This window comes from Mesocricetus auratus, unplaced genomic scaffold (genome assembly GCF_017639785.1).
Source record: "Mesocricetus auratus isolate SY011 unplaced genomic scaffold, BCM_Maur_2.0 Super-Scaffold_100006, whole genome shotgun sequence".
Taxonomy (NCBI): domain Eukaryota; kingdom Metazoa; phylum Chordata; class Mammalia; order Rodentia; family Cricetidae; genus Mesocricetus; species Mesocricetus auratus.
In genome coordinates, this window is record NW_024429190.1 from 72,602,449 (window position 1) to 73,090,035 (window position 487,587).

The 487,587-nt window shown below is 38.5% G+C and overlaps 1 protein-coding gene and 1 long non-coding RNA gene across 3 annotated transcripts; both read left to right on the forward strand.

Moving 5' to 3' along the window:
- Positions 1-8,656: 8,656 nt before the first annotated feature.
- On the forward strand, positions 8,657-15,203 carry LOC121140889. The gene is made up of 3 exons (XR_005877840.1): positions 8,657-9,457; positions 9,687-9,787; positions 14,387-15,203. It is a non-coding gene; the product is annotated as an uncharacterized LOC121140889 (long non-coding RNA).
- Positions 15,204-36,525: 21,322 nt separating this feature from the next.
- Cfap299 (cilia and flagella associated protein 299) lies at positions 36,526-487,100 on the forward strand. Of its 2 annotated transcripts, XM_040747461.1 has the most exons (6): positions 36,529-36,688; positions 58,923-59,053; positions 201,897-201,987; positions 416,806-416,948; positions 468,931-469,060; positions 486,878-487,100. In XM_040747461.1, exons 1-6 carry the CDS (start codon positions 36,578-36,580, stop codon positions 486,971-486,973), a joined length of 702 nt encoding a protein of 233 aa, XP_040603395.1. In that variant the 5' UTR covers positions 36,529-36,577; the 3' UTR covers positions 486,974-487,100. The 2 variants fall into 2 exon arrangements, with proteins under 2 accessions (XP_040603396.1, XP_040603395.1); XM_040747462.1 differs by lacking the exon at positions 468,931-469,060 and having other exon boundaries at positions 36,526-36,688.
- The last annotated feature ends 487 nt before the right edge of the window (positions 487,101-487,587 follow it).

Below are 487,587 nucleotides of genomic sequence, written 5' to 3' on the forward strand. Positions count from 1 at the left end.
AGTTCCTGATTCTCCTGTCTCCATCTCCCAAGATCTGGGATAATGGGTGGGTATCACTGGCCTAAGGCTTGAGCACAGCTTCAAAGAGCCTTCTATCTTATTATCAGATGGTATTTCTCTGATTTTCTAAAGAAGATATGTGAAAGGACTGGAGAAGAGCGTTGTTCCTCTGCTGTTCATGTGCTTGTCTAGACCTCTTGCATCTAAGTTGTCTGGCTCTGAATGCACTCACTGGAACACGAGAACTGCCACTGGCTCAGACAGTAGCCCTGTTGTGAGTTAGCGAGGAAGGCTTAGGCAGCTTGTTGGGGTTTGACCTGGTAACTTAGAAAATTCTCTAGTACGTTGAGCTGTTTTTGTTTCCTTCCTTTTGGTTTTTTCTCCTCTAACCATTTTCTAAGTTGGGTCCCTTTAACACTGGCCTTTCTATTCACACTACATATATTGTGAATAAGTCTTTGCACCCCTCTCCTCACTCTGAGGATTTCTGCACACCCCCTTTAGAAAGGACCTGGTAGGCAGACATGATTTAGAGAATGTTATGAGTATAGTGCACTTAGGAACTATCTATTTAGCATAAAATAACAGACTATTCTGGGGAAGGGGAGAATACCAACAAAACTTTGTTAGCTTAATTATTATAGCTAATTGAATGAATAAAAAGATTAGCAAATATTTCTTTTATCTCCTTTGCTGATGCACATTAATCTTAAAGGTCTTTCCACACCTATGTTGGCTAGAAAGAATCAATGATTCTAATTTAGAATTGACAAAAATGTTTATAATCTCTACTACATTAAACTTTGTCTTCAACTCGAGTCTCTTGAGATATGTCACATTCTAATATGTCCTTCCATTACTCTCCATTCTACTGACATTCATTTCAGTTCTAAAATTCTTTTGCTCTTTCTCAGAGTGAATTCTTTCCAAATAAAAAGAAAGGGAGACAGGAAACATAGAGCAGCTATAAACAGGAGAAAGAACAAGGCAAAGGTATACGTGCAGTCACAAGCACATAGGAGGTTGGCCATGATTGCTGCTACCACACTCTCTAAATCTAAGTTTTAGAAAATCATCACAAAAATAAGTGTCAATTGTGCCCTGCCACAAATGGGATACCTAGATCACCTTCTCCCCACAAGCCTCAGGGACCATCTCAATGGAAGGAGTGGAAAGGTTGTAAGAGCCAGAGGATGGGGAAGACTGGAACAAAACCATGTCTTTTGGACATGACACAGTCCTTTGCCCTCATGAGCTTACAGCAGCTGTCACTGTCTGCCACAGACCTGCACGAAATCAAACTGGTAGACTTTCTAGCTTGGAGTGGGAACGCCTCCACTCCTGAGGAATTATGGTATTTGATGGTCTCTGGTGGTGGGAGATTTCCTTAAGGGTCTGGCTCTTAGCATGTTAATTACACTCCAGTGAATACCCCCACACCCTGGAGTATATGACAAGTCTAATTGATATGATGGGTTTTAAAATGAGGATACAAAGTTGGTGGGTAAGGGGACATGGGACTGGATCTGGGAGGACTTAGGGCCAGGAGTAGGAGGAATATATGATCAAAATGCATTGTATGAAATTCTCCAAGAATTAGTAAAGTGTTTTTTAAGACCGTCATGCAATGGACTTACTGGTTGTAAACATCTCAACTGATTAGCTGCTACATTAATCTTCATTTAAAGCACTTAATCAAAAGCTCGCTAAAGAAGAAAACCGTGGCAATAGTACTTAGAAGCCTTGACCTTAAGATGTACTTGAATGTTTCAATGACAATGACACATATTCAGTAAGAAATTATTCACTCCGAAAACTTGGTCTTGACTCTAAGAGGTTAGACCAGACTAATTTCTGACATTTCAAGAGTAGGAAAAATGAGAGCAGTATTGTCAACAGCAACAATAAAACGAGCAGACTTTTGCATTCTACAAAAGATAGCTTGTTTTGTCTTCAAAATCCAGTCAAGGGCAAAGGAAAGGTCACTTGAACATGGACATGTGTATTTTTAGCAGAAGTTATGACTACTCATGATTCAATGTAAAATGTGTCACATCTGCATAATAGACTCATATGGCTATTGTGTTAACTGAACTGTGTGCTTTTGATGCGTTCCTATTCATGCTAAAGTGTGGGAACAAGTGATGGAAGCCACGGTCACGGCAATTGGACACACTAGATATCTTTCTTCTATGACTCTGAGTCAGTCTCCACAGTGGATTACTAAACACATTCCAGAAATCTCATAAGTTACTACTGCTCTAAAAATGGATATAATTAAAGATGAGTAAACCTACCGCAGAGCTTGATGTAATCTTTAAGCTAATTAACACAAACTATTTGCAACAGGCTTTTATTCTACTTTTCTAAAGATTGCATATATGTTACTACAAGTTCATAGACCTTACCATTACAAAAAGTGACCCTCTCCCCAGCACACTGAGACCTAGGAAGGAGGTACTGACACTCAGGGAGAGAAGGAGGAGGTAGTTCCAACAACTGCCGTTGTTTACTTTGACCAATGCCAGCCAAAGGGGTGGGAATCCTTTACAAATCCCACTATTTTAAGGGTTTACCAGTAGATTCTTCTGGGTGTGGGAGTCCTAAGATCTGGAACATGCACCATCTAAGATCCGAATGCCCCAACAACAGTGTTTCCATTGCTATGCGACCAGCTGCTTTCTGTGGCGGTGAGAGCAATGATTCATCCCAAAAATTCTCCTTCCTTTCAGGAGTGACTGAGTGTTGCTAAATTCTTGAAAATGGGGGTCCTTTCTTGCATTCCTGAGGTGCTGAGTATTTCTACCTACAGCACGGCTTTTGGTTCTATGTGAGCTTCCTGAAAGAGCTTTTCGTAGAATGTCCTATTTTGATGCTCTAAGAATGCCAGGCTAAGTGCTATGTCAGTCTCCCAAGATTTTGAGGCAAAGTTTAGAAACTGAATTGTTTTTCCCTGATTTCTAGTACAGTGTCACACAAAGGTTATTAATTATTATATTAATATCTGTCATATGTGCATCCTTGAGATTCTATATTCCAACAGCTATGGGGGAGGGGAGGTTTTTAAATCAGTGTTCAGGAAGGGAAGAGGAGGGGTTAAATGCATATTTGGTTAGCTGAACTGGAACACAGATTGTGTGTGATTTGTTAACTTGTATATATGAGAGATACCCCACGTACTTGAAAAAGATAAAAGGTTGGAAATGGATCATGAACAGTGAGTCTGACTTGCTTAGTTACTTGTACTTCCTGTATACGCTGCAAAGACCCTTTGGGTGTATTGAATCATTTTGTTCATTCTGGTCTTAAAAAAATAATATAAGAGAATGTGTCCTTCCAAACTTAGACTTAAAACTATGTTTGCGTATGTTTTTATATCAGGCATTCAAAAAATCACATTTATTTAACATCAAAGAACCAGAAAACAAATTACAGGAGTCACAAAACCCAGCTCACATAGCCTATCTTAGAGATACCTTTTGTCTCATTATAATTTGACCTCGGCTTACTTGAGGAGTAGTTGAGAATATTGCACTTTTTCTTAGCTGTCAAGATTCAGTTGATACATCACAGATCCCTAAAGCTATGTAGGGAACTCTCTCCTTAATTCCATCCACTTCATTTCTAAGCATCTGTAATAGTCACTGCTGGGTTCAGGGAGAGTTTTGCTTGCTCTGAGTGTGAGATCATGCCCTCAGTAATTACAGTGAGCATGCAGTGAAAATATGTGGTGCATATAATGTCAGGAAATCATGCAAATTTTATTATTGTCGGTGAAGTGGTGGCTGGTAGAGAACTTGTCAGTATTTGCAACTTGAAGCCTAATTACCTTGATTTACTTGTAGTGCCATTCATAACCTTGCTGCTGTGCTGTTCCTGACAGCACTTCTGCATTTTACAAGAAAGGAATAATGCCATGTAAATAATTTAAAAACAATAAATCATTCAGAGTGGCTTTAAACCAAAATCTAATGCAGTAGCTGGCTGAGCACTTGCTACACTTGACAGGTACCTGGCGTGCAGAATTCATCTGTGTCTAGGAGGTATTTACTCCTAAATTCCACACAGGCAAAGAAGGCAGATGAAGAAGCCTGAGACCTCAAGCCTTGTCTAACGTCAGGGCCACCCTCTTACCACTTTGAAATGAAATGGAACATGGGAAAATCAAAGTCTATTTAGGATCCTTGTACTTCAAACAGAGATTTGCTGAGTTACGCTAGGCCAATGACTAATTAAGGCTGCCTCTCCTCGCGGAACTGGCTGAGCATCGGAGAGGGGGTATCTAACTTGCCCCGCGGCTGCATTCCCACCTCCTCCACCCCCACATCAGAGCTGGAGGAAAAGGACCGGAAAGGTTGGGAGCAGGGTGAGGAGCAGGGCTGACAGGTAGCCAGCTCCAGGAGGGCAACACTCTTTTCTCTCTGGTCATTTCTCCACGACAAAGCAGACAATGAAAAGCAAAGAACCATCGGAAAAAGCTTGTACTTAAGAAGGAAGGTAGGAGGACTTCCATTGTGCCGGAGGGAGCGTGGGGTTGCCAGCTGCTTCCGGACAATTGCGTTCCCACTGGGTGCCAAGCATGTCATTATCTCTTTTAATCCCCACAACAATTCTCTGAGGTAGGTATGATTATCCCCTTTTATAGATAAGGACAAAACCTAGAGTTAGATTAAGTAATTTGCCTGAGATCACCAGCGAGGGAGTGACTACCAGGATTAAGTGAATCCTTCTGACTCAGGCCACACTCCCAGCATCCTCACTCTACCCCCTCCCCCACAGGAGGACTTCTTTCCTAACTCTGAATTCACTTTTTTTTTTTTTTTTTTTTTTTACCCGCCATTTACAGTGGGGAACTCTTCTGGTGGCGAAAGAACCCGAAGACCAACAGTCTCAAAGGCCTCTGCTCCTCTTCCGGAAGGTATCTTACTAATTCTGTTCTTTCACTTACTGCCTAAGAAAGGGCGCTGGCCTGTCCCTTGACACAGGTTGACAGCACCATTTATTCCACACTGCTTCCATTTCCTAGAGTTGTCCCCACGCCGAGTTGTCAGGCACCTGGGAACCTTCCTATGAGGTTTCCCTTCAGGAAAGATAAAGTGTATGTTTGTTGTTTTTCCTTCCAAAATGCCAACATTTGAATACTTAGTTCCTCGATTAGTGGATCTCAGACTTTGGTCTGCCTAAGACTCACCTAAAGGACGTGCTCCCTAGTCAGTCCAAACAGTGCGATGCTTTGGCTCATCGTAGACATTAGCAAATGTTAGTCTATATGAATAATCTTCAGCATTTTGCGTATTTCCTTCACCAAAGTTGATCCTGGCATTTCAGACTTGACGCTTCTTCAATCTCAATTCACCACTAGCTGTTTCCTTGAATAAGTAAATTTAGGAAGAAAGTTATTACTTTTTTTTAATGTCTATTGGTTTGTACCATGTCAAAGAATGAAAGTCTAACACAACATGTGCCTACTCATGTCTACATGGCAGACTAAGCATTGTGGGTAATCTTGGGTGTGCCAGGTTTATAGAAAAGTGATACGTATTTAGAAAGTGCTTAAAGTTAAAAGCATTTGAAATGCTTCAAGGAAGAGAGGTTTATAAAAATTCCCCATTATCTGCTTATTGACACATGTTACACAAAACAATGGGTTTCATTATGAAGCCTTCATACATGTACATGATGTCCTTTGTCATGTTCATCTCACATTACCATCTGTTGCCCCTCTCTCCAGATTCATTTCTTGCCTTAAAGTCCGTTTGTGCTAAAGGCAGAAAAGCAGACCCAGAAAAGAAACTACTACTTGCTTTCTCTCATATGCAGGATCTAGATTTATTTTAAAGAAAGTCTATTCCTAGGAGAACCAAGGTCAAATGATGGCCTATACATGTAGTCTGCTGAACACTTGTTGGTGCTATTGGAAGCTCAGTGTTTATTAGTTGGCAGTTGCTGGTGAGGAGGCCTGGGAGTTGATTACAGAGGACTTTTGCCTTCTGTGGGACAAGACCATTACCGAAAGAACCTGATGGGTTTTGATCAATGGCCTGTGGTTCTCAAAGTGTATCCATCCTAGGACCAGCTAGTGCAGCAGCACCTGGGACCTTGTTGGAAATGCAAATTCTCTGGTCTCACCTCAGACTTACTCAATCGAAACCTGTGGGCAGGAGGCCTAGGAATCTGTCTCAGCAAGCCTTCCAGAGAGTTCTGGTAAGCATGGAAGTTGTTGAATATAGTTATATGACAACTTTTTAAACAGAAAGTATTCAAAGGTTACAAAGCAGGGCCAGAGAGACCAGAGGCTCAGCAGGTAAAGGTGTCTTCTGGACCCAGTGACTTGAGATCAGTTCCTGGGACCCACCTAGGAGAGAACTGATTTCCACAGCTGTTCTCTGACTTCTATTTGCACACCTCGCTACATGCATGCTTCCAAGCTCATAGTTGTGCAAGCTTGTGTTTGTGGGCATACACACAAACACACGCACACACACACATCCCACAATGTAAGTTTTAAAAATGTTAGAAACTAGCTTTTGACTCAATATTTTAGCTGTGAGACTGATCTACAATCCCTGTTAAGTCTAGCAGGTAGCTTTGCTCTAGTGAGCAGTGAGTCTCAACTCTGACTGCACAGCAGACCTCTGTGAGGGTGAGGGTACAAAGCAACAATAAAGCAAGGCTTGCTATCACACTCTAACATCAGCAGAGGCAGGTGGCTCTCTGTGAGTTTGAGCCTGGTCTACAGAGTCAGTTCCAGGACAATAATAAAACAACATTAACACCGTTAAGTATCAATTAACTATAGGACTTATGCTTCATTAGATGATTCTGTCACTGTGGGGACAGTACAGAGTATATGTATACCAACCTAGATGTTGTAGCCTACCACTACTAGATACATAGGAGTGGGGCTTGTGTGTGTGTGTGTGTGTGTGTGTGTGTGTGTGTGTGTGTGTGTGTATGTACATGCACATCTCTGTGGTATATCCTACTGATAATAGGCCTATGATGATCAGCCTTAGGGGAAATGAAACTGAAGACAAAAAATGATGCTATCAAGAGGGTTGAGGCTGCAGCTGCTAGAACATGCCGTACTATTTGAAAAGTTTCTGCATCCCGATAAGCCTCTCTGCCAATGCAGCAATCCAAATCAGATCAAATCAAACTGAATTAGAAAAAGCTAACATTTAATGATACAATGCTCCAGGGTGTCTTTCCAGCCCTCCAGAGAGGAGACAGGAAAGTGAGACAGGAAAACTACAATTCTATTTTCTGGGAGGTAGTTTAAATATCCTGTGGGAGTGGTCTTGATCATCTCTGTGGGGAGAGGTCATCATTTGGTTGGCTTTCTGAGATGCAGCTGGTTTGGAGAGAGATAGAGGAGGGAGCTTGGGGTGAGACTTCTACCACAACATTCCAGACTCTTTGGTATATGGATGCCAGGGGTTGGAAATGAAGCTTCTACCATAACACTATTTTATAGTACATTCTTTAAAAATAAGAGAACTCTTTTAAAAAGAAAATAAAAGTGTATTATAAATATATAAACCAATTAATGCACTTGCTTAGTCTTGTCATCAAATACTGCACCTTGTGCATGAGTGCCTCTGAAATCTTTTCATGCAAATAATAGCACAGTACATTTGTTTGCATGAGTGTTATCATAGCAGATGAGTGAAGTGTTGCGGACCAACCCTGTAACTGCTATGATGTCATAAGGAGGCCAGCCCCATTATAAACCATGAGACCACAATAGAAGTCATCTGTTATTGATCCTATTGCCATCAAGTGGTTCATACTATTCCAGGTCACTTCCTAGAGATTGCTGGTTCATAGTCTTAAGGTAGTACCCCAGGGGTCAACATTTCTCTGATACTCTGAGCTGACTGTATGGTTGAGAATCTGTGATGGCACTGACTTCCACAGATCAGGTTTGAGAATCACTGGTGAAGATGTTTATGAACTGGGGCATGTAACCAGATGTTTCTTTTCCAGTCGCCAGTTCCCGAATAACCACTCAGAGGCTTAATATTAATTACAACTGCTTGGCCTATTAGCTCAGGCTTATTATTGGCTAGCTCTTACATTTAAATTAACCTGTATTGCCAAGTTGCCTGTAGCTTACCGGTGATACTTGGACATCTTTCTCCTTTGGCAGCCGGAGGGCATCTTCCCCAAGCCCACCTTTTTTCTCACTGTATCTCTACTTGGATTTTTTGCCTAGCCATATTCTGCCCTGTCATAGGCCAGAGCAGCTTTATTCATCAACCAATAAAAGCCACACATATTCGCATTGTACAGAAGGACATCCCACATCAGAGGAGTCACACAATTCAAAGTGCTTGAGCAAACGTTAGAGCCCTTTTGTAAGGTACAATTTTATTAAGTACTGACAGGTGATTCTACCATCCAGCTGAGTCCTTGGGGTCTTGCCGGCTCTTGAAGCAATGTGTGAGTTTTCCAGACAATGAGGCCACTGTTAATGTGCCTGCCTTGGCTTGTTGTGTAGCCTTCATAGGACTGTTGGGCCCACACTTAAATACAGACATCTATTCTTAAATCAATCCCAAAGCTCCATTGGTAACTCTGCTCTGTGAAATGGCAGCGAGTAGTGAATGCATAGAGGCCTTTGAGTTTCAGGGTAAGAACACCAACACTGGAGAGCATGCCTTTCCTTAACAAGCTCCATGACTGGGACAAATAACATAAGCGTTTTGTACCTGTTCCCATATCTGTACGGTACAGTTTCCTCCCAGATTTGAAATAAAATCTGTGTTCCTAATTCCCTTTGTTCCAAATAAAGTAGCCACTGTGTGCTTATATAGTAAATGTACATGTGGAATACATACGTATATTGTGTATTAAGTAACTGATAGTTCATGGCATTGTAGATCTTGATCTTTGTGTCTTACTTCTTTAGCTTATTCGTTTATGAATGTTAATCTTCCCACTTTTCAGTAAGTAATGCTGATGTTCTACAGCAAACAGAAATGACCAGAATTACCTTTCCCCTGTGAGCCAAGAGGGCCCACTTCATCTCTCCCAATAGGAAAATCACAAAAGCCACCAGGTATAGTACAGTACTGCTAAAAGCAACTTTTCACGAGACAAATATGATTGCCAAACAAAGGTAAGATATTTCTCAAGTTTTCTTCTTTGTTCTACTGCTGGATTTCATGATCTGTTTTTATTATGAAGCCAAGTTAGAAGGGAAGGCCGAGGAGGACTTGGCTGAGGCACATTCTTTTCCTCTCACAAAGGTTGTTCCAGATACTGTGTGACTCTGAAAGGTACCATATGAAGCGTATCACACAATTATTACACGCCATTTATCATGTTGGTCTCAAATGCTGAGTTTGGAAACCATGCGAGGATCAGGTTCTAAGTGGAGTACTTAGGAAGAAGACAGATGCAGCCTCTATCTTTATTGCCCCTATGTGCTTTCCCTCTTACGTTTTGAGTTGTAAGTATTCTTTCTCTTACAGTATAAAAGGTTCCCTTGTCTCCTAGTTTGATATTTCTGATGTAAGCTCAAAGAGATCATTTCAAAGTTTCTTGGAAACTTTTATTCCTTTTTGAAAAAAGACTGATCAATAAATACCAATTTTCATTTATGTGACTTTAGCAAATGTTGATGCTCCTTTGTATGATATGCCTGCAGCCTCTGTAGCAGAGAATTCCTTTCTCTTTAGCCGAAGCATGGCCATACAGAGTTAATTAGCAAGTATGAGACCGGGAGAAGGAGATGTCAATCAGACAGAGGTGCACGGAACCCTTTAATTAGCATGAAATGGTAAGTGATGGTTCTCAGGGAAGATGGAAATTTGTCGTACTTCACCAAAAAATGCTTTACATATGGAGTTCAAATGCCAATTAGTAAACAGAGACTACATTACACCACTCTCATTTGGATCAATATACGTTTGTGAAGAATATTTTTTGGTTAGGAAAATTAAAATAATGGTGAAACAAACCATATTTAGAAATATTGCTTTCAGTTGTTGTAACATGAAGGGCAACCCAATTTATAAAATCACATTGTTCTCATCTCAGTAAAATATTAACATTAGTGAGGGTAAATTACTTTAGCTATTGCTAATCATTATTTTAAAAAGTTTATTTTATTTAATAATTTTCAACTTCTATATCATTTATATTTTCATGCATATTTGATATACATGTATATATTTTCATGCATATATTAGATATAAATGTATGTGTTACACACATCGTGCACTGATATTTCATGCTTATAAAGGAAGACTACCTTTTCATTGTGTAATCAATGGCAGAAAACCAGGTAGATGGATTAGGACATTGGGGTCATCTATGTGCAAAGACAACCATACTTATTTATTGACAACAAACCAAGGAGACCCCAGACTAACAAAAACACTTGCAAATCCCACTAGGAGTCCAATAAGAAGGCAACTGATTTTATTCAGTCAGAGAGATTGACAACTTTATGTTGAGACAAGTTCTTCAACTCTTTTATTTATTTATTAATTTATTTACTTTCTTTTCTTTTTTTTTTTTCAAGACAGGGTTTCTCTGTATTGTTTTGGAAGCTGTCATGGAACTCGCTCTGTAGACTAGGCTGGCCTCGAACTCACAGAGATCCACCTGCCTCTGCCTCCCAAGTTCTGGGATTAAAGGCGTGTGCCACCAACGCCCGGCATTATTTTTGGTTTTTCAAGACAGGGTTTCTGTATACCTTTGGAGGCTGTTTTGGAATTTGCTTTATGACTTAGTGACCTTGACCTCACAGAGATCTGCCTGCCTCTCCCTCCTAAGTGCTGGAGTTAAAGGTGTGGGCCACCACCGCCCAACTCTCCAATTCTTGAGTTGTGAAGTATTTAAAGAATACAGTAAGAGAATGGAAAGTAGTGACTTTGACAGTACAATTTGTACAGAATTTATGAGACTTAGGAAATTAAAGGTATAAGTGATTTCTCAGAATCTACTTCCTCTGATAGTCACTTATGTCTCCTGCTTGCCTTCCCCCTCATTTTGATGTTAAAAACAAAAATCTCAGGTGAGGAGAATGTCAAGCTAAGGGGTGAGGGAAGGGAACAGGAATGAGAAGGAAGGAGAAGATGTGTGTATCAGGAAAACCCTTCACCCATGCACCTTGAGGCTTTTTACCTCAATCCAGTAAATCTGACAACCAAGATTAGCAGCATCAATCACAGTCACTGAGCACTCCTCCCATGCCCTAGGTGCTAAGCTAAGCTATGTTGGTGACACAGCAATAAAGATGGTCATAACCAATCTTATTGTCCTAGTGCATCTGAAAAAGACACAGCCTAGACATAATCACAGCTGTTGAATTATTGTAGCCTTATTGTTTACCAAAGGTGGTGGATGTTATTGTCTTCCATCCGCAGAGCCAACCTGGGGGTAAAGTGCTAAGATAGAAAGTTAAAAGATAATCTCCATATGTCTGCATGTGTATATATGCTTCATATATAGTCAGAAATTATTAAAAACTTCAAATTTAGTGTTTCATTCATATCAATGGCAGGCATTATCAACAGACAGAATTCACAGTATATTCCTATTACATCTCAATTATAGCTAAAATAGGGAACATGTTACATATAAATTGTCTATATTTTCAGGGAATGAGGCTGAGACAAGGAATAGAATTCAAAGTCATTTTGAGAGCAATATACTATGCTAATTTTATATATATTTTCTTATTTGCCATTCTAAAACATCTCATAAAGTAGCCATTTTTATTATTCCCAGTTTTAAAAAAATAGGAAAACAGGCACAGCAGAGAGTATCACACAGTAACAGAAGGCAGATACATCTTTCAAATGCATACCATCCTGTTTAATAGCTGAGGTCTAGCTAGAGTTGATTTGAGCCCTGTCTCCTCTCTCTTTACCAATGTGGACATGCCAGCACTTCGAGGAGATTAAAATCCACAGTATTTAAGCACCACTTAAGGGGGCATGTTAGGATATGTCACTTGTAAATAAGCATTCTTGTGGTTTGCTTTGTTATGAATTAATGATAGCTCAAGATATCAGCTTTGCCAAATTTTAATATGCATTCAATAACTGTTTTTATAACAGCTGAAAGCTTGTTCTTAAAAATGTATGAGTAGATAATTATTAAAAATGTGAGCACAATCGTCCAAGTTATAAGACTAATTGCTTAAGCCTTCCATGTTCTTGCCTACACTCCCTTGAAAGAAAGCACACAGGGCAAAAGGTCAAAACACAGAGATGAAGCTGTAGTAGATCAATGTAGTCTTCCAGTGAGGACTCACACTCTCTGGAAGCTTCTCTACTCTGTTTCTCAGTCTCTCCATGCCTAACTTTCCTAACGTTTGTCTAAAATTCTTTATAAGAAACTATCCTAGTGGAGGAATGCCATGGCCATTCTCTATGAAACATGCCCTGGCTTCTTGAGGTCTTCAATTGAGGCCAAGAGGCTGCCCCTGAAGTCAGTACCCTCTGTGTTTTGTGAAACACCAACTCCTCAGCTGAGATGTTTAATGAGTGTCTCAGAAACACCACTCGAATGAAGACAACTGTTTCTGTGGATGATAGATGGACTTGGACAGAGACAGACAGACATGTTGAAAGCTTCATAGTATTCCCGGAATCACTTTATTATTCTTCATTAGTTTTTATGACTGTGCTACCAGACTTGTGCCAGATGCTGGTAGCTTTTAATAACAAAAAATTCAATATGTTGCAAAGCTGTTTCAGAAACTGTTTTCCATGTAGAGGAGAGAAGTTGCCTTGCACGACAAGTGCTTATATTTTATGCTGTAAGACATATGTAAGTTAAGATGTCAGGAGTGGGACGCGTGTGGGATGGGTTACAGTGGGAGTTGAAAGGGAAATGTCTATGGATATGATCATATTTTATCCCACGCATGTAGGACATTCTCAAATAATAGAAAATTATAATAGTGAAAAAGAATTGAGTAGAATTGAAAAGAATTGTGTGTGTGTGTGTGTGTGTGTGTGTACAAACTGACTGCCAATGGGATTTAATAAAGCCTTTCTATAAAGGCATTATCAAGTAAAATAATTTTACAAAGAAATGTGCCTCTTTTTCTTGAATCAAAGATGACTTAGTTGTGATTTGTTAAATAATAGTCTTCCTAGAATCATGACATTTGTTTTAGCAGAAAAGTATAAGTTACATATAAGTATAAATAAAGTCATCCAAGGAGGTAATTATATAGGATAGTTATATTAAGTAACAACAAGCAAAGGGAAGACAAAAGGATTGCTTTATCAGACATAATAATATATTAGTAAAATATTTTATTTGAGATGAAAAATACAGACAAATATCTAAGAAGTAAAATTGTCTTTATTTGAGATGGCATTGTAATATAAACACATGGTTATAACCAAGCCACTGTAAACTGCTTGAGCTAGTAAATCCAGCAAGATTGTGGCTACAAATTAAAATGTAAAATCAATTATAGTTCTAGACTCTTGCAACAAACAAGTCAAAAAGTTGAGAAAGCACTCTCACTCCTACTCAAGCTAAGAGTTAATTTTAACAAAGTTAGTGAGAAACTAGCACTTGGAAATTATGTAACATTCTGTACATGTGAATCAACATTCAGTTTGGCAAATGCTTTCCTAGATATGCTATTAGCATCAAAATTTAAGAAGATGAGTTTGAACTTGTAACAGTTTAAAATGTTCAAAGGATACTGTCAGAAAGCTAAGATACAGCTCCCAGAATGATACAATTTATTTGAAAACTGCATATCTGATAATGACTGTAGAATATCCTACAATTTAATGGCAAAATCAACACCTACCAAAGTTCTTGTCAGATTCTTTATAGACACTAATCATTGAATGAGTGTGGAGACTGGGTATAGACACTAATCACTGAATGAGTCTGGAGACTGGGCATAGACACTAATCACTGAATGAGTCTGGAGACTGGTTAATAAACACTAACTATTGAATTAGTGTGGAGACTGAGTATAGACACTAATTATTGAATGGGTCTGGAGACTGGAGGGAGCTACCAGCCAAAGCACTTTAGAAAAGAACATAGATTGATAATTTGTGCTTCTCCATTTGCAAAATAATGGTAACCACAATGGTCAATTACTTACATATGTGTGTATATGAAATATACTACATATCAACATATAAGTTATGTGTGAATGCATGTTACATATGAACAAGTGAATATATATCCGCATATCATGGGATCAAGAGCTCAGAAATAGACATATAATATGGTCAGTTGATTGATTTCTACTTTCCCTCTCTTCTTCTCATTACATTCCACCTCCATTCTCCTGTCTTGCCTCTCCTATTCTCTCTCCCCTTCTCCACTATCCTCTTCTCTTTTGACGCAAAGCTCAGGATAACTGTGGATGATGTTTCTACAGGTCTGTGCCACAAGATCCAATTCAACTGATGGTCAGTAAAACACCAAGACCATTCAAAGAGAAAGAAGTTCTCAACAAATATATCTTCGACAACTGGAAAGTCACTGCAAAAAAGAATGGTATTAGACAATACTACTTCTCATCCCAATGAAAAGTAGCCTGAGATGCTTAAAGAAACTGAATGTAAAAGATAGAAGTAAAAACCTTTTATATATGAACTGCAATTTTCAAGTTAGTGCTTTTTAGTTTCTCCATAGTTTTATCAAGACATGTGGATGGCATTGTGGGAGAAACATAATCCATGACTCATGTGCATGTACATCACATCCAGAGGTGGTTCCTGGAAGAATATGAAGGGAAGTGATAAAGGCAAATGCTCCACAATGAGAATTCTACTTACTATTCATTATTTCTTTCTAAAGACTTACAGTTTTCCCCTGTATTGAATTGGTTGTTTTGTTGTTTGTAATCAATAGACATTGTTTTCCAGCTTTTATTTAAAAAGTTAAAATTAAAAATATAAAAATATGCATCTGTTAGAATTAAACAAAATAAGACATCATCAGCACCTTGGACTTGGTGGCAGTTTCCTGACCATGTTCCTAAAGTGTTAGCATCAGAATTTAAAAAAGATTAAGTGGAACATTTCACAATTTTAGACTTTTGTACCTCAGGTGCTACTGTAGGGAAGTTAAAAGACAATTCTCAGAATGAGTCCATGTATTTGTAACTCATTTATCTGTTAAAGAGATTGTCCATGCTTTAACTCATCCCTTTAATCCCAGCACTCAAGAGGCAGAGGCAAGTGGATCTCTCTGAATGTGAGGTCAACCTGGTCTACATAGCTAGTTCTAGGACAGCCAAGCTACACAGAAAAATTATGTCTCAAAAAAATGAGAGGGGGAGAGGGAGAGAGAGAATGTAGTGTATGTAGAATATGGGATATTATAATTTAATAATCAGGACATATAAATGCAGTTAAAATGAACAAATACTATAAAAAGATATACTTATAACCAACAGAAATACAGAGCAGTTCACTGTTTATATTCACTGAGGACTTGCAATTCAAAACCACAGAGATAACCACTTCAGTTCACTAGGGAAGTCATAGTCAGAATGTCTGGCAGTAACTGAACAGAAATGAGAAGGAATCAAAACTCTTTTGCTCATAAGGTACAAATGCAAATCAGTGCAATGAGCTTGGAAAGAAGTATGCTAGTTCCTCAAGAAGTTAATATGGAGGACCATCTTATGCAGAATTCCTACTCCTGGGAATCTGTCAGGGAAAGTGAACAGACAGCCACACAAAACCTTGCTCAACATTCTTAGCAATGCCATTCATAAAAATTAAAATATGGAAATAAGTCAAATGCCTACCATCTGATGAGTCAGCAAATGTTTTTTTATGTATATAAGGGAATATATGAAACCATAGTATGAAATACTGATACATGCTACAACAAGGATGAATCTTTAAAATACACTAAGAAAATTTGGATTAAAAACCCATGTGAAATGGGTGGTGGTGGTGCATGCCTTTAATCCCAGCACCGGGGAGGCAGAGTCAGGTGGAGTTTGAATTCAGCCTGGTCTACAGAGTGAGTTCCAGGACAGCCAGGGCTATTACAGAGAAATCCTGTCTCTAACACCATCCCCCCAAACCCATATGATTGTATTTATACAAATGCTCAGAATAGGCAGATACACATAGGTGGAAAGTGGATGACTAGTTGGGTAAGGATGGGAATTCAGGCAGGTCGGGAAGAGACTAAAGGAGTGCTGAGTTTCTTCAGGGACTAATGAAATGTTTTGAAACTGATTCTGTTGGTGGGAAACATGAGAATACGCTAAAACCCATGATACACTGCATTCTAAATTTGCAAATTATAAGATACTTGAATTACACTTCAGTAATGTTATTGCTGCTAAGTATGTAATTGATGAAGCAGGATAGTTTCATCTATAGTTCTAGAATTAAGAATCCAGCCCTCGGCATGTCGGTTTGAGTTTGCTTGTGCAAATAAGCTGACATCATAGACTGCTTTTAGAAGGGAATTTCATTTGGTCTGGATGAAATATGTCCTGTTCACTTCTAAAATGCAGACGCATAAACTTCATTTGTCACTTACCAGCTTTATGAAGCTGATGGTTGGAAAGGTCAAAGGATGTGAAACAGGAGAATACATTCTTTGGCCTTTTTTTTTTCATTTTAAAACAGGTGCACTCAATCCGCAGAAACAGTTGGTGCAATCCTTAGATGCATTTTTTTTTTTGGTTTGTTGATATGTCAGTAGAAAAGACTATTTTCAGAATGTGTTCCCATCTAATGAATTATACATTTACAACTTATTATTCTTACCCAGCTATGAAAACAATCATAGGACATCTCACTAGAATCCTCAAGAGCTGGTGTGAAAGCCAATTCTGTTTGCCTCTTGTCTCCTTTTGCCTGTGAGCCTTTCCAGTTAATAAATCTGAAAAATGTATTAGTCACAGCGGTTTGGAGTCTGCTTTCCTAAAGCGGTGTTTTCAGGGCGCCCTTGTACTTCTGAACTAAAATTTCCCTGCTCCTCGCTATCTTTCACCCCGTGCCTTTCCAGACCTAAAATGTCAAAGTATCAAGCAGATGGAATTACAGTTGGAGCACTGGTTTGATGGAGAATGACTCCATGCTTTTAGCAAATGTGCACTTGTATTATTAAAATAAAAAAAAACCGACAACAGTGGACTATTAACAAAAGATTTGTTGAATTTGGTTTTCTGTCCTAAGTATTATATTTAGATAAAATATTGATGCAGTAAAATAAAATCAACTCTCTGTTGTAGAACCCAGGCAGTTTTAGTAAGCTTGAATTTATTATTATTATTATTAATTATTTTTAAGGTATGTTTTAGAGGAGGAAGATTTTGAGCCCATGTTTACCTTAGTACAGGATTTTTTGTTTGTTTGTTTAATTTGGCCAAAGATGCTGAAGTGTTTCCTCTAATCCTGCTCAATGTGAGAATGATGGTCTCACTGCCTGCTCTTCCTGCATCAAGCAGGGACATTTTGTTACCCATCTTAGAAGAAATGGCTCTGCAACTGCTTGCAGGCATACATGTTGCTGTGATGGACAGAGTGCATTCTTTAATCTTTTGTTTTTGTATCTTCACTTCACATTGCTGTGTGTAGATAGGGAGGGCATAGGATGTGTTCTGGAAAAGCAAGTGACCAGGCACAGGTCTCTAGGCTTCCATCGATGGCTCTGCCACTGACTCTCCTCCCTAGTACTTAATTCTGTATTTGTACTATTTCCTTCACTGAACAAATATTTTTCATTACATACTATACATATGATATTGTCTAGATGCCTGAGCTTGTTGGATCGTGGCTTCCTCATCTGTAAAATTAAATATGAAATATGAGTAGTAACTATGACAATTTATAGTGCTGATCTATTCTCCACAAATCCTCAAATCTGAATCTTTTCTTCATACTTGCACCATTTTCCCTATTATTCCTTCTGTCTGAGATGACTCATATTGTTGTATGGGGTTGATTAAACATTAAAGCTAAACTGTCTTAAACTTAACCATGCCATTTTTGTCCTTGTTCCTGCTCCTTTTCTTATTGTTTTCTCTTTCTCTTCTACAGTATTTGTGGTTGAATCAAGAGCCTCACACATGCTAGACAAGCACTTTGCCCTTAAACCTTATTCCAGCCCTCTTTTTACTTTTATTTGTTTGAGTCAGAATCCTATTAAGGTATTCAGGCTAGCCTTGGACTCTCTTCAAACCCTAGGCTGGCTTTTAACTCATTCTATAGCCTGAATTGACCTTGGACTCACTCTGTAGCCTAGGTTGGCCTTGACTTTGCCATTCTTTTGCATTGTCTTCCAAGTAGTTGGGATTAAAGGTCTATCCCACTCCTCACAGCTTGAACATGGTTTCAAGTAAACAGTGCATGTATGCATTGCATGCTTTTCTTCATTTGTATGTGTATGTTCTTAACATGATATCAAGATAATCAGTGGACATATAGCATTAGATGATTTATGATGTACTGGCATAATTCTATAGTGCTTGAAAATTCCTTCTAGTCTGCATAAAGGGTGATTTTTTATGTTGAAAAATAGATCTGATTATACAGATTATTATATTTATTATCCTTTGCAAGTGAAAGCAATGGCTATATACACATGGTTTCTGAGGTGTTCCAGTAGTCAGTTCTTGACTGCAGATGCAGGAACATCACTGGACATGAGCCATCCTGTAATGCTCCTCATGACAATGCTTATCCCTGCTTCAGCCTTGCTCAGAGCCAATACTCTTCCTTACAGTGGGAGCTGAATTCCAGAAGTAGCTCTTTCCTCTCCTCTACTCCCATTGGGAATGCAAGTGGCTAAAAGGACATACCTGCCTGAGCCTACATCTTTCCCTGTCAACAAGGTCTCTATGACCCTCATCATCACTGCAGGTGAATGTACCATGGCTGAGGGATGGCCAGAAAGGGAAAGAGGACAGGTGTGTGAACTACAGAGGGAAAAGAAGAGTGGACTCAGACTTGGAATCTGCCTTAACTGTTCATTATATCCTACATGTTTCTGTGAGTGCCCCCCACCCCATTATTGAAGGAACAAAGAAAGACACAAGATTTATCCATAAATCCTAAGCAAAATATTTTAGTTTAGTTCAAATCAACCTTGGATTCCCTCCACCCCTTCTTTATGTATCCTTCCATCTGATTAGAGTTTAACGCTACATCACATCATGTTCTTATGTTTAGTTCTGGTTGCTTCTAATCCCCAACTTCCACAGGGTATTTTACCTAGCCTATGAACCTGTTCTGGGATCCTTCTTATCCCTTTTCTCTCTTTATAATCCAAATCGACAGGAATCCCATGTGTTTCAAGAAGTGCTGTGCTGATGTAAGTAACTTAATTAATTGATCATATTTTTGATGGTCCATTTTCTAACTCAAATGCCCTTTCTTACAGATAACCAGAGGCTTAATCATATTTACATACAACTTTGCTGCTCAAAATGTAATCAACAGGAAAACAGCTCCCATACTTAGACAGAAATGACTGCTCGGATTTTAGGGAGGTTCATCTATGAGGCAATCTTGATCCTGCCCACTCTGTTTGAATTTCTCTCATTCTGATTCCAGTTGCACTGTTCCAGTTACCTTCACCACAGAGTACAAAATCCTTCTCCTCTACCAAGAAGGCCAACATTTTAAAATACTCCTCCCCCTTTCCTATTTACTAAAGTCAACAAGAGGGAGATTAACAGATGAGAAGCATCACAGAAGCCTTGCTCGATGGTACTGTTGAAATCGTCAGAAACCCGAGTTTTCAGTAATCATTTAAGACAACAATTATTTCAGTAGGAATAGCTAGGAGTAGGGGCTAGAAGAGTTCAGATTCAAAACAACAAAGTTATTTTAAGGAGCAACACTAATGATCCTTGGCTGGAACTCCAGGTAGGCTGCCAGGGGAGCTTTTGGTTGGCAGGCTTGATGCCCTTCAAACCATACCATATTATGACTTGCACCTGTGGGAAATGCTGATCCTGTAGAGAACCTGAGGCAAAGGAGAAATGGGGCTGGATGTTGCACTCCAGTTGGACACACTCAGACAGGAGCACCACCCACAGGAAGCCAGGCTAAACGCATTTCTCAGAGAGAAGTGAAGCAGAACAGCCTATGGCTAAGACATCCATCCAAGGTCAGAAGAGACAACAGTCAAGGTGGTCTGGGAAAAAGGTCAGATCAGCACTGTAGCAAAGGCAGAGTTTGTAAGTGATAGGTTAGAAACTGCTTGGGGGTAAGCCCAGCTGGTTCTGGCCTAACCTTCTTAACAGTGTGACAGGAAGTTGACTGTCATTTGCTGTCTTGGATGCAGACCTTATTGTTTAAAGAACCTGTGGGTGAAAAGTAAGTTGAATAACCATGTATACTTTAATGGTCAATGTTGTGGTTTGAATGAGAAGGGCCCCACACATGCATATTTTTGAATACTTAGTTCTCAAATGGTTTCACCATTAGGGAAGAATTAGGAGATATGGTATTGTTAGAGGAGATGTCAGCGGGTGAAGTCTTTGAAGTTTGAAAACACTTGCTCCATCCCCAGTTAGTGTCTCCGCCTTGTAGTTGTGTCTGAAATTGTGAGCTATCAGCTGCTGTCCAAACGCCACGTCTGCCTGCCTCCTGCTATGTTCCCAGCGATGCTGGTCATACACTCCTAACCCTTTGAAACTATAAGCCCCCAATAAATTCTTTCTTCTATAAGTTGCCTTATTGTGTCTTATCACAGCAATAGAAAAGTGACTAAGATAGTCAACAAATCGTTAGAGCCTGTAATAGAAAAACATTCAAATATTTGATAAAATTAACATAATTCTTCACTCTTGAATAACTACGCAGGCTAAACTTCCGGAAAGCAGCCTAAGCATTAATGTTATCTTTAATTATGTTTTAGACTGCTTTAAATAAACAGATTCTTCCTCATATATAAGTAATTATTTGTGAAATTTTACATGTTGTAGGCTAATTAGAATGATTGTCAACAGTTACATTGTTCAGATTGGCTCTATTCTGACAATGATTCAAGGGAATTACTGGATTCTTAGTTGAAGAAGGAGACAATACTGTTAAAATATATTTTAAAAAATCCAAGAACTGACTTGCGCTGTGTGTACTTTTTGAAATATATAATGTAAATGGATATATTATAAAAAAGGATAAATAATTGTAGTTGGCTTTTTCTCTTTTGGGGGACCACCACCAACCTCCAAATAAAGACATGGAGACTTCTTATTCTTTGTTACAAATGCCAGGCCTCAGTTTAGGTCTGATTGTAGCCAGCTTTTCTAACTTAAATTATCCTGTTTCTCTTTTGTCTATGTTTTGGCTTGGGGCTTTTTCCCTCTCTTTCCTTATTTCTGTATGTACTACTTTCCTGCTTCCTCCGTGGCTGGCTAGCTGGCTGGGTGGCTTGGAGGCTGGTTCCGGTGCCCCTGTCTTCTCTTCTTTCATTCCTCTCCTCATTCTGTATTTCTTTGCCCCCTGGCTTTGTCTAACCTCTCTCTGCCTAGCTATTGGCTGTTCAGGTTTTTATTAGACCAATCAGGTGCAGGCAAGGCAGTCAAGTGAAACAGATGCAAAATATCTTTACATAACTAAACACACATCCCTACATCATTAAACAAATACAGCATAAACAAAAGTAACACACCTTTACACAGTTAAAATAATAGTCTGGCAGCATAAACAAGTGTAGCACATCTTTGCCTAGTTAAAATAATTTCCACAAGGAAACAACTGTCTTGCTCTCTAGAGTGAACATTAAGAAAGGCTTTCAAAGTATTTTGTTATCAATTTTTATTATTATCCCTTTAAGGAGTTTCTCCAAGTCCAGTGATTGTTTCACGAAACCAAACTGTAGAAGAGAAGAAAATATTACAATACATGGTTCCTTATGCATAGCATAGTAGAAGGTGGACTGATTTAATACTACTAATGCATTTAGCTCCTGATACACCTACAGAGAGCCCCACTTCAAAGATGTGGTCTTCGTGTTGTTACAGTGTCCCTTGCAGCCGCTGCCCTTGTGTAGCTGTCCCGACCATCTGATTCTATCATGCAAACTCAGTGATACTACCACTGATGGCCTGGGAAAAAGCCATCTTCAAAGAAATTTAAAAAAATTTAGGGCAGCAGTAACTTAGAAAAACAAGATGTGCAGTGGTGATTATATACAGAATATGGAACTGACAGTAGGCGTTCTGAGTAGCCATGGCAAAGAGTAGGAAGAAGGGTTGGACAATTAGAGAAATGAAGATCTCAATGAAGTGGTGGCTATAAAGGAAATAAATGTGTTATCTTTTAACATGGTTACCTAAGTATGTATTTGCTAATATCTACTTAAGTGTATACTTGCAGTGCTTACTGCCAACACTGTAGAAATATCTACACTTTAAAGAGATGTTGGCTTTTTAATGTTTATGTATGTATACCATGCACATGGGGGTGTCCACGGAGGTTAGAAGAGGTGTTGGATCCCCCAGAACTGGAGGTACTTGTGAGTCCTGTCTCCCCCCTATCCCCCTCCTCCACCAGTGGGTGCTGAGAGCCAGCTCCTTTTGGAAGAGTGGTGAGCACTGTTAAGGAGTGAGACACTGTTCATGTCTCCTGCCCCACCCTTCTATTTTTTTTAAGGCACGTTTTCCACTTCATTTTCTTTCTCCTCATAGCAGAGGCTTTCTTCAGGTCCCAAGGACCCAGCTCCTTATATTCAGCCATTCCCAACTTGAGAAAAACAATTCCTAATAGTGTTTCTGTGGATGCTACAGCTCAGGCGGTGATGTAGCTTCACACATGGTTTGGGATGTACCCAAGACACTTGGTTCAGAGATGGTCCCAGAAGCCATGGCTGCTACTGCATTTCAAATAAGGAATATCTTAGTGTCTGTCCCTGGGCATGAATAAAGGCCATCCATCCCTGTAGTGAAAAGGCTGGAGTCTTTTTTGGCATGGCAGTTGATTTTTTTCCTCCTCTTCCTTTTCTTTATCTCTCTTTTCAGCAGGACTCTATATTGGCTACTGAAATTGACAATATTTTGTGTTTGGATGATGACAACAGGAGCATTTTGCTTTGTTTGTGAAAAGCTTAGTTTTATCCACAAATCATATTCTTAGGTATCAGTATGTTTAGTGGTCAATATGTTTGGTGAACACTGTTGTTTATTATATCTGAACTTTCCTAAAAATAATATCTCATCTTTCGTTTTCATTTGAAAATTAAACTGCTGACAGTAACCATTTTTTCCTATAATGGTTACAGTTTATATCCGAAGCACATTGAGAACTTTCTGTTTCTTGATAAAGTAACATCTTTGTTCCAAATTAACACTTCAATTTTCATTGCCACATTGTTACTTACAAATCATACCATAATGCTGGCAAATTTAATCCAATTTTAATGTGGCTAACTGGCCATCTGGGCATATATTTTAGGAATACTTTGATAAAGGCATCTTTGAAAGCAAGCATATAGAAAGTAGTCCTATGCTCTAGGTCTCTGAATGAAGGTGGAGCATCTTCTTGCATTCCTTTAGGGCCCCATTTTTTGATTGGAGAGTTGGGAGGAAGGAAGAGAAGGCAGTTACTCACAGTCCTACTAGCTGAACCAAATAGTTGTACCTGCTAGTTGCAGATAAAGTTGCTGTAGGAAGGCTGAATTCTATCCAAGCAATTTTATTGGGCAGTCTTCCTTAAAAATTCTATTTATTACTAGTATTTCCATTTATTCCATTTTGCTACATAGAAACAAGTCCATTCTGAAACTGGCAGTGATGAGGTGTGGGAGGTGACTCATTCTCTCATCTATCATAGCTTCCTCATCTCTTTGAGAATGTATGTCTTGGTACACATCAGTCATGGTTCTTGAATTATATTCTCACTTCTATATTTTGTATCTGTGTTGTTTGTTTACACATATGCACATGTATATACAAGGGTGAAGGCATTCATGAATGAGTTTGTGTGTGTGTTCTACAATATAGGAGATTATGCTTGTTTAGCTCAAATCCTTTAGAAATCTGGAAATGAAAGAGGCAAACCGGGGAAAATATAGTATGATTACAAGCAGAAGAACTAAAGTTGGGGATAGTGGGTGTATACCTTTAACCCCAGCACTGGGGAGGCAGAGGCAGGCAGGATCTTTGTGAATTCAAGGTCAGGCTGCTCTACACAGTGAATTACACAGTGGGGTCCTGTCTCTAAACAAATCAAAATCAAAACCAACCAACCAAAGAACTAAGAAGCAAACTTTCACCAGAATTAATGTGAGCTTTTTATTCGTCCTACTGAGGTGTTGTTGTATTGTGTTAAGCTAAGCCATAATGTCGGCAGTGTTGTGATGATTGCACAGTGGTCAGAAGCAGAATGAATGATAACAGGCCAATCTAAAGTCTTCTGTCAGGATAGCTGGCCTGTATTCCCTTCTGAGTGCTGCTGGGCTTTATTCTAATTCTTTTAAGTACTGATATAGATTTCTACTGACTCAATGACATCCATTAGAATAAATGGATGTGTGATTGACATTTTATTTCACTTACAATCTCTGATTTCAAATTCTTTTATGAGGACTAGTGTGTGATATAGTTTTTTATGTCAAATTGATATCAGGTAGAGTGATCAGAGAAGAGGGAGTCTCAATTAACAAAATGGGCGGTGGTGGTGCATGCCTTTAATACCAGCACTCTGGAGGCAGAGGCAGGAGGATCTCTATGAGATCAAGGCCAGTCTGGTCTTCAGAATGAGTTCCAGGACATACTCTAAAGCTATACAGAGAAACCCTGTCTCTAATGCCAACCCCCCAGAAAAAAAGGAAAAAGAAAATGTCTCTACAAGATCCAGATGTAGGCAAGTCCGTAGGGTATTTTCTTACTGATTGATGGGGGTGTGTCCAGTCCATTGTATGTGGTGCCATTCCTGGGGTGGCGGTCCTGGATTCTATAAGACAGCAGGCTGAGCAAGACATGGGAAGCAAACCAATAAGTAGCACCCCTCCATGGCCTGTGCATTAGCTCAGTGACAGACTATGATGTGGAAGTGTAACCTGAATAAACCCTTCCCTCTTCACCTTGTTTTAGATTTTAGGGTTTCATCACAGCAATAATAATCAATTAGTCTCATGAAACTTATAAAATCTACTAATTTTATAAGTTATGGTCTTTGTATCATTAAATCTAGATTGAACACTTAAGTTCTAGGCATTTTTACTGGTGTTGGGAATATAGCAATGAAATCTGGGTAGACAATATCTTTCTTATGTAGAGTGTATATAAAATACTCGAGTGATTACTAAGAAGTGAATCAGATGATGATATCTGACTCTTCGGATATTTGGATGATACTTGGCTCTTTGGAGAGATGGCCTTCTGGATCACCGGACATGACCACAGTAGATTCTGGGAATGGAAGAAAACCAGAAATAGCTATGCAATAGTGGGAGACCAAGGTAGAGTAAGGTAAGAAAGGAGACAAGGAAACTGACAAAGTGAGAAAGGCTTTATATTTTCTAACTGCAATGGAAGTGACTGAGTAATTTGGCAGAACAATGACATGATATGATATGGATTTAAAACAAAATATGCTTCTACTGTGGGGAGTGAACCTTAATGGAGGGAACAGAGGGGGAGATAAAAAGGGCTGTCAGGAAGTTACAAGTGTTTTAAGAAAAAAAAAGTGTCCAGTGGCACATTTCTTTAATCCCACCTCCTGGGAGGAAGAGGCAGGTGGATTTCTGTGAGTTCCAGGACAGCCTGAGCTACAGATAGAGCTTCAGGACAGCCTGGGCTACAGATGGAGCTCCCAGAGAGACTCTTTCTTGAAAACCAAAACAAACAAGAAATGAAATGATGGTCGCGTGTGTTGGGATGACAATGGAGCTAGAAAGAACTGGAGGGATTTGCAATGAGAGGGATGGGGTGGAGTGGGGTGGGAAGTTGGGCTAAGCCTACCTGAACAGTAAATGTGAGCTACAGGACAAAAACTGAATTAAGTTAACTCTGGTTTATTACCTTGAAAACCTGGGCGAATGGTACTGCTCTTTGTTGAGATTGGGAAACAAGAGTGGTATAGATTTTTGTTTGTTGTTTTGGCCAAGTTAAAATGCTGAGATGTCTCAGCCTGGGGTGATGATGCACACCTTTAATCCCACACTGGGGAGGCAGAGGCAGGTGGATCTCTGTGAATTCGATGCTAGCCTGGTCTACAGAATGAGTTCTAGGACAGACTCTAAAGCTACACAGAGAAATTTTGTCCTGTAAAAAAAGCAACAAATAAAATAATAAAATAAAATTCTGAGATGTCTTAATTGTATACATGTGGAAAATTGATATTTGAGGCAGAATTTTGAGGACTGGTCGAAGTTAATGATACACACATAAAACCCCCAGTATAGAGGAAGGATTTATACAGATGAAATGAGATAGCTTAGAGAGAATATGTAAATAAAAAGTGGTGGTGGCGGCTCAGAATTAAGCTCTGAGGCATCCAAATGTGCAGTATGTTAACCAAAGTAGTAGAATTCTGAAGTTTGCTCAGAGGAAGTGGGCAGTGTACATGAAAGCAGTGGAAAGAAACTGAGAGGAGAGAGCATTTCACAACAGACGGACCAATCAGCTGTGTCAATACCACCTCACGGTCAAGCACACTGAAAACAGAGCCACATCCTAGATCACACTGTAAAGACGTGAGCGGTGACTTTAAATGACCAGTGTTAGTCAGGACACAGTTTCACTTCAGAAAAACGTGGGAGAGGTAGAGAGTGATGGTGACATTAATGGTCTCCTCTTTCCAGGGGATTATTTTTGGAAAGAAGAAAAAAAATGACAGTAGCTGAAAATACGAGACCAAAGTCATTCCTATCATTTAAAGATCTGAGAGGCTGTAGCATGCTCAGGTATCATTGGGGCTAATTCGTGCAGTAGGAGAAATGGCCAAAGCCAGGGAGAAACAATGTAGCTGCAGAGAGATAGGATGATGTGAAGAGAGCTGAAGGGCATCCTGTCAGAGCGGCACATACCTCATAACTACAGAGCACATCATCACAGGTGCAGAAGACTGGTGGACCAGTTGGTGGGAGGATCGCCAGAACGCCTGAATTAAGCATGGGGTGGGATTATCACTTGGGAACACGTGTACATAAAGATGAAGTAGGCGGATGGGATGCGTATGGGTGACAGGTGGTAATGCAGGGTGGAGCAGGAAGGGAAGGAAGCAATGACTTTAAATAGGAATGAGCATGTGAAATAGGTATTTTTTTTAAAGAAAGAAAACAAATGCACTAAGGCAGAATTGTGCCAAACACATTTCAAGTTCCTGGGTTAGGTTCTTTGGTAAAACTCAGTGCTTTATCCCAATCAAGGTACACAATAGGAAAACAATTGCAGTTTGCCTCTTTTTCCTTTAGGTCTATCTCAAATACTTCAAGCAAACATTAGAATACCCTTGTAGAATTCTGATGTTAGATACTACCTTAGAAAATACCCAGTGTCTTAACTTACTCTTTTGCAGGTTAAAAAATTAATTCATACTGATTTCTTAAATTTTATTTGTAAAGAATTTTGGATTATCTGTGTCTGTCTGTATGGAGATATGCGCATGTGAGTGGTAATTGTCTGTGAAGGTCAGAATTAGGTGTTGGATCTCCTGGAACTGGAGTTACAGGTGATTGCAAGCCTCCTGATACAGGTGCTAGGAATCAAACCCAGGTTCTCTGGCAAAATAGCTCATGTTCTTTCTGGATGAGCTGTGTCTCTCTAGTCCCGACTACTGACTTCTGTACATATACCATCCTTGAATTCATTCATTAAGCCTATCCTCTACATATAGGATGAATTTTCTATGCAATATATATGATCACACACCTTGTAGGTTTTCATCTCGGTCATTTGTAACTTTTTTCTCACTAAATCCACTTAGATTATCTTGTTCTTTCCTTCTTTCAATCAGCTACTCCTTGCTTCTTCCATTCCTAAATTAGAATAGCCCAGAAGGGAAGGATCAGACATTAGTTTTCTTGCATAGTTAATTCTACGTGCAGAACACAACTCTTTGGTTACTTGAAAATACTGAAGAAAGTTTGTTTGAGTAGTGTAGAGGTGGTCAGAGGGATGGGAAGTTATCTGTAGACAGAATGTGTGATGTTCTAGAACAGCAGAGCTGAGTCCAAATTAGCCATTAGTACTCTTATGTGATCTTAATGTTTCTGTTTCTCCTTCTTGCTTTAGCTTGGTTGTGACTGAGGTTATATTATTACCATGGCTGCAGAAGTGCTTCAGGAACTGATGAGCTCTGACAATGCATTCACAGGCTAAAATGAAGATGCTGGTTTAAAATAGATCACACCTCTCCTCTCAGGAATTCCAGAGAGGCCACCGTGTGTTTCAGAAGTGCTAAATATACTCCTCAGAGACCCAGCCTGTTTCCACCTTGTCTCTGAGGCTTTAGAGATGTCACTTTTTATTCTTTGCTGAAATTTCTTCTGAGTTTCTTTCTTACCATCAAGCTAGTACCTCATTAGCGAGTTTTCACTAAAAATCAACCACGTCATTGTATAAATTATTCGGAGCAGCCAAATTTTGATCTGAATGAAAATCCAATTCTTGCTTGAGGGTAAAATGCATACTGAACTGGAAATCGCTCTCCTGGCTGCACAGTTCCCTCCCCCAAAGAGTCTTTGAATCCATCTCCCTGTAGCTACTCTCAAATTCAGAGTCCCCTCACTCCTGTCTCCTGATGTAAGATGTCTTTCTGCCTCCCCTCCCGCTACTCACTTCAGTCAGAAAACTAACAGAGACCAGTTCTTCCCAAGTACCTCCTCTGGCTTTCTTGTGCTTGGGAGAGTGCAGTGAGCTCTTAAGTGGACAGGGTTTGGTGTGGTCTACTTTCCAATCAGCTGTCCTATTTGTCTTCTCTTTTGTACACATCCCACATAACCATCTGACACACCCACTCTTCCCTAAACATCGTTTGTTGTGTCTCCTTGAAACGTTAACGCATGATTCCCCCTGATGCCCATTTGTTCAGTGCCCCGGCTCCTCCTTCTTTAAGCTTTTCTTGGTTCCCTCCAGTTGAAATCAAATTTCATTTTTCTCAATTTGCCTGTCACTTCAAAAAATCACTCTGGTTTGTGTTATTACACTGCTTGAAACTATACTCTTTACACCAAGGGTAATGACACCCACCTAGCAGTTTCTAAAATGAGTAAACAGAACAGCAAAGAAAATAGTTTCATTCAGCAAATACTTTTGAGGAATGACTGTGTTTTGGGCAACGGATGACGATGGTAGTTGCCATGAATACAATGAGGAGGCTTGGCACAGCCTCTGCCTTACTGTGTGTAGGTTCTGACTATGAAATGTAGCCCATATTTTATTTACAAGCCAACTCTTCCTAACAAATGGTATGCATGTAGGTAATCAGAATGTACTTACAAAAAGACTAACTTCTATGTCTCATCTTCCTACACATAACCTGGGGGTGTAATGGCAAAAGAGCATACTTTGAAAGAATGTTCTAAGCAGAGGGGACAGTATGCTTGAGATCCACTGCCAAAAACTATGGTGGTTCCTTTGAAAAATGAAGTTATCTGGTGTGTTTGGCAATTAAAACAAGAGGCATGTCAAGTGCCTACTGAGAGTCAAATGCAGAAGAGTTTGCAAGTCATGCTAATAAAATTATCACAGACTGGAACAGGAAAACAATGAAAGATTTTAAGAAGAGATTCATGAGATCAAATTGTTTTTTCAAGATTTATTTTATGTGTGTGAGTGTTGGCCTGCATGTATGTATGTATCTCATGTGCATGCCTGGTACTCAAGGGGTCAGAAGAGGGGGTTGGATCTCCTGGGATTGGAGTTACAGATGGGTTGAGTTACTGTGTAGGTACTGGAAAATGAATCCAGGTCTTCTTCAAGAGCAGCAAGTGCCTTTCCCACCAATCCACCTTCCCAGCCCCAAACTGGTGTTTTTAAACAACCATACTGACTTCATTATGAAGAGAGGTTAAGAGAAGGGGATAAGGAGAAACCTGAAAAAAAGAGTCAGACTGACTTAGGAACCATTGTCAATGAGTTTGAAGAGACATCATAGCCTATGAGGTTTCGATGCATCGTCTAGAACATTGGGTTTCTATCTAATAGGGGAGGAGAGATGGTCAAGATTACCTTCAGACTCCCTTTCTTTTCTTTTTAAAAAAGATTTATTCATTTATTATGTAGACAGTGTTTTGCCTGCATGTATGCTTGTACACCAGAAGAGGGAACCAGATCTCATTACAGACGGTTGTGAGCTACCATGTGATTGCTGGGAATTGAACTCAGAACCTCTGGAGGGGCAGCCAGTGCTCTTACCCTCTGAACCATCTCTCCATCCCTCAAGACTCCCTTTCTTTTACATGAAAACACTTTAACTCACTCTCTGAGAGTTTCAAACAATGTGTTTTAATCATATCTACTCCCCCAGTCACTAAGAAATGATGATATTATATCGAGGGAGAGAGAACACTATACTATGGGAGGGAAAATTCACCATTACACATGTTATTTATTCAAGTGCTGTCTTCTAGGTAGCTGGATACAAGGTCTGGAGCTCAGGTTTGTGATACAGCTGTTTATTTACATCAGAGGCTGATAAACATGTAGAGTAGCAAGCAGGACAATTGGTGCAGAAATCCCTATTGTTGATGACACCATTCATTTTGGATCCAGGACCCAGAGAAACATAAGCAAAAACTCCTTTTCCGAGTAACATATCCTTATACTTAAATTTTGAAGTCAAGGCATTTTCAAAAGATAGAAGTTGGATTAATTTAGCAGCATTTATAATCAAGTGTACTTTAGTAGCAGTTCCTTCTTGAGCAAGCAAAAAACTGAAAAACACAATAGTGTACAGTATCCAGACTCTCTGTGTATTTTCCATCTTTACGTGGCTTATTTATTTATCTATTATTACTTTATTTATTTTATTTTTTTTCTGAGACAGGGTTTCTCTTTGGAATTCTGCCTGCCTCTGCCTCTGGAGTAAATCCTACCGGTGTGTGCCACAATGCCGGCTTTTGTATTTATTTACCACTTTGCCGTTTCATTTTCTCTCTCAATCTCACGTATATTTTTAAACACACTGTAAACCTTTAGAGATTTTCTTCATCCAAGTCTGACTTTACTGTAAATCTTTATGTTTTTCTGGCCACGTGTCTTATCTGTAAAACCGCGGCTGTTATAAACTGCCGTTTCAAGATGGCGGGCGTAAGCGTGACTCCAGCTTACCGCCTCAGTCCATGCTGACCTCCAGCAAAAGCTGCCACTTCCAGCTGTACGTACACACCTATCAATCGTTAGCAGAGTCTCTTAAAAGAACCTTGTTGGGTTTTTTTTTCCTTTTTTCTTTCTATGCCGAGTCAGGAAGACTCCAGTAAGCGAGCCACGTGAATCTCGGCTTGTGGCTAGCAAAACAGAGCACACCTGAGAAAAAAGCTGCTACCAAAAATCTGTGCTTCTCTCCGTTCTTCTGTTTCTAAAATTCCTTTAAAGATTTGTTATTTTGCGTGGAAATTCATGATCCCACTCCTGATCACCATTTTGTTAAGAGAAGCTTTCCTTGAGAGGAGCCTTCCCGCCCGCCTGGCTCCAGATCCGCATCAGTCCCAAATAAACACACAGGAGGCTATATTAATTATGAAGCTGTTGGCCTTGCTTGTTTCTTACTGGCTAGTTCTGACTTAAGTAATTACCCCATAATTGTTAATCTAAGTATGTCTCTTACCGGAGAGGTTTCCGGGCTTCCTACCCCAATGGCGTTACATCTCGACTCTCTTGTGTTTCTCCTTCCCAGAATCCTCCTGGACTCCTAGCCCCACCTATCTAGATTCCTATTGGCCAGCAGTAATTTATTGACATATACACAGGACTTCCCCAACAGACCTGAGCTGGATCTGACCACAAAACAGCCTCCCTGGGGGTTAGCTTTCTTTATTTTTATTTGAATTGTTTATGTGTATGTGTGCATTGTCTACATGCATGTTTGTGTACCACTTATATGTATGATGACCACAGAGACCAGAAGAAGGCACCATACCTCCTGGGCATGGGGTAAACAGACAATTGTGAACTTCCATGTGGATGCTGAGAATCAAACCTGCATCCTCTGGAAGAGATGCTCTTCCAGTGCTCTTAACTGCTGAGCTATCTCTTGAGCCCAAAGACTAACTTTTGTGGTCCTGGAAGGTGCTGTATGAGCTGCCATGGGAGGGCAGCAACCAATAGTTCTACAAGATGTGACACCTATGAGCCATAACAAAGATCAGCATGCAAGAAATAATTGTAATAATTGCTTGGTGGTAACCAATATCTGTCTAGTTGGACTTAGGGCTTGCTCACAAGGAAGGAAATCCTGATTGGTACTGGAGACCTAACCAGATAACCAGAGCTTGTGAAGTCATGGATTTTAGAGGAGAACCTACTAGTCCCACTTTACTAAACCAGCACAAGTTTTCACTGCATTCTAAATACTTAACATTGTACACACTGATGAGGGATGCTCCTAACCTTCACCACAGAAACTTCCCTTTGCAAGAGACCATTAGAGAAATTCAGAACTGGTCAAAAGGTAGAGAACAATTGATCCTGGGGTGCTCAGTCCCAATGAATTTTTCTACAACACAACTCCTGCATGTAAGGCTCAAGGAACATTCGGAAGAGGGGCCAAAAAGATGTTAAGAGGACAAGGAAATCTGCTATGGGATTGTGACTCCTAGAAATGTCAGGGAAGCTTCACTTATAATACCTGAAAAACATGTATGCCTAAACAAACCCTGGGCAAAGACATCACTAATAAACAATGCTAACATGGAAGAGAGAAATGTTATTGGACTCCACCCCTAGACAAAGAACCATAGACAGCTAAGAGATGCTGAGAGTGGGAGACTCATCACATAGGACAGTGGTCTTTTGTTCTTTATCATCTGCTGATATTGGTCAATCCCAAACCTGGAAACAAATCCATTTTACATTGTTTTTCTTCTAGACTCTATTTCACATTGTCAGTTATTGAAGAGGAATGGAGAGTTCATAAACTATGACTTTTGAATAACTATGTTCTTGTGACTGAGAAGCAGTGGAACATGAACCTCAATATGCTAAGTTACAAAACTGGAAGTCCAGTGACCTCACCAAAAGAAATAGCTTAAACATCATTATTACAAAGTGCAAAAAAACCTCTCCTTGGCTCATGATTAAGCAACATCCCTCACCTGCAATCACAGGCACTTAATAAGCAGTTGGGCAACATCAGACACAAATCGCTTATCTTATTAGAGTGAGCATATGTTTTTCTTTCTTACAATATGGTAATGTATTAAGTCCATCATAATGGGACCTCAAGTTCTTACTCAGAGTGTTTAGCACTTATTAACATAATTAGCATGGCACCCCTTCCTATCATGTCAACATACCAAACTATATTTTCTATTTACTTTCCCAGCAAGCATAGAATATTACTAAGTATCTGGAGGTAGAAAAGGACAGAATTTGATTTGAAATGACTTTATCTTTTTCTACTGAGTATAGAAAAAAATCCTGTTTGTTTCAAAGAAATGTTTATGCTTGGTTTTCCTATGGCCTTTATAATATGCCTTTCTTTACTCAGTAACTAAGCTAAATAGGGCGTGGATTTTCTTCCTCTCCCATATGTTCCTTCTCTCTCACATCTTGGAGTTTGTTGTGAATATAGATAATCCTTGTTTGTCTTTTTAGCAAAGAATAGAATTTCTGGGATTGGTGCTAAATTTCAGGACTCAATATTTAAAAGTCCCAGACTTGAAGGAATTTATGATTTTCAAAATAAAGTATTTGAAGACAAAGGTCTCACCATAGGAAAGAGACTTGCTTAATTCTATTTCATAGTTGCCACTCTTCCATGGAGTCTCTCAGACACAGATCTAAAGTGTTTCTGAACTCAAAGTGAAAATTTAGAAGACTATGTTGGTAGTCTTACTGTAATTTAAGCTTTTTCTGTATGGAATAGGCCAAGTTTATAAATTCCTTTCACTACTAATGGAGACACTATTTGTTGAAATGTAGTGTTTAGAGTTGACAGTATTGGACTCATTGATTGAAAATATCTTAACAATTGTTTATATGCTTTAAGGGTAATCTCATCCAAAGAGCTACCATCCACATGGTCAGTTTTAATGACATATCCTTAAAAATATACAACTGCAACAGATCATCGTGAATAGTGAAGATAAAAGTGGTCCTTAATATCAGAGGGTCAGGAGTTCAAACATTCCCAAGTGTTTTATTATTTCAAGGAAATCATAAAGCTTTGGTGTGGGAAGATGTAAAAAACAGATGTAACATATGTAAATACATCCAAGTGCTCCTGATATTTGAGCAACATGCAATGGCTTGGTTCCACACCTGAAGCCATTGTCATCACAGCTTCTCTTGTCAAGGACATGGCTGCTCTTTTCTGCAAATTCTTTAACACAGCTTCCAACTTCAGTTCAGCTCCTTTCTCTCTTGTCAGTTTTGTTCTCTCAGGATTCTTTCATGTGCCCTCACTGCTACTGAACTGTCCCTGCATCCTACTCAGTACTTGTGTTTCTTGCCCTCCATTCTGTCTCCATGTTGAGCGCAACACCAGTGCTATTTTTCTAGTGAGTTTGTGATTGTGACAAAATGAGATATTGATTGGATGGTATTTAAGATGGTGCTGAAATGTGGTAAAGTCATGTTATTTGTTATATTCTGTGCACATAAGTGGCAGAGACCTTTCTAAGTTTTCTCTTGTGCTCCACACACCCAGAATAACGTCTTTTTCAGGGAAGACATGGAACTTAGGTAGTGTATAGAGCAGGGGCTTCAGCACCAGATGTAGGAAGCGGTTGAGGGGAAGGTTTTTACAGCATCTATGAAGAAGAGTTCAGGCAGAGGCATCTGGAAGAGGCCAGATCAGGGAGTGAAAGTATTACATTGAGTATGGCCAGGAGTGAGCTGGGCCATGAAAGTGGTGGCAGGGGCATGGAAGGAATAAGGGGGGCAGACCGAGAGAGAGGGGCAACAGAGAAAAGGCAGAGCGAGAGAGAGAGAGAGAGAGAGAGAGAGAGAGAGAGAGAGAGAGAGAGAGAGAGAGAGAGAGAGGAAACCAAGAGAGAGCAAAAAAAACAAAAACCCACATGGATATGAGGAGCTGTGGGAAGGGAAGCCCATACGTTGGAGACCTCTGTGTGTGTGTGTGGGGGGCAGGGTGAGAAGAGATGAGCCAGGGTGCCAGCATGGTCTCTGTAACAGGTACTTGGTACCTGAGGTGCTGAGAGAACTGGAGGCCAACATACGCTTTGCTATCCTAACAGACATGACAGTTGTCACTTGTCTTGAGTTCCTTTTAGACCTGATGTACAATACAGAGATGTCTTTTTCCTATCAGCAGGAACATTTTAAATGACACTGATTTTTGTCTTCATTCTTGGAGTTTAATTTCTCTAGCTTTCAGGATAATTATACAATAGAAATCATTGGTAGGTGTTTATTTTAATAAAGATACTACTACTTATTGAACAAGTTGGGGTTTTGAATAGTCCTGGTTTGACTTTGGGTCCACAGATATCCACCCCCACCCCTACAATAGATAGATGATTTGTTGCAGAATCTGAGGTGAGTTCTAAAAGGATGGGATGATTGGAAGTCCCCTTGGCACAACATCAAGCTTTTGAGCTTCCAGGGTAGAAGCAGCTGTGCCGGTCAGCTGTAATAAGAAAGAAGTTTCAGGTGGGCCCAAATTAAAACTCAATTTTGTATTCATAGTATTTCCTTTTTTAAAGATTCATTTATTATGTAGTATTCTGCCTGCATATATTCATGCACACCAGAAGAGGGCACCAGATCTTGTTATAGATGGTTGTGAGGCACTACATGGTTGCTGGGAATTGAACCCAGGACTTCTGGAGGAACAGCCAGTGCTCTTAACCTCTGAGTCATCTCTCTAGCTCCTACTCATAGTATTTTAAAGAAATGAGTAAGTAGAAATATAAGACAATGCTAAGTGTTCTCATGGTATACATAGTTCCATGATTAGAATTCCCCCCATTTTTAAAGAAAAGGAAGGTTCTGGAAAGCAAGATTTTTCATTGTTCCCTTACTGAATTTTAAATAACAGAAAGTAAAGGAAATGAAAGGCAGAACCTAGGGACTAAGGAGGTCTTTAAAGAGCCTGTCATTAAGGCTGTTTCGTTTGGGAAGTTTATAAATTGTCCCTTGCACTCAAACTTAACAATAACTTGCCTTAATGTATACGACTGAACAGAATCACATGTGTATCTTGCTGCTGATGCAGCTAGCCAGACTATTTCTTGTAAATTTCTGTGATCGTCTTCTTACAAGGTACTTACTGCAAACACTGAGCAAGCACATTTTGACGGAACACCCTAGAGATGCTGCAGTTTTCAAACCGTGGGTGGGAGTTTGCATCGCAGGGTGACTTGGCCTTGGACGGATTCCCAGGGGTTAGTCAGGTGGAAACCTACCTGGACACCAACTGGGGCGGGATTAGCGCTGCTCTGTGTGTACAGCCCCGCCCCCAGCTTCGGTTGCTAGGGACGCCCCCCTTCGGTCGCTAGGGACGCGTGTGTAGCCGCAATGGATCAGGACGAGGGGCTGACGGCTGTGGACAACATCGTCACTCAGTTCAACACCTACGAAGACTTCCTGGACTCGCAGATCACCACGGTGGACCTGTACTACTTGGAGGTAAACGCTGGGCCACCCTGCGGGCCGCGGCGGGGCTCGGTCGCCTCCTGGCGGTGGTGGCGCGGATGGCGGGTCACTGGCTTCCAGAAGCTTCTGCTGCAGAGTCCCAGAGTCCTGCAAGCGCTGTGTGCAGCACAGACAGGCAGTTGTGTGACGCAGGGTCTTTGTAAAATAATAATAATGACGGAAGAGCTAAACCGGTGGGAACCGGTTACCTTGTGCATCCGAAGACCGAGTGGCAGGAAAACCATAGCTGGTGGGTTTTGCAAGCCTGAGACGCAAAGCCCTGGGGCCCCAAGGTTCCACCTCCTTTCAGGACAAAGAGAACAACTCAGGGTTTAGCCACAGCAAAATCTGGAAGGAATTTGAACCTGTCCAACTCCATCTCTCCTGTACAAGGCAGTCACATAACATTTTAGTACACGGACCATTTTTTTTTTCTTTTATTCCCCAAAAGTGTTTTACTTACACGAGGATCGCTTGACTACTCGTTTGAAAAATGTTTTGACTTCAGAACATATTAGGTGCCACAGTATGAAAATAATCTTAGTCAAACAGATTTTTTTTGTAATTATATGTGATAATAACCACAAACCAAGCTCTTAAGTTTATTACACAAATAACTTTTACAATTACAGTTGTGTATATACACATGCATTAAAAGTCAGAGGACAGCTTAGAGTCTGTTCTGAACTTGTATTTTATGGGCCCAGGGATCAAACCCAAGTTGTGTGGCTGGGCAACAAATCCCTTTTCCCATCTCCCTGTTAAACAAATTTTTAAGCTTAGAAGTTATTTTAAACACAGAAGTTATTTTTGTTATTCCTTGCATCTAAGACACCGAAATGAAGAAAAAATAAAGCTGGTTTTCCGTGTTTACATACAAACTTTTGAATGTTAAAAGGTAACCCACAAAAACTCAAAATATGGTTAATATCTTAATAGGTAAAGTTGTCTTTGCAGCCTAAGTAGAACGTTGCCAAACTTAAGGTTAATAGTATTAGGACAGATTTCAATATTTTTTTAAGATACAGATTTTCAGGTAAGACACTAAAAATGTTAATGTTTATTAGAGGTAAGAAATTACTATGGTGTGTTCTATCAGTCAGAATTTTAGAAATCTCTAAAACAGAGAGTGATAACATTGCTGAGGGAATGGCATGTGTGCTCTTAAATGTGGAATTATTTAGATCTTTTTAACTTTCATGCAATAATAAGATGATGTTGAATACTAAAGCAACTACAGATTGTGATAGTTGGTTATTTCCTTCCATCACGTGGTCCCAGGAATCAAATTCAAATCACCAGGTGTAGGGGTTAGTGCATTTACTTGCTGGCCCGTCTCATTGGCTCTAATGACAACTTTTAAAGTGCTGTTGGCTGTAGACACTTATGTTCTCAAATATGACTGCAAGGTAATTACCTATTTAAGTGATAAAGAAAGTAGAATCTGAAAAATTCCAACAGTAGTATCTCAAGCAAATTACTTGTAGACCATACTGTTTAAAGTAACCTCCTTCCTTCCTTCCTTCCTTCCTTCCTTCCTTCCTTCCTTCCTTCCTTCCTTCCTTCCTCCCTCCCCCCTCCCTTCCTCCCTTCCTTCCTTCCTTGCTTTATTTACTTTTTATTTTATTTATTTTTTAATTTTGATTTTCCAAGACAAGCTGTAATAGTCCTGGCTGCCCTGGAACTCACTCTGTAGAGCAGGCTAGCCTTGAACTCATAGAGATCCACCTGCCTCTGCCTCCTTCCCAAGTGTTGGGATTAATGGCGTGTGCCACCACTGCCAGGCTTAATTTAAGTTTTAAAAAATTGTCACAATTATGTTTATCTTGTACAATGTGATATTTTGAAATATACACAGTGTAGAATAGCTAAAATATAGACAACATTTACTACCTCACACATGTATAATCTTTATTGTGAAAGTATTTAAAATCTACTTCTTACTACTTTCAACAATACCTTGTTACTAACTATAGCTACAGTATTGTGCAACAAGTCTCTTGGGCTTATTTGAATAGGACAAATTTTAAGTGATAAGTGATTTTAAGTGATAAATTAAAGATAGTGTGCTATAGTCAGAACAGCTGTGAATTCCAAGACTCAACTGTGTGATATTGTGTTTTAAATCAATTTGAAATTCTATTTCTTCATCTGAAAAAAATGAAGGGGCTGCACTAGGTAATATTCAAGATTCTTTTATTTTCAAGTCAATCGCCTTAATGACTCAGCCACTACTAAGATTCTTTTTTTTAACTAAAACTATTATAAAGATTTTACAAATTGAAAGCATCAAACAATGAAAATTAGACTCAAAAGCTATAGATTATGTCAGTCAAATTATAAGTTATTTACACTTTTACCTTTCGACTCCAGCAGCTACAGGACCAAGCAAGGACCAAGTCGTTCAGTGGCTTATCACCACACTCAAATGGGTGTCAGGGGCTTAGCCAGGCTAAGCCAGGGGAGAGACTCAGTGCCTGGTACTCGGGCTTTCATAGAGGCCAGAAGGCAAGGATGAAAACTGAGCTCTAAGAGAAGGATCTCATCCGTTGGCAAGGGTCGGGAATGGGATCATAAAAGTCACGAGGGCCTAGAGAAGCTGTGGGATTATGCAAAGCCACAGAGGGATGATGGGAAAAGAGGGCAGGAAGGGGTTCAATAACCAAATTGGCCTTAAGGAAATTTCAGGATTGGAGCTCTGAGAGTAGTAAGATGTGGTCAAGTGAAAAGACCTTGAAGACCATAGCTGGGAATTCCTCTGTATCCAAAAGTACCAGAGAGGTGCTAGACACTCAATGGTTACTTCACTGGACTCAGGGAAGTGTTTACACTGACCAAAGGGGAACCTTACAGGATTACTGCTAAGGGATGGGGGTGCTGAGCTGTTGGTGAGTTGGAAGGTGAGTCTGTTGTAGGTGGACTGGAGATGAGGGATAGGGTTCCAGTACAATTCAGACCACAGTGGAGAACACTGACACCAGGATAACCTATCTGAGTTATGACATCAAATGTAAGCATTGCATCTCAGATGGAAAGATGTCCTGGAAGTTGGGAGCCAAGGAATACCCAAAAGTCACTGAAAGCTTAGTAGCTTACAGTTAGCTCTCTGTTCCAGGGAAAGTTTCCCTAATGCAAGTGTAACAGCTCTGATCTGCTAGGGAAGGCTTCCCAGTTGAAGTGTTACAGATTTGCTCTGCTCTGTTCTGGCTCTGGCAAAAGTTGTTATAGCTGGACTCAGTGTCACACCACACAACAAGAGATTCATTGGGAAGGAAGAATCCACGAGGGTGACTGCCTGTAGGGTAATAAGTAGCATCAAACTGAACAGAGTACAGAGTTTATATAGGGTTTCTTGGGGGACTGAACTTGCCAGGGTTGCTTGGTATTGGTGGAGTTTTGTGGTCTAACTCTGGGGACAGCTCAGGGACCTCAGGGATTGGTGGGATTCCGAGTCCTGGTTCAAGTCAGGGGTAAGGTGTTTTTCCCTGGCCCTTTTAACCTTGCAGTAAGTTTAGAGAGATTAGAAGGGAGGACAAGAAAGAGGATGAAGAGAGGATGAAGGTCCCCTACCTGAGTGTCCCCAGTATGGCAGATTTGGGTCCTTGTTAGAGAGAAATTCTGCAGGTTGGTGGGGATTACGTAGCACTGCAGATTGGCTGGAAAGACTGAAAGGGGCTGCCAGGAAGAACTAGGGACTCTGGGTCTTCATCAAGAGCCTGAGACCTCTTGAATCTATTCTTTGTACCTACCTTTTGGACAATATCACACTATTAAGATGCTGTTGGAATGGAATCAATGATTCAGTTGAACAGGGGCAGAAAAGACAAAACTTGAAAGAGGTTTAGGTAAAAGTAAGGAGTGTGAAGATTAGATTTTGTGGTATAGAAGGCACTGTATAAGCTTCCAGAGGGGAGGCAATCAACAGTTCTACTCACTGTGACACCTATGAACCACATACATGACCAGCATGGCAGGTACATTTGTGGCATGCATACATTGGTGGGCTTAAAATGCACTCAAAAGAGGGAGACCATACCTGGTACTGGAAACCTAGCTAACTACTCAGTAAAGTCATGGTTACTGGAGGGGATTTTACAACCACTAATGTATTAAACCAGCACAGTCCTTACCAGAAATCCATAAGCATTTGTTCCTATTCCCACATATTGGATATAGCTATAAAACCTTCCCACACCTGGGGCACAGTGATCATTGCAAAAGAGTAGGCAGAAATATTGTAAGAGTCATAGGATCAGGGCATTTACTGTGAGATTGTGTCTCCTAGTAATACTAGAAGCTACATCTTTAAAACATGACCGTTTGTGTGTGAGCTCAACAAGGGTGGTACCAATGAACACGCCAAACTGGACAAGGGAAATCTCACAAGGCCCCAACTGTACCTATAGAACTATATGCAACTGAGTAAAGCTGGGAGCAGGAGAGGTGGCCCTCCCCAGGGAAGATATACCAGCTGGTTGTCCAGTGCCAAATGGCCAGCCCTGAAAGAAACATACAAGTAACTGTTATGAACTCATCAGGTTGTTTTAGGAATATATATGCACATACATATATATTCATGCAGTACCAATTAATGAAAACAGCGGCCATGAAACATTGACGAACAGTAGGGAGAGGTAAAAAGGGTGTTTGGAGGGAGCAAAGAGAAGGGAGAAATGTTGTAATTAAATTATAGTTTCAATAATAGTCAAAAAGTTGAAATCATTCGATAACTAAAAGTAATGGCGGAAAAAAATTAAAAAGGAATGAAGGGAAATTTCAGAGACCAAGTGCCACCATTTGAAACAGTAATACAGCAAAGAAGTGTAGCTCTGTGGGCCATGTCTTCTAAAGGTTCTGTGAAACTTAAAAAAGCATAAAAAACCAGGGGAGTCAAAGTCTGAAGAACAAGAATAGTGCCTCCACAGACAGTGGAAGCGTGCTACAAAGAGTGACTTTTAAAAATGCACACTGGAAGCCAGGAAGAAAATGATGTGCAGACGAAAGCCTTAAAAATGATGACAGACTTCAGGAATAATTTGGAATAGCAAGAACAGAAACCCTTCAGCATTGAAAACTAAAACACGATCGGCATAGTGGCTCTTGGGAGACTGGAGTAGTAATTATATGTCATACTGGGCCTCATAGTAAACCTCAGGTCTGCTACAGCAGCATGGTGAGATCCTCTTCTTCCCAAAGAAAAGTGAAATAGGAAGGGACCTAAAAGTAGATACATATAACCAATAAATTCTTAAAAATAGCATAAAGGAGGAAACCTTTTCCAGTTATTTAACTGCTATTATGTTCTTAATACATTTTAGTCCTTGAGAACTTTATAGCACAGATTGTATATTTTGATCATATTTACCTCTCCTTCACCTAACTCATCCCACCCTATTCCAACTTCATGTCTCCCTTTTTGACCTGATTTACTGAGTCAAATTTGTGCTGCCTGAAGTGTAGTGTCTCTACCAGGGGCCAAACCCTTAAAGAAAACTGATTCTCTCTCCCTTAGCAGCCATCAGCTGTCAGTAGCTTCTCACTGGGGGTGAAGGCTAATGAGCCTGTTGCCCACAAACATTGGAATTTTCACTGGCTTGATTTTATGCAAGTCTTAAAGCAAGCAAACTCTGTGGGTTCATGAGTATATCAGTCCTAAAATGTACAGAAATCACTGTTTTAACATGGTCCTATCTGACTTCTGGGTATTAGGCTACTTCTGTACTCTCTTGAGTATTAGCTGAGCCTTGGAAATAGAAGGTGTGATACAGATGTCTCATTATGGCCGAACACTACACAGACACGTGCTCTCTGCACTTTGACCTGCTGTGAGGTTTTGCATTAATTACTGTCCACTCACAAAGATGCTTCTCTGATGAGGCCTGAGAGCTGCACCCATCTGTGGGTGCCAGAGGTAAGTGTCCAGTAGCTAGTTTTATACTATGTCAGTTTAGGAAGATAATAATAGCAGTTTCACTTGAGGGCCTATGTATCTCCCCTAGGAACAAGTTCTTGGCCAGATTCACAACAGTAGGCATGTGTTTCTCCCTGTGGGGTGGGATTTAAATCCCAACAAAATGTGGTTGGTCACATCCATAATTTCCATATCACTACTACACCCATGAGCATAACTTGCCAGTTTGATCATTTAACTTTTCATAAAAACAAAAAACAAACAAACAAAAAGAAAAAGAAAGGAAAATAAAAGAGGAAATAGGTAAAGAACTGAAGCAAATCTAATAATTTCCAAAGATAAAAAGTTCTAGTACTCTATAAGAATTCTCAAAAAAAAAAAGAATCAGTGTAAGAGAGCAGAGCAAATTATAAAATCTACAGTTGAAGAACTTCTTTTGAAATAAGAGAGCAAAACAGCATATTAGAAGAATATATTCTATACCTGAGACTATTAACATAGAGTGACCAATATTAGGGAATATCTAAATAGAATGATATGGACTACAAAACATGTCAAAAGTCATTTGGATATTTATGTTTAAAGACTAGGTGATTTAGAAGGCAAAATTATCACCAGACTGTCCTATTGCAGCTTCAGATACAGCCTGACTTCCTGACAAGTCAGGATACCTTTCCCTCCTGAGCTGCAATGCGTGTAGCAGATCCAGTTTTAAGATATGAAGGTGGCAAATCATTATCAATTTGTAAGAACTTAGTTTCTTCATGAGTTTTTCTGTGTTAATGTAGGGCGGGCCATGGAAGGGCTGGTCCAGCCAGTCTCTTCCTGGGGCTGAGTGGGATGGAGAGTGTTGACATCCCAGATCCCCCTCCTAGTCACCAGAGAGAACCATGCTGAATAGGGAGACAGTCGAAGCAGGCTCTCTCTTTATTGCATCAAGCAGGTACTTATATAGGGTTGAGGAAGTGGGTGGGGACCTCAGGATGGGGTGAGGTGTAAGGACCAATAATATTTCACCACGTTAGCAGTAGTTGGGCAGAGACAGTTTTGCTGAACCACTCCTGTGTGCAAGTGATAGGCCAAAGACAGGCTGCCAAACTCTAGCCAGGCTCAGGAAGTTCCACTAGGCCTTGCGTCCGGGCCTTTTTAGGCTCAACATTAATGTATTATATAATGATATTCAGACAAACAAAATGACTATGTCAACTTAAATATTGGTTATGTTAGGAATTTATACCTGCTAATGTTAGCAAAAGGGAGACTCAGGACATTTGGTGCATAAAAAAAGAACCTTAATATATTGTTAAGTACATCAAAAGTAAATCAGCTCATGGCCTCGTATTCAGATGCTAATTTTAGGACATTCACAAAGTAAACATCAAAGCATATCATGAACATATATATATATATATGTTCAGTGAAAACTGTGTCAGGATGGGACAGATGGAATTGCAGTTTTTCATTGGATAGGAAAGTGATAGGGATGAAGGGAGGCAGCCTCCTCAGGGTATGCAAAAAAAAAATCATGAATGTAGTGAGGGCTAGACTTTTCTCTCTGAGGGGTAAATAAGGAAACATACTCTTTCTGATGGTAACTTAAGAAAAAAGGAACAAACACACGCTTTTATGATGGTAACCTTCTCTTTTACTTCAACTCAAATAATCTTTCTTGACTACCTCTCACACATAGTTACCTGTCTCTCTTTACATACAAACGTCTTTTTCCTGCACAGCCATACATCTGTGTACATAGTTCCATCTCTTTTCTCTCCCCAGCTACATCTACCTTCTACACAGCCACACATCTCTATACACAGTCACGTCCGTTTTCACACAGTTAAATTCTCCACACAACCCCATACCTTCACACCTCTTCTTTGCACAGCCACATCTCTCTCCACACAGCCGTACACTTCTTCCTACGTGTGTGTACATCTCTCCTACATGCACATCTCTCTTCTATACAGCTGCATCTTATATATCTCTCTACCCACTCAGCCTCACCTCTCCATACTTCTCTCCCACTTCTTACATCTCTCACACTTCCCTCTCTGTACATTACCTTTAATACACACACACACACACACACACACACACACACACACACACACACACACACAGCTCTCACGTCTCTCCCCATCACACATCTCCCTTCTTACAGCTCTCCTGCATCTTCTCACAGTCAAAACCTCTGGACAAATAAGAATCACATTTCCAGGGTCATGCATCATTTCTTGAGTAAGCAACAAGAAACAGAGCCAAACTGAACACACAGTTTCTCTCAGGCTAGGGAGGTCAAGCTGACCAGCCACTGAGTAAAGTAAGCACATAGTTCTGAGTGGTCAGGATTCCCAGACAGAAAGTGACATTGAAATTCAGGACTTGAACAATAGACAGTTACTGATTGAACCTTAAGTTTGGGGTATGTGCAGAAAATCCATTGCTGAGAAGTTATCTCTATTAAAGTTGCTTCATGCCTGACCTGGAATCAGCAATAAACACCTGGGAAACTGACCTCATTTACATGTCTCTAGGGGCAACCAGATATTTGTCTCCAGGGTCAATCAATCTGGAGTCCAAGAACTCCCCCTTGTTCAGGTCAACTGTTTCTGTGGATTAAACCAGTCCACTCTTAACTCCTTTGCCCATCAGTTCTCTCTGATAGCAGATTCCAGTAGTTCAGTTCAGTGTTTGTCTGTGGGTATCTGCCTCTGCTTTCATCAATCATTGGATAAAGATTCTGTTTCCTAGACTCTCTGGCAGTGAGATTGTATGCTGACACTCCCCTGATTCATGTCTAAAATCCATAAATGAGTGAGTACATACCATGTTTGTCCTTTTGTGACAGGGTTACCTCACTCAGGATGGTTTCTTCTAGTGCTGTCCATTTGCCTGAAAATTTCAACATTCCACTGTTTTTCCGCTGAATAGTATTCTATTGTGTAAATGTACCACATTTTCTCTATCCACTCTTCAGTTGAGGGGCATCTAGGTTGCTTCTAGGTTCTGACTATTACAAATTATGCTGCTATGAACATAGTAGAACAGACATCCTTGTTGTATGAATGTGCTTCTTTTGGGTATATGCCTAAGAGTGGAATTGCTGGGTCTTGAGGTAGACTGATTCCCATTTTCCTGAGGAATCTCCATACTGATTTCCAAAGTGGCTGTACAAGTCAGCACTCCCACCAGCAGTGTAGGAGTGTTCTCCTTTCTCCATATCCTCTCCAGCATCAACTGTCATTGGAGTTTTTGATTTAGCCATTCTGACAGGAGTGACATGGTATCTCAGAGTTGTTTTGATTTGCATTTCCTGGATGGCTAGGGATGTTGAGCACTTTCTCAAGTGTCTCTCAGCCATTTTAGTCTCATCTATTGAGAATTCTCTATTTAGTTCTGTACCCTATTTTTTTTATCAGATCCTTTGGCGTTTTGGAGACTTGTTTCTTGAGTTCTCTGTAAATTTTGGAGATCAGCCCTCTGTCAGATGTGGGGTTAGTGAATATCTTTTCCCAATCTGTGGGTTGCCTTTTTTGTCTTGCTGACTGTGTCCTTTGCCTTACAAACGATTCTCAGTTTCAGGAGGTCCCATTTATTAATTGTCGATCTTAGTGTCTGTGATGTTGGAGTTATGTTCAGGAAGCAGTCTCCTGTACCAATTCGTTCAAGGGTGCCTCCCACCTTCTGTTAGAATTTTCTCTTTCATCCTATTATAACATATTCTATACAGGATTAAAGGGGCTGGGGAAGGGAGGCACAATAGAGGATGGAATATGGGGAGGAATAACTAATGCTAAAGGCCTTTTGAAAACCCATGTGAAAACCACTACTGTAGAATATATATATATATTATATGTATATATATTCTGTAATATGCCATATACTTGATATATATCATATATTCCACATATATAAATTTCATCTATATGCAAGTATAAGTGGAATTTAAATGGAATCACCATATGTGGTGGTTTGAAAGAAAATGGCCCCCAAAGGGAGTGGAACTATTAGGAGGTGTGGCCTTGTTGCAGGAAGTGTGTCATTGCGGGGCTGGGCTTTAAGGTCTCTTTCACTTAAACTTGCTGCAGTGTGACAGTCAGTTGACTTCCTATCTTCTGCAAGATGTAGGACTCTCAGCTACTCCAGCACCACATCTGCCTGCATGCCGCCATGCTCCCTGTCATGATGATAATGGATTGAACCTCTGAAGCTATAAGCCAGCCCCTCCAATTAAATGTTTTCTTTGTAAGTGTTGCCAAGATCATTGTGTCTCTTCACAGAAATGAAAACCCTAATTAAGTCACCATATAATGGAAGAGATAATAACCTTAACTAGACATTATATGCTAACACATAAAATCCCCAGTACCAAGAATGAGTTACTTTTTTTTTCTTTTTGATTCATTGGCTGGAGGAGTTCCATATAGTCTCAAAACACTAGAGGTCATTGTCAGTGTTACTGGTTACCCCATACAACTTGATGATAAGTACCTATTGCTGAACGTGTCACATACTTAGGACATAGAATATAGAGAAAACTAGTTGGTACAAAACTGGATAGCCTTAAAGTGCTAGAATGTGCTATGCACAGTAGTGCAGGAGAAAATTAATCATCAATCTCACCCAGCAATAAACTCTGCAAGCTGTAATACCAACTTGTCTGCAAGATATACTCACTGGTGCAATAGTGGTATGATTATTATGGGAGTAACCAGTCACTTTTTCATTGCATGCATTTAAGATCCACTCCATGAGATGGAGTCAATGCCTGATATTGTTAATGAGGCCAAGAGTCTGAGACTAAATAACTCATGGGGCCCAGGAGAAAACCGTCTACTATTATTCTACTAAATGAACACAGCAATAAAATTACTCCCATTGACATACTGCTACACCTGTAGATCAGAGCATCACACAAACCTCAGTGGAGAAGCTTCTTCCTGGAGTAGATGATGATTAATACAGAGAGTCTCAACTGAACAACATCTAGAGGGTGATGACTCTGGAGTGCTCAGCCCTGAAAGGAATGTTTTTATCATGCTCATCCCCTCAAGGCTCAGGGATCTATGCAAAAAAGAAAGATTTAAGAGTCAGAGTTAGCAGACAACTCCAAGGAAAGTGTTTTCCAGTCACAACAGGGCAAGTGCTCCTACAAACTCACAGAAACTGTGAGAGCAAGCATTATACCTACACATGCTTAAGCCAGACCTAAGTCCCAGCATGAAAAAGGTGAAGTGGGCAAAAAGTTCCTATTCCTAGCTACCTGTAAATGATAGGAATTAGGAGGAAAATCAGTTTACTTCAGAGGAGTGACACTGTGAATACCAGACACACTCCAGGGCAGGCCCTAGGCTCAGGAATAGATGACCAACACAATTTGGATGTCATTTTTGTTAGTGGACCAACCACCCTTTCTCTTTCAAAAAAAAAAAGAGCATGAAATTGGGCAGGTAGAGGAGGGAAGGCTAGGAGGATTTGGGGAGACAGGAAAGAATGTTATATGAATACACTGAATAAAAATTTCAAAGAATGAATAAAAAAACAAGAACAGTGACTATAACAGTGACTATATATGAGAGGGAACTCTGAGGTGCTATTGAAAGATACATAGTGAAATTTATTATTGGTGTGAGTGGTTACAAAGGGTTTTTAAAAAATTTATATTTCAGTTTAAATTTAGATAAGAAACAAGGTTGCTTCACAAGTCAGTTCCAGGTCCCTCTCCCTTTCCCTCCCCTCCTCCCATGCCCTTCCCCCAACCCCCCCCCATTATACCCTCATGTCCCCAGGGAGGATGAGGCCCTCCATGGGGGTGTCCATAGTCTGTCATTTCATCCAGGGCAGGTCCTAGACCCTCCCCCAAGAGTTCAGGGTGAGAGTGCACCTCACATTGTTGGATGGGAGTCCAAAGTCTGTGTGTATACTCGGGCTGGGTACTGATCTGCTGCCCAAGGCTCAATAGATTACCTAGGTCTCCTCACTGACACTCACATTCAGGGGGTCTTGATCAGTCCCATGCTGGATCCCCAGGCATCAGCCTGGGATTCAAGAGTTAACCTTTGTCAGGTCAGCTGTTTCTGGGGGGTTAAACCAGCCCAGTCTTAATCCCTTTGGTCATCAGTCCTCCCTCTCTGTTACTGGCTTTCTTGAGTTCAGCTCAGTACTTAACCGAGGGAGTCTGCCTCTTCTTCAATCAGCCACTAAATGAAGTTTCTGTTTCCCAGACTCTCTGGCCAGGTTACAAAGGGTTTTATCTTTTAGTAATTCTTTCAGCTCTACATTTGAAATTTTTATCTTTAATTTTATATTGATAAGTTATGTTTTGTGTTATAAAAAGTGAAGTTATGATCTATATGGGACACTAAATAAAACATTTATCATTTCAACTTTTAAATTTCTGTGGTTACAACATCAAACTTATTATCCTAAAACTTTGAAATGTAGAATATATTATTGTTTACTACGTCTACTATGCTGTATAACATATCTTAAGGAAGAAAAAGATTTTTTCACTTTTTAAAATTTAAATTAGTAACAAGCTTGTTTTATATGTAAATCCCAGTTTCCTGTCCCTCTCCTCCTCCACTGCCCAACACTGAACCCCTATCCTATCCCCTTTCTGCTCCTCAGGGAAGGTGAGGTCTTCCATGTAGGATCTTCAAAGTCAGCCTTATTATTTGAGCAGGGCCCAGACACTCCCCTGTGTGTCTAGGCTGAGAGAATATTCCTCTATGTGGAGTGGGCTCCCAAAGTCCATTCATGTACTAGGGATAAATACTGATCTACTACCAGAGGCCTCATAGATTAACCAGATGTCCAAACTGACATCCATGTTCAGGGGGTATGGTTTGGTCCTATGCTGGTTTCTCAGCTATCAGTATGGGATCCATAAGCTCCTTTTTGTTCAGGTCAGCTGTTTCTGTGGGTTTCTCCAGTCTGGTCTTGACCGCTTTGCTCATCACTCCTTCTTCTCTGCAACTGGATTACAGGAGTTCAGCTTAGTGTTTAGCTGTGGGTGTCTGTTTCTGCTTCTATCAGTTACCAAATGAAGGCTCTAGGATGGCGTATAAGGTAGGCATCAATCTCATTATTGGAGAAAGTCATTTAAAGTAGACTCTCGACTATTGCTTAGGTTGTTAGTTGGGGTCAACTTTGTAGATCTCTGGACATTTCCCTAGTGCCAGATTTCTCTTTAAACCTATAATGGCTTACTGTTTTATGGTAACCCTAATGCTGACAGGAGTGAGATGGTATCTCAGAGTTCTTTTGATTTGCATTTCCCTGATGGCTAAGGATGTTGAGCACTTTCTTAAGCCATTTTAGATTCTTCTATTGAGAATTCTCTATTTAGTTCTGTACCCTACTTTTTACTTGGATCATTTGGTGTTTTGGTGACTAGCTTCTTGAGTTCTTTGTATATTTTGGAAATCAGTCCTCTGTCAAATGTGGGGTTGGTGAAAATCTTTTGCCATTCTGTGGGCTGCTGTTTTGTCTTGTTGACTGTATCCTTTGTCTTACAGCAGCTTCTCAGTTTCAGGAGGTCCCATTTGTTAATTGTCGATCTCAGTGTCTGTTCTACTGGTGTTGTGTTCAGGAAGCCGTCTTCTGTACCAATTCGTTCAAGGGTACCACCCACTTTCTCTTCTAAGAGGTTCAGTGTGGCTGGATTTATGTTGAGGTCTTTGATCCATTTGAACTTAAATTTTGTGCATGGTGATAGACATGGATCTATCTGCAGTCTCCTACAGGTCAGCATCTAGTTAGGCCAGCACCATCTGTTGAAGATGCTTTCTTTTTTCCATTGTAAAATTTTAGTTTCTTTGTCAAAAATCAGGTGTTCGTAGGTTTGTGGGTCCATATCAGGGTTTTAAGTTTGAGTCCATTGGTCTACCTGTCTATTTTTGTGCCAATACCAAGATGTTTTCAGGGCTATAGCTCTATAGTAGTTCTTGAAATCAGGGATGGTGATGCCTCCAGAAGTTCCTTTATTGTACAGGGTTGTTTTGGCTATCCTGGATCTTTTGTTTTTCCATATAAAGTTGAGAATTGTTCTTTCAAGGTCTGTGAAAAATTGTGCTGGGATTTTGATGGGGATTGCATTGAATCTGTAGATTGCTTTTGGCAAGATTGCCATTTTTATTACATTGATCCTACCTATCAAAGAGCATGGGAGATCTTTCCATTTTCTGGTATCTTCTTTAATTTCTTTCTTTAAGGACTCAAAGTTCTTGTTATACAGGTCTTCCTCTTGTTTGGTTAGCATTACCCAAAGGTATTTTATATTGTTTGTGGCTATTGTAAAGGTTGATACTTCTATGATTTCTTTCTCAGCCCATTTATCATCTGTATATAGAACAGCTACTGATTCTTTTTGAGTTAGTTTTGTATCCAGCTGAAGGTGTTTTTTGGGTCACTTATGTAAACTATCAAATCATCTGCAAATAGTGAAAGCTTGACTTCTTCCTTTTCAAATTGTATCCCCTCGATCTCCTTTTATTATCTTATTGCTCTAGCTAGAACTTCAAGGACAATATTGAAGTGAAGAGGTATGGAGAGTGAGGACAGCCTTGTCTTGTTCCGGGGAAGAATCGTGTTGAGTTTCTCTCCATTTAGCTTGATGTTGGCTGTTGGTTTACTGTATATTGCTTTTATTATGTTTAGGTATGTTTCTGTTATCCCTGATCTATCCAAGACCTTTATTTTTTGTCAAAGGTTTTTCCAGCATTCAGTGAGATGATCATGTGGTTTTTCTTTCTCAGTTTGTTTATATGGTAGATTACGTTGATCGATTTTTGTATGTTGAACCATCCCTGTATCCTTGGGATGAAGCTTACTTTATCATGGTGTATGATTTTTCTGATGTGTTCTTGGATTCGATTTGCCAATATTTTATTGAGTATTTTTTTGCATCAATGTTCATGAGGGATATTGACCTGTATTCTCTTTCTTAGTTGTGTTTTTGTGTGGTTTGTGTACCAAGGTTATTGAAGCCTTGTAAAAAGAGTTTGTCAATGATTCTTCTGCTTCTATTGTGTGGAGTACTTTGAGGAGAATTGGTGTTAGTTGTTCTTCGAATTTCTGGTAGAATTCTTCACTGAACCCATCTGGGCATGGGCCTTTATTTGGTTGGGAGACTTTTGATGACTGCTTCTATTTCATTAGGCATTATAGGTCTATTTAAATTGCGTATCTGTTCTTTATTTAATTTAATTAATTCATTTCCTTTAGATTTTTGAATTTTGTTGAGTACAGGTTTTCAAAGCATGACCTGATAACTCTCTGGGTTTCCTCAGTGTCTGTTGTTGTGTACCCCTTTTTCATTTCTGCATTTGTTAATTTGCATGTTCACTCTGCAGTTTGGTAAGTTTGGATAAAGTTTTGTCTATCTTTTGGAAGACCAACTCTTCATTACAATGATTTTTTATATTGTTTTACTAGTTTCAATTTTATTGATTCCAGCCCTCAATTTGATTGTTTTTTTGTCTACTCCTCCAGAGTGAATTTGCTTCTTTTTGTTCTAGAGCTTTCAGTTGTTCTGTTAAATCTCTAGTGTGATGCTTCTGTAGTTCCTTCACGTGGGCACTTATTGCTATGAACTTTGCTCTTAGCACTGCTTTCAAAATGTCCCATAGGTTTGGGTATGTTGTGTCTTCATTCTAGTTGAATTCTAGGAAGTCTTTAATTTCTTCTTTTTTCCTCCTTGACCCAGGAATGGTGCAATTGAGCATTGTTCAATTTCCATGTGCCTGTGGGTTTTCTGCAATTTGTGTTGTTGTTGAATTCTGATTTTTCAAGCATGGTGGTCTGATAAGATACAGGGGTTTATTCCAATATTTTTGCACCCATTGAGGTTTGCTATGTTGCCAAGTACATTGTGGAGTTTAGAGAAGGTCCCATGTGGCGCTGAGAAGAAGGTATATTCTTTTATGTTTGGATGGAATGTTCTACAGATGTCTGTTAAACCCAATAGGGTCATAACATCTATTATTTCCTTTGTTTCTTGTTAAGTTTCTGTCTGGTGGTCTTGTCTAGTGAAGAGAGTGAGGTGTTGAAGTCTCCCACTATAAGTGTGTGAGGTTTTATGTGTGATCTTAGTTTTAGTAATGTTTCTTTTATGGATGTGGATGCTTTTGTATTTGGGGCATAGAGGTCCCTTTGCTTAAATGTACACTTTTAGTGATTTGAAGGAAAATCAAGAAAAACATTTAAAAATTTTTATTTTGAGATTATAATTCAATTACAACATTACTCCCTTCCCTCCAAATCCTCCCATATACCCCTCCCCACTCAGCCTCAAATTCATAGCCTTTTTTTCATTAATTGTTATTGCATGGAGTGTTGGAAAGGGATTTATATATCCTAAATATAATCTGTTCAGATCATATACTGCTACCTGTATGTATGCTTTTAGGATTGACCATTAGGTACTGGACAGCCATTCAGTGTGCTCTTCCCTAGGGAGAGCAACTTCTACTTTTACCAACATCTTCAAGTTCTTTGTGTGGGGCTGAGAGGCTTTGAGAGCTTTTTTTTTTAATGTATGGCATTCTTTTTTTTATTTTTTTTAAATTTTATTTTCCAGTTTAAATTTGGATAAGAAACAAGGTTGCTTCACAAGTCAGTTCCAGGTCCCTCTCCCTTTCCCTCCCCTCCTCCCGTACCCTCCCCCCACCCCCCACCCCCGTTATCCCCTCATTTCCCCAGGGAGGGTGAGGCCCTCCATGGGGGTGTGCATAGTTTGTCATTTCATATAGGGCAGGGCCTAGACCCTTCCCCAAGAGTTCGGGGTGAGAGTGCACCTCACATTGTTCTATGGGAGTCCAAAGTCCGTGTGTATACTTGGGATGGGTACTGATCTGCTGCCCAAGGCTCAATAGATTCCCTAGGCCTCTTCACTGACACCCAGATTCAGGGGGTCTTGATCAGTCCCATGCTGGCTTCCCAGGCTAATGCCTGGGATTCAAGAGTTAACCTTTGTCTGGTCAGCTGTTTCTGGGGGTTAAACCAGCCCAGTCTTAATCCCTTTGATCATCAGTCCTCCCTCTCTGTTACTGCCTTTCTTGAGTTCAGCTCAGTACTTAACCGAGGGAGTCTGCCTCTTCTTCGATCAGCCACTAAATAAAGTTTCTGTTTCCCAGACTCTCTGGCCGTAGGATTGAAGGCTGGCACTCCCCAGATCTATGTCTAAAATCCATATATGAGAGAGTACATGCCATGTTTCTCTTTTTGTGACTGGGTTACCTCACTCAGGATGGTTTCTTCTAGTGTCATCCATTTGCCTGCGAATCTCATGATTCCATTATTTTTTTCTGCTGAATAGTACTCCATTGTGTAGACGTACCACATTTTCTCTATCCACTCTTCAGGTGAGGGACATCTAGGTTGCTTCCAAGTTCTGGCAATTACAAATAAAGCTGCTATGAACATAGTGGAACAGACATCTTTGTTGAATGAATGGGCATCTTTTGGATATATGCCTAAGAGTGGAGTTGCTGGGTCTTGTAGTAGGTTTACTCCCATTTTTCTGAGGAATCTCCATACTGATTTCCAAAGTGGCTGAACCAGTTGGCACTCCCACCAGCAATGGAGGAGTGTCCCCCTTTCACCACATCCTCTCCAGCATAAATTGTCATTGGTGTTTTTGATTTTAGCTATTCTGACAGGAGTGAGATGGTATCTGAGAGTTGTTTTGATTTGCATTTCCCGGATGGCTAAGGATGTTGAGCACTTTCTCAAGTGCCTCTCAGCCATTTTAGACTCCTCTATTGAAAACTCTCTATTTAGATCTGCAGCCCACTTTTTAATAGGGTCCTTTGGTGTTTTGGAGACTTGCTTCTTGAGTTTTTTGTAAATTTTGGAGATCAACCCTCTGTCAGATGTGGGATTAGTGAATATTTTTTCCCATTCTGTGGGCTGCCTTTTTGTCTTGCTGACTGTGTCCTTTGCTTTACAGAAGCTTCTCAGTTTCAGTAGGTCCCATTTATTAATTGTTGATCTCACTGTCTGTGCTACTGGTGTTATGTTCAGGAAGCTGTCTCCTGTACCAATTTGTTCAAGGGTACCACCCACTTTCTCTTCTAAGAGGTTCAGTGTGGCTGGATTTATGTTGAGGTCTTTGATCCATTTGGACTTAAGTTTTGTGCATGGCGATAAACATGGATCGATCTGCATTCTTCTACATGCCAGTCTCCAATTATGCCAGCACCATTTGTTGAAGATGCTGCTTTCTTTATTCCATTGTATATTTTTAGCTTCTTTGTCAAAGATCAGATGTTCGTACGTGTGTGGGTTAATACCCGGATTTTCAATTCGATTCCATTGGTCTACCTGTCTATTTTTGTGCCAATACCAAGCTGTTTTCAGGACTATAGCTCTATAATAGAGCTTGAGGTCAGGGATGGTGATGCCTCCGGACGTTGCCTTGTTGAACAGGGTTGTTTTGGCTATCCTGGGTCTTTTGTTTTTCCATACAAAATTGATTATTGTTCTTTCAAGGTCTGTGAAGAATTGTGCTGGGATTTTAATGGGGATTGCATTGAATCTGTAGATTGCTTTTGGCAGGATTGCCATTTTTACTCCATTGATCCTACCTATCCAAGAGCATGGGAGATCTTTCCATTTTCTGAGGGCTTCTTTAATTTCTTTCTTTAAAGATTCAAAGTTCTTATGATACAGGTCTTTCACTTGTTTGGTTAGCGTTATCCCAAGGTATTTTATGTTGTTCGTGGCAATTGTAAAGGGTGATGTTTCTCTGATTTCTCTTTCAGCCCTTTTATCATCTGTATATCGCAGGGCTACTGATTTTCTTGAGTTGATCTTGTAGCCTGCCACTTTGCTGAAGGTGTTAATCAGCTGTAAGAGTTCCCTGGTAGAGTTCTTTGGGTCATTGATGTAAACTATCATATCGTCTGCAAACAGTGAAAGTTTGACCTCTTCCTTCCCAATTTGTATCCCCTTGATCCCCCTTTGTTGTCGTATGGCAATAGCTAGAACTTCAAGTACCATGTTGAAAAGGTATGGAGATTTTAAGGGTGTAGCTTCTGCTATTGCTAGGAGACAGAATCTCACAACAATGGTGGCTGCACTAATCATTTAAAGGCAAGTTAAATAAATGGGCACTGTACGGAGAAGGATACCAGACTAACTCTTTTTTAAAACCTTTTTAAAATTTAAATTAGAAACAAGCTTTCTTCACATGTCAATCCCAGCTCCCACTCCCTCCCTTCCTCTCCCACACTGTCACCAGCACCCCCAGCCCTGATCCAATCCCCACTCCATTCTCCAGGAAGGGTGAGGCCCTCCATGGGGGATCTCTAGAGTCTGTCATTTCATCCACGGCAGGGCCTAGGTCCTGCCCCAAGTGTCCAGGCTGAGAGAGCATCCCTCATTGTGAGATGGGCCCCCAAAGTCCATTTGTATGCCAGGGATAAATACTGATCTACTACCTAAGGCCCCATAGATTGCCTAGGTCTCCTCACTGACACCCACATTCAGGGGGTCTGGATCAGTCCCATGCTGGCCTCTCAGCCATCAGTCTGGGGTCCAAGAGCTCTCCCTTGCTGAGGTCAGCTGTTTCCGTGGGTCTCACCAGCCCAGTCTTGATCCCTTTGCTCATCACTCCTCCCTCTCTGTCACTGGGTTCCAGGCGATTAGTTCAGTGTTTATCTGTGGGTGCCTGCCTCTGCTTTCATCAGTCACTGGATAAAGGTTATAGGATGACTCTTAGGTGACCTCAGCTTGCATTATTAACTTGACTTTGAGGTTCATGTGACAGAAATCCTCCTGCTTCAAGCCTCCCAATGGTGGGTCACCACACATTGTTATAATAGAATGTTTTATGTATATCTCTTATGTTAGACTCAAGCATAATTCAATTACAGTGGTTCATTATTAATTTTCTCTCTGAATTATTGGCCTATTCATTGGAAGAGGGGTATTGGAATCTCCTATTTTTTGAAATGTCCAACAGTGAAAGAAAACAACAACAACGAAACCCAATGGAAAGTCACATTTTCATCCCTACCCATCACGGGAGGCAGAAAGCTGAAGACACAATAATGAACTATGTATAGTACCTGTACTCACAAAGTTATAGAATGCGTGATTGCCAAGTTTCATTATATGTATGTTTCATGAAAAGGCATCCATGATATGTTATTAGATTTAAAGAAGTGGGGCAGGAGAGGATTTTCTCAATACTTTTTTTTAAACTTTGCTCGTGGATACCTAGCATGCTCACACACACGCCAAGAGTAATGATCAAAAGGCTATTCCTCTGAGTGTCAGCGATAATCTCCGAGCGACAAGACCATAAGTGGTTTATCATTAAGACATTCCATGTCTTGAAGTTTTTTCAACAAAAATTTTACATTTGTAAAGTAGGAAAGATATAAGGAATCTAGTAGTAGCTGTTGCATTGTGAAAATTATTGCTAGCCATTACCTATCTCATGATGTATATATCACATTTCTGAGTTATAGGTCAGAGAAAAGAGAAATTGTATACAACTAAAAGTTACCTTAAAATTGTCATTCTGATTTTTGGTATATAGATTTTATAGCTGGATAATATTCTTTTAGATAATGGTAATAGAAAAACTATTAAGCCTTACCTGTAGTCACTAATAAGATTGAGGGATAGGGAAAAGTCAAGCATAATTGGATAGCTAACATTCCATTTTAACATTACCCAGATGTGAATCCCTGGGATAGTCTTGGGCCTGTGCTTAGTTTGGTTGAGTAGTTTGCTGTTTAGTGATGTGTTTTCAGAGATACTAGAACTATATTGTCACAGTAGAGAGATGAATAGTGGTCCCACTACATCATGCTACATGTTTGAGTTTTGTTCGATTCCCAACAGCTTTTGCAAATTTGTTGTTATATTATGTGTGTGTGTATGTATACATACATGTATATGCATTGCTAGTTTTAGAACTATCCAAATGGTTTTGTGTAACTGAATTAGGACATGAAGGAACACAAAATTTAGTATGTAAGTAAACACAAAACCTTTTCAAAGGTCCTCAGTTTGTAAAATTCTGTGTTGATCACAAGAAATTTATATTCTTATGGAGGAGGAGTCTTACTGTCTTGAGTAGAGTCCTTTCTACAAACTCATTTTAGCAGTGTATTTAGGGCAGTTGATACTCAACTTTGGTTTAAAAGCAAACCTCAAATTGCTTTTTCTACTAAAGATGAATTCCACTAGATGGAGACATTTGCTTAGTTTTGTGGTTCACAATAACTAAACACAGCAATAGGGAGGTCTGCTAAGTAGAACATCTGGACCCAAACAGCAGCCTTGATGTTCCTATGCCTGGAACTTTGCACTGTCTTGGCCTGGTAAGTGCCTGCAGACCTTTCTATGGAGCTCAGAGTTTTCTTTTAATGCTTAGTAAAGCAACAGGGTTAACATGTAAGGTACTTGGTGGGCAGAAAGATTAGTGATCTAGCATTTTTCATGTTTTTATTTAATTGTTCATCCTGTATTCATTACTGATGTCTAAAATATAACATACGCTGTTTTCATTGTATTTGAAATTTTCCATGTCATTTAATGTCATTATTTGTGCATATATATTTTATTTAATAGTTTATATTATTAATGTCATATAAAACAATACCTTTTTTAAGCCTTGGGAAAACAAGTATTTTTTTTAGTATGTTATACACATAATAACATTTATGATACAATTTTAAGCTACCTAAAATATGGCAGGTCTAACATACTGTGGGGAAATTTGTTTCTGTCAACTCCAGGCATGTTGTGGCTATCTTCTTGTGTGTCTACTTTTCTGTTCTTATTGGTGCCATTGTTATGTGGGAACAACATCTTTTTAGCTAAGTAGGAAATTCATCTGCTCCTCTTTAGTGGCATTTGAAGTTATACTGTTCTGTGTCCTCAGTTAATTGGCTTAAGTCATCTGAAGCACCGAGCTCTCTGAAAGTAACTCATTCCCTTTGTGTGCCATTGAATCTCCAAGCCACTCTTTTATGCACACTATTGTCTAATTACATTGCTTTAAAGATACACTGTTAATTGTCTACTGCTGTTTGCATAAATTGTTTAAAAACACAACAGAGTTTTGTCCTCTGATCCCTTGGAGAAATGGTGGTGGTTGATGCTGTTTGCTCTTTTCATCTTCTATCTATGGTTAAAAGAGAAGACCAAATGTATCTAATGGTACTGTAGGGAGGCTAGTTTTGCATGTGTAATAGCTCTTGTGTCCTTTTAAAGAGGAGCATTTAATTTAAACAATCATTTTGTAGACGTTGAAGACAACTCACCCAGACATCTGTTGGTTGATTTTTCCCTTAGGATGAAAGCCTGGCTCGCCAGTTGGTGGAGCTAGGCTACCGAGGGACAGGAGAGATTGTGAAAAGGGAAGATTTCGAAGCCAGAAAGGCAGCTATAGATATTGCAAGACAGGCTGAAAGAACACAGAAAAAGTAAGTGTCCATGTTCCACATCCATTTTGTTACAATCTAGAGTATCTAGAAAAGGCCAACCTTTCTCTACTGTGACAATTTGGAAATCTTGCTTTGTGCTGTAAGACTTAAGATATCTCAAACCTGACCTTACAGTCAGGAAGCAGAGGGACTGTCACCTGCTTGCAGTAACACTGTGTGCCAGTTTGATCCACTAATTCAAGAATTGCAAATTCTAAAGTATGGTCATTATATCAATAAAGTTACGTTAAAAAGTAACTCACTAGTACTGGTTTTATGCATTTATAAACGAAAAATATGTGACATTTGCCTTAGAAGTCTTTGTACTTTTGAAGCATATAAACCTTGGCTTTGTTTATGTTCTTGAACTTTTTCAAACATTGATTCAAGCAAAGACAGTAACTATCACTGGCTTTTTAAAAATGTGACTACTACAAGGTAATGTAAGATATGGATTGAATAAAATGTATGCAGATATGCAATTAGGAACTAGGGAGATAGCTCATTTGGTCAAGGACTCACAGTGAAAGCATGAAGACTTGAGTTAGATCCTCCGAATCATGTGAAAAGCTTAGCATGTGCTCTGTGTTTGTAATACTGGTATTGGACCAGTAGAGACAGACAGGTCCCTGAGGCCTAATCCTTGAGTACTAAAACAGTGAGAGACCCAGTCTCATGAAACCAGGTGGCAAAACTGAGGTACAGCACTCGAGGTTGCCCTCTAGCATCCACATGCACATGTTCATATGTACTTGTGCACTTGGCGCACATACAAGCCCACATGTATCCATGTACATGTGTGCACATACACAAATGAAATGGTAATGAAAAGACATTTTCCTAAGGTGAATTGCATCAACCTGGTAAAACAGTTTTAAAGATAGTTGATAAAACAACCATCTATTGAATTTTAAAAATCATTAAATTTTAAGTGTTGGAAATGATAACCATCTAGAAAATACTTATACTCTTAGATAAGATTAAATAGTACCCAGTAATTATCATTAGAAATTTCCCATGTACTCATAAATACTATGAATTGGGAGGTGTATGTGTCCTGAGAAGGCTCAGTTTTAGATGGCCATTTTAGTGGTTATTGTGTTATTATTACATTTTTTTTGTTTTTGTTTTTGTTTTTGTTTTTTTCGAGACAGGGTTTCTCTGTATTGTTTTGGAGCCTATCCTGGAACTCGCTCGGTAGACCAGGCTTGGTCTCGAACTCACAGAGATCCACCTGCCTCTGCCTCCCTAGTGCTGGGATTAAAGGTGTGCGCCACCACCACCTGGCTTGTTATTGTTACTTTTAACACATTGATATTCAGCAGTACATGCTTTCTATTGGATCCATAATGCATACGTTCCAGGCTTAATACAATACACATTCATAGTTTCCATCGTCAGTGTGACAGTCCCTCTCTATATATCATAAGCCTGGAATCTGCTGCCGCATTGACTGAATTCTTGTCTGGACCAGGTTCTGAGGCTGAATCCCAGTCAGTCAGGTTGTCCTTTGTGATTTTTGGGTTGTGGTCCTCATTTCTTTGTCACTTGTCATTGGGGGCTGGTTTTTGCTGCTAGAGGCTGTCCACATTTCTGTTCATTTGTCCTCTTCCTCCAGCAATAGTGGGTCACCTCTAAGTCTTTCCACCTTTCTTTTCTGTGTTCTCTTCCCTGGTCTGGCAGGGAAAAGCCCTCTGCTTTAAAGATTCCTGTGATGACAGCACACCCACATAGATGATCCAGGATTATCTTCTTGTTTCAAAATCTAGCCATCATCATATATGTAAGATTCCTTTCCATATGCAATGCAGCAAACTCTTAGTAATAGGGAATTGTCACCCTTAAAGCAAAATTCTACCAGTCACAGGTAATTCACATAAACTTCAGTAACCTACACACAGCTGGTCACTTCAGCCTCTAGCCTTATCAGCTTGTAATTATGTACATTATGTGTGTAAACTGTGTATGTCTTATATAAGACATCAGACAGATAGGTAGAGACAGACATGAATAAACTATTTACATTCATGTTACTTTATAAGAGGGATAAACAATTTCATATTGAGAAGAGTTGGTCATGTTTAAAGTTTAAGATCCGTCCTTGTCACATGTCCATTTTGTGTTTTGAGGATCAAAGTGATTTTTTTTAATGTGGTGATCTCTCTAACTGTCCAGAGCTGGAAGTCATCAGACTACTCAAGTGCCAGTCTTGGGAGGCCAGTCCCCACCCAGAGCTTCTAGGAAAGGAAGGCCCTTTCATCTGCGATCTCTTCTGGTTGTCTTTGTTATGGATGTGTCCCATATGTTGCCTCCTGTCCATGTGGGGAGTCACTTTGTTCTTTTCCCTGCAAAATCCATCTTAGTATTGTTGATACTATGGCCAGCAGAGGGAGGCCTAGAGCCAAGAATATTTGCTTAAGTCCTAACTGCAACTGGTACCCAGTTAGAAATCCTTGATCTCATCTGCTGGTAGGCATGTGTGCTCAGAAGCGTGTTGACTTCTCTAGCCTGCAGATGAGATGCTACAACAGTGTGAAGGTTTTGTTGGTTTAGCAATTGGAGAGCAGTCGTTTGTAGATGTGTCAGGAGGTTTTACTTATGATACCTTCTTCACTGGAGAAAAAGAATCTGGAGAGATGACTGTTAAATAAAATGGGAAAGGGATATTTTCATGAGGGGAGTCACAGAAGAAGGAAAAATATGAGAAAATATTTTGAGTTTTAATCATGTGCAAAAATTCATAGACAGCCATATGCATTAGGCACTGTGCCAGGTTCTGGGACTACAGTAGAGTATAAGACTTGGGCACTGCTCTTGAGGAGTCTGATGACTAGGTGAGTAAAATTATATCGGTGGTGGGAATGGAAAATGGAAAACAGCTTGGCAATTTTTCAAAAAATTAAAGAGATCCTTACCATATGGCCCGGCAATTTTACTCCTAAGATTGTACCCAAGGGAGCTGAAAACACAGGCAGGTAAGTACTCACTCATGAATGTTGAGAGCAGCATTATTCATAGTAGCTTCAAAGGGGAAACGATCCAAATGCCTACTAACTGATAGATGGCTTGCAATGTGGTATGTAAGTATAATTGGGAATTACTCAGTTATATTGTTATGTGCTTCAGCACAGATATCCCTTGAGAACATGGGGCAAACAAAAGGAGCTAGACATAGAAGCTGTTGCTCTTTGAAGGAGATGGCCCCAGAGTTGGTTCCCAGTTGGTGGTGCTGTTTGTGGAGGCTTAGGAATTGTGGCCTTGTTGGGGGAAGCAATAGCACCAGGGGGGGGGTTCTAACACTGTCATCAAAGCTATAAGTATGCCCATTTCCCCTCACACCCATGATTATTGTTATTATTATTTAGTATAAATTTACTCTCTTATACTGCTTCTGTCTTAATAAGCACTGGAAAAAGGTGAGGTGTGGTGGCATATGGTTGGAGTTCTAGCTACACAGAAGACAGATGTGGAAGGATATCTTGGGCCCAGAAGCTTGAGAACAACCTAGGCTGTAGGGAGAGGTTTACGTATGTACGGCATCTCGTTGCCCCCCTGAGGCCCTCCTAAGTCACTAGAGTTTCCCAACTCAGTCCCGTTCTCCTTCTCGGTGCAGTTTTTTTTCTGCCAAACTGGGTTCCATCCTTTTTGTCCATCCGGCCGTACCAAAGACCTCCAGTGTTCCCGGATTGCCAGAACTACAGGTCACTGTTAGGAGCCCCTGATTCTAAATGCTCAGGGATCTCTAAGAAGTTTACTGTGGTTGGTTCAAAGGGTCTCTATGGTGACTTTGGGTGACGGTCTTGTGTCTTTTTTCCAGGTGATCCTCTGAAATGTAAAAGTTGGCCAGTTTTCAGACACTTTGATACTAGTCACTAGCAGATTAATTTACCATGCTGACTTTTACTTTCAACATGTTAAGATTTGTACGGATTTTGCTCAATTTGCATTTTCTTCTTAAAAGAATATTTCTTTTTAAATTTATTTTTTCCATTTCTATGTATAATTACATAATTTTCTCCTCCCCCTTCCCCTCCCTCCAAATTCATAGTCACTTTTATCCTTAATTATTGCTGCATGTATGTGCACAAATATATAAATAAACACATCCTGTTGAGTTCATTTAGTGTTGCTTGTGTGTATATGATTTTAGGGCTGACCACCTGCTGTTGAGTAACCATGTAGGGGGTTCATCCCTGAGAAAGACTAATTTCCTTCTCTCAGTAGTCATTATTTGCCTGTAGCTCTTCATGTAGGATTAAAGTCCCATAAGATTTCCCTCTTTTGTAACCCAGTCACAAAAAGACAAATATGGTATATACTCACTCATATATGGATTTTAGACATAGAGCAAAGGATTACCAGCAGACAATCCACATCGCCAGAGAAGCTAGAAAACAAGGAGGACCCTAAGAGAGACATACATGTTCCCCTGGAGAAGGGGGAAGAGACAAGATCTCCTGAGCAAATTGGGAGCATGGGGGGAGGGAAGAGGGAGTTAGGAGAAAGAGAAGGGGAGAAGAGGAGGGGAGAGGAAGACATAAGGGAGCAGAAAGATTGAGTTGGGGGAAGAATAGAGGAGAGCAAGCAAGTGATACCATAATAGAGGGAGCCATTATAGGTTTAAAGAGAAATCTGGCACTAGGGAAATTTCCAGAGATCTACAAGGATGACCCCAACTAACAATCTAAGCAATAGTGGAGATGCTACCTTAAGTGCCATTCCCCTATGAGAGTAATGACTGCCTTATAAACCATCCTACAGCCTTCATCCAGTAGCTGATGGAAGCAGAAGCAGACAGCTAAACACTGAGCTGAACTCCTGAAATCCAGTTACAGAGAGGGATGATTGATGAGCAAAGGGGTTAAGACCAGGCTGGAAAAACCCACAGAAACAACTGACTTGAACAAGGCGGAGTTCATGGACCCCAGACTGATAACTGGGAAACCAGCATATGACCGACCCAGACCTCTTGATCATGGGTGTCAGTTAGGAGGCCTGGGCAATCTATGGGGCCTCTGGCAGTGGATCAGTTTTTATCCCTAATATACAAATAGACTTTGGGAGCTCATTTCTAATAGAGGGATACTCTCTCAGCCTAGACATGTGGGGGAGGGCCTAGGCCCTGTTCCAATTGATATGACAGATTTTGAAGATCCCCCATGGAAGTTCTTACCTTTCCTAGGGAACAGAAAGGAGATGGGATAGGCGTTTGGTGGTGGGGGGGAGGCAGAGGAGGAGGGAAGGGAGAGGGAACTGGGATTGACAAGTAAAACAATCTTGTTTCTAATTTAAGTAGGAAAGGAAAAATATGTCAATTAAGTCTAAAAATGTTCGCCGGGCGGTGGTGGCGCACGCCTTTAATCCCAGCACTTGGGAAGCAGAGGCAGGCGGATCTCTGTGAGTTTGAGGCCAGGCTGGACTGACAGCCTCCAAAACAATATAGAGAAACCCTATCTCGTAAAACAAAAAAAAAAAAAAAAGAAAAAAAAGTCTAAAAAAGTTGAATATTTAGCTATGATTTACTTCCCTTTGAGAACTAAACAAACACATCTATCTCATTAGTATGCAAATTTGCTTTAATCTATAATAAAGAGTAAAATTGTATGCATATCAAAAAAGATTTCCCTGTTTCTTATTAGCATGTCTGTTGGTGTTAAAACTGTTCATATCTTATATAGGCAGCCATATTCTTGTGTTATCATGGGTGAAGCTTCTCTGTCATATCTAGAAGGCACAATATCATATCAGACTTCCTGTTCCTCTGGCCCCTACAGTCTTTCCAGACCCTCTTCTGCAATGTTCCCTGAGCCTTAGGTATAGGGACTGTGTTTCAGATGCACGCATTGCAGGTGATACCTCTGCACTGTGACCAGATATGGTTTTCTGTAAGGGTCCAAGTAGAAGCTACTTTGATGAAGGGTGAGAACTACTCTTTTTTTTTTTAAGTATTTCATTTATTTGACTTACTGACCACAGTTTCCCTTCTCTCCTCTCCCCCTGTTTCCTCCCTCCCACATCCCACATCCATTCCTCCTCTCCCTCCATTCAGAAAAGGGCAGGCCTTCCATAGGAGTCAACAAAGCATGGCACCTCAGATTGAGGCAAGACCAAGCCCTTCCCTCTGCATCAAGGCTGGGTGAGGTAACCCAGCATGGGGAATCGGTTCGCAAATGTCAGCTCAAGCACCAGGAACAGGTCCTAATCCCACTGCTAGAGCCCCCACAAATAGACCAAGGTGCAAACCTGTCACACACATGCAGAGGGCCTAGGTTGGTCTCATGTAGGCTCCCTTAGCAAAGAACTACTCTTATCTGTGGATAGACAACTATGGAGGATGTAGTTAGGAATTATGCTAGTTTAGTAAAGAAGCAGAATAGATTCTCTTCTAAATGACATGACTTAGATAATGGACTAGACTTCCAGAACCAGTCATTATTTACTCCTGTTGGGTGAGCCTTAAGTTCAATTAGACAGTTGTTCATTGCCATTGACTTATAAAGGCATCTATTGCACCTTCAGCTGTTGGTTGCCACTAAGATGTAAGAGCATCTATTGCACTTTTAGAAACACCACTGGAGCTGGGTTTGTGGTATGAAGATCATGGCAGGGTGGATGATCAGTATTACTTTTAAGGATGGGTATATATTTAGTGAATTGTTTCTAGTGTCCATGAATATGCTAGTAAAATTATTCTGATGAAGGTGGTTACAAATGATTTATAATTAATTTTGTGTGTATGTCACTGAGGTAACAGGAGTGTAAGGTATATTCTTGAAGTGAATACCTTTTATGTTTTCTTCTACTTATTTTTCATAATTAATTTTGACAATTCACACACAGTATTAAGCATAGTTATTTTTATCCCTATCCTCCCTCATTTACTCTCATGCTTCCCCAACCCCTTTTCTTTTCCTGTATAAGTCTCTTTCTCATGTCCACATCTGATTTCATTTTGTGACAGAATGAGTTTAACTAGAACTTTCTGTGTGATTCCACAGGGGCTATTCTTTGGAGAGTGGTGGGATCATGGGTGGATATAGAACCAAAGACAGTGATTCCTTCTCGCTTAAAATATATCAGCATTAGCAGCTCAGCAGTAAGGGATGTGTCTCCCTGCCATGATGGCTTGTTGACAGGGCTGATCTTGTTTGGCAGGTAACTGTACATTCATAGTTGATGATTGTGATGGTGGTATAAAGTCTGGAAGATGGGGTTTAGAAGGCCTTCACCCTATCATCTGGCTCCTCTACTGTTTCTGTCCCTCTTTCCCAGTGTTCCTTGAGACTTAGAGGAGATGCTATAAGGGTCTTGTTTAACAGTCACACGTTCTCAGCATCCTTGGTAGCCACGAGTCTCTGCATTCACCACCATGTACTGCAAAGGGAGGTCTCTTTGATTAGGGCTGAGGGTAGCATTTGCCTTTGGGTTTAAACACAGATATTTAGAAGGCAGTTTGATGATATGTGAATTTAGTTAAGCAACAGTAGTAAGATTCCCCACCTGGATCTAAGTGGGTACCATCCCCAAGCATGGGTTGTTACATGGTTTACAGACCAGCCCTGGGTGCCCGTCACACATTCAGATGGTAATTGTTTCCCCTACAACAGTCATGCCACTACAGCACAAGTGGGTGCATCTAGCCTTGCAGGTTGATTTTTGTTTTTGAGTAAGACCCCAATGTATTGTTTTCTGCAACAGCCTGAAAAGCACCTACTAGTCCTTCAAGAGCTAGCTGGGAGAGGGTATGCTTCCAGTGTGCTTTTCCTGTATCTCTATATCTTACAGCTGAAGTGTGTGGAACTCACCCTCTAAATTCTGGGGTGGATGCAACCAAGATTTCCGACACTTTATTTTTCTAAGACAGCGTTTCTCTGTGTAGCCTTAGCTGTCCTGGAACTCACTTTGTAGACCAGGCTGGCCTCGAACTCACAGAGATCACCCTGCCTCTGCTTCCTAAGTGAAGTTTCTCTAAAAACTAGGAATAAGACTAACATATGAACCCAGCTCTATTGTCTGTGAGTATCTAACCAAAGGCTTTTGCTATGCCACAGAGACACCCGCATATCCTTATTACTATAGGTAGGACATGGACTCAGCATAGTTGTCCATCAAATATGGAATGGGAAATAAACATGTGACACATATATGCAATGGAATTTTGTTCATCTGTATGGAAAAGTGAAATTAAGGACATTTCAGAAAAATTGATGAAGCTGGAAAAAATTATACAGAATGAGGTAACCCAGGTCAAGAAGGATACTCCTACTTAAGTGGGTTCTCACTTTTACTCTTTAGTCCTGTTTATTTAACTTGGGGATACTCCTGGAAGCCATGAAACTAGAAGGTGACAGCAAAGCGCAGGTAAAAGAAAAGTAGAGAAGGGAATATGGTGGTTGAAAACTTTAAGTGGGGAGCAGGTAGGGAGACAGGGGAGGTAAGGGTATAGAGGGGGATTAGCCAAAACCAAGAGTGCTTGAAAATACCATATATCCTTATATTCCTCCTCCACAAAATACAAGAGGGATTGGAAGGAGTTAACCTACATGTCTGAATAATGCTGATCCTAGAAGCAATGGATTACTAAACATAATTTTCTGTCCCATTTTTGAGATACCTCCACAGGAGTTGATCCAGGAGGCCTAGTGGCCCACAAACAATAAGCTCTCTTTCTATAATATTGAGTCAAAATCTTACCACATTGCCTAGATTGGTTAATATTGATATTATAGACACATACTATCATGTCTGACTAGACTTACATTTTTTGTTACTTTTATTTGTACGTGTGTGTGTGTGTGTGTGTGTGTGTGTGTGTGTGTGTGTAGGCTCAAGAGAGCTCGTGTACCACTTGTGCACAGTGTAGTGGAGGTCAGAGGACCACTTGCAGGTATATATTGTCTCTTCTTCTACTAGATGGCCCCGGGGGATTGAACTCAGATCCCCAGATTGCTATCAGATGTTCACATGCTGAGCTGTCTTGTCAGTCCTCTAGAAGACTTTTAAATTACAATATCTATATTAGATTAATTTTTATAGATTATCTAAAATTAATATATAGATTAATTTTTCCAACTCTTGGTATTATGATTTTTTTCAACAATTACTTTATCTTCTTTTCTTTTATCCCTGAATGTTGATTCTTGTAAATATGCAGACAGATGATAGATATAGAAATAAAAATCTTCATGGTGAAAAATGATATAGTAAACCAATATGAATTTATTTTGAGTGATGTAATAAGTAGTCATCATATTAAAAATATGTGTGCTTCCATGTGGCAAACTGGAGAACATTGAACATGCTTTAATTTGTTCTATGCTCACATCTATCGTGGTGGATGTAAATACTATTATCTGTTTTAGAGATGAAAACCTAAACACATGGAGTTTATGGGGTTTATACTAAGAAAGGCCAGAAGCAAGATGAAAACTCAGACCAGCTGGTGGAACAGCCTGAATTCTTAACAACTACATTTTATTTTTGCTTCAAATAATAAAATATGCTAAATGCTACAGCTTCAGAGTGTGGGTTCCTCTTTGGATGGTGATCCCTTTATTCTAAATTACTAAGTCACAGGACTAAACCAATATTTGTGAAAGCTGTAAGCATGGAGTAGTCCCTGATGATACTGGCTTTGGAGAGGATGTCATGAAATGCAGGTTTATCTCTGTGTGAATCTAAGTAATCCGATAATTCACTCTACACAGCAGATGGGACAATGGGGTTTTTGATGACTAAACATCCATGACCTTAATGTGCTTGCTTTCACACAGTATTTGGTCAGTTAGAAAAGGCACAGGTGTGTTTTGGTAGCTTTCTCTCTAACTAGTGAATTTGTAACATTAGCAAAGCTGTTTTTGCACCTGGTTTTGGACAGCGATAACAAACTTTCTCAAGCTAAGAATAAATTAAAAGTAACATTTAGTTTTTTTTTCTGTAATTTAAAAATATTTGAATTATAAGTAGTTTTGGAAAAAACCCACAGCAATAAATAAATAAAATTTGTTTACATAGGTGCCATAAAACCTTTTAATAGAGATTGCTGCTGCAAGTTAATAATCTCCAAAAAGGGGGGGGGGGGGCTAGAATAGAGGAGATAATTTCTCTGTGCGTTCCAAGGTTTAAAGTGACTCTGGTGTTTCGGCTTTTCTCTTTGTCTCCACACTGCTAACTGGTACTTCAGATCTTGTTTCATTTCAGATCTTGCTCCTCTGGGGCATCAGCATGGGGCATCAGCATCACCCTGAAGCCAACTCCTAAAACTGGCTGTTGTCTGTACTTCATGCAACACTGTGTCTGCTTTTCATTTGGATACTATGCAAGGGCTCTTCATAGCTGTCTCTTTAGACTGTCCATCTGAACTAACCAGCCAGGCTCTTGCCACCTGCTGTACCTTGTTCCTAAACTAGAGGCGAGTTCTCCCTGAACATCCGTCTTCTCCCATTCAGCATCACTGTCCAACCAGAGCTGGTCATTGCTGAAATATTATGCTCTCAATCACAGTTGAATGAATGACTTTTTATCCAGGCTGGAGAGTGGCAGTTGATACATGTATAAAGGGTATGTTTTGAAAATTAATTTCTTAGCCAGGCGTATTGGCATACGCCTTTAATCCCCTCACTTAGGGATGCAAAGGCAGGCTGACCTCTAAATTTGAGGCCAGCCTGGTCTATAGAGTGAGTTATAGGACAACCAGGGCTACACAGAGAAAGCCTATCTCGAAGAAACAAAACAAACAAACGTAATATCTGTTGCGCAGTGATGTGCTCTTGTGTGAGATTCCCGAGTTAACGATTTTATGTACACATGAAAGGATTTTTATTTGTGGTAAACTGTGCAGAAAACTCATTGTCTTAAAATGAAGTGACAGTTTGTCAGTATTAGACCTGTTCACAACAAAGTGCAATCAATTATCAGAACATTTTCATTTTACAAATCTGCAACTCTAACTCAAATCTAGCCAGTCTCCAGCATGTGACCCTCTGTGTGTATGGATGTCCTGACACTGGTTATGCCACATCAGTGGGTTTACATACTGTTGTTTATTTTGTAATTATATTTAGAATAATGCCTTCAAAGTTCATTAATGTAGCACATATTAAAATTTCCTCCCATCAAAAGGATATTACAACATATGTGTATATTGCATGCCGTTTATTCACTCAGTGGACACTTGGATTGTTTCCATCTTTGGGCTGCTGAAAATAAACATCTATGAACATGGTTGAGTAAATGTTTTTCTGAGAATCTGCTCTTAATCTTGGATGTACCGAGAAATGTTACTGAGAAATCACACGGTAATTTTGTTTTTAGTTTTGTGGGGACCACGATACTGCTTTCTTCACAGGTGCACTGTTTTACAAGATTTCAAATTTCTCCACATTCTACTAAACCTTTGCTGTTTCCTTTAGTGGTGTCTTGCTTTGCCACTGAACTTGCAAAGGTGGCCACATCCTAGGGGCACCCCGCCTTCAAATCCCCCCCATTGTCCCTCCCATTGTCCCTCCTGTTGTCCTGCCCATTGTCCCTCCCATTGTCCCTCCTGTTGTCCTGCCCATTGTCCCTCCCATTGTCCCTCCCATTGTCCTTCCCTCCCTCCCTCCCTTCCCTCCCTCCCTCCCTCCCTCCCATTGTCCTTCCCTCCCTCCCTCCTTCCCTCCCTCCCTTCCTCCCTCCCTCTTTCCCTCCCTCCCTCCCTTCCTCCCTCCCATTGTCCCTCCCTCCCTCCCACTATTCTTTTCTTCCTCCCTCTCTCCCTTCTTCCCACCCTCCCATGCCATGTTCAAAGTAGCTCCCCACTGAGATCTTGACCTGAGTTCCTTATTGTGGAGGTGTTTTACTTGTGTTAAGTCCAGAACACTACAACTAGCTTCTATTGACCGGCAGTTTTGTTATGAGGTGTATTTAACAGTTGGAACATGGCAATAATGATGACCTGAGGCTGTCTAGAGTTCTAGAGTAAGGTACACCATTATCTTTACATTGCTTGTGTGAAGAATAGAAATGCAACCTGGCTCCTTCTTCCCACTGTGAACCATCTACTGCCATTTGAAGAATCTGTTAGGCACAGCAGACAGCCAGAAGTGGCTCTGAAGAAAACAGAAAAAAGATAAGAAAATCCTTTACTTTGAAAGACGATTTTCCAAAATGAAAATATACCTTGGCACAAAAATCTTTCAATTTCAGCTTTTCTAAACAACAAAAAAATATAGTTAAGTACTATCTTGAGAAATATAAACAACTGCCAAATGTATATGTTAGCAACTGACATAATTATGGTTTAAAATATTTATGAAATGAGAACTTGGATATAGGTAGTTTCATGATTATAAGCAGAAAGAAAAAACATGGGAGACTTCAGCTGTTTTCAAATATTGTTTCTTCTAACAGCTGAAAATAAGGTACTTCAGTTCCTGCCAGATCTACAACTCTTAGAAATATGCCACTAGATAAATATATACAGGCACTCCAAGTTAATGCAGCTGTGAGAATGTGTGTTTAGTATGTATTATTATAGATTCCAAATTCAAATAGCAAAACTCAAATTTTCAAATGTGCTGAGATTTCACTATTTCCAAAAACTTTGTCGATGTAGGTTAAAAATTTTCAGCTTTTTAATTTTTTTCTACATTGAAAACTTTGAAATATGCCCCATCATTTTATAGATTATATGCTACTTTAATTTAGAAATGGATTTTTAAGTGCATGTAGAAGTATGAAGAAACATTTTTAAACACCACAAAGATGTGATTGTTGATGGTCACATTATGGATTGTGTGAATTCTGATTTTGTTTTGATAGCTTTTCTCCTTTAGTTTTTATAGTGGGTAGAAAAATGGTCACAACTACTACTTCTAAATTCCATCTTCATTAATAGGAATTATTTTGAAGCACCTGAAATTGGATACAAGCCTTGGAGAAAGGTACAATGGGGTGGTAGGATTCATGACTATAAAGCAAAGAGGCTTAGAAACAGCAATATAGTTTTAAGAAAAAAGAAGAGACATGCACACCTCTTGGAATGTTTTATCAAGAGAGCAAGACAGAAGCAAAGAGCAGCCCTGCTTTATTTGGCATTAGTGCTGCCTTCGATTTTGGTCTTTGCATTTGGCAAAGACTGTGGCGGCTCTGGAGAAAGTCCAGCGAAGATCAGCCAGAGCAATGTGAGGAATAGGGACCAGGTCCTAAGAGAGGTCTCAATGGGATCAGAACTGTTTAACTTGGAGGGGGAAGACGAAGGGTGATTTAACTGTCTTCAAGCATTTGAAAGGTATTGTATAGAAGATACAGAACAGATGTTCTGCACTCTCATAGGAGACCCAATAAAAGGAAATACTTTAAAATTGTAGCAAGAGAAAAAGTTCAGTTGGTCATAAAGATGGACATAAGTAGAAAGAGGGGATTAGACACCGAGACAGGTAACTCGGGGATATGGGGAAGTTTAGTCCTTGGAGATCTTTAAAACTAGAAGCACATAACCATCTGCCTTGGATGATTTAAGTGTCCTCCACCTCAGAGCAGGGAGTTCTCCTGCCTCTGCTTTTGAAACGTCCATCTCTGACATTCTAAGCATGTTGTTGTCACTTTCACAGAGCTGCCTGGAAGGCTGTCAGGGGCATTCATTCAAACACAGAGGCTGGAATTGAGCAGACACTGAGGTCCAAGGGGCTACCTGATATTTGTATGGTGACATCTGATTCCTCTCAACTGCACAGTGGTCCGATCATGGAGGAGGAGATATTTCTTACCTGTGCATTTGTAGAACTTCGTGTGCTCCCCCAGCTTCTCCTGAACTGTCTGCACTGGTGCTTTGGACAATCATAGCAGCTGCTTTTATATTTAAGATCAGACATTGCTTTGAATTATTTTATTTGATCTTGGGGAGGTAACATGTTTCTCCTTTCACAGATGAAGGAGAAGTTGGCTTAGAGAAATTCAGTTATTAGCCTGGGACACTTCTGGAGGCTAAGGGAAAATTCAGAACTTGGCTTGCAGTCATTCCTTCCTGCCCTAGTCTAAGAAGTTGTTTCCATTTAGAAGCACACACTTATGCACGCTCATGCATGCACACACACATGCACACTCATGCACATGTGCACACATGCATACACTAATACATGTACGGATGAGCGCACACAGATTTATAAATACAATCTTCTGATTTCATTTAGTGTTGTTCATATGGGTATGCATTTAGGGCTGACCACTTGGAACTGTATAACCTATCAGCAACCTCATTTCTGAAGAATCTGGATTCTTTCCCTCTAAGAAGTCATTAATGTCACATTGGCATGCCATTTGGTGCTGACATTTTTCCAGGTCTTGTTTAGACAGCCACATTGTTGAAGTTCCCTTACATATGTGGAAGACACTGTCTCACAGCAGGCATCTTGTTCCTCTGACTCTTAGTCTTCTGTTCCCTCTCCTGTGATGTTCCTTGAGTCTTAGGAGCCGGGCCATACTGTAGATGCATCAACTATGGCTGGTGCTTACCCTCAGAACATAAGAGCCTCTACTGCACCTTTCAGATATCTTGTCTCTCTGGTTACAGGCTTTCCATCTGGGTAGACTATTGATTGTGTTTTAACTTTGGCAGCTTGCATAGCTTCTTCTAGGACTCTGAGAGCTAGTCCTTAGAGTGGAAGTTTCCAGGTCAGTTACAGATTGAGTCCTCCAAGTCCTGTATCTCAAGTGTGTGGTTTCCTCAGTAATAGAGTCTTATCTTCAAGTATTGTGAGCAACCAAGGGCAATGGCAATAGCTTATGTGGTTTTAGGAATCTATTATTTGACTACATTCTAGAATTTGAATGTTTAGACTTCTGAAAGGCATCAGCAAAATGGGATGTTGAAAACATCCACAGATTAGTGAAACTCTAAGTGATAATAAACCATAACCATTCAGAGATAATTTAGAGAAATAACCCTCTATAAGCATGAATTGGTATTTAATTCACCAATATGTAATTGTTCCCACTCATTACCTGATTTCATTATTTCCCAAACTTTAGAGTTAATTTGAGTTTTTGCATTTAAAATAAAAGATACTTCGGGGGGTAAATCAAATGAATTAAAAGAATATAAACAGCCTAATTTTCATCTGAGGATGAATAATTAATATTGTATAGCCTTAATCTTGCTGTTGGACAATGGTATCTTTCTTATTTATTTTATTCAATAGCATACTCCTTATTTTCTAGGTATTGAACATGTGAATTCTTTACCATTTTTACTATTTGCTGTGTGTGGTTCCTAATTCTTGGGATGCTCATAAGATAAACAGGTGTTAAGAGCTCTTCAGCTATATTTTCTTTTGTGTTCTTGGTGTGTGTGTGTGTGTGTGTGTGCGTGTGTGTGTGTGTGTGTGTTCATGTGTGTGCTTGCCCACTATGTGGGTGGGTGTATATGCAGGTGTTTGTGTGTATATGTAGAGGCCAGAGGCCAGTCTCAGAATGTTGTTCCTTGGGAGCCATCAACATTGTTTTTTGGGAGAGAGTCTCACACTGAGAGTCATGAAGTAGGATAAGCTTTTTAGCGAACAAGTGATAGTTTTCTCCAATGGAGTGATACTGGCTTTATCAACCATACTCCAGGGTAGGCCCACACCCATGAGCAATTAGCAAACACAAAATGTACTCCATAGTTTTGTGTGCACTCTCTGCTGTGTTTGGTTCCTTTTGTTTTACTGAAATTTTTATATTCATTTGATTTTTGTTTTATATTGGAGAGAGGGAGAAAGAAAAGCTAGGTGAATAGGGAGGTCAGGAGATGAGTTGGGGAGGGAAAAGGATAATTAGAATGTATTGTATGAAAGGGTTTTAAATAAAAAGAAAATAATTTTATACAGACACATACGCACAGTGTCTATATAGATGGGGCTGTATCACACCTTTACAAAGATTGGTTATTCGTGATGAACCTTTACAAAGATTGGTTATTCGTGATGAAAGTGTATCTTCTGTCACTGACACTGCTTGGTAGTATAGCCTTTGTCTGTGGCCTTACGTCTAATAGCAGTCTGGCAGGTTTTCTGGATTAGCTAATGTGTGATTCAGGTCTAAGAAATAACATAAGGGCTCCAAAGCTGCAACTAAGTTCTTATGTTTCTGAGCTGTTCCTCAAGTAAATTTGAATTGCAAATCGAATCCAATAAAAATACTCTGTAACCTTTACTACTCACATAGAAATGACTCTCTGGAAGAGTGGGTTACTGATGTGTGTATGACTCTGTGGACTTTGAATCTGAGGGAAATACATTTTTTATTTTTTCCCCCTCTTCTAAAAGTCCAGGGCTGAAGTGGTAGCTCAGTTATGTAAACTTAGTTATATATATCTCGAAATACTGCTGTACTTTGAGACCTATCACTGTGGAAAGTTACATCTATTCATGCCATGGGACACTAGATCCATTTGCTATGCTTTAAACACCAGATAATAAGTAAAGTCCCAGCAATTGGAATTCCTGAAATAACTTTAAGAAAAGTGAACTGAATTTCCTGATAGGTCATATTATAGACAATCATTTTCTGCTGAAAAGATCCATAGCAACTGAGGATGATGATTAAGGCTCTGGGAAATGGTGCAGAGCTATTTGGGAAATTTTGTAGAAGTACTGGATGATCATAGCTTGGATTTGTTTGATATCCACAAAGATAGGTACAAAACCACACAGAGAAGAGCAGCAGAGTAGCTAGGATTGTTCACTGTGGACAAGGGAGAAGTAGGCAAATAACCAAAATAGAATATAGATGAAATGACTTCAACAACATTTAGAAAAGTACCATTTCATGGAAAAGTTGTAGAGAACAGGTAGAAATTGTCATTAATATAAATTCCAGAAGGACAGTTGATACCTACCCTTGTATAGTCTTGACACCTGGGGTAAAAGGGGAGGTTGATATGAGTGCGGTTGATTGTGAGATGTCTTTTGAAGGTCTCATGATTTTACCACTGAGAATTTTGCTTTGTTATATGGCCAACATGGGACTCTGTGTCTCACTCAGGATTTATTGATCATATATTTTGTTATTTTTATTTTTACATGATTTTTCATTTACATTTTTTGTGAGATGTTGACAAAGTTTTTCCCTCTTTTCATTGAAAGGTAGGATTTAGAACACATGGCTGAGAATGTCTTCAAAGCAGGCACGACTAAGACGGACTCTCATCACAAATATAAACAGAGGGGCTGCTTTTTTAAAACTCATGTATATCTACATGTTTTTCCATCAGAAATAATTGAAATGTAGCAAGTTTCTTGGATATTTCAAGGTCTATGACTTCCACTCTACCAACCATTGACTTAAGGTCAAATGAAGACATCTCTGAAAATGATGCTAGCTAGTACAATGGGCAAAACAGATATTTGATAAGTATTCTACAAACGGCTTTATTGTGTTATGTATGTATTATTGTATTATGACTGTTAACTTGAAGAATAGTTTGTAAACTGTGTGTAAACTTTGAATTCCCTGGACTTGTTAAGTCCTATTACAGACACTAGGGCAGGAGTATCGGGGCAGGACAGTGTATCATCAGTAAGCAATAGTTGTGTGAGAGCAAGCATGGGTGCATCCACATGGTAGCAGAGCAAGATGCCTACCACAGCCATCCTTCACCAGTAGACATTCCCATGCCTGTACTCTCACATGATATAGCTCTTTCCTGGAGGCGAGTGTCCATTATGCTTTCAGTGTCCATTTTGGTGGTAATAAGCTCCTTTTCCCTTGACAAGGATTAGCTGGGAGACGGTTATTTCACAATTGGGTGTCAACTTGAAATACGATCAATTTTCTATTATGTTAATTTTGGAATACTGCCAGTGCATGTTGTTTCAAATTCTGGATGATGCATTCATTGTAGTTTGGGGAAGTTTGGACAACTCGTGGTTGTGAAGTCCCCAGTGCTTAGCTCTGTCCTTCGGTTTTATTATTTATTAGGGTCTTTCTGTGTAGCCTAGGAAGACCTTAAATCAACAGAAATCCATCGGTATACTGAGATTACCTGTGGGTTCCAGTGTCATCCTGGGCAATGCTGTCCATCTTTCTAGATTTGATGCAGTTCCTACTGAAGCATAGCTTGGTTTTGGTACTTTGTAGCTCCAAATCTTTAACAGCTTTCCCAGCTCTCCTGTTTTCCTTACTTGTTTTATCTCACAGTTATTTTCACGTCAAGAAACTGCCCACTCTGCCTCACAGAGGTCTTGGTGGTCTGATTCTTGCCTCCCAGGCCTCTGCTTAAGTCATAGAATGGACTCTCTTCCAGGAACTGTTTTTATTGTTTTCACAATGATACTCCCTCTCCCGTGTACCTCATATATTCTAAGCATTTAAAATCCATTTTAGCTTAACTGGTTTTTAAAGTATTGTTTTATCTCATGTTTATGGGTGTTTTGTCAGCATGTCTGTATATCACATGTGTGCGTTGTTCCTACAGAGACCAGAAAAGAGCCTTATACCCCTGCAAATTCAAGTTACAAATGGCTGCTGGGGATCAAACCCAGGTTCTTAGGGAGCATAGCAAGTGCTCTAATCTGTGGAGTCATTGTCACCCCATTGTTCATGGGCGAGTGAGATACTTTTGGAAGTTGTTTTTGATGTATGTAATAGTCTTCCTTGCCTTCTGTTTTGAGGTCTCACATTACGTCATTATATAATATGCACATTTTATAAATTTACTTTATTGTTTTGTTTTGTTACGGGGCAAGACAGTACAAAGGTTCTTTCATCTTGGATTCTTGCTCAGGCTGTTTCCAGGTTTAACTAGAATCTGGTGTCCTTGATGGAGAATCCCCAGGAAAACCACCCTACCTATTCCAGGAAGTAAAGTTTAGCAAAGGCTAAGGTAAGTAAGCTAGGACAGTAAGTAAGCAAACAAACTATTTGTTTGTGAGGAACCTCCTCTAGCTAATCACTTACCTTAGCTTCTGTTGAAACTATTTGCTTCAAACTACTCACTCTGAGAAGCTCCCTACTCTGTGGAGCTGCTGAGCAAGATGCCTGGATGAGCTTTCTGTCCTTAAAAAATAGCATTTTCTGGGCACGTGGGGCTACACCTCAGTTTCCAAACACTTAGGTGTGGTTCCAGACAGCTGGAATAGAGACTTTTAACTGACAGTACACTGTATCTGAGTGGTCATCTCTGGTAAGCTCCCCTTAATAGTTTTATGCTATCATTACGCATGAAAAGCTTTTTTCGTGTGTCTACTGGATTACAATCTCATTTTGGGAAATCAACATATTTACTTTGTGATGTTTTGTGTTCATACTACAGAAAATTTTGGAGTTATGAGCACTCATTTATTGCTTATCTTATAATGCTACTTACTTTCTCTTTTATTTTTGGGCGTTATAGTATAATTACATAGTTTCTTCCTTCCCTTTCTTCCTCCCAAGCCTTCCTATTCCCTCTTTCAGATTCATGGTCTCATTTTTTCATTATCATTGATATATATATATACACACACACACATATATATGTACATGTATAAATATCCTAAACACATAAACATACCCTGCTCAATTTGTATAATGCTACTTGTATGTGTGTTTCTCAGGGCTGAAAGTTTGGTATTGGATAACCACTTAGTGTGTTCTTCCCTGAGGAAGACTGTTCCTTAGTTGCTAGTAGTTCTTTTTGTAGAGTTGAGGCCCCATGGACTTCCCTTTACACCCACATGAGCATATCTGTTGGTGTCATCCTTGTTAAGCCCATGTTCTTATTTTCACCTGTCTTGTTTTCCCAAAAAATGTTCTCTAACAAATGGTGCTGGCATAACTGAATGTTGACATGTAGAAGATTGAAAATAGATGCACATCTATCACCATGCACAAAACTCAAATCCAAGAGGACCAAGGACCTCAACAAGAATCCAGCCATCCAGCCACACTGAACCTGTTGTGGACCCGGTCCTGTAACACAAGAAGTTGACTTCCCCTTTTTTTCTTTCTTTCTCTTTTTTCTTTTTCTTTCTTTCTTTTTTTTATTTGGTTTTTCTATGAGACAGGGTTTCTCTGTATTGTTTTGGAGGCTGTCTGTCCAGCCCGGCCTCGAACTCACAGAGATCCGCCTGCCTCTGCTTCCCGAGTGCTGGGAATAAAGGCGTGCGCCACCACCGCCCAGCCCCCTTTTTTCTTTCTTGATCTGTCCTTGCCCTTCTGCCATGAGATGATGCTGCAGCAAAGTCCTTGCCATTCAACAGTCTCTGATCTTGGACTTCATAGACTCTAGAACTGAGACAATGACTTTGTGTTTTGTAAATGGCCCTATCTTTGCCCTTCTTTCCAAGAAACACAAATAATGGTAACTACCATGGACACCTGAAATATGTTGGCAGTATTGGAAGCAATGTTTTTTTTTCTTTGTGCATAATTAAAAAAAGGGGATGGGGAAACCTATCCTCATTTCAACAGGTATAGGATTGAAAAAGTTCGGGAGAGGTTTCAAAGTAACTAAATTCTAAGGCAAAGAACCTAAATGAAGTTGCTAATTCCTTCAACAGACAGATAGGTTCATATGGCACAACTATGGGAGCTGAGCAGTAACCATGGGCAACCCACACTCCTGGCCTTGTATATGAGATTTCTATTTTTTTTAAATATGAATGAATGAACTGGCATCCAGAGAGAGGCATAGGAAAGACACCACAATTCCTTTTTTTTGAAAATAATTTTTTATTTAAATTGAAAACAATCTTATTTTACATACCGATCCCAGTTCCCTCTCCCTCATGTCCTCCCATGTCCACTACAAAACCTACAAAACCCCCATCCACTCCCTAGGGAGGGTGAGGCCTCCCATGAGGGATCATTAAAGTCTGACACATCATTTGTGGTAGGGCCTAGGCCCTCCCCTGTGTGTCTAGGCTGAGAGAGTATCCCTCCATATGAAATGGGTTCCCAAAGTCCAGGGATACATATTGGCTCCACTGCCAGAGGCCCCATAGATTGCTCAGGCCTCCCAACTGACACCCATGTTCAGGGAACCTGGTTTCATTCTATGCTAGTTCCAGCTGTCAGACTGGGGTCCATGAACTTCTACTTGCTCAGGTTAGCTGTTTCTATGGATTTCCCCAGCCTGGACTTGACCCCTTTGCTCATCACTCCTCCTTCTCTACAACTGATTCCAGGAGTTTCACATCATGATTCTTTACTGAATCAATATCACCATTATGTAATATACACACATTGAATTTGAGTCTAGAGTCAGTGTACTTTTCTGTTCTCTCTTGCACTGCTCTTAGCACTCTGGGTTAGTCTGATAGCTGGCATGTGGTGTAGTTTTCATCAATAACTGGATTTTAAGTGTTCTTAGTATCTCAGTCTCTCCTGTGATCTCTTTTTTTACACTATATCCCAAGCACAATGTCTTACTGACAGTAGGCTGTCAGCACATCTGTGGAAAGAACAACATATGCTTAATGTGTGACATTGAATCATAAGCTGTCACTGTGTAACCAACAACATGGGACACACCCTTAGTTCTTAGTGCTGCTGCTAGTCATTTCTTTAATTGGGGATGATAAACATATTCCCCTTACCACATTTTAGTACACAAGGCTTCTTAGACTACGAGTAGCTTTGGGGATGTCTTCATGGAATCAATCATTATTCTTACTCCCTCTTCTTGGAGAAAGATTGGTTCAGGCTTCTGTGAGAAAAATGTTTAGTGTTGTTTTTATGTTCCATTATCTGCCCTCAGTCCTTTCACTTGGAGTCTTTGCAAGTGCAGGTGTACAAATAGACTTGTTTTCACTGAAGGAGAACCTTGCCCTTCGAAAGCCTCTGCACCTGCAGCAATAAAATTCAAGAGAGATAATGTACTGAATTTTAATCACTTGTTGCCTTGTTACATATTCACTATTTAAAACCATTTTCTTTATTGGGCAGTGGTTAGTAAAAAGGGGCAGTGTTGCTAGTTAAGCCACTGAATGGCTCAGGGAGTGATTTTGCACCAGGGAATGATTGGAGTCCTCTGTAAAAATAGCAGAGTCTTCCGTTCCTGTGAAAAGTCTGGTAAACAAGCTGGATGACGATTGACCTCATCAGAAACGCTTCAGATGTGTGGATATGCGTTGAAGTGTGGAAGCCATTGGGATTTTGTCCAAGTACACAAAAGGAAGGGATAATTTAGTCATTATCCAAGGACACTGGTCACTTCTTCGTGCTTGGTTACATTGTACACCAAAGACAGTTTAATGAGCTTAATGTGGAACCTTCAGCTTACTTGCTTTTAATTCTATTTGACTTTCATAAAACACAAGCATGTAAGAACAACTGAAGGTAAAAGAGGTCATGTATTTTCAAAGAGAGCAAGAAAGGATATATACAGAAAAGTTTAAAGAGAGGAGAGAGAAGGGAGGAATGATGTCTTAGGGTTACTATTACTATGATGAAATACCATGATCAAAATCAAGATGGGGAGGAAAAGTTTATTCGGCTTACACTTCCACATCATAATCTATCACTGTAGGAAGTCAGGACAGGAATTCACACAGGGTTGGGACCTGGAGGTAGGAGCTGTTACAGAGGTGAAAGGTGTTGGTTACTGCCTTGCTCCCTATGTCTTGCTGAACCTGCTTTCTCATGTAAACCATAACCACCAGTCTATTGTTGGGATCACCTACAATGTTATGGGACCTCCATCACCAATCATTAATTAAGAAAATGCTCTACAGGTCTGCCTACTGCCTGAACTTATGGAGGCATTTTCTCAATTGAGGGCCCATCCTCTCCTACGAATCCAGCTGGTATAAAGTTCACATAAAACTAGTCAACATAAATGATATAATTATATTATAATCTCAAAATAAAAGATAAAAATCTAAAACCCCTAAAGTATGCATAGAAAGTATAATGTGTATACAATTACTTTAAATCTATGTTTTATAGGTATTAAAATTTCAAATGATATGCCAGAAATTCACAGTCTAAGGAATTTAGTTAGCCTACATGTGGAGAGACAAAATTCTGAATCTGTAAGAAGTTTATTAACTACCCTTGGTGATGTTAGATGCAATTTTTACTTGATGAAGCCAGAAATTTCAAGATGCATGAAATGGGTAGAAACGTTTCTGCATTTGCATGACTAGAACAGAAAAATTGGAAGTCCTTGGCAGCAGCTTGGATAGAAGAGAGGTATGAACTTAGCTTCAGCCCTTTATCCTGCTTCTGTAAGTTTGGAACATTGCTTTCCATGTTTTGAGTGCTTTGTTTCCTTGGTTTCCTCCTTGCCCTCTGGCTCTTACACTCTTTCTGCCTCCTCTTTTTCAGGGTTTCCTGAGCCATGAGGGGAGGGGCTTGGTGGAGACATTTCCTTTAGGGCTGAGTGCTCTGAGGTCACTCACTCTCTGACTGTTGTCCGGCTGTGGGTCTCTGTATTTGTTCCCATCTGAAGCAGGAGGAAGCTTCTCTGATGATGGCTGAACAAGGCCCTGATCTACGAATAGAGCAGAATATCCTTTAGAATATCCTTTATTGCTACCTTCCTTTATTACAGTAGCAAGGTTTGGCTTTCCCCTCGTTCCTTGGGCCATCTGTTTCAGGTTCTTAGTCACACAGTCAGTGTCAGGTGTGATCTCCGTCTCATAGAGTGGACCTTCAGGCAAATCAGACATTGGTTGGTTACTCACACAAGCTTTGTGCCACCATGGCTTTAGTGTATCCTGTAGACAGGACATCATTGTAGACTGAAGAGAGTTTGTAGCTGAGTTGGTGCAACGTTTAGTCTACCTGCCTGCTGCCTGGTCCCTGTTGTTGTTTTCAGCCCCCAAGTAACACACAAGGCACTATATTAATTATGAAGTTGTTGGCCGTTTGCTTGGTTTCTTATCAGCTAGCTCTGACTTGATTATTAAATGATAATTGCTAATATATATTTTATAAGGACTTATCTTTACAAGGACACACTCCTGCTGTGTCCATTCCTCCTGGGAGGTCACATGGCTACCAGACTCTTCACTACATTTCCCAGAATCCTTCTAGACTCTTAGTCCCACCTATCTTGTTTCCCTATTGGCCAACAGTGCTTTATTCAAACCAATCAGACACATATTTATAGAATGATGTCTTCCAACATCTCCTTTTTTCTGTCTAAAATAAAAGAAAGGTTTTAACTTAGTCAATTTAACATAGTCAAATTATGTATAACAGAACAGTTATCAAGTAAGAACTATAGTTACAATATTTGATCCACAACATTTAGTAAGATTTAAAGAAATTATTTTTATTATCTATCCTATCTGTGTAAGTCTAAAGTCTTATATGTAGCTTATCTTTTATCATAACTAAGGAAAACTATAATTACAACTATCTGTCTTCAACTCTATGAAAGACCACAGAATGATAATATATAAGCACTAGAAATGACAGAGATATCTCAGTGTCTGGACAGTCACCCGAAGTTCCTTTGTAATGTTAGGGCATCCATCTTCAGCCCGCAGGCCACAGTGTATCTGGAAGACTTCTCAGTAAAGCAGGAAATTTTAAACTGTCCATCTGCATTGGCAGTCTGTCAGTCATTTTTCTGTGTTCTGTAGAAAGTCCGGCAGACTCTGGCCCTTTAGGACTATCCAAGTTCAGTAGTCACTTTTCTGTGGGTCCTGCATGTCCAGATTATACAGCAGCAGTCAAACAGTCTAGGTAAGAACAGTTTCTTGCCCAAATAGCTAATCTTGCCATGTTGAAAGCAAACTCCATAATGAGTTTCTTCGATGTCCATCTTCCTCTCAGACATAATTGATATGCCAGGAACAGAAATTTCTCATTGTCAAGAAAAACCCTAAACCATTTTAAATGCCATTTTTTGAAGGTTTTTGAAAGGTTTGAAGACTATCTCAAATATATCTCTGAATATCTAGAAAACCTAACTAACCTAACTACAAGTTCTGACTATTATAGGTAACTATCTATAATCTGTATTTAGTTATATACTACATTTTAAAATGAGTTATACAAACACAATACCTAAACAAGAGGGGAAATATACATATTACAAAATTGACCTTAACTTTGTATCTATAAATGAAAAACCATACCAATACAAAGTATTCATTTCCATACCATAATCCCCTTTAACCTTTAAAAAGAGATTGGTTGTGATCATTCACCAATTATAAACAACCCCATTTAAATGAAAACAAAAAAAATTATAAACAATATTTGGGAAACTGGGCGTTGTTTATTCCAAACTGCTTCATGCTGACAGGAGGTGCTGTCCATACCACGGGGATTATGACAAAACACAGAAACCTGGCCAAGTCCTTGTTTTTGTAGTCTATAAGGCTGCATCATCTCAGCTATTTTAGGTGTTGGATTACCTGGGCCACTGCTTCCGGGGGTCTTGGTTCATAAAATCACAGGAGCCTGGAAGGAATCCACAGCTTTTCATTTTCTGTGGAAATGTAAATAAAATCTTTTTTCTCAAGTAACCTGTCCTTATATTTAGATTTAGAAGTCAAAGCATTTTTAAAATATATAAGTTGGATTAATTTAGCAGAATTTATAATCAAGTATGTTTTAGCAGTTGTTTCCTTCTTAGTAATTGAACAACTGAAAAACATAATAGTATACAGTATCCAGACTCTCTGTGTATTTTCTATTTTTCCGTGGCTTTTTAATTACTCTACTTCTTTTACTTCTATTTATTATTATTTTTCTCTGAGACAGAGTTTCTCTGTGGAAATCTGCCTGTCTCTGCCTCTGGAGTGCTGGAATTAAAGGCATGTACGTCACCACTGCCCAGCCACTCTATTTTTCTTAAAAAACCACTTTACTTCTTTCCCAAGCCTATGTACATTTTTTAAACACACTGTAAACCTTTAAAGGTTTTTCTTCATCTGAATCTGACTTTACTGTAAATCTTTATGTTTTTCTGGCAATGTGTCTGTTTATCTGCTAAACAGCATTGTTAATCAAAACTGGCTGTTTTTTGCAAGATGGTGGGCATAAGTTTCCCAACAACACTGGCCTTGTAAGTCTCTGCTTGTCTCTAGCAAAACAGAGCCCACCTGAGAAAAATGTTGCTACCAAGAAGCCATGCTTCTCTCTGTTCTTTTGTTTCTAAAATCACTTTCACACTTTTGTCATTTTACATGGAAATTCACATCCCATATGCTGACAACATTCTGTAACGTTTAGTCTTCCTGCGTGCCATCTGGTTCCTGTTGCTGCTTTCAGCCCCCAAATAACACACAAGATACTATATTAATTATGAAGTTGTTGGCCATTTGCTTGGTTTCTTATCAGCTAGCTCTGACTTTATTATTAACCCATAATTACTAGTATATATTTTATAAGGACTTATCTTTACAAGGACACACTCCTGCTGTGTCCATTCCTCCCAGGAGGTCAAATGGCTACCAGACTCTTCACTACATTTCCCAGAATCCTCCTAGACTCCTAGTCCCACCTATATTGTTTCTCTTTTGGCCAACAGTGCTTTATTAAAACCAATCAGACTCATATTTACAGAATGACGTCTCCCAGCAATTATTGTTCTTATTTCTCCTTTGGTAGGGTGAAGTGTACCTTCCAGTACTGAGAACACTAGCCCATAGTGTGAAGGCTGTAGGGAGGCAACACATCAACTTCCCTGTGTTCAATGTTTTGTGTAAATGCTGTCTTCAGCAACAGGCCTTGCCATCATCAGTTTGTGGAGATCAACCTAAAGCCTCAGCAGCAGCTTGGATCATAGGGACACCTTTGGCTAAGAACTTGCTTATATTTAACTCATTCCCAGTACTGGAATGTTCATTTGGTGACAAGAGTTTTCCAATTGGTGCTCTGTCTCCCCCATTATTTGATTATTTTGTTTAGATTGCCTCATGTGTATATATATTTTAGATTCTGTTTCAGGTTTCTATACTACCCCTCAAAAGGTCCTTGATTTTAGTTATCTCTGCCCATATTTCCTCCCTCTATTCCCTCTCCTCTCTCCCTCCCCTCTTGATTTTTTTGTTCCAGCCCTCCCATCCACCCCCAGTTCATCCATAACTATTCTATTTCCACTTCCTAAGGAGATCTGTCTTACTATCTAGCTGACTTCTGTGGTTCTATGAATTGTAGTTTGCTTATCATTGATTTAATAGTTAGTTCATATAAGCGAATACATGGCATTTTTTTTGTATTTCTGGATATAGGGGAATATAGTGGAGGTATGTAGATCACCTACCTGCTTCCTTGACCTACTTGTTTTAATGACAGGCTTGGCCAAGGAATTCCTGCTGGTGTTGGGGAATGAGACAAAGGGATGAGTGGGGAAGAAGATTGGAGATTTGTATGACATCCTGGAGATGGGAGCAGAGAGGAAGAGAAGGCCTCAACAGGTGGTCTCCTGTAGAACTGGGGATGAGAATGAAGGACTGGATTAGGAGGAGAAGAAAGGTGAAGATGTGCATTTGCCTACCAGCTTCCCTCAAATTCTGTGCTTTTTAGAAATTGGAGTAGCTAGATCAGCTGTTTTATACACATGTATAAGGGAATGTTATTTTGTAAGTGTGGTATCTTATTTTCTGTGTTCTATTTATTTACTTTAGTTTTTGCTTTTGCTTCTTATTTTCTTCCTCTTGTCTATTAATTTACAGATTGTCTTAGTCAGGTGTACTATTGCTGTATTTAGTTACAATTGTATTTAGTTACAATTGACTAAAGCAACTTGGAAGGAAAGCGTTTATTTGACTTAAACTTTCACCTCCCTGCTCATCATCAGAGGAGGTTAGGACAGGAACTCAAGCATGGCAGGAACCTGGAGGCAGGAGCTGATGCAGAGCCATGGAAGAATACTGCTTACTGGCTTGCTCCACATGGGTTACTGTCCCGCGCTACCGTCTCGCCAGCAAGAACGATGCGGCACACTTAGGATCCTTCTGCAGAACAGCTTTAATGCGTCTTGAGAGGGAGAGCATAAGCTTACAGAGCGGAGACCTGGGGAGCGAAAAGCCCAACCCTTATATAGCTCAGTAGTCCCCGCCTCGGACGTGTCATCTCCTGACTGGCTCCTGCTCATCAGCCCATATGACGCCACGGGAGAGGCAGAGAGTAAGGGATGGAAAAGTAGCAGGCACATGCGCACCAAGGTTGTTTACTCCAACTGACAACGGGTGTCAGCGCCATCTTATAACGGAGAATGTGGGGGCGGCTCCCCACAGGTTACTCAGCATGTTTTCTTATAGAACCCAGGACCACCAGCTCAGGAATAACACCACCCATAATGGACAGGTCCCTCCCCCATCAATCTCTAAGAAAATGCCCTACTGGCCTGCCTACAATGTGATCTAGTGGAGGTATTTTCTCAATTGAGGCTCATTCCTCTTAGATGACTTGAACTTATATCAAATTGACATAAAACTATCCAGCACACAGATCATTAAAATATCCATTTGATTTATCTGTTCTTAATGTGTCTATTTGCATAATTTAAATTGTTGTTCTAGCTATTAATTATACATATAACACACAAACATATCCATACAAAACTAATTAAAAGCTATTTGTCTAATTACTCTTCTAATTTGAATGAAGCATAAAAGTTTTAATTCTATTTGACTCTTTCCTTTAAAAAAAAACTCTTAGGACCATAGGACATTATAATTTTTATTTCAATCTTCAAACATTTAGTTGCTATTGTGTTTCTTCCTTGAAGCATGTTGGCTTAAATGACACTCAGCTGCTATACTTACCCTTTAGCATTACCATAACACTCTAGGAGGCTGGCAAATATATACTAATTCCCACTACTTACAGGGCTGGAATGGAAGACTAGAGTTAGTTCTCTAGGGATCAGGGCAGTATTTCTATTCCTTTGTTCAGCCATTTCTCTTAAACTTTCATTTTTTTTTTGTCCTGGTTATAGTAATCCAGAAGAAAGTTAGCATTCTTATTCAATGAAGTTGAAAATGTGTTCCAACAGTCAATAAATTTTTTTGAAAGAATTTTCCTCTGTATCCCAGGCTGACCTCTCAAACTCACAATGTGTCTCCGATAATTAGGAGAAAATCCCACGGGGAACAATTGTAACAATATGCCACTTTCTCAGGTCTTTTGTGGCTCTGTGAGGTGTGGTTTGAATTGGTCATGCTCGCTTCTCAGCAGAACTATTCTGCTGGACCCATATGGCTTCCCCGTTGACCTTGCCCTGTCCCCCACAGTTCTTCTAGGCAGTAAAGAAGCAGCACTGTTGGTATTGGCATATGAAGAGTCACATTTTCTTGTAATTCTTTATGACTATACTCTGACATTTTTTCTTTTATACTGATATCTATGTTCTTAATAGGAAAGAAAAAATGTACAGTAAATATATATTTGCTTCCCTCCAAAAAACAGATTGTTAACTTAAAAAGTGATAGTTCTTCTCCCATAAGTAAAATACTATTGAACACAAGACAGATATTTGGAGGGAAGGAGGACTTGATGATCAAAAGAAGCTGAAGAAAGGTGAAATGTTAATGATATTTTCAAAGTTAGATTCTAATGTGGCTCTTGACGGATTAAGATCCATTACATTCTAGAAGATCAACTGTACCGTCAACCTTGTGGATACTTTCCCAAACCAAGAATGAATTAAACAGCATTTGGGGTTCTAAGTGAGATAGAAAATACATCATAATTTTATGACTAATGGCATTTTAGGACATTTTATTTTTATTTAAACATCTTACAATTCTTGAAATTTCTAAAAAAATCAGAGAAAGCTATATGTTTTAATTTTAGATATTTAATAGCAGATTTAATCTTTGTGTTTCTTTTCAAGTTCAGATTCTTGATGCTTCTATGATTTTTGTGTTATTTTAACTAGTTAAGTAATACTAATTTTAATTTGAAATATTCCATTTCTTGGTACAACTGATAGAGTAGTCTCATAGATAACAAGTCACTACAGTAACCAACGATTACCAAGTAAAATTGGCAGAACTTGAATGAATGAGTTTGGTCAATGGTTGTGAACTGGTTCTATGCCTCATCCAGTTCTTATTTCTTCTAGAATCTATTCTGATGCTCTTCCTTGATTCTCTTACTTTCTCTCATCAATGTATGTCCTTTTCTTTTTTATTCTTTCTAAATTCTATAGAGTTTCTACATTCATCCTGTAACTATGTCTATCCATATGATACCTCAGAATTTGTACTGTATATTGATTGAGACCAGTCTTTTGTCTGTTGCTTATGAAATGATGTAAATAGGATTAAGCTTCAGACCATAATGATATATGTTTAAGTGACCTGTGTAAGAATAGAAAATACTGGAGGTAGAGAATCTGAACTCTTGCTATTATAACAGTGGCTTTATTTTTTTAACCAGCTGAATTAATTATTCTAGGTAAACAATGCATAAAAGAAGCAACATAGAAAATATTTTATTGAAAGGAATATTTCAACAAAATAACATTGCATTCTTTAAAGTGAAATCATGAGTGGAAACAAACTATTATCTCCAGAATTATTTGCTCTCCACATAAGTGTGACTATTTTTCTTGGCCCCAAACCCCACTAAATTAGGCTCAATTCCACTGGACTGTATTTGCAGAAAGAGCATGAAGCTGTTTGTGGGAAGAGTGCTTTACAAGCACAAGCACTGTACAGTGCAGAGCTCAAAGTTGAGAGTTTCCCTGATGAGCTCCTCCTGGCAAAGGGCCTAGGAACATTCTGGAATATTTCCATTCATCCCATACAATATTCTACCAATATAAAATCAATCATCAGCTATAACACTCGGGAGTTATTTATCTGAATAAGATGATACCTGTTATTTTTGTTCAAAAAATAAGGGCATAGTAACTGAACAACTCAAGTATGAACGCCTTTGTCTAAAACTTTGCATGTGTGCCTATAAGTATAAGAACTGTCTTAGACAATTATATTTGAGTTAAGATATAAAAACATGTATCTCATTCTAAAAAAGATAAAATCATGATGGAGACTTCTTGGGAGTATTTCTGCTTTAACTTCAGTTAATAATATGTTTCTCTTGCATTCCTACTATGCCATTAGCATTCTTCACCTGTTCATTTGTTTTGGTGAATATGGTGCTGAAATGTTATGTCATTTCAAACTATGCACTCAGTTTTATTAAAAATTTAAATAACTTTTAGATAGCAAAGACTCGGTTTGATTATTATGGCATGAACATGAAATTGGATTTTAAGAATATGAGCATGCCAGGAAATGTTCCATAACTAATAACTTCTTATCTCTTTTTATAGAATTAAATACTGCTTCTTAAAAGAAGCTGAGTTTTGATTAAGAATTGTAATTTGTAATATGTCGTTATACATTATGTAAAAGGCCATATTGTAAGTGTGCATCTTTTGAGATGAAATAAATAATCTTGGTGTTAAAGAGAGCATTAGGAATGCACATTTTATGTTGTATTTCCATGTTTTCCATACACTATTACTCTCTGGATTTTATATCAGTGTCACCTAGAAAATGAAGCTCTGATAGCTCCCACACTTTTAATGTAACTGCCAACAAGAATTATATCACATCATAACATAATTGCCTCTTTATTTTAAATTTTATATTAATAAATGAGATTAATTTAATTACTGCTTTTATAGAACACATGGACTATGGACTAGCCACTGTTCCAATGCCTCATAATTCATATTGTAGCAAAGCCCCAAACTGTCAAGTCCAGTGGCCAGATTGTAGCATACCTCCTATTTGACATGAAGCAGCATTGAACACAGATGCCTTTTTCTTTACCTCCCAACACTTCCTTCACTTGCTTTTTATATTTCTCTCCCCACCCCATCTAGCTCTTCTTTATTGGTAGTTTTTGCTTGTTCCTCTTTGTCCTCTTAATTCCTTAATGCGGATGTCCTTTTCAGCCAAGTCATTGGGCTTCTGCAGCTTGCCTTCATGGCACCTGTGATTTAAAATTAAATATGCTCTTTGATGACACCTATTTGGTAGCTTCCACTTTGGGCTTTTTCCCTGCCTTCCAGATTCATTACCAGATTGCATACTTCACGAGTCCTTTTGTCCACACCTGCACCTGTGCTCTGAGAATCCCTCCCAAACCTGCTGAGCCTGCACATTCTCTGAGCCTGCAAATGGCAACAGCTGGGACTCCCTCCCTTCTTCTCTCCCAGCACATCTCATGCCCACCGTCTTCCAGCTCACCAGCTTGACTTCCTGCACTGCAGTCACTTGCATCTCTTTGCTGTTCCTCATACACTCCAGAGCCACCCAGACCCAGAACCTCTTGCCTGGGAATCAGGCCCCCTCAAACACCTGGTCTATTCCTCACTTTCTTCTGGTTGTTTACCAAATTCAGCCCAGTGGGATCTCTAAAGAATATATGGAAAGGTTTGTTTCTATCCCTGTAATGCAGTTATTTCTATCTCATTTGCATTCCCATCAAAGCCTTATTTAATTGAATTACTCCACATTAAATAAGCTATGCATTTCACTTAAATTGTATTTATTCCAGGATCATAATGCCACTAAAATGGACTCTCTTTGTGCAGGGATTTTCCTCTACGTTTTTCAGTACCTGGAGACAGAGCTTAGATCTTTAATGTCATGTGGAACCCCAGCAGCACAGCAACACCCCTTAAAAGGCTGTGCCTTCCTCTCTCCCCTCCTCTGCTCACACTCTTCTCCCTCACCCCTGCTTTCCCTCTCTTCACCTTCTTCTATATCTCTTTCTTCTCCTTCTCCTTTCTTTACTCCTCCATTTCTTTATTCTTTCTCCTTCTCTTTTTTCTTTCTTTTTCCTGAACTGGCTCAAAGTAGCCCTTGAGTTAGGGCCAGTTTTCCATTTCTAGCTCTGTTTGGGTTGGCAGTCACTTGGCTACGTGGAAAAGCCCGTGTGTAGTTTCTCTGAGCTCTTGGCTCCCTGAGACTCCTTCGAGATGCCTCTGAACCTGGTGGGTCCCCTCTCATTTACCCAGATGTTTGAAGTTTTGCTTGCTGGCAGTTCAGTAGTCACTGAATGCTACTGATACATATCTCGGAAAACAAATCATTCTCCAGAGAGTGACTTGTTTCTCTGGTGAATGTCCAGGCTGCTGAGGGCTGATGTAGTTCTGAGTGTTTCTCTTTTGTGTATTTTGATGCTGCATTACATTTATGGAACGGGTTATATTCTCTGTGCTGCTACAGGCTAAGCCCTATCTATGAGCATAGGGATATTTCTTGAATACCAAGGTCTAGAACAGTGCCTAGTGCATGGGGAGACCAACCATAATAGGTACTTTTTGAATGAACAAATGGATGAATGAGTGACTGAATATCACTTATAAATATAGATAGGAGATGTAAAAGGACATTCGAATTGAAGTCATGTCATGATAGGCTACTAGAAGAGAGCCCTGGTTCTTGCTTTCATTTGTTTTATCTTTTTTTCAATGTAAAGGTACTTTAACAAAACCAAAGTAAACAAAACACCAAAACTATCACCAACAATTTTATTATTTAACAAATAGCACTTAAACATGAAGATGTATTTTCTCATTTTCAAAAATTTGATTTTTTGTGAGTTGTATGGCAACACCATAATTCACAAATGTGTATTTTTCTTTGGGTAATACATTTATAGCCTCACCAACTGAGTTGCTATCTGACCATTCTAATATTAGAAAATAATATCTATAACGTAATGATGGACATCTAGTCAGATATGCTAATAACAGCATGGGAAATGAGGGGGTTTGATCAGATAGACAGCTGGAACTCTTCTTTTACAGATGATCAAAACATTTTGAAAATCTGATCCAATTAATGATCATCACTGTAGCTCAAGTATGTTTATTACTAGAAATTATCCTGCTTGTGTACTAGAATTATAGCATTTTGAGATTTTATCAAGTAAGGAAGAAAATATGATTCAATGGTTATACCTTTCTTACTTTACATGGTCAAATAAAGAATGAGTGTTATTAAATATTTCAAAAAGTTTAGACATTGTCTGTTCCTTTTTAGCTTCCCCAAGAAGACATAATGTACTATTTATCAGAGATTAGTCATGTGACAAAGAAGACCTATATGTAAGAGTAGATATGGTTACACCTACCTGACATACCATCAGTCAGGAGCCCAAAGAGAAGGATCTATTTTTTTCCTAGGTAAGCCAGGGCTACATAATAAGAAACATTCCCAAATTATGAACAAATAAATGAGTGATGCCTGGGGTCATCTTCATGTTCCCATCCATTTTCTCTTCCTTTTCTAAAACTGTAGGAGCATGGAGGCACAAAAATAATGGTTTTAAAAGACTGCAACCTTGAGAAAATCAACTTTCTAGAGCACAATTGATCGGTCATAGCTCTTTGGTGCATGGTTTCTCATTTCCAACTGTGTTCCACCAGCCTTGGCACTCTCATGAGTGTCACAGATGCAATGAAACTGAAGAAGATCCAAACAACTCCTCTGGGTCCTGTGTCTGATGTGCATGGTACCTTCAGCAACAGGGACTTAGCTCCCACTTTTGTGAACCACCCAAGGGCAACTGCAGTACCCAGTAATGTTTTGGGAGTCTCTTGAGAACTCTGACCAACAACACAAAGAAGGACTTTCCATACCCGGTATTGGGGTTTTACTAGCTAGTTTATGGCTCTTGATGTGAGAATTGTCAGCCCAAACAGCAAAATATCACTTAAACCAGATATGAATTTAAATATGTATATGTACACAACAACTTATATGCATTATACATGTAATATAATTTTTGGTAGAGAGATAGTGTTTACTTCTGAGTTTTTTTTTATTTTTAAATTTAAATTTAAATTAGAAACAAAGTTGCTTCACATGTCAATTCCAGGTCCCTCTCCCTTTCCCTCCCCTCCTCCCATGCCCTCTGACCAACCCCCCCCCCCAATATCCCCTCATATCCCCAGTGAGGATGAAGGCCCTCCATGGGGGTGTCCATAGTCTGTGATTTCATCCAGGGCAGGGCCTAGACCCTCCCCCAAGAGTCCAGGATGAGAGTGCATTTCTCATTGTTGGATGGGAGCCCAAAGTCCATATGTATACCCGGGATAAATACTGATCTACTACCCAAGGTTCAATAGATTACCTACACCTCCTCACTGACACCCACATTCAGGGGGTCTTGATCAGTCCCATGCTGGATTCCTCGGCATCAGTCTGGGATCCAAGAGCTAACCCTTGTCAGGTCAGCCGTTTCTGAGGGTTAAACCAGCCCAGTCTTAACCCCTTTGCTTATCAGTCCTCTCTCTCTGTTACTGGATTTCTTGAGTTCAGCTCAGTGCTTAGCCGTGGGAGTCTGCCTCTGCTTCCATCAGGGACTGAACATTTGTTTTATCTTTAATAATTTTGTCCATGCAAGAAAATGAAGACGAGGATATAATTATATCACTAGACCCAAGATAAATGATAAATGGGTGTTTATTGGGGAACAATTACACAGAAAAATACAAAGAACTGTTGGAGCGTTTCCCTGCTCTTCCTACTGGAAAGAGCACACCAAGGAAAGCCATGCCTCAAGTTCCTCTCTTTCTGCTTCTGTCCGCCTGAAGCCACACACAAAGGGGTGTGGCCACCATTTCAGGTCCACAGACCAGATGCCTACAAGGAAGTCTTTGCTGTTATCGTCACATTTTTTTTTTCTTACAATGGATAATCTGCTTTAAGATACATTTGTGCCTGGTAGTTAAGAGTCTGTAGTTGGAGCCTGGAATTGGTGGCGCACGCCTTTAATCCCAGCACTCGGGAGGCAAAAGCAGATGGATCTCTGTGAATTCGAGGCCAGCCTGGTCTACAGAGCGAATTCCAGGACAGCCTCCAAAACAAAACAGAGAAACCCTGTCTTGAGAAACCAAAAAAAGAAAAAAAAAAAAAAAGAAGAGTCTGTAGTTGGAAGCAGAAGAGTGAGAGTGCTTGGCTCCATGTGGTTCCCAGGTTTTATTAGCTCTTATTTTTAATAAAAGATATCACTTAGGGTTGGGAAATAGCTTGACTGGTAAGTGATTGCTGTGCAAGTTCATGGACCTGAGTTTCTATCTGCAACCTTCCAAACACTCTGGTGCAGGAGCTTGTGCCTGTAATTCCAGTGCTGGGGAGGCTGGGACAGGCTTGTCCTGGGAGCTCCTCCAGCCAAATTTGTGAGTTCCAGAAAGAATTGAGCAGCTGTCATTTTCGAATGTATTGACCTTAATTTGCATGTCAGTTCTCAAACATCAAAAATTGTGGAGAAAACAAAAAGATCTTATAAAAGCTGAAGATGTGTGATTGCCCCTGAGATGTTATCTCTTGGAAACGATGGATGAGCTGTGTTACTTTTAAGAAGCCATTGTGTCAGGAAGCGTGCATTACTGATTGAGTAATTACAACACGTGCCTATGTATATGTATAGGTATCATTTCCCCCAAAGAATATAAAATCTTATGAATTACACATAGCAGCTTTGGTTGTGTGTTAAAAATCTTCTGTGGTGATGCCCACGTCTTGATTCTGGGAAGGGTACGGAACTGCGAAGCCAACTTCTGTTTCTTTCAGACAAGCGAATCTTTTTTATTCAAAAGTAAAAGTACAAATGGCTTTGATGGTTTAAACAAATATTTCCTTTCCATTAATTTAGATAGGTTGAGAAAACATTCCAACTTTAGCAAATAATTACATGTCACAATTGCATATAATGTGCTTTTAAACAAATATTGAATATGAAATATTTGATTACCAATTTAGTAAAAATAAAACTTATAAAATAATAGTCAATTATTTCCTTCCTTTGCTCATGGAATAACTGTTTTATTTGTTAAGGTAAAATGAAGATACCTAAATTTTATGGTTTCTTTGAAATTATAGAAAATGCATTTGATTTAGAAAAGCTTTATTTTCTGTATTCTCTAGGAATTTTATTCAAAATTTCCTGATTATTATGGTCATGGCATTCGTTAAATGTACCTAGTGCTTCCTTTTCATGGTGTCATTAGTAAAATCTACAAATCTCTTGTTATGGGACTGCATGTCACACCTTAAATCTCTTAATAGGCATGTGGTGCATACCTGAGGTCTCAGTTCTTGAGAGACAGAATCTGCAAGTCTGAGACCTTGTCTACATAGCAGGTTCTAGGTCAGCCTGAACAGCAGAGTCCAACACATTGCCTCACACCAGGTTCAGCCTGGGCAGCAGAGTCGAATACACACAGTGTCTCACAGCAAGTGCTCAACCAATGTTTGCTGGATGGCCAGCTCGCTCATGCTTGAGTCACAACTGCATCAGTGCCTACTTGATCTTAGGTGTTGGGCTAGTGCAAAATGTAAAGTGCACATCTATTTTTACTTTCATACGCTGATTGACATCACCAGAGTAGCAACTGTTCCTCAAATGATATCTAGTCAACTTATCGCTTGCTGTTGTTTTACTGTAAACATATTAGATACAAATAAACAAGTCACTTGTTTTAAACTTGTCATAAAAATAGGTCTCCCCCCTTAATCAGTTTTTTCTCACTCTCTGATAATTGGACACTCTTCTGTAACATAAAATGTGTCTGTCTAAGAAATAAAGACAGCATTTTCTAGGCACCTCTGGATGTGACCTGTGCTTCTTTTAGACATAACCTTAAAGCTGACAAAAGTAATACCTTTTGTCACTTGTTTTAATCTTGCTGCTTTGAAAGATGCTGTGGTGATGAGGTGCCATGAGCTACCTGGAAAATGGCAGTATCCCAGAAATGATAGGCTGCCTGGCAATGAACCCAGGCTCCCATAAGTGCCCTGAGCAAGTATGGAAATGAGAAAAGACTTCTAAGCCTATCTTCTTTACTTACTACATGGGAATCTTGGTTATGCGTTCCAAATCTATATCTTAACTGAGATTTTTTTTCAGAAGTGAGATGCCTTCAAAGTCATAGCCTAGATATGTGGCATATGATGTTCATCATTTTGGAGATAGGAGAGGAGACATGGAGACTGGAGTCTGAAAAATAGATTGATCTTAAGGACACAGAGGAGAGACATAGTAAAATTGTAGTTTTGAGTATCTTAGAATTCGGATCACATGCTAAAACCAAGACGGTAGCATTACAGGGACTCCGAGGAGAGCAGCAGGATTTTGGTGTGTGCTGACTGTTGCTTGCTCTTTCCAGCAAAATCTTCTAGCAAAAATGGACTCAGATAACAGTTAACCAGTATACAAGCAGGAATGGAAAGGAATACAGAACTGCTAAGAATGTCTCTTTGTGCTGGGTTAGCAAAATAATTTCACTGAGAGTCCTATAATTTGAGGTCTTTAAGGGTTGAAAAAGTCAACTCCTTCTGTACTCCAAACCAAAGCAGTTATAATTGGTGGCTTCAAAGCCATGGCCTCAGTAGGAGATAAGCTTGAGGCTCTGCCAAATTTGGGAGCCAGACCAGAGGCAAAATCAAATTAAGGGTATTGCTTTCCCACCCAAACAAAGTTCGGGTAGCCTGCATGGAGTCTTCCCTAAAAAGAGATGGAGAGCAAAGCATGCAGGATAATAAGAAAAAGACAGGAACCTTTAGGCTTCAAAACTGCATCTAGATTAGATCTTTGGCTCTAGTTTCTTACATATGGCTCTAATCCAAAACAAATTGCCTAGAAGCCTACCAAGTTTGTGAGGGAGTTGTATGGATAAGGAGCAACAAGATGGCCTGCAAAAGCCTATAATTGTCCCACCTCTAAGGAAATCCTGGGGCTGACAACCCTGGAGCAGGAGAGGCAGGCTGTGATAACATGTCAGCCCCTACAAGGGCTGATCTTTGTAATGACTGCTTGATTCACAGCAAGGGAGAAGACAGCACAGGAAAGCACCATGCAGAGGACGGAAATGGGCTCTGAAAGACAAAGGAGATTTCTTCAAAACAAAATCGGGTTTCCAGGTAGGCCAAACCAAGGGATCTACTCCATGGTTAGACCAACTATTAATAGTATATAATTCCTGTCTAGGGGCTATGCTACTGCAGGGCCTATTGATTGCTCTGTTTCCCAACAGAGGGCATTTGGATGGCCATATGTGGATTCTCTGCAAGTCTTGAGCATCTAAGGTGCTGAAGGATAGGTTGTGCCTGGATATTTCAAGTACCTCGGGAATAGGCCGTAGCAGAGTGAAGGCTGTACTCAGATTTCCATTTGTTCATCTTTTGTGGTGATGCATTTCCTGAGTCGTAGCTGCACACATGTTTCCCTGTCTCCCTGGGCATCATTGTGACCAAATAACTTACAGCTGACTGAGAGCATATGGAGCAACACGGGGGGCAAAACCTGAGCTGTTGTAAAGGGAAGGGGTGCTGCCATCCCCGTAGCTTCTCCTCCGGCTTTTCTTCACTTTTGAGAATGTACGCAAGAATGTTGAACTGTCATGAGTAAGAGCATGTCTTGGGATGAGAGACAATAAGAAAGTGAGATGGTTCGAGTCCTGTGCCCACCCTGGGAATCTTCATCGGACAGCGCAGCACCACCACCGTTCCTGTAGAACGTAGCATAAACTTTTCTCACATGAAGCATAAGCTTTTTATCACAGGAAGGTGTTGATGATTTGGGCTTGTATCAGTCAGCCATTGTGTAGCAAGCAATGTTAAACTGATAGGGTCATGAAGAAATAAGCATTTATTTCTGACTGATTGTATTGGTTGGGTACACATCTTTGTGCCATATTCATACAGTCTGGTAGATTTTGTGACATATCTGTCTCCTTTCCTTAGAACTGCAGGGCTGGCCAGGAGCTAACCACCGTGGCAGTCAGCTGTCAGATAACTGATTGCGGGGACTCAGCTTACAAATATGTCATGCCTCTAAATGTCACTAGGTAAAGGAGACCTGGAAATGGGTTTTCTCGGGTGTTGTTTAATACTGTCCTACATGGAGATGGGTGACTCCAACATTGCTAGTACTGGTGTACATGTAAAAAGGTCTGGCGTTTTGTTGTCTGTCTCTCAAAATATCAAGAGATCTGGGAGAGTACTCTGCTTGCATATTGGTAGGTTAATCTGCCATAATTTAGTAGATACTGACAGGAGGCTAACAACTCTCGGTGAAAATGAAGTTTATTCTTCACAACAATGGCAGAAGCCAGAATAGCCACACGTTTGGCATCTGTTCCTCAAGGAACATGGTGAGGATGAATTAATGCCTGTGAACTTGGTGGGGGGAGTTTTGAGACACAAATCCCAATATTTTAATTTTATGTGTGCATGTATCTACACTTGTGTGCAGGTGCACGTGTGTGTGCACGAGCAAGCACGGGCATATGCACGTGCAACGGAGGTCAGTTCTGAGTGTCTTCCTCAGAACTGCTTTCTCCCTTATTTTTTGAGGCAAAGGTTTTCACTGAGTTCACAGATTTGGCTACACTGGCTGACCATTGAGACCTAGCAGTACGATTACAGGCTCAAGCTTTTGTGAATGGATGCTAGGGATTTGAACTCAGATCCTCTTGTCTGAGAGAAAGAACTTTGCTATTCAGGCCATACCTGTAGTCTCCAAATCTTTCAAAGCATGCCTGCCTTTTCTTCCAGATGAGGGACTTCATTTTTCAAGGTTTGAAGCAAACCTGGCTTTTATTCTGCAGATAGACATCACATCTTTCTTGTCAATTCACTGTCCATGCATCTTTGAAAGAAACATTCTGGAATAAAATGTATCACATCTCATCAAATTGATCTTGGAATTCCCAGCATTAAAAAATGTGGGGAAGAAAAAAAATGTATCACATCTCTGGGCTATCAACAAAATACAGGAAACCCAGGGAGAATTGTTTTTAAACTACTCTTGCCACAGTCAAAACTGACATCCTAATTCCTATTCAGTGGGCACCTTTGTCTGGTTTTCTAGTCTGATCCCCTTGTCGTCTTCACCTACTCTGGCTGCATTTTTTTTGGCCTTTTTCCGGATTCTTTTGTTGATTCATCAGTGTATTTTGGGCAGTCTGGATTCTCTAGTTGTTTGGTAAGCAGTTAGAAGCGAGCAGAGAAGTGAAGCCTTGTCTTCACAGAGCTTGCAGTTGAGGATGCTCAGTAATAAACAGATAAAGTAATATCTGACTTGTTAGCCGATGGCAGATGCTAAGGAGATGAATGAGGGGAAATGAATAGGTGTATAGGGATGCTGAGAAAGTAGCAGTTTAAGAGCAAAGACCCTGTTGAGAAAGTGACCCCTGGATAGATACCTGAAGGGAGTGAGGAAACTCTGTGGTCCTTTGGAGGAGGGAATGAAAAGTCTAGAAAAAGCAGGCAGGAAGTGGAAAGGCCTCCAGCTCACATGGAACAGCACCACACTTTGGTTTTCATGCTTTGTGTTCAGCTTCCACAGGTCATCCTGTGCTAACAGTGTAAGTGTGCTTTTCCCTTCTCACGTGTGTGTGTGTGTGTGTGTGTGTGTATTATATTTGATTTTTAAAGGCAACTTATTATTCTGTTTCTTTCTTTACCAAATGGGAAAGTTAATTCACCTAGAAATAAATTCCCACCTGAATTAGTTTCTTTTATTATTTATTATATTTACTCTCTTCTATTTCACCCTTTTGTCCACTTCTGGCAGTGTTCAGGGTAATTTTAATCTTCTTCCACTGGGTAGCTAAAAAGAAATGGTGGGTGCATTAATTCATCTCAGATAAAAGTATGGTTTGTCATCTTAGTTTTTGAAATATTTTTGTCATGCTTCTCATTAGCTATTTAGAGCATAATAACATTCTCACCATTTTCTTTGTGCATTTTTGTTATTTTAAGCAGAGCATTTTTTCTAAGTTCTCACCAGTATTCAGAAAAGCTATTTATTTTTACTTTCCAACTATTCATTTTATATAACCTGAGCCTATAAATCTATTAACCCCCATGTTCTTTAATTTACCTCCTGATATTTTTCTTGTAAGTAGCAGCCCTATCTTCCTTACCAAACTTCTTACCTTCTTCTGCGGGTCACTGGTGGTAGATTTAACGACCTTACCTCCATTTCTGACAGCGTCCTTTCCCCCAGCCTGATTCTCCATTTTCCTTTTCAGTTTTCTGTATTCTTGTGAGCTTAATTTTTTTAACAGTATAGATCATACTAAGACCTTCTCCTCACCCACTCACTCACTCACTCACTCACTCACTCACTCACTCACTCTTCAGACTTAGACTGATGAGTTCGAAGTCCTTGGCCTTGGGCTCAAACGGTCCCTGAAGTGATGCTTCCACAGCTCTGTAGCCTGACCTGTTTGCACTCAGGCAGCACAGCTCAGTTGCCCATGGGCTGGCAGCCCCAGGCTCTGAAGGAGGTGTCTGCGTGCCCATCACGCCATCATGCATCCTCTAGTGCTGTCTGTGAAAATCTTTCTGCTCTCCTTGTCCTATTCTGCACCAATCTTGCAGATGTCCTTTCTCGACAGCCAAACGGCAGTTTGTTTGCTTTTCCTCGGAGCAAAGTTTGCATTCACCTTTGGTGCCTTTTGTCTGTCATGCTTCAGCAGCCACACGCGCTGTGTAGATGTGTTAGATGATGTCAGGAGTGTCATCATGCCCTGCTGACTGAATATTGTTTATAGCTTACAAGAATGCCTAGTTCCTCCTATTGTTCATTTTATCCCAAGCTCTAACCATAGTTCTGTTCAGAAAATAGTAGCTTTGAAAGGGCCATAACTTTGAAAGAAAGCAGGGAGGGAGGGTTTAGGGGGAGGAAAGGGGAGGAATGTTGTAATTAAATTATAATTTCCAAAATAAAAAAACAGGTTTTAAATATTTTATAGAAAATGAATGATACGTCAAGCTGTATTTATTTTAAGTTGTCATTTAATATAACATTCTTTGCTAGTAAATACATTTCATACTTTACAATATAAACATGAGTCTTAATGCTAAACAACTAATGCTAAGCACTGAACATTTAGGTAGTTTTAGAACTAGATAACTTAGAAAAGGCTTTATCCTTCCCGTGAGTACCATTCTGTCTGTTAATGACATTGGCTCAGTTGCAATAACTCACTTTTATTTATTTATTTATTTTGGGTTTTCAAGATGGGATTTCTCTGCATGTAGCTCTGGCTGTCCTGGAACTCACTTTGTTGAACGGGCTGGCCTCAAACTTACAGAGATCCACCTGCCTCTGTGAGTGAGTGTGGTATTAAAGGCATGTGCCCATTAATAACTCACTTTTAATGTTAGTTTAAGTTATTTTTAGGATTCAAATAGTGCGGCTTAAAATAGTCTAATTAAACTATGAGAAGTTCCATGTAGAAACGTGTCCCAAGTGCACTTCCTAAGAGCTCTTACTTCGGATGGTGAGGCGCAGACCCGGGACAGACGCATGCTGGTCAGTTGTGGTCTGGTCTCATCGCCTCACAGGAATGTGTAAGATAAAGCATCAAGTCATGCAACTTAAGAACCTCTCGGGAATTAAATGAAGGAAAGAAGTTACCCATCCTCTTCCAGCACACTTTATACGTCCAATCAAATCCAGTCAAGCCAGAGGCCTTGGAGCCCAGCAAGGCCTGCGTGTTACCAGTTGCTTTTCTCTTTTGTTTGGATTTTCAGGTAAAGTGTGAAGGGTGACACAGAAAATCTCTCCCTCACTTTTCTACCTCAAGCTACTTATTATTTTCTAAAAATAATTTATTTATTTTTAAAAGGTCATTTTACATTCCAACCACAGTTCTCCTTCTCACCCCTCTTCCTATTCCCTTTTTGTCCCCTCAGCCCACCCACAGTCCACTCCTTCTCGTGGGTGAGGGCTCCCATGAGGAGTCAACAGAGTCTGGCACAATAGGCTGGAGCAGGGCCAAGCCTGCTCCCATGCATTAAGGCTGAGCATGGCCTCCCACCATAGGGACTGGGCTCTAACAGGCTACCTAATTATTTAAATCACAATGTTTACTAATGGAATTTGGCTAGAATGGTGAAAGTGAAACCTTAAATTTTCTTCCACATCTATTTTGCACTGAAATTATTTAAATTTTAACTTTATTGTTATTCAAAGTCATCTCTAGTAATTATTTGTAAGTAAAATTATTCAAAGTCATCTACTAGTAATTATTTGTAAGTAAAATAGAATTATTTTGTTAATTCAGCTTTTATTCTAGCTTTTTATGGTTCCTAATTGGTCGTTGATGTAAAAGAGATTCAATTATGCACGTCTGGTTCTTGACCTAATTTCATTATTTTCTTATTTAGAAGGTGAAGTGATTTCTTTTGACAACAAATAATTACTGAATAATTTAATTTTTTATTAAAGGGGATTGTATGACCTCTAGTATAGCCAGAAGATTGAATTTTAGAAAAATCATTTCATTGTTATTATTTTGTAGTGCTGACCTGCGTATGCAACTTAAATACTCCTTCACTGTATGTTCCCTGAGATCATTTAATATTGTATTTATGATATACTTATATTTTCTGAGTTTGTTTCGTATTATGGCATTAGGTTTAATAATTTATCAGTAATTTTATCTTGATAATGTGATTATTTTTAAATGCTTTCTCAGATTGATAAATCTGAGAAAAAACTTAAGTAGTTTTTTTTTCTGAAGATAAAAGGGCCCATAATCTCCTTAAGTACTTCACGTTCAATTTGACTTAATAATTATAGGTATTATTTTCTCACTATAAATACAACTTTCTTTTCAAAGCTAGAAAGTTATTAAAAATCTGTCACTGCCTGTGCAGTTTAATTTGTAAATATTAAAACTTTTTATTATTGCCAAGTGATTTTTTCCTTTCTCTAGCTAAATATTTTGATAAGGATATATAGTAAGAAACTATAACTAAATAAACTGTGTTTGCTAACAATTTCAGAAACTGAGGTTTGTGTTTATCAACAACATCATCAAATTATATTCAAGGTTCTGTGTGCAGGATTAATGAGCAAGGACTGGAAAAAATGAAAGAAAGAATAAAAGAGAAATGGAAAGAAGGTCCTTCTAGTTATACAAGCTGTTAAATAACTATATAATTTACCAACCCATATAAAAACCTGTTCCCACTACAGCTGATACTAAAGAAGAAAAGAGAATAGGGAAGTTCCAATTTTCTAAAATAGTAATAGTAAGTTCATTAGCATTCATACCAAACATAATAGAAAAGTGAGTGTAGATTAATGACATAAAGTAATACTTCAATGAATGAAAGAGGTATCTGGATAGAGGGAGCCATTTTGGGGTTAGGGAGAAATATAGTGCTAGAGAAATTCTCAGGAATCCACAAGAATGATCTCAGCTAAGACTCCTAGTAATAGTGGAGAAGGTGTCTTCCCCTGAATTCATATTAGTTACTACCCTAATTATCATCATAGAGCCTACATTCAGCAACTGATGGAAGCAGATGTAATGAGCCACAGCCAAGCACTGGGCTGAGCTCCCGGAGTTCAGTTGAAGAGGGAGGGATCATATGAGCAAGGTGGGTCAAGATGGGGAAAACCACAGAGACAGCTGACATGAACTAGTGGGAGCTCACAGACTATGAATTGAGAACTGCAGGACCTGCACAGGGCCAAACTAGGCCCTCTGAATGTGGGTGACAGTTATGTGACTCGATCTGTTGAGGGGGCCCCTGACAATGACACCAGGCCTAATCCAGCGGCATGAACTGGTTTTTGGGAGCCCTTTCCTCATGGTGGGATATCTTACTCAGCCTTGATACAGGGGAAGAGGGGCTTGGTCCTGCCTGAACTTGGTATGCCAGGCTTCCTTGAATCCCCAAGGAAGGACTTACCCCCTCTGAGGAGTGAAAGGGGGTATGGAAGGAGATAAGGAAGAGGTGAGGAGAGGGGAAGGGAGGTGGAACTGGGATTGGTATGTAAAAAAATAAAAACAGGGATGCAAAAAAAAGAATGTTTCAAAGAGAAGCAGTGACTAGGGCTGGGAGAATAGCTCATAGGTAAACAGAACCAAGGACTAGGGGTTGAGGAAATGACTCATAGGTAAAAAGTATTTACCATGCAAGCATGAGGATTGGAGTTTGGATCCCCAGAATCCATACAAAAGCCAGGAAAGCATGGCAGCAGCTGCCTATAACTGTCCCTCTGGAGAGGCAGCGAAAGGATTCCTGGGGCAAGTTGCATAACTAGACTTTCAGAAGAGAATCAGGAACTGGGAGTCCAGTGAGAGACCCTGCCTCAAATAAAAAGTGGAGATCTTTGGTTGTGGGCCTCGCCTTTAATGGCTGAGCCATCTCTGTGACCTGAGCCCTCTTCCTCGGATGAACACAGTGGAAGGAAGGAGAGGCGAGATTCCTCCAAGTCATTCTCTGACTTCCAATGTACACTGTGGCACTGCTTTACCCCCATAGTGAATGACTGAATGAACGAGAAGATAAAAGCAAGTAAAACTTGGATAAAGAATATTTATAGTTACAGGAAAAATGTAATTTTAAGAATTAGTGAAGAAAAATTTAAACTTAAGAATTATCGCACTTGATTTACAAATTAAATGGAAGTTTTGAGTCCTGGTAATTCCGTAAGAAAGCATTCCAACAACCGGGAGACAAGTGTTCATTTGTTATCGCCTGCTTCTTTGAACGAGATTCATCAGTGATGGTGCCATGAAAAATCAAAGGCGTTCATTACAAAGTCTTGATCAATACTTCCTTGAATCCACTTCAGACATAAAACCACATCATGTTTCGTATGGAAAGACTGAAAGAATTGAAAATGTCTCATTTAAGTTAAAAGGTACAAGGCCTTGCTTGATATTTTTGCATGATATTTATATTATAAAAAACAAAGAAAATTCAGTATTTTCCATCAGGTACATAAAGATACCCCCACAGCCTCTCTTATGAAGAACTTCACCCTCCCTATGCTATTCCAGATAAAGATTGTGAGTTAACTTCTTTGTAATTCATCAGGGGAAAAGAACAAGGCCATAGAAGTGAGATGGTGAGATCACAGTAAGCTTTGTTCATGAAGGCAGCATTTTCTAAATCACCGAGAGACCGTCTACGCTTCTAGAAGTGGAGTCCCAGAGGCCGGCTTCAGCAGGCTAGTCTCCATGTCCCCGATTGCAGATGGCTGCCATCATTTCATGGTCTTTCCTCTTTGTGATACCAGTCTTCATGTCTCCATGTATGTGTGCACCTCTCCTCCAGCACATGGCTTCCATTAGTGCCTGTTACTTGCTTAAAGTCCCTGTTTCTAAGCACATTCAGGTCCTAGGGTTAAGGACTTAGCGTTTTGGGGCAGATACAAGTCAGTACATAATAGGGGTTAATTAGTGCAATCAAGTATGAGTGTACTGATTATTGTGTTATCTTTTTCAATGGAGAAATGATTTTCATTTTTTTCGATATTGATAAGCTCAGTACTGATAGTCATATCTGGTACATAGTGAAGGTGAGATTATCTACTGAAAATACTTAGTTGAAACTAAAATTTGTCTTTTTAATGCTTCATTTGAAGTCGGCTTTTGCCAGGCAGTGGTGGCGCATACCTTTAATCCCAGCACTTGGGAGGCAGAGGCAGGCGGATTTCTGTGAGTTCGAGGCCTGGCTGGACCGACAGCCTCAAAAACAATACAGAGAAACCCTGTCTCGTAAAAGCCAAATAAATAAATACATACATAAAAAAGTCTGCTTTCAATCATTCGACCACATAAGATTTATTTTTTCATATTTTAAGATTAAAATTTTATTTTTTTTTTGTTTTTCGTGACAGGGTTTCTCTGTAGTGTTTTGGAGAGTGTCCTGGAACTCGCTCTGTAGACCAGGCTGGCCTTGAACTCACAGAGATCCGACTGTCTCTGTCTCCCCTCCCAAGTGTTGGGATTAAAGGCGTGTACCACCAACGCCCAGCTAAACTTTTAGTTTTAGTTACATGTATGTGTGTATATGTGTATATCTGTGCCCCTGTATGTTCCCATGTGAGTGCAGGTACCCTTGGAGGCTAGAAAAGCTTGTTGGTTTACTGGAGTGACAGGCAGTTAGTTGTAAGGTGCCTGATGTGGGTATTGAGAACCAAGTTAGGGTCCTATGCAGCAGCAAGACTCACTCTTCACCTCTGACACTTCTCTCCACCCCGCCTCCCTCTTTTAACAGTACTCTACACAGTCGAGGTTCAAGTGATGGAGGTTTAGGCTAGCTATTTCTTAATTACCTTACAAATCTATGCTGTTGACAAAAATGGAGCCTAGTTAAGATCAGACTACACTGGTGTGATGACGACCCCAAGAAGACTTGATCCCAGTAGGTCTAAATTTCGTGCCCCCCCTTTGGAAACGTTCACTTGAGAAACTGACTTTCACTAGATCCTGCAGTGGTAATACATAGGCATGGCTGGGGTTACCTACCACCTTGTGCCTTCCAGTTCTAGCCCATAACGTTCAGTAAGACTGGAAAGTAATAAGCTAGCAACAGAATTCAAATGGGGATTCCCAGAAGCCCTTAGCATGTATTCACCTAAATGAATGCTATCCTGGTAGTTGATGCTTTTTAGGACCCAAGACAATAAAACGCATCCTCTGCCTGAGAGTGTAACCTTGAAATGATGTTGTGTGCACGAAGATGTATGTTACAACCTGTGTTCTATACTTTCATTAAAGGAACATGTAATCTTTGCCTGGCTCTGTGGATATCCTTCAGTCAATTACATCATTCTGTTGGGACCACCAGAACTTCAGCTATTCATTTTATTCCATACTTGCTTCTCTTTGTACCCACCCACAGAATAAATTATAGGACATGTGAATCCAAATTAGTTTTTTCTGGCTACTGCCATTTCTGGTAAAGAGAAGAGGATAGAATTACTTTTAGAATTTCTTTTGAGAATTTATTGGTCTCTCAGGTTTGTAAAGGCCATGGGTATTCTATATGGAACTGGATAAATTATGTTAACATGCTGCTATTTGGGTAAAGTCTATTGTACAATGTATCTGATGGTTGGTTTGTTTTATAGGGCAGAAATTTAATGCCTTTTGGAGCTAAAGCCACTATTGTTAATATCCTTAACATTAAAAAGGCTGTCAAACCAAGCTGAATGAGAACAACGTGGTATAACAATACGTTTGAAAATAATGTAATTAAATTATTATATTTTACTTGATTACTTGTTAAGCAGTAGAAATTGTGGGGGTAGATTATGGGATTTGTTTGAAGGGATATAACACATTTCCCCAAATGAAAACATCTGTTCATGTTGGTGTTTTCCATTAGTCATCTTCAGAGATGTTAATTTAACTTAAAACAATTCACACTCTTCTGTTGATGATTAATTTCAAAATGATGTTTGCATTATTAGTTGAAGTCAGAGACACCATGAGAGATGGGAGTGGAAACAGATGGCTGGATGATGCATGTGGTACTTTGAATGTTTACATTAAAGCACTGCCTGGTGTTTGCATCTAGCGAGGGAGAAGAATAAATGCTGAAGTGGGCACACGTTGCTAACATGCCTGACTTAAAGAGTCCATGGAAAACACATGAAAGGCCCTGCAAGCCTATCAAGTTCACTGTGATTGTTATAAGAGGTGCTCATGGGATAGTATTCTGCATTTTGAAGAGAACTATAACTTCCTGTTGCTTTTGTTTCTCAGCTTCATCTCCTGTTTCCTCTTTGTCTAGTTGGTGACTCTGTCCTTCTTCCTAGAGTCCTCTCTGTCCTTGGGAGCCCCACTTAACCTCTTCCTAGGTATTGGCGGCTCGGCTTTTTTGTACCAATCACAGCAAAACATTTTCACACAGTATACAAATATCCCACAACAAGTATTTGAATTCATATATCAGGGAATTCTATTTTATCCATTTACTCTCTGGTGTTGACTAAGTATCTACTAGATGTCCATTACTGTCCCAAAACAAGAAAAAAGAAATATTAACAAAACATCACTGTCCACAGAGCTTATATTTTCCTGCGAGAGTATAGTAGATAAATACAAAAATATATAACATGAACCATTGTAATAGGTTATTTTGAGACAAGTTAAACCCATCAAGGAGATAAACTGGTGTGAGGTATAAGGCCAGATTTTTAAAAGAATGATCAAAGAAGATTTCATTTAGATCTTGATATTTGGGAAAAAGCTTTCATCTGAGGTAGGAACCGCCGGGGTAAGTGTGGAACAGTACTCCAGGACAGAAGGAAGAGCAGGGACAGACATCCTCAGGTGGTAGTCAGGGTGGCTCTCTGCAGCAGAGCAACGAAGAACCTGAGTTGCTTCAGTGAAGTGATTTAAAGTCAGATGAGATCATAGAAATAAAGAATGGGACAATTTGTGGTTCAGATGGGTGTGAGTGGTCCTATGAAAGAAAATCAGGAAAGCTTGCTTTCTAAACTGATTGCTTACTCCTCTTATATTTGCTGCTCTGCCGTGTGATTCTTTCTGCATACATTCCCACTGTGAGGTCTTCACCAGAGGCCACACAACGAGGCCACATGAGGCCACACAATGAGACCACATGTGCATGCATTTCCAGCCTCCAGAGCTCTGAGCTATTTAACTTCTCCACACATAACTCAGCCTCAGGTATTTTGATGCAGCTACAGAAAACAAACTAATGTAGATCCATGTAGAGATTCAAGTGGAGACAGAGGGGACAGTTAAATGACCACATCAGAGTTCAGGGTGGTCTTCATTGGGGATATTATTTTTTGAGTCATAAAAAGTATAGTGATATTTAAGTTCTTGTACCAGGTGTGATCCCTGCAACGCTCCAAAATATACCGGTTTGAGTAACACAGAGCTAGCTAGTAGAGGCACAGAAGGGCTAGCTCCAAAAGACTAAAGGAAGTAGGATGTATTGGATAAAAAGAGCATTTTATAGACATCGCTATAAAGCAAAATATACAGTTGTTTTTGTCTGTAAAAGCATACTGGTGAGGTTCTTTTTATTTTACAAAGCTACTAGAACATATAAAAATGGAAGTTATACTATACAAATAGCATTATAACAAAATGGACCCACTTCAAATACAGCTTTGAAGTACACACAATAGAAATAAATTATTCAATTAAGCATTCAATTGCAAGGCAAGAGTCATAGTGTTTGACAGTTTGCAGACAGTGTTTTCTTCACCAATAGCAATAAATCATGTGCATTGAATAACTTTGTTGTTACTCAAAGTCCTGGTAACATCAACAAACCTGAAATCATTGCTTGGGCACGTCAGAAAGCTGTTTATGGTAATTTCCCTGCCTGGAGAAGAGAGTCAAGCAAGCTATCTTGTAGGTATTTGGAGATGGTTTTCTTTTGTGTTTTCACACTTAGCACAAAGTTAAATGGGGTGACAGATGTTTCATCCACCAAGTCCCTTTGGCTTGGGTGTATTCACAGAGTAAGAGGAAATATTCTCTTTTAAAACATATTATTTGAGTGCCTAGAGTGTTTTTAGTACTTCATTCATTATAAATGTCAATATGTGACAAATTAGTTCATTTGACACATATTTTGGCCCTATACATTTATTCTCTCTTTGCATTTCCTCCTTGTTTATCTTCCTAGGCCTCCAACTTGGAGTCCTTAAAAGGGAAAAGAGACTTTGTGACAATAAGAAAAGATACAGGATAAGATTCCACCCATCTCAGTAGAAATGGAGTAGCTAGACCTGTAGAATAGGGCATTTATCCCCATCCCAGAGCAGTATATTCTGTGTCTCAGCTATAGCAGAGTGACAACCCTCAGATCCCAGGGCCCCTATATCAAGAGCCAACAATGCACCTCATTGGCCCTCAGTAGTTATAGAACAAAGTTTTACAAAAAAGTTCTATTTGATACCACCATGTATGTTATCTCTCCATTGATTTCTACTGTACTGCCCTTAGTTCTGAGTTTAGTAGACAGTTCTGAGTTTACTATTCTGCTGGCTATTTCCTTCTCCTTGTGTAGTTCATTTTCCAATGCCTTCCAGGCCCTCTCTATCCACATTCCAACATAACACTCATTTTAAATACAATGTTCCATGCTACTCCGTTTGTCCTATGCAAATCTGAGTCCTCTTACTAAGGACATACTTCTATTTTTAGTTTTTATCAGTCATAAAATAGAGACTATTCATGTCACATGGGAATTCTGGTTATTTGATGATTTTCTGAACCATCGTTCCTATATCTACTCATCTCAGATAGGGAACCAGTGATAGATTGAAGTAGGATAAAATACCAGATAAACTTGATGAACTTATGAGTTTATTAGGGCAACATACAAGAGTATTGGTGAGGGGTTACTTACAGGAGCGAAAATAACTTAAAGGCTGCATTTCCAAGTCTTTCTGTGGTTATATATTGTTTATGATCTAATAAAGCCACTGGGCATCAAAATACAAAGTTAGCCACAGCCATAGAGCCAGGAGGTGGTGATACACACCTTTAATTCCACCAGCCACACTAGTTAACTATAGAATATGGGTACTGGTAGTACATACCTTTAACCCCCAAACTTGGGAGACAGACAGATGGATGTCTGTGAGTTCAAGGTCACCCAAGGTTACATTAGAGTGAATCAGTCTAAAAGAGAAACAACTCACACGAAGGAGATCTCAGCACTTGGGAATCCCACACCTTTAATCTCAACTCTAGGGAAGTATATGAGATAGGACCTAGGCATTCAGCATTTAGTCTCAGAGATTTATTCTCTAGTCATGCTGAGGACAGGACAGCCCTTTCAGTTTGAGGTAGAGAAGAGGTAGTGGTCTGGTTGCTTTGTTTTTATGATCCTCAGCTTGAAGCTTGAACCCTAGTATCTGTCTCTGGATTTTTATTATGTGTGTTATACCCTTCCCTGCATGAGAAACATCTCATAAAAGCTACAAGCCTGTGGAGCACACTCTTGACTAGGAGGTAGACAGGTGGTTGTCACTTTGCCTAATGGACAGAGTCACCCTTTCTTCTATATGTGTTTATATCCATAGATCAGGATTTCTCTCAGCATTGGACAGAGAAGTTTCTATTTGTCATGGTTTACAGTTAATGCTTAGACTCACAGCTGGTCAAGGTGATGAGAAGAGATGACTGTTGAATGCTTAGTCCTAAACAGGACATCTATATTACCCCCCATAAGGCTCAGGGAACATCATGAAAGAGGAGGGCGTAATTTAAGGGCCAAAGACTGGGAAGGCGTGCTGGATCTGACATGGCTGCTTACCCATGATAGCACACTAGCAATGGCTATCCGCACATGGCCTGCATATGACTGGACTTACCAGAATCCCACCATGACAGGAGTGGAGATTATACACTCCCTCTTTGGATCTGTAAGCAGTTATGGCTTCTGGGGAAGGGGACCTGTACTATATCCTCAGTGGTGTAGATACTAAGTTATCCTTACTGAAGTAAATAACCCACTACCCCCCACCAATGCTCATACACCCAATAAGAATTAAACTCAGAGAGTCACAAACAAACAAACAAACAACAACAAGAACAGAGGTGGGAATAGGAGAAGGAGTTGTTTTGAAGAAGAGGTTCCTGAGGGAGAAGAAGGGAGATAATATAGATAGTGGAGGGTGTGGTCAGAGTACCTTGTGTGTGTATGAAACTTTAAAAGAACAAATTAAAATATTTTGGCAAGGGAAATAAAATGAACTTGAAGTAGTGGAATGTAAACATTTAATGGAAATAGCTTTGCCATTCTTATTATGGGCTTTCATTTGCCTCGCTGATGTAACAAAACACAACAGTCCAGGTGACTTAAAGAATAAAGACTTACTTTATGGTCCTGTTTGGCCAAAGTACCAAACTAAGGTGTGGTTTGGGTTGGTTTCTGGAGGACTCTCTCTTTCTGACTCACAGATGACTTTAAAATTTAGTCTCATGTAGTCTGTACTTTTTTCATGACATCAGTTGGCCCTAGTGAATTAGGTCATGCCCTTATGACCTCATTCAACTCTAATCTGAAAAGGCCCTATCTCCAAGTAGTCGCATAGGATTAGAGATTCAGGGTGCTCCAGTGCAGCCTGTCACATCATTGCAGGTGTAGTAGGGACTCACTGGAGTGCTGTTTTGCTGATTATGTAGCATCATTAGTATTTGCACAGGCGTCTATGCACAAACACTAATGTATTGCCAACTGGACCTGGTCTTCATCAGCTACAAATATCTGCAACATCTCATTTTTCAGTTAATGTTTATTAAATCAGAAAGGCATAATCGTATCTATATTTAGCCAAAATGATGTTTTTTTGGCTGCCTTTGACTAAATAACTAGACAAATAGTTTTGACTTTCTTTTTGTGAGACACACACAGAAAAATGTACAGTGTGATAAGAACTTTTATGCCAAATTTAAGCCTGGAACAAATATTCAGACCACATTACAGCTCCCTAAATATGTGGGAGGCTGATAGATCCTTCATATCATCAACCTACACAGAGCATGCTGCAGTTTCCTTTCATTGCTGGTTCTGAGACCAAGCATGGCCTCACACTGTTGGCATATTAAACCGTGGGCCGAGTTTCTGTGTTTTACTCTGTGTTAGCATTCTCCAAAAGAACAGAATAGTTTTATGTCTGAAAGTTTAAAGGATGGCATTTATTGGATTTGGAGAGCACGGCGGTACTGTTAAAGGCCTTTGTGTAGCAGAGAACCCTGAAAACAGCAAGTGTCTTTCAATTTTCCAGGATTTAAGACTTCATTCCTGGCATTTCCCAGCTTTGCACAAGGAGTATGTCATCCAGGATCCCAAACTTCAAAGACTTAAAAAATAAACTGCAAAACTAACAGGCTTTCCCTTTTTGTTTTCCTTCTGTTATTTTTCTAACCTTTCCATTTAAAGAGTCTTTCTTGCATTTGCCATTTGCAGATAAAGTTGGGAGTATTTGAATGGTTCATTTATAGTAAGTTCTGAATGTGCTAAGCTTTCTGTGAGTTTGACCAAATGACTTATAAACGTAAACCCTGGAGCTGTTACAGCCTCTTCGGCCTTGTCATAATATTTTGACATCTCCTCATAAGCTGCATATTTAAATCTAACTGGAATATTGTAGATTCAGAGAAAAACAAGGATCCTGCAAACTGTAGAGGGTGCCTTTATATCTTTTGCTTTACAGGTTTTTTTTTAATTTACTCTGACCAAAACAGGGTTTAACGAACAAACAAACAAAAAAGCCAAGTGTTTTTCCCTCTTCTCTGATGAGTATAAACCATTTTAAAATTAAGAATATCATTAAAGTAATAAAATTCTATCATAATCACAGTTGTACATGTTCTCCTAGGTAAGTCATCTGAAGATATTGATCAAACAATAACAGAAGAAGGTTTATAAAAACAGAATTCTTTGAAGGATGCCTAGTTTATTTATTGTGTGCGGAACCTGAGAGATCAATACTATTTTGCTAAATTACTAGTCTTTTTTTATTATATTTGCTGGACTTCATATACCAGAAGATGAAAGTCAGAAAAGCAAATGGGGCTTGATGTTTCTACCCTTCTTGGTAGTGTAATTTAGATGATGCAAGTAAATTTTCTAGAAAACCTAAAAAAATCAAATCAAATCAAACCTTTGACTAGAGAATCAGGCTAAGTATTTCTGGAAGGTGATATAAAAGAGATCCATCCCTTGCAAGAGTTCGTGGAAATTGAGGAGAAAGGAACAGTGAGTTGTGAGGTCTCAGAGAAGAGATGATAGGAGGCAGAGAATGTCAAGTGGTCTACAGATAACAGGAGCAATCTGCAGAGGGGCTCTGACTTTATATCCTTCACTTGCTGTTCCTTCTACATTCCAGAAACTACTGCCATTTTACGAGGAAATCAAAGTATATCTTGGTCCCTCCACAACAGCATCCATGTCCCTCTGTGTCTTGGGAGAGAGTAAGTAAGGAAACCAAGAAACAGTGACGTAATCAAAAACTAAACAAACACATACATGTAGGCATCACTGGCTCAACCCAGTTCTTTGCTTTTCCCCAATGTCTGAACTTTTATTTAGGCTTCATTTTCCTTGAACATGCATGGAAGCTGTACTTCTGAAGCAGGCAGTCCCAAAGCAAACAAAGCAGGGGTGGCTGAGGAACAGACACCCTCTTTCATTTGCGTTCTCAGTTCTCAGGAATGACCCAGCACTCGCAGGATAGTCTTCACCACACAGGGACGCCCCAGACTTCTGTCACTCAGCCACCTGGGAAGAAACAGGTCCTCTCAGAAGTCCATCGAGTATGGAAACTTCCAGGCTTTGGGGTTCGTGGTTGGAATTCCATAAATGAGGTTACCTGAAAATAATTCAGGATCCTTTGAAAATCAGAATTATTTTTCTGTCCAAATAATATGATATTAATTAACAACCAAGGTGAAAAAAAGAGAAAAAACATTTTCCTGTGATGCTGCCCTAGCAGGAGGTGCATGAACTTAAATGTAAAAAATGGATTAAAGTGAGTTAGAAGTCTTTGTGAGGGACTAGAACTCTGGTCCCATTCCCAGAATCCACTTAGGCAGCTCACAGCTGCCACAGCTCCAGCTTCAGGGAATCCTCTATGGGCAGCAGCATACAGGTACATCTACACACATGCAACACACATGCTCACGTATACACACATGCACACACCCACAAACACATTTTCCAGTGTGTGCATGCACACACATATACACACAAATTTCTTTTAGAAGAAGTGCTTCATCAGGCTAGATCTCTCTAGAACTCTCCTATGAGAAGGAATAACAAGGAACCCCAGTGGCACAATCAGTTATTACATGGTACTTACATGAAATGGAGTAACAAATATAAAACATAGAACAATTCTGCCAATAATCAATGCTGTATTCCATTTCAATCGAGGCTATACATGTTCTGTGTGAATTGCTCACATATGTTTGAATACATACAGTATACAGTATACAAAGACCTTAATGCAAAATTACACTTCAGAATGTGCCAGAGGTCTCAGTTTTGACTACCATCATCTGTTGGCACATTCATCAGCATTAGAGTGAGCCTTGACTAACATCATCAGCTGGTAAGTCATCAGCATTAGAGTGAGCTCTGACTGCCATCGTCTGCTGGTTCTTTGATCATCATTAGAGCAAGGTTTGACTACCATCATCTGCTGGCACAGTCATCAGCATTAGAGTGAGCTTTGGCTAACATTATCAGCTGGTACTTTGGTCAGCATTAGAGCAAGCTTTGGCTACCACCATCTGCTGGTCCATTGGTCAGCATTAGAGCTAGCTTTGACTGCCTTCATCTGCTGGTGCATTCATCAGCATTAGAGCAATGGCAGAGAACTATTAGACCTTTCTTTCCAATGAGAATGGCTTCACTCCCAGTCCTCTTGAAGCCAACCGTGAGAGCCGCTTTTCCCTCCACCTGTCTACTCCAAACCACAGGAACTCAGCAACTCAGCATCTGGTACGTCAGCTCTTGACTTCTATGTTTTATTTTGCTTTTCCTTTCCATGCCAAGCACCCTGTACTTGACTTCCATTCTTCTCTGTGCCAGTCTGATTTCACAGGTCCATTCACTGTAAAATGTAGCTATTGGAGCAGCTTGTAAACTACTGAAGCAAGGAAGAAACCCATGTCTAAGCTTTGTTCTGCCACTGCGAAGACAACCATCTTGTAGGCTATAGGATCTTTAGCTGTGAGGGGCAGAAGCCAACATTCACAGGCTTAAAGTCAGCCAGGCATTCTTACATCAACTGTCAAGGTACAGTTAATTGTGTGCACTCTTGACACTGGCCAGTGTTATCAGTCAGTCTGTGCCCTGACCCCTTGCTTGGGCATATCAATGGAGGAGAGTGAGGGTAACTGCCCTCCAGACTACAGTGTCCCCTCTTTCCCCTTTCTCCTCATTTTAATTGTGCCCTAACCTTCCGCTCTAGATTGATCTACCTTCTTTATCTCTAACATTTCTTTTCCACATTTATTGTAATTTCATTTGTTTTTTGAATCTTGTCCTTGAAAAACAAAACAAAACCCTCCCCTCTGGTTCCCACCCTGCCTGCCTCAGCCTATCAGACTTCTAAGGCCAGATCCCTGGCTATCAAATCTGTGTGAAAGTATTTTCATTTCATGCATCCTCCAACTCCAGAATGTGTAATCCTGTCTAAGTAATGTGGCTCTTAGTGCTAAGTGATGTAACACAGTGTGGAGGAACGCCGACTTACATAAGGAAAAAGATGATGTCTCATAAGTATGATGTCACCTGCCCTTTGTTTCATTTTAGCCTTTAGACATAGGCCAGAACTGTTCACTCTTCCGATTAAACCAGCAGAATATGCTGGAACTGTAGTTCCTGTAGATAGATGGAGACAGTGCACCAAAGTGAGCACTGATTCCTTCATTGGCTTCACAAAACTCTTGGCAAATGAGCAGGAATAGTGTTCCTTGTGCCCCGACCCCTGTTCTGCTACTCTTTTTCTCAGTGACAGGCCCTATAGTGGGACTTACATTTCCAAATAAAATTGGATCACTGAGAAAAGCAATCAGTAGAAATTCTCTATGAAAATTGTGGAACGTTCAAATCCTATAAGGGCTACTCAGTATGTGATCCATCTCTGGCCGGAAGCAGCAGCTGCCACCCTTGGAAGCCTGTTTGAAATGCTTGGCAAACAACATCCCATTGCGTAAGCTTCAATGGGAATGTCTGAAAACTGTGGCCATTAAAAAGTATGTGTGGATTTTCACGTTGCCTCCCCTTTTTCTCTCTAATGTTATATAATGTTCTTTAGGCGTTCGGAATCCAAATTAGGAAAATGTCTTGATAAATGAAGTTCACTTTGCTGTTAGTTGATGGTTTTATTGAGGTAGCTCCTTAAGTGGGAATGTTACTACTTTTTCTGTTGATGTGACTGTTTTAGAAGTCATTCCCGATGACTGTTTTAGATGCCACTCCCGAATTAATTGATTCCACTTAATGGGCCACAATCTGTCCTATTTACCTTACAACTGAGATTGTGAAAGTTATCTCTTGGATTAACTTAATTTTGCCACCTATATTTTAAGTGAGGACTGATAACGTACTGTGAAACCAATGAGATCCAAGTACCATCTTTCACCTCACAGGACATTTATCCCTCTCCTTCAAGAGATAGTTTTTAAAACTCATGAAAGAGGGTAAGGCAGGTAGCTATTTCATGGAAATACGTTATAAATATATTAGTATTTTATAGTCAATGAATCAATTACTTTGGAAACCATATTAAATAAAGTTAAATTCTACATGAAATAAGCCAATATTTAAACAAAGTGGAAAGATGAACAGCAATAGCTGTTTCTCACTATGGAGAGGCACAGGGTTCAGTACTCTTTGGGTACGGGGTCATTGATTCCATGAAATGAATTCCAACAGGGAGCTATTGCTAGAGAGTTTACAGAGCTTGCTCAGGAATTATAGCAGTAGATGATGGTTCAGATAAAAAGCGGCACTTGAGTGTTGGGCCACCCTGATATTATTGTGTGTGTACTTAATGTAGCTTTAATTGTAGATATTTCAGAAGACTATATTAAACCCTTCAAGATAAATAAAAACAACTTCCCTACAATTACCAGAAAACAACCAAACCTCTAAATGAAAGCAAATGCTTCACAAACCCAGAACTTTTAACTAATGTTATTATTGAGCTTCTGGCTAAAAGCATGGCAGGGTCATTAAATATTGTAGCCTAAAATAGCACTGCTGTGTCACTAGCAGATTTTGGCAGGGGAAATCCTCTGGTGACATTAATTCCATGCAGGCATTAAAATGATCCTTTGCTAAATGTCAGCAAATGAGGTGGCAACAAGGAGACTACCTTGCTCAGTGGGCAGAGAGTCAGAGGGCCTAACAATCTGCTCTCAGATCTTCCAACTTTTCAGTGTAAAACAGTGATGTGAGGTCTGCCTTCCAAGCCAGTCAAACTGGGAATGTGTGTGAAATAAGATGTGTTGGGTTTACAGAAATGACATATTCAACACTTGGCATTCAGGCTTCTTGGTGTATCTGCCAGTGTGTCTGCAGCCAGGTGTTGGGAGGCTCCGTGTGTGCCTTTGCACACACCTGTGTTGACACTGAGGCCTTGGCAGCGCCTGGCCCGCAGCAATCCTTCACTCATAGCTTTGCTGTGTTCTCAGTCATGGCAAGCCACACTGCCTCTGCGTTTTCACTGGCTCACCCTGCTGTCTTAGTCGCTCTAAGCTTGGAGTTTAGTAGAAATCTGTCTCATTGAATCTCCCACTTTAGAATGTTACACAGACTTAAAAAAATCCTGAACTGGAATTTTTTTTCTTGTGTATACCATAGAGTTTTACAAAGGGGAGGAGAGGTTGTTTTCGTGCAGCCTTCTACTTCAAATATTGTTTTGCCAATTAGCATCTCCCGGATTTGAGATACGTTAACTATTTCAGGAAGGTAGATAGCAAGAGGAAGGAAAACAGTCATTGCTGAAACTTCTTAGGTTTCAGTCTCACTAAGTTACATCAAAGGGCATGAAACAATATACTGCTCAGGAGCCCAAAGCATCTCTGGGTCCCAAGTAGAGCACATATGGGCTCTCTCTGCAGGGCTTTTATTTGGGCAAGGAAAACTGCCCTCTCCTTACAAGACAGAGCTCACTCCTGGGGAGGACAGAGAAGACCACTGACACTGTGAGCAGATCCACTGTCTTCAATCTAAGAAAACACTTAGGATGCCCTCTCCAGGAAAAGCACATGTCTGAAGAGAAGAAAGAGGAAAAAAAGACTCAGGAGAAGAAAGGATGATGAGGGAATGCTAAAATGTCAGAAGGCCTATGGAATACATGTTACCCAAATAACTCTCATGCTGGTTACAGGCCCAAGTCAGCACTATTAGCACTGATAAGTGCTCTTATTTGACTAAGTCTAGACTCGTACTAAGAATGGGTAGAGAATGCATAATAAAATGTGTTTACCTAGCTAAGTCATTTGGGTGTGGGGCTGGAGAAAAGGCTCAGCAGTTAAGAGCACCTGCTGAAGACCAAGAGCTCAGGTCCCAGGACCAGTATCAGGTGCCTCTGACTCCAGTGCCAAAGGACACACACGCACATGCACATGGACAAGAAAATAGTACAAGCAAATATTTAAAATAGATTTTGTTAGAGAAAAGAATTTGGATGCTACTTTTTAACCAAAACTTTACTCATAATAAAATTTTAGAGACATGTGCCAGAATCTGAATGCATCGCCCTCAGGTTTGTTTGTTTTTAAAGAAAATAATAAGGCAATGTGGTTATATTAGTATAGTGAGTGTTAATGTTCTGAACGATTTGAGGGAGTCTATGAGAAACCACTAGTTGTGTCTCTGAAGCAGAAGCCTTGGTGAAAAGATAACCAGCTTCTGGTCTCAAGGTTTATTAGTACTTAAAAACAAGCAAAAACAGCACTATCACATGTACACGATGAAGAGATGAGCAAGGCACTCTGTGATCCCATGGGAAGGATGCTAACCAAGATACTGTGGATCAGGAAGCCCATTTAGAGGGATATACGATCAGGCCAAAAGCTTATGGATGAGGAGAGGCAGCCAGATAAGTGTCAGATGGTAGAGTGATCTATAAAGGTGGTCCATATGTTAATTCCCACAGCCAGGAATATTTTTCCCTAAAGCAAACTGAGAAAAATGAGCCCACCAGTCAGTGTCATTAATACTTCCTAAGTGGTCCTGAAGTTTAATTTATAAAGTTTTTGATGTGTTTAAATGGCTCCACTTATAAAGAAAATCTAAAACATGAATTTCGAGGAGGTGAAATACCCCCTATGGAGTATCTACTTTTAAATAAAATGAACTATTTTTAAACTATTATTATTATTATTAGGCTATTCCAGATTAGAAACTCTGAGTCAGCAAATTACCCAAAAGATACTGATGCATCTTTAACATAGTAAAACTAAATGTATTTTTATTAATTTTTCTACTATTAGGTAGGTATGGTGGTAATCCCAGCAGGCAGAGGGTTAAGGCAGGAGGATCTGGAATTCCTTGCTACCGTCTGCTATACAGTGAGACTGTCAAAAACTGAGTATAAAGGGTCCATCTCACATGCAGAACACTTGACCTAGTGTGTACAAGGTCCTGGGTTCTGTCCCCAGTACTCCAAAAATTAGTGCAGTATCAAAAATGTTTGCTGTTAATTATTTTTGCTTTTTGACTGTAACATGTATTCACATCAGTTACTTCTTTTATTATCTTCAACTATGTTTTTAGTTGTTCCAGTTCTATATTAGCAGCATTCTCATTAGGCAAAAACCATATTGAGTACTAAGATGATTACTGTTATTGTTAAAGTTTGAAATGTTCCTTTGGAGTCCATCCATTTTTATTTTTAATTAGTATATGAAGCATTAGGTCTCCTTATGTCAGCATTATTTGCTTTGTTGATCTTCACTCGAACCTATTATCTCTCCATCTGTGTCTTCCACTTTGAAGATTTATTTTGGATTCCTGTATATATTACATGAGCCTGGGTGAGTTTATTTGCACCACCTGTGTTCAGGGGCCCATGGAAATCAGAGGCAGCTGTGGGCTGCCTTGTGTTCGAGCAGCCAAGCACAGGTCCTCCAAAGGGGTGGTGAGCTCTCTCCAACACCACTTTCCCACTTTGTAGTATTCCTCTGGTGGTTTCCTTCCTACTTTTCACTCCACTGATGTGACTGGACAGCCTACCTGTTTGGAAGCTGTGTCTACAGAACTTCTTTGGGTGATGTCATAGCAGCTGTTTTCACTTTACCTAAGGCTCTTAAGTCAAGTGAAGGAAGTTCAAGTTAAGATTCCTTACAGCATCCTTCTTAGCTCAGATATTTACATTAAACAACCTTTATCCTAATTCGGAATGCCTTTATGATAGCACCAGAATTAACCTCCCTGTCCTGTTTACCTCTTTGTGATTATACAGAAATTCAGGGTAATGAGCTTTCATGGTGGTCACTCAGCATCTTGCCCTCCTTTTCTCCTGAGCTAGTACAGCAACCAGTTTGTTTTTAGCTCTGATCAGACCTTAGACATTGAATTCCTGATACTGAGTAATCTTAAATCTACCGTCCAACATTTTTATTTTATTTTAGGAATCACTGTGGATTGAAACTCAGGCTTTGCTGGGATACATTTATCTCTGGTTCCTTTTAACTTATTTTTAGATATTGTCCCCCTAAGTACTCAGACTCTCCTTCTACTTCCTCTGTGGCCTTGGTTAATCTTGAACTTGTGACCCTCCTACCACAGCCTCTGAGTGGCTGAGACCACAGCCTGTGACACCAGACGCCATATAAGCATCCCTCTTTCTCAGCACTGTCACTAAAATTTCCTAAGTTTTCTCTCTAGCTCTGAAGATTTATGAAACCTGTAACACCTTGTTTAACCATCTGGTTTACACCATCCCTCATAGTCTCTACTCTTCCATGGCATCCCTCTCAGCTAAAGTCCTCAAATAGCATAGCAGTTGCTCCCTTGTAGACATGATCAGCTCTCTGAGTCTTTACTGTTACCTGGCAAAGCTCCAAATCACTTCTTATTCTACATATACATATGGAGAAATGAATGCGATTGGAGAAAATCTTGGAATGAGTGGTGCTTCTTTGAAGCCATGACCATTAATCTGTATGGACCATTAATTTGTCTCATTGTCCTGAAATTTTCTCCTACAACCTGTTGCCTTTGCCAGTGGTCCCCAAGTGTTATTTAATATACTTGCTCAAAGAGTTTTGAAAAACTATATATGTTCTCATAGTTTTTGAATCTATCTATAATGTTCTCACTAGAATTTAAGTAGTTCTCAGTTGTGTCTGGTATGCTGTATGCATCTTTTAAAAATTTCCCAGTAGGAACAAAATGCCTGTTTTCCATTTGAAAATGACATTATTCTATAATCATGGTAAAATTTCAGCATGAATCTTCTGAACTCTATTTCCATTTTGTTTGCCACATAGACATTCTTAAAATTAATTATTATTTTTTTTGGCTTTTTGAGAGAAGGTTTCTCTGGCTATCCTGGAACCCACTTTATAGACCAGGCTGACCTCCAACTCACAGAGATTCACCTGCCTCTTCTTCTCGAGTGCTGGGATTAAAGGTGTGAGCCACCAACCATTAATTTTTTAACTGAAATAGATTCTTTCCTACAATATAATCTGATTATATATTCCCTTCCCCTAACTTCTCCCAGATCCTCTCCACTTCCCTACCCACCCAAATCCACACTCTTTCTCTGTCTTATTAGAAAATGTACAGATATCTAAAAATAATAACATAAGATAAAAACAAACATCCAGAATAGTAAATAACAGACAGGAAAAAACAGCACAAGAAACACATTCAGATACTGAGACACACACATGATGGGGGAAGTCCTTCTGTGTATATGTTTCTTTTACTGGTTTACTAATAAAACACCGATTGGCTGATTGGTCAGGCAAGAAGTGACATTGCTGGGAAGAGTAAGAATACAAGCAGGGACAAACAGGAAGTCACTCTTCTTCCTCTTCCCTTCTCTTCTCTCTCTTCTCTGCTGAGATACTGAACAATCGAGATGTAGGATGCCAGAGGAGTAAGAGGTCCCTGGACCTTTCTCTGGTAAGATAAGGCCACACAGAAATATTTACATTATTAGAAATGGGTTAATAATTTAGACAGAGCTAGTCAATAAGAATTCATAGCCAGTGGACAACAGTTTTATAATTGATACAGAGTCTGTGTGATCATTTGTAGCTGAAGCAGCCAAGGGGCTTAGCCAGGTCCGAAACATTCATGTAACAAAATGGCACCCAATGTGGGGCATGAGTTCCAAACTGTCAAAGCTTAAAAAGGTATTTTAGAAACAGAAGAACAGAGACAAGCCTGACTTCTTGGTAGCAGCATTTTCTTGGGTAGTCTCTGTTTTGTTAGAGACAAACAGAGACTTGCATGCATAGCTCCTTTAAGGGAGTCTTCCTGACTTGGCATAAGCAGAAAAAACTGCAAGGCTTTTTAAAGAGGCCCTGCTAACAATTGAATGGTGTGTACATGCAGCTGGCAGTGGCAGTTGACCACATCTCCAAGCCAGCAGCATGTTGCTTAATGGCAGCATAGACTAAGGTGTTGAGCACAGCTCCCAGTGCTGGTGCTAAACTTATATGCGTCATGTTGGAAAGCCAGGATCTAAAACAACTGCAGCCTTTATTTTTGCCATGTTATTTAGCAGATAAATGATGTGTGTCCAGAAAAAGATAAATATTTACAATAAAGACAGATTCAGATGAATTAAAACCTCTAAAAGGTTTACAATGTGTTTAAAATATACGTAGGCTTGTGAAAGAAAAACACAACAAAAAACAGGATAAAGTAAAGAAAAAAAAAGAAAGAAAGAAAGAGTAGCTGAGTGGTGGTGGTAGCACATGCTTTTAATTCCAGAACCCAGGAGGCAGGGGCAAGCAGATCTCTGTGCTTTCAAGGCCAGCCTGGTGTACAAAGTGAGTTCAAGAGCAGCCAAAGTTACACACACAGAAACCCTGTCTCAAAAATGAAAAAAATAAAAGTAAGGAAAAAGAGTAATAAAAAGGCCATGTAAAGATGGAAAATGCACAGAGTCTGGATACTGTATGCTATTGTGTTGTCTTTGAATTGTTTGACTGCTGAGGAAATAGCAACAACTGCTAAAAGATTAATCCAACTTATGCATTTTAAAAATGCCTTGACTTCAAAATCTAAACTCAAGGACATGTTACTTTCGAAAAGAGGCTTTATTTTTGTTTCCACAGAAAATGAAAAGCTGTGGATTCCTTCCAGACTAATATGGTAAGATCAAGCAAGACCCCCTGAAGCAGTGGCCCAGGTGATCCAACATCCAAAAACAGCTGAGATGATGCAGTCACAGATCACTCCAATCAGGATTTCTGTGTCTTCTTAGGCTCCTCATGACAGTGCTTCCTAACAGCAGGAAGTAGTTTGGAGAGAACCATGCTCACATTCCCAAAAATTGTTTATAAATGTCTTCATTTAAATGAGATTGGTTATAAATGATTATTGATCATAGCCAATTTCATTTTAAAGGAAAAAAAGGCATTATGATATAGAAATGGATACTTTGCATTGATATGAATTTTCGTTTATTGATACAAATTCAAGGTCAAATTTGTTACATGCAAATTTCCCCTCTTCTTTAGGTATTGTGTTTATACAGATCTTTTAAAATGTAATGCATAATCAAATACAGACTGTATATAGTCATCTGTAATAGTTAAAATTTATACTTATGTTAGGTTTTCTAAGTATACAGAGACATATTTGAGATGGATAGATAGTCTTCAAACTTTTCAAGGCCCTACAGAATATGGCATTTAAAATTGTTTAGGGTTTTCCATGACAGAGAGACACAACTGCTCCTGGCAATACCAATTATATCTGAGAGGCAGATGGGCATCAAAGAAACTCATTATGGAGTTTGCTTTCAATATGACAAAACAAGTCATTTGGGCAAGAAACCGCTCTTGCCTGGACATTGGGCATTTAAGAAACTGGTTATGGAGTTTGCTTTCAATAAACTGGACATGCAGGACCCTCAGGAAAGTGACTGCTAAACTTGCAAAACAAGGTGGAGAGTCCTGAAGGGTTCCTGCTTCATTGATGAGTTTGCCAGACATTCTGCAGGACACAGAAAAAAATGACTGACTGTCAATACAGGCAGACAGTCTAAAATTTCCTGTTTTGTTGAGAAATCTGCCAGACACACTATGGCCTGTAGACTGAAGATGGATATCCCAACATTGCAGAAAAACTTTGGGTGACTGACCAGGTAGTGAGCTGTCTCTGTCAATTCTAGAGTTTATATATTGTCCTTTTGTGGTCTTTGATGGAGTTGAAGACAGATATGGTTGATTTTCATTAGTCATGATAATGGATAAGTTACATATAAGACTATAGACTCACAAAGATAGGATAGATGATAGGATATTTTCCATAAGTCTTGATAAATATTCATAGACTAAATATTGTAGCTATAGTTCTTACTTGATAACTGCTTTTTAATAATATTTGCTGTATGTATAGATAATTCTTTTTTTCTTTTTTAAAAAGATTTATTTATTTATTACATATACAGTGTTCGGCCTACATACCAGAAGAGGGCACCAGACTGAACTGCAGATGGTTGTGAGCCACCATGTGGTTGCTGGGAATTGAACTCAATCTTTGGAAGAGTAGTCACTATTCTTAACTTTTGAGCAATCTCTCCAGCCCAGATAACTGCTTTGTTAAACATAATTTTACTATGTTAATGTTAAAACCCTTCTTTTTATTTAGCCAGAAAAGAGGAGATGATGGGGAAGTTCTTCTATATATATGTTTGTCTTATTGGTTTGTGAATAAAACATTGATTGACTGATTGGCCAGTCAGGAAGTGACATAGCTGGGAAGAATCAGAATAAAAGAATGGACAAAAAGGAAATCACTCTCCTCTCCTCTTCTCTTCTCTGCTGAAACACTGAACAGTCAAGATGTAGTACGCCAGAGGATTAAGAGGTTCCTGGACCTTTATCCAGTAAGATAAGGCCATGTGGAAATACATGAATTATTAGAAAATGGGTGAATAATTAAGACTGAGTGATGGGGGAAATCCTTCTGTGTGCATGTTGTCTTATTGGTTGATTAAATAAAGCACTGTTGTCCAATAGGGAAGCAAGATAGGTAGGATTAGGAGTCAAGGAGAGTTCTGGGAAACAGAGGCACAGTCAGTAACGATGTAGGATGCGGGAGAACTAAGAGGTCCTGATCCTTTCTCTGGTAAGAGAAGACTAAGTGGAAATACTCAGATTAGCAGTTGTGGGTTAATAATTAAGTCAGAGCTAGCTGATAAGAAACCAAGCAAATGGCCAACAGCTTCATAATTAATATAGTTTTTTGTGTGTTATTTGGGGCCTGAGACAGCTGTGGGATCCAGGCGGCTGGCGGGAAAACTACACATTACAACTGAGCTGGCAAATAAGAAACCTTAGCCAATGGCCAACAGCTTTATAATTAATATAGCACTTGTGTATTCATTTGGGACTGACGCAGCTCTGGGATCAGGCTAGCAGGAAGAATGATTGGTACTCACACATTCATACACAACTAAAACCCATAAAAACAAAATTGGAAACTATAACATATAAGCCAAAGATCTCTAGATTTAAAGGAAAAAAATGTCCAGACAAACCATTATGAGATAGAGAACCTCCAAAATGGTGTCATTGAATTAATTTTGTGTTGGTCATCTACTGTTGGGTGTGGGGCCTACCCTTAAGTGTGGTTTGTGTATCTAGTGAGAATCCTTTGGAGAAAACTAATTTTCATTTGAGAGCCATTATCAATTGAAGATAGATTCTGAGTTGGGGGTTGGGGCATGTGTGTACTTCCCCTGTCTTCCCTGGGACCCCATCTGGTCTAAACCTGATCAGGCTCTGTGCATGCTGCCACAGATTCTGTGAATTCATATGTATGCCAGTCCTGGTATGTCTAGAAAGCCTGGTTTGCTTGGTTTCTTCCAAGCCGAATGGCTCTTAAAATCTTTCCACCTCCTCTTCTAGGGGGTTCCCTGGGGTGGGAGTTTGGTGGAGACATCCCATTTAGGACTGAGTATTCCAAGGCCTCACTCTTAGCTCCTCGGTCTATGGTGGGTCTCTCTATTTGTTTCCATTTGCTGCAGAAGGTAGCTTACTCCTACAGTCTTAGTGCTAATACACTGTGTGTCTTATTCACATGTCACAACAACAGATTATGTTATTTTAGATGAATTAATGTTTCCCTTTCTCCTCTGGTAGCGTGCAGAGTACCTTCCAGTACCAAGAACATCAGTCAGTAGAGGTGAAGGCTATCGGTAGATTCCAGATTGGCTTCTCTTTGTTCAAGGAGTTGTGTAGAAGTCTTTAGTAATAACACTTTACCATTAGCTTGTGGAGAGCAACTGATAGCCTTGACAATAGCCTAAGTCACTTGGGAGCCTTCAGGGGTACCCGTTGGACAACACCTTGATTAGATGTAACCCATTCCTGGTAATGGTTATTTTATTTGGTGGTGAGATATATGTAGTTAGGGTTTTGTCTCCCCCATTATTTGGTGATTCCATTTAGATTTCTTCCATATATGTATTTAAAGAAGTTTCTGTTATATCAGGTTTCTATATGAGCCATTAAGTGGCCCTTGGTTTTAACTGTCCTTCCCCGTAAACCTTCTTTCCCTCCCTGTTTGATCCTCCCCTTCCAGTTCCCTATCACCCTACCCCATACCCACACCCCCACCCCATGGAGTTCCTCCCCCACTACTCCCTTACTCTATACCTAACCTCTAGTTTTACAGATTATAGCCTGCTCATTGAAGACTTAACAGCTAGCATCCACAGGTAAGTGTATACATACCATATTGCCTTGTTGGAGCTGGCTCTGTCCATTTCCCTGGGATTTTCATGACTTCCTTTAAAAAAAGCTGAGATCACTTTTATACAATATTCTATTGTGTAAATGTACCATATTTTCTTTATCCATTCATCCATTGATGGACTTCTAGGCTTTTTCCAACTTCTGACTATTTTGAACAGAGCAGTAATGAACATGGCTGAGCAAGTGTCTCTGTGGTGCAATGTAGAGTCCTTTGGTATATGCCCAAGAGTGGTATAGCTGGCTGTACAAATTTTCACTCCCATTAGCAATAAGTGAGTGTTACCCTTACCACACATCTTCGCCAGCACAAGCTGTCACTTGTTTTATTGATATTCATCATTCTGACAGGTGTAAGATGAAATCTCAAAGTAGTTTTGATTTACATTTCCCTGATGAATAATGATGTTGAACATTTAAGTTAATGTAGGAAATGAATTATCATCACAATTAATTTTTATTGAGCAATTGATTGTTTTTTAGAATATACACCAGATTTTTCAATCACTAAGTCTATTTTTTTTCTTTAGTGCACTATCTTCAAAGTCAAAAGTAGATTGAGCTAATTTTTCAGTTAAAATGCTTTATCCGGTGAAGTCACTGTGAAGCCTTTGGTATTTCTAATGTAAAACAGTTTTTACAAGTTGACTTTACTTTCCTACATGTTCTTTAGGCAAATGTTTATTCACTGTCTTAATGAGAATGGCATTGTACTTTGCTGTGAGAGGCATTTTTACAGTGGGGTGCCCTGGACAGAAGTGTGGGGTAGAGGCATGTTAATATGCTGAAGTCATGTAACTCGCATGAATTCCACCTTCACAAGGGAATGTGTAGCAGTAGTATAAGACAAGTAGCGATGTGTAAATTGATTTCTGACTCCTGGGACAGACTACATGAAGTAGACAAATATTCCCAGTGTTGCACATCTTAAGATGACTGTAGACTTTTTAATAGTAAGAAGTCAAGGAAATGATCAGACAGATATAAATTGTGATTTATAAGAAGATAATAAATAGTAGGACTTGCCTTTAAAACTGAAGAGATGTCAGAAAAAAACTTTATAGTTATTTCCAACACAGTGTCTTAGTGAATATGGTTGCATTTATCTGGCTACACAAGGTGTGGTTAAGTTTACCAGTTTTTTTCTGACCTCTACTTTTTTTAAGAACAAAAGAAAAGAAGAGGGGCTTAAATATAGGACTTAAATAAAATAAAAGACTTAAAACTGCAAAAAATTACAGATTTTTCCAGTAAATACTTAATATTTAGAAATTCAATACAGAAAGAAAACTTCATGATCTTCGTATGCCAGAGTTTTAGAATTATTTTCCGAATGAGGGTGGTAGTTTTTATGAGCAAAAGATTCTACGGTCAAGTGACTTTTCAAAATACTGAGTTAAAAATCAAACTGATGTATTTGCTGCAAGTTTTCTCAGACCATTTAATGTAAGTTAATGTGTATAAGAAAATTCCAGGTTAGGGAGATTGCTCAGTGAGTAAAGCACTTGCTGCACAAGACCTGAGTTCGGATCTCATTGCAAAAGCAGCATGCAATAGTGCAGGTACCTGTGATACCAGCACACACTTGGTGGGAGATGGGAGGCAGAGACAGAACAATCTCCTGACTTGTCAGGCCAGTGACCTGGGCTTATGCAGTGGTGAAGTGATTCTGTCTTAAACAAGGTGGAAAGGTGACAGCTGACCACAAAGTTTGTCCTTTAACTCCTACATGGATACTGTGATAGTACATGCCCACAATCACACGCACACACACACACACACACACACACACACACACACACACATCTGCTTACATGCCTATGCATTCACACCACAGAGAGGATAGAGAGAAGACATAGAAGAGAACTTTTATATTCCTTAGCATATGTCAGGAGAAATGCTTGTTTCAGACTCTATGTAAATGCTCTATTGACTTCAATTGCTAGGTAAGTCAAGACACATTTCTGGTTCAAAGCACAAACACTGATAACTCACTAATAAAGGTCTTAATTATTTTTTGACTAAGACTACTAGTCTTAGTAACTGTCTCTTGAGAAGTGTTTTGGTTGGTCTTCTGTCAGCTTGATAAAGCTGGAGTCATTTGGGAAGAGGCAACCTCAATTGAAGAGGTGCTCTCTCACCCATAGATTTGTCAGTGGGCAAGCCTGTAGGGCATTTTCTTCTCAATGGTTGATTTGGGAGGGCCCAGCCTTTGTGGGTGGAGCCATGTCTGGGCAGGTGGTTCTAAGTGGTATAAGGAAATAAGCTGACCAAGTCTTAGGAGCAAACCAGAAAGCAGCACTCCTTCATGACCTTCATTTATTAGTTCCTGGTTCCCTGAATTCACATACCGACTTTCTTTTATGATGAACTACAAGCTGAAATAAAGTCATCCTCAGTTTGCTTTGGGTCATGTTTTATCACAGCAACAGAAACCTAACCACACTTGAGTATGTCTCAATTTCTGCATCTTTTTGAGGAAATGACACATTGTACTCCACAGTGTCTCACTGCCGTCAGATGACCTTTCTTTTTTCTTAAACTTTGTGTTTAATAGTATGTCTAATTGTCTTTCTTATGCCCAAACCTACCCCACAAAGCAAACAAAAATAAATAGACACTGTCCCATTTTGAATAATGGTTTACAAAGAAGTTTTGAAATGCCAGTTCATTAAATAGGTGAAAATTAGCTATTTTGTTTTAAGCAATTATATAGAATTCTAACACTACAAAGAGCTCTGTCACCTTAGCACAAAAAACTTGTTTAACTCAAGAAAATTGACCCAAATATTTGAATTTTAGTTAGAAAAATAGCCTTTGTATTGGGAGTAATTGAATTTCATGGACACCTGGAATGTTTATACGCTGTGGGAAGCCTTGAGAGACCAAATGACAAAAAGTGTAGTCTATTGCAATAAGATTAAAACAGCTTTTGATTTACACAGGCTAAGTGTCCTATAATGGTTTTTATCTCATTTCTTAAACAGTTATACCTAGCTGTAGCATTTTAATGTGTGCAGGGAAATACTGAGCTCATGTTCATCCTGACATGTGTACTAGGGCATCACCCTTAAAAATTCAGTGAAAGTAAAAAATTTGTGTCCATTGTTCATTGGTCCTTGGGCCTCCTTCATGGTCCTGCATGAAGAACTTTCAACTAAAAACACCCAAGAGGTGGCTGTGGAGTTGCTGCCTACTATTGTACAGGCTGTTAAAAGATGAATTGGGGGATAATGAAATTTTAATGGTTCCTCAGAGCAAATGTCAGTTTACAAATTGGGCAGCTTTGAATCAGAAGTGACTGAGGGATGCGCTGAGGGAGGTTCTCAAGAGGATGGGCACACAATGAAAGCCCAGCAGTTGATTGGCAGCTGCAGTTACAGCATTCCTTTACACGGGTTCTCTCCTATGGGGGCGGGGATCACTAGTTGTATAGACATGTGTCTGCTCCAGTGTTGTTTCCTTCTAATGTAGACATCTGCAAGAAATAGTTCAAGTTCAATTTCTCTTAGTTTCATGCTTTAAGCAAAATTTAAGATTATTTTCTGGATTCCACTAGGAATATTTCTTAGAGTTTTCTCAGGACAGGTTGCCATTTTAATTTGCTTTAACAGTTTGATAAATTATTTTTAAAAGATTGAGTTTTCAGGATGTTTTGTACCTCTCAAAATGTTTTTCTACTTGCAGTGCATGAATGAAATTATGAAGTTCCAGTGCTGTTATGCTGTGATTATTTGCTTTTCAACTCAATCTATTAAAAAGAATTTCTAACATACTTCAAAGATTATTGTCTGTGTATAAGGCTAGGTGTGGCAGCATGTACCTTTAGTGCTAGTACCTAGGAGGCAGAGTCAGGGACATCTCTATGCATTTGGTGTCAACTCATTCTACATAGCTAGTTCTGATCCTGGCAGGCCTACATAGGGAGATTTTCTTGAAAGCTAAAATCATTCTACCTTAATTTAAATCCTAAATCAATCAAGTAATTGCTATTGTTAAGGACTATGTGATGTCCAAAGATTATGTCCATTATTCCTAGAAAAACATCAGAAAGCCAAACAGACATATTTCCAGGCTGTTAGCTTGTAAGCCATGTGAGCACAGATGGTCTTTTTTCCATGATAAAGCATCATGATTGACAGCTGGGAGGGCTCAGCCCAGGTAGAAGTAGCTCTCAATAGTGTGGTATTGGGCAGAGTTTCCACTGTTTGCTTGTCTACTTGATAGAGCCTCACACTCTGGAAGGTACCATTTTCTTCACTTTAGCCAAGCAAGGCACTCTTCTTAATCTTTCAACATCTATTGAATGCTGAAGCCCAAACAGTATACTTTTCCTGTTACACACTGTTAATTTCAGTTACTGTGTAACCACAATGGCCCAATACAATAAATTATTGAAGAGGTCTTCTATTAAAAATTGACTTTTACTAAAACATCTAAACTTAAATTCACCACATTTACTCAACAAATTTCATTGTTATATTAATCAACATGTTCTATAAATGTAAGAATAGCTCATTTACCTGAAAGTGTATACCTGAAGTAAATACTAATAACAAAAATTGTTTACACAGTTTCAGTTGAAGCTTTTTCTTGCAATATTTGCCATATTCTCTATGAAAAGCTTATGAAACAATTTTGCTTTTATTTTTTTCAATGTGAATGGAGTTATTATTACAGACAAATAATTACAAATTTCAGTTTCAACTGCAGTAGCGACTGTAAACACCATTGTTCTTGTTTTAGTCTGTTTACCTCATGTACCTATGCTAGAAAAAAGAGACACATTTATCCAGAAACTATTATACAATTTATGTTTCATGATAAAAATGGCCCAAACTGATGAGAGGATCCTCTTTTACAAAAACAATCCCAGCTAAAACATGTGGAAAGACTGCAACCATTAACAAATTATGTTTTAAAATCCCAATGAAATGACACATTGAGTCATTAACACCAGTGAACGCTGCATCAAGTGGAAGACAGACTGATAGTGAGTTCCACAATGGAAAGAACAGTCTGTCCTTGCTTAAACTCAGTGTCATTAAGTAGCTTCAGCTGGGTGTGATGTGTTTCTGGATCCACTGCTCCATATATTTCCACCTATGTAATTATTCTTACTGAGAAGCTAAACTTGACTTTGAGAGGGCCTTGAATTGTAGCTGTAGTTTTCAAGACACATGATGGAGGAAAGAAGGAAGGAAGGACTACCAAGAGGGAAGCAATCAAACAATTCATAATGTAGGGAATTCTGAGAGAACAGACACAAGTTCTCCAAGTCCACAGTATCACTAAGCGGGATGGGTTGGGTGTGGTTCATTACTAAACAAAATAATTTTAAAAATGAAGTTAAATGAATGTTTTATGACTCAAACTTTATTGAAGCAACTATGAAAAGGACATGTTTGAAGATAACTGTGTATGGTACCAATACATTGTTATAATTTTAGATGATGTAACTAAGAATTTTTTGTCGTATCTCTAGAAATAGCTCAGTACAAAATTACCCAAAGTAATATCTCAGTAATATTACCCACAGAATTCATTTTAAAATGGAGAAAAAAAGGAAAAAGTGAAAGGGAATAAATGAAGTCATGGTAAAATGACCCAAACTTTGAGTCTTTATCCTAATACATTTTAATGCATCAAAATAAAGAATTCCTAACTGATATAGTCTCAGAACCTTACCTGCTATCACTGTGTAGCCCAGTCTGGCCCTAAGTTCATCTTCTTGTATTAGATTGCTTGTGTACTCATGCCTGGCTGTGTCTGATGGCTTTGGGACTTCTAGACAAACATCTTGTGCTTGGATTATTTATATAGGTTTCTCCTTATTGTTACCATATATATGTCTATAAAGAGCAATTATTCTTTACATTGAAAGAAGGAGTCAGTTGTACCCATGATTGTTGTATCCTTTCTAAAAAATTCTCAATTTATTATGTATTCTTTCAGGATGTGGTTATTCCTTCTGTGACAGGTGGACAATAAAGCCTGTAATTCCTCAATTAGATATGTCCAAGGGTATTTTATTACTAAAAGAAAACAATTTCAGGTTACATCATGTTTGATTGGTAGCTGTCTTTCAATGACTTGCACTGTTTTGTTGTTGTTACTTGCTTTTGTTCTTCTTAGGGTTTCTCTGTGTAACAACCCTAGCTGTCCTGGAACTCCCTTTGTAGACCAGGCTTTAGAGATTCACCTGCTCCTGCCTTCCTAGCACTGGATGGCGTGTGACACCACTGCCTGGCTCTAAGTTTTTATTTTCATTCCTTATGTGTTATTTGATCCTAGTTATCCCTGAAGATGGTAGTTTTCTCCATTGTCAAGCCAAAAAAGTAGTGGTCATGTTGGCAATGCACTCCACAGAAAGATTGCATTCTTTATATAAGCATTTTAATTAGTAAGCCATTTTGTTCAATTCTAAGAATGATTTTATCATTGAAAAATAGACAAAATAGACTGGACTCTAGGTTATCTATCAAGTAAAAATGTTCATGAAAATAGAAGTATTGAACCAAACTTAAAACTGAAATTCAGAAATAAAAACTTTACCAAAATATGTTATATGAATAACCTGTATGTATATATGTGTATGTATGCACAAATACTGTAACCCTTTAATAAATGAGACATTATGTAATCCAGCTATTCTTTTTTATATTTAAAGGATACTATTTCTGTGTTTATTTAAATGCAATATTACATAGTCCATTTAATTTTGAAATAACTTCTGAAAATTTCTTTTCATTGTGTTTATGTTGCCAAATTTCACGGTGGCAGTATAAGGTCTTTGACAATCCAGTGTCAAGAAGAATTAATGATAGGGATGGAGGAGTGAGGAAGTATGACAGTGCATCAGGACAAGACAGTTCTTTGGTAGTTTGAACACCATCTCCCCACCCCCACCCCCAACCCCCACCCCAGGCTATTAGGCCAGGAGAGAGAGGCTTTGTGACTTTTTCTGGAGAATCAAATAAAGTACTTTAGAAGCTTGTGGGCCTTGCATTGGCTACTTAGCTTATGAACGGTCATTTTCAGGTGAAGCTTTTGCTTTTGTTTTTAATTATCTTTAGCAATTAGCTACCCGTAGCAGGTAAAGTCACTCAAGGGCTGGAGATTTCAGCCTATGAGGAAAAGATGTGTTCTATCAGTCTTTCATGAGTCTTTGAAGTGGGTGTATTTATAATCATCATCTGGATGTTTTGCATCCCAATGGTGCTGGAACTGAGAGACTGGTACCCATGTCTTGTACATCTGAGTCTGGATATAGCAGATTCTTGTTTCTGTTCCTCCTGCTCAGTCAATATTATGGGTATTTTTGATCAGCTGAATTCTGTCCTACAGAGATCCTAGATCCGGCCCCCCCCCACACATCCCACACACCAGAAAAATCTACTGGTTCTAACTTTAAATTGGGCCTCAAGCCCTCAAATTATCCTCACTTCTGTTAGCCTACACTAAATTGCCATTTCATTCTTTGCTATTCTACACCATTTCACCTCCTCTCCTTCCCGCTCCTCCCCATCTCTTTTCAATATACCCCTATGATTTAGTGATTAGAACATAATAAATATTCAGCATTTGTGGAATTGATTGATATATGTTGTAAAGACTAAGAAAAAGAAATTATGACAATGGAAAATCATTAATTCCACTGTATCCAAATCCAAGTCCAATATTTTTCTCATTATGAAGAGATAGGTATCCATTCTAGTATATATTTTAAAAGACAAAAATCCAAATTTATGTGATACATGTTATTTCATTCACTTATATAAATCCAATATCCCTTCAAGATGATAAAATTCAGCATTACACTATAACAATGGTGGTAAGACAGGGAAGGAAGACTATTTAATTTGGCTGAAGCTCTTTCCTTCCTAAGTGTATAGTTAAAAGATTTACTTTCCTAACAAAATAGGACCTACAGCAAGATCAAATTTTGCCTCTATATTTAAAATGTGCCTTATGAAATCATAAAAAGAAATATTACAGACACATTTAGCAGCCAATTCTTGGTCATTGTAAAATTTTTTATAGGAGTTGAAACTTACAGTTGTCAGTTTTCTCTTTGTTTACAGAAAATTTCCTTTGTTTTTATTTAGGTAATCTTATAAATAACATCAAAACTTACTTGTTTCAAGCTTCTGAGAGTAATAACAGGCAGTGAGTGGAGTCATTTGGGGAAGGGGATAAGGAGTTCAAAGCCAGCTTCTTTTCTCTAAGGAGTTCAACATCAACATAGGCAACACAATTCTCTGCTTCAAAACACAAAACAAAACAATATTTCGAGAAGGTAGGCAATTTGGGTTGATTAACACATGAAGATGGTGGAAGCCATGAGGGACCCGGGTCCCAAACAATTGCCTCCTTTGTGTTTTCTACTACATGGCAAGCAGCTTCCCTCTATTCTGTATTTTATTAATTTCTACTTGAAAGACCCAACCAAGAACTACTGCTTAATTTTTCACATTCAAGATTCCTGTGTTTTTCATTAAAACATAATCTGTAGCTTTAAATCCCTGCAAGTTGTACCGCTAATTTCTGCCGAGTTAGTGTTTTCAATCGCAGTGCTTCTATTAGTTCCATGTATTCAATCTTCCCATTTGTTGGGATAACCTGTTATTTTTGTTGAAACGGCTGTCAAAGTAGTAGTAAATTTACTCTAAGACAGTTTAGTACTTGTGGTATTTGGCAGTGTATTCAATAAGTCTTTAACTGCATCTGATGGAAATGCACGTTCCATCTGTCTCACACGTGTGTTCTACTGAGCATGGCACCAGCGCAAGTCTGTTTCTGATGCTCATGAATAAGATACCAACAAACCCACAATATTGGTACAGACTGTTCTGGAGCTGGTTCTAAAATGTTAACCACAGGAAGTGATTTTATTTTATTTTTTCTTTTTAACATCCCCTACCCCCACCAGCCTCCTACATGCTCAATGTGGCATTTTGGACTTACTGTATCTTTAAAGTCCTCTGAATTACCCTTATAACCACGTGGAAGGTGATCTTATTCATCTAGACAACAGAGCATATAGGAATATGCTAAAATGGCAGCTGCCTAAAGTTGTTCTAATTGTTTCATTGTAACTAGAGTTTTAGTAAAGCCCACTGTAGCTTATAAACTGTAGTCACAGTTAAGTGCATTAGTGATCAGCATTTCTGATACATTTAATACCAGAATCCACTTAAAATACTTATTACATTTTTACTTATTTTATACTTGAATGGGAACATGAGGTCTATGGAGCCCTTGTAGATATCAGAGAACAAACTGTGGGAGTGAGTTCTCCCTTCCCTTATGGGTCTCAGGAATCAGGCTCAGGTCATCAGCCTCCATAACAGATCCCATGACCCTCTGCAAATCCTTTGTAGCCTTGAGAATCTACTTCTGTTAACTCAGGTATTCCACTGCTATCTCACATCATCTTTTCTGCTTCTTCACTTTCTTCTCGACTTGTGTTTTCTAGATGTGTTTCTTTTGATTTTAGGACTCTAACTTTAGATACAAGCTATTCTTTGAAATTAGAATATGATTACATCATTTCATCTTCCTTGTCCTTGCTCCAACCTTTCCCATGTACCCCTCCTCTTGCTCTTTTCAAATTCATTGCCTCTGTTTTTTATTGTTGTTATACACAAAAAACAATGATAAATATATTTATATGTAATCTGAATATATAAATATAACCTGTCCAGTCATTGTGAAGTTACTTGTGCATATATGATTTCAAAGATTTCTGTTTGGTATTGGAAAACCCATTCTGGGCTCTTTCCTGGGAAAGATCTGCTCTTATGTTATTTGTAGTTCATTGTCTAGGGTTCAGGCCTTGTGAGATTTCCACTTCCTTGCTTGCTAGTCCATTGGCATCATCCTTTCTCCAGGTCTTGTTTAGGTGGCTATGTTGGTTATACTTCATGGATGTAGCTTCTGTGACATTTCTAGGGACACAAAATCTCACAAAAATCTCTGTTCCTCAGCATCTTACAATCTTTCTGCCTATCTTCCCCTCTGATTCCTGAGCCTTAGGTTCATGAGTTGTATTCTAGATGTATCAGTTGGGGCTAGACACTACACAGCCTCTTTTTCTCTGCATTCTGATTGGCTGTGTTGTTTTGTTTGTTTTGTTTTGTTTTTATAATGGACTCTGAACATTGCAAGTAGATATTTCCTACCTGAAGGGGTGAGGACACTCATCTGTGGGTACAAACATTAATATTTACAATTTAGTTAGCAATTATACTAGTTTAGTAAAGGGGAAGTTGTAGGTTCTCCTCCTAAACTCGTGACTTCACTAGCCCCAGATAGTTGGCTAGACTTCCTGTATTACAAGATTTCTTTAATGTTCAGCAGGTCTTAAGTCCTATTGCTGTTTGCTATTGTCAATATTGTGCCATTATTGCCTCCTTTGGGGTATTGTGCCATTTTGGTAATTGTCTCAGTCTGTAAGCATCATATCTGGGCAGGACTATTGGTTGCTTCTGTCTCTTGGACGCTTTCATGGCACCTTTTACAGGTCAGAACCCCCTTAGATCCTCAGGGTACTGTGCTCAAAATGCTCAGTTTCTTTTTCTCTTTTACATGTGACACAACATTGCCTTTGTGTATGACCTTGTATTTCTCAGCAAAGTTAATCCCAAGTTGTAGGCATAAAAGAGTAAAATTCTAGAAGAGATATGAAAATAAACAACAAAAGTTTAAAACCAAAGGAAGATTCTACATCTCCCTGATAAGAGGTAGGCAGGGAAGATTTCCAGTAGGAACTGAGAAGTAAATTAGGGGTCACCATGATTTCATAGAGAAGCAGAAGATCAGGTGTGATTCTTGCATTCTGCCTAAAATTGAACTAAAAACCACTCATTTTTTCTTTACATTTAATTGTTTAAAAGTTTTTTTTCATTTTACATACCAACCACAGTTCTCCATCCCTGCTCTCCTCTGTATCTCCTTACCTTTCCCTCATGCCACCCCATTCACTCCTCAGAGAGGGTAACACTTCCCATGGGGAGTCAACAAAGTCTGGCATGTCAAGTTGAGGCAGGACCAAGCCTCTCCCCACCCTGTATCAAGGCTGAACAAGGTATCCCTCCACAGAGAATCCAAAAAGCCAGTTCACCCTTTCAGTTCAAACATTGATAGAGATGAGAACTCTCTAGTGGCTGGTTGCTTTGCTTCTCTGATATTCAGATTTAACCCCAATATCTGACTCTGAGTTTTTATTATTAACAACAATTAGAATTTGTGTTATGTCTTAGTTAATAATCTACAAAATAAAGTGAAAACCTTTTAGCATAGTACTCACAGGAAGTCACATTCAGACCTCAAGGTAACTTCCCCTGATTGCCAATCGCACTCTTCCCGTTAAGTGTCCCTTCAGTGTAAGTGAATATTTGAGACTTTGATTTTTCTCTGTTCTCTTTGCCTGCATTGACTTCTTTCTCCACATTTCTCCTGGTGAGTACCTCTTACTCATCATCCAGCAACCTGTCACAGTCCTTATGTGCCCTTCCAAGTTTATGTGGCTCCAATGGGCCTATGCAGAACTCTTTACAGGGTTCATTATAGTCTTACAGTTCTCACAGAAGGATGTACCATATTGATGCTAAGAGTACTGGCATCCGGATGGGGACTTCCTCTTTCATGTCCAACACAGCCTGAGGCCCTTGACCTCTGTGATGTGACCTTTTGACCTAACAGGGTCTTAGGTGGCATCTGTGTTAGCAGAAGTCAGGTTTGCAGTTGTGGCTGTCAGTATAAAAGCTATACATATGCACCACTCCCAACTATAATACTGTTTGGGCCAGAAACTGAATCCACCTCTGTGTTTGTCAATAGAAGCACACAAACATCCTGGACATTGAATTGAGAGGAATGACAAAATGCTGAGTTTATACATCTCGTTACCTGATGGAGTGCCATTTTCCTTTATGCACCAGGCCTGCACATTCTTTTCGACAAATCTTTATTGTGCACATTCATTATGCAAGACTCAATATGAGGAACCATAGATTACTTGTGTAAGGAGGACGGGTTAATGGGTTTGCGAATTTTACATTATATTGGTAAGGAAAGACATTAATTAAATAATTACGAAAAGAGATACATAATTTAAAGTGTGTCTAGTGCTGACAAGGATATGTGGCATTCTTACACTGATAATGAATAATGACCAAAGTGGGTGAACATTTTTTCCCCAGGCAATCATTTGGATTCAAGGTGACTACGAAAGCATAAAGGATATATAGTTGTGTGTAAATTGAAAATAAGTTCTCTTTAACATAAGATCTCTGAAGACACCTTACTTAAAAGGTTAACATTTGTGCAGTATGTAAAAAAGGAACATTTTATTGCCTCAAAAGGAATTCCTTGTGATGCTATTTCTTAGTAATTCAAGGCAAAAGCCTCTCTATTGGGTAGTTTCTGCCCATAGATGCAGTCAGACACCCTTAGTTTGTGCAGTCTTCCTTACATCCGAGTGAGAGATGACATTTAATTGTAAGAGATAAGAATGGCATTATAATCTATTCCAGCTTTAAATAGGAAACACTAGCATCCATAAATTTCAAGACTGAGTTTGATAGATGCATTTTAACATCCGTTTTTATTTTAAGAAGTTTTAGTAATACTAAATCCAGATGAGGCCATCTGAAACTGATGCCTGAGCAAAAGATTCCAGGGTGTGGGGAAAAGTTTTAAATATTCATGTGGTAATTATTGGAATGAGTGGGAATCATGTACATGCAAAGATAATAGTCCTGGAACCAAGAGATTGTGTTTGTCAGCAGAGAGTGTAAACTAGCTAAATAGCAGTCCATGGCTCACTGTTCCTGAGAAATCCTGCAGACGAATTTGGAGAAACTTTAACTGCTCTGTGATTTGAACTGATTGGCAATGCATCAACTGATATGACAATGTAAAGAATCTAGGTGACTTTTACAAAATTTTGAAGCAAAGTTGATATTTGCTCACAAATTTTTATTTGCTTCAAACTCTTTTAAACTAATAATCTCAGATAATTTTTTACTCTTGTCTTGTAAACTCCAATTCATAATTGCCTGACAAGCAAAGTACAGGTGATAGGAAAACATAATAAAAATGGATTAAGGTGAGTTACGGTTTGTGCTGTAGTTGTTGAATTGTTTGTTAAGTTCATGGAGTTTTAGTAAAATATACATAAAGAAATGTTAGCCATGCACCCACCCATAGTTAACTGAATTCCATGAACTAAATCCTAACAGCATTTACATTTTTTACATAATAGAATATTATGCTCCCTAATGTTACTAGAATGTTAGTTGAAAAGTGGATTTATTCCATGCTAAAAGGAATTCATCCCTTAATCATTTTAACAGAGTTCCAGGCTGTTTTACCATTTCAGGCTCTGGATATGATGCCTCTCCCCTTTTTCACGCCTGCTCAAACTCTGTCATGAAGGTTTCTTTCTTCATTTATAGCAAGCATGTGTGCATGTTTGAGTTTGGGTACTCAGGGAGGGAGCTGTCAGCATCAGGCCCATTGTTCATATTTCCAGATGCCTCAAGGCAATGCTAGAGGTGAGGTTTCCGTGGTAAAGTTCTAAACAGTTGTGACATGAGTGATGCTCTTTAACCCATCCCAGCATCTTTTTTTTATGTTCTTCAGGCACATTATTTCAAAACACCAATAGCACATTTGGGAACTTCTATAACTTCACCCTATAAAAAGAATCAAGGAAGCTTTTCAATTAGCACATGGAAAGTGCTGCATTAATATTTAATACTAGCATTAGAAGTGTGACTTTCTTGGCAATATGCAAATCTTTTAGAAAGTTAGTATTTAATTGAAGTGCTAAACCTGTCACCAGAATCATGTGGATTATACCTCAAAAAGAGATATCAAGCCCAGGCACTTCCCCATTGTCCCTGCCCGCTCTGATCTAATTCAATTTCCACTTTGAGTATCATATCTGTCCCAATCCTGGTCTGAGTGTTTTTTGATTTTCCCTATTTACTCTCAAAGCTCTGAGTGGTATTTTTTTATAAAGTGACTATATTACAGATGCAAAAGTAGGGCTGGTATGTTCTAGAAGCTCTGCTCATTGGGGATTTATATTGAGTTTTTTTCATTAAAAATGATAAATTATAACTGATTTCCATGTAAAGGGAGATGCCACTTAAAATAAGTTGTATCCTTATGCTATACACTGTAATTATTCAGGATCAAAATAACTTTAATTATACTAGGTATACACATTCTCAAACTTGGTCTCAGGTGGTATGTAAGAATAATCCATAATTGAAACCTTACAAGTTATGTCATTACCACTGTACCCAAGGAAAAAATTGAAAAAAAAAGATTGTATTAAAAGGTATATTTCTTTTTTTGTTGTTGATGTTTTGGTTTTTTGAAACAGAGTTTCTCTGTGGCTTTGGAGACAGTCCTGTAACTAGCTCTTGTAGACCAGGCTGGTCTCAAACTCTGTCTTCCAAGTGCTGGTATTAAAGGCATACACCACCACCACCCAGTGTATTATTTCTTTAGAAGGAAGGAGTTACTATGAATCTGACTTTTCCATACTAATGCACTTACCTTCGGAAACTGGTCATAGCTGTGTGTGTGTGTGTGTGTGTGTGTGTGCGCACGCTCATGCATGTGTGTGCGTGCATATGTCTGTATGCATGTGTGTGCTTTACATTTCTGAAAGTATGGAGTGTACCCACCTTTGTGATTGCAAGTGGAAGCCAAAGCAGGATGTCCAGGGTCTTACTGTCCTAAGACAGGCACTCTCATTAAGCTGGAATCTTGCCATTTCAGTGAGGCTGGATGGCCAACAAGCTCTTGCCCATCAATGCCAGAGTTACAGTCTTGTGCATTCATAGCCAGATTTTTATGTGGGTGCCGATGATTCAAACTCAGGCACTTAGATTTACCCTTTGAGCAATCTGCCCAGACCCCACTTTGACATTTTATACTTTTTGATCTTCCCTGACCCAGTTTTTGATAGTGATGGGGTCAAATCCAGTTCCTTGAGTGTGTTAGGTAAGCACTCTTAACAGTGAGATGCACCTCAGTCCCACTTCTACTTTTTATATAATTTCTGAACACACTGGCTAATGTCTTGCAAATTTCTTCATAAAACTGTAAGGTAATGTTAGGGTTATTCAATACATGTAATGTTCTATAATGTTGTTGCAAGACCTGGTTTCTTTAGTTGATTACAATCACCCAGTTTCATGGAATGTCTTGTACTTGTCTTATCTTCTTTTCCTGTTAGTGTGATAAATGCTGTGACAAGAGAAACTGAAGGGGAAAGTGACTGATTTGACTACTCTCAGTTCCAGGTCTGATGGCAAGGATATCACAATGTCGGGAACTTGATGGTGATGATCATGGGGCATTCATAGTCAATAATCAAAGAGCAACCAAAGAATGTATGCCACTGCTTAGCCCCCTTCTCTACTTATACAACTCAGAAGACCAGTCAGGGATGGTGTCCTATAGTAAACAGGCCTTGCAATCTTGTCTTATTACTCAAGACAGTCCCTCAAAAGCATGCCATGTACAGAATCTTTTTTTTTACCTTAAGAAAATCAATAGCTTTATTTTTTCCTCATTACACAATTAGAAAATTAGTCTGAGAAAAGGTTTTGTGAAGTAAACTAGAGGATTATATGTACAAAATCATATGTGCATGATGGGAGCCCAGCTGTCTAGAGCCTGCCCATCAGAGGGGAGGCAAGGTCTTTGATGGTTTTGGAGTTCAGCTGAGTGATAGTGCTGATCTTCAGGAGTCTGCTGCCAGGGCAAATGGAATTTAAAGCAGCAGTGTTACACCAGATATGTGGAGAGTGAAGTACCAGAAGTCATACAGCACATGGCCAAGAATGTGGTGAAAGTCAGTGAAAACCTCACCAAGTGTATGCACAGAATCTTGGGTGATTCTAGATTCTGTCAAGTTAACAATTAAGACTCACCATCACAGTCCTGTATAAATGACTTTTTTGTCTGGTGATTTTCTCTCCAACATAATAAACACAGTAGGAAAGAAACTTGCACCAAAAGGACTTCATTGCATCTGTTCTATAGCACCTTGCTCTAACTAAATCAGAAACTTCGCATTTTTTTTTTGGTTTTTACGAGACAGGTTTTCTCTGTATTGTTTTGGAGGCTGTTGGTTCAGCCTGGCCTCGAACTCACAGCTATCCTCCTGCCTCTGTCTCCCGAGTACTGGGATTAAAGGCATGCGCCACCACTGCCTGGCGAAACTTCTCATATTTTGGCTTTGCTTTTATTTTCAAGTGTTATCAACCTGTTTGGTTATTTAAACTTATGAGAAGGCTACAATTAACATATATACCGTCTTGAGATCTTTCTTTGCACCAGGAAATTGGACCTGACTAAGGTGGCCAGCGAATGAACAAAAGAGACACAGAGAAGCACAGAAATTGAATTGGAATCTCTGATGGATAAACTGCAGCACTCCAGAAGCTCAATGTGTTTATTTTATGTAGTTGAACAAAATTGTGTATATAGTAGCAAACAAAGGTCACTATACAAAGTAACAAATGTTACCATACATAGTAACAAAGATTATGATACATAGTAACAAATACCATCATACATGGTAGCGAACATGGGGATACATAGTAACCAAGTGCCATGACACATAGTAACAAGCATCACAACATCATGACATGACACATAGTAACAAATGTTACTATATGCAACTATACAAGGAGGCAAGATTGATACCCCTTCCTCATTTTTGATGGTGATTAATTGTGGTATGGTGCATGATGATGATGTTGATGTGTGGATGAGCATGTGTGCCACATAGTGTTTGGAGTTCACACAAGAACTTTGAGGAATTAGTAGTTCTCTTCTTCCACTTTTATTTGAGTTCCCATTATTATATGACCTTATAGATGGGAGTTTGGTTTGCAGATATACAGATAATCTCAGACTGACTTCTAAGAACCCAATTGAGTTATTGAGTTCCACTTTTATTTGGGATCAAAGTCAGGTTGATAGGCTTGTATGGTAAGTGTTTTTACCCATTAAGCCATATTGCTGGTCCAACTCTACAATTTTAAATTCAAACACATTAGGACATTTCCACTTATGTACATTTGAAATAACTCAAATTTATCATGTTCAAAACTGAACTTTTATGTCAGGCATGGTGTCACATATCTTTAATCCTAGTACTTGTAAAGCAGAAACAGGCCTTCTGTTCAAGGCCAACCTGGTCTACAAAACAAGTGCTCAGGCAGAACATAAATATAGAGGGTATTCATGCAATTATTAAACCTTATTTTTCAATGTTTATTATCATTTTGACTATCTAAAATTATGCAAGCTGAAATTGCTTAATAATGTTGGCTACAGGAAATGTCAACTCACACCTTTATGCTATTTTTGTAGTACACATGAAAAAGTTAATTCAAGAATAACTTTGGCACACTAGATCATTACATAGCTTATTTGCAGTATATGGTATTTCAAAATAAAATTAATTTCCTTTCTAGGATTTCTTCGTAACCTACACCCAATCCACTGTTAGGTCTACTTGGGCAGTCTTTGTCCATTGTTCTAGAGAAGAGGGGGTCATGAAAATACTGAGAAAAAAAGAAAAGTAAGAGAATGTTTTGATTGGAAAGTGTTGGGGCGGAAACAGCAAGAAAGGAGGTAAAACTATATATTCTGTCAGCTTTGACCTAGTCTTAGGGAGTCCCCAAGAAAAGAGTAACACACTCTGCCTTTCTCTACTAGTTGAATACCAGATAAGTACCTCATAAGGGAAACCTCATGTGTTTTGAAATGCCAGAAACCTTGAACTTCCATGGGAGAGTTTGAGAATCACCATTGATATACTTGTGTGTCATTTCTAGACTCTGGTGCTGATGTTGTTCATAAATTCTTGCATTGCGTGGCATACTCTGTGGTGACTGAGAAAAACTTTAGACATGAAGTGGAGTTGTGAAATTGGGAGAGAGAGAGAGAGAGAGAGAGAGAGAGAGAGAGAGAGAGAGAGAGAGAGAGAGAGAGAGAAGACATGACCTTATAGATGAGAGTTTGGTTTACAGATATACAGATAATCTCAGACTGACTTCTAAGAACCCAATGAGATGATCCAGAGGGTGTAAGCATGGACCCCAGACATGTATGTCACTTGGTAGCTAGACTCAGTCCTGAGCAAAAGTAGCTGATTGTGGGTGAGTTCAGATATTAAATTATTGCAGTAGTGTCATTTTCTCACATAGATGAACTTGTGCCTGGAGCTTCATACCTTCTTCACACATTTCTTTTCTGAACACATTGAAAGGCTTAGCTAATGTGTAGCTTTGGCTCAGTAAGCTTTGGCAATCACAGGAGAGCCGATAGCACTTCCTCAGCTGCATCCCAGGGACCAATTGGATGACATATGGCAGTACTTTATGAGGCTCTGACTGGCAAACATATCCTCTACAGGGACTGTGGAAATGAGAGTCCTCTGATCTTGCAGTTACTTGAGATCTGTGTAAGAATAATTCACACACTCCATCATTTATGCAATAATAGCAGGAGTGAGTAAGTTCCTGTCTGTTTCATCTAGGAATGAGATAAAAGTCACATCCAGAGATTTCTAGGATTTCAGACCCAACACCAAGTAATTCCCAAGTTCATGTTGAATTTCCTCAGTTTATGGGTTTATTCTGGAACACAGATCTCCAGACACCAGAGCAGGCCAGATGACAAGTTGCCAACAGAACAATATGGCAACAGCTTGAGAGCCCTTTTACTCAGCACCACAACCTTCTAGAGTTGAAAGTCAGTTCTTAATGCTTAGCCTTCCTTGCATCTAAACCTGTTGATGATTTCCTGACTTCGTGTATCTGTAGAGACAGCATTTTTGTGATGAAGGAAGAGGATGAGGGTTTTTAAACCACAGGATGTAATGTAATTGGACATAGATACCGAAGTATGGCTGGTGTTAATTAAATGCAGAATTTAAACACATTCTAAATATATGAAATTATTTTATTTTAGTTTTAAACACCTTATAAAAATTAACAGCAAGCACTCTATATTTTATTAGCTTGTAGCATGCTAAAAATATATCATTACATCTCTAAATTTTTCTTGCAGAATTTCAGAATAGGTTTATAGAAGAAAGAGGGGTTTAATATGCTTGTGCATTACAGTGAAGTTGGTCTAAAGTACATGCTTAGTAAATATCTGTTTTCTTGTGCAAATGTCATATACAATCAAAACTGTATTGTCATATTCATTATAGGTTTTACTTATTGGAGTCTTCAACTCTTTTTTTTATTTTATTTTCCAGTTTAAATTTAGATAAGAAACGAGGTTGCTTCACAAGTCAGTTCCAGGTCCCTCTCCCATTCCCTCCCCTCCTCCCGTGCCCTCCCCCCAACCCCCCCGTTATCCCCTCATTCCCCCAGGGAGGGTGAGGCCCTCCATGGGGGTGTCCATAGTCTGTCATTTCATATAGGGCAGGGCCTAGACCCTTCCCCAAGAGTTCAGGGTGAGAGTGCACCTCACATTGTTCTATGGGAGTCCAAAGTCTGTGTGTATACTTGGGATGGGTACTGATCTGCTGCCCAAGGCTCAATAGATTCCCTAGGCCTCCTCACTGACACCCAGATTCAGGGGGTCTTGATCAGTCCCATGCTGGATTCCCAGGCTGATGCCTGGGATTCATGGAGTCTTCAACTCTTGACCACACACACAGTATGAATATTGAAACTCTATATTGGGTCTTACAAATCTGCAAACTTCTGATGTATAGTTACTAGCAGAATAATTCGTCATAATTTGAAGAACGTTATTCATTTTAGATATCTAATTACTCATTTATGTAGTGTTGTCCTTTGCAAATGCTATCATTAAGTAGACAGTGACAGAAGCTATCATTCACTTTTGAACATCGCGTTTCATCAAGGTGAAGATTTAGGTCTTGAATTGCATAGACATTTTGATGGCTTTGTCTGATCTTTGACCATCTGTGCATCGTTGCCAGGGATACTTTTTATTCATATATACTAGAGCATAAAACTCATCTACTTCAAAAGCCGGTGTTTTCTCCTTGGTCACAGATTCATCACCTTTATGCCTATCTTCAACAGAACCAATTGTGAAGTGCCACAGTGTCCTGTAGTCAGCCATATCCCATGCTTGACCTAATGCTGTCATCATCCTATTTCTTTTTAAGATTTATTTATTGTACTTTTGTTCTACACGTATGGCTATTTTGCCTGGATATCTGTATGTGCATCATGTGTATACCTGGTGCCCAAAGATGTCTAAAGAGGCTATCAAATCCCCTGGAACTGAAGTTATAGACAGTTACGAGCCACAATGTCTGTGCTGTGAACCAAACCCAGGTTCTCTGCAAAGGCAACCGGCCTTGTAAATTATGTGGAAAGCCTTTCCAATTGTCCCAGGCAGAATTCCTTCTTTCTCTGTCCCTGAAAACATCTGTTGGGAGTGTTTTTATCAAGTTATATACATGATAATTATTGCCACCTCCAGGAGCGACATGAGCTTTGGTTGGTTTTGCAGGAAGTGGAAGGTAATGTAATGGCAGAATCAAAGCCATTTACAAAACCCCAAAGAGAGTCTCAGCCTGCACCTCACAGCACAGGTCTCATGGTGAGGAGCTCAAAGCGGGCAATGGGGTCAAATGTAGAGTGCACAACCACCTCATTCTTAGAAGAAAATCGGCTAGGGGATCCATAGCACCTGGCACTCACAAAATGTGCACAGGAATGTGGAAAGGGTGACTGTGGGAAACTGAAACATTTGTGGATTGTATTAATGTTGAGATCTGGTTGAGATCTGCTGAGGTGGTTCTGTAGATAAGGGTACTTCCTGTCAAGGCTCAGAACCTAGGCTCCATCTCTGGAACACATATGGTAGAAGGAGAGAACCAAATCCTCCTGCAAATTGCACTTTGACTTCCGTAAGTACCACGGTGTGTTTGTGACCCCCACCCTTCCACTAAGTTTACATTTTATTAGCATACTAGATGCTGACACTGCTATTTTTATGTACACCTTATTGTAAGATGTAGAATACTGATTTTTAAAATAATTACAAAATTTCCCAATGAAGTGAAATTGGTGTTAGTATTTTTAGAGTGTGTGCACGTGTGCTGATGTTCAGCTGTGTTTGGCTTGATGCTGGTAACCAGAAGGTTTTTTTAAAAGAGGAATTTACATGGGTCTTTATTTAATTATGTTTGAGAACTGCAATTTTGTTGCAGCTGGAACAGAATCTTGGCATAGAATTGATCAATCTTGGGGAACCTTTGACCTTTTCCTGACTGAATTTGTTCATGAGAATGAGAGCTATTCTTTTAAAATGTGCTATATGTCTTTAATATCTGCTGGTGACCACTTACTGTGTTTAGACTTCAGATTCAAAAGCAAAGAAATTAAGTGAAATGGATTCAGGACTGAATAGGACTTTCTAAGATCTGCATGATTGGAATGCTATATCCATATGACGAGTTTTCATATTGTAAATGTTTTCTGTTTAATGGAGGGAGAAAGGAAGGCATGGGAAAACACACACACACACACACACACACACAAAGAGAGAGAGAGAGAAACAAATTAGAAATCTGCTTTGCTGTTCTATGATCTTTGCTATCCCAACACATCCCTATTATGTATTTGTTTTTCTTGTTTCTTTATTTGTAATTGACACCCAAAACTGTCCATTCCATATTTCTGGGGGCAGCATGTAATGCTCTGGAATAAGAACACAAGATTTCATGGGATCTTAAAATAGCATCAGTACCTGTCTCCTCTGTAAAGAAATTATTCTAGGTAGTGTCACTTGATAATCAGTGCCGACAGATGAAAGTGTACTAATCAAGCCTTGAAAAACAAATAACCCTTCAATTTTCTATCCTGAAATGTACTGTGCTACATACAAAATCACTTTAGGTAGGTCACTGGCTGCTGGTCTCCTGAGGCATTTTATCCCACCTTAGAGAAGTGGGCATTTCCTATCTTATTCTGACAGAGAGTTAGTGACTGTATATCCCCAATTTTCTCCCCTTTAAAAAAATTGGCCAGCTTATAAAAATGAATCTGGCATTTCTCTGAGAAAAACATTACCCAGAGGCAGCAGGAGATCTTATCAGCATTTAGGGTTAATTTTTTTGTCATTTCTGATGGATAAGCAATTTAAGTGTGGTGAATAAGAGCATGGGTGTTGGGTTGTGCTGCCTTGGAATGGCCAAGGAGACAATGTCCACTATGCAGCACACAGAATGTGTTTATCTTCCTTGGATGTCATTAAAGACCAGAATCATCAAACAAATTATAATGTGACAATCTTTAAAGCTATTAACCCCAGGCCCATCATGTGGCCTAAAGGCTGACCAAGAGAATCTTTATGTCTTGTCCTGGCATGTGTAATTGTAGTTAAACTGGACATAAAATAACAGGCTCTCTTTAAAGTTTTATTAACTTAGTATTGCTACATCTTAGAATCATTAAAAAATCATGACTACAAAAGTAAGATGTCATATAAAAAGCAAGAGATTCATAGATGTCTAGAAATTTTTTAAAAATTATTGAGTTTGGAAAATTGTCAATTAGCTATTACAGTCTTTTATCAAGATTTTTCTTGAGTGTTTTCAGAAACTGGAAGACTCTTCCAATACATCATACATGTTAAATTAAGTTTAAATGAATGTTAAGTATAATCTTAGTGGAAAGAAAACACCGAAGTTCCACTTACATGTATTTTACCCCGAAAATATAACTTAGCATATACATCATAAACTATAGTATGTATCTTATAGATTACAAATATGTCAACTACAGAAACGCAGAAATACATTTGTTTCCATTAATATCTCTCTCCCTTATTGGTTACTTGTGTACTGACTGACAAGGTTGAAGAAAGTACTAAGACATGGTGTACTAAGATCAATGTCACTATGACATTGGAAACCAGTGCAGGCCTCTCATCTGTATGGCCACCAGCTGCAGCATAGCCTTCAGACACTAACATGGACTCAGGCGGCTGACCTGTCCCTGGGTATTCACACAGCCTTTGGTGGCAACCGGAACCACAGACATCAACCCAGACACTGACCACTATAGGACCACAGATCCACACAGGGCCCTTAGCAGCAACCAAAGTTCAGATGACACCATGGCCCCAGGTGGCAGCATAGGCCACCCAGATCTATATGGCTCCCACTGGAGCATGGTGTCCAGGCTTCAACAGGGCCACAGGTTGTAGCCCAGAGCAAGATCCTCTGCATGAGTCCTAGTGGCAACATGGGCATGGCATTTCAACACAGACCCTGGCTGCAGTAAGACATGGTCTGGATGTCACCGTGACCTAAGGTGACAGTGAAGGCTTCACAGATTGGCATGGCCCCAGTGGCAACACAGCTCTAGGATACCAACACAGTCCAGGTTGGTGGCCCAGACCCTGGGAATCAGCATGGTCCTTAATGGCAACAAAAGCCACAGACATCAACACAGGGTCTGACTGTGATAGGGTCACAGACTCAGATATGGTAGTAGCATGTGTCACACAGATCTGTATGGCCCCGGCTGCAGCATGGCCCTAGGGCACCAACATGGTCCCAGATGGCTGATCACACCCTGAGCAACTACACAGCCTTTGGTGGAAACACTGGCCACAGATGTTAACACAGACCCTGGCTGCTGTAGGGCCACAGGCTCAGAAATGGCCCTTGGCAGCAGCTCGGGCCTGGTTGATACCATGACTCCAAGTGGCTGCTCAGGCACCCAAATCAGAGTCGCTCTGGCATGGCCCTTGGATACATACATGACCACAAGTGGCAGCCCAGACACTAGGCATCTTTGTGGCCTCTGGTTGTAACATGGACCATGGATGTCCACACAGACCGTGGCTGCGTTAAGACCATGAATCTAGACATGGCCCTTGGCACGGACATCACCATGGCCCTGGGTGGTTAGGAGGTGTCTTTCATATCAGCCTATTTCTTCCCACCTTCAGCATGGCCCCAGGTGACCAGCAGTCTTCCACATCTGCCTACTCCTTACTGCATTCATTCCTTCCATTCTGCCTCTTTCCACAGCAAATGAACCATTCCTCTTCTCGTTCTCTCCTAGTTTCTTAACTTCTTACTCTGCTTTGCGTTCTTGCCTCAGTGATCTCACTAACTCCTGAGAGACGTTTTATAAGGATGTAATTAATCATTTTACTCAATCGCTATACTCACAATAATACTGAGAACTTAGCAGTCACTCAGTGTGGACCCATTATTTTAATTTATTTTTTAATGATGAAGTCAAGAAAAAAAATCCTTCATTTTTTGATTCCTACTTAGGAGCATTTAGTGTTATAAAAATGTTTCATGGTTTGTTGTCCTTTTGTACCTGTTCACACATTTACTTTGTTATTTAAAAATAGGGAACCTAAAACGCCTTATAGTATATATGATTCTTCAACATGGGGATTTTATGTCAGGCAGAATTGCATTAGTAAAAATAACTTTATAAACATCCAATTTACTTCATTATGTTTCTCATAAATACATGTTGGAAAGCTAAAGTTGTAAACAGGAACCAGATGTGATGAATCTGTAATATACAGCTTCAAAGTCGTCGCACAAGCAGACTTTCTAAACCAAACACAGTCACAAATATTTAGCTCTCCAGAACTACTGTAATGGCAAGATACATGGTGTAGTTAGCCCAGAAGGAAGGCCAAACTCACATTCTAACACAATTCCCATATTTAAATCTGTGCCCAAGCCAGCTAGTGAAAATAAAATGTAACATGGGTTGGTTTGTACTGTGTGTTTTTACTTAAAATGTTGAGTACTTAGAACAGCGTCCTCAGTGTAATTAAAATGTTTATTAGATTCAGTCAGGGTACATTTGGAGTTACAGTTTTTTTTTAAAGTATAAGCTTAAAAGTTAAATTGGAGAGAGAGAGATGGCAACTGGTTGGAAACAACTGCATTTTTCTTACAGTATCACCTCCAGCCCCAATACTCACTCCTACTGCTTAGCATGGTGGCATGAGCTTAGGCACCAATGCTAGACTCCACGTGTGTGCTCACATGCCAACTCCTTTGCTCACTGGCTGTGGGACTCTATTTTGTAGTGTTCACTTCCCTTCCCACCCCTTCATTGTCCTAACTTTAGAGTTAGGAGAAGATTAATGTTACACACATGTGCACATGCAAGCTGAGAGATACACAGAGGGCTGCCACAGCCTTGCCTGCTTTACCCACAAGCCAGTTATATTATTTTGCTTAATAGGTCAATGAAGGTATAGTATCTAGGCAGCCAATAAGAAACATGTTTAATGGTAATAGATGTGTTTTGTTTTGAGATATATATATATATATATCTTATATATCATAGTTTTCAATAATGCCTTTATTGACATGTGCTGGGCAAAATAATATAGCTGTTCAATTTTGGTTTTACTATGTTATCCCATTTCTCTTTCTGCATGATTTTCTTTTTCCCATCAATACTCAATTTTCAGCTTTAAAGGGAAACCAGCGTAGGACCGACCCAGATCTCCTGAATGTGGGTGTCAGTTAAGAGGCCTGAGCAATTTATGGGACCTCTGATAGTGGATCAGTACCTATCCCTAGTACATGAATGGACTTTGGGAGCCCACTCACATAGAAGGATACTCTCTCAGCCTACACACATGGGAGAGGATTTAGGCCCTGCTCCAAATGATATGACAGACTTTGATGATCAACCATGGAAGGCCTCACCCTACTTGGGGAGCAGAAAGGGGATGGGATAGGGAGTCAGTGAGAGGCGGGGGAGGAGGTGAGGGAGAGGGAACTGGAATTGAAATGTAAAACAAGCTTATTTCTAATTTAAATTAAAAATGACTTGTCTGTATTATTTCCTTGCAAGTACTATATCAGGAAGCCAAACTAATGGCTTCCTTACCCCCTTTGCCTCATCACACACTCCCCAAGTCCTCACCTCTTCTCTCTGAAGTGTTTGCATGTAACATCCCAAGCCTTGCAGACAAGTGCAAGGGGTCTGATTTTGATGCAAAAATCTGTCACTTTGTTGGAGCAGTAGACACTGGAGTTGTGCATTTGTCTTCATGGATTTAAGTAATTGGAAAAGTGATGACAACTTTTTTTTTTTTGGTTTTACGAGTCAGGGTTTCTCTGTATTGTTTTGGAGGCTATCAGTCTAGCCTGGCCTCGAACTCACAGAGATCTGCCTACCTCTGCCTCCTGAGTGCTGGGATTAAAGGCATGTGCCACCACCGCCCAGAAGGTAATGACAACTTTTAGAGGGGCAAATGCTAAAGAATAATAGATTGGACTTCTAGGGAAAATGGTAGATGAAAAGCCCAGCAGTACGACTCAACGAAGGAAGAGAGGATGGTGCACAATAACGTCTTCTTACAAGAGGCAACAGCTGTAAAGAAATTTGTTAATCTGGGTGAAATCTTTATAGAGAAACCTGACAGAAGAAGCCAATACCTGACGCCATGAGGACACAGCCATACCACAGTGCTTCCCTGGGCACTACCGAAGAAAGTGCTCATCACCCTACATGGGTGCTGCAGGAACTGTCAGTTATCTGGTGTCTAAGGGCAGGTTAGTGAGACCCCAGGACTAAAGAGCCTGAAGATGAGACTCAGTAGCAACATACAGGCTCCAGCAGAGCTCAGTGGGACTGCCAAACATACTCTCCTCCTCCTGACTCAGCTCTTCCAGTCTCCTCTTTCTGACACAGCTGTGCCTCAAACAGCAGAGAGAGAAGCCTGCAGAAGTAGGACCAAAGGCTGGATACAGGCTGAGGTCTGGTGTTGATGCCGGCTGTAGAACTTGGGCTGAAGAGTGCTGAAGAGGTAAAGCCAGAGAGTCTCCTTTTTTTGTCGAGGGTAAGAGCTAGAAAGCAATGTCCACCTCCAGGAGCCTTACAGCCAGGGGAGATGACCTACCACCTTACAGCTTAGGTTTGGAGACCATTGCAGGTTGTAGATGCTGTAGCTTATGTGTGACCTTCAGGATATTTGTGGAGTGTCCTATCAATGCCTTGGAGAACAGCAATGTAGGAACTGGGAGCTGAGAACTACACCATGTTTCTGAATTCAGCTGCTCCCAGAAACTCTATCAAAAATAAATTTGTTGAAACTCCACTGGGTCACATCATACTCCAGATTTGCTTTTATAAGTTTGAACTGGAGTGACAAATTCCCTTCCTCTCATCAGCTCAATTTACTTCATGAAACTCCACCCAAAGGGAAAGAGTGTAACACTCATCCCACTAAGGAAGGAATTCTGAATGATGAATAGGATTTTTTAATCTGTTGTACTTTCCCCTTTGTCTTATCTATTTATTTTTTTATAATTTTTAACTTTGTAGAAGTCTTCTATATACTTATATTAAAGCAAATAAGTCACATTGCTAGGTATTTGCCTCTTCTCCAAAAATTCCAGTTGGCATACCACATTGACACTGCACACCAGTGTTTATTGCAGCACTATTTACAATAGCTCTTATGAAACCAATCTCGGTTTTCCACATCAGAGGGATGGCTTAAAAAATGTGATACAAATGCACAATGGGTTTTTTTTAACCGGTAAAGAAGAATGAAGTCATGTTGCCTGCATAAAATGGACTAACTTGAGATAATATTAAGCTAATTGAGACAGTCTCACAAAGTAGTTTTAAATGTTAGATACTTTTCCCCACGGGATCAGAAGTGTCTAAGATCTCTAATTGTGAGTAGAAAAATAGGATACAGAAATCCAGTTCTGGCAGTTTGTTCATTTTCATTTATGTGTAAAATTTTGATATAAATATGGTATAAAGCATTAATGCTAGTCAGATTGTGTCAAAGAATAAATTTCAACAGTTCACCTCTATAACAATTATAAATAAAACTGTTAATTTTTTTCTGGACAAAGTTAGCATTTGGATTTTAAAAAATAAGTGAATTTCTTATTGACAATAACCACTCAAGTACATCTTTTCAATGGTATTTGTCTGCTATGCTGTTCCTCTATGTTTGTTTTCAATTTGCAAACAGAATCATGAATACCTTATGTCCCAGTTTTATTTCTGTTGCTGTGATTAAAAAAGGTATCTTGAAAAATGCAATTTAGGAGAAAGGATTTACTCTTAGTTCACAATTCCAGGTTACAATCCAGTACTCCAGATCAGTCACTGCAGCAGGAACATTAGACACTCAGTTACAGAGAAATACACAATTGCCTTCTTGGGTTCAGCCTAGTTTTTTCACTCATAGTTCAAATCCATCCTAGGTAGGGAATGAAGCCACCTGCAGTGGTCTGTGTCTTTCCACATCAGTTATCAGGTAACAAGTAAGATAGTGCCCCCCCACCCCCTGTCACCACCAACCCAATGCAGATAATCATTTAGTAAGATTAGCTTCTCAGTGACTCTTAATTGTGTCAAGTTGATAGTTTAAGCCAACCATTAAAGTGTCAGTGACAACAAAAGGAGCTAAAGACTAAAGTAGATCAACATTTTTTTTATTTAGAGTGAGAGACTTAATATCACTATTTATTAACAGCTCCAAAGGTACTATATAAAATTGTTACCTTTATTGAAATTTCTTTTAAGAAGCAAAAATGTAAGAACAGAGCACTTGTGGGTGTTATTTTCTCATTACACATAGAGACATCTTTCTTATTAAAGGCACTAGAAGTATAATCAGGGTGTGTGTGATGCAGGGTGAGGAGAAATAGTATTAGCTTAGCCTTTAGTAAAGTGGCAGACAGCAAACACAAGTAGGTGTGTGTGTGTGTGTGTGTGTGTGTATTATGTCAAACTGAAAAAGCAATACATAATAATAACCTGTGAGGCTCTTCCCCAGTAATCTAAAGGAACTCACTATGCCCTACCTCTTGAAAGTTCTGCCACCTCCCCATTATGCCACCTTCTAGATGAAGTCTTCAGTCATACCCTGGGAAATACCCATAGAAGTCAAAGCAGTCCACAATAAATCATGGAGAATATAAGAAATACATGAGCCTATTTCATTGTGATGTCTTTTGGGATCATTTGTGGTTATTTTTAAAAATAGTTTAACTTGAGTGATATTTAAATGAAAATCTACAACAAACAGATCAATTTTCAAAAACATAACTCCTAGAGTTTCCACTCTACTAAAAGACTCAAAGTGCACTGATTACAGCTACAGTGATACCTGGTCAAGAGAACCCCTGACTAGAGTGCAGAGTCAAGGCTAGTACATCTGTCTGTAGCAGCTCACCAGAGAAAGACTAACACATTCTACCTGCTTCCTCCTCGCAGATGTGTTGTCACTGATCTTTTGTGACCTGCAATTTTATGAGATGCCCTGAGCCCTTTTGAGAAACACTTAAAGTCTGACCTCCCATGAGAAGCTACTTGTAGGTGGAAATAGTTGCACTCTTCTATCTAAATAAACAATTTTAAGCAGATGCAGTGGTAATGGTCTTCCTAAAGGTGCCTCTGGTCAGCTCTCAACCCATATGTTAAGGATCTTCTCAATGCCCAGCTGTGGAGAAATGGATCTAGAGCTCTGTGCAAGGCAAATCTCAGGCTTCCAAGGATGAGTACTGAGTAAGAGGCTCTAGATGTTTCTGAGATGTTATGGTGAGGAGAAGGAGGCCTTGTCCTGTGTCTGTAAGACTAGCTTCAATAATACAGAGTCCAACAGCTGAGATTTCTATAACTTCCTCAATTCTTCTTCTGAATCCCAGTTTCCACTTTATGTGATTGACAAAATAAAGTATATACTGGAAAGTAATTCTAAAAGTAATTGTTGAAAGCATAAAATAAACAGGTAAAGATTATTTTAAATTGTAATCCAAACTGAGTATCCATTTGAATTTTGCTCATTTTCTATTTAAAGAAACAAATGTGACAGCAGTATAATACCACAGATTTTTTTTCCTTTTTTTTTAATTTAAATTGGAAACAAGCTTGCTTCACATGTCAATCCCAGCTCCCCCTCCCCCCTCCTCTCCTACCTCCCATTAACTCCCCCAGCTCTCCACCCCATCTACTCTCTGCTCCCCAGGTGGGGTGAGGCCTTCCATAGGGTATCTTCAAAGTCTGTCACATCATCCTGGGCAGGGCCGAGGCCCTCCCCCATGTGTCCAGGCTGAGAGAGCATCTCTCCATGTGTAATGGGCTCCCAAATTCCATTTGTATGTCCAGGATAAATACTGATCTACTATCCGAGGTCCCATAGATTGCTGAGGTCTCCTCACTGACACCCAGGTTCAGGGGGTCTGGATCAGTCCCATGCTGGCCTCTCTGTCACCAGTCTGGAGTCCATGAACTCTCTCTTGTTCAGGTCATCTGCATCCGTGGGTCTCACCAGCTGTTAAGGAGGCTGTATGTACAGGTGTGCCTTGGTCTCCGTGGCGAAGTTCATCATCTTTTTCAATGGAATGGCTCACATCACTCCTTTTTTTTCAAAACTGTTTTTGCTTTGATTGGGAAAAATATTATGTCCTATCTAACATATTTCATGCAGGGTGCTGTTATAATCTAAGAAAGGCTGGAGTGGCTCCAGATGTAGCTGTGATGTGCAGGTAATTAAAAAAAATGTGTTCACTCAGAGCAAGCATCAGTTTTCTGCCAGGTTACTCTTAGGGGTTTGCTTTATGATGTATTTCTCCAGAGTTTTTCATTATATATTCTGTGAAGAAAAAAAACATATTATTCACTCTAGCAATGTTAATTCAAGTACTCTTAAATCCAAGGTGCTTTTTCCTAGTATACTTCATTCCTTTTAATATTTATATCTATTCATAACTCAAGAGTTTGGGTTATTTCCCTAATGGAAAAAAGGTTTCAGAATTTAAACCTGGGTTAGATAATTCTATCCCAGATTAACTCAGCTGTCTGAAAGGCTCCTTGAAGTCGAATGATGACTTCTATTTGGAGAGCATCAAACATGGCAAGTGAATGAACTTATAGCATAATGAAATGTTACCCCTCAAAAAATTAATTTGAATATTATGAGTTAACAATATTTCTTCTGTTCAACCAAACTACAATAAAAATAGAATTCTTATTTAAGACATATCCATCATCAACAATCACATTTATTTGATTATATTAAATATACATATAATTAAGAGATACTAATTAAGTCACATCATGTAATGTCTTAAGTGAGGAACCTCTTATATATATTTGAACAAGAAATGCAGAGTGTACAGGCTCAGGCATGTAATCCTAGTATTTGTGAGGTGACGTCAGGATGATCTCAGGTTCAAGACGTGTGAGGACTGCATAGTGAGACCCTGCCTCAAAAACCCAGAGTAAGAGCAATAACAAATGAAGAGATAGTAGGGGAAAGTTAGTAAGTTAATAACTTGAGATAATTGAGGTTGTTGCTATGATGAACATTGGTATAATGAATTCCAGCTATAAAATTGGAGTTAGAAGTTTATCACTAATCGTTATTGAGTGGCTCAAAAATATTCTTTTCATGCCATTTCATGGGATTTCCTTCAAATATTGGGTAAAACAAGAAAACAGTTATAAACAGCAGCGCCTCATAGAGCAAGAAGACTTGAAGGGTGGGGGGGAGACTTTCTTAACAGTCAAGAATGGGCTTGGCCCTTTGATCATACTGCTAACCTTTCAGGAATTTAATAACATTGGAGGCAGTTTTACTTATTTGATGAAGAGGGAGTCAATAATTGCAATAAAATTTAAAGTGCCTATAATAGCATGATGGGAAAGAGAAAGGCCATAACAGCGTGGTTCACAATCTTATGTTTTTAGATCTTTGGGTCAATAGAAGAGCACAGGGGTATAGAAACAGTTGACCCACTCATAGCAGGACAGGTGCCTGGAAGGCTGTCACTAAATTAAAATGATTACCTGAAGTCCAGTGTTATTTGATGCTACAATTACTACATCAAAGACTTGACCTTCAGCTTCTTTCATTACTAACCACATTTTCTCCACCTTTCTCAGCCCTTTCTATTGGTTTCACCCCTTTGAGTAGATGGTTACTAAGAAGGAGCATCAGTTCTTCCCCTTTTGGAAAAAAGAATCTGATTGAGATAATAGCATGGTCACACGCAAGGTGAAGAACTGTGTTATAAATTTTCTGGAATAAGCAAAAAATTATTTTAATGTCACAAATTACCCTTTTAAACACCAAGATGCCTCATTTCTAAATTTAATGTGATGATAACAAGCTTGTAGAAAACATTAATAATACTATGTCAGCCCACCCAGAGCTGTGGCTATCGTGATAGAAAAGAGCAAGGTAAATTCTTTTGGTTGGTTTAATGCATAAAGAAATTTAACATGATTATTTTATAAAGAAATAAATATGACTAACTTTGTAATTCCTAAGACTATTAGTTTTAACATGGGAAGAAACTTTTTTGTGTCATTTGGCTTTTGGTTTTTCAAGACAAACAGCCCTGACTGTCCTCTCAGAACTCACTTTGTAAACCAGGCTCATCTCAAACTCACAGAGATCCACCTGCATCTGCCTCCTGATACCGGGATTAAATGCTTGCATCACCACCACCCAGCCAGAAGAAATGTTTTGTAACCAGTCATCAATTATTGCCATGGCACCACACAACAGTATCAGATGCAAAAATTGTTATTTATTTATTTGCTTTTGTGTGAGAGGGTATGTGGAAGGTATATGTGCTCTGAGCATAGTGCACCTGTGAAAACCAGAGAACACTTTGTGGGAGCTAGTTCTCTCTTTCTGCAGGTGTCATAGTGATCATCTTCAGACTGTCAGGCTTAGCAACCATGTCTTTACCAGCTAAACAATCACATTGGCCAAGAAAAGTATTTTCTGAGACGTGCGATTGACTTCTTGAGAAACTATCTGCAAATATATTTGCATGCCATGACCATGAAAGTAATTAAATTGCATTTCTTTTCAAATTAATGTAACTCAAAATACTGTAAAAATGTACATATCATTGTGTTACTATCATCTTAATTGACTGAATTCCCAAGATAATTGCCTTATTTTCCTTTCTTGTCATTTCATTTAGTCTCTATAGGCATAAAAGGGATAAACTTTATAGGATCTGGACCATTCTACCTAAATCTGAAAATATCATGTATTTTTTTGTTGTTTGTTTCACCCTGTATATGAGTATTTAACTACATATACATATATATGTACACATACCCTCTCCCTCCTGGCACATACCCTCCTCCCTTCTGGTACATACCCTCCTCCCTTCTTGGAATGATTATGTTTACTTTATATGTCAACAGTGAAAAAAGCAGTTTTTCCTGTTTAATTTTCTTTTTAGAGTTAAAAGAAAATTTGATGTCTCAGGGAACAGAAAAACAATTTGTGATTATTTATATAAATGTCCTAGAGAGAACAAAAGTCTACTGAAGTGAGAATGTCCATGTTTCTGAAAAACAGCAGTATGGAGTTGCTGTGCCTGGGTCCCCATCCATGTTTCCCCGTTTTTGTCACAGCCATCTTTAGGAAGCCTGAGCTGGAGGGAGGCCGAGTAGGTGTGAGGGCATGTTCTGGGTTAGCACTGCCTGCAAAAGACCCAGAGAAAGGGCAGCACAAGATTCAAATGCTGAGAATCTTCCTGGTCGTCTAGCAGAGTCTTGCCTGAGATGACACAAAAGACGCCACCCACACCACTCCAACATGAGGTGGAACATTGGCCCACAAGATGTCTGCTGAATCTTGTGCAGACACATAGATGGACACAGTTATCCTCAGGCAATAACTATGGGGCATTGATGAAGAAAAAAAAAACACAAAACGAAAAACAGCTGGATCTAGGTAGGATGAGATCACCCAACAGCAAATAAATACAAACAAGCCTGCCCTATTCCAGTATTGCTCACAGCTCAATGGCTGGGCACCATGGTGAAGACTCCAGCTGGGAGGCTCCCACAGATAGCCAGGTCAGACAGGAAAACTCTTCTATACGGAGTATCTATCTAATCTGTTCTCATAGGGAGAGTTTCAACCCTACCTCCATCTGCAGAATCAGCTAACAAAACACAATCTAGGGACTGACCAGAAAGATGATATTTGTCCCCACTGGAAAGAAATGCTGACTGATGTTATGATGCTTTTGTTTTTGTTTTTGTGTGGGGACTGGGGTGGGCTAGGGTAGTAACAGGGTCTCATAAAGCCCAAGCTAGTTTCCAGTTTCCTATAGAGCTGAGAATGCCCTTGATCTATCGATCATCCTCCTACTTCCCAAGTGCTGTGCTTACAACTGTATGTCACCATGGGAACTGAACCCAATCCTTGTACATACCAGGCAAGTGCTCTACCAATGGATACATGCCAACTTGACTTCCTTTTCATGGCAGTGTTTCATGTATCCATCCTGCCCAAACCCATGTGTGTCAGGATGACTATAGGCATGAGCTACCACACTCGGTTGACTTGGGATTGAACCTAGTACTTCGTGTACACTGGAAGTCACTCCACTACCTCAACTGCATCCTAAGAGAATCCATTTTTATGTCCTATACTTACCATTTTTAGGTTTTAATGCATTTCAAATTTTATTTTAAGGTTATATTTTCATATTTCAATTGATTGTCTGCTTTGTGTTATCTTGTGTTTTTCCTGAGTAGGCCTTTATGTCAGTCTCTCTCTCCCGCACCTATTGTATTTATTATTTGTCAGTCTTCTGCTTTCCCTGTCATTCAGACTGACCTTTCTCACTCCCTCACTCTCCATCCTTCCCTCCTTTCACTTCACAATAAATACCCTTAACTCAGAAAGACCAATAACTCCATTTCCCCAACGCTACTTTAGCACCTCTACCTCTGAACCTAACCAGGCTCACGTAGGTGAGATACACAAGTGCAACTTACTTCATGCTAACACTGAGGCTGAGGCTGTCACTGCTTCTGCTGCTGAAGGGTCGGCTCCCTGCCTGCAAGCAGTGAGGGACATAAACCCAAGCAGTGGCAGGGAGACTCATACAGCATCAAGAAAACAAAAGGAATCGGAAGTGGGAAAACCTCAAGATTGACGGTTACATTTATCCCCCAATAAAGCACAAAGAATACATAAAAACGGAGGAAACAAGCCGCTTTGAATACCTCCATAGCTCCCAAGCCCCCCAGTGCCTCATCCAAAGTCCATAATGTAAGTGATTCAGAATATGCAAACAGTAGCAGTAATGTATTAAGTAAATAGACATAAGTGCAGAAATCACATGGTCTCATCTCAATAGATGCAGGAATGGCATTGCCAAAGCTCAACGCCCTTTCATGATAGAAAGCTCTCGGGAGGGGCTACCAATGGAGGGGCCACACCTCCACATAACAAAGAAACAATGGCCCGATGTGGAAAAACTGAAAACATTTTTTCTAAAGTCAAGAACAAGTCAAGGACACCACTTTTATTTGGTATAGTTGTCAAAATCTTATATCAAGGCAAGAGAAAGAAATAAAAAGGAAATAGGAAAGGGAGAAGTCAAATAATCTCCCTTTGTAATTTAACATGGTTCAAAGACCTTAATATTAAAGCCGTAAAATGACTCCTAATGACATTCCGCTATCCTCAGACCAGTTTTGCTCAACCATCACCAGAGAAGCTCCCTCCTGTAGTAGATGGGCATACATACAGAGACCCCCAGCTGGGCAATATGCAGAGAGGGAAAGATAGGTGGGAACACTGAGTCCTAAATGGAAAGTTTCCATCAAATCCCTCCTCTGAAGGTTTAGCGAAACCTGTGGAAGAGGAAGCAGAAAGATCCTAAGAGGCAGGAGGGATGGATAGAGGGCTAAGAAAACAAGGTCCTCTAAGCACAGCAGGGAGGACACACGTATGAATTTACAGACTGTGACAGCATGCACAGATCCTGAACGGGTTCCAGCACTGAGAGGAACAGTGGACACAAACACCCAGCCCTAACCCAGAAGCTATCTCCAACTGTTAACCACTCACAGATGAAAAAAAAATCTGTTCTCTCCAATGGCGTCTCACTGGGGATACAAACTACTTTTAAGGCCAGGCCCCATGCCCAGCAGTAGATGGAAAACACAAAATGAACTTATGGCATCTTTGAAGGTTCTTTGTCTCATAAGATTTTAATAGGGCATTTGTGTGTGTGTGTGTGTGTGTGTGTGTGTGTTGTGTTGTGTATTAAGGTTTCAGGTTTTCTATTTTTAGGGGATTCCTGTATGTCTCTGTATCTGCATACAGGTAGGCTATGAAAACTCTAAGACAGTATAATACAGATCAGAAAAGGGAAGTGTCCTTATTGGGTAAACATGACCCATTCCAGGGGTGAAGGTGGAAAATACACTCATGAATGGTGCTAATTTTGTGAATTAGGGGAGAGAAAATTGATACAATTCTGTAGACCTTTTTGCTGTAGAAAGTTAAGGTTATTATTTATTTTGAAGTATATGTTACAACCAATCACAACTAAGCCTTACTTAAAAAGTTCTACTGTGGAGGCATCTTGAAGTCATTTTATACTCTAAGCATCAAAATATTTACTTTATAGGCAAGGTCAATGTTAGTGCCACTCAGTCACCAATGTGATATGCTATGTTGGCTAGCTTCATGTCAACTTGACAGAAAGTATAGTCAACAGAGAGGAGGGAGCCTCAGTTGAGAAAATGCCTTCATTTACATGCATACAGATCAGGCTGTATGCAAGCCTGAAGGGCATTTTCTTAATTGGTGATTGATGAAGGAAGGCCCATCTCATTGTGGGTGGGGTGATCCCTGGATTGGTGGTCCTGGGTTCTGTAAACAAGCAGGCTGAGCAGGCCATCAGGAGCAAGCCAGTAAGAAGCTCTCCTCTATGGCCTCTGCCTCCAGGTTCCTGCCCCACTTGAGTTCCTGTCCTGACTTCCTCTGATGATAAACAGAGGTATGGAAATGTAAGTCAAATAAGCCCCTTCTTCTTCTTCCCAACTTCCCTTTTGGTCATGGTGCTTCATCACAGCAATAGAAATCCCAAATGGTATAGAAACTGTTACCAGGATCATGGGGGATTTCTGTGACAGACCTGCCTGTGTTGTTTAGAGAGGATTGTGGAAGGATTCTGGAACTTTGGGCTAGAAAAGTCATTGAGTTCACTGGTCTTTTGTAGCATCTTTGAAAGATAAGAAAATTGAGAGCAGACTGGGGAGATCTGGTATGTGAAATTTCTGAGGGAAGCAAAGAGTCTACCAGGCCAGTTATGTGAGGAATCTGTGGAGTCTTCAGCTGGAGCTGAAGAATCAGGGGTGATTCACAAGAAACCAGAACCACTAAAGAAACTAGAGCCATCAAAGAAACCTGAACACTAAAGAAATCAGAGCCACTGAAGAAACCTGAACCACTAAAGCCCTGTTCCATTGCTAGACAATGGATGCTGGTCAGCTGGGGCTGTGCTAAAGAAGAGACCAGTGTCACTGAGATAAGATTTTTTTGGGAAGCGTTTCCTCAGGGTCCACACATAGAAGCCGTGTTGCAGAAGCGGCCAAGGTTGCAGTTTCTGTTGGCAACTGAATTTGGTAGTGTCAAACAGGTACCGCTGGTTTTGAATGAATGAAGGTGGTCACGGAGTGTAGCTGAGGCTTGGCACTGTGTAGCAGGTCTGGAGTCCCTGAAGCGTGCCTGGGAGAGGCTACTGGTGAAAGTGCAGCCCAGTTGCAGCAGAAGACCCCAGCATTTTGGAGATGCCAGTGTCACGGGACAACCACCAAGGATAGCAGTATGTATGGAGTGGACCTGGACTGAGTGTGGGTGATGAACTATGTGTGCAGACTCAGAGAAGTGACCCAAGCACTGTGTAGGAGCCCAGAAGGTCACCAGTGGATCCCGGACACTGGATACTGAGTTATTATACAGTTGGTAATTATGATTTAATGTAATTATAATTTTATAGGAGCTCACAGTTGAGAGACTGACTTTTTCAAATAGATTTTAGACTTTAAAAGAAAGAGACTTTGGATTTTTTTAAAGCAGACTGGATTTTAGGATGTTTGAATTTGTAAAGTCCATGGCACTTTTAAGACTTGGAATATTTTATATTGTGATGCTCATGTTAATGTGCACTTGGGGATGAACAAAAAAGGAAAGGTTGTGGCTTAGCAGTGATGCGTTTTGTATGTCAAATTGACAAGTGATCAGTTGTGCTAGGCAGTTTTAACTGGACGCAAGGCATAGTCATCAGAGAGAAGGGAGCCTCAATTGAGAAAAATGCCTCCGTAAGATTCAGCTGTAAGGCATTTTCTTAATTAGTGATCAACTGGGGGAGGGCCCAGCCAATTGTGGGTGTTGCCACGTCTGGGCTGGTGGTCCTGGGTTCTATAAGAAAGTGGGCTGAGCAAGCCATGTGGAGCCCTAGAGGAAACACCACCCTCCTTGGCCTCTGCATCAGCTGCTGCCTGCAGGTTCCTGCCCCGTTTGAGTTCCTGTCCTGACTTCCTTCAGTGATGGACTGTTACCTCGAAATGTAAATCGAAGCAAACTCTTTCATCCCTAAGTTGCTTTGGTCGTAGCCTTTCATTACAACAGTCAACAGTAACTCTAAGTAGGACATATGTTTGTTTAGTGTCGGTGTTAGTGTCACTCTGTCCCGAGTATGTTATGTGTAGTATTTTAGTGTCTCTGTCCCAGGTGTGATATGCTTAGCGGCAGTATGTCCGTATTACTCTACCTTGTTCTCTGTCAGACTGCCCTCTGCGATTGCTTTATATAATACAACACAGAGAGTTATATTTTACGTTCAACTCTTCAAGTTCTTATTTAAAATTATTATTGTTAATTATTATTGCTATTTACTTCTTAACTTTTATTTTCCTTTACCATGGAGATGACCAAAAATTCTCCTAATGTTATCATTAGGCATTATCTACAGTAGCTCAGTTGTGTTGCAGCTTCAGTAAATCATGCCCGAACAGCACAATTACAGTGCACTTAAATCCGCCTTGCATATGGGAAGATACAATTTTGAGTCTCTCTAGTTAGGCATATATTGGGAAGCAATAATAAATTCCCCATATTATATATATTAAAAAATCTGGCTTAAAGGATACTGATAGTAAAAATTACAATAAAAAACAAACTTGGAATTGTGTGTTTATGCACCTATCACCAGATTTTTTTTCTGGCTTTTTAAAATTACAAGCTAATTACATTTGAAATTATTCTACAAATGGTCTAACACATTGTATAGGAAACAAATGTAGATTAGAACAAGAAACATAAGGGATAAGAAAATAGAGAGATAGGGACATAAAACATGAGTCCTCTGAAATCACACACAGAGGACTACACCTGTGTGCAGGGAGGCACACAGATCTTTTTCACAGCGAAGGAAATAATATAAGTAGAGATCAGAAAGAGAAGGAACTTTTATCATTAAGACAATTACCCAAAATATGTAGATAAAAATTTAGTGTCACCTGGAAAACATGCACATTAGCCTAAATAAAGGTAACTAAAATGATAGAGAATTTAGGATTGTTTTCTGAGGAATTAGACAGACAGTAGTCATGTGTATTGTTTTGTAGAACATTCTCCAAATGACATCAGTTTAGCTCTGTTTTTCTAGGCACAGTGAAAGGTTGATTCTTGGTCATACCTGGTGTCCTAGTTAGCTTCAGCTGTCAATACAATGAATGCTTCCAGGAGTGGTTTGACAACTGGGTCCCATTTGAGCCACGGCCCAGATCAGATTGACCTGGGTGTATATCTGAGGGAATTGCCTTGATTGTTAAGTGGTGCAGGAGACCCCCCTGTGGGAAGCACCAACAGGGCAGGCGGTCCTCAGCTGTAAGAGACTGCTGGCTAAGTATCATGAGTCCTCCATTGTTCTCTGACTTCCCTTAGTGATGGACAGTGACATGGAGTTGTAAGCCAAAGAAACCTTTTCCTATCACAAGTCACTTCTGGCCAGAGTATTTTATCACAGGAACAAAAAGGAAACTGGAACAGAAATTATTACCAGAGACACAGTACGTGACTGTGATAGGCCTGGCCATATATGCGGCTTTGTGTTGTTGGGTTGTCCTGTCTGAGGAACATGGGCACATTTTGAAATTTGAGTGCCTAAGGCCATCGAGTGCTCAGAGCTTAATGGACCATTCTGTAGGAGCCTGGAAGACAGTAAATGCTGTGAGAAATATGGACCTTATAGGCTCGGCTTGTGAGCTTTCAGAGGGGATCAAGGAACTGGGCTAGGAGCCATATGCGTGAATCTTTTACCTAGAATTTATGTGTGCTAGTCCACTGGGGTTGAAGGTCCAGCCGTGATTAATGAGCCATCAGTATCACTGAGATGAAATCTCTGGATGAGCATAAGAAGTATTTACTCCAGGTCAACTTAGAAATGATGTGGTCCAAATTGGCCAAGGCTACAACCCCAGCTGGAAGCCCGTCTTGACAATGTGTAAGAGCCCTCCTGTGGTACTGGCTTTGAAGGCCTGATGCATACAAGACTGTTTCGGCCTGAAAAGCAGCTCGCACCGGGATGGTGGGGTTAGAGTCCCTGAAAGGATGCCAGGAGAGGTCATTGGTTAGTAAGCAGCCTCAGCTGCAGCAGTGACTCCAGGTATTGGACGTTTCTGGGTCCTGAGGTTTCACCGGGACAGTGGCAGGTGTGGAGTTAACCTGAAGCTGTGCGATGAGGCCGTGCATAGCAGACTGGAGAAGGGGGACTGCCAGTGCCTTTTCAGAGGCAGAAGACTACAGTGATAGTCCCATGTCGGACATTGACCTAAAAGACTTTAATTTACTCTGCACTCTTTTGTTCTGATTGTCCCTGTGTACCTTGATTCTTCTCCTTTGTAATAGGAAAACATGCAGCTTGTTTTCCATTATTTTACAGTATGCTACAGCTAAGTGTAGATTTTTAAAGAGACATTGAACTTTTAAATCTTTGAGATATTTAAAGACTTATTTTTAAAAGTTAGACTGTTCTATGCTGTGATATGAGGAGGAAAATTAAGGGTTTTGTTGTAAAAGTGATGTGTTTGAGTGTCAAGTGGACAAGGAGTGTCCTAGTTAGTTTTAATCGTCAGTTTAACAGAGCCTACAGTCACCTGAGAAGGGGGTGTGGTAATTGGAGAACTGCCTAGATCTGATTGACCTGTGGGTGTGTCTGCAGGGGATTGCCTTGAGGAAGGAGTGCCAGGCCCACTGGGGGTAGCATCAGCTCTTGGCAGGTAGTCTTGGACTGTATAAGAAAGCTAGTTGGGTCTGAGCCTGTGAGTGAGCCAGCAAGTGGTGTTCCTCCATCCTTTTTCTTTAAGTTCCCATTTGTATTCCTACCCTGACTTCCCTCAATGATGGATTATGACTTAGAAGCCTTAGTCATTCCCTGACCCGGCCACCATCCCAACAAACAAACAAACAAACAAAAGCCTTCTTCCTTAAGTTGCTGTAGGTCATGGTGGTTGCCATAGCAATGAAACTTGAACCGTGTCTATTATTTATTTATATATTTCACTTTTTAAAAAGTTAAAGTGGCATGTTACTGTTATATGAAAGTAAAATAACAATTTTCTCTTTTAATTTTATGATGTAAACATAAGAGATTCCAAACATAAGAGAATGATTTTGACTTTGTTTAATATAGTAAAATACACTTACATGAACTCTCCTTGTGGTTAACGGATTTCAAGTATACAGTACAATATTATTGGCCACATCCACATATTTCAAACATTTTCAGTTTTTGTGATAAAATTTATATTCTTGTTGACATGAATAGCAGCCTGTTTACCCTGCCCACCATGCTCCTGGAAAATACTATTGTACGTTTTGCTCTAATATGTTCAACTACTTTAGATATCTTGCAAAGTAGACTGATGCCGTTATTTCTTTCGGTTGCTGGCTCACTTAATTAGCACAATATCAAAAACATGTCATTTATGCTGTGGAATTCTGTCTTTTTAACCCTGAATAATATACCATTATACTCATATACTACACATTTCCTTTGTCCATCAGTGGACTCTCAGGTTGTTTCTGTTTCTTAGCCTCTGTGAATAGTGCTGTTATTGTGTACATAGTGGTACAAACATTGCTCCCAGCCCTATTTTCCATATAGTTTTTTTGGGGGGGGGCAGTGGGTATAAGAGGCAATAGAATCAATAGATTAAATGGTAGACCTTCAGTTCCTTGAAAAACTGTCTCTCTATGAACAGAACCATTTTTAATTCCCACCAACAAAGCACAAGTGTTTCAAATTCTCCACATCCTCAGTAAAACTTCTCCCACCTAATTTAGGGGCCTTTTCTTGTTTTTTTTTTTCTATTTGTGGTGGCTTTTCTTGGTGTCAACTTGACTGAATCTGGAATTAACTAAAACCCAGGAGGCTTGGTATACCTGTGAGGGACCTTTTTTCTTAATTAAAATTTTGACAAAGGAAAACTCATTTTTAATCCTTTTGATGTGGGAAGATTCACCTTTAATCTGGCTCACACTGTCTGGTGAATCCCCTCTCTATCTGGTGTGTGTGTGTGTGTGTGTGTGTGTGTGTGTGTGTGTGTGTGTGTGTGTGTATGTGTATGATGTATATGTGTGCGGTAGTAGTGCTATTCTTGGGAAGACAGTCTTGTATTGTACAGGACTGTATTGTACTATATACTGATAGAGTGTTGTAATTCAAGAAAAGTGGTGTGGTGAGAGAGTAAGATGCCATGAGACAGGGTTCAAGTAGAGGTTTTCTTTTAATTAGGAAAAGGGATCATAAACATGGAAAAAGGGGGAGGGGAGAGCAGCCTGTGGGGACAGGAGCAGCAGGAGAAAGGAAAGGGAGGGAAAAGACAGAGAGGGGCAGAGAAAGATAGAGAGGTGGATGGGAGGCGGGCAGGGTCCTTTTAAAAGGGAACACAGGGAATGTGCACAGGTGGTGCTCTTAGTGGCTGCAGCTGAGGACATATCCTGTCAGAACCCCAAGGACAGTCCAGTACAGATGCCGGAATATTAGCACACGAGCGCACACGCACACACACACACACACACACACACACACACACACACACACAGGGGGAGGAGGGAGGGAGGAGAGAGAGAGGAAAGATTCTTTAAGTTATTCTTTTACACAACTCCAGTACTGTTTTTCTTTTAGTAATACCATTCCAAAAGGAGTAAACTCATAACCTGTCAAAATGAAGAGAGTAAGCATGAGTGAAACTCTCAGCTAAAATAGGACATCTTCATTAGCCCCTCTCACTTTAGCACAACTCAGTGGTCTGGGCCCTTCCACATAAACAACCATCCAAGAAAAGCATCCCAGACATTGCCTCCAGCACAGTCTAAAGGAGGTGTTTTCTCAGTCAATGTTCCCTCTTCCCAGATGACTCTAGTGTGTGTCAAGCTGTCAAAAACCTAGTTAACACAAGCCCAAATCCCTAACTGAAGAGTTAATGATAATGATAATTGATGACTTATGGGGAGAAGAAATTTTCTTCAAGGGCTTGGTCCCTGAAAGGTTGACCAGGTTCTGGTGGCTGGCCCTTAAGTATATGGGTCACATGAATTGGACTCAGATATATCAGTGACAAATACGACATTTGTAGTTGAGAGATGGTTAGAGTTGGTCCAGGGGGAATTAGGAAGGAAGGGTAGACTATGATCAAAATATATTTTATGTATATATGAAATTATGAAATTCTTAAAGAATTAGTGTAAGTATTATGTTAAAATATATATCCAGAAATTAGGAAATATTGGTGGAATGAATCACTATGGAAATAATAAAAATTAGGTCATCTTAGCAGCTAAAAGAATCTTTTGTGCAAATTTTATTAATGCTCACTAAATCATAGTCATACATTTCTGGAACTTAGTGATGAAGTTTCTGCTATTTATGATAATTTTCTTATTAAAGCATAGGCTTAGTTAAAATGTCAAATAACTCATCTTCAATATCATTTTAATTAATTAAAGGGGAAGTAAAGTATTCTAATAATTTTTAATGAATGTAGACTTGCATGTCTATACAACCATATAGTTTCAAATCTGTAATGCTAAAGTTTAAATAAATTACTTCTATCATTCAGTTTATATGTTGACTGTTGTTATTTCAGTGTAGTGTTTACTCACACTTTCTAAGCCTCATATTGTAATGTTAATTAAAACTAACTAGTAAATAAATAGTGGATATATATGCACAGTGGAATGGATGCACATTCAAAGAGCCCAGTGAATAGTTCTCTAGTAAACACATATCCAGTGTAACACTTTTGTTTTTGGACACAATGACTAACTAACCAACAGGTATATCTAGAACTTTTTCCTCTCTTCTTGGAAGGCAGGGCTTGAGACAAGGACATCAGTTGCAGGGCCTTGTGCCATTTGCTGAACCTTTCCAGTTGATATTCTCTCAGGCAATATCTACCTCTCTCTCTCTGCTGAGGAGCAATTATCATGGGCACACACGCTCATTGGAATACCCAGCTCCTACTGAGCATGCTCCAGAAATATTAGTCATTGTTCTTTATACAGAGAAAAAACTCAGAGCCATCTTTCAGAAATGCGCCCCTGGGGCCTCAGCATGTTTGTCATGGAATCGCTGGGGACTTGCTAGCTTTAATGCTAACGTTTATTTCGGAAAGGAAATAAAATCATCTGGTCCACACTTGGAAGCACTTTTTAAAATGATAAATTAGGTTAGAAAGAAACACAGGAGAGTATTTATAAGAATTTCTATGTGACTCCTCTCTCTTTGTTGGACCTTTCCTTGTGTTTGTCTGTGCATATTATGGTTGAGGAGAAGGGAAAAGAAGATGGGGCTTATTAATCCCCTCTAATCCCACTCTCGTCACATAGCCATACCGAAGCTCTTTATGTCTTCTGTTATACAGAGTGTGTAAAGCCAGAGTCAGTGCATGAAATCACCTCTGTAGCCAGGCTTTTCCCCACATGATCCAACGAAATAATGCCACAACCAAATGCTTTCACATCCACACTGCCCCAGCAGAACCTTATTGCTGGTCATTTCATTGAAATTTCACAGTTCTTCTCATTTCTGTCCCTTGGTTCATACCAATCCTTGCCAGTCTCCCACCATTCTGGAATTTATTAGGTGTTGTGGTTTCGATCTAAAATGTCTCCCAAAAACCATGCACTAAAATTTTTCTTGTTAGCCAATAACTAACTACCTTGTAAGGTGAGGGAACTTTAGGAGGTGGAGTCTGTGGTGATGTATTGTTTATGATTTATTAAAGTCATTGGATATCAAAATAGCAAAGCAGTTACACTAGTTAGCTACAGAAGGTAGGCAGTGGTGGTATACACTTTAACCCCAGGACTCAGAAGTAAGAAGTAGACAGATCTCTGATAGTTCAAGACCACACTGACTCCATGAGACAAGATCGGGCACATTCAGGGTGGTATGGCTGTGGACAACACACTGACTACATGAAATTGATCCAGTCCTAGAAGAAACAGCTGACACAAAGGTGATCTCAGCACCTGAGAACGTACACCTTTCATCCCAGCAGGAGGGAGGTGGAGACAGGAGTGATATGGCTGGGCTGAGAAAGGAATATAAAGGAGGAGGAGACAGGAGTAGAGAGCTTTTTGCCTCTGAAGATTAGTGGGGACAGGATTGCCATTTCAGCTGAGTAGAGATAAGGCCTACTGACTTGGCTGCTTTGCTTCTCTGATCTTCATCTTGAAGCTTACACCCCAATATCTGTCTCTGGGTCTTTTATTTATTGTGTTAGGCTTAGAGGTCGTAGTATAGTACTTCCTTTATTCTTTTGTTCAATTTCCTTATTCAGGGCATCACCCACACTTAGGATCTGGTAGATTATTGATAAGGATCTGGAGAAATACTACGCTTCCACCTGTGGTGTCTTATTCTCATGAGTTATTAGAAGAAAGTACATACAGAATAAGGGTGACACAGCTATCACCTTCGACTGGTAGGTCTTCCATCATTTGTTCAGTTCATAGCCTTAGAATTCTTCTAGGTCCACTTTGATTACATAGGACGTTCTGCTCCTACATCTTTCTGTGGACTACTCCAATGACTTTGTCTGAAACTGAAAAGGCAGAGCCTTTCTCTGGGTTTCCTTCCTCTTTCTCATCACTGGCACGTGCCATAGAATGTTGTGTATCCCATTTTTAGTGCCTCATTGTGTTTTAGGCACCATGGAGAGGTGGTCTGATTCTCCCTTAGATGAAGGCACTGACTCTGTAGCTGACACAGGACATTGCTGACCAGCTTCAGAGGTTATTCTTCTCTACAAATTGCCCTTGGAGAAAGATGACGCCTCACTACAGGTTTCTCCTCTCAGCCTAAGCACCTGCATTCGAAGCACTTCCTACATCCAGCATCCAGATTCTGGATCATAAATACCTGGTCTTCCTGCTGTATCAATCCTGGAGACTTCTGCAATGGCCTCGTAGTTGAACTTGGCCCTCTGCCCAAACCTGATTTCATTATTTCTTTGCAGATATTCCTAAGGGCCTTTTCTAATAACGTCCCCTCAGTAGGAAACATCCCAGAACCACGTAGGTCCACATAGACCTCTGTCAACGATTTGAGCTCCTCATGATGGTCAAAGACAGAGGCTCACTCCAGAATGTAACTCAGACTCTGGCAGCAAGGAGCATCAGCCTGGCCCAACTAAACCTTGAACAGCTGTGCAGAAGAATTTATTGATTGCTACACAAAAGTTGTTTTGTGGGTAAAACAAGTTCCTCGAACCAAAGTCCCTAATCTAATCTATATGTTTCTTGAAGGAAAATGTTACACCCCTGCAACTTTAGTCCTTACTGTGCACTCTTTGTAGTACTCAAAAGTACAAGACATTCCAGGTGTGAAAGGACCATCTTGTGACCAAAGCCATTCAAAGGCTGTAAAGTTCCTTCAGAAAAAATTACTCTCTAGACAACAGAAAACAATCACTGTTTTCCACAGTGATTTCTTCGAGGTCAAAGTACTAGTGTTTACCCTAGGCACAGTGAAAGCAAGGATTTCATTCTAATGTTTACCCTAGATACAATGATCTACTGGAATTCCACTACAGATTTCAGCCTGCAGTCTGCAGAGTCCTCAGAGTGTTCCCTACTGTCGGCAGCATCCCTTTCTTAGGAAGAAAACTCTCCATGTTCTGAGCTAATAATTACTGAATTCTCCCGTTCCTCCTCTCCTGTGTTCAGTCCCTCAGGCCCTAAACTGGTCCTCACCCAGGAGTGTGTGCACTTCACATGCGAGGCATCCTTTGAATCCGCCTTGTTTCATCTTCCACACTGTGCACAAGTTCTCATCTTGAAAGGTGCCGATCACAAATCTCCACTGCTGTTGTCCGGACGTTTGTCCCCGATGGAGCTCCCAGCAAGGCATTGTAAGAGACATAAATGCTGCTCCTCCCAACCTTCTCCACCTCCTCCTACTGAGGCTTGAGCAGTGGAGAGGCAGACTCAGTCTCCAGACCCCAGACGGTGTTAACATCCTGGTGCTCTGGCTGCTTTATGGTGCCTTCTCACATCCTGGAAGAATGTGGTAGTTTCCTGAAACCCCAATGCTGTTAGGAAAAGGTGTCAGAAGGACCACAAAATGAAAAACATGAAGAGAGTCTATGAGAAACTCTGACTGCTGTTTGGAACTGGGAAGTCGGTTTATCCTGTTCACTCTGTTGTACCTCTGTAGTGTCAAGCAGGGTGAGGGCCAGCTCCTGCTGTTCTCTAGTCAGGTGGTCCTGAGCCTCATCTCTGATTTGTTGTTTTTTTCTGTCCATTTCCATTTGACAAGTAAGACTGCCATCCTCTTCATTATTTGTGCGGAATAGAGGATTTGTTATAGATGATTCATATAAACCCGTATATACTCCTGATGCCCATGCCTAGCTCTCAGTTACAGACAGTTATCACCAACTGCTGTGATTAGTACCTTTGACCCTGATAATGTGATTAGAGTCCCAGCATCCTTAGAATGATGGTAGGAAGTGGTAGGAAAATCAATCTTGAGCTCTGCAAATTATTTAAAAACAGAAGGAAAACTGGAAACTACCCATGGCAATCACAGCAGATCTGATAGGGTGGCTGCCAAAAGTGCAGAGGACCTCCCACAGGGAGAGAGCCGGGTGGATAGCTAAGGGCTTGCCGTACCTTTAGAATTTCATTACTTTAATGTCATGGTGCCAAGCATCTCAATATTACAAGCAACTTATTTTATTGTATTTTTGTTGTGTCTTTTCCCACCTAACAGGTCTGAACTGTATATATACTAGGCCCTATTGATTTCCTTGAAATCAATTGTCTCTCTCTGAAGAGCCTTTCCCCTCCCCTGCCTGTTGTAATCTGAGTGGAGCAATGCTGCATACATGTCTGTGGAACAGGATTTAAGAGCTCATTAGAAATATTAAATCTAGAGGCAAGCCCAGGTGCAGGGCTCTGGCTTCAGCTGCATTTGCATAATAGCAGCTGGGTAATTGAAGCTGTCAGTGGGTGCCCAGACATACACAAAAGATAGAGACACCATGTTCAAGCCTGAGTCCTCAAATCCGTCTACCTTTTACTTTGTCAGAAGTTGAGTGAGTGTTGTTAATGTTTGTTAGTATACACAGGTGTAGAATTCCAAGATTCTGTTTATGAATTCTTTGACTGGAATGTCTAAGTTTCTTTTTTTTTTAATCTTACTTATTCAAGCTAGAAAGTAAGGCTTTGCCATTAAATCCCTTCCTTTTTTTTCAGGGTGGGCACTTTTCAGAGTTTAATTATAGAAGCGTTCTAAAGTTGGCAAATTAAAGCCACTTAGTTTTCAGCCTCAGGGAAACTTTCACAAAGATTCACAAGAGTCTGTGCTCTAAACAGCCAAGATGCAATCAATTTTCAGTGGTTTTAGCACTGGAAAGGACCAGAAGTTAAAATCTACAATTTAGCACTATGCATAAGATTTTAATGCCAATATGTCTCAGTCTTCTGTGTATGTGCTTTAAGGATGCTTTTCACAGAGTTTCTACAGAACAGAATGCCTAAGGAATTCTATAGTGAAGTGTAGAACCCATGTACATCAAAATATCCCTTAAGAAGATACCGTGTAAAGATATCCTAAAACCTGTGAACAGGTTCTGATTTTCTGAAGAAAGGAAAACAATACATACATTGCATGATGCTATGTAGGAATCATATGCAGTTATGAACATGTCTAAATATGATGGTGCTCCAATTCTATCCTTAGAAGAGAAATCTTACAATCATTAGACTAGAACACTATGATTTATTATTGACACATGCCATGAATAGTAAAAGTATACCAATACCCTTAATTCTATTTTTTATAACATTCTTCAGACAAAAACACAAAAATCCAAAGAGTAAATTTGATTATTTCTGATGAATGGGATCAAATATTCTATTCCCCTCCCCTCTGTACCCTCTGTATGCACGCTATGGCACAAATATTCCCATATCACATGATATAGTAATGCTAAATATAAATAAACTTATGTATAAAAATGGCATTAAAATTAGGACATTTCTACACTGATACAGTTACTGTGCAAAAAATATTTTGAGTTCTTGAAAATTTTATGAAACTTAATACACTTTAATTTATAGTGTGTTTTTTATTTTTCATTATTTTAAAATTAAAATTGTTCTCCCCTCTCCTTTTTAAATCATTTTTTAAAATTTAAATTAGAAACAAGCTTGCTTCACATGTCAATCCCAGCTCCGTCTCCCTCCCCTCCTTCCTTGCATCCCTACCAACACCCCAGCTGTTTACCCAGTCCCCACTCTGCTCCCCTGGGAGGGTGAGACCCTCCATGGGGGATTTCCAGAGTCTGTCATTTCATTCAGGGCAGGGCCTAGACCCTCACCCACATGTCCAGGCTGAGAGAGCATCCCTCAATGTGGGATGGGTATCCAAAGTCCATTTGTATGCCAGGGATAAATACTGATCTACTACCCAGGGCCCCATAGATTGCCTAGGCCTCCTCATTAACAACCTCATTCAGGAGGTCTGGATCAGTACCATGCTGGCCTCTCAGCCATCAGTCTGGGGTCCAATAACTCTCCTTTGTTCATGTCAGCTGTTTCTGTGGGTTTTACCAGTTCAGTCTTGACCCCTTTGCTCATCACTCCTCCCTCTCTATCACTGGGTTCCAGGAGTTCAGTTCAGTGAGTGTCTGCCTCTGCTTCCATCAGCCACTGGATGAAGGTTCTAGGATGGCATATAAGCTAGTCATCAAACTCATTATCTGGGAAGGGAATTTAAGATAGCCTCTCCACTATTGCTTAGTTTGCCAGTTGTTGTCATTCTTGTATATCTCTGGAAATCTCACTAGTGCCAGATCTCTCCTCAAACCTATAATGACTCCTTCTATTATGGTATCTCATCCTGCTCTCCTCTATTCTTCCTCCAACTCAACCTTCCTGCTCCCCCATGCTCTCCTCTCTTCTTCTCTCCCTGACTCTTTTTCCCAGCTCCCTCTCCTCTCTTCCCATGCTCCCAATCTGCTCAGGAGCTCTCACCTCATTCCCCTTCTCTGGGGTACCATGCATATCTCTCTTAGGGTCCTTCCTGTTTCCCAGAATCTCTGGCAAGTGGATTGTAGGCTGGCACTCCCCTGATCAATGTCTAAAATCCATATATGAGTGAGTACATATCATGTTTCTCTTTTTGTGACTGGGTTAACTCCTCAGGATGGTTTCTTCTAGTGCCATCCATTTGCCTGTGAATTTCAAGATTCCATTGTTTTTTTCCCACTGAGTAGTACTCCATTGTGTAAATGTACCACATTCTCTATCCACTCTTCAGTTGATCCCCTCTCTTTTCAAATGAATTATTGAAACCATTTGTCAGTAGCAGTATGAGACATGACTTTGAATATCAAGAGATCTTCAGAATTTTAGATCCAGCATATTTCTGAACAACAAAAACAAGTATTAAAATAGAATTGTCATCTTGTTCTTGACCTGTCTTGGAGGAGACAATGTGCTGTCATTTTCTGATAGAGGGGAGACTCTTTGGTTAGACAATTTGTTTATGTACTCTTTCCAGTTAGAAGAAACATCTTCATCTTGGGTAGGAAAACCCTGAGTCATGAACACTTAAAGAGGTACTTAAACAGGACAGAGTGATGAGGAAAACTACAAAGACATGAGAAAAGAGAGAGACCCTTTACTCTGGGATCTAGTTTGCCTTCGATGCTTTCTGAGAAAAAAAAAACATCAACACAACTGAGTAAGCCAAAATTATCATCCAGATTTTGTGTGTGTTCCTGAATAAATGGCATACAAAATGTTGAAAACAACAAATTATGCTAAATTTGGTCCAGAATGTTTGTAACCTTGGGTTTTATCTGATTAACACCCTTCTCTCACTTTAATCTCAATAGTGCATCTCAAAAAGACACCTTCAAATTACATCCCTGAAGGAAATTCTTCAGAGGAGAAGTAAACAGTCAGCTAGTTCAATTTTGTTCTTTTTCTGTAATTATATATTTTAAAATTATCATCACATGTATTCCTTGTACCTGGTGTTATGTTACATAATGATGATTTTGTACAAACTAGTGTTCCCTTTCCTAACTCCCTCCTTTTCCCTTTCACCTGCCTTCCCTCTCCATTGGTTCCTTTTGTTCCCTTTGTTTCTATTGTGGAATGTGTCACTTAGAGCAATCTGAACCCTGTTCCTGGGCCATAGCCACTCAAACTTGGTTTAGGTAAGCTATGTGTCATTTCTTTTGAGGTGAAAGCTGTGTTTTGTGTCTACACGTGGGAAAAACAGTTGTCTGCATTCCTAAGAATGAAAGTGGACCCATGACAAACATCAACATAAAGTTGAACAAAGACTTAAACATGTTAAATGAAACTGTAAAGCTTCCTGACACTAACCAGTGTGGGTGAGAGTCTTAGGTGGAATCCCAAAACACAGTGAGAAAAGGACAGTGTAAAAGTGAGATTGCACCAGACTAAGACACTTCTGTTCAAGCAAAGGAATTAGCATGAGAGAGGAGGCTGGTAGGGTGCTATTTCCTGGGTCTATGAGGCAATGAGCTCTTTGGTGCCATGTCCTTCTGTCATAGTATTCTTAGCTTGCCTGAAAGCAGTGTAGCCAGTGGACCATGGCTTGTAATTATGTATCAAAATAAATTCTCTACCTAAGTTCATTTCTCCTAGGTGGTTTGTCACAGAGATTGAAAGAAGAATTTGTTGCTTGTATTTCCTAAGAGAAGGAGGTAAGCCATGCTATTCAGAGGCACCCAGGGAAGTACCAGGCTTTGTTAAAAATGAAGGAGGATTGTAGCATCGTTATCCTTTACTTTAGAGCTAACGTCCACTTATGAGTGAGTGCATACCATGTTTGCCTTTCTGGGTCTGGGTTACCTTACTTAGAATGATTTTTTCCAGTTCCATACATTTTCTTCAAATTCACTGATGTCATTGTTTTTAACTGCTGAGTTGTACTCCATTTTATAAATGTACCACATTTTCTTCATCCATTCTTTGGTTGAGGGGCATCTAGGTTTTTTCCAGGTTTTGGCTATTATAAATAATTTGATATGAACATAGTGTCCTTGTGGTATGACTGAACATCTTTTGGGTATATGCCCAAGATTGATATAGATGGGTCTTGAGGTAGATTGAGTCCCAATTTTCTAAGAAACCACCATACTGATTTCCACAATGGCTGTACAAGTTTTCACTCCTACCAGCAGTGGAGGATTGTTCCCCTTACTCCACATTCTGTACAGCATAAGATGTCACTAATGATTTTGATCTTAGGCATTCTGACAGGTGTAAGATGGAATCTCAGAGTCATTTCACTTTGCATTTCCCTGAAGGCTAAGGATGCTGGACAATTGTTTAAGTTTATCTTGATCATTTAAGGTTCTTCTGTTGAGAATTCTCTGTTTATATCTGTACCCCATTTTTTAAATTGGATTATTTTGTTTTTTGATCCACAGCCCCAGAGATGCTAGGTAACAAGGAGAGCACAAAGAGGAATGCATGGATTTCCCTGGGAAGAGATCTCCTGGGTTAACTGGAGACAGCTGGGGTTGGGAACATTGAGTGATCAGATTGGTGATGTAATGGAGGGGGAGATTAATGAAAGAGAAGTTTTGATGGGAGGGAGAGAAACTCCCAGGAATCTACAAGGATAACCCCAACTAAGACTTCTAGCAATAGTGGGTTAGTAGCCTAAACTGATCATCTCTTATAATCAGATGGTGATTACCCTAATAGTCTCAGAGAGACTTTGTCCAGTATTTATTTGATTGAAGTAGATGCAGTGATCCACAGCCAAGGGCTGGGTTGACTTCAGGGAATCCTGTTGAAGAGAGGGAGGAAGGATTGTATGCGCTAAGGGAGTCAATGTCATCACAAGACAATACACAGAAACAACTAGCCTGTGCTTATAGGACCTCACAGACATGGACTATCAGCTAGGGAGCCTGCATGGGACAGACCTAGGCCCTCATCTTGTGTGTGACAGTTGTGTAGCTTGATGTACTTGTGGGACTTCTAGCAGTGGGAGTCGGGCCTGTTCCAGATGCTTTGGCTAGCTTTGGAGAACCCATTTCTCACACTGGGTTGCCTTACCCAGCTTTCATATGAAGGAGCTTAGTCCTACAACATCTAGATATGCTGTGCTTTGCTGACACACATGGGAGGCCTGCCCCTCTCTGAACAGAAGCAGAGAAGTGGATGGGGGCACAGAACAGAGAAGAAACTGTGTTTGTAATGTAAAATAAATGAGTAAATTTAATTAATAATAAAATAAAAAAGAAAGACGGTAGAGAGAACAAAGCGTGGACCCACCAACTCGCTCTTTTTTCCATGGGAAAAGCCCAGGAAGAAGGAAGGAAAGAGCTCAAAGATGGCTAATTTACATGCTGTCAGGAAATTCTGGGCATCATGGTGACCTTGGATGACACAGGTTTGGGGAAACACTGGCTTTCTTGATGTGTAATTTAGCTACAGAAGGGTTTTGGTGTGTGTGTAGTTGGGATTGGCTCAAGAATGGTACCATTTAATTCTGTGAAATCTGAGTCTCTGGGGATATAAGCAACCTTGGTTATTAGTGTCTGTGGTTATTAGATGTCACATGGACAAATGTAGACTCGGAGACAACAGAACTGGAGTACTTCCCTAATGTAGAAAGCAGATTTTTTTTTCCTCCTACCCTCCCTTGATGTAAGTGGCTAACATTGTGACTGTGACTTGACTAGTCAGTATGTGTGCAGGAGCTCTGTCTGGGAGAAGCCAGAGGAGGAGGAACGTTAGGCAAATGACTGTTGGTGAACACAGCATCTAATTCTTGGAGCAGTATGAAAAAATTCTTTAAAATTGAGCTCTGGTTGTTTGGTGTAAGCTGTTGAATTCATGATAGTTAGAGTGTCTTGAGTAAATGCAAAGGGAATAATGCTTTTTTTTTTTCCAAGCTGCTAATCCAGTATGAATAAGTATTTTCCAAAGTTTGTTCATGACTGGATTTCTGGCCTTTTTGTGATTTCTGGGAGTTCCTTAAGATGTCTCCATGAATTCCACTTAAGCTTTCCCTACACAGACTGCATTCTGTTGCTTCAACTGAAAGTAATAAGTTATGAAGTGGAATTTAAGGATTTGAAGTTTTCCTGAATTTTAGAGAGACAGAGGACACCACTCCAATTAGTTGGAAATATTTTTAAATTGTCTTAGGTACTCATATCAAGTAACTGTTTCTGCTTCGAGAGAGAAATACCTGCTGCTATATCACAAAATAAAGTGAAGAAATTTAAGTGGGAGCTGGTGAGATTGCTCAGTGGGAAAGTGTTTTCTCTGAAGCCTAACATCTGAGTTTGATTTCTGGTGACCACATAAAGGTGTAAGGAGAGAACCAACTCCAATGACTTGTCCTGTGATATCCATACAGTGTGCCATGGTTAACATACAACCTCCTAATCACTACATACTTACATGTGTCTGCTCACACACACACACACACACACACACACACACACACACACACACACTGAAAATAAAATTAGTTTAAATAATGTATTACATAATTTTTTCAAGTAGCCAAAGGGGAAAAAAAAAACAAAAAACAAAACAAAAGAAAACAAAAAAGATAAAACAATGGTGAGCATTGTAGGTAACTTGTAACTTTCAAATACAAATGTAGATTCTGAAGACTATGTTCCTGGCACAGAGTATCAGAGATAAAAGACTCTTTATATGAAACAATTTTAGCCTGAAACTCTGTGTGCAGAGGGTGGGAAGACAAGAGTTAGTGGTTAAATACCAGGCTATGTGTCTCATACTCAACAAGCAAGCTAGAAATTTCTCATTCATGCTGGAAGGACCAAGTGTACATTTTCTCTGTATGTTAGTTCCGTTTCTCAGATTTGAAGTAAATACTGTAATGTTGAATTAACGTATGGGAACAATGAAGACATGTCATTCACCACATTGGCACCAAGTAAGTTTTCTTGTGGTTTACAAAAAACCTTTAGAATGAGTAGCAGGGGATGATCTACCAAGGCCTTTCAACTTGTGCTGAACGTCATCTGCCCCTTTGATAATCATCAGAGCTTCCAACCACACAGAAGGGTCAGGAAGCAGATGATTCATCCTTGCTCTGATCTCTGTCGTAGTCAAATTAAAACCTTGCTACTAAAGAGAAATTTATTTCCACAAAGACATTTTGTAATGTATTCTGCCTTTTCCAAGAAATATGTTGGACATATGATGCCATGTGATTTAGACATAATATTAACAGAAAATAAATATTTCAGAGATAGTACAGCTAAATTGTAAGAAATGTTATACATGTCATTTCTCTCTCTCTCCTCTCTCTTAGCATTATAACAATGTAATGTCTCTGTTTATATGTAATCATATAAACATGGTTAATTTTATTTGAATTCTTTGCTTCCACATTGCTTCATTGTGGTTGGTTATTCTGACCAATGTAAGTTTGAAACATTTCTTCAAAGCAACAGATGGGTTACTTCAATCAAAACTGTAAATGTGTTAGCATTACATGTTAGCTAAAGAACCTTGAGTTATTTTGGTGTAGTATTGGACTCCATTTTCTGTAGGCACACTTGGAATTGGATGTGTGGAAAATTTTCTTTAGAATTACTTTAGTGTTCTGTGTATCCACAGTATACCTATGACTCTAACAAGACAGGGCCTACAGTATATCACATTTCTACCTTTAATGCTTATCAAAGTAACTGACACAATACTTTCTTCATATAAAATTCATTAAGTTTTCAAACACATTGAAATGATCTACTAATCATTACGTGTGCAAAATATTCATTTATGTTAAGCAAAAATAAATTCTTGTTTTCACTAACTTTAGCATGTGATAATAGATATTTAATAAACACAAATATAAGTACATAAGGAAAAAATAAAAACACTCATCTAGAGCTCATGGGAACAGTAGTGCTGAGAGAGGGGAATTCCAAGTTGTTTGCCTGTTATCTTGGTATTTGACCCCTGCTGAGTCATGGCCAAGGACAAGTGGGAAATCCAGCACAGATGCCATATTCATAAGCAGAGTCAGACAGGGCATCTGTAAAGCATGAGTTCATCTTCTAAAGTATTTGTCTTCATCACTGATTATGGAACCTGCTTGACATGGGAAGTTCAAGTCTTATGGACCATGATGCTTCTCTCATCACAATCACGCTGTGCAGTGTCTTTTACCTCCTCTCCCTCCCCCGTGAGACTGTGGGCACCAGGCAGGAATCTGGTGCTTTCCTTCATTGGTTTGCCAACTGGCATCCCTGACTTCTATGGCAAAACTTTTAGCCTTAATCTATGGCATTGTAAAGGGAAACCTTTTCCTTGAGAGAAGCCTTCCTGCCAGCCTGGTTCTAGAGCCGCATCAGTCCCAAATAAACACACAGGAGGCTATATTCATTATGAAGCTGTTGGCCTTGCTTGTTTCTTATTGGCTAGCTCTGACTTAAGTAATTACCCCATAATTGTTAATTTAAATATTTCTCTTACCAGAGAATAGTTCCGGGCTTGTACCCCATGGTGTTGCATCTTGACTCTCTGTGTTTCTCCTACCCAGAGTCCTCCTCAACTCCTAGTCCCTCCTATCTTACTTCCCTATTGGCCAACAGTGCTTTATTGACAAATACATAGGACTTCCCCCATCATCTCCTCTTTTCTGTCTAAACAAAAAGAAAGGTCTTAACTTTAACATAGTCAAATTGTATATAACAGACCAGTTATCAAGTAAGAACATAGTTAAAATATTTTAGCAAGATTTAAAGAAAATATTACCCATCCCATCCTTGTGAGTCCAAAGTTCTATATGTAGCTTATCTTTTATCATAACTAAGGAAAACTATAATTATAACTATCTGTTTTCAACTCCATCAAAGACCACAGAAGGATAATATATAAACACTAGGTTTGACAGAGACATCTTGCTACCTGGACAGTCACCCGAAGTTCCTCTGTAATGTCGGGGCATCCATCTTCAGCACATAGGCCACAGTGTGTCTGGAAGACTTCTCAGCAAAGCAGGAAATTTTAAACTGTCCATCTGCATCAGCAATCTGTCAGTCATTTCTCTGAGTCCTGCAGAAAGTCTCATAGACTCTTCCATGAAGTAGGAACCCTGTAAGACTGAGTTCAGCAGTCACTTTCCTGTGGGTCCTGCATGTCCAGATTATACAACAACAGTCAAGCAGTACAGGCAAGAGCAGTTTCTTGCCCAAATGGCTAATCTTGCCATGTTGAAAGCAAACTCCATAACGAGTTTCTTTGATGCCCATCTTCCTCTCAGACATAATTGGTGCTTCCAGGAGCAGACATTTCTCATTGTCAAGAAAAACCCTAAACCATTTTAAATGCCATTTTCTGAAGGTCTTTGAAAGGTTTGAAGACTATCTGTCTCAAATACATCTCTATATATCTAGAAAACCTAACTTGCCTAACTATAAGTTCTGACTACTATAAATAACTATCTATACTCTATATTTAATTTTGTATTACATTTTAAAAGATCAGTATAAGCACAATACTTAATCAAGGGCAGAAATATACATATCACAAAATTGAGCTTGAATTTATATCAATAAATGAAAAACCATACCCATACCATAATTCCCCTTTTTACCATTAAAAAGAGATTGGCTGTGATCATTAACCAATTATAAACAATCCCATTTAAATGAAAACAAATATTTATAAACAAGATGGGAATTAGGACGTCGCTCATTCCAAACTGCTTCATGCTGGAAGGGGGCGCTGTTCATACCATGGGGATCATGACAAAACTCAGAAACCTGTATAAGTCCTTAGTTTCAGGGTCTGTAAGACTGTATTGTCTTAGCTGTTTTAGATGTTGAATCACTTGGGCCATTGCTTCTGGGGGTCTTGGTTCATCAAGCCACAGAAGCCTGGAAGGAATCCTCAGCTTTTCATTTTCTGTAGGAACATAAATAAAAACTCCTTTCCCAAGTAACATATCCTTATACTTAAATTTTGAAGTCAAGGCATTTTCAAAAGATATAAGTTGAATTAATTCAGCATCATTTATAATCAAGTGTATTTTAGCAGTTGTTCCTTCCTGAGCAATTAAAAAACTGAAAAACACAATAGCATACAGTATCCAGACTCTCTGTGTATTTTCCATCTTTGCGTGGCTTATTTATTTATCTATTATTATTATTCTATTTTACTTTTATTTATTTTTCTCTAAGACAGGGTTTCTCCTTGGAAATCTGCCTGCCTCTGCCTCTGCAGCAATTCCTACCAGCGTGTGCCACCACAGCCGGCTTGTCTATTTACTACTATGCCGTTTATTTTTCTCTCTCAATCCTACGTATATTTTTAAACACACTGTAAACCTTTAGAGGTTTTTCTTTATCCAAGTCTGACTTTACTGTAAATCTTTATGTTTTTCTGGCTATGTGTCTTATCTGTTAAAACCGCGTTTTTCTAAGACAGCTAGCATAAGCGTGACTCCAGCTGCCGGCTTGGAGATGTGGTCACTGCCACTTCCAGCTGTACGTAAACACCTTTCAATCATTAGCCTCTTAAAAGAACCTTGCTGGTTTTATTTATTTATTTATTTATTTATTTTTATTTATTTATTTATTTTAATGCTGAGTCAGGAAGACTCGAAGAATCCCTTAAGCGAGTGACGTGAGTCTCTGCTTGTCGCTAGCAAAACAGAGCCCACCTGAGAAAAATGCTGCTACCAAAAAGCCCATGCTTTTCTGCATTCTTTTGTTTCTAAAATTCCCTTAAATCTTTTGTTGTTCTACGTGGAAATTCATCATTCCACTCCTGATCACCATTTGATGCTGTAACAATAAACGGCACACTTATTGAAAGTAAAACTAAGTATTTATTGTAGAAATTACTCACAAGATACCAAACAAGTAACCCAGATGAGCCCAGTAGTTTTCCCGCCGCCGAACCAGAAGCCGAAAGCCGGAAAAAGAGACCATGACTTCCGTTGTTCAGTTTTTTATACCCCCCCCCCAGTACCGCACCTAGCCTTGCCCAAAAGTGGGCCTGGCTAGTGACGCAGTTCACTACCTACGTCCATATACGTCTTTACGTCCGTCCGTATCCGTCTTTAGTCATGCCTAAAGTGGGTGTGGTTAGCGGTGTGGTAAACCGCTCTTTTATTACCTCATCTGTATGCGCCTCTAGTAAGTCACATGGCTAATGGTGGCATTGTTTTCCTCCTACATGGCACTGTTCACTCCTGTTTTCTTTGAAATTGTACAGTGGTATACTACTCAACCTGAAGTAGAGTGATGGCCACCAAGGGTTCTCTGATGACATGACATTCAAGCAGTAATTACAGGCAAACAGGAGTTAGAAAAGAGAGGGGGGGGAAGAGAACAGGAGGAAAAGGGCAGAGCAAAGGGGAAGAGAAACAGAAGGGTTAAAAAAGAATTCTAACACCAGTTCTGCCAAGAAAACTGCTTTTAGGAAGACCAGTGGTAGGAAATTATTAAAGATTTTGGAACTGTTTGTAGTCGCAATCCGGTAGCACAGGTTTATGGTTTTATATCCTATTCTGAGTACTACAGGAAACACACCTTTGAAGAGGATTAAGCCACACACCACCTCCCCACATTCACAGTCACACAGGTATGTGCACATGAACACACATACTTAGTGGGCTCCTGCTTCATTGCAGAAAACTACTCAAGGAGTAGTAGCATGGGACACACAAGCTAAAAGTTTTCTGGAATCTAACATAAATGATGGTTGGGGTTTGGATCTAGCAAGTGGTAGAAATAGAGGATGCCAATGGAAATGGTTTCCACACATACTACACATACAGAGATTGCTTCCTCAGGACTTGGTGAAGAGCCAAAGAGAAGACCACATTAATTAAACTATTAAAATTTTTGTGATGGTGTCTCTAGAAGTATGCTTGTCACCCATATGTTAATGGATATTGTATGAAATTATAAATAGCAATTCTATAATCAAAATTCTAAAGAACAGTTTAGATAAAGTCAAGGCATTTTGTAGAAGCTGTTCAGTACCTTTAACATGCTGGTATACACTGTGAATGGGATTATATTGTTTGTAGTGGACTTCTTGAAGTCTCAATAAAAAAGTGTCAGATCATTTGATAATTTATCAGCTTTTACATTAAAACTTATCTGTGAGTTGTGACTATAATTATCATATATAATTATAGAAATAAAGGTTCTTTTATTAGCTAATTTTCAGGCAGTACTGCTCCAGTTAGCCCATGGCTATAAATGTCTGATTTTTGTAGTCCAAACTCTATTACTGAGCTTTAATCTGTACTAAGAATGTGCTGCATATTACATGATCAATAAAACACCACAATGATGTTTGATCTAGCAGACATTGACTTATGTCATATATATTTGATTTGTATTATGTTTAGAAATCCCTTATTTTTTGGTTGAATTAGCTGAATCCTGAACCATCATATATAACATTTTAATCCATCTTTCCTGCATTTAATATACCATTCTTTACATAGGTTTGGCTGATTTGATAGGAATAGCTTACACATCTTGAAATATTGGTCAAATCTCTGTGTTCAGATCTCTTCATCTCCTTTGGCCAGATTTAACAATGGATTCCACTAATTTGCGCTGATATTAGCATATGAAATTATGTCTTGGCTTGGCACTAATTATGCTTCTTTTCCATATCTACTCTTTTTATATTAATATTAACATTTTCCCAACTTTCGACATTATTCACAGAGACACTAAGTGCCTAAAAGTACCAAATCTTTAAAGATACATCCAAACACACATACATTCTTACAGACATAAAAATCCCCAAATGAGAAATATGAAAAACAAAGGTTACCTTTTTATTTACTGTGGACTATGCAGCCAACACACAGGAAAGCCTGTAGATGGAAATTTCTGTCCCACCTGATCCTGCAGCTGTTCAGTCCCAAATACACACAGAGGCTTATATTAATTGTAAATTGCTTGGCCTATTGCTCAGGCTTATTACTAACAAACTCTCACAACTTAAGTTAACCCATAATTCTTATCTGTGTTTACCCACATGGCTTGGTACCTTTTCTCAGTAAGGCATTCTCATCTTGCTTCCCCTGTGTCTGACTGGTGATGCCTTTCTGCCTTCCCTCTTCCCAGAATTCTCCTAGTCTGTTAGCCCCACCTATACTTCCCACCTGGCTACTGGCCAATCAGCAGTTTATTAATCTGATATGAATGACAAATCTTTACAGTGAACAAGAACATTATCCTGCATCAAAGTCCTCCCAATTATATTGCTGTTCTTTTTTCTGGAAATACTGGCTTTAACTGCAAGCTGATTGAAAAACAGAGAAGTTTGAAAATGATATTGTTATTGCTGGCTAAGGAACATGAGCCCCACTGCTGGTAGCTCTGTTTACTGTTTGAAGATTTCGTGCTAATATTTGATCAGTTGTGCACTTTTTGTGTACCATACAATCATGATAACCATTGAAACTGTTCAGCTGAAATGTACAAACTAATACTTTTTAGATCACTTTCACTATGGCATTTCAAATCTCATAGAGTAAGTGCAGTTTTTACTGTTATTAATTTTACTAAACACTAAATATGTGGTATTAAGGTCCCCACAAAAAACATTTCCTGAACATTAGATTATATAAGTTATGCTAAAAACTTATACTAAAGTTTTAACTGACTGCATACTAACAACATCAAGAAGATTATCTTTTAAAAGATGCCTTAAAATGAGTTCCTAATCCTTATTTACTATAAAGGATCACAGACTTACTAAAGGTCTTCTAATTGAGAAATAAAATACATAGTGGGAAGATAAGTGTATGCATAACTAATCTTCTTTTATTACAGTGACACATATGTTGTTATTTCTTACCTTATATATATGAACACATACCTACAGATAATGAGCCACAAAAATTACCAAGTATAAAAGCAACATTATACTACAAAAACTAACTAGTTTTTTTCTTATGAATTACATTTTACTTGTATAGCACATCCAACGTTAAAGCTAAGATTTTTTCTTAAGTCTTATGCTTGCATTTTGTGTATGAGTAATATAGGTAACCATTAATGTTTGAAAACCATTTATTCAATTAAGATAAAATTTCAAAGTCAGAAATATGGTGCTGTTTAACTGAGTTTAGATACATATTGGTTATTTGGGAAATGTGAAGAGTACCCTTAAGTGGAAGTGAAAAAGAAAAATGTCCTTTCCTTCATCCTGATCTTAAAATATTTTCATGGTGCATGTGTGATTGTGTAATTCACCTTGGCCAAACAATATAAAATTGTCAACTTGAATAGCATGGACTGTGATGCTCTTTATTGGTAATAAGTGGCTCATTTTATTTTGTGACCTTTAGTTATATCTTCCAAATATATCTTCTTATAACATATCACTAAAGTATTTGAATGGCACAGAATATTGTAAAACCTGTGGAAACCGAAGACATTAATGAAACAGAAATGCTTGGTTATCATGAAAGCCAACTTTTCACAGAGTTAAACATTTTCAGTAAGTTTACTATTGTACCCAGTAGTTACAATGTATTTGTGAATGAATAGCTAGTTATAATTGATAGGGTTATATACAAAATTAGATGTGGATTGAGATAAAATGTAACCTCCCATTGTCTACTTATTACATGTGAAGAGAACTTATTTGGGCCACTCATAGGAGGGAAACATTTATAACTGAAAAGATATTATATATAGTTAAACATCTGTTCACCTTATGTATCTCTGCAATACACATCTTAGCTTGTAAAGCCTTATTATTATGAAGGCCAGGGCCTCAGGAAGGGCTAGCTAGTGTCACCTGAGGTTTCTGTGTCTAGTGGCCTTGTGCAGTAGGACATTTTGTTAGCTTCTTTCTGGGAACCTTTGCTCTTTGTGGCCTTTCTTTGGCTATCTCCTATGTGACTTTGCTGAAGATTTGTGGCATGCCAGGATGCTCCCATCTGTGTCTTTTTCTGTCTCTATCTCTTTTTTTTTTTTCGTTGAGACATGGTCTCACTGTGAAGACCAAGAAGGCCTAGAACTCTCAATCTTCCTGCCTCAGGCTCCCAGCTGGGTGATGACAGACATTTGACACTGTTCTTATCTGACATCCTACCTCGTCTTCCTCCTTGCAGCTAGATTTACATCCTGGTGCTGCAATTTTAATTTGTTTTAAAATTTTCAATTTTTGTTGTTATATGTTATGCAAAATAATGGGTTTTACTATGGCATGTTCATAATGTGCATTATGTTCTTTCATCCTATTCATGCCAAATTAGCCATCTCTTCATTATTTTTGATGTTCAAAGATATGAAAATAATTTTTATGAAAGTAACATATATTAAAAGTACATCACAAAGTAAGCTTTGTTTTTTAAACATTATTGGAATGTATTATACATAAAATGAATGTTGTAGCATTTTTTGTATGTATATAAAGTATTGTGACCATATTCACTCCTTTTACCCCGTCTTTCTTTCAGTCCTGTTACCCCCCTTCCTCTTCCCAACTTGCCACCTTTCTAATTTCATATGTTTTTTTTCCTTTGTGACCTACTGAGCTTAATTAGGGTTGTTTACTGGAGTATGGGAACCCTACTGGCTGCTGTACTACTGAAGAAACTCTTTCCCTCACCCATTAACTGCAGTAGGGGTAGGACTCCTGGATCCTTCCTCATGGTGCAGCAGAGAGTTGATGGACCTACTCTTACGTAGGTCACAGCAGCTGCTGTGAGTGGATGACAGTGTTCCCTCTGCAGTCTGCATAGCATCTCCCAGCACTGAGGGCTAGGCCATAGGGAGGGAACTTTCAGTCACTCTACATCTTGATTTCTCCCTGCCCTGGATCAACACACTGTAGCATTATTCATGTAGTTCCTGTGGGAAACTACTGGCATTGGTTGTAATCTGTATTGTTTTGGGAACCATAGCCCCCTTCTTGGCCAACAGCTCAGAGGGAGGTATCCTACCCTGGTACTGGGATTTTCATTTAGTGACCTATGGTTTCTGGGAATAGCTTTATCCACCTATACATGTTGTCTTTGTGCAAAATGCAGCAAACCTTTATAATAACTTCTTTAAGCTTCTTTCTCCCCAGAGTCCCATACTAATCTTTATAGTTTTAGATCGTTCCTTTCCCCATGCATTTACTCCGGCACCTCCTTTCTGATGGATGACAGCTCCTGTCACCACTGCAGTTGTTAACAAATGCAGTGATAGATTCACACTTTGCTTGCTCTTTTCATGTGACAAACTGCCTACTGAGATTCACCTGATTAGATTCTCTGTCTCCACATGTAGACACTTTGAAATATTCAAGAAACACACATAGAAGGGACTGGACAGGCTACATACAGATCTTATGAACCTCAAGACAACCATTTGCTTGCATCCTCTGCTAGAGGCACTTCACTGGACCAATCTTAGTGTTCTGTGGGGATGATAGGATGGACTTCCTCAGACAGCCTGGAGATAGGTGTGCCAAACTGGAGGTTACTTTCTTCAGTCTGTGCTTTCATGGTGTAAATACACCCAAAAGGTCAGAGAGTACCATCTAAATCAGGACCAAAGATGTAATTGCTCCTCAGAAGATAACGAAAGTAAAGTTGTAAAGAAAATTTAAGAGTGATACTTTAATGTGTTTCGAACCCAAACCAAACACATTTACAGACAAAGAACACTTAACTATAAGCGACTGTTTTCCACTTCAAATGGTGGGAACATCTCAGCCTATCATGTTTAAGAATTAAGTAGAGAAAATTCTCCAAATGTACAAAAAGGAAGATGAGCTGAGACCTTTCTCACACATATGTTGATCCCTCTGTCTCAAGGAAAAGCAGTTAATATCCTATGGGAATAAAGTTTGACTGGTTTAAAATTCAGTGGATCTTAGGACTCCCAATTGGGTTTCCTCGACATGAAAAGTGAAGAGAAACAGCTGTCTAGTATGCATATTAACATTCCTCTTCTCCTGGTGTGCTTCTCACAGAAATATCGAGGAAACCCAAATGGGAGTGTAAAATTGACTTCTGGAAGCTAGATGGAGACCACAGTACATATTGTGAAAATTCTGATCTAACTCTTCAAGAATATCATCTTAATTATATTAATGACTTGAAGGAGGTGGTTAATAAATTGATTCCAGACAGCATTGGGAAAGACATAGACAAGTAGTCCATTTGTCTTCTTCATAAAGTTTTTGTTAGAAAAGTAAAATTGCTGGAGAAACCCAAGTTTGAATCAGAAAAATTCATGGAGCTCCCTGGTGAAGGAGATAGTCTGGAAAAGCTACCATTAATGAGATAGGTACTAAAGTTGAACAAGTTATGGATACGAAACACCAGTCTAAGAAGGTGTTTAAAATACAGAGTTTTAATAGTGACATATAAAAGGTCCTATTTATAAAAAATAAATTTTTAATTTTTAAAATTTACTTGTTATTTATTTTTTCATACAATCTATTTTAATCATACTCTCCTTCCCCAACTCCTCCTAGGTACTCCCTATATCTCTACCCATCCAATTTCTCTCTCTCCTTCTCTAAAAAATCAAAACAAAGAAAAAGGTAGTCAGACAAAAAGTACCAAACAAAATGCAAATAGAAAACACACAGGACACATTGTATCTGTTTGTGTTGGCCAACTACTCCTGGGCATGTGGTCTGCTCTGGAATGTGGCTGATATAACCCATTTCACTATTTTTGAGAAAAATGATTTTTCCCTTCTCTGTCAGGTGTCAACCACAATGTGCTCTTCAGTTAAGAGTAGGATTTTGTGTTCCTTTCCTTATTAAGGTTTTGTCTGGTTTGAACTGTGCAGAATTGTGTATGATGTCACAGTCGCCATGAGTTAATATGTACATCAGTATTGTCCTGTCTGCAAGCCACTGTTTCATTGGAGTCATCTGTTTCCTTGGAGTCATCTGCCACTTCTGACTCTTACAGTATTTCTTCATCTTCTACATAGGTCCTCAAGTCTTGAGGAGAGGGGTTTGATGAAGGTATCCCACTGCAAATTCTCTGACACTTGGCACATTGTCCATTTGTGAGGCTCTGAGTTAATTGTCACTGACTGTAAGAAGCAGCTTTTCTGGTGACAGTTGAGAAATGTACTGAAACATGGGCATATAGACAGTCATTAGAAGTCATTTTCCTGCTGTTTCTTTAGCAGAATAATAGTAGCACCCATGATCTATCTTTACATTTATTTTATGCATAAGTGTTTTTCCTCTGTGTGTGTGTGTGTGTGTGTGTGTACTGTGTAAATGTTCACAGAAATCAGATCCCCTGGAACTGTACCATCATGTGGCTGCTAGTAACAAAACTCAAGTCCTCTGTAAGAGCAGCAAGTGTTAACTTCTGAGTCATCTTTCAACCCTGATATAAAAGCCCAAACTATTAAAAGAGTGTTTGGAGAGATGGCTCAATGGTTAAGAGCACTGGCTGCTCTTCCAAAGGTCCTGAGTTCAATTCTCAGCAACCAAATGGTGGCTCATAACTCAGGAGGCAGAGGCAGGCAGATATTTGTTGAGTTAGAGGCCAGTGTGGTCTACAGAGTGAGTACCAGGTCAGGCCCAAAGCTACACAGAAAAACCCTGTCTTGTTGTGACTGTATTAGTATTTCTTCTGTACTGACTTTGGTACAGTGAATTGATATTTGTTTATAGAGTCAGAATTTTAGAGTATAGTATAGAGTTGTTTTACGTTTTAATTGAAATAGAATTATACCACTTTGCCTCCCCTTTCCTCTCTTCAGTCCCTCCAAGCTGCTGTCCCCTAAGCCCTCTCCCTATCTCCCCTACTCTAAAGTTGATAGCCTCTTTTTCCTTAACTATTATTGTTACATAAATGCATACAATTGAATGTAGGTGTATGCACAAAAAGCAAGAAACAAAAACAAGTACAACTTATTGTTTGTGTGTGTGTATGGGTGGTCTCAGGACTGACCCCACTACGTTGGGTAGCCACTAAAGGTTCATCCTTAAGAGATGCTGACTCTCCTTCACCCAGTAGTCATTCCTCATCTGTAGTTCTTTGTCTAGATGTGCAACCTGACAAAAAATTTTCCTTCCTTGGTACCATGTCTGTTGACATTGCTATTTTCCTGGTGTTTGTGTAGCCATATCTAGGAGATACTGTTTCACAGCTGTCTCCCTGTTATTCTGCCTGTTACAATCTTTCCATTCCTTCCACATTGTTCCCATAGCCATAAATGCAGGAACCACTGTGTAGACTTATCTGTTGGGGGTCTGGGTCCCCGAAATCTGTTGATCTCTGTATTGCCTTCAGTTATGATTGTCCATGGTGGTCTCCATTTGCTATAAGGAGAGGCTTCCTTGATGAGGGTGATAGCTACACTTAATGGGATATGGGGGCAAAGCTCTTCTAAACTATGGTTGAGGGCAGACAAAGATACTAAACTATAATATGTCAATGGTGCACGGTGCATGAAAATTAATGCTGAATCAATAGTAAAGTTCTTGACTCTGTAGGCAGATGCCTGAGCACTGCCTTTTCAAGCAGGATACAGGAAGACAAGGGAAGATGGAATGCGGCTGTGTTATTGTTGGCAGCCATGGTACTCTAATAATGATCTACACTTGAATAGGTGGACAGCTAAGGCTATATGTTTGGTAATAACACTCTTACCATTTTAAGTATGGGAATAGTAAGATCTCCTTCCTGTGGCTAGTTTCTGTGTTTCTACTGTCCCTCATGTACTCTCATAGCCTTGTTGATATCCGCTTTTTAAAACATTTTCCATGCTCAGTTTACTAACTAGAGTCTGTCAGTGACAAAGTGAACTCCACACTGCTGTGATATTTGCATATAACATATTCATCTGGAGGTTTCTTGTAATACCCAACACAATGTGAATATTATATAATTAGTTGTAATATTATATTTTATGGCATAATAGCAAGAAAAATGTTCTTGGGACACAGGCATGAAAAGGTCCAGCTTTTCAATGGGGTCTTGGAATCCAGCCTCAGGTCTTCATGCTTGCAAAGCAAGTGCACTTACCCCCCAATTTGCCTTTCTAGTCCAAAGTTTTCTTTCTTTAAAAAAGACAATATTATGGGTTTTTTACAATATACTTTTACTCATGTATTATTTTAAAATTTACTCTTTATTAAACTTTAAGGAATTATACTATAGAAAGTTTGGATTATATATTTAAGTAAGTGTTACCCAGTTAGAAATAGAAATAGAAGTAGGCTCTCTCAAGAATAAAAGAAAAAAATCAATCCACCTCTGGACAATGTAGTAAATCACAGTTCTAGTTAGACTGGCATGGTTATTGTGATTGACAACATTTCTATGTAGGTCTCAAGGTTAATGCCGTATACATTAGCCCTTCTCCCCTGCAATCTACCTGGCTTCTTCCAGTGGACCATTTTGGTTTTTGTTATGTAGAAGAACAGACACTCCAGTATACCAGAGAAATGCTTAGTCAAAGAGATGCGGATTTAAAGTTGAGCTCCTACTGATGATAACCAAGTTGCCCAACCTCATAGAGTCTCACTTGATCTGATGGAAAAAGAAGTATATTTTCTTTAAGCTTTAATTTGATAATAAAAGTGTTAGCAAGAGAATTCAACGCTAAAAATTATTCCTATTCTAAAATATTGAACACCAGATTTGATTTAATAGTTATCAGGACATTTGTATAAAAATACAACTTAATGTTTAAGCTTGCTCATAGCATTCCAAATTTTATACTTAAAATTTTATGACAACTAGTAAATAAGTCACTTTCACTGAAACTATTTAAGTGAACTCTTAAGCAATTAATTCTCTAAACTGAGTTTCTTTAGTTTTTTTTGTGTTCTTTCCTTTTGTTATTTATTCTTTCTCTTCAAGTGATAATTATGCATCTATGATGTGATATGTAAACAACATACTTAAACTGTATAACCAGTAGCCCAGTTGTTGAGAATTAAAAATATGTTTGTAGTCATTCATGCCAGATTATATAAATGCCTTTAGCTAACGATTAAACATGCTTGGTAAAAATTAACTTATGCGCATATAACTTTTAGCCTATTTGAACTTTCAGTGGTATGTAAATAGAGATGAGGTGTTTGCCTTTATAAAAATTACCCTACGATTTTGTAACAGACATATTTCTTGAGGAAGTAAATTCTTTTGTAATATTTATTTAGGCAAAGTTTCTCAGGTCACTGACTGTTAAAGAAACCTAGTTATTTAAGAGTATTGTGTGGTAAAATTATAGGATCTCCTCATCTCACCCTTTATGCTACTTTTCTGTTTTTGAGGAGTTGCAGGTTCTCAGCATTCAGGATGGGATAGGAAGCATTTGCCATGGAATATTTTTTCCTTTCTCTTCTGTTTATAGCATTATAACTATAAACCCTTACTTTCCCTATGTATAATATGCATTGATTCTGCTTGCTAATGCTGTATGACTGTTCTCACAAGTTGTATAGTAGGAAGGGGCTTAGAGATTACTTAGCCCACTGTGGAACCTGGGTTAGAAAAGCATGGTGACTTGAATTAACTGGGAGATGAGTGGAAATTAAACACCGATAGCCCATGTAATATTTCAGTTCAATTGCATTACCCCATGTATCCATTTAAGATATTTAACTGCTGGATGTGAAAAATGAGTTAACCTTTTAAGCAATACTTTCCTGGGAAATATTTAAAATATTAAATATGAGGTTAAAGTTTAGTTTGGTCTCCCAGCCAATCATAAAAACCTTTTCTTTCAAATGGGTAAGGAATCTCAGGTAGTGACTTAGCAGTTAGCATTCATGGCCATATTGCTTGGCAGCACATGGGGAAAATGAGACACTTAGATATTGCTGGTGAGATTTGTTAGCCCAATCAGTATGGACTTTCTTAACTAGGTATCCATTTTATTATGTATGTATTTTCTTTGTTAGTAACAGTTATAACTTGATGAGTTAAATTAAAAATGCAACTTATTAGAAGAGCACTGTCATTACAGGTTCAAAGACAAAGTTGAGTTTGTTATGATAATAGAAGAAATGTCTTATAATTATGCCCATTGTGATTGTGGTGGTTTGTTTCTGTGATTAACCTGGTTTGTCAGGACTGAAAACTTGTAAGACTGACTCAGCTAAAACTTCACAGACAATCTCCAGTACACCGTGGTTCATTTTCTTTCTTTCACATATGTCCTTGTACAAATCATGTTTGGACATCATTTTGCTGAGTCTATATAAGTGTAGATTCTGACATTTCTAGGAGACAGAATCTCACAACAAACTCCCCAATCTCTGGCTCTTGCAATCTTTTCACCCCTACTTGTTAGTTTAGTCACTCACTGTATGTGTGTGTGTGTGTGTGTGTGTGTGTGTGTGTGTGTGTGTGTGCGTGTGTGCGTGCGTGCGTGCGTGCGTGCGTGCGTGTGTGTGTGTGTGTGTGTGTGTGTGTGTGTGTAGGTCAGAAGACAGCTTTTGGAGTTGTTTCTTTCCTCCCACTCTGTGGGTCCTGGAAATTGAACTCAGGTCCTCAGGCATGACTGTAAGTGCCTTTACCTGCTGTTCAGCCTCAAGGGTCCCATCTTCCCTATTAAATCTGCACATCTGTCATTTCCTGTTTCACCTTCCCTCACATCTGCTTTAAATCCAATATTCTCATCTGTGGCTGAAACTCTGAAGCTTACCCCTTGTGAATTCACCTAGGGTTATTCTCCTTTATCTGCATTTCTCGAAGCTGGTGAATATTCTTACCAAAGCACAAGCTTTGACCATCTTACTTCCTTGTTTGAGGCTGTGTGATTTAACACTTTTATGAAGCAGACTGGAAACATAGAAGCCCTCTCTGAATGATGTTACATATTGGTGATTATGACGAGTCTTTGGGCAACCTTAGTATTGGTAAAGTCTACAAATTTTATCTATTAATGTTATGTGCTTTTTCCCCTCCCTTTTTTTGTATTTATTTTCTGTCTTGGCATTATCTGAAGTTGCCTTAAATCTGTACACCTGTATTCCTTTACCCCTTTGCAGTACTTTTCTCCCTTACCACCCCCACAAAGACTAACATGTTTATCTCTAAGCATCCAGTACAAGCATAACTCTACTTTTTGTGTAAATGATCTTCCTTGATAGGATAGCCTACTTTCTCATGAACTGCTGATACTCTGTCCCCATTTCTACTGATAGTTATCACTACTGTGTTTGCATACCTGTCTGTCTCTATGAGACTACAGGCAAGCTGGGTGCAGGGACTGTGGCTTACTGACCTTTGTGCCCTGATAAAGCTACTGATTCAGAATAGTAATACAGTAAAAATGTTGGTTGAAAACATAGAAAATTGTCCTGTGAAGACAGGATTTTTTTCACAGCACACTATTGAATTCACTTTTCATTATTTGGTTCAGTGTTGTTGCAACAATCTTTATTAAACTTTAAAAATTCATTTTAATTTACATGTATGGGATAATTTGACTACATCTATGTCTGTGCACCATGTGAGTACTTAGTGCTTATGGAGGCCAGAAGAGGGCATATGATTTCCCTGGAACTGGATTTACAGATGGATGTGAGCCACCATGGAGGTTCTGGGAATTGAACCTGGGTTCTTTGGAATAATAGCAGGTGTCCTTTCAACATCTGATCTATTTTTCTAGCCTCAGTGATCTTTTTTCCCATTTTAATGTTTGATTTATTATTCGATACTTTTATACAATATATTTTGATCAGATTCTTTTCCCTCACAAAATTCTTCTCAATCCTCACTGATAATTATACCTATCCGACTGTATGTTCTTTTTCTGCTTTAAATAAACACCCACAGAAGACATGTAGTCAAATTAGTGCAGCCATAGGATTCTCTCTGGAATGTGGTTGAGATGCCAAATAACATTACATTGATGAAAACTAATTTTCCCCTTAGAACCTGTCAGTTGTGAGTAGCCTCTTGTCTAGAGGTGTGTCTTTGTGCCCACTCGCCCTCCTTCATCCTGATTTTTGTCTCACTTACACTTGGGTGGGTCTTGTGCATCCCATCAATCTCCATGGGTTTGTATGTGCATCTTCCCATTGTGTCTGGAAAACACTGTTTCCTTGAAGTTACTCATCACCTCTGGCTCTTACAGTCTTCTTGTCTCTTCTCTATAGATCACTGCTCTATGAGGGTAGGGGTGTGATTTACATTTCCAGTTTTGAACTGAGCACTTCCGTTTCTTACTTTGTGTATGTTTTCCAATTGTGTGTCTCCAATCTACTGTATATGTAATGAGGACTTTAATGATGTACTAACCAATGGATCTAGCTGTATGCCATTTGGTGGCCTTTTATGTGATGTTCCCTTATGTTATGCTATGTCCTATAAGTTTTCCCCTGAGGCCCATGACTTGTCTAGTCTTGAGCTCTTGACCTTATAAACAGTGTCAAGTTTGGTTTGTGTGTCATGCAGGAGGCTTTAAGTACAATTAAAAAGTTGTTGCTTTCGCCCATAATATTTGTGCCACTGTTCCTCCATGGGCATATCATGCAGGCAGGTCATTATTGTAGCTCACAGTGCTCATAGTTAGGTGAGATTGATGTTTACTTTTCTGCTCCTGTAGTGTTTACTAGCCAGGAAAGGGAAAGTTTTCAGATGAATACCAGTCAGATTTCTCAGTGTTGTACATCATAAGAATGTGATGTCTTCAGCAACATGGTCTTACTGTCAAGTAATAGAGGGTAAAAAATAGCATTGGCAATAGCCTATGTTGACCTCTTTGACAATGCCTTAAAAGATATATAATCTAGTCCTGATTCTGGAGGTATATATATGTATATATATATAACATTAAGGTGTGGTATTGTATTGTATTCAGTGATTTTCTTATACATTTTCTTTAAAACTTATTTCTTTTGATTTTCAATTGTTTCTCTTATCTGGCAAAAATATCCCACATGTGTTTTCTTTCTTATGTTGAGACTATCTACTGGTGTGGGGAAATTAATGTTTTATCCTACTGATTTTATTGGCTTAAACCAATCAATAAACAATACACAAATTAAAGATATTTTAAGTGAGAAGTATAACTATGTTGACTTTTCATGGATAGATAAAAAGAAAAGATAGAAATAAAATGAAATAAACTTTATGTGGACTGATATGTATTTTTGCATGATTTGTAAACATTATTTCAAGTATTTGGAAATAACAGCTCTGTGACCATGTAAAATAAAATTTTAAACTTGACCATAATGATTGTGAGCATTTGGTTTCCATGTTATAACTATATTGCCATTTAGATAAAAGAAGCATAATTGCTGACCTCAGAATGTTTTGAAAATATTTCTTTTAACTGATATACTATGACATTATAGTCTGATTGTTGTGATGTGATTTTATAGGACACTAACAAGCGCTGGTAAGGAGCTACAGGACAATTTTCTGAAGGCCCTGGCAATAAGAGAAGAAGATAATCGCAATGGGAAAGTGAGCGTGAGTACATCTTACCCGCAAAATAAAATGTATTTTCAAATACATAGTAAATATGTATGATAGAGCCTGAAACGTCTTCCATAAAAAGTAGCTTATGTATGGGCAAGAGAGATGGTTCGATAGGTAAAAGAGCTTACTGTTAAATTAGGTCACCAGGGCCAGGCGGTAGTGGCACATGCCTTTAATCCCAGCACTCGGGAGGCAGAGGCAGGCGGATCTCTGTGAGTTTGAGGCTGGGCTGGACCGATAGCCTCTGAAACAATACAGAGAAACCCTGTCTTGTAAAAACCAAAAAAAAAAAAATTAGGTCACCAGGACCCATGTAGTATCAAAGGAGAGCTGACTAGATGGAATTGTGTTGATCTCTACATGCACGCCACACCACATGTGCACCCCACACCCACGAAATAACAAATGTAATATAAGATATGACTATATTTATATATTATAGTAATACGTGTAGATTTTTTAATAATCACTTATGTATAAAAGTAGCAAAATGGTGAAAAAAAGGTAAGATTCTAAACATTTTCTATAGGGAAAATGAATATATTTGTCTGACTGGTCATTATCTCCCACTTGTGCTAATCCTAGGTTAAATAGTCCTAGCAAACTGTTGCCTCCAAGTTCCACAACCCACTGACTTCCAAACTTTGTTCTATGTTGTTTTCAAGGGTGGCCTGAATTTTGTGGTCTGTCTCTATTTCCTGACATTATTGCTTCTAATGATCTATATATTACACCTATGAATCGCAGCCCTAGAAGATTTCCTTAAGTGTTATTTGATATCATAAATATGTAATTTTTAATCTTAGCTGGGTAGTCACTGTTTGAAAACCGTCATATCGTCATACTTCTTGACCATGAGAAAATTGTGTGGCCATCCATTTATGGGATGAGAAGTGTACAGAGTTTAGAGGGTGTGAGTGTAGAGCATTGATATTGTGCAGTGGTTTTAAAAGAGTTGGAAAGTTGAGTGAGACTACCACTGAGGTCAGGACTCATGGTTTGTTCAATGCAACAGCTGCTAAAAGGGTCTCCAAATGAAGAAAACTTGCCAATTAGGCAGGCTCTCATGTTTTTATAAGCCATGTTGTCCTGTTGTGTAGTGTGGTATTTAAAAGAATATTCTCTTTTTAATATTGATTGAGTTTGGAAAAAAAATAAAAGCGCTTTGCCCAATGCATGATACATTAAGTACTTAGTACTTAATGTGTTATGTAGGAGTATATTTATAGAGTATATTTATAACCAAAGTTAGAATTGTGAATAAAGTAGATATAGATAATATTGTAACATATTTTTTGCTAGTTTATAATCGATGGGCTTAATACATTTGAATTTCTCTTTAGAAAAGACAATTGAGGGCTGGAGGGATAGCTCAGCCGTTAAAGGCTAGGCTCACAACCAAAAATATAAGAAAAGACAATTGAAAGGGCTTTCCATGATGATTACAGATTTTATTAGGGATCTAAAGATTATTCATTTTTACGTGAGATACTATACAATCAGAATATTAACAGTACAAATTATGGAGTGTATTTATGCTATAGGAAGGATTTGTTCTTTTTATTTTTTATTAATGTTTCTCTCTGTGCAATTCACTCACGTTTACACAAGCAAACATGAAATAAGACATAGGCCCTCCCTACATTTCTGTTGCCACAGGGTTATGTAACTCTTCTGAGTGGACAAGTAGCTAAACCATTTTTCAGATGGTAATAATCTAAGAATTTTTTACTTTATTATCTCACAAGAGTCTAACGAAAACTATGAGATCTTGCATGGTCGTACCTTCTTATTTTCCCCTCCATGTTGAGTGTGTAAACAGCTACATAACTGACTACTTTGACCTTTGAAATATGTATTATTGAAGCTCACATAAAAACACCATTTACAGCCTTCCATTCATGGCCATTCAAAGAAACCACTGTAACTGGAAGAGGAAAAACTATGAATTAGGTACTTTCTATTATACTCATATCCCGTGTTGAAATCTCCATGAAACATAAAATTGCATTGTGCATGACCAATTACATTGTGATGACATGATCTTTTCCCTCCTTTCTGCCTTCAAACTTCTCTAAAATGTTCCCTTTCAAGAAGACAAAGGTATCAGATGCTTACTTCCTTTTTCAATAGAAGCCATGCCTGTCTGCTGTAAACCATTGTGGAAGTTGTGTGATTCATAAAGTCTTGCCCTCAGGTTACCTCAACGCTTGGAAAAGAAAATGCATACCAACTTCCCTTTAGCTAGAAAAGTGGAGTTGAATGGATCTTTATCTTTAATTCTTTTGTCTTTGGGTAAAATTACGCTACGTGGATGTTCTGATAAAGGTGAAACAGCACAGTATTATCTGTGTTTAACTTTTGGAATGAACACTTATTACAGGCTAACGGTGTGTACTTTTACTTTATACAGCCTGAGTTTTTCCATCTGCAAATTTGGAGAATTTTACACTGGTGAGATATTGCCATATTAAAATAGCATAATGTATAAAACATTCATGGATGTATAATGCTTAGATGGTTAAGGTCACTAGAAGCAAAGCCAAGTTTTCTGATGTCAAACCTGTGAGGGCCCGAGAAAGTGTAATGATGTACACAAAGAAGCTTAGCAGCGGTGTGTTCTCAGCACAATCCCGGTCTCGGTCCAATGACACAGGAGACTCTGAATTGTGTCACAAAGTCTCTTCTGCTGTGACTTCATCCGCTCCAGCCCACTTCCCTGTTAGTTAATCAATAGCTGTCACAGAGGCAGGAAGTAGCAGAAGTCAGGCCATCCTTTCGAAGGAGGTGCAGGCAGGAACAGGAGCGATTAGCTGTTAGCACTTGCCATGTCCGTAGCTGAGTGGTAGTGTCCAGGGCAGGGACCTAGGAAGGGCATCATTTGCCACAGAACTCTACAGCTGCCATTTCATCCCCATTACTTCCCCTGTCCACTCTCCCCATTAGAAATAAGTAAGTTATAATATGAGATATTTACTTCTCAAGTACATGGATCATTTATGAAGTTAATGTTAAGAGGTATATACACACAGACTTCTCTAGATAAAAGACAATGACTATAGAAATCGCTGTCTTTCCCTGGATGGTTGGTTCCTCCACAGTTTCTCAGCCTGTAATAAGGCAGAGAGTCACAGGAGAAATGTATAGTGGAGCAGAATTCCTCCCCGTAGGGTGGTCAGGATGTAGAGAGGACATAATCCTCGACTGGACAGGCCACACGTTAATCTTGTCATGATATTCCAAGTAATTGCTTTCTTCAACTAGCTCCCACATCATAGTTTCCACTACCCTCAAAACTGGTATTGATTCATCAAAGGAAAAGGACAACTGATTTAGTGAGAGCCCTCAGAATCTGATAACCTCCAAAGCTGACGATTAAGCCCCCCAACATGAGCCTGAGACACCATGTTAGACTCAACTCACAATAACCATAAAAATAATCAAATGAATGAATTAAACATCTAGTTTGAATATCTGGAAAGATGTTAACCAAGTAAAACTAAAGAAATTGGGCAGATGAACATTTTAAAGAATTATCCAAGAAATAAGAAACAAATAAAAAAATAAGTAGAAATGACAATCTTAGAAAACATTTTTGTTTTTATTTTTGAGACTAATTTAATTGCAATGTTTCTTTCCTTTCCTTTTCTTTCCTCCAAGCCCTCCCATATACCCCTTTCTTCTCTCCTCCAAATTAATGGCCTCTTTTTTCATTGTTATTGCAAGCATATATGTATTTGTATATACATACTCCCAAATAAAACCCATTGAGTCCATATACTACTTGTATGTATGTTTCAGAACTGACTACTTAACATGGGACCACTAACTAGTGTGCTCTTCCATGGATAGGACCACCTCTTCCTCTCATACTCACTCAGCTACCTGTAGTTGTTTGTATATGGCTGGGGTATGGTAGGCTGCTCCTGTTGAGAAAAAGGGGGCTTTGGGAATGTTGGTGGTGCCATCCTTGTCCAGCTCACACTTGGGAGGTCATTTTGGTGAAACTTTACGGGTATAGCTTTTGATGTTACGAGTAGACAGTCTCACAGCAAAGTCTTCAGTCCTCTGACTCTTAAAATATTTCTGGCCCGTCTTCTACAATGTTTCCTGAGCTTTAGGTACAAGAGTTTTTGTAGATGTAGCCATGGGGACTAAGCTCCACAACTACATTTTGTTTGGTTGTGGTTTTGTATAATGGATTTCCATCTGTTGTTTAGAGATATTTCCTTGATGAGAGGTTAAGACTATACTTACCTGTGGGTATAAACACACACACACACACACACACACACACACCAGGAACAGAGGAATACAGCAGCCATGCAGTAATCTCTTTTCCTCCCTAACTGTCCTAAGTGGAGAATTTACGAAGTGATCTTGATATATGAACCAGTAACCTGTTTATTTAGATGATTAACTGAGCTTCCTATTCCTTTTATCCACTCCTGAGTCCTAAGGAGAGGATAGATCTCAGAAGGGGAAGACCTCTAAATTATTCAGTGTGTGTGTGTGTGTGTGTGTGTGTGTGTGTGTGTGTGTGTGTGTGTGAGAGAGAGAGAGAGAGAGAGAGAGAGAGAGAGAGAGAGAGAGAGAGAGAGAGAGCTGTCGAGAGTTGGTTCCCTTCTTCCACTGGTGGGAGCTGGGGATCAAACTCACTTCACCATCCTGTGTACACATGCTTCTTCTCATGGAGATATCTCATTATGCCTGGCTGAGGTCCTTTGGATGTGAAGCAGTGTAGGTACTGGCAAGAGTTCTTTTTTGGACCAGTTTTAGACTGCAGGTCTTGATATTTACTCATCTGGGTGGAGAAAGCAAAGGGAGTTGATTCTGGACCAAAGATTTCATTACAATCAAAACAGGAAAGTTCTTGTGGTAATGTTTTCAGTGCATTTACAGATTGCTTTAGTTCATAAGAGATGAAGGGAATGCCTCAGAAGGCTTCTTTATCTGTCATGGCTTGGGTTTTAGGGTTTTTAAAAACTTACCTTTTATTTATTCTTTGTGTCTTTCATATCAAGCATCTCAATCCCATTCATTTCACAGCCCCGTCATATCTGCCCTCTTTGCATGCAACATCCCCCCTCCCAAAACATAAAATTACATTTAAGAGAAAAGAAAAGAAAACCCTCATCATGGAAGCTGTAGAGTGACACAGTGAGTCATGCAGTAAACACTTTTGTTCATGTATCTTTACTTGCAAGTGTTCACTCGTGGATGAATTCTCCTCCTTCCCCATGACCCCTCCTCTCCTTACTTCATGAAGGAAACTCAATGATGGCCATCTTGCTTTTTTTTAATAGTGTCCACTTTTGCATGATGCAATGGACTATGCTTGGTATTAAGAGGATGGCTTGTTTCCCTAAATGGCTTCACATCTTGTGAGAACAGCTGGTAAGCAAGTCTGATAAAACGGCATCTCAAATGTTTGAGAATGCACATATCAAAATGAATGTAAGTTAACGGCTGGTCCCTGCTGTCTTGGATGTATCTGTGTACCCAAGTGATGAAGCTGTCCTTGAGAGGAATCTGCATACCAGTCTGGCATCTGTAATCAGGTATTAAGTATTTATTAATTTATCTAGCACCGGAAATTGTGCACATATTTTCTTGTGTTTTTTTTTTTGAAGTGGTAAATTTTTCCAAATTCTTGAAAAACTATTTGGGGAGGAAAAGCACCCAGTTCCAAATACTTTGATTGGGGGTAAGTGGAGTTGGCGTGAAACACAAAACTTTCTACACCTGACTCCTGGTAAGGACCGCCATCACTGTCCTGAGTCTCTGCACCTCTCTGGCATGGAGACTTACAGAGGAACTGCAGAATCGAGTCTTCTGTCATTAGGGTGAACCAGAAGAGAGTAGAGAGGGACTGTGGGGGGAGGGAGCAGAGGAAGTGGCAGTGGAACGAGACAGATCATTGTTCAATACCAGCTTCATCACAAGTCATAACATCTTAGAAATGAGAGGAGCAGCCTTCATCTTGTTTTTCAGCTTTCCCATATGGCCCTCTCCTTTGCACTCTTGCTAACAGATGGCCGCCCAGCCTTTTCCTAAATAGTTTAAATATTTCCAGTGATAGGAAACTCATTCCTTTGTAGGTTGTCTTTTCCATTTTGGCAAGTTAGAATTTGACTGTAAGTGGCATTTATTAACTTTGGTTATTGAAGCCCAGCTATTTACATCATCCTTTTAAAGTTTTCCTATAAAAAGAGTAATGTTTTCTGTCAATATTTAAGCTTTTGTCATTCTATGTAACTTTTTGGTAGTTCCTACATTTTATTACTTCTTAAAACAAAACAAAACAAAAATCTCTCCACTTAAAAATCCAAATTTCAGCATACATATTAAAGTATGTAACTCCCAAGTGTGTATAAATTGCTTTAGTTTATAAATTACTAGGAAAATGAAGCAGCTATCTGGTCATGATCCAGAAGAACTAGAACATTGTTGACAACAAATAAATCCCACGTGTACTGCTTCAGTCATGACTGTCCCACTCTCAAAGGCATTCTGCTTTTGCCAAGGATGCCATTTCACTCTGTCAGTTTTGAAATCTTAAAAATACAATGATATTTTCTGACTTGTGTCACCAAATATTTCATTTGTAAGAATCCCTATGTCATCAAATGCAGCTACAATGTGTATTATGTTACTTGTTGAGTTTTTATTTTATTTTATAACACTGAATAGGACAATGGAATCTTAACGTAATGCTATTTTGTCCTTTGTGGCTAGAACATTTTCTGTCCTACTTAGGTATATTCTTATATCCTACTTAAGGTATATATCCTATCCTACTTAAGATGCTCAAAATAACTAATATCTACTCTTTTTACACCATGTTTACCCTTTGGACGTTATTGACCTGAGATGGCTGTTTTTCATATAGTGAGAAGTCGGGATCATGGCACATGGAGAAACCATTTGCACATCTCTGCAGTATATAAAATAAATACAGTTATATGAAAGTTGATTTCAAAGTATCAGTCTAGGCAGATGTTGAAACTTAAGGAGCTTCTAGTGTATAATGTTCCTTAAGGCTGTGTGGTTGCGCACTTTAACATGGGCATAGGCTTAGCAGAGTAATTCTAGTTAAAGCCAAGGACACTCATCCATGTTACCCTAAACTAGACTTGGTACTTTGTGGCATGATAAAGTATTGCGCAATGTATTGTTATTGAATGGAATGTGTTGTGGTTCCCAATGACCCAAATACTATTTAAAATAACTTAAACCATGAGTGTAGTCACTGATTACATTAACTCATCCTACCATATAATTAAAAGGTATTTTAAATCAACAATTATAGTACACCAGCATCTATACGAATGATTAAAAACTCATGTCCTTTTTTTCTGGTCCAATTGTATTAATTTGAAGGCTATAATTTGCATTTTATCTCACTAGTTTTATTGAATTTTCATGTTATTCAGGTCATTTGTCAGGTCATTCGTCAGCCTATCAGGATACTTATATTAAAAAATAATTCAGCATCAAAATTATCTCTACTGTGTACTCAGTGTCAGAAAGTTTGATAAGCAATTGGCTGATGGTCAGTGCTGGGTGCTCAGGGACATCTCTCCCAGGGTCATGAGGTTGGGCTTATATTTTCTTGTCAGAAAAATTTGCTTTCAGAGTAAATTTTTTTACCTCTGTATCAAAGACTATCCAAAGGATAGTGTGGTGTATGCCCAAATGTCATACTTTGGCCCTGAGAAATGTCCAGTGTGAAAAAATAAAATATTTGTTAGGAGTAACATTCACTTAGCCAAATCTGAAAAACAAAACAAAATAACCTAGTTGTACATTTATTCCAACTGAAATTACATTTTATTGGAGGTATTATGAAGGCATGATATGAGTGAGAGATCTGTGTCCCTCATGGTAGATCTGATCCTTAGGCTGGTCCTTTGCATTTCTATTGAATACATGGTTCTTTACTTTCTCCATTATTTATTTCCAGTTTACAGCCTGTGACTATGCTCTCTCTTATCACACCCGTTGCTCTCCTGCTTAATTAAGAGGCCATCTCAATTCCTCCTCACCAGCAGTAGCACCATTTGCATCTTCATCCTTACATGCTTTATACACACAACCTATGAGCAAATGATTGTTTTTCTCTCATATGATGGTGGGAATGAGAGTCTAGAACATGCAGTCCTGCTGGGGTTCAGCTGTGTTATTGTTATACTAATGGGTCTAGAATTAAAGTCCCCAGTCACTACTGCTAATGTGTGTACACTTTTCGCTCATCTAAAAAAATGGAGTTATTGAAGAAACAATGATTTAAAATCCTATTAATAATGAATACAGATTCAAAACTCTCTTAGTTGTACTTTGTGATTGTGTTGCTGTGACTTCTACACAAAAGAAGGGACCCTATTACTCCTCATCTTGCAGACTGCTACTGTTACATCCTCAGGAAATATTTCAGGTCTGAAAATTGTGTTTCAAGTGTAAGGGTTCATTTATTCCTTAAACACTAACAGTAGTGTTTTTACAAGGCATGTGACCAAATCATAATATGTGCTTTAAGCAATGAAGTAATGAAAGTTGTTGACTATCAGTAGGAAACTTGGATGCTACTCAGTTGATTTTGGGATATGAGGGAAAAAAAAGTAAAACTCACTGGATCTCAAAGGGAAAACTTAAAAATCCATGAATAATAAACAGGGAAAATATTTTTAAAAGGCAGGGTGTCAAATACCTATGACATCAGTTTAATATATATGATCCACTCTCATATATAGAACATTACCCATACTCACAGTGACCTTGTCCACCACTGACTGAAGGCCATATTTTTGAAAGACTTGAGTTGTACTGAAGCAGTTGCTGAAATAGGGTAGGAATAAATGTGCTTTCCTTCCACTCAGTATAAAGAACTTTCCCCCACCTGTTTATTTTTCCTTAAACAAACATATTATCTGATATAACCAATCCAAAGAAAATGTTCTTTCCCAAGACGACATGAATGAAACCCCCTCTTACTGCCCCTTTGCTAAATCCCAGAGATTCTGATGTAGTTCAGGCTCTTATATCATATTCATGTCACTTTTGGAATCACTTCAGTGAGTGCCCAAAGTTATTTTTTAAGCATTTAATCAGCTTCTGTTTAAGCCTGCTTTCTCCACTGAGAGTGGGAGTTTATTTTCCATATTGCAAGTATATTATAATACAGACTGGAAGCCCTGTGCTGGCATGAAGTTTTAAATGAGAAATCAGCTTTACTTGCCTTCGATAGATACACAGAATGACAAAATTTAGAATGTTACATAAAATTTGTGCCATGACCCCGATGAAAACTCTTTCATACTATGGTCATTTTCTAATAATTAGATACAGGCTTATGATATGCTAAAGATAATAGGCTTTGCAGCTGTATCTCTGATTCATAGATCAATTGTGGTACTAGTAAGAAGACTGCAGGGTAAGCCTCTGTACTTTGTTTCTGTTATGGACTGACAGTGATAATGGCATCTATTCAGTGAACTGCAGGATGCCTTAAATAATTCACAACGGTGTGCATTGTGTGGTGTCTATATTTGCTGAATGCTTAACAAATAATAGGTATTAAGATATAATAAATTGTATGAAATACTGAGTCTCCTAGGAATAAATGGATAATGTTTTAAAATATAGTTGCTTTGCATTCATGGATGATGAAGCTGAGGCTCAAAAATGTGATAGAGCCTTACATCTGTCTTAACTATCCTCTAAAATTGGAGCAGTTGGGATTTCAATATCATTGTTTTATTACTTGGCATTATTAAAAACTTGAACTTCTATGACTTACTTTGTCTAAATGTTGAATATAACTGATTTGTATATTTCTTAAACTTCCTTATTTAATAAATTGTCCTTGAATGTACATACCATGATTTTGTGCATGACTTTTCCTGGTCCTGACTTAAATTTGCATTCAACTGAAAAAGATTCCAAGGTCAAATGAAGTGAGAAAATGATCTTGACTCTCAAACCAGTAAAGCTACACTGGAGGAATGGCTGAGGGTCCAACTAAAGATCTCCTGTCACCATGCTCTCCTATTTCAGACATTGAGACAGTGTGAAGGAAAGTATGTTGTACACTCTGACCATTAATCTGGGATCCTCATACCACCTCAGCTGACAGTTACTGATTTACTAATCCTCTGTGAGAAATGTATAGAAGATTCTCATGTCCATTTCCAGGGTGAATAGAAAGGGCAGAACAATGCTTTGACAAAACCAACAGGCTCTAAGTAAATGAAAACGAGAAGACAAGATTGAGTCCCTAAGCATGCACACAAAATCAACTAAACTGCTTGGCAAGAATGTTTGCTATCACTGAGATTATGCAGTATTATGGTCATCCTAGAGTCTGTGTCCTAAGAAAAGTATATGCATGGAAAGTCTCTGAAGTTTCATATCTATCACAAAGCTCAAGGGAACTCAAATCATTCAAATGTGGGGGCACTTCTACATCAGAGGAGACACTATACAACATGAGAATTCTAGGACAAAAATATTAAATACAGAAATCAAACACATATTAGATTTAGGTTGATGAGACTAATCTAGATGTCCCTAGTGTCTATTTTTGGTCTTCTCTTGGTGGCTTAGCAGAGTCGTATCTCAACAGGTCTGAGCTGCCAAATGGAAGGACAGTACACTTTCTGAAAGGCTCTTCTCTGAGGAGGAAACATTTTAGGGGAGGTGTTTCTTCTCTTGGTACTATAATGGTATGGAGTACCGATAAAGCTCCTCCCTGCTGGTATGTTGGACATGTGCACCTGCATCTGGTCAGAGATGTAGATAATATGCATTGTACTGCTTCCTGACTTGGCAGTTTCCTCTTTATAACCCTTAGTGTAAGATCCATACTGTAAGATGCTATTAGTGTGTGGTTCATCATAAACCCCAGTCTCACAAATGTTTAAGCAAATTGTCATATAACTTTAGAAGCAGTAATAACTTCTACTGTAGTGCCAAAGCTAAAAATATCAGAGGCAATGTGTTAAATTAGACTCTGATCTGTTAAAAATCCCTATAAGTAAAATGAATGCTCCAAAAGTCAAATGTGAAAATTGTGTTAGTGTAACTTACGTAGCAATTGTCCTTTCTGCCATCTCCCAAGAAAGAAAAACCAGCACAGGAATGAATGGATTAACATGCCCAAATATCCAGTGATGTATATAAATATATGGCATAAAATACCAAAATAAAAATAACACTTAGAGAGTTTTGCTTCTCAAAATCAAATTTTTTGAGTATTCATAATTAGAGGCCGTCAAATAATCTTTTCTTTTGTAATTGTGGATATTTTGTAATTCCAGAAGACAGAGGCTGAGATAGGATGATTTTCAGGAGTCTAAGGGCTGCCTAGACCTCAGAGTGAGACCCTATGGCTGCAACACAATGGAGAAAGAATGATCAGAACACATTATGTGCATGTATGAAAATGTGAAGGCTCAAACTAATCAGTGAAAAACAAAAACAAAACACCAGAAACAAACAAGATGGTAGCAAATTAAATTATAACAATTCAGAATTCATATAGTAAATGATTTAACAATCTGTTAGACTATAAAATTATAAATTATTAATAAGATATCAATTAAATCAGTGATACTTTAAAACATTGCCAAGTCAAAGGCAAATCCAAAAAAAATTCAAGATGGATGGAGATAAACACAGCAGTTCATGGTCATTCTTTTTCACTATCAAAGAAAGGACATAGAAGATTTTAAAGACCTGAATCTTATTCCATTATCGCCATGGTATTAAGATGCCACATCAAAGCAATCCATGTTTGGAAACAGCCATGAGTTCAGGTCTCCCTCATTTGTGAATGACTAATTTTTATCCATGTGAAACTAATTATTGATTAAATATTATCTGATTTTCAAAAAACATTGCCAGTAAATAATTCAAGAATAAAAATCACTCCATTTTTCTTTTCTTTTAATTGAAGGAGGCTATTCTCAAAAAGATACTCAACTCATGAGGAGGGACAAACTGACATTATGTCTGTTGGTGAACTAATGGAACTGTAATTTGTTTTTCTGCATTTTTCTTCTGTCCTCCTGGGTTTAACATGATATATTATTTCAAATAGTTACAGATAAAATATTCACTTAAAAACAACACTGGAAGAATATTTTATTCTGTACTTCTATTTAGAGATTGTGAAACCTGGATTTTTCTTGGTGAAGCCAATCAGAGTGAGTTCCTTCTGGTGCTCGCTTGAGGGGAAGTAGAGAGATGGTTTAGGTGTTAAAAGCACTGATCTTCCAGAAGATCTGGATTCAATTCCCACTACCCACCAGGTAGCTCCAAACTACAACTTCAGTTCCAGGGAGTGCTAGTAATGCAAGCTAACAAACCACCACTTCAGCCTCTACAGCCATCACTAGTTTGGGTTTGTCCTTAACTAAATATAAGACCTCAAGGAACATTAGGAAATAGTTTAGTGTCCCATTTTTTTGTCACATCTTGACATAAGGTACCAAGTCATGACACATAAAACTCAATATGAGTTTTATGAAACCCCAGAACAAGAATTGTATAGCCTTATTATAGGCCTAAAAGAATGCTTTCTTTTATGACATTTCTAGCCAGTAGCGTAAATAGATATAGTGTGTGGGTAGGTGGCTCACAATCAGTTTCATATAGGTATATATAAATATGTTGACTAAAGGCACAATGAATCCATTAGGGTCAGAACTAGAAAGCAAAGAAGAGACCAACCTGTCAAGATGGATGGAGGGACAACAGTTGATCACCAAAACAATGATGAAACTCATTTCTTATTGCACATAACAAAGATAGGCTTCTGTGGTGTCAATGGCCTTTGCTGAAACACTTACACTAGAGATCAGTTTGATAACAGAAGGAAAAATTTAACATTAGGAATATGAACAGGAGAATGAAGTAGAGGATAATTTGGAACTGACCAAATATTATCTTTAAGGAAAGTGCACTACACTAGAAAAAAGATGTAAACTGAGTTCACTTGAGATTGGTATGATCACATGTTTTTGCCTCCAGTTGAAAAAAAGAGCCTCAGAGGTAAGTTAATTTTTGTTGTAGAGAAAAAATTCAAAGCTAGATTTTTTAAACCAAGGCTATATATAATTCCTGTGTTGGATGAAAGAGAAATGACTGTAATTGTACTTGAGGTTGCACTAAAATAGTTTACTCATATTTTGGATTGTGGAAGTACGATGGTTTGGATGCAGGGGGTGGGTCTGTGCAGGTACATTTTCTTTCAAACATATCCCTTTCAGCCAGATGCACCATGAGAACATCTGTAACATTATTTTCCAAAAGCAAAAAGTAACCCTAATGGGAGGAGAAGGAAAATACCAAAAATGATTTTCCTGAAGTGTTCTTGCAATAATCATTTTTCCTTAAACATAGAAGAAATTAAGTTCATACATCTTATTCTTGACTACAGACTGGAAAACTGAAGGCCTAGATTATATAGCCAAGAGGAAATGATTAAGAAATGCTCCTTCTGGTGCTACTGCATCTTTTCAGAGAGGAGAAATAGAAACTAATGTCAGGAATGTGTTTTCACTGTGAGTCTTTAGCTTCTGGTATTTGTTCTGAGTTTATTCGGAAAATAAAATGAAAAGAAGACACGTGTTTGTTTCTTTGAGGATAAAAAATGTTGTGTATCATTTACTTAGTAATATTATTATGTCAGTCTCTTCTTTTGCTTTAGATCTATCGGTTAGGAACTAATATAATATGGAGAACACCAGAATCCCTGACTTAGACCCATCTGGTATTAATTACCATTTTAATAATACTTTAAGTTGGCTATTAAATTAATTCTCTGTCTCTGTCGCTCTGTCTATCTCTTGTGTTTGTGTGTGTGTGTGTGTGTGCGGGCATGCACGTGCATGTATGCATGTGTTTGTGTGTTAAAAAAAGTTATGCTACTTGGGCTGGCATACCCCCTATGAGAACCATGGACAAAAACCCCAACACCAGGCATGAGAAACTTCGTTTTGAGTGGTTTGTCAGGGTAGTCCAAATGACTCCTCAAACAATATAGATGGTTGCTGTTGCCTTTGGATGCCTCTCAGAAGCTGAAGATACAGGGTTTTTGCTGGAGACATTGTACACTTAGGACAAAGGATCAATATTGAGCTGGGTGTAACCAGATAGCTCCCTTCCTGTGGTGTATCCATAATACCAAAAAGTACTCTGAAGTTGCTAAGGAGGTCTGGAGGAAGCAACTGATAATCCTACACTGAGGTGACATCTCCCCTATGAACCACAGAAATGAGCAGCATGGCATGGTTTCTGTAAATGTGCAACAGTGACCTCACATGGGGGTGATAGCCAATATCCATCTAAGTGGACTCAAGACACATTCAACATGATGGAAATCATGTCTGGTAATAAAATCCTAGCCAACTACTCAGATCCCCAGGGCTAGCTAGGTCATGAATCTTTGAAGAGGATCTACTACTGCCACCTGCTTAGACCATCATCATTTCTTAACTACATTTTTTTCAAGAAAGGGTTTCTCTGTATTGTTTTGGAGGTTGTCCTGGAACTTTCTCTGTAGACCAGGCTGGCCTGGAACTCACAGAGTTCCACCTGGGATTAAAGGCATGCACCACCAATGCCCTGCTCTTAACTACATTCTAACTCTTATCTGTATACCCAAAGGTAAGTGTAGTCATTACTTCTCATCAGTGAAGGTTCTCTGTACAGCAACTGGAGATCATTACAGAAAACCAAAACTGAACACAATTCAAGGATCAGTAGATTGGTGGATCACAGGGATACCAGCCCCAATGTACATGTCTGCAGCACAGCTCATGCATCCAAGTTTCACGGAATATAGCTGAAGAGGGGCAGAAATATTGTGAGAGCCAGAGTACCTGGATGACTTCTGTGTGACTACCTCTCTTAGAAATACCCAGACAATGAAAATGACAATAGACATTTTAAAGCAGAAGGTGAGAATTTCACTGGATCTCTCCCATAGAACTACAAGCAACATGACTGCCAAAAGAAGAACTGACCTTTCCCAGCGATGTGCCTCCTGATTAGTTATCCAATAGGAAGTGGTCAGCCCTGATACCATACCATATACACAGACAACAGAAATGGGCTCAGCAGGGTATATTTATGTGTTGGTGTGTTTGTGTGTATGTGTGTGTGTGTGTGTGTGTGTGAGACAGTGTTATCAAAGAAAAGGAGGTTATCAATTAAGAGTGGAGTGGTGCATGGGAGGGGATTTGGGAGGGCCTGGAGGAAGGAATCAATATAATTATATGTTTATTAAAATATAAAATAAATTTACTTTTAAAAAGATTATGTCCTATAGTACAATAGTTGCACAAATGCTATGAGAGTAACCAATGATTTTGGTTTGGATTTAAGGCCTGCTCCATGAGGCAGAACCCAACCTCATTGGCCCTAGGGGAAAACTTACTACTATTTTTCTGATAAAGGAATACATAGACCAACACATCACTTAACCCTCATAGTAGATGGTATTTAACACAAAAAATCCCACAACTGGACAATGTGCACAGAGCAAGAGACTTTGGAGCACTCAGTCCTAAATGAGATGTCTTTCTCAAATCCTTTTCTTGAAGGCTCAGGTATCATTGTATGAGCTAGAGGTGTAGATGGCTCTAAGGAAACATCTTCTAGACACAATATAACAGATGTGCATATGAACTTACAGAGACTGTGACAGTATGTGAAAACAAAATCCCAGCTCAGAGAAGGGAAGTGGGAACAAAGTCCCACCCAAAGACAAAAGCTATTTGCAGCTGATAGTCATGGGAAAGTAAAAATCAGTTTCCTTTAGTGAGGTGACATTGGCTATCCCAAGCATATTTCAAGCAAGACTTATGCCCAGGAATAGTTGGCTATTATCACAAAATGGGCACCATGGCTGTTTTGTTCTGTTTTTTAAATTTTCTTTATTTTTCCTTTCTTTTTAAATGGAGAAGGAACATGAAGTTGGCTGGGTAGAACTCAGGGGGGTCTGGGGGGAGCTGGGGGAGGAGAAAGAAAATATGATAAAAATATACTGTATGACAAATGGAAACATTGAAAATATGTAAAATTTAAAAATGGGGGAGGAGAGAAAAGAAAAAGGATCTTACCACCCAAACAAGAACAAACCCCAAACAAAAATCGAGGCAAAGAAGGAATGGGTGGGGTGTGGGAAAGGAGAGAGGAAGATGTAGATGTGTCCAGGATTATAGTACAGATGTTAAAAGAAATTAAGAGTATCCTAGTCTGGGTTGCTGTGAAGAGACACTATGACCACCACAACTCATAAAGAAAACATTTAATTGGGGTTGCTTGCTTACAGTTTCTGTCCATTATCGTCATGACACAGAGCATGACGTAGTACAGTCAGACAGGCACTGTGCTGGAGCAGCTGATAATCCTGAAACCGAATGACTGTCACGCTGAGGAAAGCCTGAGGTAAAGAGACCTCAAAGCCGGCCCACTCAGTGACACACTTCCTCAAACAAGGCCACACCTCCTAATGGTGCCACTCCTTTTGGGGGCCATTTTCTTTCAAGTTACCAGGCCCCACAAAGAATGAATTGCAATAAAATCAATGTCAGTGTTTTCTGACTTCAGAAATGTGTAACTTTTTTTTTTGAAAACTGAAGTAGTTGGTGACATATTTCTAGCAGGCTTATGCCTGAGGAGAATAAATATTGGAAGGGCATACATCTAGAATGAGAACGGTTGTTTCAATGATTTGTTTTATAATTTTAAACTGCAAACAAAACTGGGGGATGTGTCATGTTAAGGTGAAGTGTTGTTTTCCTGTATCCCATTGCAGTAGGAAGGGAAAATTACCATAATGATTCTTGCATGATGGGTCACCTTGGAAATTGCATTGATCTAGGAGCCCATACAATAAAACAACATGAAGGGTCCCCAAAGGAGCTTGCTTTAATATTCAGTGAGATATAAAACATTTCCTAACCAAAATTTCTTTTAATTTTTTCACATTTAACTTAGTATATTTAGATATTTTCACCAAAGATTTGTTATCTTAATTCTTATAATCCTTTACAGGTGCCAAACTTAAGTAATTTGGAAATGTCATAAACTTGTTTTTTTTTCATTTTGCTGCATTGTTTTCATACCTCTATCCCTTGCTCTCCCAAATACTTGCAAGCACGTTCATGAGAAAATAACCTGAAATTCAAAAGCATACATTTCATGTACATACTCATATTCTTTGTCACTCACCAATGTGACTGACTGATAGATGGCCCTAAAGTATCAGAGAGTGACATTCAAGTAGGCTTGAATCAGGAGGGCCCGTCAGTTATGCATACATCTCACGAACACACCCCACGTGAATTTCCTCACTTCCCTTATTGAGGCTAAAGCAGCAGGAGCCTGATGCTGCTCTGAGCTCGAGGAGGGAACTGACAGAAAGTTCAGCTCATGGAAAACTTTCTTCTACAGTTAGACAAACATTCTGGCTTCATCCTGCACATACATTCTGCCCCAAGGCTTCTTGCTACTGTTTTCCGAATTACTCACTGGCTTGATGAATGGCAGTTACAAGTCGTGTTTTTACTGCAATGTACAGATGTTGCTATTTTCCATGATTTTCTTGAAGTAAGTAGAGGGCTTTCATGTTGGGGGAAAAATCCATTTTGGATGTAGTAATTAGATTTCTACTTTTCACAATTCTATATGCTACCCAACTCTTTACTCTAATTTTTAAAAATTGAGTTTGTTTAAGGAACCTGTCTTCCTCAGCATTGATAGAAAGCAGATGTTAACAACTGGTTGAGGCTAGGAGGTTTAGTGAGAATAATAGAGAAAACCATGGTGATGTTGCTGAGGGGAGGAGTGGGGTTATAATACTTGTGGAGAACAGTGAAGCTTATGGTGTGTCATGAGTGCAATGTGAGAAGATGAAGAAAAACAGATGGAAGGGAGGAAATGCTGCGTGAAATATTTCACAGACACTTAGGATTCCCTATAGCTAAGAGATAATTGGATATTTAACAGTCTTAATTTCTTCTTTAAATTTTTATTTATCTATCTGTCTATATAATACACAGCCTGCAGTTTCTCCTCTCCCCGCCCCCAGTTCCTCCTCCACACCTCCTCTGTTCCTATCCCCCAATCCTCTACTCCTGATTAGGAAAAGTCAGGTCTTCCATGAATATCAACAAAAAATGGCTAAGATTAAGCATCTCTCCATGTATTAAGGCTGGGCAAGGTGACCCAGTATGAGGAGTAGGGTTTCAAAGGAAGGACTGGAATTTCTAATACTCTTAGATCCATGCCTAGGACCCAGTTTAAAGCATGGAGTAAGGATGAATTCCTTGGAAACATTTCCAAGGCCTTCAGTGCATATCTGTCTGTCTGTCTTTATCTATCTATCTACCTATCTATCTATCTATCTATATCTATATCTATCTATCTATCCATCTATCATCTATCTACCTACCTATCATCTGATATTTGAACTATGTGCTGTATTCACAATTGCCACTTTTTAAAAACAATCCATATTATGTTAAATAATGTTGACTTTTCAAGTAGGACTCAAGCCTTGTGCATTTTTACAATAGCAAACTGAAGTGAAATCTGAATAATTTTCACAGGAATTAAAAAAGACGTTTCTCTGTAATGTTATTTAGCTAAATTGAAGAATCCTGGTGATTATAGTTTGATGTTCATGCAGATATTTCTAAGGTCTGGAATTATGCTTTAAAAGAAGAAGATCTTTGGGAGATGGTGGACTTCCCTTGTAAAATTGTTGGAAGGTTTGAATCCTGTAACCTGCTGAAAAGCAAAGGTCATTAGCGCTTTAGCGATCCTCAAGCAGATAGAGTGTAAAAGGTACAAATCCTTTTTGAATTAGTTTGTTTTTTTTTTTTGAGACAAGGTTTCTCTGTGTAGCCCTGTTTGTCCTAGAACTCCCTCTGTAGACCAGACTGGCCTTGAACTCACAGAGATCCTCTTGCTTTTGCCTCTTGGGATTAAAGGCATTTGCCACCACCACCCAATTTTAATTAACTCTAATTGTCCAGTGTTATAATGGAATACCCAATGATGTTTTACACAACATTCAGTGTTTACAACTTTTCCTCATTTTTATTTGACACTTGTAGAAACAACTTATTTCCTTCCTTGCTTATTTCCCCTTGTCCCTTCAGTTATGTAACCTAGGCTGGACTGAAACCAAACTGTTGCTCCTTGTACCCATCAAGGGTTAGGATTACAGGAGTATTTGCCACATACCAGGCAACAGTTCCTGCTTTTTTTTACATGCATCTATATAATTTTTTATATTTATAGGTATTTTGCATATATACATATACATATATATACATACATACATACATACATACATACACACACTTTTCTGGAGATAACTGGCCTAACTATAAATTTAACTTTTTATATACCACATTATATTAGTTTCTGTCCTTATGCTCCTAATAGAATTTGTATGCTAAAGCAGTAATTTTTATTTAACTAGTTCCACAATTGACTCTCAAAATGATAGAATGAAAAGAAGTATTTGAAAAATTGCAAGTGTACTTTGGTGATTCTATCCTGCTGCATCAAAATTACATCTGGGCACCATTTTACCTACAGGACATTTCTTAAGATATTTTAACTCACTGAATGATGTTTAGTAAGGTGCATCTATAGATGTTTTTAGGCAATTTACACACTCATTTTCGTACTTCGCGGTAGTTTAATTAATGGGCAATATTCCAATTCCCCTATTTCTCCTGTCTTGTTTTATCACATTTTCAACTTTTTAGATTTAATACAAGCCCTAATAGGAACAAATGACCCCAACAAAGAGCAGAGGGAATTATTTTATTAATTACTTTTCCTGTTGCTGTTGCCAAATACCCGCCAGAAGCACTTTGAGGAGGGAAGGCTTCTGTTAGCTCATGGTTTCAGAGGGGTCAGTTTGTATGTCCTGTCTGCCCCAGGGGTACAGTGGGAAGAGAGCAGGAAGAGAGCTGGAAAAGAACAGAAAGTAAAGAGACGGGGAGAGAGAGGAGAGCATAAGTGGGCTGGGTCTTTCTTTTAAAGGGGTCCTTTTGCACCTGCGTGCAGGTTAGTAGTCATGGAACCCTGGGCTGAACAGAGTACTGCCTGACTACAATCTGCCAGGTGACGGGCAGACCAGCATAATGCCTGAATCCTTCCAATCAGCCTGCCGTCTGCTCATGTTCAGTTTTCTGGAGTGACTATCAGTGCACACCCCATGCTCAGAGGCCTCCCAGGTAGACTTGTAAAGTAGTGAAGATTCATGGTAAAGCATCAGGGGAGGAGCTGGAGAGATGCCTCAGTCGCTAAGAGCTATGACTGCTTTTCCAGAGACCCGGATTCAAAATCCAGCATATCCATGGGAGCTCACAGCTGCCTGCATTGGTCACCTTCTTCTGGCCTCCTGGGTCCTGCAAGCATGTGGTCCATAGACACATAAGCTGGCAAAACACCTCCACACATAAAATATTTAAAAAAAAGTCTCAAATGAAAGAAGTAAAGCAAAGTAGTATGCAAATTGCTAGCTATGAAGAATAGTCGTGTTCACTTTCCACCCCGTTTTATGTGTCTTTCTTATGCCACACCCCATGAACTAGGAATTTCCACTTAACGTCTTGCCTTGTAATTTTCTTAAGCTTAATTTCTTTGTTTAGCTTCTGAAAAATGGTTGTACAGATTGTTTGTTGGTTTAGATTGTAGGAAGAACTTTCAAGTTTTTATCAAAATGGACCCACAGCTAAAGTATCTGTTGGGATCTTGGTTCAGGGTTTTAATGCGAACCTATGGTTCCTGTTCAATGATAATAAGACAGGCTTTTTATACCCAGATCACTATCTCAGAGTTTGTTATTAGCTCCGAAACATGCTGTCAAGAGGGATTCATCAGTCATGGTTAAATTGCTCTGGGTGGCCTGTAGCCATTATGTCATTATCAGCCGGGGGAGGGGCTGCTCACACTGTTTGTCCTCTCACTAAGTTGTTCTATCAGCTCTCCAGAAGGGAATGCAAATCAGCTTGTTGCAATCCCCCCGCCGGAGCACACTGTAAATCTTTGTAACTTCATGGCCAAACGGTGAACCGCAGGACCACATGACTCAGTCCCCTTGAGACAGTCATGTTATCCCTGTTCGGGTTTTCTTCCCTCATTCATCAGCTGGAGACTTTCATCTCCTTTTAAAGTCATGGCCTTTCAAGTAGGGGTGAAATTACACCTGTCAGTAATAAATGTTCCCAGTGCTCTCTGTCATTCTGTCATCTCACAAAAAGAAATTAAAAGGAACTGTATAGTCTGTTCCATATGCAGTTAGCAACTTTTTTTTTGCCCCTCCTCTATGGTACTTTTAAATACCTTCTGTCTCTATAATTGTTGAGACTTTTAAACTATTCACAAAATGGGGTGACATATGGAGATGCTGGGAAAATTAGCTTCGATGTGAGGGGCCCATTGTATTTAATAACTGCATTAGACTTTCTTGACAGAAAGATTTAACTGTATCCACAATCCAGCACAGCAATCTACATGTGCCCTTTAGCACACTTGTTCTGTTTCTTTTTTTCTGATAACTTGCTCATTGCCCATAATACCACTCACCAGCCATACCTGTGCAGCCACTGTTTCATTTACATAGAGAACAAAGTTAATGTTTTGTCAAATCCAGGCCACACCTGGGTTGGGGCCTGAGTAGCAAGCTGAGTTCAAATCAAAATTGCAACTTCTCTTTTGGACTGATACTTGAACTCCATTGAGCAAATTCTCTTTGAATGTTTTGAAGATTTGCAATGCTGAGTCCCCAGAGCCAAAGATGAAAGGGCACTGGGAGGACTTACTACATCATGCGTTGATGCTGAGCATTTGCTAGGCTGAGTCCCCAGAGTCAACGATGAAGAGGCAGTAGGAAGACCAAATGTAATGCATGTTGATGCCACTGCTCACGTTGGTAGACCCTACGTAAGAAACCGGGATGAGTTTCTTCTTTAGTGTCCATGCTATGTTATCCCAACAGAAAATTCACTAATTACAAACACATGCAGGTTAGTACACCTAACTTTCTGGGAACATATTTGATCAATGTTCCACAACCAAGATAAATGAGTCAATGCAAAAATAAAAATCATTCAAGATACTAATGTTCTGTAAATCTTTTGATGATATTGAAACATGAACTAGGGTGCTTTGAAAGTGCTTTTAACCACTGAGACATCTGTTTGTCCAGTCTGTACCATTTCCCGTCCTGTTCTCCCAAATAACTGAAAGGCAAAGCCTAAATAAATCTTTTTTCTTTATTGATTTTATGTGGATGAGTGCTCTATTGACTTTATGCCAGAAGATGGCATCAGATTCCACTATAGATGGTTGTGAGTCACCATGTGGTTGCTGGGAATTGAACTTAAGACCTCTGGAGGAGCAGCCAGTGCTCCTAACCACTGAGACATCTTTCCATCCAGCATAAATTTTAATAACCAGGATGGATTAGCTCACTTTGTTATGAAAGAAGTCATTCCAAAAGTATAAGTTAAAAATTTGTGTTAAGTTTGTTAAGGAATTTGAAATTTGTAAATTACAAATTTCTAATTTAGAAATTATTTTATGACCTATCTTTATAGTTTGGTGAGAAACTAATATTGTCTTTGTTTCAAGTTGAATTCATGTATGGGTCTAAAATGTATTGCTATTATTGACTTTTGTGTTTTGTAAATCTTTATGTAATCAGTTTGAGAAGTGAATTATCTCTATTTGTACCACAATTGTCTTTATATTAAATAAATTTCCATGCCTTTATTAAAAATGTCTTAATAAAACTTCTTCTTAAGTAGAGGTTAGACTTGCACTCTCAACTTTTTTTCCATTAAATTAAAAACAAACAAACCAACCTCTGGGCATGCCTGACATGTTTCTCAACAGCTTGATATTCTAAAGCTAAGACTGAAAGCAGCAATGCATTAGTGAAGAGAGGATGCCTGTTCACAAGAGCACTGGAGCTGCTGCGATCAACTGTCATTACCTGCCTCTCGCCACTGTGCACACAATGGGTTCTGCACAGCCTTGCATGAAGTGTAGCCCTGACTTCTCAAGTAGGCAAGCGAAGGTCCAGGGAATTGTGCATTAAAACACAGAGAATGCCACCAATCCCCAAAGCATCACACATTTCCCCGTAAAGTTAATCAACACTATCCCCATGTTTTCCTGTATCCATTAACATGAGTAAAACTTACCTGTTGCGGGATTTTCTTGCCCTGCCAGCCTGTTCCCAACACCACTTCTTCAGCCCCAAATGAACACACGGTTGCTATATTAGTTATAAAACTGTTGACCAGTGGTTTAGGCTTCTTATTGGTTAGCTGTGTCTCAGTTATTAACCCATTTCTATAAATCTATGTATTGCCACAGGGCTGTGGCTTACCTGGTAATGCACTGGCATAGTGTGACTCCTCTGGCAGCATTGTGACTCTTTCGTGCGCTCACTGTACCTACCTTTCCCAGAATTCTCCTTGTCACTTAGACCAACCTATCTTCCTGCCTCATTGGCAGAACAGTGTTTTATTCATTAACCAATAAGAGAAACATGTATACAAGAGGACAACCCTGATCTCCTCCCCACCATTTACTCTTCCTCTAAAGTCAATTCACATATGTAATGCCAATCCAAAGGGAAAGCACATGTTCCTCTCTCTTCTCCAAAATTTCTACCAAAAAATAAGAAAACCCTATTAAATGGGTTTGTTCTATGACAAACTTTGTAAAACATGCATACTGTGCATTCTGCCTTAAATGATAATAACATCTACCCTCTCAATTCCCTCCCACCCTTGTTATGCTCCCTTATGCCTTACATGTCCCCTCCTCCTTCATGACTATTGTTGTCGTAATCACTGTTTTGCTTTGTTGAGACCCACTAAACCTAACCAAGATCATCCCTTTGTATTAAGAAAGTTTTGCATTTCATTTCCACTTATTTTCTATGTGACGAATCCTCCCTCTTTGCATTGAATTCACTCCCCCAGAAGGTTGATGTTGGTTTTACTGAAACTGGGTTATTCTTTTGATGCTAGTGGGAAGATTTTGATTAAAATTAACTGTAGCCTACAACATGAGTTCTAAGAAGTGACCAAAGACAAACAAACAAAAAATGTTATTCCTGAAAGATAGTATCCCCGGAGCTGCATTCACGTAAGTAATAAGGAGCTGCCCTCAGCTCACTACATATAGTAGAGGTGGCAGCGGTCCGCAGTGGTGGCAAAGCACTAACTGCTGTTGAAAAGGGGCCCTCGATGTAATGCACACCACAGATACTGTAAAGGAAGATGGCTCTGACTTGATGTGGTCACGGAGAAGAACCACGGCCAGGTACAGTGCTGGAGTAGCCTGTTATGAGTGTTCGCGGAATCTTGGCTCTCTCTCAAAGGCTGGAGAGCCAAAGCTAATAGAGTTTAGTTGTCTCTTCTCTTTGTACCCACTTGCCTTCTTGTTTCCCCTCTTCATTTCCCTTCTACCCTTCACTTCTTTTCTCTTCCTTCCCTTTTACTGAAAGATTAAATGCTAACAATGATGGTGATGTGTTTTTCTGTGAATGTGGTTCCAAGCCTTGAATTTCAAAGAGTTGGTTTAAGATTTTAAAATGTTGTGTAAACATTGCTTACATGTGCTGTTGCACCAGTGTTTGAAGTCAAAGAAATGTTTTGAAACAGTATCTGATCAGAAGGCCAAAACATGATCTTAATGTCAACATGTGGGAGACACCTCTGCATACATTTGTACCAAAACATTGTAAATCAGCATGGTTAATTATAGCCTCAAGTTTTCCTTTTGTTCACCAGTCTATTTAAATGTTTAACTGCTAGGGCTGGGGAGGTAGTTCAGCCTATGTGGTGTCTGCCACCTCATAGCAAGCACAGACAACCTGATATCTGATCCCCAGCTTCATGGAAAAGCTGGGTGGAGATTCGAATGCCAGTGCTGGGTGTGGGGAACAGAGACAGGGAAACACATAGGCCATCCAGTTACGCTAATCAGTGAACTCTGTGCTCAGTGAGATACACAGTCTCAAAAATAAGCTAGAGTGTGGCTGGGATGGCTCAGCTGGTGAACGTACTTTTGGCTAAGTCATATGACCTGAGTTCAATCCCCAGAACCCATACTGTTGAAGATGAAAACCGACTCTCCCAAGTTGTCCTCTGAAATCCATGTGAACCATGGTGTGCTCCACCCACATTACACCCAAAATAAATAAGTTCAAATTTAAAAACTAGAAGGTGAAGAGTCATATAAGACACCTGATGTTGGCATTTGGCCTCCACAGATACATGTCTGTATGCACACATACAGACACACACTCACACACACACACACACACATATACACATATACTACAAAAATAAGTAAATGTCTACCTGCTAATTATATTTTAAACACCACATTACATTGTAGATTTTGCCAGTGGTAGAGTGTATTAAGCTTTATTCATACTTTAATAGTATGATTTCTTGATAAACTATACTTTTATTGCATTGATTCTTTCTTGCTCCCCATGCAGCCAACATATTTCAACTAATACTGGAAGCAGAAGACACTAATATTTAGCAGGACTTAGTTTTCTAGACTTGGTGAACTCTGCTTCGAGCTTAGGAAACTGCAAACAACCAAAGAGGACAATGTAGAGACCCATGGCTACCAAGGGTACATTTGACAAATAGTTGCTTTCTTTTGGCTAGACAAACAGTGATATTGAAGCTGACTGAAATAAATGCAAAGTAAGTAGCAATACATTTACTTTTCCTAATACTTATGTGTGTTCATAACAAAAGTGCTGCAGTTATCAGAACTTATACTTACTTAAAGAGCAAACCTCCAAGAGTGCTATATTAAGTAAATGTGGCTGAAAGATTAGGAACCCGAAGCTACTCAGCCAGGTGTAGTCGTGCGTTACTTCCAGTAGCACTATTGTAGAAGTACTTCGTCTTTCATGTCTCACTGAGCAACCTCTATAAGAACTTTAAGCAATACTAAGTTACTTTTATTGAATAAAACTATATTACAATTCTTGACTATAGAATAGTGAAAGTTTCTGGCCCCTCAACACCACTTTCAAAGTATACTGCTTTGAGTGTCTTTCTTATCTCCATTCCTTCAGTTGTTAGACAACTGATTATATCTCCAATTATTCATGAGTTATAGTATAGCCCCAGTTATGACCTGAGTTCAATTCCCAGGACCCAGACTGTTGAAGGTGAAAACAGACTCTCACAAGTTTTCCTCTGAAATTCACATGAATATCCTCCCTATCACACCATAAGTAATTTGGAAATTACAGTCATTCTCCAGGGAAAGGGTTCTATTTAATTGTACTAGTGTACATCATTCAAGATATCTAAGAAAACTATCACAAACATTATAATACACCATGTCTTATTGCTACATATTTTTCACTTACATGTCTTCCTAAGCAAACTTTGGGTTTGTGTATATTTAGACAGTAGGGCTAGAATTACATCAAAGCAGCTCTTCTTGGTGAACCTTAGATCTTCCTCAGCCTAAGGCAGGTGGAGTTATTGGCTATGAATACAAATACTTAGTGTCATAACGGACTTCAAAATGATTATAAAGTTTTACATGTTGATATTTTCTCTGTATTAAATTGTATGTAATGGTAGGAAAATGAACTGATATAATGATACTGTGCAAGATAAGTGGATGAAAGTTGGACAAGAAAGAATATGCTTGACAGAAATTTGAATTAGGAATAAGAGGTAGGATGTGCAATATTAAGTCAGTTTTTAAGAGAAAATAAGATCTGCATCATGCAAAAAAGGAGAATAAACATTTATTTTCTCAAACACTGACATGATATTGAAATAAAACCAAGAAAATTAAGAAGTTGAGAATACTCAATAAAATCTTTTTCAAGTTCTTGATCAAGATTTTTATATTAAAAGTGTGCCCTTGATTTCAAAAGTTGATGGTCTCTACTGTGTTAGGGAAAAACAAGACATACATCAAAATCCTATAAACTAAACATCAAAGAATTTTCTAAGGAAAATTTGAAACAAAATCATAAAGCGGTGATTAAAAGAGTGTTAGTTGTCAGCTCAACCGAGTCTGTAGATACCTGGGCGATGAACTTCTAGACATGCAGTTGGGGGATATTCTTGATTATAATAATTGGTGTAGGAACACTTGACCATTATGGGTGTCACTATTCCTAGGCTGGGAATGTATATTTATAAACATAAAAAGTAATTGAGGGGTGGTGTGCATTTATTGACCTTTTCTTGATTGTGGATGTGGACAAGCTGTTTCAAGTTCTTTTTTGACTCCCTAGTATGGACAATGAGCTGAAATAAACCCTTTATACTTTATGTCATGGTTTTCTCAGGGTATTTTGTCATAGCAACAACCACGCACACACAAATAACATGCACTGACATAATGAATATCTTGTGGTCTTGTCTATTGAATAACCTCTAGTGATTTCCTTGATGTTTTTCTACTACTCAACTAAAAAGTCTTAAAATATATCTCTTCCTGTCTGCTTAACAATGAGGTGACAAATGACAATAATTAGCTATTAGCTGTGAGAGATTAAAGCTCATACTTTCCAATAATAGAAATGAAATAACAGATTTCAACCATATGTGAAACTGTACTACAAGTTATTCATTACAATAGAGGAGGTGTTATACAAATTTATGAAAGACTAATAACAAGTAATTCTATCTCTCTGCTTTAATGTCAGTATGAATCAGGGACAATTTTAAAATAATTCAATATGTTATTTTATATTATTATGTAGTAATCAGTTGTTGAGTGTGAAACAAGATATAAGTGAATTACCTGCATATCACTAATACCGCACCAAAGGTTTAGGAGAGATTCATTATTAGGAATGAATCATATATCAAACTTGTGGAATCAAAATACCACAGGTGACAATGTCTTGCCCAAAGTCAAATAATTATATAGGCAACTGAATGACCATCATTTTGGAGTTGAAATTCAACCTTCATCTTACGTTTTTTACTTTTGACTTAAGGTACATTGGAGTTTTAGACTATTATATAAAAAACATTAAATGTCTCATTTCCACCATTTTTATTACCTACATTAATACTACAAGAAGGAAGTAATTAAGACAAGAAAGCTTGTTAATTATTTACTATGTATAGGACACCTAACCACGTATCATACTTTTATACTGAGTCTCTGGAATATGACTAAATGTTTATATTATATTTAATATTCTTGAAAGACTAAACTCAGCAGCATAGATTCTTTTATTTGCAAACACAGTTCTGTTAATAATGATGTATTTACTAAGCACCTAACAAAACTATAATAGTCTGCAGATACCTGTCATTGGCTATGACTGTTTAATTTGCCTACTTGTAATACATGTTCACACAGATATTGTTATGTTTAGACATCTATAGGATTGCAGTTAGTACAATGGTTTGCATTATCTCTTTATTATTTTGGGTCAAGGTGAAATGGATAGACTTGTATATTGTTGAATCATTCATCTTCCATCAAGAAAATGACTCATTTTAAATTATTATTTTTCAATTCCCATAGAAGGATGCTGCCATGTAAGTATAAAATGGCAAACACAGTCCAAAATATTAAGAAAATAAAATAACATAGGGCTATAGAAATAATCTTCAAATATGTGCTATGCAATCCAAGTACTTTGACATTGTTAGTGTGCTTAGTTTCAATATTTGGCATTTTAACGAATTACATTTGTGGGAAATGATGCAAAAAATAATTCATCTGCACACTCATGAGTCTACACTTGACTGTGCAGCACATTGGCCAGACCTTTGTGAAGTTCACCTAAAGACATAGAATCTTCAGGGTTCAATATGTCAGTACTCTTTCTTGGTAGCATAATATAATGTGTGACTGATTGTGAATGGCTAATCAATTGGTGGTTCCAGAGAAAATTAAAAGACCCTCATGGAGGTGTCAGGTGACCCAGTTTTGAGAGAAATGTTGTTCTGCTTTCAGGCATAGTTGATAGAGCTTTCCATGAAGGGTTTCTGAGTGAACACCACAGTGACTTCTTTGAAGATGTTCTCCAAACTGTTTTGAAATGAATCTAGTAAACGTTTGGTTTAGATTTCTGTTTGCCCAATTATTTAGATAACATTAAGCTATGTTATGATTGCTTTAGGGTAGTGGTTTAATGTGTGACACCATGCTGATGAGTGTAGTTCTATGTCTTTATTCCTGCCAATGACCTCATCACTTTGTTTAATCATTGATCTTTAATCAACTTAATACTGACTAACAGTGTATTCACAATCTTTTTTCTATTCAGATCTGTTCACTACACAAAATCAGAATAGCACTTACTTTTGAATGTATTATATTTGGGTTCACATTTTGAAATAGTGACTATATAAGACATGAGATTTTCATCAATTAAACATTTATAAGCCTAGTCTAGATTTTTTAATCTGCTTTGGGAATTGGTTTATAAAAATAAAGCTCAGTATGTAGATTGCCTAGCAGACCTTGAGTATTCAACCTACTGAAGCTTCTGTTTCTGTGACTTCGTATTCTATGTCCTGCCTCTAATCAACAGCTCTGCCATTAATCTCTCAATCACCAAGGGTAACTTTTCAATGACTTACTAATGTTCTTCTAGGAATGAGTCTTAGTGGAGAACTTCCAGTAGAGTCTTTCTCTCCTTCAAGTGTTGTCTCCAATATACCAGAAAAAATACTTGAAACCTTCTTGGATTTAAATACAAATGAAAGGCCATGTTTATTTACTCTAATATATATCTGATTTTTTCACTTGAAGCTGACTTCTTACCTATTTGAGTGAGTAGGCTTATTCTACTGGACACACAAACATGAGTAGTTCTATTTTTAAAAAGAATTAAAATTAGATTCTTTTCAATTGCCTGTTGGTTCGATAGATGAAAGTATTCATCAATGATTCAAGAAAACTACTGTCTTCTACAAGTTTTATCTAAAATAAGTATTTTATTTTTAAGGCTTTCATGGGATAGTTTTAAAGTTTCTTTCCATTTGATTACTTTTCTCTGAACCTAAGATTATCTCTTGCTTTAACACAACTATTCTAGAAACAGGTCAGAAGAGAAATATTTTATTGAGTTTGAAAATGAATCATCATGAACATGGATTCAGCATCTGATGCATGCCAGAAAGATTCCACATGTTGAAAATTCTGGGATGAGTAAGACAGAACTTTTCAGAAAGGTTTAACTATGTCAATAAATTGTTTACATAGAAGCGTTTATCATTATTCAATATGAAATATATCAACCAAAAATAATGCAGCACAAAATATTCTTCAACTTATCTGTGAACCAAATACTAGGCAGTATAGAGAGTAAGATATTTAGCTTTAATATTTTAAAAAGTATTATTTTTCATTGTACTGAGGAAGTAAGGAGTTCTGAGGAGAATGTATTGAGGGAAAACATATTAGAGGATACAGTATAATGAAAAGTATATAGTTATCTAATAATGCATTGTTTCAGGTTTGTTAGTAGGCAGAGAAAGTACCTAAATTTCCATGAAATAAGCTGATGTAATAGTTAAGGTCAGATCGCTCAAACTTACAATGCTGTGACATAAGCATTATTATGAACTGAAATATAGAGGACTGTTTATTGCAAAGGTCTTCTGTGACTGTGATCTTTGAATAACACTTCTTGTCATAGAAGAGAAAAGACTAGTAATAAGAAACAATTGGAAGAATGTTGTAATAATCTGGGCAATAGAGGGATTGAGATGAACTAGGGAAAGGGCAGTCACTCAATAGGAACATAGCAGTCTTCATGGGTATTCTCAGTTCTACAGAGGGCTTTCCCCCCTACTTCAGAGTAACACACAGTGTTTTTTTTTCTATATTATAGTATAATATTATATACTTATATAACCAATGGTCATTTTTTTGATTAGTCAGACCAGATGATATTGATTAGTGTCATGTCTAATTGAACTATAACAAAATATCCTTTCTTGGATTAAAAAAAAGATGTGAATGACATTTTTTTAAAAATCATTTTACCTTAAAGTATGCTAATCTCAGTGGCTTTTATAAGTTTTCTTTCCAATATGGATTGATGTTTTTGGTTGAGATAGCATAGTGGGTTCATAGTTAAATGATAGCTTCTGCTCCAAATACTAGAAGTCCATAATAAAACTACAGTGTAACAGATGTCAGACTTAAAAACAAAGTCAGTAACTTACAAGAATCTAGAATTACAGTATAGTTACAGTGTTATGGTCCAAAATAAAAAATAGTTTAAGTGGTGTATGAGCTGCATAATAATTACACACATGAATATAAGTATACTCATTACTTCTTATATATGAAGATAATCTTTAGTACTTATATTCACATTTCTGTGAGTACATTCAGCATTTAAATACAATAGAATTAAGAAAAATCATATGCTCAAATAAGTAAAAGTTTATAGAGTGTTTAAAGAGGGCCACTGATGGGAGTTTTAAAATCCATTTGTTTGATTTATGAATGAGAGAAACAGCTGAAAAATAATTTTCCTTATCAATAGTGCAATATTGTTAAACACAATCCATGTTGTTTTGAAAAGACATAATATAAAGAATGCACAATATTACTAGAATTACTTACTTGATATCACAATGAAGACAAAAGTATATTAAAATACAAACATTTTACTCCCTTTAGCATGTCTGTGCTGAAATAATTAAAAAATTATCTTAATGCTTTTCCTTCTTAAAATTAAGAAATATAAAAAGGGAGATTATTCACCTTACACTTCGAGGTTTCGATTGATCACTGAGGGAAGTCAAGTCAGGAAGTCAAGTAGACGGGAATACTGAGACAGGAACTGATGAAGAGGCCATGGGGAAGTGCTCTCCATGGCTTCCTCGGCCTGCTGTCTTACAGTACTCAGGACATCCGGCCCAGAGGTGGCTCCACCTACAGCGGGCTGGGTCCTCCCACATCAGTCATTAACCAATGAAATACACCACTTGCTTGTTCATGGCCAATCTGGTAAAAACATTTTCTCAGTTGGGATTTCCTCTTTCAAAATGGCTTTAGCTTGTGTTGAGTTGACATAAGAATTAGCCTGCATGATTGACCCTTTGTCACATTGATGCAGAAAAACATATTACTTTTAAGCTACAACCCTTTTCGTTTCTGTTCATCCCCAAGATCTCAATATTAATTTCACAATATAAAAATATTCCAAACTTTAAAGTTTCCAGTTTTCAAAAATTTAAACACTTTAAGAGTTTAGTCTCTTTAAAATATCCAAAGTTCTCTAAAATATGTAAATTCTCTCTAAAATTTCAAAGTCTCTTAACTGCCGACTCCAGTAAAATGAAAAGAAATATGTTACATACTTTCTTATTCCAGCAAGGTAAATCAGGGCATAGTTAAAAGCAAAGCCGAGCAAAGCCAAAGTCAACTGTATAAAAAGTTCAGTGCTTGATGTCTTGGACCCACTGACCTCTGGGCTCCAAGGGGCCTGGGCCACTTCTCCAGCACTGCCCTCTGCTGCACACACAGCTTGTCCTTTAGGCTAATGTCCTTGGCAGACATCCAATGGTTTTGGCATCTCCAAAATGCTCGGGTCTGCCCTGCACCAAGAGCCTCTCCTGGGCTCTCATCACAGACACATGATACCAAGCCTCACCTTCTCTCCTAAATCCCTTCAGTCCTTTAACTGAGGCTATTCATTCACCAATGGTTTCTCCTCTCCTCTTACCACAGTCACAGTGGCTCCCCATGTTTAAGCATAAAATGTCTTTGAGGGTTACTGTTGATAAAGTGTCGTTACAATATCGACAACCTTTATGGATTGGTTTAAATTAAAAAATCTAATGTGAATTCTCCAAAACAAAGTTGATTGCAGGGTGGGCATTGTAGCATTGATGATACAGCAATAGACTTTCTAAACCTGATCATCATTTAATATGAATTACAAACTGACATGACCTCTTTAACTTCTCTAACATGAAATTAATGAAGGAAACATAAATATGCAATTAATAGATTTTTTAACGATTATGTATCTTCTATAACTATCTCAAGATTTCTTCTAGGTAATGAAATAGTAATTTGCTGTCTAGAAAAACCAAAATAAAATAAAATAAAATAAAAACTAAGTATCGACCCACCCTAAGAGTCTCTAGGCTGCATATGCACTCTACTACTGAACTATACTCCCAGCTCTTATCATTTTTATTATGAAATAGAGTCCTGCTAATTTGCCCAGTTGCCTTTAAACTTGTGATCATACCATCTCAGATTCCCATCTACCTGAGATTATAGGTATATGCTACTATGTTTTTAATTATTCAACCTTCTGGGGGATGTTAGTACCATGGATATCTGACCATTGTACTCAAATGATTTGACACTTTGATAAAAGCATGGGATTCTTTGTGCATTGAACAGAAGTGCTGATAAGATTTACTTTTCATGGTTTAGCTACTTGTGAATATATGTGAAGTTCTTTCTAGGGAATATATAATTTTTATTACTATCAAACGTGTAAGTAAAAAACAAAACCAAAAGATTATCAGTGGACCATATGTTACATCATGCCCTAAACTAATCAAGTTCAGTTAGAGCTCATGACTTTTACAATTCTATAAGTAAATAAAGAATACCTGTCATTATATTCAATACTAACAAGGGTCACTCACATTCGTTTCTAGCCAATTACAGAGAAACCTCTGTATTGTTTTGGAGACTGCACTGGAACTAGCTCTTGTAGACCAGGCTGGCCTTGAACTCACAGAGATCCTCCTGTCTCTGCCTACCGAGTGCTGGGCTTAAAGGTGTGCGCCACTAACGCCTGGCGGGTCTATAATTAGTATAGATGGATAGGTAGATAGATAGATAAATAGATGGATGAACAGATAGATAATGATATATAGAAGGATATATAGATAGATAGATAAAGTAGATGATATATATATACATATATATGGATAGATAGATGATAGAAGATAAATACATAGGTAGATGATATATACATATATATAGAGAGAGAGATGGATAGATGAATAGATAGATAGATGATATAAGATAGGTAGATATATGGATAGATAGATGTTAGAAGATAGGTAGATAGACAAGTAGATGATATAGATGTACAGTTATATGGATGGCTAGATAGATGATGGAAGATAGATAAAGAGATAGATAGATAGATAGATAGATAGATAGATAGATAGATGAACAAATCCATTCATATTCTGGAATTTCATTCTCTTCCTCAGAGGTACAGATAGGAATTAGAGAAGAAGGAAAGTTGATCAGCTGCCTTACCCTTCACAAGTCCTTGACCTTAATATGGAAATTCATGTGTTGTAAGATGCCAATGCTGGGCTATCCCTGAAAATTTCCTGTCTGACATTAAAATTCCATTTAAGAGTGAATGAAGTATTTCATTTATAACTACTTGGAAAATTTTCGATTGGCATAAAAACTTACTTGTCAAAGGAAAGCAAGAAAAGATGTTACAAATGGAAAATTTTAACAGAAAAATCTGCTCCTAAGTTTTAGCACTTAACTTCATATTGGCTTGTATATAGTGAAATATACTAATGGCTTTAGGATATCACGGTTAGAGAAAATTCACTTACAGCAACTTCCTTTGTATTTAAGTGAGGCTGAAGGTAGGTTAAGAGAAATGCATGAATGATTCAGTAGAAAATATTGCTCTTTATCAGTAGATGTTGGAATACTGTGCTTATGATTTTATAAAACCGTCTATGGAATGAAGCAGAGAAACAGAAATAGTAGGATGATATCCAGCCTACTATTCATTTGTGCAGAAACTATTTGTTGAACTAAAGTCTAGTTCATTAATTTGCATAAGAAACTTTAAAATACACATATTTTTTATTTATTTATAGAAAAAGTATGTTATAGCCTAGCAGGCAGAGGCATTAAGTGTAAGCACACATGTAGAAAATTCAATATGCTTATTGCTAACTAGTAAGAGTGTGGTCCCGTACTTAGCTATATTATAAGTTACTTGTTTGTTCTTTGTTTATATCTTTATAAAGGAGGTATCTAATACATGCTGTGCTATATTCATTAAAGGTAAAATGGTGCTATGAAATATCTCTGAGACAGATGTTATACCATAAATTGTTCCTCAGAGAGATAAAGGGGGAAGTGCCATCATCAACAAGGTGTAGTGAGTGTCATTCAATGTACAGTAAACAAGAAATGTGATAGACATATGTTTTTTCCCTGTGAAAATGCCCTTACTGTGGAAAGAGTTGGTTGTCAGTAAGTGTGCATTCCCTGGATGAATTATGCTGTGCTGCACAATGGCAGCATTTGTCTTTGGTCTGTGGACCTAGGGCATTCACCATTGATGGGACCCTTTCCTGTACAGGTAATAATAAGGTGGTCAGTCATGCAACCAGAAGATCAAGTTTAAAGTTAAAATAAAGGAGAATTCCCAGCACTATAGCATTTCATGTTGCATAAAGCTCCCCACTAGCCAGGCTCCATTAAATGCCATAAGTATACAAATAAGACAAGTTTGACATGAAAGACACATTCGGGTTAGTAGTGCATGTCACAGAAGAGGAGAGTATAGAAACATTAGAACAAGGCTATTAGTGACTTAGAGGAATAGGAAAAAAGAGTAATTAATGGATAGCATGTAACCTCCATCATGTCCTCTAAAAAACATGTGTTTCAGCAGTTCAATTGAAGGTCACAGTGTCTTACTCTGTAGGACCTCCCTGAAGATACCACATTTAAAGTGTAAAACAGAAGTCCCCTGTATTTCTTTCTATCGTGGCAAGTTGACTTCATGTCTAATTTCAAATACCATGGTTTATGTATAGCAATAATAAAAACAATGACTTTATACTAAATATTTAAGTGTACAGAAATGGTAACTGCAGGAAATTTTGGTGTCCTTAGAGTTCAAGGGCTCACTTCACCAAAATCACTTTTTTTTACTGACAAACTTGGGAAGTGAAGTAAGAAAGGTATATTACCATAACTGTACAGCAAAATATGATCAAGGTGGATAAGAAATAAGTGACTTCAGCCTCCTGTCATCACTACTTGTCTGAACCAGTCTGACTTACATGCTCACCTGCACACACACACACACGTACACACACACACACACACACACACACACACACCTTGTTTTATTCGGTGTAAATGTTGTTCTGTGGAAGGGAGTTAATTTATAACAAAGGGTCCCAACTGAAATAATTTCCAAAAACATTCAAAGACTGTGACACATATAAATAAGAATATTATAAATAGTGTAATCTTTGAATCCAATTTAGTGATTTGGGGCTTTTGTCATAGATTTCTATATAAAAATGGAAGGTGGGTATGAATTTTGTAAGCAGGAGAAGCAGTCTTGTTTCAAAGAGAGGTGAAAGGAAACTAAATCAGAAATGAGGACTAATCAGTTGGAGTTGTAGAACACAGAGTCTAAGACTTGAGACTATGAAGACAACATTGCAGTTCACAATTTCACTGGCTGGCTGAAGTGTAGAGCTCTAGATTACCAAAATGATCCTGTCTCCAGATGAAAAAATTCCATTATTCTCCTCTTATTTCTATTACATTTCCAGTCTAGCAATGACATCACTATGAACACATAACTTTGGGTGTGTCCACTAAAGATGGGTTCATGTGGTGGAACCCTTGTATTTCACTTGAGGTGACTTTTCAGAGGTAGATTCTAGTGAGAGGCCGTTAGTAGTAGGGATCAGTGCCAGTGGGAGGCTAAAGGCAGCTCCTGTGTGCCCCAGATAGTTCTCATGAATGTTAGATATCCTAAAAAGAGCGATTTTGGTTTTGGCTTACTGTCTCACGATGCTGTTCCTCATTATTGCACACACTTAACACGACAGGGCTGTTACTGTATCCCCAAACATCAATCATAGTGAGATAAAGAAACTTTAAGAAATGTTCCTATTCTCTTATATCTGCAGTGTAAACCAGACAAAGTTTGCTTCTATGTATATGAGACAGAATTGTGATGAGAAAGAAGGAAGTGGGGAGTTGCTGCTTAATGTACACAGAGTTTCAGTATAGGAAGATGAAAACATTATGAAGATGACTGAAATACAGTGATGGTCACAAGTAATATGAGTATTGTTCATGCCATCCAGCCTTACCCTGAAGGATGGCAAGCTTATGCTGTTAGTGTTTTATCACAGTAGAAAAATAAATGGACCGAATGTGAGATCCTTGTGATTCAGTGTGTTGGGGGACTACCTTGTAACTATGTTTGCTAAGCCTGTTCGATTTGTAGCATGCTATGTAGATGGTAAATCCATAGCTTTGTCTCTGTCTGGAATTCTGGAGGCAGGCATGCTGGTGTGTCAGGATTGGCAGAAGATGCGGACTGGAGAGGGAGACTGTGAAAGGCTGTCCCTGTGACAGAATGACTTTCCTAACCAGATGTTTATTTACCCTTTGTTCTCTTTAGTGCTCACCTGTGTCCAGGTACATCTCTCTCAGGACCTGACACCAGTTAGTCTGTATAAACAGAACAGTTCTCAAGAGATTCACATTGTTTAGTTGACTCAGCGTCTCCCAATCCTCTTCATGTATTTCTTCAGTGTGTGCAGAGGAATTCACATAATCATGTCTCAGAAGTAGTCCTGGGAATTTCATAATTCCTGCAAAGAGAACTACAGTAGTGACATTAGATGTCACCTATAATACTCGCTGGAATTGTTTCAGTATAGTCTACTTTTGTTCTCTGTGTATTTTGTGAAGAATTATTTTCTCCCTCTTGTGTGTGTATGATGCTTATATTCTGACTCAGAGGGTTACTCGAGATTAATTAGTGTCCCCTGTGTATAGGAAATGACAACATCTGTACTTTATCATGGGAAAACATATTATTCTACTTTGCTCAATCAAATCCAGATGAAAATATTTTATTTTTTAGTGCAAATGCTAAAGAAATATGCAAAAATGTCATGTCCCTGAATTAGTCTGGACAATATCACCATTAATATAGAATTTTAATATCAGTTAAATTACATGAATTTATGTAATTTTGTTACATAAACCAGTTATTTGCCTTTGACATCCCACAATTGGAAAGTGGTTGAGTACATTATAATACATATGTATTGGAAAAAAACTATGAGTTATTGGAGAACAACATTGTTGTAACTGAAGAAAAACTATGCATTATTGGAGAATGAACTTATTATAACTCTGTCTGTTACATTCCAGAAATTTCAACATGACTGTTCAGTGAGGGCAGGCAGTGACATAGTAATGGACTGTGATCCTTAATTTTGTATAAACAAACTAAAAACATGCACTTTGGGAATGTTCTGTTCCTAATACATAGTATAATGCAGAGATGTACAGGCTGAGTCACAGGTTCTTGACATGCACTTTATGAATGTCCTCTTCCAGGGACATTACTACACAGTGTAACATAGAGATGTACAAGCTGAGTCATGAACTCTTGTTTATGGGAATAAGAATGAAATTGCTATGCAAGGATTATTGCCTTTATTTTATAGCTATTTTCACTGCTCCACTGATGATAATGAGTAAATATAATAATTTAACATTTACAAAAACTAAAGAGTACATGAATTTTGAATTCAGACTGAAGATATTATTTCTGACCATGCATCTTCTTCAGTATTCACAGAAGCTCGTTTCCCCTTCCTGATTCCTCACATAATTTCAGATGTGCTAGTAACTGGAGTAGAGACAGCAAGAGCTCCTCATAGAGTTTTTCTTTTTGAAGGACGGATCAGATGGGAAGAACATTGAGAGAACCCTTGCTATTATTCCTTGAGCATATTTTGAACTGTATTTGAAGATTTTTACACTAGAAACAGCTGCTTTCTCTGTGATGGCTCAATGTCTGGGCTCATTGCCTAGCTTCACCAGGCAACGTTTTTTTTTCAGGCTTCAATCTGAAATTAATTAATTTTAAGAATTAATTCATTCCATGAAAAAATAGGAAAAAATGTTAAATACAGATTAGTTTTACCTGTTTTCAGTAATGACTGTGATTTTGTATGTTCCCTCCTTCAGTCAATATAATGCACACTCTCCTTCAGAAAAACCCCACCTCCTTCCTTGGTTTTAGAAACCCTATTCTAAAGACCCCTTTTGCATTTTCAAAACACATCAAGCATTCGTAAAGCAGGATTCCTGGTCTTTTCCAGCACTCCTTTCCAGCGCCTGCCACCTCAGTGAGTAGTATGATCACTCATCCAGCTGTGCAAGGCTGATTCTAGTTCCAGCAGTGGCCTCTTCCCCATCCTCCATCGTCTGTGGAATCTGCTGCCTTGATTTTACCTCCTTCCCCCCTCCCACATTCATGGCCAGCTAACCTACCCTTTTCTCTACACCAACGCTTCCCTTCTCCCTATCTGTTCTATGGAAAGCCATCAAATTAATCTCAACACTGCTTTAAATACACCTCAGTTTCTCATTGGTCTTTGGATAATATGTCCAGGAGCACCCTAAGGTGGGCAGAGCTCTCTTCCTTGTCTTTGGCTCATATAATCTCTAATTTAGGAGTGTCTTATCCCCCACGTTACAGACTAGACAAATCTGCACTTAGTTCTTATTGCACCACAAACCTCTCCTTAGTTATATCAATAAATAAAAGTAACAAAAATTGTTTCTATGAATTGATTTTGTATTATATCAGAAATCTCAATGTTTCAATTCACCATTGTATGTCTAGTGATTATAAGCCAGAATACTAAAAGAGCACTGTATATATTTATTAAATAAATTGAGGAGACTAATGTTCATGGAAATTTAAGTTTATTGATATTCTTTTGTTTATTTGCAATTAACTAATATGCACCTTATAAAATTAAGACAGCTGTTCATTAAGATACTAAGATCAATTAAGTAATAATGTAAAGACAAAGGATGTTTGACCTCCCTTAAGATGAAGACTTTGATATTTACAGCACATGCTTCTCAGTTTCTTCTTAGACCTCTGTTCTCTACTACCTGGGAATGCATTCTGAGATAATCATTAGTCTTTAAATTTACATATTTTATGTATGCTGACATATATAATTTTATATATGTTTTCATAATTATCTCTGTATGTACGCTGATGTATAAACACTACTTTGCTTTGAGAGTTTGTTGCTTTAAGAATATTGTTTTCTGAATCTTAATGTAGGACAATGACATAAAATTCAACACTGAACCCCAAATCAAGTCTCATATTTCCTGAGAAGCATACTGCACATGCTGTAAAGATAATCATTATTAGAGACACATGGTACCTTCTGAAACTTCTCCATATATTGACAGTGGTTTGTGTTAGCCTTTTCCCAGCCCTAATAGAATACCACAATTGGGGAGAATGATAATATTTATTTGTCACAGTTCCCAAAGCTGTGAATCTGACACCAGTGTGCTAGCATGGTGTGGCTCTTAGAGAGAATATCTCTCAAATAACTGACTTCCATTGTGTCTCCAGAGGATAGGGTATTTTTCTTCTGGTACGGGTGCTAATCTTTTCCTTGGGTCCCTACCCTCTTTAGCTAATTAGCTCCCAAAGCCCTTACTGCCCAGTATCAGCTTTGTCTTTCAATACATAAATTTTTAGGAAACCAAATACTTGACCTGTAGCATATACAGAAAATACCCCACAATCAGTTTTGAGAATTAACAATGCTTTTCATATGACATAAAATATTCCATAGTTATACCTATGTAGTAAGTTATTTATTTTTGTGGTTTCATTGCAGTTCACTAAATGGCTGTATGATCATTTACAGTGCTGACATGAAATTTATTTTAAACACATTACATTATACTATGAGTACATAACCATTGTATACACTTCTGCAGGAGAAATAGAACAAAGACTTTTTTGATCTTTTAATTATTGTTAGCTATTATGAGAACTCTCTCTGTAGAAGTTAAATTTTCTTATTCATGAGACTAAGAACGCTGTAAGGGGCCCTATTTTATTTTTTATTTTTATTTTTGTAACTTGTGGTATCCCAGGTTGGGGTCCCTAGATTTTCTGGTAACTATCTGGAGAACCTGAGAGTTTAGAGTTTTGATTTGGCTGTCATCGAACTTGGAGGATGGGGAAATAACAGAATAGAAGTCATAGCAGCGACCTGGGAAGCTACCTCATCTTGGGTTCGTTTTGTTGTTGGAGAGAGGTGCTCATTTCTGTCAATTGATGTTTTTTCTCTTGCATGTTGTGCTTTTCAGGCACTCCATGACTCAGGGTCAAGGATTGGTTGTGGCATTTCTCATCAGCAGTGACAGGTGAAGCTGGGACAAACGGTTCATGCAGAATATACACACAGAATTTTCCCTTAGAACCTGTGGGTAAAGTGGGGCTGGAGCATTCTTGATTTCTTTGTTTAGTTGGACCCTGTCACACATGCTGTTCTCGGGACCCAGCTTTTTAACACACCAGTTACTGAGAAGGCAGCATCCTTTCCCAAACGTGGTAGTGTCTTTGAACCACAAGTTAATGCAAATGGAGGATTTTGACTGCCAAACCACAACAGTGCCTCCAGTGTCTGTCATCTTGCTTTGAGCTGGTGCAAAGGCATGTGTTTTGCGTCTGTGTTAGAGAGGTTAGCCTTGACATTCCTTCATCCCATGCAATATTTGTTAAATAAAAGGAAAAGAAAGAGGTAGGCATGCTTCACCCAGATGTGATATTTAGTCAGCTTGGAAGTTCTTCCCCTTGGCTTGCCTGTCACTATGCAGCATTCACCAGGACTGGCCTCCTGCATCCAATTAAAATCGATGATTGCTAGTGACTTATTATCCAGATTTCCAATCAGCTAATTACAATAGACCTACTGTGCAGAACAAGAGGACTACAATTTGTTCTGATGGAAGCTTTATTCTTTGTTTCATGTTTACAAAATCCATTTAATGAATTCTCTCCCAAAAGCCACTGGCATTTGTAAGTGTTTTTAAAGGGAAGAAAAGCCCCAAGTCTTTTTTCAACTTTTATGAGAAGACAAGGTCACGTGTCAAAACCTGATATTTATTTTTGCAAAGCAGCACACATTTATTCTCCTTGGTAGAAATCACTGCCTTCTCTCCATTCAGACTTCAGAGCACAAAGGAAATCTCCTTGTGCGTTTTGTTCTTTTCACCTCCATCTTCTTCCTTTTCCTGCTCCTTCCTTCCCTCCCACTCTTTTCCCCTTGTCCCCTATCTCCTCTCTTAAAAACATAAGTCATATTTATTTTTATCAATAAAGTTATGGTAATGAAAAGTAGATTCCAGTTTATATTTTATTCTTTAATATGGTACTACCAGGGTGGCTTTTGAAGTATTTGGGATTGAAGGAAAAAGTTGGAACTAGACTACCAAGTCTTTAAAAAAGAATTGGAAATATATATATATATATATATATATATATATATATATATATTGTGTGTGTATTCAGTGGAAAACAAATATTAAGAACTAAGCTTGCTTTCAAGAGTGTGAACCTTCCTTCCTAAAATAATGATAATCAATTGACAAACCAACAAATAGCATTGAATCCATCTATACAACACTTTCTTATCAACACCCAGTTTAGAAAGTGCTGGTCTTCAAACCATGAGGTAGTCAATATTTAAAATATCATTTCAAAAAATTGAAAAACGTGCCATAAAACATTTTTGCATTTGTTCATTTATAAGCACAGACATATTTATTCTTGGAAAGGTCAGACCATTTAGTAAAATTTCTCTTTGAATTACTGTGTATATGATTGATCTTCTCATTTTTTTAGTTTACCAAATGAATAACTGTATCTTTGTATAGATCATATATAAAAGGAAAATTCACTTCTATTTGTCTTTATATAAATTTTTAGAACAGAAAAATAATTTGAAAGTATTATAAACCAGTGAATCTAAACTTTAGATTTTATGTATTTATGAATGTACACATACATATGTTTATAATATTCATCTTTGTGTGAATATGCATGTATATGTGTCTAGCTTGGGCAAATTGATACACACACACACACACACACACACATATATATATAGTAGATAAACATAGATACACTTATTTTTCTCAAGTAGTTTTATTGGTTGAAATATATGAACAAATGTTCAGAGTCTGTCATTGAGTAATTCAAATTCCACAAAGGAAACAGTCTTTTCATTATGCTTCTGAACCTTGTACCATTTGCTACCATTTGAGAAAACCTGTAAGTATTTATTAAATTAATCAATGTCTGTCTTCTACATACTTCCAAAGAGCTCAATCAATCATGGACACATCTATTTGGTCCATGGTCTTGTCACTATAGCCAAACAGAAGCAATATTTTAATAACTAGGCTTAAGATGGCATCTTAAGAATTTAAAAATATTTAAGTTCATTCTGCATTTTGTATTTATAATAGAAGGCCAAATAGTTTCAAGTAAATCTCTACATAGTAACTTCCTGGACTATGATAAGGTCCATCATTTCTGAAAACGCTCTCTCTAAGGTCCGTGTGATAGGCACTTATACTAAACTAAGCACGCCTCCTGCTCTCACACTCTGATTTCCTCTGGTAGACTTGAATGTTCATCAAAAGACAGTAGTATTTGTATTGTGTTTTTCTGTTACGTGTACTTATTGTTTTTCTATTAAGTTTAATGCATAAATCAATAAGATATATAAGGTGTTACATAAGTAGACAAATATATACCAATAGAATATTTGAAAACTTTGTTAAAATTGTAGTTGTTTTAGGTGGAGGGAAATAGTTCTAAAAAATCTAGATACCTGTCATGAATAAATTATTTCTGAAGTCTCTCTAATTCTTTAAAAACCACAAATGAACCAATACTAGATTTGTTTATTCAGAATAGACTGTAGTTTGTGTAAGACACATAATAAATTCTGAAGAATGGCCATCATCTAATATGCTTGGACAAGGTCATAGCCATCATTTTAAAATACAACTTCAAAGATACTTGCTTGTGTTACATAAAACATTGTCTGTAGACATTACCAGATCTTTGACTTGACTGTTCTTTTAAGAACTTGACTAATTTAAATTAAAAAGTTAAGGTTTTAATTAGAAATTAGAAAACATTCCTAAACAAACAGTGGGAGTAAAGTAAAAATTTCCTCTTACTTTATATAAAATGTTTGCTCAAGTTGTATTATCATTGAAGGGTGACTAAAATTGGATTTTAAAATATTTCTGAAGACTCCAAATTGTTGTCATATGTTTCAGTTTTATGTGCCTTTGAGAAAAAAGTGTGCTCATTAGGCATTTGGGAGTTTCCTCCATAAATCACTGAAGAATATATTATTTTTAAAATGGACTTTCAATTTCATACATGATACATTGGAAAAAGAAGTACTATTTCATCATTTATTCAGTGGTGTACTGGCTTGTAGTTGGGAGGTTAACTTACTTCTAAGCAAACAAATAACTATAAAATAGTTTCATAGTACAGAAATACCCTACTTTATCTATATGCAATATGAAAATAAGAACCCTGATTATAAAAAATAATTTAAAGGATGGTAAAAAGGCCACTATTTGCTAAGAACTGAACATTTTTAATATCTGCAATTGTCAGTTATTAAATCAAGAACTTTAAATTACTATGTAACATACAAATTTGTAAATATCAACTAAAATAACTGTGTCTCCTGCCATCCAGAAAGTTAAATCTTGAAACATGAACCAATGTCATTGAGAACAAAGCAAATGCACATATTTATGTTTGTAGGTTCACTTCTTTACAGGGATAAGACTTTGAAATCATTGAAAGATGGATTTTCCCCAAGAGAAAGACATTGCATTTGCAATCAGAAACTGAGATAACTGTGTGACTTCATCAACGTATCACTGAGCTTTTGCCTTAGGAAAGGTCCTACTCTAGGACTACTTCAAGATCATTTGAAGCAGAGGGTTTTTGTTGGCTTGCTTTGTTTTGTTTTATTTGGTTTTGCTTCCTTTTACTGAAAATAACCCCTCCCCCCACATAATTTGTCCTAGTTTTGGTTCCCTCTCCCTCTACTTCTTCAAGTTCCTCCTCATCTCCCCTCCCATCTGGATCCATTCCCTTTTTCTCTTTCATTAGAAAACAAGCCGGCTTCGGTGGGATAGTGATAAAATAAAATAAGATAAAACAAAAACTAACATCAGAATTGGGCAAAACAAACAGAAGGAAAAGAGTTCAAGAGAATGCTCAGGAAACAGAGACCCATTCACATAATTCAGGAATCCCATCAAATCATTAAACTGGAAGCTACAATATTTACTCAAAGGATCTGTAGGGCAAAAACACAGAAAAATATAAATAAAATGAAATAAAAATAAAAAATAATAAGATCGTCAAAAAATAAGGCAGAGCCTTGAGAGGGAATTGTGAGACAAGGAACCTCCCAAGTTGTCAAGGAGTCCCTTTTCTGGTGGCATCTACTGCTGGGCATGCAGCCTACCCTTAAGAGTAGTGTGTGTCTCCCTTGGGAGAAACTAAAGTTTTATTTGCAAGTGGTTATCAATTGGAGAAGGCTTCTGGGTTAGTCATGGAGGGCTTGTGCCCACATCTCCTCTAAGCTCTGGGGCCCATCTGGTGCAGGTTCTACCAAGCAGACCTTTTTGACTGTTTCCTCCACATGACAAAGATTTGAAAAGTGACAAAAGAATATGACATGAGATTCTAGGAATCCCAGGAAATACTAGTTTCTTTAAAATGACTGTTGTCCCAGATCAACCAAGGTATCTGCTAAGTGGACACTGTCCTGCAAATTCCTTTAGGACCTGGAGGTGCTTTAATGGTATGGACAGCACCATATGCTATGGTGCGCATTATAAGAGAAAGACTAGGCTGAGTGGGGTGCTGATCCCCTGGAATCTTAGGACTCGGATTGTGGCTGAAGGATCAGGAAATTCAGGTCAATGTTGTCTGCATAATCAGTTCAAGAAAAGCGTGGGACTTATAAGATTCAGCCTCAAAACAAATAAAAATAGATAGGAAAAAGAAAGAGCCACCTAGAGTGGCTTGTGCTTATAATTTGAGCACTCATAAATCTGACAATTGCTTGGAGATCAAACACCCCCCTTGAGTTGTTGGCCAAGAAACTCTCCGAGGTCCCCAAGTCAATGCAGACTATTTAAATCACTCATGGATGCCCAGAAGAACTAGACAGTGAGACCATATTGCTGAGGACAACAAACACATGGGTCTGAGAGAAGCTATGATTGAGCCAAAATGGAAGCTTCTTCCCTGCTGGCTGCATTTCAGTGTTGGATATCTCTCTGCAGGCCATTGAGGGAAATAAGTCATCACTCTCAGTTAGAGACCCTGCATTACAATGTTGAGCTACCTGCTAAGACATGCTCACTGGTGAAATAGTGACACAAATATGCTTAGGGTAACCAAATGCACCTGAATTGCATTTGTGACCCACTCCACGGGTGAGAATACATGCCTGGTATTTTAGAATTCATGGGAGAGAATACATTCCCAGTATAGTAGGATTCCTTGAAAGTCTATAGCTTAGAAGGTCATAGACCTTGTGGGGAATTCTATTACCAATGTTTTTCCAAATTGACAAGTTAAATTGCAATATCAATATTTACATTTATACATCAGTTGTCTGGGTCAAAGAAACATGTTTGGCAGACACACATAATTGGTCAGGGTGCTGAGAATAAATGACTGCTGACTGGCCACAAATGGGACCTCTGCAACACCCATCTAAAGCTCAGGAATATCATGGAAGAGATGACAGAAGGACTCTGGGAACAGAAGGATGGGAAGAATATAGTGGACACTGTCCTCTGGATACTGCAAATCCATTGCAACCATGAATTGTCACTACCTAGATGAAGCCTAAAAAGATAGAAAGAGAAAACAGAAATAAGGGAAGGAGGGACGGAAGACACGATGGTAGGGGAGAGACTAGCTGGGAAGATGAAAGTTTGTAAGAATGGGGTAGAGATGAGGAGGGTATTGGGAAGTGAATGTGATCACAGTGAATTAAATACATGTATGATCCTATAAAGTTTGATTACACAAATAAAGTTTTGTTATTTGATACTTTTCTGAATTAAAGTAAAAACACATTGGATAGTTACAAAATCAGAGAATTAACATATGGTTAAAATAGCCCAGAATGACAAGTGCTGGTTCTACCACTGCCATCTGATTTGAATAAGCTTGGCTCTCCAGCTTGGGGTTCTGGGATCTGTGTAGAGCATGTATTTGCCTTGTACAGGTCTTGTGAATCTTAAACACTACTAGAGAAGGGGGACCCTCAGACCCCAGTCAATCAGTAAATTCATTTTTCATTAATAGTTTTTTTATAGTTTCTTTTCCGTCTGTTAAAATACTTAGAGGAGACTTTTTTCTGTAAGGTAATGTGTACTTACCCAATATTAAATATGAGCTATAATTTGACTGATATTAACTATTAGATGGCTGAAAAAGTTTACCGTGCATTACTTAAACATTTGCCAATTATTACATATGTATATTTCCAATAGATTTTATTAGTATACTGGTAATAACCTTGAAGAGAAAGAAATCAGGAAATAACTCCACTTACAATAATTTTAAAAACTGGGATGAAAGCAATCAAGGAGGTGAGAAACTATTGCATTATAAACTTCAAAATATTAAGGAAGAAATTTAAAAGGACACTAGAAGATGAAAAACTCCTTATGTTCATGGATTGGCAGAATTAACTTTATGTAAATGACTGTAATGAAAATAAAATTCATATTAAGCATAATTCCAATGACATTCTTCACAGAGCCAGACTTATAAAACTCATATTGTAGCACAGAATACCTCAAATAGAAAAAAATAACATTAACAGAAAGCAATACTGGACCTGTCACAATACATGATCTCAAACTATACCACAGAGCCATAGTAACAGACAGGTGAAATTAGATTAAATAAGTAGAGAGGACTGCAATGTGGAGGAAGAAGAGAACAGAGGACAATGGGAGAACAAGACCAAGCAAGCATCATGTTCCTTTCATTTGTGGAATCTGCATTTCACTACATTTATATGCACACATGTGAGACATGAAAGCAGATCATGATTAACCACGAGAGAAAGGGAATACATAGATGGCAGGGAATGTTGGGGAGGTAGGCAAGAGTGAATATGTGAAAACATATGTATGTTTGAAAAACATAATTAAACCTGTTATTGCATGCTCATTTAAAATAAAACAATTGAAATCACAAGAACCAAATAAAAAGGATGAAAAAGAGACATATCTTGTCTCCCCCACCCAATGTATTTAGGTGGTTCTGAAAATATAAGAGAAACAATTCTCAAATAATAAAAAGCTACATTTGCACTAGAAGATCAAAACCAGACTATAATTAATTCTCTCAAAATCCTCAAGACAAATTAGGCTGTGGTTGTCACAACATTTTTATCTGATGAGAACTTGAAGCTGACTACACGTGGATGCCAGTAAATGTTTCCCACTAGAAGCAACACTACGTGTTAGATGATGAAATCGAATTGGGAATGGAAGCAAAACCTCCCTCATGCCAAAAAAAAGCTTCATCAAGCAGAGTCTCTACATGAGGTATAATTTCACCAAGTTTAAAACTTTTATGAACAATATTTTATAGAACATATATTTTGATATTTGGCAAAGGTATAGAGAAAAGTGATAAATGAAGGACATAAATTTCAAGTTAGTAGTTACTTCTGGGAGAGAAGGATGTGGGTGTAACCATGGAGGGCAAATTGGGGGTAACAACAGCCCTGGGAATGGTGGGCCTGGTGGTGGTTATACGGGTGTTTAAAAATATGATCCCTTGTGCTTCTAATAGATATTGTGCATAGGATTTGTTTGAATGAGATATTACAGTATTTTAATAATTCATGTTGGAAGGAACAAAAAAATGCTACAAAGACTGTGCTGACTATATGCACTTCTTACTAGCCCTACTTCCAATTCCTTCCTGATATTTCCATTCCTTCTGATACTCATGCCCCTCTCGTGCCTCTGCTGCTCCCTCACTCCTCTTTTGTGGTGGTACTGGTGGTGGTGGTACTGGTGGTGGTGATGTGTAACATAAAAAGCAAAGCAGCCAACCCACCAGCTCTTACCTCTACAACAGGCTGCAAAGGCTGATCCTGTCTCCATGAACTCTCCACCAATCCTCTGACTGCTGCTTCTCCTCAGCATGGCTGGAGACTCAATCTCCACATGAGATCCTTTGCTTTTTGTACCTCCCCAGTGCTCGGATTAAAGGTGTGTGATCCCAAGTACTGAGATCATCTTTGTGTTAGCTGCTTCTCTTTAGAACTGGGTCAATTTTGTGTAGCTCAGTGTGGCCTTGAGCTAACAGAGACCCATCTCCCTCTACCTCACAAGTGGTGGAATTATTAAAGTGTGTACTGCCACCACCCAGTTTCTATTGCTAATGAGCATGGCTGACTATGCTTTTTGTACCCTCAGGCAATCTTTAATAAATCATAAATAACATATCACCATGGTGATGATGCTGATGCTGATGATACTCAGAAATATCATCAAATAACCAAGCTGTACATAAATGAACTGGGCCTCTAGATCTGTCTCTTTTCCAGTGTAGGCTTACCTGTGCCTTGTTTTGACTGTCTTAGATTCATGCTCCATGGAGAATCAGTCAATGAACCCTATAATTTCCCAAGACAATTCCTCCCACTTTTTCTGTCTACTGAAAAATGAATTTTTGCCTACTTTCTTTATTAATTTCTCATTTCTCAACCCTGTACATAAACATTTAGCTGCATTTGCCTCTTATAACCTCATGACTTCTGCCCAGTGGAACAAGTGAGACCTGGGAGCTTTGTAAAACCATTCTCTGGTCTCAGAACCTCTCATTTTCATCAATGTTGTCTCTCTTCCTATATCGCCTTTTCATCTTGTACTCTGCTGTAGTTTGGGGCTTTGTTTTGACTAGCTAGATTATGCATGTGAGAGAAAAAAGATGGCCTTATTGATCTTTTATTCTGATTATGGTTCTCCTCCTCCAACACCTCTGAATCACCCCCACCTCTCCTCCCATCAGAGTCCACACCCTTTCTGTCTCTCCTTAGGAAACAAAGAGCCATCTAAAGAGTAATAATAAAACAAAATAAGACAAAATAAACAAACAAGAAGAGGAAAAAACAAACAAATAAGCAGAAGATAAAGAGCCAAAGATAAAACACAGGCTAAACATGTAGATGTAGATACACACATGATCATACACACAGGGATCCCCTAAAAACACAAAACCAGGTGCTCCGATGTATACACAAAGACCTGAAGGAAAAAAATGCCCTGTCAAACCCGTGTGAGACAATCAATCTCCAAAGATGCCACTGAGTTCATTTTGTGTTGGTCATGTAGTCATGGGGCCTGACCTTAAGAGTGGGTTGTATCCTCAGTGAGATAACATTGGAGAGAACTAATTTTTCGTTTGCCAGTAATTACCAATTGGACAAAGCTTTTGGGCTAGGAATGGGGGCTTGTGTTGACTTCTCTCTCTCTTGGTGCTGGGACCCAATATGACATTGACCCCTTCAGGCCCTGTACATGCTTCCACAGACTCTGTGAGTTCATCTGTGTGCAGTTTTCCTTGTGTTTAGAGAATCTTATTTCCTTCATGTTCTTCTCCCCCTCTGGCTCTTATAATCCTTCTTCCTCCTCTTCCATGGGTTTCCCTCATATTTGAGGTGGGGACTTCACAGAGATATCCTGTTTGGACAGAGGGTTCCAAGGTTTCTCACTCTGATCATTGTCCTGCTTTGAGTCTCTGTATTTGTTCCCATCTGATGCAAGAGGAAGCTTCTCTGATGGTGGCTGAGTAAAAATTGATCTATGAATATAGTAGAATGTCCTTGGAGACATTACATGGCTACATTTCTTTAGCAGAACAATAGTGATTGGTTTTTCCTTGGGTCCCTTCCTTGGCCACACCACCCTTGCCAGAAATACGTTTTATCTCATGTAGTGACTCTTCAAATTAAATCAGATACTGGTTAGTTATTCCTACAAGCTTTGGTTCACTATTGCAACAGTGCATCTTGCAGGCAGGTCCTCATTGTAAATCAAGGACTGTGTAGCTCAGTTGCTGTTACCTTTCTGCTTTGGTGACATGTTCTCAAGTTCTACAAACACTACTTTGTAGGAGTGAAGGTAGACACCAGCTAACGTCTCTGTGTCCTAAATGTTGCGTGGGTGTTGTCTTCAACAATAGGGCCTTACCGTTTGCTTGTTGCAAGCAACTGAAGGCCCTAGTCATAGTCTTGGTTGTTTGGGTGTTCCCATGGAGTCCTTTTAGCCAACAACTTGATTAGATGTAACTCATTCTGAGCACTGGAAGTTTCATTTGCTGACAAGAGATGTCCAGTTGGGACTTTGTCTTCTCTGTTATATGAAATATTATTATGAATACCTTATCCATGTATATATTTTGGGAAGTTGTTACTGTGTTAATCTCCATATGACTCCTCATTGGCTCTTAGGTGTCCCTCCTATTCCCTTCCTTAGCCCCTTCTTCTCTTTTCTTCCCAGTTTGATCTTCCATTTCTGCTCCTTCCCTATCTATCCTTAATGATGTATTACAATTTACCGATCTTTATGTCATATTCTCAGCTTTTTTCTGTGCAAAGACTGATATATCCAAGTTTTTGATGGTGCCAACCTGTTTAATAGTCACTGTGCCCCCATATTGATCTCATCAGTATTGTCTATAGCACATACTTCACAGAGCAGGTCAAATGACTTGGTAAAATACATGAAGAAAATATTAGCAGTCCTGTTTCTAATGGCTGACTGTTATTCCCCAGGACAATGCTTTCTCTTAGATTGAGTATTCACACAAAATAATTCAGAATATTTTCATTTTTTCTTCATAATTGGCTTAAAGCATACATTTTTTAATGTTACTTTGTATTATTTTTCTTAATAAATTTATCTATTAATTTATTTTAAATCCTGACTGCAGTACTACCTCCTCCTTCAAATCCCCCTGAAGTATACAATGTCTTAAAAACATTTTCTTTAAAGATATTCATAGTGTTCACTTGAGATGTTAAACTTCAATACTGAAAAAAAGTATTTCATAATGAATGATACTGAACACTTTTTTGGTCATGGTTTCACTATGTAGGCTTAAATTCACTGTTTAGACCAGGAAGGCCTGGAATTCACAGAGGTCTGTGCGCTTCTGCCTTTCAACTACTGGGGTTAAAGCATGAGCTACCTGGCCTCAGCTCTCTGATACTGTTCTTAACCAAATGGGCTATAGCAAATTGTAGTATTCTTTTCTTGTTGAAATGTCCATATACTTCATAAAATTAACCATTGTTATCAGAAACTATCTCCAATTTGTTCTTCTGTCTGCAATATATATTTATGCATGTGTAGGTATTCACCACACACTTATTAAGCAGTGTTTTATGTATAAACTTGGTGAACTGACACTATTGTATTTAGTGGATGTTATTTCACAGGCCTGCTTGTTGAAGTCACTACATTTGAATTATATACACATTTCCTTGAAATTGTAGTTAGCCTGATTAGAACGCTTCTCAGCATTGGTGTCTTCTGAGAGTTGACACTGGAGTGAAGAAAAGACATGGATTTTCTACTGAGGCAGATGTCAGGTATTTCCAGGTGACTGTAGCTAACTCATTGCATTTTGTAAACCCTGTGGTCCACAGGTTTTCTTCAGTCTCTATGAAACAATGTGTTTCTGATTTGTGAGCTCTCTTTCTCTTTTAGCCTTTATAGAGCTCTACATGTTTGCACAAACTTATACAAATTTTCTGATGAAATTGATGATTACTGAAAAACTGAAATACCCACAGAACAATAAGTGTAATTCTGACTTCATTATACTAAATTATCTTAAAGAAAAGATTTACCTTCCTACGTTTAAGTGTTATGAGCATTCTTTCCTGCCAGCCTTGTCCCAAAGCTGTGTCAGCATCAAATGAACACACAAGACTTATATTATGAAATTGTTGGCCATTGGTTTGGGCTTCTTATTGGCTAGCTCTGTCTTAATTATTAACCCATTTCTATTAATCTAGGTATTTCCATGTTGTTTTATCTTACTGGAGAAAGAGTTTGGACCTGTTACTCCTCCTGCAGCCTACATGGTGACTGACTCGGCCTACTTTTCCCAGAACCCTCCTCATCTCCTAGTCCCACCTATCTTGCAGCTCTATTGTCCAACAGTGTTTTATTCATCAACCAATAAGAGAAACATATGTATAAAAGACATCCCTATCATTTAAGGGATTCTGGGATGTTCCCTTCTCCCATGAGTCAGACCCCGACAGAGGAAAACCGTTTGTAAATGCACAGAGTGTGACAGTCATCACGATGGTCTTAAAATTAATGCCCTTGCCGTTTGTGGGATATACTGATGTCTTCAGTGAAACTGACTTTCTTGAGTAGGTATTATCCAGTGAATGAGTGATAATTTGTCAGGTGTGCCTTGATTGTTTCCGGTGACCTAACTTTTTGGCAGAGCAATCTCTTAGGTATGTATGGAAAGAAGATTTGTTACCAAGTAAAAAAACCAAAGGGTTCTGAAGATAAACAATCTCCTGTTTGCCCCTGGTCAGTGTTGGTTTAAAAAAACCACCTCATTTAGAAGTGAGTGTTGTCCAATATAAACATAAAACATACTTGATGTGCACTAGACTTGAACTCTACCAATGAGAAGGACACTTGCAACAGAACTGGCTTGAGTGGGTCCTGCAGCTGTGTTGGCTTCATAAATATTTCCTTCTTGAAGAGCAAATGGAGACCAATCCTTCTTCTTCCAAGGGCATGGGGACATGTTTCTTTCCTTTTACTGGATATCCATGTTATTTTCTTCAAATGTTTGAAACCATGAGTAGGCACTTCACCTTGATGACACAGCTGTTGAGAAGACCAGACATAAAAGAAGCCCAGCTATATTCTCAAGGCAAGATGGAGACTGTAATTATGTGGGTCTCTGCTACTAGAATCACAAACATGGGTCCTCAAAAAGAAAGCTGAAAGTCACTAGCTTCTTTTTAGGAAACCTATTCATAGGTATCACAAAGAAGGTTGGAATTTATCATGCCCTTTGCCCCTGCTTTCAATGGGGTTCAGACTCTTTCCCTGCTCTCTGATTAAGTAATGTTTCTCGATGTTTGCAGGTGAAGGTAGAAATGGCATGGCTGGAACTTGCTTATTGTTCTCCCAGTTTTTTGAATGAGCAGCTGCCATAAATTGTTCAACATCATTTTGGATATGCAGAGACTGATGTTTAGCTCCAATTAAAATAAAACCTGTGATTTATCTTGTTGGCTATCTTGGTATTTACATTGCATAGGTTTAAGACCTTAACAAATTTGCTGCAGCGTAATGCTAACTAAGACAAAATATTGTTGCCCAGGGACTGCTGAGATATATTTTCAGTTACTTCCTACATGCTTTGGAACTTGCTAAAAACCTCCCATGAAATCTAGAGGATTTTTCACCTCTGTAAAACTTCATAGCAATTATTTTTATTCTCTTAGGGATACCCATGTCCAAACTGTCAGCTGTGGCTGTGGGTATGGATGATGGTCATTTTTTCTTCTCAGAGTCTGTGAAACACTGTGTGCCTTCTCTTACTTTGCTTGTTATTAGAACAATGCCAAAAGTTGGCTGACTCTTTGTTCACATGCACTCACACGTATTTTGACCAGCCCCTTTTTGCCACAAACCTGTTTGCCCATCTCCATAATGAACAGAGCCCGTTAAGCTTCAAGTTATCACTTTTGTTCTACTCATTTTATTTTGTTCTGAAGTTGGTGGAAGACTGGACATTAAGTCACTGTGCAGAACAACTTCATCTCTGCACCAAACAGCAGCTGCTGCTTCCAGGTGTGCAGTGGAAGAAAGATACAAGCAGAAGATGCCTTGAGAGATGCCAGCCATCAGTTGAGCACTCTGGTCATTCCAGTTGAAGTGAACAAGCCAAGTGGGACCCTGGGTAGCGACTTTGTTCTTCAAAGGTCAGGCTTGCACAGGCATGTGAGCAGAAGAACGCGAGAAGACACCCAGTGCTGTTCAACTTGGCAGCCGAGGCAAAGTCTCCTCCAGAAAAGCATACTCATGTATACTTCCATCAGAGGATCAAATCCTCTCTGGTGGTCTTTACCCTTTCTTTTGTGAGCACAAATTAGGGCATATTTTACTGTGCTCTCTACAAATAGTTCCTCCTCCTGTTTGCCCCCCTTCAAACTTTCCCATCCTTCTGTTCCACACAGAAACCTTCAGAAGACCCTCCTGAGTCTCTGCCCCTGCCTCTCTCATTGCAAAGAAATGCTTATTTAAACTTTCTTTTCTCCCTCTCTTCCTATGGCTATAGTATAAACCTTATACTGTAGTTGCTTCTCATGGTATGCCTTGTGATTTCTGTTTTAAAGTGAATATGCATGTTTCATCTTGTCTGAACCAGAAGTCAGTCCTTCTTTAAAAGAGTCATAGTGGTTACTGAGACTGTATTTTGGTAATTTTTCTCTGGGACGACTCGACTCGTAAGTGATATCTACTACCTACCCTTTGCCTACATAATCTCCCATTTAGATGTTCTCTGCAGATCTACCTGAGTGCCCTTCACTCTCTTCCATTGTCTGTCATCTCTTGACAGCAAGGATCAACCCCTCTGAACAAATTTTCATTTACATTTGCGTACTGTCAACACTTGCTTCTGTATTTTCAACCCGACATCTCCACCTCAACCCACATTATTTGACAATTATGCCACAATTTGCAATGTTCTGTAAAACAACACTGAGCTTTTATTTTCTGCCTTTTTGAGCACAAAACACATCAAATGCCCATTTAACAAAGGTGTCTTCTAGTTAGAGGGAGGCATGCAGTGGCTTGAACTTACCTTAATGATTTCCTCTTACTTTTATGAATGAGCAGCTGGAGGATTCTAAAGCAACAAACAAAGAAAGAATGATCAGGGAAAGAATAATATTCTGATATTGGGTCTAGGATTTCTACAGTGAAACCTTGAAATCCAAAGTTTGAGGGAAAAGGACTTTCCAAATTTTTCTATCTAGAATTACAGTAGTTCAGTCCTCGAAAACCCAATTTTTTGATGTCCCTGGTTTTCATGTTCATTAATAAGGTAGAATTTGGAAGAAGCTTCTTACATAATGGATATCCCTTTTGATTCTAGAGTGTTGTTAAGGAAGATGCAGACAGTGAAAAGAAAGAAAACCACAGGGTCAGGGATAATATTTTTCAATGTTTTTCTATTGCACAGTCTAAGGGGGACATGAGGGATTCTGTGGTGAGGGAGTGTGGCATGCTGCTGAAGGCTTCTTCCTTGCTCATGAAGTCCATGATCTGAGACTACCCTTGCCTCTGTCCAAGGTGGGAGAATGGCAAACTCAGGAGGTATCCACTTTGATCTTAAAGGATATGTTGTTCTCAGACCTTCCCTACCACAACCCAAGATGGAAACCTCAAAGGGAGCGTGACCTTGACCCTTCTCACTAAGACAGTCTCAGATGAGAATTACCTGGCCGCATTTGTTCACACTACTTGATGGAGAAACCACAGGCACAGCCCGGAGCCTAGATTTACGGTAGACTGGGTTGCTCAGAATAAAGACTGTGGCAGTCTGGAGACTGGAAGTACCAGTTAGGCCTTGGATGAAGAGTGTGTTCACAAAATGGTTAAATTCAGTGGGTCACAATACAAAACAAAAAGAAATGAGTGTGGGAAAGAGATTTGAGGGAGGAGGTGGGCATTGACAGGGGTGAGAGAAACATTAGAAGGAAAGTGGTAAGATGAAACAGAATGCTGTGTGTGTGTGAGTGTGTGTGTGTGTGTGTGTATGAGCCAGTATGTGTGTGTGTGTGTGTGTGTGTGTGTGTGTGTGTGTGATTGTCAGGACAATTAATTTGTCAAAGGTAACTTAGCAGATGCAGATGTGTACATTTCAAAATGTGATCTTGGGCAGTGACTACTCACAGTACTTGAGTAAATCCCGCAAACCCAATGCTTCATTTTGGAAAGACTTGGACACATGGAGACAAAAGACTGGTTATGTTTCATTCCCAAATCCAAGTAGTATAAGACACAGCAGCCCTCAAAAGTAAAAAATTAAAAAAAACAATGCACAACTCTTCTTATGTATGCAGTTCTCTGCTAGGAGAGCGTGACTGTCTGTTTGCGAGTTCTACTCTCAGAAAAAACTGACTTTGTCTTTCCAAGAAGCTAAGATGCTGATGACTCTTTGACTAGATGTCATGCCCAACTTGCCTTTCCTTGCTGGTCTGTCCTGGGATTTCACAGGTCTCAAGCATGCTGTCACAGTCACTGTGAGTTCCTATGTGCATCCATCTGACCTACTGAGTTTCTGTGTTGCCTCCTTGACACTGTGCTCTATTTTGGTAGCTTGTCCTAGGATTACAATGAGGTACTTGGGAAATTCCCATTCTCATCTCCATTTCATGTTAAGAAAAACTGAAGCTAAAACTTAGCTGGCTCTGATTAAATACTGGGTCTGTATAGTGCCTCTAGGGTCATTAGCCCACCTGTTGGTAGGAATGCCAAGCACAGCCCTGGGACCCCTGGTCAGAAATCTCCCTCTGTATTGCAGGAGTTTGTCAGTTGACATCATGCTGATTTAGGGGTTGTGAATTACCTCTCATTCATCCTGGTTTTCTCCATCTGGCCTACAGATTTTGTCAATTCTTTCTCTGGTCTACAACACTTCCATTTCTTCAATTCTATAGTATGAATTATCTCCAGTTTAGGTTAATCTTGTGATGAGGTTAGGAATGGAAGTCTCTAGAGAAAACTGTGTAAGTTTCAAGCCTCTGTAAACTATTTACAGCCTCAAACTCAAAATGTCTCAGAAGTCCAATAATAAACTCTCTTCTAAGTACACAGATTAGTATTTTTATTCAACTCATTTCTGTATAGATCCTCACACTTCATTACCCCAAATCTAATGCCCAGAAAATCTGTTTTTATAAAGTCAAAAGCCCTTCATTTAGTTATTAGATGTAATATTTTCTTATTTTGCCATTTCCAGGGAACATGTAGGAGAGAAGACTGATAACAATTTATAACATAAAATTTACAGCTATACAAATGAGCCAAGACCTTGCTGGAGAAACCCACAGAAACAGTGGACCTGACCTATTGGGAGCATAGGGACTCCAGTTGTAAAGCTGGGGAACCAGCATTGGACCAAACCAAGCCCTCTGAATGTGGGTGCCAGCTAGGAAGTCTGGGAAGTCTATGGGACCTCTAACAGTGGAGCTAGTGTTATCCCTAGTGCACAAATTGACTTTGGGAGCCATTCCCTATGGAGGGATACTATTGTAGCCCAAATATATGAAAGAGGGCCTAGGCCCTCCCTCAAATGATATGATGGACTTTGATGGCCCCCATGGAGGGCCTCACTATCCTTGGAGACTGGGTGGGGGATGGGTTGGGGGGATCAGTGGGGAGCATGGGAGGATGGGAGGGCGAGGGAATGAGGGGATTAATATGTAAAATAAGATTGTTTCCAGAATAAAAATAAAAATTTACAGCTATACCTGGAAAGTCTGTACCTTTTTTTACATAGTTACTGTAGATATCCCAACACTTATTTTAATATAAAATCTCTTGAACATATTTATATTAATTTATTTGTTAAGTAATGGTTTCCATGAGTTTATTATTTAACTGCTTGCAATAAATATCTTAGAATCTTTATATGGTACCAGTTTTGGAAAACAAGAACAACACCTGACTTGAAAAGTAGTAATATTTCATTGTGTTTTACATTTTACAATTTTGTATTTTTGATTATATGATGGAATTTGAGATAACTCTGAAATTTTTGGTAACCATGTATGATCGTCATTGTCACTTATGCATAAAAATGCTCTGTGTATATGTGTGTGTTTAAGTGATAGAGTGAGAGAAAGAGAGAGGAGAGAGAGAGTTTATGGGTATATGTGTGCTTATATTTATCCTAAGATGGTAGCAATTGAAAATAAATACAATGAAAAAAATTGTATGATTCACAAGCACAAATAAAACCCCATACATTGGTTCCTAGGAAAAGACAAACTACAGCTGAGACAATTAGCTCCTTTATAATTATACTGCCATGTATTAGTTTGTGTGATTAAATATAATTTAAACATAATTGGAAAATCATTTTGGATTTGGACCTGCACGTTACTTTATGAAAGAAGCAAACCATAAGAAATCTTAAAGCTAGAATTTAATGTTCTAAGCAATACAATGTGCCTTTACAAAATTTCCAGATAAAAGAGATCCTGATTTGGCCCCACACATCCACCTAGCATTCCTCTGGCGTTTTCATCACTTAATCTACGAAGCTCTTGTTCAGCACATAAATTTTCCAACTGTTATTAAATTTGGGTTACTAGTTTCTCAGATTTGGTTTGAGATCTCTGAGGGGAAAAATCCAGGACTTCAACATTAGCTACCCAATGCATAATGTCTGCTTTCAAAACAATGAACTGAGAAACATGACCCCATGCTTGGGAATTGAAATCTTGCCAGTTGCACTGAAGTGTTACATTCATTATGTCATACCACACACATCTGATAAGGGAAGACATAATGCTGTTGGATATGTTCTTGTATACAAGAACTCTGTAGGTCAAGTAGAGAGCTGTTTCTCATTTAATAACTGAACTATGCAGGTGCTAATTTGGACCATATGCAGGACAACGCTACTCCACAGTAAAATGGTAGTATGTGAGATAGTTGGTATTAAGGGGAATTTTTGATTAATTAAGGCGCTTATGCTTAATTTAAGCCATACAATTCAATGGACGTAACTTTGTAAGAAAGTGAAGCCTACACAGAACTGTCATAGGGCTGATTGCCTCCTGTTCCTTTTCTTCACACACCCTGAGGTTTTCAAACTCCCTAAAGAGCCGTTCATTTGAGAGAAACATATTGGACACTGGAAAAGGCCAAATTATAACTGAGGCCGCAACTGACTCCCTCGTTAAATATGCCTGCCTTGGGATCTCCACTGTGGATCTGGCACAAGTCATACTGAGTGGTTTGGGTTCTTAATATTTTTCATCTTCTTGTGGGAACTAACTTTGAATACAGGACCCCAGAGGTAATGTGCTAAGAACCATTTTTTACAGTTTAATTGCAGATTTACACTAAGCAAGCAAGTACAGGCTACATGTTGAAGATTAAGGAAATCCAAGGCAACTTTGATGGCAATTCTGTTTTAATGCTGTTAGAATCAGATCCCAAGAGAATTATTTTGGGATCTGTCCCATCAAATGAGATTCACATTTCTTACTCATGCCATTTTACCTTTTTGTGGCTCAGATACTGCCCTAGTCTGTTGTGTCCCCCCCCCTGTCTCCTTTGTGAGCCCAATGTTCCTAAGCCACTTTCATTGGCTTACAGACATTATCCTCTAACTTCTGAGAAAGTCTGATGAGAATTAAATCACTCTTTAGTTCAGTATAGTATACAGTGTGTGTGAAAAAAATAACTTGCCATCCTACTGCACACAGATTATGCTGTTGCAACTCTTACTGTTTTATATTTTAGCAAGAGTAAATAGCCATTAGGCAATGGTGCAGTGATAGCAATTCCAAGGAAGGAGAATGTTTATATAAAATATTAATATTGGATATATCCTGCATTGATAGAGCAATCACATGAGGCTTACCACTTTGGAGACATCCATATTTATTGTTTTTGTTCATCTTGAGGAAACACACTTTGCAAAAGTTAATCTCCTTAGAAAACAGCTTTGCTTCTAAAATAAAACTTGAACCACCTGCTGGACAATCAAGCCATCCTACTGTCGGGCTCACCCTGTCAATCATCTTCCTCCCTCTCTCTTCTGATCTAAGGAGTCTCTCTAGAAGGTTGGTCCCATATGAAACTATCACATCAGCTTCGAGTTCACCCAATCCCATAGTCCTGGAATGTGCCCCTCCCTCCTTTCTGTTTATTAAAACTCCATATTTCACATTCCATGTCAAACTCTGCTCTGCCACCCAGGATCTTCTAAACTTTGGAACTCCTGAAGTTATTTATTGTAGAATCCCAGAGTTTCGTACCTCAAAGGAAGTTTGTAGACGATCTGTTTTAATTCCATTTCATAAATATGAAAACTGAGACCCATGGAAGATCACATTACTAGCTAATTATTGAAGAAAGTTATGCACAGGAAAGAGTTTGTCCTGAGATGCGATTTACTGTTGTAAACTCTTGAGCTCGGGAGTTGAGTCTCTTATCCACCACTTAGGAAGCATGAAAGAGGTTCTTGAAAAATAATTTGAGCTTGTTACGCTGATGATACTGACAAAATGGAACTCAGTGGCTGTTTTAATCAGAACCCAAGGCATTGGATCTCATGACTAAGGAAGTTTCAGCAAAAATTTTCTCTTAATATTATATAGAAATATTACAAATCTCCCCTTCTTGAAAATTGTTGTGTGTAAAGTTGTCACTGACCTTAAAAATATTTGATGTGTCTGGCTTCCCACAACATTCTGGAAATACAGCAGTTGAGGTCTGAAAGCCACACAATGGAGAACATTCTTTGGAATCTTCTTTGTTTGATCACCGCTGAACAACACAAATGCTTTGTATTTTTTCACCTGAATAAATACAGCCCTGCATTTCACCCTTTGAGGTCAGTACATACATCTCACAGAACAGGCATGCTTGAGGCCTTTGCCTGCCAATTCTAATAAAAAGAAAAATCTCAGCCCTTGTGCCACCTTGCTGAGAGTGGAGTGCTCTGGGCTTTATGTTTTTTTTTTCCTGTTTTTCAAGGCTAGCTTCTAGTCATTGGTACTTTTACAGAATAATATTCTCTTACTAGGAAAGAACTGTATATACCTATGTTCAACTCAGTACTTTGATTACAAACATAGTTTCAGATCAGATCATTTGACAAACACTCTGTGAATTTTGTCCTTATGTATAGTAAGAAGTATGCCGAAGAGTTGCCAGTATTTGCAACTTCATTGTTTTCAAAGTGCAGTGTTATTAAATGGATGCATTTAAGAGCGCTTGGCTGAAGCACCCTTTCAAATGTCTAACTTTTAAATAAAAATCATATATTTACTTATCTTAAAATGTTAACCGAACAGAGGTTTCTAGGACTGGGGTTTTTGTGAGGATGCAGTTTTTGTGGATAGCATCATCAGCTGGAGTAACTTAACTACCTGTGTGTGTGTGTGTGTGTGTGTGTGTACATAAATTTTTATGGATTATATATAACTTTAGGTAACTATAGAATAAAAATGATTGTTTTTGCTTTATCAAACAAACTTGGTATTATTTTTCCATTGCTTTTCCTCTTCCTTCTGTATTGACCTCCATCTCCCTCTTTTCTAGATAGAACCTCCTCCATCTTAACACATTTCTCACTTTTTATCACCGATATCCTGCTTTTTCTCTTCTACTCCCCTCCATGATACCTTTATACTTCCTTGGCTTTTGCAATTATTCAGTATTGTATAATCATATTTGAGGGATTGGGGCTAGGAGACACAGATGAATGAGAACATGTGGTTTTGTCTTCTGGGATCTGGGTTGTTGATTCACTCTCTATAATCTCCTCTTTATTTCTCTTTATTGCTGAATAGTATTCATTGTGTACATGTGCCACATTTTCATCATCCATTCCTATGTTGAAGGGTATTTAGATTCTTTCCATTTCCAGCTATTGTGAGTGAATGAACACTGCTGAGCAACTCTCTGTGCAGTAGTATGTCAATCAGGGTAGTTCAAATGACTCACAAAACAGTGTATATTATTGATGATATCATTGATTGCCTCTTAGTGTTCAGAGTAAGCCTCTATTGCTGAAGACACCACACACTTTGGATGCAGGACTTGACTTGCACAATTCAAACTGGATCTGACCCAATAGCCTCTTTCCTGCAGGCTAGCTCATGGTTCTAGAAAATAGTGTGTTAACTCTCAGAGGAGAGAAGCAACTATACCAGCTTACCCAGCTGCAACACCTATGAACCACAAAAGTTGCACTCATGACTAGATATGCATACAAGGTCAATAAGTGGCACTTGTGTGTCTGTGGCAAACAACAGCTGCCTAGATGACTACTCAACAGGAGGGAAGTGATGGCAAGTACCAGAAACCTAGCCAGCATCCTGGGACCAGTGTTGTCATGTATGTTAGAAAAGAATCAACTGCCATCACTTTGCTAGATGAGCACAACTCCTTACTCCACTGTAAATCTCGCATTAAAAGCCACACAGAAGTTTAGCTATCTCTCCTCTCTGAAGAAGCATCTTCTTCCAGCAAATGAAGATCATCACAAAAAACACAACTGGGCATAACACAGAGATCAGCATATCACAGGCAGCCTGACTCCAGAAGACAGATCCGCGTCAGTCATCTATGGTTCAGAAGAGGTGGGAAGATTGTGAGAGGCAGCTGGCTACGAAAGTCTCTCCTAGAAATGGGTACATAAACAAGACCAGGAAAATGATACTATAAATAGACATGTCAGTGAGGAAGGGGCTTAATTTTGTTTGTTCCCACCCCTAAACAACGAACCACAGGCAACTACTGACAGCTGGGAGAAAGAGAATTAGCTTCTCCTAGGGATGCATCCTCTTACTGGCTGTCCAAAGCAGAGCCTTAATAATATATACTCAGCAAATTATATATATATATATATATATATATACATATATATATGTATGTATGTGTGTGTATGTATAAGTAAAAATAATGATCAGTAAAAAATTACTTGACAGTCAGGGGCCATGAAAGGGGTTAGACAGAGGACAGTTAGGAAGGGCTTGAGAGAGGAAATAACAGGAAGTGATTTAAATCTATTTCAATTAAAAACATTTGTAAAATGTCAATTGTAGACTATATGGATGGTTACTATTAAATATTTCAGATCAGTTACAGCACAGAACATGGTACTGTTTGTTTTGGATATGTCCTCAACTTGATATTATGAGAAACCATTATGATGGAATTTGTGTAGAACAAGTACATTATAAACTTGAGAACCATAAGGAGAAAATGGAATTTTTATTTGCATATTCTATAAAAGATCTCCATAATCAGACTTAGTTTTAGAGTCAGGAGTTATCATCTCACTCTTCCTAGTGAAGCTTTGTGGGTTGATCTTCTTGTAGGGTGGAGCAGTTCCTTAGGATTTGCCAAAATATCTACAAATCTGTAATGTTTTGAAATGTCTCTGATAACATCATTAAAATAAACTAAGTATGTTTGAAATCCAAGGTAGATATATATGTAAAGATGATTTACATATTTGAGTACATAGTATTTCCATAAAGACTCATGCCTCATCTTTTGTTTTTGAACATTTTATTGTGTTTGAGGTAAGAGTGTCCGACATTGTTTATTTCCACATATGCTAAAATCTATTATATTCTTTTTTAATCCAAAAAGATATTGGCAGAGCTTTCAAGCAAGTCTTGTGTTTACCTATGGAGCACCAAAATGTCTTGGTTTGCTTTGTTTTTAAGGACCTAGCTCTCTCCTGCTTGTTCCAGGGATAGCTTTCTTACACATAACTCAGTGAAATGTGTATAAGAGACATCTCTTACCCAGACATAATAAAGTCATGTTCTATCACATCCCCATTTCTAAAAGGCAAAGCTGGCTCAATTGGATATGAGCATCTGTGTGAAGAATGTTTGAATTATTCCCCACTCCAACATCCCCAAATTAACCTCTCTTGGTATAGCCACAACTGAATGCCCCAGACATCAACCAATGTGAACTAAATATATTGTATAATAAATCGTGAATCTTCTTCAAACACTAAAAAAACGTAATCTTAAATAAAGGCCTCATATATATATGTATATATATATAAGTATATATATATATATATCTTTAAAATGAGAAGAATTTAACCATAGTGTCTTTAGTACAGTATTTTAAAACTAGTCACTTGATTTGAGAATACATGGGAGAGAGATACTGTATTTATAATTAAGTAAGTCTAGTCTTTTCATAGTATGTGGAAGATGCCCACCCTGTGCAAAGTAGCAGAGGGAATGAAAATGGCAATTGAGAAAGAGGATATTAATATAGGAATGCAAGGTCACTAGAAACACAGAGGGTCTGCATACATCATCATATTGTCTCTATATGGAGCCTCTTCCTTCTAACACTTACCTGTTGTTTACTGGATTCTACAGACACAGAAAAGAAGACACTATTCAGAGGGACTAGAATAGCGACTAAAACAAAGCTCTTCCTATGTAACATACCTTCTATCTAAGGAAATAGGTGACCGATACATAAATAAAAATAAGGTTGGTAATCATATGCGATAAACAAGAAAGAGAGTAAATGTCTGGCAGCCAATAAAGTTGAAGAGAAACTTAAAAGGAAAAGTATGGAGGCCTTCTCTGAGGATGTGACACTGGGGACAGTTCAGAATAATAGGAGGACCATGGGAGGAAAGGTGCAAGTACGCTAAAAAGTAGTGAGTGTGAAGACCTCGGAATGCAAAGAAGCGTAGTATGTGCGGAAAATGCCTATAGGCCACTATGTATGCAGCATGGTGAGCATTGGAAAGAGCAGTATAAGATGAATTTAGAACAGTGGGCGGGGAATTTATGAAAAGATAAGCAGTTAGGATTATGTTGTACTGTCAATGGAAAAGATGCTGTGTAATTAGACTTTTTTGAAACATATAAAGGCCTGGTAGTTTATACATATTTTAACTTAAGTTAAATCTTTCAATAAGTTCTTTATTAAAGGGTTGATGTATTGTTATAAAAATTATCTATTTAAGCAACTCAGAATCAAATATTCTTGTTAAGTGAGTCTTGAAGTGGGGTAAATTCCATCATACAATGGTATCTGTTCAATTTCTTCCCAGCTGTGACTAAGTACATGACATAAAAACAAATCACGAGGGGGAGTTCTTCATTCTGTTCACAGTTTTAGCTGTGTTATAGGGGAGTATCATGTGTGGAGCTGCACACATTAGGGCAGCCAGAAAGAAACAGCGAAGGTTTGGGGATGGGTTATAGGAACCTTGGATCCACTTCTTTCAACTGGGCCCCATTTCCTTAAGATATTAGAACCTACACACACACACACACACACACACACACACACACACATACACACACACACACACACACACACACACACACTTTGCTAGAGTAACAGTTGAAATACCCACCCCATGAACACAGAGGGATATTTTGTGGAGGACTTCACTGAAACAGTTTGTTTTCATGCAGTCATCGTTTTACTATCTATTAAACCTACTCTAGTTATGATTTACTGTATCACCCTTCCTAGTTCATACAACAGGTTGAAGAACCTCTAAAGCCTCCATCTTCAAAGGAAAATAAATGTACAAAACAAGGAACGGAAACAACAAAAATAAAGTGAAATAGAAAAGGAAAGGACGAAGGGCCAGCCACTGACTCTCAGCCTTTGAAACCTGGTGCTCTGGGCCTCCAGAATTTAGACGAAATTGGAGCTCTGGGCAGGGGTACCACACAGAGTTTTGTTGAGTAATGCATTTGGACTTCAATGAAAGTGGTGAATGAAATGAAGGTAAGATAGATGGAAAATCTTACCCAAGGTCACATACAGCTGATGTCTAAATCAGTATGAATATATACATCTATAAAGTGACGTGTTCTCTAAAGCCCCTTCGAGATTACCAAGCATTGCAACCCTGTGATTCTGAACATGGGTGGGTGATATATCCACTGCAGCTCCAGCTCTCTCCAGGAATGTTCTGCAGACAGCTGCTTGTTCCTTTTCAGCAGTGTGTGACAACTTCAGAGTCATTCTGGACGAGCAGCCTTGTCAGAAAGGCTACCTCAGGGCTGGGAAGGTAGCTCAGTGGTAGAACAGTTCCTGGCATGTGGGTTCAATCCTCAGTACTACAAAATAAAAAACCTAAAAAGTTTGGGGACACTTCCCTCAAAAGCAGATAGATTATCGTAGTATACATATTTTCCTCCTCAGAATCAGAGAGAAAGAAGGGGAGGAAATGCAAAGAAAGAAACTGTCCAGTATGGTTTTTAATAGGCTTTTATTTAATATCTGTGTATTTGCATTTCCAAGCACATATTGATTGCATACCAAGAGACAAACAAAAGTGCACTGTGCATTGAAAGAAACTGACCCAGGAATTTAAACTTCTGTGGACACAATCTAGATGTGGGTAGACAGAAACTGGCCAGATGGAAAAAGGAATTGGATAGAAAGTATACTTCCTGAGTAATTTTACTTTAGTACCAAATGTTAGCCATGACAATCTTTATTTAAATTATCCTAATCCAGGTATGGTAGTAGATACCTGTAATCCCAGCATTTAGGAGGTGAAGGCAGGAGGATCAGAGGTTCAAGTTCATCCTCAGCAACCTAGCAAGTTCAAGACCAGCCTGAGACACATGAGACTTTGTCTTAAATTTTAAAATAAATAGATAAATGGAATAAAAAAGAAAGTGGTGAATGATGATAATAATTAGGTTATCAATCACAACGAAAATAGTCCAGGCAAAATGTATGACCCCTGTCCAGCTTTTACCTGGACCCTCCAATTTTATGTGAAATAGCATGACATAGGACAATATACCCCTAGATGTGTTCATATAAAAAAATGACATCCAAAGTAATTTAAGGTTATATGAGAGCATTTTTTACTTTGATGTATGCATTCATATTTTAAATGAGCAACTAAAGATTAGAGATATTTTTGTTCTCAAGAAGCCGAAGCCAATGTGCTTATGTTGAAAAAGTACCTGATTTGATATTTAAAAATTCCAGTGTCATAGCTGAATAGTGAAAGATGAAAGAATGATAACATTGATTGACCACAAAATTGATACACTGCCTTGTAGGTCCCTGTTTATGTGACTGTGGCAAACCACATTAATCTTTGAGATATGCTTTCTCAAATAAATCTCACTGTTACATCGTGAAAGTTAAGTGAGATAATTCATTTAAAAACTGACAAAAGTGTCCAACCTATGAAAGAATACCTCAGCCTAGTAGGCACTACTTCCACTTCCTGCCTCCGTGACCTACTGTGTTCCTGGCAGCATTACTTCACTAGACTCCAGCCCGGAGTCCAGGAGTCAGCTCAGGTTTTTGTACTACTAGAAGGTGGGCTAAAAAAATGAGCACGTCTACCACACTTGGATTTCTTAACAAGTTAATTTAATTTGGCTCTCTTTTCAATTGGTGTTCAGGATGGTCAACATTTCTAGGTGTCTCTTATATACTAAACACTATTTCTGGTTGCACAATCAATGCCTTTAAAGAATTTTAACTGTGCTACAAAAATATTCCCATCATAGATAAGAGTTAGTAATGCTGTAACTGGTCATTTGCACATGGGAAACTTGTATGCATCTAATATTTCTGGCAGAATTTGAGTTCTCCAAGTACCCTTAAGTGTTTTAGTATCAGTGAAGTGGCTGAATAGTACTTCTCAAGTTATGTGCACTATTTCTTTCTTTCTTTCTTTCTTTTTGGTTTTTGTTTTGGTGATTTTTCTTTCCTTTTTTTGTTTGTTTGATCCAGGGTTTCTCTGTGGCTTTGGAGACTGTCCTTGGACTCACTCTGCAGACCATGCTGGCCTCAAACTCATGGAGATCTACCTGCCTCAGCCTCCAGAGTGCTGGGATTAAAGGAAATTCTTTAGAGTTAATAATTTTATGGTTGGGGGGTCTGCACAACATGAGGAACTGTATTAAAGGGTTTCAGCATTAGGAAGGTTGAGACTCTAGCTTGAGGAAAAGGTGAAGATTGTCTTCTAATGGCCAGTGCACTAAGCAGAGACCAGTATAGGAAGGCATACACGAAGCTAGATTTTTATTTCCCAAACATGTAAAAAAGACAGCAAGATAGGTAAGGCATGATCAGAGAGGAACTTTCTTTTCCAAATTATTTTTTTTCATGAAATAGCCGGGAGAGGTCAAAAAGATAAAAATTGTAAGGAAAATGATGACTAATCCCTATTAATGATTTGATAATAGAAAAACACATTTGTGTCAGCCACCTATGTGACATAGGCTCAGAATCATGAGAGCTGGTGATAAAAGACTGGCTGCTGGAGGCTGAGCCGTCACCTTGAGTGTAGGAACAAATGACATGTTCATAGCTCTGAGCAATGTGTTGTTACCTCCCATGCTTAGAATAAGAAGGGTAAGGGATTGTGCTCTTACAAGACACTAGTGGATGAGAATTGAGGGCATACAAAGAAATAAAGAGGGTTAAATAGTCCTTGAGCTAGGTTAGAAGGGAAGACAGCTGATGGATAAGGAAAGAGAGAAAACCAATTTCTCATAGCTCAGCCTTTTTGAAAACAGACATGAGCTTATTTTTGTTTTTTTTTCTAAAAGCATCAGAGTTATGACATTCAGTTATCAAACACCTAACATCAAGTCTGTTTATTTAGCTAACTGCCTTTTCAAAAGTATTTTAATATGTCACTTCTATCTTTACTGGTAAGAAGTATTTTAACACGATATTCAGAAATAATGATCTTATGGTCTACTCATCCACAATGAATTTAGACAGGAAGTGTAATAAGAGTTATCTCTGTTTTTTTATAGTAAATTTTAACTATGCTTACTAGAGTAACTGAGCAAAACCTTCCTCCAGCAGTGTTGGTGGGATTTAAACCCCCTCTGCATATCTTTTTCCTCCTTGTTTATATGCATACTGTGTTTTCCTGTGTCAGGTCAGGGAAGTCCCTATTAACTCAAACCAGGCTCATAAAGCTAAACGTGTGCTTCTGCTTTTTACAGGCAAATGACACAGAATGATTATAAACAATGAGCATGCCAAGGTGATACTACTAATCGACGTGTTTAGACAAACCTCCAGCTGTGTGCCAAATATCTGCCATCTTGTGAGGGAACAGCTTATGTTCTTTCTATGTGGCCAGATTTTATTCCCTGGAGATTTGATGCTATGAGGCAGGAATTCAATTTGTGTGTGGTTAGGAATGATATTAAGTCCTGGACGTTCTGCCAGAATGTGTCTTTCCAAACAGGTGGGAAATGAGGTGGGGTGGAAAAACTCTACAGTGATGCAGAGGAGAGACATAAATAGATTTATTTTTATTATACTATTTCAAAATTCTTCTAAAGCATTCTTCATCTGTCCAAATAAATTAGTAAGTTCTCATATTACTTTACACAATACGAGAAATTTCTGTGTCTGCAGTGGTTTTTTGTAAGCTCCTTACATATGTTTCATAAAACCTTATTGGTTTATCTAGAGTTTGTCCTGTTAAAAAGTAATTTATTAGTTAAATGAATTTATCATTTGGAAAATTTCTCTCAGGAATGAAGTTTACAAGAAAAAGGAAACTCTTGCCTTTCTATGTAGGTCTGACCTGTTTCTGAAGTAGAAAGGAGAAAATTCAAAATGTTTGAACAGTTGGCACAGAAGCAGGCTAATTTGCATGTCTAGAGTGGAAATTAGGACATTCTTTAAAACCTTCTCAGATAAGACTCCATACATATTGTTTTGTTTATCCTTGTTAAATTGTTGCTAGTAAATTCTGGAATGACATTGAATATATTTCCTGGTCATGTTGACTCATATCATATAATGTTTAAAAAATAGAGGGGGTGTCCCTGCAAATGATATGCATTTTAATATTCAGACATCTTGATCTTCACAAAGGTTGCTTATATTAGTCATTTCAATCTAGTTAATTACCAGCAAGGTTTAAAATCTTGTGTCATGTTAATAAACAAATCTCAGTCAGACATAAAACACTGCCAACCGAGCCTGCATTTTGATTCATGGAGTATTTCTGTCATCGACTTGGAAACAGTGACATAATGTAAGAAAAAGCACTTAGTCCTCAGGGAAGATGCTGGAAGCAAGCCGTGCAAAGCCCTCCTTCATAGTAAAGTCAGCACTAGGGTCTCCATATATTCTGCTTGTCTTTTTCCTGCTCAAGTCTACTTTAGCCTTCATGATACTGACTTAGTAGGATGGGAGGCGGCTCACCATCCCCTTCACATCATGTCTGTCTCATTAAGAAGACAGTGAGATCTGGTCAATGTGGGTGTCACAGCACTAAAATTTTCTAGCCACCCTATCAGCTTTACTTGGTTGTAGCCTTGCTGATACTGGCTTCTGCTGCTAAACTGTCTGTAACATCAGATTGAAGTCTCAGTATGTGAAGGCCAATGAAAGGAATGGTTTAGCTTTTCATGTGTATCTACTTAAAGATGATGAAATGCCACGACCACCATTCGATCCCTGAAGTCACAATGACAATTAGCTTACATTTAGTTTTTCCATACTAAATAATAGCATGTATCTCGATTTGTTTTTTGTTTTTGTCACTAAACAAGCGACCTGACACCAGATAGTATAGAAAGGAAAGCCCCTTGCTGAGTTCATCCCTCTAGAAATGGGAAATCCGATTACATGTGAGCACATACAATGCTAGCATCTAATGAGTTTATAAAATTTTGCTTTAGACTGAGAAAGAAATAAATTGCAAGAAAGGAAGTATTGCGTGTGTTAAGAAAAATGAAGCTTGATATTGGAAACCTGGAGGCAATGGGAATACATAGCTAGATATATGTGAGTGTGTACCCGGAGTCCACGGGGTCCTACAGCCAGGCTTCAGAGACGTAGCAGAGAGCAACTCTTCTGGTGAGGGAAGCAACAAGGAGCATACAGACGATGATGACAGGTTAAAGTGGGCGACGTCAAGTGAACCCATGTAGAATGCTCTGCAGCTTCTTAGGGTCTGACTGCTGACAGGAGAGACACAGGGGTGGCGGTGGACCCTTAGGATGGGAAAAAGATCTGGCGGAGCTACCATGGGAAACAAAAAAGTTGTTTGCTGGATTAAAGGATTGCAGGTTTAGGTGGAAAAGCTCCTTGTAACCAGGTGCTTACCGAGATGATGCAAGTTACACTTAAGAAACCTCATACTGGTTCATTCCCCCAAATTAAGACAAATGGCTGTACAGTTTCTTTTTATTGGCCAGTGTTGTGTTAGGGATGAGCATTGTTTCCCGCCAGCCTGGTCTCACAACTGTGTCAGTCCCAAGTGAACACACAAATGCTGTATTAATTATTAAACTGTTGGCCAATATCTAGGGCTTCTTATTGGCTAGCTCTGACTTAATTTCTAATCCATTTTTTATCAATCTAAGTATTTCCACGTGGTCTTATCTTATCGGACCTGCAACTCCTTTGGATGCTACATGATGATGGCTCAGTGTCTCTGCCATCAGAGAAGGGAACAATTTCCTGTTTGTTCCTGCTTATATCTTGATTCTGTCCAGCTACATCATTTCCTGCCTGTCTATACAGACCTCCAGACCTCTGTGGTTAACTAGTGGCAGTTTCTGCCAAGGTACATCACTTCCTGGGATCACATGATGATTCCTCTCTGCCTACACTTCCCAGATTCCTCCTTGTCTCCTAGTACTACCTATCATCCTGTCTGGCCAATAAGTGGTTTATTCATCAACCAATAAAACAAACATACATGTAGAAGAACATTCCCCATCATCTCCTCTTTTCTGTCTGAATAAAAAAGAAGGGTTTTAACTTTAACGTAGTAAAATTATATATAATAAAACAGTTATCAAGTAAGAACTCTAGTTACAATATTTAGTCCATTAACATTTAGCAAGATTTTTAAAAATATTTTATCATCTCTCCTCTCTTTGTGAGTCTAATGTCTTATATGTAACTTACCTATTATCATAACTAATGAAACCATAACCATAACTATCTTCAACTCCATCAAAAACCACAGAAGGAAAATATATAAACTCTAGAACTGATAGAGACATTTCACTGCCTAGACAATCACACAAAGTTCACCTGTAACATTGGGACATCCATCTTCAGCCCATAGGCCACTGTGTCTGACAGACTTCTCATCAAAGTAGGAAATTTTAAACTGTCTGCCTGTATTGTCAGTTTGTCAGTCAGTTTTCTCTGTCTCCTGAAGAATGTCTGCCAGACTCCTCCACAAAGCAGGAATCCCTCAGGACTGTCTTGTTTTGTAAATTCAGCAGTCACTTTCTTGTGGGTCCTGTATATCCAGTTAATACAGCAATAGTCAAACAGTGTAGGCAAGAGCAGTTTCTTGCCCAAATGGCTAGTCTCATTATATTGAAAGCAAACTCCATAAGGAGTCTCTTTGATGCCCATCTTCCTCTTGGACATAACTGGTGTTGCCAGGAGCAGTTGTGTCTCACTGTTAAGAAAAACCCTAAACCATTTTAAATGCCACATTCTGTAGGTCTTTGGAAGGTTTGAAGACTATCTATCCATCTCAAATATATCTCTATTTAACTAGAGAACCTGACTAACCTAACTATAAGTTTCGACTATTATAGGTGACTATCTACAATGTGTACTTAATTATGCATTACATTTAAATGAGCTATATAAGCACAATACCTAAACAAGAGGAGAAATATACTTATAACAAAACTGACCTTAAATTTGTGTCAATAAATGAAAACCCATGCCAATGCCAAGCATTCATTTCTATATCATTTCCCCATTTTTTCTTTAGAAGGCAATTGACTGTGATCATTAACCATTTATAATCAATCCTATTTAAATAAAAACAAACATTTATAAACAATATTTGAGAATGTGGGCATCATTCTCTCCAAGCTGCTTCCTGCTGTTTAGGGGCACTGTTAGAAACATGGGGATCATGAGAAAACAGAAACCTGGCCAAATCCTAGCTGTAGTATTCTGTGAGGCTGCATTGTCTCAGCTGTCTTAAATGTTGGATCACCTGGGCCATTGCTTCAGGGGGTCTTGCTTGATCAAACCATATTAGTCAAGAGAGAATCCACAGTTTTATTTTATAAAGCCTCTTTCCCAAAGTATCATGTTCTTAAATTTTGAAGTCAAGGCATTTTTAAAATATATGTTGTATTAATTCAGCAGCATTGATAATCAAAAAATGTCTTTTAGCAGTTGTTGCTCCTTTCCCAGCAATTAAACAATTCAAAAAACACAATAGCATACAGTATCCAGACTCTCTGGATACTTCACATGGCTTTTCTATTACTCTATTTCTTTTACTTTTATTTTTTCATTTTTTGAGACAAGTTTTCTTTGTGTAACTTTGGCTGCCCTTGAGCTCACTCTGTACACCAGGCTGGCCTAGAAATCTGCTTGCCTCTGCCTTCTGGGTGCTGGGATTAAAGGCATATGCCACCACACCCAGCAATTTTTTAAAAATTATTTTATCCTGTTTCTTTTTTCTCACAACCCTACATATATTTTTAAACACACTGTAAACATTTGGAGGTTTATCTTTATCTGAATCTGTCTTTACTGAAATCTTTCTTTTTTTTCTGGCCATGTGTCTTTTATCTGCTAAACAGCATTGTTAAAATTAAAGGGGAGGCTGTTTTAGTCACTAGCTTTCCAAGAAGGTGGTGTGGGTTTACCGCCAGCATTGAGAGCTGTGCTCACTGCTTTGGTCTATGCTGCTGCTGTCAAGCAGCATGCTGAAGGCTTGGAGATGTGGTCACTGCCACTGCCAGCTGAGCATACACACCATTCAATTGTTAACAGGGACACTTAAAAGAGCTTTGCAGTTTTTTCCTGCTTATGACGAGTCAGGAAGACCCCCTTAAAGAGCCATGCGAGTCTCTGCTCATCTCTAGCAAAACAGAGCCCACCAGAGAAAATGCTGCTACCAAGAAGCCCTGCTTCTCTCTGTTCTTTTTCTAAAATCTCTGTTTCTAAAATCCCTTTTAAACTTTTGTCATTCTACATGTTGGGGAAGGTAAGCTGCGGGTCTCTCTGCACTGTCTGCATGGGCAAAGGTTTCTGGGCTTGCCAAACCTCTCACCCCAGAGCACATGGCACCAGGCGGGGTAGCCATTTGTCCAGATCTGTTTTTTTTTCCACAGAAACTGAAAGGCCTTCAAGTTATTGAAACCACGAGAAGGACTTTGGTAAAGGTTTTGAGCTTTTTGTGTTGACTGGAGGGATAAAGGAAAAGGTCAAAGTCTAAAGTAACAAAGAGAGGGAAAGGGAAAGAGAAATTTGTCTACAAGAGAATGTCTAAAGAAAGAGACTAAAAGGTAATATTAAAAGTTATAAAAGGGGTCAAAGGAGGATGTAAACTATTTGCTGTGGTTTCTTAGGCTAATTCTGTTTATTTCTCAAGAAAATTGTGTATGCTAGAGCAGAAAGTGTGGGCTGTAGCCATTTTGCTGCCAGTCACATGGCAAGTTGGTCACATGCCTGGCAAGTAGCCATTTTGTGGAAGTTAAAAAAGATACTTGGACGATCATCTTGACTGAAGGTGACCACATGGAAGTTAGGAGGTAACAACAGACATATGAGAACATTTAAATTAAGATATATTTTTATATGATGATTCATGTACCATCCTATAAACAAGGATCTTTTTTTTTTTAATGAGATTTCAAATGTTAATGCTTCTATACACAGGGATGCTAAACTTTGCAAATTAACAGTCACCTAGGTGATAATGGTTTTAAAGGCATACAGGGCATTTTATCTTTGATATTACAAAAAAAGATATTAAGGGATTTTTAAATATCCTTTTAAGAACAGTTTTTAAAATGTTTAAATTTATAAGGATATAGGATATTGTTGCTTTTAAGATGTTTTTATTGTTAATTTTTATACTTAAATCAAAGAGCTAAAATTCAAAGTCATAGCCATAGCCAATGGCCAACAGCTTTATGACTGATATAGTGTCCATATGTTTCTTTGGGGCAAAGAAGGGCAGCAAGACCAGCTGGGCCAGAAAAGTCACCTAACAGGCCAATTCCCTACAGACTTAATAAACAATGAGTTTAATGACATGTCAGTGTTATTGCAATCTAACATTCCTGAAATTCCAGAAGCAGCACTCCTTCAAACCTGCAATTATAATAAAACCAATGAACACTGGCCATCACAGCTTTCCAGTGTTTTACCTGCTCTGAGTGTTTTAGATTGAACACTATCTTCAGATGAAGCAAGAGCTTCTTGGGTTTCAGTCTATTCTAGTTTATTCTGTCTCATAAAACATTCATTTAAATGTTTTTGTCCTGTGAGGGTTGTCAGCCACGAAGAATGAAATCTATAGAATTGATGGTCATTTTACCTGTTTTCTGTGATGGAGAAACTGGATACGGCTCAGCTTTTCTGTGGATAAAGCCAAGCTGTTGTCTTTCAGCTTTACTGCAGACTCAAGTAGAAACTGATGATGACAGTCAACTCAGGAACATAATTAGCTCTTCATGCGTCCTGCCAATTGCTTTAAGCAAAGAAATGATAGCTGCAGAAATAAATGGACCCCAACATTTACAACTGAATAAAGAGCTCAACAAAGGCAGCAGGATCAGGACTTGAAGGCAATCCTCAGCTAAATGAAAAGTTTTAAGCCAACCTGGGCTATATGAAATCGTGTATTAAGAAATCATTGATTTAGAACCAATGGGATTGGAAGCTAGAAATGGCTCAGCTGCTAAAAATACTTACTATTCCTGCAGAGGATCTGACTTTAGTTCCCTGTACCCACATCACAACTCAAAAGCCACCTGTAACTCCAGTTTCAGGGTTTCTGCCCGTCACAGGACCCTGTGCACACATGGTGCACACACATATTCAGGCACACTAGTATGCACATTAAATAAATTAACAATCTTTAATAAGTTTTAAAATTGAAAACACACACACACACATACACACACACACACACACAGAAACATGAGAGCTGATTATTGCCCACAAGTTCCCTCTGAGCAACTACAGGGGAATGCTGTGTCTTTTTTGAGTCACTGAGTGACCCTCATTAACTGAGTCTCACCCTCATCATGCAGCTTCCAATATTACATAGCTGTCTCTCTCTGATAAGAGCCTGATGGAGCTTGGAGCAGGTGGCATACAGTAGGTTTGACGGACTAGCCTGTGAAGTGTTGCACTTGCTTGTGCTGGCAATCTAGTATTCAGCACTCTCTCACCTATCAAATCTAACTTCAAAGGAAACTAGCAACGTAATGACTCACATGGCCAGGAAAGGGGGTTTGGAAAGATTCTGTTCCATAACCAGTACTATATTGACTTGTGAACAAGAAGTGTGACCACAGCAACCCACAAATAGATCTCAAAACAAAGCTGGCCTCTGCTTAGCGCAAATGGTCACAAACTGCCTGCAAATGCTTCTCGATTCCTTCATTTGAGTACGTTTTTAAATCAACAAACTTCGCTAATCTGATATCCAACAATTGGAGGCTATTAGGTATAATTGGAATTTGCTTTGTCAGTGCCACTAAAGTAGATGACAGTTTGGAACACAATTGGGTGACACAGAAATCTCTTGTGGTTAATTCCGGACTTGGAGCTTCATGTCCATTTAACTAGCCATTGGGAAAACAATAAATGCAATTGGATCAGACGACATTAGTGAGAATATCAGTAAGGGAGAGAATATTTTAAAAATTTATTCTTATTTTGCTATTGCTGGGATAATATTTTTGGAATTGGTAAAAACTCTGGTTTCTTAAGCAAGAACACAGAGCTCTCTGGTGTGTTTAAATGCTTAGGTTCAGGAATGGGAATGTAGTACATGGCTGGGAAGGAATGGCCAAAATCCAGTCTGTATTTTCATCATGATTATAATTTGATTTCAGAATGTAGGCTCTCATCAACAATTACAGCCAGATGCATTCTTTAAAAAAGTCATCATCATTGTTATCCTGGGTTTTTCTGTGCCTTAAGCAACTATTGTTTATTTTTCTCATATTTGAGAGTTAGGTTTATGTGAACATATCTTAACACATTTAAAATTTAATTAAAACATAAGATGTTTCCCAAACCCCTGTATTGTGTAATGAAAGTATCATTTATATTAATCTTGCCCTCAACTTCAAAGAATAAAGGATTTTAGTTTTGTTTTTGTTTTAAAATCCAACACAAGGTTTTTGAAAGGAAATGAAATTTTGAAACATAGTGAAACTTTTTACTTTTTTCTCACTGAATAAATTTCCTATATACAAATATTAAAACTCTTTAAAAACGTGGACATTAACACTTGAAACTACAGCATATACAGAGAATATTATAAAATTCAAGAGATGAATTATGTAGTTTTATATTGAGTAACAGAAAATTGTGGGTGCATGTATGTGAAGTGTGTGTGTATGCTTGTGTATGCATGAGTGTTTTTGAGTGTGTGTGTATATGCATGTGTGTGTACATGAGATGTATTTGAGTGTTTGCATGTGTATGTATGTGAAGTGCTTTTGAGGGTGAATATGCATGTGTATGTATGTGAGGTTTGTTCAGTGTGTGTCTGAATGTATATTCACGTATATGCATGCAAGGTCAGTTTGAGTGTGTGTGTGTGTGTGTGTGTGTGTGTGCATTGTTTGCATCTATTTAACAAATCTATAAGACTTGGTCTCTTACTTTTGCTTTGTTCTAAAATTATTTGTTAGAAAAATACTTATTCTATGAGCTGAATCAAATCTGATTCAAAATCATATTTTCTTCAAAAAACCTCGTCTTTTTCTAAAGCTTTTGTTTTGGGTGGATTTATTTCTATTCATGAAACTGATACAGTAACTTGTAATACCTACTAAGTTATCTTTATTTTAAGAAAATTTATCTTGAATTTTAAGAAGCACAAGTATTAACTGGGCAGTTTATTAAAATTTGCATCCTAATGAAATAAAATATACATCCAATTCAATATATATTCAACTTGTCATAAGCATGTTTCATGATTACACATCAAGAAATGCTGACTCAGAAGACACATAAAGTAGTATTTCTTTTGCTGGTTGTTTGCTTGTTTTTACATCTACTCATGTGCATGATAGAAGACAGTCTGAGTGAGTCATTTCTTTGTTTCTTTCCTTCTGCCATGTGGGTTATTAGGCATGCAGTAAGTACCTTTGCTTTATGAATCATTGACTGCCATAAAAGTAGTATTTGTCTGTTGGAATGCTGAACCTTACTATTATACGAGGAAATATGTTACTTCTGAAGTGAGCACTTTATGCTCTTCAAGTTTCACATTTAATTTGAATTCTATTGCGACATGTGGAGACTTTGGCCAATAACCTCAGCTATTATTCTTTTAAGCATAAAATATGTGGTATTTATATCAAGGGCTCTCTAACTCTTGGTTCTGAGCCATATTTGGCATATTTCTTACTTTTAAAAGATCTATTGTTTGAGTATATTTTATATTTTGAAATTGCTGAAGACAAATCAAAGGAAGAAGAATACCTCATGACTTCTGAAACTATACTCAAATCTTAATGTCTATAAATAAACTTATAACAGTGCTATGATCATTGTTATGAATTATTTGTGACTATTTGTAAATTATAAAGCCGAAGCTATGACTGAGACAATATGTGATGTCATAGTTTCTCACAACTGCTCAGTCTCCTACCAAACACAGTAACGCAGTTGTAATCCAAGTGTCTCAGATGCTACATGTATTCAGGATGAAACACAAGCTAAGTTCTGTGTTAATTTACACTACCATTATAGCCACACTAAACTAGGATAGCATATAACAATATCAGGGTGAACAACTAAGTGTTTATCACAGCTTTTTGAACTCATAAGATACTAGTCAAAAAAAGATTAGGAAATTTAGACTGATTATCTTTCTTTTACAACAATTTCCATATAAAAATTAAAAATTCAAATAGAGACACATTATTTATGAGTAACTGTTTGGTTAGTCAAGCAGGAAAGCCATTTGGCAAATTCAGTTAATTGAAAGATGATTAATAGTAGTGATTGAAAACATTTTTCTACAGAAAATAAACATGGTGTGGGGGGGGGTGGGAATGAACTGAAGATTTGCACATTCAGGGCAAGCAATCTATGACTGAGTCTTATCTCTAACACAACTATTATCCTTGTGGTGAAACAGTAGCTCAAATAATGAAGACTGTTGAGAATAATAGCAGTAGTTATTGTGGGACTTATCCTATCCACATGAGGGGTGGACATATTTCTCTCTATTTGGAGGATGAGAGACCAAAGAAACAATGCTACTACCTAAGTGATTCTTAGTGAAGCAATGAATTCTTCAGGATTGCTTACAGATGTATGGGTGAGGAGTTACTATGGAGAGCATGAGTGATTCAGTGGAAGCCATATTATCAAAAACCACCTAGACTTGGATGACAACTCAGGAAATCTGTACCCTTGGAATGCCATACACAGTTAGCATGCAAGCTGCTCAGCCAACTCGAGTCTTCCCTTCTTTTTTTTTATTTTATTTTATTTTAATTTTATTTTCCAGTTTAAATTTAGATAAGAATCAAGGTTGCTTCACAAGTCAGTTCCAGGTCCCTCTCCCATTCCCTCCCTTCCTCCCGTGCCCTCCCCCCCCCCCCGTTATCCCCTCATTTCTCCAGGGAGGGTGAGGCCCTCCATGGGGGTGTCCATAGTGTGTCATTTCATATAGGGCAGGGCCTAGACCCTTTCCCAAGAGTTCAGGGTGAGAGTGCACCTCACATTGTTCTATTGGAGTCCAAAGTCCGTGTGTATACTTGGGATGGGTACTGATCTGCTGCCCAAGGCTCAATAGAATCCCTAGGCCTCTTCACTGACACCCAGATTCAGGGGGTCTTGATCAGTCCTTCTTAACAATTATTTATCACTTTTAGGACCCTTATGACTCTTGTAAATTTTAAGAGCTTCTTGAGTCTTGTAAGCTTCATTTCCTTCCTGAGCCTCATAAATTTTGTTTACTTCCCAAGTCTTATGAGTCTCCATCTTTCTTCCAGACAGCAGTGCTTCAGTTCTGAAGAGATCGCTTCACCAAAGTAGTTCATTGAAAAACTGAGCAAGAGGCTTAACTTGGTTTCCATAGCCCTTATAGGTCAACACACATGTCTGATAGCTGGCATGCTTACTTGACAAGGCAACCCTGAGTGTAGAGTTACTGAAGAATCAGTCCATATAAATTATCCTCACAAGAGATATGAACTATTCTCAATTGAGAAAACTAACTCAGGGTAGCCAGAAGTGGCATCAGCTAAGATGTTACAATTGATGATGTCAATATATACATGGAGAAGAAGGACTTCTAGAGTTTACAGAGCATATGAAAATGATGAGAAGGTACTCAAAGTATTCTCCATGTGGAATTTGGGGTAATAAGTTGGATTTACTATGTACTACTTGCATAGCTGTGTTCATTCATACTTAGGGACTTAACTTTGTCAGTTGTGTGGTGTTTTGTCAAAAGTAGAGATGGTATCTTGAGTCCCATATTCACACTGCTGTTGTCAGAATAGCACTAATCAGATATGATTCTATTTTTAAGTAAACGGAAGATCTATTCTTAACGCTTGTAAATGTGTGACTTTGAACAACTTTTCTTTGAACCTATGAACATTTATAATAGATTTAACTTAAACTTATTAGAAAATGGTACTTACATGTGAAAATTTTATTGTGTAGCTTAAAAATTTTCATAATTTGTATCAATTGTATTACTTTTTAAATGATCTGTAACAAATTGCCACAGAAATGATGGCTCAAGACAACATTTATTACCTCACAGCTTTGCAGGCTGAAAGAAAGACATCAGCCAGGCAAGTTCTCACTGAAAGGCTGCAGGGGAAGGGAGTCTATTTCCAAGTTTGTTCTTGTCATTGGCAAGATTCTTGCTTTTGATTGTGTGACAGGAGACCAAGTATTTTCCTTCCTGGCCACTCTCCACAGGCCACTTTGAGCACCTCAAGTTCACTCACATATCTTCCACAGGACCTCTCCAAGTCAGAAACAGCACATCAAATCTTTCTCAAGATTAAGGTCTTAGATTTTTACCCTCTAAGACTACCATACTAAATTCAAGAGTTGTGAGGCACCTCAAAATTCCAGCCCCATCCCAGTCATAGGGATTATGTAAGGTGTGTTCATATGTTTACGAATTAGCAATGACAATTTTTATGCCACAGTGACAAAGCCTAGAAACTTCGAGGGAAACTACGGCACTCACTCTTGGATGTTGTCTTAGACTTCTTCCTCATTCCACACAAATCATGTCAAGCTCATTTCATCCTTTTATTTGTGTCAAAGTTAAAATGAGAAACCTTCACTGACATTCAAATTTGTACATGAATTTCGTGAACTCAAACCATCAGTTAGTTCACCTTGGGTATGTTGTGGGGGGCGGAGGGGAAGGGAGTTTCCATGTGTACTTAAAAACTCATTTATGTATGCAATTGAGAAACTCCATACAACCTTCAACTGGAAATGATTAATCTACAATGTCATGGCATGCTAAAAGGAAATTACCAAGTGAAGAATGTAACAAAGTTCTATAAATGTCTTCTAAGCAATGAATATGCTCCGTTAAAGTCGTACTCTTGTGAACTGATGTTGAGTGCTTGGAAATAATTGTGTCAAAAAGTATTTTGAATAAGAAACAGGATCAGGTGAAGAAATGAGTTTCTTAGGTAATTTTGGTGGTATACCCTTGCATCCCAGTTAAGCAATATGCTATTCAAAAACCAATAAAGTTTTCCATTCATGTTAGTAGCCTAAAGTAACATATATGCATATTTCTAGAAGATGCTGTATTTAGGACTAACTATAGATCACCCTCACTGGGAAAAACTAAGTGATTTCTTTCTTCAGTTTTTTCTTTTTAACTATTGCTCATCTATCCAATCTTTAACCTTCAGATTAATTAATCTTAATTGTAAATGTCATGCTGTGGGAATTTGGCAATTCCTGTATTATTTGTGGTGTCAGCATGTATAGTGAAAAAGAAAGACTTATTTCCTGTTCTCCTAAATTACATTCAAGTTTGGTAGGCAAGATAGACACAATAAAACTCAGTAAAAATAAAAATATAAAGTACTGATGATTTGTAGTTAATGATATTCATCCATTTAAAATAGTAAGTTATTTTCTTTAAGTCAAGTAGTATTTCAAATAACGCAAATGTATCAGTGAACTAAAGGATTCCAAAAAAAAATCATGTTTTCTATGGCACATTCTACTAGGAAAAAACAAGAAATATAAAAATAATGGATACTCAAGTTCACTTATTTCAAATGCATGTGGAATGCTTTCCTAGGAGCCTAGGTACTGCTATGTAAATGCTGAGAGTTTTTTTTCTAACTAAAATGAATGATGTATGCAATGACCAGAGGAAGAACTGGTTTTGTTTGGTACAATACTCCTGGAACATAGGATATATTTGCTCAGATGCACAGTATATAAGGAAAAAATGTTTCACATAAGGAGGGAAAGGAAGATTATTCAGGACATGCCACAATTCAAAAAAATTATTCTCCGTGTAAAGATAAGACATTAAAAGATGTCAGTTATGGGAGGATTATCAAGGACCTATGTGATGAGAAAGTCTTTCTTTTGCCCATTACTTCCTACCACCACCCCACATAGTTCACTCCTTTGCTCAGTGATCTAACAAAATAGCCTTTCTTCATTCTCCAAACATCCCATCTGTACTCTGTGTCTGTACCTACCTGCACGCTTCGTCATTGTCTTGAAGATTCTTATCTCTCTTGTTTCTGAAGAAACTTCCCTCAGCATCCTCTCAGACTCAATTCTGCCATTATCTGTCTTCTAATAGACTCTCTCCTTAGTCTCTTAAAGAATTTACCTGCCTCCTCTGAAGTGGGTTCTTCATAACTTTGATGAGGATGAATTTCCTCTGTTCCATGTTATGTGTTTGGAATAGTTTCTAATAACTTGAGCATGATTTTCTAGGATAAGACTTGGAATATTATCCGTGTTGACATACTATGCTTCTTTTCCTGTGCATAACACATTGAAAGAAGTCAGAAAATGCTAGCCAAATTTTAAAAAATGAAATACTTTATTTATTCAAATAAATTCAGTTATTATTATGTTTTAATAGTATTATACAAGCTTGATTTCTAGGAGTCTCCCTGGCAGATTTACAAAATTAATCTCTTTTGTTGTGGGAAGCATAACAATTGAGATATGTGTTTTTAGCTAGATTTTTTAATTCTAATTATTAATCCCAACTCAGACTATGAGTTCTGAGTTCTGAAATTTATGTATGAATTACAAAGTATTTTATAAAGTACTAAAACTGAAGGCTGTACTTACATGACCTATTTATTTTTAAATATAAGCATTAGGAAAATGGGTGATAGTATCCAGTTAAAGTCTAACAAGTCCAAGAATTAAGTGCTGGTTTCTTTTGCTACTCGTGTCACACAGAGGCCAACTTTCTTCTATTTAGTGTAAAACATTTGACCTATTTCTTGTGCTTGATCCAATGTCATTGAAGAGTGCAAAGTGATCAAGCAGTGTTATGTGGTGGAAGAAAGTGATGAGTACATGGTTGCAAGTATTTTAGGAGCATGCTCACATTTTCCTCTCCAGCTATCATTTCCCCTTAAATAACACCCATGTTTGTTTATTGACCGTCTTAGTTCTCTGAGTTGGTTTAAGTGATGTTCAGAGCTCTTCCATCTTTAGTACTATCAATTTATAAAACATTAGCTCCCATACTTAAACATCTCCTGATTATTAGCCCTGGATTTTAATTGCCTTCAACTATTCTTCTCTGCTCTATGATGTTTCTACCTTGCTTTGGACTCCTGCTTTTTGTTTTCACTGCATGATTAGATAGTCATCCAAGCCATGCTTTCCCACGTCTATTCAGATAGCCTCTATTTATTGTATACCTTGTTGGTCATTACCTTTTATTTTAAAATTATCTGTCATCCAGGGTACAGGTAAGCTCCCCATTAGTATATGTTAACAGTACACTTTCTGTAATATGTGTTTATATGACAGCGGTCTTTAATCCCTTCTTTGTCTTAGGAATAGAAAATAAATTCTAGAATCCCAAAAGTTCATTCCAATTTATGCCTTTTATGTGGCAGTATTCTTGTTACTCCCAACTTAGAATACTTTAAAATCACAATAATTCAATTCATATAGATGTCTAGATATAATTAGTCCTGTAGCAAACTCAAAACTAGAGCAAGTGATTATTCAAGTTTAGGTTAAGAAAGCAATAGTATGTTTGTAACCATTTCAGAAACTGCAGTGTTAAAGAATCAGATAAAATGACCCCTGGAAGCAGAGAAATTCAGAACCTCTGAGGGGTATTTTGGGTTCCTCATATAAATCAGAAATCTTGAGCTATTATCCATGAAGACATTAATTTAACTTTTTAAAGATTTTTTTATTATTTTAATTTTAAATAGCTTGTTTTACATGTCAATCACAGTTCCCTCTCCCTCCCCTCCTCCCACATTCCCCACCATCCCCCTCAGCCTCCCACCCTATCACCATTTCCTTCCACATGGGAAATCTAGAGTCTGTCATTTCACTCAGGGAAGGGTCCAGGCACTCCCCCTAAGAGTCCAGGATGAGAGAGCATCCCTCTTTGTGTTATGGACACACAATGTCTGTTTGTATTCCAGGGATAAACACTGATCCACTGCTCAGGGCCCAATAGGTTGCCCAGGCCTCCTCACTGACTCTCACATTCGGGGGGGTCTGTGCAAAACCAGCAGAGACAGCTGATCTGAAATTTAACTTTTAAGTTTAAGACTAAAACTATTGGTTCTAAATCAGGATATCTGGTGCCAGTATCAATAATTTTCAAGAATGTGATAACCTCACTAGGATATCCAGCTTGCAGCTGCTCGCCAACAAATCCAGCTGTTGGCATGTTTGTCAGACTATTTCACTTTCTCTCTCTGTCTCTCTGTCTGTCTGTCTGTCTCTCTTTCTGTGATTTTCATGGATTTATCAGTTGATGAATATACAAGGTTTTCCTGTTAGAATTCTAAGCTCTTTTCCCTCTGGGGTGTGTGATGGCTGTTCTTGGCTGTCAACTTGACTACATCTGGAATTTACTAAAACCCAAATGGAGGGGCACACCCATGAAGAACTTTTTTTCTTAATGAAGTCATTTGAAGTGGCACTTCAATCTGGATCTTTGAGATGGGAAGATCCATCTTTACTCTGGGTCATGCCATCTGCTGGCTTTGAAGAGAAGTCATGGAAGAAGGAAGCTAGCTTTCTCTCGTTGCCTGCTTGTTCTTGCTCTTACGAGCAAGTTCATTCCTTCACCATAGTAGAGCCTATTTCTTCAGGATTCCACATACTGAAGACCAACTGAGACATCCAGCATCATGGACTGAACATCTACTAGATTCACGGACCTTCTCTTGGTAGAGAGCCATTGTTGTACTAACTGGACCACAGCCAGTAAGCCGTTTCAACAAATTGCTTTATAATGTGACATAATGAGTATATACATAGGATAACACAAACATATTATCAAATACACACACACACACACACACTATAAATCCTGTTATCTATGAGTTAGAAACAATGTAGCCATAAACAAGGGCTGCTTCTTTGGGTCTAATAAGCACAGTCTTTCTGACTGTTGAACAAGTGGTTTCTCTTGATGCATCAACAACCTGCTCATCCAGACTGCCCTCCTATTTGTAAGAGTGTGAGACTAGGCATATTGCTTCAGCATTGTTGGAACATAAAATACATGTTAAAAAGGAAATAAGATAGAGAATTGGGGCACATATTCAATGGGACCCTTGTTTTCTTTGGAATATTTGTTCCCAATTATAACTTTGTTTAATTAATATAAACACGTGTCAAGTGATGGTACAATGTAACAACTTATCTTAATGTAGAAACAGGTTCAGAATCCATTCCCAAGACATAGATCAGTGTGGCTCCTGGAAGCTGTTTAAAACCCACATATCTCAGAACCTATGTAAAGCAGAAACACTCCTAGAATTAGCCTCCTCTAATGTAGCAGTTTGATGAGCTTATCTATGAAAAATTTGTGATAATTGTAAATTGTATAATAAATGCCATGAGCTAACACAGCTGCTAAACCAGCAAGTCACCCCAGAACTGCTGTTTGGTACTTAGACTAATAATGTAATATACAGTACGTGTATATGCACACATATGGTATATATAAATTAGGAATAATAAATAGTATAGAACTGACTTGACATTATATCTCTGACAAGCACACAAATTAATAATTATTAAGTACTATCAAATGTACTTGAACCCCAACTAGAGAAACTGATGTCTCAAGAAAATGAGTGCCATAAATCAAGACTGAATGAGGTTAAGACAGCAACAACAGTGTGGAGACTGAAAGGAAGTCGGCAGCTGAGAAACTGAGGGATTAGCGAGTGAAGGACCGTCTGTAACCAGCCCTCTCTAGGCCCAAGCTGTCGGGACTGAGAACTGGGAGAGCATTTTACCCCAGCCTTCTCAGTATTTCACTGGAGGTTCCACTGGAAAGTTAGATGCAGAAACTACAAGTGAAATTAGTTTAATTTAAATAATTATGATAATAGCAACAACAACAAAAACCCCAGCTACAGTGTCAGGTGCTGGCAATCCCAGGTCTGGCGAGATAGGGATAGTTAGATCCCTGGGTGTTACTACCCAGACAGCCTACCTTACATGGTGAGTTAAAGGGCAGTGAGCGAACCATCTCAATAAAAAGAAATGAAGGAAGGAAGGGAAAGAGAGAGAGAGAGAGGAGAAAGAGAGAGAGAGAGAGAGAGAGAGAGAGAGAGAGAGAGAGAGAGAGGAAGAAAGGAAGGAAGGAAGGAAGGAAGGAAGGAAGGAGGGAAGGAAAGGTAAATAAAGGTAGAGAAATGACAGTTTAGGTTGACCCATAACCTCTGCTCACAGATGTGTTCACACACAACCCCAGGTTTAGTCTTTGTTGCCAGTAGAGTAAAGTAGGTTTGTGTTTGCTCGTTTATTTTTGTCAGTGATAAACACAGGAGAGTTTTAATCCAAAGACTTGAAGCTTATCTACTCAGACTCTACTTGAGCCTCAGTACTGGCTTGATTGGTCCCTGGCTGCCTTTGAACTTGAGACTTTCCTACCTTTTCTTTTATTGTATTTTTTCCTACTCTTAATTCCATGCACATTCAATATGATTATGCGATAAATAATACTGGCTTATTATCTGTACTTTCCTGTGCTTGAATTTCAAAAACACATTTTTAAACCTGATAACAATTTATAGGAAAGGCAGTATAATGTGTATTTTTACAGAGAAGGAAATTAGGGCTGTGGATGCTAATCTGAAAGGCCACAAAGCTTGTGAGTTGTAGGGATAGCATCCTCCTTTATACATAAATGAAACCAAGGCCAAGAGTCCTCCTATCTCATGTAATCTAGTCTGTTGTTTTTGTAAAACAATGCAGATATGCAAAAGGGCACATTTATCTGGGTGTGCCGCCATAGTTTGCAGTTATGCTGAGACTGTCTCGTTGCTCAATGGGAAGGTATTTTAAGATTGGATCCTATAAGTGGTATCAAGAGAGTTGATGTGGGAGGCCTTTCTGTATGCTGAGAATATGTATTGCTTTTATGAGTTGATGAATAAAGCTGTTTTGACCAATGGCCAGGCAGAATAGAGCCAGGTGGGAAATCCAAACAAAGATTCAGAGAGAAAGAAGATAGAGTCAGGGAGATGATATACTGCCGCTGAAGGAGTAATATGCCAGAACAGTACCAGTAAGCCATGGCCATGTGGTGATATAGAGATTAGTAAAAATAGGCTGCTTTATCCACAGAATTAGCCAGTAAGAAGACTGAGCCATTGGCCAAACAATTATAATTAATATTAAACCTCAAAATATTGTTTTACAAGCAGCTGAGGGACAGGGCAGGACACATAAAAGCTACCAACTACAGAGAGTGATCTTAATATTGTTCTTTACTCAACTGTAAGTTCTTTGAATTGATTCTGCTCCCTAACTTGAATAAAATTTATAGCTGGAGTTATCAAATGTAAAGTAATATTTGTATCTGCATTTCTAAATCCTTTCTGCTAATATAACACTGTTTTTGCTCAATTCTAAAGTCAATTAGAAGGAGACAATATCTATCTAGTTTCAATGGGCCATCACTGTTCCCTATGAAAAGTTGAACTGAGGTAAGTTCTGATGGGCTGAGGAGCAGGGTTTACATTCCCATGGCTATACGCACGAGCTTCATAGATGAGCTCATTGGAGGCTAATGGTGCAAGTCCAAAACAGCATACTTCTTTTATGTACTTCATAAGGCTTTGGTTACTACCCTACAGCTGTCCTGTCCTCAGGACCATCCCTCCCAGTCTCTGCTCCTTAAAGTTGTATCTGAGTTGTTACCACTAAGCATGGCAAAGAATGCATTCCTGTTAATATTACAAAGCTTAAACAGCCATGACAGGGTGAAGTTGCGATAAAGCTTTATCTCAAGAATAAAAAACTCCAGATAAATACTAATTCTAGAAGATAGTGATAACACAAAGTAAGATAAAGGGCAACTAACAATGACAGCATGTCTTTGCTACTAGCTTAGGCTTGAAACCTTGGCAGGATAAAAAACATCTTGTTTTGACTTGAGCAAATTAAATTTGTAAATCTGTAACAGTGACTAATTGTATGATCCATACCGAACAATTTCACATTACTTTCATCACCAAAATGCAAAAACTACAAGCTTCCAAGTCAGCACCTAAGTATGTTAGAAGAGATCCAAAGACTATTTAAGGTTCAGACCTATAAATGATTAATTATGCCAGAAACTCTGTATGCCAATTTTAAAAGGGGGAGTGAGTTTTTGAATTAAAGCAACTGTTTAGTATGATGTGTATTATTTCTCCAACGATTTTTGTTTATTCAGTTAATGAATGTTAAATCATAAACAGACTCCAACAAATTTGTACTTTAAGTACTACCACATATCTATCAGACTCTTCCAAAAGTTGAGAAGCATGATAACTTGCCTTATTGCTGTGACAAAATACCTAAGGAAAAAACTTCAAGGAGAAATGTGTATTTGGATAGTGCAGTCCATCATGGTAGGGAGGACATTTAGGCAGCTGGTCACACTGCATCTGTACTTGGGAAACAAAGGGACATGAATGCTGATGTCAGTTTACTTTCTTTTTTATTCAATCTAGGAAGCCTGCTTACGGAATTATCCCACCCACATTTAGGGTGGGTCTCCCCGCCTCAATTAATCTGGAAAGTCTCCTAAAGAGATCCTCAGGAATTGGTTTCTATGGTGATTCTAAAGTCTATCAGATTGACAATGAGATGCACCATCACGGTGGTGGGTGGGGTGGTATTCTTTATCATCTCAGAGAAATCCAGCATGGTGTTGTGGGCTGGACACTGAGGAGAAGTGGTGGACCAATAATTGAACAAGAAGTCAAGAGAGTGCCAGAAACTGACTCCTGAATGGTATATAATGATATAAATATAATATATAATTATATCCAAGATGGGTCTAGCAGAGCAGAGTGATAGGAACAAATAAACAGAAATAAAAGTCCTTAGAAAGGACTGTAGACATATTGGCACTACTGGGTCTCAGTGTAACAAGATGAAACTAGGTAACCTAGAGAGTTGGGCAAAGACTTGTACACAGCAACTCTGGATAAATGGACTGAGCCGTGTAGTGGGCCAAGGAATTGTTGTCAGCCAGAGAATTGCATCTGGAGCTATGTTGGCTGTGCCTTGGGCAGGAGTAGGCAGTTTTGTGAATTATCAGACTTTAAGGAAAGACACCAGGAAGAATAAAGATGGTTGAACTAAGCTGTTGCTGCCCCACTGTAACCCATACAACATTGTTTACTAAATATGGGGAAAAGAGGAATCTCACAAAACATGTCACCATTAGTGCCAGCATCAGTAGCAATGAGAATTTACAGAGCCTTTGCTCTGCAGCAGGCATTCATTCTACCAGGTCCCTTACATACTCCAGTACAACTGGACTCCATGATGCAGGTCCCCTGATTATCCCTATGTTTAGAGAAACTCAGAGCTGAGCAGCACATGAGAAAAGACAGAAGTCTGTTTTGGAGCTATGATCTTAACTAGTATGCTGTCTATGAACCAAAGCTTACTTGACTTATAACTTACTTAATTTATAAGGTTAAGCATTCAGTACACCATAAAGGAATAGTCTTCAAATAGGATCTGAATGTATTTCTCTTGTAAAAGATTCACAAGGATGTGGGTTTTGTGAGTGTTTTTGCCTTTGCTTCAGGGACGTACTTAAAATTTCATTTTGTAGCTATTTTCATGTAGGCTTCAACACGAGAGGAGGGGCTTGCTCACCCCTGAGAAGTGAGCTACTCAGCACATGATACTACATTGGGAAAAGCAGGTTCCCTCCAACACACCTTGCTGCTTTACACTTGCTGTTTTGTTGATTTACTCTCTGTTTCTCCGAAGTCTTTTGAAGCTGATGCAAACAGCTTGTTGGGTAGTTTGTCCTTCATTGACTGTTCTGCTGGAGCAGTGGTTCTTAACCTGTGGGTCGTGACTCCTTTGGAGGTCAAATAGCGCTTTCACAGGGGTGGTCACCTGAGACTGTCAGAAAATGCAGATATTTACATTATAGTTTATAACAGCAACAAAATTATAATTATGAAGTAGCAATGAAAATTTTATAGTTGGGGGTCACCACAACATGAAGAATTGTGTTAAAGGGTTGCAATATTAAGAAGGTTGAGATTCACTGCTCTAGAGGATTGATTTAATATAAAAATGAGGAGGACCAAGAGGAGTCAAGCAGCAAGGCCAGAGATGCTTCCAAAGTAAGTGGAAAGCACCACTTTCTGAAAAGACATTAGCCTTCAAATAAGCAACTTATATGATGATCAGTTAGGTCTCACAATTGATGGATTTGCTTCAAATTCCATCCTCCATGTAAGTTTCTGGGGATTATGTGACTTATGCTGTGGTGAGGCTACATGGAACAAGTTTCTTAAGCAGAGAATGAAGTACCAAGATGTGTGGGCAGTTAGAGCTCTCAACTCCAATTCTGAAAACACCCAGAGTTCTAGTGTATCCCCATGAGCATTGACCAAATGAGTCAATTCCTGAAACACCATGCAAATACCTGGGGTCCCACTCTCCTTCAGCAATGTCTGCCAGCGACTCAGTTTTCTTACCTTCTGTCATACCCTTATTCAGAAATGTGCCAGTTCTCATCAGACATGTCTAGAACTTGTTTAGAAAGTAAAACTGCAATCATCTTGGGGCTTGAAATGGAGATACAGTTTAAGAAGACATGATTTTCATCATGCCTATGTCATACTATGCCAGTTTCAGAAATTTACTGAGCCAAATTCTGACACTGGCAATTTTTGCGCTGTTCTAAGGGAAAATATCAATCCTGACACCTGACAATTTCTTACAATCACACTTAATTTAATATCTTGTTTTAAAGCTGCATGGAGTTCATACTGCATTCCATAGACTTGACTCTTGACAGATTTAGAAATACTGTTAACCTTACTAAAACCTCATCATTTCATAGGTAGTCCCTTGCCTTATCTAATACATCACTTTCCCCCCTCTCAAAGACGATGAGACTTCCTGCACAGTATGCCACAGTGGGCAGGTATTTTGAAGATGTTCTGATCAATGCAAACTAAGAAACAGGTGTCTGAAGCTCTCTGTGTAGTCATCATGGTTGTGAAACTTGACTTTGTTACTGGGTGGGACACAGTGATGACACACACAGCATTTTGCTGCCTCTGAGTGATCTGATCTTGTTTAAGAGAAAGAGACAAAATGCCAAGTCACCTTACCTCAGCTGTTTTGATCTCTCTGCAAATCCCGAGAATGTTCAAGTCTACTTAATGCTGATAATTACAGAGCAAGCAATTCTTTCTTTCAACCAGAAGATGTGTTTTGCATACTGTGATGGCATAAGTCAGTTTGTTTTTGATGTGGAAACAACAAACATTTTAGTTTCCCGAGGGTGGCCTTAAGCATTACACTTCTGAAAGACCAAAATGAGTCAATAGTTTGTGTTTTAAAACAAAAACAAAAACAACACATACCAATGGTCAACAATTTATTTAACATGGTACAAATAAAAGTTTTTTTCAAACCAAATGAGACCGATTTTAAATGTTTAACGTACACAGTTTTTTTTTATTTCCCCCCAAATATTTTTAAGTGCAAAAGCCATGGCATTTCTCTTGACAGTTTAATGCTTGAGAAGAATTTTGAGTTTTTGATCTTCATTTAATTGTGAGGAGCATTAAATTAGGAGTCTTAAGGCCAAGCAACACAAAGCTCTAAAGGTGGGGTTTAAATGAGTTCACCACACCCACGATAAAGATGAATAGGTGTTTTACTGGGGGAGCAACACACACAGATAAGAGTAGATAACTGCTGTGGTCTTCCTGCTCCAAAAGATGCAGTCTCTGCCATTCTGATGCTCTCCCCCACAGCTACTCTATTTTATTCTTATTTAAATTAGAAACAAGTTTGTTTTACAGGTCACTCCCAGCTCCCTCTCACTCCCCTCCCCCCCACTACTAGCCCCCTATTCCATCCCCTCTCTGTTCTCCAGGGAGGTTGAGGCCTTCCAACATTCTCAAAGAGTGTGGCCATTTCTTGAAGTTCACTGGCAAGGCAAGATGCCACTACAAATCTCCACATAAAAGACAAGTTCGATACCACTTACATCAAGCCTTATTGGGTTCCCATACAGTTTTAATGTTATTCATGTCAAGGCAAAGATTTAATGTGAGCAGTTATTCTGTGAGTACCTGACTTGGTTTTCATTACATCGAAATCTGAACATAGTCTTATAAATTTTGTAGGATAGTTAATTGAAAGAATGTACAGGTCCCTACCTATAAGTTATGTAGTTCTGTGAAAAGGATAAAATAAGAGAATAGGAACAGTAGCTCAGTAGAATAGGAACAGATATAAAAACAGTTGTAACTGTGCCAACAACTCCTTTAATCTTTGATTTGTTCTGTGAACATATTGTGATTTAGTTCTATGTGTGGGTATCTCCAGTGGTGCCAAGATATATGTAAGGCACGTGGTATTTTCATTTTACATACATAGATAATGGCACTTAAAGATTTAAATGATCTGATGTCTAGCAGCAAGTGAATGTCAATGGAAAAGACACTAACTCATATTCCATGTTGCAATTAGGTCAATTTAGGTTTCAGTGTTAGCCATTCATTGGTGACAGTTAAAAATTGCATCCTTGCAAAACCACCTAGAACATCATTAAATTGCTGCCACTTTGTTTAAAGCATTAACCCTTGGTGTGCAAGTTCATCACTTTTATATAGATCTTGGTTCTTACACTGACAAACTTGTCTCCAGTTCCATCCTTTCTAGTCTGTTTCCTTATACTAAAGTGAGCAATATGCTCCTTTATGATGGAAGGAAATTACTTGGCAGCATACCTAGCCTTGCATGTGATTGGTTTTCTACAATCTAACTTAGTGGGCTCTGAATGTGTGCACATTCAGTGTACAGCTATCAAGTAGAGAGAGCAGATTGGTTCCCAATCTAATTGGAATGTCCTTGAGCATCAGTAGGGATTGTCAGTGATAGAGGTAATGTCCATTACTCTATGGAACTTAACATATTTACTCCTTATTTATTCAGTAGCCAGTGTTGTGTTGAGCCACCTGCTTAGTGCTAAAGATATTGCAATGAGTAAGACTCTTGTACCCAGTTTGAAAAATGTAAAGGAATAAAAAATAGCTATGAACACATGTGACATATCCTACTGTAGAGGGAATGGGAGTGAATGGCATAGGAAGACTTAGAAGAGTGCCCAGCGTAGATGACAGAGGATGGTCCCAGCTTGGAAGTGAGGATGTGCAAGCAAGAAACTAAGGGATGACTTATGATGATTTTTAAATAAGAGAACCGGAAAGTCTGGCAATGATTTTCTCCTGTGTACTTCCAGCTTCTCCCATGACATTTGAGATATACAAAGTCATATTTGAATGCTTTGTTGTGACCACTGTGTGTTAACTGAAAATAAATTCAGGTCAGCAGAAATCACATATGACTACACTTTCATTCCAAGTACTGGTAGACAAAATATCTGAAGCCTTCTGTTCTCCCAAACTATGTGCTTGAGGGATTCTTAAGTTATAGACCTAAGTCTTAGGATCATTATTTTAAAAGTAGAAAAAGTCCATTATATAAAAATTAATTGGAATGATATTTAAGTACTGCACTGAATTAATACTGACAGAACTGCTGTATATCCAATGTGAGCTGTGCCAGGAACATTTTTCATATTCATTAGTTTCAATCTTTTTATGTTTTTAATTTACAATCGGCATATAGTGACCATGCATTCTACTATTAGTTTTAATCTTAACAGCACAATGATACTGATAGTGATCCATTTTTTATATTAGTACAAAGTGAGTTGAGAGGAAACTAGTTTAGTTCTCATTATGCTTTCTTTATCATAAAGTATGTTTTTGAAAATGTTGGATATGCACATGTGTGCTAGTCACAACATTGGGTGTCCCCATTTTCACAAACATGTTTTCATCATTAATCACTGTAATTTTAAGATCTCTGTTAGCATTAGAATTATAAATACTTGTTGGTGTTTTCAGGTAACAATTCCTTTCCCTGGATCTTCCTGTAATTTTATGCTCATTAGAAGTAATACTTACAACTTGATGAATCCAAAGTATGTTCAGAGGAAGGCAGGGAAGGTGAAGGATGTACATCTGCTGCTACTGCTGGTTGGCAGGACAGTTTTTCTGAGGAGACTCTATGGGTCTTTTGAGAAACAATGCATGGCAGCAGGAACTTGTTAGAGTACTATACTGAAAAAACATGCAAGCAAATCATGAGGATTCTGATGGATACAACCTCAGGCAAGGGGCTACCATATCCCTTCTAGGACAGCATCCCTTGTTCCAAATATAAGCAATGGTAGAGGGAGTTTAAGGAGTTTAATGGAAGTAAATAGATTATTTGAAGAGCAATGAAAAAAAACTACACCTAAAATCTATTTTAAATGCCTATTTCATAGTAAGTGACAAATAAAACATCAAAGTGTCTCATGAAGAAAAATACTATGAAGGCATGCTGTCCAATTAAAATCACAAATTTACAAGCTATTGCCTAAACATTTCTGTACATGTTATTTAAAAATAATAAACAAAACTTGTTAGTTCAGAGAAGAAAAGGGGGGGTTAGAATTACATAAGTCCTGAGCAGAAATATCAGTAAAATTATTAAGTGCAATGATCAATGGTAAGTACTGAACTGATACCAGAGAAGGACCCAAAATCCTGAGCACATCACTAGAGACAAGATAGGAAAGCATGGGGATGGAGAGCTCTACAGTTGTTTCAAGGGTGGATGCTGTAGAGGATAGAAAAGCAAGTGAAGGAGATGAGAGTATCTCATGGGTTAACAACACTTGGAGAACTTTAACGTCGCATACAGGTGAAGCTCCATAGAACAACTATTGCCCTGCCCAGAACAAGCAGAAGAATGATGGAATATGTGAGGGAAAATGGTTGCCATGGCATTAGATGCCCAGAAGCAAAGGACAGTGGATCCAGAGGGACAGGAAATAAGAGATGTACTGTGCAGTTGTTTAAGAACACTCCTCAGATAGTTTCTAGGGTGCACTGAGAAGAGCCCTAGCATCTGGCATGACTGAGTAGCATGTGCACCAGACAGCTGATCAGATGAGGATAAGGTGCAGGGACACAGAACGCAGGAGACCTTCAGAGGACCCACAGAAAGTATTGTGCTTACCATACTTGATGAATGTGAGCTTCTCACTTGGGATGAATAAGAAAGAGTGATGGCTAGTGCAAACATAAGGCCACCAAAACTGCATCAAAAATGTCCTAAGCCGCAGGGCAGCAGGTACAGTTCTGAGGCATTTTCCCTCAAATGTAGAGAAAATTAACCATCTGAGTAAAGGTTGTGGTTCTGCTTAACAAATGTTAAATTCAAGACCTGAATATCTATGATTCCAAGTAACTGGGTGACACTAAAGGAAAAGTACTCAAAAATATTAATAGGAAAACATAAATAGCCTCTATCCCCAAAGACAAAATTCACAGTTTTAGCAATTATTGAAAAGAAGAAGCAACAGGAAGATGTTACCCAGAGGAGATTCCATTGAATAAGAAACTAATTTAAACAGACCCAGTGTAGATGATCTATTTTGTTCCCAGTCCTATTAAAATAGTTATTATAATTACATGTATTCAAGAATTTGGGGCATACAACAACATGGTAAGCAGTGAGTTAGAAGATATTTTAAAGGGCCCAAATTTAATTTCTATCAACAAAACTATAATTGAAGTGAAAAATAAGGTAAACAGGAGAAATTAAGCAAAAATGAGGAATGAACTTGCAGAATAGCAAGAAAATATATTAAAAACTAAACAAAAAGTGGAAAATACATGTTCCATTAGTGAGCTAGTGCCTAGCAGACATGTATCCACGAATTGGGAGGAGGCAGGAAAGACATGGGAGATCACTCCTCTGGAACTGGTGTTTTGGTTGGTTGTGAGCTATTGCGTGTGTGCTGGGAACGGAACACGGGTCTTCTACCAGAGCAACGTGTGTTCTCTCAGGTTCCTTCAGTCTCTTATTTTAAATACAGCTTCTGCATTCTAGACACCCTGTCAGTCTTACTTTAAACAGTTTCAGTTGTGGAGGAGGGTTGACATTTTCCTGGTGGCAGGGGAGTCTGAGGGTAGCTGACCAGTCCTCCTACAGACTCGCATAATTTTTAAAAGTATGGTCCCCATTTGCTCTCATCTCATGGATCTGGTGCCATGAATCTGTGTTCCTAAGGATGGCACATGTATCCTTTCACTTTCTGCTCTGTTGCTAAAGGTTCAAAAATCTCATAAATGGAGTCCACAGATTTATAGAGGTAGTGGTTTTGTTCCCCATAGATTCATGTGTTTGAATGCTTGGCCTATAGGGAGTGTCACTATTAAGAGATATGGCCTAAATGGAGGAAGTGTGTCACTGTGGAGGCAGACTTTGAAGTCTCATATATGTTCAAGCTATGTCCAACACAGGGTCTCTCCTTCTGCTGCTTGTGAATCAAAACGTAGGCTCTAAGCTCCTTCTCCAGCACCATGTCTGCCTGCACACCACCATGTCCCACCATAATGATAATGGACTAAACCCCTGGAACTGTAAGCTAGTCCCAATTAAATGTTTGCCTTTTATAAGAGCTGCCCTGGCCATGGTGTCTCCTCACAGCAATAGAGACCCTAACTAAAACAATAGATTTTCCTGATTTCTCATTCTCTCCTTTTCTCATTGTCCATATGGCTCTGCACTGTTTTTATCCCTTGGTTGTTATTTCTCTAGCCTTTCCAGCTGTTGGGGGCACAGAAATCTTTTCAAATGACCCCATGTAATCAAGAGCTTAGATTCTTACCCTGTGATACAATTAGATTTGTGACATGTATCTTAAAGCTACCCATACTTTTTTAGTACTGACTGTTTGATTTTATTTTTCTCTTCTAGTACATGATCACTAGTATTCAGTAAATATTTGTTTGAATTGAATGAGAGAAGAAAATGTATAAGAAAGCCTCATATTTATTTTATACTTATTAAAATATACTTAAGCACTGGAAAATGGCCCAGTAGATAAAGTACTTGTTTTACAATTTAGAGGACCCAAGTTCAATTCCCCATAATCCACATTCAGATGGGCAAGCTAGTGCACATGTGTAATCTCAGTGATCTTAAGGGTAGAGAAAAGATAGGAAAGCAAGCCTGGTGCATGCCTCAGCTAACACAAAGAAGACCCTATCTCGAGCAAGAAGGAAGGGGCCAATCAACAAAATGGAAGGCAAGAATCAGCCTTGAGATTATCCTCTGACTTCTACACATTTCTGCCTGCCCTCACACACATGAATGCACACATTTACTTATGTGTGTGTCTGATTATAATTAAGTTAAAAAGAAAATGAATACAGTCCTATGTCTAAGTGGAATGAATAACCACCAACTATTGAGAATGGAAAGGAAAGTGAGCGTAAGTCATATCAAGTAGAGATGAACTTTTTCTCATACTTTATGAGTGCTGAAATGTGTTTTGAGATATCTTCCTTTGTAATGTTTCTGGCATTTCACACCCATAGCAGATCAACACCAGCATATGTTCTTTCTCTGATTTTCCATTTCTTCATGGACTTAAACATTGTGGAGACTGGCTGTATTACTCACCACTGGTGGAAGAAAGTAGTTGGCTTTGCAAATGATTTAAATTAAATCTGATATTTCAAAGACATGAATCATGTTTTTACAGGATTGCCACAATACCCATGAGACATTATATAATCAATGGGATAGAGGTATTTGTTTATAAATTTGTCTTTACACATCAATAAAGACGTATCATAATTAGGGTTGGTTTTCTATTATTAAAACAACTTAGTTCAGAGAAAAAAATCTTGTTTTCCTTTCTACACTCAACCTCATATGAACAGCAAAAGTAAGTAAAACCCAAATAAAAGAAAGCAGGTCTTCATATGTTGGGGTAATGATCTAAATATACCAAGATAACATGTAAATATTTTAGGAAAAATATTTCCTTTCAATGTCAAAGAAAGTCTATGTATCCTTTCTAGGAAATATATTTTATTTCAGCTCACTAGTAAGTTATAAGAGTCCAGAATTTCAGGTCATTTCATAAAGACACCTTTAAGCCCCTGCTTTTTTTCCCCTGGGACATTTTTTTTAATTTCCATTTTTTTAAATTTTATTTTCCAGTTTAAATTTAGATAAGAAATAAGGTTGCTTCACAAGTCAGTTCCAGGTCCCTCTCCCATTCCCTCCCTTCCTCCCGTGCCCTCCCCCCCCGCCGTTATCCCCTCATTTCTCCAGGGAGGGTGAGGCCCTCCATGGGGGTGTGCATAGTGTGTCATTTCATATAGGGCAGGGCCTAGACCCTTCCCCAAGAGTTCAGGGTGAGAGTGCACCTCACATTGTTCTATGGGAGTCCAAAGTCCGTATGTATACTTGGGATGGGTACTGATCTGCTGCCCAAGGCTCAATAGATTCCCTAGGCCTCTTCACTGACACCCAGATTCAGGGGGTCTTGATCAGTCCCATGCTGGCTTCCCAGGCTAATGCCTGGGATTCAAGAGTTAACCTTTGTCTGGTCAGCTGTTTCTGGGGGTTAAACCAGCCCAGTCTTAATCCCTTTGATCATCAGTCCTCCCTCTCTGTTACTGGCTTTCTTGAGTTCAGCTCTGGCTATGTTATTCAAAAATTACTAGACTATCTTGATAAAGCATTTAACTAGACTATGTTTCATTTTCCTCTTCTGAAAGTATTGTGAGAGTAAAATGTGAGCTTTTTTGCACAAGTTATAATCTCATGTTGCTTTTGGGGTAATATATGACTGAATAAGCCGTGCAAAGACCCTCAACAATAACGGACTGTTGATTCAAACTTTCTGAGTTCAGATCTTAATTTGACCACTTACTGTTTTCTGGAGCCCCCTCCCTATTCAGAGAGCTTCTAATAATATTGCTTGTGTGCAAAAAGAAAAAGTATGTAACAGGCAAGTAGGAAGGGGAAGCAACAAGCATAGAGTCATTCCCCGTAAGGACTTAGTAAGTGGACTCTGTTAGTTATTATTGTAACCATAGCCCTCCATTATTATCGTGAAGAGTTTATTTTGTTTTCCAAGTACAAACTGTTGTTATGTTTGGGACAGAAACTCTTTGAATTTCTGACCCTAGAATTCCCTGAGAAAATATTTTTCAGAAATAAGTGTAGAAAACAAATATGATGTTTGGTGAGAAATATTAGGATATTCTTCCACCTTATTATGAAGTGAAGGCAATACTAATATTTGTGAGACTATAACTTCATGATGTAAATTAAGTGTAACCAACTTTCTAAATGCATTGATGTTTTTAATTTTGTAGCCGAAGAAAAATTCAGAATAGCTTATGTGTCAAGTGACCAGAGAAAACATGATGTCCGATTCTGAAACCATGAATTTCACAGATTGTCTTCTAACTCTATTACAACATAAGCAATGAAAAATGTTGCACTGGGGTTGGAGAGGAAACTGAGCTCAGCATTTCTGTTATTAAAACTTAAGTAATTTTATAACTTATAGGATTTGTTACACAGAATAATAAGTGGCATCGATGCTATTCTGATATTTCAAAACTTATAGATCACTCTTTTTCAAAGATAGGAATTTTGATTTTAAATTTCAAGTCAATAAAATTTAGCACCTAGCATTTTTCACAATTCCCAAAACTAAAAGCAAAAGTCTCAAAAATAAAAATACTGTCAGAGAGGAAAAAACGGACTGAAGAATATTACTATAGATTCTTTTAAATTAAAAATTATTCTTTAGGAGCCCTATTTAGTTTTCTGTTGTTTATTTTTTACCTTATTCTTAAGCATCTTCAATTTACAGCCATATTCTCAATTGATCTCATAAGTTCACTGAGGAACTGGAGAGCTAACCTGCACTAATCTGAGCTAACCTGTGCCAACCTGAACATTTCCTTCTTCCACAAATTCTGTTTTCAGTCACCTGGCTGCACACACTTCATTTTTTAAGACTCTCTCAGTTCCCTCCTCTCTCTCCATCTTGCATGTCTATACCTTAGTTTTTACAGAAATCCACAAATAGAGGACTTGGAGAAACAGCTGTCCTTACCACATGCTCTTGGTAAACTCTCTCTACATGGATTCAGTACTTCCTCTAGAAAATTTAACCCCTTCAGCATACATCCACACAGTTTGTGTTTATTACAAATGCATTGTGCCCTTTTGCTCTAAGTAAATTTCTGAGGTTCTGACGTAGCTGCAAAGCTTTTTATAGGTTTCCGCTCCTGCAATGTAAAGCCAGGAGTTTGCTCATATAGGAAGGACAGCATTTTGTGGGGAAACTTGGTCTTACATGACTCCAAGCTAAACTCCTTTGGTTGCTTCGTGCCCAGCTTTAGTGATAGTACCTTAACCTCTGTCTATGAGTGAAGTCATTGGCTTGTTCTTAGGAAACCTCTCTTGGGTGACCTCAATGATCCTTGCCCCTAATAGCCTTGTACATAAGTAATACTTTACCTTTACCAGACTTTATTCTGTGAATCACTGCTAACCCAGTGTGGTGGAAAATCCCAGACTTTTGGTCTTGATATTGGATCCTAAAACGACAATGGTTTCCTTTCTGGGCATTCTCCTAGGTCACCCACTCTAAAGGAAGCAATTTGGGGTCGTGTTTCAGGTGTCCTTGGGGACAGAGCATCTCTAGTGTACTTGGCAGTGGGTTCTTCATTCCCAGTCTATACTGGCTGGCGGTAGCCTGGAGGTACTTCAACCCAAGGAGAGACGTTTAGTCAAGGTACCTAGTTAAGCCGGGATCTCATTCTTGACTCAGAAACTGTGTGATTGTGTTTGTCGTTTTAAGCCTTTTTCAGCCTTGTTTGTGCACACAGCTGAATGACTGAACATTTGACAGTGTTCAGACACAAGTCGCTGCTTCTTGCCATCTCTGAGGGTGTCTCTGCCCTGTTCTCAGCACCTGTACTTCCACAGTCCCTCTGAGACGGTTTCCTGGGAATGGGAGCCTAAACAGCACCTCCTCCCTATTGCTTCACGGCTTTGTACCTACTGTTTCTTGGCCATCTCATACCTCCTTGTAAATATTTGACAGAAACAACTTACAAGCAAAAGCTGACTTTCTGTCTCTTTCTACGGAGTATGGGCTTGAAGGTGACACCTAGTTTTCCTTATGGAAAAAGGAAAAGAAACCTTAGTGAAGGCAGCAGGTGACTGGTTTATTTATTTATTCTTACCCCAGGAAAGCTTTAACACCAAACCAAACCACACATTGAAAATGCTATACAATGACGGTAATTCCCTCCTGCTAAAATAAATGTTAACTGAGAATATGGGGGTAAATCCACACAGGCACAGTATAGTCACCAGATCTTCTGAGTTTAAAAAAATGCCCACTAGCAAGTTTTCCTCACAACCCCCACCGACAGTAAAAGGAAAGGCATGAATGCGGAAATGCACCATAATGGCTTGTAAACTAACTTTGGAATTGCACGGACTCTAGCGTTCTGGTTTCTATTGGGCCCACTGGCCATTACCGAGTTTTAATAGGTGCAGGTGTGGCAGTTTCTTAACACGCTTTCGTTTTCACTTAATCCCTTTATCTCTGGCTGTTACCACTGCAACTCCATCTGCTTGCTCTCCCCTCCTCATTTGACTCACGGAGCTCTGTACACAAACTAGATTTTCTAAGAGAAAGAAGAAAAATTCCCAATTTTACCACAACCAAATAATGAGTGACTCTGTGTTATTTAAGTTCAGTCGCTAGAACTTTCTGGGGCGGTCTGTGTCTGAGTTGACGTTCATCATCCATCCTTGCTTTTGATTATGTCACAATTTTCATCTGCTCATTCCCTAAGGTTTAGATTCTAGAATAATCTCCTAGTTTTTCTACTCTTATCCTTCAGCCTGCAGCTCAGCCCTTTGTTGGCTTATTTTTAAGTACGATTCTTAAGTTACTTTTTTTGCCGTCTCATTACATGATACAGATTGGCCGACTTTATTTCCAGAACCTTCCTAAGTGTCAGTCCTCCTAGGCTAGCTAGCACTCCTTCAAATGCTGTGCTAAGGTTTCTCTGTGTTGAAAAAACACAAATATGTATTTTGAATGTGGACACTCTCAGCAGGAAAAGAACCAATCTGATTGGAAACGTTCCAGAAAGGATGGAATATTTGAAGGAAATGATTCAGTTTCATGGTTTTTCCTAGTAAATTCTGCTATTTACTTGGAGAAAAGCCGCAGGTACTCTGGGAGTTCACTTTGAGAATCCCATCCCTTCAGCTATGGGAGGCTGCCCACTGTTTCAGGTGCACTAGAAGACTAGATTTTCATCCAGCTTTACCCTCTAGTCCTCTGCTTTGAAAAAGCCTTCACTTTTGGCTAGAAAAATACAGGCAGCACTGGCACCCACAGGTCATGAAGAATTCACCTGAGCTTCCCTGCTGGGAGAGTTAGAGAGAAGCCCTTTTGAATGCTCACACTTCGGTTCTCAATGCCACAGTTGAAATTAAAGAAGTAGAGAAGAAATGGTCCCAAATGGTTCTTGTCTTTCTCTGTTTCCACCAGACAACCCCTCCTTGGACTTCAAGGTCAATCTTCTGCAGGAAGGTCTTCCTCCAGCCTCTGTTTGGAGACCTCATATTTGCTAGGCTATTTTCTACTTAGTGTCATGTGTGACTTTCGACTTTAGCTCATGACTCTGCAACCCTTGTGCTAGAAATGCTTGTTGATAATTGACATGCAACAGATGTTGGTTGGGAAAAGTAAGTCAATAGCAGAGCTATATAAAAAATTATCGTCTACCAAAGAGCCTCGAATTAAATTTTGGTGTTGTTTTCTACTTCTGATGACCATAGCTATTTTAGTGCTATACATGACTTATTACCACAACTCCTAAGAATGTAAATATGAACCAATATGAAATGTACTGTCACTCAAAGGGAAACTATAGTTGGTCATCATCTTGAGGTGGCTATTAGTTTGAGAGATGATAGAGTGTATTTTATGTATTAACTTGAGATCTATCTATTTCTATTTATCTACCATATTATAATATTTTGGTATATATATAATACATAATACATATATATATATGTATATCATATTGAATCCAAACTGAAAATCCATAAATTTTTTTTTTCCAGTTTAAACTTAGATAAGAAACAAGGTTGCTTCACAAGTCAGTTCCAGGTCCCTCTCCCTTTCCCTCCCCTCCTCCCATGCCCTCCCCCCACCCCCCCACCCCCGTTATCCCCTCATTCCCCCAGGGAGGGTGAGGCACTCCATGGGGGTGTCCATAGTCTGTCATTTCATATAGGGCAGGGCCTAGACCCTTCCCCAAGAGTTCAGGGTGAGAGTGCACCTCACATTGTTCTATGGGAGTCCAAAGTCCGTGTGTATACTTGGGATGGGTACTGATCTGCTGCCCAAGGCTCAATAGATTCCCTAGGCCTCCTCACTGACACCCAGATTCAGAGGGTCTTGATCAGTCCCATGCTGGATTCCCAGGCTGATGCCTGGGATTCATGAGTTAACCTTTGTCTGGTCAGCTGTTTCTGGGGGGTTAAACCAGCCCAGTCTTAATCCCTTTGATCATCAGTCCTCCCTCTCTGTTACTGGCTTTCTTGAGTTCAGCTCAGTACTTAACCAAGGGAGTCTGCCTCTTCTTCGATCAGCCACTAAATGAAGTTTCTGTTTCCCAGACTCTCTGTCCATAGGATTGTAGGCTGGCACTCCCCAGATCTATGTCTAAAATCCATATATGAGAGAGTACATGCCATGCTTCTCTTTTTGTGACTGGGTTACCTCACTCAGAATGGTTTCTTCTAGTGTCATCCATTTGCCTGCGAATCTCATGATTCCATTGTTTTTTCTGCTGAATAGTACTCCATTGTGTAAATGTACCACATTTTCTCTATTCACTCTTCGGTTGAGGGACATCTAGGTTGCTTCCAAGTTCTGGCTATTACAAATAAAGCTGCTATGAACATAGTGGAACAGACATCTTTGTTGTATGAATGGGCATCTTTTGGATATATGGAAAATCCATAAATTTTTTGGGGACTTAGATGAACTCTTATTGAGCTCTAAGACCATCTTTTTAATGTATAGATAATATTAATGAATACATATTGTTGTCTCAGCTAACACAAGTCATAAAACCATGGATAAGAAGTATTTAGAGGATGTTCTTGTAGAAAAAATAAGCAGTATCTAATAACTAATAAAATAAATTAAATTTACTCATATAGCCATACAGAAAACATTACTCATTCTACTCTTCTATTAGCTTATAGTATAATACAAGTCAATTTTTGAAATGAAAGTTATAGTCTAGCATATAGAACACTTTTGGTGATCAGTAAAGCTATTTTTATTAGATGGACAATAGTCAAAAGATGAATTGTTTTTCTACTAATGACATCATTTCAAAGACTATAAGGCTTCACATCTGAGGAAGATCATTTCTAGCTGTAAACCAGAAAAGATCAAAAGTTAAATGTTGCTCTTAGTTTAATTTTATGTATTAGCCTCAATCCCTATGTTTGAAAGCTCAAGGCAATACCAATTTACGAAGACACAGACTCAATATTACATTTTACAGAAAATGTCACTCACTTAGGCAACTCATTCTTATAGGAAAAAATAATCCAGATGTATATGTAGGCAATGTGGTTTACTGAACAAGAGGTTAGATGTGTCAGGAAAATTCAGAAAATGTCCCCATAGTTGACTTGGTTGCTCCAAACACATACATTATAACCTGAATTTAGTAATTGTCTTACATGTAATTTCAAGAAGGATGTGCTGTTTGCATACAAAGGTTTCAGCCATCTTGTAAGCCTTATTGGTTTTTTTAGTATTTGGGGGTAAATAGACTAATAGCAAACAGTAGAATGCTATTCCAGTTTCTAGTGAGTGGTCTGCTTCAAGTTGCCCTGCTTATTTCTCAAATTCAATGAGCCAGTTACATTTTCAGACAAGGCTATTCCCCCTCTTATTCAGCAAATAAAAGATAGACTTGAAAGAACACAATGCCCTTAAAAGTAAACCACGCCATTGTGTTCTCATTGGGGAACATTTGGAGTAAAAAAACACACAATTAAAAAGTGCATATTAGTTTTGGAAGACATGTGTGTGAGAGACAATAGGATTTTCATTTCTAGTTCATAAAGGAAATCTTGTTTCCAACGGTTGTTTTGGATTGGATCGAGTGGCATCTGGAAGATGGGTGAAGCATGCTTCATGTGTCTGTAGGATGACCTCAAAGAAGATTTGATCATGATGGCTTTGACCTAATCAGTAGTTTAACCCCTCTGTGGTTATAGAAATTAAGTCTCTTCGAAGGCGGTAGAACTGTAGAAGGTGAAGGCAGGTGAGGAAGTGAGGCACTATGGGCAGATATTCGAAGGATTTGTCTTTGCTCTGTTTTCTTCTGGTTATTCCTTTGGGGATCCTGGACGCCCTGAGGTAAACATCTTTCTTCAGCCACAGCCTTACTCCATGACATCTCTGCCTTGCCCCAGGCCTGAAAGCAATGGGTTTAGTTGACAGATGGAAACTCCTGATGCCAGGAGTCTAAATAAACCACCACCCTAAGTGCTTTTTGCAGATATTTTGTAACAATGACAAAAACTCCAAAGAACATAAATGTTTGCCTGAAAGTCTCATTTATAATTTAAAATGACTGTCTCTGCATTTAAGTGTGCGAATACAGCTGGCTGCAGTAACTTAACATTGTCACAAGCAGTCCCAAGTGAAACTCATTGTATATTAGCATTGACCGTTTGTTCGGGGCATAGACTTATGCCAAATCTACCATTAATCCAGTAACATGGCATGTAGATATCACAGTAACTCTCCCTGATCAACAACAGTCTTCAGTGAAAGTATTTGCCAAGCATTATGTTAGTCAGCTGTGACAAAACACTCAGGCCAAACAAACTTGAGGGGGAAAGTAATGCGTTTGATGCTCATGGTTTCTGATGCATCAGTTTTAGACTATTGTGGGAAAAAGTGTGTGGCACTAGGATGGCCTTCCTCTGTGGTAGCCTGGAAGCTAGAGGGATTATGTCAGAACTAGTGGGGTCTATCCATTTCTTCCTTGATTCCCCCTGGGCTTCTAGCCTACAGGCTCCTACAGCCACCCCTGGGCAGGTGCTCTCAACTTGGATAGTGCTCTCTAGAAACCCTCTCCCAGACAGGCATTCCAGAACGGGCTTTGCTAATCCACATACATCCCACAACTCAACCAATCTGACAACCAGGACTTACTGTCACAGCCAGTTGTGATGGTGCTTAGCTGCATTCTAGGCATGCAGGACACAGGTATCAGAGGACCTTATATCTGAGGCCAGCCTGAGCTACAGTGGGAGACAGTTGTCTCAAGAAATGAAAACGAAAAACAAAAAAAAAAGGTTGTCATCATCTTTGCCATTTAGTGTGTAGTAACAGAATGGAATGTTTTAAACACCATAGTACAACTTTATTCTTTAAATAAATTTAAATTTATATGCTGTTTTCCATATGTATATCTGTCTCTATGTCTCTTTCTCCCCCACCCCTTTATACACACAAAGATATGATTACCTACTGGCTTGATATAAATCTATTATAAAATCCGATATACACATGATCATAGTAATTAATATGTGGATAAACAAGCTACAGTATGAAACAATATTAACTTAATCTGGAGTCCATTTATATCTACTTTATAACTGTTTTATCATTTTATCTATGATTTGGTTATCACAAACCAGTTTCTTGCTATTCGGGGTAAAAAAAATCCTAAATGGAGAAGTTTGGGCAGCCATGTTGATGAGACTTGATGGGTATTGCTCCTGATATTGCTAGAACTTGCAATCTCACAACAAATTTCCCTGATCCTCTGGCTCTTACATTAAATATCTCCATTCTCTCATCCACAATGACCCCTGATTCTTAGGTGTGGGAGTTGTGTTGTAGATACTGGGCTCCACACTTTGGTATTGTGGTTTTTGTAATTGTCTCTGTCTATTGCAAAGAGAAATCTCCTTGATGAGGATGACAGTTGTCTGTGGGTGTCAAGACAAATATTTAGAATGTAGTTTGAGATTATGTTGGTTTAGTAAGGTGGCTGTCCTTGTCCTTCAAGATCTATGACTTCACCATCCCTGCACTGTTTGCTCAGTTTTTAGTAACAGCTATGAGTTCCCTTTTGTGGCTTGAGTCTTATACATGCTAAACTAGACTGGGAAAGATCATGAGGTGATCTCAACACAAAACAAAAAACAAACCTACCAGGAATTAGGGAATGCTGAATGACAGTAATAGTCTTCCCCAGGGAAGGGCACACCAATTGGTTATTCAGTACCAAATGGTCAGTCCTGATAGCATACATACAAGTAGCATAATACAGACAAAGTATGTTATACTTTGTGTGTGTGTGTGTGTGTGTGTGTGTGTGTGTGTGACAGAGAGAGAGAGGGAGGGAGGGAGGGAGGGAGGGAGTGCCATGCCAACAATTAATAAAAAGAGGCCACAAATTTGAAAGCGAAAAAGGAGAACGATATTGAGTGTTTTATGGGGAGAAACGGAAGGGATAAATGATGTAGCTATATTATAATCTCAAAAAATTAGGGACATAATTTCAGTATTATTTGGGGGTAGGGATGTAACTAGCCTGGCAGAGTGTTTGATCAGCATGCAGGATTTAACTGGCTACTAGTCTGTATTTTCATCACGGAGGAGGAGAATGGGGATACAGGGAATACAAGGTCATCCTAGGCTATACAGTTAGCTTGAGGCCAGCCGGAGCTACATAAGATCTGAACAGAGAAGGCTAGAGAGACAGAAGATGGAGAGGGAGAGCTAGAGCATGGGCAAGCGGGGGAGGGGGATTATTTAGCTGCACAGTGGTATTTAAGAATGAGGAGAATGGAAATCTATAAAATATGACTTAATTTGCCACGTGTCAGAAACTATAAAAGCAATTGTATCTTAGGGCCTTTCATGCCAGTGTGTATAACACAAGTGGTCTTTTTCATCATTTATAGTAAATATGATTATTGCCAGATTGTCAATATGGTCTCAGTCTGTTCCTAGGGAAATTTGGCTCAGTCTGTTTGCAACTCTTTACAGATGTTAGTTTTCCAAAATGACTCTATCATTTTAACTTTACTATAAACTGAAGATTAGATAATTTCATTTATCTCTTAAAACATACAATAATATTATTTACATGAATTGTGTTAGAAGGATTCAGGGAGATAAAAGGAAAGGTAGGTAACTGAGGAATCAATTTGTTCAATATACAACATATACTTGTAAGAAAACTCAAGTTTGCAAAAATTAAAATAAATAGAAACTCTTGTAATGTAATTTAAATAGCTTGGTGGTGTGCAAATACTGAGTTCCAATTAAAGAACATAAACCTGTGTACCTGAGCCAAACATATGGGGGTATGAGGTGACAGGAACTGACCTGGAGGCAGGAATCATGACTGTCCATGGCTCTGTTGTACTCATTGCTGCTCAGTTTGGAATTGTTCCAGTGTTGTGTGCCTTGCAGTGACATCTTGGGGTATTTCTAATTCACTCATCATGCCCACTATGAGTATTCAAGTGGTTAAAGTCAAAGCAAAAAAAAAAACCCAAATTACTATTTCACACTTAAAGAATGATATTTAACAAGATGACAAAAAATTGAGAGCTTATTTACTAGATTTTGTGTAAATCCCACTTCTTCTTAATTTCAGTTCTGGGGCTTATATTCTGTTATCCCAGTGTTATTCATCAGCAAGCAGGTTGTTGTTGTTAAAGAGTTTGGGAAAGATCTTACCACTCTGATAAGTGTGAAAATAATAAGTAATTAGGGTAAAATAACCAACAGGAAGCCAAAATAAAACTCAAACTAAATATTAATTAAATAAAGGTGTCTCAACCAAATAAAATTGCATGCATTTTTCCCAAGTCATCACAAAAATATTGTACAGTGCTTTAGGATTGTGTTTGCAGATGTTCAGTAAATGTGAACTGTAGGATGACTTTCGCTTTGCCTCTTCGATAGCATTTTTTATTTTAGAGTAGAGGTAGAGTCACAGAAAATGAGTTAGATTTACAGAAAAAGAATGAAGATTACAGAGTTCACATATACCCTACACTCACTTTATGCTATTATTATCTTCCATTGGTTGGGTACCTTTGTCAGAGTTAATTAACCAAACTGATGAATTATTAGTAACTAAACTCCATGCTTTATTCATATTCCTTAATATTTTGTCTAAGGTTGCATCTAGAGCCCCCCATTTCTTCAGTAGTCCCGCTTCCTCAAGCTACTTTTGGGTGTCATGGACTCTCTGGCCTTGATTTTGAAGATTTTGGTAGTTTTGAGCTAAACCAATCAACTGTCCTGGTCAGAAACTGCATTAGTTGAGATTCCTCTTATGTGTTTCTCCCTTTTGAGACAGGGTCTCATGTAGTTAAGGTCCTATATAGCTAAGGATAACCTTGAATTCCTCATCTTGCCTCAGCCTCTGGAGTGCTGAAATTAAGGATGTTCACCACTGTGTCTGATTTCATGTGGTACTAGAAGTCCACTGAAAGACTTCATGTAAACTACTAGTCAAGCAGTTTACCAATTGAGCCATATCTATGCCCAGAGTGTTTCTTGAAACAATAGCTATTCATTCTTACAGTGCTTAGCTCTAAATCAAACATCTTTCTCAATTCCTCTCCCCCAACAACTTACACTCATGGAATACCACAGAAGAGGATCCAGAAAGCATCTAAGCATTAGACATTGGAGAGGAGTGCTATGAGATATGAAACTCTAGATCTATGTGGTTGACGCATTCATGCGCTCACACAAGCTGGGGTTACTGGCACAAGACCTGAACAAGATCAGTCCAGCCAAAATACCAGCACAGATAATGGAGATGAATCTTTGTGCAACCACTTACCAGATTTTTAACCATGGGCAAACAAGCTCCTAGGTCATGTTTCCACATTAAAGTCACATTTCCTAATTTGGGGAGTGTGATAAATATCTAAACAAATTAATCAGCATGAGTTTTAGGTGTACTTTCCAGACACAGTAACTTAGTAATAAGTGGAAAATATTAGTAGGCACTATGTTAAAAAAAAGAGGGTACAGAGGGTGTTCTAATATCAGTCCTTTTAATATGAGAGGTATAAGAGTTAGGGCTATTTTAGTTATGTAAATATTCTACTCGGGGATACATATTCCCCTAAGTGGTATAACAGTTTTGCATATGGTGTGACTAGAATAACACTATTTCTCTGATTAAATAATCCAATCAGTTTTAAGAATGCTTTCTCCTACTTTGCTATGATCACATTAAAAGACTGGTATCAGTTGGGTGCTTTTGATTTTCTTCAGGTAGTAGAGATGGGTTAGATTCTGCATAGCTGATCACCCTCAATCAACTTAATAGTTAATTGTTTAATGAAGATACTTTAATACTGGAACAGATAGCTGTTTTCACAAACTTATATTCCAGCAGATAGTACAAATGGAGGACATTGTGTAGTCCTATTAGGATGCATTTTTAGTTACCCAGTGAAGAGTTGTCTAATCAAGCCCGTTCAAACTTGCATGCACAGAACAAGCCATCATAAACACAAGCCAGAATCTAGGAAATGGCTTTCTGGATATGATAAGCCTGATAAGAGTGAGAGATCATGATAATAAGGACTGTCTTTTTATCCATGACTTTAAAGAAAGTAGAATAGGTTCAATGGAAATTGGGCTCCCAGCCCAAGCTGAATTAGGCAGGGAGCCTAAAGGAAATTGAATGTTCTCTGCGTCTCCTTTCTGCTTCCTATTTAATTTGGTTTTGGAAGAAGTATCTGTTTGTGAGACAATCTTGAGTTTATCTGAAGCAGGTGGATGAAGCTTTTAAGTTTTCTGAGATGGAAAAGCAAAGAATGATAGTAGAGAGAAGCAGGGTAACCACTGGTAAACCTTAGATGGGCCGTGCCAAGCATTGCGTGTGGACACTTAGCTGTGGGCTAGGGGTATCTGACTTCCTCCCAGGACAGCTGGCCATGGGTTGCTGGTATTTATCTCATAACTTACCCCATATGGACTGCCATGTTTTATCAGAATTTTAGTAATCTTTAAAAAGGAATTCATATATTCTGACTTACTCAACAGTCTTCCTTATGTTCATTAAATGTAGCAAGATATAAAGGGGACCTGTTTTGTTTATATTTAATTTATTAATTTTTCATTATTTTATTACATTTGTTTATAAAAAAGCTTGCTCCACATGGCAATCCCAGCTCCCTCTCCCTCCCCTCCTCCTGCACCACCTACCATCCCCCCAGCCTCCAACCCCATCCCCACTCCCTTCCACATTACTTTTAACAAAGAGCACTAGGATAGTGAACTGCAAATTCTAATGATAACAATATTTCTGGATGGACGGATAAGAAATAACTGAGTGTACCAAATAAGAATAAAATGCATTTTCAAAAAGTGTATTGAAATTGTTTATGCATGGCTAAACATTTAGTTGGGATAAATGCCCTCTAAGCATTTTCTAAGAAAAATCAGGAAATCTTCGAGATAAGGGGAACTTTAAAGTTTAATGCATACAGTTTATGTTCTTGAATTTTACAAACTTCCTCTGTGACTCTGGTTTTAAAATGAATGAAAATAGCATTTCAAAAGTGAATTTACTTTTGTTAAACAAGAGCATAAAACAATAATACTAATGTTAGACACTGGAGGACACGATGGACTCGAAGAAAATTGGGATTGTCATTTTTTTCTTTTGATTTTAAGTTTTGTATTCATTTTACATAGCAACCACAGTTTCACCTCTCTTCTGCCTCCTGCTCCCCCAGCTCTCCCCAACTCCAACTCCTATCTACTCCTTAGAAAGGGCAAGTCCTCTCATGGAGAGTCAACAAAGCCTGGCACATCAAGTGGAGGCAGGACCAAACTCCATTTTCTAATGGGAAGGATCTTATAAATAAAATAGGAAGAAAATATGATGGTTTGGATGAAAGGGTCCCCCACTAGGCTCCCTATCTCCCTCCCTCCCTCTCTTCCGCCACCTCTCTTCACAGCAACACAGCAGTAATTAAGACAGAAATCGCAAATAATAAAGAAGGTATGATGCACTGAAATGCAAGGATAATTAGTAATAAAACAATGTCTCTTCCATTCTAGTGGCACATTATATTGAATACAAGATAAATTACACAGTGTGCTACACTAAGACTATGAATGAACACTCAAGGTCAAAACAAAGAGAAAGGGGGCATTTTTTACTAGAATCCTGGACTCCAGCTAGGTTTGTTGGTTACAGTTAAGTTTATTTTGAACATGCCATTGTCATATGTGTCATTTATGACTTGGTTTTGCTGTCTCTACTAGTAAGATTATCAAGTAAATTAATTGAGTGCAATTTCGTCTCTAAATAAAAGTGCTAAGGAAGCAGTAAAGTGCCATGAAGTACAGGTATTAACCACATCTTTGTTAAAGGTGTGCTCTTCCCAATCTGGTATATCTCATCTCAGTACTAAACCAGAGCCTATTTATGTATTGTATAATTACAGCAATACAGCCTCATACAGTGTGCCATTTGTTACTTTGTAAGAATAAAACACCTTTACATTCATCACATGAAAGCCTTCAGTGTGAATGATATCCCTAAACATGATTTATCAATGTGGAAATACAAGAGGCTAGAATAAATAAATATATAAGAGGAGAATCACTGTTATAATTTTTTATTAAAAGAACGATTCATATGTAATTAGAAAGCCTCAATTAAATTAACCAGTGAGATAGTAAATTGTAACCCCCCTTTTTCAGAACAAATCTATTTTACTGAGGGATGGCTCTTACTGATTTATCATCTTTGGTTTGCCCTTGATGCATTGGTGCATGCATGGAGAAAAATGCTCCCAGCCCCCTAGCTGTTTTTCTAAAACAAAGTTTACTAAATAGAGTATGAATTTAACACTCACCAAACTCCTTTAGAAAGGAACAGCCATAGCTTAGTAAGGGAAGGTGCTGAGACCTCTGATGTTGAACACACTTGGGATGCCTTTCTGCTGTGCACTTAGCTGAGGGTGGGCGTTTAGTTGGCCCCTTTAGGTCACCAGTACTTTAGTGGAGCTGCCTTTTTGGCAATCAGAAGATAGTAGCTACATATTCACCACACTGATTGGCCAATAAAACTTTTTCACATTCAATGAAATTACTAGCATTTAATTGACTACAAAGATTTGTCAAAGTCAATCTCCTAAGGAAAATCTATCAATGATGTATTCAGTGACTTTCAGTGCCTTTAGGGCTGTAAAATCTGTAGTTTGTTAGAGGGTTAACACATCACACATGACCTTATTCTTCCAGTGTTCCATCTCCTAGGGCTTTTCTACGAGAGTGTAGTCTGTCTTCCATTCTTGATATGAACATCATGGGAACATACTGTTTTCTGTCCCTACTTCTCCACTCACAGATGACTCTCATTTGAAAGGCGATCATTTCCACTGTTGTTTTGGAATTCAGTAAAATTCATTTAAGTACAGCTTTTAGTCATTCTGTCTCTATCGAGCTCTCTCCTTGTCAATTTTCTGTCCAGAGATTTTGCCGCTATAAGGATAGAAGCCTGAGCCTGGCCTTGTCACTCTTCTGACAATTTCCCCATTTGTTCAGCATGTATAGTCTTCACCTCACTAAAGGAATGGATAGTTATTTGCTTCCTTTTGAAATATTTGGAATCAAATATTAAACATGATAAATAGAACCAGTCTATATATAAAAATATTATAAATGCCATAGACTCTCCTATACTTTAAGCATCTTCCTTATCAGCAGAATCTGTGAATTTTTCTTTATCCCTTTCATTGACATTTTTATAGAGTGCTTGCCTAGGTATTATATTTTTATATATAATATTTATTGTTATATACACAAATACACATAAACATATGTAAATATACATGAGATTTACTCCATACCTTGGTTTTTTGGTTCTTTTCTTAATCCTCTCTTTTTTAAAATTTAAACTAGAAACAATCTTGTTTTACATGTCAATCCCAGTTCCCTCTCCCTCCCCTCTACTAGCCCCCTATCCCATCCCTTTTCAGATCCCCAGGGAGGGTGAGGCCTTCCATGGGGGATCTTCAAAGTCTGTCATATCATTTGAAGCAGGGCCTAGGCTCTCCCCCATGTGTCTAGGCTGAGAGAGTATTTCTCTATGTGGAATGGGCTCCCAAAGTTTTTTTCATACACAAGGGATAAATACTGATCCACTACCAGAGGCCCCACATATCGCCCAGGCCTCCTAACTGACACCCACGTTCAGGGAGTCTGGGTTGGTCCTATGCTGATTTCTCAGCTATCAATCTGGGGCCCAGAGCTCACCTTTGTTCAGGTCAGCTGTTTCTGTGGGTTTCTTCACCTGGTCTTGACCCCTTTGCTCATCACTTCTCCTTCTCTGCAACTGGATTTCAGGAGTTTGGCTCAGTGTTTAGCTGTGGGTGTCTACTTCTGCTTCCATCAGAAGCAGACTGGATGAAGGCTCTAGGATGGCATATAAGGTAATCATCAATCTCATTATAGGGGAAGGGCACTATTATTTAGATTGTTAGTTGGGGACATCCTTGTAGATCTTTGGACATTTACCTAGTGCTTTAAATCTCTATTATGGTATCTCTTTTCTTTCTCTCCTCTATTCTTACCCCAACTCGATCTTCCTGATCCCTCATGTCCTCCTCCTTTCTCTTCTCTTCTTCTCTTTCTCCTATCTACCTTTCCCTTCCCCCCATGCTCCCAATTTTCTCAGGAGATCTTGTCCCTTTCCCCTTCTCTCTGAGACCATGTATGTCTCTCTTGGGGGTCCTTCTTTATACCTTGTTTTAGAAAGGTTTTATACTGTGTTTTAGAAAGATAAGATATTTATCTGTTTGTTTTAAAATATTTTTATATAGAAGGAGTATTGAATATTCTGTATAAAACTTTGGGATCAACAGCCTGGATTTGAATTCTTATTTTTTCCCATATAATGTCTGTTAAATCTATTTGACCTCTCTTTGTCTGGGTTTCTTTGTGTATTTCATGGATAAATAGCATTTAATCATTCATGTAAGAATTGAAAGAGAGAGTACTTACCACAGTAGGTGATGTTTGGTAAGTGATAACTTAATTTCAATAATTACTAAAGTAAAACTTGGAAAACTGAACCATTTATTTGGTATTCTAGTTCATAGTTTATATTATGTTATGTATTATATGCCATTTTTTCTAGTGCATACATTTTGATATTGCATATTTGATACATTATACATATTCAAACTATATAAAGTATATATATATACACTAAAAATATACATATTCACACTATATAAAGTATACATATATATATACACTAAAAATATACATATTCACACTATATAAAGTTTTCTATAACCACTCACATGGTTATCCTTGAAAATAAAATAATTAAATATAGTATTTAATAACGATAATGTAGTTGATGTATCTAGATCATGTATTGGTGTTTGCAATGCTTGAATGGAAAAGGGATTCTACCACTAATACTTGTGTCATTCCTAGCCTCTATAACATTCTGACATGATTCATTGTAATTAGTACTTTGGCTTCTGGGATAGAGCCATTATCAAGTTCATTACATGAATGGTGACAATGAGCACTGTGAACAAGAATCATAAATCTTGTATAATAAGAATCCACCTGTGACTTTATGGTCTTGAGTACTAGCCATGATTTTTCAACAGCAATGAATGTTCAACTCTATATCAGATAAGGAGACATTTTAGCTATTAATTATATTTATTCTTTTATTGTGTTAAATGCTTAGAACCAATAGTGTTTTTACATAACAGGGTATATTTTTGTTGTTGTTGTTGTTTGATTTACATCACACTGAAAGCTGCAGCCCATGTGCTAGTTGCTTTGCCAGTATCACAGTTTGATCACGGGGTGAAGACATCTGAAACAAAATGTGCTTTGGATTATGTGAATCTCTGCTTAACTGTCCTTTCAGAAACATGAAGTTCAGACAAATGTTTCAACTTAAAACCATGTTCAGAGCTTTGGAAATTAGTGCACCTATTATTTGTCAACTTTAACAAAGACCTGAGAAATGAGGATGGAAAGAAGGGAGCATGAGGTTCTCTAGGGTTTGCTTCAAATAAACAATTGTTTTTTCAATGTTCTGAACTCAAACAACCCATTAATTGAAACATTCAGCTTGATATCAATTATGCCTACTTCCCTAGGCAGTTAATTTATTTACCTGATAAATGTACAAATTCTTACTAATAATATTCATTAGTTTCACAGTGAAGGATGATGTGTTTGTCATGGTGTGTGTGTGTGTGTGTGTGTGAATTATAGAAGTAGGTACCCTGAACTTGAGGGGAAGTTGTGAGAACATAGCATGAGTTGAAGGAAGGAGAAGGAAGGATGGGGATGATGTCAATACTGTGTTCATGTATGGAATTTTTGATTGTGTTCATTGTCATCTCAATAATGATGGATCAATACATTATTAAGATTGAATGTCTATAAGTGATAATAATGCCAATAGTAGACTAAAGGATAGCCCAAGAAGGTATATCTAAGATATGCCACTTCTAAAATATTCCCCTTTTTATACAGTTTGAATGTGTATTTAACTATTGGTTTTATTTAAATAATTATGATTAATATGTGATATAGTATCTTGTCATATTAAGTGATTCTGTATATACCATTTTGACATATATTTTAAGTTTGAAGTCTCTTATCTGCCATGCTACAGATTAGAAATGTCTGTCCCGTGACTTGCTTTGTGTATATAACTTTGATGGCAGTTAAACAGATGCTTGTTCATCTTTTCAGTGTTTATCTAACTTGTCTACTAAATTAAGAAATGGGTTTGAGTCTCAGTTTACAGCTCAGAATGTTGAGCGGAGGATATATGCATGCAGGTACAGGTAGGGTGTCAGTGAAACTGTCTTTTGACACGAAAGCATCTGTCTTAAATTTTGCTTCCTACATCATTCTTTCCTTTAGCCTCTAATATCCTGACTTCTCACTGCATGAATTAAACTTTTTACCACTATCCAACATATAAATAAGCAGAAATGTATATATTATTGTGTGGTATTATTCCATGTCATGGTATTCAGGAATAGATTGTTTAGTTTTATATGAATGTAGTTCATATTGTATCGACAAAAAAACTGAAGAGAAGCACTATTAAGTAATAATTTTGCTTTATTCTTGAGAATTTTATCTGTGTACACACTGAAACTTCATCATATATACCCTACTGACATGACCACTTTCACATTCTTTTAAATTTTTTGACAGCATGCTAAATTTGGTTAGTGCAGCCCATAGGTGTGTGTGTGTACATGGGTGTGGGAAACTTGCCAGTGACCACACATTTTTAAAAACTGAAGGAAAGCTGCCATCAACTGCCAATAGTTCTTCCGTAAAAGGTTGGTACTAGAGAGCATGTATCTTCCTCACCTATGCTGAAATTTTTGCTGGCTGGGTCTTGCTCAGGTCCTGTTCTAATGACCCCAGCTGGTGTGAGTTCACAAGTCTCATAGCCAAGTCAGGTCCATAAGTATGCACTTCACAGACCTCCTCCCCCTCACCTGGCTCTTACATTCTTCCTGCCTCCTCCTCTCTGTCCTTTGCTCCCACCATCCCTTGCCCAAGGGCTCTGCCACTCTGAATGGAAGTCTCAGAACAGTTTTTGGTGGAGATGTGGATGTTGACAGTTGAAAATGAGAGCAAACTGATGACGATGGCCGAGAGCTCTCACAGGATGCGGGCGGAACACCAGAAAATCTGTTACACATAACATATATCATCACTTCTTTATTCATTTCACTGGTGAGAGACACTTGGGATCGTTTCTAGCTTTGGGTTATTATGAATACTACTGCTGTGAACATTTCAGCTTTTTTGCATATATTGAAATAGGAAGTAGAATCAGTGGGCTATGCAGTGCTCACTTCCCATTCAATGCACAGTGTTAGCAGTTCATGGTACTACTTTTAACAACTCAGAGTTGTCAACAAGAATATAGAAGACTCACAGATGCTTCATTTTATCAAAACTTAAGGTTGCTAGTCGAATTTTTAATCACAGTAGCAAGTCGGCAGAGGTAACTAATGTTGTGCTATTAACTAATGGTATTGCTTTATAATTTTCTTATATCTACTGCAGGAGATTATATTTTCTTGTGCTTAAGGAGCATTTGGATACCCTCCATTTTGAAGCCATGTTTAAGTGATTGTCTAAATGTTGTCAGATTCCCTTTATCATAACAACTTGTAAGAGTCCTTTCATAGTTTAGAGTTGATTCCCTTGCCAATTACATTGAATAGGATGGGAATAGTGACTCCCTAAATGTATCAGCGTCACCCCCCTCCAAATAGAACAGGTCTGAATCTCTGGGATGTACAAATGCTACTTTAGATGATAAAGATATGCCCATGGGAATAAAAATGTCAAGATAAAGAGATTATCCTAGATTATCTAGGTGGGTTTTTAATGCATCTGGGTGTACCATTCAAAGAAAGAATCAGAGGAAAATTTGGCATGTGTACAAAAGATAAGGTGAGAGAGAGAGAGTTAGTGCCTGAGCCAGTGCGTTCTGCCTGAGGCCTGTAAACACTGTAATTTTGTCCCAGTGGTGCTAATTTCAAAACTCTGAAATCTGAAACTATAAGGGAACATATTTGCATTTTTTAGTTCACTTGGTCGATAAAAATCTGTTTAGAAAGTAATATGTATTAAATATTATATATACTGATTTGTTATATTTCAATTTTCTTTTCTTGACGTCTTACTGCACAGAAGCTCCCAGTAATGACTGCAGTCCAGTTTATCTCTCTGTCCATATTTGAGTTTTGATTTTTCTTGCCATGTATACACAATGTTTCTCTGTTGTAACTTCAGAAAGATACCCCCTTTTATATTTTACCTTCCAAATGTATGTCGGCCAGTTACCTAGAATCTATGTATCCATATAGTGTGAGGTAGGGTTGTCAGACTCAGTGGCTGTCCTCTGTAAGGAGCAGGATTGTTCATTAAAGCGACTGCCCTATACCTTTACCTGCTGAATTTTAGTGGGGACTTAGTAATAAATGAGAAATTATGTCTCTCTGTTCCTGTCCACTGTCCCATTGCTCTAGTTGTCTTTGTGCAAACAAAGGGATCTGAATTAACTTCATGCATGATGTCAGCTATCTTATACTTCAAGGCTATCAAATCAACTGCATATAGCAATAGCTGATTTAATATTATGTTAATGGTTTTTACCAAAAAATCAAATGGGATTTTTTATTTATAATTATCTCTACAGAAATATTACTCATACCTGTAAAAACAATTTTTAAATCCATAAAAGTGCCATTTCCTTTCATTTATTTAGGCTTGTATTCTTTAAAAAAATACTCAAAAGTTTTTACTTGATTTACTTCTAAACACTTCACATTATTGCTATTATAAACACTAATTTGAAAATGTAATTTTCTTAACTCCGTGTAGCTTGGAAAATAAAAATATGAATAGATTCTTGAAATATTGTCTTCCTATAGTTCCTATTGGATATCAAATGCACTCATTTATTATGTAAATGTTGTTTTGTGTTTTGTATGTACACATTATATGATGTGCAAATAAATTCTCATGTCTTCTTCCCTAAATTTATAATCTACCTCTTCCGCCCTCCTCCTTTTCTTGCCTCTGTTTTCCTTCCCTCCTGTCTTCCATTCTTCCTTTTTTTCTCCCTCCCTCCTCTCTCCCATCATTCCTCCCTCCTCCCCACCCCTTCTGCCTCATGGATAAGGCTTTACACTACATTTTGAATAGAACTGCTAAGATTGAACATTGCTCTCTTTTTCCTTGTATCTGAATGGAATTGTGACTTGCTACTACTAACTGTGAAATTTGCTTACATTATTTTGTTGGTGCCCTTTTTCCATTTAGGAATATTTACTTATCTGTCGGGAGTCTACAGATCACATGTTTTTCTTTGCTTTTTGCTGGATATTGTTTTACATGAGCAGTTCATTTTCTTTCTGTTCCTTTAATGTGTTAAGTCACATCAACTTATTTTCTAAAAGTAAGAGACCTAACTAATAACAGATTATTCTTCTATATATTACTGTATTTATGTATAGTTATTCTGAGTTATATTCTTCAACAAGGTAGCCTTGTAATTTTCCCTTCCTGTAATCTTCTTTTATATTTTGACATATGGTTTATTATGGACCCATAAAACAATTTTGTTTTAGTTTCTCTTTTTTCCATATTCTGTATATGTTTTATATGATTGGCATGATTTCTTCCTTAAGTGATTAATAGTGTCTTTTAATGAAACTATCTGAGTTGGATTTTTATTAAAGAAAGGTAATTTATGTATTCAAACAAAATTATTTATGGAGTCAAATTATTTTCTTATGTTAATCTAGGCAGAATGTGTTTTTCTGGAATTTTTACATCTCACGGACTTTGCTTTTTATTGCCATAAACTACTTGGTAATATAATTTTATGAGTTTTCTGATGTCTGCATAGCTCATTCCCATTCCACTTCTAGTAATGGACTTCAGCTTTAACTCTGTAATTTTTAAAATGTTTTCTTCAATGATTAGTATAAACAAGAATGCCAACACTATAAAAATGAATTCATTTATAAGATTTTTACAGACTTTAAATACTACCTTCCCTTCATTGGACTTTCTGTCATCTGTATCTTTGTTATTTTCTGTTTTGTCTAATCTGAATGCTTAGACAATGCTGAATTTCATCTTTTCTTTCTGACCAAATATATGTATGTCAGAGTATTTAGTCAAGTAAGCTTGAGGTTAAGTTGCATCTCACAAATGTATATAAGACATTTCACTTTGGGACTGGGCCATAGCTCAGTGGGTAGAGGCACTACATAGAGGCTAGCAAACCTGAGTTCAATCCCTGTAACCCACATGGACTCGGGAAACAACACATTTACAAAAGTTGTCCTCCAACCACCACACATCACATAGGACACATGATTTCTGGTGTATGCACATGTTTGTGCACAACAGCACACACACACACACACACACACACACACAAAATGACTATTATTACCATTATGATATTTTTATGTTTTTATTTAAGTTAGAAACATGAATGCCTCAAATGTCAATCCCAGCTCCACCCCCCTATCCCTCCACGAATCCCCCCCGCACCCCAGCCCAATCCCCACATCATTCCCCAGGGAGGATGAGGCCCTACTTGAGGGGATCTCCAGAATCTGTCATTTCATCCAAAGCAGGACCTAGGCCCTTCCCCATGTGTCCAGGCTGAGAGAGCCTCCCTCCATGTGGAATGGGCTCCCAAAGTTAATTTGTACGCCATGGTGAACACTCCTCTACTACTAAGGCCCCAGAGATTTCTGAGGCCTCCTCACTGACACTACATTCATGGAGTCTGGCTCAGTCCCCTGTTGGCCTCTCAGCCATCAGTCTGGGGTTCAAGAGCTCCCCCTTGTCCAGTCAGCTGTCTTTGTGGGTTTCACCCTCATGGTCTTGACCCCTTTGCTCATCACTCCTCTATCTCTGTCACTGGGTTCTAGGGGGTCAGTTCAGTACTTAGCTGTGAGTATCTGTCTCTGCTTCCATCAGTCACTGGATGAGGTTCTGGGATGGTATATAAGGTAGTCATCAACCTTACCATCAGGTAGGGGCTATTAATGTAGTCTCTCCACTATTACTTAGTTTTCCACTTGGTGTTATCCTTGTAGATGTCTGGAAATCTCACTAGTGTCAGCTCTCTCCTCAAAGCTATAATGACTCCAACTATTATGGTATCTCTCATCCTGGTCTCCTCTATTCTTACCCTGACTCAACCTTCCTGCTCCCCCATGTATTCTTCTACCCTCCTCTTTTCCCCTTTCTTTTCCCTGGTTCCCTTTCCCTTCCCCCATGTTTTCCATCTGCTCAGAAGATCTTGCCTCATTCCACTTCTCTGGTATTTAATGCATATCTCTTGGAAACCTCCTTGTTTCCCAGACTCACTGGCCCTGGGATTGTAGGCTGACACTCTCCTAATCCATGTCTAAAATCCATATATGACTGAGTACATACCATGTTTATCTTTTTGTGACTGGGTTACCTCAATCATGATGGTTTCTTCTAGTGCCATCCATTTGCCTGCAAAGTTCAAGATTCCATTATTTTTTCCGCTGAGTAATACTCCATTGTGTAAATATACCACATTTTCTCTTTCCACTCTTCAGTTGGGGGGCATCTAGGTCGCTTCTATTTTCTGGCTATTACAAATAATGCTGCTATGAACATAGTCGAACAGACATCCTTGTTGTATGAATGCACATCTTTTAGGTATATGCCTAAGAGTGGATTGCTGGATCTTGTGTTAGACTGATTCCCATTTTTCTGAAGAATCTCCATAGTGATTTACAAAGTGGCTGTACAAGTTTGCACTCCCACTTATAATGGGCGAGTGTCCCCCTTTCTCCACATCCTCTCCAGCATAAGTTGTCGTTGGTGTTTTTGATTTTAGTCATTCTGACAGGAGTAAGGTGATATCTCAGGGTTGCTTTGATTTGCATTTCCCTAATTGCTAAAGATGTTGAGTATTTTCTTAAGTGTCTCTTAGCCATTTTTGACTCCTCTATTGAGAATTCTCTATTTAGTTCAGTTCCCCACTTTTTAATTGGGTCATTTGGTGTTTTAGACTTGCTTCTTGAGTTCTTTGTAAATTTTGGAGATCAGCCCTCTGTCAGATGTGGGGTTAGCGAATATCTTTTCCCGATTTGTGGGTTGCCTTTTGTCTTGTTGACTTTTCCTTTGCCTTACAGAAGCTACTCAGTTTCAGGAGGTCCCATTTATTAATTGTCAATCTCAGTGTTTGTGCTACTGGTTTTATGTTCAGGAAGCAGTTTCCTGTACCAATTCACTCAAGGTACCTCCCACTTTGTCTTCTAAGAGGTTCAGTGTGGCTGGATTTATGTTGATGTCTTTGATCCATTTGGACTTAAGTTTTGTGCATGGCGATAGACATGTATCTATCTGCAGTCTTCTACATGCCAATATACAGTTATGCCAGCACCATTTGTTTAATATGCTATCTTTTTCCATTGTAAAATTTTAGCTTCTTTGTCAAAAATCAGCTGTTCATAGGTTTGTGGATTAATCTCAGAGTGTTCACTTTGATTCCATTGGTCTACCTATCTATTTTTGTGCCAATACCAAGCTGTTTTCAGGACTATAGCTCTATAATAGAGTTAAAGTCAGGAATGGTAATGCCTCAAGATATTGCTTTGTTGAGCAGGGTTGTCTTGGCTATCCTGGTTTTTTTGTTTTTCATATAAAGTTGAGAATTGTTCTTTCAAGGTCTGTGAAGAATTGTGCTGGAATTTTGGTGGGGATTGCATTGTAACATTATGATTTCTAGCTTGATATGTTAGAAAAAGTTTTGAAAATTTTTAAAAAATGCATATCTGTGGTAATGAAAGTGTAGATTATTTCTGTCTTCTATCGCCCAAAGATGTCTTTGTGAGACTTCCTAGTCAGACAATCAGGGTCTGGTTTTTTTTTTTACATTCATAGAGCAGTACAATATATTCTCACGTGTCCAGCTTCTCCTGCTCAGAATAGTATGTTTGCTTTATCCACGGTGTTCTTGTGACGAGGTGCTTGCCTGTGCTTATTGCTAAGGAGTATCCCACTTATGAAATCCTATTTCCCCATCTTAGTTAGGTGACCATACAAGAGCATCTTGGGGAGGAAAGGGTTTATTTGACTCTTCACTCAGGGAAGCAAGGGTGGAAAATCAAGCAGGGACCTGGAGGCCGGAACTGGAGTGGGGATTATGGCAGGAGAGGAGCATGTCAACCAGCTTGCTCTTCATTGTTTTCTCAGTGCTGCCTCTTGTACCGCCAAACCACCTGCTCAGAGATTGCACCGCCTACAGAAGGCTGGACCCTCCCACATCAATCATTAATCAAGAAAATGCACCTGCAGATCTTGCTATGTGCAATCTGGGAAAGCCATTGTCTTAATTGAGGTTCTTCCTCCCAATTGATACTTGTGTCATGTTGACAAAAACAACACCCACAACAACAACAACAAAAAAACCCAACCAGGACATGTGCTGGAGGACCTTGGTACCATTTCCTGCCACAGGAAATTGGGAAGTCATGGCTGTAACAGCTGCAGAGAGCTCTTTCTTTGGAAATATGCCTGAATTTCTACTGAACCAATGCCTTAAAATAGTCTCACAGCATCATATAGTGATAGCCTATTAAGGCTCTTGTGTGCATGTGTGTGTGCGCGCATGCTCGTGCAAGTGTGCATATGAACATGCCTGTGTGTGTGTGTGTGTGTGTGTGTGTGTCTTATGCAGGTGCTTGCAGTTGTAGCAGCATGTTTATGGTTGCAATGGTGATGTCACGTCCAGACAAGGGTATGTCGTGTTGCTCACTTTTGGATGGTTTTGACTGCCCAAAATTTTGAGTTTGACAGAGCCATCTTCTATCAGTCTACCAGCACTTTAAAAGAGTTCACCACCTTGCTGTTGAGAATTCTGCACTCTACTGTGAATTGGATTTTTGTTATTTCAATGTCATGTGTCTTTTTTCTCCTAAGTTATCATTAAGATTGTCTTTCTGTCTTTGGTTTTCAGCAATTTGAATATGGTATTTCTTGGGAGGAGTTGTTTGTTCGGTTGGTTTTAATTTATTCTATTTAGTGTTCTTTCCATTACTCTGTGAGTGGGTATCTAACATTAATTTTGGAAATTTCCCAGCCATTCTACAAACATTTCTTTGATCTGCTTTTATTCTCTTTGTTTAAATGTCCTATTGCATGTGTGCAACACAGTGACTGCTTGCATCATTTGGGTACTCTATTTTACTCTTTCTGTCTTTTCTGTGATCCCTTTGTTCTGTCTTCAGTTTTGGGGTATTTCTACAGGATTGCCTTCAGTTTCACTGATTCTTTTCTCTGCTATGTCAACTTTAATGGGAAGTCATTTGAAGTCACAGTTCATCTCTGACTGTGGTTGTTTACTTTAGTTCTAGCATTTCCATTCCTTTCTTTCCCAGTTTCTTGCTCACTCCTACTGGCTTTCCTATGTTCCTACCGGCCTTCTGGCTTTGCTATAAGTATCTTTGCTTTATCAGTGATAATAGTGTAAAACCTTCTAGCACATTGTTCCAATGTGGACATCATATCTAAATCTAGTTCAATGAACTTTTTGCCTGCATGTCTTCTTTATTCTAGTCTTTTAGAATGGGGAATTTTTCTTTTTCATTAGTGCGTTATGACCCTCAGATTGTCTTTGAATATCACTTGCTTTCCAGAAGGGCTAGTATCCTAGAGGGTGTTTACACATAGCTGCTTCACATTCAGCTTTGGACCCTCCCATTATAGTGTGCCTTAAGGTGTCCCCCAGATAAATAGCTGCTCCCCACCCAAGAATGGGAAAACCAAAGTTTGCTGTTCTGTTTCAGACAGGAAAAGGAGACATTTTCTTGCACTGATGAATTAAGCCTGAATCTCAGGCAAACACGTTGCCAAGGGTGTAAAAGTAGGGCATTCTCGGTAACCATGTCCCAATGTCACACTTCAGTATGTGTCCTTTGTCCTCTTAGACAACAGGGGAATTTTATAGTTTCCTCCTTCTTGTTGTAGTTGTTTTTTTTTAACCAGGTCTCTAAGGATGGTAGTACTCATTCTTCACTATGACACTGTATGGTTTTATTTTCCCCATGGAAAAAATGGGAGGAAGGGTCCACTCAGGCCTGCATGTCTCTTCTACAGTGGTTGACACTCAATGTGGACAGGCATGCTCTTTCTAAGGAACTCCTTATAGCTCCAGTGGATCTATTTTGCAAGTGCTTGAGGGCTGTTGAGTATGGTATTCTTTGTGCTGCAGTTTAAAAGTGTTCTGTGTTCTCGATGTCCCTCTATGCCAAGCTGATGTCTGCCCTGTGCTCATAGGTAGGTACCTGGTCCAGGAAAGTATGTGCTGGCTTGGGTCTATCTCTCCAAGTGCTTGTCTTCCCTTAAAGTTCATCTTAGGCCATCAGTTTGGGTCTTCATTTCATCTGTAAAGTCCAGCAAAGTTATGTGTTTATAGATTGTTCAAAATGTTGTTTCTATAATTGTTACTTGAAGGTTGGGGAACAATTTTACTTTTTCCTACTTCCTATGTGGCAACAGATTGACATTTTAAGTCATTATCCACTATGATGAAAGGAGGTGTGATAGAAACACTAAAGACATGGGATTTGGGGCAGTCTGAAGTTGTTCAAGGATAATAATAATCAAATTAGACCAAGTCTATAATAGTACAATGAAAGAAAAGATAGATATATGAACAGCATTTTTCCTGTTAATTTTGTTCAATTATCTTCAGGGAAAAATAAAACAGCTGTAACATTACTGATTCTGTTGTTTAAGAGACATGAATAAGACTGAGAGACATGATGCCAGATACAAAGTTGACTTCTTTGGAATCACATCTAACAAAACAAAGGAAATAAAACCAAAATCATGAATGAAAAGTGTTAAGCTCTTTGTAGAACATCAAAATTTACTACTTCTCCTTATTTTATTTTATTTATTTTTAAGTGTTCTTCAGTGTTTCCTCAATTATAAATTATGGGAAAATACTTGGAAAATAAAGTTAGAGGGCCATAATTCATGTAGAACAAAGGCTTAGAAGATTCTCCCATTCAATTATTAACTGCTCTTTAATCATTAGGGTGATAAGTAGCTAATGAAAGAAATAATTGAAGTTGGATAGAGAGTGGAAAGGCAGCATAATCCAATCAGTGGTGGACACTGAGTTTGTCACTGGTCAGGAAGCAAAAGCAGGGATGGTGATGCAAGGAACAGCATAGCTTTTGATAGAATTCTTTAGCCAGCAGAAACATGTGCTTACTTCATTTAACTAGCAAGTGTTTTATTTTGCATAAATAAATGTGAGGACTCTGGCTTACGTGGTCCTATTCCTTTTTTCTTTCTTTCTTTTTTTTTTTTTTTTTTTTTAGTCCTTTGGGTACCAAGGACTCTTCCTATTAGTGTAACCACACTATCATTGTGCAACAGTATTCCATCAGAAACTTCTGAAAGCGAAAATGTGTGGACTCTGCCTTCTCTAAACTGGAGAGAATGGTGTATGGACATGAAGGGAAAGTGTATACAGTGCTTCGTTGGACTATATCATCATTTTACATCCAAATATTTTATTTCAAAACAATAATTATGCTTCTGCTTGGTATTTTAGATGCCTCTAATATAAAAGATAGTTGTGAATATCTTGAATTTATAACACCATTCCAAAAAAAAAAGTAATTGTGAGAGATTTTCTGTGTTTCTGTCAGTTTTATTTAAATTTTCAACTTTCTTAATTGTCCCATGTTTTCCTCTACAGAGGAAATATGGCTTAGGGTGACTGACTTTCTACACTATCTACCTTTGTTTATCTGCAGGCATACAATATTTTTTCTGTAAGCATGAAAATGTATTTAGGATTATTAGTTCTATACCCCTACCACCATCAAAAGCTGAATTGCTAACCAACAGCAGAGATAAGAGGAGGGACCTCTCAATAACTTATATCAAGGAGTGATAATTGTGACCTTCATATTGAATCTCGCCCTTGAGCTGAGAATGGCTGTTACATTTCCTAATGGTTATGTGGTATAGCAATATTTATTTCCTAACACAAGAAAAGTACCTAGTGTTCCTGTTTCAATGCTTATAAACAAAGTTTTTCTGTAATTCCACTGCTGATACCTGCTGTGAGCTCCTGATTGATTGCTTTCTTGGTAGGGAGGCCAAGTTGATTAGTTGCCCCAGACCTATATGTCCTACAGTGCCTAAAGCACTTGCTGTCTGTGCATTTACACAAATAAATTCCTGACTTATAGAACACACACACACACACATGCACACACATGTACACACACCATACACACACCACACTCATACACATACCATACACACATACCATACATACACACCATACACACACCACACTCACCCACCCACACCCCCCCCCACACACAAATCATCAACAACAACATCCTGATTAAGGGATGGGGAGGTGGCTCAGTCAACAATGCACTGTCTGTGACAGTACGAGGGCTGGAGTTCAGATCCCCTGAATGTATAGAAAAGCCAGGCAGGTGTGACTGTTGCTTATAATTCACGTGCTTGGGAGTCAGAGGCACAGGGGATCCCCCAGGCAAGCTGGCTAGCTAGATGAACTGAAATCTAAGGATTCTCATTCCAGTAAGAGTCCTTTCCATATTATATAAAGTGGAGACTGGTTGAGGATACTGAGCCTCCACAAACACACATATGCACACATTCGCACACGTGTGCGCCTACACAGAGATACTAGCCTATCTCACACCCATGAACTGTTTTTAAAACAAGGAAAGGATATCTAGTTAAACTGGGTTTGAAGGTACATGCCTGTAAGAGAAGAGCATGCAGGAAGGTCAAGAATTCAAAGCCAGTCTCCTTCATATATAAAATGTGGGGATAGCTTGGGCTTCAAGAGACTCTGTCTACATAAAGGAAATAATAGTATATATATATATATATATATATGTACATATATATATATATAAATCATGATGAGTAATATTTCAGTAAGGAAACGTTGTGTCAGGTAACAGTGACCCAAAAGAATGCATGTTGCCACTTTTATCTCAGAATTGTGTCTTCTTAATGCATAATAGATATTCATGAAAACAATTTATTTGGCATTTTTAGTTACGTTTAGCTAATACTTATACCTCTTTTACATGCACATATCATAGGTTAGAATTTAAACACTTTGTGTGAAGAACAATTTTAAAAATATTACATGAACCACACATTAAAATCAAAATTAGTTTTTATACTTATTACTCACCAAATCTGATTCAGTGTTGTTGATTTGTTTGTAGTATAAGACAAGTTGGAAGGAATTATTTTAAGAAAAAAGTTAAAAACTAATAAGGAAAACACCAAATGAATACCATTAACTAATAAAACCCACAGAAATGTAGAGAATATTATTTCATATTTTGCTACTATGTTGTCACTGTTACTGGTCCTGTTAGACTGTAAGGCTTATTTGAAATGGTGAACTTGGAATTATTTAATATCAGTTTTATTGATATCTAACAAAAAGCAAAGTAAAGATGATTATACATGATATTTTCTCATACTTTTAGTAACCTACTTATTGCTGAATGTTTTCCACAGCTTCATTCACTTAATTTCAACCTAAGACTCTCCAGTTTTATTTTTTATTGAAAATTTTTTTCATGCAATATATTTTGATCATATTTTCTTACTCTGCCAATTATTCAACAGCAACAAAAGAAGCACAAAAACAGAAATCAAAATAAACATTAAAAGACCAAAAAGTCAAAAAATGCACCCCCCCAAAAAATAATGTAAAATGAATCAAAAGGGCCAGAAAAAATGACTAAGTCCTTCCTCTTGGGTGTGGGGCCTGCGCTGGAATGTGGCTGACATAGTGACACTTACTGGAGAGAACTGATTTCCCTTGGCCAGCAGGTGTCAACTGCAAGTGTCCTTCTGCCTAGGGGTGGGATCTTCCACCCTCAAGAAATTGCTACCTTTGACTTGGAAATGTAACATTGTAGTTTTGTTTAGCAAACAAGATATGACTAATGTGCATTCTGAGCAGTGGCTGTGACTACTCTGTGGGGTAGTCTGAGCAGAGCTACAGAACTTCTTGTTTCCCTTGAAGCTTGTGAGCAATAATCTCCCGGCAGAGAAGGCCTTTGTTGAAGAAGCTGGGGAGTGAGAGGCCTGCAACAAGAGGTGGACACAGAGCCAGGGAGCTGAGGGCCAGCGAAGGACACACTCTGGCTCTCCATCTCTGTCCACCATCTCTAGCCATGGTACTCAGATCAGGATGGCTGTTGCTTATCTTCCAGTTTCCAAACTTGTTTCTCTCTCTAACTTGTACCTGGAAATGAACCTGAAGATTCACAGTTTCAGATTAGCCAAGTAGACAGAGTATGTAACTACTGGACTTGTGTTTTTTATTATCCATTATGTTCACCTCGTACTCTACACGTGTCCATATTCTCACTGATTTCCAGCCTTCTTGAGAGTGTTGAAGACACTAGTCCAAATAAGACTATCCTTTCTCCTCAAAAACAATTCCAGGAACCAAAACACAAGCAATATTTTAATTTTTAAAAGTATTAAATAAAATATAGGCATATTAGAAAGAATGGCTGAGGTCCTTTGAACAGATTCCACAAAGGAGACTTTTACAAGCAACGAGACATCTAGGTTGACAACTGATAAATGGATGAAAATGATGGTGGGAGGGGGAAAAATTGAGAAGTAAAGCTATGAATGAAATGTCTAGAACTTGGAGACAGGAATGTTGTAGTGAAGGAACTGAAAACAGTAAGTGGAATCCCCAGTCACCAAAGGAATGAGTAGCCATCGATGAACATATTCTTTAATAAATTGTTGTGAATGTAACAGTTTTCACCCTCCCATGCCCCAAACTCATTCTGATAGCATTGTAGCCATTTGCAAGTCACCATTTTTAGAACTTCCTCTCATCTTAAGGCTTGTTTTCATAGGTATTATTGTCTCACAGCAGATGTTTTGGAAATAATTAAGTCTGGCAAAAACTGCATCTTATTTAAAATTTTCCATTTCAAATTGTCTAAAAGTATAATATAAACAAGAACATATGTTTAACCAAACTTTTTCCCCCCTCTTCCCATATCCCTTTAGTAACATGTCTTTTCCTTCTGGGTGGTCACCATTGCAAGCATTTGTTTTTATACAAAGGAAAATATAGGAGGACTCTCCTGTAAACTAAGACACAATGGAATTTTGTTTGCAATTTGATTCTTAAAGAAACCTCAAAGGTGCATTACTTCCTGTGACTATTAATAGAACAAATCCGAGCTTAATGATACACTGCACTCTTAAAACCTGGAAAGTGGATACATTTGTGTGCAAATGAGAAAGTGAATACCCTTCATCTGAGATTCAAATACTCAAGCTAGAAACATTTAAAATGGTTACTTAGTATATGTGAGGACAAGATGCATACAGAGAAAAGCAAATGCTCTTTACTGTATCTGTAAGAATTAAGTCTGCAAAAGGAAACTTTTCAGCATAATAGATATAAAGTATAAAGTGACTCAATTCTCTTTACAAATTGCCTTGAAGTCATTGTCTTATTCTCTCTCTCTCTCTCTCTCTCTCTCTCTCTCTCTCTCTCTGTCTCTCTCTCTCTCTGTCTCTCTCTCTCTCTCTCTGTCTCTGTGTGTGTGTGTGTGTGTGTGTGTGTGTGTGTGTGTGTGTGTGTTATGTGCATGCAAGCTCATCTACGTACTATGGTGCACACACAGAGGTCTGGGAGTCAGTTCCATCTTCCTCCCTTGTGACAGAGCTTTCCTTGTATGTACCCCACTGCGTCTCCCAGGCTAGCTGGCCCAAGAGTTTTAAGTGAGTCTCCTGTCTCCACTTCCAGTCTCATTGTAAGAGAGGTTTATAGGTGATGCAACCACATCCAGCTTTTGTAAGTGGCTTCCTGAGAACCAACACAAATAAATGGTCAGGCTTGTGCAACAAGCACTTTTTCCTTTGAGCTGTCTTATATCCTTGTCTCATTCAATTCCCATCTTTAAGAATCTTCAGTGGAAGAACCATTTTTTAGCAGATATAACTCATGTTATATTCCTCCAAGCCCAAGATCTCATATAAGTTGTTCTCTTTCAAAACAGATTTTTCTCTTTCAGTAGTAATTTTCCTATACACCACTTTAGCATTAGTCCTGAAATTTTAAGAAATCCCCTGGAGATTACAATTTTTCTGGGTGTACATGATTTATTTGCCTTGGGTGTGAAAATAGATGTGTGCTTCAGATTTGCAAGTAAGAGAATTTTAATGAGTAAGCTCCATGGGCCCATCCGTGCTATCAGCACCCACTTTCTTCCCTTGGGGAAAGATGAATCATCAGTAAACACTCATTAATAACACTAAAGTTCTAAACACAGCTTTTGGAATCTACAGAGGGCAGCATAGATGTTCCTAAGAATTTGTATGGAAGGATGTCATTAGCTACTTGCATCTGTTTACTCTTCATTACAAATAGATTGTCCAAAAGACAACGAGTTAGATACTGTTCAACAACACCAAGCTGGGAAAACCAGTGGAAATATGAAAAGCCAAATCCATCAGGAAGATGCTGTATTTGTAAATAACACAGCATTTTACTTTGGCTGAACTTTGTAAACTATTGGGTTACACTGAGTTACACAAAAATGCAGTAGCCTTAAAGACAAATCATGTTTACAGCACAGAAATAGATAAGGGGGTTTAACATTAACCATTACAAAATACACACAACATTTAGAATGTTGTATTAGCCCAATGCATTATGTTGGATTCTTTCTCATAATTCACTCAAGTTCAGTGCATACTATGTATTGATTCTATTCTGTAACAGAATCTTTGTTAGATTCTGAGATCAAAGTCTTAAGACCCAGATAAAAGTGGAAATAAAATTGATTCAAATGGGTTCAGTTTTAGAAGAAAACAGTTATGCAGTCAACCTGTGCAGTAGTCTGTGCCTCAAATAGAACCCCAGACAGCTTCCGCTGTGAAAGCTGAGAGGGCATAGCACAGATGCTGCCATCCATGATGGGAGCACCATCAATACCGCCAGACATGATGGGAACAGAGCTTTTCTGGAGAAGAGGCATTTGGATCCAATGTGTCAGGCAGAGTCTAAAGTATAGCAGGTCAGAACAGATTCTCTTGGAGTTAAAACTATGAGATTCCAATAGAGTCAGTTCAAAGTAAAATTTAGATTTATATACTTTTCTTCCCCTTTATAAGTTGATCTCCTCAAGAATGTGTTGAAATGACAGAAAACAGACTGATATTACCAATAAAATCAGAGTGAGGGTTTTCTGACAGGCTCCTTTTGTTTGTCTCCATCAAATCTAATTTGTAGTTTTTCTATTTCTGTGCTGATGTGGTCTCTGCAAGGAATCCATGGACCTTCTGTGAGTGTCCACATCATTCACTCCATCAGACAAATGTCAGATCTAGAAGTCTCATCAGCATAACTCCTTTATTTTGGGATCCTACTCCTAGAGTCTTACTAGCTTGAAAAGATTGTATAGTTCTTTTGAAATGGCCTTCATGTGGTGAAGTCTTCTGACTCTTCCCTGTAAACAGAACATAAACAAGCAAGCTAGTCATCACCCCCTGGCGTTTCTGCTCAGATAGGAAATCTTAACTATCCGCCAAGTTTATCAGTCAGAAGTTCTGCTTTCCACATGACGGTAATAGACTATTTTGCTAAACTTTTTGTCATTATATAGTTTGTACCATTTCTTACATTTTTAAGAACAAATAAAACTGCCATTGAAGTTGTTGTGTGATTCCCAACAAGACCACAGTGCCCATGGGCCTGTCAAGGGCTCAGAGATGAACCATTCCAGAGAGATTGTTTCAGGAAACAGAGTCTGCTTTATTGTACATGAACAACTATTTATATAGTGGAAGCCTATCAACTGTTATTGGTTAGCACATTACCTCAGATTTGACAGTGAGTACTCATACTGTCTCTAGGCAGAAGAAACACAGACACAGAAAAGGTGACATGGAGGGTGCAGACTCCTTAGCAGATCAGCTACTGGCTACCCAAGCTACTCCAGAATTCAGTGTTCAAACTTCTGGGGATTCTCAGGAGCATGGTGTGCCACGATTCTTATTTAGAAGCACAGTGTGCCAGGTAGACTTACCTCCAGGTCATAAAAATAACTGAGAAAGAATTCAAGGAAGCAGTACTTGTGGTGGCTTGATGAGAATGACCCATAGACTCATCTGTTTGAATGTTTAGTCTCCAGGACTCCCTTTGGGGAGGATTAATTGTGACCTTCTTTGGGGAGGTATACCACTGGCAGTGGCCACTGAGTTTCTAAAGCCCGTGCTCTTCTCGGTCTCGTTCTCTTTCCTCTCTTTGCTCCTCTCTCTTTCCCTCCCTCCCTCCCCACTTTCTCTGTCTTGCACTGTGGACCAGGATGTAAGCTTGAAGCTGCTGCTCCAGTGCCATAACCACCTGTCTGCTGTCGTGCTCCCTGCCATGATGGCCATGTCTGCACCACCTGAAACTGCAAGCCCCAAATAAACTTATTCTTTTATGAGTTGCCATGGTTGTGCTATCTTATAACAGCAGTAGAAAATTAACTAAGACATAAGTTAATTCCAGGGAGTTGGGTTAGTGCTGTAACACGTCTGCCTGTGCTGTTTTTTGTTTTTGTTTTCATTTTAAGCAATGTGGAAGACTTTGGGTCTTTTGACTAGAAAAGCAATCACATTCTGTAAGTGGGACTTAATGGACCATCCTTGTAGAAGCATGGAAGACAATAGAGCACTGTGGACTTTGAAGTTCCAACCCAAAAGGTTTCAGAGGAGAGCACTGTTAGTACCTGGACTAGAGATCATTGTTGTAATCTATTGGCAAAGAATGTGGCTTCTTTCTGCTTGGTTCTAAAAACTGAAAAGCTTTGGACCAATTTTATTGGTAAAGGATATTTTAAAATGGCCTAATGTTGACCCTATTACATGGTACTAATCATAAATAATAAGTACTGTTGACTTTAATAATAGATTTTTTTTTTACTTACTGAGTGACAAGCTGACTACAAGTGTCTAATATGGGGGCCTTATGATGCTGCCTTGTACTTATTTCCTTTTTATTTAATTGTTCAGGTATTATAAGCACATCCTCTCCACTTTATGCCAGCACAGGCCATAATTTAGCAAACAAAGAAAAAGAGAAAGGCAGAGAGCATATGGACATTTCTATCTAAGCGAATACCTGGAAGATGTGCATATGACTTTAGCCCATGTCTTTACTTTTTCTTTTTTTTTTTTGTTTTTTGTTTTACGAGACAGGGTTTCTCTGTATTGTTTTGGAGGCTGTCGGTCCAGCCTGGCCTCGAACTCACAGAGATCCACCCGCCTCTGCCTCCTGAGTGCTGGGATTAAAGGCGTGCGCCACCACTGCCCGGCAAAAAATGTGTAGCCCAGGCTGGCCTCGAACTCGTGATCCTCCTGCCTCTGCCTCCTTCAGCAAATCCTACCGGCGTGCGCCACCACAACCGGTTTTACTTTTTCATAGAGACTGCTCAAGTGTCCCTTCCTTGATGCAATGGATCCTTAAGAAATATAGCTGAGAAGTAACAGATCCAACTTAACATGTTTATTATTGTAGAATAAAAGAGGAATGGATTGCAGAGGATCACTAACACTCATTTCCACATATTTTATAGCCATTACTCCATGTTTTACTGGTTAACACTTGAGGCTTGAATGACAAATTATTGCTGATCATTTGTGGCTAATCAGAGGAATGTGAATATTTAGTTGTCAAAGTATTCTAACTGCCCCAATTCCTTTATTTTAATATTATAAATACTTAATGAAGGTGATTATCCAAAATATTACAAAGAACAACCACCATTTATGTATATATCTTTTACAATAATCTAATAAGGCTCTGATGAAATGGATACTGCATTATCTCTGTTTGAATTTGTATGGTTTTAAGAAAATAATTCACCAGCGAGTCAGTTGAAGTGACCATTTCTGTTGAATGAAAGTTTCTGAAGGTGTTTGCAGGCAGAGGGAACACTCCCCATCTTGACATAATGGAAACTCTAGGCTACTTTCTCTAGTTATCCTGCCAGGCATGGATTCAGTCCACACCCTACAAATGTAGTGGACCAGAGCCCTCTCAATCTCAGGAAATTTATTGTGGCTTCTCCTTTGTTTAGTTCATACTAGAAATCCCATGATCTAGATAATTGCCCACCTAGTCCATCACAATTCATGTAGTCTTAGCATCACACTAGTCTGAATGTCCTTTGTGTTCTTACCCTATGGTCAGCCTCCAACTCTTATGGATATTCAAATGACATTGGATTATATTCTTTTTATCTCTCAGAACTTGATATGCTCTATAGTTAGATCGCTATAATCATACTAACGGCAATAACAGAGAAAATAGTGATTTCTCAAATAAATTACAAAATTACCTTTTAAAATCGGTTTTTAAAGTTTTTGTCTATAGCCATGAAACTTTTGAATGAATAATGATGTGGGTTATTCTTAGGGCAAACCTAAGATATAAATATGCATGTAACATAGAAATTTCTACAAACATACTTCTTATTAAATGTGTACCTTGACATTTTGCTATGATCTCCACCTCTTAAATATGTGTTGCTTCAACATCCACAAACAGTAAATTATTTAATATATAATTTAAAAAATAACTAATGATATATTGGCAAATATGTTCATGTGTATGAGGTACATGCATTTACAACTGTGACTGTGTGTATGCATGTATGCGTGTCTGTGTGTACATGTATGTCTCTGTGTGTGCATGTTCATCTCTGAGTGTTCATGTATGACTCTGTGTATGTATGTACATCGCTGTGTGCTCATGTATGTCTTTGTGTGTGCATGTACATCTCTGTGTGTGCATGTACATCTCTGTATGTACATGTATGTTTCTGTATGTGAATGTACATGGATTACAATGAACAACCTCTGAAGTCATTCCTTAGGTGACAGAGTTTCTCACTATTCTGACTAGTGAGAGGTCAGGAGTGTACTTATCTCTTCCTCCCAAGTCATAAGATTACAAGTGCATTCAACCACATTTAGCTTTTTAAGTGTATGTTGTGGGTGTGGAACTCAGGTGTTAGTGCTTGCACACTGACTGAGCTAACTCAGTCACACACATTCACTTGACTTCATGTGTGACTTACATTTGCTGAATCTTGAACTGGGCTTTTCTAGCTACAATGTACTGCCATGTGTTTTCTTGGGAGCTTGTTTATTTAACATATTTTTGTCATATAGTTAATTAGCTTGAGGAATGAAATGAGAACACCGTTCATAGTCCAAGCAAGTATTCTTTGCCATAGACAAGCCTGCAAATTAATGACAGGACATACCAGGACACTAAAAGAGGGAAGAAAAATCAGTTCAACTATGTTTGTGCAAAGCCTTAAAATCTAGGCCTGTAAGCATCTTGGAGAATATTTTTGAAAACCTAGCCATCCAAATAAAACTTGTTTTTCTGGGATGCAGATACATAAACAAAACAGTTGCATAAAGTGCGAAAGGCCCAAGTCTTTGTTTGCTTCCGTGTTATTTTTAACACATTGCAATGTTCCAGTAAGTGATTTGAATTGCAATTTGGGAACCAACTGAGTCAACACAATAAATATGACAATTTGATGCCATTTGAGGATATTGGCATTTTATGAAAGAAATTGTCAAATAGCGCAAGTGATGGTTCTGGCTTAGGTTGCATCTGCCCACCTTCCCCACCACCAGTGAAGTTATCACTAAACACTCTCTTGCCAATTCTATCACCATTGTAGTAATGAAAACTAATAATTTATAAAAAGTAGAGTGGATTTGATGGTTTCGGGTAAGCAAGACTTTCCAAACTCCTTAGGAAGAAGGGAGTGATTGTACAAGTGGTCCAAAAAGAAAATGCACAAATACAGTATGCAGATTTGGCAATTTTCACAAACAATATTTTGGGACTGGATGGTCCTCACCCTGCAGTGCTCCTAGTCTGAGTAGGACTAGGATTATAGACCTGAGGCACCGGGCCTGCCTTTAAAAATTGTTTTAGAACCATCTCCATCACTAGAAACGCATCTGTTCATGTTTCTATTTTCTCTGTGCAGTCTCACCATGGAAGTTGCCGGATCTCCGTGCATGTATTTCACACCAGAGAACTTTTAGCTTATTGGGGATTCTTCATGTTAGATCAGAGACACCACTGAAGTATTCAAATGACTTTCAGGCATCACATAACTTTGAAGTTGTATACAAATGTTTGGTATGTAAGTTAAAGCCCACATAGGAATTATATTCTCAAAAGTGCCTATGATACAAACAGTAAAAAAAATCACATGGTGTTTCATTTTCCATTTTCCAATAGTTCAAACAATTAAATATCAGACACAGTTTGGTACTACAGTACTCATTCCTACTTATCTATCTATCCCCCAAAACCTCGAGAATGACGTGTTAGTCCTGGAAGAAGTTGCATATCAGATTCTTCTGTAATTCTCTGCTCATGAAGCACTCCGGTTTTCTCAGTTCCTTCCTGCTGATTGGTGACTTCATCATACACTCATATACACTCTCCATTTAAGAAAAGGAAGAATTAACTTCAAATGCACAGTGGCTAAGTGCAGTGTTACAACTTGTACCGTGTTGTATTTCCAAAGCTAATTTTAAAAGACATTTATGAAGTAATGTGAGGAAATCTAGTGTGATAATTCTGTTTAGATAGTTTTAAAGAGTTGTTTTCCCTATTAGAAACCCATCCTATTTATGTGTTTGTGATACCATTATATTCATGATTATTCTAATATAATCAGTGAACCTGTGACTACATAGATATATGAAAACAAGATTTGCCATGTTGATAATTTTTGAGGCTTGTCAATGAGTTTAGGAAATACATTTTATTTTTTATTTGAATTGTATTTTGAAGCATTTCTGTACTTTTTTTCCTGAAGCCAGATAGAGAAAAGGTTCAGGTTTAGCTATTGGAGTTAGTTGCCTACATTTCATTTAAAAAGTTGTTGTTGTGGAATTGATTTATTATATGTAAGTTCCATGTGTTTTCTCAAGGACAGTAAGAATAAAACTTCACAATTATAGCTCTCAAAGTTTCCATGTCCTTGTAGGCCTATAGGATCATTTCCTTCTTAATTTCCTGCTTTCTAATTTGTATTATGGAGGTGAAGCCATTTGAGCTGCATCGCAATAGATATCTAGAAACCTCTTACACACAGTGTGCTATCGAGGCCATTGTGAAGAGAAGTGAGTCTCCTATAGGGCAGTCACTCAGAGCCATCGGAGTGGGTGGAAGGAGGAAAGAGGTGTGCACTCCTCTGCAGGAGACATCGGCTTACCTTACACAAGTGTTAGCTCCACGACCTTGCAGATGCTGCCGCTGAAGCCTCTGTGCTACTAAAATAGACAGTCATGTGATGACCTCACAACTGAATCTTTTCTCTATTCTCCAGACTCTGAAACCGCATCAGATGAATTTTCCTGGTTTTCATGGGGGTGTGTTGATTTCCTACGTATCCCACTACAGCCACTGTTGGGACAGACTGGTGTAAGGACATCCATATTTGCATTTTCTCTACATATGACAAACTCCTTTACATAGGCTGCAGGGCAACCATTCCCTCCACATATTTATAAAAGGACAGAGAACAAAATTAATGCTTTTCAAGTTAAACTTTTTATTTGAAGATAAGCATAGACATGACATGGAAAGACATACTATTCCTTACATGGGTCTCCTTGTTCTATAAAATGAAAATGTAACGTCACAACTGGCATGTTAACGTTGATGCAACTGGTTGTTCTTGTTCAGATCTTCTCAGGCCGAGAAATATAGTTGTCTGTGCACCAGGGTAATCGTGACTTCACATTCTAGCTGTTTTCTTAGATGCATAGGTTAATCCAGAGATTTTACTTTGTGTGAGTCTGTACAGATATAGTAATAGATATTTTGTAGTACTTAATATATAACCCCACCACCACCATTTCAGCAGAAGCTACACAGGGTAAATAGAGCAGCCTTAGGTCAACCAAGTACAGAGGCTGGACAGGAACCACACCTATCATTGCTGCCATTCCTGATTCTAGAGGGGCTGTGGATCACATGGCTGCTGCTCCAGGAGGTTCACAGGGCACCAGAAATGGCAACTTCCAACCTACTGATTTTACCGAGACCTTGGAGATATCAATCAAGTAGATATGTCCACAATTCCTTGAGCCATCCTTATGATATCCCAGAGGCTTTCAACTTTTCACAGCTGCTCATGGACATGCTGGTACAGCTCCAGACACCTGGAGAGTTCAGCCTAGCCTTAAGGAACCCAAAGACACTTCATTTTGGTCACAACCTGTCACCACTATCATGGATGCAGAAGCCTCAGATTCTACGGATGGAGACTTAGTACCAGTTAGAGGTGCTCCAGCCTACCTGCAGCAACTCAGAGAGGCTTTGCTTTAACCATGAAGTCTCAAGATGACACCTTTCATCTCTAAACTTCCAGAATCATACTCAATGTCTCCACTGCAACCCTCAGTCCAGTTGGAAAGGAGTATGTTCCCAATACATAGCAACGGAGACAGACACAGTAGGCCTTCACAGGCTATGTAAGTAAGCAGAAAGTCTGTGACTCAGGATGACCATGAGAGGAGGATTATTTATTTCATAGACAGTGGCTTATCAGTCAGTGGCTATGCCACTGCAGACGATGACTCTACCTCTGCTGGCAACCATTAGTTGTCCGTATCTCCTCAGGGAGGGATGGGACTCACAAGTCCTTCCCATCCATGAAGGAATGATGTTGGACCTATTCATGCACTCCTTCAGTCTGGCAGTAAAGCTCTATGTGCAGGACCACACAGAACAAAATGATGAAAGTTTTATACTTTATTAATCTTCTTTTAGTGTCAGAAATTACATCCTCATATATTCTAGTAATTTTGAAATTTGAAATTGCTATTTTCTTTGGCTTCTCCATCACCAGTAAACTGGTTACTTTCAGTTCTTAGCACTTTTGTGATATATGTGTGACTAGTAAAAATGGCTCCTCTATTTGGTGGGCTACATTTTTCTGCAGAAGGAACTATACTCCTTCAGGCTGTTTTTCTGACATAGTTTTAAAGGGATAATCTTAGAGCAATCAAATCATAGTTTGGTGTGGAAAGGAACTATGAGAGAAGATATTAAAATTAATGGAAACACTGTGGACCACACTACCTTGGCAGTCTGACAGAACAGATTCAACAGAATAAAAAGTGGTTATTTGCACCACTGGAGTGTATACACAATAGCCCAACAGGGTTTGACTTCCAGATTAATGACACTATAAAGGCAAATTACCACCTAGATACTTTATTACTTTTCAAATATGAACTCCTTTAAAAACTACAGTCTAATTATGGATAATCATTCTCCTGTGGATATTAGTAAAAGTTTGACCAAGGCTGAATTATGCTTCGCACAACCTTTTTAAAGTCAAATGAAACAAAAACAAACCTCAACCGATTATAGTAACAGTGTAGGTGGTTTGCAAATATAGGATACATTTTGACAGCTGCTTTTTACTGGAATTCTATCAAGACAATCTCTGAAATATTTTAAATGCTTGCAATGAGAGAATGCTAAATTTATGGCTGTGCCTCGGTCACTGGATGTCCCAGACAGGGAGAGTGCTTTTGTGGTTGCCAATGTGCTTCTCATTCTTGAAGTCATCCATATTCTACAGTCCTGATTCCCCATTTACCAGTGCTCAATATTTACTTTAAATTGAAGTTTTCACTGTTTAAAATGTTTACACCATTTTGTGTAGACAAGCTTGTACCTCTGACATACTTGGGCAGTACCATGAAGAAATAAAATATGCACAAATCGTCACCACATAATATGTTTATGATTAAAAGAAGATTCCCAAACTTTGTAATCTTTACAAAGCATTGAAAATATGCAGGAAGGAATAAATGGAAATGTGAAATATTAACTCTTGACCCTGTCATTGACATAAAGTGTCCTATCTTTTGGTCAGTATGGAGAAATTGTGTAAGATCTATGTATTATATGAGATATACATAATCACAGCAAAGTATCAAGTCATAATTTCCCTCTGGTGGTACTTACTGCCACTGTATGTTTGTGTGTTTTATTTAGAATAAAGCTAACTTGAAAATCATCTGTTCTCATCTTTTTAACCCTTATTCTTATTTTTTTTCTTCATACAATTCCATTGCCTTTGGCCACATTTCTCACCACCTTGTTGGGTTCTAGACATTCTGAGGAGCATCTGCATCTAAGACTTTCTCCTTTCTTGGTATTGCTTCCTGGGACAGTAATGAATCTCCTGCAATCACTTCACAACATCCCAAGGAAGTGCAAGAACACTTGCGTTTGTAAACAAACTGAAGTTATACCCTGGTGTGAGCTCAAGTCTGCCAAATTTGAGCATGGCCTGAGTTCAAGAATCCTCACTCAGGATGTCAATAGAATGAAGAAAGGGCAAACACACGCAAGCAAAAGAATTGAGTCTCGGTGCTCTGGGCTCTGGGATGGAAGCTGCAGCACCCTGGATGCTTGGTATGTTTATTATGTTCTGTTGAATAGGGAGGCAGGATTATTACATGAAGGTATGTTGGTAGCACAAAAGTCCTTGATCTCACAGATGAGCACTAAAGAAAGTGGGAATGTTAAACATACATGATTGTCTCTTCAAAAGGAGATCTATATAGTGTGTTTTTCCACCTGGGAGGCTGGGAATAGAGGTGGTAAGAGCCTGGTAATCTATGCTGTCTTTAGGGCCAGTCAACACCTAGCTTCCACAAGCAAGACAGGAAGTGGCTAACAGTCTAGGTGACTTTTGCATTATCTGTGTGTCCAGGGGTTGCCCCAGGTGCCCACAATCAGCCCAAGAGGTGGCTAATATCCCAAATGACCTCTGCACTTTCTGTATGATTGAGCTTACACAAGATCTTCCATTAGGCCCTTAAGGTAGCTCATGTAGCCTACCTCTAGAACCTGTCTTCATAGAAGAAGTTACATGTACTTTGAGAAGAGTTTCCTTGTGTACAGTGGATTGTGTTACACCAGGATTTTTTTTCTCCAAATTAGACTTACTTAAATATGCTTTAGATAAACTGCCTGGTGTCAGACCCTAGAAGTTTGAACCAACACCACCAGTTACTGATTTGTGTTGAACCAGATTTTCTTCTTGCTTCATGGGGATGGTTACTCTGCTGGCCCTGTTGGTCACAGAAACCCCCATATTGAAAAACAGGAGCACCAGTAACTGTATACAGAAGGTCAGCAAGGCAGATGCCACTAATCTTGGCAGGATGAGTCTCTGTAAGACAGACATCTTCAAGCAGGTAACATCTACGAGATAGATAGCTTCCATGGATATTCTTCCTTTTTTTTTTAGGAGAAGAGATGTTAAAACAACTTTGTTAAAAATTTTACATGCAGCCAGGCATTGGTGATGCACGCCTTTAATCACAGCACTTGGGAGGCAGAGGCAGGCAAATCTCTGTGAGTTTGAGGCCAGCCTGGTCTACAGAGCGAGTTCCAAGACATCCTCCAAAACACAACAGAGAAACCCTGTCTCAAAAAACAAAAATAATACACGCAATATATTTTGATCATAATTTTCCCCTACCCCAGCCATCTCCTCCAAGATCCTGTCCCTCTCCCTTCCCCCACTCTTAAAAAATCAAGACTAAAGATAATCATAACTAACAACATAACTTACTTAATATGAGAGACAGAGCTGGTGTCTATCTGGAAGAAGCCTTTCCAAACTGAATCTTATTCATTGTTTGCAAAGGTGCTTTGCATGGTACTAGAGGAGAAAAGTAAGCTTCAATATCCTCCAGCTACAAACCCTGTAACCTACAACAGAGACCTTCCTCCAAAATGTATCAGTGGATATTCTCTGCACACACTATCAAAATTCTCAATAGGAGCAGACAAAGGCATTGCCATCTCACCATGTCTTAACTAGACAATTCTTTACCACTCCCATGGGTCTAAGGCATTGGTGTGAGGACATGCCCATGCCCATGTCAATGCCACACATTCACTGGGGAGTTAACTTGCTACCTATAGTAGTCCCTTTTTATCTTAGCTATTTGTGCTTCTTTGTTATTAGCAGCACATGAGACGAGGCTTGAATATTTAAGGTTTTAGTTCTAACCTAATTCTACTCTCTGATTGTCATAGTCCAGGAGCAGCCACCATTTTGGACTCTTTCCTCTGCTTCCTCTCACTTGAAGAAACACAAAAATCCTTCCCAAGTCCAAGTTGTTCCAGGAAGTGCCTGTAAACAGCATCAGAAATGTTATGATTCCCTCCAACTCTTCTGTTTGTAGACCATTGGTGCTGAGAAGTCACACCAACACTGCCCAGTGTGAGAAAGCTTTCATTTCTAGAAAGTCATCAAAGCTGCTAATAACCTAAGGATCACACCTGGAAAGTCCACATTATTTGCATTGACTAAATGTAAAAAATAACACAAGGAAGCATTTCCTTAAATTAATCAGGAACACTGTGAAGACATGACAAGGTGTTTGTTGCATATATATATATATATATATATATATATATATATATATATATATATGCTATTATAAGTGCTCAGGCAGTTAGATAGCCAGTAAGTTTTCCTCAATGCTACCACTCAAAGCTCAGAAGCACAGAGGTTAGACAGAAACACATCTGCAACCTTGCAGTCTAGGTTCAGGTGCCAGTTTTATAGGTTGTTTTCTGATCACCATTTGGGGATTAAGTAGTTCTCATATTGTGTTACTTGGAGATTGAATTATATATAGCCACATATATCATGTATAAATATGTACTTAGGTTAAGTGTGTGTATACGCATGAATGTCTAGTGACATAGTTTGTCATACAGGTCTCATTGGCTAATGAATATCAAGCCCTTGGTAAGTACTTAGTAAGTTCTACCCTAGTAGAACTGAGAATAAATTTGGTTGAAAAGTCAGTTGTCTCCTCTTCCTCCCTACTCCTTCTTCCTTTCCTCCTCTTTTTACTCCTCCTCCTTTTCTCCTCCCTTTCCTTTGCATCCTCCTGCTTCTCTTCCCTTTCCTCCCACTCCTCATCTCCCTTCCTTTCTCTCCTCTTTCTCCTGCCTTCTCTCTCATTCAGTACCATTAAGTACATACATTATATTGCCCATTTTATACAGATGGGAGTCAGGGAGATCAGTATGAAGAAAAAGCCCCCATGTAGAAAGGACAAGATGATATATAAAAGGTTTCTAAAACAAAATTTCTGTGGTAGCTAGAAAATCTTCGTTTATTAAAAGTGGTTTAAGGCTAGACAATATGTTCTTAGATTTTCAAAGGCTTGGTTTTCATTGGAATAGGCAAGCCTTTAAATTAAGTGTGGTTGGCTTAACACAACATTTAATACATTCTCCATCTCCTATATCTGCCCTCTTCGGATCAGTGCCAAGTCACTTGAGGGTTGCTAAAATACAGCTCTTGAATAATGATTTAACACATAGAATGAAGTTATTTTTCCATCTGGAGATTTATACATGTGGACAAGTTAAAATACTAAGGGATTTGAGTTATGAAAACCCCAAAATTCTTGGAAGAAAACATGAACAGCTTTGATGTGCATCAAAATACACAATTGGCTTTATCATGGTCAGTACTTAACAAAAATGGGCACATAAATCCCAGAAACAGCTTGGATTTTATGTGACCTTTCCTACCACCATCACAATCCTGAAAACCCAACATGCCTCTAAGCATCTTATTCCTACATTGGAGTAATTTACACACCCAGATATTAAGTTCTTATTCAATTGGAGGCTTACAAAGAGAATAGCATGGTGAGTTGACATGCACTGACTGCTTAGTTAGAACCTTGCCCAGTTTACTTACTTTAAGTAATGTCATTAATTGAGGCAGAAATTCATACTAATCAAGATTTACTTGTAGGAACTGATTTTGTTATCATTTTCACACATTTCACCGTGTGTAAACTGCAAGCAAAACATTGGCATATATTGTGTATGATGGGGTTCCTAACAACTTTACTGTGATATGGTTTATCTCTATCTCTACTTTAGATGAGAAAATAGAACAAAAGAGGTCTACCCAAGAAAATAACCCTTAGGGATCAGATTTGTGACAAAGTCTGAGTGTAAATCTGGAGATGACTACATTTCAGATAATTAGTTTTTGCCTCTTGTTCTTTAATTATTTCTACCTCTCTAATGTTGATTATGTACACATGTGTTTGGAGTTGATCACTGGGCATGAGGTACTCTGCTGAACACTCATACTGGAAGAAGACTGATTCTTGCTCTCTCAGAAGCCATTAATTGTCTGTAGCTGTTTATTTAGGGTAGGGTCTTGTGAAATTTCCCCCAACCACACTAGAACATCAATTTGTGCTGTCATTCTTTAGGTCTTGCTTAGCAACAATAGTGTTGATAGTTCATGGGTGTCATATATAGAAGACACTATCTCACAGCAGATGTCCTGTTCCCGTGGCTCTTACAATCTCTCTGCCCTATCCCCCAGTGCTCCCTGAGCCTTGGTTAAAGGGTTTATGCTATAGATATAGCAGATGGGACACCCCATAGCCAGTTGGTCGCTGTACTTTTGACCAACTATGGCTTCTGCAAAGAGGAACTAGTTTGATATTTTGATACAGTGTGAAAACTACCTGAAAGTATTGGGAATGGAATTGTTTCCATGATTTCTTTATCAATATGTTTGGCTTTGGTGTATAGAGGAGCTATAATTTTATTAGTTGTTTTTTTTTATCCTGTCACTTTGATGAAATGTTGGTAATTTTTATGTTTCTTGTGGAATTTTGGAATCTTTTATGCATAGTATCATATCACCTAAAAATAATTTGACTTCTTTCCCTATTCGTATCTCTGCCTCCCGAGTGCTGGGATTAAAGGCATGTGCCACCAATGCCCGGCAATTTTGTACTTTTATATCATTGCTTTAGCTTGTGCTTCAAGTACTACATTGCAAAGGAGTGGAGCAAGCCCTCTCTTATTCCTGAAGTTAATGGGGTTGCTCTGAGTTTTTTCTTTATCCAAGATAACATTGGCTCTGGTTTGTTATATATTACCTTTATTCTGTTGAGATTTGCTTCCTCCAGAACTGCTCTCTTTGGGCTTTCAGCATAAAGGCATGTGTGAGTATGGTCAACAGTCTTTTCTGTGTTCATTGAGATGATCACATGATTTTCTCACTTTAAGCCATTTATACAATGTATTACATTTTATGTATTGAACCCTCCAATATCTCCAGGAAAAATTCAACCTGATTCTGGTGGATGATGTAATTTATGTATTTGTTTCACAATATTTTATTTTAAATTGTTTCCTCCATATTCATCAGGGATATTAGTTTATAGTTTGGGTTTTTTTTTTACTTTTTTTTAGCTTTAGAGAATATTGACTTCACAGAAGGAATTTGAATGTTCTCCTTATGTTTCTTCATTATTTAAAAATAAGTTAAGTAATATCTATCGTTGAATATCTGATAGAATTCTGCTGTGAATCTGTCTGAATGTTGGCTGTTTTTTTCACTTGGAAATCTTTTTATTGCAGTTTCATTTTATATATTTACTATTAATCTATTTAAACTGTTGATCTCTTCTTTTTCTAACTATGGTGATTTAGATGAATCTAGAAATTTCTTTTAGATTTTATAACTTATTGGGGTATAGTTTTCTTTTAAGTGTTCCCTTATAATATGCCAAAATTCTTTGGTATCTTTGTAATGTTTCCCTGCTCATTTCTGATTCAGTGAATTTGAGTCCTTTCTGATTTTCCTTTGGTTAGTTGGGCAATGGTCTGTTGATCTTGTTTATCTTCTCAAAGAATCAGCCCTTGGATGCATTGATCCTTTGTATTGTTTTCTTATTTCTATTTCATTTATTCTCTGAATTTTATTGTTCCTTGATGTATACTGGATTTGGGTTCACATTGTTCTTATTTTTCCAAATTCTTGAGTTTCATCATTAAGTCACTTACTTTTCCTCTTTTTGGTTTTATGTGTAGGAGCTTGACAATATAAATTTCCCCTTTAGGAGCAGCTTTTAATGTGGTCCAGAGATTTTTGTGGTGTTGTGTTTTCATTTTCATTTAGTTTTAGTATTTTTTTAAAAAATTCTTTCTTAGGTTCATCTTTGTCCCATTCATCAGTATGTTGTTTAATTTCCATGAGTTCATGTAATTATTAGAAATTCATTTGCTCTTAATTTAACTTTTATTTCATTCATATGAGATACAGTTATTTCACACACACACACACACACACACACACACACAAGCATATATTCTGTCGATAGCTTTCTGGTCCATTTGATGCATGGTGTCATTTAATGGTAATGTTTCCATTTCATTTTGTCAATATAACCTGTCTCCTACATTAAATGAGGTTTTGAAACCACTTAATTTTGCTAAATTTTAGTTAATATATGTCTCTAAATCCATAAATGTACTTTTTATTAAATTGGGTGGGACACAGTTTGATGCATATATGCTTAGGGGCATTAATGTCTTGTTGATTAGTTGATCTCTTTATTTGAAGTATCCTTCATATTTTCTGCTTAGTTTTAATTTGTTTGCTACTTTGGCAAATACTAAGATAGGCATTCCTATTTGTTTCCTGATGCCAGCTAAAAGGAATATTTTTTCCATGCTTTAGTTTTAAGATGGCTCTCATATTGAAGTTAAAATGAATTTCTCATGAACAAAAGACAGATGTATTTGTTTCTTTTTTAATTTCTTTATTTTATTTTTTATTATTTTTTCTTCATATTTTTTATTTAACTTTTTACACAAGTCACTCTCACTTCCATTTCCCTCACCTCCCTACCTTCCTAACCCCTTACCCCCACTCCATCCCCTCTCTGCTCCCCAGGGAGGGCAAGGGCTTCCATGATGGATTTTCAGAGTCTGCCACATCATCCCGAGAAGGGCCTAGGTTCTTCCCCATGTGTGCAGGCTGAGAGAGCATCCCTCCACGTGGTATGGATTCCCAGAGTCCATCTGTATGCCAGGAATAAATACCGCTCTACTCTCCAAGGTCCCACGGATTGCCAGGACCTCCTCTCTGTCACCCAGGTTTGGTGGGAGGGATGTCTGGATCAGTCCCATGCTGGCCCCTCAGTCATCAGTCTGGGGTCCATGTGTTCCCCCTTGTTTAGGTCAGCTGCCTCTGTGGGTTTCACCAGCCTGATCTTGATTCCTTTGGTCATCACTCCTCTTTGCAACTGGGTTCCAGGAGTTCAATTCGGTTCACAGCTGTAGTTGTCTGCCTCTGCCTCCATGAGCCACTGGATGAATTTGTTTCTTAATCCATTCAGCTAATCTGTGTCTTGATTGGCAAGATAAATCCATTAATATTTAAAATTATCATTGAAAGGTTGAAGATCGTGTGTTGTTGTTTTGCTGTATATGTTCTTATTCTTACTTTGTGTATCAGTAATGATAGCTCCATTTATTTCCTTTCTATATTTTCTTGGTTTTAGACAGACATGTTCCTGTCTTTACTCTAAAGTGTCACGTCTAGCATTCTCTGTGTGAATATTTTGGTTGCCATGAATTATTTCATCCTATTTAAATCATGGCAAGTTTTCTTTCTCCTTCACCTGTGTTATATGGTTTTGCTGGTTACAGTAGTTTAAGTTGGCAGTCGTGGTGCTTTAGACCTTTTAGTACATTGCTCCAGACTCTCGTGACTTTTATATTTTCCAATGAGAAATTAGTTGTGCTTTTTGATATTATAATTTGACTACAACATTTCTCTATTCCCTTTTCACCCTCTACTCCTGGTCATACACCCTTTCATATTTATGACCTTTTCTTACTGTTATTACATGCATGTATGTATATACTTATACATCCCTAAATGTATCCTGATCAGTTGGTTCAATGCTATCTGGGTGTATGTTTTCAGGGCTCACTGGCACTAGATAATCAACTGGAGTATACTTCCCCAGGGAAGGCCACCTTTCCCATTCCCAGCTTTCCTCAACTGCTATTTTGATGGGTTTTCCTTCACAGGCCACCTGTAATTTCTCTCTCCATGCTTTAAGCACTTTAAACTCTCTTTGTCCTATATTGATAATGTTTTAACTCATATGCAATAGGGAGCACCTTACCTGGGCCCTGTATATTTGGTGTTAAGTGTGCTTCCTGTATCTATACAGATGTGTCTTTCATTAATTCGGGAAAGTTTTCTTGTATGATCTTGTTGATGATCTCATCTATGTCATTGACTGCCGTGGCATTCTTCTCTTTCATCTATGCCAGTGGTTCTCAATCTTCCTAATGCTGCAACCCATTAATACATACAGTTGCTCTTGTTGTGGTGACCCCCAACTATAAACTTGCTTCATCTCTACTTCATAACTGTAATTTACTTCTTTGATGACTGTTAATATAAACATCTGATGTGACCCCCCCACCCCAAAGGGGCCATTACCCTCAGGTTGAGGACTGCTGATCTATGCTGTAATTTGATTGGGTCTTTTAAATTATCTCACAGGTCTTACATGTTCTTTTAATATGTGTATTTTAAGTGTTATATTCTTTGCTTTGATTGTTCAATTCCTTTAATTTATCTTCAATTCATATTCTATTTTCTATATGATCTGTTTACCCAAAGGGCTTCCCTTGAGTTTTCTAGTTAAGTTATTGAGTTTTCAATTCCATCTTAATTTTAGCTTGAATTCTCTACAATATTTTTATCTTTACTGAATTCAGTTTTCAAATTGCAAATCATATGATCATTCCATTCCATCATATATTTGTGCTTTCCTGGATATCACTCAGGAATTCACTATTACCCTTGGTTAGTCTATTGAACTTTTTTTTCATGTCTTCCTTAAACTCCTTGATTTAATTGATAAAGATATAGTTGTTCTTTTTAATTTTGTGTCCTGAAGTTCATTGAGTAAATCTCATTGAAGAACATTACCACAGGTCATACTCTGTTTGCCTGGCATATTGCTTGTGTTTTGTGATGTCAGGCAAGTGGAAGTCTTTCTTTGTTTGTGTATCTGATGTAGAATTCAGCCTGCCACTCACTGGGCCAGCATAGTAGCTATGTGATTGGATCTGGGCCTTTGACTATAGATACATTACAGGTATGTGTGAGTGTCCAAGGTACTCACCAGGCAAAAGAAATGATTCTCCTGTTACACATAAAAGTATGTCAGCTTGGTCATGTATTTTAAAGCTACATCAAGAATTATGGAAAATACTTTTATAGTCACAAGAACATTGCTCATACTTTGTCATTGAAGTCTGAGTACAAGCAGCAGAACACCATAATTAGTGGTAGTACTGTGACAATGCATGTATGCAAAGAATATTCATTTAATAATTGATTCAAATATGTGTTCCTTGCTTGGCATGGTGACACATGCCTTTAATCCCAGCCCGTGAGAAGCAGAGGCAGGTGCATCTCTGTGAGTTCAAGGCCATCCTGGTCTACAAAGTGAGTTCCAGGACAGCCAGGCTATGTAGAGAGACTGTCTCACAAACCAAAATTTAAAAATAAAATCACATCTCTCAAAATAGCAAAGAGCAGAAACACTTTCTATACTAGCAATCAAATGAGGACAACAAGGTTTGTATATGTTTTAATTTGTGGACTAGTTAAATGAGACCATAATTTTCCAATTATATAACACCTAGAATGTGTTCTCTCACATTTAACCCTCTGTATATTTATAATGATTGCACCTTAACTGCCTTCAAATTTTAAATTGAGTTTTCTAACTGGTTGCCGATTTCATTATTATTTTAGAAAAATAAAGTATTACTTAACATGTCTCTTTTTTATGAAAACAATAAAATTAAAATGAGCAGTAATGATTATTAAATTGAATAATCTGAATGTAGTATTTAGTGTCATTTTTATTTACAAGAGGCCCTTAATAATAAATGTGAGCAAATGCAATAATTACAGAAAACTAGCATGTTTCAGATAATGAATTATGCTGATAAGACAGAGGTACAGCCCCCTTGCGCAGCAGAGAATCTAGCATCAATATCTAACAGTAAGCACGTGACTGGCAAAGAGTGAGGAAAAGTACTAGGTGTTTTACAATGGCCTTACAAACCACTACTGTGACTTAGAAAAGACACAAATCTTGGAACAAATGCCAGCAAGTTAAGATCTCACAGAGTTAGTGGAATTATTACATGCAGAAAAGATGAGTAGAAAACTATAAACTCCCAGCCTGTAATTCAAACATGTAGAATGCTGAGGTATGAGGATTCCAAGTTCAAGGCCAGCCTGGGAACACACACACACACACACACACACACACACACACACACACACACACACACACACACACACACTGGGGGTTGGAGAATGATACAAAATCATATTTAGAGCTGAGTACTCCATAGTCTCTTAGTCTCTGAATGTGGGCCTGTTATGAGTGTGTATATTAATCACTATCTACTACAAGAAGCTTTTCTGATTAGGGCTGAAATATGCTCAAATTTAGGGGTATAAATATAAGAACATAAGGACCAGGTCATTAGTTTATCCATGTAGCAAAGTAATAGGATTTAATTCTCTTTTAGGACCTATTATTTATTTAACCACAGTGTTTGGGATCAATACATGATATTAGGCATATGCTTCATCCAATCAAATTGGTTCCTCCCATAAAACTCATGGTATTGTTACACCAGTGGGCATATCTTGCCAGGCCAGTAGTTATCATATCGCACAGGGCTAGTAGCTGGATAAAACTGTTGATTACATTTCTCCTCTGATAGCATGCATAGAACCTTCCATCACTATGAAAACTAGCCAATGGGAATGAAGTTTCCAGACTTGTAACATCTTGGTTTCTCTCTTTTCTATGACTCAAGTATGTAGTATTTTCAGCAATAATGTCTTGTCATCAAGTTCTGGAGTGTATTAAAAAGCATTGATAATATCCTGTAATGTCTTGGGGAGCAGTCTATGAAACAGCACTAACTAATAACTTGAGAAGTGCTATCTTCTATTTGACACTGGGATTTTATTTTGATACCCTTCATTATTATGACAGGCATTGTCTTCCAATTATAAGGTAACTCTATTTAAACTCTTATGTAAGTATATAGTTTAGAAGACTTCTACAATAGTGAAACTCCACATGTTCTTTTTGCATCTTTAGTACACACCAGTTGGTTGTATAATGTCAAATGATCATCGCTGAAAGCATGCACACAGGGAACATGCAGACTGAGCGCGTATATAACCAACACATTGATTTCCTCTCAGTTTTGCACTCCCATCTACAGCGAGTGTTTCCCCTTCCCCACATCCATGTCATCGTTAGTTGTCATATTTTTAACCTTAGTTATTCTGACTGGGGTTAGATAAAATCATGAAGTATTTTTGCATTTCCTTGATGGCAAAGTATACTGAATATTTCAAAAGTTATTTCTAGGTTATCTATGTTTTTCTTTCAAGAACTATTTTAAAAGTTCCATTCCCATTTTCTAAACGTGGCTTATTTGTTTTTTGGTGTTTAGTTTTCTTGAGTTCTTTGTGTATTCTAGACAATAACCCTCTATAACATGTGTAGCCAGTCAAGATTATTTTTCCATCTGTATACACTGCCTCTTTGCCTGAATGATTGTCTTTTGCTGTAGGAAATCCCAGAATATCTGGGGTGTCTGGCTCACCTGGTGATAAGAGGCCAGAGGCCCATGGGTCAGACAGAGTGATACTTACTCAGATTCAAATAAGGGAGATCACAGAGGAAAACTGAAGGATAGCAAGGAGTGTCCAGTTCAGCCAACTTATCTGATCTGTGATGAAAGGAAGAGTGTGGATGGAGGAAAGAAATAGACAAGACACAGAAGATAGAGTAGGGACAGCATCCAGTAAATACTGTGATCTGTCCCAAGTTTATTACTCCAAGTTCTTATATATCCCAATCAAAAGTGGGGTGGGAGTTCAAAGACTTCTTTACCATGAAACAAGGCACATACAAATGTAATTACCTCCTTAATACCCCAAACTCAAAGGTGCAGAAAACTTTTGAGTTTCTAAACTGGTTTTCACTATGTTAAAAGAACAGACAAATTTTGAAGCTATGCCTTGGATAACTCATTATCAGCAATAGGTAGTTCACATTCAAAAAGTATGATTTTTGAGACTATATCCAACTGTCCTAATTACCTACCACTTGAATATCAGTATTTGGGAGACAAGTGTTTATAGGATGGGCTCTGGTTTGTTCAATGTCAATTTGGAAGAAAACTGAAGACAAGCTCCTCTTCGAAGCTCTCTCTTTTCAGATTCAGACTTGGAAGTTGTATTTCAGGGTGAGAAGAGGCAGGCAGACTGGGGGTGACTTCATCAGATAGTGTACGTATTGCTCCTGAACGTTGTAATGGATTGCAGTGACTTAAAACATTCTCTGGCTTGTTCCTGAAGAAAGGTGTTCTACAGGCCATCTAGGTTCTACGAATCTAGACAGTGATTCTCTTCCACCAGAGGAATAGAAAAGATGCCAAGCCATGGAAAGGACAACTACAAGTGTGACTCATGATGAAATGACACATATGAGTACATTGCATGCTTCATTGACCTTTACAAAGAAAGTGATTAATTTTTCTCTACCATTTTGCTTCTAAAGTGTCTCCCATGGTCTGAAATTCAAATAAACAGAAAAATATCTTATCAGTCATTACTAGAGGAAAAGTTGTTGGCAAGCTGACAGACTTCCTGTTAAATTCATACATGTAAGAGACTAAATGTCTTATGTGTTTCAAATCACTTCCTATGAATTACTTAGCTTAATCTTGTGCCTTTTAGTTGGTGACTAGTAGAGGAAATCATGCCAAATAAATCAATTGCCCCTTATAGGCTGTTTGTCTGTTCTCTAGTTTCCTACAATCATGGCATCAGTAAGAGAAGGACTCAGGCGAACAAAACAAGGCAATCAATGAAACTGGACTGGACGAACTTCCTGAACAAGAGCTGTGTGGCCGGTTCTCACAGGGGTGGGTTACATGGGACCTCAAGCTGATTTTGCCCAAAGCACTCTTTGTTTTCTCACATCCAAACTCCTGTGAAGTTAAATAGAAATATAATCCTTATGTCTTTCATTCATTTCAGCTAATTCAGGAAAACAATATTTTGCAAGCATGTTTTGATGTCAAAGAAACATGGTTTTTGTCTCTTTAAAGCCATTTTTTTGTTGTTGTTGAAGCAGGAAGTCACAAATTACCATAAAGAACAAAATATATTTTCAAAACATGATTTAAGCCATCAGAATTAACTCTAAAATTTCAGATGCCTGTTTGCCTCATTATTTTAATACAAATGTTTGAAAATTGTCTTATCACAACCACTTGACTTTTTTTACATGAAACTAGATGCTTATAAGGATAGAAAGAGAGAGTAGTATCCAATTTAAAATATATTTTTCAAATGCAATGGGACAGAGGTTTAAGAATACTTACAAATATTCATTTTGAGGCCTGGCATTCAAAATACTTGGTTTTGATGTGGGAGGGTAATTTTGGTTGTGGTTTATATGATTATCTTATTGTTTATTTTTTTACCTTTTATTCACATTCTATCATATTTCATCTTAAAAGAATAAAAGAATTGTGGGCTCTCCAATACATGCCTGCAACATGGCTTCAGAATCAGCTGCCATGATGGCAGTTCATTAGTGGTCATCTGTGAGTGTGCTGGGCATTCCCCACTACCTCAGAAGCTGTCTGATGTACTCCAGTCTTTCTGCCATGGAAAATAGCCTTTGATATTTGAAACCTCTACTGTGTGGGAAAAGTTCTGGGAAAATGATCAGTCTTTAAAAGGAACACCATCATGCCTTCCTTTCATTCTCCCATCTTCCTCAGTGTGCTAGGGAGAGAGTAAGCTATCTTTTGCTTGGTCTTCCTAACACTGCCCCTTAATTGTAATGAATTCAGTGATTAAGCAGTATGGTGTAATGTAAAAACATAAAAATGTAACGATATCACGCTACACTCCTGGTATTATTAAATTATGTGAAGTTCAGCAACTCCTTTATGTGGGAATCTCTCATTAACATTAGGTGAAAATCTAGAATCATCTCTCTAACTTTCACTAAAAATTTAAATGGTGACAGTGCTAAATAAGTATGTGCTTTAAAAAGCTGTATTAAGGGATGTGCAATAGAATAAATGAAGACTTGGCACAATCACTTCTATGATCTGCATTTTAACACTCAAATAACATTTTCAAATTCACACATACACTCAGTGATAGGGGCATAATTCAAACCAAATATTTTAAACTTACAATTTCCTGTTTATCATTTTACTCAATGCAGTCATTAAGTCACTCTAAAGATTGTGGGAGAACTTACCATCTGTTATAGTGAACAAAAGTGTATCAGTGATTACAATACAGTTTAATAAGGATAACTTTTAACATACATATAGGTAAGGGAGCAGAGTCAGGAAACAAGCCATTGAAATACATTTTGAAGTAATATTAGGATTTTGTCAAGAAAATTCAGAATAGATTTCCATCCAAGACATAGGGATATTTAGAAATCTGAAGCTTCATCAGCACTTTATGTCATGGAACAGGGAGTTTATAGAAAACTGGATGATTGCTGGAACCATAGTCTTATAAAAAGGCCAGTGAGGTAAAAGTTAGAGCCAAGGGAATTTCTTTAACCCTGCATCTAAATGACTGATAGTGATCTAACATTAGCTACATGTGCAATTTTGATTTTTCTGTTAGCAGTGTTGAAAACTCAAGAAAATTGATTTCATTATATTCCATCTATATAATATTATATATATACATATATAGTAACAGTTGAAAATATTTTATTCAGACTACATATTTATATTTTCAAAATGTCCTTGTGATAAATGCATATACCAAAGTTTATCTATCATCTTATAACCATTTGAAGTGTACACATCAATTTTATGCCTTTGTGTTGCTCTAGCAAAAACAACTTACAGTTTTAGAGATACAGAAGTCCAAGATCGGTGATCCACATTGGTTATTTCTTAAGGTCCTTCCTGTCCCCTCACATGGTGGAAAGAATTCAAGGGCAAAGAAAGGGGAAAGATTCTGTGTCTTCTTGCAGTGAAGAACAGAAGAGCAGAAAGGACAAACTCTATGTGAAGAACCTTTTGTAAAGGCCTTAATTGAGTCATGAAGGAAGAGTTCCAATGACCTGGTCATGCTACTTTGTCCTACTGCATAAGATGTTATTACAACATGAATTTGGAAGGCACATGTATACTATATTCTGGGAATTTAAGTGCATTCATGAAGCAGCCATCTCTACCATCCATCTTTATAGCTTTTGACCTTGTAAAAACTAAACTCCTATGTCCATTAAGCAACTCCTTATTCTTTCTTCTTTTAGTACCTAACAATTGCCATTCTGCCTTTTGCCTATCTTCCTATTACTGCTTTATGTACCTCATTTTGATAGAATTGCACATATATTCTATTACTACTTTATTTTATTCTTAAAAGTATATTAAATAGTTAAATGCAGGAGCTAAAAGTCTAAGGCTTGTAGAAGAAAACTGGAGATGATGGATTTGTAATGCATGACAAGGGAATAAACTAGGGAAAATGCAGACAAACCAGACTTCATCAAGGGTCAAAACAAGAGGTTCAAAAACTATAAAAGGATACAAGACATGTGAAAATCATATCGATCAATGTCTAGAGGAATTTTTTTAATTTGTAAAACCTAACAAAATCAACTGAAAATCTGGGCAGAGGACTTGAATAAATAACTTTCCAAAATAAGGACATGAAAAATGTCAATATCACTAATTAGGAAAAGGTAAATCGAAACTACCTGAGACACCACTTTATACCATAAAAACAACTACTTTAAAAGTATACAGAAAATAACAAGTGTTGAAGGAAACACAGAGAAACTGGAACTCTCATTCTCATTCACTGCTGGCAGGGACACTAAGAGCATAGCCTCTGTGGAAGTACGGTAGCTTCTCAGAGCTACATACAATTCCCTAAGACCTAGCAAGTCTACCTCAAGCTCTACAGCTAAAAGGCCTAAAAATAAACATTTGATAAAGCATTCACAACAGTTGAAGGATTTAACAGCCAAGTGACTATCAAAAGATGGATAAGCAAAATGTGGCATATGCAAACAATGCAATATTTCTCAACATAAGAAGGAATGACATACTTGATGGGTGCTATGGAATAAGTTAATCTCAAAACCATAAGATCTAGGGATGGAGCTGGAGAGTACTGACATGGTGGAGCACAGACAGGCACCCTCTGGATACACCCATGCACATAAAATTATAGAAAATAGGTAACAAATCAAAAAAAAGTATATCTAAAATCAGTATATATCAAAATTTATTTTTATAAGGCTAGTGTTCCCCTAGAAAATGCCATATTTTACTTACACATTCACCTTTCAGTAAAGCAAAACCAAATGGGTTGCTTCAGTGTCTTAACTATTATGAGAAATGATGGTATCAAGGTATTTGTTTGTATGATTGTAACAATGCTTCACAACTCAGATTTAAATATAACTCCTTTCTCAGTGATAAGTATTTTAAATATAAAGTCCATTTCCCCCGATATTAATTTAGATGCCTGTTCTCTTTATATTGGTATATTGGACAGCTAAATTCCACTGTGGAAAAAATTGAGATAAAATACCAATGGCAGGTGTGGTATTTTGAACGAAAATGACTCCTATAGACTCATAAGGAGTAGCATTATTTGAAAGGATTAGACATGGCCTTGTTGGAATAGATGTGGCCTTGTTGGAAGAAGTGTGTCACTGGGGGTGGGCTTTGAGTTTTCAGAAGCTCAAGTCAGACCCAGTTTCTTACTCTCTCTTCCTGCTGTTTTTAGATTCAGATGTAGAACTCTCAGCTACCTCTCCAACTCCATGTCTGCCTGTATGCCACCATGCTTCCCACAATGACAAAAATAAACTAAACCTCTGAATTGTAAGTCAGCCTCAGTTAAACAGTTTTCTTTTATAAGAGTTGTTGTGCAGTTAAACACAGAACTGAACCCAAGGAACCCAGTGACAGAGAGGAGCGATGAGCAAATTGGCAAAGAATGGGCTGGCAAAACCAGCAGAGACAGCTGATCTGAACAGGGGAGAGATCTTGGACCCCAGACTGACAGCGGGGAGGCCAGCATGGGACTGATCCAGACCCCCCCAAATGTGAGTGTCAGTGAGGAGGCCTGGGCAACCTATTGGGCCCTGAGCAGTGGATCAGTGTTTATCCCTGGAATACAAACATACATCGTGTTTCCATAACACAAAGAGGGATGCTCTCTCAGCCTGGACTCTTAGGGTAGTGCCTGGACCCTACCCTGAGTGAAATGACAGACTCTAGATATCCCCTATATGGAAGAAATTGGCAATAGGGTGGGAGGCTGGGGGGGGAATGGTGGGAAGGTGCGGGAGGAGGGGAGGGAGAGGGAACTGGGATTGACATGTAAAACAAGCTATTTAAAATTAAAATAATAAAAAAAAGAAAAAAGAGTTGTTGTGGTCATGGTGCTTATTCACATCAATAAAACATTAACTAGGACAATAGGAAAGAATCATTTTGGCTCGTTGTTTCAGAGGCTTATTCTGCTATTTTCTGGCCCTATTGCTATTAAGCTTATGTAAAAGTAGAAATTTTTTTCTTGAACTTTCAAAAATATAAATTTCTTATTATTTAATGATAGAATACAATTGCACTATTATGGTAGTTTGGATGAGAATGGCCCCATCATCTTATATGTTTGAAGGCTTGGTTCCTACAATGCTTTCACTTATAAGTTGCCTTGGTAATGGTGTCTCTTCACATCAGTAGAACAGTAGCTAAGACAGAAGTTGTTACCAGGAGTGGGGTATTGAGGTGTCAGGACTAACCACGCTGCTTGTTGGTAGAATATGAACTTTGAGACTTAGGATTAAGAATGAAATTTAATGCTGTAAACAGAGCTAAATGGGCAATCCTAGTAGGAGCATGGACAACAGTAGTATTAAGGGTGACGTGAACAATGTAAGCCCAACTCAAGAAGTTTCAGAAGGAAAGTCTCTTATTGGTTGGCTTTAAGACTATTATTGTGATAGTCTTGCAACGAATGTCACTCCTGACCTGATCCTAAAAATCTGCCTGGGGATAAATGGAAGAGTTTTGAATTAATGGCATTGGCAGAGCAGATTTCAAGAAAGCCTAGAATTGACCATGTCAAGAGGTTATTAGTGGTCACTCTTATACACAATGAAAAGGATCAATCAGGGCAAAAAGAAATGTAAATTGCACAGTTTGAGGAGAAAAGGAGCACCAGGAAATTTAATGTGGGAACCAACTCTTAAGTTTGAGATATTTAAAGAAAAACCACCCTGATTGCCTCCGATCTCATCTGATCTCAGAAACTAAGCAGGGTCAGGCCTGGTCAGTACTTAGATGGGAAAAGCCTAATGCTAAATGGAATAAAGGGTATGATAACCTCAGGGCAAGACCTCACCCAGCAACCTGTGAAAGGAAGAGGCTTGAGGGATTTCCTGAGCCTAAGCAACAGAAGAAATCTTATGCAAATGTAATTCAAGAAGGGGGGCAGGTTTCAGCCCCAGCAAGCAAAAGATCTTGGCAGTTTCAGCCATCTGGTTCTGGGTTTAGAGTCAAGAATATAGAAAAGGGATTGCGGAATCTTCCTCAGTAGCTTTTGTTAACCTGCTATGGCCAAGTGTGTGGCAGGGATGTCCCTACACAGAGACCTGGAGAGGCCATTGCAGGAAGCTGTGAAAATGAATTCTGGATTGTGTTGGAGACCCTGAGATGTTGAAGATATCAGAGTCATGGGATACCTGCCAAGAAAAGCTGCTCACAGGATGTGGAACTAGGCTAAGAGAGAAATAGGTTGCAGTCTACAAAGTTTGAAGGAGTTGTACTTCTGAAGAATACTCTGATGTCAAACATGGAGATGCAGAATTAAGAGTTTCCTTTGCTGGGTTTCAGTCTTGCATTGGTTTGATATTTCGCCACTGTGTTCCCTTTCCTCCCTTTTGGAGTGGTAATGTACATATTGTGTCTTTGTATGTTGGGAGTGTGTGATCTACTTTTTTATTTTGATTTTACAGGGAGTTTCAGTTAAGAGATTGCATGAATCTCTGAAGAGACTATGGAATTTTAAACTGTGTTGAGACTGTAAAAGATTATGGAGATTTCTGAAGCTAGACTGGATGCATCTTGCATTATGACATGGCTGCAAGTCTACAGGGTCCAGGCGGTTTGATTGAGAATGACTCCATGGACTTACATGTTTGACATGTTTGAATTCTCTGTCCTCTATTTGAGGAGGTATAGTTTTGCTAGAGTAGGTGTGGCTTTTTTTTTGCTAGATTAAGTGGGCGTGGGCTTTGAGGTTTTAAAATCTCATGCCAAGCCTAGTCTCTCTCTCTCTCTCTCTCTCTCTCTCTCTCTCTCTCTCTCTCTCTCTCTCTCTCTCTCTCTCTCTCTCTCTCCTCTCCCTCTCCCTCTCTCTCTCTCTCTCTCTCTCTCTCTCCCTCCCTCCCTCCCTTCCTCTCTCAGTCTCTCTCTCCCTCTATCCATCCCTCCAAACTGCTCATGTTTGTAGATGAGGATGTAATGCTCTCAGCTACTGTTCCATCACCATTCCTATCAGCTGTCAACCATGATGATAATGTACTTACCCATGAAAATGCAAGCAAGTTCTGAGCTAAATGCTTTCTCTGTAAGTTGCCTTTGCCATGGTGTTTCTTCACAGCAATAGAACAGTAACTAAGACAACAATTAATCCTCCTTTTCTTTCTTCCCTCTAACCCTTCTCACGTATTCCCATCCCCTTATCCTCTTTCAAACTCATGGCCTCCTTTTATTTAATTGTTGTTACATATATATGTGTGCGTGTGTGCATGTGTGCACGCACACACACACACCACTCAGTTCCTATAATGCTATTTGTATATATGTTTTCAGGGCAGGCCATTTGATATTGGATAACCAATTACTATGCTCTTCTCTGAGGATGACAGTTCTTCTAATGTCAGTATTTCTGAGTTGTCTGTAGTGCTTTGTCTAGGCTTAAAGTTTTGTGAACCTTTTCCCTTTTACTTTAGCAAGTCTATTGCTGTTGTCTTTCTTCACATTGTTTAGGAAGTCATACTGGTGAGACTTCATAAGTGTAGCTTCTGATAATTCTAGGAGACACAATCCCACAGCAAACTCTCTGTTCCTTTGATTCATATACTCTTCCACCACAGTCTTCTACAGTGTTCTCTGAGCTTTAGGTGTAGGAGTTATTTTGTAGATGTATCAGTTAGGATTGGGCTCCACAGCCCTGCAGTTGTAGCTTTCTGTAATTATCCCCATGTACTGAGAAGTGAAATACCCTTAATGGCAAAGATCAACAAAATAACTGGCAACTAATATTGGAGATGATTGGGAGAAGAGGAAATCCTCACTCACTGTGTGTGGGAATACCAACTGATATGGCCATTAGAGAAATCATCGCAGAGAGCCCTCAAAAATCTATATATAAATTCACCAACTGACCCTGCTATACCACTCCTTGGCATATGTCCAAAGGACTTAGCATCATACTCCACAGATACTTGCTCACCCATGTTTATTACTGATCTGTTCACAAATAGCTAGAAAACAGAGGCATTTTTATAAAAAGGAAAAAAAAACAAATGGAGGAAAGCTGATTGCCTCATGTTAGCAAGGGAAGATAAGAAGAAAGAAGATGGGGAGAGGGAGATGGTCAAGGGACAATATAAAGTGACAATGTATATATTCAAAGTGAGCCAGTCCATCACATAGGCTCAACCTCTTATCAACAAAATATAAAAATCAATTAAAACAATAAAAAGTCTAGAAGGAACCCAAAAGGGAGCATTTCATATACAGCTATATAAATGAAATATCTCCCTTCCACGTTTTCACCATTAATCTAGTTGCCTTTGCATCTAAAGTCTCTATTTGAGTCTCTTGCAGGAGACAGGTAGTTCGATCACAAGTTTGACAAATCTGCTAATCTCTTTATTTCCATTAGATTATAACTCACTTAACCAGTCCTGTCTACAATACTATAGCACATTATAAATGCAGTTTTGAATTTTCTGTTTGCTGTGGTTTCAGTTACCAGAATTCAAATGTTGGCTCACAAATACCTGTAACTATAGTTCCAGAGGCTCCCCTGCTTTGTTCAGAGTCCTTCCAGGCACCAGAGTGCCAAGAGGTACACAGAAATACAAGCAGGCAAAAACATTCACACAAGCAAAATAAAATAAAATAAACCTAAGGAATACATAAAAAGGAAAGTCAGAAAAATTGTTTTAAGATATATAGTCTATAGAATGTGTCTTATAAATAACAGATAAAAATTATTTGACTAATAAACAGGGACCTGTTTCTATCATTTTGCTATTAGTTTTCATATAACATGTCTAGTTTTTCTGGGTTTATGTCTCCTATTTTCTGCACTTCTGTGTTTAGTTGTTTTCTTTGTAATGAAGTGTTTACATTTTAATGATATGGTCTTGTGTATATCCTGTAGCTATTTTCTTTATGGTTACTATAGGCATAGGATGAAACATCTTAATAAGACAACATTGTAATTTGTATTTATACCAGACCAACTTCAAAAGCATAGAAACTATGCTTCTCTCTAGTACCATAAACCTTCTGGTTAATCATGTCACACACACAAAATATCTCCTTTGTATATTGTGCATTCAATATACAAACTAATCATTCCTGAGATACACTAGTGTCTTAAATCAAGTTGAAAACAATATGTGGAATTATAAACCAAAGTTACAGTAATTTCTGTTTACCCTCATACTGCTGCCAAAATACCCCCTATTTCTCCTTCATTAATATTTACTCTTGCACTATTCCTGTATAATGTGGTTACTGTAAACAGCCAAATGTCATCAATGCTCTCAGACACCCAACGAACCCTTGTGTTTCTTCATCTGTGCTTTGTCTTTATCTAAACAAGTGTCTTTCCTTATACATCATTTACCTATCAAATATTTATCTATTAGTACCACAACCAACCAATAAGCTAAGTATCGTGAGCTTAGAAATGAGTAAAGCATCCCTCTTACCTTGAGGAAGGGCAAAGTAGAGAAAGACCTTACATGTAAGGTAGTTCCTTATGTGGCACCCATGCCAGTCTAGAAAACTGAGTTTACCTGTCTACTTTCTTCTTTTAAAGTTTCATTCATTCCTAAGAATTTCATGTACATATATAATGAAATTTGATCATATTTGCCACATTTCCTTTCAACGTACCACATATCCCCTGTATACCCACAAATACATCCCTCTCCCAACTTCATGTCTGCTATTTATAGTGCACTAAGTTTAGTCATTGCTGCTCATATATGCACGGGTGTTGGGCCATACATGGAGCAGGGGCAATCTACCAGTGGCACCTTCTCAAACAGAGTGATTCTCCCTCCATCAGCAACTATCAGCTGCCAATGATGGCCTGGTACATGTTGGAAGTTGGAGGCCATCTACACTATTTCTGCCAGAATTTTGACTACCTTGATCTTGTGCTGATAATCATAGTTGCTGTGAGGTCACAAGTCACACAGCCCAGCCATGTACAGAAGACAGCATTTAAAGGTATTCTTCTTCATCTGCTGCCCCTTACATCCTTTCTACCTCCTCTTCCACAGTGTTCAGGGAGGTCTCCACACTTTCCAGCTTAGCACTGTTTTCTTTGCCTTTACCCACCCCTCCACCCCCGTAACTACATGGTAAACCCATATTGCTGAAGATGCCACACACTTTGGCTGCAATACACAAAAAGATTGCAGAGCTACCAATCCACTTACCCACTGCTGGCCAGCTTTTCTAGTGCTGGGATGTTCTGTCCAGGCTACATTAATAGTCTTACTTAGCACTGGATCCTACATGCTGCAGTACTAACTTGCCAGGGCTGATATGCCCATCAATGCAATAGAGGCACAGCTGTTATGGAGTAACTAACTGCTTCTGACCACATGCAAGGTTTGTTCCACTGGAGGACACTTGGTATCCAGTACTATAATCCAAGACAGAGAACACACAGGCCTTGCAGTAAAAGTTGCTTCTCTTTGTTCTGCTTTCAGATTAAGCAGTGGGATCATTTAGAAATTTTAGGGAAATACCTTGGGAACACTGATTTTTAAAAGATTTGTGCATGTGTACCATGCACACATAGGAACTGGTTCTCTCCTTCTACCAAGTTGGTCCCAGACTGAACTCAGGTGGTAAGCACCTTTACCTACTAAACCCATCTCATTGTCCTGGAAATACATTAAAACAGATATTTTAACCATTTTGTTATTATATCCATTTTGTGAGTGTATTGAGAAATCTGATAATACTTTGGAAAATTGTTATTATTATACACATTTTTTCTAATTACAATTTTAAAAATTTTATTTTATATCCCAAACACAGTTTCCCTTCCCCCTTTCCTCCTATTTCCTCCCCCCACCTCTCCTGTTCCCTGTCCAAATCCACGCATCTTCTATTTCTGTTTAGAAAGGTCAGGCCTCCCGTGGACACCAACAAAACATGGAATATCAGGTTGTGATAAGTATAAGCTTCTTCCCTTGTATTAGACTGGGGAAGGCAACCCATTATGAGGAATATGTTCCCCAAAGCCAGTCAAAGTGTTAGGGACAGTCCCTGCTCCCACCTTTAACAGCCCCGCAAGTAGACCAAGCTACACAATAGTCACATATATGAAGAATGCCTAGGTTGGTCCCATGTGATTGTCTCTTCAGACTCTATGAGACCCTGTGAGCCCAGGTTAGTTGATTCTGTGGGTTTTCTTGTGATGTCCTTGAGCCCTCTGACTCCTACAATCCATCCTCCTCCTCTTCAGCAGGATTTCCCTGAGTTCATGCTAATGTTGGGCTGTGGGTCTTTGTATCTGTTTTTATCAGTTGCTGGGTGAAGCCTCTGTGATGACAGCTGGGGTAGTCACCAACATATGTGTATAACAGACTATCATTAGGTATCACTACAATGATTTTTCCCAGTCCTCCTGTTGGGTTCTATCCTAAATCTCTCAGCCATCAGCCTCTGAGTCCTGGCACTCCAGGCAGTATCAGGGGTGGGCTCACTCTCATGGCATGGGTCTCAGACTGGACTGTCAGTCATTAGTTTGCTACTCCCACAGCCTCTGAGTATCCTTACCCTAGCACATTCCATAGGCAGGGCAGACTGTAGGTCAAAGGTTGATGTCTCAATCCCTTCACTAGAAGTCTTGCCTGGTCACAGTTCAGGCTATGTATGCACTTTTGCTAGGAGACTTAGCTAGGATCGTCCTTGTAGATTCCTGTGAGTTTCCTTAGCACCAAGTTTCTACATGACCCCAAATTGTCCCCCCTTCCAGGTATCTTTATAAGTACTCTTCCCCTCCATTAATCCCCAGCCTGATCCCTTATGTTCCTATCCCCACCCATTCCCAGTCCACCATGATCTCTTCCTTTTTCCCTTCCCAGGGAGATCCATGTGTCCCCCTTGAGCCCTCCTTGTTACATATCCTCCCTTAGCCTGCGGATTTTAGCATGGTTATTCTTTAGTATACAATTAATACCTATTTATAAGTGAGTATATACCATGTTACATGAACTTATTTTATAGTTTTAAATGTAGTTTTCATACAGTGAATCATAAATTAATGATTTAGCTATAGTTTCATCCATTCTTATCCAGTCAGAATTTATTTCTAAATATTTTGGGTTTTGTTGAATTTTTATATGCCCTTCATCTTTATATTCACTGCCAATCCTTAGCATGGATGATTACAATGAGCAATAGGGACTTAGGTATCTATGGAGCTATAAACAACCATGATGGATTAAAAATGGTTGCATTTGTAGGATGCAAGCTGATGGTATGATGGCCATTGTCATGTGAGAGCGTGCATTGTAGTATTACCTAATCTTCTTTGTGTTAATTGTATTAGTATCTACTTTTAGGAAAATTGAGGTTTTCTGTATGGAATTTTTCATCTTAAGAACACAAGCATAAAACAAATTTTTTAGGTTGCTACTATGAGAGAAATTTTGAGAGTAGGGTCACTTATAGTGGATAGTCAGAGTCATAAAAGTTGTGCATTTTTTGTAAATTCTTTGTTAACTCTAACAAAGAGTAAAAATTTTGTCACCATATGAGAGAGAGAGAGAGAGAGAGAGAGAGAGAGAGAGAGAGAGAGAGAACCAGAAACTTTCAGACTTTCAGAGGAAAGTGAAAGGTAATCTTTTTTTCAGCTACATTTCTTTCATTCTATATATAAATTAAATTAAAGTGAAGATGTATTTAGCAAGTAAAACAGCAATTTGTTTTTGTGTATCTACCACAGAACTCAAAGACCCCATAATATACTGTGGCAGGATCATAGTAATTAGCATATAAAATGATTGATTAGCTATAAGATATCATTAAGTTTCTCAATCATGAGTAAGAAAGACTGTTGATACACATTCACTGTACATTCTTAAAAATCAAGTAAATATTCAAGTTGTCTGATTTCCTAACTGAAATTAAGAGTTACTGAGTTTACCCCACCAGGCCACCCAATGCTGAAAATGCTTCACAAGTTATCAATCATCACTGAGTTCTGCTGAAGCAGTTCATCTGTGTTTCCACCTACATTTCAACTGTTTACAATTTCAACAAAGCATACCTGTCATGTCACACTTTATAGTTTCATGTTACTAAGTATAAAACTGGTAGATATCTAATGAGCACCTGCTATGATACATGTCCTGTGCTTGAATACAGACTTGTAGTGGAATTTTACAGGAAATGCCATAGAATAACATAATATAAAATGCCTGTATAATTAAAGAGTTTGTAAAGGATTCATTGAGCAAATATTTCCTGAGTCTAGAGTTGAATTCTTGAACTGTATTACCTCTAAATTCATCAAAACTCTGTGGAATCCATCTTCCAGAGAAGAGACAATAGCAGTGATTACAAAGACCTAACAAAGAATGTAGAGGTTGAAATATAAACATAGATTTGATGCGTCAACCAGAAGGTGTTGTTTGGCACTGTAGACAAGGCAGCATTCCTACAGGGATGAGAGTAGACAGGATGATCTAGTGTCCACTTTTGCTGTACTTGTTTAGAAAATGAAGAAATTCAAACCCAGTTAGAAAATCCCAGGACAGTTGTAGGATGCACCTTGGTGATTGCTAGCAATCTGAAGATGTCACTTTTTCTCCAAGTAACTGAAAGAGTAAGAACCCATCAATATTAAGCCCTGAAAATAAGAACAAATTGCCTTTAGACTCACTTATGAGTTCCCAAGGATGCAAACTGATGGACAGTATCTTATAGAGAAAATGTGGTACATTTACAGAATGGAGTACTACTCAGCAGAAAAAAAATAATGTAATCTTGACATTTGCTGGCAAATGGGTGGCACTAGAAGAAACTATCCTGAGTGAGGTAACTCAGTCACAAAAAGACAAACATGGTATACACTCACTCATACATGGATTTTAGATATGGATCAGGGGAGTGTCAGCCTACAATCCCAGTGCCAATGAGTCTGGGAAACAGGGAGGTTCCCAAGAGAGATGCATGATACCCAAAAGAAGTGTAATGAGCCAAGATCTCCTGAGCAGATTGGGAACATAGGGGGAGGGGAGAGGGAACCAGGAAAAAGAGAGGGGAGAAGAGGAGGGGAGAAGTAGGCATGGGGCAGCAGGAATTTTGAGTCATGGTAAGAATAGAGGAGAGCAGGATGAGAGGTACCATAATAGAGGCTTGAGGTGAGATCTAACAATAGTGAGATCTCAAGAGATCTACAAGGATAACACCAACTGGCAAACTAAGCAATAGTGGAGAGACTACATTAATAGCCCCTCCTTGATGATAAGGTTGATGACTACCTTATAGCCATGCTAGAACCTCCATCAGTGACTGATAGAAGCAGAGACAGATACCCACAGCTAAACACTGAACTGAACTGGAATCCAGTGACAAGAGATGGAGGAGTGATGAGCAAAGGGGTCAAGACCATGCTGGTGAAACCCACAAAGACAGCTGACCAGAAAAGCTCTTAAACCCCAAACTGATGGTGGAGAGGCCAACATAGGACTGATTCAGACTCCATGGTTGTAGTGTCAGTGAGGAGGCCTCAGAAATCACTGGGGCCTTGGGTAGTAGATCAGTGTTCACCATGGCATACGAATGCACTTTGGGAGCCCATTCCAAATAGAGGGATGCTCTCTCAGCCTGGACACATGGGGAAGGGCCTATGTCCTGCCCTGGATGAAATGACAGACTCTGAGGATCCCCCCAAGGAGGGCCTCACCCTCCCTGGGGAATGATATGGGGATTGGGTGGGGGGCTGAAGGAGGTCTAGTGGAGGAACAAGGGAGGAGGGGTGGGAGAGGGAGCTGGGATTGACATGTGAAACATTCGTGTTTCTAATTTAAATAAAAACATATATTGAGGAAAAAGAAACAAAACAAAAACTATTACATTGATGTTGGACAGGACAAACCAACAGAAGGGAAGAGCTCAAGAGAAAGTAAACATATTGGGGGGCTACTCCTAGGCATCCTCAGGAATGTGATGAAAACCCTAAACTAGAAGCCATAATATATGCACAGAGGACTTGTCACAGACCCCTTCAGGTCCTGTACATCCTGCCTCTGTCTCTGTGAGCCCACATGAGCTTTGTTCCTGTTGATTTAGAGGCACTTGTTTTCTTGTTGTCCTCCACCCCCTCAGGCTCCTATACTCTTTCTGCCTCCTTTTTCATGGGGTTCCCTGAGACCTGAGGGGAGGGATTTCATGGACATATCCTACTAAGGGCTGAATGTTCGAGGCTCTCACTCTCTTCTTACATTCACTGTGAGTCTCTATATTTGTTCCCATCTGCTTCAGGAGGAATCTTCTCTGTGATGGCTGAGCAAGTCACTGATCTATGAGTATAGCAGTTTCAATTCAGTTGTTTATTCCAAAACTCCATCCCAATTTTGACATGCTGGGGATTGATTGAACTTTGTGAAGTAGAGATCTCTGGCTTCAGTATCATACGTGTCTAGCCACAGAGAATTTGCATGGAGTATACCATGCATGACCCTTTCTGTCTCTCTATGAAGTAAGCATTGCAGAGATGGCTAACCTGCCATCCCATGTTCTACACATGGTTGACATTAGCTGATGTGATTTTTCAAGCATCTCTTACGTGTGACACATTTAGGAATAAATGTCTGTGAGGGTCTTGATCCTGGGAGCCACAATTACAGGTCAGAGCCTATTCTCCCTTTTCATTTGCGGCTGAGTCTTAATGTGGTCACGCTCCATAGTCAAATGATTTACAATCACATGAACTAACCACTGACTTCTGCCTCTCTTATAAGCATTATAAATTCATATGCACACCTTCCAGATGCACGGGAAATGCAGAGACGTTTTCATAATGGATTATTCAGACCATTTGTTGGGGGAGATCCAAAGCAAAACCAGCTTTTACATATGGCATCCATAGTGGTAACGTTATTTTATAGTAAGTCCTCAGATGAAGCAAAGATGTCCTTGACAAAGGCAAAAAAAAAGCCAACAATCTATTTATAGCTCAAGCTGTCAAATTTAGAGTAAACCTTTTGCCTCTAACCACATTTGCTACAAAATTCTTTTCACTAATTGCAGGCTACTCCAGCTTCGCATGGAGACATCTGTACTGTGGCACACCCTGTAATTATAAGGGAAGGGATCACTCATGATTCTGTTGATAGTGTATTATAACTAAACCCTTCGGGTGGGAACAGGAAAAATGAATTGTTTCAATGCAGGGAACAAATAGTGCAACTTTTAAGGAAGTAAAATTGTCCCCATATTAAACCATATACATGGTCTGTAATGATGTTTGGTACATTTTTTCCCTTTAAACTCTGAGAGAGAAAAAAAGGAGAAGAGAAACAGGGTATCTACACACAAGTCATACTCATCCTAGTGCAAGCCCTATCAGCTCCAGATGATTTTTTGTAAGAGAAATCCCCCTTCAAAAACTTCCTTACCAGTTGTACAACACCCCCACCCCACCGCCACCCTTTATGGTAGGCATTGGTACACACTTTCCAATTCTGCTCCATCCTATTGTACATCCTCTCCAAACTTGTAGGACTCCCATCCCTGTAGGACTGGGAACAGGTACCCTAACCTGGCATTCACACCTCCCTTGCCTTCTTCTCCTCATCTATACCCCATGCCCTGTAGCACTGCATCAGAATCAACACAGTGGCATTTCCTGTGACCATTTCAATTCAAACTCTCCTTGTTTCTAGTCCAGTACCTCCCTGGAGAGTGGCTTAAAAAGTCCATCTTTACTTTACAAGTAAGTGCACTTGTAAAATGAGTCTAATAATGGCATCCACATCATAGATGATCATCTATATAGAGCATAATACCGTCTGGCATGTCGGTACACACTCAGAAATTGACAGCCATTTCAGCTGTTTTGTTCTTTGTTGTTGGTGGTGTTGTCTTTTCTCAGAGGATGCATCCTGAAGCCTCTCACTGAATCTTTACCAGGGAAGAATTTGCTAGTTACCCATGTTTGAGTCATATTTAGATTTTTCATTTGTGTAGATTGATCTGGCTACCTAATATCTTTGTGTTCACACTTGTTTGTGCTACCTCTGGACCTCTGAAGGCATTGTTCTCTGCCCAAGTAATGTTAACCTACTCAGGTTGGATAATCCTGCCCCCTACCACGCCTTCCTCCTAACTCTTCCAATTTTAGGTGTACACTAAAGCTCAGAGTTTGACCTTATTTTAAAATAATGTCTTGGCACAGGTGATCAGTTAAAAACCTAGATATGAAATCTCCAGGGCTTAATGTGAGTCTTTTTAAGCCCTGACAGTTGTCTTTCTTAGAAGATGACAGAGAGAAGAGACAATGGCTTCAGAATGGGTAGATATTGGGCAACACATCAACAAGCAAGACAGCACTCAAGATCTCTAGAAGCCACCAAAAGCTAGGGGTGGGGGAACTGGATGTTTTGACATGTGCGATCCTTCAGGAGGAAATGCCTCTGACCAAATCTTATTTCAGACTACCGGCCTCCAGAACTGTGAGACCATGAATTTCCGCTTTGTTATAAAATATGCAATTTGTGGTCATTTGCTATAGCAGCCACAGAAAACAAATACGTGAACATACTTCTATCTCACAAAACTCAGTTCTGTCCCCAGCTGGGTGGTGAACCTGTCATTGAGCCTGACTGAAATGTTCCCCACTCTAAACCTTTACAAGGACATGTTGGCTGCTAAACCCTGTTCTTAGCTTCCAGTCCTCTTTCCATGATGAGTGTTAATTCTTTTCTCTACACCAGGACAGTCAACGAAAGGATGGAAACCTAACTTTACACAGTTGTATAGACCATAGTAATTCAGTACTAGGGGTTGGCAAATGACAATGGGGTCCCCCAAATCACTTCTGAACATTTGAGATAAAGGTGTAGAAAACTCTTTAAGTATCTGCCACAGGAACAACTTACTTAAATGGTAGCTGCCCTTCACCAACTATAGACTGTGTATTTAGAGGGATACTAAGTGACATGGGATTGGAAGCATTTTTACAGAATCCACTGAAAAGCACACTCCTGAAACAAATAACACATATGAAATAAATGTTGGCTATACGTAACTATTGTGTAAAACATGGTATACATTATTATATGATAAAGCAATAATTTATGTATCATATTAGTTTTCTACCAGTAGATTAAAACATTTTCATGCTTTGAAACATTAACCTGAAGTTTCCACCTACCTACTATAATGCGATATAAGAAGTGTTTCAATCAGTTATTAATAATTAGTACTTTAAAGACTGTAGCCAAGCCTTAGGCTTTATCTCTGATGGTCTGGTTAATTTCACCCTGCTTTCCAGTTACAACCTGTCCTTTTCACCATAGATGACTTACTCAGACATCTGTGGTCACTTAGAGAAATGACCTCCCAAAACTAGGTCAGCTGTGTCTGCTTCTTGGTGGCAATATGGCGAGCAGAGAAGCTGCCCTGCTGGGTAGTGAGTTGTGAAGGGCTTGGAACACTGATGGATGATAAGGTGTCTGACACATGGGGCTTGGGAGGGTAATCTTGGCGTGAACTATAAATTCAGTTCCAAAAGCAGACATGAAGGATAGCAAATGTGAAAGCACGATGTATCATACAAAGACACAGGAAAGCTAGCAAATCCACAGTTAAATAAGAATATTATGGGAGGTAATAATTAAGAAAAATGGAAGATACAAGGCTGTGTGTGTTGAAAGGGATTTGGAATGAAGGGAATCTGAACAGCAACAGGACCATGTGAAAGATGGCAAGCTGCAAGAGAGGAAAGTAAAGTCCTTTTACAGTGAGATAGAGAAGAAAATATCCATACATTAGAAGCTTCTAAAACTGAGGTTTTCAAAGTGGTGAAAATTATGTGTCTATGATCTATTCCCAGCAAGAGGACCAATGAGTCATAGCTGGAATGAGCTGCCTTCCTATCACGGATTTTGATCACCATGCATGTGTCACAGCTTTTCTGGCAGGCAGTGCAACTACCTCCCATGCTCAGGTTGGGTAGACACACTGGCACTATTGAAGACATGGTGACAGCTGTTTTCACAGAGGTTTGCATATGGGATGTTAATACTGCACATAAAATGCATCCCTCCCACATCCTGGGACTGACTATAGAGAGCTGCCCAGATGCTGGAACACATACGACAAAGAAGGAGGCTCAAAAACACTGTCAGCGGGAGCACTAAAGTCTACCATGCAAATTTACTCTTTTATCCCACCTAGTTTTTAGTGACCCTACTGTGATTTCCAAGGCACTATAGAGAACAAGAAAACATGTCACCCTCTCATCTAACCTCCACCCTGCCGTCTATGGAGATGACCCATGTACTCAAACTGGCATGAGTAGTTACATTGCAACTGATAAAAATGTTTGCTTAAGAAACAGAGTATTTATAAGTAAAAAAATTGAATGGCAACAATGAAAATTCTTAACTATTATTTATATAAATAACCCTCAGATTACTTTGTCCAAAAGTATGGCTGCTGTATAACTTATTGTAATACGTGTTGATTTCATATTTCATTTTTGAATCTAGTAGTATCACACATTTTTCCCAAGGCATGCTCATTGAAGCTGATAGGAATTTATTTGAAACATCCCACACTAAGCTATTAATAAATTCAAAGAATGTTAAGAGGAGGATATATGGCACTTTAAAACTTGGATATATTTTAACACTAACTTACATATTAAGATAATGTGTCTAGCAGATATTTAAAATGTTTTTCTACCTGCATGAACAAATGTTCATGTGCATGTAAAAAAATTGTTAGTTATTGAAAATACACTTACCAGCAGAGAAAGAGAAATCATGTATACATTCTAGAATGCCACCAAACATACAAGGACAATTATTTTGTGTCTCTACAACAGAAAATTTAGAAGTAATTTTCTACCTCCCAACCATTTGATTTATAAAGGACAAAATTCTAAGAACAAATTCATTCCTCTAGAGTTCCTCAAAGAACTTTAATGAAAACCAAGGAGCATTGCATATGGAAAATTAAACAGTAGGTGAAACTATTTTTCCATTTATATGTAAAAATATGCTTTCATATTTTCTCCTCATCCCAATATTATTAGCTGATGTATGCATAATATCTAAGTACTAAGCATTTGGTGGCTTATAAATGAAGCCATTGGTCCATCAACTATATGTATACCAAACAGGATAGTGTTGGTCAGGGGATGATGTAGCACAATTAACCAGTAAAATTTGAAGGGGTATTTTTAAAATTCCTTGGATTATTTTGAAATCACTCAATCAAGCCACTTAAATTTATTGCCAGTGCTACGTTTGCTCCCCCTCCCCTATTAATAACTTCCATTTAAAAAGTTAGTGTGTTTACTGGATGCTGGGCAGCCTTCTGTGATTGTTTACATGGAAGCCAATTTTCAGAGTCCTGGAAAGTTTTGCTTAACATAATAATTTCTCCTTTCATGTGCTCTGTCACTAGTCTTTCCCAAACTCTTGGGAGAATGCTACTTCTTAAAGCCTTGAAAAGTGTGTTCAAACAGGTTGAAGTCCATTACACTTCATCATCCCCCACTTCAAATGTGAGCCAACTATGTTCTTTCTCTTTAAAATGTTTGTTGAGACATTTGCACGTGTTGCCCAGCAACCTCCCAGACTTGTTAGAGGCACGTGCGTATTTACTTATGCTAGAAACACACTGAAAGTTGGCTTGCGGTATCAAACCCAGATGGGCGTGAATGTCATCATGTCGTTAGTAAAGCATAAAAGGGACATCTTTCTACATTAGGGGGGACTTCGAAGGCCTTTGGATAGCTCCAATGAGAGCAGAGTACTTGAGCCAGGACATAAATCCCACAGAAGAATGTGCAAGAAACTCCATACCCAGTGAATTTTATGTTTGGATGCTCTTTTTTCATTCTTTTCTGAGACTTTCAGTAATTTGGGAGCAATTTTAAATTCTCGACTAATTCATACACTGAGTGTGTGATTTAAAATGCTTCCTTGGAGGATTTATCAAAATTAGTTCTTTTTATTCAGCTATTAATTTTAAATGAAGGTTAAGAATATCTTGGTTGCCTTTCTCAACAAATTAGTTTTGAGCTCCCAAGTTAATATCAAGACTAGAAAAATCAACAAAGCAAAGCCTAAAGTAATGTCTTGTCTTCCTAAGGGCAGTCACCAAACAAGCAAGCCAACAACAATAAGAATTCTGAGGAACAGAATTGCTCCCAGAGTAAAGTATATATTGAAAATTCTGACTTTGCTATCCATCACAAGGAGGAATTAAAATTGAAAAAGTCCAGAAAAGAAATCACCTATGTGCCTTAAATGTCATCACTTGAATGTGCACATACCATACACACACACACACACACACACACACACACACACACACATAGAGAGACAGAGAGAGAGAGAGAGAGAGAGAGAGAGAGAATCCTAGTCACAAGTTGACCAATGAAGTCATTTATTGCACTCACCAAATGCAAAGTGAACTTATCAAGCCCAATTATAAACAAACAAAGCCAGTCTAACTTGTGATGAATTAGCCAAAGTGCTAAACAATACCTGGTAACTCAGCCAATAGAAGCATGAGCCAAAGAGTTAATAACAGAAGCAGAAGCACACTTTAAAACTGGCCTGTGATGTGCTTAGAAGGAGCAGCTATTGTATCTATAAAACAGAGTTGGGCTACAGTAAAAAGAAGTAGAAATCTTCAAAATTAAACATAAGATAGGAACAGTTGTCTTTACCTATTCACTCACAATTTCATCCACACACCTTAGTGACATACTCTATTGCACACACAAAAGTGGAAAGCTGTATTTCTTCAGCATGTGGGGGTTCAAGATAGTTTCTTCAAAATGGGCAGAGCATGTGAGATTTGGAAGGCAAATGTAAGCATGTTGAGTGGAAGCCACACCAACTACTGTTGTTTCTTTCAGCAGGTGTAGTCAAGAGGTTTTTGGCTTTCCAGTGTATGCTGGAGCTGATGGAATGTCTATTTTCTGGCCTCATAGGCATATAGAAGTAGCCTGTGGGTGAACTTACTGGTGCATGTCATAGCTAAAGCTGTTTGATCTGGTAGCTGCCAAAGAACTCAGTGACACCTTATTCTGAAATTATAGCAGAAGCATTGTGTCCTGTAGCCAGCAGCCATCTTCATAGTAACAGAAGCAGCTGCCCTGCCAGGCCAGTTCTATGGTGTTGTTCTTGTATCCAGTGTCTGGTCCATCAGGGGAAAAGGAATAAAAGATCCAAACCCTTTGAGTCAACTGGACATGTGTAAAAGCCATCTCAGCTCCAGGACTCTCAGAGGATGCACCGAGACATCATCTAATGTGCCAGCATTATAATGCAGCATTCACAGCCCACTTTCCTTTCCTTCTCCCAAGAACTGATCCCTAGAGCAGTCTCCAAAGTCTCCTCCACACAACTATTTACCCTGAGTGTCCATACTGGACAGTCATACCTGAAACAATTCACTGTTCAAATCCATGCTATATTCAACAGTTTATAATTTTAATATTACTTCCCAAGTAATATTTTACTAAGGTAGTAAATGTTTATAATAAAACATGGGAATGGTAGATAATCAAATAGGTACTTTGAAAAATGAATACACATGAAAATATTTTCCATGTATAATTATTGGTCTGTAAAGCTGGAATTATGCAACAGAAATGCTTAGATTCTATATTTTGCCTCTGTGAATTACAGGACATAGTAGTCTTTGGAACTGTGCTGAAGTGTTTCAATGAAACAAGGCTTTATGCAATTTCAGGTTTGTACTTCCTTTCCCAGAAGAAAGACTCTGTTACTTTAACGATTATGTAGCAGATATCCCCAACCATTTCAAGCTAGTGTGGATTCATGAGCATTTTATTAGGACATGTAATCGAATTTCTAGAGCTTGCTGAAATGTAAGGCTCTTCTCCCATTCTGTCAAGGAAAGCTGCACCAATTTGCTAGTCAGACTTTTTATAAGTTTTCTTCAGTGATTTCTTTTATTATATTGTCTTAAAACGTGAAAATATGTCTCGTCTTGACACATTTTTCATAATAAGTAAAACAACACTTGGCATGTTTATTGAGTATTGATGGATTTTCTTTGATGAACTACATATTCACTTGGCTATTTGGTTTTCTGGGTTTACTGTTTTTTTATGAGAAGTTATATTTGAGAAAATAGTATGTGAATCTACAAATTAATAAACAATAATGTATTTTAATGAAGATTCATATTCTATATTCATGAATATTTGTAATAAACTAAATTGATTTTACACTATTAATGTGAATACATTAAATTATGTTGCAAATGTGACCACCTAATTGTGATCAGATACTAAAATACAAATTGGATTGCTTTGGCGTTATGATTTATGTCATTTCATTAGGCTATAGGCCTCATGAAGACGGGGATCAGCACTCATTTTCCTCTAGGACAAGCTAGCACGTGTACATGAATGTAGTTTTCCTTTCCAATGCATCAGTGCCTTGCTTTCCAAGTTCTAATGTTACTCTAGTTTGGGGTTGAACATAAGACACCACCTCACATTCTCTGGATACCAGAATTTCCAGGTGCCTTCTGTAAAATGACACAGTGTTGTATGTAGAGAGAGAAGTCTTTTCCTTGCCCTCAGCTTTGGTTTTTTCCCCCTGCTAGTTGCCTGGGCTCTGCCGCGTTGTAGTCCCCAAATAACACACAAGACGCTATATTAATTATGAAGCTGTTGACCTTGCTTGTTTCTTACTGGCTAGCTCTGACTTAAGTATTTATCCCATAATTGTTAATCTAAGTATTTCTCTCTTACTGGAGAAGTTTCCGGACATCTTACTTCTCTGGCGGGCTACATAGTGACTCCCTGTGTTTCTCCTACCCAGAGTCCTCCTGGACTCCTAGTCCCACCTATCTTGCTTTCCTATTGGCCAACAGTGCTTTATTCAACAACCAATAAGAGACAGATTTCAGAATGACATCTCCCATCAACTGTATATAGCATATGCATATTCTCTAGGATGCTTTAAATCATCTATAATAGTTAATGCAATTTAAAATGCTTTTCAGATTGGCAAACAGCAGAGTTTTAGGGAACAGTGCAAGGAGAAAAGTCCATATATGTTTAATTAATTCTTTTTCTCTGTGTATATTTATATGTACAAGTGCACATGCACATGTGTGTATGTGAGTGTAGAGATCACAGGACAAGCTCAAAGTATGCTACCAACACTCCTAACACTCCTAAGTGGAAGTCCTCAATTGCTGGTGGTGACTTGACCTGGCTGGGCCTTTGGTGAGCAGTATTATACTGAGACCTCCCTAAATCTCCCTCTCCTCTCTCTGTCTCTGTCTCTCTCTCTCTGTCTCTCTTTCTCTATCTCGTGTGTGTGTGTGTGTGTGTGTGTGTGTGTGTGTGTGTGTGTGTGCTTTAAGCTCACTGACATGATTGAATCACTTGCTGCTCCCCTGTTTAATTTTCTTCTGGCCGAGAAATGAGTCTTCAGATGTTACCACCCTCAGCCTTCGCTTCTCATTGCATCAGTTTTTTCCTCTTCCCTTTGCACTGCGTGTGTCCATCAACCCTTCTAAGCAGCCAACCAGTTCTCCAAGTTAAGAGCGTGCACACTTTCCAACACAGCTTATACCCCTGTAAAGTCAAAGTTTCTTTTCCTCACAGAATAATCACTGCTAGTGAAATACTGTTAGCTTGCTCCCTCTAAGTGGACTCCATTTAAGCTCATCTGTGCCTATTCATGCCCAAGGATAGTATTTCAAGTAGTCCAAAATATTTCTGAAGTAAATAGTATGTTTCCATGGCCCTAGGTGACATTTTAACATCACTGCTTTGAGTGCCTTGGGTCTTGCTGTTGTTAAGGTGACCGCAGCCTGTTTTGACAGTCCTTGTTCCACTACTTTTGCAATTTTAGAAACTATCGTGTATCTGGATTACCTTTTTTCAATGATTGAAGGGGATTTAATAAAACCAACAACCAGGTCCTTATACATTCATCCTCTCGCCAAATATGCCCTAAATTTCTACTGTATGAAGAATGGTTCCAGCTGCAAAGAACACAGAGGGAAAAATAAACCAACAGAGAAACTCTGTCTCTAGGAAACGTGAGGAAGTGTAAGCTTTAGGTAACTGAAAACAGGCTCAGGTCAGAAGGGAAAGCAAAGGCCCGATGAACTAACCACACAGGCATTCAACTACCGTGCAGTACAGGTGGTATAGGCAATTGCTCGTTGTGTTTGAGCAGTGGAAGGGTCCTGTTACTGGAGTTGGGGAAGGGCAATGGAGGGGGGTAGAGAAGGAGGGAGGGGTCTGTGTGTTGCATAAGGCCCCAAAGGGGATTATAATCATTCATGTGACCAAGAAACATTTGATTTCTATTCTGAAAGCCCCCTCTTTGCTACTGCTCGGTATGTGGGGAGGACAGCAGGCAGTGCAAGCATTGCTTTTCTTGTCACCAGGACAGACTATGTGACAAGGCAAGAAGGACACATTCTGCCTGCAGTGGGGAGGCATACAGTCTAGCTCTCCAGGGAGGATGTGAGCAGGGGCGGTTTCCTGCTGAGACACAAGGAGCTTGAGGCAGCTGTTGACATCCAGTCAGCAGGGTCGGCAGTCAGGAAGCAGAGAGTTAAGTGCACACCTGAGCAGAAAGGGGGCAGGGCTGCAGCCCTGGGACCTGCCCCCAAGTGGCCTTCTTCTCCCAGCTGTGCCCTACTTTCTAAACGTTCCACAGGGTCCCCAAGGAGTGCCTCCTGCTGGGCGACATTTTCAGGTGTGGGACTCTGTGGAGCAGTTCACACTCCAACCACAGCAGGTAGATCATTCTCCCCTTCCTCTGGCCCTGTCTACATGCACGAATGAAGATGTTCTATGGTGAATGAAGATGTTCTATGATGAATGAAGATGTTCAATGGTGAATGAAGATGTTCTATGATGAATGAAGATGTTCTGTGGTGAATGAAGATGTTCTATGGTGAATGAAGTTGTCCTATGGTGAATGAAGATGTTCTATAGTGAATGAGGATGTTTTATGTTATGAGCTTTAAGAACTCAGTAAAAGTCAGTTTCTCAAATAGTGTAGGCTACCATTTTGGATAATATGGATTCCTATACAGACTTACTTTGTGCATATAGAACTGGTTAATAGATCCTTAGACTAACAACTCTAGCATGATATATGTCAAATATGACAAATATTAATATTAACCAGCTCCCTGGAAATGTAGTGAACAAGAGTTCAAAATAATACTGGTCATCCAGGGACAAGGCCAAAGTGGTCACAGAGCTGATGGATCTTGAAATGATTGTGGTAACGTCTATCAAGTAACAATTTCTTCAGAAGAAATTACTTTTGATCTTTGTCAAAGAAGATATGAAACTCAGTAAACAGTTGGGTGTGAGCAAGACAGTCTTTGCCACATATTAGGATGTGGTATCAGGAAACTCTTCATAGAACAGACTTGATAAGACAATCCCATTCTTACTCTTGAATGCCTGAGAAGGAAGCAAATTCAATTTTTAAAAGGTGTTTATTTTCTTTGGTGCAAATAGGAGTATAAAGTTGAAAAACAAATAGTTCCGATTTGTGTCAATACTCCTTGCATCCTTCCACAGTAAGCCCCCCCCCCAGCTCTCATTTTTGGAAAACACATTAGACAAACAAGCTTCTGAAGCAAAGAAATGCCTCGGAAGCGAGCAGAGGCTGTGTTCTTCTGGTAGCAAGGAAAAGGCAAAAACAGCACACCTGCTTGCAGCTGGGCTCCCCTAACAAATCTCACAGGGCCCTGCCATGTGAAGTCTCAGCCAAGTCAAACAAGGAGCAATTTTAAAGCAGCACCCGAACAGGGGCTCGGGTAGAGTTTGCCAGCAAAACCCCAGACCCCTAAAGTCCCTGTGGGTCAGGCTTGATTTTCATTTCCTTGACCCATTTGCAGGGAGTTGTTACTGATGGCCAATTCTGCCTCCTTGTACACAGCACACGAATAATAAACAGAGGCTAACTGACACCCGAGACACCTGCAGAACACTCACAGTACAGGATTGTTCACTCAGGGGGAAACATTTTTGCTAGGAGCAGATGGGTGAGCATCCATTGGCTCATTACATACACAAGCAAGCTCACAGGGGGCACATGCTTGCACATACACACCTAAAAGAGTTTACCGAGGGCCTTTCTGAGGCCCGCTGGACTGCCAAGACAACCAATAGAAAAGAACCACTGGCTGTGGGAACAGGGTGTGAAAAGGCCTCTGTATGCAGTCATCCCATGCGTGTGTGTCCCAAGCACTGGGACTTGATGGAAATAATTTTGCAAAAGTGTGGCGGGAGCTGTAAGCAAGCATTTGCACAAGGACTTTAAAGCATTGAGCTTCTTACTCCAGTTTCTTAGGCTCCAATTTCTTATTTATGCATAAATTATGTATTTGCCAAGGAAAATACTTTGTTGAAGGCCTCACCAGGCAGGTGCATTCAGGAACCTGAAAAGCTTTCACTGGCATTTGAAAACTTTTCAGAACCGAATTTCTTGGAATTGACAACAAAGATTTTTTTCATTCCATGGATCCATATTAGAAATGTTTATCTAAATAATTCAGAAAAGGTGACTTAAATTCCTGATGGATCGATACGACTATGTAGACTACTATACACCATGTTATAGAAGTCACCTATTTCAAGTACATTTGTGTGCAATAATTAACATTTTTAAGACTTTCTCAATATTTGAAATGTTTAGGACACATAGTATCTTTATTGTGCTATTCATGACCAAAGAAATAAAATAAAGCAGATTTTATAACTGAAATTTTATAGCTATATGGTGCAGTCAGCACACACACGTTTTGTGTAGCCTATGACTGTGAGAGCAGTATATGAGGAAAGAGACAGAGATACACACACACACACACACACACACGCACACTCACATGCACACACACACATACACAAAGAGAGAGAGAGAGAAATAATGAACATCAAAATATAAGATGATATAACGAAGGCCACATAAAATAAGGACAGATTTGGATTCCAAGACTGTGCTTTGTGTACATGTTACAGATACAGTATAGTCACTTCTTGACAGACAGGTCAACATCTACTGCCTTGGCACACATACAAGAGCAAAATAATTTCAGTGACGCAGCAAGATTCTAAAAGAAAAACGTGATAAATTAACCTCCAATGAATACTAGCTCTGAAGTAATTATGGCTTAGAGATACCAGCATATTGAGACTTTTTGTCTCATTTTTCTATCATTAATAAAGATTATTTTTTCTGATGGTTCTTAAAGACACTTGCATCAAGTTTTAGGAATAGTTCAAACCATTGTTGGACAAGACAAACACACCAGCTGTGATTTAAACATCAAGGCAGCTGTAGAAAATATCGAAGTAAGACCTGGGGCTGGAAAAGAGCCAGCGTGTCTAAAAGAATCCCACCTGGACCTACTTAACACCTCCCTTGCCCTAACCTAAACACATGCCCTTGTCCCCCTCAGGGACAGCACTGGAACCGGGAAAGCACAAGGATTAGGACATAGTTCAAATTGGCAAGATGATTCCAGGGCTTCTCTATTTCCTGCCTCCCCCAGTTAGGCTTTTAATTTGCTTTTCTCTATGCTACAATAGAAAACTGAAATTCAGGGCCGGTAGTCAGGTTAGACACCAATAAACTGCATTCTTTCCCCTTGTTGTCTTTTTATCATTTTGGTGAAAGAAACTAAAGGTCATCTGGAGCGTTGCAGTTACTGCATGCAAGCAGATCAGTAAACACAGAAGCTGCTCCAGCTCCATAGACACTGGCTCTGATGTAAAGAATGAAACCTCTCTGTGTTCATATGCTTCAGTACACTTTCCTGAAGAATACCTCTCCTCCCTATGCAGCAGCTGACCTTGAATTTGCAGAGCTCCTCAGGAGTATCTGTAGTGACTCCATTATGCTTTCCTTTATTCTACAATACTACTTACTGTCGTCCTTGACCCTGGTGGCATATCTTTTTCCTAGTACTGGTGGCTAACTACTCTGCAGAGATTGTATATGGTGTAAGCAGAATTGCTGCAATGCACATGGTAAATATGGCCATTATCTGGCATTTGTTTTGTTTTGTTTTTGTGACAGTGTTTCCTTTAGCCCAGGCTAGCCTCCAATTCACTTTGCAGCCATGATGACCTTGAACTCCTGATCCCTCTGCCTTCACCCCTTTAAGCGTTAGGGTCTCAGGCGTGTGCCCCCAAGGCCAGCTTACCTGCCCTTTCTACATAAAAATACAGTGGGAGGCTAAGGAACCTGCCTAAAGTTGGGTAGAAGCTATAGTATTAGCTTTTGAACAGGCTCCATTGCAGGAATGTTGTTGGTAGAATGTGGAAGGCATTTATATGAAGAGTCATGGCAGTTCTTTCAAGTTTCCTCATGTTTCTAAATATTTGTAACATTCTATCAGTCAAAAACCACTTTTATATTCATCCCATGTAACTCTCATCCAAATGGGGCATTGTGACTCATTTCATATGCATTTGGAATTCCATTATAAATGGCAATATAAAATACAAACATTAAAAGAACCCTAAAGGGTCCCCACATCTTTCTTTTCCCCTAACAGTAGTCACAGGGCAGAATCTGCCTGGTGTAACTATTTTTTAAATTTTGGGATCTATTTGTAATACTCAAGGGCCCATGACTAACCAGTAAGTTGCTGTTAAGTCAGTCACTCAACAGTAGCCAGCCCGTCCCCAGCAGGTAGGTGTGTCCATACTGCACCCTGCACACTTGGGTGAGGCTCCAGGAGTCCCTCAGACTCTCTTGGTTTCCTTCACTTTTTTCTTTTTCTCACAATTGGCAACTTTTATTGTCTTTTTTTTTCAAGGGGACTAGTGCAGTCTCCTGTCTGCTTTAATTTTCCTTTGGAATCCTCTAACAATGTTTTCATTTGTAGGCATAGTTTTTAATTTTATGAATTTGGGAGGGGTCTTTCTTAGGTTTACTGTCCCTCCTTTTATCAGTTTCATTTTGGGCACATCCATTATAAGAAGAGAGCAGATATTTTTAGCTTTAAGGCTGCTGTTGAAAAGCCTTCTGTGTAGTGGATCTACCATCTGGTTTACCTAGTTATTCTCTGCTCAGCTTTTCCCTGCTCCCCCTCCCCAGTCTCTTTAAACAGCTCATACATTTTTTTTTCTGAGTGAGTTTTTTCTTCTTCTGATGGACTGTGATTTTTATTTTTGTTGTTGAAAATGTGAGCTTTGGAACTCGTGAGGTAGTAAATCTGGAAATAAGTTCTCCCTGACCTTCAGTTTTCCTGGTTTTCTTCCCTTCTCTCCTTTGTCATTTTATTTTGTTTTGCCTTCTTTAATCTGCTGTTGTTGTTGGGTCTTAGATGACTTCATGATGGGACTGAATATAATATAATATAATATAATATAATATAAATTATCATATCAAATAATAATATAGTATGGTACAGTATAAACCCAAACTGTCCCCATCTCTTTTCTAAAGCTGTACCTTGCCCTGTACATGGCCTTTCCACCTTTTCTTCCTCCCTCCTTCCCTCCCTCCCTCCCTCCCTCCCTCCCTTCCTTTTTAATATGCAATTGCTTTGCATACCCTATTGCTTAATTTCTGGTTCCAAACAGGGAAATGAAAGGAGGCAGGGCAGGGGGGACCTTGCAGATTCTGTAAAGTTAGTTTATCCTGAGATGGAGGATTGTCTCCAACCCTTAAAACACACATTCAGCTGCCAGTCAATCAACGAAAGCAGTACATGGTAAATAAGTTAATACTGGACAGGAGACGTCGGTCAGTGATTAAGAATGTAGATTTTTCTTGCAGTGGACATGTTCCCATCACCCATGTGTAGTGACACACAACTGCTTATAATTACAGCTCCAGGGAACTCGATCCCTCTGGGCTCCTCAAGCATCAGCGTTCCCTTGCCCTTACCCCCACCAAACATACGTACACATGTATAGGACCAATATTAAATAAAGCTTAAAAACAGTGAGAAAATACTTCGATAAAAAAGGAGAGGTGAAATTTAGAAACATTAAAATGAAAAGATATACTAAAACTTATGTTACACAACAAACGTAGAGCTAAGAAGGAGTTTTTAACACATAGATGTTTGTATTGTGACAAAAATAGACATACAGCCATGTTCATCACCACTGCATTTGTAATGACTAGGAAATGGAACCAGCCTGAATGTTCATCTACTGATGGATGGATACTGAAAATGTGGTACACAGTACACTTACATGATGGAGTCTCACTTGAGAAGAAGAATGAAATCTATAGGGAAATGGACAAAGTTAGAAAATATAACACCGAGTAAAAGGTATCCCAGTCTCAGAAATGTCAATCATTATCTCATATGCAGGTCCTAGAATGGAATTTTTACACTTCTCTGTTCAAGTGAAATGAGTATCTGCAGGAAACACCAGAAGACGCCTGGGGTGTGTTTGGTTCTAATGTCAAGAACAAGACATATATGTCTAGTTTCTGCCAACTAGAAGTCCTTTATGAAAGGCATCCAAATTGGAAAGGGTAAAAATATCTATTTGCAGAAATTATAGTTAATATAATAATAATATCTTAAATGCTGAAATCCCGAGAGAATTTTACACACACACATACACACACACACACACACACACACACACACACTTGTACACACATGCTAAGTTAGCTTGAATATCTCCAGCTAAGGAAAGTCTGGAAAGGAAATTAAGATGCCAGTCTCTTGAAATACCATCAAATAAATAGAATAAAATGGTGAAGAAATAAACAAGGATGAAAAAAGACTGTAAAATGAAATCTACAGCGCATTACTGAAAAAATCAAACACATAAAGGAAAAGAAAGCTATCCCATGTTCATGGAGTAGAAGACTCGGATATTATTAAAATGTCCATATTGACAAAAAATACACAAATTCAATGCAATTCCTAAGAAAATCATAATACCTTTTTTTGTGAAAATAGAAAAATCCATCAAGAAATTCATATAGAATTGCAAAGAACTGATATAGTTGAAACATTTTTAAAAGATAAGGAAAAAGCTAGAAGATCCCAAATAACTACAAGGTCATAGAAGTGAAAACAATTTAATACCAGCATATAGATTATATGTAGATAATGAAAAAGAATACAGAGCCCAGAAATGAACTCCCACTCATTTAAATGATTTTCAAAAGATGAGCTAGAGCCATCTTTTCCAAGAATGGTGATGGGATTTTTTTATATCCACATACCAAAGAATAAATGAAGTTATACTCTTCATCTATGAAATAAATAATAATAATCTCAAATGGATCAAAGACATATATGTTAAAGCTAAAAACAATAAAAATATGTAACAATCTGTTATATTGGAGTCAATAGACAAAATAAAGCATGAGAAGCAAAAGAAAATAGACTTGAATTTCTTGAAATTAAAAACGTCTATCACATGACAGTATCAAAAATGAAATGGGAGCCCACAAAACATGCAAAAAATATTAAGATAAACTTAATGTCTAGAATGGGCAATGAAATAATAAAACTCAAAGACAAAAAAAAAGGTGAATAAAAAATGAACAAAGTGCTTGAATTATTTCTTCACAGAAGATAAACAAATAGAAAATACACACATTGAAGACCTTCACTAACGATTTGAGAAATGTCAACCAAAACCACGAGGTAATACCAGCATTCATGAGGATGGTTACCATCAATAAAAGTGGAAAGTCATAACTTTGACAAGAGTGTAGAGAAACGGAAACCTTTGTGCATTGCTGTGGACATGTCAGGGGAGAAACAAGTGGCAATTGACTTCAGGGATCAGCCTGCCAGCCCGCATGGCACGGTGGGTAAATTTTGGATAGGCACAGCCCATTGGCCCCAGAAGGTCTCTTGCTACTGCTGTACCTTTGCATGTTTGCCACTGTCATTTTTCTGTGGTATCCGGCATGGTGTGAACGGGTGTGGGAGGATCCCCACTGCATTTAATGTCGTGTGATTATCTCATGGAGATATCCCCTTCTACTGGGTATTTTTACCTGTGGATTATTATGGAGATGATTTCCTCCTCCTAAGCTGTACTGATTAACTGAAGTGATAATTTTATATAATATTAGTTAAAATGGGATTTTGATGATTAGGGGTCTTTAACAAATATAATGAGGGATGTGATAGAGGTCAGCTTAGTGGGAAACTAATATAGGTAAGAGCAAGATATGGTGTTGCATCCACTACTGGTAAAGCAGGGGCTGCAGAGGATAGAAAATAAGAACAAGGAATTGTCACACAGCTAGTTCATGGGCTTTGGTGAGCATCATAGCTAAAACAAAGCTTTAAAAATAACTTAGGACTAGGTTAAAATATCTTTCTTAAATAGCTTTGAGGTTAAAAAAATCTTGAGAAACAATCTAAAATTTACAGGTATCCCAATTATTAGCTGTTTCTTGCTAGGATTGATTAGTGATAAAGATGATGATTAATTCCTTGTACCCATTTCTGCCCTCAGCTTCCTGGTATAAAAACTGTTGATGAATGGGTAGGCACTCCGAGGATTTAAATATGTAAAGGTTTAGATGTATGATTCTTCTAAGATTTCTTATAAGATTACCTTTTGAGATAATTAATAAAATGATTGGCTCTTCCTTTGTAATCGCAAAATGCAGCCTCCCAGCAAAAGAACTGGCTAAGAAAAATACCTTTCTTGCTTACACTCTGTTTATCTATAACAAGTTGCTTGGGTATGAATGTATGTGGGACAACTTGTTTCTCACCTGTAGCATGTAAAATGTATAATCATGTAAGGGATATGGAAAATATGTTGGTTTTTACTTCTATCCATTGTCATTATTCACTTAAAAATAGAATATAACTACATTATAATTTTTACACTGATTGAAAGATTTTGCTGGAATATACAAGTTGTGAGGGGAAAAATAGAAGGACGACATCAAGATAGACAGAAGGGAAACATTGGAAGAACAGAGTAGAAGAAGCAACAGAAAGAATGATAAAATGATGAACCAAGCTTTGGCTCTCAGAAAAGTCTGCATGTGTCTGTTTGTCTGTCCAGTAGTTCATCTACTCTGCAGACAGAAAAGTCGAGTTGAGTGATTAGTACCCAGAGTCCACTGGCTCCCCCTCAAATCCTGGGATGCTGGAAATGGTACTGTAGCTGAAGAAGATTGTGGTAGTTACTCCTCCAGGGAGGCACGGTAGGAAGGAAGACCTAGCAGCAACTGCAAATTAATTCTGCTTAGCAGCATTCAGCAGCCCTGCTGAGAATCAGGTCACCCATGAAAGGATGAAAACACACACAGGTGTACATCATCCTTTTCAGCTGAGACACTGGGATTGTGAGCCACTGTGACAGAGTTCTAGCAGGGCTTCTCAAGGGGGACAGCAGGACTGTGGGTAACAGGAGGGATTCAGAAGCGTTCTTCAACATGCAGTCTCTCTCTTCCTTCTAAAATAGAACTGAGATTCAAGTCCAGAAATGGTATTTTAACTCTCGAGTGACTCACAACAAATAAATGTTGACATCCATGTACCTCTGATATTTATCTGCACTCATATTATGAGTGTACCTTAGTAAGAAGCCACACTGTTGGCCCTCTATAGTACAACATGCAAACTGTCCACTGTGCATATTCCATTTTTGTAGTTCATAGCTTCCCATTTGAACAAATTGCTTTCACAAGCAATAGCACTTCAATCCTCACCTTCCTCTAATTAATCAGGATGATATATAACAGAGAACACGAACGTGTGAATCATCAGGACTAGTACTTGTTAATGCTGTTTGAAGCAGTTTTGCATGTCAGAACCATACTATGCCATTCATAATAAATCTAGGCCATGGCATGTTTACAACAGCTCCTTCTAAATAAAGCTCATTTAGAAAACATGTGTCAGGTAGCATTTTTGTGTTAGAACAATGAACATAACATGAATGGATCTCTATCCCTTTGATGCTCCAAAATATTTATTGTCAAATGCTCAGGGCCGTTAAGTCTTAACTGGAGCTAATTTCCCATGTGTCTATTAGGATTGTCCAAGACTGTGTGATAAATGATTTGCACTGCACAGCACCTGGGGATGGCATCTGTCTGTGGGATATGACGCAGAATCCAGTGACATTGCTCAGAAGTGGTAATTATACCCCAAGGGAGTTCTAAAATTCTAAACTGAGTATTTTTAAAATCTATTTCCTATGGTGACATATTGGAAAAAATGTCCTCTGTTCAAAAGGCCACGCACAAGTTCATTTTCTAAAATGATTTTTGAGTACACTGGCACATAAAAGAAAAGCAAGAAGCATATTCATCAGATAAAATCAATTACCATTTTAGTTTTCTTAAAAGAAGCAATGAGGACTGTAGCAAGTAGTTACAGAAGGGTTGGTATAGTTTTTAAAAACATTAAGATTTACTATAAATGCAGAAGTTCTGATGGTCTTATTTTCACTTCAAATGTAAATATATTTACTTTTTCAGTGCTGAGTGTTTAAGATTACTTTAAAGTCATTTTTAGAGTATAACAGTTTGTTACCATAAAATCTAAGCCATTCTTAAGTAGAGAATGTATCTTCTGTTGTAAAACAAAATCTGTTATGATAAAAGAACCACTGCTTAAATAAGTGCTTTTATCTAAAGGAGACGAAGGGTAAGAAAGTAGCAAAGACAAAGAGAAGGAAAAGAAACAAACAACAGAAAGAAATTTCAAAGCTATGTTAAACAAAATGTTTTGTGATTTAAAATTTATATTTCCATGGAGGTCCAAATATAAAAACTAATGCTCTCACTTGAACCTTCTGCAATGGTCTCATAATTTCTAAAAGAAGTCCAGTCCATCCTTGGAGAAGTCAACACATAGTGTTCACTCTCTGACCTATAATGCACTGGTATATTGTGTAGTCTGGATCCTGACAGTAAGTCATTTGGAGCCCCACGGAGAGATTACAGTAGCCAATGTGTCAAGGTGCTGACCCAAATGACAGATCATCTGGGATCAACAGTGAAGTTGTAATGCCCTTCCAAATGGTCTCAACCTGAATCTTATCAAAAATTACTATTGGTATGTAACAACAGTTCACTTTATGTTTCTGGTAGGTTTGCTGCTGTAAGTGGACACTCCCATACTTAAAGGCACTGTGGCTTTTGCACAGTATGGCTCAGTTCGTGGTACTGTGATGACCCAGCCATCCATGTGTACTGTTTCCTTTCAGCAGCTGTACTTTCTGACATTTTTGTCTCCTTTTATTTGAAATAATGTGCTTCCCTTAAATATTCCTAAGTGAAGATCACACAACTATGAAATAGCAATATCTAGAGATGACTATCTTCTCTAAGCACCGAAAACTTAAAGAAGAAGTTGAATTTTCTTGCAGCTATAAAAAGATATTGATGTCAGTTTTATAAAGGAATTATTAGAGCCCACTAGTAACAGATAACAAATAGTAACTGGATTAATTAATGCCTACTTGTTAAGGCAGACATTCTTTAAACTATTCAGAAAGTATTTTCTCACTACTATCTTCTTCTATAAAGTTCATGGAAAGATCTTTAGTGGTGCCTTAAGAGTTCCTGTATATTTTAAAACTTTTATATAGTGCACCATTCCCAGTGGATGTAGTCCAGGTCTCGTTGTGTATAAAGCTACTTCATTCTTTAAATTTGCTCTCGGTTAGGCTGCCTATGGTAACTCAGATTCCTCTTTTACCTTGCACATCTGATACCTAAACTCTTTTGATTCATCCTTCTAAGATTTCTCAAGCCATGTCTTCTCTTTTTATCTTTTTATATATTCTTTTAAGTTTGAGGTGTGTGTGTGTGTGTGTGTGTGTGTGTGTGTGTGTGTGTGTGTGTGTATGCAAGTACAAGTACCAGAAGAGACCAGAAGAGGGCATCAGATGCCCTGGAGCTGGAGTTCCAAGGGCCTTGAACAGCCCAACATGGGTGTTAAGAATTGGATTCTAGTCCTCTGAAAGATCAGCTTCTGTTCTTAAGCACTGAGCCACCTCTCCAACCCCTGCCTTTCTTTTTGATGAAGAATAAGAAGCTTATTGCAAACCCTATTATTGTTCTTTATGACTAGTATACCTAATTTTCCAAATGCTGTTCGTTCCTCGGTCCAGCAATCTTTACATTTTACACTTTAAGACAAAATTCTGAGTATGTCTCCTCTTGTTATGTGCAGTGTGAGTTCTGAGATGTAACTTCTTCAGTGCTGAAAACCTGACAGCACACTAACACTACATGCCCCTTCACCCCTTTCATAGAACTCATTTGGGCAAAAGAATTGTATTTATTTTCATATTTATGTTTATTTTATCCAGACCCTAAACTCATCTTCCCATGGTCTTTATAGAGCTATGTTACAGTTTTAGAGTACAACATTATTCTATTTAGTTTCATTTTAGTGTAATTTATATTCATAGCCACAGATTATCTCTACAATAATAAAGAGCAAAGTATTTTTTCTCCCCACTATGATCATATATCCCATCTTTGAAGCATTTTGTCTCTTGTGTTCTTTTCCTTGGCTTTTGATTCCTTGCATTTTCTCTATGCATACACTAAAGAACCTAGGTCTCAAGTAGGTCCCCAAACCCTCTCTTGACATCTATTGTCTGTCTGTTCTTTGGGATGTGCCCTTGGGAGGTCGCTGTGCTTGGTCTGCATTTGATTCCTCATAGGCTTTCAACAGAATTTACCATTATTTTGAGGAATTCCTATAATCAGCATCTATGTGTCTTCTCTGAGTCTTGGCTACTGTATATAATAGATTTTTAAATATTCTGGTTTATGTTTACAACATTGACTTTATGTTTTGAGACCCTTACAGATTAGCTCCTACATCATTACTTAACTTGCCTCTTTAATATGCCTTCTTGTTTCTGGCTCATGGTTTCTATAGGTCATTTTCTTAATTAATGACTTGTAGCGAGCCAGTGTTCATGGTTACGGTGCTACAACACTTCACAAAGGTCCAAGCTAAGGATGTAAATGAAGACAAAGACAGCAGCTCATTCTTCCAAGGAGAATGACATTTATTTTAACAAGAGTGGAGCCTTAAGTACCTATGGCAGGCATGGTGGAAAACCACCAAGGTCAGAAGCCTATGTTCCCAGGACCCTCCAGCAAAGGGTGAACCAAAACCAGGAATTAGCATTTAGACAATACGGATGGACAGAAAAAAGGAACTTGTATGCAGGCCTTACTGGGAGGAGGGGACAAGAAGTGATTTGCTAGAAGCTCCTAGTCACAAGCAGGGCAACAGACCCCCATGGGGGAAGGTGCAACAGTGACTTCCTGCTGGTGGAGGGGACAGCTCTTTGAGGATGGTGCCCTCCCTGGGATGGTGATGCTGGTGACAAGAAATCAGGCTGAGCAAGCCATGAGGAGTAATTCAGTAAGCAGGTTCTTGTCCTGTTTATGTTCCTGTCCTGATTCCCTTCAGTGATAAACAGGCATGGGGAAATGTATGCCCAATAAACCCTTTATTTCTCAACTTGTATTGGTCATTGTGGTAGTTTGAATTTGATTGGTTCATAAGGGAGTGGCATTATCCTTGTTGGAACAGATATGGCATTGGAGGAAGAAGTGTGTCACAGTTAATTTCCTGTTGCATGGGGATCAAGATGCAACTCTCAGCTCCTTCTCCAGCACCATGTCTGCCTGCATTCTAACTTCCATGCTTATTGCCATGATGATAATGGTCTAATCCTCTGAGATTGTAAGCCAGCCCCAATTAATGTTTTTGGTTATAAAAGTTGGCATGCCATGGTGTCTTTTCACAGTAATAGAAACCCTAATAAAACTCCCCAGTCACACAGTAGATGGGAAGGGGTCAGGAGCATGCACAGGTGGTCACTTTGTAATTTGTACCTGAGCATCTATAGTGAGTATGTTTTCTTTACTCTGTGCCTATATTAGGAAGGGAGGCAGGCTTTGTTTGGAAATAGTCTAGGTGCCAGTAACAAAGTGATTCTTCTGATCAAAGATATTTGATTTCCTCTTTATCATCTACAGTGGTGTGACATTACCCTTCCAGGGAGACTGGATTGTTCAGGAGAGAATGAGGGATAATCTGGAAATTTGACTTCCTGGGGACTTCCACTCTGTGCAGGTATTTTTCTTCTGGGCAGCAGTAAAAGAAGATAAACATTCAACTCTTTTCAGTTATTGATTTATGCCAAAGGTCTTCTCAACAGCAGTTTAAACAATCAGAAAGAAGAAAATCTGGAAAAACATAGTCGATCTGGTGAAATACAAACATCCTAAAACAGTAAGCTGTGATCAAGCTGAAGTAAAGTAAGACTACCTATGAGTTGAAATTGTTAACAATTCCAGGCATAGTGGCACACATTATTAATCCTAGCACTCAAGAGGCAGAGGCTTACAGATCTCTGTGAATTAGGGGCCTACCCAGTCTACAAGTGAGTTTCAGAATACTCAGGGTCACATACAGAGATCCTGTCTCAAAAAAACACCAGCAAATAAAATGTTACCAATTATTACCAGCTGGCTGGACCTTCTTGGCTTACTCTGTTGGACATTACACGTCAAGTGTGGAATAACCCCTTTGTGTTGACTCTGTGGGCCCGTGAAAGTCAAAAGCACAGGATCTGACTGACAGATCAAGGCCTTGTAGCTCCAGGCTATGTAGACTAGAGAGGCTCAAGGCCTCAAAATTTGGATTCAGGAGATTTAACAGCACTAGATACTCAGAACTGATGCTGCTTGCTCTGAACCTTGAGTCCACACTCAAGCAGTCAGCAGGTCATCAGTACTATTCCCTTCTAGTCTTGAGTGTCAGGACACAGCCTCTTAACAGATGCTACCACACAGGTCTTTAGCCTAGGGTGTTGGGGTCCCCAACTCCTAAAGTCTGGCAGCTTCCTAGACCTCATGAGTGACCAGGGCCTTTATCTCTTCTCTGTGCCTTCCAATCTTTATCTCTCTGCCTACCCTCACCTTCTCTGCTCTGCCTTAGTCCAATATCTCAGCTATGCTCCTTCCCAAACTTATTATGTCAGCTATTTTGCTGCCACCTTTGCATCGTTCTTGGAGAGTAAACAAGTCTGTTCCTTGGTTTAGGAGGACTTGGTCTCCAAAACTAAGAGCCTAGAGACTCAGTGTTGTAATTTAAGAAAAGTGGTGCGTGAGAGAAAGACACAATGTGATAGGGTTCAAGCAGAGGTGTTTTTTTAGGGAAGGGGATCATAAAAAGGGGAAAGGGAAGCGGGAGACTGGTATCCAGAGACAGGAGCAGCAGGAGAGAAGAGAGAGGAAAGAGGGAGAGAAAGAGGAAGAGGGAGAGGAACAGACAGAGAGAGGGAGAGAAAGAGATAGAAAAGGATGGGAGGTGGGCAGGGCCCTTTTAAAGGGGAATGTAGTGAATATGCTCAGATGGTGCTCTTAGTGGCTGCAGATGAGGGCGTGTCCTATAAGAATACCAGAAGAGGCCAGTACAGATGCCTGAATGCTAACACTCAAGGGCCCAACAAATCTCTCAGAGACAGTGGCTCCCAGATTTGTTGTCTATAACTTTGAAGAATGATGACTGAGAACAGCAACAGAACAAGGAAGATGTAGAGACAGCTCACAGCAAAAAAAGAGGAGACTTGAAAACAATGTGTCTCTCTGGCCTCCTTGACTGTTCTGTTATATCTACAGCTTGACCAGCATGGGACCCTGTGAGTTGAGAGGCTTCTGTATGACCAAATTGAAAAGATGCAGAGGATGTAGGTGTGGTGGTTGGGTGGGTGGAAGATGAGGTAAGAGAAGGCAGGCTCAGGAAGAGCCCAGCAGCAAGATAAAAACAAAAGCAAAAACAAAAACTCAAAGAAGTTTGAAAGTAAGAACAAGGAGGTAAAGATGACAAAAGCTTGTAGTCAGGGCAAGCCTGTGATCTTGGTGAATCTCAGGAGGCCTTTTCATATTCACAGCTTTGTGTGTGTGTGTGTGTGTGTGTGTGTGTGTGTGTGTGTGTGTATGTGTGTGTGTGAAAAAGAGAGACAGAGACAGAGACAGAGACAAGGAGAGAGATGGCGTGATCATAGGGATCTTGGAAGGAATGATGTATTTATACATTAATTTCAAAAACAAACAATATTCAATTATAAAGTAGTACAGCTTCTTCACTAAACTCAGGACTGATTCACACTGCTGGAGTCGGCTTCCACTTCCGCTGTCTGTATACGGTTCTTCTCATTTGGAGATAGCAGGGCTACTTTGCAGCTGCTTCCTCCTTCAGAGTTAATCTTGAGGCTTATGCCCAAGCAGTGCTTGCTGAGAAACTGTATCTACCATTTATAAAGACTATTTCTCAAGGTCCTCTTGAAGATCTCTGTTATCGAGCATTGTGGTGGTGGCTGCAGGGATTCCCACCGCCCTCACTAGAGTATGTTTCCATCCATGATATCTGTGACATGATTGAAGAAGCTGGGAAACTGTGATAATATTCCAGCCAAAGAGAGGCTGGTCAGTTGTCAGCTTCCACACTCAAAGCTGTCAGTCAAAGGTCAAACCAGGCAAATACCTAGTAACTTAGCATATTTGAAGGAAAACTAAGCATTAAAATGTGTTTACAATAATGAGCTATCATTAATATTAACATTTTAGCATTATTTAACAGTGATCTATTCCTAGAGATAAAGGGGAATAGACATTGATGTCTTTACCCACTCTATAGTTTAGTCTTCAGATTCATTGAATATCAGCGTGTTGGAAATTCTTTGCAGTTTTCACTGTACTCAATATTGTCAAACTCAAAATGTCCTTTAATTTTCTTTGTGCAACTCCAAATTTAACAATAATCTATATATTTTAGTATAGGCCCCTGAGTAAGCGACAGCATCCTTCTTTTAGGAGAGACCATTCAATGCTTACTGGGACTCTTTGTAGCAAGTAGTGTCTTTCACACTTGCAATACATTAGTGAGTAAAATAAGAACTGGATGTCATGCACGCCCAATCTGTTGAAAAGAGAGTGGCCATCTAGAATCTTAGAAGATATCTCCTCTCTTTTACCATCTGCCATTTTTCTTATTCTTTGAAATTTTATCATCTTAGAGAATCTTATGGACCTCGTCTTGCATCTCCACAAGACCCATATCTTAGGTTTTTCCTAAAAGTTGATAGCACTGTATTTTGCTTGTTTCTTCCCTGTTCCATGGCTTTATGATTTTCTGAACTGCTACTCATCAGAAAGGTTATCATTTGTCTTGATGCTTACAGTCCAGAGGAGCCATGACGTAATCTTTACTAGATAAATAAGTAAAAGAACAAAATGTCTTCCTCTTACTACTTTTCATGTTTTCAAATGAGTAGGAGTCACTTATATGATAGAAGGCAAGAAATAGTAATATCCTAATACTAAATAAGTAATAAATTATAATAAAAGATTTATTGATCATGTTCTGTGTGATGGTGTATTTCTTTCTATATATTATAACTCAGGTAGATATTTCTATTCCCACTTTTTATTCACATCAGAAAACATTAAATATAATTAGCTAAGGACTTACATATACTAAATGGTCAATTTGGAGTCATGAATATTTATTACCGGTTTTGTTCTAGTCAACCAGTATAAAATTTTTTTTATTTCCGCATACATGGAGAGAAGTCTCCAACTACTTTTTATTCTTGGTGCTTTGATAGTAAACTCATTCTATGAGGACATGTCCTCAGTTCTGTGTGTGAAGTAGGAACCTAGTGGAGTTAGGAAAGCTTATACTGCCCTTTAACACAAGATTGTGTATCAAATAAAGGAATAGGTCTATGGCCATACCACCCTCAACGTGCCCCATCTCATCTGATCTCAGAAGCTAAGCAGGGTCCGGCCAGGTTAGTACTTGGATGGGAGAATACAGGAATAGGTTAAATCATTATTTTGTTTTTCCTGCTTAGTTACTTGGCTCTCTTATTCAAAGTACAGGGCAAGTTATTTTAATCTATAACTTGTAGATGACTGTCGTAAGTTCCTTACTTCACTAAATGGAATGAGCTTTGAAAGCCTGTCATATAATTACATTAGAGATCAGAGTAACTAATATTTTCCTATGACATTATTTAGACTTCAAATTTCTGTATATTTAGGGGAAATCCCACTTAGATCTTGCCAACACATCTGATTTTGCAAATAACATTTAGTTGTTTGGAGTTTAGGAAGAACATATGCTTGGAAAATCATGCTGTTTCTGAAATGAAGATAACATTTAATGTTAATCTATATTTTATAAGAGAACTTTAAAATGGAAAAAAAGACAGGAGATGCTGAAAACACTTCCTTGTTACAGCTTTGTGTATTTATATGAGCACATAGCAGAGTGTTTACTTCAATAATTACTGGGGGGGGAACCACAGGGTATTGAGTAATTCATGATTTAATTAGGAACATCAAAATCCATATATGCCATGCCTAACTTAATCACTGCATAAAAATTTAAACCTTACAAATAAAGACAGGACTTGGAAGATGGTACATGACAGCCATGCATTTACAGCCAGAGCCTCTGGGGAATAAGTCAAGGGTATGGAGAGAAGCCACCCTGTGATGGTGGCAAGTCACTGGTTTCAGCACCAAAGAAAGAACAGAAACTTTAGAAAACATAAGAGGAGGTGAAGAACTCCAGAGTGGATCCCACAGGATTCAGCCCCAGTCATGGAGTGTTCAGCTCCCAGTGGAGTGGGTACGACTGCAGACGGCTTAAGACCCAGAATCACAGAAACGAATACTGTACCCTAAGAACCAGAAACTTTAAAAGAGGGATGGATAGAGGGAAAGACAGGGGTTGAGGGAGAGATGAGAATATGGATACAAATAAGGGACAAAGCCAGACCACAAATATGCTATCAGAGGGCTGATAGAGACAATAGGAAAAAGAGATTCAAAAATATAATCAACAGTGAACTGTTGCTCTGAGCAAGTCCGCAGTCGAATTAAACTAGAATCTTGGTACTGCGTACCATATACTTACAAAGAAAATCCTCTCTCGTCAGCATGTGGCTAGAACTGGGTCAGGGAGTCATATATCAGACACTAGGTGAATCCAGATGTAAAGGTCTTTCCCTACATGGAACATTCTAGGAACCCAAGACAAATGCCAGGGGACTGTATATACACTTAAATCCGGTCTCAAGAACCTTCCAGATATAAGGGGAATACTCAGCCATAAACATGGAGTTACTACATGATAGACATTTAGTCTGAACTACAGATGGAAGGAGATTTAATATTTCCCTAGAAGAGGGATAAGCAGTGACATGCACTTACAGGCGCTAAAGTCCAAGGCATGCCAGTACCTATGCAGTACCTAGAGAGAGGAAAATACCTAAAGTAACAGAAACCTACTGCCCAACCCAAAAATCTACATCTGTGGTTGCTGGGCAAACAACACAAACATCAACATAGGAAATGAAGAAATATGAAGGACCTTCTTCCATTAAGAAATACCAATTTAGGTAGTAAGAGAAAAATAAATAAATAAAGGCAGACACTCCCATTGTACCCAGGAGAGCAACTACACAGAGAAAAATTCTGTACCCAGATCTCTTTCCTTTACTTTTAGGCTTCCCTTATGTAATACCTAATGTTGTATACCAGTTTTGTCCTGCCCTATCCCCTTTTCCATCTGAGACAATCTGTCACATAGGGTATGGGCTAGTTTAAGTCTGGGAGTCTCCCTGCCTCATCTGGGACTGTTTTATGTTGTCTTTCTTCATCATTTTCTCTTTTCACTCACTGGTGCTATCTCATCTCCTCACATGATTTTTTTTATTTTTCTCCCATTCTATTTTCCAAGCTCCTCCTAATTTTCCTCTAATGCTTTAACGTGTATCAAACCACTTATTCTGATTATTTTATTCCCATCCTTGACAAATAATAACTCATTACACATTGGTTTCTTAACTTCAAAAATAGTAAAACAGCTAGTGTTTTTTAACTACTTGATGGGTCTATTTATTGGCTGTAGTTGCTTCTTCAAATAGTATTTTACTCTCATAGTAGGACGGGGGATCTTTTCCGGAGTCCTGAGTGCATGAGCTGATAGGGTTAGCTTCTGAACTATAAGCCAGTCCAGTGAAGAGGAACTACCACCTGACCTTCTAGAATGTAGTCTTAACTTCAAAGATGATTTTTGAAAACCCACAAGATGTGCAGTTCCCAATAATGAAACACAAGGAACGTGAATAACCAAGTCAATATTACTTGGTAGATCAAGAATGCAGTGAGTAACAAAGATTGCAAAAGAATTATTATAGGAATATTCAGTGAAATGGTTCTTAAACATGTTTGACAATTCCTTGATGAATGAAGGGGAGAGGGAGAGAGGGAGGGGAGGAGGGAAAGAGAGAGACAACTTAAATTAATATAATTAAACATGAACTGTAAGAAATTAAAACAGATACCAGTGAAATTCAGGGGATCTTCTGGGCGTACTTTGAAGATATTTAAGTAAATGGGAAAATCTAAATGATGCAGATACATTTAAATAAATATATTATATAACTGAAAACATGATGGCTCCATGGCATGGTTAAGGGAAAAGTTTGTACTGCAGACTTGAAGGAGACAACAGCTGGAGTCATCTGGAAGAGTGCAGATGAAAAAAGTTGACTGAACAGCAACTGGACCTGGCCATCAGAGAAGCAGTACCAAGAAAGAGAGAGACACACACAGAGGTGGGGGAAGTTTCTGAGTTGGCTGGAGTTTAGGGTAGGGGAGGAGGTGAGAAGGGCTAGGATGCTAGCATGGACTTTGAAATGTGTAACAGGTACCTGTGATACTGAAGGAATCTAGAGTCCAGCATGAGCTTTGGTATGCTAATTGACGCCACAGGTAGCCCTTTGTCCCATCTGGCACTTATAAGGGAAATGACTGCTTTTGGTAAAGGTAACCTGATTTACAAGTTCCTGAGGAATGCTGGCTTTTATCTAACAACCAGAAATTCTCCTATGTAACCTCCTATAAGAAATGTTTAAAAAGTCTCCTATAGTTGAGCCCATTTCTGGATATTTGTACTGCCTCGTGGAGTTTGTGGAATTAGAGTCTCCTTTGGACCTAATACATATGACCTATAAAAATTACGCCAAGCAATTTCTATAAATAATGAACAAAGAAGCTATAGTAAAATATTCCCCAACTGAAAAAAGCCTAGTCCTACCATTTTACTGTATCTTTATTGAATCCACTGGATGAACATGGATGCAAAGAGAAAGTAAAGAAATCTCAATAAATTATTTACAAACTGAATTGGATAATGCATTAAAAGATAATTCACAAGGTCCAAGCTGACTTCATTCCAGGAATGCAAGGGTGGCTCACTATATGCAAATCAATAGAGGTAATACATCATATAAGTAGACTCAAGGAAAGGAACTGAGGACCATCTCTATAGGTGGAGAAAAGGCCCTTGATAGGGTCCAACAGACCTTAAAGATAACATGCTGAAGAAACTGGGACCATAGTTCAAAACAGTAAAGTCTGTTTATGGCCAACTTATAGTTAACATTATACTCAATGGAGAACGTGCCACAATTATTTCACTAACATTAAGAATAAGACAAAGATGTTGAGCGTTGATTCTTCTCCAATCAAGACTATATTAACTCTTAGTTAATAAGACATAAAAAGAAAGATATACAAACATGAACAGAAGTTGTCAAATCGTTCTTACTGTCCAGATGATATCATCCCACCCATAAAAATACTTTGAAGAACACATCAATAAACTGTCCGAGTTTGATGACCTGAGATTTTAATGTTTCTTACATAACATAACAGAAAATCCCCCATGTTAGAAAGGTCAGATTTGCTTCTGTGTTTTCCAGCCTTAATGAGCGTCCCAGCTATCTCAGCCACTGCTGTGTTTGCTCCTCTGTGAAACAAACAACTGTAATTTCTTCCTTACAGATCCCACTGGCAGATACTGCAGCTCAAATTTACAAAGGGAAGGCAAAATGCTGTGTAAACCTGGGCTTCAATTTGTGGTTACCTCCATTTATATTTTGTACAAAATCCCCAGGGGAACACATGGATTATGATTTACTTTTTGGCATTCTATACTAACTTCTCTCCTAAATACACCCAAGTACCAGAAACCCTAGCTCTGCTTCACACCATGAGGCACAGGTCTGCTTCACACCAAGAGCCGCAGCTCTGCTTCATCATGAACCACAAGTCTGCTTCACACAGTGGCACCACAGTGTTCATTTACTTTCAGTGCTGAAACCTCAGAGTCTCTGGGAAAGCTCCAAGAAGTGACAGAGGAAACTAGTCTTCCTCTAGAATTTGACACAAAGGAGATTCTGGATGTCATACCAGGTTGGTGTGAGTTGTAAATGAAATATTTCTGTAGAAAACCTTACTGTATAGGCTTACTTAAATTTATTAGCTTAACTCAACAAAATTGAAAATGTTCAACAATGATTCTATTTACTTTTTCAATATTAATAAAAGGAATTATTTTTAGGGAAAATTCATATACTTGACATTTAAAGTGCCATATGAACTAGATGGTATTTTTTATAGTCTGCTGAATTTTAGTTTTAATATGTTTCCTACCTCTGTAAAACTGTTTATTGTTTTGACAGATATAAGCATATTGGGTAAGCAAATTACAGAGGCACAATGGATTTTAGGTTGGTTGTTATTTTGAACTGACATGGGTGTACAAAAGTATTTGGCCTTCAGAATAAATACTATAGGGTTATTTTGATTTAATTATCATACTTAAGAACAAAAGTATTTTGCCTGGCAGGTAACAGAGATAAGTATTTTTTATCCCTAGATCACATGGTTATATTTGCCCATGGCTCTTCAGCCAGCCTGCTTTGGATTACAGAGACTCTGGGAAGAAGGTCGGCCCTTTTTTCTGATGCTTAGTCTTGGGCTTATTTTGATTTTTTTTAACTAGCATGATGCATAAAATATTTGAGTTGGCTAAAGATCCTTCCGGACTTAGAAGCAAAGGAAAGAGGGGATTAAGATGATCTTATTTTAATATAATCTTTAATAAGCACACGAGCTATCAGGAATTACTAGGAAAGATCAAACTAGAATATCTTCAGGACAACTGATTTTACCCATTATGTTTTTAGAAAAACCATTCACAGAAGTCCTGTTTCCCTATAAAGGAGGTAACTAAATCTCATTGAGTACAGTTTATCGCTGCTCACATTTGATTAATAGGAAACTGACTGTGGTAGACTTTGATGTTTCATTCCCACCTGTCCAGATTCTTTGCACTCACCAAACTGCCATCCGTGATAGCTATCTCCAAGAATAATGAATATTTGATCATATAATAGAATGTCATAAGGTGTAGATAGCAATAGTATCTTGTGCTGCACACTTAAACAACACTGTGTAGTTACATAATGTTCTGAGCAGCTAAGATATTAGTCAGCCCTTATGCCCTCTGTCGCCAACCATGAGGAGTCTATGCAACTTTGATAGTAAGCCCCTCACTTAGAGGCCATGCAATCCACTTACATTGAGTACATATTCTCACTGGCAAGGACTTGTCATACTTAGCAGGAACCTCTTGGTGTTTGGAGTAGCCATGTCAGTTTCCCCGGACAATGATCATTGAACAGCCCTTTAATTTGATGTTGCAATGCCCTCCACTCTGTTGTAACTATAAGCCAGCCTCAGTGACCTTTCTATTTCTTGAATAGGTTAGACAATTTTCCATCTTGAATGGAAAGCAAGAGCAATCTGTGGAATAGATTTTCTTCTTCTACCTTTATGTGGGTACCAGGTATCGGGTCACCAGGTTTGACAAATGCCTTTACCCAGTGAGCTATCTAGTCAGACCCTTGTCTTAGCTCTACCGAATATGCTCTTACCCTGTATCTTTCCATAGCTATGCCATTATTCAAATTTCAGCTGAAACATTCCCTCCTCTTGGAGACCTGACTTCCCTATGCTTTTGTCTAGGTTGTTTCTATCCTATTACTATTGTCTGGCTTCTATTCCTATTCTAGGAAATGTGCTATCTTTCCCTGCTACACAATCTTCATCTGAGACCACCTGTTTGCATACTTCAGTTCCTGCTTTATGAGTGGGAAGAAGTCTACTGCAAGCATGTGCTTAATCTCATCAGTGTCGGGAGCAGTGACTTTCTCATGGACTCGCGATAAGTATTGGTCAAACAGAAGAGAAATGCAATAAGTGAACGAACCCTCAGCCTTTTCTTTTATAGTAAGCTGGCTTCAGTGTTAATCAGCCTTCCCTGAATCCACTCAGCACTGAGTGATAATAATGCCAAAGGTTTCCTATCTCACAGTAGCGCTCAAATAAATAACCCCTTTAACCATTCACATGGTCCCCTGCATTTCACACCCCAGGTAGCACTGAAGCCTTCTTATGCATCTGCTTATTGACTGATAGATGGGGGTTGTGGTGGTTTGAATGAGAATGACCTCCGCAGGCTGATATTTGAGTCTTTAGTCACCAGCTGGTGGAATTGTTGGGGAAGGATTAGGAAGTATGGCCTTGTTGGAAGAGGAATGCCAGTGGGAGTGGTCTTTGAGGTTTTAAAAGCCCATGCCAGTGTCTCTCTCTGCTCAGTGCCTGAGATCAGCATATAAAGTTCTCAGCTACTTCTCCAGCACTGTGCCTGCTTGCCTGCTACCATACTCCCCATCCTGATGACCATGGACTAACCCTCTGAAATTGTATGCTTAAATGTTTTCTTCTATAAGTTGCCTTGATCATGGTGTCTCTTTGAAGCAAAGAACAGTAACTAAGACAGACCCCAGAGCATCTTTCTTTTCCTTGTTATCTCAGGCTTCCTGAAAGCTTGCTATATAGCTGGGGATAAACTTGAACTCCTTATCACCCTTCCTCTACTCCTGAGTGCTGAGATTACAGGCGTGCATCAGCAGACCCACTTTCTGCAATGAGAGGACTGAACGCAGGGCTTCATGCATGGCAGGCAAGCAATCTACCAATTGAGCTACAACATCTCCAGCTCTCTTGCTCAGATCTTCTCTGTATCTCTATACAGCCCCAACTTTAAGAACTTAAGCAAGAAAGTAATCGATGAACATTTCTATCATGCTTAATTATCTTAATGTGTTTAGCCACTCAATTAATTCAACCATCATGCCTACGATGTGTAAGGTATTCTGCAAACACTGAGAGTGTACTAGTAAACACTTCAAACAGCAATGAGGTATTGGCAGCACTAACTGAAGAATAAATTTATTATGCGTTATAAACATGTACTACATACATAGACTCATATATTTTAACTTCTAGATAATGTGGCTAGATCACTGATTATGTTTATCATAGTTAAGAAATTTGCATTGGTGCATTTTACATTACTGTCACAATTTAGTAGAATGTCAACATTAGGCCTGTTAGTGAAAAACTTAGGGAAACTGTACAATCATTGAAACACAGATCCAAAATTATTGTAACACTAGTTATAATAATAAAATAAAGATAAAGTTTAAAATCCCATTATTTGATCAAAATTTATGTGCTGATTTTCTACATCTTTCTATTGTCTTTGGGGAACACCTTCAAAGTGAGGAGAGATCTGAGTCTGCCTATCACTGACTCTCTGAACTCCTTCTCTGCAAATCTCTACATCATCCAGGAACTGATGACAAGTGACGCTGAGTTTTCTGTTCTAAGTCAGCACCGACACACAAGCCAGTTAAAAGAAGATTGTGTTTCTCAGGATGCTCCTGAATGGGAGAACCAATGCCAACTTGCTAGAAGTACAAACTTTGGGTCACCATCCACATCAGCTGAATCGGGAGTTCTGGGGTAGGCCAAGGCAACCTGTTTTACAAGATGGCCCTAATGCATGGTAAATACAGGAAACTCATCAGTAAAGTAAGCATCATCAGCTCATACAAGTCCCCACAAGGCCCCAGTCTCGTCAAATTAGAGCCCAAAACTCTATTGCTTTAGACAGGTACATTTCTCAAGATTTTGCAAAAGCAAAATGTTTTCCTCACTTCCCAATTCACTTTTACTCTATCACATTTTCAAAGGTGCTGATGGTATATAATCAGTGTAATTCTCTCTTTTACTCCATGTACTAAAATGCTAGGAACCCCACAAATCCATTCATTTAGCAGATATTTACTGAGAATCTGGTATATACCAGGTACTATTCAATATATAGAGAATAAATCATAAAATAAAATTCATAGTTTTATGGGCCATACAATCCAAGGAGGGAGAAAGAAAAACATGGAAGCTAAGGAAGTAAATGCCAGATAGATAGAACTGTGATGGAAACCAACATATGGCAAAGTGACAGACCCTAGAATGTATTTGTCATTTTAGTTAGAATAATATGATAGGTCAAACTTGCAAAACTTTCTAAAAAAGACTATTTTTGTCTGAGAAAATACCACACAAAAGGACACACCAAATCAGGCATGGCTGTTCCTGCCAACATTTCTAGCACTCAGAGGATGAAGGCTGGACCATGAATCTAAGGCAAACTTGGAGTGCACAGTGGGTTCTAAGCTAGTCTGGGCTATATATGGAACAACTTTGAAAAAAACAAGTAAAATTATAAAAATAAGAGTAGATATCTGTAAGCAGAAGTTTTTGTTCCACCCATTCCTGTAGCCATTCAGTCCCAAATAAACATACAGAGGCTTATATTAACTATAAACTGTTTAACACTATTGCTCAGGCTTATTACTAACAAACTCTTACAACTTTAATTAATCTATAATTCTTATCAATATTTAGCCATGTGGCTTGGTGCCTTTTCTCAGCAAGGCATTCTCATCTTGCTTCCTCTGTGTCTGTCTGGACACTGCATCTCTGCTTTTCCTAGTCTCAGAATTCTGTAGTCTGATAGACCCCACGTACACTTCCTGTATGGCTACTGGCCAACCAGTATTTTATTAAACCAATAGGAGTGACAAATCTTTACAGTGAGCAAGAGCATTATCCCACATCAGAGATTTCTCCAATGTGACTAGCTAGAACATAGAGAGGTTTGGAGGTGGTGGAGTAGTAACTTACATAAGTCCAGTGCATGTGCTGAGGTAGAGGCAGAAGTTGCCAATAGATTAGGATGGGGTGGAGAGTGATGAGGAGTAAAAAGTCAAAGCACCTGACTGTGGGTTTGAACAATCAGGTGTAGTGTCATCTTTTCCTTAGAGCAGAACAGTTTGACCGAGATGGTGAAATAGGAGTTGGAGTCTTGAACGGGGTGATATGAGATGTGCCAACTCTAAGAAGGGAAAGAGCATAGAAGAGTAAGACATGGTTGTTACAGCCATGAGTCTGGCTAAGATCAGCAGATGAATGGAGACACTGGAAAGGAGAGACCCAAGCCTTGGGTACTCCAACACTACGGACTAGGAAGAAAAGGAGATGCCAATAAAGAAGAGGTGGGTAGAGCATAGCATGCTCATGGGCCCTGCAAGGACATAAGACATGTGAGCTGTGAGCCACATGTTTCAAGACTGGAGGAGCTCACAGTTGTAGGGAATATCGTGGAACTTGAGTCAAATGAAAATTGAGAGCTGACTGTCACGATGATTTTTAAAGAAGAATACATGCTCTAAGCACTATTTTAGCAGAATGGTCAAAAAAGATTGGTTTTTATGACTAAAGAAATATGAATTTGCTGTAAAGAGAAAAAAATCTGGGACTATAATTTGCTGTTTTTCTTCCAAACAGTAGCTATTACAGAATCTTATGTAAATTACCCCATAGAAGTAAAAAACACAACTACCATTCAAGAGAAAAGAGTGAAAAAATGTGGCCATGTACTCAAAAGCAGAGACAAAAATACATAGGGAGTCTATCTATCTCATCTTTTATAATACTAGTGTGGGAGGAAGAACACAGAACCAGCTGTGGATAAACAGGTGGATTTTGGAGGAGGACAAGGAAGTGATTCTGACTTAGCTTCTATCACAAGAAAAAAATAAAGTGTCTTAAGAAAATAAATTGTAAAAAGTTTGATGGGAGAAAACATAAAGTCCAAGGTGTAAGAGGCACAGTAGATATATTATGGTCAATTATTATAAAAGGGTTATGGGGGCCACTTGAGTTAATGATTATTAATCTTCAGGGAAACTAATAATAATAGTTTCTGGCCATATTTATCTTAATTATTCTGTGGAAAAACAGAATAAAGGGAAGTTGGGTTGTAATAGTGTTGGAAATTTTTCAATGAGCTTTCAGGATTGCTCAGTGGATTTGAAATGCTCTGCACATGAAAAATGCCATAGCACTATGGTGTCTACACTGAGTGAGAGGAAACAGCACATAGGATGATTCATGGTGAAACACATGACTTAATGGATTAGTAGCCCCAGCATGCTAAAAGAATTCTTGGTTTGGACTTTCTAGAGTATGCAAATTAGAAATTAAGGAGATGGAAGACTTCACGTGGTATGATTACCAGAAGATTCTGGAAGTGCATGCTTTAAGAAAGAAAAGTTGTCCTGTTGGAGAGTACTTATACTATACATACACCCACGTGTGTACATTCTATTCATCTTCCAATTCTTGGACCACTATTTGATTTTATATTCTAACTTCCTTCTTTGCAATAAACAAGGTCTACTATTTATTATTTTTTCATAATCATCTTTTTATTCATAGCCATTTATTTATTATATTTCTGTTGTGTGTATGGTGCACATGCATATGTGGGTGTCTACTGCATTTGTTTGGGTCATGTATGTGCAGGTATGTGTGTATATTGATACTGGGTGTTTTCACCAGTTGCTCTCTACTTTATATACTGAGGCACATCTCCTATTTGAGCATTAACAGAGCTCACTGATTTGGCTAGTCCTTCTAGCCAGCTTGCCCAAGGAAATTGCCTCTGCCCCCGCCTCCGTCCCTGCCTTGCCTCTGCCCCCAGAGCAGTAGGATTATGTACAATAAGCACTTTATTCACTGAACTATCTCCCCAGCCATGTAAATTTTTATCCTTCAAAGCAATACTTTAAATTAATCAAAAATATTTCATTGGTGCTGAGCTTAGAATTTCAATACTAATTTTAGAGTAACTTTTCTTTTGCAGTATCTTCTCTGTTAGCTTTTGGAACCTTAATTTAAAGAAGTCTTTTTATGAAAATATTTGGAGAAATCTTTTAATATAAAGCATAGTGGGCATGAAGGTTATATGCACAATAGCTAATGTTTCTTACTTGGGGAAATGAAACTTACTTTTGCATAGACATTTTGGGTTGGATCAACACACTGTGAGCTCTGCTGAAAGATCTTTAGTTTATAATTTGGATTTTAAAAGTAAACTTCAGTTTACATATAAATTTGACCTAATTTTTTCTTTCTAACACTTTGAGTTTATATCAGTCAAAATAATTCCTTATATATTTTTGCAAGTTATCTTCATTCACTTGGACCTGCAGACCATTTTGGATTCTAATGGTGAGGGTGAATGATCTTAAAGTATTACTTTCCTCAGAGGTACTGCAAAATACACACACATAAAAACTTACCCCCAAACATTTTGAACATGGACATAGCTTATAAACCAGAAGGGTATACTAACATCAATGATTTCCCTTGGAAATCTTCAATTATTGCAAATGGACAAGTGGACTAACTTTATGTGACACTCTTAGTTAGTTACACTACTTGCACAGAGGGTCACAGTCCTCCAGTCTCTCCCCTTTGCAGGGCCGCTGAACAGCATCCCCCCCGCCAAGAAAGGATGAAGTCATTCTCCTGCCTCTGAAAACTGGACTAGACTGTGAGCTGCATTGGCCAACTGGATGTAGTAAACAGTGTGGTCCTTCTCAGGCTGATTGCAAGAGGGAAGACACAAAGCTGTTTCCAATGGCCCCAAGATGTGTGTGAATAATGAGACTGTACATATCAGTCCAAGTCAGTCAAAGAAAATAGAATTAAAGACAACTATCAACATAGAAATTTCATGCAATAATCTTTTGAAGAAATTTGTTCTGGCATTCCTTTTGAAATGTTTAAAAGCAGTGATGGTCCCCAAAGAACTAGGACTGCACGAGCAAAAGTCTTTTCTCTTTGGAAAACAAAAATGTTCCCTTCAATGAATGGTTCATTAGCACATTTCCCAGTTGTAAACTGGATGAGCATTTCTCCATTCTTCTGTGTGAGGAGGTGACAATCTCTGAGGAGCAGCGCAGACACTCACCTCTTCAGCCCTGAGGTTCTGTTTGAGTGTCAACTCCTCAGTGTGCTGCTAAGCCATCTTTTCTGTTCTGCTCCAATTCCAGGCCTCACAGTCCCATTTCACTGTATCAGGTTCATATCTCCTCATTAGTAGTTGGCAGGAGAAACTAGGCAACACATGTCCCCGGCTTATAACAAGTTTATGAGATTGTATTTTAATCCACTTCTGGGAAAAGACAAGCAGCCAAAGATCTAGATGATACATTAACAGACTAAATTTTACTTTAATTCATCTTTTTCCAGTACAACAAAAGCCAAGAGGACCTAAGTAATCACCCTGGGAGTCTTTTCATTTAACACCTGTTTGCTTTTGAGGTTATAGACACTATCATTGAAATCGCAAACTTCACATCCCTAAGTCTTTGTCTCAAGCCCCACTTCTGTATCAGGAATGAATACACATGGGTATTTTTCAGTTGCTTGTTACAGTGGAGATACATACAGACATACATATCTCCTGCTTCCTATTAGTGGCTTACTAAAGAACAGCTTTCTCTGATTAGGTACATAGTAAATGCAGATCATTGAATGCAGCTTCACTTGTGTTGTTTAACCTCCATGCATGTTTGGTTCCACCTTGGCGGATTCCAGAGAGAATTAAGAGTTCTAATGAAAATGTGCCTTTTGAAAGTTTTTTTTTTGTTTTTGTTTTTTTTTATAAATGTAACATCGTTTAATAGAGTCCTTTACTATATAAATTGTATCTTTCACATACCTTTTGGGAAATTAACTATTTTTTTAAATGTATTAGAAAGTCCAGCATTTGTGGTGTATACCTTTAATACCAGCACTCAGGAGACAGAGGCAGGAAGATCTCTGTGAGTTCGAGACCAGACTGTTTAATAAAGTGATTTTCAGGGCAGTCAGAGCTGTTACACAGAGAAACCTGTCTCAATCCCACCGCCGCTCCCACCCCTCCCCCCCCATGGTATTTTGAGTAAAAAGACCCATTTACTTATTAATGATTCCATTTCTATGAAAATGCAGAAAAGGCAGTTGATAGAAAACAAGTGGATTCATGACTTCCTGAGGCTGCCGGGATGGGGAAAGGAATGTGAGTGAGTTGTCCCAGAGGATGTCCTTGGTGTCATGGAAACAGCCAGAACCTGGACTGTTGTCCACAACTTTGTGAATTTGCTGGAAAATGATTGAGTTATGCACTTATAGTTTAGGATGGATTTGATGTTATGTTGTACCCTCAATACCACTGGGATAGAACTACAGAACAATGTAATCAGAGGGACCTAAACAATTGTTCTTAAACAGAACAAGATTCAGAACAGCAATGCTGTCAGTCACTGATCTGTGCATACCTGGGCAGAAGCCTGTGAGCCTAAGGGGACTCTCGTGTTCAGTTTTGTTCATTTAAGAGTAAGAATCACAGCTTCATATTCAATCAGGTCTGTTCTATACAAGTAGAACAACGCTGAAGACATTATATAAATATTGCAATGTCTTTCATTTTCCCCTGAGGACTACATTAAGCAGAAGAAATGAAGCACACTACAGTTTTCAGAAGACAGTGTAAGATAGGTGTTATAAAGCCCCCGTGCTTTGGCCTCTCAGTGACAGCAAGTAGTGTTTGTAGTAGGAGTCACTGCTGCCCTTTCAACCTTATTATTTATCAGACTTATCATGAGGTACAATGTGAACCATAAGCTTTTGTCTTTGATGGGCTTGAGGTCATGACTCAGGTGCCTTCACGACAGAGCTGGATTCAGGGCTGTGATGTCTTCTTTGCATCTTTGCACTTTAAATATAACCTCGTTTTCATGCCATCGTACTTTAGAACTTTTGTTTTTTATTTGACCTAGAAATTTTATTTCCTTTCACCACAATATATCTAGTCTGCCATTCTACTGGCACATATTTTTCAGTGGGAGAAAGACACACGTGCACTTGCACACAAACACACACACACACAGAGACACACAATGCACACAAATATATACACACAGAGAGGGAGTAATAGAGGGCGGGAGGGAGAATTTTTCTTTTCCTGGTATAGAGGTCAATTCTGAAAATATAAGGCTTCATTAGAACATCTTTCTCCTCTTTCACTTCCCACCCTCAGGAGTGTGCTGAAGAGGAAGACAGGTCCAGTACCTCTAAGAACACTAGTGACACACCAGCTGCTGCTGCTCATGGCCTTGTTTAAGGACCAGGTGCTAATCAAGTAGTCAGCTGAGTAACATAAGAGACCCAGGAAGTCTCCCTGGATTGATGTCCACTCAAAATTGTATGCTGCAGAAACAGAAAATAAATAACACCAATCATAAAGAAATCTTTGCCATGAGACTAGGCAAAGGAACTTGGAGCACTACTGGGTTGAAATAACGGCAGGTTGCACACAGGAATAACAGCAAGTGCTAGTTCATTCCGGTGTTTCAATGGGGTGTGAGATTAATTTTGTCAGATATTCCCTTTCTCTTTTAGCAAGAACCCACTTCCAAACTCTCCTCAGCACGGTATTTTCAGTACCCAGCAGCCAAACAACCAGAATAGATACCCAAGGTACCCACCCTTTCAGCAGAATAACAACCAGTGGGAACTCTGTTCTGCTCAGTCGTTCCTCAGCTGGGACATTGTTAGTAACAGCTTTTCTTAGATTCAATGGGGGAAAAATATCCCTCCAGTTTCCTAGCTTTATTCTTTAGGAATAAAGTTCAACGATGTTAGTTTACTGCCACAAAGACCAACAAGTGACAATCCAGTGATGGCTGCAGAGGAAAGGGTGGTCTCCTGGGCTTATCCAAATAGAGAACTTTGCCACAGAATTCTCCTACTTGATCTCACTTTCAAAGTTAATGCATACTTTTCCAGTTAGAACATAATTCTTTAAAAATATATCAGCTCGGCCTTAAAAGTTGAGCAGAATGCCTACGGATCTGAAGGGTGAAAGTTAAAATCCAGTCATTTTTCGCTGTCCTATTTATGCTTTAGGCCTTTGTACCCTAGATTTTTTTTTCCATTAGGCTTCCCCTTTTTCTTCCCATGGTTTGCTTCCATCATTCAAGTCATTCATTTAACATCTACATCTTCAGGCCCTTCTCATTGCCTAAATTAGCCTGCACCGCACATCACTGTATTGCTTCTCATCTTTAGCTCTGCTGTATTTTTTTTCCTTTACTGGAACCTCTCTGTTTTTCAGTTTTCATTGTCTATTTTCTAGATTCCTCTCGTTACCAAAACGTAAGTTCTGAAAGTCTGGACTCTATCAATCTGTGATTTACTCAATTCCTTTACTGTTAGGACCTTGAACATGCAGAAAGTGCTCAATAGTATTTGTGAAGAAGTAATATGGATGAGAACTGTGTTGAAGAATTCAATTTATTCTACAAGTTTAATATACATACTTGATTTTGTAAAATAAGTTTTTGATTGTCATGGTTACTAAGAATCTATTTATGTATCTGTAATATCAGATATGTAGAAGTTCATTTGGAGAAAGAAGCAGTGGCTAGAAATATAAGCCTAGAGTTGAGTGACAGTTTTGTCATTTGATAGCTAGGATTCTGGAGAAACTCAGCCTCCCTCTGTATCTCAGTTTACTTGTACTCAGACAGTCATAAAGAATATAATGAGATTGAGATAAAAGTAAATAGACTGACAGATTTTTAACATTTGAAATAAGGTTTCCTTAGGACTATTGGTCTGAATTACAATGTGCTGCAAAGTTACTGGGAACGTGCCATCTGCATTGTTTCTTCAGTTCCTGAGGGAAAACTAACAACATCTACCTGACACGGGTGAAACACACAGCTCTTGAACTTGGCCTTGGCAGGCCCAGTGCTTCTTAACTACAGCTTCTATTCTGCTGATTGGAAGAAGTCAAGTGGCATTACACATGTTCCTTTTCCATTCTTTGTTGTTAACAGACTGTGATCTTCATTCGTGACAAAAATTCTCACGGGCAAGAAGTGTCAGGATACATAGACTACGCCCACAGACTTAAAACTGAAGATTTTGAAGTTTACTTTACTGGGAAAAGAAGACTTCTTCCAAGGCGCACAGATATGAGGTAAATTCTATACAATTCTTACTCCTTGGGGGCAAAGATATAGAATTATTGTGTAGTGCATGTTGAGCCCTGTATGGTCATGCACAAAGGACAGGGACATGAGTCTGGTTGTGGAAAACTCTCAATGTCATGAATCATCTGCAAACTGCAAAACAGAACCACAGGGAGATACCACTTCCCTCCAGTAAAGCTGATTATGGTGGAAATGCTGAAGAGAATGTGGAAAGGGAGCCTCACACTGTTAATTGTAATGTCAATTAGTGCCCCCACTAGGGAAAATTGTGTAAAGGTTTCCTTAAAAGATAAAAATAGAGCGACCATAAGACCTATCAATCTATCTAGTGGGTATTTATCCAAAGGTAATAGAATCCATATAAAGAGACACCTATACACCTACATTTACTGTAGCACTATTTACAATAATAACCAAGTGGTGAAAACAACCTAAGCATCCCTCAATAGATAAATGGATTTTTAAGAGATATTGTACATAAACCCAGAGGAGTACAATTCAGTCATAAAAAAAACCATAAAGTCCTTTTGTGGTATCACTCATATGGTATCTAAATAAGTTGATGTCATACATGCTGAAAACAAAATGTCAGTTACTCTAGGCTGAGGAGGGGCAGGGCAATCTAAGGAAAATTGATCTGTGGGCACTAAACTATGGTTAGACAAATATAAAAAGTCTTATATAGTATTGTATAGTAGGGTAACTGCAGATAAAATAATACGATGCATCTTCCAGAACCCTAGAAGAAAGAACTTTAGTAGTTCTCATCATAGAGTAAATATAAATATTCAAGAAGACAGTTAGGGCTAATCCAATTTATATATTATACATGCACTCATGGACTGAAATATCACATGTCACCCCATTAATATGAACATTCCAATGCTCTATAGTAGATGAGAACAAAATTAATCAATAAAATATGTAAAATGAAAGTAAAATTCAAGCTTGTTACCCTTATAACCAATGATACCCAATCACTGTCACCTTAACAGATTTGCTCACATCACAAGAAAAAAAATATTGTCTGGATCTTTGATCGCATCACCAACACTATGACCTTATTATACCTAATAATAATATACCTATACTGAATATTCCATTGTAAAACCTAAGGCCTGATTGGTACCTAGCCATCCTTCATTGATTAAATCAGACAATTATAGATGGTTTGTCTAGTCACAGTAACCAAGGCAAGTGTCTGCTCCTCTCGGTCTAACATTCCCTTACTTTATGCCAGCCCCTCTATGCTACTGAGTAGTTAGTGAACCTTTCTCACTTCTGTTTCACTGATTCTCCCCACATTGTTTTTATCTACTATTTTATTTCCTACATAACCACTCAAATGACTTCAATTTCAATAATTTTCTGCCAGAACTCTTTTGATATGAGAAGTTCTATACTTCCTGTTGTCCAACTTCAGCTTTTGAAGTTTATCAGTAGACTTCAGTTGTACTGATCTAAACATCCCGTGGTAAATTTCCCCATAAAGTTTGACCCTAAGATTTTAATATCCACTAATGAAGGTTATCAAAATACTTTTGTTATATTGTAAATATTCTTTTTGAGATTATCAATTAATTACATCATTTATCCTATCCCTTTCCTCTTTCCAAATATTCCCATAGAGTCCTCCTTTTAAGTTCATGACCGCTTTTTTTCAATAATTGCTGTTACACACATATATGACACATATTTATGTATATATTATATACATATATATTCCTAAGTATAACATACTCAGTCTGAATAATTTGCTTCTATGTATGTGTTCAGGGCTGACCATTTCATATTGGATAACCAGTTGGTATGCCCTTCTCTGAAAAGGGTTATTTCTTCCATTCTTGGTATTCCTTAGTTGCCTGTATTTCATTGTCTAGGATTGAGGTCTCATGGGCTTTCCTCAACCACTTTGGTATGTTTATTGGTGTTATTCTTGTTAAGTTAGTGTTTAGGCAGTCTTTTTGGTGAGACTTTATGGTTGTATCTTCTGACATTCATAGGAGACACAATCTTCCAGCTAATTTCTGAATCTTCTGGATCTTACAATCTTTCTGCCCCTTCTTCTCCAATGTTCCGTGAGCCTTAAGCATGGAAGTCGTTTTATAGATGTATACATTGGGACTGGGCTCTACAACTTTACATTTTGATTGGTTGTGATTTTCTGCAGTGATCACTGTCAGTTGCAAAGAGAAGTTTTCTTGATGAGGGGTGAAGTCTAATCTTATCTATGGGTAAAAGAATAATTTGAATGTAGTTAGAGATTATTCTTGTTTAGTTAAAGTGGTGGTTGTAGATTCTCCCCCAAGATATGTGACTTTACTTGCCCTGGATAATTGGCTAGGTTTCCAACACCAGGTATGGTTTTCCAATGATTGAGAATGTCTTAAGTGTCTTTAGAATGCTGTCAGTTTCTACCAAGGTGTGCATGTCACTATTTTACCCATAGGGTTATTGTGCTGGCTGTTGACATGGTTCATAGGCATCATAGCTGGGTAAGGCTGTTGGCTATCTCCCTCCTTTGAAAATATACATAAAAGCTAGTCCTCAGCAGAGAAGCATTTGGGTCAGTTCCAGCTCAGGTGCCTCTGGATGCTATGTCTGAAATTAAGTACATGTTGTCCTCAGCAATAGAGACATAGCTTCCACTTTTTGCGTCGGGGAGGGGGTGGTACAACTAATGACAATATGTTCTGGGAGTAATAATATTCTAGGAGTCTCTTGGACAATCTGGACCAACAACTCAAAAGAGAGCTTCATTTGCACTTTTAAATAAAGAGAAGCAGAGTCACTGTGACTATAACTGGTGTAACCAAATTTACATAAAGGCGTTTGCATGCAACAACTGAATAGACAAGACCAGATATCAAATACTATGAGTTTTTAAACTGATATTGTACTCTGCTCAGAATTAGTCACTTGAAGATGTCATTTCTCATGTTGGTCTTTGTCAGGACATGGGCCTCTTTTACAAATTTCTGTCTCACTTAACAAAGCCTACTTTGAGGTTGCCTTTCAAGACCTTAAGCAATTCTGCTGTCCACAGTTAAGACAAGGGAATGTTGGCCTTCCTGTACCCACCCTTGCCACTTCCTCCTTTCATTGAGCTTGGCAGAAAACAATCCTTTGTACTTAACCAGCAGTTCATTTTCAGTCACCGAGAGTAAGAATTACCATGTGCCGCAGCTTCATATGTGGAAGAGCGCTGAACAGAACTAAAAGTGGCCTATAATTATGGCTTCAGGCAAAAGGTCATCAAGGGAAAATTGGCCCTGACTTGTTGAACCTCAGTTATGTCCCAGGATACTTTTAGAATCTATTCATATCCTCTGAACTATGGTTCACATAATTTTTTCTTGGTAATATCTACTTGGAATTCTTTCACAGATAAATTGAATTTCCCAATACTTAGCTCATTTTAGCATCTCTTTATCCAAAGATGGACACTAAGTATTATCTGTCATGTAAAACTCAAAAATAGAGGAGAGATGACACAGCACCATTATTAGATGTGTGTTGGAACTGTCCATAAAACACAGTCATGTTGGAGGCAGTAATTCTGCTGAATCCATAGTAGAATGTCTATCCACATCCTCCAGTGATAGCATCATCCTGGCCTCTCTGAACTCATTGCTTAAAAAGAAAAAAATCAAATTCCCAGAGCACTCATGTATGTCTGTCCCTCCTCTCACATGCAAACATGCTTACACATAGGTTTATAGCACACACACACACACACACACACACACACACACACACACACACATCAGAAAGAACATTACTATTGAAACCAAATCAATGTCTCATGACCCCTATTTCTGTTTTTGTCAGCAATGCTCTTGTCCATGTTAGGAAAATCATCCCAAGCTTCCAGAGTCCACATAACCATTTAATAACACTAAGTTCTTTATTTTTATTACTGAGAATATATAATCCTTTTAAATATTCCTTTGTTTTCAAAATTCCCAACAAGACTTATATATTCCATAGCAAGTTGTTTTTGCACGAATATAAATTCTACATTTTATCACAGGCTAAAATATATAGCCAGCAGAGCTCAGTTCATATACAGTTCATGCAAGAATTAAGAAAATGATTTAGGAGGAGTTTAGCTAAAAGTAAATTTCATTGTAAATTCAATAGCATGAGATAAGGGAAGCCTGTGCTCACATCTCAGGGGCAATTAAATACCTATGTTATTCTTTATCATTATGGTATGATCCGTTTTAACTTATAACTTTTGTGGATGTCTGGATATGTCTGTTTGTCAAAGCTCTCACTGATGGGTCACTTGGAGGGTAGGCAGCAGGATAGCTTAGAGGCATGCCCTTCAAAATATGACAAATTTACAGTTGCAGGATGTTGGCCCAGAGATATTTCCAACACATTAAAAGCAGATCTGTCAGAGTTATTTTTCCCCTTTGGCTTTAATGTTTGTTTATTTTAAACTGTTCTAGGCTGTTCAAAACACTATACTTTTTCTCTTAAAATTGCATAAATGCATTACAAAGATAGAAGTGCCTCACCCTAAGGGCGCAGTGGATTTTGCACTGTACTCCTTTCCCAGACAACATAGAACTTTACGGATGACTTCAAGACCTCCAGAATCTCAATGAGAAAACTGGAAATAAAGTTGTAAGTATTTAATAATATTTATAATATTCTATTTAAAGGTCTAAGGACAAATTATTTTTAAGGTTTAAGATGCAAGTGGCAAGAAGCTGAACTGAAAGTCCCTGTAAGTACTCAGTAAGCAGACAGTGATCATCCAGATAAAGGGAGTCTTTTCCCATAGGAGATAGAAAATAAGAAATATAAAGTCATCCACTCATACACACGTGTGCTTCAATTATGTATTTATAATAATTACAATTTTATTATAATAGTGCTTTTATTTCATTTACAAATGCCCATGTACAGCAATTGACATGTACAAGTATTTAGTTTCCTTCCAGCATGAGTAAGGAAATGAAGTTTCTTCATGTTATCAAATTCCTACTTGGTTTCGGTTTGTTTTAAAAGGGAATAAAATAGTAAATGAGGACAAAGGAGCCGTGTCTACATAAACTTCAGCAGTCCAAATGCCAAGTTACTCAGAAAGTTTAATGATAATTTATAAAATTGGATGACAAAACACACAATCAGTTCCTTTGAAAAAAATATATGATTTTATTTTCCAATATTACAAAATAGTTGTCACAGAAAAATCAATTTCAAATCTGAGTGACAACTTTCACAACCAAAATTTCCTTAAAGATTATGTCTAGGAAAAAAGGAAAGCATCCTGGAGACTATTTTATGCTTCATTTTCCCCTGCTTTTAGGAATAAAAGCATTAATCATCTAAAAAGATATAAATAATTCCATTCAAATACACAATCTTAGTTTGGGTACATGATCCAAGTGGAGAATAATGAAACAAAATTTCAGCTCAGCAGTAGCCCCTTCTGCTTCTTCCTAGAGGCAGACACATGCTAACGATTTTCATGCCTGGTCCCAAGAATATAGGACCAAAGTAGCTGTATCTAGCTGCATTCTTCCCGAATTTTGACAACCAGGAATGATTAATATAATTCTTCAACTGCCTTCTCCAGCCACCCTTAAACTTGTAAAGTGCAACAGAAAGTTGTTTGGTTGGTAAAATGGATGGGAAACTCACATCCTGTTGTTTTGATTCTTTTACCAATCAGAGATTTCAACTTTCTACTGTTATTCATTTGTATTCACTTTCACTTTTATATAATAATATTATGAGAGTCTGAAACTGATAAGCCCTGAAGCAAGGTAACTATAATTCATGAGCAAACCTTACACTTGGTAGCGTGTGCATCTACCACTATGTCACAATTTAATGACATGAGATAAGTGATTTCTTATGGCTAAGAAGCTGGATGCCTTAAAACTGTCATGGCACACAATCTATCCTTTTTTATTTTTTTCATTTTCTTCTTCTGTCTTTAAATAAATAAGGCAATCAGCAAGCCCAAACAATGAAAAGGTGAATCATTTGGATGCTGAAATACTTTCTTACTAGGTTCCCAATCTCACATTGACTATAATCTACTTAAGGGGAATCTTCAATTTCAAGGATTTGGGGTTTTGTTGTAAACTTAGTGCTAAAGCATTTGACTGTGATGCTGTCAAGAAAGTTCAGAAAATGAACAAAAATGGCAAGAATGGAAAGACAAGGGAAAGAAAGAGGAAAGAACAATGGTAAGAAAAATGAAAATGAGATTCTGTTCAAAGAAGGACAGGGAAGATGGGAGGGAAGTGGGTTTCATAAAATACCTCAAAATTAATTAGATGAGTCTGTTTAAACAGAGCTTGTTTGGGGAATGACATTAGCCAAATGACACAAACAGGAAAGCATAGTTCTTGCTCCTCCAAATCCAGTGTACAAAATATTAGTACAAAATACCTTTAAAAAATTCATAACTCAATGAAGTAGAGTATCGAGAGAGTGAAACACAGAGCAGGCACCTCTGCACGGCTAAAGAACAATTCCACTTTGTTGGGGCAGAATGTCCCCCAAGCTAGTTTATGCCAGGACTGAGCAGATAGTCTAACCCTGTAATTTCCCCTAGTGCAGGAAAGAGAAACCAGGGTGTGTCCTGGATGCCTGGCTCCTGCCTGTTTAAAATGCCCTCCTTAAAGTTGACTCTGTGTTGTTTCACATTGTGTACTGAACAACTTGTGGGATTCCTTGTCCTGAAAACCAGGATGGGAAACAAGAAAAAGAAAGAATCCACTGTTGCCAGCTTTGCTCTCCAAGACTGAGGAAAGTGCATGAGAGGGGGCATCCCTCCAGAAGGGAAGGGTGGATGCAAAAGGAACCTTATACGCTGGTCCCCTCATGGGTGCTCGCTTCTCTTCTGCCACATAGCACACCAAATAGCCAAAATAACTTGTATACTATACAAGGAAAAGAGGCAAATATCCTCTTACAGGTTGCTCTATGAAACAGGGTAAAACCCACAGAGAGAACTGAAGATCTCCCTAGGAGTATTGAAGAAATTTAAGAAAGCCTTTTTCCAATCCCACCATGGTCTCTGATGGAATGGTCTTACATTGTCTCAGATTAAGTACTATTGGGCAGTGTGTCTATCAGAGTCAAGACACCTACATAATGTTTGGAAGCGATGGCTATTTCTTCACATGTGGAGACAATAACACAAACATACAGAGAACATTATGAATCAAGAAAATATGACATTATTGACTCCAAGCAGTTTTCCAGTAAGCACTCTGACAGAGAGGTCTGGTTGCCAGACAATTCAAAACGACTATCTTAAAGATGTCCAGTGAGGTATGAGAAGACAAAGTCAGAAAATATTTTAATAAATAAATTTTTTTTAAAAAGACATAGAGATTACTTTTAAAAATCTAAACAAATTAATTAAAATGAGGCTTTTCTCAAGATAGGCCCAACATTAGATTTTGTCAAAGCAGAAAGACAAATCACCAAGCTTCAGAAAAATAATGAAATTATTCAGTGCAAGGAACAGCAAGAAAAACTAGATGAAAAGATAAGGAAGTAGTAGGATCACACCAAGAGAACTACTGTGTGCTCCAGAAATTATAGAAGGAGAAGTATTGTTTAAATGCCTGCTGAAGGGGATTGAGAGATGGCTGAGCTGTTAGTGCTTGCTGCTCTTTCAGAAGATCTGAGTTTGGCTTCCAGCACCCACATCATGGGGCAGCTTGCAACCAGCTATTACCCCAGCCTCAAGGGATCCTGTATCCTATTCTAACCTCTCAGGCACCTGTACACACATGTGTCTGCACATAGAGACACACATAGATAAAAGTAAAAAAGTGAATACCCTATTTAAGGAAAGAATGCCTTTTGGGCATAGCAGTGTATTTATGTAATTAATCCAAGTGCCTGGGAGATTTAGGCAGGAGAATTGTGAGTTCAAAACCAGAGTGGGTGAAAACAGGGTGACCCTGTCTCCAGCAACATCAAAGCAAAATGAAGAGACAGAGAACAAAAGGGGAAGGGGAAAGGGGCTTGCAGCAGAGTCCCTGCAGGACCAGAGTAAATGAGCTAATAGATTAAGATGCTAAAAAGAAATACCAACACCCAAAAGTTATATACCATACCGGCTGCCCATCAAAAATGCAGAAATAAAGACATTTCTAGACCAAAAAAAAAAAAAAAAGCATAAAGCAGTCATTGCTACTAAATTTGTCACATTGGAAATGTAAAAGGGAATTCTTACAATTGAAATGAAAGAGGGATAATTAGCATTATGTAAACATAGAAATCACAATGCTATTAAATGTATAGAAATATAGTGTTGGTACCAAATCACTTAAAACATTACTATAAAATTTAAAGGGTAAAGAAAAGAATAATACCTGTAAGTACAATTTTATTACCAGCTATGACAACAATGATACAGTGTATGCAGTAGTAGGTACTAATAGCATGGAGATTTTGCATGTAAGCCTCATTGAAAATAAAAATGAAAATAAAGATATGTAGGAGATAGAAGGAGCAAAGAGAAGGAATCTGAACGCATCACTATAAAAATAAAACTACATGATTATGAAAGACATAAAAAGGAAAAAATGAACAAAATATTCAGAAAACAAGAAATGACAACTCATGTATCAATAATCCTTATATATGTAAGTGAATTAAATCTCCCAATCAAAAGAATGATTAATTGGAGAGTAAAAACAATATTTTACACTATGCTGTGTTGTTAGAGGCATTTTTAGCTTGAATGATACATACCAGCCAAAACTGAAAAAAAAACCATAAAAAAGGTATCAAACATGTGAAGCAAGAAAAAAATAGCAATGCAAACAGAGATTTAATGCATTATTTTCAAAATGGATAGATCATCCAAACAGAAAATCAACGTGGAAATTGTAGACTCAAATAAAACTTTACTCCAAAGTAGTAAAATACATATTTTTACAAAATTATATAAAGCATCCTCCAAGACAGATCATATGATGTCAAAAAAAATCATCTCAATCAATAGGCAATTATATTCTCCCAGAAAAAGAAACACTGAAGAAAAGGGAATTAAAAAATAACTTTGAACCCATGTAAATGGAACCTCCATCGAAACCAAAAAATAAGGGCATTGAAAAAATTAATTCCAAATGTGCATAGTGTTAAACACCTACAAACAGAGAAACAGACTTTGACTAACCAATCCAACTTTACAACTAAGAAAGTACTGTAAGAATAAATTAAGTCCAAAGTCAACATGCAGAAGAAAATGATATCAAAACATATATTATATAGAAAACACAAAAGATGGCTATTTTTATACAATTCTTTAATTTAAATTAGAAACAATCTTATTTTACATGTCAATCCCAGTTCCCCATCTCTCCTCCTCCCCTGCCCCCCACAGGCTCCCTATCTCATCTCCTTTCTGCTCCCCAGGGAGGGTGAGGCCTTCCATGGGGAAAAAAGATGGTAAAATTTGCAGACCTTCACAAGAAAACAGAAAAATCATGTATGACAGTGAAGAAGTACCAGCTGATACCCCAGCAGTATGGGAGACTAACATAAATGATAAGTCCAGAGGAGAGAAAATTACAATACGCATAAGATCTGAAAGGTGAATTAGTGGAAATGTTAAATATATCAATAATTAAATGAGAAGACTGAGACAGGAATCGAAACTCCCCAGTAAAGCAAAGCTCATGTCAGATGACTGCTGCTGAAGCCCATCAAACATTAAAGAAAAGTGGCTTGCACTCCTAAGCTTTTCCAAAAGTTTAAGCCAGGGGAACACCTCCAAATGCATTTTAAGAGGCCAGTGTTACTTTGAAGCCAAAGCCAGGCAAGGACATTGTAAGTAAACTACAGACAAATATCCCAGATGTGTACACATGCAAAAACCATCAGTAAGACAAGAACATTATGAATTAAATGGCACCTCTAAAGGGGTAGGCTACATGATTGAATGGATTTGGTTGTGACAGTGGGAGGTTTTTAGGTATTTGAATAAAAATGTAATATATTACATTTGTTCTAACACAAAAGGACAAAGCTCATATGATCATCTCAATATATAAAAGAGAGCACTTGACAAAACTTACATTCCCTTTCCATCAAAATTCTCAACAAATAGGTATGGGGAAAAGTGTAAACTGATGAAGTCCACAGCTTTCATCAAACTCAAAGATGGAGTACTTAAAGCTTTTCTTCCAAGTTAGGTCCTATCAAGACTGCTCACTCTCACCAGTTCTGCTCAACACAGTATTAGAAATCTTAGCCAGAGAAAGAAGGGAAGGAAAAGAAATGAAGGAATCCAGACTGTAGAGAAAGAAGTACAGTGCCTCTACTTAAAAGGCATCATGCTGTTATTTGTTATTTGATTGGTGGTGTGGATGTGTGGCCTATGTATGTGTTTACATGTTCATGTTCACCTGGATATTGGTGTAACTACATGGTAGAAGGCCGTGATTTCCAATATTTTAAATAAAGACTTCATGTAAACAATTAATTGTGTGTGTGTGCGTGTGTGTGTGTGTGTGTGTGTGTGTGTGTGTGCATGTGAGTACAGTACCTGTGGAAGTCAGAAGAGGATCAACTGAGCTGGAGTTACAGTCGTAAGCTGTCTGATATGAAGGCAGGGAACAGAACTTGGGACCTATGAGGGAGGAGTGTTGGGCCAATGAGCCATTTCTCAAGCCCTCAACATAATTTTTGAGACAAGTTTTCTCATTGAACTTGGAGCTTAATGATTTGGCTAGATTGGCTGGCCAGTGAGCTCTAGACACTACTAGCTCTACATCTCTTCTGGTATTGTAGCCATTGCCACCATCCTCAGCTTTTTATATTAGTTCCAGGCATCTAAACTCAGGTCCTCCTCGTTGTATAATAGTCACCTTCCCAGGCCCCACCATGATCTTAGAAAACCCTAAAGTCTTCACTAAAAATGCTTGACTTAAACATGAAAATCACTCACTAAAATTAGAAGATATATAAAAAAACAGCACAAAAATCAGTTCCAGGTATATATAATGACAGCAAATTATCTGAAGAGGAAAATAAATAAAAGCTTGAACCAAAATATAAACACTTAGACATAAATTTAACCAAAGAAATAGAGAAGTTATACATTGTAAACTCTCAAACATTAATGAAGGAAATTAATTAGGTACAGGAAAATGAAAACGTACTATTCATTTACTGAGTAATTCATATTTGTTAAAAATTTCAGGACTATCTGTGTTTTCTGGGTTTCTGTTACTGTGATAATACTTGAGATTGTCAACTATAGAGAACAGGTTTATCATGGCTCCCAATGTTGAACATTTCATTCCCCCATTTAGGCATCACTGTTCATTAGGCCTGTAACTAGGCAACACTTCATGACAAAAGCATGTAGCAGACTAAATCTGCTTCCACCTAACATCTAAGAACTTGGAGAGAAGAGGCCAAAGTTCACAATCTCCTGTGAGATGGACACCATTAACAACAGGAAGCCTCCTGGTCCCTGAAGAACTCTAAAACTTGACACAAATTCTGTTGACATTTGAGCAAAATGCAAAGAAATCCTAAAATCTGGAGACGTTCTAGTTTCATTTCTGTGGCTGTGTTGTAACACCATGAGAAAAAGCAATTTGGAGGAAGAAGGTTTTATTTGGCTTGCTGTTCCAGGTTGCAGTCCCATGGAGCAAAGAAGTCATAATGACACCAGCATGTATCACCTCATTGTTAGGAACAGAGTAAATAAATGCATGCATGACAGTCACTTACTTGTACTCAGCCTGATTTCTCCACTTTTGTATGGTTTAGGAATGCCGGCAAAGGGCGCTGTGCTGCCCAAAGTAGGCTATGTCTTCTCACATCAGTTAACTAAGACTGTCTTCTAAAGACATGCTCACAGGCCCACCCGATGTAAACAAGCCCACATTGTGACTCTTTCCTCGGGTGGTTGTGTCAAGTTGATGATGCTAACTATCACACTATGGAACTAAGAAAGACCACAAATAGTCAAAGCAGTCTTAAACAAGAACTAAGTGGTACACATCAACTTCCTGATTGAGGAATTTGTTTTATATACTCTTATATATAAAATTAAATATGTAAAACTAAACATAAAAATTAATCTAACAACATGGTTAAGTATGCAATCAAGACTTAGGATAAATGGAACAAAGTGGAGAGCCTCAAGGAAACTTGTATACATTTCATGTCAGTCGATCTTCTATAAACATTGGAACACATGTAAAAAAAGATAATTTCTTCAACAAATGATGTTGGGAAAACTGAATATACACACACAGAAGAGAGAAATAAGACATCTATCATGCAGAATTTATTTAAAAATCAAACCAAAATAGATTTTACATAAATATCAGTCCTAAAGCTATTTGTTACACTACTAGGATTAACGTAAGAAGAACTTCTTAGCAGCAGCCTGGGAAATGACAGAAACACAGGCATCAAAAAGGAACAATTGATCAATGGAACTGTACAAATGTAATACTCAGCATAACAAGGGAAACAAACCACCCAGAGAATGGGAGACAGAGTTGGAAGCCACACATTTGACAAGAGATTAGCATCTAAGAACTGAAAGGAACTTGAACAATTCAGCAGAAAGAAACAAGAATCTTGATTAAAACATAATCAAGTCATCTGAACAGACATTTCTCAACAAAGACAATGAATGGCCTACGGGTATATGAAAAGGTGTTCAGCATCTTTAATTATCAGCAAATGCAAATTAAAGCAGGAGAAGGCAATGACTCAAGTCCCAGAATTATTACCACAGAGGGAAGAAGACACATGATGATACGTTTTTACAAGAATCTCAGAAAAATAAAGACAGACATTGTATACATTTGATGGGACTTTAAATTGGTATGGCTACTACTGACACAGAATGTAGAGTCCTCTAAAACTCAAGATTACGTGCTGTGTGAACTGAAGTCACAGTTTGGCAGAGGCTTCCACTCCTCTGTTTGCTATAGCATTCTTCACAGTCATCAAGGTACAGACATATATATTGTTCATGTGTGATGGAATATTATTCTGCCTTGAAAAATAAAATCCTGTAAACTAGGAAAACACATGTGAAATCAGACAACACAGTGATAACTGTAATAGCCAGACACAGGAAGAAAAATGCCATGTGACCTGATTTAAATATTAAATTTCAAAAGTCAAATCACAGAATCACAAAGTGCAGTGGTGGTTTCTAGGGACTCCTGGATGGGGAAAAGAGAGAGGATAGTCCACATACACAGCTTCAGATATGTGAGATGAATAACTTGTGAGAGCTTATGGCTGTAATGAATGACTCTGTACTTGTTATTTGCTAACACTGCAATTTTTGCCTGAAGTTTGTGAAGATATTTGACCTTTAAGTTTGGCCACACACATACACATACACACAATCTAACTTTTTGAGCTTAAGGATGTGTTAACTGGCTGGATTTGTGCTAGTCACACCATAGCATAGACATATATCAAGATATCACATTAGTATTGAATATATTACATATAAGTTTTACTCATCAGTTACACCTCAATAAAATCAGAAAAAAGTCATTGCTATATTTCTTTAACTTAGAAATTGGTTAATCACCTTTTAGAAAGGAAGAATAGGAACTTTTCCAAATGGTTTAAAGACCAGTTTTCTTTGTTTGGTGAATAAATAAATAAATGTCTTTATGTTTTTCAAAATCCTGTTTTTTTTCTACATCAATTTTCACTGAATAAACATTTTTAAGGATACAAAGCTAGACAGTATCCAGCTTTGTCTGCATTCGTGTTCTCTTGAATTTTCACTCAAAAACATTTGTAGCAATGGTTCCATTTCCAAAGATGTTCCAGTCTTTCAGTCATGTGTCCTTGTGAACACATGCTGAATTTGTCTGTAGTTTATCGTGTGTGAAGATGAGCATGAGACTCTTAGTGCATCCCAGAAGCAGCTGCACCGAGCTGTGGATGATGGTGGTGAGGAGAGAGCACTGTTAGTAAACAGAGCAACAGACAGATGGAGAAGAGGGATGGGAAACTAGAATATATTCAAACAAAACCGACTGGGATGAATGAGGAGCAAGGGTTTCTCTGGCTAACTATGTAAATGTTTCATCTAGAAAAGCGCACTTGCACCTGGCTTGTGTTTGTTATAAATATTAGCTCCTCTGTTTTATTCTGTGCTTTTGTACATTTCAGTTCACTAAAAATGAAAGGAAAATGAGTGAATAGACATAGCACACAATATTTTAAGTGTCAGATACAAAATACAAAGTGTCACACACTATCTTACAAGTTCACTGGTATCTTGGAATAAGAACCGAAAACATTGTGAATCATAGATACTTATGCATGACTTAAATATCAATAAACAAATAATATGATATAACTATCTTTAAAATTGTCAAATGATAAGATGAGTAGGTGTTGTGGGTTTAAACTCATTTAAAGGGAAGTAAGAGTGAAAACTAAGAAACTGGTTCATTCATAAACACAATTTTGACCAGTTCTAAACTCAATCACTCATGTAGTCTCAGAGACACTACATAGAGTCTTCTACTCTTCTTCTCAACCACATAGGGCAGTGTTCTCAACATCTGGGTTGCCACCCCCTAGGGTTGCACATCAGATATTAAGACTCATAAAAGCACTAAAATCACAGTTATGCAAACAATTTTATGGGTCATCACAACATGAAGAACTGCATTAAAGGGTCACAACATTATGAAGGTTGAGAACCACTGTCTTAGTGTAATGTCTGGTTTGGGAATGGGGGGGTTTCTTGTCTCTCCTGACCAGGGCTTAAAAATAACACAGTGCATGTGAAATGAGTCATTCCTCAAAACCAAAAAGAGAAGTGAGATATGTCCATGCACTTCCTAGTAGAGAGGTGAAATTGAGTGATCATCTTTTTCTACTGATGGATAGAATAGTAAAGATACCAATTGAAATTTTTTTATCTTGTGGTAAATTTAACAAATGTGCCATTGTGCTTTGTTCCCTATAGATTTTATTTCATTCAGTATCTGTAACATAATGGTGTGTAATGATAAAACATAATTTGTTATTCTGAAAATGTTCTATTAAGGTATCTGAAAAGTTGTCAGGAACACAAATTCAGGTGTGATTGAAAATTTCCGGGATACAGGACAGATCACTGTTTTGACAGATGAGGAAGAGTGAGAAAGAAATTGATAGGTATAGAGAGAAAAGTTAAAAAAGAAAATGAGAAGACTTTTATATCATCTCATCCTGAGGGATTCTAAATCCACTCTTTCATGGTTGCCTTTTACTCCCTGTAATTAACAGTGCAATGAGTTTAAAGGAGGTAATGCAGAAATGACAATGCATTTGTCTTATATTTATGACATTTGACAAACCTGCATGAAGTATTAGACAGGGTGGTGCTTGCCGAAGTCCACAGGTTACCAAGATCAGAACCTGATTCAAGAGCCAGGCACATACTTTTAATCCCAGCACTCAGAAGACAGAGGCAGGCAGATCCCTGTGGGTTCGAGGCCAGCCTGGTCTACAAAGTGAGTTCCAGGACAGCCACAGCTGCATAGTAAGACTCTGTATTAAAAAAAAACAACAACAGCAACAACAAAAAAGAAGGAAACAAAAAACCATCTTGACAGTTTAGTATCAAATATCATTTATTGCACTTAGTATCATCTGTCTTCTAAATAAATCTGATTCTGAAATGACTATGTTCTGATCAGTGAAGGTAAAATAAGTATAATAAAATTGAAAAGAGGCTATTTCTATCAGATAAATTATTGGAAAACTCATGGGGGAAGTAGCTTGAAGCATCCAAATTTGACAGTTTAAATTTGAATAAAAAAGCAATATAGACATACAATTTAGAATGACTCAACAAATATTCATTTTAAAGTAAAATAAGAGAAGTCTGGGTTTTGGAATCAGTTAAACCTTACTTCTAATTATGCTTTGATTATCTACGGCAAATTCCTTAAGTCGCATGATTCTTAGTTTCTGTGTGTGGCAAGCATAGGTAATAATACTGACTTCATTGTGCTAGTTCAAGGCACAGTATGGTATGGAATGGAAAGCACAGAGTGAGAAAAATAACCCACAGGACATGCTTCTCAATGATAAGTCACAGGCATCGTTCACTGTGGGAACACAAATGATTATCAATGAGTTAGGAAGTTGTTTCTTGTCTTTTTTTAAATTTTTTTGAGATTATAGTATAATTACATCATTCTCCCCTGACCTTTCCTCCCTTTAAGCCCTCCTATATAAATCTCCTTGCTCTCTTTCAAACTCATAGTCTCCTTTTTCATTCATTGTCATTGCATACAGTGTGTGTGTGTGTGTGTGTGTGTGTGTGTGTTCCTAAATATATGAATACAACCTGCCAAGTCTGTATACTGTTACTTGTACTCATATGGTCTCCATGGCTGACCATGTCATATTGGATAACCGATTGGTGGTTTTTTTTTCCTGAGGAGACCACGACTGAAAACCACAACCAACCAAAATGCAGTTGATGAGCCTTATCCTAATGGATACATGTATAACCCAACCCCTGTACCAAAGGCTCAGGAAATATTGTAGAAGGTCAGAAAGATTGCAAGCAACAGAGGACCAGGGAGACTGTTTCTCCTAGTAATCTCAGAAGCTACACTCAGAAAGTCTTACCGATAGAACTGCCTAGGCATGAGCTGAACAAGGGCAACAGTGATAGGCATGCTACCGTGGAAAGGGTTAGGGGAGCCAAGAAGGCCTCTGCCCTCCATGAAGAACTACAGGCAACTGTGGAAGGCTGAGAGCAGGAAATTTCTTAAGTAGGTCTGCACCAATAACAAATAACATACTGATCATAGTCAATAGATCAGTATGAAGCAGACCCCTTCGGCATCTCAGCTCTAGTTAATTTTGAATAATTATGCATTGTGCGAAAAGAGATGAGTAGCAGTTTTTGTTTTATTGTTTCAAAAAAAAGTTCTATTTGTTTTCTTTTAAAACAAAGCATGTTAGTGATGACTTGGTGTCAGACTAATTTGAATTGTCAAAGTTGCTCCCTGGTTCTATCATACAAAGTAACAGGGAACATCTTCCTGTTGCTGCTGTTGTTGTTTTGTTTGTCGGTTGGTTGGTTGCTTCATTTTTTTCCCTTTCTCCCCTTTAGAGTGTAGAAATGCTTCATTTCATAACAAACTCTTTGAAAGTTGCCTTTTCTCCCCACCCTTGAGTGGATCCAGTCTTTGATGAAACACATGAATGGGGGGGAGGCTGTCTCACTTTTCTCTGTGTGACTGTGACTTTCCTGGGTACTTATTGGTCATTTAATGAGTTGGTAATGAGGGAGGTACAGTAATTTTGAGCCTCTTTCACCGGTAAATGAAAAACAGTATTGTATCTTTTTAAAAACACCAAACGGATTGAGTTTCTAATTAAAACAACATCTTTACCTATCAGTCATTTTTGACATGCTTCATATAGGTTTGCGGCTCCCTAGGTGGTGTTCCTAGACCCCATCTGAGGAACTGGCAGGTAGGATTCCACAGAGGAGTGACGTTAGAGGACAAATGCCTACGCATGGTGGCTACCCTGTTTCGGTGATGACATTAAAGGTCTCCTTCATTAAGAAGTTGGGAGTATGGGGCCTTCTGGTAACATAAACACTGAGCAATTTGTACTTTTGTGTGGCTTTTTCATGTGTGAATATGTGTGTAGTATGTTCACATATATGAAAGAAGAGATCATGTATTTGAATAAAGGACAAGGGATGTATGTGGGAGGGGCTGGAGGGAGGAAAGGGAGTGGGGAAATGATGGTAATTATAGTCTCAGAAATAAAAGAAAAAATTGAAGCAGCTAAGAGTATGTGGGGGAGATACTTAGCAATATGGGGACCAGTCAGGGCTGTCTTCTTTTTCTGCAGTGTGTATTAAGAACATTCATATATGCACTCCTTTTATACTAAAATCCTCCATAAGTGAGACAAAGGGAAGGGCCTACTCTGGGTGATTTTACATCTGTCATTTCATACCCTGCAAAAGTAATTTCCCCTTAACTTTCCTTGAAGGGCTTTTGGTTGGGGTTTGGCTATCCTCACAATTCCTAAGAGAAGATCTGTAGGAGTTAATATTGTTTGGCAAGGCCAAACATAGTTGGCTCAGCATAGTTGGTGTGGGCTTTGGGTTCTCGCTGTAGGCAAAGCCCTCCTTGGAGTTTCCCCATGGTTCGGCCTCCTTGTGAAAGGCATACAATGGGCTCCACAGGGAAAGCCAGATAATTAGAAACAGCTGCATCCCCATCTGAACACGAAGAGTCAACATTCCGAAGCCCAGTGAGATGATATTGCTCCTCGGTGATTCTCCAGCTGTCTGTCACAGGCAGTAAACAAATGTCACAAACATTGTCACAGGCAACAAAAGCATGTACCTGACATTTGGAGAAATGGATTGTACTTTGACCTACGGTAAAAAGTTGTTTTATGGAAAGCTTATCTTCGAGTATTTGGACTTGGGGCATATAAAATGCTGTGAAATACCAGTGGAGTTCTATGTGAGAAAAGTTTGTGAAAAAACATGTTGGAGCATTTCTGTTATGAAAAATCAATATTTTCATTCATGATGTGTTCTAAAGGGAATTTCTTTAGCAGGAGGAAAGCTGAAAAAGCTTAATTAAACTAGTGGAATATTCTCCAAGTGCAGTGGAAAAGAAAAGCTTTTATTTTAATAGAAGTTTCTATAATTTCAAGAATTTGATTATTTCATTTTGCCAATTAAGTTTATGGTCTATGCGTCTGGTTCTGTTCCAGCAAAGAAAGACGCAAACACAAGGAAAGAGCTAGCTTTGGGGTGCACTTTTAGCAAGTTTGGCATTGTACAGGAACTGTCCTTTAATTCATATCCCTGAACTGAAGTTGCAGAGCCTACATTCATTGCATCTTCTTGAAAGGCTGGTGTTTCTTTTCAATTTAACTTATTTTTTTATTTACATGTGTGGTGTGTGTACCAGTGGGTGCATGTACACATGCATGTGTGCTTGTGTTCACATACATGTATGTGCCTGTGGATACCAGAATGTGTTCTCAAAGCCTCTGATGCTGCAGTCACAGATGGTTGTGAGGGACCGACAGGGATGCTAAGAACTAAATTCCATCCCTCTACAGGAGCTACAATCACTTTTAGCTGCTGAGCCATTTCTCCAGCTCTCTTGAAATGTTTTTTAAAAATTATAATTCTAAGGATAAATCGTGGTCCCACAGCCAGTGGCTCCACAGACTACCCATGCCACACAGGTGTTATCCCTAGTGCTTGAACTGGTTTTTTGGAGCCCATTCTCTTTGGAGGGATACTTTGCTCAGCCTAGATATAGGGGGAAGGCCTTGGTTGACTTTGTTGACTCCCCTCTCTGAGAAGTGGATGGGGGTTGCTGTAGGGGGAAGGTGGGAGGAGGAGAAGGGGAGGGAGTGGGAACTGGGATTGGTATGTAAAATGAGAAAAGATTGTTTTAAAATTAAAAGAAAATATATTATAATCCTAAGGCCTTATGTATAGCAGCAATAATATTCTTGGTGATTGAAGAAAATCTGACAATGATTTTACTATGACTTTCCCCCACCAAGAAATGGTGTGAGAAATACATTGATTCCTCCCCAAGAGACCTGGCAGGAAGCCTGAGGACTTCCTCACAAACCTAGTTCCTGCACTGGAGGAATCCTCTATGGCAAAGGTATATTCCTCAAGTTTGCCAGCTTGCTTTTATCTTAAGATTTATAGGCTAACACAAAATGATTTCAAACTTTATAGAGAGACCCTAAAGTCTTGTTCATTGGTATCTGAAGTTTTCTAGTCTCAATAGCTCTTCTTCTGGTCTCCACATGATCTAAAATTGATTTCAGGTCATAGATAAACCTACAGGTTACATTTATCAGTGATGGGAGAACAAGCATGACATCAAAGTCAGTCATGCATCATTCATTTTACTGATAGCCTGGCCCCATGGAGTTTTGGTTGCTAAGTTAGCGAAATTCTCTGGCTTTGTTGAAGCTTTTGCTTTTGTAGCATATGCAGTCAATTTTGGTATGTCTCACTTTTCCCCCTAAGTTTACAAATATGACACCTGTAATTCATTGCTGAAATATCTATAGTACTAGTCATGAATCAGAATTCATATCTGTCTCACTTGACTGTACCTGGGTATTTTCCACTACTTAATTACTTATAATTAATTGTATTTGTTTGGTCTTCATAAGACTTTAGTGAATTCCCGGGGCCTCATATCCTTGCAATGAAAAAGAACTCATTATTTTCCAAGCCATTTGTTAATGCATTTATTGAATATTTGGCCTAGACACTAAATTAAAATTTGTAATGTGGTTAGAAGACTATTTTAATAGTAAATCTGTAGTAAACTTATTGAAACAGATGTTAGAAATCAATATATCATAATGCCTGAATAATTCCAAGGTTCCTAGTGTCCCAGGATACATTTAAACTCTAAATCTGATAGGCAGTAAATGCCTTTTGATTCTCAATTATACTTTCAGAGATGTTTTTATTGTGTGTTTCTTAGAAAAACAGTTAAGTTGATAGCTGCATCTAAATTCAACATGAATGAAATGTTTCACAAACACTAAACTCCTTTTCTTTTTATATATAATCTAATAAATACTCATTAACACATCTTCCCCTACTACTAGGCTTTCAGTTTCTTGACTTTATCAAACTTACTATCTTCTTTTAAGGTAAATATTTCCATGGATCTGTTTAAAGTATTTATTTGCAGATAAGAACTTAAAGTCATTTGAGTAAAATAAAACAAATGACTCATCACTTTCTATGTTCCTTTTAGATTTGAGTTGCTCACATTTCCAGCTTTCTGGTCTCCTGTTTTTACTTGTTTCCCTTTCCAGTCTTTTTTTAGCCATGCCTTCCTCTCATGGTGCTCAGCTAAGTTCACACTTGAAGACTCATCACCAGCATAAATGCAGATCAGTTTCCTACACATGTTCATATCAAATATGATTAAAGGAGAAAAAAATCAAGACATTTTCTTAGTTAAGTTTTATTGCTAACACAAGGTTTTGATAGATTTGGAACCAGTTATCTCTTCCAAATGGAGTTTCTTTATGTGATTTCTTCTATTTATTTGTCTGTGTGCTAAAAGGAAATTTAAATTGAGTGAGTTCATCATCAAAATTGATGTCAGGCTTAGTTTATTAGGAGAAATCTGGCTGCAATAAAATTCTGGTCAACTCCATGAATTTCAAGGTGACTTTCATGTCATGCTGAAGTACATCACATGGACCTCTAAAACCATACCACATACCAGAGAAAGAAAGACAGAATTGTTTCTGTCAGGTTCAGAACAACACTCTAAAAAGTACTGTGGAAGGAAAAATGTGTTACAAGCAAGGAAGAGGAACTTGTTTTACATTTGAAATATCTGTGTCCCTTTACGTGCTTATTGATACATGATGAAAAAAGATGCCTTGGTAACATACTAGGACTCAACTTATGAAGCAAAATTTGAAATTGTTGCTAAAGTGTATACACACACAGACACACATGCACACACACAGAAACATATATGCAGAATGCAGATATACACATGCACACACACACACACACACTAGGTCTATAAATGCTGCCTTTACACTTACACAATACATACCTTTGACTTCTTAGAAAATACTCATTTCATTCTCTAAGATGAATATTTAGAAGGTACTCATTTGATTTTCCAAATGAAATGTTTGATTCATTGAAATGGTTGCATATTCTTTGGGCTTTTTAGTCCCTCAGAGAAAAGCAACAGTATCTCCAGTATCTTGGCACCTAAAACAAATCTAAGTATAGGGAAATAAACAAAGGAAACATAAAATATGTTTCATCATCTTAAACCAACTCCATTAGAGAAAAAGTGGCTCTTCAGCTGTATGTAAAGAATAGGTAGGTATTAGATATTCGGCACACCCCTGCCTTCCGTGTTATACCAGAAAGACAAGCAAGTACAAACAAGTGAGGAAGGTGACATCCTGGTCCTGACCCCCTGAGATGCCATGCTAGCATGCATATGCACCCTCTTTCTGCCTAACAAGATGCAGTTTACATGGCACAGCAAGGGTGATGCACTCTTGTGGGGAAGGCAGCCACCCATGGACAAGTGCATTCTTCATGATACGGGGACTGTGAAGGGGGTGAATTCCATAGATCTGAATAGAGCTGAAAACAGGCAAGAGTTGACAGGCTTGTCAGACATGTGGCTCGAGCCCAGGCAGCAACAGTAATTCAGAGTCATGAACTCACACTCTTGGGCCCAAACAAGTAAAAGAAATGCCTCGGATCAACCTCCAGCCTCTTTTTGGCAGCACGGGGTCACATGATTTCATAGCAGAAATACAGTTCTAGTGGATGGGAGCCACACTTATCTGGCCCTCTTGGAACATGAGCTCAGTCAGGATCCTGAAAAGCTCTTCCATTCCCTGGTGGGCATACTAGTAGAAGTTAGGGAAAGGGCCAGTGAACCCACTGAACTGGAGAAGGTAGTGTCAGGGGTGCAGAAGAATTTGGCAAGTGTGGTTTCACCCAGATGGCCCTGCCAAAAAGTCACCTGCACCACTTGGAGGGTATTTAGGAAATCACTACGAAGGCATCCCAAATATTCTATAAAGATGTGCACTCTCTCTGTCTTGGTCTAAGGACACTAATGCCCTAAAGTAGGAGGGGGGTGCAAGGGGACTTTGAAAGTGGGGATTCAGGTAGGAAATAGGAAGCCTTGATGATGAACCAGAGGAAGAAGTTACGAGGCATAAAAAAGTGATTCCAAAGAGAAAAGTAGGAAATGAGAATATTCCACATGAGGCACATGAAGGGGCAGCCAACTACTTTTCAAAGGCATCACAGATACTCCAGACTTACTCATTTGATTTTGAGTCCAACTTCCATTTAAAGTGCCATAATGTACTATGGAATCAGCAGGGTGAGCTCACCCAGATTCTATCACCTAAGACTCTGGCTGAGAAATAAGATTCCCTTCTTTGTGTATGGCAAGGTGCACCTTAGCTGTCCAGTTGGAGGGTCTGAAGCTGAAAATAGGTTTCCCAACCTGGCAAAGGCTGAGTGGTTGAAGAAAGTCTTCCCCTAATTTGTCTCCTTTTATATATTTTTACTCAGTTTATTTTAAAGGATGATCAAAGTTAAATATTTTAAACCACACAAAGCATGAGTTTTGGCCAATGTGGACAGTCATGGGAATGCCGCTATTGTTAATCTCTAGAATCATTCATTACCTCTTAGGATACAAACCTTTTTCCTCTTTGCAGTCAATCCTCAACCCCTACCTTGGTGCTATTGATTTATTGTTTAATATTGTACTGTGTGTTTTTCTTGAATTTCATGTAAACAAAGTTAAACAACATGGAGTCTTTGGAGTATAGTTTCTTTCAGTAAGATTAATACTTTTGAAATATGTCAATACTGGTGTGTCTACTGGCAATTTATTCTTTCTGATTACTGAGTAAAATTCCGTTGTACACATTCACTGTAGTCTACTTACTAATCCACTGGCTAATAAACACTCAAAGTATCCACAGTTTATGATGGGAATTAACAAATTGACCAGGAAAATACACACAAATCTTTGTGTGGACATGCACTTTCATTGTTCTTGAACAAATATCTGTCTGTATGTTTCTCTTTGGTGTGGTAAGTCATTTTAATTTTAGTCATTCTACTCTCTACTCTTGAGAGAGAGGGGGGAGGGAGGGAGAGAGCGGGAGAGAGGGAGAGGAAGAGAGAGAGGGAAAGAGAGAGAGAGAGAGAGAGAGAGAGAGAGAGAGAGAGAGAGAGAGAGAGAGAGAGAGAGAGAGAGAGAGAGAGAGAGAGAGAGAGCTTTAGTATGATTGACAATTTGGTCCAGGCAATGTGTGTCTTAGCATTATAGGATGCTTACCATCTTCTCTATACTCTGACCACTAGGTGTTAATGATAATGCTACAGGTATTGCTAGAAACCTTTACAAGATATACATGACCCAACCAAGACCCTTGGATGCAGTGGTTTACTACCATTGACTAACATCCATTTTCCTCACGATGAATGGAATATGCCCCTTCAAAGTAAGCTTAGATGCAGACCCTTCAAGTTGTTTTGTCCACACTTATATTTTGTATCCTTCAATTAATTTGTCAGATAACTTAATTTTTAAATCAAAATTATCGACAATGTTCCCTCCTCACTTTAAAATCTGTAGGCTATATAGCAGTACAGCCCTGTTCATCCTTGATATGAACTGTCTGTGCCATTCCTCTTTAATGCTTGCTCAATGTATATAACTAGACCTTTGACAGATTTAATGGTATTCCTAGTAACAAACTTTGAGTTTCACAGAGTTTTCTCTACTGTTATCTGCCCTTGGTTTTTATTAATTTATTTTATTTTGTATTTATTGTTTCTTCTCTGTTTTATATTATATAATTGATTTGTAGTCATTTAAATTTTTTCTAATATTAGTGTTTATTACAACTCCTCTAAGCATTTCATTTGTTTCTTGCTGCAGATTTTTATACATTTTTCTTTTCTTCATATCAAATATTTCAAAACTTCTTTTTGGGTTTTTGCTTTGACCCACAGGTTATTTGAAATCTGCTGGAAATTTTGATTCTTGACACTTATAATCCTAGGTTAATAACTTGTTTTACTTTTCCCATAAGTACTTTGATGCTCTATTTTTTTCTTTTTGGTTTTTCAAGACAGGGTTTCTCTGTGGCTTTGGATGCTGTCCTGGAACTCACTTTGTAGACCAGGCTGGCCTCGAACTCACAGAGATCCACCTGCCTCTGCCTCCCGAGTGCTGGGATTAAAGGCGTGTGCCACCAACGCCCGGTTTTTCTATAGCTAAGTTTTCCCCTTTTGCTATGGATTTTCATAGTTTTAAATATGCATGTCTTGAAGGGGATTTGTTTTGTTTTGTATAATTAATTTTTATACTTCAGTTTTATTGAACTTTTTACAACTATACTTTTTATTTTCACTAACTTAGAATAGAATAAATGTTTCTTATTTCCAGCATGGTTTTTGTGCAAAGATTTTCACTACTTCTCAGTCCCACTCTTCCATTTATTGTAGGACACCCATAGCATATGAATCAGTTCACTGAAGGTCCTGTTCAAGGACACCCATTGCATGCGTGTGAGCTCAGTATGTTGCTAGGACACCCATTGCACGTGTGTGAGCTCAGTCCGGTGCTAGCACATCCATTGCACATGTGTCAGCTCACTCTGGTTCTAAGACACCCATTTCACACGTATCAACTCAACGAAGCTCCTCTACTTTTTGTGATTGTTTCTATTTCTGTACATTTGGTGGTCACTGGCATTTTTCTTTCTGTAATGCCTGGTGTATTATCAATCCAACAAACATGAATTTCACTTCATGCTATTTTTCATCTTCCAAGTTTTAGTTGATCTTTTCAGTCTGCCAGGCTATATCCTTAAGGGGTATATTTTTAAGTGAATTAATAAAATATACTCAGATGAAAAGGCACTATGAATACCAGGTGCATGCTAAAAAGGGAGCATGTATCTCATAGTATCCAGTAATTAGTGTTTTCTTTCAGATACAGATACCATATATCTCCTTTGTGTGGTGTATTTACTGAATGCATTATATATTTTACATCATTCTTAGTCAATAATGAAGCCTCTTCAAAGAATGTTACACTTAGTCCTAAAATGCAGTTAACTAACTGTGAAGCAAATTCCTCTTTTTTAATGCTGTGTTGGACGAGTCCAAAACAGCCTTGAGTGTAGACTAAGCTTGCTCCTGTTCCTTTCCCCACCAGCCTACAAGGTCTTCATAATCGGCTGGTGGAAACTTGAACTATTACTCACTCTGTGCAAGTACCTATAAGTCTTCCTTTGAACAGTGCATTCCAGAGAATCATAAATGAAAAGGAAATATGATTTCTGGGATTGCAAAAGTGGCAGATTGTACATTGTAAAAGTCACCGGAAGCCAAGAAAACTGCAGTGTTAGCAATCTGATTCAAGAGAACAGATAGAAGCATTAATTATGAAGAAGGTGATTGATTGAATACACAGGAATAAAACCTGGAACAATGTAGTTTATTCCGTTTATGCAAGAAAAATTCCAGAGAGAGACCAAATAAGATTTTAATGGAGTTATCTAGAAGTTAGCCAATAGTGAAAGCACAGAGCCGAAAACTATAACTGATACTGGAAAGAAGAAATATGATGATAGCCTGGCTGGAGGTAGAGAGGGAAGATGTAAGATCACTCCAGGATTCCTAGGCAGGGGATTACAAAAGCAATGGAGAAGAACACCACGCTGAATTCTAAAACCAGTGAGGAAGTTAGACTTGAATTTTCTGGTGGAGACAGCACATCCAAGTGTCTTCATTGCATGATAACACGCTCTTTCACAGATAACAGAACTGGACAAGGAACATGAATCCAGAGGAAATACATGGTCAACAAGACTGAGTTTATCTGCTTTTCACATACCACCCTTGTGTCAATCTACTGAGAATAAAAGAAAAACAAATAACAACATTTTCTGCTGTGCATTCTACATGTCTTTTGGTCTCTAGATTTAGAAAGGAATGAGAAATGCCATAATAATGCAAGGGAGGCGATTCTCCTGTACAGTTCCTTATGTAAGCATTGAAGCTTCACAGAAATGTTGTGCTTGAGGGAACTCCAGCCCATATTCTTTACCAGAGCCTTGGCTACCCTTCAGATAAACAGCCTCCAAATAGTTCAGCAGTCACCTCAGCCGTTGCCAGGCTAAGGCTTTCATTTCCTCTCCATGGCACTTCTCCCAAAGTATCTGAGCCTTTGTGTTTTGAGGAAAGTTTTCATAAAGCAGAAATATGCCCTCAAAGCACAACAGATTGGTATTTTGTTCATTTTATAGTTCTACCAGCTGCCAGCTACATCTCTCTATTCTTTACTCTGTACAGTTTGCTGAAGTAGAAAACTATTTAATGACACTGCTCAAGATTAATCATAAGATGAAGATGTAAACTGACATCCGAGGGCATGTGAAAAACCACCTACCACTTTGCTGTGCAGATGTAAACTCTGCTGGTCTGAAATGAAGCAATAACCTTTCCAGTTATTGGCCCAGAACTGGAACAAATTTCTTAACATTCTATTCACTGCTACTTGCAACAACGTTAGCTCAGCTCCTTTGTGAGCAATTCAAAACCCTCTTAAGACAGTTTGATGCCAATCAAGCATGGTTATGCTGGTTTATTCACCTTGTCAGTATCTTATGCTATCTTGGTTTTCTATTACATCCACGATGCAGCTGTAACCCTGGTTAAACTCCAATTGGCCGACAAAGATTCAGTTGATTTCACAACACATTGAAAACAAGCATTTTGCTTATATCTTTTCTGTTACTACATGCCTTGACTATGATTATGAGATAAACTTCTAGTTGCCATGGCTACAAATAACAACAAAGTGAGTTTTCCCTAACATCAACTGATGGAGACAAGTTAACAAATAAATACATCCCAGTTAATAGCTAATTATACAGAGCTATTACTTATAAACTTGATCATTGTTTTTAAATCACAAATGTTTCAAATGATACTTAGAGTTTGTAAGCTGGCTACTAGAAATACATGTGTTTTCACAGCAACATTGTGTGTGTTATTTATATATTTTTATACAAATTTTCATAATCTGTGTGAGTGTGTATGTATGACTATCTTGTAAGGAAAATGATAACTATATTTTATTTCTAATAGTGATTTGTTTATTTTTGTTTTGTTACATTTTAATTTTATTTATCATCATCAATATTAATGTGTGTGTGCATGAGTGTGGAATATGGATGAATGTCTGGTAGGGTATGTGTGAGGGGAGTCAGAGGACAACTTGCAGGTGCCAATTCCTTCCACTATGTGGGTCACAGGAATTGAATTCAAGTCATCAGCTTGGCAGCAAGTGCCCTTACCCACTGAGCCATAGTACTCACCCTTTAAAATATTTTGAGTGATGTAATATTTGTTGCTAATAACAACCTTTCTTCAGTTCCAGTGGTAAAATGAAGGGCTCCAGACCCCTGCTCAGACACAGTGTGTACAATACCAGCCCTGGTGGGTAAAGACAGAGGGGGTAGGGATTCTATTTGCAGCGAGGTTGGCCTCCTCAGTAACAGCTGCTGTGTCAGACAGTTTAAGCTCAGGGAACTAACTTTCTGTTTTTTTTTCTTTTCAAGTTTTTATGAAAACAGATTAATTTTGCCTGTAAATATACTTCATAGTGATTATTCTGTATATATCCCTGTCATATCCATCTATCAACCCTTCTACCCACCACCAATACCCATTCTAGCCCTTGGTAATCACTGCACTATTTTCAGCATGACTTTGTTTTTGACATTATATATAGGAAAACATGTGACATATACCTTTCTGTGCAGATAACTTTTCAATACAATGTTCCCCAGTTGTTTCAGGGTTTGTTCTTGTTTGTGACTATGTATCACACTGTGCTTATGTACCATATTTTCCTTATTCATTATGGGATATTAGGTGATATTAGGTGACTCCCCACCTTTGCTCTTGTTAATAAGACCCCAGTACACCTGAGCATGCAGATGTCCCTTCAATGAGTTTATTGTCTCTGAATGTATACCCAGGAGCTGGCCACCTGGGTCATATGGAAGTCCTGCTTTTTACTTTTCAATGGTCTCCATGCCATCCATTCCCTGCTGTGAGGAAGAGCTAAATACAAGTTCTGCATGTTTTAACAATGACAGAGAAGTCCATAAGTAACAGGATCCCCCTTTTTTCATGGGTAGGGTAATGAGAGATGTCCCCACAGAACAACATGTATGACTGCTAGCTCTAACATTTACGAGTAAAAGCCAGCAGTTGTCTGTGTTTTCCAAAGTTTGGTACTGAACCCACAACACTGAGAACTTCAATTAATTTTCTTGTTACTATTTCAGTAAATACACATTTAGTTCTCAATAGTGGTTGCAAAGTAGACTACAAGTTGGGCAAATTACAAAACTGAATATTCCTACTTAGAATGGTTTCCAGATCCCACAATTCAGGTTATAATCCAGTACATTATATCAGTATTTTAGTCTCCATATGGTTTAATAGCCATGTTGAATTACCATGCAACCCTTTAATTCAACTTATTGGACAAATGTGGTACATGGAGTTCAAGAATGTAGCCTCTGGTCACAATCATGTCTACAGCAGAAACTCAGTCCTCTGCACATTATAATTCCAGTTGATGGAATTTTCTATTATAGTTTCAGGCTATTTTAATGTTTTCCATTCTCAACTTTAGTATGAGATCCTCAGGTAATGTTGAATTATCCATTACTTGAACTGAAATGGCTTCTTTACTTTCCAAGCTGCTTAAGAGTCTGTTTTTCTTCTAAGTCCATGACTCACAGATTCAATATGTTTGGATCATTTTCTAATGAGTTATAACATCATTTTCTCTTGTTTTAGTCCAGATTTATCTGTTCCACATAGAACCAGGACACCGAGTTCACCCAAGGAAGGCTTACTCTGTGCATGTTAATTCTAGTTTTACATTAAGTATGACCGGTGTGAAGATCACTATGTAGATCAAGCCAAAGGGCACTCTCTTTGTTCTTGCCAGAACCTAAGTGTCTGAGGAACCAAATTTTGATACATACCTAAAATTATTTGTGCAGGCAATGTTTGGGTAACCCCTCATGCATGAAGGTTTTCAGGGTTACTTTATACAGCTCTACAATGCACTTCTCAAAAATGGATATCTCATTTTATTTGCTTGCAAAAAATTTGGACTAATTAAGCCTCCTTTATGCAAAATACTATGTTTCCACTGAAGTCACTTCTACTCTTTCTGTGTACCCCCTCAAATTTAAGAGACAAGGCAAGGAACCCTAATATAAACTTCCTCCTAACAAGCAGAAATAATGAATGTTGGGCAACAGTCACCAGACTGACAGGCACCTGGACTTCCAGCTTATCAATGTAAATGTGAGTCACCTTTCGTCCCTGTACGGAATATGTGTTAGATCCTACTTAAGACGGAAGTTTGTCTCAACTCAATCAATCTGAGCATTGAAGCCAAAGGTGAACAAAGGATGGGGATCGTGATGTAGAGCCGGGCTAGACTGTAGTGTCGGCGTGCTTAGCCTCTTCGCCATATCACAGAAGGGGCTAAATCTTCAGAGGATACCTGCTTCAGATACCCACCGCTGATTCACCTTGGTCCTTTTAGACTATGCCACATGAATAGTCACTCCCCTAACTTCAATCCCCTTTCTCCACTTCTGTGTCTTCCATCGGGCTCCTTTACAGTAGTCAGGCACCTTTTACTACAAAGTAGTGATGGCTCAAATTCCAGTGTCTTCTCATTATTCAAGCAGGAAGTCCAGAAGTTTCCTGAATGAGAATTACTCCATGGCAGGAAGGGGTGAGCTTTGGTTAGTTTCTACTAACTTGGGGAGACATATATGGGGGAATGAAAGGTGAATTTAAATAAAAGGGCTGAGACTTCAGATGTGTTTTACATAGAGGAAGAGATTATGACCTATTTCTAACAGCACCATTATTGAGCCAATATCAGTCTTTATGAAAATGCCTATTTCTTATATTAATGTGACTTTTATTCTGTTCTTTATGACTAAGAATCATTTGCTGAAAACACACATATTCTCTTGAAGTCTTAATTTCTGTGAAGAAGTTTTGCCTGTATTATTTGATAAAGTCAAGAACCAGCCCAATTATTTCATTTTCTTATACCTCAGTCCCCTTCTCGCTTTAATCTGCTTTTGTTTGTTTGTTTTGTGTTTGCTTTTCAGTGTTGGAGAGTAAAGCCAGGCCTTGTATATGCTAGACAATGAGTTCACCCACGCACCTGTGCTTCCACCTATTTATTTATTTACTTTATCTCTTGAGACAAAGTCTTACGATGTATTCAAGCCAGACTTGAATGTATACAGCTTAGGCAAGCCTTGAACTCCTCTATCTCCCTCTGCCTGTACCTCCAGAGTACTGAGATTGCAGGCCTGTTCCACCTTGCCTAGCTCTGATTATCACATTCTTAATCCCTTAAACGGCTTAAGGGAGAGAGTTAAGCATGTCCTCCCACACAGATTTACCTTATGTTTCCATTTTCCATCATGATCCTACCATGTCTTGAGCACATGCTCCTACCATGTCTTAAGTGATCTGAAACATGATAATTAACACATGAGTCCCTCCTTTAAGGATCACAATGTTTTGAAGAAAGAAAGATTTAGACAATTGGAAGATGCCTAGAAGATGCAATGTGATAGATATGCCCAGGTTGTTTCCAAATATAGAGGAGAACATGGAATTGTTGTGGGGATAGGCCAGGTTTCCTAAATTAGTCAAGCTAATTTCTAAAGAATGTATAGACATTTCCAGGCATGGAAGACAGGGGCGTGGTGTTTAGGCAGAAGGAGCAGCATGGACAAGAATGTAAATTTGAAAAATGGCATGGTTCGTAAAAGAAAAATTATTGGCAATTTGGGGTTGCTACAGCACAAATTTAAAAGTTGGGACAAGAAGACATGAAAGGTCATGTAAGCCAAACGAAGAAGCCTGGAATGCATGCTATAGGTGATAGTGAGTCATTGAAAGGGATTTGTAATAAGAAGTAAAATGACTGAATGTATGTATGAGAAACTTCCCTGGGGGTTGTGCAAGACAGGGTGAAGAGGCATAGGTCAGGAGGCAAGGAGACAAATAAACACGCTGCTGCAGAGGCCTGGATGAGGGCCGAACTGGAGACAAGATGATAGAGGGCCAGTATGAGGGATTTTACAGAGGTGTAAGTCAGTGAGCAAGCAGAGGTAGGGTGAACAGAGGGGAAGCAGGACTCTAATCCAGGATTGATGCTCCAATAAACAAAACTCTCGTTAAAGGTAAGATGGAAAACTCAGGTGGCTGTGTCAGAGGAAGACCAAGGGTTCAACTTAGGGACATGTTTAGCTTGAAATGTCCACGGCATGTGCAGAGCACAGTAGACTACAGTGGGTAGATGCATAAGTCTGAATTTCTGGGCTGTTTGGCAGAGAAAAGTGGATGTGGGATTTATTTGCATATAACAAAAGACGGCAAGTCTTCCACGGAGCCCTGTGCACCATCAGCACTGCAGCTATTCTTGCTGATGCAGCTGCCTGGCTCACTGGTTTTGAAGAATGGCTGTTATTGTTTCCTACATATGTGAATTCTGCATATTTTTCTAAGATGTGAAGTTGAGAGAAATGCATGAACTTTTACTTGCAAACTAAAAATTGTAAAGATAAAGAAACACGTATTTAAACAACAGTGCAATTTATTTTTATTATTATTTAGAAAGTCACAAGCTTGATTTTAAATGTTACTCTTAAAGGTAGAGTGGGGGACTGGGAAAGGTCTCACAGAGTAAAAGCCCTTACTTTGCATGCATGAACTGAATTCTCTCCTGAATTCAGATTTCCAGGACCCATGGAAGAAGTCAGAGATGGGTGCACACACTTGTACCACAGGACTGAGGAAGTGGAGTTCATGGGCTAGCCAGCCTAGCCAAAATACCAAGCTTTGAGTTCATGGAGACATCATGTCTCAAGGCAATGAGGCTTAGAGACATGGAGGGAAATGTCCTGCTCTGGCCTTCACAAACATGGCATATGTGTGCACACTCACATGAATGTAACACATGCACATATTTGAAGAGAGAGAGAGAGCGTGCAATAACTTACTACTTACTGACAGTTAATATCAATTTTTACTGCATAAGATAAAAAATTAGGGATGATGAAGTATCTGCAATTTATACTTTAAAATTTTCATATAAACTAACAAAAAATTTCAAATTCGGACAAATGGATCAGGACATGAGAAAACAAGTTTCTTTTTTATTCAGGTAAAAAGAAGCACACTTTATGCATTTAAAATAATGCTCCCAGACTAATGCATACACCTAAGTACCTCATTGTACTCTGCACATCCCATAGGCCCTTCAAACTGAACATGTCCAAAACCATGTTCCTTGGCCTTCCCCTGAGATTTTTGTCACCTGAGTTTTCTGTATATTTAGTTACATTTCTGTTTATTGAGAGACATGAGCCTTTGAAGAAACTGTGGTAACTATGGGAATACAAAGAATAAAAGAGGTCCACCTTGAGATCTTAGTGTTAAAAGCTCTGAAATGTTCAAAACATAAAACATAAATATAAAATGTTTTACAAATATCTTAAGATATTGTAAATATATATATATATATCAACTTTGGGCATATCTATATTTTCTATATCTATAAAAAAGATAGGAAGCTGGCTCCCTAGGTAAATTGTGTTCACCAGGACAGTGACATTAGATCAAATTTGTGTTCTGTGGTCAATAGTCAGCTTTCTATGTAAAGGTAGATGTTTTACACCAACTATAAAACATCTGTTCTTGGATAATTTTCTTCATGCAGACAAACTTCTTGCTTCTGGAGCATAGGCTTTGCCTTCAAAGAGTTTCTTCAGCTAAGACAATAGTTGACCCACCACTGTCCACGCTGGTATGTCAACTGTTGTCATTTGTCATGTCTTGTTCAGGCAACCATATGGCTGAGATTTGTAGGTACAGCTTCTTCACCATAGACACAAGACATTGTCTCAGCAAATATCATTAGGCCTCTGGATCCCATACTCTTTCCTCCCTGTCTTCCATGATGACCCCTGTACCCTAAATGTAGGAGTTGTGTTGTAGACTGATGGGCTGGACTTAGTACTCCATGGTCAGTTGTTATCTGCATTTTGACCAGTTGTGACTTGCTGTCTCCATCCCCTGCAAAAAGAAGCTATTCTGATGAGGGGTGAAAGCTACACTTATCTGGGGGTGTGAGGATAAGAATTTAGAATTCAGTTAGGATGTAGCTGTTTAGAGAAATGGCCATAATAGGTCCTTTTCCTGGGGCAGTTCTTCATGTGTGTATACATTTGTCTTTAACTCCTAGAAGTGGAGTTATTACACAAAAATGTATAAAACTTGTTTATGTGGTGCTAAATAGCTCTTAGAACACACATATTGGGGTATGAGATGTTTTAGTTGGTAAAGTGCTTATCGTGTGAGCAGGAATGCTGGAGTTCAGATTCCTAGCACCTACATTAGAGCCAGGCATGGTGGCACAACTGTAATTCCAGTTTCCAGAAAGAAGATAGAAGAGGATCCCAGGAGCATTTAGCAGCCTGTCTAGACACATGAAAAGTTAGGTAAGAGACCTCGTATAAAAAAATAAGGTAGAGACATCAATGATGACCTGGCCCTGATACACTTTCACACATATAAACACATACAAATATACATGAACACACAAGTACATGCATAAACCATGTACAGTGATATTACATGAGCCATTGATGAGAGACTCATTATACATCAATGTAGCTGGTAGGGAGTTTATAATCTTTTTTATGACCTCTAACTTTAACAGATACTATCATTCTACTTGAGATTCTTTAATAGTTGCCAAAATTAATGATCATCTTAAATTTTTGTTGCTATTATTTTAAACTCTGTGGCCTATCAGAAATTGTTCTCTCACAGTGTTAAAAATTGAAGTCACAAAAAACTTTTCAAAATTGCTATATATGAAGAGTACTTATGCAAAAAGGTTTTTATTACTTGCCTTGTATTTATGACATCTCTTGACAAAAATAGTAATGTCTCCTTTGGGTTCCTTTGGAGGTCATGAAATAACCTGATAAACCAACAGTCCTACAATGGTCAAGTGTCCCTGAAATCATAGTCCAGTCCCTCTTCCTCAGTGGTTTCCAACATCCAGACACTGCATCTGTTGGTAACAAAACTTTTGTTCAAAGTACATGACGTGGTGAGCAAGGCAGTGAGGCCTGCTTGTCAGCTTACCAGGATGAGACTGTGGAATGATAGCTAGCTGGCAATAAAATCATCTTTCTGCCCACCTACCTCGCTGCTGGCAATACACTCCCAGGCCACATTGCATCACAGCAAGAGAAAATTAAGAACCAGGTTTTGCACTTGTTCCAACTCGAAGCAGGTTTCCTTCTGTCTCATCCCGAGGAGGTTACTGTTCTCATAATGCTCAACGTTGATGGACGTGCATTTCCTAGTTCTTGTTTTACCCAAGTTTCAATGTTCTTTCTACCTAATGCATGGTCCTGAAGCTTTTCAGCAAAAGAAAAGAAGTCCAATTAGAAGTAGATCTTTACCAGAAGATATCATTTCAAACTGTTGTGCTGTACAAAAAACTGACACAAATTTCTTTCATTCTTTCACACTGTATTATAATATTCAGTCATTTTTTACTCCCTCATAGTCTATAAATTCCTGAAAAAGAACTGTTTGCTTTTATTATTTTGTATCCAGGAACATTCCTGCTGCAGAATAGATGCTCAAATTGTTATTGAATAAAGTAAATGACCCTTCAGAGAGTATCTATCCCCAGGAAACTTTTATGTTCATGATTATTCTTCGAATATTTACAGTGAATTATCCAATAATGATCTATATATTCCAAACTGGATTATTCATTTATTAAACAGATGATTGAAATTAAAGGCACAATATATAGCCATGAGTAATAGCCAAGTTAACTCATATAAGAGCATTAAACTTTAAATTTCACGTTCTTACCAACCAAAATAATTAATCAAATAAATATTTCACATGGAATATAATATTTCAGAAAAGTTTTATAATAAAATATTTTACTAATGTATCTCATTTTAAAAATAGGAAAGGAGAGCTGGAATATTTATTATTATAGATTAAATTTTATGTCTCTGTACCACAACTGCAATTACATGTAATATAATTTTTCCACAGCAATAAAATAAAATAAAAAGGATTAGCCATAAGAAAACATGCTTTAACACTGTCTAAACATCTTTATCACATTTTGGCAAATCCATGGCAAAATTTTGGAATTAGTTTACATAAATATTAAATAAATCAACTATAAATTGGCAAAGTTGAGATGGTTTTCTGTGTGGAGGCCACACATCGCTATTTAGTCTGGGATAGTCTACGGTCTTGCTCTCACACTCATGGTGCCATTATTAGTAACAGCACATTTCACTCTCAAAAAAGGTCCTAGTCTGGGCAATAAAATTCTGAGGCTACCCACCTTACAGAGAGGAAAAAGAAGATATGATAGTGCGAAAGTTAAACATCCCCATGAGTGATATAAAAAAATCTTCTGACTTTCATGCTTTTTAAAATTATGTAGGTGGGAGCTGGAGAGATAAGCTCAGTAACTGAGAGGACCCAGGTGCAATACCCAGCACTCATATGGCAGCTCATGACTGTCTAACTCCAGTTCTAGGGGATCTGACACCCTCATGCGGACAACACATGTAGGAAAAACACCAATGAACACAAAATAGGAATTTTTAAAATGTGTGTATTTTAGATGTACACCAATGAAATCCATGCATACCCTGTAAAATGATAGCCTCAATCAGGCTAATTAATAAACCTGATACTTCATATATTTACCTCTGTGTTTCTTTTTCCTGTTTTTATTTTCGAGACGAGAACACTTAGAAGCTATCACCTGTCTTGTCTGCAATTAGCATACCATGCTAAGATCTCCAAGTCTTAAGATTTGTCTTGTGTGGCTTAAAGTTTGATCCCTGTGGCTTTTTTTCTTCATTTTCACCTCCACTCTTCTCCCTAGAAAGTGCTATTCTTCTCTCTGTGAGACTGAATGCTTCACATTCCACACAATGTGAGATCATACAGTGTTTCTGTTTCCACATTGATGCATTGAAGGCCCAACATCATGTCACAAATTGTGATGTCTTTTAAGGTAGAACCACATGTTTCTATGTGTTTACTTTTTTTTGCTTAAATTTAAGTGTTTTGTGCATATGTGTGAAGGTGGAATGCTGGACCACACAATAGATCTATTTTTAACTTTTTATTTACATATGAAAATTCTGAAAGTCTTTACCAATACTCTCTACTGTGTGTTTTTATACCTTTCCCAAGTATATCATTTGAAGAAAGTAGACAAAATAAAGGCAAATTAGATATTCTGGCTATCTTTGGAACGTCCCTTACTGACCCTTTTCCTTCTCTGTGCTGTCACCACAATGTCTCCTCTGCTATCAGGACTCACCATGTATAACAAATGAAAAACATGGGATCTAGCGAGAATATTTATTGTGTTCCTGTGTGACTTATTGAAAAGACATCATATGTATTTTATGCCAAGTCACTTGTAGAGCTCAGTATAACTACATTCATTCATTTAAAATAAAAACAACAGCAATAACAACAAAAACCAGTTTAGGGTAGTGGGATGGCTTAGCAGGTAAAGGCACTTGCTGTACACTCCTGAAGGTGTCAGTTTGAATCCCTGCACCTCAGGTAAAAGTAGAAAGAACACTGTCTACTCTGACCTACACAGTTGCACTATAATTGTGCAGGTGTGCATACATATACACACATTCATATGCACATAATAATACCAAATAAAATAAATTTTAAGAAGTATTCAAGGCCAGCCTTGGTAACATAGTGAGACTTTACTAAAAGAGGACACAAAGAGACTTGAGTGTTGTCTTCAGTAGGGCCTTAACATTAGTTTGTGGAAAGTAACCCAGAGCCTTGTCAGTGGTCTTTGGTGATGTGGGTCTTCCATGGGGCCCTTGTAGCCAACATCTTATTAAGATGTAACCCATCTCTGCCTCTGTAGCTTTTACCTGGTGGTATAAGATGTCTAGTTGGGGCATTGCCACCCTTAATATTTGGTTGCTCCACAGATTCCTTTCATAATTGTATACATTTTAGGAAGCTTCAATATAAGTATATTTCCATACAGTTTTCTTTTTATGTTTTTGTTTTTCTTTCCTTTTCTTCTTTTATTTAAAATAGATTCTTTACTCATGCAATATATCCTGATTATAGTTTCTCTTCTATCTAATCCTCCCAATTCCTTCCTACCTTCTCTCCCCTCCATTTCTGACTTTAATTAGAAAATAACAGACTTCTAAGAAGTAACAGCCAAACATGACAAAATAAAATATAATAATATGAATCAAAAAACTATCATACTGAATTTGGACAAGGCACCAAAAGGAAGAAAAGAGTCCTAAGAGCAGGCAACAGAGTTAGAGACCAATTCATTCTCAGTCAGGAGTGCCATAAAAATATTAAGTTAATAACTATAATGTATACACAGAAGACCTTGTCTAGACCCATGTGGGCCCTGTGCTTGTTCCTTCTTCAATCTCTGTAATCTCATATGAGCCTTAATTAGTTGATTCATAGGGCCTTGTTCTCCTAATATCCTCCAACTCCTCTAGCTCTTATAATCTTTCCATTTCCTCTTTTGCAGGATTCCCTGAGATGGGGGGTATTTAATGGAGATCTCCAATTTAGACTCTCTCCATAATGTCTATCTATGGGTCTCTGAATAAGTTCCCATCTGCTGCTAGAGGCAGTTTGTCTGATGATGACTAGTTAAGGCCCTAATCTGTGAGCATAGAAGAATACCATTAGGAATCTTTTTTCCCTTTTCTTTTCTTTTCTTTTTGACAAATAGTGTTTGCTTTTACCCTAGATATGTGTGCCATATAGTCTCTGCATCTTGATTACCCAAGCAGTGTTGGGTGTGGGCTCCTTCTTGTGGTGTGGGCCTTCTATCAAATGAGACATTGGTTGACTGTGCTCACACATTCTGTCTGGTTTCTTGAGTTCTTTATATATTTTAGAATTCAGTCCTCTGTAGGAAGTGGAGTTGGTAAGTAAAAAGTTATTTCCCATCCTAAAGACTGCCACTTTATCCAGTTGACAGTGTCCTTTGCCTTACAGGAACTTTTCAGTCTCATGAGGTCCCATTTATTAATTGTCAATCTTAGTGCCTGTGCTATTAGTGCTCTATTCACTTGTGCCTATGCATTCAAGGCTATTCTCCAGTTTTTTCTATTTTATCAGGCTCAGTGTGTCTGGTTTCATATTGAGGTCTTTTATCCACTTGGACTTGAATTTTTGTTTAAGGTTAATAAGTAAGTCTCTATTTGCATTCTTCTACATGCCAATATCCAGTTAAATTGGCACCAATTGTTGAAGATGCTGTACTTTTTCCAGTGTGTATTTCTAGCTTCTTATTTTTAATCAGGTGTTCATATGCATGTGGATTTATGTCTGGGCCTTTAATGGATTCCACTGATCAACATGTCTTTTTTATTCTAATACCATGTGGGTTTTGTTACTATAGCTCTGTAGTACACCTTGAAGTCAGGGATGGTGATATCTCCAGCAGTTCTTTTATTGTTCAGGGTTGTTTTAGCCATCCTGGATTTTTGTTTTGTCTTGTTTTTCCATATGAAGTTGATAATTGTCCTTTCCTGTTCTGGAAAGAATTCTGTTAGAATTTTAATGGGAATTGTATTGAATCTTTTGATTGCTTTGATGGGGTGGGCATTTTTACTTTGTTTATCCTACTGGTCCATGAGTACCTATATAGTTTTTTTTTCAAGCAGCCTTTATTGTTAGTTGTCCATCCCATATTTCCTCCTCTACCCTTTTATTTCATCCCTCTACCTACTTAATCCTTATATTTTTTTCCCCTTCCTTGGGAGATCTTCTGTCCTTCATTGATTCCCTACTAGGTTCCTAACCACTCTAGTTATTCCAATTGTGACAAACATCAGAAACTTAAAATCCACATATAAGAGAAAACGTACAGTATTTTTTCAGAGTCTAGGTTACCACATTCAGGATGATTTTTTCCAATTACATCCATTTACATGTAGATTTTATGATTTTAAGTTTTGATAGCTGGATAGTATTCCACTGTGTAAATGTAACACATTTTCATTATCCATTCAGCAGTTGTTAGACAACTGGGCTGTTTCTCATTTCTGGCTATTGGAATCGTACATCAATGAACATGGATGAGCAAGTGTCTCTGTAGTAGGATATAGATTCCTTTGGGTATATGCCCTATAGTGTTATAGCCAGTTCTTAAATAAAACTATTTCCAGCTTTCCAAGGAACACCACATGATTTCCATAATGGCTGTTCTCTCTCAATAGCAATAGATGAGTATTCACCATACCCACATCCTGGACAGCATGATATATCATTTGTTTTAATGATATTAGCCATCCAAAAGTTGTAAGATGAAATCACAATGTAGTCTTGATTTGCATTTCCCTAATGATTAAAGATGTTGACCATTTTTTAAGTGTTTCTCAGCCATTTGTGTTTGATGTTTTGAAGACTATCTTCTTAGTTGGGTACCTCATTTTTTATTTAGTTTTTTTTCTTAATGTACAGTTTATTTAGTTCTTTGTAGAGTTTAAATAATAGTCCTCTATTTGTTAGGTAATTGATAAAAATCTTTTTTCATTCTGCAGACTACTGCTTTGTCATATAGAAGCTTCTCAGTTTCATCAGATCCAATTTATTAATTACTGATCTTAGTGCCTGTGCTTGTTCAGAAAGACTTTTACTTGCCAATATGTTCAACATTATTCCTTACTTCCTCTTCTAATAGGTTCAGTGTATTTGGTTTTATGTTGAGGTCCTTGTTCCATTTGGTGATGAGTTTTGCACAGTGTAGTAAATATGGTTCTATTTGCATTCTTCTTCATCCAGTCATCCCGTTTTGCATGTGCCATTTGTTGAAGATTCTCTTTTTTTCTCCAGTGTGAATTTTGGCTTCTTTGTCAAAAATCAGTTGTCCATAGATATGTGAACTTATGTTTGAGTCCTTAGCTCAATTCCATTAATCAATGTGTCTGTTTTTATGCCAATGCTATGCATTTTTCTTACTATAACTCTATAGTACAACTTGAGTTCTGGAATTTTGACATTTTTAGTAGTTCTTTTACTATTAAGGATTGTTTTAGCTATACCGGTTGTACATATAAGTGTGTGTATGTTCCCCCATATTAAGTTAGAGATTGCTTTTTAGATTTATATGAAGAATTCTGTTGGATTTTGATGGGGATTACATAGAGAATGGATTCTACAGCTGGTATTCTCAGTATAAAGACAGTAAATAGAGAACCTTGGGGTCATTGGAGTCAGACATAGGCAAAGGTATTAGGAAATGATTATGTATTACAAGAAAAAGTTACGGAATGAGCCAAGTAAGGTAAAAGCAACAGTATAGATAAGATAGTAGAAATTAGTAAGTACCAATTAAAAGTAACCAAAGAATGGCAGCTAAAAGGAACATTTGGCTTAGAGTCTAGACCCTGAGTCTGAGACTCTTCTAGAGTATAATAGATCATTGTGAATGATCTCACTATAATATCCTTCAAATTGTCAATTTTTATTAATTGATCGCCATATAATTTATAAACCATTTCTCACTACTGTGCATGTTAATGTGATTGTTTGATTGGTTATTGTTTGTTTTTGCTGTGCTTGGAAACACAACATGATAGGAAAGTATTCTATCACTGACAATGAAATCTACATTCTCTCTGATACCTTTTTGAATGTGTGCTGTTTTGAAATATCTCTCTTCCTCCGTTCCTCCCTCCTTCACTCCCTGTCTTCCTCCCTCCCTCCTTCTCTTCCTCCTTCCTCCCTTTCTTGTGTAAGATATCTATGCTGGTTCTTTTTATTACTAGTTCTTTCTGAATCAATATGATGGATTTTATGATTCCTTTCTACTTCTACCTGTTCCTTGATAAAGTTTATTTTCTCAAATTTCATTCTTTACTGGGTACTCTTAGGCTATGTCATTCCTACCTTTGAATTTAGATACTTGTATTAATACCACATATACTTCCCATCTAATATTTCATCATAAAAATGTCTTAAAAATTCTAAAATTTGCACACCGTGTTTGTGCCATTAATATTCATTTGGAGGTCACAGTGTGCCAGGTGTGAGCTTGGAGGAAATGTCAGAAGCAGAAGAGTAAACAGCAAAAACCAAGCTCTCTGCTTTCAGTTTCTTGGGTGTTTTCCAGGGATTTCAAAGTTCAGTCTGTTCAGAAGTGAACTGAAACTGCTCCTTCTACAATCAGTTCCTTCTTCTGCATTTTATATCCAAGCAAAAGACTCCATATTGTAGAGATTCCAACAGAAATATCAAAGTAAATGTAGACCCTTGCCTTGTCCTTATCACATAACCAGCATGTTCATCAATAAGACTGGTTAATATCTTCTCAATTCCAGTCCTTGGTTTTCTGCTTTAGGTGCATAATTCAGGATTTCCTGAACTAGTTTTGCTTGCTTTTAAAGCAATTATCAACACTACTTCCAAAATCTTCTTTCAAAATCTACACTTTGATCCAGTTGCTTCATTGCTACAATTCTTTTTCACGGCTATGTTCTAGAAATAGTTCAATCTTTGCTTCAATTCAGCACGTAAGAAACACTGTGGTCTGTTTGCACTCTAGCATCTTCTTCCTCAACATTTGTTTTTTGATTGTTTGATTCTGTCTTACATGACCCAAATAAACTAAAATTGGATTTTCATGAAAGACTTGTCAAGTTTCATGTGCCCATGCCTTTTCACATGGGCACATGAATGCCCTCTCACCTTCTTATCAGCTCTGTATGATTTATACAGAATTACTTTAAGCCTTACTTTCATTGTAAAACCTTCCAGCCCCTGACTTTGATGAGCAAGAGTACTTGCTCTCTTTCCTGTAGAGTGCAGTCTTCCCCACCATCTGCCTGGGCCCTGCCACATTATCTGAACCTCCCAAATAACTCACAGGACACTGTATTAATTATGAAGCTGTTGGCTGTTTGCTTGGTTTCTTACTGGCTATCTCTAACGTAAATATTTACCTCATAATTGTTAATCTAAGTATTTCTCTTACCAGAGAAAGGGTCCGGATATCTTACTTCTATGGTGGCCACATGATGACTCCCTGTGCTTCTATTTCCCAGAATCCTCCTAGACTCCTAGTCCCATCTATCTTGCTTCCCTATTGGCCAACAGTGATTTATTGACATATACACAGGACTTCCCTATCATCTCCTCTTTTCTGTCTAAATAAAAAGAAAGGTCTTAACTTTAACATAGTCAAATTATATATAACAGAACAGTTAACAAGTAAGAACATAGTTACAATATTATGTCCATTAACATTTAGTAAGATTTAAAGAAAGTATCATCTATCCTATCTTTGTGAGTCTAAAGTCTTATATGTAACTTATCTTTTATCATAACTAAGGAAAAGTATGATTATAACTATCTGCCTTAAGCTCAATCAAAGACCACAGAAGGATAATATGTAAACACTAGAATTGACAGAGACATCTTGCTACCTGGACAGTCACCTGAAGTTTCTCTGTTATGCTGGGGCATCCATCTTCAGCCAGTAGGCTACAGTATGTCTGGAAGATTTCTCAGCAAAGCAGGGAATTTTAAATTGTCCATCTGCATTGGCAGTCTGCCATTCATTTTTCTGCGTCCTGCAAAAAGTCTCATAGAGTCTTTCATGAAGCAGGAAACCTGAAGCACTGTTTGAGTTCAGGAGTCACTTTCCTGTGGGTCCTACATGTCCAGTATATACAGCAACAGTCAAGCAGTCTAGGCAAGAGCAGTTTCTTGCCCAAATGACTAATCTTCCCATGTTGAAAGCAAACTCCATAACAATTTTCTTCAATGCCCATCTTCCTCTCAGATGTAATTGATGTGCCAGGACCAGACATTTCTAATTGTCAAGAAAAACCCTAAACCATTTTAAATGTCATTTTCTGAAGGTCTTTTAAAGGTTTGAAGGCTGTCTATCTATCTCAAATATGTCTCTGTATATCTAGAAAACCTAACAAACCTAACTATAAGTTCTGACTATTATAAGTAACTATCTATAGTCTGTATTTAATTATGTATTATGTTTTAAAAGATCAATATAAACACAATACTTAATCAAGTGGAGAAATATACACATCACAAAATTGACCTTGAATTTGTATAAATAAGTGAAAAACCATACCAATACAAAGTATCCATTTCTATACCATAATTACCCTTTTACCATTAAAAAGAGATTGGTTATGATCATTAACCAATTATAAATAACCCCAATTAAATTAAAACAAAGATTTATAAACAATATGGGAATTTGGACATCACTCATTCCAAACTGCTTCCTGCTGGATGGGGGCACTGTTCATACCATGGGGATCCTGACAAAACACAGAAACTTATAGAAGTCCTTATTTTCGTGGTCTGTAAGGCTGCATTATCTCAGCTGTCTTAATTGTTGGAACACCTGGCCCACTGCTTCTGGGGGTCTTGGTTCATCAAACCACAGAAGCCTGGAAGGAATCCGTAGCTTTCCATTTTCTGTGGAAACAGAAATAAAATATCCTTTCCAAAGTAACATATCCTTATACTTAAATTTTGAAGTCAAGGCATTTTTAAAAGATATAAGTTGAATTAATTTATCAGCATTTATAATGAAGTGTACTTCACCAGTTGTTCCTTTAGCAATCAAAAAACTGAAAAACACAATAGCATACAGTATCCAGATTCTCTGTGTATTTTCCATCTTTACATGGCTTATTTATTTATCTATTATTATTCCTCTTTTTCTTTTACTTTTATTTATTTATGCATTTTTCAGAGACAGGGTTTCTCTGGAAAACCCGACTGCCTCTGCCTTTGGAGCAAATCCTAGCGGCTTCTCTATTTATTTACCACTGTGCCATTTCCTTTTTCTCTCTCATTCCTACGTATATTTTTAAACACACTGTAAACCTTTAGAGGTGTTTCTTCATCTGAGTCTGACTTTACTGTAAATCTTTATGTTTTTCTGGACATGTGTCTTATCTGCTAAAAACCATGGCTGTTTAAACTGCAGTTTTTCCAAGATGGCAGGCGTAAGTTTGACTCTAGCTCACCAACTCAGTCTATGGTGACATCCAGCAAAAGCTGCCGGCTTGGAGATGTGGTCACTTCCACTTCCAGATGTACATACACACCTTTCAATTGTTAGCAGAGACTCTTAAAAGAACCTTGTTTTGTTTTGTTTTGGTTTGGTTTTTGCTTAAGCTGAGTCAGGAAGACTCCCTTAATTGAGCCGAATGAGTCTCTGCTTGTCGCTAGCAAAACAGAACCCACTTGAGAGAAATGCTGCTACCAAGAAGCTGTGCTTCTCTCTGTTCTTTTGTTTCTAAAATTCTTTTAAAGCTCTTGTCCTTTACGTGGCAATTCATTCCTACTTCTGACAACCATTTGTTGAGTATATTTTTCCTCGCCAGCCGCTTGGGCCCTGCCGTGCTGTCTGAACCCCCCCAAATAACACACAGGACACTGTATTAATTATGAAGCTGTTGGCCATTTGCTTGGTTTCTTATTGGCTATTTTTGACTTAAGTATTTAATCCATAATTGTTAATCTAAGTATTTCTCTTATGTTGGGGGAAGTCCTGTTATTTGTCAATAAAGTACTGTTGAGCGTATAGGAATCTAGATAGGTGGGGCTAGGAGTCCAGGAGGATTCTGGGAAGGAGAAACACAGAGAGTTCGAGATGTAACGCCATTGGGGTAGGAAGCCCGGAAACCTCTCCGGTAAGAGACATACTTAGATTAACAATTATGGGGTAATTACTTAAGTCAGAGCTAGCCAGGAAGAAACAAGCAAGGCCAACAGCTTCATAATTAATACAGCGTCTTGTGTGTTATTTGGGGACTACAATGCGGCAGAGCCGAGGCGACTGGCGGGTGATAAACCAAAGAGGCTAGCAAGATAAAGCTTCTCTTTACAGAATGGTTGTCAGGAGCAGGATTGAATTTCCATGCAAAATAACAAAAGCTTTAAAGGAATTTTAGAAACAGAAGAACGGAGAGAAGCACAGATTTTTGGTAGCAGCATTTTTGTCAGGTGTGCTCTGTTTTGCTAGCCACAAGCCGAGATTCACGCGGCTCGCTTACTAGAGTCTTCCTGACTCGGCATAAAAAGAAAAAAAAAAAACCAGCCAGCAAAGTTGTTTTAAGAGACTCTGCTAATGATTGAAAGGTGTGTACACACAGCTGGAAGTGGCAGCATTTGCTGGATGTCAGCATGGACTGAGGCGGTAAGCTGGGGTCATGCTTATGCCCGCCATCTTGAAACAGCAGTTTAAAACAGCCGCGGTTTTACAAATAAGACACGTAGCCAGAAAAACGTAAAGATTTACAGTAAAGTCAGACTTGGATGAACAAAACCTTTAAAGGTTTACAGTGTGTTTAAAAATATACGTGAGATTGAGAGAGAAAATGAAATGACAAAGTGGTATATAAATACAAAAGCCGGTGTTGTGGTGGCGCACGCCGGTAGGATTTCCTCCAGAGGCAGAGGCAGAGGCAGGCGGATTTCCAAAGAGAAACCCTGTCTCAGAGAAAAATAAATAAAAGTAAAATAAATAAAGTAATAATAAATAAATAAATAAGCCACGTAAAGATGGAAAATACGCAGAGAGTCTGGATACTGTACGCTATTGTGTTTTTCAATTTTTTCATTGCTAAGGAAGGAACAACTAAAGTACACTTGATTATAAATGCTGCTGAATTAATCCAACTTCTATCTTTTAAAAATGCCTTGACTTCAAAATTTAAGTATAAGGATATGTTACTTGGGAAAGGAGATTTTGCTTATGTTTCCACAGAAAATGAAAAGGTGAGGATTCCTTCCAGACTTCTGTGGTTTGACGAACCAAGACCCCCAGAAGCAGTGGACCAGGTGTTCCAACTATGAGACAGCTAAGATGATGCAGCTTTACAGACCCCGAAAATACGGACTTATACAGGTTTCTGAGTTTTGTCATGATCCCCATGGTATGAACAGCGCCCTGGGATTTTACCTGTGAAATTTTATATCCACAAAACACATTTTCTTTCATAGAGACACATCAACTATAGAACCTGATAAAGTTCTGTGTACTAATTAATGTTGTTATAGAGTATTTTGGTTTGGTTTAATTTAGATTGATTTATTTGTGTGTATTGGTGTTTTGCTTGCATGACTGCCTGTGCACTGTATGTATGTCTGGTGCTCATGGAGGCCAGAAGAGGGCCCTGGATCCCTGGGAATGGAATTACAGACAGTTTTGAACCATGATGTGAGTGCTGAGAATTAAAGCTGGGTATTCTGACAGTGTAACCAGTGCTATTAACCCCTGAGCCATTTCCAGCCCCCTACTTAACCTTAAATTTAAATTTAAAACCTTGTGAATCTAAAAATATCTGGGAATTGTTTTCAATTCCTTCATCTCCCTTATCTTCAACATCTAATCATTTACTGTCTTCCCCTCAAGAAGTATAATTACCAGATGCCAAAAAATTAAAGAAAATTTTAACTTTATCCCATATTTTACTAAAAAGATAAATTATTCATCTGGAAAAAAGTGATGCTTTATATATAAGGCATTAAAAGCTTTTATTTAAAATTAAGATTGTCAAGTTTTGTCTTCCCCAGGAATGAGACCCTAAGTCATTGCCCAATGCCAAGAGGTCATCCCTAAAGACATATGCATCTAGGTAGCACTAAATTGACTGAACAGGTAGTATTCATATATGTGTAATACATGTAACAATAATATTAAGAGAAAAAGAGGCCATGAATTTGAGAAGGAGAGAGCTGCAATGGGCGTGGGATGGATAGGGGAAAGGAGATGGAAAGGGCAAATATATAATTTATAATTTAAAATAAATTATATTATTTGTTTTAATTTAGAATAAATTTTTATAATTCATAATAAAATTTTTATGATTCTTTAAATTTGCAAGTGAAAAAAATAAAATTGTTGCAAAGGTTCAGTAAATATAAAACTCATCAAAGCTTGAAAAATATTTAATAAAAGTTAATGCTTTATTATTTTTAGCTATAAATTTGTACGTTTTAGTTTACATAATTATTTTTTCTACATCCTTTGTTGACTTAAGAATTTCAGGATACTCATATTAGAATTAAGGATGTTGTATCATTGTTAGTGTTACCATCACCAAGAACCCAGAAAACCAAATGGGAGAAAACAGTTAGGACAAAAAGAAACTTGTCTCAGAATAACTGTATGCAAATAAATATTTACATAATACTATACACCATTAGGTAACATACATCATCCTGAAGTTATAACAACCCATTTCATAATAATAACATATAGAACAATGATATATTAAAACTCCGAAGAATAACTTGAAATTTAAATTCTTCCCATTTAAGCCATTCATCCAACTAATACAAGCTGGTTTTTCCACCAGGCATTGTTGTAGGTGGAAGAGATTAGATGTATTGACTATAGAGATTTAAATCATGGAGCAGCATTTTATACAATTAATTTCAAAATCATCTAAAAAACTAGGAAGAATCTAGACAACATTTTTATTTTTGTAAGATTCACAATGGTGTAAAGTTTGATTCATCAAACATTTAATATTCTATAATTTTGGACTAAGCATCTTTTTAAAACTGGTATGAACAGAACATGAAAGGCCTGGGAATACACATTATCACTTTTGAAACATTTTATGATAAAAGATGCATCACTGGGATGTAAAGGGAAGCTTTTCCTTGCTAGGTGCTTTGGTTTATCACCCGCCAGTTGCCTAGGCTCTGCCGCTTTGTAGTCCCCAAATAAACACACAAGACGCTGTATTAATTATGAAGCTGTTGGCCTTGCTTGTTTCTTACTGGCTAGCTCTGACTTAAGTAATTACCCCATAATTGTTAATCTAAGTATGTCTCTTACCGGAGAATAGTTCCGGGCTTCCTACCCCATGGCATCACATGTCGACTCTCTTGTGTTTCTCCTTCCCAGAATCCTCCTGGACTCCTAGTCCCACCTATCTAGATTCCTATTGGCCAGCAGTGCTTTATTAACAAATGACTTCCCCAACACTGGGATTAAATGACATATCTCTGTGATCTGCAGAGCAAGTACCAGGATACAGAGAAACCCTGTCTTGAAAAACCACAGTTAAACACTGAACTGAACCTAACCATGGAACCCAATGACAGAGAGAGGAGCGATGAGCAAATTGGAATAGAATGGGCTTGCAAAACCAGCAGAGACAGCTGATCTGAACAAGGGGGAACTCTTGGACCCCAGACCGACAGCTGGGAGGGACTGATCCAGACCCCCTAAGTGTGAGAGTCAGTGAGGAGGCCTGGGCAACCTATGGGACCCTGGGCAGTAGATCAGTGTTTATCCCTGGCATACAAACGGACTTCATGTGTCCATAACACAAAGAGGGATGCTCTCTCAGCCTGGACTCTTAGGGGAGTGCCTGGACCCTGCCCTGAGTGAAATGACAGACTCTATATATCCCCTATGTGGAAGGAAGTGGGGATAGGGTGGGAGGCTAGGGGTGGTGGTGGTAGGGTTTGGGAGGAGGTGGGGAGAGGGAACTGGGATTGACATGTGAAGCAAGCTATTTAAAATTGAATAAAAAAAAGGAAAAAAGGGAAAAACCCAAAAGAAAAAAATGTTGAGAAGTAATACTCAACAAGTACCCACATGTTGGAACCATAGGTTGTACATGATTTCCTTTTTTGCATTTTCAAACGTAGAGGTCTTGTCAAACCATTTGTGCCAGTATGTTCCTGGCCAGCCCATTCCTTTACTCCAGGTGTTTCACGAAACTCCACATAGCTTCACCTCCTGGCTTCCTGTAATCTCCATTTCAGCACGTAGGAAGGGAAGAAGACCAAGGACGTTTGTATGTGTATGTATGCAAAGTGACAAACATGACTTTTTTGTATTCCCCAGTGGCTAAATCTCTATCATGGGGTTGCACAGAAAGGAAGAGTTGAATTATACTCTGGAGGACTGCCCGTGACAAAATTCTGCATTTGCACATCAGTAACTGGCTATCCTCTGTGGAAGAGCTTCCCGAAAGCCTGAAGGCTGCTCGGGAGAAAGAACTCAGGCTGGACTTTTAAAGCCTCAGAGGTTCCATTTCCTTGTCAGTTCTCCTTGTACAGGTGGCCGGTTTTATACTTGTTTCCTGGGGTGGTGAGAAGTTGAGGAAATTCATCAGGCTTAATACAGGATCCAACTGCTATTGTTAAGTAATTCTCTTTATTAAATGCTATTAGCCATTAGAATTGACAGAAAAAAAATGAAGCTGTTTAGGAGGGAAAAGTACTGACAAACCAAATGGTTTCATCAAATCACTATGTGCTATACAAACTCAATTTTTATATGAAGAGTATGTTTAATAAAGCCTGACTGGGTTTCCATAAGGCTTAACCTGAGGTCTGAGCAACCAGATAGGAATGTGCGATATAAACCATGCCACTGTGAGCATGGTTATGACTCAGGAGCGGTGATGGGATTATCTATATCTTTATATCTCATAAATAATTATTTAGACACATATGTCAAATCAAAAGTCACATCGTGTCCCCATCTAATCTAGCAATCTCTTAACTGAAAGTCAATAAGGTGAGGTCAAACTATCCTTTTTCTTCTGGTGAAACTGAATTAGAAAACCTAGTTTGGAAGGGTGCAGTATCTAACTAGCTGCCAAGACTTGCCTATGCTTTTGCCTCTAAAGCCCCAGAACTCAGCCTTTCACTTGCTGCTCTTGTCCTGTTGGAGACTGAACCTATCATGTTGGTGTCATTCCTGAGTATAGCTAAAGGGTGGGCCAGAAGGGTGAGATGCCCAAATCCAAACTGATGCTTCCCTTACTGTTGCATTCAAAAGATACTGGAGCAGAGCAGTGATTGGAAGCCATTTCTTCTCAGCCCGTTTCAGAAAGGGTAGCCATTCTCATCAAGATCTACCCATCCAAGGACAAAAGCACAGTTCTGGGTATTGGCAAGTTGCTGTTTTCAGATAGTAACACTAAGGTAACACAGAGGTCCCCCAAACAATGGAATGATTCAGAAAGAATTTAATCAGTGAGGACATCTCCTTCAGAAGAAGGAAAATAAGAGTAGTGGGCCAAAGAACACAGAGGTAGAATCCAGGAAAACTAATTAAAAATACAGATTACAAGGGTTGTAAGAAATGGCTCAGCAGTAAAGAACATACACTGCTTTCCTGGGGGTCCTGGTTCTGTTCTCAGACAGTTCACAACTACCTGTAACTACAGCTCCGCAGGATCTGACACTGCTGTCCTGCCCTTAGACCTGAACTCATACAAAATGAACCTTTTTCAAAATTTAAAAACAAACACTACAAATATTTGAAAGATAGGTAGGTCCATATACTACACCCTTCCCTTGCTCTTTGTCATTTGAAAAGCAAGCATAACATTGAAAATGTCTTGATAAGAATAACACACATTAAAGAAAATATGCTGAGGATTCTTTCAATTCAAATGGCTGTATTGTGTTCAGTACTGAAAAGTAAAAGCAGCACATGGAAAGAGCTAGAAATCATCCATAGAGTGCTTTCAAAGATAAAATGCTAGAATAATTGGGGAGCTGAAGAGCGTGTGTATGCTTGGAAACACACAAGTTGGAGCTGGAATGTTATCCCTATGACATGTGACTTGCAAGAGCTTGACCATGCTAGTCACCTTGTCACCTTGTCTAGCCTCTTGTCCTAGGAAATGAGAGCACCTTCATATGGATATCCTATTAGAATACACCAAAACCTGTCTGCTCTATGATAACCACTCAAACATACAGTTATTCCATTCCCTGGTAAATGAATTGAAATAGAAATTCTGGAAGAAATAAATCAATGCAAGCTTGTTTTGAATGGAAAGAGGTGACTTTGTCTGCCCTTCTTTCCACTAAACAGTATTTTTATATCCTGAAGAGTGCACAGTGGGACAAATAATGTTAAATTGCATCAATTTTCTCCTTGACTTCCTGTGAATATAATACTAGAATAAGTCCTAAATCATACAATGTCCAAACCAGGAAATTATGTAAAATCATTATAAGTATGTATCTAAATGATTGGAGAATAACCTCACATAATCCCTCAGCTAGAATTCAAATCTCACATGTGTTCTCTATGGTTATCCTTGAGGAAAAAAACTGCCTCAAATATTTTCTGAAGTGTGTATCATTTTAATGTGTTAGACATCCTAATTCCTTATAAATGTTTATTTTTATAGCTTTTACAACTGGGACAGTCATATTGCCCTTTGCAATTCAAGTCCAAATTATCAAGTGATTGCTGACAACCCCGAAGGCTTACTTTTTAAATATAAAAGAGACAGAAAAATTCTCAACGTTGACCCAAAGGTAATTATGGCTTAAACTCATATTTTTCTTCAAAATTTGTTGTGTTTCTACTTAGTCAAAATTTTTTAAATGACTGCCACCCCTATGACTTGGAGTTTGTATGGTTGTTTTGTAGTTTAGAGATAAAAAACTGTGCTGAAACAGGAGCATTCATATAGAAGAAAAGACAAGGAGAGAAGAGAAAGGAAATAGGAAGGGAGGGAGGGGATGAGGGAAGGAAGGAGGGATGCACTCCTTTAAAGTTTGGTAGATTATGAGAAGAAGGAGTTTATGTGGGATTAAAGTAGAACTAAATGGGAGGAATTCTCCCTGCTTAGAGCATAATTAGATGAGAGAGAAGTGGATAGTCTTGTTTGCTATGATCCTTGGGAGTCTAGACTTTTCATTGGAGATATGAGTAGACAGGGATTCTTACCTTTTATTTGTATTCATGTAGTACTTTGAAAGAAAATGACCCCCAAGGGAGTGGCACTATCAGGACATGTGGTTTTGTTGGAGTGGGTGTGGCCTTGTTGGAGGAAGTGTGTCACTGGAGGTAGGCTCTGAGGTCTCATATATGTTCAAACCACACCCAGTGTCTGAGACCACTTCCTGTTGCCTGAACAAGATATAAACATCTCAGCTACCTCTCCATCTCCTTGTTTGCCTGCACACCACCATGCCCCATTCTGATGATAATGAACTGAACCACTGAACTGTTAGACACACCAATTAAATGTTTTCCTTTATAAGCATTGTCATGGCCGTGGTGTCTCCTCACAGCAATAGAAACTATAACTAAGACAACCCAGGATACTTATCCTTCTCTATATGTCTAACATTGAAAAAATGTGACTAAAAAGCCTGGCAACATGATTTTTACCTCTAATCTCAGCAACTTGGAGACTCAAACAAAGGATTGCTATGAAGTAAGACCAGCTTGAGGTAGACAGTGGGCTCTAGACCAGCCTTGGCTGAAGTGAGACTCTGTCAAAAGACAAACAATTGAAAAATAAATATGCCTTTTAAATATATTTCTCAGTGTTACTTTAGAAAATGTTTCATTAAAATACTTTAAGGATGTGCTCTAGGAATACTTTTAATTTTATTAAGTGGAAATATTTATATCATATATTTTCAAAACTTGAAATCAGGTCATGAATTTTGATCATCATTTGTGTGTCTAAGGGATAAAAATTAAAATTTTGAGTAACATTGTTTTATCCTGGAGTTGTTTGGGTGTTTATTCACTTTTGTCAATAACTTTTTGCCTTTGTTTTTTTCTTGGGTTTTTTTTTTGTTTATGTTATTCCTTCACATGACAGTCTAAAATTCAAAGACAAGGAAATAGTGTTACAGACTGAAAAACGTAAGAATTGTGTGATATGCGTATTGTAGAGGAAAAGATAAGCCAAAGGCAAAGTATAGGCAGTTGGGTTCTAAATCTTTTTCTAAAGGTTTTAGAGATATAAAGTCAAAGACTCATTTCACAATCACTTAATACAGATTCTGCCATACATAAAGGGCTCAGTAATTGAGGATCAAAACAATGAATGAATGATACTGTATAGGAAATAGTGTTGATTGTGATCGCATTCAACTGAAAGAGCAGAGTCCAACTGGACAGCTGTTTCTCTTCCGATCGTCCATCTATACAGTGACCTCGACCTGGGACCAGTATGAGTTTGTTCTGGAGCCCACATGGTCTCCAGGCATGGGCAAAACAGACCACTGGTGAGGGAAAGGTACAAAGGTTATGCTCTTACTGCCTTCACAGGATATTTCCCAAAAGTTTCTCCATAAATGTTCTCTCATGTTCCATGCCTCATGTGTGGCCAGATGTGACCTCTCCAGCTGTCTGAAAGTCTGGGTAGCGTCCTTTTTTTTTTTAAGGTCCCCATGCACCTAACTGGAAACATGAGTTCTGGGACCAGGGAGAGGACATACTGGATAATTAGCTAAGGAGCTACTATTCAATGCTGTGTCTTTTAGAGGAAGTGCTACACCTGTCTTTATCACAAATGAGGAACTGTGGATCCACATTTATGAGGAATCTCTGAGAAGATTAAGTTTGGTAAAAGACCTTCCATCTAGCAGTGCCTCCTGTGTCAATGTGTGATTAGATGGACAGGAAGCTGAATAAACAGCATTTAGAGGTTTTCCTCAAGAAGCTAAGATGTATATTTAAGAAAAACCTCAAATTATTAACAACTTCACCATGATTTTGTGGAAAATGTGTTCAAATAAGTTTGAACAACATAATACTTAACCTATTTGACCTACATCGGGACTCTATTTTAGTTAATGGTGTGCATTAAGTAGATATGCCATGAAAGGAGTTTTATGGACCCCGAGGAATCACTGCTTGCAATTGCTTGAACATGCTTAACAAAATCTCCCACTTCCAAAATTATTCATGCGATCTCACAAACTTCATGACCAACACATGAAATTTTCTCTATTTTCTAGAAAAAATTAATTTGAAGAAGGTTTCTAAATCTTGGTGAAAGAACCAGTTCGTGAGTACTAAGAGTCTAGAATGAGTCAGTATGACATCTGTTGATATCCAAATAGCCTCTTAATTTTAAAAGTTTGAACTGTAGATTAATTCTGTTTTATTTCCAGAAAGATAAAATTAATGTCAGACTTTCTAGAAAGACACACTGGCTTCAACATCAAGAAGCAAATGTGTAGGCCATGACTCCCTTAACCCATTGCTTTGAGAGACTTACATTGTTTCCCTGTGTGGTGATACAGATAGAGTGAAGGGTTTGTGTTTGTTGTTTGATTTGTTTAGCTCTGATCTCTCAAATCTCTCAAATGCACTAACTTCATTGTCAGACTCAGTCTCCATTGAGCCCAAGAAGAACAAATTTCATGATTCCATGCTAGCCCATGATCCATGGTTTAGGAAGCTCCTCCCTAGAAAAGCAGTAACCTAAGAAGCCTGGCATTCTCTTCCCTAATATAAGTAGAATACTGAAGACTTTAATTTTTATAATCTAGGCATCGCATGTGTGTCCCCTACAGAATTTGTATTCATCATTTCAAAGCGCCCTGATGTTTTGTATTTCCTAAGTCCCCAACATAAAACTTCCAGGGAACTAAGAAATGTGATAAAGTGCATGTTTTAATAACTACAAATTATAAGAATCACATCTTTTTATATTTAGTATTTCTCATAATCATTTTACTTTTGATTTTTCAAAAGTGAACAACTTGTAATATAGATGGGTCAGGGGCTGCATAAGGACATAGCCCATCCCTTCCATTCTTTTCCTTCGGGTGCTGTCTCCAAAATACTTGATGCCTCAAATTAAAGAGGTTACAATAAATAAAAGGTGGAAACAGTGGTAAACAGGATGTGTTTCCTTTGCACAACAGATGTAGCCTCATTAATTCTAAATCTTGGTTCCCACGAAGCAGCTGTTTGTGAATGGAAGCAGTCAGAAAAGGAAAATAGTGCAGGTCTTAGAACAAGTAATATGAGTTCACGGGTTAAGAAATTCCAAATGCAGTGAAGAGTTTGGTTGCATTAAAAACAAGACCACTGGCTTTAACCTCCCTGCAGCTGTATAACATCTGGAACAAATAAGGCAAGTTTCTATTTTTGAGTGAAGAATGCTTGTCTTAGTGATTCACACCCACCAAAATGTTTCCAGTGTATTATCTTAGAGGGGCAGAGTGGAAGCTCTTTTTACTTACTCCTCTGTGTTATCCGAACAAATGAGGTGGGGGGTGGCATTTTTTTCTTTTACTTAAAAAAAAGACTGGCAGAAGACAGTTTGTTTAGAGTCTTACCATTAACAAGGGTGCACAAAAACAAGCAAGATAAGGGAGATGAGGTTGGATAGTTATAACGGGGGGGGGCTTTCTTAGTCACACTAGCTCCCCCCACAAACATGTCCTGCCCTGTCACTATAATGGAAGTGGCTCATGAGAACCCAGCACTTCAAACACTAATTAATAGGTGCTCAAGAAGCTGGGGAGACAGCTCAGCAAATAAAGTGCATGCTAGGAAAACATGAAGACCCAAGTTCAGATCCCTGGCACTTATCTAGAGAGCCAGACACAGTGGTGCACGTCTGTAATGCTAGAGCTTGGGACGATCTCTCTGGCTGGCCAGCCTAGCTCAGTTACCAAGGTCCAGGTTCAGTGAGAGATCCTGGCTCAAAACATTGAGGTGGAGAGCAAATGAGGAAGGCATGGGACACCATCCTCTCACTTCTGCAACACACACCCGCATTACACACTCATTACACACTCGTATATACATGAACATGTACACCGATACACTATGCACATATACGAAGGATTAGTATTCACTGAGTATATGAGCGATTCCTTTGAAAAGAAAATGATGACAAGGTGGTAAAGAATTCTGTGGATGATGCCACCGATGCTGGATGTAATCATGGTAGTTTAAACTAGTACAGCTGCCAATTATGTGAGTGAAAGCATTCTCAGCAGAGAAGAGGTTTGGGGAAATATTTATTTTTGTCTATGAATTCAGGTATTTTTTTCTGAAATCAGAGAAATATATAATTTCAGGTGTCCTCCATGAGAATATTAAGTTACAATGTAGTTTTGACTTTTTTTACTTTTATTATTTATTTTTAAATTTAAATTAGAAACAAGGTCGCTTCACAAGTCAGTTCCAGGTCTCTCTCCATTTCCCTCCCCTCCTCCCATGCCCTTCCCCCAACCCCCCCAATATCCCCTCAATTCCCCAGGGAGGGTGAGGCCCTCCATGGGGGTGTCCATAGTCTGTCATTTCATCCAGGGCAGGGCCTAGATCCTCCCCCAAGAGTTCAGGGTGAGAGTGCACCTCACCTTGTTGGATGGGAGTCCAAAGTCCATTTGTATGCCCAGGATAAATACTGATCTACTGCCCAAGGCTCAATAGATTACCTAGGCCTCCTCATTGACACCCACATTCAGGGGGTCTTGATCAGTCCCATGCTGGGTTCCCAGGCATCAGTCTGGGATTCAAGAGCTAACCCTTGTCAAGTCAGCTATTTCTGGGGGTTAAACCAGCCCAGTCTTAATCCCTTTGGTCATCAGTCCTCCCTCTCTGTTACTGGCTTTCTTGAGTTCAGCTCAGTGCTTAGCCATGGGAGTCTGCCTCTTTTTCCATCAGCCACTGAATGAAGGTTCTGTTTCCCAGACTCTAGTCATGGTATTGTAGGCTGGCACTCCCCAGATCTATGTCTAAAATCCATATATGAGAGAGTACATGCCATGTTTCTCTTTTTGTGACTGGATTACCTCGCTCAGGATGGTTTCTTCTAGTGCCATCCATTTGCCTGCAAATCTCAGGATTCCATTGTTTTTTTCTGCTGAATAGTACTCCATTGTATAAATACACCACATTGTCTCTATCCACTCTTTGGTTGAGGGGCATCTAGGTTGCTTCCAAGTTCTGGCTATTACAAATAATGCTGCTATGAACATAATGGAACAGAAATCCTTGTTGTATGAATGGGCATCTTTTGGATATATGCCTAAGAGTGGAGTTGCTGGGTCTTGTGGTAGGTTTATTCCCATTTTTTTTGACAAATCTCCATACTGATTTCCAAAGTGGCTGAACAAGTTGGCACTCCCACCAGCAATGGAGGAGTGTTCCCCTTTTACCACATTGTAGTTTTGACTTTTAAACACACTCAAATAGCTTAAATGTATTTAAGATGACATGATTTACAGTAGAAGCTATCCATGACACTTAAAATTCAATAATTGTGAAACACTAATGGGGAGACAAAGATGAGAAAGACCTCAACCTTTGCCCTCTAACTGCTTGTGGGTGTTTTTAGTTTCTTTTGTTTTGTCTTCTATTTTGCTTGGAGGAAACAAGCATATGAACACACATTTGGGTCACAGATTGAGCTACCACTTGGAGAGTTCAGAGGAAGAAGAGAGAACCTTTAGTCTTGGGCGTGCGGCTGGTGGAAGATCTAGTGATGGGGTATGAGGAAATGTCTTGAACGCTTAAACTGGTACTAGGGTGATTAAGGATTTGAACTTGCAGAGTGGGTAGGGGGTAGACAGACCAAAGAAATTAACAGCTCACTATGCTTCTGCATCACCTGGGCGGGTGCAGTGGGAAGGATCATGACAAGGCGTGAGTGTGGAGGACTCAAGAGGACCTTGCTCTGCTCTTGCGAGGTGATGGAGAAATATGCCAAGGCTTATGCAAAGAAATAACAGGATGAAGGTCCCGTGCGGTGTGGATAAGGGGTGCAGGACAGAGCAGCCTGGGAGGAAACGCCACAGCAGGTCAGCGCAGCATGAGAGCACAGGAAGAAAGTAGAGGATCTGTTCTGTGAGCAGACTGTGGGTTGATGCCTTCCGTTTCCCAACTAGCCTGATCTTCCTCCCAGAGACAGATTAGAGAACGTGTATTTACCTAGGAAAGTTTGCAGAAGCACCCACTTCAGCGCCGTCCTCACCCCTCTGGCCTTTCCATCCTCTGAAAGGAGTCGCACACTAGAGCTTAACTTGGCTACAGCTGCTCACTAAGTGACCGGTAACAATACAAGCAACGCAACCATTGGAAGGACTCAGAGAATTCTGCTGAGTGCAACGCACTGGTGAAATTAAGCATGCGTGGCATTACACAGTCACCCTTTCAGGGACTGTTGTAAGTGTGGCAGTTTGGGAGGTACATGACATGCAGGATGCGCGTCTGGCTTCTTTGTGTGTCTGGGTCCCTCTTCCTTTGAAGACCAATCACAACTGTGTATCCTTAACGGTGAACTGCTTTCCACGATAATGTCTCCCTAGTTACTGCTTCGTTTACTTAGTGTGTGCATAAAGGAACCACATTCATTCCCTGATAATAAATTTTAAGTCAGCAGTCTCTGGTTTAAGTGTTTCAGTTCACAATTTAGCTCTTAAAGTTACACAAGGAGACTAAAAGTGCTGTCCATGTCCCAAGACTCCTGGGAATCCCTCACAGGAATAAACCTAGTGATGGTAAATCACTACAGTTTCTCCTTATTTTCTTGGGCCATGATGGGAGAGGGAAAAGAGTTGTAAGGTAGCATTTACTCATGCCATTCTGGCCCTCTCAGGAATCTCTGTATGAAGTGCATCTGCCCAGCGGATCTCATTAAACACAACTTACAAATCATAAGCTGTGAAGTGCAGAGCAGGAATGTTTCTGTTTCACGTTTGCATTGCCTGTGAGCTACTATGCCCATATGTGGTAGTTGCTCAATGCCATCTGTAGAGTGGACACATTCAATAGTAAACATTTGCTAAAGAAATGAAGAATGGGGCCAGAAATAACCCCCGGAACTTTTGAGGTTAACTTCAAAATTCTTTATGCTCTCAAGCACTAGAAACATGTAAAGCTAAAAGTATCCATAGCTGAAAACTACCAGAAGTGTTGACGTGACTTGCTTTTCTCTCCTTGGTAGGTGCATTAATCCCAAACATTCTTAGCTGACACTTGAAATACTGATGCTAGGTATGCAGGATAGTGGCTGTTGGGCAGGTGCATGAGTGAATGAGACTGGCAACCATATAATTATTTTTAGATAATTGTCTAGATGTTATTACATGTTATATATACAATAATACGTTTTAGCATATATATGTGCTAAAAAACATGTTGAATTCTACTTTTTATGTGACCAACAGAATGCTAGATAAATAAGATTTTAAGTTAAGTACATGTGTCAAACATAAGCACCTGTCCTCGGTTTTGCTGTTTGTTTGTTTTTTTTTAATTGAATTTGGATGATGATTCCATTAGTGCTTATGCCTCTCTCCTCAGCTCCAGAATCTACCACCCGAGTGCTTTTTGCTATTAGGAGGAAAGGTGTTAATTGCCTCCATCACTCTGCCTCCAGCCTGTGAATTCATTGATTCTAATTTCCCTTGGCACCCAGACCTTAAAATCCCAGTCCTTCCCTCGCTTGAAACTGCTGCTCTCTAGATGGAAGCCCATGGCATTCCTGCACCCTCCAGGCAGATGGTTCTCATTGAATTTCTTGGAGCTTGATCCCCTGGGGAATATCTCAGTTTGACAATCTGTCTTCTTACAAGAGCCAGGTATATTTCCTTTTAATCACTAAAGACAAGGACCGAAAGCAAGATGCTGAAGAGGCAGGGATAAAATGACACTCCAGCTTCCTCCTTCTTCAAGAATGTCTCCTCAAACCCCACTGCAAAGATGCCTGACCTCAGCTCAGTGGAGCAAGGGACACTTACTGAATCAGCAACTCCGTCTTTGGGCCTTTGGCTTTTCCTCAAGAGTCTGCCTGTAAAGGTTGCTTTTTAACAATGGCACAGTCACAGTTATTAAGTAAAGCTGAGGTGTTGCCAACTTTCTGGGTTTGCACCCTAAATTACTGAATATTTGGTTGATTATATCCCTAAAACAGCCATATACTAAGTAGATTTTAAACATTTTCTCCCTTGGGCAATCACCTGGTATATCTGAACTGAGAGTCCACCACATATAAATTAGTATTTACTCAACTGACTACTACTAGAATCAATGGCCTTAAGGAATCCATTAAAAATTACATAATAGATCTTGGCTTTTATGAATTAAAACTCTTAAAACTTAAGTGCTATGTCTTCCTCTTGACCTGGAAAACTGATTTTAATTTTATATGCAGTATTTATGGAACAAGCCCTAGAGAGAAGCACACGTTGTTAGGTGTCCAAGACATGAACTCATATATGAAGTATAACACAAGAAAGGCAAACTGGGGAGAAGAAAATTCAAACCCATTATGTTGAATTATTACATAGCTCTCATGTTTTAGTAAAAATAATAAGATTGACAACTTGTACTATTCAAGTGGAGTATCATTAATGATATTCAATGTGCATAGCCCAATAAAAAGTGAGAAAATTATCCAGTTGCCTTTCTCATTACAAAAGTAGCCCTTTCACATGTGATGCCTAAGGATAATAGAATCAATAAGACCCAGGGGATTGTGAGGCAGAGATCTGGGGACAAGAGCTTTAGCTCCATTTCTTGCTGCCCCTTTGCACAAATACACTATCACATTCTAGGAGTCATAGGAAGAGTAGAGGGTTAGTTTGGTACCAAGAAGAAAGCTAAGTTGAACACAAAAAGTATTTCTTCTATCATTGCTGAGATCTGATTTCTTTTTTCTTTAATAACTTTTATTGACTCTGGTCTTTGACATTTTCACTCATATATAAAGGGCATGCATTCTGCTTCCTGAAACCCATTGTCTGTAATTTCCCTTCAACCCCTGTTAATACTCCTCCTTTTTACAGCTCTCATTCCCACAGGCATGATGTTGTAGCTGTCATTGTTGTTGTGTCTAGTTTTGATTTTGTAGAGATTGAGTTTGACTTGGATCATCTATGTGATCATGGGTTAGGTGGTATCATTTGGAGCCTGGGAAACTCCTCAGTGAATGAACAACTCTACCCCAGAAACCATCAGTAGTCAATAGTTCAGCAACTCCTTCCTGATCCATGATAACTTGCTGATAGGACCAGTATTGTACAGGTCCATTGTAGGCAGGCACAGTTGCTGTGAAATCATAATTGATTGCCCATACCATGCTCAAAAATAATATTTCACACCTCCTCCTTCTATCTTCTTGTTCTTGAATTCTTTCTGCCCCCTGTTCTGCAGTGACACCTGAGACTTAAAGGGAGGATATGGTAGAAATAACTAGTTTAGTGTTAACCATTTGACCGTTACTTATGCTCAGTACCTTGAGCAGATATGTATCTCTGTATTCACCACCATTCACTGGAAAAAAGGCATCTCTGATGAAGGCTGAGAATAGAATTTGTCTACCAGCATATTTAGAAAGAAACTCACATTCATGACAATTTAAACCACAGACATAAGTTCACCCCCATTAGCTTAAACCTCTTCAGCTACAAGCTTTGGGCTGGATTTACAGAATTATGAATTTACTCTTGTGGAGAAGAACTAAACCCAACCAGAGAGTGGTAAATTAGCCCCATACATATCGTTCTACTATTGATCAGTGGGCACATTTGGCCTAGCAGGTTAGTACTATAGATTATCAGTTTCATAGCTAGGGAAGGCCACTGTCATATTTTCTCCCAAGTTGCCTGTATTATCTTGTGGCACTATTATGGCCAACAAGAAAGAAACATGCAGCTCAGTGAAAAAGTTTGATTTCTCTGCCTCTTGCAACCAAGATATGGGGTTTTCAGCAGTGGGATCTCATCAGTTCTGGTGAACCACAAAGAAGAATGACGAAAGTTTACACTGTTTTGGTAGCTTCTCATTAACAAGTATTCACCTGACACTGCAAGTTTTGCTTAGTAACCTATGGCGTTTGAGAACATCATTCTCTAGCATTTCAGATTTCAGGGTACCAGGGTCATATGGTGTCTAGCTGACCTTCATATTGAGTTCCATAGTGACTGCAGCAGTTTACCTTTCCACCAAAAGAGAGTAGGAATTTCTGTTATTTCTTCATATCCTCCCCAGTATCCATTTGATTTCTTGATAATTTCCATTCTGACTAGAATGAAATAGAATTCCCATCTCGTTTTAATTATATTTCCTTGGCTGCGAATGATACTGAATATTTTCAATGTGTTTGTTAACCATTTGCCTTTCTTCTTTTGAGAAATCTGTGTTTAGAACAATGGTTCATTTTTAATTCAGTGGCTTTCTTTATGTTTGGGTCTTGGAATTCTTTGTATATTATAGATGTTAATCTTCTCTTCAAGGTATAGCTTCCAAAATTCTTCTACCTGCTAGTGGGCTGTCTCTTCACTCCACTGACCATTTGCTTTGATATATGCAGAAGCTTTTTAGTTTAATAGATCCCATTTGTCAATGTTTAGTAGAACTTATTTCTAATGAAAATAAAGTATCAGAAATCAATAGAATGAGGTACAGAGTCATGGCAAGTGTAAGACCAACCACACCTTAAGCAATTATTTCATTATTTAGCGGAAAAAAAATTGATACAATATATTCCTAGGATAGTTTCCTCTTACAGTTCTCCCAGATCCTCCCCACCTACTCAACTCCACACCATTCTTGTCTCTCTATTTAGAAAACAAATGTGCAAACAAACAAATACCAGAATTTTTAAAAGTAAGAAAAACACAGGAAATACACCCACACATCCCATAAAAACACAAAATCAGAAACCATAATATATAAGCAAAAGGCCAGAAAGACAAAAAAATAATTGTAAGGAATTACTTCTATTTCTAAGAAGATTTTTTCCTTTAAAAGTGAAAATTATTTAGTCAAAATATAAATTCTCTGTAAAGCATTGTCTAATATCATCAATGATGTTGGATTAGATCATCTCAATTTACAATTATACCTGGACTGTTTTGACGTTATTTATTTTGCACATTTTTAAAACTCTTATCCTCAGATTTGTTGGAGTCCTTTTTATTTGTACTTTTACTGTTACAGGAAATGAACATTTCTTTCACACAGGTGTTAGCGTGTTATATTTATGGTTTTTTTTAGTTATCTTATGTTTAGTAACACACCTCAAGCTAATATCAGTCTTTTAGTATTTATAATGATTTGTAGCGCAGAAAAGCTTAAAATATTTGTCCAAACTACTGATGTCTCTCCTTGAAATTTGCTTTTCACTGTTGATTCTAAAAGTTTTCATTCTAAGATGGGAATTGTTTACTTGTATTTACTTTCAGTTTTGTGGTTTTCTAATTATATTTAAATCTGCAATTCTAGTAGGGCTTAGTGGGACAAGGATGGCATTTCTTTGTCCAGCAAATGATTAATATTCAGAATTTCATATTTCATTATTTTGTACTTGATCTTATTATACCTATACTCAGCTTGGGAGTCTGCCACTCCGGGGACCTATTAATGATTGCAGGAAAAGTGTTTTGGTTTGTTTTTGTTTGTTTAGCAGTTTCGTACAGGGCTATGAGTGTGGAGATAAAGCTTGTTAGATGCTGACTTCTCTCCACCGGCTGCATTGTGGTGTGACTGCTATGTATGCACTCTTGAGGTCTGTTGTTAAGCAACAATGTCTCAAGGAACATAGAACCATGATCCCTATGAAAATAGAAAATGAATATATGTGGTAGTTTTTTAACTGACGGATATTTCTACTGGTCCAAAGAAACATTAAAAAGGAAATCACTCAAGTGAGAGACTTTGGAACACTGGGCTCTTAACAGGGTGTCTCTCTCAAATTCCTCCCCTCAGGATTCAGGGAACCTTACAGAAGTGGAGATAAAAAAGGAGGGTGTAAGACCCAGAGGGGATGGAGAGCACCATGAATGCATGGCCCTCTAAATTAGTAGTATTAAGTCATATGAAATCACAGAGACTGAAGCAACATGGCGAGCATCTGCAGGGATCTGTACCAGGTCCTTTGCGTATATATTATGGCTTCAGTTTAGTGTTTTTATGAGGTACTGAATGTATGAAAGAGTGGGTCTATTTTCTTGTACCTTCTCTCGGGTTTGTCCAATTTCAGTCTTACTATATTTTATTTTAATTATCCCTTAGATAGAAATGGGGTAGAGGATGTGAAGGGAGTTTGGAAGTAACTGAGAGGAATAGAGGAGGGCAAACTGTAATCAAGATATATTATGTGATTTTAAAAAACCTGTTTTCAATAAAAGGGAGAATAAAAGAAGAAATGGCATAATAGGGACAAGAACTTCTAACGAATCTTTGTGAATAAGCTCAGCATGAACCTGTCAAAACCAATGCAAAAACTCAGGTCCTTTGAATTGAACACATAAATTAGTTGAATTTTTGTCATATTTATAACATTGACAGAATTGTTATTGTCATATAGATTAAAGATGGAAATATATATGAGTAAGTAATGTAGATACTCATAATTTTTTTATTTTTCCAATCTCAAAGTTACTCCTGGTTTTCTCCAAAAGGATCCTGCCCTACTTTTATTGTAATAACTTCACAAAAAGACTACTTGACCATCAAATAAAGTTGACTGCATTGATTCCTCACTCAGGCACAAAGTGCTATTCAACAATACAAACATTGATCTGCTTATAAACTCCAAGCTGTATAACTTTGTACTTTTTCTTGATATTTAAGACAGGGTTTCTCTGTGTAGCCCTGGCTACTATGTAGGCCAGCCTGGCCTCAAACTCCTGAAGATCTGCCTGTCCCTGCCTCTCAAATGCTGGAATTAAAGGATTACGCCACCATGCTCCATTTTTGAAGCCATGTATCTTTGAACAAATAAGATTAAATTTTTCTTGGAAATTTGCATAAGGAATCCCTCAAGTTTGTGATATTGAATTGGTGTTTTTCATCTTGATGGGAGGAAACTAAGACCAAAATTCTCTCTCCATGAGGTTCCACCTGCAACTGCTATCCATTTAGGTAAATGTCTTTCCATCTGAGGTCTCAAAATACCTTTTGGTTACTTAGACATATTTTTGGGTCCTTGAAGCAAAAATCCAGATCATTTGTCAGAAAGAGCTCCGAGGCTTGGCCTCCTGAAAACAAAACAAAACAAAAAACAAAACATAGTTTAAGAACATTGCTTTCAAATATGACTCTCAAGCCAAGTATTGGGTTTCTAATTGTTCAATTACAAACTCCTTGGTAAAAATAATGATTTGTGTTTTCATTGATGTTATATTAATTACTAAATGGCAATTGAAAGTAAAGCAATTTAATGGGAACTTCTGAAGCCAAATGATTAAGAGAGAGCCAGATATCGTTTGTAAATGGTTTATCTCACTTCATGAGAATAGAACCCAGATGTAGTCCTGGTGGCACAGGACTTTAATACCATGTACTTCAGAGGCTGAGGCAAAAAGGTTTCAAGTCATGACCTACTTGAGCTACAGAGCAAGGTTTCAAAGACAGCCAAGGGAACTGAAGCAGACTCTATCTCAGACATGGATACAGATAAATTCAGATACAGACATTGATAGAGATATGGATTTTTAGAATGTTTCAGGGAGGACACTAGGGTTATAGGTCACTGGTAGAGCCTTGCATGACCAAAGCTGGAGATTCAATCCCTAGAACCTTAAGAAGACAACAGCAGTAATATGGAAGGAAAGAAGGAAGGAAGGAAGGAAGGAAGGAAGGAAGGAAGGAAGGAAGGAAGGAAGGAAGGAAGGAAGGAAGGAAAGAAGATTAAAAACTGTTAGATTTCTAGGGGTTACTGACATTTCAGGAAAGAAAAACTGAATTCGTATGTATCCATAAAACAGTAGATTACATTATCGTCAACAATATTGCAAATAAACTATGCAAGATTTCTGTCATTAGTTCATTCAGGCCCATTGCATGGTGTCTGAGCTAGTCACCACATACTACACTTTCCTTAGGCATAAAGACTTCTTGTCTTAGTCTATCCTTGAACTGTCTGCACTATCTAGCCTATGTCAGAGCAGCTTTTCAGTGGCCATGCAGAAGGGTCTAGGGGTAGTTCCTTTCCATTAGAGCCTCCTCTTCCTTGCCAAAGAGATCTCTGGGAAACATCAGAGACAACATTGCAGATGATGGGGCTAGAAATGGGTGGTTGAACAGACTAAGAGTTTTTCAAGTAACCTGGAGTGATAAACTTTATTTTAGAAAAATTCTACAAATAGTAGATCTGATTCGCAAACCAAATGAAAGCAATTTCATTAATCAAAAAAAATTGTTATCCTGACACATAATTGTTAATACTAAGAGTGTTAAGTAAAGAAAGTTGATGTCTGCCCCAAGACCTGATTGGGGATGTCCTTCTGTACATATGTTTCTCTTTTTGGTTGATCAATAAAAACACTGATTGGTTAGTAACCAGGCAGGAAAGTATAGTCGGGGCTGCCAGACAAGGAGAATTCGAGGGAGAGAATACAGAGAGAGGCCGCCAGAGGGATGCCATGTAGCTGTTGAGGGAGCAAGAGGCCCAGGCATTCTCCAGTAAGATAAGACCACATGGAAATGCTTAAGACTAATAAAAATAAGTTAATAATTAAGAGAGAGCTAGCCAATAAGAAGCCTGAGCCATAGGGCAAACAGTTTATCATTAATATAAGCGTCAGTGTGTTCAGGACTAAACGGCTACAGGACCAGGCAGGAAAGAAACTCCATCTACAAAGGCCTCAACCTTCATGTGTTTAAACAAAGATCAATTTGTAACAGATATCATGATGCTGTTATTGCCCAATATTATTGGGCAGGTGCCAGTAGAGCTGTGTTAAGTATAGGCAAACCCAGAGGTTGGGAGTGGGGTTATCGCTAGAGTTGTAATCAGTGTTTTCCCCGTGGATCAAAACAGATAAAGTAATGAGTGGTGAGAAAGCTGTGGAGATTCCCCCATGAGCACATGGATGTTCCCAAAGATCTGCTCCAGTAACATCATATCATACAAATTTGCCAAGATGGGGCAGGGATGGGGATTAGTGACTCACCTCTCCTTATTGGACAATCGCTCTGGTAGGAGCCTGTTTTTTAATAGCATTTTTCAAAATAAATGATTAAATCTTTGTGTGAGTTTTTCCCAGGGTCCTCCAGGGAGGTTTTAAATATAGTCTCAAGTATAAAAGATATCCTGAAGGTTTTTTCAATTTTTCTTTCTACTTAGGGTCCAATTGTAGAATAGCAAAATAATAATAATAATAATTATTATTATTATAATAATAAACAATCAGTATTGTCAGAGGGCATTCAGAAATTTGATAAAGATCAGGGTGCCAGAGAAATACTGAGTTAGCTACTTAAGCAAGCATTTTAAGTAGTAAACTATTTTTAAACAGAATTTAAAATAGTTGTAAAGAGCCTTAGCTAGTTATTAGTGAGGTATCTGTTTTGTTTTAATTTTATTGGATTTTTTCTAAATTACCCAGGAAATAACAAGTTACACAAAAAACAAAACAAAACAAAACAAAAAACCAACAAATTATTGTCAAGCAGAGTGTCTTTTCTATGTAGCCAAATTACACAGGCTTTTAAATATCCCTTTGATATAATTGGAAAGGAAAGAATGAGTAAGCCAGGAAAGCAGGCCCATCAAGTTTGGGCAAACTACAATATTCCAGAAATAGGAATAAAGGACAAAAAGATAAAGGACTCTCTATATCATAACCATCAACATAGAAAGACAGAAATGCATAACAACCAATAAAGAAATCTCAGCATCGACACACATCAGAGGCAAACACACACAAAAGCACCAGGGTTTATGTAGAGTTAGCATCATTCCAGTGAGAAAGAGAAGATTCTTAACCTTAAATCAGGCAAGCAGACAAACGATGAAGACAACGTTTTAAAAAGCTGGATTCCCTACTGTCTCTCATTGAACACAGAAGAGGACTAACCCTTAACTCCATTACAGTATTTAGAAAGATTGCAAAGATAAATGGTTAAAATTACACTGTTGTCACCAGTGGAGAATTTACCAATTACAAAAATTCCAAATACAAAACCAAATTCACAAAATTGGTTAAAAGAAGATCAGCATAGAAACAGATTATCAGATAAATTAGCCTTTCATTGCTCCTGGAGATTTAGCTCTGGGAGCCAAGAAGAGTTAGAATACACTACCCTCAGAAGCACAGGAGACCCAGCCATTAGATGAACCTACTGGGTATTAGGAATGTCTGCAATGTTTAAAAGATGGCTTTCTGGAAAGGGTGTAGCCATAGCTCTCAGACAGATACAAAGCAAACGTTTCAAAAGTTTTACTTTATCTGTCCATTATAGAGGAAACCAGAATAATATAACATGAAAATTCAAAGAGCAGAAATATGCACACAAGAAATAAGGAAAATTGAGATTAAATAGATGCAATTATTTCCCTCTGCATAATACTAATTGCATCCTACTCAACGCTATAAAGCTTGCATTTTTGTAGATAAGAATATATTTTGCATTAACAGAAGTTTTCTACAATTTGAAAATTGTAAAATAATACAAAGTTAGAGAATGGCAGAAATGTGTATGAAGGAAGTGCCAGAAACACCCCCATCATCTTTTGTTGTGTTCATTACAAAGACTTAATTGTCCCAACTGTTACTAATACAGCATAGGCCCAAAATACCCTTTTACAAATGATGCAAGAAATTCAATGTCACAAGGGAAAAGCAATAAAAAATTTCTCTGTAATTCTAGGTCTATATTCTTTTTCAGTTCTGTACACAACATGGTAAGAATGACCCAGTTATCTTGATGTTTTTTATGTTAAATATACAAAAGACCTAATGGTGAATATCATATAAATCATTTGGAAATAAACCTTCTTCCCTTTAAGAATTAGCTTTATCCAGACTTTTTATCTCTCTTTATCAATAATGGGATTAGCAAGTAACAGTCCCCATGGTTTCCTCTTAGCTAGTGATAGACAATCCTGAGTAAAGGTAAAGGGACCAGATTTCTCTCATGGATTTCAATTTAAAGAGAAAAAGTCATCCAGTTAAGTTCATTTTAAAGCCAATGAGAAGGAAGCTTTTTGTGAAACCCACCATGGGCAGATAGTCTCACTGGTCTAAACAATGACTGAGCTGTAGACATCTTTATGTGACATACCAGGAGCAAACTCAGAGAGTTTTTTAATTGTGGCTTTGAAATAACATCTACTTATAGAGCCCTTGATGAAGATTTCTGTGGAGTTGGAGTTAGAGAGTCCAGCTGGAGCCTGGGGCACACTGTGATGACTGGTACTTCAATAATGTCACAACGCAGGCTAAAGCTGCTGACAGGGGTCATCACCTATCACCACTCCAGAGAAAAGAATTGGAGGGGAGGGATCTTGCAATGGTTTCCATGGAAACAGCTTTCCACATCCTGTTCTCTTTAATATCAAAGCGAAATGAAAACCCATTTCATGCCAGTTATGTTCATGGACTTGACTAACTATGAAATTTGTATTTTAGGCTCACCCAGGTGACAACTCTACTAGAATTCCTATCCAGACAGAGCTCTACACACATGCTGTTCTGTTTGACCACGTTTCCCGAAGGAAAACTTAAGCACCCCCTAGTAAATGATTTCCTTATTGTTTGCTACATTTAAGTGAATTCTTTGGTCAAAAGCAAAGTGGAAGCATAAATGGATCCTATGGCTAGAAGGCAAATGAAAGTAATAAAAGTTAACAAAGAAAGAACTGTAATCTTGACTTTTTTATTTTATTGATAGCCTCTTGCTCTGGTCTCGGTTTTTCTTCTTCTCTCTCTCTCTTTTTATTTTCTTTTTTAATTTTTCTGAACACAGGCTGGTTGCAAAAGCCCATGGAAGAGAATCTTGCTGCCACTTCAAAGATACACTAATTGGTGACATATTTTTGTAACTCAGATGTTCCAAAACAAAAATGTTCCAGGTCCCAGTATTGCCAAATCTAGTACCAAATATGATGCCATGTGGCATTGCTGGCAGCACAGTCCCCTCAAATTACTGAATATCAATAAGGAGCCTCCAACTGGAAGACTAGAACAGAAAAACACACAAGATTTTCTGTTGTATTGAATGAGTAAATAAAATCTGAAACACTCGGTGAGATTTTAAAATTATGAAGTGAATAAAAATTGACTTGTCTGTGTGCCTGGATGACCTGCGTCCCACAACAATGGAGCCAAGGAGATGAAAT

Bases quoted from the DNA above. Each gene is read 5' to 3' on its own strand.
- Cfap299 (XM_040747461.1), top strand. From the start codon at position 36,578: ATGGATCAGGACGAGGGGCTGACGGCTGTGGACAACATCGTCACTCAG. The intron at 36,689-58,922 runs GTAAACGCTGGG...TTTTTCCCTTAG, and splicing joins TGGACCTGTACTACTTGGAG to GATGAAAGCCTGGCTCGCCA. The intron at 59,054-201,896 runs GTAAGTGTCCAT...GTGATTTTATAG, and splicing joins GCTGAAAGAACACAGAAAAA to GACACTAACAAGCGCTGGTA.